The sequence below is a fragment of the Buteo buteo genome, chromosome Z, assembly GCF_964188355.1.
Source record: "Buteo buteo chromosome Z, bButBut1.hap1.1, whole genome shotgun sequence".
Lineage (NCBI taxonomy): Eukaryota > Metazoa > Chordata > Aves > Accipitriformes > Accipitridae > Buteo > Buteo buteo.
This window is the reverse complement of record NC_134204.1, coordinates 48,039,500-48,616,215: the sequence shown is the minus strand read 5'-3', so window position 1 is coordinate 48,616,215 and position 576,716 is coordinate 48,039,500. Positions and strand designations below refer to the sequence as shown.

Below are 576,716 nucleotides of genomic sequence, written 5' to 3'. Positions count from 1 at the left end.
TCGAGACCAAAATTTTATGCCTACGACTTTGAGAACACCAAATTCAAGCATAGTTCAATGCACTCTTCAGTGCTGTTTTAGAAATGAACAGACTTCAACTGTAGCAATGCACATGCAGAATGACAATGGGGGAAAAGAGCTCTCCTCTTCACTTTGGTTATTGAATTAAAAAACATCAGAGTTAATTAGTTAAAAGTCTTAAACTGAACTGCAGAAGATCTGCTGCTGTAAGAATGACAGGCAAAATAGACAAGGAAGACAGCAAAGAGGAGAGGATTTTACCTTTTCTGTCTTAAAAAGAAGAACCAAAAATAATACATTAATATAATATTTAAACATCAGTACAGAGAAAATTATTAATTTACAAGTGTTATCCTATTCTTTTTTAAGGTGCCTATTATAATTGTGATATTCTGATAATCCTAAATATTGCAGTGTTCAGAATTTTTTGGCCAGCATAAAATAATTTTTATGTTTGCAATTTTAATTTGTAAGCTAAAATTGCTCTGCTTTATTTTTACAGGCTCCCCCCAGATCTTTTCACTTTTTTGGTTCATAATTCTTTTAATAATACTATTAGTTTTATTTTATACTTTTATCACTTTGATATCTTAAAATGCCATTTCTAAACAAAGGTGCACTACAGTGGGGAAAAAATATAGGGTAGAAGACATAATGAGGCAATATTTCTGAGAAGTCAAGAAATCAAGAATAACTATGGAATTGAGTTATGTATTAAAGTAAATTTTAAGTGCTAATTGTATTTAAAATATATAATACATATGAGGTATACCCAAAGTTTTCAGAATTCACCATCATGGATTTGAATATTTCCATAATGCAGATGTGGACACCTAAGTTTTAAGTTTCACTATATTTCCATTGCTTTCAAAAATAATTTTGCATTTAATTTCTGTTGCTCAAACAGTTACTTCACCTCTGACATTTCAAGAAATGACATGAAAGCAACATGCACAATGGCTTCTATTATTCTTGAAGGTCAATATTTTCTGTAAACAGTGGAAGTGGGATGGAAAGTGATCATTATAGCCTTGGCTGTGTGTAAAGGATTCTTTGGTTTTGTTCATCATTTGCTATTTTCCAGCGATCCACATCATACTCTACAGGAGCAAAAGCACCTAAGCATCTGCAGTCCCAGACAGTTTCTCTGCATTAGCAACAGGTAATCTTATAGCTGCCACAAATGAGATTGCCCATTTAGTCTATGTAACGAAGGTAGTAATTGCTTTCTACTTATGCATTTAATTATTTGCATGCTTAGTTTCACAGAACCCGTTCTTTAATCAGACAAAAATATATATTTATTCTGGAAGTATTTCTACAAGGCTCTATATCTGAGCTCTTCTCTGAGCTCTGATTCACAGCACTGTATTCTGGTCCCTTGTTCATAAAAAGTTTCTCTGGTAGGTTGTCCTCTTTAGCTCTCCAATTTTGCTAAGTCTGAAGATCTGGGAGGCTGTTGTGATCATGAGATGCAAAACCTAAGCTGCTTTCTTTCCCTTCCTGTGTGTACATAATTCTCTACCCATTCAATTGCCTTCAGAATTACTATGTTGCAGACTTGGCCTTGATTATGCTAAAAATTGTTTAATCACTTTACAGAAGCTGAGTCTCAGTAATCAAGTTTGGCATTATAAAATCATACAATACCACATAATTATGGTTAAATAGTGATGAACACATTATTATGTATTTGATGTATATAAAAATCATTCAGATAAATAGAAATCTGGATAATAAGGTGACAGTAAAATAATTTATACTAAGATGTCATAATGTCATTTGCATAGGTGAAACTGAGTTAAAGAAACAAAATAAGACATCTCTTATAGCTTACAGTAGTATAGCTTTTCCACTAAAACCTGAGACCTATGGATAGTGTTTGTCCCTTTTAAAAGATTTATTCCCAAATCATTTTTCTATTTAATTTCTATTTTACAAGTTTGTGTTAGCAATATGGAATTAATGACTATAGAAACCAGTGTATAGTTTTAAGTCAGTCAACGCTGTATTGAAACACATTATTTCTATGATAACAGTAAGAGGGAAATCTGAAGGACTTCAAGGTGCAGAATATTACAGTTAAGCTGGAAAAAAAATGGAACAATATGAAACATTTTCATTTATACTGAAAACAGATTAGTAGTCCTGACTGTCAAAGACACTCATGGAATACAGATATGAGGACTTAAAATAGTGAGTGTATATTTTTTACAGTGTACACAGCTAACAATCAATACCTATTTATAGCCATCCATATAGTTTTCCAATTTAACCTGAACATGTAACTCAATCTAAAATTGTACTGTGTAGTATATTTATATATGTTAACCTATACATATTTTGTCACTATATATAGCTGTAAATTCATAAGCTGGGAGAGAGACTACAAAATTTCTTACAGACCAGAACAAAAGACAGCAAGAGTGTGGTTTGTTTTTTTTTCCTTTCATCACTTAAAGATTACAGTTTATATTTTTTCCTCTCTTTCTACCACAGATCTCAAAAAGTAATCATATTGGTTTTTACTTCATGGGTTTTTGCTAACATTGATTCCAAGTTCTTTTTTTCATTGAGTTGATTAAAGTAAATGTGAAATTACTAAATCTGAGAATAGCACAAAGATCATTGAAGTGTTGGGTGATGAGGAAGATAAGACTGATTTATGGATGATCTTTTCTTCTAGAAACAGTAACTGAAAACAATGAGGGTTCTTAATTTTTTTCCTAATAGATCTGATGATGTACACTGCAGATGACATGTCAATAAACAAAGAGACTACTGGTCTAACCCGTGCAGCAATTCTGACATTGCCAGGAAGTAATTTGGTTGTTTAAATTATAAATTGCATTGTCCAGAATGCTTATAAACTATGCACATTTATTAAATAAGTTGAGTTGATGTCAGCTTTCATTAGGGAAAGGGAACTCAATAAGGGAACTAAAGATTGAATATGTCCTCATTCAAGCAGAGTAATTAGCTAATTCCATCCATGATAGAGCAAAGAAAAAATCACATTGAATCTAAAATCTAATGAGTCAAAAGTTTCAAGAATCTGCTAAACTAATCTTACAGTTGGACTACCCATCAGTATACGGAAGGGTATACTATCTTAAAATTGATTACGGATGGTCATGTTGATCAGGGAAATAATAGACACTAAGCTAAAATTTTTTGCACACTACCTCATCTAAGGTTAGTATTTTATGAATGAATTGCAGTTGGCGACCACCCCAGATGCACTGAAAAATAAATTATCCTAGACAAGGCAAAATGCTGCAGAATACCTATGTTTAAAACCATAAATTACACTAAATATGGAGATGTAATACAAATAATTTATGTCTGGAAACTGCTTAAACATAACAGTGGGTATTGGAATTCTGTATAAATTCATACATAACTTTCAGACTAATTTGGGGATGAATTTAGAATAGTTGTTATACATAAAGTTCTCCAAAATAGTCTTCTGATTTTTCAGTGTGAATACCATTTGAGACACTTGACAGTGTTGTTAATAAAGTCTAAGTGAATAACAAAACCTATTGCAATTTGTAATAAAATTTAGCTACCTACAATGGCAATGAAAAGCTAATGCAGTTATGAATATAAATTAGATATGTTTTGCATCTTCAATTTATTAAATTGCAATAGTTTAATTACTTATACAATAAATTACATGATTATTTAATGAGAACTGGGAGTAATTATGTTAATTGTTGCTTGCCATTGTATATCAAAAGGAGATAGTGTTTTCTTGACAAAACCACTTTGCACAATTATTATTTTACATGGAGGTACCAGAGAAGATCCATAGTTAAAGTAGTTTCAAGATTTATATTTAAAAGGTTTTATTGAACTACCACTGAATTCAAAAACTCCTTCTATTGTTTTAGACGGTTGTTGGAGTGGATCCCAAGTAAGATTAGAACTTATTAAAACTCTTACAAAGTAATTAGACAGTTCCCTCCTCTTCTCCCCTTTGCATTCTTTCTCTTTAAAAATGCAGATCCATGAAATCATCAACAACAGGTTTAGTTAATGGGTAACCATCTTACAGGCTGGTAGCAGAAAAAAGGCCGCATTAGGAAGGGATCGGAAGTTCTAGTTAAAAGTTGCTTATTGTTATATAATACCTTAGCTTCCAAACAGAAAATGTCTTCTGTTTATTAAGTCATGTGTTTGTGGTTTTGTTTATTCACATGGTACCATGTTTCAAGGTTTTAGAGGAAATTCCAAGTGCCATCTATCCAATATTGAGGCTTTTTTAAACTTGTGGTTTTTTTATCATGGGCTTTACTTCTAGGAAACTGTGAGTTTCTATTTTGAAGTTTTTTTCATGCAAAGTGTTTTGTGGGCCTTTTAGAAGCCTCTCTGGTTGGAGAGGCAATAGAAGTTAGGACAATCTTTTGAGGGGAAGGCTTATAATTTAAACACTTCCTGGTCAAACCTTATGAACATGTCTCAGATGGAGAAATGCCTAATCATGGAACTGAAGAGAACCCAGGTGTGGAATAGAAGTCTGTCTGGGATGTGCTAGTTAGGTGAAGTTCATGCACCCAAACCTACCTGTCACATCAGACAACAAGTTCAGGATGTGAGTTGTATGCAGAAATCTTGTGTCTGATTAAAAGAAGTAGAATGAGAAAAGTCCAGGACACAGTAAGAGAAGTCTTGACTGATTTTCTTCTAACAAAAGATGATGTCTGATGTCCATTGTAACATTGAAGAAAGGACAGCCTAACATCCTGCAATAGATGTTTAGCTCTAGCAAAACAGAATACAATTGATAAAGATTGCCAGTTGTGAGCTAGAAGGGAAGATGCTGAGTCCATTGCTAACTATTATGGTAAATGAAGAGAAGACTCCATTAACTACAGTCTCTCAGGATAGGGGAAATAGTCTCTTCCCTTGAGACTCACCTTATGAATTAAACCAGGATTAAATCCTGGGTTTGGCCTATTGTGCACAATAACCCAGTAAGGCTGTATTTAGCAAGGCATGGGTTTTTGCTGATTCGCAGAAATCCGGCTTAGTTTGGAATGGTCGGGTAACAAGAAGTGGGTCAGAGGATCAAAACTATGTCTTATGTCTGACTTTCCTTAACTTTTATTATCTAGGGCATTAAAAATGTTTAAACTTCTTCTTATATTAAGTTTAAAACTCCCCCCCCCCCCCAATTATTTTAAGCCTACTCCTTTGGTTTTGTTCTAGTGCTTTTTACTGCCCTACAGTGTATCTGCGATTTCTCAAGTATCATGGGTCAGAATACCTGTACAGGGTCAGACCAAGGAAACATTAATGCCAAGAGTATCTATAAACAGCGGCTGAGAGGAGGCAATACATTACTTTTCTTCTGAATTTTTCCAGTGTCCAGCTACCTGCACTTCAGAGCTCCTCTTGTGGGAGTTGATGATTCTGTATTTAGTAACCTTCCACAGGGGTTTCTTCCAGATACTTTTCAGTCTTTCCTGAACTTGTCTATTAGGAATCAATACTGCAGGTGTACTACAGAAGAAGCATTCTGAGGAATTACACACTTTTCTTTGTTCTGAACCAGTTGATTGCCCTTAATTGCTCTGTTTAAGGAGATGGTGGAAAAGTATTCCTCATGGTTATGATTTCTCTATATATTCTCCAGAAAATCACAGCAGAAATTGTCTTTTCGAGACTGAAGAGTTTTAGCCTGCTTAGTTGTTCCTTGTATATAAGCCATTCCAAGCCTCTGAACATTCTTGTTTCCTTTGAAACTTTTTACAGACAGCTTTAAATATGTGCAGATACAGTTTCTACTTATTTGCTGAGTACGTGGGTCACCTGACTTCACATTCATTATGTATGTTTTTGTTCTCTTCCTTGCTGCTGTTTCTCCTAGTTCACCCCAAAGAGATGTTAGGCTTAGGGGCCTGATGATTAGATCTCTTTGCAAAACTTAAAAAAAAAAAAAAAAGGAAAACAGGGCACCATATAGGTATACTGTCTTCTTGTTCTTGAGTTCCAAGAAATAGTAAGTGAGCAGTCAAAGTTCGTATTTTATCCTTTAATTCTTTCAAAACTGTTTCATAAATGCTCTCTCATCCTTGTAACTTATTACTGCCATTTTTATCTGTTTGTTAGATGGTTTCTTCCCGCAATTTCCTTAAGTTCAAACAGATCCCCTGAGTTCCTATGGGGGAGGTTGCCAGCATGGGAAATTTCCACAGTAACCTTATCTTCTCTGAATGTTCCTTGTACAGCTTGATCAGGATTTGGCCCTAAAGACAGCCTGGTGGGCTTCTTGCTCCTGAAGCATTTGGAGGAAAAGTTCTTATTGGTTTTGGCTGTTTTTACTAGCTACATCACAAACTCTTGGACAGTTTTATTGTGCTTTTACATTTAATCTGTCACAGTTTGATTCTTGCTATTGTAGTCATCAGAACTTGTGTCCAGATTTTTGAAGCATGACCTCTATTTTCTAATAAACTTCCTTACCCTGCTGTTTAGTCATATTGAATTTGTGCTTTCTCAAGTTTTTTTCTGTCAGGTGCCACCTACTGACCTGTGCTTCTTGAAGGATGTCCTTAAGTGTTCTTCATGACATTGCTAAAGGTTTCATTCTCCTAGTTATCCTTTTTCTCCTTTTTCTCTTTTCTTTCTTTTTTTTTTTTTAAGTAAGTTTCCTAATTTTTATGCCTTGAAATTGAATTTTAAATTCACTTAAGTTACAGAAATTTTGTGAAGATTTATCTCTGTAGTGGTCCATTTCTAGCAATGATAGAAAGCTTGAAATCCTGTGATCTCATACTCAGAAAAAAAGGCTGTTTAGTATGTTTACTTAAGCAGTTGCCTACTTCTAATCAGCTGAAAAATGTCAGTAGGTGAAGTAATTCTACATACAATTAAATGTATGAACTCACAAAAACTGGTTTCCCAGTGGGCTTAGTAACATGTATTCCAAAGGTAGTGTATTCAAAATCCTCATAAAGCACATAAGAAAAGGGAATTCAAAGATCTTAAGGACTGGAGAAAGAGAGATAAGGGAGTTACTGGTAATTCATGTTCACAGGAAGCAAAAATACTTTCTGTGGGGTCTGAGGGAAGATCAGTGACTAAGTTCAGGAGGCAAAATTTTATTTCGAAATAATGGTGTTTCTAGGAGGACTTTCTTGTTTTCTAACAGGAGTTTGCAGAAGCAAATGTTAAGTATCCTTGAGTAATATATAGTCTTAATATACATGCACGCTACATGAAAACACATGCAATGTTCCTTAATTTGCTTGGTCTTTCTTAACAAAAATACATCATTTCCGTAGCCAGAATGAACTGTAGTCCTTAATGAAACGTAGCTCATTTAAGTGGGATGGTTTGGTGTTGGATTTTTTTAAAGGATGGATATAAAATATCAGTCTAATTTTAATTGGGAAGGAGAATTCTGCAGCTGACAAGATGGGGACTCTGTAAGACTACTAAAACCTGTAAAAGTACAAATTATTTTAACAATAATTGTAAACCCCATTGCCACAGGAAAACTATCATATTTTTGAGTTATCTGTTAAGAGATACAGTCAATAAGAATTTTAGGTGTCAGTCTGTATAGCTATTATAAAATTCATAGAAAAAATTCAGAACATAAAATGAAGGAAAAAAGGGTGAGACTATGTATTTCTGATAAGCTGTTCTTTGTTAAATATTTGTGGTAACAATTTTAGCTTGAAATGGATCCCCTAGAGTGACCTGTTTATCCAGTAAGATTTAAGGAATCTCTGTTGGCAAGAGACATCAAATGGGACAATTCCTTATAATAAAATTAAAAACAGTTATGAGAACTCTGTAATTTTTAATAATTTTCTCTTAAATAAATTGTGTAGTAAGGCTTTCTATCACTCTGATGTAGAATACTTCTGAATCTTTTAGACCTATTTTTTATTTTGATGTGTGTGTTTGTGAAATTTTGTTAATTTCTGCAGGATTGTCCTATAAGATATTGATTATGTTATTCAAGCTCACATTACTGTTATCTACTTTTTGACTATATCAGTTAAAAAGTAAGGAGATGTGTGGACTCCATGGCAGTTATAAAATACCTTCTGCTTATAATCTGAAGTTAAGCATTTTAACTGATAATGAAGTTCCTCTGGTAGCTATCTGCTGTGTTTCAAAATATCTCTCTATGCTACAGAACTGGATAGTATCAGACATCTCTCTCCTATTGTCTTCTCCAATTCTTCTTTAGCCTGTATCACTGTAAAGGTCCAGGATGGATCAGACAGTTAAGGTGTACCTTACATCTCCGAGCATATAGCTGGGTGGGATTCTGCAAACAGAATTAAAAAAAGGTGTGGGCTGACATTCAGTTAGTAGCGTATCTACTGGCTGGCTTCTGATAGAGGACAGTTTGCCTCAGGAGAGGTTGCTGTAGGCCAGATTACTGGCAGCATGGGTGCCCTAATACTCCTGTGGTACAAAGGAATTTTGCTTTTGGCCTTCTTGGGGAAAGGAATGAAAGACGGAATAGGTAATAAGTACAGTAGTAAGAACCTACTGAGGAAAAGCAACCTAATAAAAATGAGTGAAATCCTGGCACTATTGAGGTTAGTAGCAAAAATACCATGCTCTGAAAAATGCCTCATATTCATTCAGTGGTAAGAACAGTATTATTAATAATACTTAATATAAATGACAGTGTCTCTCATATGACAAATCTTTGACTCTTTGAACTTAGTTGAGGAGAAAATTATTTAGATGTATAGTAATTGTGCAGTTCATGGATCTTAGTTCACTTTGAAAGAAAGAGGTGACTTTATGATACAAAATACAAATGATAATAGCTGTAAGTGTGTTTAGTTAAGTTTGGCTAACCAAAAGACACCTAATCCCCAAATAGATTAAGTCAAAGATGTATTAGAAAACTGTCTCAAAACCAGAATACTTTGTTTGAATTGAGTAAACAAAGAGTAGCAGCAAATATACATACCTTGCTCTAGGGAATCAAAACTTTGTTAGGAACTTATAAAATGAAGAAACTGTGTTAATCTATTACTTTAATGCTAGAAAAATACTAAAATCTGAGTAATGGTGGATATGAATAAGTACTTGAATTTATTTCAATTTAAATTTAATCTTATACATGAGGCAATATGCTACTAATTAAACAACAGTGTAACTGCCAATTTTTTTTGTTCGTTATAATATTTGGGCAGTTTTGTCAATATGACCTTTCTTAAGGATCTGAAATATGCTAAACTAAACTATAATGTTTCTGTCAGAATAGCTAATACTGTAAATTGTAGCATAGTTTACTCTTGATGGCAGACAGTTTTCTTCCAGTTTGAAACATTTTTCTTTTCTGTTGGTGAACTGAAAATTAAGAGTCAGGTGTATTTAAGTACTGTGTATAGTTCTGTAGAAATATTGTCCTGCATTTTCATACAAGATTGGATTTTATGTGTCACAAGATAGCACACAAATGACAAATTGTGTTTATCACTGCTTGTGGATTTATTTATTTATTTATTTATTTATTGTTAGGGATTGCTAGCATCAATTTACAGATATAACTATATTGCACAGTTTGCATTTTTCATGGTGGCAATGTCCAGCTGGGTGAACCATTGCACACCCTAGTTAATCAGTGTGAAAAAAATATTTTGGGGGACAGCTTTTTTTGGTCGCTTCTCAAGTCAAATTTTAATTATAGTCTAGGTTTTAAAAAGCAAAACTTGATAACCACTTCCATCAAGTAACATAACTACATCATGATAGGCAAGTTTGGGGAATTCTAAAGCTTATATTAGTGATTTATCAATAGAAGCTGAGGGATGAAGAGATTGAGCGCAGCCCTGCAGAGAAGGACTTGGGAATACTGATGGATGAAAAATTGGACATGGGCTGTCAATGTGCACTCGCAGACCAGAAAGCCAACTGTATCCTGGGCTGCATCAAAAGAAGTGTGGGCAGCAGGTTGAGGGAGGTGATTCTGCCCCTCCACTCTCGTGAGACCCTACCTGGTGACCTGCATCCAGGTACAGGAAAGGCATGTACCTGTTTGAGTGGGTCCAGAGGAGGGCCACAAAAATGTTCAGAAGGATGGAACACCTCTCCCTTGAAGAAAGGCTGAGAGATTTGGGGTTATTCAGGCTGGAAAAAAGTAGGCTCCAAGGAGACCTTATTGCAGCTTTTCAATATATAAAGGGGCTTATAAGACAGAGAAAGACTTTTTACCAGGGCCTGTAGTGACAGGACAAGAGATTTAGATTTCCATTGGGCATAAGGAAAACTTTTTTTATGATGAAGGTAGTGAGACACTGGAACAGGTTTCCCAGGGAAGTTGTGGATGCCCCGTCCCTGGAAGTGTTCAAGGTCAGATTGGATGGAGATTTGAGCAATCTAATCTAGTGGAAGATGTCCCTCCCTATGGCAGGGTGACTGGACTAGGTGATCTTTGATGGTTCCTTCCAACCCAAACCATTCCATGATTCTGTGTGTTGAAATTTTTTTTTCAAATCCAGATATAATACTAAACCAAGAATGAAATAGCTTTTGTAAGTTCAGTGTCACACACACACACACAAAAGTGACTCTCATTGGGCATTTCAATTTATTTTTTTAATGAATTTACCAAAACTTTGCAAAAAGAACCATAGTATCAGGTCTATAGCGAAGAAATACAATGCTTTATGCTGACTTGCTCATTTGAAAAAGTGTCAGAAAATCAATTAATTTAAATCAAACATCTCACATCAAATATATTACAGGAAATTACTACCTTTGAAATAAAATAACACCAAAGCAAAGATAATCTATTTCTAATACTATTTTGGAATAACTGATGGCTTAATCTTATTCTTGAAAGCTACTAGGGAGGCAATTTCTGAAACCTTTTGCTTGGCTGCTACATGTTTTGAAGAGGTACAGCTGTGAAGAATCTTTGTTATTTAACATGCTGAATATGACTATTACAACATTTGTCTCACAGATACTTCTATAGCAGCAAAACCGTGAAACCTGAGAGAGACAGAAGGAAAAAAAAAAAGAGGAAATAATCCTACTTGATGAAAATATGTAGTCACAAAGCAATTAACATATCAAATTTTATCTGCAGAGTTCTCTGTAGCATACAGCTTTGCAAGATCCTTCTCATTTCTATAGCACAGCAGGAACAGACAACAGTTTACAAAGCAATGCCAGACTTTTCTGCAAAAGATTTAAAATCTAAATTAAGACATCTGAAAAATGTATGCAAAAACACTACAAAAACCATATGTCTCCATACCGGCTTGACAAAGTTATGGAATTATGCCTTTTATTGGTGTGAAGCAACCATCTATAATTTTGTCCCCATCTAGGGGGACAGAGGTCAGTATGAAGGATAAGAGAAAGTGATAGTGAGGCAGGGGAAGGTATTTGTACAGCTATGAATGAAGTGAGGTAGGAAACTAGGATGAGGACAAGGAGGCAATTAGATAAATCTTCAACTGGAAGATGAGAAGGAGATCTTTCTTGATGCAGAACAACCTTGGGAAGAAGGGAATGGATAACATGCTGAGTATAGAGAAAAAAGTTTTCTTTTTGCATTGTAAATAAAGCCTGGAAGATGCTGAATGTAAAACTCAAGGTCTCTTCAAAGTGCTAGTTGTGCATTATTTCCCCCTTAAATAATGTTATGTGCATCAGATCCCTGGTTCTTCTGTGCATCCTGTTTGCTGGAAGGTGAACACTGAAGAATGCACTGCAAACATGGTATTACATGAAGCAATAGTTCATATTTTTTCTTTCATCTTGCAGGAAATACCAGTGACGTGAGTAAGTTTGGCCAAAGAGCAACAACCAGGTTCACCCTTGAGTTCACAGATAAATTGGAAATACAAAGCCTTTTTGCAAACTGTATAGATCTGTAAGAAGCAGGATGCAGTATGTCTTCTAAAATACTTCCAAGTAACACTGTAAACTGCAAGTCTGGAGGGAAGGAAAGAAGGCCTGGCAGCCAGTAGGTTTGGCCTTTTCTTTCTGATCAAATATGTTTTACAGTTGCTTTTTTCAGCTGTAATATCCTCTGCCTTGTTAATTTATAATTTATGCATCTTAAGTCTTTGTTATTGTTCTTCCATGAGTATGCTTCTTGGTGGTCCTGCAGAGTCCTGCAGAGATTAAATGCATTTCTTTGCTTCTCAAAATAATTTTCTTATTTTATAATGTATGGATCCACACAGGACACTGTTTTATTAACATTTAGATGTAAACTCCTGTTTTCCTGAAAATTTGGTGTATTCAGAATATATATTAAATGTGTGTTTTCAATAGTTACTTATTCAGTGCAGTACCATGGCAAATTTTTATAACTTTACTATATTTTATCACTTTATTAGTACCTCATGATACCTTGCTGAATTATGCTTTGCTTTGATGGAGATGAGTTGAACAAGTCTAGAATTTTAGAGTTAGGGAGGGGTTTCTCTTAGTGTTTTGATCAATACCACTTTTACAGTATGCAGTGGGTTGACCCCGGCTGGATGCCAGGTGCCCACCAAAGCTGCTCTATCACTCCACTCCTCAGCTGGACAGGGGAGAGAAAATATAACAAAAGGCTTGTGGGTCGAGATAAGGACACGGAGAGATCACTCAACCAATTACCATTGCAGGCAAACCAGACTTGTCTTGGCGAAAATTAATTTATTGGCAATCAACCAGATTAAGGCAATGAGAAATAAACCCAAATCTTAAAACACCTTCCCCCCACCTCTCCCTTCTTCCGACGCACAGCTTCACTCCCAGATTCTCTACCTACCCCTGCCAGCAGCACAGGGGGATGGGGAATGGGTGTTACAGTCAGTTCATCACATGTTGTCTCTGCTGCTTCATCCTCCTCAGGGGCAGGACTCCTCACACTCTTGCCCTGCTTCAGCGTGGGGTCCCTCCCATGGGAGACAGTTCTCCATGAACTTCTCCAATGTGGGTCCTTCCCACAGGCTGGAGTTCTTCATTAACTGCCCCAGCACGGGTCCCTTCCACAGCAGGCAGTCCTTCAGGCACACACTGCTCCAGCATGTGTCCCCCGTGGGGTCACAAGTCCTGCCAGAAAACCTGCTCCAGTGTGGGCTCCTGTCTCCATGGGGCCACAGGTCCTGCCAGGAGCCTGCTCCAGCGTGGGCTTCCCACGGGGTCACAGCCTCCTTCGGGCATCCTCCTGCTCTGGCATGGCATCTTCCTGCTCTGGTATGGCATCCTCCACAGGCTGCAGGTGGATATCTACTCCACTGTGGACCTCCGTGGGCTGCAGGGGAACAGCCTGCATCACCACGGGCTGCAGAGGAATCTCTGCTCCGGCGCTTGGAGCCCCTCCTCCCCCTCCTTCTGCACTGACCTTGGTGTCTGCAGAGTGGTTTCTCTTACGTGTTCTCACTCCTCTCTCCTGCTGCCATTTCTGTGCCCACTGCAACTTTTTTTCCCTTCTTAAATCTGTTGTCCCAGAGGCACTACCACTATCACTGATGGGCTCGGCCTTGGCCAGTGGTGGGTCTGTCTTGGAGCCGGCTGGCATTGGCTCTGCCAGACATAGGGGAAGCTTCCAGCAGCTTCTCACAGAAGCCACCCTGTAACTCCCCCACTACCAAAACCTTGCCACACAAATCCAATACACAGTAGTATCAAATTAAGTGTTCCAGACTAACATTCCAGTATCACATTTTGTGATGACACTACTATCAAAATTCTAGCTCATGAACACTGTCCCCCAGATTCGTCTAACAAAATCCAAAATACTTTGCACCTCAGGCAACAAGAAACCAGGATGTGAGTTTTGGCCAGTTAGATGATATTCAATGAAATTAGAAGAATTCTCAGCATCAGGTTCATTTCAAGGGAAATGCTGTAACTGCATTCTTCTTTTCTCTTTTACACAGGATGTATCCCAAAATCCTCTCAATAATTTTTATGCCTAATTAGCATAGAGGTTTTTTGTTGTTGTTATTTGCCTCATTCATTTCTCTGTCATTCTGAGGAGTTTTAGAAACCAGGCTTTTCACAAAATACTGCTTTTTGCCATGGTGAGAAGAATAAAACATGGAGATACTTATCACATTCCAGAAAACTTTCCTTTTTCAGAAATTCCTTGTCCACATTGATTAGGCAGGAGATAATGGTACCGTTTCCTATTCTTTCAGTGTTTTTTTTCCACCTTTCATCTTTTACATTTATGGGCAGTTGTAGAATTACCCATATACTGAAAATTTACATCAGTCTAACAACTTTGTTTTCAAAAGTATGATTACCTTAAAGTATTTGTTTACCTGCTGCACTTTAGCTTGAACAACACAAGGCTCAGCCCAAAGTCCTTATATGTGTTCTTCTGCTGTATTGTGGAGCTGTTTGCTGTTGTGAATAGATCGTTTTGGCCTTCTTTACCAAATTTCAATCTAGGTCATGTCTGTCAGAGATGCTGTAATAATAGGTTTTACTATATTTCCAAAATATGTCAACAGTAGTGATGAGTTGATCTCTTCTGTAAATCCGTCCTGTACACATTGACTCATCTTTCAAGAATGTTTTTTATGGTCTGAGCAGAGAATGTAGAAGTGACTGGGGTCTTTCATAAGAAGAAAAGTTCTCCAAAATGCAAGAGGTTATTACAGACTCACACTCTTGTGCTTATGTACATGCTCCGCATTTTGCCAGTGTATAAAGTTAATTGGATAGTAGGAAAAATAAATGCTTAAGATTACAGTGTTGTCACTTCTCTGAGAATGAAGTGAACTTTCAGGAATATAAGCACTGGACAGGCTTCAAATTACATAACTAGTTATTAAGAACAAATGATGCAATGTTTCATTATTTTTGATTAAACTTTTCTGGAAAAATTCTGCCTTTATAGATGCATCTTTAGGCTAATAATTTGATTCTGCTTTGTAAAAAGTTTCTGGAGAAGATTCTCTGTAAGACATTAATGAAGATAAAGATTTGTTCTCTAAATTATATTCATATTAATTATTTTATATGCATAAATTATTCATTAGTAATTAAAGTTTCAAATATCAGTTCAGTTAGCTTATAACTAATTGGAAAAAATAGATTAGTGAAATGTAGTAATTAAACAGGAAAAACTTCTTATGAAAATTACTATAAAATACTTATTTGATACTGCATAATACTGTCGATAAACATTTGGCTTTAGAAGAGGATTTAGAAGAAATGTATTTTACACTGAGAACACAAAAGCATTGAAAGCCATGTTAACATGCTTCACCTGCTTTTTAAAACTAATAAATTTAAAAAGTAGGTGGAGCATCTTGCCATGGCTTTCTTTCAATGGCTTATATATACAGCATATATAAGAAAAAAGCAGCTGTGATGTGTGAGCGTTTGCTTTAATAGGACAACTGGGCAAAATTCTGCATGTCTTTGAAAGGAAAATGTCCCTGATTATCTATGACACTTTTCTAGATGGTGATAAATATTGTCTTTTAAGGTGAGTATTTTAATTTAGCTACAGCTACAGCAGCTTTCTAGGTCTGACAGGGAACAGAATATGTGGCTATCATTCTCTCAGTTCTGGACACTTCAATAGGCAAAAAGATGGCTGTACATCCTGACATATCCTATATATCCCATTTATTTTTCCTTTATTTTATTAAAGCAGCATAGAAGTGCAAGAAACTAAGAAAACAGACAGATCTCTGCTTCTTTTTGCACTATAATTCCTGAAGACATGATGTAAAATATGAGGTTAAACTAACGAAATTCTCTTCTTCCCATACTGATTTGTTTTAATGTTAAAACTTTCTCAGCTTCTCTGCAATGATGAATCCACTCTGAGAACAACCTACCCTGATTCATTCAAACTCAAGTGAATATTCATGTGCTGTTTTTGCCAGCTACCACTTAGCTCTACTCTTAGTCCTGCTGAGAAGCATTCAGTCTTCATTCTTGCCTGTTGTGAAACTCACTGTCTCAGAAGGAGGTCATGGTCTCCTCACCTTGTTTTCTGTATATTAAACTACATTTATCAGCTACAGTATTTGTCCCCTTTCCTTTACCTCCTTCCTCTCACTCACTTTTTGTACAACAATATGCAACACGTGAACATGGTAGGGAAAGATTGATATAAAATTTGTGTTCCGGTCATAAAGAATTGAGAAAAGTTATTTCTAACGGTTTATGTAAATTTTATTTAAAGTATCTGTATCTTAATTTTCTAGCTGGCACAAGTTACATTTAGTCTTTAATTAGTGAATATTCACTCCTCTTTCTTACAGCAGTAGACTTACAGTTGTACATATTATTGGATACTTAGAAATTAATGACTGACCCATAGAGTTGTCTTCCTTTGTACTGCCCATTCATAACTGGGTTTAGTTATGTGCATTACTCCTTGAATTTCCAGATAGTAAAAATAGGACAGATAAACACTATGGCTTAGAACATTTCTAATCTTTAACCAATTATTGAAAATGCTAGATCCAAAGATCATATAGCTGTTTGAGTGAATGTAGTTTCTTGTAACACCAAATACAAAAGTAACATTTTACAAATCAATTACTTTGCAGCTAAGAAAACTATGGCCTTCTGTTGTGGTTAGTCAATCCAAAAGCCTTCCTCTTTTATTGTTAAATCATATAATTTTTTTTTTTTTTCACAAAGATGTTTCTGCAATGGCACAAGGTGATTACTAACTGCGATCTATTAAATACATATCTGACTGTGTCATAAGATGAAATCGTTGACCTCTTCAAATATCTGCACGTCATCTGATAGAGCAGTTTGGGAGTACCAACACAAAATGTGAATTAAGAAATCCATTAGTTAATTGATTTTTAAATTATTTTGAAAACCTATGAAAAAAATTCCTTCAATTTTTGCCTACTTTGTGCTGGAAGAAAAAACAATCATTAGTATATATTTCAAGTCTGTTCCTCAAAACCAGTGATAAAAACATCAGTCTTTTCCTTTGCCTGGTAGAATGGTTAAATATGATCAGTGCATGGGTTGTTGTTTATTTCTTACACAAGGAACTGTCCTGGTTTTTTTTTATTTTTTACATTTATTCCTTACACAAAAAAACCCCAATGAAACAAACAAACAAAAACCACCCACAAACTATAAAACAACAGCAGCAGTTACACTCTGTTAAGAGTTTGTTTTACTGAGCTATTTAATGAATGCATGGGAAGATGGGGCAACCTTTGCTTTGAGAGACTCTAGATCACTGTGGTGAGTTCAATGAAAAGTAGTGTGCAACATGATTCTTGTTTAAAACAAAACCAGGACAGGCTAGGGAATAAAATAAAGTTGCTGTTATTTAGATCTCTATTATACAAAGGCTTGCATGTTGTGCTGACACATACTTCAGGTGAATATAAACTGGAATAGAAGATGTGGCAAGAACGTACAAATTCCAAGGAAATGTGTGTTCTTTTACAATAAAACAAGTTAACAATGAATATTTCATCATTTAAAAAATGCTTTAAGGGAACAAGATCTAGCAAAGTGTTATCTCATTCATTGTCAACTAAAAACTGGTCATGCCATTCTCTTAATTTCATTCTGGGGTAAAAAAAATGTTTTAGAATCAGCAATAAAATACTAGAACTGTGTGTATGTGTTCATTTTAGTAGTGGAATTTGCTTCAGTAATAGGTTACTTAGCTAAATAATGTAACTTCATTTTTGAATGTGTTGCATAATTTTGTAACCATTAATCACTGACATAAAGTTCACAAATGAAAAACACTATGATGAAATATCTTACATCACTTATTATGAAGAATTTAAATTATATTGTTAAATAATGATTTTAAAGGTCTGCTATGATTATAGCAATAATTTGTATTACATTAGACATTGGAAAATTGCACTATTTTCGACCTCAACAAGAATAGACTGTGTCTTTCTTCCCCCCCCCCCCCCTTTTTTCTCTCTTTTCTGATGTATACACCTTGTGTTTCGAGGATTAGATAGTGCTTGTCTCAAAGTAATTGGTAGAATTCTTCCTTTTCTCTGCCACATCAAAGTACTTGTTGTTGGCAGAAGTGTAAAAGTAGGCATTCTTCCTTGGATGGAAATGCAGTTGGGTAATAGATTTCTTTTCTGTTTGTGGCTCAGACTCTCTCTGTAGCAACACCAGTCCCCAGGGTTGTTTTATACATATATATATGTATGTGTGTGTGTGTGTGTATGCATATATTTAGTCCTTGTCATGCTGTATTCTTCTCCTTCTGTAGTGCTTCTTAAGTCTTTCTTTCTCACCCCCTTCAGTGAAAAGGATCATTCTATATCTATGACATTTTGTCCAGCAGACAACATCATTTTCTCTGAGAGAATCTCAGTGTTTGAAGGCAGAATATTAATATATATCAAAAGCAGCTAATGGCCCATGTTACATGTTAAGCCCCAGTTATAGTATTTGGATAGAGTAGGTAAAAATCTGCAAAGGTGGCAACACTTACTAAACACCTAATGCATACTGGAGAGTTAGGCACTAGTCTTTAGTCATCTGTTAGCATCTTTAGCATTTTTGTATGAAAATCAGTGCTAGTGCACTGCTTCAATTCATATTATTACTAGCACATAGCCATTCATGTGTTCTTAATATTTTCTCTTCTTAGATTAAGAAAGAAAATTTTAAAATCATGTTGTGTCTAGGATCATTCATGGATTTTACACTAGTATTTTTATAGTCTCTAAACAAGGATACTTTAGGTAATCAAATTGCTTAATGCAGCATTTTACATTTTGGTACTGTAGATCTGAAGTTTTTTTCAAAGATTCTAAAATAATTTCCTGTATAATTCCACCAGATGTTTAGCAAATGCATTTTTAGATCTGGGAGTCCTTGGCTTCACATACGTTGTGCTCATTCCATATTTTCTATTCCTTCAAATTTCTAGTATAGCAAAAATATGTAAGAAATTAATTCTGGTTTATTGTCTGAGAATTTTCCATTACAAAATAAAAAATTTTTTATAATAAACAGTGATGTTACTATATGAATCAGTATATATTTTCCTCTTACCTTCTCTCAGTTGTTGCTATTTTGAACCTGATATTTTGCATTTCACTGAAAAAAAGTTTAATGTTTTCCTAAATCATTGCCTTAAAGTGAAGGTGGCAAGAGATGAAGAATGCACCATAAAATTCAAGTTTTTCCTTAGAAATTTGTCCCTGTATCTCACCTTTTTTAAAAAAAAAAAGCAAAAAAAAAAAAAAAGCTTTAATATCCTACTGTATCGCTTCCACACTTGGATTCTTCTGTCAGTTCCCCAAAGTCTTTAGTAGGGCTTCCCAGTTAGCTCATGTTTACACCTTGTTATTGAAACACCTTTTTCTCCCTTTTATAAGGTGTGCTCCCAAGCACTGGACCATCTCCATTTTTTAAATCTTAAATGCAGCAACTAAAACTAGCTATTCTGGTTTTGGTCTCAGTGAAGCTGAATATTGCTATAAAATTAACCTTTTCACTTCATTTCTTGTCCATACATCTTTAGATCACCTTAACGCTTATTGCTACAGTGTGTGATCAGGAAGTCATGATGTAATCTATCCCTTTTTAATGAAAAATAGGCCTCATGTACAATCTGATCTTCATTTCACTCTTTAACAGGAGCATAAAATAAAGAAAATTTGGAAACTTAGTGTTCAGGCTATACGGAACCAGCATGCTGAAATTTCCTTTTCTTCTTTTGCATTTTGTTTTATATATCATTCTGGAATTTTGATATATATGACATAAACATATATATGTTTATGTATTTGCTGCTTGCAGGATGCTTAGCTAGCTGATGCATACAATAAAGAGAATGAAGATCAATTTTCAGCTATAATTTCTTTGAGTCTATCAGATTAAGAAACATGACAGAGTCCTTTTTATAGAAAAGATAAATTCAGTGTATGCAGTGATATAAAATGTGCATTTCTACCCCAAAACACCTGGTCCAAGATCTCTCTTCTTCTTCTGCTGACAGAATTTTTTTTTTTTTAATATTGCCTTTTCCCCTACATTTTTCTGATTTGAAGTTACTAAAAAAAGTGTAAATCTGCAAAGCATAGAAGAATTTTTGAAATTGTCTGCTGGCCTTGTGGTAAGGTCTAAAAATTTTTTTTTAATCATAAATTGTGGTGAGCAAGGGGGGCTGGCCAGGAAAAAAGCAGACGGTGGAAAATTCAGTTCTAAACCATAAAGTAAGTGGTAAGTAGTATCTACTTTGGACAATTAGATCAGATCCATTTCCATGGCTTTATGAAGATTTCTCAACAGAAAAGCTTTTTTACACAGCAAGAGGAGTGCCTTTTACAAAACAGTAACAAAATTAAAATTGGATGACACAACATCATTTTTCGTTGTAATCCAGTTGTTGTTGATCAGGGGGACATTTCTGGAGGTTTTTATTTCCACCCACATTTTTCAATGTATTTTCTATTTGAAGGAAAAATAGTTTTAAAAATTTATATGATGACATCTGTGAACTGTAGTGGAACAGTTATTTTCACAAAGGTTCACAGAGGACATATATTTAAAGTACACCACAACTACAAGGAAACCTGATGGTGACTTGGAGTTCTTGCACTGGTATGGTTGAGATACATTTTGTGCTGGGGTTAAAGGTTGGTCTGTAGGGAAGGTGACAAAATTCTATATCTGAATTGAATCTGAGATATGAATTGCTTGATTTTTTATATGATAAGCTGCACAGTTCTTGTTACTTACCAATTTACAAAGTACAAATGATGCATATATTTTTTTGGTAACTGACTGTCAGTACTCTAGGGCAACAAAAGCTTGGTTTGGACTTGATTTTTAAATACTCTAGGAAAAAATCTGGTAGACAAATAAATAAAGGTTCTCATACTTCAGCAGATTTAGCTCCAAACCAAGGACTAAAGTCAGTTATTCTAACTGCTAAGGACTGTAATATTTTTATGAGATATTTAAGGAACAGCACAATTACATAATTCTAAATGAACTTGTGCAGATATAAAAGACCTGGAAAGACCAAACAGTTGTTGAAGCATTGCTTGAAACAGTTAGAGATGAATAGATATTCCTACAAGATGTTTGGGGTTTTTCAGCAGATTTTTTTCAGAAACATTACAAGGAATCAAGTGCACAAATATTTCCAGAGGAATTTTTTAGCATGGTTCTCCCTCATGGAATTATTGTGACTATATTTGCAAAAGACCTTAGAACCTGTTTAGAAGCTTTTTCTTAAAATGGAGAGTTGTCTACTAGAAAAATGTTGGCATATATGCTAGCTTGTATTTCAATGTGACTTCTCAACACTGGACAGACCCCTACAAAAAACATAAACAATGTAACTTTCAGTAGAATGACTGTTAGAATATGCATCCTTCAGAAGACAATGCCAGGTCATCTGTTATAATCACTGATGGAGAGAGTCTGGTCCGAAGACCAAATGGTCAGACATTGCACTGACATTAACATAACATTGTAGAACTTGAGGAATATTAGCACTGCATAGAGGGGCAGAATGTCCTCAAGTTGATGTTGAATACTTATCAGGAGCTGAGGGATGTGACAGATGATCCAACACACATGTTCATTTAATGAACATAGCTAGGGGTCATAAAATCTACCAATGGTGAAAATGTTTATGTTGCATAACCAACAAGCCAAGCTCCACCAAAATTACTGCTGCTGAACAGAAAATAAAAAAAAAAAAAAAAGTGAAAATAAGTTACATGACACTATTCTTGATACCATTTGTAAACCCTGCTTCTTCAAGCTAACCCTAAGATCCCTGTGAAGAAATAGAATTCTCAAATTATTTACTGAAGAACCACATAATTTCCAGTAGTGTCTAAGCTTTCCTGGCAATGTGTAGAAAAGTGTCATCATGACTGAAGACATTGCTTTGCCTTCAGTGAAATAATTTTTTCCCTGCAGTTTAGAAAATTGGAACCAGTGAAGATTTTAAAACCTTAATGTAGTACCTTCTTGGGTTGGTGCATGCAGAAAATTGATAGTAGGCTATTCAAATCTAGGACCAGACAAAAGAAACTGAGGAGCATAAAATGAAGTAAAACAATCACACTTTAAATGATAGGAGGCCTTTTGCCAAATCTTTCAGAATACACCTGTATGTTCCTAAATGTTCAATAACCAAGGTCTACAAATGCCATTTTTTTATCATTTGTGCCAGAAAGTATATAATGGACCTCACCTAGCTTTCATGAAATAGTGCTCTTTCTTTTATTGTTGCATTGCTGCAAAATATAAGGAGCAAAATTCCTGATAAATAAATCCTTTAGGCAGAATCTAACAAACTGTGGCCAGACAGCTGACACTAGAAGGGAATTGAACAGTCAGTGGGGAACCAGTTCATTGGCATCATCTCAGAAGTTATGAAATGTCTATTTCTGATAAACCTATACATGTGTATGCATTATTAACAGACAAACTGCACAGATGTGTTTGCAAGTTACAAACCTCAGCAGGGAAAAGACTTACGATTGAGACAAGGGCAAGTGGGATAAAAAAAATGAATAGTAAAACAGTGGGAGAAAAATAAGAATTCTGATATTTGAAATATGCATCTGATGTTCTATCATAGCTAGAATGCTTTCTTGAATATATGACATACTTTTATTACTAGAAAGTGTTATGTTTGTCTTTCTATTTATTGCCCATTTAGTTTTTTCACTTTTCTCTCTTGGATAGATCTATTGAACAACTAATATGCAAACTTTGCTGGTATAGTGTAAAAATTACCACTGCTAAGGACACCACTATCACTACCAAACTAGTTCATTACAATTTGCCTTTTTGGTATCAATAGCTGACAGTTCTGAGCATGGCTATTATTGAAAACTTACGTATTGAAGCTTAGTAGTCAATACTTTATTCAATGAAAAACTCTTTAATCTTTTTATAGGATCATAATAGTACAGGATTAAAGAATTCCACTGAAAATACTAGAGGTAGCTGAAATAAATATTCTGGTTGGGTCACTATTTTCAGTAGTTTAAGAGAGAAAAGAAGTGTAAACCAGTAATCTTTACAGCCTCCTGTATTTTGAAATTTGAATTTTGTGATAGGATTTTCAGTCATCATATTCATTGAATTCATAATTTAAAAAAATTATTACAAGACATGTTCATACAGATAATTCAGTTTTGAAAGATTATTTCAACTTCTTAGTATGCCTTCTAATGCAAAAATATTAAATTTTGTAGGTAGGTCTCAATACGTTTTTTTCTAAAATCTGATAATTTGTAGTCCTTCCTAATATATTGTATGCAGCAATATACAGTTTACAAAAGATGGAATGATATCCTATATTAAGAATTTTCATTCAAATAGGAAGTATTACTTTCAACTTGGCAAACTATGTAGGTTTTGCTAATCATGCCATTGGTACATATTGCAACACTAACAGTAAGTTGGCTGTTAAGTAGGTATGCATACTGAAATGTGGATGGGGGTAGAGGCACTGTATCAGAAACATTGTCTGGTAGTAGCTGCTTTTAGCCTTTAGAAAGAGTGCTGACACTGAAGTGAAATGAGAAATACAAAAAAGAAGAGATTAGAGATTCAAAAAGTTGCAAGTTTGCAATATGACTGAAGACTTCAAGAAATTACTGGGGTTTTTAATATTAGTAAGTGGTGAAGCACAGAAAACTTAATATTATTTTGTATAAATATAAGTGTATTCATATTGGATGAAGAAGCATTAACTCTGGCTTTGTGCAAGCATAGCACAAGTACAAAGGCAGGTTAAATATTTGTTATGCTGAATCTGAATAGATCTAAATAGAAATAGCACCTTTTAATCATGCTCCTGGGAAGAAGAACAATGCTTCGAAGCTGAAATGTATTTTATAAATTTTGAACACCAAAAAATCCCTAGGTCACCTCATAAAAAAGTGACAAATATAAAGATTATAGAGGCAGTTTATTGTTTACATGATGAATGTTGTGGCTGTCTTGAGATACCTTTTTCTTAATGCTAAAGGTCTTTTTCTAGGTGGAATCTGACATAAATCTATCTGGTTTACCACACAGTAGTAACCAATTAAATACTAACTCTCCTCTTGTTTGTAGCTCTGATGTTCACTTTCTGAAAAGTTCCAGATTGCTTCACCAGGTCTTCTGCAGGTCTGCCAATACTTAAGTCCCTAAACAGCAAACATATTAAGTCAAAGAATTTCTAATTCATATGTGTTTTAAAATGTACACCACCGTGGATTCAGAAATGTTTTTAACTATCCTACCACATGATATATTTTATTGATCTTTCTTTTATACCTGAAGAGGAATGGATGTGAGAATAGTCAGATTTTAGGCCCTTTGGTCCATGTTATCTTATAGTGTTGAAACAATGGAACTATAAAGCCGGTCTTTCTGCCAGACAATATTTTTCATGGACCAAACTGCCTGATTAGAAATAATAAACCGAACTTTTTCTCCAAATGCAGCTTCTATTTTGGGAAAGTGGCTGCTTCTGGTTTCTGTGTCTTTATTGCTATATTAATATTAATTTTCTACGTTAAGCATGAAGATATAGACTCTTGATAGCTACAGCAGAGTATGAAATTAATCTTTCTTTACACAGAGAAAGTGAGGAGAAAAAAGCTTTTGAATAAAGCAATAAACCCTTTTGGCAAAGATCATAGGATTGACAGTAGTTCTTTTTTTAGTGTGTGTGCCAGGTCAGAAGGAATATTCCTCAACCTTTATAAGTTGTCTCCAAATCTAGATATCTCCATATCTAGATATCTGACAAGTAAGCAGCCGTATTAAGCTGTAATGCTTAGGTGTGAAGCGTTACAGTTGTTAGTACCACTGCTAAAAAAGACTGCATTGGAAGTCTCCCCTCCATAGGGCTGTGTGTGAAATGTCTGTTTGTATTGAATTTCTTTGTGGTTTCCTTTGCATTAAGACACTGCAATAAACTGAAAAAAAAAAGAGATTCTTTTCCTTTCTGAATAAATTCTGATTTTTATACATTCCTTTAAAAATAACTGGCTTTGTATGATCTCATTTAATGGTGTGGATTTCTGCCAGCTGCCTTTCACTGTTATTTTATTGTCCATGGGCCTGCTCTGTCCCTCCATACCCCATTCTTTATAGGGGAGTTTCAGGAATAAAATTTAACACTTTTAATATTCTAAGTAAATTGTCAAAATAGGTTTTGATTAATATGCTAGCTGGTAAACAAGGCGTAGAACTTCATGCTTACAGTTTATGATAGCTTCGGCAGATATTTTGCCTATATCTTTCCACTGAACTTTGGCTGTTAACCTTTTCTGGGAATGATGATCCTGTAGGATGAGTCCTCACTTAAGCACAAGGGATTTGGCAGAAGATTCCTAAGGGATTAAGTAGAAGATTCTTCTGACTGAAAGTGTATCTTGCAATTTATTTTTGACTTTGCTAATTGCTTTCAAGTCAGTTGCCTGATGGACAGTGGTGTTTTTCTCATGGTCCCATCTTGTTAGTCCTGCCACATTACAATCCTCATGTTTTCTGAGATGTAGAATTTTGGAGTCAGTTTCTGTGCACTGGTTGCTAAACATGCTTCTGCACATACCTTTACCTCAGCAGCTGTCACAAACACTGTAGAATTATGCAGGCATAATGGGAGGATCTGTATATCATCCCTCAGTACTTTTGTGCCCTTAATCCCTTTTTGTAGCAGGGTTATGAAACTTATGATATCTGAATTAAAAACCTTGAATGAAATCAATCTTCACTGTATCCAAATGCTCTTGCATTTTACCACTGCTTCTGTTACAACAGGCTTCTTGAAATTCCTTAACTTTGTACACCCTTGGTCTAGAACTTGGAAACAGTTCATGGAGGACACAGTAAAGGAATCATGGAGGGATTCCCCCTTCAGCTTGTGTATTAAAACCATCTTTTTTTTTTTTTTTTTTAGTTTATTAGTATTTTGTAGTCTTTTAGATTATGTAACATTCCTGGGGCAGTACCTATCTTACTAATAGCCTGGAGAAGGAGAGTGGGTAGAATGTGTCCAGACATTACTGACCCATAGCTTATTTAAGAGAGAACTTTATTATCATCTTGATAGTTTTTTGTAACTGGAAATGGGTATGTGAATTACCAGGTCAGCTGCCATCTTCTGTTTCTGACTCAATTCTCAGCAACTGTTTGTAGAAGAGAAAAATTCCTTTTCAGTGAGGCAATGTGTAATGATGAAAAAGAAGCCTTTCTTTGCACTAAACTGTGTATGTTGTACCAGCATATAAACTGACAACAATTTAAACAAATTCATGGCTTATGACTGAGAGCAGACACCCTGGAAAATAACAACTCTGTAAAAAAAATTGATTTGGGGTGTCTGATACTCAGCTTTACTTTGAGAAATGTTGTGATGAGTGCCTGCCTTCCATCTGTCTTGACGTTGTGATGGCACTTGACAGTCTGTTTGCAGAGAAGTGAAATGAAATTTGCAGTGTTGTTTTTGAGAATACATCACAGACATATCTGAGAGTCACTTATTCTCTGCAAATTCTTCTGAAGGACTAAGGCCCTGTTAAAACTGTGGAAGTTCTGAAGTCACCTTTAGGAGGGTATGATCTTTAGTTTACACTTGTACATGTTGGGCCAAATATGGACGAGATCCAGCCTCCCCAGAAATGAATGATCTAATTTTAATTTATAATTTTATTTATTATCATTAAACATGAAAATAACGAACAGATTTAATTTTTGAATTTCAAACATCCTACCATTAATAAATATTAATATTAATATTATTTTAAAAATTGTTGTTGTTGTTGTTGTTATTATATAATCTTGTTTTTTTCTGTACCTAATGATGTGTTGCTGTTACAGTGCTTAACTTGTAGATTTTGCCAGACTATTGATGTAGTGGCACCAAGAAAGTTAGTAGTCTAGAACGACTAATACTAGGAACCAAAAAAATCACTAACACAAATGCCCCAAAGTACAGATGTTTCATTGCAACAATAAAAAGTGCAGGAAGGTAAAACCGTATGTTTCATAAAAATCAAACTTGCTAAAATGAAAGAGAGGTTGATTTTAAAAAAAAAAAATACAGAAAATCACAAATGTATAGATTTGACAATATTTATTTTGAGATAACATGCTTGCTATTTTAATGATTGAATTACTGCCTTACTATTAACTATCCTATATGAAAACAATTATTTTCTCTAATTCATTAAAAATACTGTCAGAAGATTAATTCTTGGCAGAGAAATCTAAGCATGGATATGCATGATTCTTTCCAGAAATTGTTCAACCTGTATCAGGTTTATCCATGCTAGACATATTGTGTGCTCTAATATCTTAGCCACCAGTATTTGAGCAGCTCCACACAGCACAAAGAATGTCTCCCATATAGGATGAAAGCATTTCAGCTCCAGTAGGTTTGTTGGTACATTTTAAGTGACATAGAAGAGTTAGAAGTTCTTTAATTGAATTTTTATTCCAGTGTTATATTTAGAACAAAAAAATATCAGGCTAGAGATAAAAACCATTAATAAGTATGTGTATTACCATTTTTGTCTGTGAGGTGAAATACAAGCATTTTGTTCTGTTTTTTGTCAAAAAGCCAAATTATGTAGAAGTCAAGAACAAGATTAAAGATTTATTCAACTAGTAACAGCACAACTTCTTAACTCCACTATATGTTTCGTTTACAGGCTAGTTAGAAGCTCATCAAAGTATATGTGGCTCCACCGTGCTGCCAGAGTGTCTGCTTTTCTCATGAACTTTGTGTGACAAAGGCCTTTATAAGAATCTGCTTTTGTGTAATATCATGCTTATATAAAGCATGCTTTAAGTGATGCTTTAAGTTGTAGCTGGTTTTCATCAAACACGCAATTTAGTATGTTGTGATTTGTAATAACGTTGTACTGCCTCAATATAGGACAGTATTTCTATTAGTGAGATAGATGTAGTTAGGAATATAGCAATCTAGCATAGCAGCAGTCCAAGGATTTTCATGGTTATTTGTTTATTTTGCATACATACTGATGACTGTGTGTATGTGTGTATGTATATGCAAACATATACTATGTGATGTAGTGAAAGAGAGCTTACAGAACAAGGAAACCTGCAGATATTTACTGTGTTTTCCTTTCAGCTGGAGTAATGTGAATGAAACTAAGTGGGGTTAAATTTCATGTATCAAAACCAGAGAAGAGGAACTGAGGCATAAGCTGATGGTAGCTTCAACATATGTGATATATGTAGTATTAACATATGTGGTGCATGATCTGACAATTGTAGATGGTAAGGAGTCTGTATCTTTTTATTCAATAAGAAGCAGCACAACATAAACACAGAAATTATATAACACCAGTGATAAAGAAGGCAAAGGTGTTTTCCACAAGCTGATGACTGCCTACTAGCTACTGACAGAAAGGTGGCTTGCAAACTGGTCAGAAGTTTGTAACTGTTACAGTAGATATTTTATGAAAGCAGTGTCGATGTTCACTTTTTACAGAATGATTTTTTTCCTAGTTATAGAAGGAAACGCATCTTAAAGCCATAAAGGAAATCTGTCTTAGGATTCAGCCTGCTGCCTTTCAGTTCAGAACTCTCTTCCATTAACTTAAATGGAACTAGAGTCAAGCTTTTAATAATGTGTACTGTGGAAAACCTAGGAAGAAAGATCAATAATGTCATCAAGAATTTTCGGTTCCAAATGCTAGTGATCTCTCAGGAGCAACTGAGGCAGCAGATTCCTTTTATATGAGAATCTGTGATTGACACAACAGAGTACAACAGAATGAGGCACATAAATATTTCCTAGTGATGTTTGATTACAGCAGTAGAATGATACTACACATTCAAGGCATGTGATAGGTAGGCTTTTAGCAGGTTGAAATGTCTCTTATTGTATTGCACCTAATAACTGTCATAACATGTATTTCATGCAAAAATACAGTCAACAGTAAAAAAGAACTTACACAAAATTAGTGTCTGTGTACTTCTCTCTATCAGAGAGTTGCTGTATAAGTTCTGCTTTCCTTTGGACTGCTATTAAAAAAAATAATCAGTCTCAATTATTAGCCTAGAAAGCTAGGCCACACACATCATAATTAGTCATGTCATTGTTATTCAAATACATTTAGTCCATTCTTTTACTCCTTTTTTTTTTTTTTTTAATTTGCAAAACATAGTTATGACTAATACAGCCAGCTACATCAAGTGGAAAGTTTCCATCAAGATAGAACATTCATCAGAATTGCAATGAGGCCTACAAGGGAGAAGGGCAAAGAATTGGGAGGTGATTAAGAGAAGACATACAAGACAATGTCTCCTCTGAAGCCCACATGGTGCCTCTTTGCACTATCATTTATGCATCAGAATATATTTATTATTATGTATCATTTTTCACATATTCATATATGAATAACTTGCTAATTTCTGTGGAAAATAAGAAATATTTTTTCTGAGAACTTCTTGGCTATATTCTTTACTACATTGATCATTGTGGAGATCAGTTATTTTGGAAAATCTGTTGTGATTTCACATACAGTTCTGCACATAGATGTCATACAAAGTTTGTGTGTGTATGTCTTCTCCATTGCAGTGAAAATGTATATAATGTACTAGCAACAGAAAGTTCTTAGGTATATGACACGTGTTTGTAAAAATTTAAGACAAATTAAGAGGAAAACATAACTCACCTCTCATTCAAAAAACCCCAGTGCAACCCAACCCAAAACAAAATAGAATGCTAAGCTGAGGAAGAAAGTTTTAGGGGAACATCAAGGAAAGAAATGTGAAAAATTGCTAAAAAAAATGATTGCCATTCTGGAATTTGGCAGCCATGTTGCCACATAGTTATTTGACTGCAAGTTCAAAGGTCACTCAAGCAGAAGAGTTCAGAGCTTAAAATTATTCTATATTTTGAGTCCTCAAAACCTAAAGCTGAGTTTTCAGTTTGGCATGTGTGATTTAAGGCATAAATATAAAGGTTTACACCTTAAACTGGAATATCTGTCTAGTTTTGTCAGAAAATAGGAGTTAACAGAGCAAGTGAAAGCTGCAGACTCCCCTTGCAGTTTGTGTTCTTAGGACTGGATCAGAAAGGATGGTATAAGATACTGTTTTACTCACAGAAACCTCAGAAAAAGCTTCACTTTGAAGTCTGACAGTAAGCTAATTTTCTTTGCATGATTAAATTTTCACAAGGTTTAGTTGGCTTCCTTTAAAGAAAATCCCTTACTAGGAGTTTAGAACTAAGTGGGATACTGTGTCTCGAGATTCCAGGATGTTGCTAACATCAACTGTATCAACCTTAACAGGCTTTGTTTTCTTGGCAACTGAACTACTTAGTTTAATTCAGTGTACTTGTTACTTGACTGATTTAGTAACTGGAGTTATATTTTGGCTTTAATCTGAAAATTGTATCATTCAGTTTGTAGTTTTCACATAGTTTACAATAGTGAGAATTTTCCTTTCAACTGAGAGCATAGGTCAGGATGCTGTATGTGTTTACAGAAAAGCAACTACCTGTTTACATCTAAGTTAAATTTCACATGTCTCTAAAAGCTCAAAAGAGGAATTCTGATATGTATTCCCTTTTTGTTCTAACCAGTGGTGTCAAAAAATGATGCACAGATAATTTTCCACTTAATCTACCAATGGATTATCAAAGAAAAGAGGTCTTTTGTCTATTCTAGGACATTGCTTGTATTTACTTAGGTGCAAACACTTGCTAACTTCAGAAAATGTAGTTGGATGTTGGCTGATGATAGGTAGCACACTATGTCTTCTGTACCTCCTAAAATCCCCTCCAGCTGTGATTACGCCACATATTTTCTCGTGCTCTTTTGAAGTTTCCAATGTACCTACAGTGATTAAATATTATTTCTTGAGATTGTAAGATGTTCTTATTGTTTTTTTTCATTGGGAGATGTGAGAAACACAAATTGTTTCTTTGAAAAAACAGCTCTTTGAAAAACATGAATGAGTTAGTCTCCTTCTGTGCATTGCTTTGTTGTCCTACTTGTAAAGACTATGAAAAGGATGTCTCTGAGCACTAGGTGGCTTTCTCTCAACATTGCCCTTAAGGCTTATGCACACTGGTGGGGTGCTGGTTCCAAAAATAACAGAACTGAATTTACATAAGCTTTTGTTCTGCCACTTAGGTCAGTCATGAATAAGTCCTTTCTTGCTGCATTAGTTCATATCTTGGGTTTCAAGCCTTTCCTTCAATTAAATTCTGCTGCTTTGAAAACTTAACGACTTACTTTATTTGTGTAGCTTTGAGACCTCTCAAGAACCCCTTCAAGGCAGTCAGTTTGCAAAGTAAACAGAGAGCAAATGGGCTTTACAAAAGCAGTCTTCTCTCCTTATCCTTCTTCTGGATTGTAACTGAATCTGCTGAAATCTAAGCTGATTTAATCATATACTCAGTCATATTTTATACCCCATACCTAGGAAATTTTGCTTAACTGCTCTGCAAGACCACAGGTCTTGAGCCCAAACTTTTACATATCAAGTTGTTTTTTAACTACCATTTTTCAAGTAATTTCTAAGCATTCATAAATGTAGGCTGCTTTCTAAAAAAAGGCTCTTTTCAAAGCATAAAACATAAATATAACACTTTGAAATATCTGCTGATATAAAGTTTTACAGAACATAGATGAGTGCTAAAACTCAAGTGATAGACAAAGAATAACAGCAGAGTTCTTTGTTGACTGTTTTATCACAGTGCAGTCCAATGCTAAAATATTACATACAGAGTTGCCAGACTGTTTCAGATATATTCCTTTTTCCTTTATCAGTTTTCTTCTAATAAGGCTGGCTAGAAAACAAGGGTTCTGTTTTTTTATGTACACTTGGAAGCTTTGAAAATTTCTGTTCTGCAATGAGATGACTGAGATATTTATTTTCCTTGAAATAGTCTCCTCCAGAGAGAAGACTGATAATAACAAAAAGTTAAGTTCTTACAAGCGTTTTCTGGGATATGGAGTATTCACAACTTGTCTCTCTCTTGAACATGACTTATAACTTGAGTATTCCTCAACGTCAGGTTTTAACCCCAGCTAGTAACTAAGCACCATGCAGCTGCTCACTCACTTCCCCCCAACCCAGTGGGGTGGGGGAGAGAATTGGGAAAAAAAAAGTAAAACTCATGGGTTGACATAAGAACAGTTTACTAGAAAAGAAAGGAATAACATAATAAAGATAACAACAGTAATAAAATGACAATAATAATAATAAAAAAAATTGGAATATACAAACCAATTGATGCACAATGCAATTGCCCAACACCCACTGACCGACACCCAGTTAGTTCCCAAGCAGTGATCTCCCTGCCCTGGCCCAACTCCACCTAGTCTATATAGTGGGCATGACATCACATAGTACGGAATACCGCTTTGACCAGTTTGGGTCAGCTGTCCTGGCTGTGTCCCCTCCCAACTTCTTATGCCCCTCCAGCCTTCTTGCTGGCTGGGCATGAGAAGCTGAAAAACCCCTTGACTTTAGACTAAACGCTACTGAGCCACAACTGAAAACATCAGTGTTATCAATATTCTTTTCATACTAAATCCAAAACATAACACTATACCAGCTACTAGGAAAAAAAAAAAAAACAAACCTCTATCCCAGCTGAAAGCAGGACACTCAACATCAATTTGTAATTTTTCAGCCAAGTCTATTCCTTGTCTTTGACCAACCAGTCCATCTCGACCATGAGAATTTCCTATAGAAGTTTTTTCAGCAGAAAAAAAAAATAAATTAAACTTTATTTAAAAAAATAGAAAGATATCATCACTTGCTCTTAATCACTAGTGTTTTTTGCATAGGTGATATATTTTGTAGAACAATTTTCCTTTAACAGTGCTTTTATTATTAAGGATTTCAAGACCGTGTGTATTTAGAAATAAATAAATAAGGCCCACTTCCTAATACTGCCATTTAAAAAAAAAAAAAAAAAAAAAGAAAAAGATTACAACTTGTATTTCATTCATAATTCCAGAATAGTTTGAGATTAAAGAAATATGCATACATTTTTTTAGTTTGTTTTCAGCTAGTGTAAATAAGAGTGAGATTGTACTGTAATAATTTTATCTTATGTCTTAAGTCTTAGAGAAATTCATAAATATTTCAAAGTGTCAAACTAGACACTTTAGGTTAGGTTGCAATTTATTAGTCTTTATTGCAACTTAAGCAAAAAATGCTTTGCATTTCTTCAAAGCTTCCTTTTTACCTGAACAGCTTTAGTCTGTGGCTTTTTTTTTTTTTTTTTTTAATTTCCCATTTTATGAAGTCCTTTCTTAAAGGCTGAAATTTTTTTAACTTAAAAGAATTTATCCTAAAAATATTTGTTTAGAATTCTGTATTTGCTCTTTTACCAAATTGTCCTTTGACTTGAATAGTAATAACAAAAATTGGATACTTCCATATCTGCTTACTAGGGGCTCCCAAATACTCCTTTCAAAATGAATATATAATGTTCTTCAGTTTTATTTTGTAGTCTTGCTACACTCAAGGTCACTTCAACTTTTTCTTTTGTCCATTTTTATTGTACAGGTACATCATCAGAGTTTTTACTAGAATGGTGTAATGGTTTAACCTGGCAGGCAGCTAAACACCACACAGCCACTTGCTCACTCCCCCCCAATAGTGGGATGGGGAGGAGAACTGGAAAAAAAGTGACACTCATGGGTTGAGAAAAAGACGGTTTAACAGGTAAAGCAAAAGCCATGAAAGCAAGCAAAGCGAAACAAGAAATTAATTCACCACTTCCCATCAGCAGGCAGGTGTTCAGCCATCTCCAGGAAAGCAGGGCTCCATCATGTGTAACCGTTACTTGGGAAGACAAATGCCATACCTCCAAACATCCCCTCCTTCCTTCTTCTTCCTCCAGCTTTATATTGCTAAGCATGACATCATATGGTGTGGAATATCCCTTTGATCAGCTGTCCCAGCTGTGTCCCCTCCAAACTTCTTGTGCCCCCAAGCCTACTCACTGGTGGGCTGGGGTGAGAGGCTGAAAAAGCCCTGACTCTGTGTGAGCACTGCCTAGCAGTAAGAAAACCATTCCTCTATTATTAACACTGTTTTCAGCAAAAATCCAAAACATAGCCCAGTACTAGCTACCATGAAGAAAATTAACTCTATCGCAGCCAAAAGCAGCACATGGAAATAATAGAAGCAGTTACATATTTTTTTTATAAATACAGGATAATCTAACTTTAATATTTGTGCCTAACTTTCATTCCACCCTGAGAGTTTTGAATCAAGGGTAAATTAAAAGCTTACAGTCATGGCTGTCTTTGAGATGTTTATATAGTACTGGACTAATATTACATTAGTATTATGAGATTTATGCCTTCAAAATGGCAAAATGGATAAATCTTGTCTTTAACCTTTTAGCACTGAATAACAACAGAACTCATAAATTTCCTCATACAAAATGGGCTATACACCAAAGTGGAGAAAAAAGAGTTTAGAGAGTCCACTACTATGTAGGACATCTCATTTTCCTATCTCTCTCTTTCTTTTCTTCTTTCTTTCTTCTCAGGTGGAGAGAAAAATTGCTGCTACTATGTAGATTGAGATTAAAGACCTTATTCCAGCAGTACTCAATTCTAGATGTGTTCTCTGATGTTAGGTTGCAGGATTACCTCTTTCTTCGTAACTGTGTACACCTATAGAGTGGGCATAGGTGTGTCTGCACACAATTAGACGAGTCCTTCACCTCCTTTTACATTAATTCTACTTTAGAGATGGGCAAGAGGATCTCATAAAAACTGCAATGAGCACAGTACTCCATCCCTGGAGATGTTTATCTGGACTTGAGCTCTCCACACAGAGAAGTAGACATTACTATTGCAGACTTACAGTTATTTTCCAGAAATTCATCTGATTAATCTGATTCACAGCAAGACAGTAGGACACAGGTGTTTGGCTACCCATTTTCCAGAGTAAGCTTGGAAATTCACTCTTCTGATCTACAATTCTCCATGCAACAGGATTAGTGTGTTAAAAGCATTTTTAAAGCATATTGGCAGACCAGGTTTTGAAAAAGCCTCATAATTTAAGAAATGCTGGAGATTAATTCTTAAAAAAAAAATGAATGCACTAGCCAGTGCCTCACCACTTTAAACCAAATGCTTTGTCTAGTAGTTCTGGAGGCACTGTTTCTGTGCCTTTTCTGTTACTGTTGTCAGTTTGTGCGCCTCCTAGTACGCACCTCAAAGACAGCTTGGGGATCAATGGAGAAGTAAGATCTTGGAAGCCAAGTCATCAGCAGGGAATCTAGCCCTTGTGGCCATGGTTTTCATTTCCCAACTCTGCAGAATCAGACTCCTCTTCTGCGGTTGCATTTTTTTCTTTTTTATTTTCCCTTGGCATACTGTACCATTTTATGTAGCATCTGTGTCTACTTTGGAAACATGCTGTATGAAACCTTCTTTATAAAGGAATGCTCATCGTTCCATGAAATATGTTGTCTCTTAAGTCTTCCTTGATAATGATATGGTGTTTTGAAAGTGATATAATAAGGTATTTTGCTTAGCAACATTCCTGTTGCTAATAAGCACTGAAAATTTTATCTTCTTATAAAGGAGATAGTTCTACTTAAATTCTTCCTCTTTCTTTTTATTTCAAACTTCAGAAACTTCCTCCTGTGAAAATTTGTGCGAGGATCCCAGAGTAAAATGGTTTCCTTCTTGCTCCCCTATCACACTTTCTAGACTGCTTTGGTATTTTTAGGTACTGTATTTGATAAAATATATAAGCTCCAACTCTAGACATTCCTGGAGGGAGCTAGGACTCAGAAACTGAAGAATGTTTCTTCAATAACTATAATTATGAATATAGATGTGATTAAATTTTTTCTCAACAATTCTCAGACACTATTAACACCTTACTGGCCTTGCTTCTTTTGTTACTATTAACATTTGAAAAGCTTTATTTGATTAAACTTTGGTATTAGGAAATCAAGAGGTCTTACCCTCCAAAGCATATTCATACACAGCTTGAGACGTTATTCTCTAAGCCAGTGTTTTCAAATCACAAAGGTTAGGCTATTGTTCACATTGGTTTTGAAAGGTTTTGTTAATGTTTAACCATAAAGCTTTCCAAATGGGAAATGTAACTAATGTGAAAAATATTCTGAATAAGTATTTTGAATTTATATTTGCATAGACATATTTGCACAATTAATATAAGGGTCTTATTTTTGAGAGAACAATATAAGGATTATCCAGTTAATGTTTTTGGAAAATGTCAATTCTATGCATACTTCATTCATCTGCCCATGACATTTTCTCTGAAATTTACAAGAGTAAAAAATGAACCAGTGTAGTAGGAGCTATAATTTTCCAAGATTTTAATGTAGACCATTGTCCAGTCACATTGATACTTTTATGGACTATTTCCTCATTATGGAAACTTGTATCCTAACTGTCTTAAACATGAGACTAAATAATTATACTTATTAGTTCCTTAAATCTTCTTCCTTTTTTTATGTGAATTTATGCTCTTCTGTGTCCTGAAAGCCATTTCTCTATTACTTAAACTGAGTTCTCCTCTTCCAACTAAGGAAGAAGGTTCAGCCATCCAGGCTTTTGTGGCTACCTGAATTTTGTGGTTGGCCATAATTTTTGATCATTCTGGGTTTCTGGCTGAGTTTTTGGGTACAGTTGTTGGCTCCCACTTTCTTCGGTGCACAGGAAACTTTCTAGGTTTATGGTTAGAAGAAAAGAAAGTGTAGGTAAGCTGCTTTGCATGGACAACTGCTACAGAGCATAAGCTCCCTAGCAGTGCTTCTATTTTAAAGCTGGCGTACTGCTTTCTCTGTTTTTTTGTTTGTTTTTTTTTGTTTGTTTGGTTTTGGTTTTGGTTTTTCCCACTTTCCTTGTTTGTCAGGTACATTGTTACCAAGGAAAAGGATGCTTCCTTCCCTTGAAAAAGATTTTTTCAAAAATGTCCTATTAAGAACACAGTATTTCCAAGGGAGAGGAGGTTACTCCTACTGCACTATAAATCAAACTTTACTATTTATTGTAGTGTCATAGGTGTTCAGTCATAATGTATGATGTACCAGGTAAAATACTAGTAGGAATTCTGCATATGTGAATAATTCCATGATTCTATTTAGTCTGAGAGAACAGATCATGAAGCCTCCCGGGCTTCCAATGAGCTTAACAAATATAAACAATGGATTAATTTTAGGTCAGGGATATAACTTTGAAGTACCAAAGTAATTAGAGTTTAATTAAAAAAGACGTGCATGAAAGGTAGTTCATATAAATTTTGTTTGGACATAAAAAGGAGCTTTCAATACTTAGACTGAAATTCTTGATATGAACACGGCCGCTCTTAGCTATTTTTCAGCCTTGTAACTGTTTTCAAAATTAGCTGTCTGAGGGTTCCTTGCAGAGTAGAAGTGACGTATAAGCTTTTGTCCAGCTGAAAAAAAAGGAAATGCAGTGTTTTAGTTGGAGCTGGTCTTGGTCTACACAGGACTTCTATTTTTTAATTTTGACAGTATAATTTACAAATACTAAACCATTAAAGCAATCTTGGTGTAATACAAAATTACAGAGTCTGTTACTGTGAAGTAAGAGTCATTCTTGACTTTTGTTGTTTAAATCATTTCCATAAATTAAATGGGAATTGGAGGGTACACATATGTTATGTGGCTATATATTTAGAGACTTTAATTCACATTCTGTGTTATAGCACTATAACTTGTGTAGACAAGCATGCAAGCAATCTAGTGCAACCTTGAGTAGCTATAAACCATGCTATTGTCCAGAGAATCTTTGACATAGAAGTTCCAAAGCTGTTTTAAAGCCATCTTGACTGTTTGCTTACAAGGTCTGTCCCAGTCATGTCTTGGCTGGACTGGAGAGTATGGATCCACCATTTATCTCTCAGCAGGAAATCATCTTCAAAATACCTTAAATTTAGGCTTGGAGATTGCTGTCTCCTCAGGATCTGATTAATAGCTTTTCATTTGCATGTCATGGTTTAACCCCAGCAAGCGACTAAGCACCACACAGCTGCTCTATCACTCCTGCTCCTCAAGTGGACAGGGGAGAGAAAATATAACAAAAGACCTGTGGAATGAGATAAGAACAGAGCGATCATTCACCAATTACTGTCGCAGGCAAAACACACTCGACTTCGGGAAAATTAATTTAATTTTATTACCAGTCAAATCAAAGTAGGGTAATGAGAAATAAACCCACATCTTAAAAAACCTTCCCCCCACCCCTCCCTTCTTCCTGGGCACAGCTTCACTCCTAAATTCCCTACCTACCTGCCTCCAGCAGCACAGGGGGATGGGAAATGGGGGTTATGGTCAGTTCATCAGATGTTGTCTTTGTCGCTCCTTCCTCCTCAGTGGCAGGACTCCTCACACTCTTTGACTGCACCAGCGCGGGGTCCCTCCCACTGGAGACAGTCTACCATGAATTTCTCCAATGTTGGTCCTTCCCACATGCTGCAGTTCTTCACAAACTGCTCCGGTGTAGGTGCCTTCTGTGGGGTGCAGTCCTTCAGGCACAGATTCCTCCAGCATGGGTCCCCCGTGAGGTCACAAGTCCTGCCAGAAAACCTGCTCCAGTGTGGGCTTCCCATGGGGTCACAGCCTCCCTCAGGCATCCACCTGCTCTGGTGTGGGGTCCTCCCCGGGCTGCAGGTGGAGATCTGCTCCACCGTGGACCTCCATGGGCTGCAGGGGGACAGCCTGCCTCACCATGGTCTTCACCACGGGCTGCAGGGGAATCTCTGCTCTGGTGCCTGGAGCATCTCCTCCCTCTCCTTCTTCACTGACCTTGGTGTCTGCAGGGCTGTTTCTCTCACATGTTTTCAATCCTCTCTTTCAGCTGCTCTTCCCCCCAAGCAGGTTTCCCCCCCCTCCTTCTTAAATACATTATCCCAGAGGTGCTGCCACTATCGCTGATGGCCGAGGCCTTGGCCAGCAGCGTGTCTGACTTGGAGCCGGTTGGCATTGATTGTGTTGGACATGGGGGCAGCTTCTGGCATCTCCTCACAGAAGCCACCCCTGTAGTGCCCCCCAGTCCCAAAACTTTGCCACGGAAACCCAATAAAATGTGCTATTACTAAACTGCTGCAAATTACAGAGCTATCCAAGGGATATCTTAAATGCAGTACCAGAGTAAACAGTTACTCTTTTTTCCTTATCATAAGTTACATCTAGTTAAATTGTGCATGCTTGTTTCAACCAGATCATAACACTTTACTATGTGACAGCTAATCTGCAGTAATTATAAACAGTATACTGCAGTTAGCGTGCTCCAGTCCATTTGGCATATTTGCTGTGTATCTGCAAAAAACAATAAAGGTTTTAATAGTGCCCACAACCAAGAATTTTGTAAGCTTGAAACACTTGACTGCTCTCTGCAGTTTAATTGCTAAATAAGATTCTTTTGGAAGTTGAATGTTTAAAAGCAAGCATTTGGCTAATTGTGTTTAAGTGTGAGTGTACATGTGGACTACAGAGAAGATACTGCTAGATGATTACACTGATAGCCACTTTTGAACAGCAGTTTGGGTCTGTCCTTATATTAATGTATCAGTGTTGTCTTTAGTTGCATTAGTGAGCTCTTGAAACTCTTTCTGTATCATTTTTTTCTCTATCATTCCTTCTGACAGACATTCTTTTACATTGAAAAAAATGTGAAGGAAACTTTTAAGACATCAGATAGTCTTAGCATCTGGCTAATTGCTCGTCTTCATTCTGCATTTTTCACTTTGTTTGCTCTGTATCCTGTTTTCACCCCATCTTGTATTATTCCATTTCTATTTCCTATTCACATTCTTACATTTAGTACACATTCTATTTTCTTTATCGTTTGTCGCCATATTGTATGTATTATAGTGTCTTTGCTTCCATTTTTTAACTTAATCATTAACCGTCTATTGATAAATTTGCACAAAACCAAAGAGATTGTGAGGAACATGCGAAAAAGGACACATCTATCTATAAAGATAAATTGGCTATTTGAAAAAGGAAGAGTTACATTTTCTTTTCAGTTGTTTTTAATGTAAAAGTATGTGGTTATTAGTGAAAGAATGATCTTTGTGTTATATGACAATTTATATTTGATAATAAATATATTCCCTACTTTTTAATATTTTTTAATATATTTGCACACATATTTGTTTAAATGTTCCAGCCAGTTACTTTGTTTGGTGCATATTTGAGCATTAACTAATGTGGATTAACTAATTTGTATATGTATTTTTTATTTCATTTGTCCTGGAACTTACCCAAACAGAGTTTGGAATTCTTGCTATTTTTCTATAGAATCATAGAAAAGAGTCTAGCTTGGAAGGTACTTTTGGAGGTCATCTTGTGTCACTACTATAACTGTACATTTGAATAGTTAGCAGCATAGCAGATAACAAGACTAGCACTGTATTCCTTCAACCTCCTATTGAAACTGCCTTAGATTAGGTTATCTGAGAACAGATTATGTTTGGGAAAATGCATCAAAGTCCAAAACCAATCATGAAATACAGCTTTGATCCAAATAAATACTAGTGTCAACTTTTTAGCAGGGGGAAAAGACGCACAACCTCTCTCTCTTTTAATTTCCCTCTATTTTCAGAGCATGGAATAACATCTTCTGAGGCATCCGCACAATAATAGTGATAGCAAGAAACAGATGAAAAGCCTAAAGCATTTTTCTGAAAGTGCTTTACAATTAGGAATAAGGAGGTGGTCTTGTGTAGAAGTTAGCCCTTTAGCAAAAGTAAATAACAGGCTGTTCATCACTGTTTGTAGTCCAGTGGCATTTCAGTACTATCAGCATAAGATAGTTAACTGCTAGAAAAACCTGGGCCTATAAGAAGAACAATATAGGTAAAGTAAGAAGCGGTTGCAGTAATTGTCTGAAGAGGTGATTATTGAAGGAAAGGAGTAATTTTAGAAAAAAAACCATTATGGTGATTCTGAATCAGAAGAATTTCTTCAGAAACCATGTACCTGTGTTTCAGATATCTGAAATCTTCAGATTACCTTTCAGTGTCAGTACATTTTATGTAGAAGTTTTTGATTATTTTTTTTTACAGAAGCACTAATACACTTCCAAAGTAGTATTAACTATGGACAATTATTGTATGTGTTATTTTGTGATTTCTTTTTTGTTGCATTCTATGTACTCACATGCATTTCTTTCGGTGCAAACCTACAGGTGAATGAATACATGTTAATCACAATGATCTAGCAACCCAATTTGCAAATATATTCCCTTTCAGGATATCAGAAGTCATTACCCATGTTTTATTTTTAGCTATTTTCTATTTAAATATACCACTCCTTCATAATTTCTCCTTATTCATAAATTTTTATGACAGATGTAAACAGTGTTCTTAATGTAAAATACATCTAAAATTTGCCTTTTTCATATTATAAAAAACATCATTCCTACCCATTTCTAGAGACAGAACTGTTTACACATGCATAGTGGGTAACAGATTTTTTTTTTTCCATACAGCAAAGACTGTTCTGTAAATTGGTATATTGGTTGAATATATTGGCTTATTATAAATTGGTTATATAAATTGGTTTATTCAACAGCACTGGGATTGTACTGGAATCTCTGATTCTTTGTGCTCTGGAAGTGTAGGAACTAGGGAATTTAAATGCTTTAAAGAAAGAAGACTGTGAGTGGGTTAGTGAATAATTCAAAATCACATCTTTCAAAGCACATCTTTGTTAGTCTTGAACTTCTGATTTTTAAACAGTAATGTAGGGACAAGGAAGACAACTTCCTCTATATTTTCCAATTACTTTTGAACATTTCCAAATGGAATGAAGATTGCTTTTTATTCTTTCCTTATTATTGTGAATATTTTACAAACAAACAATTTTCCTTCTCAGATTTCTTCTCTCTCTGAAGATCTGAAGAAAGAAAATGATTCTGCAGAACAAATCATGTGTTGAATATCGAGTTTGTTTGCTTGTGCTATGGTATATTCACACAGTGTAATATGAATTTAGAGACTGGTAATGGTATCACAGATTCTATACTGTTTCTAGGAGCTATAACAAAATAACCAGAATAGACATGATCTAAGTACTTTTTTAAGTAATGGGAGTTTGAAAAGTAATCCAGTAAACACTGGGAAAGCTGCACTTTTCTTTTTTCTACACAAAAGTTTTTTGAGATTATATAAAACTTCACCAGTCTCAATCTGCCAATAATTGATTTTCTTTTAAAGAACTCAGATAACTTTGTTTCAAAAAAGAATGATTTGATTCTTCATCATACTATAACTAAGACTGCAATTAGTTTAATTTCAAAATAAAAAAAATAAAGACAGAAATTATATTTTAATTTTAAAAAGTTGAAATTACACATATTGATATTAGAATTTTTCATACTTCTTATTTTAAATATCTGAAAACAAACTCTTTACCACAGGGATTGAGGCAGATCACCACAGTTTGAATAGCTATTATAGGGCTTATATAACAGAAGAAAGGGAAAATAATTAACAGTGTCTAAGTGGCTATATCGCAAACAGTTTTAAGGACTACTGAAGTAAGTCATAATGAACAGATGTTTATAAGCCTTTTTTCCCTACATCATTATTTCCATTTATATTTGGTTTGGCAGATCTTGCTTCTATGTAATTAGTCAAAACACAGAACATTACCTGCTCAAATTATTGTATCATTCATAAAATTATGAGTTGTTAGGAGAAAAGTCAATTAAGTGTGTTACCATGTGGAGAAACAAGTGCAAACTAAAATGCTTGGAAAAAAAAGTTTGATAATTATTTGGAATTTTTGTGTCAAATATTCTTTATTAAGAGTATTACAGTCAAACTGAAAGTCTAGGATATATGGAAAACAAGTAAAGTAACTCAAAGTTCTTGTCCACATTTGATAGCACTTTAAACGCAGTATTCCTTTTCTAATCCTAATAACATTCCTCTATGATTTACCAATTATACATGTGTGCATACTTCTTAATTTTGCTTATCAGTATTTAATAAATTTATATTCTAAAGCTTTTCTTAAGGATTTTGTTATCATATTTCATATCCTGATCAACTTCAAAGTTTAGCATTTTAAAACAGACTTTTATTTTTTCACTATGGCTTATTTAATTAGTGTGTTTTAACATCTACCAGATTCTTAATATGCTGTAATGTTCCTCTATATTTATGCATTGATAATTCAAGACTTGGGAAACACATTTTGTTTATCCAGCTGTATAAAATTTAGATATCTATAATTTTTATAACTTAAATGAATTTCACTATAATCTGCTGTGTTTTGGAATATTTTGGTTTTTTTAATTTGTATGTAAGTATGCAGTAAATAAATTGGGCGTAAAAGATGAGTAGTAATAGAACAGCAGTGTGGGAAAAATTAATCATTAGGGATGATGACCAAAGCATACCCAGGACTTACTACTAAAGCTTCAATCTCCTGTTAGAGTAATCTTGCTCTTTTTACTCTTTTTCACAGTATTTTCTGCATAATGATACATTTCAAGAATGGAAGGAAGTGTATTATTTTCAGCCAGAGCCACCTGTAGCCTGGTGCTTGAGCCATTCTCTGGGGAAAGAGAAGAGAAACTTCTTTCTTAGCTTTTGGGAAACCTGGTGGTGTGAAAAAATCCTTCTTTTTGCCCCTTGAAAAAGGAAGAGTTTAGATCTGTGCTAAAGCGCTATAGACACTGAGGTGATCCTCTGTTATGTATATCAACTCACAGGAGGCATCTCCATGCATTTTAATGGCAAGTCATCAGAGAAGCTTAGGTTCACCCTTGTAAACAAAGTTTCCTATTGATCAGGTTTAATTATATGTTGAACATTTACACCATGCCTAAGGCCTTCAGAAAACTGAAGGCCTCACATTCAAGTTTAAATTTGTGCTCCCCATCCCACATTTTAAAGATTCAAAATGTTAACTGTCAATTGAAAACACCTAAAAATATTTAAGCAAAATATTTGTTTGAGAATTTAACTTATAGAAGCCAATTTCAGAAAGCTTTATGTCCGCCATTCAATAAAATCCATCATACTGTGAAAATGGTTCTACAAACAATATGGATTTAAATAAATGTTGCTGGTTCCACTATCATTGTTAACTATTAATGTAATATAAATGAAATGCCTTGCATAATATAAATGCAATTAAATGATAATTTTTGCATTTTAGAAATAAGATTATTTTCTAACTCTTTGTTTTTCTGAACAAATATACATTGATATTATTGGCTAGTCAGTCAGTAATGAAATGCAGTGATCGACTCAAAAAAAGGCCTTTAATTATGTCCTGATATTTTCATGTGCAGTTATCATGGCTGCAAACAGGGTGGCTACAATCTCGGTAATGAGGGGAAAAAACCCCACACGACAAACAATACACCAGCAGCAGAACTCAGATTATAGATGCCCATGAACACTGAGGTACCCCATAATATTTTTGTGCTTCTTACTGAAATAGTGTATACCTGTGTCTCATAGTAACCTTGAAGCTAGAACATGATACAACACATGGTTTTCCAAAGGTTACTTTAACAATTAACCAACAAGTTGCAAACATTTCTAGTGAACAGGCTAAATCTAAAGTTAACTCTAAACGTATGCAATAGAATTGACAAATTAGGTTTGGCCATTACAAACTGAGGTGCTTTGTTATTATCATTGTTATACTTCCCTTTCAATTGGGAAGAATTTGTATATTCCAACAAGTCTTCCCCTCCCCCCCCCCCCTTAGAGACATTTCTTGTTGCCCATGTTGTCCACAATGTTGGGTTTTTTTGCTGTTTTTTGCGGGGGGGGGGCAGGAGTTGTTTGGGGGGGCAGCTGTGGAATGTGTGCTTCCTTTATGCAGACACTGTTGCTTTAAATCATGTTAGGTTGCTTTTTTAATGTTCTGAAGTACGAGTTATATATTCCAGTTTTGCAATGCACTTTCAATATCAAGAAGCAAATAGTGATTGCAGGAGCAGTTTTGAAAATGAAAACTTAAAAAGAAGGGTGCCAAAGAAGATTTAGTGATTAGGCTGACATTCACCATCACTCCCATTGTAAAGGAAGAAGGAAACTTGTCTATGTATGTTACAAGTTCTTTGTCTCCCTTCCAAGAAAGAAACAGTTCAACCACAAAATGAGTGAATGCACCACTGGGGAAATCCCAAAGCCTTCTAGATATGTTGTGAATGGTGATGAGTGAATTTGGGGAAGGACCAGTCAGCCGAGCAACTAAAGGACAGCAAGCCCATGACAAAGCATTGACTGAAAATTCAGAAGCAGGCAACAAAATTATTTGTCTTCAATATGAACAATAAAAGCTCAGCAGAGCTGATTATAGACTGGAGAGGAGGGGGAGCTAGTATAAATAAAATGCTGTGATGTCTTTGCCAAAACAGAGTAAATCCTGGGAAGACACCAATTAATTAACGTCACTCTGAATAATGATTTGTGGTGGTGTCTGTAACAGAAGACCCCTCAGACACTGCAAGCTGTTGCCTTAGAAATTGAGCCTCCCTAATTAGCTAGATGACATACAGGGTGGATCCTTCAAGATGGTACACCGTCTGCTCTGACTAACATGCAAAACAAGCACCAACAGTGATGATGCTGGCAAAGATAAATGGAAATGAGAGCCCTAAGAACAACAGTGCAGGGAGTTGATGTAACAGGTCAGTGAAGAAAAACTCCCGGAGATAAATAAGAGTCAGATGATCTATTAAAAACATATGGAAAACAACAGTTGAAACTGAAACATGTTGCAAGTGTGGTCAGTACATGTTTTTGAAGACTAAAGAAACACCTGAGCAAACCAACTGATGAATGGAAGATTAAGTGTCATAAACTCAGACACAGGGAAGAGGGTCATCACTTTTTAAGTAATGGTGTAATACATAATTTTCAAAAACAAGGACCAGTACTTCACTTTCAGCAAACAGTGCTGCTGGGATAAATTCATTACTGAGATGTAGTGCAGATGAACATTTCCTATAACATAACAAAAGTCACGGGTGCAGGAAATGTATAGGTGGAGAGAAATTACACACTATTAACCTCAATTATTAAAAATAAAGGAGTGACAAATGAGTAACTGCTTTGTGAAGATGTGTCATGGTTTAACCCCAGCCAGCAACTAAGCACCACAAAGCCACTCATTCACACCCCCACCCACCCAGTGGGATGGGGGAGAAAATCGGGAAAAGAAGCAAAACCCATGGGTTGAGATAAGAACGCTTTAATAGAACAGAAAATAAGAAACTAATAATGATAATGATAACACTAATAAAATGACAACAGCAGTAATGAAAGGATTGGAATGTACAAATGATGCTCAGGGCAATTGCTCACCACCCGCTGACCGACACCCAGCCAGTCCCAGAGCTGCAATTCCCCGCCCCCACTCCCCCCGTTCCTATACTAGATGGGATGTCACATGATACGGAATACCCTGTTGTCCAGTTTGGGTCAGCTGCCCTGGCTGTGTCCTGTGCCAACTTCTTGTGCCCCTCCAGCTTTCACACTGGCTGGGCATGAGAAGTTGAAAAATCCTTGACTTCAGCCTAAACACTACTTAGCAACAACTGAAAACATTAGTGTTATCAACATTCTTCACATACTGAACTCAAAACACAGCACCATACCAGCTACTAGGAAGACAGTTAACTCTATCCCAGCTGAAACTAGGACAAGACGTCAGGAAAAGAAGGTACCAAGGGTATCATATGAGGATAAAAAAAAAAAAAAAAAAGCCTCTCATAAATTTATTTTAAATCTGAATTCCGCCTTACTCAGAAATGCTGACATAAGTAATATTACAGAGGATATTAACAACTAATCTGATGAAAAAAATGGGAATCTTGGCTATAATAATATTTGGTTACACTCATGTATCAGTCCAGTACCTTCCTGGGCAGAATGAATTGTTGTCAAACTCCCTTCCATTCATAGAACACGGGGAGATGTGGAAGTTCGTACTGGAAACAAAACAAAACACAAACCCTAAAATACTGTTTAGTGTATGTGTCTGCTCTCAGAAACAAAGCTCAATATAATTCACTTAATTACTAAGCCAAACTATCCAGAAGTTGTGGCAAACTATGTGTTGGGACATTATAATGTCCCCTTCTTCACTCATCAATGCCAGCTGTTAGAGCTCCTTCTTCATTAGAGAAAGAGGCTACATCTGTGTATAATTATGTCTCTGGATTTTGTTTTTCACTGAATATGTCATGTATTGCTTTGTAGTCCAGAAATCTTTGAGTTCGTTGTTGTTGAAGTCAGAATCCCCATTCACTGAGATGGTTCTTCCCTCAGTTGCCTATACCCAACTCATACCGAGCACTTATACTCACAACAGTTGTTCTGCTTCCCAGCTCAAAGACATTCTTGAAATCTAGCTCTTTGAAAATTTTTTCTCACTGTCTTACCATCATCCTTCTGCTTCTGCTTGAAAGTTTCATCCTGGTTTTGTTTCTTTTTGCTTTAGCACTTACCCTTTAGCACAGATATGAACATATCCTTGCCATGCACTAGCTAAGGGTTCACTATAGTGCTGAGGTGGTGAAAGTGGCCTTAAAGCTGGGGGGACTCAAAACCACAGTGACTAGATAGATTAAAAGGTCAGCTTTCCTGAAGTTCAGTGTAGCATCCTAAGTTTCCCTCCATGCAGCCTGTATTCTGTGTTCATGACTAGCCTTAACATTCTAAACTACCTTTGTCCTAAATGCCTCTTTTAAGATCTGAGCTATACAAACAAGATGGCATTCATGCCATTTGTAATTGCTTGTAATTAATGGTGCATGTAGATGTATCTTGTTTGTCTTTCAGCATCTGTGATGCCTTCAGTGATGTCTGCAAACATCTGAGAGTTGTGACCGTTAATCAGCTTGATGACTACTGACTGCAGCTGGAGGGAAATACTTCCCCTGTGGTATGTCATACCTTAGTTTTCCTAAAACATTTTCCATTTTTTTTTTCTAGGAGTAGAAAATTTCAGAAGTACTCTACAAAAATTCTGGGATGAAAGCACCAATCTACTTCCAAGCAAAGAAGGGATTAGATGCCTAAATCACATGACCAAATTTCAGGCTGAAAAGCCTTAGAAATTTTTTTTTTTTTCCTTAGAGAAAGTATCACATTAGTCACTAAAATTCCAAGGTAAGTTTGGATGTTACTTTCAAAATTTCATTTGTGAAATACGTGATATATTATTTAACAAATCTTGGGCTTTGGGAATTTGTTTTATTGAAACGTAAGCAGTGTTAGAAAACTAGTTCTTTGATGCACCTGACAACTGAAACATCAGTTTTCATGTGTAAGTAAAGCTAAATTTTCTTTTTGATTGACCTTTGAAATAATAGAAAAATATATCAATAATTCTGTTAAAAAGCAACAAAACACTTCCAAATTTGAAGTTTATTTGTAGGATAAGTTTATTAAAGGGTCAACTGTACTCGTGCATTACTGCGGAAACATGACCCATACACATTTGGATCAGTGCATATAAAGCATGTATTAGATAGGTATTGCTGGTATGCTATTCATATTCTCTGCAAAATTATTGCTGAAGGATTGCCCATTATTATCATACAACTGGGAATACTGATCCACAACACTTCTGCTGCTTCTTGAATCTCTTGCATGCAAAGTACGTGAATTTGGGGTTCCTGTGTATTTGAAAAGTTGTATTTCATCTTCAAACTGGGACAAAATATGTCTCACCTTGACTTTGTCAGTGACAATGCATTTTTGTACTTTCATGAGCCTATTGCCTATACAACAAGTTATTTGCTTTCCTTTTGTCTGCTTTTATTAGACTTTCAGATTCTCTTTGCCAACAATTTTCTCTTTCTTATTGTAAGAATATTCAGTTTGCCCTCTCTAGTTGATGTTTAAGTAATTTCTAGTGATTAAAGCTCACATTCCTTCTTATTGGCTTTTTTTTCCAAATTTGCAGTCTTAGTCTTCTATTTGGGGTTTGGTTCTTTTTTCAGTAACAAAATTTTGAATATTTTCATCCATTGATCACAGAGAAGTATTTTCTTTTAATACCTTTTAATTAAAATAAAAATCATAACATCTTAAAATAAAAAGGTTTTTGTTAATTGGAAAAAAAAAAAAAATTTAATTTAAAAAGCCAGAACGAGAAATTTATGTAACAAGAAAATTATCTTGACAAAACTATTCTGAATTTGTGGTATCTCTATACTAAAACTGCTATAAAGAGTTTCAACTTTAGAAGATTCAACTTCACAATTTACTGATACAGTTTTATCGCTGCTTCTCTATCAGCTGTCCTCTCAATGTTGAGATTTTTTTTTCTCCTGTGTTCTGCATAGCTCCTTACATGAGCTATGTTAATGAACTCATCTCCCACTTCAGGCACACAGTGCAAGTGTAACCCATGTTAGTATTTCTATAGGCAATTCACGGCAGAAACATTCAGGATATGTTCAGAAATTCTTTTCTGTTCGGTTTCTAGTTAATAGTTAATAAAACTTTTTTCTTTTTTTTTTTCTTTTTTTTTTTCACTGTACCCCCTCCATAGCTGTGCTCTAATTAGTTTTGAACTTAGTATTGGTAACTTACAGAATTAACTCTAATGTCCCTCCCTATTAATTACTTTTTTGCAAATTTTCCATGTTAGCTTAGATGTCTTCTTTGATATTGCACGCTTCCAACTTAACATTAAATGTGAAATCTGGAAAAGATAGTGATTGAACTGTGTTCTAACACAGGGTAAAAGTTCCTCCAGGAATGAGTGATACACTTTGCTTTTGCAGTATAGGATTATGTTGTAGTCAGTTACTCTTTATTATACTATCCACCTATCCAGAAAAGTTACCGTGTCTGTAAGTGGGGCACTAAGAAGCTGAGGTTATTTTTATAGTGCAGTTGGCAGGTCTGATAGCAGCACATGTGGGATATACCTGGGGTGGGCTAGAGCTGTCTTGCTTGAGCATTGACAGTCTGGTGGCTTCAGCAGCAGAGGACAAACACTTGACTTATTGCCTTCATGGTTATGCGGTGGCAGGACTGGTTCAGAAGCCCCAGATGTTCCATGCCTGATGGCTGCATAGATATATGTAAAGTTGCTTCCAATTATCTGACAGAGAAGTAGGGTCAGGATAAAAGTATTCGGAGAAGGTATGCTCTGCTTTCTTTTGTACAGCATAGCAATTCAGGTTATCTCAACTGACTCTGAGCCTCATTTCCTCAGGAGCGGCTGAGCATTTTAAGTTTACCAATTCCTCCTAAATCTGATTTTTTTTTCTCAGTCATTTACAAAGGAATTTTGATACAGTCTAAAACCACAATTCCATTTTTCAAAGACAGACTAGATTTTGGCTGAGTGCATATTTAACTTTTTAGTACTTTTTTTTTTTTTTTAAGAAAAATGGCTATAAAAAAGCAGACGGTCTCTGTCAGACTAGCATATTAGTTTGGTGTCAGGGCATCTTCAAGCCTGAAAGTAACATTTGTTTCCTTTCTCTTATAAGTGTTGAAAAAATGCATAGGTAAGGATAGTACAGCAATAAAAATTTTAGCAAATGTTTAGCCTGAAATTCACTGAATTGGCTCTGGTGTTATAGTTAGAATAATTTTAGCTATTATAAACTATTGCTATTAATTACAGTAAGCATAAATAACACTAGTTTTTTACCACATAAATCTCAAGGGAGGTATGAAACATGCCCTTCCATGTTGCTTTGTATTTTGAGAAGATATGTATTTTTACATGGTCTCTAAGACATACGTGGATTTGCTCATTATAAATCTATAAAGATGGAATTAATTTGCATTAAAAAAAAATTTGGTAACTTATTTTAAAAATCCATATTCAGACTTGGATGGAAATGAACACATTCTATTAAGAAAATGTTGAGAAAAGTGTAAAGAGTAGCAGCTGGAACTGCCTATACAGATTTCTAATGCTTTTTAAGAGTTTACTTTTTAATCATTACAAACAGGAAATTTAATCTCCAGCTGAATATAAATAACAACAAAGACTCCATGACTCAGCATATAACTGTAAACCTAAAAGGGTCATAAAATATGAAACTCCCTATTAAAAAAGACTTATATATGAAAGGATAAACAAAACATTTGCATCCTGGCTCTAGTAAGTGCATTCTGTTTAACAGTCCAAAGGAGCATAAAAATGTATCCTTTTCTATGCGAGCTCTTAAAAAATGTTGAATAATACTAAACATTGTGGTTTTTTCTGAATAGATAGGTTGTGTCATTTTATGAGACTTTATTTTTACCTAGTTTGATATGTGTTTAGATGAGTTTCATATTTTGATACAGAGCCATGTTTATTTGTGCAAGTAAGCAAGTATGTCTTGTATTGGTATCAGCAGTATAGAAAAGAAATGAGTATCATTGCTTCATGTTTGCAGGCAGTTTTGACAACAGGAAATGGGCAGAAACAAGTTCTCAATGTGAGTCTCAAAATAAAATCCACACTAAATTAATAATGGGTTTACCTTGAAACTCAGTGTGGCATTTTTATTAGTATTTCTAACTCAGAAATACTCAGAGTGGTTATATAAAAATATATAGAAATGCAGATACTTCTATTATATACATAATAAACATACTTCTAATTTTTAAATATACAAATTTTTACATCTGTGTAAAGGGATATTTACATATATATATGGATACAGTCCAATAGGACACAGTCAAAACAGATTGGTTTCACAATCCAATTCAATTACTGATTCAATCTGCTTCTATAAAACCGCAGTAGAAAAAAAATGTACCTCTCATAGGCAGAGTAATATTTTTGATACTACGTAGCAAATTCCCATACTAAAAATAAACTGTGTTGGTGTGAAAGCTAAGGAGACCAGTTTGAATCTGTCAAACAAGCAAATAAACCAACACACAAAAAAGGAACTAATTTAATGGCTTCATCCAAACCTCCAACAAGCTATTTGAAAATAAAAAATTTTGCTCCGTTAAAGAACAGCAGCGTAAGTACTAATATAGTCAATCTTACATCACCATCTACCTTTTAAGTTTAAAGCAGTACCAGGATTTATGTCTGAAATCAGTACCTGAGACTTCCCTATTGATGGGTTAAGGGAAGCAAGGCTTAGGGTCAGTATCATGCAGTCTTTTTCACTCCCTGCAAAGCCAAAGTAGTTTCTGTACTATGTATTCAGAAAGAAAGGCAAATTAACAGAGGCTCAAGGAGAGAGAACAATATACTTTTAGATATACCTCTCAGATGAGGGTAAACTCAGCCTTCCCAGTTACTTACCTACTCTGCAGAACTGAATGTTGCCATGGAAATCCATTAAGGTGGACAGTTTTTTCATGAAAGCCTAAAGAAGGATCTTATTCATGATATATCTGTTCTTAGACCATACATGGAATTTGGAGTACAGCAGCTAGTTAGATTAAAAAATTGAGAAGTTTCCTTGATTTCAGTCTAATAACTCATATTTAAGTTTGGTCCCATGATGTATCTGTCATATTAATGATACTCCTGGAAATTAATTTCCCATAATATTTAAATTTTGGATTTCCACTTTATTTTTGAACCAACCCTGTTGGGCTCAGGTGGAAGTGATAAATCTCTTACAGACCAAAAATCACATATTTGTGTAGTTACCAGAAATGAAGAATTCAAGTGTGAACCATGGTTGGCAAACAGATCGGTTTGGTTTGGCACTAGCATGTAATAGAAGTCTCTAATACAAAGAAAACTCACAATAGTCATCCATGCTGATACTTATATTTGCCTGGACTTTTAGTTCATAAAGCTGAAGCATAATAAAACAGGTGGTGTCTGTCCCCACTCAATCCACCTGACATTTCTTGCTGGTTTATATTAAAACATCAGTAAAGCAAATTTATGAAGTAACTTCTCTCACCTGCAGTACAATCAAATAGTATTCTTAACACAAAGAGACACATGCTCAGAGAATTGTAAATATGATGCCAAGCAATGGACCACTCAAAAATTTATGCTTACCTGGAAGAAGATTTTATTAACATGAACAAACCCAACAGTAACAAAATACTGAGGTTCTGACCTCCTGGGGGAGAACAAATAGAATATTTCGCAACAGACATAGTGTTAAGGGCAGTCCAGCTTATGGTTTGTGAACAAATGACACGTACAGATGACCCTCACACACGCAGTTTGAGCATGGTACAGACACTCAGTCCCTTCCAGCAGCCAATACCAAGTGTGTGGGCTATGACCTGTGGTCCTGCTCCAACAGCTGACTCTGAGCCCCTCACTCGCCTCACTGACATCAGTCTCTCAAGCAGCTGTCACTTAGTCTTTGCAGCACTCACAGACACAGGACAGGGTGAGGTTATGCAAAGGTATAGTTGAAAAAGGATTTAATAAGAAGATAGGATGGACTTCAGTGATCAGGTGCAGGTCTCAGTTGGATGAGCATTCTGACAAACCCATTTTACACTTGCTCAGCCCCTTTTATACCCATTTCTGCCTACCTCCCCTTTGCTCCTCCCCAGTCCCCTTCTGCACAGTCCCACTGGATGCCCAACATTCTGGACCCACAGGTTTGCATCCTTGTCAGTTACAAAGTCCCTCTTTATTGCAGTTCCTTGGTAGCCCATCAGTTAGTGTGACTGACAAGGTTTTTTTTCTTGTCTTTGCTTCCATTATGTTTGCCTGTCAGCTTTGTGTCTCTGTATATTTTGTTCATGGTTTCTCTCTTTTCATTGCCATCCCCTTTGACAAGGTCCTCGATCAGGTAATCCTCCTGAAATGAACATTCCCGTGTTCCAGTACCCTTATCAATGAGTACAACTGACCAGGTTCATTACTGACTCCATTTTTGTTTGTTGGTCACTTTAGTGTTTCTGTGTCTTCTTGTTTATGGCTTCCTCCTTTAATTATTGTCCATTTTTGCTTTAAAAAGTCCTTAGACAGAGTCTTAAGGGAGCTGACTCTCTCTCCTTCCACATACCCTTCCATAGAATATGTTTAAAGCTTCTGGGTGATGACAGGTTCCTTGATCAAAGCAAGCTACTGATAGAAATATATCTTGCTTAAAATATTGTTGGGTAGTGTTTTATGGGATTCTTCAGTGTACACATAGAGATAGGGAACTTAAGTTTTAGTCTAATGATCACTTCAGTTTTAACAACTTTAATCACTGTAGTGAGGAGGTGGGGAAGAACACAAACCTCCTTTTCTCTTCTTTAACAGGACACCAAACCTAAAATTTTTGGGTAACATTAACCCTCCTTTTCTCTGTCCTTTTCCTCCAAAACCAGAACGTTGTTAAAGTAATTGCAAAACTTTTATGCAAATATGAGTAGGAGCAAAGAAGTGATAGGGGAAAAAAGGGAAATCTCTTCAGCTAAGCTAAAGCAAGAGTCCAGAAAAGTACACAAGACATTTATTACTTTGACAAATCTCTAAAAATTTGCGGATATTAGGTCTGATGCTGTGTGTTTGAGGCTGACCAACAGCAAACATATTGCTACCAAAAATAACACCCTCAGTAAATAATCTAAGCAAAGTGCAAAGGGATACTAAAGGAGTTAAGGTACCTATAAAAAGCAGAAGGAGAGCGTAGGTTACCTACTGTACATTGCTTGTTTTAAAGATACATTTTCTCCAGTTACTTCTACTTTATTTTTTTTATTTCAAGTGCTGGCACACTTACCTTCTGCAATTGAATTTGTCATTTGTCACTTGCAGAGACTGTAGCATCTTCTAGCCTATAGAAGTGGGAGATGTAGTTCTGCTCCCCAGCAAACATCTTTCATGACAGCAGTTCTTTCCTCTTTCATTATGTGCAAGACAGCAAATGCAATCCCTGAGGAGTTGAGAAGAGCAGAAGCGGGTCTTAAGATAATTGGTATATTTTTCAAAATGTACTTATAGACCTAGAGAAGAGTACTTTTGGTGAAGAAAAAGGTGAGGTTATTGAATGATTTTAGTTCATTAGGCAAGCTGATTCACTTTAAAAGGGGAAAGGTAGGGGAACAAGGCAGAGAAAGAGAGAACTTTTCCTTTCATTCTTGTATTGTTCTTTAATGAAGCATTAGAGCATCATTTGAGGATTTCATTCAGTAACAGAATGGAATCTGTTATTCTTTCCATTTACTATAAAAATGGAGTGAACAATACTGGACTATTTTCTTGTCTTTGTTTAAACTAGTAATGTTAATTCTAGTATCTGTTTTTGCTTCTAGAAGTTAAAAGTATGAACAAACACATCTGGTTTATTGAAAAGCATATACAATAGATTACTCACATCATTGCTGTGTGTCATGATTCACTTTCTGGCTTCTGACTGGCTGGTGTACTGTAGCAGTCAAAGAAAATAGAAGGATGATTACAGAAAATACAAACTGCTGAACCATTTATAGTATAGGGGATGCTATACATAGCATACACTTCATCAACAACAACACAGGGCCAAGTCAGTGCCAGTTAGTTGTCTCTGTCTCTCTTAATGTTCAAAGCCACTGATGGGCTAAAACCAAAACAGCATAGTAGCCTTATTCTGAAAACAAATCATCAGTCTCCCATGTTTATAGACAACTTGCTGAACAAAGGGCTGGATAAGTAGACAGTGAGGTGGACTGAAAACCGGCTTAATGGCTGGGCCCAGAGGGAGGTGACCAGTGACAATAAATCTAGCTGGAGTCCAGTAACCAGTGAAGTATCACAGGGGTCAGTACTTGTTCCAATCCTATTCAACATCTTAATTAATGATCTGGATGGTAGGTCAGAGTTTACTCTCAGCAAGTTTTCTGATGATACAGAACCGGGAGGAGTGGCTGATACACCAGAGTTGTCCTACCACCCAGAGGGACCTTGAGAAGCTGGAAAAATGAGGTGACAGGAACCTCATGGAATTCAATATAGGGAAGTGCAAAGTCTTGCACTTGGGGAAGAATAACCCCATGCACCAGTCTACATGGTGTCTGCCTAGCTGGAAAGCAGCTTTGCAGAAAATTATCTGGAGGCCTTGGTAGATATGTAGTTGTCCAACTTGGTGTCCCTTGTGGCAAAGAAGGCTAATGTTATCCTGGGCTGCATTAGGAGGCATATTGCCAGCAGGTCAAAGAGAAGATCCCTGGAGTATTGTGTCCAGTTCTGGGCTCCCCAGTACAAAGGAGAGAAGAAGCTACTAAAGAGAATTCAGCCAAAGGCCACTAAGATTTATTAAGGGACTTGGGTATCTCCCATGGAAGGAAAGGCTGAGAAAGCTGGGACCGGCCAACCTGGAGGAGAGGTGTGAGAAGGGATGTCATCAATGTGTATGTACAAATGCCTGAAGGGAAGCTGTAAAGAAGGCAGAGCCAGACTGTTTTCAGTGGTGCCTACTAACAGGACCTGAGGCAGTCTGCACAAACTGGAACACAGAACATTCCTCCTGAACATCAGGAAAATTTTTTTATGGTGAGAGTGACTGCACTGAACAAGTTGCCCAGAGAGGTTGTGGAGTCTCCATACTTTGAGATCTTCATAAGCCATCTGGACATGGTTCTGGGCAATGTGCTGTAGATGAGCCTGCTTTAGCAGGCACATTGGACCAGGTGACCTCCAGAGGTCCCTTCCAACCTCAACTGTTCTGTGATTCTGACTTGAAAAGAAATGTTTGTTCTATTGCAATGGAAGGATACCTGTGATTGGTTCTGGTTTTGTTACACGTATCTTCCAAACCTGGTTACTTCTTTATGCTTATGTGTGCACACCAGTAAGAAAATTAATTATGCAAATATTTGGAGTTTCTTCATTAAAATATCTAAGAAATGCAATGAGATTTATAGAAATTTGAATAAAGAGATAAACAGGGAGAAAATTCAAAATCTGAGATGAATTTGAATTGTATTTATCAGGCATCTTCTGTGTGGTTTCCCCTTCTGAGTGATTGGCATGTCACTATGTAATGTTAAAAGATGTAGGATGAAACTTGCACTAGTAGTTAATGAGAACTATGGTGAGAAATACCAGTCTTAAAGTAAGGTCTGAAAATGAATGAAATATTTTCATCACAGAAAAGAAAATAAATAAGGGTTTGCTGCTAACGTTGATGAATCTGTCATTTAGGCCACAGACCTTTTTGGTAAGTTTAAAAGCAAGTAATTGTCATTAAAAAATTAAAGTAAAATAAAAAAAAAGTCTTCTATCAATAAAATTATATTAGGCTTACATAGCAAAGTTTTGGTAGAGGGGGGGTAGGGATAGCTGCTGGCATGGCCTTTATGACAAGAGACCAGGGATTGTCTCATGCTGGACAGAGCCAATTCCAGCTGGCTCAGGAAAGGACCCACCACAAGACACAGCTGAGCCCAACTACAAAGCTGATAATGCCTCTGGGAAAATATATTTAAGAAAGGGTAAAAAACATTGTGAGGGAGTTGTGAGACAGAAGAGTCAGAAAAAGTGTGAGATAAACAACCCTGCAGACACCAACATCAGAGAAGGAGGGGTAGGAGATACTCCAGGCACCAAAGCAGAGATTCTCCTGCAGTCCATGGAGAAGACCAAGGTGAAGCAGGTGCCCTTCTGCAGCCCGTGGAGAGGACCCCAGTGAAACACGTAACCCCTGCAGTCCGTGAAAAGGACCATGCCAGAGCAGATATCCACACTTCAGCCCATGGAGGGCCCCATACCGCAGCAGGTGGACATGCCCTGAGGGAAGCTGCAGTCCATCAAAAGCCCCCACAGGAGCAGGCTCCTGGCAGAAACATTGGCCTCTGGGGGACACAAGCAGGAGCAGTCTGTTCCTGAAAGCCTGTAACCTGTGGAAACGACCGATGCTGGAGCAGTTGTCTTTCTTCCTCACGATCCAACTCCATTTTTAAAATGACAATAAATTCAATTAATTTTGCCCAAGCTGAGTCTGTTTTGCCTGTGACAGCAACTGGTAAGTGATCTCCCTGTCTTTTTCTTGACCCATGAGCTCTTCCATCTTATTTTGTCTAACTGTCCTGGTGAGGAAGGCAAATGATAAAGCAGCTGGGTGGGGATCAGACAGCAAGCCAAGGTCAACTCACTACAAATATTTTTTTAGTGATTCTGTACAACAGTTCATAAAGCTTGGTCCTTTCAGGAATGATACAATTATCTGTTACATTCTGTTATCTTTTACAATATATGCTACTCATTTCCTTTCATTACCAGGCAACAGTCCTGGGACTTTTTTTTTATATTGAATGTCGAATATTCCCCAAACTGAGTGTGATGAAGTCTGTCAGGAATAGCTAATGGAGCCTGCTATTCCTAATAATTCTGTGCATTGAATTCAACTGATATTTGATGGTTTTGACAAACTAGGGTGTTTTCTGTACGGCACTCAGTAGAACTCATATTTTCGTTTAGTAGTCTGTATTAGACAATTCACTTTGCGTTGATCATTACACACAACTTAGCTAGCCATCTTTCAATAGAAGGGACTTTGTATGGACAGGGAATTGAACTATTTCTTTATAGATATTGATCATAAGGGAATATTTAGAGGGTGATTTTAACAGGATAGCATGTAAGAAAATTTCCTCACCAGCTAAGTAACATGACTCTTCCTTAACTGCTACGATATGATTCTTTAAGAAGAAAACATTGATACACCATTAAATAGGAGGAGACATTACTAACACCTGCAGACTGACATGCCATTGGTAATGACATGCCATTGGTAAAGACTCATGTATTGAAAGCAGTCTGTTGCCATCTCATGAGAGTGCTTACAGAAAACTAAGAAATTCGTAACAGGATAATTGGCAAAGCTGTTAATTTCCTAACACAGATCTTGAACAAGATCCTAATCACCACTTATTTCTATGCAAATGATAAAAGGAGTTATGAATCATCTTCGTAAAAAACAGACTTAGTCATTCTCTGCTAGCTTTTCATCAGTCACAATGGAGATGAACTCATCCCATAAGTCAATGAATTCTCCTCTCTTTTTTTATAATCTATTCTGAGATTCATTAATTCTTCAGAAGTAAACCCTTCTATCAAGTCATCCCATGATAATTTTTTGTCTGTCAAATATCTAGTGTTCTTGTTGCATTTATAGAATTGCAAAGGTAAGACGAGTGACAGCTAGAAACAAACGAAATAATGTCTTTCCCTTTCACTGTACCTGAGATTATCTAGAGTAACTCACAGTGTAAAGGAACAGTTAGAACTTTAAATGTCTGGACAGGGTAGAGTATCACATTTCTTGAATTCAGGATTTTTATTTCTAACAATCCTGTATCTATGCAAGAGAAATAGTCTAGTGAGCCTGCAACTCCTGAGCACTAACCCCATCACTCATTTTCTTATTCTGCACTTTCAGACTACTCACGTTAACTTGTCTCTCTAATGTTCCCTTCAGTAACATCAGGGATAACATTTTGTAAGTTACTATATGAGTATTAAATGCAATTACTGTTAAACTACATGGTTTACCTGTGTTTCCATAGTTTCTTGTGTTGACTGTAATAAGTTGTGAAGCTCGGTGCCTTTTTATGAAGAGAAAAAACATCAATAATTTATATAATCTCATAAGTTAATACAATACCCTTTCTCCCAACAGCAGCATCCTATCTCTTCTTCCAGATATTCAGAACATTAAACTACAAATTGTGTAATATGTCTCTGTTTGAAGAGATGGCATAACAGTCTTTGCATTGTAAATTAGAATTGTCTAAATAGAAAGAAAAGTGGAAGATGTTAATACTTCAAAGCAATTACATTTGGTATCACCTAATTTTGGAGACTTTGCAGTCTCATTGAATTAATCTGCTTCAGTTGATAACTTAGAAAAAAATTTCCTTGTCTTGTTCTTGATGACACTGAGTAATGGGTTAGATAGTTATGTGTGATATAGTAAGATTAGTATGGAGTACAGTTTTGTTAGTCTACTTGGATAAAAGAAAATGAACTCAGGAGTTCACCTGGAGTTTGACTATGGACTTCATTGCAATACTAGAGAGATGACAAAATCTGAAAAGGTTTTCACTTCTACAGTCCCTGAGTCTATAATTGTGGCCCAGATTAGCAAAAACACTGAAGTATACTATATGCTATATTTCTCTTTTTTTGTGGATTATATTATGCAGCAGAGTTATCAGTGTGAATGTAGAAAATAAGTCTAGCCACAGGAGTTGATAAGGAAATATTTTGGTAAAGTTTTGTAAAAATCTGGCCAGAATTTTAACTCTTCCCTCTTGATTTACAGTCACTGGTTTCTCTTAGATCTCATGATGCCTCTGTTTCCACTGCTATTTTGATCCACAATTCCATCCTGAACCTAAAATATCCATGAGAATTTTTATTTTCAATAAGTTGTAATTTTCTAAGAAAAAAGACCCATCTTCAATTCTTAATGACCAAACCGAACCTGCCTTTTTTTAATAAGATATGAGATCACAACAACTGACAAAGCTGCAAGGTGCCATGGTGATCCTGAGCAGAAGACCACTGTACATGGAGGAGCTAGTCACCCACAAAACAGTTAACCTGCACAGGTGCAGGTCTGTGCTGTGCTGTCCTGCATGCCCAGCGTGGCCTTCAGGATGTGTTATGCTGCACAGATCTCGTGGCTGCGAGGAAAGCTCAGCCAGCTGGTGGTAACAGACGAGCCTGCAGGCAGCTCCCCCATGGTACCAGCAATTATGTCACCTGTGAAGTCTTGTCTTTATCTAAAAGTTCAGCCAGAAGTTCTGTGTGAAAATCCTCGGTGTTTGGCAGTGGAAATGATGAATAAAGATTTTTTTCTGTTTTGTGCATGATCAAAACAGGGTACTCTACTGTTGTAGTTTAACCCCAGCCAGCAACTAAGCACCATGCAGCTGCTCACTCGCTTCCCCCACCACCCAGTGGGATGGCAGAGGGAATCGGGGGAAAAAAAAAAAGTAAAACTCATGGGCAGAGATGAGAATAGTTTAATAGAACAGAAAGGAAGAAAATAATAAAGATAATAATAACAATAACAAAATGACAATAATAATAATAATAAAGGAATTGAAATATACAAAACAGACGATGCACAATGCAATTGCTTACCACTCACCAACCGATGCCCAGTTAGTTCCCAAGCAGCAATCCACCCCCAGGCCAACCTGTCCCCAGTTTACATATGCCTCTATCCCAGCTGAAACCAGGATATCTACCATTGACAGGAGCTGCACTGTGTGCTGTGTCCTGATCAGAGGCATGTTTGGTGTTCCACAACTCGAGATTCCCAACATCTGAGATGTGTAAGATTACCTGCACTAGCCTATCTTTCTGTGTAGTGTTATCTTTAATAACCAGTATTTGAATTGATACTTTACAGAGTCTGAGTGCCTTTCTTACTGGGATCATAACAAACCAGCATGTCCTGGTGCAAAACAGATGCTCAGATGCTGCTCAGAGGTGATAAACTGCAAACTGCAGTGTCTTTGGAGGAATGATAGGAAGCAATTGCAGCTGAGATAAGTTGCATAAGCAAGTCTCCAGTAATGAAAAACAGATCAGTAGCCTAGAGGGAAAATTAAACATGTAAGACAAATTCCTACTCTTCCAAATATGGGTATAAAATATACAATGATTATGAATAGCAAATGAAAACTAGAAGAGTAAAGATGTAAATACTCTGGATATCCATGTAAACAGAAAGTCAGACTAAAGTTTCTGTGTTGCATAGTGATGACTGCAAGCTCTAGTGCAGTGCACTGATTGCTGCTTCCCCTGAATCAGAATGGCTCCTTTGAAGAGGATGAGTGGTAACAGAATACTAGCAGGTAAAGAAAACTGTGATCCAGTTAGTACAGCTAAGAACTTGTGAGCATGTTGGAATTAAGTGCAAAGGCTGTCATGTATTTGTGAGAAATATACTAATGCCACCCGAAACTGGAAGCAAGAAAACTGCAGTAGTTCTATTACTATGCATTTCAGTAACAAAAGCATACACCTTCTTTTCCAAGATAAGAAGACTTAAAATCAGTATTCAAATTCTATATTGTTTTGATTTATTTCAGACTAAGTAGTTGCCTTTGCTGTCTACTGCACCCTAGTTATCCCTACAGGAGAGCTATCAGTTTACAGACATATACAGTGTGGGGATGCCAACAAAATTATTCCCTTTCTACTCTTTCACCCCAGGACATTTCCCCTTCCATGAAGTACAAGAAACAAAGTGAAGGTGAAAACTTTCTTATTAGAGGTTTTTCTCACTGATTGGCCTGAAAAGACCTTTTTACATATTTATATTCTGCACTTGTCAAAGAGTGGAAGTGTCCTGTACGCAATGCTTTCCATACAGCTTCGAAACTTCTAATGCTAGTGTGGATCTGGCCATAGTTATTTGTTCAAGTGACACATTACTGCAGAGGAACATCTGCTGGACCAGATATTAATTAATATGCATTGTCCAAAACATCTGAATCTCAAATAATAACTGAATCTTGACTATGAAGTTTTCACATTGCTTCTGTTGCTAAGGGAACGACTTTTCTGTTGCCCATGATGTTCATGTGAATCCTAATTTTTAATGGATTTTGAGAATGAGAGGAGAAGCAGCAGAAAATGCATAACAATCAGCAGTGAAAGATGGGGAAAACATCTGAACTAAGTTCTATCTTTCAAAAATACTATTTGTTCCTTCTAGAGAGGGGGAGGTGAGCATTTTCATTTTCTCAGGCGAAGAGCCATAGCTTCCATTTTATGTAGTTAAGCTTCAGTACTTCAAAACTGAGTGAGGTTAATGGAAGGTTTTTCTGTTACTTTCTTGGACATTTTTATCTTTTTCTTAACCTCATAAATACTAAAATATTAAGACATGCAAAACCTGCTCTTGTTTGTTTTATATGCACAAATTAGTCAGGTGTTTGGGCTTATATTTTTTTCTCCCTTAGGTGAGTGGTTATGGGGTAAGCAAAGGCTTCAGGAAGCAAACAAAATTAAACAGTTGCGGCACTTAAAAGTAATTAATTTATTATATAGTAAATATGTTTACAGATTACATATTATCTATTTTCTCCTCTGAAACTAAAAGACACTAATCAAGACTGTGTTTTCTTTCCATTCAGCTAACAGCTATACGAATACGCATATAAATAGTGAAAAACAGATTATTTTCAGGAAGGCGAAGATAGAGCTATTAAAACTCTCTTGAAAAGACACTAGATTTTCAACAGAAGTGATTTTACATAAACTAATTGGCTTTTCATTGCTGTTTTTTTTCCCTCCAGATTTTTTTCTTTTTTTTTCAAACTAAGAGTTGTAGCAATTAAAATACCTTTTAATTTGTAATTTTAGATGTGCTCAATGATAAATTTGCAGGTTTTTCTTTTGTATATGGTTATGTACAGCTTTATGATGTCTGTCCAAATCATTCTCCACACATTAAGAACAGTTAAATTTTGAATTTAAGAGGCAGAAGGGAAGCTGCCTGCTTCTTAAATGGTGTTTAACACAGTAGCACATTACAGTGCTGCTCCAGAAACTCATTTTCAGTGACTTACTGGTAAAGAGTACGGCTTACAGTTTGCCCTTTAAATAATACTACTGCCTGATACATTGACTCTTTACCTAACTACCTAAACTGAACTTAGTAAACAAATTAACTGAAACCAATAAACTTAATTTTAGAGATATGATTAATGATGAGGGTGTTCTTGTTGGTTGTCTCCATTTATAGGAACTCTCAGCCTAAGAGAGACTAAACCAGAGTTCGTATTTCTGGTTCATCCATTTAGACTTCTTCTAGTGTTTGGACTGAGTTTAACACTGCCTGAAAAAATAAAAATCAAGCAGAGATGAGACTGTTGACTGTGGATATATCAGGGTGTAGACAGCAGCAATGGAAAAAATCTCTGTAAGATCTGTGTTAGATGATGGTCAGTTTTGGCACAACTACACATGGGTACAGCTGCCATGAATAATTTAACTGAAAATTTTAAAAAGGTTCCACAACAGACTCCAAAGAAACGTGAAGAAATGAGTAAATGTGAAAATACTTTTTCCCTCCTAGGTTTTCTGCCACTCTCAGTAACAATATCAAAACCAAGAAAAGAAGGTATATTTTACTTTAGAGTGATCTTACTTTTTGTACCACAAGTAACGAATTCTAGCTGCCTATTCTGTCATGCCTATTGATATAAATATGCAATAAAATGTAGAAATATAAGATTTGGTTGAAATTATTCTTGAATGAGATTGATTAATAAAATACATAAGTATAGCACAGAAAATTGCCATGGAGTTATGGACAATGAATTTCTAATGTGCTACAATGCACAGTGTGTGTTTTAGAAATGCATTATTACTGTAAATTGTGGACTATATTATAGGACAAAGCTTAGATGGTACCAAATGTTTTTCTCACCCTATTGTTAAAGAAGTAAAGTGCCTGACTAATACCTGCACTTTTACTCCCTATTATTAAAGAAGAATTGTTTTGTATTGTGATGTCCTGGTTTCGGCTGGGATAGAGTTAATTGTCTTCCTAGTAGCTGGTACGGTGCTATGTTTTGAGTTTAGTATGCGAAGAATGTTGATAACACTGATGTTTTCAGTTGTTGCTAAGTAGTGTTCAGACTAAAGTCAAGCATTTTTCAGCTTCTCATCCCCAGCCAGCGTGACAGTTGGAGGGGCACAAGAAATTGGCACAGGACACAGCCAGGGCAGCTGACCCAAATTGTCCAACAGGGTATTCCATATCATGTGACGTCACATCTAGTATATAAACTGGGGGGGAGTGGGGGAGGGGGAATCGCCGCTCGGGGACTGACTGGGTGTCAATCGACAGGTGGCAAGCAAATGCACTGCACATGACTTGTACATTCCAATCCTTTTATCATTACTGTTGTCATTTTATTAGTGTAATCATTATTATTATTAGTTTCTTCTTTTCTGTTCTATTAAAGCGTTCTTATCTCAATGCATGGGTTTTGCTTCTTTTCCAGATTTTCTCCCCCATCCCACTGGGTGGGGGAGGTGTGAGTGAGTGGCTACGTGGTGCTTAGTTGCTGGCTGGGGTTGAACCACAACATGTGGGAACAAATGACAGACAATTTAGTATGCATGTTTGGTAGACAGAAAAGAAGGAATACTTTAGTTTCTACATAATGGAGTACTTTAATATTACATGGAACCATTGCATAACCTGCCATTTTCATCATGTTTACAAAATATGATGAACACTGGATAAGCTACTCGACCTAAAGCCCTAATCAGGAAAAAGAAATTTTTCTTATTTCTATTCTAAGTAGTGGCTTACACTTTGGAAAATTTGATATTTATCTCTATCATAAGTTTAAAATTCTGTGAATTGTAAATTGGAGGGAATAAAAATCCAACTGTAGCCTTTAGTAGGCCTCATATGCCATGGGGATAGTTAGGCTAAGTTCAACGGAGTTCACAGGATGTGAAATTGCAATGATTCAAGAATGAGGCACTACATGCAGCCTGACAGTGGTCAAATTGGAGAATAGTGACACTGAAAAGGGAAAATTTGTTAGTAGAAAAACATATTAAAAAAATCTGAATGCCATTTCTGAACCAGGACTAAAAGGAATTAATTATTTGCATGCAAGATCAGCTTCCTCTACAATGCAGAATCCCTAAGACAAAGACTTGACTTTGGTGGCAAGGTGGACAGCAAGATGTTTTTTCATGTATTTCAGGAGCAGCATAGACTCTTCTTGAAAAAAAATAAATTATAATTATATGCAAATATTGTTAATTTTTACAGAAATTGTAGAAAACATTTGCAAAATCATACATTTTTTTTCTCAGGCTGACCTTTTCTTCCAACCGAGTTTTTGCTAATATTTGAGGGTTTTTCCTAGCTGAGAAATGTTGCATTTTTTTTCATTTGTTTCAGCTCACAGTGCAAATGCACAGAAATAAGTGACCCTTCTTTTCTAAATTATGCAATTTAAAAATACTTTTTCACACAATATTTCATAAATCACTTTAAACATAAAAAAATACATGCACCACAGTTCTCAGTTAGCTGAAAAATATATATATATATTTCTCTGTAAGTCTACGTTCTGCCAAGTGGTTTTGACTGGGAAAGTTGAAACCATTGTTATATTATGCAGTATACATAAAAAAATACAAACTCTTAATTGATGGCTGGGTAAATGGTGCATTAACAGAAGAATGATTCAGTTCAGATTCATGAATTGTATTTTTGTTGTTAATTTGCTTTGATTGTTTTATTGTTTTCCTTTTTAAAATTACCCACCTTCTTTTTTTTTTTTCAGTCCTGCTTGATAACTTCATAGTTGCATTTATGCTGCATCTTCCTGCACAGTATCCTTTGTGTAGACTGTGTAAAGTAACAGAAGGCAAAGAAAGAACATTAGTTAATGCCTTTAAGAATGCAATATTTTTGTAAATGTCATTTTGGTGGCAGTAAATCAGCATTTTTCTAGCATTGAAGTACCATTTCTGAAACTACCACATATGTATGGATTACTTCAAACAGTGGGGATTCAGTAGTGTGAAAGATAAGATAATGCGTCCCTAAGAATGCAATGAAGAGAATGAATTTCTGCTAGCACTTTGAAGAAAATAATTACTCCACAAAGGTTGAAAATCATGGGATTTAGGTGTCACAGGTGAAATATGTTAGAAGAAACTGGATTATAAATAAGTGCTTAGAACTGAATTTAGTGGGAGGTGAATACATAAGAGGTGGGAACCTGTCTATGAGTATGGTACAGTAGACCCTCCAATTAAAATTATGCAGACTGTTTCTGCAGAGTCATTTTGCGTTGAAGCTTGTTAAATAGATAGAATGTTTTTTTTGTAATATTGAAAATAGGCAATAGATTAGGTTTAATCAGGATGAAAAAGGCTTTTGTCCTGGCAAAATGGTGTAAATCTAACATCCTATGTGCCTGAACGGAAATCTCATTGGTAGCTGTGCCTAGTAAGAAGCTAAAGAATAAAACATTTTATTACCATCTCTTACACTGCCAACTCCTTCTCCTTCCTCCTCCTAAAAGCAAGTTTAAGTCTTCTTTGTTTAGAGGATAACATCTGTTGAAATAGAAAATGTCACCTCTTACACAAGTGAGTCTTGAGGACAAGGCAAGGTTGACCATTGGATAACTGTAAAGCAGTAGCTTGTAAAAGGCAATCTAAATAAGCATTTTACCATGTAGTCTTCTGTTTACACCTAAAAGGGGCAGTTTAAGACAGAGTTAATATGTGTAGTAGAGATAAAATCCAAAAGAGGATTACTGCCAGCTTAAATTTTGCAGTTCCTTAACTATTACAAAACCATAATGGGTGGAAGCAGCACCAGCTAGACTAAGCTACATCACTTCTGTGCAACCTGTAGGACTTCACAATTTTTTCAACAAAAAATGCTATATCTTTAGAGTTAATGTTAAGTAAGAAATAAACAAACAAGCAAACAACAACAAAACAAAAAACAAGAGAGAGCAATTTTTTTCCCTAGGAGTTCTTTTATGCAAAATAAGCCAAATACCTATCCTGCTTCAGTGAGGGCAGAGTTGTACTGTTCCACTTCTCAAGTTCAAAAGAGCTGCTCCTTATCTTGGTCCACAGACATTCCTAAATTTCTTGCACAACAGAATTTGAGGTTGAGGATACAGTGAGGAGCAACCTTCTCTACAAAGATAAGAGGTCTGTAAAATGGCACAAAAGGTTCTCAGGTCTGTAGAGTGGAAGTCAGGGAACTTTGAAAGAAATATGTTATACCAAATAACGGTGACATACATTGAATGCTTATGGTATACACTGGAATGGGTCTATGTTTCTTAATGTCTGCTATAACAACTACATTGCTTTAGTTTCTCCTAAATTCTTTGTGAATTTTGCCAGTATATTCAACAATTTATTTTCATAGTGTACAGCAGTGTCCCTAAATATTAGTCTCAGGTATTGTACATATTTGTTATTTGGAGTACAGCTATTTTGTCAGGAGAAGGTCTCATAAAAATTTTGCAGGTCATTTGATATGCTTCTTAATTAAAATATCCAAGAATTTATTCCACCCAGTTCTTTAAGCTTTGAAGTTAAAACATTCACTGCTTCCTTCACTGAATTTGATGCAAGGGTGAGAAACAATAAAGCCATCCAGCAGTTATGAAGATAAATATTTTTCTAGTTTGACTGTTTTATATACTTTTATTGATTCTATTTATTCTTAAAGATGTTGACTCAATTTTACAGTCTGATTACACTCAGATTTTTTCTTGTCCAAAACCAAGCCTGGTTGACTATTCATGAACATATGCACTTTATTTATAACATGTAAAATACTTTGTTAGTGTTTGACCGACATGTAAATATTACTAAAAGTAAAGCAAGGTTTTACTATCTTGTAATATCTATGTCACATCCACTAATAAAGCCCACTGGTAAACTTAATGCAAAATACAGAAATTAAGTCCCCGCAATATATTGTGTTTTAAACTGTGTGTGTTCAGCCACTGTAAGTAATAGAGTAGATAGATAGTTGGCATCATTACTGAAAATCCTCCTGACGTCATTACTAATTGCCATCATAGCAGAGTGTTCAGCCCTCTTGTGTCAGTATTTTCAGTATAACTTTATTTTCAGTGTTGAACTATTTGATAGTGAACTATTGCAATTGTTTTGTGTGAGGCAAATGCATAAAAAAAAAAAATCTATATATTGTATAAGGGAAAAATGTGCAGTGTTATGAAGTTCATGTAATTACACAAAACAACCCCTTCATAATTTCTGTGATCACAGGTTTTGATACAGACAACTAGTAGGGTATCTGACAGAAATGTTGTATCTCTTTTAATCAAACTGCAATTTAAGACTGCAACATATTTGCAGTGCTTAACTGTTCTTAACATTACAAAAGTTCCCTAACGTCAAACCTGAATCTCACCTGTTATAATTCAGGCCCGTTACTTTGAATAATTCCCAAGATGAAAAATGGGAAAGAAATTGCCTCCTCCTACTTTGTAAGAGCCTAGATGATAAATAAAGGTTTTATTAATTTGGCAACCCTAATTTCTTCAGTCTTTTGTGATAGGTTGCTGATTATTATTTGTGTTTTCTTCTGCTGACTCCAGCTATTGTATATTTCTTTGAAGTATCAAGATGCAAAACTTCACAAAGGCTCTTGAGAGGATGCTGAGCAAAGTTTATTCTAATGCATTTTCTAATCTCTCTCTGTGTATTGCCTTGTCCATTTGCTATTTGTATCAGCAAGACACTGTTAATTCATGCTCTCCTTGTGATCCATTCTAGTTTGTTCTGCTTTCTGGACCCTTTTTCTGCACACATACTGTCTATGCAATCATTCTGACCCACTAATTCTGCAGCTTATTTTTTTCCTGCCTTAGTCTCACACTTGAACCTATTGAATGGTGGTTTTTTCCACAGGAAAATTGGATTGTGTTCAGTGCTCCTTTGTTATGGTTCTTGTGAACTCAAACCATGCTATCCATTGAACTGACAGTTTCCTTCAGTATAGTGCCTACAAAAATGTCATGCACCTATTTTATTTTGCATCCTAAGAGACCCAGAGAAACCATATGGAATCCTTCTCATCATAGGTTTTCACTTCTACAATAAAACATTCATAAGTGTTTTCTGATTACTATTTCCAAAGAGCTTTGCAACCTACCTTGTAGGGCTTTCATATAGGATAGATTTCCTTAATTCGTGTTATATGAGACAATTTAACAAACCTCAGAAATCTTAGAATTGCTGCTTTTTTCCCTGTTCAAGAGTCCTGTTTTTCTGTCATCACACATTCCCTTATAATACAGAGTTTAATGGAAAATTCAATGGGAAATCCCAAAGTCACTGTGTCGGAGGCAGTGGTTACCATTGTGTTTGGGTTCAGATGAGAATCGGTTATAAGCTGTATGAATAAATCCTAGTTATGTGATTCCTTGAGCAGCAAGCTATGTGTTTATACACAAGATGAGGTTTGTATAAGCGATCTGAACATTTAGGCGATGGCAAGTAACATGTATACTTCAGAGGGAGGTAATGGTTTTAGTTAAGGCAATATGGAAATTTCTCATCTACCTTTAGATATCTATAATGTAGCATACAGATCTGAGCTACTACTCTGAGTTCTTTAAACAGTTACTATTGAGAAATAAGCACTTCTGCACAGTGATTCATGTAACCTATTTTAGATGTCTATTTTAGGATGAGATGAATTGCAGCCTTTCAGCAGCTCTTTCCCTTTATTGACCATAAAAGAAGTTTAGAATATTAGCCCAGATGATATTTGGAACAGATGACTCCCACCCTGCCTTTAGATGAAGTATGTGACAGTTATTTGGACTCTCTCTGTGTCTTTAAGACCTTCAAGCTTAGGTCCAGGCATGGATTTGGCAAGAAGAAGGTCTAAACTTGGGTTAATGAACACTAAGTGTTCGGGGCTGGGGGAGGGTGGGGGTGGGGTGGGGCGTGGATGGCGGGAAGAAGGGAAAAATGAATTCAAACATCTTCCACAATATCAGTCTTAAAGTCTGTGTGCTGTTAAGGAGGATGAGAGGAAATGAAGTAGAATTATTCTTTTTTTTATTTATTTTCTTCTCTGCTTGATGTCGTCTATGTGAATAATTTGCATTTTGTTTATAAATGTTCACTGTTCTAAATTTTAGCCTAAACTAATCTTTTGTAAATGTGGTTTCAGGAATCTGGCTGACTTTCTCTCTTTCCCTAAGACAGCAGTCCTCAGAAATGTAGCCTTAGGACACCTGTAAGGTGACCTGTTCCACCTCCATTGGGCATTTCGCAGCACATCCTCAGCACAATAAGCTCTCTTTCCACTTAACTTGACAGATTAGCTTGAGAGCTGATAAACTGTGGTCTGTAAGGAAGAAATGTCTTTTGGTAACCAACACTAGCCAGGAAAACTGGGACAAGATATGTATCAGCTGTCATAGCTGGCAAGTGGAGAGAAATAAATTGTATGAAATTAGATTTATACTTAGGAAAATTAATGTAGTTTGCAGTTGTATAAGCCATTATTGTGTAACTCCAGCTTATGCTTGGTTTGAATAATTGTTGATAATATCTGGCTCTTTTGAACCAAATTATTGGCCTGTAGTTTTTATGTAAATGGTATATTTCAGTATCTTTTTTTTGAAATATCTTATTATTCCTCCTATAAATGTGGAAAATGTAGTTTAACAGCAGGAAATTAAATGTAGTAGCATGATCATGAAATGAAATGTACTAAATTTTTGTTATTGTTTTTAAAGTCCCATTGAGATATGAACTTATTTAAGATTAATGTTACCTTTCCTGCACAAATTTTGCAGTTTCTCATTAAACTGCATGTATCAATTAACTTTCTAGTTAACCTTCCTCTCCTATGTTACTCTGTGTTCACAGAATGTGCCTGTAATTTCAAATTTTAGTTGAAGATGTCACTACTGATATCACTATCTTGTGTTTTGTAGCCCACATAAGTTTGTTTAAATATAGGGATTTAAATCACCCAGTTTACTAATTATTTAAATTAGCAAGAAAGAACCCTGCACTTAAATAATTTATTTTAGTCTTGTTTTGCATTCATACGTTTTAGTCAGTTTCTAAAGAAAAGTTGGAATTTATTAGTTAGTAAGAATTTAGAGTAGGATGACAGGTGACAAAAATAGTATCTGTACTGCATTTGGTGCTTCCTTTTGGTGCAGCAGAATACTATATTAAATAAATATTAAGAAATATTAAAGGTCATTTAATGATTCTAGCCATTTTTAAAGATATCACATAAATTGGAAATTAAAATTTTAAAAAAGGTGGGAAACCATCACTTTAGCTCTTTGCATCACTTATTCTTTGTGGGTTTGTTGTATTACAAAATCAATGGGACATCAGTACTTAACAAGTTGATGGACTATCGCATCCCAAAGTTGGAGTGACTCAGGTTTGTGGATTTCCTTTGTCAGAATTAAGGTGAAACGACACCAGGGGAGTTCAAACAACAACCAACATTTATTCAACCTAGCTAACTTTGTCCAAGTACACATGAACTTATTAATATGAACCTTGCAACACATCATTAAGCTGCTGTTTGAGAAGAGGAGGGAAGTATAGAAAAATGAAATGGAAAAAGTAACATGAAACTGTGTCAGAAGGAGAGCCCTCCCGTTGAGTCATGAGGTTCAGAGCAGACCCCCTTGCTTTCTGGACTCCTTCTCAAAAAGGAGCTCAGGGGCGGCTGGATCCACTCCTAGTCTCAGGCTTGGTCAATGGTTTATGTTTAAAAGGATGAGGTGTAGGGACTGTGGAAAAGAGAGAAGGAAAAGAGGGAGAGAGAGAAAAAGAGAAAGAGAGAGAGAGAAAGAGAGAAAGAGAGAAAGAAGATAAGGGTTTCACCAGTCCTGGGTCCAGCGTTGGTCCAGCCAGCGTAGAGATCCAGTTCCAGAGGGCGCGCACTGAGGACTCATTCTCTATTCTTTTACAGTGTGTTAGTTGATGATCTCAACATGCGCAGTTCCCACACCTGGGGTTCACTGGAATCTGTCAGTGAGCTCTGGGGGGGGGGTGTTCATTGTGGAGTTGCCTCTCTTTTCCTGCTGGCATGACCGCCTAAGATAGGAGCACAGTCCCAACTTCTGTGGGGCCTTCTTCCTCCAGGAAGGCATGAATTGTGTTCCTTCTCCTGGTCACTTAAGATAAAGAATTGGGGCTTTGGAGAAGTGTGTTCCCACCCTCCATGGGGCCCTCTCCTCCGGCCACATTGTCCTGTTCACAAAACTCCAGCATTTTTACAGAGGCCGTTTTCTCCAGCAAAGCTCTTTAATGGATGTTTGAGACAGTGAATTTGCCAGACTGTCACATGGACGATTATAATACATAAAATTTTATGTAATGAAGTAGATTTTCAAGAAAAAGGAGAAAAAAGTTCAGAAGCTGTCAGCTACCTTGTCCACTAAACAATGGATGTACTATCTGCAGATACCGAATTTTGGACCTGTTCTTCATGATTTTAGAAAAAGTAATTTTATTTACAGTTTTCATCAAGTTTTGCCCTGCAATGCGAATAAAATTTTAGGACAATTCAGGCTGAGAAGGACCTCAGGAAATCTGTAGTACAACTTCCTTCTCACAGAAGTATCAGGCATGATCTCACACCAGGTTGCTCAGGTCTTCATCCAGTTGGGCTTGAAAACCTCCAAGTACTGAGCCTGCATGGCCTCTGTGGACAACCTTCTTTTCTGTTTGACTGCCCTCAAGGATTAAAAAATTATCCTTATATCAAGTCTGAACCTATTCTTTTGTTATAGATACTATAAATGCTACTACAACCTTCAAAATCCGGTTTTACACTTGTACATGCACAATGTAACTGATGACAGAATATGTAATCTGAATTTCCGAGAAACTTCAGGAACAACCTTTGAATGCCTGAATATTGGTTTTGTACCTTAATTTTAGCTGTTGTAGTTCTAGTAAGGATGGGTCTATACATCATATATATCCTAATTCAAATGTAATGCATTCATTTATTAGAGAAAATGTATTTATTTCTTAATAGGTTTGCATTCATTTCAGCTGGCATTACGTAAATTTCATTCAGCTGATTTACGCAAATGCTGTTTCATATACCCTGTGCTGTCATGATGTACAGTTGTCTCCATTGAGACTTTCTTGTATAAATGGATGGTAGCTTTTAAGATTAAGTTGAGAAAGAACTAACTGAAAATAACGATGAAATATAGAAACCCAACATATGAATACATTAATTAGACTGGCTTTGTATTCCAAAAGAAGCGGGGAAGACTGATGAGTATCAGGATGGGAATGGGAATGGAATTTCTAAGCAACCAAGATCTGAGTGATAGGTTAGACTTCTTTGTGAAGTTGCCCCTTGAAAGTTCCATTTTCTAGTTATTGAGAGATACATAAAATTAAAAATCACTACTTGGTCTAATAATTATAGTTGCTGTACAATCAACTTCAAAAGTAGATAAATAATTAAAAGCAAAGGCCATTTGCTCAACTTAAAATAATAAGATTATAAAAAGATTTTGCTATCTTTTTATTGAATCTGCTCAATAATGAAGTATTTTATGTCTTTAGCAGAATGAAGTCAGATCCAGGTTCTATAAATCTGGACTAAAATAAATGTCAGTACCTCTCTACAAAAAATGAACAAAAGAAAACAAAGAATAAATATAAAAAATGCCATACCTCTACTGAATGAAACAACTATGACATACCTGAATAGCAATGCTCACATTCATTTCTATATTAAAAGTCTGGAAACTGAATTACTTGATTTTTCTCAAGCCCACAGGTAATTTAAAGAAAGTAATTTTTAAGGTCTGCTTTAGCTTATACTATACTGCCAATTTCTTTGACTGTTGGTTCAATGTTCTACTTTCCTCAATGTCATAAAAGCTAAGGGAAAGTTAAGAGGTCTCTTTGGGTGGAGGTTCCTTTGGGAAACAAGGAATGCTTATTTACCTCTGCATCTAACATTCATTTTTTACATATATCCAAATGCTGATAATGCTGTGGCCGACATCGCCATCTTTGGTGTGGAATTAGACTTGCAGCTTTTAAATAAATGGGATAATGTGCCCATTGTTAAGCTGATCTTACAGTTTCAGTTCAAAACAGCCTCATATTCCATTTGAGACACCTAAAAGCATTGGTGTGAACAAGTGTGGGGATATTCTGATATTTGCAAACCAGTGCAGCATCTGGGTCTTTTAATTTAGTCTTAAATTCATAAAAACTAATTCTCCTGGATCAGTAATACTTGTAGGCTATTTCAATTTCACAGGCATTCATACTCATAAGTATCCCTGAACAATCTAACATACTACAGAATGGTGTTTCAAACTGTGTATTACCTTCAAGAACTAAAGTTTTTCTCTGAATCCATGGATCTTGAGACAGACTTCTGTACATTCATAAGAAATCTGCATTAAACTCCCTTTTGTTCCTTTATAACTGATGGCTTGCTCTTAGTTTTATAATTTTCTCTACCTAAAAACATGGAAATGGCTGAAAAAAAATCCGAATGATGGTCTGATACATTATTTTGTAGCAGTGGTTGAAAAAACAATGCTCTGAGAGATTATATTTGATAATAAAGGTTGACTGAGTAAAATTACTTCATGCATGAACACCTCTGCTACTCTTGGCATTGAAAAATCTCAAATTTAAATGTGGTGAAGACATGCATTTTGTGGTCAGGTAAATTTGGTGTCAGAGATTTTACTTTGACTTTCACCTTTCTCAGCTGATTACACCTAGAAAACAACTGTTAGCAGCAATAAATAAGAAAAGGTGTTTATATCAATGTCTAAGCTCTTTGTATGTGGGAGCTTCTGAGACATCTGAATCCTATGAAGGGAATCTTTATATGCACTGTCTATGTCTTACTGCGGTATAATTAATGCATATGGTACTGACATAATTCAGAAGCTACTTACTAGTTTATGTAAGCCTGCTCACCAACCTTCAGGATAGAAGTATCTGTGAAAGAAGGACATATATTGTGTCTCTTTTGTCAGAGCAGGTCTTGGTGAAGGTTACGGGTCCAACACCGATTCTCCCAAGCATCTGAAGAAGAAGCAGAAGCCTTTTCAGATATGCCTTCTTACGAGTTTTGAACTGTGACTAGTTTAAAAGTAGCTTTGTGGAAATAAGGTCTCTTCTTTCAATGAATTACATCTTGACTAGGAAAGTGATCTGAGCAAAAGATGGACATTTGTGGTATGTTTATCAGGTTGTATTTTTAAACAAAAGTAGAAATCTTTGTGGAAAAAATGTATTTATATAGAACTATAAGTAACCCTATCAATGACATTTTAATTTTCTCAATGACTACCATCAAAGCATGTTGAAAAAGGGAAGGAAAGTACTTATTATTTTAAGTCCATATCCGTGATAGAAAAATGTCATTTTTATTAATAACAGCTTATATTTCATTAGCAAGATCCTCTTTTAGCAGTGTTATGAATATTCTAAACTAAGTATTCATCCAACACGCTCCATTAAAATTAAGAATTTGATAATGGTACAAGTATATGATTCTAAATTTATGAAGGCTGATATAATTAGGATAGGCACACTGAAGAAAAATGCATCTATCAAACATGTTCAAGGTGATCAGTGTCAACATTTTGATATTTAAAAGCAGGATTTGAAAATTGTGCAATTAATCAAAAAGCAGAGGAGGTTTCTTTGCCTCCTATTCTTTAAGAATGAACAATACTGGTATTTTATTTCTGCTGTGGGATAATCTCGAAACTGAAGAAATAAGTACATGTCAAATTGCTTGAACCTGTAGACTTTGAAGCTACTGGATTGTAGTTTTTGAAATGTAAGGCCATACTAAGATGTTACATCTATAAGCCATACCTTAGTTTCAAAGACTCCAACAGGTAACAGAAAGAAGAGACAAAACATTTTGCTCATTTGTCTGGATTTCTTGCTAGTGCATCGAGAATTACATGCTGGATCAGCAAAACTCATCTGTTCAGTGATTTCCATGCTGTAGAAGACCACGTTCTAGTTACTGGAACCTGTAAGCATTGAAAATGGGTTAATTTTATATTGGATGGGAATTAATCATTTTACAATTTCTAAGGCTTATTACAATTTTTAGTAGATAATTTTTCCCCTTTTGTTCTTCTGATTTAATCGTCAGGAGAGTAAGTTATCATGGAATATTAATAATACTGATATAGTTTATGAATTAAGGTGGTAGAACTTTGATCTCACTGTTCTGTGCCCTGTTTGGCCATTCCACAATGAGATATATTTCTGACTGTCATTTAGGATCCATAAAACTTGGTAAAAATATTCCATTTCCAGAGACCCATTCAGTCTTTTAGCCATAGAAAAGAATGGCTTAAAAATGAGTAGAGCAGAAACAATAGCAGCATTGAGTGACAAATTGACTAGTTTGTGTTTTGTCTCTTAAAAGTAAATTGTGTCTGTTAGGCATGGGCTATTCTAAAGAAAAGCATGTAGCCTAAAAGTAGGTCGACATGAATAACAGATTTTCAGGGAGGTTGTCAAACTGAAAATTATGATCACAAGAAATAATGGTAATCCCTTGCATGATATTCCTCCTATCAGGTAGAGGAACATTATAATTCTCTGGATTTATTATTTTCTAAGTAGTCTATATTCATTTTCTTTATAAGAACAACTGAGTAAAAGTTACCTGAGAATACTAGGGACCCTGACAGTTAGAGAAGTCTTTTGGCAGGAGGAAATGAGAGGAACAAAACCTATAGGGAGGGAAAGAAACAAGATACCTACTTACTGGAAAAGTGCATTAGTCACAGGATTATTGCATAAAACAGACCAGGAACTAAAATTTTGCTAATCTAGTGACAGAAACTGCAGATACAAATGTTAATAAATTTATCTTTAATTCATATATGGTTCGGGAACAACTGAAATTATGTTTTCCCAGTGCCCAGTGAAGAAAAATTATTACTTAAATTTCAATTAAATAGATTTTCAGAAGTAAACTATTTATGGGTACAAGTACTTAATCGTACATCTGCATTAAATTGTTAAGCTTTTCTGGAACATCATTCAATAACACCATTGAATAACCGCTTAATGCTTTGTACAGGCTCTTTCTCCGCTATAGTCTCACTGTTGAGTAATAAAAGTTCTACCATAAAGGAAGAGTTACAAGGAAACATCTTCATTCAGTTTTGTTAACCTCAGTTTTCTGATGAAACAGCAGGTGACATAAGTCATAGTACTTGTGTAAAAATCACAATGTTTCAAATAAAATCAATTGTGTTCATCCATCGTCCCCGTCCCCGTCCCCCCCCCCCAGTTCTATTGGAACAATAAAAGTCTTAGATTTAAGTTTCTGCCTGAAGGGAAAGTGAATTTGATATATACTTGGGTAGTAAAATGTTTTCAACAGCTGGAATTCTAACAGGAACCTTCACAGTGTTACACAATTTGCAGAAAATCCTGAGATTTGTCAGATCACACAGTGTATATATCAGGGAGTATGCAGGGAGGCAAACATTTACATGAGGCTTTGCAGTGTCCAAGGTTCTGTTTTGTGATCTTGAGCTCTGCATATAGTTGTAGTTTAGGACTACATCAGTTGTCTGTTCTCCTTTGCTGTTAAGGTAGTGATAAAATGAGTTCACATCAACATGGACTCCCTGTAATTTGGAACACTTTAGGGTTTATATATAGTACACAGGGCATAGAAGACAATCCAGGTTTATCCTCCCACTAGGTGTCAAATCCTTATAATCTAGCCTGCTGATTGTTCATTAGCAAATGCGAAACTGCACCCCTTTTACATCTCATTCCTATATCTCTAGATTCACCCTCAGTCAAGACCTAAATCATCATGAGATACGTATAAAATAACAATATACAAAAACTAATTTTGAGAATGAGTGAAAATCATTACTGATACAAAGAATACAGAGCCTTAGTTTAACAGGAATACAGTTTTTCAGAGCTGCAGCAAACAACATAATTTTCATCTCCTTAATTCATCAGAGGAAGATAGAGAGTTAATTAAACAATGGTAAAAATTAGAATAAAAATTGGAATACTAAGGCTTCATAATTCCATCACTACTGTTATGATATTGAAGTTTCAAGGTATTGGTAACTTCTCTGCTCATCTGAAATGTAAATTTTCTTATGCTTAACTCATGATAAAATCATTAAAAGGCACAGTACAAATCTGTTCATCCTTCACCCTGTACTAGCTGCACCCAAATTGTTTTTCCAGCATTGCTTCCTGTGGACCTTCTAAAACAAGTTTGTCTGACAGATTTATTTCCCATATAAGCTACTGCATTTAGGTGATTCCCCTGACTGTTATGACAAAAATAAAATGCTTTTTTTTTCTTCAGTTTTTCATATAAATTTTCAAATCTCATTATGAGTTTAGGCAAATAGCCTACAACCATTCCTTTCTTCTACTCTCTTTAAATGTTTTAGAAAGACATACATGTTTATTAGCATTTAATACAAGTTTATTAGGGTTTCTGAATCACTTAGAGATATGGAAACTTTTGCTTTCCAGACACAAGACACTTCCTTCTTGGCTTTTGCTTTTACACAGAAACTGCAATGGTGTTTCTCTCTGCTCCAAGGACTCAAAGTTCAATGTAAGGAGACTTTTGTGATAACCCTGTAAGGAACTGGAAGCAAGCATGCTTTTCCTTTACATGAGAAATCTCAAAAAGAACCATTGCTTTCCATCAAATGGGTCTTGATACCTTTCTGTGCTCTACACTGTGCCTAGGGTTTACCAGAAATTTTTCAGCTGGAACATATGCTTAAATCCCTTCTGTGGCAACCGTGTACAATGGAGTAGGGATTTTAGCTTGGTTCTCCCACATTCCAAACTCTGTGTGTTAATTCATGCTTTCTTTTTTCTTGAATTCCCTTAAATGTTTTCTACACTGAAATTTCAACCTGTTGTGGGATAGAAGAATGATGTCCTGCCCCATTCCCATCTGGCCTATTTTTTCTAATCTTTGACAGATTGCTATTCAGTTATTTTATACACCTTCTCTCCCTTTATTTTGTAGGATAAGTATGAGAAGGCAATACATTTGTATAATATATCTGTGTCTGCCTTCTCAGTTGGCTTAGAGTATTCTGAAGACCCAAAGAATAGGGTCAAGTAGGGAGAAAAAATTATTTTGACAACAGATGGCAATAAAATCTTACTGGACTTGCAACCTTCCCTTTGCATTTGCTTCCCTCTTTAGTTGGCAACACTGACCTAAAAAGTGGTGTAGCCTTTTGATTCCTTACATGAATACATCTAGTGGATTTACGCTGGGGATCGACTTTGCCTGGTAAGTTTATTTCCCTATTTCTTAAAACTTTATTGACAGAGATGAGCTATATCTATTTCTGACAAGGGTTGGATAGGTCTGGAACAGTAATGACTAAGGATGCTAGTTGTCACATTTTTCCACATAAATTAGATTTTGTGATTTTTGTCTTTGAAATAAACCCATAGTTTCTGACATGTGGAGATTTTCTGCATGTGGTTTGCCTCTGTGTGTGTGATAGTGAGCAACTAATGTGGTTTAATTTGAACTGACAGTTTTGGTTCTGGGCTTCTTGTGAGACTGAGGTAGAGCAGTAACATTTAATAATTGGAGCAGGCATTATGGCACAGGGCAGAAGGGATTCTAGATTCAGTGTCTAAGGGTTTTGGGGATGGGAACATCAGAGTCTAAGTACACACTTCAAATTACAGTTTACTGTAGGCTGTCCTGCTGCTGTTAGAAAGCATGAGAGAGGAATGGGTGAGTGCCCTCTTTGCCTTTGCCCCTTGTTGCCATGGGACTGTCCCTGCAGCCTGGGTATGCTGGCAGCCACTGAAGCAGTGAGATAGGTTGACCAAAGCAGCTGACTCCAAGTTGGCTTTCAACACTGGGGGGCCCTGGGACAAAATCACTGCATAATGTTGCTTGTAGCAGGTGCACCTCATAGTCCTGTATACAAGCCCTTTGGAAGATGGAAAGTTTAGGTATTGCAGTAGAACATAAGGAAACCCATAAGAGTTGCTGCAGTTTTGCCTTCGCACAGCTGTCTGAACTCTATAGCTCTTTTCTCTAGCCCTCTAAAATAGGGTAAGTTGTGTTGTATTTATGGCTGAGGGAGAGCATCCTGAAAACTTGTAACCTGATTTCCCTATACAGTAAACTGTTGGTGTCATTTTACCCTGAATAACCTCAGATGCACACCCCACACCCCCACCATCTATGAAATTAAATCTATATGAAAAATCCAAGAAATACTGTAGTTTAACAGGAAAATTATTCTGTGTTTTAAAGGTAAATATCCCACTCCAATTAAACCCTTTAGATGGTGTGGATGAAGATTTGACCTTTAGATAACATCATGCCCAGTTAAATGTTTTGTTATTTAAGATGTGGCAAAATCGGCTGTTTCCATGTGGAAAAGGATTTGCATCTCTAGACAACGTGCAGCATTATTTCAGCATAGTGGTAAATGGCTAACTTCTGTACACCTTGTGGGTGATAGCACATGTGCCTCCACATTCAGCGAAAAGTACTCATATTACCGTCTGGTAGTTTGGCACTTCTTTTAGAACACCATTTGTCTAATTGTTCCTTTTTAATTAAATACTACTTATTCCGGCAGACTGTGAGGAGAATTTAAATTAATCAAGAGCCTTGTAGTGAAATTAAATCTGCTTATTAAACAATTGTCGAATGTTTAATTATTTAAAAAAAAACCAACTTATTAATTCCAATACAGTGCTCCTCAGAAATTAATGAATTTTCTTTTTTTTACTGTTGTAAATTCAGTGAAAGGAAGGATTTGTCTGAGCTAATTATAGATTAAGAGATTTTCTTAGTTATAAAGTTTTGGGGTATTTTTTAATAAAAGAAACATGAAATGCTGAAGAGCTCTGAGAATGCTAATACCTCTCTTGTAGGAAAATTTGCAAAGTTCTATTTCATCTTGTGCAAAGCAAGAGCCAGCATTTTCTTATACTTGGAGACATATACCATTCAAAAGCTGAAAAAAAATAAAAACCTGCATTGGAATGGTATTAAATTTAGTAAAGGGATCTTATTCTGTCCACAGTGTGAGAGTGTGCGCATAACATACTGTGCACTTACACATTCACATGTCACCTACACAGCTGATAACTAGAGAAATCAGGACTACAGCTGGAAAAGGGTGAGAGTTTGGAGAAAAAAAAAATTAAAACATGCTTTTATTTGAAGTGTTTGATTAATAAGCAGGCAAGTGTGTAAAAAAGGAAAAAGTCAGGTTCTTTGCCCTGTCTATGGAGAGCTCAGATCCATAATTAACTGTAAGAAGTTTGTATGTAGTTTAACAGAAGACAAAATGCTATATCTAGCAAAATTCTGAAACTCTATCTGAAGCCTCAAGGCTTTCTTAGCTTTCATGGGGACTGCCAATTGTCAAATGGATCCATACATTTGAAGATCCACTCTATGTTTTTCAATTTCCAAGTGGGATTTAAGGGATTGTATATTGGGACCTGGTTGTATGAGAGAATTTACAGCTTAACAACAGCAGTTAAATTAAAATTATACCACTTTTAATATAACATCTGGCAGGATGTTATCTGTGAAGATCAATCAACTTCAGAACCAGTTACCCATTAGCCCATTTGTCATTTAAAAAACTTGTGTGCTGTCCTGAGTGTTGTGGGGAAGAAAGCATTAAGAGGGCCTATGTCTTGCATCTCCCAGACTAACAAGTGCCATATTCTTTATGAAGTTATCAGCCAGGGTGTTTGCTATGTTGAAGCTACAGTATTTGGGTGTTCATATTTCCTGTGCTTGTGTTGCAAATGTGGTCTGAGCAAGGGACAACACTGTATTTATAAAGTAAAACAAAAATGTATGACATAGTAACACACAATTATGTAGACAGTTATTGATGTTACACAGTTAGAAAATGTTGGTGCTTAATAAATATCATTTTCTACACCTATGCAAAAATAAACCCCAATAAATTTGTTGGAAACCAATGAATATGCTTTAAAAAACTAAAAATAATCTATTCTGGTTGGCTCAATAATCAGCAGGCTGGCAATAAATTCTGTAATTTTGTAGCTTTAGGTTGCTGGGATAAATAGTACAGTGACTAAAAATCCTTGTTGCTCTTAGCCTATGTGAATTGAGTTGTTGGATTAATCTATGTTTGAAGTGGTGTGCTTTCAGACACTACTTACTTTTGCCAAAAAATACACTTTACACTATTAATATTTTTAGCAAAGAGAGCAGTGTTTAATGGAAATGGGAACTGCACCACCTTTTTAATGAAGGAATGTGACATCAAGTAGTGGGGTAGAAGGGACAACTCCATGAGGAAGGAGGCATGATTAAATGAACAGGGCTAGAAAATGGCCTTTAAGATGAATTTTGGATTGAATGACAAGGCAGATTTACCAAGGCCAATAAAAAAAGTGTCGCAGAAATGCAGCTGTGAGAAATGAATCAGCACAACACTTTTATTTATGCAGATAGATAAGAGGAGCTATATTTCACATGATATTCTTCTGCAGAAAGGTATTAGACCATAATGAGGTGAGGACCTAGAGAAAGATCTGTGTTCAAATGTTAGGAATAGGTGACAGACAAATGATGGGGTAGTTCACAGAAAAAAAAAAAGATTAAAAAAAGAAGTAAAAAAGACATTTTCAAAGAGCTTGAAGAAAAAAGATTAAGAACTCCTTTTTAATTATGTTAAGTTTGAGGTAATAGTTGGATATGTACATGGACATGCCAAATTGATAGACAGATATTTCATTTTGGAAAAGAAAATCTATGGCAAGATATGACACACTGCTTTTTAGCTTTTTCTTTTGAAGAGCTTACCACAAGTAGCCAGTCTTGATCTTTTAAACAAAAGTTGGGTTTGAAGAAAAGATATGAATAAATCAAAAGACGGAGCACTCAGTACTGTAGATTGACATGAAGATTTTATTGGCCAAAGTTTGCCAAAGTTCTCCAAAGTTCAAGATGATCACATAAGTCATGACTGGAATGTGAATACTGGCACGGTAGCCTAAATAAGCTCTGATTAAACCTTTATAGCACAGCACTGTATTTTAACATAATCAGTACATGCCATCCCTTTTTCACTACCAATTTTAATTTTCTGTTGTTTTTTTTTTATAGTTTTCCATCATTAAAGATTCAGACCATTTACTTTTTTTGCTTTATGAATTAGATATTTTAGTAGCACTTTTTCTTGTATTAACAATAATGATCAAAATCCAAATATTTCATATTTAGCACTCTATCAGAAGTGAAATAATTTTAAACTAAATTTTTACTTCATGCAAACACATTAACCATATTTTCATATCTCTACAAAATGATCATTTATAGTAAACTCAAGAATTTAATGTCCATGTTTAAAATAATATTTGAATTATTCTTTTATCTACATCTGTATTCCATTCATTCAAGATGCATATGTGTGTTTAGCATTGTTGTAAGGACAGTAAAGCATGGCATGATTTGTCCTATGCTTTAAAAGTCTGAGAATCTCTAAAAACATCAACAGTGCTGCAGTGCTGCAGGTTTGGGAGTGGGCTTGGGATAACCATAGCCGGTCTGAAAGCTCCATGCCAAGCAGTCTGCAATATGTGCTGGGTTCCTGGTTGTAGGTAACTTGCTAAATTTCAAAATGCTTCTGATACTTTCAGGATAAAAAATACCAAAAGGTGTAAGGTATTTTGAATAATAAAAATAATTATTATTAATTTACGTTTTTACAGATTATGCCCAAAGTTGGCAAACACAGGCCTGTAAATACCTGTACGTTTTCATATTTTATATGTCCTTTCTCAGGAACTTCATAACTGCAGGCAAGAGCAGAGGTCCGAAATAAGCATGAAGATGATGAGGAACCCTTTTACATTTTCCACAATAACCAGAGTAAGGATTTACATTCACAAAACATAGTAACAAAAATATGAGTTGTTTTGCACAGCTCTGGCAATTTACCTTGCTATGATCTTCTGCGAACAAATGTTAACTAACTCAATAAATGACATGCAGGCATCTTAGTTTTCCATCCTGATGCATCTTTAGATGAAATTACCAGTTGATAGTTTAGCACATCTGTAGCTTGAAGCTCCATTTGTCTAATTGTTCCCATTTAAATAAACACTACTGATTTCAGCAGACTATGAATTGATTTTAAATTAAAGTATGGTCTGGTGAAACAGGGATCAGTATAAAAGGATTACATTTTTCCTGTTTTCTTCATAGAATCACAGAACGGTTTGGGTTGGAAGGGACCTTAAAGATTATTTAGTTCCAACCCCCCTGCCATGGGCAGGGACACCTTCCACTAGACCAGGTTGCTCAAAGCCCCATCCAACCTGGCCTTGAACACTTCCAGGCATGGGGCATTCACAACCTCTCTGGGCAACCTGTTCCAGTGCCTCACCACCCTTACAGTCAAGCACTTCTTCCTTATATGTCATCTAAATCTTTCAGTTTAAAGCCATTAGCCCTTGAGCTAACACTACATGCCCTTGTAAAAAGCCTCTCTCCAGCTTTCTTGTAGGCCCCCTTTAGATACTGAAAGGCTGCTATAAGGTCTCCCTACAGCCTTCTCTTCTCAAGGCTAAACAACACCTCAACAACCAGCTCTCTCAGCCTGTCTTCATACGAGAGGTGCTCCAGCCCTCTGGTTATCTTTGTGGCCCTCTTCTGGACTCACTCCAACAGGTCCATGTCCTTCTTACGTTGGGGGCCCCAGAACTGAATGCAGTACTCCAGGTGGGGACTAATGAGAGTGGAGTAGGGGGAAAGAATCACCTCCCTCAACCTGCTGGTCACTCTTCGCACAGGATACGGTTGACTTTCTGGGCTGCAAATGCACATTGCTGGGTCATGTTCAGCTTCTCATCAGTCAATACACCCAAGTCCTCTGCAGGACTCTCAATCTCTTCATCCTCCAGTCTGTACTGATATTAGGGATTGCCCTGACCCATGTACAGGACCTTGCACTTGGCCTTGTTGAACTTCATGATGTTCACATGGGCCCACCTCTCAAGCCTGTCAGGGTCCCTCTGGATGGCCTTCCTTCTCTCCAGTGTATTGACCGCACCACACATGTTGATGTCATCAGCAAACTTGCTGAGGGTACACTCAATCCCACTGTCCATGTTGCTGATGAAGATGTTAAACAGCATTGGTCCCAATGTCCCTGAGGAACACCACTTATCACTGGTCTCCACTTGGACATTGAGCCATTGATTGCAACTCTGAGTGCGACCATCCAGCCAGTTCCTTATCCACCAAGCAGTCTATCCATCAAATCCATGTCTCTCCAATTTAGAGAAAAGGATGTCATGAGGGACAGTGTCAAATGTTTTGCACAAGTCCAGGTAGATGATGTCAGTTGCTCTTCCCTTATCCACCAATGCTGTAACCCTGTTGCAGAGGGTCACAAAATTTGTCAGGCACGATTTGCCCTTAGTGAAACCATGCTGGCTGTCACCAGTCACCTCCTTATTTTCCATGTGCTCTAGCATAGTTTCCAGGAGGATCTGCTCTGTGATCTTGCTGGGTGCAGAGGTGAGACTGATTGGGCTGTATTTCCCCGGGTGTTCCTTTTTTCCCTTTTTAAAAATGGGGGTTATATTTCCCCTTTTCCAGTCAGTGAAAACTTCCCTAGACTGCCATGACTTCTCAAATATGATGGATAGTGGCTTAGCAACTTCATCCACCAGTTTCCTCAGGACTCATGGAGGCATCTCATCAGGTCCCATGGACCTTCAGGCTCCTTATATGTTCTTGAAATAGATAATTTCCTACAGTGGACAATTCTTCATTTTCCCAGTCCTTGCCTTTGCCTTCTGCATGGGTGGTGTGGCTGGAATACTTGCTGGTGAAGACTGATGCAAAATAGTCATTGAGTACCTCAGCCTTCTCCATGTCCCAGGTAACCAGGTGTCCCATCTCATTCCAGAGAGGGCCCACATTTTCCATAGTCTTCCTTTTATCACCAATGTACCTATAGAAGCTTTTCTTGTTGCTCTTAATGTCCCTGGACAGACTTAATTCTATCAGGGCTTTGGGTTTCCTAACCTGATCCCTGGCTGCTCAGACGATTTCTCTGTATTCCTCCCAGGCTACCTGTCCTTGCTTCCACCCTCTGTAGGCTTCCTTTTTGTGTTTGAGTTTGTCTAGGAGCTCTTCGTTTATCCATGCAGGCCTCCTGGCATTTTTGCCTGACTTCCTCTTTGTTGGGATGCATTGCTCCTAAGCTTGGAGGAGGCGATCCTTGAATATTAACCAGCTTTCTTGGGCCCCTCTTCCCTCCAGGGCTTTATCCCATGGTACTCTACCAACCAGATCCCTGAACAGGCCAAAGTCTGCTCTCCTGAAGTCCAGGGCAGCAAGCTTGCTGTGTGTCATTCTCACTGCCCTAAGGACCTTGAACTCCACTATTTGATTGTCACTGCAGCCAAGCCGCCCTTAAGCTTTACATTCCCCAACAGCCCCTCCTTCTTGGTGAGAACAAGGTCTACGATAGCACCTCTCCTTCTTGGCTTCTCTATCACTTGGAGAAGGAAATTATCATCACCACGTTCCAGGAACCTCCTGGATTGCTTATGCCCTCCTGTGTTGTCCCTCCAACACATATTGGGGTGGTTGAAGTCCCCCATGAGGACCAGGGCTTGTGAACATGAGGCTGCTCCACTCTGTCTATAGAAAGCCTCATCCGCTCAGTCTTCCTGGTCGGGTGGCCTGAAGCAGACCCCCACTATAATGTCACCTGTTCCTGTCCTCCCTTTAATCCTGACCCATAAAATCTTGGTTAGCTCCTCATCTATCCCCAGGCGGAGCTCCATGCACTCTAGCTGGTCACTGACATAGAGGATGACACCCCCTACTCGTCTCCCCTGCCTGTCCTTCCTAAAGAGCCTGTATCCTTACTTTATTTTTCTCTAAGCAAGCTAAATATATTATTTTTGTATTTTACCTTCAAATGACTAGAGAAGTTCATGGAAACTTTGCAACTTGACTCCAGGGCCTTGTTCTTCTTGACAAATCCATTAGGCAATTAAAGTTAATAGGAGCTACACACAGTCATTAAGGTGAAATACACATCAGCTATCTTCACCTTGACAGGGAGGTAGGAGAGTAAACACCCTTGCTGAATTTTTGTATGTGACAACTACTTCTCCTCAAAAAATCTCTGGGTTGTAATGCAATGTTCAAATATTTCATTCTAGACATCTACTCTCAGAATCCTGAGTACATTTAGTACCTTTTACTTGCTGTTTTTTAAAGCATTTGCACTTAATTTTTGTGGTAGGAATCTTTGTAGTACAGATAAACCAAAATTTAGCATGGTATGGAACAAACAGAAGCCTGAAAACCATTTTTTTTAAAGAAAGTGCTTAATCCTTACCGGAGGTGAACATGGCTCCATTTTGATGGGCTATGTAGGACATAACTAGAAGATGTAATGAACTGCTTTTAGAGAACTGAATAGTCTCTAAAAAACTGCACAGAGTTTTTCAGTTAATGCTAATCCATATTGTAATCATCAATACCTTTAAAAAATAAAATAATTCTTCTTTTACTCAGTCAAGATCAGATCTGGAAAACCAATTTTGCAAAAATAATCAAAAGCTCTACCTAAAATCCTCATAACATAAGTATATGTTTTCAAGACCATTTGTTACTGGCCTTTTACTTAGGTTAGTTTCATTTCTGCTGTGTGCTTTTTAACAGTGACTAGCGCAAGGCAACTGTGTCTATGCTGCTGTTCATCTCATGCCCAGCTAAAACTTACATTGCACATGCATCAGCAGTTTCTACACACTTACTTACACACCACTATCCCTACCAGGAGACATTTTTGCTTGTATTCCTGTACACCTTCCAGAAATGCTGTGAATCTGTCAGATATTGATTTGTGTTTGTGACTATAAAGCATTTTTGTGCATGTATACCTTCAAAATAAATACAGCAGTTGGTGTTTCAGAATTGTTTTGCACTTCACTTTTAGGATGGATCTGGAGTGTATTGAGCACAGTGGAAGAAATCCCTAGCTGTAGCTGTGGAGAGACGAATATAAAGACATCTTTGTACTTCTGTTATTGTGAGGCTGTACTGCATCTAGGCTTCTGGCACAAGTGTGCTGCGCATCACCTGTGGCTCTCTAGGCTACTAATGCAGCCAAGATGGGTTAGGTCTCTGCACCCTCCAGGGGTTATTTCTGCTTTGGTCTTTATTATGATACTTACAGAAGCTCTACCTCTGTTATGAGGATAGTTGAAAGAAACTTTTATACATAAGGAAACCTGTCTAGTTATTGTGCACAGTGTACGCAAAGTTATTACTAAATGGAGAAAATATTTAATTGGCTTTACTTATTCATTTAGCTATATATTGTATAAAATGCTTTGGGCTTAGCTGTAAATCTGTGTCCATAAAAGCTATTATCTATATATTCAGATATTTTTTTCCTAATCTCGAAAACAAGTTCTGCCATGCTACTTGAATTTTTGGAATGTTATTTACCTTGTTCAATGAAACAAGCAATAGAAATGAAACAAAGCTTGCATTCAAAAACTGGTAAAACACATTTTTATGTTATTATGGTTTAAAATTTAAGTTTTAGAACATTCTGATGAGAAAAAATAGATCAATATGTGGATTTTTAAATTAACATAATGAGGAATACTTTTTTTAGAAATTATATTTTGTTTTACTAACTGACAAGCTACTTAACTTGACAATTTTCTATGTTACATTCATGCTAGAAGTAATTGCTGCTGAGCAAATCAAGACAAAAATGAAGTCCTTGTAGATATTTTGATTAGTGAGAAACAAAAGATACCACTACAGGCTGTTTATATATAATATCAATATCTCCTCCAACACCAATCATCAAAAACTAATTATTACTGACTTCAGAGAGCATAGCTTCATAATACAGTAGAGTCATTCTGTAGAATCTCATAGGATCACAAATATGAATGAGATCAGAGATTGGATTGATCTGTCTGAATTTATCTTTTCCCTTTTGCAAAGCTGAGATTCTACCAAATAAAGAATTTGGCCAGATATTTGGAGTGTGAAATTAAACACTGAAATTAAAATCTGTGACACATCTCTGTTTCTTTTTTGGCGTTTTGAGCAGGAAAACAATAAATAAGTAGATTCACAGATACTGCACAGATAATATTTTACATCACAAATTTCAAGTGATTATGCCTGAGTACATGTTTTGGACTGACTATGGCTGGTTTTATACAGGTTTGTAGACAGTACATAAGCAGCCATAATAAGATCCTTTTCTTGTGTATTTTGTAAAGGAAATACATGTTCACTTGTTCTGTGCAGCTATTCTGAGCAGAGGAATTGAAGAATCCTAGTGCTCTGGGACCTCTCTCAGGCACACACAACAGGACAGAATAAAGACCAAAAGCATCCTCATTCACTCTACCAAATATGTAGAACTGTTTTACACAGGGCTATGATGAACAGGTAATCATTTTCTGAAACAAATATGCACTAGACCTGATTTTTCATCCTAGTTCTACGGAATGTATCTTTGTGGTAATCAGCCTAGGTGACATTTCCTTCATGGCCAAACTTTGTCAATAAACTTTAAAATCTGTAAATAATTTTGATACATATCATGTGAAAAAGTGTTATGTTATTAGACTGTGGCTTTAATGCTCCATCACCTTTATGGTGTTTTCTTTTCTATCCATGTACTTTATCTTGTTATGATTCTACTAAGTCCTTTCAATACCTCTCAGATTCTTAACAGGGCTTTAAGTATTCAAAAGGGTCTGTAATTATCCTTTAAAGGACCTTCATTACTTTCATGGTGATGAATGTTTAGGCCTGAAACACCTCTTTAAGATTTACCTCAGCAGGGTTTTCCTTTTCTTAAAATCACCTTAGATGTCTCATTTAGTTTGACTTTAACACTATATGTATCTTACCACCACCCTGGCTGCTTACTCCCATATTTCATTGTTGGTTAGTTTTATATTCTGTTTCCTATGTTGCATATAATTCTCAACCAGAGCAGAGTCTTTATCTTAGAAGGGTAAATTCATGAACAAATCCATCAGGGGCAAGATAGAGGGTATGGATGTAGAAGAGACAGAGAACAAGCTGGCGGTGAAGCAAAGAGTTAAAACAAGAAAGGCAAAAGGTGGAGAATATGAATAAGGGTCAAAGGAGGAGGGATACTCTAGACTGAAATATCTGCTTTTTGACCAGTGAACAGGGTTAGGAGATTTTTGTCCCAGTAAGTCAACTTATTCTTTGTGATTAGAGCAAGGCTAACATTGCTGCCTTGCACACGGTTTTTTGTTTGTTTTGTTGGGGGCTTTTTTGTTTCCCTTGTGCAGTCTCTTACTGAACTTCTGTTTGCCAGACTCAGAGCCACAGGCTCATAGCCTATAATAGACTGCAGAAATCAGAAAAGAAAACTGAGCAAGGTACGGCTTTGCCCCCCCGCAGGTTTTCATTGCTTTAGAACGTCAATCAAAATCCCTGGTTAATGTACTTCATACTCCCTCCTCTTCTGCTGCTCTTCCTATTATCACTAAGGCGCAGTTTATCAAAAGAACACCTCCTGTAAAGAACCCAAGTGTCAGTTTTGACTGCCAATCTCAGAAAACTGAGAATGCAAGTGAAGGGGCTTTAAGCAGTACCCCTTACTACTTCAATCATAAAAGAATGCTTGTGGGAGACATGGGGACTGCAGGGATATTACCTGTAGCTCTGAATCTCTTCCCAACAGGCACCCATTCAGCTGGTTATCATTCTATGGCACAAAGTTATATGGGAAATGAAGGCAAAGGCTGTGACTCAAGGGCTGGCCTCTGGATATTACAAAGTATCTAAAGCTGCCTGAAGATACAAGGAAAGAAAATCAATGTATGTGGTACATGCTGTTATAACAGGAAGTTAAGTTATTTACAGTCAGAGAACCAAGTGCTTCTTTCCTTCCTCCAATTAAAAAGTCTCATTTTTGTAATGGTCAAATGGATATATTTATGTACCATTTGGCTGTCCTATATGATGCCACTTCCACTAATACATGTTTGCAATTAGAAGCAGAGCAGGCTGCTTTCACAGTCGTCTTTGACATTTTTTATTATAAATACTGTATCAGTACAGCCTTCTTTCATTCTGTTTTATGCTGCAGTGACACCTACTTCAACAGCCACAAAAATAGGTAGGGGAGGCAGTTTTTCCATAATCTGAATTTTGATGTCAAACAGCATGAGGTCATTTCCATCATGATTAAATATGTGCATACCAGCCACAGTATCACTGGTACAAGAAATGCAGAAAACATTATAAGCCTAGCTAGAAGTCATTTCTTTGTGTCGAATCTTGCTGTATAGCAGAATTTAATATCTACTAATATGAAATCAGAACTTTACTCTTGCTGTTAAATGCAATGATTTCAAGTCAGTGCTGGGTTTTTTTCTGAAAATTCCAATTTCAGTGCCAAACCTCAGAATGATTTTCACAAGACTTGGAAACTAGGTAAATTAATGATGTAGGTGTCAATAAAGTAGTGGATTCTGCACCTAATTTTAAGCATTTGTTTTCCAAAGGGCCACCCAGCATGTCAAGTCTGATTTTTAATTTCTTCATACGTGACATAGAACAACCTAAAAAGTGCAAACTGTTATCTAAGAAATGCTAAACATAAAGGTGTTCTTTGTTTGTCTGTTTGTTTGTTTGTTTGTTTTAGTGTGAAAACCTGTATTTCTGTGCTGTAGGGGCATGAACTGGAATGTTAAAGGAAGACAACCTATGTATTGAACATAGCTAGATCCTAACATGCCTTTTTAATTTCTTTTTTGGTTCTCTTCCAGAGAAGAAATTAGGATCTTTTTTAAAAAAAAAAAAATCCCACCTCTGTTATTTCTTTCTAATGTGGTATGATGCCATAGCCACCAATCTTTCATAGTCTGTTGCCCTAGGGTATGGGAAACTGTGGTCCTCTGTCATTCTTCACTTGACAGGGTTCCAGTTTTTATTTTCTAACTGCACAGGATTATGTTTTAACTGTAATGCTATCTCAAATGCAAAGAGCAGGCACTATGCAGTCCTTCATTGGAAGCCAGATGACTCCAGCAAAAATAAAAGATTCACAGTGTAAAAAAGACAATAAGCAGGAACAAACCAAACTACTGCTTAGGAGTTTCAAAAGTAAGGGATCTGATGCCTGTTCTAGAGCCTGAATTTCACATTAAATACTCTTTTTGTAAAGTCAGAAGCAACACTTTTGGAAAATGGAGAACATGTGGGAATATATGTGTCCACAGACTAAGCAAAGATTTAAACACATCTCTGGCTAGCTATTTATCCCATTGGGCAATCATAGAAAAACAGATACATCACCTTTACAGCATCTGTTTTCTGAATCCCCACAAGTCATATTTAGAAGCCAGAGGAGTCCATGCCCAAGCTGGAGCAGAGGGCATAAAAACTGTACAGAATGACCTGAACACTGTTAAGGGTAGGTGGCTTTTGCACAAGGACCTTCATCTTGCAGCATTTGATGTGACTGACAATTGCCTTATAAGTTATATTCATGATTTCTCTATAACGTCAGGAAAATGCTTGTATTTGTTGAGTATGTTATTTGCTGGGAGTAATTTGCTGAGCTCTACCTTCAGCCTATGAATGCATTCCTACAGAGGGCTGTGCACATCTGAATTAGTGATGAGAGGATGATTCAGAAAACATGAGAAGCCATGCAAACATTTGCTTATTTATGGAACCAATATTTAAGAAAATTCTGAATGCTTGGTTACACTTTTGCTCAATAGATTTTCATCTCCTCAAACCTCTGCTTTACTTATTTTCTCTGCCCCTTAATTAGTACTGAGAGATAAAGTCACTGAGATAAAGCTACTGTAGTAAAACCAACTCAGACAGGAAATAATAAAAATGTCATAAAGAAAGCATGTTCTTAGGAAAACAAATACTTTTTTTTAAGAATAAGGAAGTGTAGATAGAGGTCTTTAGTGAAGCTGTTCCTTTGTTTAATTTATTAGAAGCTTAGTCATTCTCAAAGTGCTAAAATGGGAAAACTGTACTTTGCCATTTAAACATTTCTGGCACAATAACGTCACTCTTCTGTGGAAGGAGTAATCACACTTTATGCACTGTACTGCCCTTGTAAGTGGGTTTTTGCTTGAATAGCAAAATAACTGCTCTGGAATTAGAAACTAAACCAAAGACTTTTTGTGAAATGCTTCATTGGTTAATTTGGATGTTCTCATACCTTCACACAGTTATATTCACACAGGCATCTTAGTAATAGCTGTTAGGATAACACTGTTCATACTGAAACATAATCACTGAATAAACTTCTGAAATCTTAAAGCTAGGGCTGTCTTTACATCTGCTCTACATTGTGCTGCACAAATGAGTGCAGCACCTATTGGCACCAGTATGTTGATATCTCCTGTGTAGAGTACTGCTGAAACAAAGAGAAATTCTTGGCTATGAGCTTCACAGACTTCTCACAGAGGAGCACTGACACATTGTAGCATTTCCTACAGGCTACAAAGTTTTAAAGTTTCCTTTGGATGCCTCCTACACAATCGACTTAGGCTTCTGCTTGTTCCAGATCTCTTTCCCCTATACCTCTTTGTATCTTGGTCTTTAACCCTCTGCAATCTATTGTAGTGCCCTTTCCCTTCCCTACTTCTCATTATATCCAGACTGTGTTGGGGAACAGGCTTTGCATCTATTCGTCTCAGGGTTTGCTAGCTTTCTGAGTGCATTGCACAACACTTGTTGACCCTATGACTGTGATGATCTCATAGATCAGCTCTCTTACAGCTTCTAGAAAATTAAAATTTCTTGCAGCTTCTAGAGAGTCAGCTAAAACAAGTGAAGCATCTTTGTCCATGGTTGTCTGTGGATGATTGAAACTGAAGATTAAAGGAATTGTTTCTTAAACACAGATAATACAAAACCTGGGTTTCCAGACTGTACAATTCTCAAATGAGAGGAGCTATCTTGTCACATTTAAATTTAAGAAAAAGAGGGAAAAGGTGCTATATTTTTTCCAGACATTTCTCTTTCATGCACATTTATAACATGATTCTGCTGAGATTCTGGTAATGATTGTTTCCAGAAAAAAGTTGATCACATTAAGCATCATGCTACAAGTATCAATTTGGTTTATATGTTGTTTCTGACATTTTATACTATTTTTTTCCTCTTTTTCATTCATATCCCACATAATAGTTTCCTGTGTGTTTTATTTCAAGATAAGAAGAGCCAATATGTGTGCCATACAGATTGCACATGTAAAAATACCAGTAAAATAAGTTGAATAGACCATGTAGTATAGGAAAAGTTCTTAAAACAAGGCCAGTCCTATCTCTCAGTAATCTCTCAAAAAAGGTAAATAGCTCCTGTTCAAATTGGCAGCCTGTCACAAGTGGGGTCCCCCAGGGATCAGCATTGGGCCCAACGTTGTTTAATAACTTCATAAGTGATCTGGATAATGGGATCAAGTGTACCTGATGAAGTTTGCTGATGATACCAAACTGAGTGAGGAAGCGGACATTTTGGAAGGGAGAGCCACCCTGCAGGAAGACCTGGATAGGCTGGAAGAGTGGGCTAATAAGAACCTTATGAAGTTCAACAAGGGCAAGTGTAAGGTCCTGCACCTTGGAAAAAATAATCCAGGAATGCAGTACAGGCTGGGATCTACCAGGCTGGGGAGCAGCTCTGTGGAAAGGGACCTGGGGGTCCTGGTGGACAACAAGTTCAGTATGAGTGAACAGTGTGCTGATGTGGCAAAGCAAGCCAGCGGGATGCTGGGTTCCATCAACAAGGGCATCACCAGCAGAGATAAAAAAGTCATTATCCCACTCTACTCAGTGCTTGTCAGGTGACACCTGGAATACTGTGTTCAGTTTTGGTCCCCACCATACAAACAAGACATGGACAGGCTGGAGAAGGTGAAGAGAAAGGCCACAAAGATGATCAAAGGACTGGGAAGCATGCCATATGAGGAAAGGCTGAGAAAAATGGGTTTTTCAGCCTTGAGAAAAGAAGGCTTAAGGGAAGCCCTATCACCATGTTCCAGAATTTAAGGGATGTCTACAAAGAAGATGGAGGCTCCCTTTTTACAAGGAGTCACATGGAGCAGATAAGGTGTAATGGGTACAAGTTACTCTTCAGAAGGGGTAGGCAAGGTAGAAGAGGTGGTGGGGTGGCTCTCTATGTTAGGGAATGTTTTGACTGTACAGAGCTACACGATTGTGATAACAAGGTGGAGTGATTATGAGTGAAGATGAGAGGGAAGGCCAATAAGGCAGATATTGTGCTGGGAGTCTGTCACAGACCACCCGACCAGGTTGAAGAGACAGATGAATCATTCTACAAGCAGCTGGCCATAGTCTCAGAATCCTGTGCCCTTGTTCTCATGGGGGACTTTAACTTTCCAGATGTCTCCTGGAAACACAACACAGCAGAGAGTAAGCAGTCTAGGAGGTTCCTGGAGTGTGTGGAAGATAACTTCCTGACACAGCTGGTGGGTGAGCCGACCAGGGGAGGAGACTTGCTAGATCTGTTGTTTATGAACAGCGAAGGACTGGTGGGAGGTGTGATGGTCGGAGGCCGTCTTGGGCTTAGCGACCATGAAATGATAGAATTTTCAATTCTTGGTGAGGCAAGGAAGGTGGTCAGCAAAACCACCACTATGGACTTCCAGAGGGCAAACTTTGGCCTCTTCAAGGCACTGGTTGAGAGAGTCCCTTGGGAGATGGTCCTGAAGGGCAAAGGGGTCCAGGAGGGATGGACATTCTTTAAGAAGGAAATCTTAATGGCTCAGGACCAGGCTATTCCCATGTGCCACAAGTCGAACCGCCAAGGAAAATGACTGGCCTGGCTGAACAGGGAGCTTTTGCTGGCAGTTAAGAAAAAAAGGAGAGTATAATCTCTGGAAGAATGGGCAGGCAACTTGGGAAGAGTACAGGGATCTTGTTAGGTCATACAGAGAGGAAATTAGAAAGACAAAAGCTCAGCTAGAACTAAATCTGGCCACTACTGTATGGGACAAAAAAAATGTTTTTACAAATATGTTAACAGTAAAAAGAATCCCAAGGAGAATATTTATCCTTTAATGGATACAGAAATGAACATTGCCACCAGAGATGAGGAAAAGGCTGAGGTACTTAATGCCTTCTTTGCCTCAGTCTTTAATAGTGAGTCCAGTTATCCTCAGGGTACTCCGCCCCCTGAGCTGGAAGGCAAAGATGAAGAGCAGACTATACCCCCCTTAATCTAGGAGGAAATAGTGACCTGCTACGCCCTCTGGACACTCACAGATCTATGGGACCAGATGGGATCCATCCAAGAGTACTGAGGGAACTGGCGGAGGTGCTTGCCAAGCCACTCTCCATCGTCTATCAGCGATCCAGGTCAACAGGGGAGGTTCCAGAGGACTGGAGGCTTGCCAATGTAACACCCGTTTAGAATAAGGGTTGGAGAGAGGATCCAGGGAACTACAGGCCTGTCAGCTTGACCTTGGTACTGGGGAAGATTATGGAACAGTTTGTCTTGAGAGCACTCCATGGCAAGTCCGGGACAAGCAGGGGATCAGGCCCAGTCAGCATGGGTTTACGAAAGCCAGGTCCTGCTTGACCAACTTGATCTCCTTCTACAACCAGGTGACCCGCCTATTGGATGAGGGAAAGGCTGTGGATGTTATCTTCCTTGACTTCAGCAAGGCCTTTGACACTGTCTCTCATGGCATACTCCTTGAGAAGCTGGCGGCTCATGGCTTGGACAAGTGTACTCTTTGCTGGGTGAAAAACTGGCTGGCTGGATGAGCCCAGAGGGTTGTGGTGAATGGAGTGAAATCCAGTTGGCAGCAGGTCACAAGTGGTGTTCCACAGGGCTTGGTGTTGGGTCCTGTTCTGTTTAATATCTTTATCAATGATTTGGATGAGGGGATTGAGTGCACCCTCAGCAAGTTTGCAGATGACACCAAGTTGAGAGGCAGAGTCGATCTGCTTGAGGGTAGGAAGGCTCTACAGAGACATCTGGACAGGCTGGATTGATGGGCCAAGGCCAACTGTTCAACAAGGCCAAGTGCCGGGTCCTGTACTTTGGTCACAGCAACCCCATGCAGTGCTACAGGCTTGGGGAAGAGTGGCTGGAAAGCTGCCTGGCAGAAAAAGACCTGGGTGTGCTGGTTGACAGCCAGCTGAATATGAGCCAGCAGTATGCCCAGGTGGCCAAGAAAGCCAATGGCATCCTGGCCTGTATCAGAAATAGAGTGGCCAGCAGGAGCAGGGAGGTGATTGTCCCCCTGTACTCGGCACTGGTGAGGCCGCACCTCGAGTACTGTGTTCAGTTTTGGGCCCCTCACTACAGGAAAGACATTGAGGTGCTGGAGTGTGTCCAGAGAAGGGCAACCAAGTTGGTGAGGGGCCTGGAGCACAAGTCTTATGAGGAGCGGCTGAGGGAATGGGGTCTGTTTAGTGTGGAGAAAAGGAGGCTGAGGGGAGCCTTTATAACTCTCTACAACTACCTAAAGGGGGGTTGTAGTGAGGTGGGTGCTGGTCTATTCTGTCAGGTGGCTGGAGATAGGACAAGAGGAAATAGCCTCAAGTTGAGGCAAGGGAGATTTAGGTTCCTAGATTTAGGATTCCTAGATATTAGGAAACATTTCTTTACTGAGAGGGTTGTCAGACATTGGACTGGGCTGCCCAGGGAAGTGGTTGAGTCACCATCCCTGGAGGTATTCAAAAAGCGAGTGGACAGGATACTTCAGGACATGGTTTAGTGGGCATGGTTGATGGTTGGACTCGATGATCTTGAAGGTCTTTTCCAACCTAAATGATTCTATGATTCTACTCCTGGAGAGATTCTAACTGGACACAAAAGGAAAATTTTTCATGATGAGAAAAATCAGCCATTGGAATAACCTCCCCAGGGAAGTGGTTGATCCCCCAGCATTGGACACTTTTAAGATTCAGCTGGACAGGCTGCTGGGCCATCTTTTCTATACTATGTTCTTGCCAAGAAAGTCTGAACCAGATGATCCTTGAGGTCCCCTTCCAACCTGGGATTCTATGATTCAACTGTATTCTATCCAGACTGTTTTTCATTCTCTCTTACTCAATAGCCTTCCTTCCCCCAGAAGCCTGTACTCTGCTTCTACAGCAGAATGTGAAAGTGACATTTTATAATTACATGTTTAACCTGTGCGGTTAGCCAGCCTGTATTTAAAGAATGGGAGGCACCTGTGAATCTGAACTACCAGACCTGAAAGGTCACCTACACTAGGTAGTTCAAAGTTGTTGTGTTTAAATTACTTGAAAATATTCTAGAATGGGACTTAAATTAGAATAAAAGGCCAAGAGTACCACTTGCTGAAAAATTCATGCTTTGATTACCTTACTTCCTTTACTTCTCAAAAACAATTTTTTTGGTAATTATTTTACCTAAAATCTTGCATAAACTTTTCTGTACTTAAATTTTTATTTGAATGGTGTTTGAACAGATTCAATTGTTTGATTCATTAAATATGAACATAATTTGTCAGCTCTAACTGCACACTTGTTTGGTTAAATGACCCACTTGAGGTCTAGGCAAAAAAACCCTTGAAAGTGATGTGAGGCTTTCCAGTGATGTCATCTAAAGTCTGGATCTGCAGGACTGCAGCAGGACTGCTTCTGGAAATGGATTTATTGTGTGTGTATTTACATGTGAAACCAGGTAGGGTTTTCTATGTTATCTTCAAAACTTGTGCTTTTATAAAAAGCTGTATTAGAAAAAGAAAAACAGAAGTAGATCATACATACAGTGATTGTATTAATTTATTTTTTAAATAAATGAGAGAATGTTAAATTTTGCAGACATGCATAGAGTCTCCTTTGCAAAGTTTTGTTGTGTTTTTTTCTGGATCTTGTGTTGCTTTTCCCTGTAATAGTTCTATTCTATATATTACTATAGTATTTCCTGAGCTTAATTTCCTTGAAGATAATCCTGGCACACAGGAGAAAACTACAAAAGTAATAAAGAATCAGTAGCAACCTCTCTTACTGGTTATCATAACAAACCAATATAAAGATCCTGTAAATGAGGGAAGAGAAAAGTGAACAGCTTTAAAAAAACCATAGAATATAGCTTGGGGCTTTTTAAAGTGTAAGCTTTCAAAGATGTTGCTTCAAGAGAGATGAATTTTTATCACAGGTACTATGTCCCATAAATATGAGGCAACTTCTTATCTCTTTATATATATCTTATTAGTCAATCCTATTAACAGTTTCTCTAAGTTTTTATAAGATAATTGTGCTTAAAATGTATAAACAAACAAAATATATTTTATAACAAAGACATAAGAAGTACTTTGACTAAAAGTTGTATTACTAAATTTATTTATCTTTGGCATTTAAATGGTATCATTATTGCATTGTCCATGCACTTCATAATTAACGATGTTTTATTTTTACTCAGGTTTAAGACATGAGAAGATACCAGTTACCTGTATTTTTATAAAGGGGAGGGAACTAGGACAGGCATAAGGCCCAATTCCACAGTTTTCCTGGTGCCTAAAATGGAGGTGAAATAATGTTGGAGCTGAGTAACAAACTTGGAGCCTTGCCCTGGGAATTGTTTCTGCACTCTGCATAGAGCAGTAACTACCCAAAAGACAGACCCAGTCCAGGGAGCTGTAAGGGAAGTTCAGATGCATTTCCCTGACTCCTAGGCTGCAACATCATGCTTGCTTGTGCACTTATTCTCATTTCTTACTGGCCAGGGAATCTTAACTTACTTTTTTTTTAGAATGGAATAGCTTCAGAAAATGGGAGAGACTGCCCTCTACCATTCAAAATTGACCCTTTAAAAAGTAGAGACATGTGGCTTCAATTTCCATTGAGACTGCTTGGTATTTTCCACTCATATGGCAAGTGTTTCAACCTTCAGGTTATTGTAAAAAGGTAAAGATAGAATGCCATAGATGCTGCAGTTTGCAAAAGATATTTTTGCCACTAATATATTTAGTGGATCATTAAGTTCCTTATATGTGCATTAGACACTGGCTATGACTGCCCTGTGAAAGGTGCAGCAGGGTGGATGCTTTGATTCTGGAGCTCAGCCAGGTATGAGAATGCCACTTTGCTGTTCAACACTTGAAGACAGAGACAGTTCGGGGAGTAAAGATGATTTCAGGACTAGTGGGTGGCTGAATTTTGTAGCTCTGCAATTTGAGGTGCAACACCTAACTCATAAGTTTTTGATAGCTTCCTTTTGATCTTGCCCTAAATGGCTCAGACTTACTCAGGAAAGCTGTGCCAGCAGAGTATACTCAATAGCCTGTATTAGACTAGTGCCAAAATTATTGGCTTATGCTTCCTGTCTTATTAAAGATGACTGAAATTTTCAAGTCAACTAATTTCCAAAGGCTGGGAAATCACATTTTAAGCCAATATCCAAGTGAAGTTAGTTATTTTGAATTAGTCAAAATACCAAGAACCTATCAATTCTTTGATATCCAACATCAATAATTATTTAAATGTTATATGTGGTAACAGAAATTTAATCATAGACACCTGTTCTGAAGATGTTATTCTAGATTTTAAAGGTTAAGCGTTTTAGTATTACTCTTCTTTCAAAGGCTGTTTTCTGGCTTAATAAAACTCCCATTGATAGCTGTGTGACTGAGACTAGAACACTGGAACTATAGTCCTGTTCACAGATACAAGAGAGACCATTTTGGGTTTTTTTGTGGTTGTAGGTTTGTTTTTTGTTTTTTTGTTTTGTTTTGTTTTGTTTTGTTTTTTGTTATGTGCAAATATTCTGAAGTTCTGGCACTTAAATCCTGTGAGGTAAAAATTAATACATTCTTGAAATATCACTTAACAGGGATTTTTGAAACTAAATCCATATAAAGGTTTCATTAGTTGTCAACTAGTTCTTTTCTATGTAAAAAAGCAAAGCAAAGAGTAGGCATTATTCATATGGAGTTACAAATTAGTGAGAGCTTGTTACTTTGTCTCAATATAAGGTCCCAGGTTTTAGTTATCCCTGTTTCCCATATAGGTTATATAAGAAATAAAAAGTTTATTATCATTTGCATTCAGAAAATGTATGTGAAGTTGCACTTCAAAACACAGCAAAGCCAGCTGTGTACTTAATTTGATTCTTCCCTATTATTAAAGCATGAAAAGGCAAAAGAAGAGAACAACTATAAAACATATTGAATGTGACATATATGAGATTAATGTCTGATCATGTACAACATACAAATGAATAAGCAGATCCATCAGTATACAACACTGGCTATGATTTTATTCAGTCTTCTGTAAGCATTTTTTTACTAAGGACTTTATAAAAGTAAAAATTACGATCATTTAATAATCTCTGTTTATCAGATACTGGACAAATAGTGACTTGTATTACACTGGCTGTGGGTTTAAAGTTTGTAAAAGGGTTACAGGAGAAGGGAGAGAATTTTCCAGGTGAAGAAAGTGCTTGTCACCAGTATAGATGGCTTTCACTGTGTTGCCACCTCTGTGTGGGCTCCCACAACAAAAACAGGACTGGGGATTAAAGAGAGTATAGACCTTTTTTCAGTTCACTTTAATCAAAGTTGGAGAGTTTCTGCAGAAGGCAACAACAGACATACTCTGTGGGACCTCTCTAGCGATGTAAAGCTAGGAGTAAACTAAAATTGCTCTGCTGTTCCTTTAGGGTTTATTTTGTTTGGGTTTTTTTGTTTGTTTGTTTTGTTGGTTGGTTGGTTTTTAAATCTCAGGAATTTATGTCCAGTCTTCTCCATTGTGTGCTTCTGAAATGATAAGTAAGACCAAAACTTTGCCTGATTGTTTTGGCTGAGTGTAGGATTCCCTTACAGTCCTTTCCAGCATCACAAAATTAATGTCTGCACTTGTCAGTCAGTCTGTCATTTGCTTACCTTCTTCCACATCTCCATAAAATCTGCATGTTTCCTAACCCTGTTTAGTTTTTAACTGCACTAGCAGTATTGCTGATATCAGCAGGGGCATGCACAGCTCAATCAAGGTTATATTACAGACAAATCATTCTCTTCTACGGGAAAAGCACTGAGAAAGATCAATATTAAACCTTGATTTGTGGAAAACCCAGAGCATTATTTACTGTTTCAGGAGGGCTAAGTGACAGAATGGAAGCCCTAAAGAGTATAATCTTCCCTGTAATTGCATCAAGTGTGAGGATCTGAAGGGAATCTTGATTCCTAGTGTGAAGATACAGATGCCTAGCCTCTGCAGTACTCCTTCGAGACAACCCTCCCCTTAGCAATGTGGAAGGCTTAGTGGATGCTCTGCTGCTGTCTTCCAGGTTGCATATTAGTGCTTGCCTCAAAGAACACCAATGTTTGGACCCAGAAGTTAATGCTGCTTTAAGTAAACTGCAATGGCAGCATAGCATGAGCTATTTGTATATAAAGACAGGTACTTCCTTTAGGATGAGAGCAAAGATGAGTGTGCAGAGGCTAAGTATTGAGCACTAGGGCAAACGGCAATACCACATGATACTGTGTATGAAGCCGACTGGTTACTGCCTTTTTTGCTGTTTTGCTTCTCTTGTGGGAAAAGCCTTGCTGGCAGTAAGTGGAAAAAGGATAGAATAATAGCTGGGTAAAGCTGCTAGGCACCTCTGATTCATTAGCATCTTGTTTGTCATCCCAGGACTTTGAGATGCTGTATCTCATGAGATTTCCCTAGAGATCAAACATAGAAATACATAATTCCTATGGATCTCTCACTCTCAGACGAGAGCTGGTCTGGGTTCTTGATGCAGTATTCAGCAAAAAGGGCAGCCTAAATAAGTGAGTGAATTTGTCCAGACATGTCTGTAATAATAAAAAAGCACAAGAAGAATTTATTCTTTTTGGTTTTATATAAAAGAGAATCATACAAGACAATTGCTCATTTTACATTCAGAATGAAACAGCCTTTGCAAGAGCTTGATTGTTTCTTGATATGGATGGGGACAAGTGCCTGCAAAATAATACCTAAAGGAAAAAAAAAAAACAACAAAAAAACCAAAAAAAAACCAAAAAAAAACCCCAAAAACCAGAACAAAATCATTTCCCTTCAGAGAATTGTGTGTATGTCTTAACACATTGAACAACGTCAGCAACAGTTAACCTACAATATGTAGAGTCTGACCCTGGTCTGTAAAATGTTGTCCAGATCAATGAAACATTGGTTATTTGCAGCTTACTCTAAGTGCTGACAATGCAGGTGAGACCTGCCCGTTCACTTTAGAGACATTCACATTTTTGAAAAAGCTGAGTCCCATATATTTGACCTTGTTCAACTTGCACAAGTGTGTTTACTGCCTTTTTTCTTTCATATTATCTCTGTGTTACACATTGCTTCAACAAAGCACCAGATTTGTATCCTAATGTGGTCACAAATTCTGTTGGCAAATAAACAATTTCACAGAAATTAAGAGAAAGAATCCATATTACATGGCTTTTTCTCCTGACATTGAGGAAATCGGGCTTGTGTAAGTTACATCTTCTATTATATAGCAACTGAACCCTTGTCTGCTTTCCACTGAATTAACAGATTTTGAACATGAAACCATTACGTATGACTGAATTCTAATAGTGTTTCCATTTTTTTCATATGGCTTAAACAAATTTTACATAAAAAACTTATTTGTGTTTACCTTACTAATATTTCTACCTCAAGGAGGGTTGTCTTTTGCATAAAGGAATAAAACCCAGGTTCATTATGGAATCAGTTTCGTGACTCTGCTTTCTTGGCAATGAAATCTAAGCTTAATATACAAAGAAAACCAAGCACTATCTTCTTCAACAGGTACAGACAGACCTGAGATGCATTTCTCATACATTGAGTAGATGGACACAAGATAGCTCCAGGCTGGATGCTTTGTAGTCTTATTTGCATCAGTCTGTGTAGCCATTCCTTGGGCATGATGACAGCAAGCAACTCCACACCTGCCTTTCAGGTGCCTGAAATCTCCATATCTCAGCCAGGCAGTTAAGCTCCTTGTCTGATGCCCAGGGAAAGCTAGCTGTGAATGAGAATTTTTCTTGTCAGGCCTTTTGGCTCTCACTCCATTCCCAGCTCAGAAACCTTCCTTCCTGTACTACTATACTGCATTCCCACTACAAATATCTCCATGGTATGTGTTACAGTTGGTGGGGGGTTTTGTGGCTCAATCACACTGGAAGCTTATATTCAGCTCATAATTGGCTGATTCAGCTAGGACCTTTCTATTGCTATGTGCTTCCAACTAAAGAACTACCTTACAGCTGATGTTATCATTATCAGCCTTACATAATGCACATTCTGCATATTTTACTATTGTATATTGTTTAACTTTTATTCTTCAGGAAGGTCATCCTGTGCTTGTGTACAGTACTGTAGACCTTACCTACACTGACTATATTCTCCTATACATCTCACAAACCACCAGCCCGACAAGCCTGTTCCTTCTATTTGCGCTGTAGCCTGAACTGAATGTATTAACCCTTGTACTTTAATGATACCTCGATACGTTTTTGCCCCTTCCATTACCATCTTTCCCTCATATTCCTTGCACCTACTCTTTGCTATAATCCATCTTTTTACAATATCAAAGAAACATCATAACTATATCTTAGTCATATGCATTCTATGCGAAGAATCTACATTTTCCTTTGGGAATGACTCAGATATCAAAGAGACCTATCAACTTAGTGTACAATGATCTGCCTTTGGTAAATCCATGTTATGTTTTATGACTTCACTGTCCCCTTTCAATCTCCATGTATTTAATTATTCTGTCCTTCAAGACACGCTCCACTTGGGAGCAAAGCCACCGAAGTAGCTGAATATCAAGTCCTGCAAGACTGTTTTGTTACTTACTTTTATTATGCCTCCATTTCTTCTATTTCTACAAATTACTTTTTATGTTATCCTTTTACAAATTACCCCCTTCATATATGAGACTTGTTAAAAAAAAATGTATTAAAAGATGCATAAATTCATTCTCCAGTGCCCTGTATTGAAATTGTGACTTCCTGTGTTCAGAGCCACGATACACAGTGTCCACTGTGGAAGGAATAAAATGCTGACTGTGAAATGAGAAGATTCACAAGGGCTGAAAGGAAGTATTTTCACAAAACCTCAAAAAAGGTACCTCCAGGATTTTCACTGCATCCTTTCAGTTGAGAAATCTGAATGATCAGACAGCAGCAGCAGATAAACTGTCTGTGCAGCCACACATCTTGTTCCATCCTTCAAACCCACATTTACAACAGTGTTAAGGGAGTGAATTCTTCTCCTGCAGGTGCATGGAGCCATATCTGCTCTGTTCTAGGTTCTGTCTCTCACCTGAGAAAGAAATAGGTTTTAAATCCCTAATGAAGTCACATTATCTGCAATAATTTGTAGAATGTGCTGTACACAGATAACTTTTTTTTTCATTTTTAACAAATACAACCTGAATGAAAACTTGCAGCTTTGCAATCAGAAGACAAACTGTACTATTCTGCCCCTACTGGAAAAAAAAAAAAAAAAATGTTAAGACTAGTAGTTACGCTGCCTTTATTTCTGACAAGCATTTTTTTGCTCTATGCCATCCCTATTATAGAGAACTCTGATTAAAAACAATATGCATAATATTAGTAGGTGAATATGAATTTTATTTTGTCTTATGAGTGGCTAAAAAACATTCCAAATCTCATCATTAGTGTACCCGGCATAATGTGGCTCTGTTCATTTATTTTTGGTTTATATTTGTCTTTGTGCATTTCTGCTCTCTGCAGTCTCTGCAGACAATTACAGCAGTGTTTTTCTGCAGGGTTGCTAATAGTGTTGGGAAGCAGATTTTACATGATCTTGAAAGAGTTCAGCTCGCATTAAAAACATACATTCTCCAGCTGCATTGCATGACTAGACGCTGTAAAGAGAAACCTGTAATACCAATAAAACTGCAGCAGGTGGCACTAGAAGGAGGGTTAACCAGGGCCCTGAGGCCGATGAGGGGATCAAGAAAACAGAAATAAATAGGATAAAAAGAACTGAAACGTTTAAAATTTGTATCTCTTTCTTTCTAGTCTCCTGAAATAAGGATAAAGTGGCACAGCTAGTCAGACATACAAAATGTTGGCTTGATGGAGCTGGATTAGTGAAAAGTCAGATGCAGAAGGTAATAAGTAAATAGCTAATTTTCCATTTGGTCGATGGTTTCTGAGGACTTCATGGGGAATGAGGAATTTACCGGGGATGATTAAATATTTTCAGCCAGCCAGTAGGGATGCTGTTGACTTTGCTTACTTCTATTCCTGTGCTTTGCAAGCAAATATTCATTTATTACATCTATTGTCATTCAATAAAGTGTAGTGAAGAACTATGATACACTGAAAATGAAAATAATAGTTCTTTGTGAAGTTGTCTTCCTGCCAGAGGCAGAGGAAAGTGCATTCCCTGGCCTATAGCTTATAACTGTCCTATGTCTTTATCATCTTTTACAATTGTTTTACAATTAATAAGCAGATTTCAGTAGTACAAGGAGTATGGTTAGCATTAATTTAGAAGTTCTTCCTCCTTATAGACAAAAAGCCACAGTAAGAATAGTTTTAAAGAGGAATTATTTTTCTATTGGTTTGAGACTGCTGAGAAAAAGGACTTCATTACAAAGTCCTTCATTTGTAAATGAAGGCTGGCTATACCCAGATCAAATTATTCAAGTTTTGCACAACCAAATTTCGCAGATGTTTCAACTGTGAGGATGAAACTGTAACAAGACATAGTCATTGTTCTGGGGAATTTGCAGTCTTTCTAAGTAATACATATATACAGATCCACTGGGAAAGACCCTTCATCAAACCAAATGGACAAAATGTTACATTTCAAAGAGAAATAAAATGAATAAGATTTTTGGTATGCAGCAGAAATATCAAAAACAAGATATGAGAAAGAAAACAATACACTGAAAGACTGAGGGAAATGAAAGAGGACAATAGGAAAAGACACTTGTAAAAAGCTATGCAGCCAAACAGAAATGAGAAAGACTTGTCCAAGTTCCACAAAGAGGAGCTCAGAAGTTAATGACAAACCTGGACATTGTATGGAAGAGAAAAGGGAAATGAGATGCTGCAACAGAGAGATAAGATTATGTGAGCAGAAGTGTTTCATGGATGCAGGAGGGACATATGTAATGACGCAAAAGCAGAGAGGAGGTTGCAATATTCTGAGTGAGTCAAGCTATGCTATTTTATGCACTTTCTAGATACCATAGATTCACCCCCGGATAATGAAGATTATTATAATGACATTCCAGATACACACTGTTGTATAGATTTCGGTAATTCTGTCTGTCCACACACAAACATATATACACATTTCAGCATGTTATTTTGTTATAAGACTGGCTTTTCCATAATTATAAAAGTACATTATATCCATCTGGATATTTACTTGTAATTCAGCCAAAAAAGGAAAACAAAACAAAAAAAATCCTATGACCTTTCTCTGTCAGATGCTCCTTTTTGGTGACTGTAAGCTATTTTATAAGACAAATATTTACTCACAATGGCACTGGCCTTTTTATTGAATTTGCATTACATTACCAGAATAATAATTCTTCCTAATTCAAAGCCCTGGGGTTCTTAGAGGTAATCCTAAAGAACATCACTCCATAGAAAGTCCTTGCCAAGTTTTTATGTGATATTTGTCCTATTTTTAAACATAAAATTTTGTCTAGCTGCAGAGTCCAGGGACATCTCATGGGATATTCTTTAGAGATGAGATGCAGCACAAGGAACATTTTTATGCTCAAATTAATTTAGTTGGAAGGTCAATATTAACTCAAGGAACTATATGACAAAGAAATCCAGCTTATGGACAAGTTACTCTATAGTTGTACTAAATTCTGGAAATAGAGTTTAGAATTTAATGGAAGATTTAGAAGAGCTAGAAACCAGGTTATGATCCACATAATCTTTAATACAGTTTCTCCATGCCTTTTTCATACAATTAGAAGCTCATATGGAGGAGAGGTAGACCAGATGCACAATAGATTATTTTAACTTCCCCTGCATCCTTCTGCCCAGTATGATCATTTAAAAAAAGGTCTTTTTATTCTTAATCATGCATATTTGATATTTTAAAAGGAATGTAACCAAAGGCTGCATTAAGCACCTTTCAGAATTTTTTTTATTGTATAGCATTTCTATTTTTGATGTTTTGGCCAAGCCTTGAATATGTTTTTGTAAAACCTAAATAAGTCTGGCTGAGGTGGCATGAAACCAAAACACAGCTTAGTCTTCCTTCTCCGGTTGAACCAGAGCATCCTTCAAGGGCCAAAGGAGTTGATTTAAATAAGTGACTGAAGTTCAGAAGCTTCTGGGACTTAATTCACATTTCACCTCTGTCCCACAGTTGTTCCTGACACCAAACAGTTCTACATGGAAATTTACATTATTACATTCCATAGTGTCTGTGACATGCAAGAAGGAAACTTAGCAGTATGCTGCCTAGTGTCTGACCCACAGACACCAGAATCTTTTTGAATGGAAAAATCTGTTGGTATATCTGAGCCCCTAAACAGTCCACATGAATTAGGAAGACAAAGTTTGGGCCACTGGGCTGAATTTGTAATTGCTAAGTCTGCTGTTTATGCACCTCACAGTAACTAGGAATGTCCTTTTGTAGGGCATTGCCATAATAATTTCTGCCAAAATATAAAGACAGTCTGTACAGTCTGTACAGTGGAAGCCCTCCCAAAGTAAGAGTGATGGAGCCACTGATGTGGTCCTTTAATCCAGCCTTTGCCCTCATTAATGTCAGGAGTTTGCTAATAAGTGGGTTATTCCTTATACTTGAGGACTCTAACTTTTCTCTAGTTAACACAGACAGCAATTTAGCCTGTTTTGCAAAAACTCTTTTAGGATATAGTTTAAATATAATGACCTAAAATTCCTCTGAAGCTCTTGCCCAAATGAAGCTCTTCCCCACTGTAACGTGAGTACAAACATGAGGGCAGTTTAAAGACAGTTTCCTCTTTGCAAAAGTATAGAAAGCAAAACATGTTCTGTGTGGGTGTTTCGGGGCTGAAGTTTTTTTGGGAAAGCTTGGCACAGTCCTATGTTTATATTGTAAGTGTTTACTTCTGGGAGTTGAGAATGTAATCCTTTAATGTCAGTATTAATATCAATAGACCGGGTCAGGGACACTCATGGTGCATTTTTTCTGAGGGGCAGAGGGGCATTTTTTCATTCGGTCCTACGCTCGCTTCATAAGTAAAGGTAGACCACTCTTTTCACTTGTAAGCTGAGGTTCTCTACTACAAGGCAAAACCTGTTCATTCAAAAATGCAGAACTTGGAACACATTTGCAGCTGAAAGTGTAAAAAATTACCATGCCGAAAAAACCCAGAAGGAATGGCAGCATGCACAGCTAATGCTCTTCCCCCCCCCCCCCCCCCCAAAAAAAAGAAAAACCCCAAACCCCCAAAACCCCAAATCCAAACCAAACCAACCAACTAACCACCCCCCCCCCCCCCAACAAAACGAAGGAACACCAACAAAAGAAAGAGAACAAGATAACGACAAAGAGCTGCCCGCGGCGAGCACCCGCCGGTCGGCTGCCCCCCGCGCTGGTGTGCTGGCGGCCCTGCCTCATGGTCCGCCTTCCGCCAGAGCCCGCAGTTCCCACCTGCCACCGCCAGGGGTGCCCGGGGCGCGCGGCGAGCGAGCGCCGGGCTTCAGTCCCCGCGCGGTGCCGGGGAGTCAGGCAGTGTCGCCCTGAGTGATGCTGCGAGACTGAGGGAGGGGTTCTCGCTGCCGCTCTTCTGGGATTGCTGCTGTTAGAGGGAAGAGCGGATCTGGAGGTGCGTGCGTATGTGAGAGGGGGTGCGGAGTGCCTTTGGCTGAGGTGCCTGTTCCCTGGGAAGCACTGCCAGAAGAGGCATAGAGAGGCAGTGAGAAGCAGCAGGAACAGGACTCAAGTACAGAGCAGCTGTTTCCTAATACTCTGGTTCTTTTGGGTGCCTCAGTGAATGTGAACATGGATTCTGTCACTGAAATCTTCTTGAAGCTGCTGTTTCTCCTGTCTCTTCATAACTGGCACACGGCAGTGGCAGGGAATAAAGGTAAGTGCTGCATATGATTTAAAACTCAATCTGGAGTGTTTTGAAAACTTCTGGGATATTTTATTTGCATTTAGAATAAATATTATTTTTGAGACAAATGCTTACTGCTTTGAAATCATGACAGCAACTTGCTAGGCTGAAAGTGTTCTAAAATCCTTCTATAGATTTTTGACGCGAGTCTATGTACAGAATATTGTTTATAAAGCCTACAGTCTAAGAGTATCTGAAAGCAGCATTTTACTAAGGGATGCATGTTCAGCCCCATTTTCATTTTTGTTTTCTGTTTGTAAGTGCATCATTTTCCAAGGAATTGTGTCTTATGTGGAAATTACTGGCAGATTTTCTATTGTGTATTGTGTTTCAGCTTGGTTTTTAGCAATTTATAATTTTGAAAGCTGGTATCTGCATCTCCTAAATTAAGCTGGCAATCAAATAACTCTAATGGACATTACCGTGCAGTTCAAGAGCAGTACAAATATAACAAGGAAAAATGTGGATAGCAAGACTTTACAGTCTCTGCATTGATGGCTTAGGGAGCATTGTTCATGCATGACTAAAGAAGAGAATGCTATCAGTTCCAGCAGAAAGTTTTTAAAAAAATTAGTAATTCATAGTTAGCCAGTAGGGTGGTATTGCAAAATAAAGATAGTGATTACAGTATTAAAGACAATTTGCTCTCTAGGAAGAAAATCTGGTTTATACTTGAAAATCTCTGTTTCCAGTGTTGAATAGGATTAATTATCTTCAAATTAAAAAAAAAAAAAAAAGAAAAACTTATCAAGAAACTAAATTTCAGGGGTTTTATAATTCCATAATAGTTCTGAGCTATTCTTGTTCCATTTGATTCGGCTTCAGCAAGCTGAAGGATTTCATTCTGCATACATGTGGTAGAACAGTAGCCTAAATGCCAGATGCTCATAACCTGAACTGAGCATATTTTCTCCCCCTCCTGTTAAGGCACTGGTTGTGCATCACAGGAATAGGGAGGGCAGGAGCAGTGCCTTTATGGGAAGAAAGTGCATGCCAAAGCAAGGAGGAATGTTCAGGAATAACCATACAGCCCAGTGGCAGGGGATAGCTCCCTGGAAACATTTGAGCAATGGCAGAGAAGTTTGAAGTGCTTCTATGGGTCTATAGCCTAGGGTTTTGCATTTGGATGGTTTGTAAACTAAACATGCTCCCATGAGCCAGACATTCACATTGCAGCACCAAAATGATCTTGTGCTGTCATTCAGTAATGATATCTCATTTGATCCTCAAGTGCATAGTGTAGCCCTAAACATGAATACTAAGTTCCTCTTGTTAAACACCCTGCTGCAATCCAGCCACAGCTTTAATTCTCTTCATCATTCTGCATTGTACAGTTTATGAATACATCCATTTTCACAAGACCATGATAATTGAATTGCACATTAATAGCATTTGGCACTATGCACAAAACTAAATCAGTTGCTTACAGGAAAGCATATTAAAACCATTGCAAAAAAGACTTGCAAAGCAGCAAAGCACTAGAGGTCACTCTTACAATTTAGGAATCAAGGTTTGAGGAAAAGGCTCAGGCTTCTTGCTCAATACAGAATTTTGAAGGATAAAACAAATCAGGTATGAAGTACATTTACTACTGGCTTTCTCACATACTTCTCAAAACCAAGCCAACTCAGTTACAGTATCAAATGAGTGACTGGAATGAACAGATTTTTCAAATATATGCTAATATTTATAAATGTGTAGTATTTTTATTTATGAATAAGTCCTAACTGCTATGTCAAGACACTCATCTGAACTGAAAAAGTAAGAAGTCTCCCCATGCTAGAGGCAAGGAACCTGATTATTGGAAGTGTAAATCAAATTATTTAAATTAAGAAGGAGTGAGTGCTAGTGTGAAGAGAACTTGGTCAATTTAATGCATATTATTCCTTTTAAATATCTAACCTGGAAAAAAAAAATCTCATTTTTTAAATATATATACTATTTCAGAAGTGAACATTTCTGTGGGAGTGTTTGTTCTAAAAGTGACAGCTTCCATCTCAAGTATCAGGTATAGATTTGGTTAGTGTGTTAGGTTTCATAAAATGACCTCAGGAGAAAAGGTTTTTCATAATTACAGATTACAACAGATACATGCAGCAGCCATTATCTACTCACTTGAACTTACTTTACTCCTTTCTTCTTGAAAAGTTGACCAGGCATTGAAATCCATTTCAGTAGGTGGTTCTACTATTGATATAAATGTATTCAAATATATTTACAAAACCAGTTAAAGCTCGCTTTTCTTGCATGAGTTTTGATGGCTAGATTGTCCAGTAGGCTGCCAATCATCAAAGAAAATAAGATGGCTTTTAATTCTTCCTTTAAATTAAACTATTTTTCCTCTTTTAATTTTATGGTTCTTTCTTTAATATCAGACCATGAATGCCTAAGTTTTGCTTTGTCCTTGTTCCGGCTGGCTGCCAAAGTTAAGACCTTTACGCTTCACCTTGAAGTGTCAGTGCTAATGTTACTAAGTCAGTTGTATAAAGAAAATTTCTTGGATCAAAAATTGATGTGTTCAGAATTATTTCTGTCTTAAAGGAATCACACTATTCCTTTTTCTGAGTAAAATGATATTGAAGTTCTTAGGTTATCTGAAGGGGACAGACTCTGTCATCCAGAATATGAAAGTTTATTTCTGAGTTGTTATTTATTTGTTTGTTTGTTTGTTTGTTCATCCCCTCCCCCCAAAAATAATGTTGACACTTCCAACCAAGAAAGGTAATAATTGATGCTGGAAACTCAGGTTTTTTTCAAAGTTCTGTAGTAGTGCTTCTTCGTGCTTTCCTATGCTTTCTTTCTCCAGAATAATTGCACTTCCAAAGTGATTGAAAGAAGTTTGAAGTGCACAGCCCTGAGTAAGTAATTGTATAAGGTCAAGTGTGAGTTTTAAATGAAGGATTAAAGCAAGTACTCCTGTAAGTTTTTTCACTGGAGCTAGGAAACATTTTTATTTTATTGGGAACTGTCTCTACAGCTGTAAATCAGCAAGTTACTAAATCAGCCCTTGAGAACTTGCCAGAAATTGGTACTCTAATAGGTGCAGTACTTTTTTTTTTTTTTTAAATGCTCTAAAACTGAAGTGTTGCACAAAACATAATTAAACCCTCTACACACATCAACTTAACTGTGACTAAAAATTATTAAGGTTAATTTTGACAGTGAATGGAAATAAAGGGAACAAATTAGGGACTTTCCATGTAAATTCTCACCTCTTTATACCTAATTCTCTTTGTTAAAACTCTCCAGTTTTACAGAAGCTTTTATCAGTTCAGATTTTCATATTTGTATTGCAGTTATCATAATTACTATAAATGCAGAAATGTTTATTATTATTATTATTATTATTACTGTTTTTTTTATTTTTAAATATCATGGATTTCTTGCTAATGCTACAATAGAAGACCTACTCTAAAGCTGACAGAGAATGACTCTTAATGATGCTGAAGTTTTCAAATAGATGACTGAGTTATCACATACCTTGATTATATTATCAGGTGCAAGTCATTGTACAAGTAATATCCCCAGGGAAGAGCTTACTTGCTACAAGGAAAATATTTTATCTTACTTTAGAAAATAATTTCATTCTGACGTTAATCATCGGTACCAAACAGTTCTGCAGACTATCTGACAACTTTATAGAATTGCATTAAAATATTCTGAAATGCTGTTTATCACAAACAATTTAAATTAAAATGTAATTCTTTTGCCATTAGTTTGTGGTTGATGTGAACTGTAGGGGAGGAGAAAGAAGAAACTCTGTTAATTTTCTTTTAGCCTCATTAATATTTATCTTCTGTTTATTATTATCTATCTCTGCTCTGAGGTAGCAGTGAAGACCCCATCAGAGATCAGACCCTCTCTGGGCAATTATTTACATGAATAAAACATCTCTAGTATGTTTTGCATGTTTTTAGTACAGTAACATCAAAGCTAGTATCAACATCAAATCCAAAAAATACCAATGAAAAAAATCTATCAAAATGTATTTCAGATTTTCAAGGTTGAGAATTCACAAAAAGGCCTTGGGTTAATTACATTCAGTATAATCAACAATTTGCATCCCATTGCTCTAGGCTTTCCAATTCCCATGCACGTATTTGTCCCTGGGCTCAGTCAGCAGGATGGATGGAGTAAATTTGGTCATGATTGATAGATAGTGACAGACAAGTAATGACATTCTTGAAGTGGGATAGAATCAACCATAAAAAGAAAATGCAGTAGGTTATATGTAAAGTATGTTGTCATTGCTAGTAGTAACATTAGCATTATGTGTTAGGATCTACTGCATTATTGTTTAGTACCAGTCAGGAGTTCCAGAGTAATCACTAACTTCTTCACATCTTGATAATTCTTCAGTCATGGCCATTCGGCTTTCTTTCTTACATAATAAGTAGAGGTAAGTGTACGTCTATGTTTATCCACAAGAAAGGCAACCTTTAACTAAGATGTTGTATCTAATTACTCATGTCTTACAAAATAACATACACTTCTATCATTGTATATAAGGTACAATTCTCAAGTTTAGTATTTTTTCCGAACACTTCTGTGCTGCGGTAGAAAACAACAAACAGTTTGCCATATATTAACATATCTCTTATGATATATTTGCCAGTATTCTGCCTACTGGTTCATCTTCTGTAAGAATTTCAACAGTCACAATTTCATAGCTTCTAACAAGTTGAGCTGGGAAAAAATAGGTCAAATCTCTCCCCCGTCCCTTCTCACTCCCACTGCCTCCCCGTCCCAAACAAGCAAATCAAAGAACATATGAATGCTCAAGAAACATTAAATCTTTCAATTATTTATTTTCTTTTTCCCTCAAAATGACCCTGTGCTTTGGTGCTACTTGCTAGTTTGAGAGTTTAGTGTGCAGTATTGCACAGGATTAGAGCTCTGTTTTGTGGGAGAGTTAGAACTGCTTCTCAGTACTGTGGTATGCTTTTTCCTTGTTAGGTGCTCTCAACTAACAAGGTAATAATAGAGGTGGGGGCAGTGAGATCCACCACTAATTCAAAGGGCTCTCCTTCCTAGAACACACCAGGCAATTTGTGAAGAATGATAAAGAAATACCAAATATTAAGATTAGTCAGGTCTGTCAGTGACTCCAGAAGTATGCATTAACTTTGAGAGGTTTCTGAAGTGAAAATTTAAAATTTGCTCTTCCCTCTCAGTTTTCAGTTGTTTTATGAGGAGGGGAGGAAAACCAAAACAATAGTGATAATATTGATTTTACAAGTTTCTGTACAATTGCTTAGTTTTTTCACTGTTAAATATGACTAAGGTTAAATGTTTTGGTAGATTGATCTGGTAATTCTTGAATATAAAATACTTTTTATAACCTACAATTTGTAGCTTTGGCAGTCAGTCCTGTGCATGACTTCTGGATTAAAACTGAAAAAAGAGATATGTCTGTCTCAGTATACTAGCATATGTTACATAAATGTCATTATCACAAAAGCTGTCTATCTAAACTTGAAAATAACATAAAATGTATAGGAGGTACAGTACGTTGTCATGATGAAAATGGTTTTGCTGTATTTGTTTGTAAAAATTAATGCAGCTTTAATGTTAGGATTTAACCAGTTGTGGTTAACTGAAATTTTAACTCTGCAGTGTATTATACTTATGCTTACCTATCTGTTGTGTGTTTGTGTTTTACGTCTGTGCAAGTATAGCATTACAGGCTAATGTTTGTCAAAGGAATACTCTGTAGGTCTCCTTCTAACAGTTGAAGCCTATGCCAGTAACCTTGAGTTAAATCTGTCTAATGCATAGGAGGGTTGGTGTCCAATTATTTTGCTTTTCAGAAGACAGTTTTCGGTGTTTATTACAGATTTTGATGCTATTTTTTAGTAAACAAAATGTGTGGACTGGTAGGTAAAAATGATACTATTTATATTCTACTTAATGAGTAATTTCAGTGCAATAATTTGAAAAGTGATTCAAATCCTGGAAACTTCTAATATTTTAAGTAGATTAAAATTGGTAACTACAGAATTATTATTTAAATACCATATTCACTTAATTGACCAGTGAAGAAAACTACCTCTAGGGCTTTACATCTCAAAGGATAGAGAAAAAATATGGTTAGGAAATGTCTCCAGCTGGGTAGTGGGTCTAATTACTTTTTTATTAAGTACATCTCGTTATTTAGTTATGCTCAATAATAACCTATTGCTTGTTCCTTGCTGTTAGAGTGCCTGTTTGTTTCTATAACAATTTTTTAGCAATTAACATATTTACATATGTGGTCTTGAGGGAAAATAGATTAGAAACAGCATATTGGAATATTTGAATTTATTCTTATTACTTAGTAACATTCTTTATTCAGTTGATAGCTGAAGAAGATCTTGCTCTTTTTCAGGTGTTTATCTGTCCACTTTTAAATCTAAACAGAAAGTGTTGTTCAAAACCTAAGTTGTTCCTAAAAATATGATTTTATAAAGATTGTTTCCCAATTATGTTTAAAATTTGCCACGAAAAATCCCCAGCTGTATCTGGTTAACCTGTTCAGAGTTATTGTGAAAATAGACCTTTAAAGGAAATTCTAAACAACAACAAAAATGAAGTCTCATAAAGTATGTGGTTAAACAGGGTACAAAAAGTATTATTACTCAGATGCCATATAACCTAATAAATAACCTCACTAGGAGAACAGACAGAGTAGGTTATTATTAGAGAAGGGTTTTGAACAAAACAGCAAGGATAAGACCTTCAGAAGGTAACATGCACTATAGAAGTGGTGCTGTAAACAGATTGAGTTGCATACAGGAAGCCGGAATCACTTTGGTTAATTCACTTGCAGCATTGTGCTATATCCCCTATTACATGAGTCTGGATATGCTCAACATGGAAATTATGTAATAATCTGAAAGTTTTGAGGAGAGGAGAACGGAAAGTTTTTTTCTTCAGAATTACCAATTGTGGTAGAGGTCATATGATTACTGCTATGCAGTATTAATAAGAAAGTAATAATTAGAAACTAAAAGATATTTTGAATTAGAAATAACTATGTAGGAGCTGCAGAAGGGAAATCTTTCCTGAATTTTCACTGCTTCATTTATTAGCAATTTATTATATGCCTTACTTTTGAGATATACTATGAACCCTGCTGGTTTCTGCAGAGACAGAAACATTGGGATTAATCTGTCTAAAATTAAAAATCTGAAACTTGGATGTTTGCTTCTGAGCTAGTGATGTCCCTATTTAGTTGTAACAGAGAAAAAGTAGTTCTTATAAGAAGGAGTCATGCAGAAGATGGAAGGAAGAAATTGCATACAAAGTTAGTTATCTAGTATAAGGCGAATGGCAGTGTAGAAATGTTATTTGTCTCACTGATTATTACCGAGTCTAGATAATTAAGTCAGCTGTAGGCTTTGTAGACGTAAATACTTACTTGAGACAGGTTCCAGTTCCATCAAAATATCCCACTGTAAATCAATGTTAGAAAAAAGTACAGCAAGCCATACTGGCTGCCTTGTAGAGTAATCACTGGCTATACCTAAGGCATTTGTGTTTCGTGTTGAAGCTCCGAGTCTCCCTTGTTTGTGTTTGGGTAAGTGGGTTCTCCTTGATTTCCCGAGGGATAAGGCTGCTGTTATTGATAGCCCTAGACTAAATATAGGGACTAAGTGAGGAGCTGGAAATATCTTACCAATGAGATCATCTTTCACTCCTGAAAGGATGGAATTTACAGGTATTTTGACCATATGCAATATCCTGGTAAAGTGAAAATCTCATTAACTTAAATAAGCTGGAATTGCTCATTCTACCCACTGAGACAGTATCTTTCCACCCCTTCGACAAACCATGATTAAAGCTCATTTTTAACCCCAGTCTTGTCAAAACATGTGTTTTTTTTGCTTTGAAAGAAAGCATAGAGTGAAAAGAGACTATTATGAACAAAATCAACAGAATACTACAGCATTTCTTTTCATAAGAGAGTAATAAAACAGATAAATGTATCTTGGTACATTTATGGTTACTTTAAAGCCTTTCTACTCTCCAGCATCTAATGATGGTTATAGACTGACTGTTATACAGCATAGGAGCCCTTTTATGCTCCAAGCCAGCAAATTGTGGTTCTCGCTGTAATGTCTTTTCCCAATCAATGACAGGATGCCTATCAACTATGCAGCAGTCTAGTTTACAATAGTTTTGTAATCATGGTGAGACTTACTTGCCATACTTTTTTTAGGAAAAACCCCAATCTTTAGTAACTAAGATTTTTTTGGTTTTTTAAATCAATGAAAAACGACAGTGCGTCTCGATGTCCTTATTCAACTAAAGCTCCTAGGGAAATCAATGGGAGCTTTGCCTAAATAAATATTGAATAAAAGCTTTAGAAAGAATGAGCTGAATATTCATTCAACAGTGATATGCTCATAGTTTGAATATAACTGGTCTCTTTATTTCCTTTCTATGTACCAGTCTTTTCATTTTGCCTTGTTTGGAGGACTCAGATACAGAACTGTGTAACAAACAAGAATTACTCACTTGTCCCACTTGACAAAAAATAAATATGAGGAGAAAAAGACATTTAGAATTTTAGCTAGTTCCTGCGCTTAGGGAATTTATATGCCTGCAGTGAAAAACGACTGCTCTGTTTTTCTGAGCCAGCGGTAACATTTTTTTAAAAAAACATCAAGATGATTGATTTTAATTTTCAAGGGTGAAATAGCCCCTCAAAACTTAGTGCTTTCAGGAGTATCTGAATGCAGTGGAGCACACTGGAGGTTGCTGAGCTCTGCTCTCCAACTGACAAGGTGCATTGCAGTAACTCTTAGTTTTATCAGCTTGAACGTGGAATTTGTAGGGCTGTTTTTCAGTTGCACCGTGTTGGTGTGCTCTGGAGCTCTACTGTACCCTGCAGTGATTGCACTTCTGTCCTCCAGCAAAATCTGTTTCAGAGTATGCTTTTCCACAGAGTAGTCATGTCCTCCAGTAATTAAGATCTCTTGTAGAAAGGAGGGATCATCATAAAACTTGTTTGCAAATACTAACCCACAATTTTACTTTGTTTACAGTTACATAAAACATATCTGTAAATGTAAATATATGTCACTGAATATGTTTCTTTCCCTGTAAAACAGGAGAAACAGAGCCACAGTGGTTTGTGGTCTCATTTGCTAATGTACTTTTGCAAGGTCTGGATGACAGTGATGAGCCTTGGACAAGAAGAGGACTGTGACAGGGTTTTGCTCATGGCACAGTGCTGTAAAATGTTATTCTGACTTCAGTAAGTAATTAAGTAAAATGAAGTACAGAAGGAATTCAATGACAGATGAATCAGCTACCAAACCTTTGTTTGGATTTGATATCCCCACTGTTACTGTTACAGGTTATCAATGTATTTTTTTCATCTGGGTGAAACTTATATTGTATATAGCAATAAATAAGTCCTATGTACAGATGTCCTAGGCACAGGTGATAGGTTAAAGGTAACTATAGCACTCTCCTGAAGAAGCCTTTAAGATACGTTAGGAAATGTATGTTTCTTTTACAGAATATCACTTATTACCATCTAATCCTCGTCTATTGTTAATGTGGTTTGGGGCATGATGACTTCCTTCCCTTTTTCTCTTTCCTCCCCAAAGCCTCAAAAAACCTCATCTGTACTCAAGTGTAAACTTGTTTTGACTTTTGTGAACCATGTTTATCTCATAGATTATTCTTATGTTGTATATCTGTGCTTTGCACTGTCCTGATTCATGTTACTTGGACAGGAAAACAAAGAATTTAAGAGATAGAGAAAGGGCAAAGAGATGATTGATGTGCAAGTACCAATATGCACATTTCTATCCTGTCTGCAATGAATGGTTGTTACTTTTGAACCCTTTGCAAATTGTCTACATCTATTTGCTAGCTTGCTGTAGCCCAGAAGTGGTAGAAATCCAGTCAGGCTGTCCCAAATTTTGAGCAATGGGTAAGGGATGGTTTCACAGTTATGCTGAACTTGATCTCTGTTATCCTTATGATACTGTGGTAGAAAGTAAGCTTTTTTCCCACCATCTTGTGTCATGTTTTCAGGAGAAAAAAAATCTACCATGGCAAAGATTGCTTTCCTTCTTCCTCTATCTCTGCAGTGACTACTTACTTAGAAATTTGACATTTTTTTCTTGGGAAGGACAATAATGTATTCCCTGTAGATATTCTAGGTATTCAATTCTCAATCTGTCCAGATTGAGAAATTCTAACAGAGAATTCTCTGACCTAACTTTCACCTCTAGGAAAGAGCGTATGTGTGATGGAGGTACTGAAGGGGGTAGTTTCTGTTTTGATGTTTCTAATATAATTTTGTAATGTCCCGGTGGTTGTGTTTCTAAGATACTGCTGCAGGTGCTGACAATGTATGTTGAGTGGAATCAAATTATGTCAAGTTTCAGTGCATGGTTGTGCATACTTGAACATTATAGGTTGAAAGGCATGAGTCAAAAATTTACCAGTGAACTAGTATTGGTAAACTGCTAGTATGATGGATCATAATGTCTTACTTAGGAAATGCTGAATATGACATTCATATTTACATGTTTGCTTTTATAGTTTTTTAATAGTTATATGTATCCATATCTTGTTGAATGCTTTAACCACTTATCAGTAGATTTTTTTAAAAATGAGATTCGTCTTTCACACCTGTATTGTTGTTTGACAGTAGTAGAGGTGTTATGATTTCCTGATTCCATGTATATATAATTATTTATATTATTTTTGTGGCTTTAATGAATGTAGAACTACATTTGGAAAACAACATCTCAAGTTGGATATGTCTCCTTTTCTCAGTCATTCAAGTTGGATAAATATAACACAAAATAATCTGAAACCTGGAAGACCCAGACTCATGAGGATTTTGAAGGGTTCCTGTGATCCTTATCTCCCTACCCTGTTACTTGCCAGTAGACAGTTATGTGGAGGAGAAAGTGGTGGTGAAGATAGAGTTCTGCTGACTTCGGAATGCCACTGCTAAAACCATGTTAGAACTACACTTGCAGTAATGTACAGTTTCAGTCAGAAAATCAGGTAATATTCAGAGCAAAATCCTTTTTCAGAATAGAAAACTGTAAAATACTGAATGTTTCTTAAACTGTAATCTCTCATAAAACATGACCAGGTAAATGGGTGGTAGATGGCATTGAGTGGTAAGCATTTGGTGTGTTATCCACTTGGAATATAAATAGTGGTCTATTTTATAGTCTTCAAAGTCTGCCTGAAAGTGTTTGAAAAATAATATCATGATCCACTTAAATTGCTTCTAATCAAATAATTAATTTTCATTTGTCCTACAAGTAATATTTGTCATCAGTGAGAGAAGAAATCATGTGCTGGATCATAGAGTGCTATCTATACTAGAATGTGGACTTTGTCATAAAGGAGGAATAGTGTTATTCCTTCAGACTGAACAGATATTTTATTTTCAAAGCCTAACTGCAAGGCTCAGAAGAAAATCAAACATTCTTTAAAATAGTAAGCGGTGGTCTTCTACTGATCAAACTGCTGTTGGGGAATTTTTATTGTACCCCTCGAGGCGAATTAAACATGTTTGTGCTTAAATATAAAAAAAAAAAAAGAACAATGTGTTGAGCAGAATCCTACTGCAATAAGTGGTTCTAAAAGGAGTTTGCAAAGATGCCTCAAAAGCAGATGCCTTATATACACCTCCCCCAGCATCGATCATTTGACTGTTTGCATGGCACACCTCAGCCTGCCCTTGGGTCCATTGCTCAGCCCAGCTCTGCTGCCCAAAGGTGGACCCTGAGGGCTTGCTGATGTTCCAGGATGGCTACAGGACAACAGGGAGCCACTCTGTCTCTGGCATTCTTTCTCCTAGCCTGTTCAACTCCTTCTGCATTTAAGCCTTCTTGCCCTCCCTGCCGGATTATTTCTCAGTCACGAATTTACCACTGCTGAGCAGTTACAATTTGAATTTCCTTTTCACTACTTTTGTACTTGTGTAGCTTTTCACATTTTTTTTTAAAATTATATTTTAGAAGTCTTATTTTGTGGCTCATCTATTAAAATAGAATTTCCAGCAGACTGACATATAATACTGCTGTTGAAGGCCTAGAATGTGGACATCGGCAAAACACAGATGTCCATAGCTTAGTCTACTATGTTTTCTAATGAAGATTTAAAGTAAAGAGTGATGCCAGGCCCAAATTTTTGAAGGACTTAAAAATTCATTTATTTACTTAGAAATATTTACACTTTCTTTGTGTGCAGAAAATGTTCATAGAAACATTATTTTCAACATTTTTTTTTGTTTGTTTGCTTTGGTTTGTTTTTTAATTAACTCAGCTTTTTTCCAAGGGTGAGTCTCCTGTAGTATGAAATAATGTTACATTATTAGTCAAAACAAGGGTTTGCAGATCCAGTGCTCTGTCAGTGACACAGTATTTTGTAAACTCCCTCCATTCCCTTTTTGCAGGCATCAGAAATTCAGATGCCAGATTGTTTCTTTTTATTGTGGCCTCAATTTTTCCCTGGCAAGCTCTCCAAGAATTGGAATTATGTCTGTTTCTGACACGTGGTTTGGCTGCCAAGACCAGCCTTGGCTACTCTGCTCTTTACCTTTTCTTACTGTTATTGAGAAATGTGGAGTTTTTGTAGTGATATGAGTAGATGGAGATAGATCCTTCCAGCTTAGAAGTCTTGCACATACTTGAATATTTGAAGCAACAACTCATGAAAAAGGGAAGATCCTAACAGTCACTTAAAATGTGTACTGCTGCTAACCCATCTGTAACACATTATCTGTGCTACAAAATGGGTTTACTCACAAAGGTTTGTGCATGTCAACAGTCTTTGCACATACAGTGTTGGTAGCTCATATAGTTTTTGTGCTGTCTTTTGGTATCGTACGCCTTCTGTGAAACTCCACTATTCAAACAATTGCACAAAATTAAAGCTTTCCAAGGATTTTTTGAAGATCTAATCTTTGTAATTGTGGAACAGAGAATAAAAACATTTAATGTTACATGTCACATCTTAGTGGAGGCATGAACAATCTGCATGAAACTCTCAAGGATTTCAAGCGTAGGTCCTGCTCAGGGCTTCTAGTCCTGGTTGTCGAAGGCACGACTTCAGCAGGGACTTAGTGGACGTCAGCACCTGTAAAACAGCAAGACCTTATAAATATATTGCCTCATTTTTCCATGATTTTGAGTCTCATGGTACTTATGAATCTTAGCTATTTTTGATTTGAGAACTGACTGTCGTGTCAGGTAACTCCTGTCCTCATTGCTCAAAATGTGGCAACCCCCCCCCCCCCCGAACAAACAAACCAAAGAAGAAAGAACTCTTCATCATTTAATTCTCATGAGTTAAACTTCATAATATTTTTATGCATAATATCAATGAATTCTTTAGGCTGGCAAGATTACACTTGTAATTGTGTACTTGCACATCTAGATGTAAAAAATGACTTTGTATACAGGTGGGGGAGTTTGTGATTTTTTTTATAATAAATCATGATTTTAAAATTTATTTTAATGAAAATATTTAGCACATGTTTGCATCTTTTTAATGTGCTTCACACTGCAGAGCTCTCTTTGACCTCTATTTCATGCCCATTTTTTACATGGTTTTCTTATTGATGTTCATAGGTAATTGCATACATGAATTTAATAAAGGACACAAGTAGTTTAATTGCAGATATCAATGCAGAACCTGCCTAAGTATGATAAGAAGATCTATTGTTGTTCTTCAGAGTAAGTTTCAGAGTTAATTTTGATACACATTCAGAGAAAGAATATAAATGCATAACATCCTGCACAAACATTTTCTGCATTTTTTTTAGTTGCCTCATTCACAGCAACTGTGTGTTGAGCTCACATCCATAAGAAGTGATACATTTCCAAATGACAGAAAGCTTCTTTTTAGTGCCTCTTTTTCTCTCATTGGTAGCAGTTTTGACCATTTCTTGGTCCTTTTATGTCACACTACTGAACAGACCCTTTTTTTTTCCTTTTTTTTTCTTTTTTTCTCTTTTTTTATGAAGACCCTGGTTTGTGTCAAAAAAGGAGATAAACAGTCATGACAGTTAGGAAAGGACTGATTTTTATTAGGACTTATAGTGGCAACTGGTATTCTCTTTATTAGGTTGGTGGATTCCATTTACAGGGTCCAGCAGGAGTCCAGATGGAAAGCGTTCCTGATTGGTCTCTGTGGGATTTTCTGAGCAAGGCAGGTTATAGAGTATGCAGCCACTGAATGCCTTTTGTAGGTGGCAAGCTACAGAAGCTAGCAAAGCTGTGCCAACAGTCAAATGTTGAAGGATTTTTTTTACGTGTATTGGTGGGTTTATACTTCACAACACATATAAATCTCTGCTTTTAAGAAGAATATCAACATTCTGTCTATTCCTTCTTGTTTAATTATATTTTGGCATAATTATAGCAGAAAAAAATACCATAGGGTTACAAACTTTGGATTGTGTCTTGTCTTAAAGTTTTTCATATTGACTATGAGATTTCAAAAAAACCCATGGTAAGCCCTTTTTATAAATCTTGTCTCAGGTCTGCCTTTATATTTTAGAGAAATTGATTGGACATACATGATTATGCAAGTGCATGTGGTACATGTAGCATAACTGGTTCCCTTCCTCTATTCATTTGCAATGTCTTTGCCTCAGCAGAGAGTTTCTTCTGAAGCTGGGTTATGTAGATTACAGTTCTGCTGTCCACAACAGCAAATGAAACTGTACAATTGTTACTTGACCATGTAATACAACTTCAAAAGTCCATTTCAAAATGTCATCTTGATATTTATGTCTTTGATAGTGCCTTATTTAGTCAAAACCCCCAAAACATAGCTGCTTCCCTCACCACCCCACCTGCCCCCTGCCATCAGTTTAAGTTACTGATCTAATAGCAAGAAATACATAGTCTGATATTAAAGTTAGGCACTGTCTTGAAGAGAAAATGGATAGACAATACATTACTAATTAGGGCAGGAGCATTCATCAGAATGACAAGATGAGCTCTATTTTAATGCTGGATAAATTCATTAAGCAGTAATGAAATGCAGTGTTTTTCTAGGCACCATGTTATTTTAGGAGATCATTCCATTTGTTTTCTTTAAAGGTGAATCACATTTCTTTAAGCAGACCAACAAGTTAAGGCATACAGCAAAGCACAAACCTTTTGCCTTTGCAGTGATATGTACAACTATGTGAGGAGGCTGTGCTAAATAGAAGTATCCAGCAAGGGATTTCCTCTCCATCAGCATGCAAAGACTGCTCTCATTGAAAAGGATGAGGAAAAACCTGAGAAGCTAGGGCCAAGAGAAAAGTGAATGAATTCTGTCAGACAATGCATACTTTTCAGAAAAAGGATCCCATACTTGTACTATCTACCTTACCTTTGAGGTTTCAGTGTTTGCCAAGAGATTAAGATTTTATCACCTTCAGCTTAAAATGATCCTTTTATTTATAGCTTGAGTAAACAAAACAGTAGAAGCTCATACAAAATTTTCATTACTAAAAAACTGACATACTGATAAGAGGTGTGATGATTTAGCTAACAAATCAGAGCTTTGTGGGTTGGTCTTATATCTATGAAGGCAAATTTCTCTCAAACTTCAATCTTTTTTATTGAAAAAAGAGTTATTGGACTGCATCATTTATTCTGCAAGTAAATTGAAAATTAAAGTATGCCTCAAAGGCCTTATTAATTCTTCTAAAACAATTTAAAAATGTGATATTTATAAAGATTCATTTGGAATATTGCTTTTATACAGTATTTCAGCTCTATTATAACATGAGGAGAGTGCAATATAGACATTTTTTCTTTTCTTATTTTTCTGTCTCTCTTTGAGAAATCTCATCATAACTTTGCAATATTGTACTCCCGGAATAAGTGGAGAGGAGTGCATTACCTGTGTTCTTCATTGTTTCAGATAGGCAGCCTGATCAGCTTTATTTATATTATACTCACATAAATATGATAGTGTTAAGACTTGAAATAAAGCAGGAACTCTTCAGGCTGATTATCCATATGTCCATCCAGTGACTCTCAATGGACCACAGTTATTGAGCACTTGAAAAATTTAAATAAACTTTAGGTGTAAGCTGTTGATTTTCATGAAAAGCTCCATTTTTAAAATTCTAGATTTTCTATTTTATATGAGGCTTGACTTCATTAGTATATTTTACTGCTTTGTAGTGTGTTACTAATTCAATAGAATTCTATCATTCATCTGAAAACAAGTCATCAGTGATGCTGAATTTTGTTTTCTATCCCACTACTTTATTCTTCCTTTTGAATGTGTAGTGCAAAATGTGAAAATGACCCCTGAAAAAGGAATTTTTTCCTTTCTATAAGTCTCCCAATCCAGAGTGTACAAAATCATGATTTATTTTCTGCTCTCTCTTTCTTTTTTGTCTGTCCAAATGATTGAGGGTGGTGGATGAGATGCTACTTACTACGACTGGCCTATAGTAAATTGTTTATATCCATATCTTTGAGGCTGGGGTGTGGATTTGTAATCCTTCATGTTGAGACAGCAAATGAATGAGATAAATTTTAAGCATCCACTTGCTTTTTCGCAGTTGTTCATACTAGTAGGTAATTTTATGACTTCTTACGACTGACTAATACACTTCAGTCATGTCTATCTAATCAGCTTCTGACTTGAGCTGAAATTCTTGTTCTTTCCTGTCAAGTACATGACCTTGCACTTTCTGGTGCCAGATTTCATTCTATTTCTGTTAGTCTGTCATCATCTGGTTCTTTCTTATGATATCTTGATTCTGCTCTGTATTGATGACACCTCCTAATTTTATAGGGAGATATATTCATAAACACATGGCTATTTTTTATTTCATGGTCTTAATGAAATTAAGGAATGCCTTGATTCCAAGAGTGTTAATTCCTATGTAGTTTGATTCTCTCTTTCTCAGTATCTCCCATTACCGTTTTTCTGTCCTTATGCAGTATGTAGCTTCTTTTCTCATCTACTCATGAATGACTACCAATTTCCTATGCAACAATAGATAAAATCAGCCACTGCTTTTCAATCTAAAAATTGCCTGTCATAGAAAACCATAGATTACTTTGACATGATCTACATTAGGTAACCTTTTTTCCCTTTGATCTAGTTTTCCATTTACCTCAATTTCCTTAAATATTCTTTCCTTTTCAAATTGTTCTAAAATCTCACATATTATTGAAGCCAGATTTACAGATTTTTACTGCCTGCTTTGCACCCCTTCTAGCTTCATTGTCTCCTCCATTCTGTATTTATACTACAGAAGGTATTGTCCAGTTGTTCGCTACCAATTCTTCGTCATAGATTAGTTTACAGTGCTTGTTTCTGGATCTGTGGTATCTTGTATCAGGTTGTGAGAACTCAGGGATACAGACTCTATTCTGAACAGAGCTGGGGTATTACAATCCACTGCTTTTAATTTTTTTTCATTTGTTCACATTATCTATCTTGCCTCTGTTCCTTTGGTCATCAATCACACTTCTAAAATATTTTGAGATTCTTATATAACTTAGTAGCTAACATCTTATTTGAGGGGGAGCAAAGAAGTTTCACATTTAATATTAAATGTTTTCATACTTCAAGAAGAAATGAGATGTGTGTTACAGAAAGTAGAATGTCTCATCAATAAACATAGGCACACTGTACTTGTTAAATATACTGCTTTACAGAATCATGGATATTAAAAGATAAACATGTACTCAGAATTCATTCTTAAATTACATCATAAAATATGAGTCGTAACAACCAATAAATGTTTAAGTAATATGAACTTTGGAAATGTTTCTGGGATTATTGCTTCTAAAAATTCTTTGCGTATACTTAATTTTATTTTTGCTTTTTATTATAGTAAGAGGGCACAATTCACTTTAATTTTGTATTATTGTTTTTTCTTTTACTTGTTTTCTTAAGCTGGTTAAGTCAAGTAATGTACCTGAGTTGCTGCAAGTCAATAAATGGTTTGAATTTAATAAAAATACCTAGTGAAAATGAAGACCTTCACCACATGAAAACAAATGTAACACAGCAGTGAGTTCTGTCTAATCTCCTAAATGTGTTGTGCCCAATAGAAATATTTTTGTTGTGTAGTATATGGTTTGAACACCTTTTTTTTTTAAAAAAAATAAGTAAAAATATCTCTCCCTTCCAAGTTCCTGAGTAGAGTTTTTTTGGGATAGTATTGATTTTGTTGTAAAAGTTATTGATCCATGCCACTCAGCCAGTTAAGTCTTTTTAAAATGTTACATGGAATCTCACCAAGTGTAAAATTTAATTGTCTGACAGTTTCTGTGTTTGTATATCTCAACATACACATAGGTTAATAGCTGTAAATAATTACAATAGTAGCATATAGAAATTTCTGTATATGAAACAGGGGAAAATACTATGTTTGTCTGGAGAGATCCAGTTTTGCATATCTCTCTCTCTCTATAAACGTAAAATAAAATTATTAAATTATGCTACATTATAACAGTAATGGCTCATCATTTAGAATAAATTCAAGCAGTTAAACGTAATGATTGTTTTATGTAAATTACTTAGGCTCATTCCCAATTTTAGGGTACTTTTATTATGTAAATTTTAATAACTTTTAGCTAACTATTACATTAAACAACAATATGATTAGTACAATAGTACCTCATTGAATTAAACTAAAAAAGAATTGCCAGTAGATTATACTAAAATGTATATATGACATTCAGTCCCATAAGGTAATTAACCTGAGATACTATTTCTTTGTTATTTATCTTATATTCCTTTGATAATATAGGCAGGGTGGCAGTTTCTCTGCTTGACTTAGGGTTTTGTTTGTTTGGCTGTTCATTTACATAAAGGAAAAGATTAATGTTCCATAGTAATCCAGCGCCTTCCCAACCCTGAAAAAAATAAAGGAAGAAAGAAAGTAAGCTTAATGATACTGTGTAATTGACTTGGGCTTTTACCAAGACTGTAAATCTTTGAGACTTTTGTGAGAAGAAAACTTAGTATTTTTATTTCTGCTTTAAAATGCTAAAACCCTAAAATTAATTTTAACCAGCTGTAGATTAAGTTTCAGCAGAGTACACTAAGTATTTATTATTATTAAGAAATACTTGGGAAAGAAAGGGTTAATTTTCCACCTCCAATGTGTATCTTTGCTCCTCATGTTTCGGGTTTTTGGGGAGTTGTTTTGGTTTTATTTTATTTCCTAGCAGGCTCACCATGAACTCTCCTGCTGAAGGCCAAGGAACTTAGGACTCTGTGAAATGAAGAGTATAAAACTTATTTATAGGCAGTCCAAACTTGAGCTTTTTTGAAAGCTCTCAATCTTGATATAGTCTTCTCCAACCTTGTTTTTTTCCCATTAATAAAGACAACATCAGTACATTCCTTCAGTCACCACACACACTGATTGTGTGTGTGTGTGTGTGTGCAGGTGCATATGCTATTCTGTAGTGGAGAAAAAAATCTATTTTCTTTCTACTCTTTTAAACTTTATTTCTCTCTCACATAAAAAAAACAAAACTGATGAGGAGAACTAATAACAAAAAGAAAAATTGACAGTAAGATCTGCCATAATCATAATAAAATTATTACACTCCTAAGAATAAGGTTTTCTGTGAGGGGAAGAGCTTGGGAGTGGCTGACTGAATTCTTTAACCCTTTAAAGACTGATAATGTGTGCATGCAGATATAAGTCATACTGGGCTTTGTTCCTGCCTGTAAATAAATATATGTATTTGAGACTAATGAATAGAGCTGGAACAAAAAAAAAGTTGGTGGAACTGAACTTCCAGTTCACTGCATGTGAAATATGCTGTGTGAATGAATTGATTTTGTTTCTGTCTGAGAAGGAAAAAGAAATAGAGAGTGCCATCACTAAAGAAGCCACCTTTATATGGATTTGCATCTTATAGTGTAAGATTGAATATATATAGACTCATACAAGACATTTTGAGCTCCATTGTAAACATTTATCAGGGTTTGTCATTACTTTCCGTTTATTGTAGGGATTCTCTGGTGCCTTATAAGATGAAAGTCCATCTGGCAGCCTTGCCTGCAGGCAGGACACTAATAAAATCCCTCTCCCTCATGATCACAAAGTTTTTAGGAACTTCGTTATCTTTAGAACCTCTCCTGTTCTTGAAATTTGGTTGAAATTAGGAAACAGAATGGAAAGCTGGACAACAGAATGAAGGGGAGACAAAAATAGTCACATACACTGTAAGTAAACATATAGTTCCATATTTGTTATGCCTTATTTCTTTCGGGAACCAAGTTAAACTGTATGATTCTTTCTTCGTGTACATCTTTTAAATTCATGGATGAATTAGTAGAATATAACTTTCCGGTTGCATAATGCTTGGGAGACAGCCACTAAGCCTTTTCTTTGCTTCATTTACACCATCTGGTATGTCTCAGAGTTTTTCTGAAGGTAAATATCTTGACAATTTGACACACTCAGATGACATAGTAAAGGGTATTGTGAACTAAGCAGGATAGATACAGATTTCTTTCAGTTTTGGTATATGTGTTGCACCAGAACAACATGGAAGGAATAAGCTTCTGGTGCAAGTCTAAGTGCAGAAAAGAAGCATCCTGCCTCTGGCATTTTGAAATGTGTCTATCTGGAGCAGATGTAATGAAAAGTAAACTGAACAAGATGACAGCCAGAAATCTTGCTGGCCAGTTCTGCTTCAAAATAAGTAAATAAATACAAGTCTGTGATTTTTCTCCTATTTGCTGTTATTTTTTTTTCCTGTAAATATTATGGAATTTCTTTGAAGGAGAATCTTACAAATATTGTAAAGTGAGCAAAGGCAGTTTCTAGTTTCATGAATGCAGTCGTGCACCATCTCCATCTGAGAGCATCCGGTTTACTACTGAAACAGTATTAAGCAGTGGGCTTTTTTTTTTTTCCCTCATCACATAGTACTTTATTCCACACTTTTCTTCCCCCTCTGAAGACAACGGGGTAAACATGTTGTCACTGATATATTTAATTCTAATTGTGCTGAATAGAAGGTCAAAGCAACATAATTAAAATCACCATGAAAAAGAACAGATTTTAGCAAGCTGACTTCAGAGGTTGATGGGTTGGTATTGAAAAACAGCCCTCCCAGCCCAGATGACAGGTATGGATGAAATTTACAATTGTCCTGACAACTCAGATGGAATTTACCAGCTCTGCTTCAATTCCATTTCCCATGAAAATAGATGCTGAATCTGACCAAAAAAAAAAAAAAAAAAGATTTAGAATGATCACCTGAAATAAATTACAAATACAGTGTAGGCTGTCATGCTATTTCAGGTAGTTTTCTTCATTCATAATACATTTACTTCATAGACAGAGAAGCCAATCGTTTTTTCTTCAGGAATCAAATTTTTAAACTGATTTATAGGGTTGGTTTTTTCTTCTTCTTTTTACTTCCCCATTCCTTTTCTACAATCATGGCAATTTATTTATAATCTTTAAGGATAAACAATGACAGTAGCTAATTATGACTGCTCTTTAATAGATCATTCTTGGATCTGATTTGAAATTTTATTTTTTTACTTTTCTAAAACTTGAATTTTATTTCATTAAAAAAACCCCCATTGGTATTGTTTAAATTAAATATTAGGTTTAGATCAGTTCAATTTGAATCAGTTCCTATTTATTGCTGAACAGAAATATTTTCATCATATGGCTTAAAGTTAATTTTTATCATTCTAAGGTGTTGTAATATCTCTTGGTACTCTTAGTTACACTAGAGCCTTGTTTTTTGGCTAAAGTGTATGCCCTGTAATGCACTGTATTCTTCATTCTAACTAAGCATCAAAGATCAGTAGTCTAATAAGAAAATCTGACAGAAGAAATGTGAATATGTGAACTACTCCTTCAAGAAGGTTTGGTTTTGGTTTTTGTTTTGTTTTTTTTTTTAAATTTTGAACTGACTAGAAATTAAATATTCTAGGTTCTTGTTTCACAAAGATTGGGAATTATGGATCTTTCCATTTCATATATACCTTTGTTCTGGTTTCAGCTGGGATAGAGTTAATTGTCTTCCTAGTAGCTGGTACGGTGCTGTGTTTTGAGTTCAGTATGAGCAGAATGCTGATAACACTGATGTTTTCAGTTGTTGCTCAGTAGTCTTTAGACTAAAGTCAAGGATTTTTCAGCTTCTGATGCCCAGCCAGCGAGAAAGCTGGAGGGACACAAGAAGTTGGGAGGGGACACAACCAGGGCACCTGACCCAAACTGGCCAACGGGGTATTCCATACCATGTGATGTCACATCTAGTATATAAAATGGGGGGAGTGGGTGCCGGGGGAATTGCTGCTTGGGGACTAACTGGGTGTCGATCGGCGGGTGGTGAGCAATTGCACTGCACATCATTTGTACATTCCAATCCTTTCATTATTGCTGTTGTCATTTTATTAGTGTTATCATTATCATTATTAGTTTCTTCTTTTCTGTTCTATTAAACAGTTCTTATCTCAACCCATGGGTTTTGCTTCTCTTCCTGATTTTCTCCCCCATCCCACGGCGTCGGGGGGTAGTGAGTGAGCAGCTGCGTGGTGCTTAGTTGCTGGCTGGGGTTAAACCACGACAACCTTTCATCCACAGTCAGGGTGAAAAGAAAGTCACTTGTCCAGAGACAGAAATATTCCCATTTCTTTTTTCATTCATTTTGTTAATCTAATAAATCCTTCTTGACATGTAGAACAATACAATTCAAACAGGATTTAGATGTATACTTGTCACACAAGAATTATCAGACATGATCATGTTCTGCCATTTTCATTTAACACAATATTTATTAAACGTCACTAAAAATACTAATGTGCCAAGAAGATTTCATTATTTCCATGGAAAAAATTTTTTCCTGAGAAACTCAATTGCTTTATGAAAACATGACTTTTTTTTTTTGATACGTTAATATTAAATTTGTTTGCTTTCCATAATGATCTTGCATATGAATGACAATAACTATTTGTACAATCACAATTTTTCTAAGGTACTCTAATTCCCTACATTTGTAGTTATTCCTGCATTAAGTAGATAAGGTTTGGAGTCATGTGCAAGAGAGAGTTCATATGTACCTTATCCCCACATTTCCATGAAAATTTTTGCAGTCAGCTGGTGTACTGATGAAGTAGAAAAGAAAGATGGGTTAAATAAATATACATATATTTGAATCGATAAAATTATTTAAATTGTGTAATTAATAAATATGTGTATATTTATGTAAAATTTCTAAATTTCATGTATATTAAACAAATAAGTACAAAACAAGTATGATGTCAAGTAGACTTCCTTTCCACTCCTGAAGATAACCTTCCAAAAATCAGAAATATGAGGATGCTAACCTGATACAGGACAAAAACATATAGAAATATTTGAACTAACTGTATGTGAGCTAATTGGGGCTCAAGAAGAAGTCCAGATACTAGAAGAATAATTATATGCTATGGCTATACTTACATGCCAACTGGAGAGTCTTTCAGCAGTGAGATTTGATTATCTACACTGTTAGAGATTGTCAGGATGGTCATAAGCAAGTTTTTGGTCTCTTCTTCCTCCACCACTTATTCCAAGGTACACCACATGAGTTAGCATGTGCCAGAAGTTTGGCTATGGCCATGCTTTTTGGGTTGCTGGGACAGTTAACAATATGAATAGAAGACTTTGGTTTCTGAATGGCCTCTGCACCAAGCATATCACAAGCACATTTCATCTATTGTTCTGAGTGTTGCATTTGTAAACTGTTCTACCTTCCATTTTATAGTGCAAATTCTTTGCACTATAGCATTTCTCTTAAGGCAAACTGTCCAAAACAGAATGCTTCCAAGAATACTACTAATTTTAGGAGTGGCAGTATGGCATAATTTCACTTCATTCAAGTCTTCAAGTAAAAAAAAAACAACCCCAAACTTCTGTGAGTCTTTTCCTCAGAGTTCTTAGCTAACAAAACAATCCTATGTAAGTTCCTTAGGAAAAGGAAGAACAATTTTATACTCTATTCACTTCCTTAAATGCTGAGACCCCTTCATGGATTATGACAAAACTAGATTTACCAAGAAGCAATAGAAATGATAAATGAATGATTAACTACTATTTTTAGTCTTTACAAAACTAGAAATAGTTAACAGTATTATTGCCTTTGGGAATACTTGCTAACTTATCACAAACTCCTGTAAAGTATGTTTATAGCAGCTCTTGTTTCGAAATCGAACTTTAAATGGCCTTTCTGCAGAATTAAACACTTGAAAAGTATCTCATAATATCAGTTAAAAACAAATCTCCAGTGAATAACTGATGCCATTAAATTGTGTATGGTTGAATAGAGTAATCTTTCAGTAAATCTTAGGCGAAAATTAGTAATAATAAAAATACCCATTAAATTTTTAACAATGAATTGCTACCTATTTATGAAGTTTACAAATCCTATTTAATTAGAATACAAATACTAGAATTGTTTTCTGTGAAAAAATAAACAGGCTTTTATAACAGGGCAATTACATCCCCAACTGAATACAAACACATTTTGATTCCAAAAGCAACTTCAATATTTGGCTGTTAATCTTCCATTGATTTAATATATTCAAAGTTATAATCCATGGAATCAAAAGTAGATTTAACCTGCATATAGCTAAAGGAAGATAAAACATAATGTAAATGATAAAAACTATTTAAACCTTTCTGATGGTTTTGGATCAAGGTCTGTGACAAGACTAATGGTCTAGAGGAAAATATGTCTTAAACAATCAAAGTTTTTTTCCTCCTTTTCAGTGCTGGATGATGGTTTGGAATTTCCACTGTCATTCATGCATCTCTTGGTAGATTTTATCATTTTGATGTGATAGCTTGCCAAATTCCAGGTTGTTTTGAAAACTCCTCAGTGCATTTGCTTGCCTGAAGAGGGTTGTAGCATCATTGTCCTCTTTGTGAGAGTGGAAAACTTGGCTATTCTCTTTCAATTACTGCTACCTTTTGAAATAAAGGGAAAAGAAGGGAAGCCTAGGGTGTAACCTGTGTCTGATGCCAGTACACTCTAACTTTTTTTCTGCTTTTTCTCAGCCTGGTGTAGAAATAAAATTACTTTCAAATATTCTGAGCTAAACACAGTTTTTCTAGAATTAAGTAGAACCTATGGGTCGTCACACTCATCTGAAACAAATAAAAAATTGATTCCCATGTTGAATACATATACAGAAATCATACATCTTGGATTTATTGTAAAATTGAAGTAATTACAAAGAATAAAAATGAACTCTGTCTTTTTCCAGACAGCTAGTACAGAGATTAAAACTAACTGTAGAACACATTTTAAAGTGACGTCTTAATTTTCATGTTGTTGAAAAACAAGAGGTATGAGTGAAGGACTGAGGCAGGGACTGAGAGGGAAGTAACACAGTGAATAGATTTTTCAGCATCAGTTAACTGTATTCATTGCGTTTCCTGAAGAGACTAAGTTGGTGACAGGTGACTAGTTTGGTGACAGATACTACTTTATTTGACAAGCACATCCTCTTCTAGTATTTCTCTACCACCTACTGGACATAATTTTTACATTGTGACTTCATTTTTATCTCAGCTTTACCTACATTTTAATGCAAAAATAACCTGAAATGAAGGTTCTCCTACTATTAACAGATTTTTTTTGTAGGCATTAATTATAGAATTATCTCTTTTCCAGAGTACATCATTGTGGATCTAATTAATTGATACATGAAATAATTTCTTTCAGTTCATTTAGAAAACTATAAAAGTTTGCTTTTACTTTCTTCCTACTACTGCCACTGTTAGATTTTTTCTGGGTTTTTTTTCAGTAAATTTTATTATTTATTCTTATAGTAGTGTTTTAGCTTTGGGTAGTCTCCTGTGATTTATAATCCCTCTTTATTGAAAAGTTTGATATCTTACAGTCTATGCAACCTCTTAGAACTGCTGGGACCTTATTTTCTTTTTAAATGCAACCTTTTTCCATACTAACAAAATAAAAAGAGGCCTCAAATCGAAAGTGTAATGCAACATAGGAAGTCTAGATAAAATAAGCCGTGTGCCAGCATCAAATTTTTTCATGTCTGGAAACTCTGAAATTCCTCAAAATGAAGCATGGATTTCTTCCTTCTGAGTAACCATAGAAGAAGTTTGTAATAAAAGAATTCACATTTTGAACTTTCTGAGAAGGGGAAATTATTTGTAGTGTTCACATAGAAATATATTTAAAAAAAAAAAAGTAAGAATTTTCAGAAGAGTTTTGACCAAAATCAATAGCTAGAATTGATTTTTTTTATTATTATTATTTTTTTAAACTAGCTGAGTATCTCCACTATCGCTAGATATTTTTATATAGTTACTATGGGACTTTTTGTATATCCTGTGGTAAACTGCATCACGTATAAGTAGTAAGCGACTGTGGTATGTCCCATATTTCCTTAAACATACTAAGATGAGCCAAGCTTACTATTCAGCTACAAAACAGCTATAATTATTTAGAGAAATAATGTTGCCTCCTTCAAAGGGATTTTATCAGCACATGTTGTGTTTAGATATTTAAATGAAAGTGCTCATATGTTTTGGAAGTACTATATTGATCAAACAGTTGGCTTTGAAGTGTAATCTTAAGGAAGAAAAATTATTAACCAACCAATAAAGTCAATCTTCCCCCATATAGTTGTACTTAATGTATCCAAAATTCTTTAGTCTTGTATGTTAATGTAATTACCTGTGGATTCTTGTTAACTTTAAGCATTACAAGATCTCACCTTAATTTTCTGAAATGAAGAACTTTCCTAGTGTTTTATTCTAGTTGTGATCTTGAGTGCTTTAAAAAAAAATAAAAATTAAATATAGTCATGTTGGGAATAAACTAGCAGTACATTAAGTGACTGCAGGACCATTTATATGGAAAATACATTCAGAGATACGGCTGCAGAAGGCCAAGTAATGATTGAAACAAAGATCTGATTTACTCATAACAGAAGTCAATGCAGACTTTTATTTTTTTGTCCTGCTTATACTCTCTACTGAGGGAAAACAGGAAACACTATAATGTTTTGGACCAGATAACTGGTCTTGCTTTCATAATTTAAAGCAGATTTGATGACCTGAAGATTCGTCCTGCTTAGGGGGATCTGCATGACTTTGAGCTGTTATACATGGTCCTAAATTGTGTCAGTTCTAGCCTTGTGTTATTGGTGTGAATGTTAAAGGGAAGCTTACATGACTTTTGACAGCCAAAGTCTTTGCAGGCATAATAAAATAACAAAAATTAGCAATGCTATAGGATTGTTCCTTTTATCTTTAATCAAAATGGATATAACTATGTAACTTTATTACCTGAGGCAAGTGTTTCTGGTTATTTCATTGTCGTAATGAGATTGGGTGAGAATTAACTTAGTTGAAAATTATAGGTTCCAGGGAATATAAATCTGCTAATGCCATATTGTGACCAAGAAAAAGCAGTAAATAACATACTTGCAGAAAATTAGTGGCTGAGATGTAACTTTTCAGTTTAAATCAGGTAAAATGCTCAGAATATGATCACATAGAATTTTACTGGTTTCATTTAAATTTTCCTAAATTTAGTGGTGACTAGCCTGACCTGGAATAGCATGATGCCACTGTGCTTCCTAGGCTGCAGTTTGAATGCACTGCCAGGCACACAGCCCACTTCCACTGAACTTGTGCAAAAAAAATGGTAGTCCTTATTGCAAGGCAATTCTTACACAAATCACTGTTGAAGTCATAATGCAAAGACACCATAATTTAAAATGGGCTATGGTCCACTGTTTTTCTTCCCTGTGGGGCATTATGTGGCTTTTATTTGAATTTGAACAACATAGCTTTATTGTAGTCAGAATCCTGTGCTCATCGCTTCCTGAGACAAAGAATTTTGGTATCTAGGGTACTCTTTCTTCAAGTCCTGTCAAAAAACGATGAATAAAATGTTTTCAAAACAAAATCTTGAAATCTGATTCCATTCAACATGACATGTCTGTGCTATCCATTCACTGTGTAACTTAACAATGTAGTTAAAAAAAAAAAAAAGGAAAAAAAGGTATGTTTTGTGCATTATAAGTTTGTTCTTTCAAAGAAAGCATTCCATCAGTGGAAATGCTTTAAGGTGCTTTAATAAGGTCTGTTGCGAATAAGCTTTCAAAAAAATCTTTGAAAGGTTTGCTTTATAATTTAATATTAAAAGCGGTTATTAGGAAAAAGAGAAAAGAAAAGGAAGAAGAAACTATCTCCCTACTTTCTACAAGTAACTTACTTAAAAAAAAGTAATATTACAGTGTACAACACTGATCTTAACGCTTTTTTCCTTTCGCTCTGTGTCTTATTGTATACTATCATCATAAACTAACTCTTAAATTCAATTTATGCCTACACACCATGGAACAAATTTGTAGAATATTATTTTGAGATGCCTCATCATTTAAATCTATGTGCATTGGTGCAAGGAATAATTCAATGTTTTGGACATACATTGGGGAGCTTCTTTATTCCATGCCACTTACTCTGATAGAGCAATGGAAAGATAGATTTAATGTAAGTTTGGAGTTTAATGTAGATTTTGGAGTTATGACTGATATATAAAGATTTATCCAGATGTCTTACAAATAATTTTGTCCCCATGTTTCATTCAGATGATTATTATTATTGTTGTTGTTGTTGTTGTTGTTATTGTTATTCTTATTATTTGTAGTTGTAGTTGTAGTAGTAGTAGAATCTGGTTATTCAGTTAGACCTGTGCCAAATTTCAGTTTAACAGAGAAAATTATTTGGGGGGATTTTCAGAGAAACATCCCAAAGAAATATAGCATGCAGTGAAACTTTCACTGCTTAGCACTGAGCTGATTTGAGTGAATTTATAAACCTAGTGGGTTATGGGAAGGAACATACCTTCCTTTGGCCTTCTTCCTGGGACACCGTTGTGCTCTGAAACAGGGGTGGGAACTTGCCGGCTGGTAATTTTCCTATGCCTTCTACTCCTTACTGTTCATGGATTTTATCAATACCTACTGGGCTTCACACCAAGTATTGATTTGTTTTATTTTAGGGAGTAACTAATTGCTGAGGTATGTGTGAAAACTGTATTTTAATTTAAGAGAAACTTCTCCTGAATAACTCCTAGAGAAATTTTTTCCTATGTAGAGTGCTATACAGCACTTAAATTATTTATAGGGAATTAAATGATACATGGATAAACCTGTGTATAAAAGCAGATTTAACCATGGTGGATCTCTGTGCACAGCTGAAACTGCTACGTTTTGTCCCAGTGAAGCCTGCATTGTGAGGCTTTCTATTTGTGGAATCCACCATGGTATTTCATCACTAGTCATATTGTTGTAGAATATTTTCTCTTGCAAAACGTGGAAAAGACATCACTGACTGACAGGGGATGTACATATTTAAACTCATCAGAGGACACTCAATGATCTGTCTTTACTGGATAGCCAAAACCTGCAGGATATTTTACAGTGTACTTAGGATGTAGCATAGTGTAGGCCACCTCATATTCACTCATACCCTGAACAGATTAAGTTTTTAATCAGTTAGGTGTTTTTATATTCCCTAGTGAACTGATAAACACTAAAGAACCCATCCAGTGCAAAAGGCATTTGTGGTAGTACACTCCAGTGTGTTACAAAGAGATTGGAGGGGGTTTTATTCCTTTGGAGCAAGGAGCTGTTTAATAGCTAGTAAAGTAGAGGTGGCAGCCAGCCTAGCAAAGAGACATCTGGGTATTCAAGGAAGTGGAATAAGGATTATTTTAGTTATGAAGAGTGGTCAGGTAAAGGAGGGAATAGAAGGTGATGTGGGAGGAAAACTTAAGCCTTTCTGAATCCACTGGAGACTTTGAAGATGTGTTTGCCTGTAAGAGCTAATGAAACACTCAAAGAAGGGTACCACAGCCCATTCATTGACAGAGGATCTCTCTCCAACTGGTGATTTCTGTGGCAAACAGTCCCAAAGAGGCAAGCCTTGAAATTATGTAGAAAGTCTGAAAAAGTAACTTTATTAGGCTTGAACAGCAAGGTAGTTCAGTAAAAAAGTAAGAGACAAAGAGAAGTCTTTCCGATTAGTGTTTGCCGTCTGACTGTGTGGGCTTTCACTTTTTCATAGAAAGACATTTTACAAACTTTGTTTTCCCTTCTGCCTTAACTGAAAGTGAATTTAATGTGATTTAAAGTAACTGGATGAAAGCAACACTTTCTTCATCTATGTGTGTAGTTTGGAACACTCTAACAGGTGTGTTAGCTCCCAAAATACTTCTTCCAAAGCATGCAAAAGGTAATAGTGTGTGACTCCAGTCCAGCTGAAGGGGCAGGTGGAAAAATGGCACCAAAAAGAAAAGAGGTGTTCCAGCAAAACTTGATAATTCAGAAGGCATTGTAGCATGCAGTGACATGCAATGAGGTATGCAAGCCTAAGCTTCAAGATTTGTAAGGAGTGTGTAATATTTCTGCTGTAAGTTCTTGTACATAATTTTTTTTTTATTTTAGTTGTACCCAAATGTAATTTATTATAGATAAATATGAAACTTATATGGAGGTATTGTCTCTTTTTAAAATTTCCCATGCTCAGACCACTTTTAATTTTCAGAAAATTAGTGAATCTGCACAGGCATTCCTTTAAAATACAAAGATCTATATATTTCTATATTTAACAGGCTTTTCTAATTGATCTTCCTAAATTTTTTTTTTAGGTTTTAATTGCATCTGTTTAGTGAGGTCAGATTTCATCATGTATGCCAGTGAAATTGACAGTCCATTTCATTTTTTATTATGCATGACGATATCAGATCTTAGTAATCTCAATCATTCAAAAAAAAAAGTATCACTGCTTGCGGTCCATGCATGTCCATGCATTCTAAAAAGCTCATAGTATCAGTTTATTCATTGTTGGCATTCGCAAATTATAAAGTGATTAACAAATTTGTCAGTGAAAAGAGTGGTATTTGGACTTTAGTGAAGTGATAGTGATAGTTTTTAATGGCAGAAACATACCTTCATAAAGATTTGGATATGATGTATAAAGACAAACGAGTAATAGTAAATGAGTTTGAGTCTAGTACAGGACTTCAGGGTGGGCTTTAGTATTTAGATCAATTGAACTTAAAACTTTCACTAATAATCTGAAGGATTAAATGACATTGATTAGAAATTTATGACTAAAGCTCTTCTAATATTATATACTTGCATAACTTAATCATGTGACTTATCGCTGTATAAGGCTTGATTGAAAGAATTGCAATCTATGTCATTACTGTAGGACATCTTCAGTTGCATTAATCTCAAAACATGTAGCTATAAATAAGGCGATAACAACAGATTGAGTTTTCGTTAGAAAAATGCCTTGGAGATGGGTACTTCATCAAGTCCTATTTTGTCAATGACATGCACTAGGATAAAAATGACATAATAATTACAGATTATGTAAATAAAAAAAATTTTAAAAAAGAGAGGTAGGTAGTCATTAAAGGATGATCTGAATTTCTGTTTACATATTTACAACACAAAACACCATGATTCTTATTGAGATAAATGTAGATTGGGTAGTATGTGTGTACATTTGGGATCTACCAAATCAGGTTATGTCCATTATATGGGAAAGTACCCCAAGAAGTACTGACCTAAGAAATGCTTAAGAGATGATTATGGAAAACTTCTTCAAAATAAGACCTGTGTAATGCAATGGGCAAAGGTTTCACAAATACAGTGTATGAAAGTACTTGAACAAAGGAAATAGTGAGTAGAAGTTGGGAATCAGTTTGCTTTCAGCGCACAGCACTGACCTCTGCTACCGATTTCTGTGCTGGTAGCTTCCCTTAAAGAAAGATATGCAAATACTGACTGCTCAAAGTAAGCCTGCAAAGTGATGCAGAGGCTGGAAAATAAGGCTCACAGAATAAGATTAAAGGAATTTGTCTTACTAAAGAATTGGAGAGTTGACTTGATCATCATCTGTATAAACATACACTTGAAATAATATAACTGATAGTGAAGACAGGAGATTTTTCCTTCATATGGAGACAAAATAACAACATCCAAAGGCTTACAGCTGAAGCTAGATTTAAGATTTTATCTTTGAAATCTTATCTCTGAAAAAAGGTATTATTTCCTATCAGTAATGATATTTAAATATATAAAATTATGAAGAAAAAGGTGAACTTACAACATTGTAAAATATAATTAGATTCTGTGTGTGTATGTACAAATTATTGGCTTTCTCTTCTGTTTCTGGGACAATTTTTATAGTCTGTAAGTGGAGTTAGTTTGGTATTGATAATTTTCATCCTGATACTAATAAGTGTATGCACTTTCTTTTTTCCTCTTCCTGCAGTGCCATAACAAGTATTTTATCTGTAATGCCCTCAGCATTCTCAGACCTCTTGAGTTTAATTGCTTGTGCCAGATGCTTTCAAGCAGAGCAGACCTAGCACTGTGCCTTTGGAGGTGATTGTCAGGGGCCAGAATACTAACTAACTAGTTCCCTTCCTGTCTTTGACCAAAGCATCAAGGGAAGTCACTAGTGCTGTGCCTGTTATTGCTTCACCTTGGAGCTTCCCTCTTGGTTTTTATTTTTCATCCAAATGAACCGCTTCCAAATTATCTCTCTCTAGTACCTGCCAGAAGAGTTTTCATGTTATTGTTCCTTCCTCTGAAGCCTTAGCTTTAGGAGAGGAAGGCAAGTGCTTTGTAGTTGAAAAGATAACCAGAGTTGTTAAAGTCTCATTAAAGAACTGCATGTGATGTTGTCAGAGATGCTTTAAAAATGATCTTACTTTAGCTGAGATGCAGTGACTGACAATGATTCTCTCAAATCCAGTGTGATGAAGCATGAACCAGCTGCACAGGTCTCTTAATCAGTAATTATGTTTCTGGGGTTTGTGTACAGGAAGTTACTTGTGAAATCTTAACACTTCTCTTGCAAGGAAGTATTTCACTATGCCAATATAGTGACAGTAATACAAAAGTAGATATTGATGAAAGTAGTAAAATCATGAGGCTTTTACAGCTCAGACATTCTTACCTATAATTATTTTCCCCTAAACGCCATTCCCTCTCCTTCCCCCCCACCCTAGCAGCAAGTAGAATTTTGTCCTGCAAGGGCGTTAATCTTTTAACACATAAGCAGATCTATAGATAAAAAAAGAGCGTTAATAACCTGTTTCCAGTGAGTGGTTTGTTGATTTAGTTTTATATAAACATAGAATTATATATAATATCATGTTTGTTGCAGTAAAAAAGTTGGCTGGGAATCAGTGGCGGACCGTAGCTGTAGGACTAGAGCCGAAGTGAAGTCAAGGGGATTCAGCGTTGCAGTGTTTTGTGGGCAGAATCTTGCAGACTCAGACGAATGCTACCCATTTGTAAAGGTCTCCGTAAAGACACTCCGTAAAGTGATTAACATCCAGGAAAAGACAGTTCATAAAGTTTTGGTTCTAAGATGAATCTTACATATGTAATTTCCTTTGATCTGGAAAAGCCTTAGTTAAAAATATATCATTTCAAATATCTTAAAAAAAAATTGTGAGTCTATCTTTTTATTTATATTATTGTTAGAGTGAGTAGTATCTTTGTAAACATGAAGAACTTTTATTAGTTGTTTGTTTAAGTTTGCTTTGTTTAATGTGATTATAAAGATGGCTGTCTCAGTGACAGTTGATGGAATTTCCTTGAATATGACTTTTCCTTCCCTTAATTTCATTGCCAGAGTCCTGGATTGAATTTGTATATTTTTTTTTAATTTATTTATTTTTTTAGGCACTAAAATTATATGCCTTATTTCTCTCTGAAACACTTTGGTATAAGTTTTGCCTTTAAAAAAATGGAAGTGTTCTTTTCTTTTCTAGCTTTAAGTATGGCAAGTTTGTTTCTTGGGTGAAAAGTAATCCAATGGAAAACCTCTGCTTTTGAGCAAAGTTTGATTTAAAATCAAAGTTAGAAGTATCATTGAACAAACAAACAATCTCTTCCCCCTTCTGTGTGAATTCTGTCTGATTCTGCTAGTTTAGGAGAAAGAAAAATTATTTCTACATTCTTCTGGTAATAAGGCATTTGAAATACTCTGACTTTTGGTAAAGATGTGTCCTGGTTTTGTCTGGGATGGAGTTAATCTTCTTTCTAGTAGCGGGTATAGTGTTATGTCTTGGATTTAGTATGAGAATAATATTGCTATTACACTGATGGTTTTAGTTGTTGCTAAGTTGTGTTTATACTAAGTCAAGGATTTTTCAGCTTCTCATGCCAGGCCAGCAAGAAAGCTGGAGAGGCACAAGAAGTTGGAAGGGGACACAGCCAGGACAGCTGACCCAAACTGGCCAAAGGGGTATTCCATATCGTGGGATGACATGCCTAGTATATAAACTGGGGAGAGTGGGGGTGGGGGGATTGCCACTTGGGGACTAACTTCAGCATCGGTTGGCAGGTAGTAAGCAATTGCATTGTGCATCACTTGCATATTCCAATAATTTTATTATTGTAATTTTATTATTGTTATTATTATCATTATTAGTTTCTTCTTTTCTGTCCTAATAAAATGTTCTTATCAAAACCCACGATTTCTACTTTTTTTTCCAATTCTCTCCCCCATCCCACTGGGCGGGGGGGAAGTGAGTGAGAGGCAGCGTGGTACTTGGTTGCTAGCTGGGGTTAAACCATGACAAGATGCTTTTATTGATCTCAAGAAAAATTTTACTAAGCTCTGTTTATGTTATCCCAGCTGAAAAAAAAAAAAAAGAAATATTCCATTTTTTTAAAATAAATTGTTAGATAGCCCAAAGACAGTGGAAATTTAATAATCTAATGAGAAAGTGCAAGACATATTTCATGAGAAAGGATGTTTCAAGCATGTACAAAATTAGTTTTCAGACACTGTGCACCTACATGGAAAAAAGATGAATGCTGATAATAAAAGTTATCTGTTCTTAATAGCTATGAAATACTTTCATTCTAAATTGTAAGTAATTTTTTTTTAGTTCCCTTAAAATATATAATTTTTTGTCTCAGAAATTAGAAATATATTTATAAATGTATATTAAAATATATAAAAATATATTCATTTATGTCTAATATATAAAAACTTATATATAATTCCTGTTTCTCCCTCTATAAATCTTGCCATGTTACTACTATACATTGCTTAAGAAACTCTCAGCTTACATTACAGATTGCATTAGTCTTTCACTGCTTTTCACAGAATGAACCCGTTATGCCTACTGAATTAATTTTTTGTACTTATAAGATCATTCTTATTAACATTTAATATATTAGTAACTTTTAACATTAAAAACTTTTTCAACCTGTGTTGCCAAGATCCCCACCAAAACTCAATAGCAATAAAAAACGGAATGAAAGACCTTTTAATAGTAGAAATATTAGAAAATATTATTTTGAGTTTATACAACTAAGCAAAGGCGCATAAGATCCCACAAATTTCAGATTCTGCTGATGTTTCAGAATGTGTTCTACTTAATCTTGCCAGTTTTGACTCTTGTTTGATAAGAAATATGCCTTTAAGTCAAAATAGACAAGATATTTGCCTATCTAGTAGAAAGTATGCCCTTCTACTTTCTTGATTTGCTGTAGGGTACACCTTGAACAAGCTGATCTTAAAGTGTTACTGCAGCATATTTGGTTAATTAATAAATTTTGCTATATGTCTTCAAAGGGAATAAGAAGAGTCTAACAGAAAATGATCCATTTCTCCCATCACCCCACAGTTCTAATTTGTCTTACGCTAATGTTTTATTGAATCATACAGTCTCACCACTGAAATCACACTCATAAAATGTAATTGAAAGCTATAAAAAAAATACAGTCTTAATCCAATAATCATGGAATTTAATATAAGGACTTTTGGGGTTTCAAAGGGCACTAGGAATTAGGAGTTAAGTTTTAGTGACAGCACTTCACTTGCATTGGATCATAGACTGAAGGTTTCTAGAAAAGACCAAGAGAATAAGGGATGAGTTAACTCAGTTATTATCAATACATCTTTAACGTCAATTAAGACAAGAGCTGTTGACTCTTGGGTGATTTCTGGGTACTAAGAACAAGAAAGTCCTTTATTTCACTTTGGAAAAACTAATTAGATTACCCTGTGATTTTCATGCTCCTTTTTCTTAAAGTATGGAACTAAAGTAGTTCATGAAGTCAGATAAAAATAAAAAGTAAAAATAAATAAATAAAACCATAAGGAAAGCATAATTCCCAGCTATAAGAACCATACGAGCTATTACAGGTTTATTGCAAGCTGTGAATCTTTGTAAATGCTTGTGTTTGGAAAACAGAAGGTTATATCTCTTCCTGTCCTCGATCATTAAATTCTGATCTATCTAACTACAGCCTTTATCTTCTGGTCTGGCTTTTAAGTTCTCTATGTTCAGTCATAAAAAGACTTCCGTGACCCTGGACAACAACAAGGTGGTCAGTGAGCACAAAGGACATTTGGCTTTTTGTACTCACTTCCTGTTCTTGATCCCTCATTGGCATGAAAAAACTGCAATTGTGAAATGGGGATGTCTTCTTGAAAGGAAAGAAATGTAGCATTGCATGTTTTTTGTTAAGGTAAACATCACGTGCCTGACGTGAATAGTATATTAGGAGCAACTGACTGCTAAGTGTCAGAATTCTGTGCTGAATTTGTGTGAACCACTGTCTGCAAAGGCTAATAATTTTATCAGAAAACTGGAAGACTTTGTTTCAAATTCAAGAAGAGAATCAGCCCTGCCATGAAGATTATTTTCTTGATAAATCATTCTTTACATTCACAGAGAAACTGTAACAAAAGCCTAAAGACTTTTCTTTTCTTATCTTGGGCAATCATCTCCCCTTGGGCAATCCCTTGGGCAATTCTGTTTCCATGCCGCCACCCCACCCCTAAAGAAATAGGTGAAATCTATTGATGAAAACTCATGTTTAAGCAAACAAACAAATCAGCCTGGGCCAATCACCAATAAAATTTCAACCTGAAGGGTTAACATTTTTCAAATATGTAAGCAGCTGAAAATGTCTAGAAAACCTCAGCAAAGCAAAGCACTGTGAGCTTTTGTGGCTCTGATGTGCTGTTCAAATGGAATATGTGGAAATGCCTAGAAACATTCCACAAAATGTACTGAAAACACTAGTGGCTAATAACTGCTTCAAGGAGCTCATAGAGGCATGCATGAAACAGTGCAACTTTTCTAGTTAGCTGTTTCTAAACTCTTAGCTACAAACAGGCAGCAGTAGACAGAAGATGAAGTGCTTAAAGCTCTCTGAACAAAACCAGCTTATCCCTGGTCAGGAATGAAGCGCAAGAGGAAGCGTATAACAGCAGCTGCAACCACAGAGCAGTTTCATATTAAGTGACATTGCATATTGTGTAGCTAGAAGGCCTGAAACTAACCTGATCTAATTGTCTGTAAATCTATCAATTTGACTTCTCCTCATTATTCTTATCCTCACTGATGAAGAGTTCACCATGATTGGCATCAGCGCAATGGTCAATACCTCTCAGCAACAGGAGAGGGGCACATCTCTTTTTATCTATGTCACATGAATCTCATTAAATTCAATGAATCTTTTGAAAGTAATTACAAGCTTGCACATGGACCGAAGACTAAATTACCACAATTAACATACTTAAAGGTTCTATTAAGTAAAGTGAGATATGTGCTCACTCCTAGGGAAAATTAAACATCTTCTGTTGAAAACAGTAGATGAGCTCGAGGATATTTGATCTTCAAAGTAATAGGAAAAAGAGTGCTTTGAAGCCCACATGACTGAATCATAGATTTAATAAATAACTGTTGGAGGGTAGTTTTTGTGGCACCTTTTTCTGAGGTTTTAGCAAGTAGTAGTCCTGTTGATACAACATGAGATCTCTTATTTTTAAGAGCTTTATGCCTTTCCATGAAGTTTTTGATCACAGATACTCATTTATTCAAATCTGAATGTATTAATGGGGGCAAAGTTGATTCTTCCTAAGCATTGCAGCTTCACCTGCATGGGTAAAATGAACATTAATAAATGTAGAGACTCCCAGAATTATTACCTCTCCTATGAAGAAAGGCTGAGAGGGTTGGGGTTGTTCAGCCTAGAGAAGAGAAAGCTCTGGGGGACCTTACTGCGGCCTTTCACTACTTAAGGGGGGCTTATAAGAAAGATGGGGACAGACATTTTAGTAGGGCCTGTTGCGATAGGACAAGGGGTAATGGTTTTAAACTAAAAGAGAGTAGATTAGAACTAGATACAAGGAAGAAATTTTTTACAGTGAGGGTGGTGAAACACTGGAACAGGTAGCCCAGAGAGGTGGTAGATATCCCATCCCTAGAAACATTCAAGGTCAGGTTGGATGGGGCTCTGAGCAACCTGATCTAGTTGAAGATGTCCCTGCTCATTGCAGGGGGGGTGGACTAGATGATCTTCAAATGCCCCTTCCAACCCAAACTGTTCTGTGAGTCTATGATTCTAGATCATGTACATAGATTTGGGGGAAAAAGCCTTTGACAGTAGAAAAAGAATTAATGACACTTGAAGTGCTCCCTTACATCAGCAGTGTAAGTAGCTCTCTGTGCAAAACACAGCAGCATCAAATTCTTCTCTTGCTAGTGTAGTTTATGACTAATAAGCTCTTTTTCTTTTCTGTGTTGTAAAGAAAGCTTTCATGAATGAGATCCTTTTCTAAGACTTACCAGTGCAATGCATTTGCTCATAAGATGAAATCTTGTTTCCCTTCTTTTTTTTTTCTTCTGTGCTTACCAGTTGGACAATTTGTCCCAAGTAACACAGTCTCTTTCACCATTATGAAACTAATCTGTGGATCATGAAGTGAAAAATGAGCTTGCGGTTGGACAGTAAAGAGTAGTGATAAAATTCGGCAGTTTGTATCGCAGAAGGCTAGAGCAGGAAAAAAAAATTATGAAAGTAAATATTAATTTTATTTGTTACTTTCACATAAGCGAGGTGTTCTGAATTTGGTAGAAGTATGATATATGTGAACTTATCAAAAGCAATTAATACATCCTCTTGTTTGTAGTGACTGGATATTATTTACAGGATTTGAGAGAACTTCTAACTGTAGCAGTCATGGTCATTTTGAAGCCTTCTGCTTAGGAAGAGCTTTGCTTAAAAAGAAAATGAACCGACTTTAAAAAAAAATAAAATCTTTGAAGGTGATTAAAAAATTCCCTTGAGACATTCATATAAAAATCTTGCTGCTAATTAGAAATATCCATAATTATTCAGGAGAAACACCTAATTAGCACTGGGTCAGGAAAAGATTTTGTATTAATTAATATTCATGATTTTGACAGTGGAAATCTGGTAGACAAACAGAGGAGTTATAAGAAGAAGGACTCACCTGTGACTTGTCACTTATCAGTTGCATCCACAGAGTGTGTCTGTCCTAAAAAGAACCATTTCATAAAGACTAATAGTTTACATAATTTCCTCACATTTTCTAAACAACAGATGCCAGCATAGTATAGCTAGGGAAAGACTTGCTTACACTTCTTCTAGTGTTTTAAAGTCAGTCTTCTTTCAGCCAAAACTAGAACAGATATTGATTCTCAATTTATATTTTTCAAATTTAAATGGAGAATGAACACATGCCCTGTATAGTAATTGAGCTGGAGAGGCATTTAACATCCAAGGTATTGATTAGCATTTGCTTTCTTATGCACCATTGATTGTGAACTGCAGTTAAGTCTTTTTCTGAAACATTCAGGTTTCATTCTGTATGATGTTAAGACTTGCATACTAATAACTGTGTGATAATGATTTTGTGCTGTGTCTTAATCAAACATGCACACCATTGGCAAAGCAAAAGATTTTTCATTTTGTCATTCTTAAAGTGCTTAAAAGGGATGAGATTATTTTTTATTTCATTTGGTTCAGGGTTTTTTTTTAAGATCTAGTTGTATTTAATGTGATTGCACGTTAAATGTAATTGCACAGACCTGTGCTGGATCAGGTCTAAAGAAAATAAAGAGCATGCGCTGAGTTTGTAGCTTCATGTTACAACCAGGACTAGAAGGTATCAGTTGCTATTCATGTAAATGATAGTGAGTGAGCTGTGATCCATTTATCATTATGATCTCAGAAGTTAAGTTAGAAGTAGGCAAGTACAGCCAGCTGAAGAACCTAATAAATTATACCCCGGTAGTCTTGTTAAATATTGGGTAAAAAAAAGGTGCTGCCTCAGTACTGATACTTTTACATATAATACAGCAAGAGAAAATATTTAGACATATGCTGCTTTCAGATACAGGGTTGATTCAGATATTCTTCTAGTGTTCTGTTTCGTTACAGTTCCAGTAAGTGGTGTTCATTGTATTAACCTGAATGTGATATTTTTCACTGGCAGATAATTGTGATGATCAGTTGGTGTCTGCTTTGCCTCAGTCATCATTCAGCAGTTCATCAGAGCTGTCTAGCAGTCACAGCCCTGGATTTGCAAGACTTAATCGAAGAGAGGGTAAGTGCATTTTACTGGTTGATTGATGTGTTTGGGTTTTTTTACAAGTTTTTTTTAAGCATTTTTGTACCTGTACACAACATCAAAATGATACATAGTGAGCATATTCTGGCTTATTGGGACTGGAGAGAGTTACATTTGTTGTTTTAAGGAGAATGGGAAAGTAAAACAGTGTCAAAGAATTAACTTTGCCATGTACAGTAAGTTTTTCCATGGTAAATTATACTTTCAGACATTTGTGAACATTTTACTAATTTTAGTGTAAAGGATTCATCCTGACTGAAACCAAAATCTTCATGTGATTTTCCAGCATAAAATGTAGACAGCTTTGGACATACGTTTACGCCTACTCTTAAAACAAAATTTAAATTAATTTTTTTTATTAACAAGACAATAATAACATAAATAATCTCTTTTCTCTTAGAGGACAAATAGAAGAAGTGCAAACTTATGAATGTTATTGCACGTCATTCTCTAAGGAAATAAGGGTAAATGCAGATTACATTTGGAAAGGCAGGACCAGATATTCAGGAAATAGTTTTGAGAAACCGTTTTCTCTTTTTTCTGGCAATTTAAAGTCTTAATTATTGTATTTTTTTTTCTTCACTGAACCTAGTGTTTTCTTATGCTTATTCACTGGCACTGAGGCAAACTATACAACTGGCACATGGTCCAAATTTTTACTAAAATGAAGGAAACTTGCCTGTTAGGTTATCATTTATGTTACACCTCCTCATAAATCTCCTGAAAGCTCTGTATCATTTCTAATTTTATTTGATATAGTAATTAAACATACATGTTCAGCCTTTTTTTTTTGATTATGAGACACCTTCTTTTGTTAAATGCAGTTAAACTTGGACAGCATTGTTATTTTTGTCTTTTCTAACATGCAGCTAGAAGGTTTAAACACTTGGTATATGTCAGAAGATCTGGAGATCATCCAATTTAGGTGAAGTTTAGTGGTAACTCAAATCTTATATTTCATGTGAAGGATACAGTAGGAATGAGAAATGATGAATTTATTTTAATTACTGTAAACATGTTTTCTGTTCCCAATTGTCATTGGGAACAGTCTTACTATACTTTCTGTGTGAAGGACTTCTATTCTGATGCTTTTTAACAGTATCTGCTAGATTATGTAAAATCTGTCCAAAAAAAAAAAATAATTTAAACTGTCAAGACATATCACATTTGACTTCTTTGTGTTTGTGGCCTACTTGTAATAAGTAATTGTGTTCAAAGGTCATGTTAAAAAATACATGTAAGTACATTGAACATTAAAAAGATAAAAATTAACTTTGAAATACCAAAAAAACTCAGTCATCAGCCTCATCAGGCAAGTATCCAGGAAATCAGTCATGCCTGTCAATAACATAATAAAGACAGTATTTTTTTTTTTTCCCCCAGCATACCAGCAAAGTTCTTGGTCTTAACATCACAGTTCTAATGCTAAGGAGGAATAAATAAATTTAGGAAAGATTCTATTAATATGTGGCAATATGGTGTTATTAGTTAAACAAAATCCATCTTGTTGACATACCTAAAATAATACTCTGTTTTAAAATTATGGTTTTAAAACCAGCTAAAGTCTGGATTTAAATGAAATCAGTTTGGATGTCCAAGAGCATACATTACTGTTTCAAATCATCTTTGTCTAGTGTTTGTAAACCAGTCATGATCCACAGTGTAGTCTAAGTTCAAAGAAGTTATGAAGCTCAACTTCACACCCATTGGCAAGCTGTCTGAAAACATGAGCATGCAGAGGCTAGAGGTGCTATATCAGCCAACGGAAGAAGGAACTTCTATGGCCACTGACTTCTGTTTAATTATAACCCAATAGGAAACAACAAAGAAACTGATTCAAAGGTGCAGTCCTGGGAGACCTCACTGAAATATTGTGTCTTAGGTCACAATCTAATCTTAAAAATTCAACATTAATACAGACAATAAGAACTGTACTTGTTGTTTAGAGCCATTCAAATACATCAAGTTCCCCTCATATATTTAATTATTATATTTTATATCAATGCATATAATTGATAAATATGTATATTAAATCTTAAGAATATTTAGTACTGCCAAAAGCATTTCCAGTCTTGGATATCCATGATTTACTGGAACATTTGGAATGTACTTATAGATAGAAACTCTACAGTGAAGAAGGAATACTCCAACCTATTATCCTAGTGTACAAATTTGATAAGCATGAACTTCTGTTTTGAATGAAATTGTGATAGTAAAGAAAATTTTATAGTGTGTAAGGACTTGCCTTAATTTGAAGTAATATGCGCTCTTAGAATCTTAACTAACACATGAGTTCTCGTCAAAGAGTATATTGGTCTTCCCAAAAATGTTAAAAACTTTTTCCGTTTGGCTCTTTTCATGTGCTATAAAGTTGTATTTACCATGTTAGCACACATTTTTTAGGGTTATTATTTCCTTCACATTTCCTTGTAGTGTGTGCACACATTAGAAATGCTCATAGCTTTACATCTGGTATCTTTCCATTGCATGTAGACACAAAGAAGCAAGTTGCCAAATCAGGAGATTGCTAGCTTTCTGCCTTCTCATTCTGTGTACCTAAGGTGCACAGTACTCAACAGGGTACAGATTTTAATGTCTTATTCATTTGTCATGTTCAAATATTTTGTTGGTTTAATAAATTATGACCAGACTGTTTGGTTAGGTACCTTTTGGTTCATTCAGACATAATTCTATAGAATTGTGTAGATGAGGTGAGAAGAAAAATTTCTTCAGTCTTCAACAAATTAACCTGAAATAAATTAGCCTTAACTTATATTTCTTTTTTTCATTGAGACTAGAGACTCAGTACTCGCTATGGAACAAGGAATATCTTTTTTGTACTGAATCTGTATTTAACTCTTTTCTGTGAATTTTCAAGGGAAAACCTGACTATATTTGTAGGTCTCTATACATGAAAGTTTTACTTGGGTGGAACAAAGCAAGTCATTATACATACATGGTTATAAACAAATGGATTTAGTCACACAATAAATGATTGTTAAACTATATAGACTGCAAAAAAAAATCTGTTATTAGGAGAATATGACTTGGGTTGCTGTGTTGTCAGTGATCTCATGGAAGCAATGACCACATCATTAAAGTTTTGAAATAAATTGTCTGATAATTGTAAATGAGTTTGCCTTTAATATAGCTAATTCTGTACTTTGAATAAAACCAAATAATTTATTCAGCCAAAGTTAGTGTTTAGGAGTGATTGTGGCCTTCTAACATTCAATTTAGACAAGCAGATTATGGTCCCAGTCTGATAATATACTTGGTTCTTAAAATGCCAAAATTAGGGAAAATTGAACACAATTTAGACAAGAAAAAGTACAATGTTTTTACACAGATTACTTAGGAGTCAAATTGTTGTAATTCATCGGTAAAGAAATAAAACAAATGTACATATAAACCTACACTGTTTCAATTGACAAAGAAAAGGTAGAAATTAGTAGGAAATTTATCAGGAATGTGGGAAGTTGCACTGAAGGGGGGAATAGTTCTTTAACCATATAGCTTTTTGTTTACTAAATGTAGCAAATTGATAAGAAAACTTAAAGGGATTGAGGAGAGAATGCTGTAGGAGACAGATTAGTAAAACAGCTAACTGCAATAGTATTTCAGTGCTGTTTGTAAAGGAAAAGGGTAATGTTCAATTACAGGATGACCAAAAAAGTTTTTTCAGTCCAGTAGCAGCTAAGGAAAGTGATAACATCTAGGAATAACTTGTTAAATGTTCTTCATAATTATTATTAGTGCATCTGTTTCCTGAAGCTTTGCAAATACTTAATACTCAAGCACAGCCAATGAATACTCCTGCTAACTGCTGAAGTAGTTACTCTGACATCAGGTCTGCTTGTAACAATAGAAAAGTAGATAGAAGAGTCAAGTAACAAGAATTAAGTAAAAAACCCAAATGCTAATAGCAGTCAAATATTTTTAATGGAAAAATAGATAAAACCATGATTTAATTATTTGAGGTTAGTAGACATAAATGCAGGGATTTAATATATATGGAATTTGACTTTTGGGCTAACGTTGTATGACTTTCTAATTTTAAATAATAACACAATATCAATACAGTCCAAATTAAATGGATTAAGATCTAGCTGGTTGATCTCAAAAAGCATTTATCATTACGGTATAAAGGTGTTTCCACAGAAGTTCAGAGAAAACTCTAAGGCCAACTGTTCAATACTTTTCTTGATTATATACAAGTAAACACAAATCATTTAAGATGAAATGTGTAAATGACATGAAGATTGGTGATATAGTAAGTAATCATGGCAAAGCAATTATGCAGAGCTAAGGTAATCAATTTACCTATTGAAATAAGCACTTTAACATTGTTACTTACAAAGTGTTTAGAAGGAATAATGGAGGTCATACTTATAGAATAGGAACTGTATTCTACAAAGTTGTGACTCTGAAATTAACCTGGGCATTGAGCTGAATTAGTGATTCTCCTTTAGCATATTCTCTAGCAAAAAGAAATAATGAAGCTTTTGTACAGAGAAACAGAAGAAAGGAGTTCTTACTGTCCATATAGCTGTATAATTTACCACTGAACTGTGTTGTAAAATTCCAGATCATGAAAAGCTTGTTGAAAAACTAGGCTGTTTTTCTATGCTGGTTCCACCACAGTGAATAGGTGACACGGAAAAATGTTTGGGGACGTATTTTTTTTTAATGTATATTTCCATATGAGGCTAAAAGAAACAAAAGGGAGAAAGAAACCACCCCCCCCCCCAAAAAAAAAAAAAAAAAGAGGAAAAACAAAGAACACCCTGGTTAAGCTCTCAGATCTGCAAAGACTTGAAAAAGCCAGGTGGGGACGGAAGCATTTAAGGATTTGTATGTTTTAAAAGTATGCATGTCATCCAAAGGAGAGTCCTTTTTTTTGTTTTCTCCCCATAAAGTTGATAGGTAACACATGCTTCTTTACAGGGAGGAATGAGGTATCCCAAAAGAAGGGAAAAAATGGCCAGCATGCAGAGCATGCCTACTAGGACTAGTGAGAGGAAGCATAAGTACCAATATCTAATCTGGGCCATCAAGGATGTGCCTCTACCCACTGCTAATATTTTTCATGATGAGCAGTCAGCTGAAGTTTGGCACTATAGGCAGTTTGCTCCCTCTGCAAATGTAGGTTTCTTGACATATTATCTCCCAACCAGGATCTGTGGAAAAGCCCTCTGCCAAGCAGAGGGAAGATTGCGTTATTGTTGAGGTCAGGGTCGTCTTGTTTTGTCTACATGGAATCAGTATTTCATGCTGGTTGTACATACACAAAGTCCTCTCATTCACCATTCCAATCCCACTGGAAAAGGTTTATTAATGGGACTGTGAACCATTATAGCCACGAATGCAGGCCTTCTTTTGAATTAATGAACTTTTGCAACTTTACGGGCGAAAACTTCAGAAAATAGTTGCTCTAGAAGAGTACACGTACCCATGTAAGAGCCTTGATATTTGGGCAGCTAAATGAGCTGGATAGGGATTTGGCTGTGATTGTCTTGCCCCATATTCACGCACAATTTCTTGATTAGAATATGACAGAAGAAAATTGAATATAGAAGTTGTTAAGTAGCCAAAAAATCTGCCTTACAGCTTTCTCTTTCCCTGAAGTAGGAAGAAACCCATGTATTTTAATTATGCTGTCAGCTTACATTGCCAGATTTTGAGAAGTGGCCTGGAAACTTGAATGCATTAACAGCTACCAAATAAAGGATAGCTTATTCAATATGGTACTGTAAAGTTGTTTGTGGTTTGTTTTTTTTTAATAAAACACTGTTGTTCAATCACCTTTGGAGAGCTCGCACTAAGTAGGTCAAAATGGATAAAAGAATTCTATCAGTAGCTAAAGAAAACATCAAGGAAACAGTTAAAGAAAAATAACATTTCTCACACAGTAAGAAGGTTTATTTTCAGAAATTTTCTTTTCTTTTTTTTTTTTTTTAAGAAACAGTTTAACTTGCATAATCTAATGCTAACAATTAAAATAAAAAAGCAGACAAATTAAAAAACTTAATAGCAGTTAGGTTTGTTAGTCACCAAAAGATAATTAGAAAGATCTTACTCCCTCCATTTAATTAGTATGCAAATAAAATTCATTAAGGCTGATATTTTACTTTAGTACAAGCAATAAGAAAATGAAGCTAGAATGAAAAAGATCCAACCTGATGGTAATCATTGAGCTTTTATAAATTAACAGCAAATCTGATTTGATCCAGCTAACATCATGGCTTAGAGTTTTGTGACTTACCTGACTTCAATAGGTGTGTCGGGAAAAAGGCAAAAGTGACAATGTAAATCTGTTATATTTAAACTAAATAAAATAAGTAGTGGCTACAGTGACTTATGCATAAAAGATCAGATGATGCATACTGCTGTGTAGTCAGTGAAATTCCTGTACCATTCAGTTTCTGAGGAAGAAATCATAGATTTTTTTTTTCCTTAACTACTGCAATAATTACGGCTTTTAGTGTGAACATTGCCATCAATCTCTCAGTCCTTTAATTACAAATTTTTTTAATACCATTTCATTTTTTCTTTAGAAAATGGTTTTAAACACCTGTTTTAAACACCTTAAAGAAAATATATATGGACACATATGAAAGTGGTGTATGGTATTGTAGGTGCACTACAAGTTTTAAGAAATTATCAAGTTTATACCAGCTTCAGTGAAAGCAAAATTTGAAACAGTAGTATTTTATTAATGTCTAAAGTGGAATTTATGCTGGTTTTGTTTTGCTTTGTTTTGGGTTTGTGTATGTGTGGTGCGATTCTGATATTGCAAAAGTGTGTATGGGAGAAAAGAAAGAAAGAAAAGGAAGGAAGGAAGGAAGGAAGGAAGGAAGGAAGGAAGGAAGGAAGGAAAAAGTAAATTACTCCTAAGTAGAGTAAGTAAATAGGATAAAAACTTTAGAAATATTTTAAATATTTATAGAGCAATGTGCTTTCATGAACATTTATGAGGAGTTAGGAATATTCATACAGTTATTTCCAGAAACCGAATGCCAGCTTTGTTGTCAAAATTTATTCAAGAGTAACAAAGCATAACAAAAGGTTTCATCCAGATCTATTTCCTGTGTGAGAACACCTGTGGAATAACAAATTCAAAGTATGGTGAAATGCACAGAAGAAGCAAGGAAATGGTAATAAGGGTATTTTAATGTCATTGTTTGGGACTGTTTTTCTACCTGAAATACAGCTATGGGAATAGAAAAAAAGTGAGAACATTTTTTGCAAAAAGTTGTGTAGAACTACAATATTCAAATAAAAATTTACTTCAGAAGTCAAATTTGCTACAACTCATGTATGTTATCATTTTTGTTAAACTCAATATAATAAAAAATAAAAATCTTAATCTACCAATATTGATATTTTGCATTTAGATAGTTTTAAATAATATTTTTTTTAAATCTTAGATAAAGGCTGAATTTTATCCAAACTTTGAATCAATGTGATGCCTTTTAGAAAGTCATAGCAAAATTTGAGTCCCAAGCCGCTTTGCAGTAATAAAAAATTTAAGTTCATACCTCCTTTAATATTATGAAGGATGGAAAAATAGATCGTAAGTGCTAATGCATCTGATTTTCCTCAAAGTCTTCCTTGCATGTTTGAGGCAGGAGGGATGTTAGATTTTTTTTACTGACATATCAATAACACTCAAAACCATTCACCTGTTGCTAGATGTGCTAAGATCAGAGATTTTTGACAATTTCCTAAATTAAAAAAAGGGTAAGAATTTTTTGATATGATGTAATCTTGACTAATTTCATTTGTAATGAAAAAAATTTAGTGTCTTAAATTGCAATTTTTAAAGAATTCTTAAATTTTTCAATTCTAAGGGAAAGTAACAAAAAAATATAAAACATTCTTCCTTCCACACCCCTACAAAAGTCTAGAGACTTTAATTTGACAAAGGATCTGTCTCTTGCTATCTCCTTTAAAATATTTTTCCTTACCCTGCTAGTGTTCAATTTGCTGGCATACAAGATGTGCTTTTCTTTGTTATGATCCTGCTCATATTGCCATTGCACTGGGACAGTACTGCCATACCAGCCTGGAGATGGAGAGCTCAGAATTCCTAAGCAAAATTAATCTCAAAGCCCTACAAAATGGTGGCATTTTGATGAATATCTTAGTCACTATTTCCCTCAGTGTCAGATAGATAATTCAACTAAATACAGTCATAACTTTTTTAATGTTATTTTACATTTATTATATTTCATTCTAATCTACATCTTTAGACATCAAAAAGATGAAGAATGTCCCATACTAAGCTACTTTAGAAAATAGTACGTAAGAGATAAAAGTAAATTAGACACTCATGAAACATATGTCTCTAGGAAGTAACAGACTACTTATGTTAAATTGACTAGTATCTAAAGTAGAACTAACTGGTGGAAAGTAACTTTGACTTGACTGTCTCATCTTTTTGCTATACAAGCGAACACAAACAAAGTATCCATTAATGGGATTTTATTTTTAAAATTTTAAATAAAATTCAATATTAAAGATAGACATATTATTAAATAATAGCTTAAATACAGAGTTATATTAGAAAATGGCATTATGTAGGCAAAATGCATATTTATATTTTCATTCATTTTTTAAACTTTGTCTCATAATCTGGTCCTGCTTGGGAGACAAATAACTTAGGAGAGTTTTTGAAGTGAGATTGACAGTGAAATCCTAATATTTAGCAGTTTTCAATAAATTTCAGGGATGTCCAGGCAAGTTGAAGAAGAGCAGTCTCTGTCTAACAGTCATATATCCTTTAGTTTTTCTTCCAAACCAGAAATAATTTATATTCTAGATGAATAATTTTCAGTTGCAAGTTGTTGTATGTAAAGTGTTAGTGTGGTAGGTTGACCCTGGCTGGGTGCCAGGTGCCCACCAAAGCTGCCTATCACTCCCCCTCCTCAGCTGGACAGGGGAGGGAAAATTTAACAAAAGGCTCGTGGGTCAAGACAAGGACAGTTTAATAAAATGAAAGCAAAGGTCGTGCACAAAAGCAAAGAAAAAAAAAAAAGATGTTATTCTCTACTTCCCATCAGCAGGCTATGTCTGGCCACTTCCTGGGAAGCAGGGCTTCCATACATGTAGTGGTTGCTCCGGGAGATGCAAATGCCCCCCCTTCCATCTCCCTTTACTTAGCTTTTATAGCTGAGCTGACATCATATAGTATGGAATATCTGTTTGGTTAGTTTAGGTCAGCTGTCCTGGTTATGTCCCCTCCCAAGATCTTGCGCAGCCCCAGCCTGCCACTGAGGGGGCAAAAAATGTTGGAGAGACGGCCTTGATGCTGGGCCAGCACTGCTCAGCTGTAGCCAAAACACTGGTGTGTTATCAACACCTTTCTAGCCACCAGTGTAGAGCACAGCACTACGAGGGCTGCTATGGGGAAAATTAACTCCATCTCAGCCAGACCCAATACAGTTACGCAGAGAAATTAGTGTTAGATCATGAAAATTAGTGTAAAATAAAACCATTACATTACATTTGCTACTATACTTCTTTCAGATTTCCAGTGAACAATGAAATCTATCCATGGTTCCTCAATCAACTTTGCTGTTGTCCGGGAACTTGACTGATAAGCAGACAGGCTGTAATAAATTATTTGGATGTAGTGAATGGAAAGAGAGTATAACAAAGGTTTCAGCTGTACAGAGCAGCGTATAACAGCTCATTAACTTCCTTGTCCATGTTGAAATGAATTCCATTAATTGCTCCTGGTATAAACATCACACAAAACTGCAATGGTCCATCTTCAAGCAGCTACACTTCTAAGATAACTGTGTGGACTTGTCTTTATGACTTTATTCACCCGCAGTGGCGCTGTTCCCATACCTAGTCCTAATGACTGAAATCAGAAGAAAAAGGTCAAGTAGCTCCATCAGCAAGATTACTGATGTATAAACAGAAGTGACAATGTACTTTAAGGGTTTTTTTAAGACATTTAAATTAGCATAATTGTAAATAGTGAGGTAGAGTTAAGTAGAATTTATTTGGATGGAATCAGTAGAACTTTTTGTGAATTTTTTTTAAACTCCTTTATAGAAGTAGTCTTTTTAGAGACTTGTCTGCCTGCTGCTTCATTTTTCTTTGTTATTATTTAACGAAAATAAGAATTCTCTTATAAGTTTAGTAATACAAAGTTCAGTATTATGCATTTTTATATACTACTGTCATTTAGGAATCAACAGATTTTAATACATCTTAAAATTAATATTCATGTCATTTGCAGGATCAAAAGTATTTCCATTAGTTATTTTCTGTAGTTAAATTCTAAGCATGTGGATACTCCTCTTGCTTTCTGTTGTTGCAGTCTCTTTGTAGTGTCACATTGGTACTTGGTACCAGTTACTACCAAATATAAATTTGGCCTTTGCTTCCTATCTTGTAAATTATAGCTCATGAGCCATGTTAAATGAAAGTAAAAGGTCATCAATAAGTTAAGCTGATCGGACTTCAGTAGCTCAGGGTAAAAAGTTCTCTTCCTTTATATAGTACATATATTTATCTAGGCTACCAGCACTACTGCTTTTTTGTTCTTCAAGAATAATTCACGTTACAGTTTTTTGTTGTTTAAGTGTGGGGTTTTTTTGTTTGTTTGTTTGGGTTTTTTTTTGGGGGGTAGAAAGGCCTTCCTTTCCTACCAATAAAAAAAAAGTTGTTCTTCATTTTATACAGTCATTTATTCTTCATATTAACCTGTTTTGCATTTTAGTTTTGACAACTGAAATACAGTTGTGCATTAATCTCATGATGACTGTGTCTAGAAAGCAAATAAAGGGTGCACTATTTACATTTATGCACAGGTCTCAGTTCAGCCTTTTTGTAAGGGGTGGTTTGGACTTTCTCTTCGTGACTAATGTGAGCATTGCAGGAATGGAGTGACAGCCACTGCAAAAGTCAACTCTGCAAATACTCTGAGGTCAGAAGCTGAGCGTTTATAATAAATTTATCATACCTTTTGGCTGATGTAGTCTCTAGTCCTTCAGTAGGGAATTAACTTGAATAGCAGTGGTGCTGATTTCAGAGATAGCTATGCATCACTGCACACTAAGGTTGCTGTCTGCCAGAACATGAGTGGATTGCAGGATGTCTCACTCATAGATTATCCCCTGCACCATTTGCATGACAACATAAAGAGATCATTGCTAAATAGTCTGACCTGCAAAGGAACAGGAAAAAGAAAAAAGAAAAACATTTTGGGACTCATATCAGTTCTACATTGTAATGAACAAATGTCAGAAAAACTTTGCCTAAAAAGGATAATTTGAAATAAATTGTTTTGGACAGAAGATAAACAGGGAGAAATGTAACCCTAAATAATCCTCTTTGAGGAATTAAGTGTAAATGAAAACCCAAAATAAAAATCCAAAATAAAAATCCAAATATACATTAACAAAACCATTTCAGGAGATGTTATCCATTGCGTTCAAACCTAATTAATCATTCTCAGAATAACATAATGTACCTGAAAAATCAACAGGAATCTGCAAGACTTTTTAAAGTTTCAAATCCAAACCAGAATTTTGAGTCCATTACCCAAGAACTTTGTGAAAAATAATTTTTTAAAAAAGGTCATGAGAAACTAGTACTAACGAAATCTTCAGGAAAGATGAGAAGGACTTAGTTAATAGCATTTGCATCACTGCTAGACACGTGTTTTACTGCAAGTTTTAATCTTTGAACAAGGACTCTGAAGACTGAAAAAAATATATTTTACTCAATAGTTTCAAAGGTATTATAATAAAAGAAGTATTATAACAAAAAAGTATCTTCACCCATTTTATCAACATTTATTTTTTGTTGATAAATTGAAATGGTCTCTTATTGTAGAACTTCTCAAATGTGACAAAATATATACAGTACTGAACACCCTGCAAGTGTGAGCAGTATACTACAAGTATAGCTAATAAAATTTTGAAATACACATGGAATTTTATGTAGATCATTAGTGTCATTGATCAGGCATTGATTTAAAAATATCCACAGCTGAGATCTCCAGTGTTGCCAGCTGCAAGAGGAGAAGCACAAGGGTGGGAATTTTAACACAGGCATACTCCAGAACCCTTTGATGTGAATAGAGCTTTAAGCATAATTTCTGATGATAGTTGTTTCATTTCAGTAATACTGTGAAATTCCATTGAAAATTCTGAATTTTTAAAAGGGAATAATTGTAATAATTTAATAAAAATATGTAAACAAGTGTATAAAATAGACTTCATCCAAATCTTTTCAGTATTGTAATTTATTTGTGTTGTTCTGTGAGTGATGAGTAAAAGTTGTGCTCATTGTTTTTAAAAATAAAGCAGCCAAAGTCTGCTTTTGATACTAAATCCTTAAGCTATAGAAAGATGGATGTTTTTCTGATGGGAAATCAAAAGGATCTATTGATTTGAAAGTGTAAATTGTCAAAAACAGACTGGCAGGAACTCACTGATAAATCAGTTTTCAGACAGCTCTTGATATTTCAACTTCTAACATTTTAAATGGGATTAAGCTGCCTCATGTCAGTGTACCCGATTTCTAAATATAGAATGAAGGGATGAAGTGGGATCTCCACTTTTGCTGTTGTTGAGACAGATAAATAGATTTATGTTTGGCAAGCACAACCCTTTGAGGTTATTGTATGTCTGTACTTCTGAAATAGGATGTTTGAAATTTAAGAGAATTTATAAAATCATTGAGCTTTTACTTAAGCACAAAACCAAAAAAAGGGCCCAAAGTGAACTGTAGTCAAGTGTGGATTCATCCTAAATTCAGGTGCTTAAAAATTTTAAAAGTATCTTCAATGAAACCAAAATCAGGTCTGATTAGGGATGAGAAAGAACTGGAAAATATATCACTATTTATTAGTAATAATTGAATTTTTTTCTCATTTTTTCCCGGCTCTTTTTCCACAAAAGATTTTTCATAAGATATTCAGTGGACCATTTGTCTGTCTTTCAATGTATCTTTACAATATTTTATATCCAAAAGCTTTAAGACATCTTATAAACTTGTTTTGATTAATAAGCCATGAGAGTTTAAATAGACATTTTAGCTTTATTAATCATAATAATTCTGGGCAATGTGTATAGTGTTGTTTTGTTTAGTCCTTTGCTAAGATATTGGTCTATGTCTCTAGGTCTTCAGTGACTTCTCCCAAAGAGCCACCTTGTTAACTGCAGAATATTCTTTTGATTTTTTGCTAATAATTGTGGGACACATTACATTGCTAAAAAGAGTATTGCATTCTGAAGTGACCACTAGTTGGCAAGAGACACATCTTTCTCTGTAGAAACTAATTGCTCCTGAATGAAACTGATACTGGAAAAATCTTCTACTGCCTTAAAAATTGATGGCTTTACAGTTTTTCAAAGTTCAGCTGTTATAGATAAATTATTTTGAATTACTAAAATGTAAGTATTCTGACTTAGGTTTACAAAGTTTAACACATCCATAACCATATACATTTCCATTTTGCTAAGATGCAAATATTCAGTAGAAAGATGAGTAAAAGTATTTTGAACATTAGCTATCTGTGCCTCATAAATAATCTAAAAACCAATAATCCAGAACAGATTTTGGTTTTGCTGTTGATTTTTAAAGAAGAATCAAGCTTCTTGTATTTTAAAGTACTAATTCAATAGCTTTGTTTTCTGTGACATTCTGCTTTCTGCACTTACCCTCTAGCACTGTAGGCATGTTTAGGTATAATGTCTTTATCATAAATTGAAATTATTTGTTTAATTAGCCTCGACTACTTTTCTAAGTTACCGTTTTACCCCCTCTAATATCCATAGCAGTAATAGTTTTAAAATATATTTTGTAGGGAAATCACAGTCTCTAATAAGTAGTTTCTGTATATACTCACAGGACTAACTACTAATTCACTGCAGAAGGCCAGCTGTCTACATTTAGTAAAAAGTCAACCTTGAAATTGGTAAGCTTAGAAGAGTAGTCGTGAAAGAGTAGCTCAGGCAAAAATGAAACGACCCATTAAAATCATAGATTTCACAACTCATTACATTGTTGACTGTGTTTCCTCAAGGGATTGTTTTGCCTTGTGGAGAACTAAGAAGGGTTGATTATTCTTCTAGCCTGTAGAAATGTGGAAAAGCTTTCATCATTTAATTTTTTATGAGATGGAAGTGCTAGAGATATAAGTATAAAAAAAAAGCAATTTCAGCTTATTTTTTCCTGGTAAAAAACAAAACGAAACAAAACAAACAAAAAACTCCACCTCACCTTCTCTTTAGAACTGCAACAAAGAATCTCTTATTTTTGCTGCTAAATGAGTATTTGTCACATAAAATTAATTATGTGATAATAATTGGTGCCTTTAAGTTTCCTAGTGTGTGTACATGGAAACATTGAGTAGTGTAAACAAACTATTATGAGTAGAAATGTTTAAGGGACCATATATATGCATAGGATTCTTCATGCTCAAATGACAGAGCACAAAAACCACCATGGCTCTGTTCTCATTTCTTAAGAGCATGCAAGATATTTTTCCTCTCACAAATCCAGAGAAGTTTTCGGTGTCCATCTTTCCCAGGACTCCTAGAAACTTATTTCCATATTCACCTACTTGACTAATCCATGGGTTTCACTTCATTCTCAAAGAGAGTATTTTTAGCTAGAGTGAGACTTTGTAAGCCACTGTTAAGCAGTTGTCCCTCAGGTATTCATCATTTTCTGGGACTGCAAATTGAAAAGAAACCAGGAAGAATTTGGCAAAGTTAGGACTGAACTGGGATTTCTGGCACATAAAATTATGACACCAGGAATGTCAGTATGAATATTGCTGGACTGTTTGACCTAGTGCCAGGACCTGAAGCATCTGGAGCCTCCTCCTGGGAGGGAGTACACAGTTGCAGACAAGAAAAAATTTCTAAATGCCAAGATTTTGCTTTACGGAAGACAAGATTCCCAGTGCAGTTGCTGGCTATATTGCATCTACAATAGCTCTCAAGTTCTTTTATGTGTCTTTTCCACTCATTTTTCTAACCTTTACACAATTTCTAAGATCAGAAGAGACAAAGGCACAATTATTTTTGTAGCTTCCTACTTGCTGAGGCACTTTTGGATTACATGGTTACAAATGCCCTTCTGGCCTTTAATCCAGGTTCCGGACTGACTTGACTCAATTTCACAGTTAAACCACCAGATATTCAAACTAGAACTGAAGTCACTGTACCCGACTGACTGTCACATATAAGAACTGACCCTGCAGCTACAGAATATCCTGCCATGAAAATAGTTACCAGAAAAAAATCCTCACCCCCAAATCTCTAAAGAAATTGTTACCTGCAACTGATTCAGGTTTTGATGCTGATGAGCCTTTGACTTCTCATTGGATCAAAAGAAGATAGGACCTTATTATCTTCATCCATGTCATAAAAGTTGCCTACTGGCAATATCTGTTTGCCTTCCATTTGTGCATCATGCTTGATATTTTTTGCCTCACAGTATCAATATTTATGAAAAAAATTATGACTTTATAAGATCATAATTTATTCTCTCTGAGAGTCATTCATTACCATCCCTTATTTTCAGCTCACTTAAAGACTTTCTTCAAATATTCTTCACACATTAAGTATTTACGTAGTATTTATGATGAATCTGATGCAGTTGTATTAAACCTCTTTAACTGAACTCTAGTTCAAGTCAAAGTGCAGTTCTTTGTCTAAATATATGCTTCTCATCTTTGATCAAAGTATTGTTTTTCTATACTGAATCTTCTGTATTCCCATCATCTAAATAAAGCAGATGGAAATGAGCTGCAAAATAAATTTCCTCATTTCAGTTCTGGTACCTGGCGTTAGCCCATAAATCTCGACAGTGCCTGTACTTCAATGGAGCAGTGCAGGCAGACCTTTCAGAGTTACCTTTTAACAAATCTTGTTCATTTGTTTGCAAAGGTTTGTATGTCAGCCAAATGTGGTGGTTGGTGAGGAAAGAAAAAAAAAAACAAAAAACAAACATATTCTTTACACATATTCATCATCTATAACTAGCAAAATCCTGAACTAAATCTTAGAATTGCTAAGAGCATTTGTCAGATAAAAAGAGAAAATAGAAAAAGAGAGAAAAATAAGCCTGAAATGACTAAAGATTTCAGTCTAGTTGTAAGTCTGTCAGGTTTTGAAAAACTTGGAAACAGGGACTTGCAGTTGGAAGTAATGGAAAACCTTAATAATAAACCATGCTACCAACATTTCCTATAATGTAATTCTTCCTGAATTTTTTACACATCAGTTGATTTGAAATCCAGATCTATATCTTTTCCATTTCATGTAACTTCATAAGGGAGGAAGAACATGTCAGCTCTTGGCAGGCTATGGTTGGGCAATCAACATTCAGAGCTGATATCTGGCTGTAAAAGGCTCCATTAATACAATCAGCTGAGGACAGCGTTGTGATTGATTAGTGGCCCATTCCAAGCCTGTTTGTATATCATCCTATTTGGTGAAACAAAATGTACTTATTAGTGCAAAATTACTTAAGGAATATGAATTGAAAGTGGAATTTTAGCTATCAGATCTCTAATTTCTGTGATGGCTCATAGAGCAGACTGTCAGATACCAAATGAATAAAAAGACAAACATAATAATTGTGGTTTTTTTCTAGAGACTATACTTGGACCTCTGAAGATATCAATGTTCTACCACCTAAATGAAGATATTAATGTTTTAGTAACAGAATTGTATATTTATATATTTGGGTTAGCCATTTTAGAATGACACAAAGTCATTCTATATTGGTGTAGTTTACAAAAGTATTCGGTTTAACTTCCTCCCCTTCACACCCCGATAAGGCTATGATACCACAGGTATTCTTTGTACTAGTGTAGGAGAACAGAACATTCTTGGTTATTTTATTTGTAAAGTAGTTACATGTTAATAGCTTTCCAAAAGTTTTAATTTCCCTCCAGAAGGGAAGCTCCTCCATGACACTTAAATATGCAAAACTCGTACAAGATTTGCAGCTGGAAGAATTCAGGCAACCTGGTGTTTTGTGTTATTTTGTGAGTGCCTGCTTTAAGTGGGAGATGAGAGGTGTGGGACAGAATGTCTCTGATGACAAAACTGGAAGAGCTTAATACACTGCTTTCCAACAAACACCTTTGTGGAAAATTTGACTTTTTTAACACCTTTTTTTAACTTACTATCTCCTGCATTACTATAGTATTGTGGTCTGACTAGGAGAGCAGATTTATTTCTATTGAAGATGATCTTTTTGCTGAGAACCTGAGTTAAATTTGATTATCAGCAGTTAAGAACATGTTGACTTTCCAATCCATATTTTATCTGTTATATTTGCATTCCTCTTCACTTGTTGGACCAGTTGTTGAAGTCTGTCGTGTTCTGGTGGAGCTTCAGCTTCTATTTTGGTCTTTCCTTAGAATATGAAACTATGGGTTAGCCTTGGTATGCAGAATGAAACGTCTCAAACAAACTCCATTATTTGACAGTTTCCACACTCAGGCAACATCATTATTAATGTACAGCTATAAAACTAATGTTCTGGCAAAAGTTTAAATCACAGCAATTGGAAACGATCTTCCTGTTGTTTAGCTTGTGATTTTGTTATTACCCAGTAAAAGAAAAGACTGGTCACACAATAAAGGATGTTTCTTTTTACAATTGGCAATTAAAAAAAGATGCTAATATTAATGAATAATTAATAAAGTATTCTCTTTTAATTATTAGTAAGTAGTTTCACCATCATCTACTTATTTAATAACAAAGATCAATATTGTCTAAATATTAGTTTTCACTGGGAAGAAACCTTTACCATACTTTATCTTCATTCACTTGCTTAAGGAGACAAAATTTCCTCATAAGGACATAAATCTGCAAAACCAAAAAATATAAGGTTATCATGTGGGCAGATGCATTATCTATATCATGTCTCAGAATTTTCAAGCTCTAAATCCACCTCTCTTAGAGGCAGAGATTGAGTTTTTGTTCTTTGGACTGTTTTTAACCAATTTGGCCTCAATCCTTGACTAAAGCTCTTCACATTACGTATGAGTAAATAGAAACAAGTTCTTGAGTTCATAAATCCATTTGCAATCCAGTTAGTAATGTATATTTCTTAGCCACCTGACATTCATAAATCAAATAAGTAATATGTTGTTAAAATTTAAGGGACTTCAAGGGATATGTGTGTGTGTATATATATATACACATATGCTTTTGTGATGGGTACTGTCAGCTTCTCTTTTTTTAATGTATATGTGATGTGTATATATATATGATGTATGTATTTCTATATTATGTGTATACATATATATATGAAGTTTATCATAATAATCTACTTCAAGAAATCTTTAAAATATTTAAAGTCAAAATTTCACCTCAAAGCAAGACAGCCATGAAACCTCTTAGAAATAAGAGCAGAGAGAGCAGTCCTATTTCTCATTCAATATCCATCTAGCAAATTCTGGATACCCTGTCATCTAGGATAATGTTTCAGGATATAGAGTTAGTTAAGCTGCCATATGAATGTTTGCTCATAGACAGCAACAGTACTGTCAGACATGAGTTTGCAGTTGAAAATTAGTAATTGCATAAATATAGATGTAAATGAAACATGTATTATCTGGTCACATTCTCTTTATGGTTATATCTGGTTTTTGCCTTTTATTTTGTCCTGAAAAGGGGGGGGTGGGGTGGGGTGTAGTAATTAGCATTTTATTTACCTGTGTGTTACAAGAAATTGAAAATAATTTCCAAATAAAGTAGGTTTATTCCTAAAAATACAATTTTTAATGGATAATTGCTGATATCAGATTAACTTCTAATTAATCAGACTTATGCCAAAGAAGTGTCAGTTTACAGACTTCATTTTTACAAGCAAGAAGAGACTGTATAAGCATTATGAAGTTGTAGTGGATTGGTGTAATTTTGACTGTGTTCCTTTAAATAATTCTCTGCAATATTTTAAATGATATAACATTTCTGAAGAAAAAATAAAATCGGAATCATACTAGCCCACAGAAGCTGCACTGTTCAATTCATCAAGGCTATTAAAAAAGAATATGACTTTTCTGAAATCTTTGGAAACTTTTCTACACAATGACTACAATGATTTATTTATTTTTACATATATTATATATCCTGATTCCAGTACTTCTGCTCTCCATAATGGCTGTCATTAAAAGTAAGAAGCTGTGATGCTCTGAAAAGATGGGATCTGAATATGCATAAATACAAAATTTTCAGTGTGAGAAAAGCTTTTAAGTTAAATATCGCTTTATAAATAATAGAGCTTAGATGTGCATTTGTTATACACCAGTTGTCGTGAAACTGATGCAAATACAAAGTCCCTGAATTTCTCATTTGGCTGTTGAGGTTGGCTGATTTAGTTTCATAAACATTATAATGATATTTTTGAAAATCACAAATGAGGACTAATATCATTATAATACTCTGGGAAAAAAAAAATATCCAGATTGCTGAAAAATGAAGCTTTGTTCCAAGGACTAAATTTAAATGAATTGAACTGCATTTTTTCTTCATTGTTAGGTACTTCAAGTAATAAATTTTGCCCTCCAAAGTTGCATGAAACAATAATAAAACTCTTAATCTGGTAACATTTATAGCTGTACTACCTATAATTTAAACTTTTAACCAACAAAGATGTTATCTTCTATTTCTGATAATCAAGCCAGCTGTGATGATATTTGCTGATCATGAAATTCCATTAGTCTAGCTCAACTGCATTTTCCCTATGCTATTTTTCTAGCCAGAATAGTTATACTCTCAGTCTCTATGCCAACAAAACTGAGTCAGGAGTGAATGCTGTTTGTCCTTCTCTAATTTAAAGTGTTCAAACCTCTTCTTACTCATGAGGGCTTATTTCCAAATTCTGTGGTGAAGTATTGACATCAGAATCCATGAATTCTGAAAAACACAGATATTACACAAATACACAAAACTGGAAGTTCCCTTCGGTTTGAAAAGAAACAGTGTAGCTTATTTTTAATTCTTTCTATAATAAGAATATTAAAACATGGAAGGCAAATGAACTAATAGATTTGCTAACTCATGGCTTTCTGAAAGCTCCATACTAAATTGCTATAACAACATGTTAACATTCAGGTCAATATGGAAAAGATGACTGAAAACTAAATACAGTGACTTAAGGAGAGTTATACTAACTTTCCATCTGAGGATCTGGCATCGTGTGTCTATAGATACAACTGAATGAATTACTATATAATCTTGGAATTACTGAAAATGTCAGTAGACTGACAAACACTTTAATTATTGATGTGCATATTTTCTAAATAAGTAACATATGCCATATAATTGCATAAGTGAACAGCGTGCGGGGAGTCATTAACTGGAACACCAAATTAGGGAAATACTGTTTATCTAGGGGACATTGCACTTAATGGTTTGATCTCATCCTTTTACATGTTTCTCAGGTCAAGTACTTCACAAATGTACATGGACACACATGCACATGCATATTGTGACACTTGAAAGAGAGTACCTTACGCAGAGCAAAAATGGAATCAGACTAGACATTTGAGTTGACTTATAGAGTAACTGTCAGTCCATTGTAGAATATTCATATTCTTGTGCACATAAGCACAAATAGACTGTAAGCACCAGAAGGGTAATGCTGCACTTGTTCTCTTATAAAATCACATTCTCTTTGTGTATGTCAGATCTGTGTGCAGGCCAATAGCCAGATGGAGTTGGCCACTGTTCCCCTGATGCTAGCTGTAGTAATTTCTACCCACAATAATAGAAATAAAATAAAGCTTTTCTGTTTTAAATATATACACTGAGAGTACTGTTGCTTGGAAACTGCAGGTGCCAATATTTTATCTGTTTGCTTTGCTGTATTAAATGCACCATGTTGGATGTGCTAAAACAGGTGCCAAAGTCAGTGAATTGGCATTTACAGGGTTGAAATAGAATTTCCAGAATTACTACCATCAGAAAGTGAATCACTGAGGATTGAGATTAAAGTAATGATAAAAACAGCAGACACAAACATGTTCATCTGCTCAGAGATACTGCCCTGCTCATTTTTTAGCAGGTTATACAAACATATTGCTCCTGCTAAGTACAACTGAAGGTGCAACTGGAGATGATCTATCTAGCTTTACAGTAGAACTGGCTGATAAATATGAGGAAGACTTAAGATTTAGTTTGATATTCTTTTTAAATTTGTTGCCATTCTTTTTACAGTTCACTGATGTTGCTGCTTAACACTATACAAATCAGTGTGCAATTCCTCAAGGAAAATATAAGAGTATCTGAAGTATTCTACTTTTTCTGCAGTACAGTTAAAAATATTTTTTAGTTCATACCTGTGTCAATCTGCTCTCAATAAATGTCAGTATTTCCTATTAAAATGGCAGTGGTGGATTTATGTTTGAGGAGACAGGAACACAAATTATAAATGAATGTCTGGATCACAGAAATACAATCTGGGTATATATATTTGTATTTTTCAATGTAATTCACAGCACTGAAGACTGTAGCTCGAGTTAGGAAATTCAGTTTAATTACCCTGGAAAACATCATCAGAACACTGTCACAGTGACATATATTTAAAATATTCAGTCATCTTGTGTCACATACACTGAGGCCAGCTGGTCAATACAAAATGTTTTAATCTTGCTTTCCTTTTCTTTTAATTCTGTGACCATAGTCAGTAAAATATTGGGATGGCTTCATCATTCACTAGCTTGAAGTGAGCAGTGGTCAATGAAAAAGAACCAGGTTTGATGTGGTTTGATAGTTTGGTTTTATCTGCTTGTTTCACATCAGAGGCAATGAAAGGAAAACATCCAGAAAGAAAGAAGAAGATTAAAATTTTTAAAAGTGAATGAATTGCAGAAGTTCAAATGTAAAAGCATCTTTGTCAATGTAAAACATTTTTGGCCATGAAAGCTATGGCTAATTATGAGTGCTAGCTTTAAATTGCAAGACAGCAGAGTAACATGTTGGGTCAGACCACTGAACAAGGACAACAAATATAGGTGGTTCACTGAAAGCAGCTGCAATGTAAAGAGCATGTGAAAATTTATTAGCTTAAAAGAAGTTGTATAACTTCATCAAATTGTGCTGAACAGTGTATTGGAGTTAGTTATGCTTTTTTTTTATTGTAACAAATTTTGATACAAAAAATACATATTTTCCATTTCCATTCCATTTGGTTTATATCTACTAACAGAATGTTGTCTATACAATTAGAAATTACATCAGTACAGGATTCTAAATAAGAATTTTCCTTAAACTCAGCAGTATAATCAAAGACGGTGGCAATGAGATCCTTTTATTCTTGTTTTCACCATGAAGTTTTCTGTGCAACATCTACCTATGAACAAAATGATCTCCTAAAAAATTTACAGTGCTGAGGTGTAAAAAATCCCCACTTTGCTGATGAAGAAAAAAGAGAGAGAAGATTAAGGATGAAAAGTAGTAATTCAAGCTTCACACAGAGCAGGATTTACTAATACAGCATCCTTAACCTGGATATACCCAGAGACTAGAGAAAGAAAAAACAACAGCACTGCTGCAAGAATGCATTTTCCTAATAATGAAACAATCTCCCAAATTAAGTTCTGGCTAAATTTCAGCCTTGGATTATTGTCAGAATACATGCCAAAAAGGGGTACACCTGCAAACTACATGAAATTCCTAGTTCCTAGTAAGGGAGATAATTTGCTGATGATCATCAAATAAAAGTGGTTGGTGATCGTCAAGAATGATGCAAATCTTGTAATGAACTGGCACCCTTCCAAAATACTTTTTCCTGACAACCATTGTCTATGAAGAACAAGAACTGCTTTCCCAGCAGAAATCTGTTGGAAGGATATTTTTCTAGTACCTGCCTTTTTCTGGGGGAAAAAAAATCCCTTTTAAATACATAGCAGGAATGGCTCAGCCTCAGAGTATATCCTACACAATTACAGCTTCATTATTGTATTTCTAAAAAACTCCTTATCTATTTAAATGAAAATATGGTCTACTTTCAAAGAGTAAAAGATAATATTAATTACATAAAAGTGTTTGACTCAAACTTGGGCTTTCCAACACATACAAAACATGTTGCCTAGTGTAGACAGCTGGTTCGTAGCACTTTGTGGTATCATGGTGATGAAAAATCTGAAGAAAAAAACCTGCCTTTAAAGGCAGATAAGTCTTTAAATCACTGCTAATAAGTTCTTCTTTTGATAAACTATGACAATCACCTTTATAAAATATCTCCCTGGATATATTTACATAATGATTGATTGAGGAGAAATGTCTTCAAAGCCTTCTGAAGATAGAATGTAAAATGGGATTCACTCACTCACTCACTTGCTCTCTCTCTCGCTCACTCATTTACCTAAATTACTGTTAACACAGAAGGGGGATGAAATAAAGTTAGCTACATTCTTCTAACTGGCTTCATGAAGCTAGAGCAAACTTTGTCATTATTAATACTATTTTCCAGCACCTTTCTGTCATGTTGAATCAGATCAAAAATGCCTCTGAAACTTTTCTTGACATAGTAACTGCTACTTGTCACAAATTATTATTAAAACCTAACATTAATTTTATAATACCTGCCACAATTTTGAAATTTAAGATCTTTACATATTAAATATTCTGACAGCTGAGAAAATAAATGCAATTGCTCCCTCTCTTCTAAGATCGTACCTGTTTTCTTCATTGATACTCAGGTTCAGAGTATCTTAAAATAAGGTAGATTTTCCTACAAAATTAAGCTTGTTCTGCATTTGAGGCCACTGGAGTAGCTGCTCCACCCACCTCCCTTAGAAGAGAGTCTGTCTGACTGAAGCATTCATATGGCTCTTTTAATGTTCTACCTAGCTCAAAAGTCCCTGAAATCTTTTAGTAGTTCTGATTTCCATTGAGAAAGCACTGCATGCCACCTATGAAATACTACTGGGAAAATACAGCTTCCTTACATGGATAAGCTAACAAATAGCTGTTATTTCTATACTTATTCCTGGAAATTACTCAGATAAATTCCTCTCATTCTTAAACTTTCAAGAAGCAAGCCTTCTTGGCTCATTTCTTGACAGCAAAGGTAACATTATAGCTTTCAGAATCAGATGCCATTCATGTGGGACTTCTTAGTGTTTCTTCAGACAGTGCATCTCATGAAATATTCTTGTGAGTGAGAAGTTCTGGTTTGGGTTTTTTTTTTGGTTGGGTGTCTTTTTTTGTTATTTTTTTGTTTGTTTGTTCTGTTGTTTTTTTTAGTGTGTAGGGTTTTCCCAAGTACAACACCTTTATAAATGCATCTTTTAGTTATTCTTTCACAACATTTTCTGAAGACTAGCCAAGAGCATCCAGACAATGTTGGCTCATCTGTTAGGAAAGAAAGGGTGGTACTCAGGACCTTCAGAGTTTATATAGCCCAACAAAGTCTGATTTTGTTACAATGTAGGGAGGTAAGTATTGTTTTCCTAAAAGAGAACACTATTCAGAAGACCTCTTTGAAGGGGAAATCTTGTTCTGATTCTTGAAATCTATCCAAGATTTCATTCTGTGTTTCTGTTATTGAGACCTTAGTACTTATATTGAGCTTAACCTAAGTCCGTCCATTTTTAAAATATGAAGGCAAGACCAGAAAACAGCTAAAGAGCTATGCATAAAATTGGAAGTATTTGTTTTACCATTTCTTCTTAATAGTTAGGACAGCTTCAGCTATTACTTGGTTTCCCAGATTCAACTTACATTATTTAAGCACTACTAAAATCGATGGGAAGAGCTTAAAATATTGAGTGGTTTCCTACAGAATCCAGTTATGTCAAACATACTGAACCATGACACTGTCCTGGAATCCACAGACATGGAATCTGTTTATACACTTTTAAATCAGCAGGTCACAACTGCTTTTAGTCTCCCCCAGATGACTAATATGTCTCTTTCATGCAGAAAGTAATTGCTTACCAGAAGTCTTAAATTCCCCAAACTATTCAAAGCCTACCTTTTGAGTAATATCTAAATAAAGAGATATTTCTTTTTTCTTACAATTTAACTCAACACAATATAGCTGCTAAACTCACCTGCTTAAAATAAGAAGGCAAGGAGCCTGCAGAGATGAAAACACCAAGGCTGTTCTCTTTGGGATCAGATAGACATGAGCCTTTCTTCAGGGAATAATAACCCTTTTTGAAGAGCTGAGCTTCACTGCATTGAATGTTCTTTTGTCTTTTTGGGTGTTAGGATTGGTTATTTTATATGATAGCTTTAAATATAGGTAATACATGAGTATGAGAAAGACCTTTTAGTGCTGAAAATAATCTAATGGAAGCAATAGGATTTTGCTTATATCAAAAGCAAAAGATAATGCAGCTATCAAACATGTGGTTGAAAAATACTATGCAGAAACTTTATATATGGAGCACTGACTGCAGAGCTGGCTTCTGATCTAGCAGTCCCTCTCTGCCTCCTTCTGTCTGTGTTCAAAGATGATTCTGTGTCCAGTATTTCTTACTCATAGCTCAAGGTCCATCATCCTCTTCTCAGTTTTACTTGCCACAGTTTATCCATGGTTTCAAATTTTGATGTTTACGCCTGCGTCTTTTATCACTGAGATATGACTCAGAACAGCATTGTTGCTATGGATTATGCATAGCCTTTCTGACAAACTGGCCAAGTTGTGATTTACACTGTTTGGCATCTTTGGCTATTTAGGTTGTTCCTCATAATTACTTTTCCTGCACTCTGTTAGTGTATAAATGGGGGTTTCTAATTGCATGAGCTCTATTTCTTGGATTGCCTTATTCAAGCACAGGAGAACTAAAATCTAGAAGAAAAAGGTTCAATCCCAGCATTCATCCTCTTCACCAGTTCTGTTATTCAAGAGACTTTTCTAAGAGACCAAGACGGTTCTTGCCTGGTAGCAATCCTTCAACATTGTTTTTAGGATATTTCCCCCACCCCCCTTCGTGATTATTTATCAGTCAATAAAATTTTAGAGAACTAAACCCTTGCATTGTTTACTTAAGTGTTAGCCTATAGTTTTGTAATCCTTCACTTGTGAAAGAGGATGCCTTGCTTTTCAGCTTAAGAAAGGAAATAATATCATATTTCAATATTTTAGGTTTTTTGAATGCTCTAAAACACTTCATTTGGCTTTTCTAAGGCTAGAAAGGCTCAGTTGTCAATTACTTGCATGTAGAAAATCTGCTTTGTAGTATGTGCAGCCAAATTTATCCCTGGTGCAACTTTATTGACTTCAAATTAAAATCAGCTTCTGTAAAATGATCCGTACGGGAAATACACAGCTTGGTTAATCAAAGGAAAGCATCCTTTATGATGTGTGTTAGTTTAAATCCGGATTTTTACTTATATGCATTGCTTGCAGTTTATATGATTAAATAAGCAAAAAAATAGGCTGAATTCAAAAGTAGTATAAATGGTGATGCTGGCTAAATGGTATAGTGAACTGCATGTGAAGAAGCTGGTCTGAATATACATATGAGTGTGAAATGTGGTTTACATAACAACATAGACAACAGTAGTCATAGAGCAGGATAAACAAGTAGGGGGGTGCTGTTCATAAAAAGGGGAAATCTTTATATCCATTTCTATTCTCTGTAGTTCAGAATTTTTCAAATGAAGCAGAAGGAGCCTGGCAGCCTGATAGCTATAGAGAACCAGTTTGGAAAGCTTAAGCATCACCTAACAAATTGTCTGCCAGAAAGTTTAAGTTTTAAACCGGATATAACTCTCCAAGTCCACTGTAAGAGTTCCCGGGTATTTTCTGTCATGCATTTGAGGTTTTGGGCCTTTTCCTCATTGTCTTGGTTTCAGCTGGGATAGAGTTAACTGTCTTCCTAGTAGCTGGTACGGTGCTGTGTTTTGAGTTCAGTATGAGCAGAATGTTGATAACACTGATGTTTTCAGTTGTTGCTAAATAGTGTTTAGACTAAAGTCAAGGATTTTTCAGCTTCTCATGCTCAGCCAGCAAGCAGGCTGGAGGGGCACAAGAAGTTGGCACAGGACACAGCCAGGGCAGCTGACCCAAACTGGCCAACGGGGTATTCCATACCATGGGACGTCCCATCTAGTATAGGAACTGGGGAGGGGGGGCCGGGAATCGCCGCTCAGGGACTGGCTGGGTGTTGATGGCGGGTGATGAGCAATTGCACTGCACATCATTTGTACATTCCAATCCTTTTATCATTACTGTTGTCATTTTATTAGTGTTATCATTATCATTATTAGTTTCTTCTTTTCTGTTCTATTAAACCGTTCTTATCTCAACCCACGAGTTTACTTCTTTTCCTGATTTTCTCCCTCATCCCACTGGATGGGGGGGAGTGAGTGAATGGCTGCGTGGTGCTTAGTTGTTGGCTGGGCTTAAACCACGACACTCATTCATATCTAGTTTTGTTCTTTTGTAGCTATTTGCTAATTTTGCTAATTTTTCTGTTTTCAATGTCTTAATGATAATGGTAACGCCACCCTTGTGAAGCGAAGGAATTATGAAAATGCACGCCCTTAAGACACATATCCTAGCAGACAGGAGCCAGGATGAGGAAATAACACCTATTCAGCATTGTGATGTATTTATATTGGTGGCCATGGGAGAAGGCAGGGGATATTTAACCTCCAGAAACAAGGAAAACAATCTCATAGAATTTAAACTATATGTGAAGTGCATAAGAATGAAAATCTTCTAAAAATGTAGGCAATCTGAAGGAAAGCAAGTCTTCTGTAAATTTAGTGTCTAAATCTGGGACATATTACAGGACTACAATCTTGTTTATAGCTTAGCAACTGAAGTGACTAAGAAATTGTTGACTAAACTGTAAGCTGATTACTTTAATGAAGAACACTTCCTTGTACAACTTCTGCAGAAAAGCTTTGTGCATTACTTGGGGGGAGGGTGGAAGGAAACCCCAATATATTGTCACTTAACTGACTTGAAAATGAATGTTACAACATTGTAGAAAGAGAAATCAAGAATAATGAATGTTCACAAGGCAAAATTTGGTTCAATAATATATGAAAGTTGAATGATTGCTTAGGTTTTAAATCTAGAACAAATCAAACAATTTTAATGCATTAAAAATATCAAGAGCTTAGGACATTTTCCCATCATTTAATACTCAGTTTATTTATGAATATTACATAAAATGAAGGAGTTTATTTAACAATCAGTATGTACAAGTGACTGATGGAAACTTTAATCTTTGATTGAACCTCTGCTAGGCTGGATGAAACCAGCCTGCCAGTAACAGCAGACACTCTATTAACCTGTCAGCCATCAAGGCAAGCTGGCAAGTTGCTACTAAAATGGGCTTGAAAAACAGAGATTCATGAGTTAAGAAAAAGAGTTAGTACTTCAGAAAAAATATATAGTTTCTAGATGTGTTCAGTAAATTAATGTACTTTAAAGAGAATTACATTGTATGTGTACAAATATTTTAAAAAATATTTATATTAAAAAGCAATTAAAATAGGAAGAACTAATGTCAAACAGAATCAGAAGATTTTATATATTTTCTGTGAGTGCAACTTAAAGTCAGCATGGTCTTCATGAAAAGGAACTGTGTAATGCTTGGTTTTTTTAAGAGAAATCAAGCATGAAACTTACATGTTTTTGCAGCCTGAATGTAGATTTTTGATATAGTGCACGCAACTAATCTCAATGTTGGTAAGAGTCAGCTGCAAATAAAAAGGGTTAAACCCCCCCTGAAACTCAAACAAAAAGTATCTCTCGTTATAGGTTGTCTCCCTTGTGAAAATGATTTTTCTGATTTGCTGTTAGGTCACAAGGAAAGATGTTTCATCAGTGGCTGTTAGAAAATACAGTGAGAGGTAATTGAAGAAAATGTATGCTTTACATAAATGACACTGGCAAAAAGAAAGGTTAGAGAATCAAGGTGAAAACTAAAAAATCAATCACTTGAAAAGTTTAGGGATGACAAAGTTATGTTCTTCCTGTCAGTCTTAGTTTAGCCCTTGTGTGTTTATACATTTTGGCACGTCTTGATTAACGTACACAGTATCTGCATCCCCATAGAGACTCTTGAGGACCTCCCCTGATCTCCCCAGAAACATCCACACCACAGAGCATGAGCATCTGACAAGCTTTTCTGGTTTTCAACAAGATCCTTTGGACCACCCATTATGCCCCTGACTTCTATGCATCACTATGCCCAGACGTATGCTACAACAAAAAAGATTCTGCTAACCACTACAAATTGTTATGCACATTAATCTTGCTGCAAGGATAGGACACACTTTAAAAAAGACTGTAAGGTCCTGGGTGAGGAGCTAACATTCTCTAATAGTGTTTCTTGCAGGACTGGGCAAATGTTTCATCTCTGTGATGCTGCAGGTAGCAGTCAGATGCTGGGAGGACAGCTGGCTGCTGGACAGTCAGACAGAAGAGCTCCTGAGGAGCCTTTGACAGATGAAAGCTTCGTGTGAACCACAGTGGTGCAGTGCTGCAGGAAACATGTTGCAGCTGTTGAATGGTGATCCAGGCCAGGCTGTGGCTTCACACAGGCTGTTGGAGACATCTTTCTGCTTCTGCTCCATTTCTATTCTGTATGTGCCTTATGTAGCATTGGTCAGTGAAGGGCTGACAGAGGGCTTCTGGGACTGCATCTTTATTGTAAACCCCCAAATCAACTATCCCTGGCATTAGAAGCCTGTGTATCTGTGCCTCTTTCTCTTCTTTCCATGGGAAGTAGTGCAGTATGATGAGGGGGAACAGGCTACCTGGTGGCTTGCCTTGCAAAAACTTCTGGAAAATGTGGTACGCAAGGCAGAAGTACCTCCGTCAGCTGGCAGCAGGTAGTGCTGCCATAACAGAGACTTGGCTTTGCAGGTATTTTTTGTTTGGGTCTTTCTAAGTTGCTCTATCACTTCATTCTGATCAAAGCTCTGCAGTCACCAAGTGAAAATGGTTTTTGCAGATGGGCTTTAAAAATTATGTTCTCAGCACTGTCTGCCTGGCTACTCCTGTTGACAACAAACGATACAACCCTCCCTTTCAATTAAAAAGTTCAAAGTTGTCACCAAATTTACCACTGTGACACAGTATTCTGAGAAGTCTTTGGATACCATGGCACTGCAGGATGATGCTGTGCATGCCTGGAAGCATTAGTGGATGATCTGAGGATCCTTTCATCCACTTTCATACTAAAAGTTAAGTTGTCTGCTCTTGTGTGGTGTGTGCCACAGATAGAGTATATGCTATGGAGGTGGACTGCCCAGATTGTGGGTGTGAAGGCCCTTGTTTTACCTCCCAGGCTGGGTGTTCACAAAGTTTTCTTACTTGCCTGATGCTGCCACACTGCTCTGCACAGCCACTAAAAGATGAAACAGTATGGACATAAAGATAAGGCTGTGGAGACTGCAACAGAGCAGTTGAGGTGCAGCCACTGAAACCACAGAGGAGATGATAATATCACTTACTCTTCCTGAAGAAGTAATTTTAAGGAAAATCTTGTTTGACCTCCTCTGTTTTAAGGTAGAGCATGTGAAATATTAGTGAGGCCTTCCTAGAAAGTAATTGTGAGCATGTGAGATTTATCAGTGATTTGATTTTAACTCAATTAAATTGGGAAGGTGTCAAAGGATGAATCCCCTGGTAAATATTCAGGACCCTGCTTGAATTGAGGGAGCAGGAGATTTCTTTATAAGGTGACTGATTTGATTAGTATTTGTAGATCTTGCGGCAGACCTGAAAAATAAACAAAACAGCACAAAAAGATACTTACTTTATTTGATGGAAAATTAAAGTTTTTGGAAGCCAAAATGTCATGCAGTTGTTTTAATGGAAAACTGAAGGTTTTGATGAAAGTCTTGCAAACAATTCTAGTTTTCAGTTATCAATACTAGGAAGTTGTATGACTTGCTTAGGAAATGATGAGCCATATGCTGGCATTTAACAATGATTATGGGCCAAATAAATTTACTGGAGTTTTTTCTGTATTCACACTGATTTTCCATTTTGTGTAGTTTTCATAATGCCATGAATTTTCTGTCTGGTTTACTGACTCTGAATGAATACGCTTTTTGGCACATTATTTCAGCCCAACCTCACTATAGCCCGAATTCAGCCCCTAGAGACTGCTTGGCCTCTCATTTTAGTGGAGCATCTACATCATTCACAAAGAGCTGCTGGAATGGTGAATTGGTTTTTTATGCGTTGATTTCCGCAATACAAGATGACATGGACATGGTTGTCAAGGTTGGTGGGTTGGAAGGAGTCTCATGATGCCCTGTCCAACCAAGGCACCCAGCAACTCTGCCCCAAATACCCGTGTATGGTTGCACGACTAACCAAATCCAACAGGTGTTAAAACTCAGATGTATTCTTCAGCAAAAGTTAGTTAGAAGTCCAGTAACATCTTGTAAAACCACAGGCTCAATGATGTAAAGAGAATTAATGCTACACGGCCAACTTCAGAGTCCCCAAGATTTAAAGTGATGACTCAAATTGTGCATATCACTCCCCTAAAAGCTGAGGGCTCTCTCCCTCAAGAAGTTACCTCGGGCCGTGCCCCGACCCGAAGGGGAGTCCCCAACTGCAGACCCGCTGCTCCCAGGAGGACTGGTTCCCACGTGTCCTCCGGCGGGACCCCATTTATACCCCTGTCGAATCTGACCAGTGGTCATTTAATTCTGTTGGCTAGGAAGGTCACGTTGGTGTACCTGGGGCATCTCGATTGGCCAGTTCAAATTTCAACCTGCAGCCTCCAGGGTTTCCTTCCCCTTCTCCCTTCCTGGAAGTTTTGTTTCCTGCTGGCAGGATGGGGGGCAGAATGTACTGCCACACTGCCCTGTTACTTTCTTGAAGGAAGAAATCCTTGCTGTTGAGTTGTATGCCGTATTCTCCTTAACATCTGTTGGCACTGAGTGACTGCTATCAGCATAGGTGGGAGGAGATGGGACATGGCAGGGGCTGCTGTGTAAAGATGAGTGTAGTGCAAATGGAGGCTGCTACATGGGAATTTCTAGGGGGAAACTTCTCAATAGGAAAGAGGAGACTTTCATGAAGAACTGAATTTACCTGAAAGGAGGGTGAGGGATTTTTCCGAGTAGTTTGGAGATTGTCTTAAATTCAGTGTCATCTTTATCTTGCATTAATTATCTTTAGAACTTGTATTTGACCTGGAAATGTGCTTGTTGTGCATGTGCCTGCTTTCAGGGGAGAGGCTGAATGGGCCACATTTCTCTGAGAGTGCTGCTTGAGAAAAGTTGGAGGCCTCAGTGGCATCTTCCCAGAGAACAAACTTGTGGTAGGCTCTGTTTTCAGTCTTGGTTTTACAGTAACTAATACATTGTTAGAAATACGTTAGTGATGTAAGATGTAATATCATATAAAGTATTTGGTGAGGAATTGTGTAATGAGGCCCTTTCACTTCATAAACTAAATGAAAACACAGAAAGTGTATGTCAGGGAGCAGGACGGGCTGGCTGAGCTCAAATGGGCAGGTCATATGGGGGAAGACCCATGGGAGACTGGGCAGAGCTATTAAATTCTTTTCGTACCCTTGGGGCACTAATATTGTTTTAGAAAGATTAGTGAAAACAAGATCATGGAAAAGACATAGAGAAACCAAGAGCTTCTGGGTGGGAGACGAATGGCTAGTCTAGAAAGGAGACTCACATGGTGTCACTGAGGACTACAGAAATATTTTTAGTATTTTATCCAGAGCTGTGTATTATTGTTAGTTATATCTCTGCTCTTTTGGGGGGAGGGGAAGACTACAAAAAAAATTCATTTGTCCTCAGTGCAAAATGAGGTACATCTGAAATCTTGATTATTTCTTTCTTTCTTTTTTTTTTTTTTCATGAAAGTAGTAAACTGTTTTATAACTATCTTTAAATATCTTTATGGGTTTACTTTGTTGCTGATTATTACAGATGCATGACTAACCAGATCCAACAGGTGTTGAAACTCAGACCCTCCAGGGTAGGCCTGGCATCCCTACCTGATCCCGCGTGGTAGTACCGGTACCTCCACTGGTACTCCGGGGTAGTACCGGTACCCCTAGTGGTGCTCTGGGGTACACCTGCTGTCCCTACTAGCGCTCAGGGTTAGACCCGCCCTCCCTACCTGACCCTCCGGAGTAGACCCAGTATCCCTACCTGATGCTCCAGTGTAGGCCTGGCGTCCCTACCCGACGCTCCGGGGTAGTACCAGTACCCCCACTGGTACTCCGGGGTACACCTGCTTCATTAATATGAGTATGGTATGATGAGTTATTTCCTGTTTTAATGTAATAAATAATCACTTAGTTAATTCAGGCCTTAATAGTTAACAACAGACTTTTCTAATTCTGGTTTTATATCATTTAACTTAATCTGTGGATTTGGGAAGTAAGATACACCAAGTAGGAGATTCAATTTAAATTACTAACCACCACTGTCATCATTTAACTCCAGCCAGCAACTAAGCACCATGCAGCCTCTCACTCACTTCCCCCCAACCCAGTGGGATGGGGGAGAGAATCATGAAAAAAAACCCCAACCCTTCATGGGTTGAGATAAGAACAGTTTAATAGGACAGGAAGAAAGAAAATAATAATGATAAAAACAATAAAAATAAAATTACAATAATAATAATAATAATAATAATTAATAATAATTAATAATAAAAAAAGAATTGGAATATACAAAACAAGTGATGCACAATGCAATTGCTCACCACTTGCCGACCAATGCCCAGTCAGTTCCCGAGCAGCAATGCACCCTCCCTTTTCCAACTGCCCCCAGTTTATGTACTAGGTATGACATCACATGGTATGGAATACCCCTTTGGCCAGTTTGGGTCAGCTGCCCTGGCTATGTCTCCTCCCAACTTCTTGTGCCCCTCCAGCCTGCTTGCTGGCTGAGCATGAGAAGCTGAAAAATCCTTGACTTAGTATAGCAACAACTGAAAAACATCACTGTGTTATCAACATTCTTCTCATACTAAATTGAAAACATAACACTATACCAACTACTAGAAAGAAAATTAACTCTATCCCAGCCAAGCCAGGACAACCACTGCCCCACACTCATTCTCAGTGAAGACTGATGTGACAAAGTCTTCGTAATTACATTTGCCTCCTTGTAAATGCAGAATACCACTTTTACATTACACTTATTTTTACTGAATACCTATCTTAGGCAAATGCTTTTCTCCACCCTCATTTCCAGAGATGTGTCTATATTTCTTCTGTTAGATGTAGTCAGTTAAGTGTTCACTTAAGGAAAACATATTCTGTGTCAGATCTCACATTTATTAGAGACAGGTCAAATTTTGAAGGAATCCATTTTCAGAAACTGTTAATTCTTGACCATTTCGCCAACTTGCATGTGCAAACATGGGGGGGGTTTGAGTTATATGATATGAATTTTCCTTCAGAATTGTTTTCTTATAATCTTTTTTAAAAAAATATTCTAAACTTATTGAGAAACAGCATGGATGGGATACAATGGTTGCCTTTAAGTCACTGCTGAGACTAATTGTAGCTGTTTTTAAATTAATTTGCTAAATAATTATATCACTAATTATGATTAAGTGAAAATTCAAATCCTCACTCAGCTACAGTTTCCATGACAAACAGGTTCATAAAGAAACCACAGAAAATTCATGTGTAGAAAAGTCTATAATTATATCCTGGAACTGATATCTCTTCTTATGAAGAAATGAATAAAAGGAGAAACTCAGTGGGAGTTAAGGCAAAATATCTCAAAGTATTTACATGAAGTTCTAAATCCTGATTTAGATAAAGAGCTAAAAAAAAAATTTTAAATTCTACACAGTTTTTAACTCTACCTATAGACTTAAATCTGTTATATTTTAATTAGTTCATAAATGTGTGGACAAAGGACTTGTTATATACATGGAGCTTTACGTATTTGTCTCAGGTCTTTCCACTTACTTTGCTCTGTAGAATGAACCTCACTTTTTGTGGCTTATGAACACCCATATGATTTCCCACCATTTTTTTTTTAAATGACAGGTTTAAATCCCTAAGTAACAATTTGTTTTTCTTTTCGTTTTTTCTAGAGGAGGTAATGTTAAGGACTTGACTCATGACCCTGAACAGAATTAAACCATACTTGATGTTTTATTCATGAAATATTATGCATCTTGAAGCCCATACAAGCATAAGATTGGATTGCAGTTGTCGATTTCCACATAATACAGTGTTTATTGGTTGTTGTGGGAACTAGATATATCTGTTCTTGTTCTGTGTCTGTATGCTTTAAGAACTTTTCAAGGTGCCTCTTATGTTTGTAAGTTTGTCTGAATTAGATCTAAATCTGTGCTTACAAAATGGATCTTTTGTCATTTGTTGTCACTCCATTCTCTAATAAAACCCACCAGATGCTAACCGTGTCTGAATACTTGCATATTTTGCAAAATATTTTCGTAAACCAACATTTTCTCTTACGAGATAGTTTATGACCTACCCTTGGGCTTTTCCATCCAACTTCACAGACAAGCCAGTAGCCTGATCTGAGTATATAAAGGCAAACTAAGGAAGACAAGAGAGAACAGAATTGATATGATGTCTTTCTTAATTTCAACATGTCTTTCCTAGAATTTATATGGTGTCTTTCTTAATTTCAATATGTCTTTCTGATTAGTTAAAATACTATAGGAGTTTTATATATAGCTATGTGTTTTGGGTTAAACTTCATCTTGAAAACCAGTCTGCCTCCTGATTGAAACTGCATGTATATATACCTCATACTTTTACTGCTTTGCCTACAAATTGTTTGATCATTTTAAGAGGCATATGTAAATTTATCATCTAACTGTGCGTTATGCCTTCATATATAAATCTGTGTATCAAGGCCTCACAGAACAGAGTGATACAGAAGCATTCAGGTTAGACAAGACCTCAGGAGATTTTCTAGTCCATATAAAATGAATTGAGATGTATAAAACAAATAAACAAAATTCTGAGGTTTTGACTTGAAGAGTCTAATTGGATAAGAATTATTCTTTAAGATTCATTACAAAACAGAGAAAGAAGAGAGTGAATAAATTCACAACTTTTAATAGTTATAATTGATTACATATATCAAGTAAACTGTATAAATTTTTATAATAGTTATTAAATAATATCAAGACAGTTTTGGTGAAATGATATCTTGAATTAGAATCATAGAATCATAGAATGGTTTGGGTTTGAAAGGACCTTTAAAGACCATCTAGTTTCAAACCCTTGTCTTAGACAAGGACATCTTTCACTAGATCAGGTTACTCGAATTAATTTTTGCATATACAAGCTTTGTGTTATCTTGCTTCTTTTACAAATACATTTCAATCTTTTTCATTCTCTTTAAGGTGCTGGTGGCTGGTCACCACTTGTGTCCAATAAATATCAATGGCTTCAGATTGATCTTGGTGAAAGAACTGAGATTACTGCTGTTGCTACTCAAGGGGGTTACGGGAGCTCCGACTGGGTAACAAGCTACCTTCTGATGTTTAGTGATGGTGGACGAAACTGGAAGCAGTATCGTCAAGAAGAAAGCATTTGGGTATGTTCTTTCAGTAATGAGAATTAAGTTTCTACAGAAGACTTAAAATACGTGTGCTATATATTGTTGCAGATATGAACAAAGCAGTGGAATATAAAGAACTACACTGGAAGTGTTTAGATAGTAATTTAATTTAGCTTTTGACAAGATAAAAGGCTGTAAAAAGGAAACAAACATAAAAAACCTAGCCTTAGCATTACTCCATTAAGTCTCAAGAAGGTATTCTGAGTACTAAAAATGTACTGTAAAATCTCTTTTGCCTTGCTATGTATGGTAAAGTTGTTTTCTCAAAGTATTGATCTCAGTGTGTTAAATGTGGCTTTTTAATTAGGAAAAAAAACCCCAGCAACCCAACTTGCTTTATTTTTTCTGGAACTTGTAATCTGATTGTAAAAATAAAATGAAGCAACTCAAAGATATCAAAATCATAACAAAACAAATACTACTTTTTTAAAAACAAATAAATATCAAGCAATATTTAATTTTTGGTCATCTAATTCAGAGTCTAGTTTCTGATATTCCAACCCATTTATCTCCTATTAGCTTTGTAGCTAATAATAATAATTAATAAGCCTTGTTATGCTCATCACTTTCTATTCACATGAATTTTATTTGGAGTAAAAGATACACAACAGCAGACAGATGATGTCCAAAATCCACATGGAAAATTGAATGGTACAGTTCTAGAGCAGAGTTGCATCTTTCCTTGGTTCCCAATGGCTAGCAGCTTGGACTAAAGGAAGAATATTGGTACTTGTGGTCTACGATTTTATCCTGTCAAGTTATTTCTATCCTTCTGTCCCTACAAAGAGCTGGTTCATTTTTAAATTTTACTAAGCTTTAAGCTTCAGTTGTTTCTTGCTGCAGTTAAACATTATGTTAGAACGTGTTTCATTTTATACATTTTAATTTTGTTTACTTTTAATTCAAAATGGTCTTGTCAGTCTTATTGTCAAACCCCATCTATGGTATAATGAGATTATGCAGTGGCTTACTTGTTGCACAATTATCCTTCTTTTTGAATTTGCTACCTACTTCCACTTCAGATTGTGTTTTCATAACAAAGAGAAATAAATGAGTTTCTAATCCATATGGCTGTGGGGAGTAAGAAAAGAAAAACAACCTTCCAAATGTTAAATGAGCATAAGCTGCTACAATATTGTCTTTGCTCATCTTCAGACAGACTGTTAAAACAAATCTGAGAGCTAAAGCTGCTTGATTTCTTTTGAAATCCCACATTGGTATTGCAAATAGTGATGCAGATAGTTATTTCTTGAATATTGCCACGAGTAAAATATCAAACAAAAGTGCCAAATATTGTTAAATGCTCATGCAGACACTGGGGTAAGGATTTTTTTAGATCTGTAGGAGGGGAAAAGTAAGGTTTCAATTCCATTATCTCAAACTTAATAAAAAAATGATTATTTTAATGATTGCAGTGCAGATTGGAGGTATGGCTTGCAGGCAGTGATGTATAATTCAAGGATGTAAACCATCAGATTCAGGGAGAGTCTACTGATCTTTTTTATGTATCTTTATTTAGGAGTTCTGCTTCTAGGGGAATATATTTTCTCTTTTCTAAACTAATGCATAGACGTAGTCTTGGAATGAAACTCTTAAATCTCTATTTATTTTATAGATTTTCTCTGACTGTTATCTGTTTATGTTAAGTCTTCTTAAATGAAGTGCCCAAGTTCATTTCAGGCAAGAACATCCCACATTTTATGATACCTACTGCATTATTTCTATCCTCTTTCTGAGTCATTGCCCTATTACAAGATTGCTTACCAGAGGTAACCTTTTTCTTTTTTTTTTTTTTTTTTTTTTTTTTTTAACTACTACTGTGCATTAGAATGATGGAAGATGTCCAGATTTGTGGGCCATGTGTTGCTATAAGTACTTCAGAATTCTTCACCGTATGTACGGATTTGCACTTTGTTACCACTCTTTCTAAACTTTCTTCTGTACAGTTTCACAGCTCCCTACTTTTTATTTTCCTTTTCAGAAGTTAGTTTTGAATTGTCTTTGTCAGCTTATGGTTTATCTTAAGGTACTGAAGCTTCTGACATCAGTGGAGCTGACCACAGTTTTTTCATTCACTGTAAAATTTTTGTAACAACTGAGATGCAAAGAGGACTATCTAGGCATCTGCAAATGATCTAGTTATAAAAACTTTCTTTAAAGTCTGTGGAAAGGGTAGTCTTTTCTAAGGCTGGTTCTCTGACCTTAGATGTCTTTGTTAGGTTGAAATGAATCATGTACAAGTATCTTACCCCTATCTCATCTGTGAAATGCTTCATTGCCTATTAGTGCTGAATTTGAATGTAGATATTCTAAAGTTAGGTGAGATGAACCTCTCTTCCCTCTTGTGGCTACTAAATATGATTTGTTTTCACATCTCTGCATATTAGGCATTGGTTTAGAAGGAATCATGGTGACTGTAGTCTTTACCCATGCAGTGTACCTTGATCTCAGTCTTCTCCTTGACAGTTTACTGATGACCTAAATGTATGTCTTACTTGCTATCTTATACCTGTAAGGAGTTTATCTTTCATGTAGATTTAATTTATTGTTTAAAATCCTTTAATTCCTAAATGTATTTTTGAAAGACTAACTCCATTACTGTTACTAGGACTGCTCTCATTGTAGGTTAAGTATAGTTAGGTATAGATTTTGAATAGGTACTTTTCTTAGTTCAACAAAAAAAAATCTGTTTGCACGCTCATTTTGATTTCTTTCCTCACTGACATGACTATCATTGTCTTTTTTAAAGTTATCTCTAAGTATTTTCTGCGCTGTTCTTGATACTTAAGTTAAGATTTTTCGGGCAGCAACTCCTAGAATGAATATGAACATCTTTTTAAAAGTCAGGACAGTCTGGTCAAGATATAATTCTCAAGTCAAATAATTGTTATTAATGGTAAAATATATATTTTTGGACAGAACTATTTTCCTCTGAGGATGATTAGTTTAATCTTGGAAAGACATTAACTCAAATCAATTTTAGATTTTCTTTAATGTTACTATAAATGTAAAAGTGTTTGAACAAGGAATGTTGTGTGTCTTTATGTGTATGTTCTTCAATCTATTTCTATTTTGTCTATTCCTTAGGGTGTAATTTGAGATGCAGTAAAGCCCAACCTCCCAAGCCCAACCTTTTGCATGGTTCTTTTGTTACCTCTGAAATGAGCAGTGGTTGCAAATCTGTTTGTATATTAAGCTATCAGATTTTTACTCTGGAAAGGACAATCTTTTCATTTGTTTTGTTTCAAACTTCAGGAGGTATACAGTAAAACATCATAAAAAATGTATGGCAAACAAGCTTTGGTTCAAGAAGTGCTAAGAAATTTTTTACGTCTTTAAATATTACCTTCAGTAGTGGTACTGCTATTACTTCTTCCTAACAATTTGTATTCTTGATATCATCACCTATGTTTTTTCTGTGAAGAATCTCATAATGTAATCGTGTCCCGATCCAATGTCGGGGAAGGTTTCGTTATGATCCCAAGAGCGAGATTAAGACACAAACGAGGTCACATGCCGTATAGTCAAAATAGGTTTTATTATCAAAAGTGGAAAATGGTAGCGATAGGATAGAATGGAAGAAAAGGTAGAAATTAAGCAAGCAGTCGGGATAGGATTGCCAGGATAGTCACCACCACGGTTCCAGCGGCATCCTGTTGGTCTTCAGGCAGGCAGTCGGTGGTGGGGGTTGCAAGGACGGTCATCACCACGGATCCAGCGGCGTCCGGTTGGTCCTCAGTCTTCAATTCTTTGGTGGTGAAGAAGGCCCACCAAAAATAGTTTTTTATAGGGTATATTTCAATGTTGTCATGCGCTGCAGGTTTTGTCCATCACAGGACCTTTGAGTGATCAACACCAGAAACCAGTATCTTATTTCAATGATGTCATGTGCTGCAGGTTTCATCTATCACAGGACCTTCGCCTGATCAACACCCGCAACCAGTATCTTATCAGCTCCAGCCCCCTTTCCTCCTCTGGATGCCTCAATGGCCTGGTAATCATCCTTATGGACAGAGGAGTGTCCTGCTTAAACAGGCCATCCTAGAGACAAAGGGCTCAAGATAAGCAGGTCACAGCTCCTTGAGATGATGGTCCAGTCCCCCACACCTGACAAACTTTGAGGCAAATGGTTCAGGATAAGAATTCAGTCTCTTACAAATTGATAGTTTATTTTATCTATTTGGGGCTATGTATATTAATCCTTTTAACAAGTGTAGCTTCTAGTTTTAACTAATCTCATAGTTTTGTATCACAAATGTGGTATGCTGTGTACTTTTTCCTTAACACTACTAATTAAACATTTCTTTTAAAAGGAGAGTAATAAGGTAACAGAGATTATATTCTCCATCATCTTCAAAAGGAGGAGCTAAGAGGGGGAAGAAGGAGAGCAATTTACAGTTTGAAAGATAAGTTTCCCATGGCTGATTGATAGTTTCAATGAAACCATGAGTGACACAGCTCACAGTGAAATGCATCACAATGCCATTCATTAGCAGGAATTTTGAAGAAGGAAAGAAATGTAATTTCTCTTCAATTAAAAGCTGACCATTTCTTCTCTGATACAGCTTGGGAATTATAGACATTCAGCCTTCAGTTTTGTTGTTTTGGTGTGGGTTTTTTGGTGTTTTTTTTCCTGAGAGAATAATGATTTAACCGTTCCACAAATATGACCCAGTTTTCAGTTTTATTTATTTTGAATCTTGCTTCTAAAATTTATTTCCAAGGCAGAGGAATTAAAACTAGTATTTACACAAAGTTAGCTAAAATTTAGGGAAATTTTGACCATTTTTGTAACAGCTGTTATTAAAAGGCAAATCTTGCAAAGTAGAAGTATGTTTATGTCTGTGTAAGTTTGTCTACATATTTAAGTTTTGAGGTTTATTTTCCATTTTATATACCTTAGTTGAAGTTAAAGCTGGAGGTTTGTTTTATCATAATTTTTTCAATCATGTGAATTTGCAAAGAAGTAGTTTCACTCTAACAGTTACTATTCTGATGGTATGTAATAAAATTGCATGAACGTTGAATGATTTGTTGCCTGTGCATTGGTACACATATTCCCAACTTCTTTAAAGGATTTGGGGTGTTAAGAGTTTATTGGAAACTTCCCATGCTGTAAAATGACTCACCATTATGGAAAGTTCCAGATTGAGGAATACTGAATTACAAGTATTCTGTGATAGTCACATTATACTATTCAAGAGTATGGAGTTGCTTCACTGTTTTCTTGAAGCTGGTGGCTCTTCCTCAGTCTCAGGGATTCAAATGTTTGCTAGAAGCTATGATCCTCCTCCTTAATCATAATCTGCTTCACTGTGAAAGCAAAAGGCTGTACCTATGTATTACTTTGCTGGGCTTCTGCTAATTACTTCACTGAACCAAAAGAATTTTCTGTTGATTTCTTCTGCACCCAAGGCACAGATAATTTAAATGGGTACTCCATCACTACATTTTCCTTGTGTACAGATTCCAAATATTGTGATTTCAGTATGCAGACTGGCGTGTCACTTCTTCTGTTGCTGCTCACAGAAAATAAAGAACCTCTTTATCTATGATTTAAGGTAGGGCGAATGGTGGTGACTTCAACACAATTGGTTCTAATGTGCCTATATTTGGCATATCTTCATCATCCACTTGTCTTGCATTTTCAGCCAAAAAACTCCCAACAGAACAGTTTTAACTACTTGATTCAACTATGTGACTCAAGGACATACAACAGCTTAGCTGCAACTGTCCTCTGCCTTCCTGTAAAATCCTCAAAGACAAAATCATCACAGCGTTTGTCACATTGCATAATTTATGTGTAAAAACTCCAAAGTACACCAGTATGTTTAAAGTGGTTAAAAAAAAAATAATTACATCTTTAAATTTTTAAATACTTCCTTGTAAATGATAACATAAAAAACAAGCCAAGCAAACTGTTTTTTATTTTATCATGTAAATTAAAAACCCTCTGCATCCTATGCAGAGTGTGTGTTTTAAATAATAATTAAAAAAAATAAAAAAGAAAATTAATGTGTATCCCAAAATTGTTAAAGATATCATTGGCATCAAAATGTCTTGTCCTTGAAATTTTCTGTTTCAAAAAAGTTTCTTAAAACAACAATAGGAGCAGTCACGGCACCAATATCATGCAAAACACTACATATACAATCTAAGAAAAAAAACCAGGAACCACTGACTAAAAAGATGGGAATCAGGAAAGGACTAGTGAAAAAAGGTGATTATCAAAATCCATGCAGGCCAGAAGTAAATTTTCTGGTGATACTGAATTACATTAAGGATTCTCAGAATCTGAAAGTGAGAGATGGTAACTTCAAAGTTTAAATGGCACATAAACAAATAAGCTGTGTCATGTTAGTTTAAGATGATAAATTTTCACCTTCAAAAAGTTTGTATGTAATTACTGTAAATAACAAATGTTCATCTTTTTATAGAGTATGCAGAATGTTATTACATAAGCTTTTGCTGGTTTTTTTTGTATTTTTATTTTCTTCCTTATTTCACCATTGTAATAATTATAGTGAACCAGACAAAAATAGTTCCACATATATGTGTTAAAAAGATACAAAACATTTTTTCTAGAGACCTTAGGATGGTATACATAATGCTGCATATCCATGTGGTGTGTGATGGCTTGTCCCTGGCTGGACGCCAGGTGCCCATAAAAGCCACTTTATCACTCACCCTCCTCAACAGGACAGGGAAGAAAAAACATAACGAAAAGCTCGTGGGTCAAGGTCAGGACAGGGAGAGATCACTTAGCAATTACTGTCATGGGCAAACCAGACTCAATTTGGGGACATTAGTTGAATTTATTGTCAATCAAATCAGAGTATGGTAATGAGAAATTAAACCCAAATCTTAAAATGCCTTCCCCCTACCCCCGCCCCCTTCTTCCCGGGCTCAACTTTACACCCAAATTCCCTACCTCCTCCCCCTGGGCAGCGCAGGGGGACAGGAAATGGGGATTGTGGTCAGTTCACCACACATTGTTTCTGCTGCTCCTTCCTCCTCAGGAGGAGGACTCATCACACGCTTCCCTTGCTCCAGCGTGGGGTCCCTCCCGTGGGAGACAGTCCTCCATCAACTTCTCCAATGTGGGTCCTTCCCACGGGCTGCCGTTCTTCATGAACTGTTCCAGCATGGGTCACTCCCATAGGATGCAGTCCTTCAGGAAGGCACTGCTCCAGTGTGCGTCCCCTGTGGGGTCACAAGTCCTGCCAGAAAACCTGCTCCAGTGTGGACTCCTTTCTCTCCATGGGTCCACTGGTCCTGCCAGGAGCCTGCTCCAGTGTGGGCTTCCAGCATGGGTCACAGTCTCCTTCGGGCACCCACCTGCTCCAGCGTGGGGTCCTCCACAGGCTGCAGGTGGATATCTGCTCCACCTTGGACCTCCATGGGCTGCAGGGGGACAGCCTGCCTCACCACGGTCTTCACCACGGGCTGCAGGAGAATCCTTGCTCCATCGCCTGGAGCACCTTCTCCCCCTCCTTCGTCACTGACCTAGGTGTCTGCAGGGTTGTTTCTCTCACATATTCTCACTCTTCTCTCCAGCTGCAGTTGCTGTGCCCACTGCAACTTTTTTCCCCTTCTTAAATATGTTATCACAGAGGTGCTACCACTATTGCTGATGAGCTTGGCCCTGGCCAGCAACGGGTCTGACTTGGAACTGGGTGGCATTGGCTGTGTTGGACATTGGGGAAGTTTCTAGCAGCTTCTCACAGAAGCCACGCCTGTAACATCCCCACCCCTCACTACCAAAACCTTGCTAAGCAAGCTCAATACATGGTGTTATCTATTGTAATAATGGGGTTTTGTTACTCAGTATAGTTATGGCAAGGGAATAATTTTATATTCCCTGTATCAGAATTGGCTTATTTCACAGCTTACTGTAACATAAGGTGTTTTTTTGTTGGTATGTTTTGGGGGTGGAATGTTTCTGAGTAAGAGATGAGCACTGGAAGTGGTCATTATAATCTTCCCTAGACCCCATCCACGATGGGTCCAAACAAGAATTTAAAATCCCATCTGATGTAAGAAATATGAGTTTCAGTGAAAAAGGGTCAGCTACTGAAGCTTTTATTGAATTCACATATCTGAAATGTTTGCTTAGTCTGTTATTTCACTTGATGTGAGGAGGAGAATACAGACAGGAGAATAATTCATAACTAATATTTTATTCAATGAATGTTTGCATTTTCTGCCTGAGAATTGTCTGTTAGAGTGTGATTTACATAAATGAATTTGCTATTTTTAAATTATTTGTAGAACAGTGTTTTTAAAAGTAATTTGTGATTTTTATTCAGCTTGCTACACAGTATTGAGCAACATATCCTGGGCTGTTTTCAACATGTACACAGATCACAATGATATATTTAAATTCCCCAACTAAGTAACCATAAGTGTTAAAGTCAGGGCTTCCTGAGTAAATGTTCAGAATAATGAATTTGAAATTAATTTTCCAGAAGAATTCTGTACTAATTTCATGACACCATGGTGAATATATTTACAGTACCCCATGAACTAGAAAATTGTGGGTAGGGAAAACAAATGAGATATGAAAACGGTTAAAATAATTTAATTTTAAAAAGATTATGAGTGATTAGTTTTAACTTCTGCACAGTTGTAGGGGAAATTAAATCCAAGCATCTTGGTACTGTTAATCTCCTGGATATTTCTAGTAATCAGCTGCTTACGTTGTAATTGTGATAAATAGTACATTGAATAACATTTCCAAGCTTTTTGTTTACCTGTTAAAATGCTATAAAATGACATAAAACCTCACCTTTTTGTGTTCCTTGCAACCTAAACAACGTTTTGCTGCATGTACATGTGTACACTTACACCCACAAATCAGAGATATATTCCACTGTAGAAAACTGATAGATACAGATTCTAATCAAGAAAATTTGCATAAAAATAAACCTTATATGTCTCTATAATTGAGGGAAATATGGATAGATTGGTGTCAGGTAATATTACTCAATGTTTTGCCCACTGTTTACATGGGGAAGAAGCTTAGAAGTGTGAAATTGGATCTCAAAAAGCAAAATAGTTTATAGAATCATATAATCATTGAGGTTGGAAAAGACCCTTAAGATAATGAAGTCCAGCTGTCAATCTAACATTAGCAAGTCCACTGCTAAACCATGTCCCTAAGTGCCACATCTACACTTCTTTTAAATACCTCCAGGGATGGTGGCTCAACCACTTCCTTGGGCAGCCTGTTCCAGTGCTTGATAATCCTTTCAGTGCCTAATTTTTTCCTAATGTCCAATCTAAACCTCCTCTGGGGCAACTTGAGGCCTTTTCCTCTCATCCTATTGCTTGTTACTTGGGAGAAGAGACTGACACCCACCTCACTACAACCTCCTTTCAGGTAGTTGTAGAAAGCAATAAGATCTCCCCTCAGCCTCCTTTTCTCCAGACTAAACAACCCCAGTTCCCTCAGCTGCTCCTCATAAGACTTGTTCTCTAGACCCTTCACCAGCTTCGTTCCTCTTCTTTGAATGTAATCCAGCACCTCAATGTCTTTCTTGTAGTGAGGGGTCCAAAACTGAACACAGTACTTGAGGTGCAACCTCACCAGTGCCGAGTACAGGGGGATGATCGCTTCCCTCGTCCTGCTGGCCACGTTATTTCTGATACAGGCCAGGATGCCGTTGGCCTTCTTGGCCACCTGGGCACACTGCTGGCTCATATTCAGCTGGCTGTCGACCAACACCCCCAGGTCTTTTTTCCGCCAGGCAGCTTTCCAGCCACCCTTCCCCAGTGCTGTAATGTTGCTTGGGGTTGTTGTGACCCAAGTGCAGGACGCGGCACTTGGCCTTGTTGAATCTCTGACAGTTGGCCTCAACCCATTGATCCAGCCTGTCCACATCCCTCTGTAGAGCCTTCCTGCCCTCACGCAGATCAACACTCCCACCCAACTTGATGTTGTCTGCAAACTTACTGAAGGTGTACTCCATTCCCCTCAGTTGAGTGGAGAAAAATGCTGGGGGGTGGAGGAAGAGTCAAAAGAAACCAGAGGAGGAGAGTACTCTCACTTGGGGTAAAAGGTGCTTGAAGGGTAAAATGAATGCTAAAACCGAAAAATGAATACTGAAGAACGCATTATGAAGAAAATCAGAGATACAGTGAAGCTTGGAAGGAATAGTAAATGCATGGGTCTATTGTACAGAAGCTTGTGAAACTGCTTGCATGCATAAGCTTCCATTTATGATGAGGACATTATGATACTTATCAAAAACATTAAAATTTCTGAACTTAACTTTTAAGCTTTTGGATTTGTGTATCCACTTCTGTTTAAAATGCACTCTGACCACACTGCTATTTTTAGAAACTTAAATAGTAATCTAATAAGGCTAATTTAGCAGTCACAATGATTAATGCTTTGTATAAAGTAACTTATAGCAGGTGAAGGGATGAATGCGTCAAGTTTAACCTGTCCCAGTATATTTAATATAAGCTAAAAGGAAAAAAAAAAAAAAAAAAAAGATTGAAAGAGCAGCAAATAATGTAGTGTTCTAAATAAAATCTAGGTAAATTTTGTGAGTAAACATTAAAGAAATTACTAATGCCATAACAGGTAAAATACATGTTGTCACTACATATCTTATGGCAGACCATATGTAGGAAAAAAAGAGAAAAGTTACGTGCAGTTAAACCATATTTAACTAAGGAGAGCAAGACGGCTTGAAAATACACAAGTCAAGCAACATGTAGAAGTAAATGTTCCACTAGAATTACACATTCACATGTTAGTTTTAATGTATGTGTTAGTACTGAGGTCATTAAATTGCCTAGATGAACAGGAGCTTTGGGAACCAAATTTTAATGTGTTAGGATGATACTTTGTTATTTTAAAGGCTGCTGCACATGTAAACTATTAACTTAGTACTAGAGTTGGATTCTGGGTCTGGTCCTGATCAGAACTGTTTTTCTGACAGTTACCTGCTTCATCATGGTCATCTCAAGAGAAAGCGGTAGAAAAGCAACTACCGCTTGCTATATTTGGGTAGTATAGGAGGAAAAACAACTATCCAGTTCATTGCTTCTGCCTTTCTCTGCACATTTAGTTAGTGAGTTTGTGCTATAAAAGCCTGAGCATGAGTTTGCCTTTCTAATGTGCACAAATCCTCAAAAAGGCAGTGCTGTTATTTTGAGTTGGTTTTATAAATATCAGTAACAGTTTTTTTGTGAAGGTAATTATTTTCTTTAGACCTCTGATTATCTCTAATCTAAACATGGTGATGGTGGCACACCATTTTTCCATGAAAATAATTCACAGTGATGGATGCTGAATTAATAGACATTGTTTTTACTTACTGGTTGTCTTAAAGTCAATAACATTATAATATCCACTTTGCAGAAAATACTGTAAGAAGTATTACAACTAGAAAAAGAAGTTTTAGTTCTCTGCCTCTCAGGTGTTGGTTGTTCTGGAGTCACTGAATACTGATCATATAATTCTCATATTAATATTAGAAGTTTGTGCTTGAACACATATTTGTTTCTTAAAATGGCTTATGATGGATGGGGAAAATTGTGCTATGGATAGGAAAATACTGTCGCTATTTTCTGCAACAGACAGATTGCGAACTTTGCAGATGACCTGAGGAAATCAAGCTGTCTTTGAAGAAAACAGTTCATCTTCATAAACAGAATGGGATGTGTTTAGTTTGCTCAAGGCCTGTTGAGCTAATAAGAAGTAGCAGACTCCACATTCAGCTTCTCTCTTGTTTAGCCCAGCCACTCTCTCAGATGTAGCAAAAATACTTTCAGAAATGGATTTCAGACCTCATTTGGAAGCATCTCTCTATTATACATGGGTTTGTTTTATGCCTAGTATAATCCCTGAGGTTTAAAGTTAACCAGAGAGAAAGCCCTGAATTTTTATAAAAACTGTGGTCATTGAACATTAGAGAAAACCTCAAGTTTATGTTGAGTATATCCAGTCTTAAACTTAGTATTGTGATGGTCATGCCATTGTAATAGTATATTATCTTTACAGCATAGTTATATATGTATCATCTTCACATTTCCCTTTTAGACATCTAAAATTCCCTTAGAAAACTTTTTAAACATTGAAATTATAGATTCCTAAAAGTAGAAGTAGGAATTTGGAGATCTAAGTGTTGCTGACTTGCATGAATCTGGGAGCTCCAAAGTACACTTAGATGCCCAAATTCCTATTTTGACTCAGGAATCGGATTTTTTTACTGTAGTATTTCAGCAGTTTCAGTCCAATCTTCGTCTGTTTCTGCTCTTTCTCTGGATCTGTATTTCTATAAAACAGATACCATTATTAATAGTCTTCTCTTACATGGTTGGATGACAGCTTTCAGTTTGACTAGGAATTGCTGTGCATCACTAGTGGTTTATAATTCTGGTTTTGGGGGGTTTTGTTTCCTTTGCTGTTGTAATTGTATATTTGCTTTTTGTCCCAGTTCATGTACCATGCTACTGAAAAAGTAAAATCTGCCATTATGCTTCTGTAGCCACTCTGTTTCATAAACACAACAGAAGTCCCTGTTATTTCTTGTGCTGTATGGTCTACCATGGAATAGGCAATTACCACCCTGCATAATCCTGCATGAGGTGTTCAGTTTGCAATAGCACACTGCAGAACCCATGCCTAAGCATTCACTGAAAGCCTGGATAACCTCTATCTACCTTGTCATTTGCTTATGTAGTTAAGGTTTTAGATAATGCTTAGGCATTGACTTCTAAACACCATTAGAATACAGAGACTTTTTGGGGAGAAAAAAAGAAATCTGTTCTTAAAGTACATTTCTTAGTGAGCAAATGTAGCTTAAACATAGGGTGGATCTCTACGTCTAAGACAGAGTTTGTAATGGTTAACTATACAAGGAGTACCACATTTTTGAGAGTATGTATGAAATTTCTGATGATTTTTGAAGTAAAATGGTCATATACCTCTTAGAATGAAAGTCTTATTTTATCAATATCACCTTCAATCATATTGACCTGATCAGCAGCTTGATACAATCTCCACTGTGCATATTTCTTAGTTGACTAAGTTTCCATGTGATCATCATATCTTCATAGTCTGGGGACATTGTGCCTTGGTAATGCCATAGAATTTGCTAAAACTTTGAAAGCTTGTGCTTAATATATGTTTGATTCATTTTTGGCAAAATAAATCATGTAAGAACAAACAAGATTAATAATCTATGTATCAAAATTGTGTAGTTGCCTGTTGCCATATTTTAGGATCTTTTTGTAAATGGAAATGAATGGTATTTCTCCACTGGACATATATTTAATTCTTAGCAGCATGCATTTCCATGCTGAATAAAGAAGTAGTTTTTCTCTGGTAGGCTCATGTTTAACCCATTTAAATCTACATTTTCTATTCCCAGACAATGACATTTGCTACCACTTGTTTTAAAGGTCATAGGTAAGTAGGTTTAAAATGAGTTTTATTGCATATTTCATTGCTTGTATAAAACTTGCTAGATTTAAACTGTGAAAAGAATATTCATGTGTTTTAAATAAGTGATTCAGCAATTGTAGCAGCACTACTGATATCTAGTAAAGATTTCTATGAGATCAGTTCTATACTTTGAAAATTCAGTGAATACCTTTTTCTTTCCCACTTCTTAAATTGCCTAATTTTTTGAAGGTCACTAACCCTAACTAAAACATCACTGACAAGAACTTCATTAATATGCCTTGAGATGCCCTTTCCCCTATTTCTCAATATAGTTAGCTATATGGAAATCAGATGGAATTGCATAATTTTTTGATCTCCAGAACTAAGTCAAAGTATCAGAAAAGTTCCATGAAACTTTCTAACTTGCAGCATTTATCTTATTTTAACAATACGTATATCCTTTATCAAATTATTTCTTTCCTATATCTGTTTTTCAGCAGATTTCCTTGTGTGAAGGTCACAATTATTTTATTTAAATTCCATGGATATATTGAAACTCTGACATTTTTCACTTGTTTCAGCTATGGGAAAAAAAAGGAATTTAGCGTATAGGTTTTTTTGTGTAGATTTCAGTAACTCCCAGAATTTTCCATATAAACCAGCTAAGCTTTAATTTCACCTGTTAGGTAAAGTTTTATTTTGTTAAGTGGACAGGCCATGGATGCTACATAATTGTCTGTCTTACTATTGCATTCACCGCTCTGTCAGCTTAGGCTGTGGAAGACATCAGAGAATTCCTTATAAGACTCCATGGCATTTGCAGCAATTACCTTTTTTAACCAGCTGTCTGTGCAGATTTTTGCTCCTACCCCAGCATTTATTATTATTTGTCAGAGTTACTGACAGGAAATTTTAGGAAAAATGGTGGTAATTTAACTACATAATATCCTGCATCTGAATCAGATAGTTGTAGATTTTTGTCCAGGTTCTTAGTTAAGGGAATGTATCTTCTTTGTGGAATAGTAAAAACTAGGTTTTAGTGTCTAGTCATGGATATGAAGTGGAGTCAGCATGGGATTTTTCTTCACATTTGTGAGCTATTATGTTACATTTGTTACAGAAAGATATACTTCTGGAAACACATCTCTTTAAGCCTTATATGCCAGAAGAATCTTGCATGAACTACATGTTTCATTGTCACGAATTTCTGATGTATTACATTAAAAATAACCATTTTGATAAATTCATTGCTACCTTCCCTTTCCTCAGTTTTGTGCCTTTTACTAAGGAATCACAATAGTTATGTGATATAGAGAAAACTGAAATAAAAAAAAATTGGTGAGTTGAACTGTGTTCTACTCTGAGAGGTATGTAACTATTAATGAAAAAAGTCTGTTTTCTAGTACTGCTTTATGTGCTAAGGTTGAATACATCACTTCTTTTCTAGGTGCCAATATAGTCAAATATTTTGCAAACGTGTAATGTTAAGCAATATGTTCTTTAAGTACTTGCAACTGTAAGATGGGAGTAGCACTGCAAAAAGGAATATGTGAATATAGACAATACCAAAGGGGGAAAGGTTTAAATCTATTTTACGGAAGATATTTTACTAGATCATGTCTGGGATAGAGAATTAAGAAATAAAACTGAAAGGGAAAGGGAAAAGCATTACTGCTACTGGAGAGGATAGGCTCCACTTATAGTGGATAATACAGAATAATTCATTCTTTGTCCTCTTCTTCACTGTCTGATTTTTCAGATAAGACCATAACTGAAGCCCTGAAAACTCCCTCTGTGGATAGAAAAGAAAATGATAATGCTGTTTCAGTTGTCAGTATACACTCTGTTCCCTCACTGTCTTCCAGTGTAGTACACGACATATTGATTGTCTGATGTCTTCAATTTGGACATCGATATCTTTCAGTGATGTTGGCTATATACAATATTTTCAGTGCAAGATGCTATTTTAAACTAAAATATGATGAGGGGAAAAAATCTATTTAATTCCTTTTTAAAAATACTGGTGTAAACAAATGTGAATTTACCTGGACTCATATCACTGAGGTAAAAGTTAAAGAAAGATTATGATGCTGTTATGGATCCTTGCTTGTTAAATTGCAGAGAGCTAGTATGTATGTTTGCAGTAGTGTACATGATTTCTACACTTCAGATTTTATTTTTTTAAAAGTATATTAACCGTAAAGGCTTTTCCATAGTTTTATATTATTTACATAAACACAGGAAATGTTAATAATACTTTGGCTGCTTCAGGGGGAAGGGTGTTGAAGGTCTTTTCAGAGGCATGCCAATGTCATCAGAAAACTGCTTATATATACACATATGAACTATCTTTTATAATTCATTATTAATTGATTTCCAAAGTATACTCATGTAACTGAATCACAAGGCAAATGTAACATCTAGCAAAATGAAACAAGTAAAATGATGTAAATGTAAAAAGAGTAACACAGTTTCTAATTCTATGGACTTTCAGGGGTTTTTTTAAATAGCTGAAGTATGCAAAGCATGAGAAAAGATTAATGATGTTGAATAGAATTGTCAAAGTTAAGCACTCTACTGATATGCTGTTGTTTTGGTTTTGGTTTGGTTTTTTTTTTTCATTATCACCCCACTTCTGACCTCTTAAGAAAATCAGATTGATTTATTCATATTGTTCTATTTGAGGTGATAAACTTTGGCCATATCAGATTATTCATTGAAATGTAGATCTATACTCACTATGTTAAAAACTTGGTGTTCTTATTCTTGCTGACTGTTCCATTCAGTTATGGAAACATATCAATATCAACATTTTATTAAATGCATGCCATCAGTATTATGCTTACTGTGTTAAGCTTGTTATGTATTTTGGGCATTTGTTTCCCAAAACATATCGATTTTTTAAGATTACTAAGCTGAATAACTAATAGAAAATAGAATAGTACAAGTTGGGCTTGTCCTTGGAAAGAGCATGGACGTTGATGAGAAAGCAACAAGGTCTTTTTTCTTGGAGAAGAGAGGTAAAATTGTTGTTTACCTGTTTGGTAACTTGTTTATATTTAGGGATTTCATAGTTTGGTTTTAAATTTACTTTTGCAAAGTCTATGAGGGACAGTGAGGTATGAGTGGACAAAAAAATTTTCAAAGGCTTTTGGTCCCTTCCGATTAACAGTTAAAAGAGGGCAAGGACAAAAAAGTCTTAAATCATAAGTAAACAAAGACTAGAGAAATCAGAAAACAAAAAGAAGAAAACAAGGGAGTTTATCTGTGAAATTGGGAGGTTTTTTTTTCTTTTTTTTTTTTTCCTGAATGTTGACAACAGAGGTGTGTGAACAATAAAGATGTTGGCATGGTGAAGATGTACAATGTCTTTGCATGGTTATATTGAAATGTATTTTTTGGTATGAATTCATACGGAAGATCTTAGGACTGGAAATGCAGTAGAATACAGTGGTGGAGTTCACATAAGATTTGAGTGGAGGACAAAACATACAAGGGGGAAAAGGCTGCAAGGACAAAATGCACAATTTAGAGACACTTGATGAACAAGAGAATGTGAGAAAAGAGTGTGCAAGGGAACCTGAAAGTAAAAAAGAGATAAGAGAAAAACCTCTGAAGAAAACAGGATCTCCTGTACTGAAGAAGACAGATGAAGGAACAAATAAAAGAAGAAGGAGTGGCAAGGAAAAGAAAAGAGGAGTTAGACTAAAATGGAGAAGAGAAAACATTAGACAAGGAGGAATGCCTAGGGAGAAACATGTATGATGACATGAACAGTAGTGAGAAAGAAAAGACATAGCTCTGTGAACAGAACAAAGCACCAAAGAGAGAAGATATGGGGTGACAACATAACTAAAAATAAATGGAACCTTAGAGTGGCATGTGATGACTGTGGGCAGGAAAGTCAAAGACTAAAGAGTAACTTGAGGGAAGCCGAGGGAAAAATCCATGACAAAGAACTAGACTGCTGTTATTTCCCTTTTCCTAAACACAACAATGATATGCATGGGAAAATTTCCATTACATTTATTTCAGTCCTCCTGTGTTCTTAAAACTTTGTTTGCAAACCCGCTGAAAATTTTGCATGAAAAAGGCTCTACAGTTCAGTTGAAAACAACATCAGAAATGCAAACAAACAAAAAATCAAGAAAGAAAAAACAGAAAAAAGTTGCAGTTGGTGTTGGTTTGGTTTTGTTTTGTTCTGGTTTTTTTTATGAGATGCACCATGGAATTGATACATAATTACAGATTTAAGGAAAAAAGATCTAAGCAGCAATACTTTTTCATTTTTGCATTAACTCATTAATGACTATGGGTAAATCACTTCTTACTGCCTCAGAGGGGAACATTAAAAATATATTCTACAGTTGATAGTTTATTTCCAAAAAGGAAGTTAAGCTTTATGAATGTCACAGTAAATTCAATAATTTAAACATACTGTCATGTGCTGGAAGAAGAAAACCAAAGATATTTGTCATTGGTTTGGTCTCTCCATTATTTTTGTCCAAAGAGATTGTATTGGGTTTCTGTGGCAAGGTTTTGGTAGTGAGGGGTGGGGATGTTACAGGCGTGGCTTCTGTGAGAAGCTGCTAGAAACTTCCCCAATGTCCAACACAGCCAATGCCACCCAGTTCCAAGTCAGACCCGTTGCTGGCCAGGGCCAAGCTCATCAGCAATAGTGGTAGCACCTCTGTGATAACATATTTAAGAAGGGGAAAAAAGTTGCAGTGGGCACAGCAACTGCAGCTGGAGAGAAGAGTGAGAATATGTGAGAGAAACAACCCTGCAGACACCTAGGTCAGTGACGAAGGAGGGGGAGAAGGTGCTCCAGGCGATGGAGCAAGGATTCTCCTGCAGCCCGTGGTGAAGACCGTGGTGAGGCAGGCTGTCCCCCTGCAGCCCATGGAGGTCCAAGGTGGAGCAGATATCCACCTGCAGCCTGTGGAGGACCCCACGCTGGAGCAGGTGGGTGCCCGAAGGAGACTGTGACCCATGCTGGAAGCCCACACTGGAGCAGGCTCCTGGCAGGACCAGTGGACCCATGGAGAGAAAGGAGTCCACACTGGAGCAGGTTTTCTGGCAGGACTTGTGACCCCACAGGGGACGCACACTGGAGCAGTGCCTTCCTGAAGGACTGCATCCTATGGGAGTGACCCATGCTGGAACAGTTCATGAAGAACGGCAGCCCGTGGGAAGGACCCACATTGGAGAAGTTGATGGAGGACTGTCTCCCACGGGAGGGACCCCACGCTGGAGCAAGGGAAGCGTGTGATGAGTCCTCCTCCTGAGGAGGAAGGAGCAGCAGAAACAATGTGTGGTGAACTGACCACAATCCCCATTTCCTGTCCCCCTGCGCTGCCCAGGGGGAGGAGGTAGGGAATTTGGGTGTAAAGTTGAGCCCGGGAAGAAGGGGGGGGGTAGGGGGAAGGCATTTTAAGATTTGGGTTTAATTTCTCATTGCCATACTCTGATTTGATTGACAATAAATTCAACTAATGTCCCCAAATTGAGTCTGGTTTGCCCATGACAGTAATTGCTAAGTGATCTCTCCCTGTCCTGACCTTGACCCACGAGCTTTTTGTTATGTTTTTTCTTCCCTGTCCTGTTGAGGAGGGTGAGTGATAAAGTGGCTTTTATGGGCACCTGGCGTCCAGACAAGTCTACCCGCCACAGAACTCTAGTCCATTAGTACATGTGTGGAATAGTGCAGATTAGTTTTCAGTTGTTATTGATGTAATACAAATAAAAGACCAAGATAAAATACTAGCTGTTTTTACCTCTTCCATTAGAAAAACGTGGAATGTAAACCCCACATGGCATCCTGGACAACCTTAGCATTAAGTTTTTTCTAGTAAAAAGATAAGGAAATTGGAAAAATATTAAGTAGACTAATACTTTGTTTACTCCTGTAACATAAAACTGAAAGAAAGAGGTGGACAACACCAAAGAATAGAAAAAATGTATATCTAGGATGGTCTGTTATTTACTTTAGGAAATCTGAATACATTAAATACAGTACATAGAGACAAACAGGGGGTGAAATAGTAAATAAATTGATTTCCAAAGAAGGAATAAAAGAGGAAGAACAGTATGTGTTGCATGAGTGATCCTTCTAGCCAGTAAAAAGTCACTTAGTGTCAATGATGAGACAGTAAAACTTGATAGCTGATGATCTGAATCTTCAGAGTTACATGATTAACTATTTTTCATAAGGCTGTTGCAGTTGCGGCTTTTTTGTCACTAAACAGATTATCCATTTTAGCCCTGAACTGGTCATAGATGACTTAAAATAGATTTTCATAGGTGTGTTGCACCTTGCACTTAACTGGAAACCAAAGATCTTCAGTACATCTGAAGTCATCCATGACTTTTCTATTCCACTGCTGAATATTTCTAACTCTCCTCTCATTTGCAATGTATGAAGACTGGAATGTAATGTTATACAGACACTGTGATCAGTCAGTCAAGTTTCCTAACAAAGCAAAAAAAGCACGATATAAAATCTATCTTCCCTAACTGGGAAAAATCTTCCCTAACTGGAAAGCCTGAAAAAAATTAATTATATCTAGACAAAAGTCCTGTGACTTTCAGTAACTGAGCCAAAGAGCTAAACTGTTGGCTTTCAAATGACTTTATATCACAAAAATAATGTCTGTCTGTTATATGTCCATTTCCTGAAATATGGAAGAATTTATATGTTTACTTATCAGTCTCTGCAATGTGCATGCACCTTCACACACCTGTGTTGGAAAACTTTCTGGAATAATGATGACAATCAACTTTTCTTCAACTTAGAGCAGGTCTTTAAATTATTTGAGTTCAAAGGAGCTTTCTGGATGAAATGCACAGACGCTATATCTTCCTAAAGAGGGAAATATCAAAGTGATTCTGGAGTACTTTCTATTCAGCAATGCAAAGATAATACTTGTTCAGTGACCATCTAAAAATGCTCAGCTATTTTAGATGCACATATTTTCCTCTTCAGTATTTTTTTTTCTATTTTTGTACAATTATTTTTAAGAATGCTGGAGTTGTACCATGAAATGTCATACAGTCTGCCTGAAAAAAATTAAAATCCTCAAAAGCTGGATGAAGGCTAATTGCATGCAGCCTAACTCTGAACTCTATATATTTTTTTGTGCTTTTCATTGAAATGCACACACGTGTAATGGTGTTGAGAAATCAAAAAGGTCTCAGATAGACATTTTCTAACCAAAGCTATGGACAGGAAAATAGCATTCCACTGCTAAAGATGTCAAGCAAAGATATGGTTTATCAGTGACTTGGGTAAAAATGTTGCCTTTTTGGTCTGGTTCTCCAGACCAAATTGTAGTGTTTCATATTTATGAAAGAAGTTCTGTAATATGGAGTGAGAAATACACATTAATTCACCACTAAACAGAGATTTCAAACAATAATTGTATGTTGTGGAAGATGCTTTACACTTGAGCATAAGGTTAGGAGGCAAACACGGGAAAAGCTTAGAAGTTTATCTTTTTTCTTTGTAGTACATATACTGATTCAGTTATTCCCCTGCTAGCCTATTCTGAGAAATCTTTGGCCCTCTGCATCAGTAGCAGATACACTGTTATCCCTGTACAAAACCATATGACTGTAAAGCAGTTCCTAATGCAGTCTTCTGAAATACTTCAGCTAGGATTCACAGCAAATGTCCAAGAAACTGTTAAAGCATTGTCAGTAAAAAATTAGTGTTCCTGATTAAATTAGGAATTTAATCTAAACAAAAGTTAAATCAAGGTAGTTGTACTGCTTTACACATGCTGAAGGTGTTGTGATACCCAGTTAAAGAACTGAAAAGCAAAAAGCTATTTGGCTACAGAGGGTGAGAACTTCTGAAGTCCTTCCAAAATAGGCTTATCACATTGTGAAACAGAGCCCTGGTGATACTAGCTACCTTTTATTAATGATGTATTAACAGACTATATTTTAGATTTTGTGTCTTGTTAGGAGTATTACTTATGGCTATATTCACTGGTGTCAAATAAATTTCTTTTAAAGAAAATCATGATTCTGAGAAAAGGAGATGACTGCATTAATATCTATTCTATATCTTGTTTACTGTTGTACCCAAGGGAAGGCTGAGGCTGTGTTTTATGATTTAATCACAAAGAAAGTACTATGCAATCTGCTTAGTCTTGAGTCTAGGCTGGTTTGCATGTGGCTTAATATCTCAAACACTTTCAAAGAAAACTGTGGTCTGAGATTCTCTATTCTGAAGAGGTCACATTAGTTCCCTAGCAAGATGCTCTCTGCAAAACCAAGAAAAAGTCTAATATAAACAAAACAGTCTCTTCCTGATTCATCCTTCCCTTTTGTAAGTGAATCCTGGTGCTTTGACGAAAAAAAAGTCTATCCAGTTTAACTAGCCATGTCACATCAAAAAAAACGTAGGCTCTGCACTGTCAGATGCTTCCAGTTACTGAGTAATCAGAAAGAACTGCCAATGTTCAAAACAACATTCAGACAAGCTTATTCAAAACAAAAGGTCTGCCTTAAAGTTTATTAGATGGAGAGTGAGAGAGAGTTGTTTCACTGAGGGAAGAATCTTTTGCTCCATGTTAGGAAATATTCAAAGCAGTTACTGGGTTACTCTTTCACAGATATTTGAAGCACTATGCAATTCTATCCAATTGACTGAATCCCAAAGGAAAATGAAGCAACTCTGTATGAGAAACTTTTGTTAAAATAAATAAAACAAAACCTAGCAAATTTACAAACATATTAATTTTTTAAAAAAAATATGCTTTGGAGATCAACTAGAAATCTAAGTTCACTGACATAATTACAACTGAAAGTGGTGTAAATTAATACAACTTCACTGAATGCAAGTTGCATGAATTATTTTCCAATTTTTAGTCATTGGATAATAGAAAAAAAGTGGAAAAGTATTTGTTAGCTTTTGTGCATGAATTCACTGATTTAATTGTTTTGCCACAAACAGGTATATATGTATTAGCCTTGGAACTGCAAGTTGCAACAGCTGTATCAGTTATTTTTATGAATCACTTCAACATATTCATACTTACATTGTTCTTTCAAGGAACTGTATCTTTCAAAACTTAGAATGTATTTTTCAACTCCAGTCAGAAATACTTGGACGTATCTTCCAGGCTGCAATAACAAAGAACTCTGAAACCTTGAAGTGAGTGGAAGGCAAAATTAATCAGATATGTCCAAGAGTATTATCATTGAACATATCCTCAGATATTGCCAGTTATGTTTTAATAACTCTTTGGTCTTACTGCTCGTTGCTAGTGTATTTGGTGAAGATAAAAAAAAAAAAATAGGAAGAAGGAATGTGTAAGAACATATGACAGCATAGTCAGCTTCTACACCCATGAAATACAATAGGGGTTATGCTCAGGCTTCACTTCCAGTTCCTAGGAAAAAGTACAGAAGCCTATTTTGAGAAGTGAGAGAAGGTGAAAACTTTCTGTTCTTTAAACTGTTTGCTTGTTTGCAGAAACAAAAGAGTTATCTTTTTTTTCCCTTGGGTGAGTGGATCCCCAAAACCATGCAGAAGCCATTTAGTTATATTTTCTTTATTCTCCCACTGTATAAAGTTACAGCAGAAAAGTATTACTAAGAGACCATGGTCTTAGCCACTACCAGTCCACACGTCAGTGTCTTCTCAAGGAAATTTGTCCAGAGCGATTTTTTGTCAAGATTTTGTGAGCTGTAGGATATTGAAGTGGTGACTTTATAAAGGAATATGCTTTCCCTGTGTGCAACATTATGACCAGGTAAGACTCTGAAATCAATTGGATTTTAAAGTGAGAGACCCAAAGACAGACTTCACTTGATGCAGGGAAAAGACTGAGACTTAAAGGAAGGGGTTTTCATGCTTTTTCACCTAGCAAAGTCAAAATGAATTGTGGGCAGACTCTTCAGGTTGTGGAAGTTACACCTTGATTCCAGTTTATTTGGCCTACAGTGTATTTAATTAGCACTGGACACAGAAGACTTGTTCTGGTTTTGCTTTTTTAAGGTTGAGGGTAGGTTTGAGAAGGCTATCACCCTCATGAAAGTTGACTACAAGAAAATTTGTGATCTTCTATTTGAAAAGTCCTCCTTTTTTTAAAATTTATCTTTGTAACTTAATTCGGTGTTGCTTTTTGTGAAAGCAGACTAAAATAAATCCCAGATAAGAGACAAAGAGTTAAATATGTGGAAAAAACAAAGTTTAAATTAATCTGTAATCTGTGTAACTTGATTCAACACATGAACTTGTGATTAGATTAGTCATGATTTCTGCACTTCTTACACTCTTTTATTGAAAGTTGTTATCCTAGTGTACTGGAGAATGAGCAAAGGAAGTAGCCAATGTTTTTAATTAATTTATTTTTGCTGTTAAATGCCAGACATTAATTTTATTTATTTATTTATTTATTTATTTATTCATTCCCCTCTGAATAATTTCCTCCTTCTTTCTACCTTGTGGAGTTACAAAAGTTTTGTTCTGATTGTGAACAGATGCAATGTTCTATTCTGGGCAGAAAGAGTTGTAGAAAGAGGGATTTGTGGTGATCTCAACACCAAAAATTTTCCATTTCTTCTTTATATTGTTGAGATTTACAAGTATTCTGGTTTCTCTTCCTGTCTGTCCATCAATCCCCATCATGTTCTGGGCCAAGGAGTGGGTGGTGGGAGTTGAAAGCAAGCATATCAGGTGCAGGAGAACAAGTTTATTCTTCATGTTTACCAGACCTCCAAAATTGCCATAATAAATTCAGTCTCCCCATGATGTTATTGTACATGGGTAGTAGAGTAGTAAATAACCCAAATTACCAGCTCTGTTAACTGAGATTTGCTCTTAATGAAGAGAAGATACTTATCTAAACAGGATCTGAACCACTGTCTTCATCTACCCATGTGTCTCTCCATTTGTTTCTCCTGTGACAAAACCCTTAAATTAGACTTCTTAGTGAAGTGCGTAAAGGTAGGAGTGTTGAAACTGGAACAGAGTAATAACATTACCCAGAAAACACCACAATTCCTGAAGATATGTCTGAACTGATACAAATACTTTTATATATGTTTATAACAAATTATCTCTGTTGCTAACATGACAAAACTTGAGAATGTTAGCTGGACAAAAGCTGATTCTGCGTAAAACTAGAGATTTGTGCATATCTCTTATCTCTGTTCCAGCACCAACCATAATATTATCAGGCTTTAATAGTAAATCGTTGTTTGAGAACTCTTTTGGGCCATCTGTGCCTGTTCAAATAATGTTTTTATGGTAGGGAAAGAGTAAGCCTGGAAATGAGTACAACTACATGGGAGGTCTGGGTGCCAGGCAAAAACAACACCTCAATCTCATGTACATAGGAAATAAGTGTTCCTGTGTAACCAGTTCAAAACTTTACCCCAAATTCTTTGCAACATTTATAGAATCATAGAATCATAGTCATTAAGGTCAGAAAAGACTTTAAGATAATCAAGTCCAACTGTCATTCTAACATTAGCAAGTCCACTGCTAAACCATGTCCCTAAGTGCCACATCTACACTTCTTTTAAATACCTCCAGGGATGGTGGCTCAACCACTTCCTTGGGCAGCCTGTTCCAGTGCTTGATAATCCTTTCAGTGCCTAATTTTTTCCTAATGTCCAATCTAAACCTCCTCTGGGGCAACTTGAGGCCTTTTCCTCTCATCCTATTGCTTGTTACTTGGGAGAAGAGACTGACACCCACCTCACTACAACCTCCTTTCAGGTAGTTGTAGAAAGCAATAAGATCTCCCCTCAGCCTCCTTTTCTCCAGACTAAACAACCCCAGTTCCCTCAGCTGCTCCTCATAAGACTTGTTCTCTAGACCCTTCACCAGCTTCGTTCCTCTTCTTTGAATGTAATCCAGCACCTCAATGTCTTTCTTGTAGTGAGGGGTCCAAAACTGAACACAGTACTTGAGGTGCAACCTCACCAGTGCCGAGTACAGGGGGATGATCGCTTCCCTCGTCCTGCTGGCCACGTTATTTCTGATACAGGCCAGGATGCCGTTGGCCTTCTTGGCCACCTGGGCACACTGCTGGCTCATATTCAGCTGGCTGTCGACCAACACCCCCAGGTCTTTTTTCCGCCAGGCAGCTTTCCAGCCACCCTTCCCCAGTGCTGTAATGTTGCTTGGGGTTGTTGTGACCCAAGTGCAGGACGCGGCACTTGGCCTTGTTGAATCTCTGACAGTTGGCCTCAACCCATTGATCCAGCCTGTCCACATCCCTCTGTAGAGCCTTCCTGCCCTCACGCAGATCAACACTCCCACCCAACTTGATGTTGTCTGCAAATTTACTGAGGGTCTACTCAATCCCCTCATCCAGACCATTGGTGATATTAAACAAAACTGGCCCTGATACAGTTCCCTGAGCAACACCACTTGTGACTGTCCACCAACTGAATGTAACTCCATTCACCACAAATCTTTTGGCGTGACCATCCGGCCAGGTTTTTACCCGTGGAAGAGTATGACCCTCCAAGCCATGAGCAGCCAGTTTCTCCAGAAAATCCACTGTGGCAAACAGTGCCAAAGGCTTTACTGGAATCCAGGTAAACAATATCCACATCCTTTCCCTGGACCACTAAGCAGGTCACCTTGTCATAGGAGAACTGGTTAGACAGGCAGGACCTGACTTTCATAAACCCATGTTGACTGGGCCTGATCATCCTCTTGTCCTGTACATGCCACATGATAGCACTCAGGATGATCTGCTCCATAAACTTCCCCAGCACCAAGGTCAGATTTACAGGTCTGTAGCTCTCCAGATCCTCTTACCAGCCCTTCTTGTAGATGGGCATCGCATTTGCTAACCTCCAGTCAACTGGGACCTCCCTGATTAGCCAGGACTGCTGACAAGTGATCAAAAGTGGCTTGGTGAGTGCTTCTGCCAGCTCCCTCAGTACCCTTGGGTGGATCCCATCCAGCCCCATAGATTTGTTTGTGTCTAAGTGGTATGGCAGGTTGCTAACCATTTCCCCTTGGATTATGGGGGCCTCATTCTGCCCCTCATCCCTGTCTTCCAGCTCAGGGGGCTGAGTACTCCAAGAACAACTGGTCTTACTGTTAAAAACTGTACCTTCTGTCATACTCTTTATGGTGAACAGCACCATTATATACTTTTTGCAGAATTAATTCTAAAAATTCGTACTAGGTTAGATCAATATCAACAGTTCTTTTCTGTCACTTCAAAAGATTTTGCCTTTTGAAACAAAAATAAGATATCTTGAAAACTTAAAGTTACCATTATGAAAATGTTACTATAGAGAAGCTATTGGCAACAGCATTTTCTTGTTAAAAACTGATTTTGTGCTAAGTTACCACATTTGGCTTTGGCTTTGTAAGGTTAGCAACTTTATGATGCCAGAAAAGCTAATGTGGAAGAAATTTTATGTTGTAATTTGGTAACTGAAACTACAGTTCTTCAAAACAGATTACTGGAAAACAGTAGTTTCTGGCCAGCTGATAACAGTATGGAAATCTGTCCAGTATTCATTAGTTTGGTCCTTGGTTTGGTGGAAGGGTCTCATGCACAATAATATCTTTTAATGGTGAGAAAGAACAAGGGACAGATGTATTAAAATATGGGTTTTGGCATAAGAAAAACTTCACAATTGTCTGTCTAGTGTCCAGCCACATAAAGTTTGTTTGCTACTCATTTAGTCTGTAAGTTGAGTTAGCATATTATTTTCAACAGTGTTGAACAGTGTCTTTTATGAACCCTCTACATTGCTCTGAAATACTTAGCTATCAAAAAGAAATAATGAAAAAACCTTCCTATGTTATGTAGGAAAAATGTGCAATCACATGAAGAATTCCGTGTTGATCTTTTGTGACCAAAAGGCTGTCTTCTATAAAAATTTAAGTGGTTTTACTCCTTTTCCTTGGGTTTGAATATGGGTCAGTACTATTTGTTTGTGGGTCAGTGCTATTTGTTTATGTGGATGATGATTAAAATTGGCAGAACATCAAATACATTTGGAGAAATCCATGGGCAATTTTTTTCCAAGACTGATCATCACCACATAAAACTGGTGGTATATAGCTGTGAGATAAGCATATTAACAGTAAGATGGATGTTTAAGGCATCTTAAAAATTACTAGAAGACCTGTCATAGCTTGACATTTGTTCAGCAATTTGCTTTCAGTTCACTCACAGTAAAAAAAACTTTTCTATCTTACTAATAGGAACATCTCCATATTATTTTTAAAAACATGTTGAATTGAAAAGTTTGCTCAAAACAATGTCAAAGAAAAAGAACAAGCTTGCTTATCAACTTCTATGCAGAAACAAGATTACGATTTTGGTAAATAAATGTATGCTTAAAAAGGTTTACATTTTACTTTCCATCTTTTTGAGAAATATCAGACTTGAACTGAAACATGCAATTCTGAAGTAGAGAACAAAAAAAAACCCCAAATTATGTGCTTTTTTGCATTTTGAAAATGTTCTATATTCAAGCCATTTGAGTCAGATTTATTAACACTTTATGAAAGCCAGAACAGTGAGCTGTTGTGAATAACAGGAGATAAAAAGGACCCAAGTTTATTGTTCTGTCATCTTTGCTGAAGATGAGGGGCTCCATATTGTCTTATTTATGCAAGGTTAGGATATATCCATTTTATTATGATAAATCTTCAAATCCAGTAGGAAATCAAAATTATTCATACTGTAAGATTCTTGACATTTAGCTGTGAGACTTTGCAAAAATTTCCTTTTTAATTAGTGTTTTAGTACTATTTTTTTAAACTAAAATAAAGAAATAACTTCAGTTAATTTCTGTTTCTTTTGAGGAACTTAACCTAAATTTCAAAATAAATGTAAAAAGAAAATAATTCTTCAAACCCTTGAATATAAGAATATCTCAGTGAAATCATACTACAAATGGAATGAAGAAGAGCTAAGTGATGTGGGAGTATAAGACCCCTTGAAATCTGTTGGAATTACACTCCTATGAAAACTAATTTTTTTTTTCTTTTTTTAACCCCCCATTGTGGTGAGTAAGAAGTTTTCCACAGGCTAGAAATAAACTGAAACTATGATTCTCTTTCTGGAACTCCAAAAACGTTAGACCAAGTGATCTCAAATCACTAATCCACACTTTTTATTTGTTTCTTACGGGTGTTTCACCACCATCATTAGTTTTCTGTTTATGTGTGTCATTTAGTAACTACTTTCCATATGTGGATTTGAACCTTTTCTTCCCTTAACTTCAACAAAATTTTATCTCTTTGTTTTGAGACCATGAATAATTTCCAGTATTTCCATGAATAACAGTGTTGTCTTGAGCCTATTTACAGATTTTTATTACATCCCACTGAGTCTTGTCTTTTTCTATCTATGTAAATATTTTAATTTGTTCCTCATACATCTTTTAGTTCTTGAATCTTCATAGCATGAGAGTCATGCAGATTGTATTTTTCCTTTCCTTTTTTAATACATTTTGGATTAAAAGAATACTATTTCTCTGGTTATGTTAATCTGTATTTCTTGCTTCATCGTATTCCACCTAGCTTTAATTTAACACTTTTATGATGTGAAAAAATTAATGAGTAAACTAATAGAGTTGTAGAAGTCCATATATAAAGCTACATCCTTCTGTGCTACAAATCTCTAGAAAACAAAATATGTAGACAGTTTACAGATCTGATGGCCTAAACTGTCAGAGCACATTCCACTCCTGGGACACAGAGAAGAAACATAGCTATTTCTTCACTCTCTTTCTTGTTCAACAAACCATAGCATTTAGTAAAATAGGCAAAGCTGTTAGAAGTACCCTTTGGTGCCAGTTTTTTAGAGCTGCCCAGACGTGGCAAGTGGTGAACAAGTGTTTCAATGGAGAACACCATCAAGGTAGTGAAATGGATAGGTCAGAGGTATCATTTAAGTCAGGAAATAAAAATTCACTTTCTGTGGCAAGAAAAATGTCTTTGACAGCTGCATTTCTTGCTTTACCAATTGCCTGTTCAAAATCCAATGTTATCCTTGTATGTTTCCTGTCCATGTCCATATCTCTTCCTACCCTACTGGACTGAGTCACATTATACTCAGTAAGTGTTTCTCTGTTGCTTTTTTAATTTCAGCACTGCAGGTCATGTACCATTTTCTTGACCTTATTAGCTCATTACACTGTAGACAGCTTATGCACTAGTAACTTTGGCTTACTTTGGCAAATGCAACCTTTACATGAGGATGTGCTAATAAATGCTCAAAAAGGACTCCATGTGATACAGTTCTGTATTCCTTGCTCATGGCCAGGATTCAATTAAATCCTTGAAATCCTTAGTCATTGGAGGTCATTTGTTTCTCATATCTATTTGGGGTAGTTGGTAGTAGTACACTTCTTTCAGAGTACGTTTTTTTCTTGGAAACATTATTATCAAGACTAGCATTTCTTCATTCCAACAAATGCTAACAAAGGGTTTATTTTTTTATGGATTTCCTATTCATGGGAATACAAGTATGGTATTTTCCTCCATCATAAGAAAATGAAAGTCAGATAAAGTGAATAGGAGATTGATTGCAGATCTATATTCTTGTTTGCAAGTTCTTCATCACATATAGGTAAGCACACTCTATTTATCTATGCTGTCACCAAAATTGATTTGTTTCATTATATATATTTCTGTTCTATATTGCAGAATAAATTGTAGCTCTATCTAACAAAGAAATGATAAATAAAAAATACTTTCTTTTTACCTTTCTTATGTTTTCAGAACTCATTAGTCAGCAGGAGAAGGTCTGAATTAATTCAAATTAATTCAAGAACCTGACTAAAGGAATTTCTTTCTCTGACTTGTGGCAGAAGAAAATAAGGAGGAAGTTACAGGTTAGATCAACCCTTTTTTGAGGGTTAGTCTTGATACAATAGTTACTTAATAGTTTGTAATTGACATCGGCAGAAAAAAATCTAGAAGTGTATTAATTAAATTTGATGTTACTTAATTTGTCTTGTCCACACAGAAAAACCAGAGTAGCTTATAAACAAAACTGGATTACACTGAGTATTGGGGCCGTAAGAGTGAAGCACCAATCAGTAGCAGCAGAGAGCTTGTCATTTAGAAGAACCTCAAGGCTTGCATTTCTTACCTGGAAGATGCTGTGAGCTACTAACATGGTTCTGAAAAAGGCAATAGAGCTTATATGTGTATGTGGTAAAATTTTGGAATGGAAAGAGAAGTGCTTGGTAGGAGTCATGAGTAAAACTCTACTTAGTATGTTTAATGCTATCCTAGTTACGTTACAGAAGAGTGCAAACTGGAATGGGTAGAGAAGGGCTATGTATATCATCAAATAAATGGAGAGCCTATAATTTGAGAGAAGGCAAAAATATTTTGGTTTATTTAGGTTAGCAAGAAAAGCTGAGGAGACCTTCTGTTCACTATCTGTAAAAGTGTCAAAGTGTACAAAATAAAAGGAGATAATATCTGTTTAAGATAAAATGTCTGGGGGAGGGAACAAAAAACCCTCAAAGCTGGATAAGAAAAAGTTAATAAAAAGTCATATATATATTTTTTTTTTGGATAAAAAACAGAAAAAAAGGATCTGGATGAGTTTGATCTGGCTCCAGCAATAGGTTTTCAGCTAATATCTCTATGTATATCTTTCATTTCTATTAGTCTTACATGGACTTTACAGTGGTCCTAAAAAAAAAGATAGCAATGCCTTTTATGATATATTTTTCTTCTCTCTATTTCCTTTTTTTCTTTTTTTTTCTTTTTTTTTTTTTTTATTTTGTCCTATTTTCCTAGTAGGTAAGGCCTAATGTATAGGCCATCCAATTCAGTACTATCTTTCTCATTCTGTCAGATGACTTTGGGATTTAAATGCTGATACAGCTTCTTTTACTTATTTTTATAGCAGCATAAAATATGGTTTGGCCTATGATACATACTTCACATTAGGAGTTTGGTTAGGTTTATTGGGATGTGAGGCTATTTACACCCTACAGTCCCATAAGCCATTCAAGACAATTAGTAATTATGGGGAGAACTTCATATTTACATATACAAGGATACAATTAGGTACACAGTTAGAACTTCATCATAGTAATAAAACTTTCAGCTGCACTTGTTTGTATTTTGTCTGCACACTTAAGCATTTTATTTGGACATCAGCTAATCTATTATTTCTCAATGCAGGAAATAAATTATTAAATATTCTTCTGTCTAGTTGTTTGGGTTTTTTTCATTACTGTATTTACAGGAATTTATGAACTCCTATTCTTTCTATTTAAATTGGTTTTTTATGATCTTATTCAGATCTATGGTTGCACTTTTTACAAAGTTTCTGCAGGTTCCTCTATGGGGTGTGACTCAATTTCTTGAGATAATTTTGCATGAAATGATCCCCTACATACCTTCCTCTGGGAGTAGTTTCCTTTCTTTCTTTATAGCAATGTAAGCTGAGATGAAGACCTTTCTCTTTCAAAGAAAGATTTAAACATATCAGGGATTTTTTGATGAGGATTACTGTGGTGGAAATGATATGGCATGGCTGCTTGTGACTTGCCTTTCTGACTCAGGAGGTCCTGATGTTAATAATATTGTTCACATTAAATTAATATATAAACTCAAGTGAGCAGAGTGTTTATGATTGCCTAAGTCTTTGCAAACTGGGACTATAAACTGAGTAAACACTAGCACAGTTAAACAGCTGTATCAGCCACAGCAGTCTAGTACTTAGGTAATTTTTGTTAGATCATGTGCTAATCCAAGAATGTTCTATAGCAACAGAGGTTTTTATTTCTATATTTCTCCTTGAAATCATTATGAACAAGAGAGAAAGTTTGAAGAAAAGTAAGTAATGAAGGCCTTTGCAGATAATAGATCCTACCAAACTGTAATTATTTCTCCTGCTCATCCCTTTCTGGGTTTAGAACAAAAACATTGTGTGGCATTATTTTATTCTGATATCTACAAAACAAATCAGATTTCTTCGGAAGAGGAAGTATTTAAAGTGTTATTCTGTGTAGTTTGTATTATAGAAATTTTAACTTATTTATTGTACAGAGGATTTAAGGAAGAAAAAAATCTCATCTGCTTGCGCAGACTAAATAGTAGTAAATATTGAACTCTCCATGAATATAATTTGGTAAGAAGAAAGAGCTAAAGACAGCAAATATGGAACTTTTAATTCCGGTTGTCACAAGCTGCTGAATTTTATTGTTTGCAAAGGTAGTGAAATAATGAATTTGCTTAGGTCAGGAGCCTAATGGCTTTCAGAAACAGTTTATAATGAAAAGTTCCCTGAAACAGCGCATAGGTCACTTGTTCAGTTAAGCTTTATAGTGTTGCTAAATTTTCTGCTAGGTGAAAGTATTTAGCTGTGAATAAATACATGTTACACATATTTTGAAAAGGCTAAATTGTTTTTAATCTATATGTAAATGCACTTTAAATGTATTGTGGTGGTTGTTTTCGTTTATTATGCTACTGATGCAACAGATAACATAATACTATAATAACTGAAACACAAAAATTATTAATAGAGAAAATAGGCATTCATTACATTTCAAATGTAACATGGATATGAAAATCATAGCACTGTTATTAAAAGAAAAAAATGGCAGAAGGTATGTTTTTCTCTTACTGACAACAAACATGTTAAATACTTTGATTAGATACAATAAATTACTTACACTGTATAAAACCAGCACACTCAAATATTGAGCAAAAGTCTCAAAAAAATCTCAAAAAAGGGTTTTTACACTGTGTAAGCCAAGATTTTTACTGTTGTACAAGTAAATTGGCTATGGTAGATATCATAATCAAACTATGTTTCCTCGATATTCTTTATAAAACCAGGATTTAATTAGGTATAAAAATACAGAACATAAAAATGAGAAGTAACAGCACATGAACATAGCTCAGAATAATTTTTTCTTTTTTCATAGTGCTCAACAGAAATATTTTCACCTTTTCTTTCAGAGACAGTTCAAAATATTTGTTCTTGATTTGTTTTTTACAAAAAAGTTTTCTTCTAGTTGTGTTTTTTGGGACATACTTAATATTACCTGACAAATCCTTCTGACAGTCTGAATCTCAAAGAGCAAATGTGCTGCTTAGAACACCTCACTTCTGTGTTTAGTCTCTTCAAATCATTAAGACACTTATAGATTGTGTACAGGTCCTGAGGTGAAAATAGAAGGTCATACTTATGTAACATGCTTAAGTGATGGGGTTTGTTCACAGGATACGAGCGGGCAGGAAGATACGTGGCTGTTATGACCATTAATACAACTTTGAGAACTTCCTTTTTTTTTCTCTCTTTCATTATGTGTTATGTCAGTACTTTTTCTCATTGCAGGTGCAATTTCTTCCCTCGGGAGGATGAAAAATACAATACTTATTACATCTTTTTTTCCCCTCAAAATTCAGTCAGTAATTGGAAGATATCATTGTCTGGCATTTACATGCACAGACGGTGGGTAGCTAATAACTTTTAAGACACTTGTGCAGGTTAACTGGATGCTCAAGACTGAATCCTGTTACAAAACTTATTGAAAATGTGAAGACATAAACTGATAAGTTAAGAAGGATACAGCAATGTTCATGTTTCTAAAGTTAAAGTTCATTTTATGAACTATTGACAAGGTTGGCTTTTTCAAGGAATAAATTCTCTCTTCCCCCCCTCTTTCCCCTTCCCTCCTTCCTTCCGTCCCTCCATCCCTCCTTTTCTCCCTCTCTCTCTCTCTCTCTTTCATTCTCCCAGTGGTTTAGGAAAATCTGACAATGCAGACTAAAATATCTACATTCTCAGGAAGCTGATGAAAATTTGTTACCCTTCTTTAGTTTATATATTTGTGAATTTTATACCTTTTGACAGTCTTAGTAGGGTAATATTGAAATATGAGGTTACATGGATTTCCTCCCCTGAACATTAACATATTCAGATACCCCTGATGTTACATACAATTTTGAATCTGGGTACATTTTGCTAGATTTTTCTTTTTCTATTTTGCTTTCTTCTATATAGACAACAGTGATACTTTGGATTTGGTAAAATACACTACAAAAAAGAAGCTGTGACACACCACTTGCAAGAATTATCATCCAACATTGTGCTTGTCATCAATTGCATAAATATCCCATTTAACTCCAATACTCGCCTTTGTAGTTGATTGTCCACTTACCTTTAGGAAGATTGTCTGAATAATGGCAGAGTTACAGTCCTAGCCTTAGACAAAGGCCAACGTATTTTTGAACTGAACAGGTAATTACTCAGAGAAGGAACTCACTGGAAAACAGAAACCAGAAACTGGCTGTGGTTGGTGCTGCAAACATGCCACAGGAAGGATAATATGGCACATCTGTTAAGAAGGTACTTATTACAAATACACTTCATTATGAAACAGTTTTCTTTTTCAAATTTTTTTTTTCTGTTCCTTACCACAAACAGGCAGAAAAGTTATGTATTCTAAGCGCTATTCAGAGGCAAACTGTGTGGCCTCTTACAGTTTTTTGGGCGTCAGGGGGGCTAGTTGCCACTGAATTAAAAATAATTGAATCCAGTGCTGCATAAACCTGTGTCATATTAGTTAGTCCTGTGTAGTCAATTAGATGGAAAGGATTTCTTCTTTCATGTCACTGACTGATTAAGAACTGCTTCTGATCGCAATATGGGGAAGAACACATGTGAGAAAAGAAGTACAGATTTCAAAGTGATTTGTGTCATTATAAATAAATAAGTGGTTTCAACTGGAAATGAAAGTATTTAAAAACTAGACATGTTTCAAACTCTTAACAAAATAAATAGAACTGTGATTTTTCTTCGAGTTAATATGTTATTGAGGGGGTGTAGCTATCAATAAACAATAAACAACAAAACAAGAGTTGTTCTGAAACTGATTGACATGATATTATGTAAATCTAAATACTTTGGTAGATGTTGAGTTTCTTTGTAGGACATCTTTCTGCTCATAATGTTGTAAGTAATTCCATAATATTTCCAATTTGTTCCTACCATGTACTGGATGTATAACATGGACATCAGACTTTGCGCCATGAGCAGTAAGGGATCATTAATATTGCTAATAAAAAAAAGAAATTTACACATACTACAAAATTTTTGGTTTGTTACTTTAAATCAAGCCACTGAGTACACTGGAGCTAAATGTAAAAATATAAATTATGCCTGACTTGCATGAAGGCACATTCATTGATAACTATTTCCTGCTTTACAGAAGAAATTATATTGTCTCACCTAGACCAGTGTCCCATTGTGCTGGAGAAGGTGTAGTACTTGCCTTGGAAAGACTGCTTATTTCCAGGTCCTGTCATTGCATGTATGCATTCATTAGCAGAGTTTAAAAAACACTGTTTGACATGATAAAAAAATTTTTATCGTTCTAATATCAGCAAGTTATAGCAGTGGATATGTCCAGAACATTATACTTTTCTCCAAGAATAAAATTTTGTCATGGTATGTAATTGTTCTATCTTGTTTCTTCTGAAAAAATTACATTCTGTAACATCCTCTCTTTCTAATAATGTATAACCCCTCTAAAGACACTTCCATGTTTAATGAAAAGTGAAATTATCACTGCTAGGCTTCCATCTGTTATTTTTTGGAGCTTTTCTTTCTCTCTGCTCACTATAAGTAATTGATAACATCATAGACAAAAACTGTATTTGTGGAGTTAGGGTATAGGATTATAGAGCTGCCTTATCAAGTTTGGTGAAAAGTCTAGTCAACATTTTATTAGTTATTACATTTGCTAGTTTAAACATGAAAAAGGAATTTTATTCATAGATAAACATATAGAACATATACTCCATTTTTTTTTCTGCCAAAAAAATAGTTTCAGTACTGGCAGGAGTGAAACAAAGCATGCTAACTTAGAGTTAGAATTTTAGCTACTTAAAATTCTATATTAAATACTTAAATGGAAAATTGCTTGATATGTGTCAATGCAGCAAAAAGAAAATAGAGAAATAGTGTAATATAATTAAATGGAGATAAAATGAATACAATTTTACAATGTTAGATTTCTGCACTGAATGTCCATTGTAATAAAGCTGTGGTAGATGTTCAGAACAAAATTAATATTTGTAAATTACATGTTTATAAATGAATAAAAATTACACTGAATCCTTCTAGGGTAAATTGGTGATCCATGGTATCATAGTTAAAACAAAGATACAGACAAGATTAAACTTATGTAAACTTACCTGTAAAAACATTCATTGATGATGTAAGGAAAAGGAAAAGTCAGCAGTGGTACTGGGTATGTGTTGCACATGTACCTATGGTGGTTCTTAACATTCCAGACTTGAGCTGGCTTTGGTAGAACCAGCCTGGGTGACCCAGTATCAACAGCACTCTTCAGTTGCAGTTAAATTGGATAATCCAAAACCAGACAATCAAGAGGTGTTGTATCAAATAGATAACACAAGTATGAAATAATGTACAATTCAGCTAGTGGGAAATTCCAATGAGTCAGGGAATGTATGTAGCTGTCATGGTTTAACCCCAGCCAGCAACTAAACACCACTCAGCCGCTCGGTCACTCCCCCAAGCCCAGTGGGATGAGGGAGTGAATCGAAAAGTAAAAATCATGGATTGAAGTAAAGACAGTTTAATAAGACAGAAAGAAAGAAAATAATGATGATGATGATAATGATAATAATAATAAATTGGAATATACAAAACAAGTGATGCACAATGCAATTGCTCGCCACTCGCCAACCAATGCCCAGTTAGTCCCCAAGCAGCGATCTGCCCCCTCAGCCACCTCCCCCCAGTTTATATACTGGACCTGACATCACATGGTATGAATATTCCTTTGGCCAGTTTGGGTCAACTGTCCTGGCTGTGTGCCCTCCCAGTTTCTTGTGCCCCTCCAGCCTTCTTGCTGCCTGGGCATAAGAAGCTGAAAATCCTTGATTTAGTATATACTTAGCAACAGCTATAAATGTCAGTGTGTTATCAACATTATTCTCATGCTAAATCCAAAACATAACACTATACCAGCTACTATAAAGAAAATTAACTCTATCCGCACTGAAACCAGGACAGTAGGAAAATTGTATTTATTTACATTATCTAATCTTAATCCAAGTGGAATCAACACTAAAAAAATCCTTCACAACTGCAGAATTTAGTCTATTTTTTATTACTTAATTAAGTCAAGGTCAGGCTTAAATTTATTTTCCAAACATGTTTTTGACTTCACAAGCTGCTAGAGATTACAATGAGCTCAGATAAACTGGAGATGTTATCTTTGGTTTAGGCAATTCCTGAGCACCAATCAGTTCTATCAATAATTTGGGATTTACTGTTGAGCAAAGCAGAGAAGTCAGTCATGCCCAAGCTAATCTTTAGCCTCTTCAGAGAAGATCATTTAGGCAATCAACTTCAAAACTGAAAAAACCCCAAACATTCTTTCACCCTCTCTCAATATCTCACCCAATATCAGTTACATCACATTTGTTTTCAGAGCTGTTTTGAAACATAAATGTAGCTTAATGGTCCATTCATCCCTGGACATCAATGTCAGTTTGATAGAAAAAAAATTATTGCTGTCAAACTTAGAACCATACACTTCTTCCACAGTCTTTTCTCCTGGTTTCAGTGGAACTACATTTGTTAGTTTCATAGTGAGCATTCTCACACCCTGATTTCTCATTTGGATTTCTAGTGGAACTACATGTGGGACACAGTAATGGATTTATGTATCAGGAAGAGTAAAAATGAATGGATACATTAGACGTTGATTTGGACTATTTCTTATTACATCCTTCCGTAACCTGTCCTTCTATTCTTTAAATTGACTGATCTTGTTAGATTCCATTGGATTTCATAGACCAGTTAATTAAAGTAACTTAATTTCAGAATCTACCTGTTCCTGACTATGCAATCTGAATTAAATCACCTGGAACTTCTTTTATTCATGGTATTTCTTCATCAGATTTCCACTAGAGGAACTGCCTGAAAGAATACAGCTTTTTAAAGTTGCTGCGTGTAAGCATAGTATTCTATCACCATTGAAACTAATAAATACACTTTCATCAGCATTTACAAGGTCAAGATGTCATGCCAAACCTTCCTTTTTGCAGTCCTGACTCAAAGTATGGCAAGTATTGCCCAGCATTGTGTAAATTGCCATCACGATGAATAACTTAGTGATATGGTATTTCTTCACATGCAAAGTCACAAAACACAAACAAAACAACCATCTTTTCTTCCTCCCCTTCACCTGCCATTGCACATGTTTAAAACTCGAGACTGGCAATGGAGGTATGGCATGAAATGATTGATACTGCATTTGCTCAAATGGCCAAATGGCCAATGGTCATACCCTGAGCAGAACTCAAAGGCTTTCAGAAATTATTCAGATGGAATTTTAATGAAAATAGAAATCACGAGTGCATTGACAAAATGCTATTTATGCTACGAAATAATGCGCTTTTGGTGTCATTTACTAGCGTACAATTAGAAGGTTCACAGGGCCTTTATGGCTCAGGGTATGAATTGATTTCTCAGCTGGGAAAGTAATACTTTAATCTAGAATACCAGAGAGCCTTATGTCACCCCTGAGACACTTGTAAGCTTACCTTTAGAATGCATTCAATAGATGGCTAGTCTTTTCTGTTAATGATAATTCCTTTGTCCTGATCTCAACTGTAGAAGAAGTCACAGTTTGAGGTATACAGAAAATAGAGTAAGAGGGGAGAAAGCTCTACTTAGTAATATGAAATAGTCTTCTTAAAAAAACCCACGTCATTGTTTTTGTAGCTATATGTTTTTTTCAGACTGCAGACTTGTTTATCAGTGCTGTGGGATAGAATTTAGCTCTGGCTAATCTGTTTTGTTTCCTAAAGGTAGCTTGAATAGCCTACAGTTGTAAGTCCTTTGTACAGGGTGGACTTATTTACAGGGCCTGTTTTGTAATGGATTTATCAGGATATTTTTTTTCCCCAGAAGTCTTTTGAAATTTTTGGTTTTGTTACTGCAAAACTTTCTTTGGACATTATTTTGACATGAAATATCTCTGATGAATTGTGATTTATGTTTAAAAACTGTGGAGTTTTTTTAGTTCTTGCACTAATGGTCTGTTGCCATTATTATATATCAACATATATAGCATCACACCAACACATATTCTATTACTGTATTTCAGAGTATTTAGCACTTATAAACATCACAAGAGTCAATGCAATTACAAATTGTGATTTTGTGATTTTTCATGGTGTGGAAACATTTATTGTGCATCATTTTATTGCCTTTAAAATACTCTCACCCTAAAATTAGAATGTGGTAGTCATTCTTTTGGTGTCAAAATCCTTTTAAGGAGATTAAAATGAGTATAGTGTATCAGCTGAGATATAATGTAAATAATCAAAGTAGTGGGATTTCATCAGGACATTGGAAGGGGAAAAAAAGGAAAAACAATTTTTGCTATGTATATCTTTGACAAAAAATAAAAATTGAAACTTAAAAGACATTTTCACTCATCTGTTATCTTCCTATGATTTCCAGGGAGAACAGAGATGAAAGAGAAGAAAAATGCACAAAACAACCCTATCTGTTTGAGTCGGGATTCTCTGTTTGCATGTTTCTTGGGAACTGTGAGTCAAGCACATTTATTCAAGTTATAGAAAACTGCTTGGATTTCTGTAGAAGTGAGATCCAATCTAGCTTGGCTTTCTTCAGTATATTTAGCTTACTGTTCCTATAAAGTCTAAGATATAAAATCTTGAATGGAAGAACATAATAGGTATGAGTGATTTCAGAAATTACATTTTGGAACAATTAAACAAAGGCTAAAATTCAATTAACACCCAGATAGTATTTGTATATGTGTGTACAATGTCTTTTATATGTTAAATACATTAACAAGTTCCAGAAAAAAAGTATTTAGTCTAATAAAGTTTATGCCATGCTTGGGGCAGGCTGAGAATTTGATTTACTCCCAGGCTATTAATTTGTTCTTTTACTTGCACTAAAGATCACCAAGAAAGAAATTGATCAATTTCTGTGAAGACCTCAAAACCTCTTTGGTATGAAACTTTCTCTGTAAGAGTAGTTCTGACACTAGAATACATTTCAGGCTAGATAAATACATTGAATCTACTGATCTCAAATACATTAAAACTCAGTAATTTGTAATGAAAAAAAATTAGATTAACTTCAATAAGTGAAATATTTGAAAAAAAAGTTTACAAAAATAATTTTATTCATATCTTATATATGATGTAAGGTCAAATCAACAAAGATCTAATAACCTTATATGGAGAGGAATTTTTTCCTGAAGAAACATTTCACTAAAAAGAAATATAAACTTTTCAGGCTCACCGGTAGAAAGACATTTTGTAACTGTTAAATTATCTGGTCCTTAAAACAGCTATAAGATATTTCCAGCTGTTAAATTTCATTGAAATAAACAGTTTGCATGCCTAGAAACATTTTCAGCATTTAAACATTTAAATTCAGTTCATATGAAATATTTGCATTTAATGTCATTGTCTCTTTTTTAGCATTCTTACAAAGAATGTATGTTGTACCATCAGCAATTATTCCATTAGCAGATATATACAGTTCTAAACATTTTGGAATCTTAAAAGAAATTTGAGTATTTTCATTGAGCTGCTTTAAAAAAAAAAATTTAAAAAATTCCTGAGGTAACTATCAGCTTCAATATTTTGTCAGTGATGACTTTGGATCAGTAGGTATTAATTTCTATTATGTCTTTGCTATTCATAAGTGAAAAAAAAAGTCAGAGCAGTGTTGTTGGAGCAGGACAGGACTGCAGCAATCAGCACCTAGTTCTGTTTTGCCTAGCACTCCAATGGGCTCAGCTGCTTGACTGTCAGATATCATGGATTTCTGGGAAATCATTCATGCACAAAAATTGCTGTCATGTTGGGAACAAACTAGTAGCCTTCTGAATTACCTGCATTACCTGTCATTTCTGTGCACAATGTCACAAAGTAAAAAACAGTGGACAGTAGGCTGGTCTGTTGAAATTAAACTTTTATTTATTTTAAAATTATTTATTATTTTTATTTATTATTATTTATTCATTATAATATTATTTTATTTATTTTAAAATTAGGGTTTACTGTGGGAATTACCATAGTTTCAACATCATTTAAATTTACTATACTTTGACATAATCATGGTCAGCCCTGATCAGCACCAGTATGACCTCTGATTCTCAGATGAATGTATACAACTTTTAGGGTCAGTTCTTGAATTCTCTTATCTCCTTTAAACAGATTCAATTAATGAACATCCAGAAATTATGTTTATAATATTATGTGATTTCATTAAAAGCAACTGTTTCTATTTCATGTAGCAGTATTTTAGATTTGACAGTGAAATTAAATGGCTTTGTGTTGTCCCATTAAGAAAGAGAGAAAAATAGAAGTCTCCCATTAGAAAAGATTTCGATCCCAGTTGCATTCACATTCTTGAAGACATAATCCTCTTCTTCTGAACACCTTCTACAAATCAGCCCACTGCCTCCTTAGCAGATTTAATGCCTCATAATGTAGAATTCAGGAGGGGGAGGGAAGAAATTACCATTATATTACTGTTATGCTCTTGGAAGGTGATGTAAATTATTTGACTTAATTCCTGATAATAAATTGTCAGGAGTACCGAATTACTGCATAAATACACCATCCTACAGAGTGCTATTTAAAAAGGAACTGCAGTAAAACTCTTTTTAGTAAAACCATTTTAATTCTCAAAAGACATCCATGGAAAGAAAAAGGTATTATATATGAGAAGGGCATATGGAAAGTTTTGCTATAAACAACATTCCACTGTTCAAGAGCTTTATGAGCCACTTAAATTTCTTTTGATCATGTTAACATTTAAGCTGTATTTATTACTTTTTATAACAGTACTGGATAACTGATACTGTGGGGTGTCATATATTTCTACTTCTGCTGTCTTATAAACCAAGATCAATTTTACCAAATCCTGAAACTCACTCAAGAGAAAAAAGATTAAAAAGCAGAATGAAAAAATTTAGTATCTGTGGGATGATAAAGGTATTTAGTTCAGGCACTCTGATATGAGGGAAATTGAAACTAAACTTGAGCTGATCACAATATAGCCAAAGTCCCTTCAACAGGATCATAATATCAAAGATGTTCTTGATATTAGCTAGAGAGATCTTTCTCTTTATATTAACTAAAATAAGTTTCTCTCGATAATACACTTAATAATATGCATCTGCTGTATACTGACATGACGAATGAAATATAAAAATATTCTAAAACAAAGTGAGCAAAACCTGAGTCCAAAGCTGTAATGGAAGTGGTTCTTAGGATGCAACTTCTGTAAACAATAGTAAGGTGTCGGTGAGGAGGCTGTGATAGTCTTCCCAATATAGTAAATATGCTGAATAGAGAAGGGAGTGTTTTTCAATTAAATAGTGAAGCAGAACATACATTTAACCTGAAAAATATGCTTGTGTTGGATGGAACAATAGCAAAGTTCTTGTCTGAGTTGACTAACTTATCTTAGTGAAGTTTAAATTAAAAAAAAAAAAGACGACACATATTATTTCCAGGTTTCTACAGTTTATTTTAATTTTATTTAAAAATGGCAGAGAATTACCCTAAGTGAGATACTTTTTGTGTAAAATTTGTAGGTTCTATTTAACTGAACTTCACTAACCTAAAAGGAAAAAAAAAATACTATTAATGTTTTTTTAAAAAGAAGTATTAATATATTTAAGAAAGGGTTTCTTATCTGCATATTTCATATTTACATAAAGCAAAGAAAATTAATCTGGAAAAAATAAGTATTACATTACTCCCATTGTACATAAGTTGGATGAAAACTGAAATAGAAATCTACAGCATATCTTCTGTGTCCCACTCTAGATTTTTAGGTTAAATTTTTTCTTTGAGGATTGGTAACTTTAGCAGTATCGTCACCAAGATCTTATAAGTAGTGTAAGAGCATAAATTTGCAAAATACTGTGTATTCAGTAAAAGGAAGGATTCATTTTTTACTAACTTTGTTGCAAGAGAGGCACAGACTAGAGAATATACTTTCATTCTAGCAGAACTCACCATTCCTAATGTAGAAGAATCATTTCCATCAGAGGACATTGTATTGCAGTTTCCAATCTGAGATGAAAACTGGTGACACGCAAAACACAAGGAATATTGCCAAACTCTTTTGCAGTGTAAAGAAATGCTGGATCTTTCCACTAGGACCTGGAATAAAATCAACAAAATCTTTCACATAGGTCATCAGGCAGTCTTTAGATAGGGATATTCAGTCACTGCTGAGCTGGAATGAATTTAAACTGGTCACCTAGAAATGAAAAGCTGCTTTTCCCATTTCTTGCTCTCTTGAGTATCTCAATTCATACACAGGTTTAACATCTCTGTCCTGGGTCAGGTGTACCAAAGAGTGATGATTTCAATATATGGATTAATTGGGCTCCTGACAGATACAATTGCAATGAGGGCAATGACTTAAATGTTATGGAAATAATTGTAAATCTGTAAAAGGCACTTTTATTGAGTTATAGTTCATTTTTGTTGATTTACTTGAGTACTTGTTCAAGATATTCCTCAGAGATGTGCTAGAAAGTGAGAGAGTTCTACAATAAAAGTGATATACTGTGAAACAACAGCTATTCTTCAGCTGCAGTCAAGATGGAAACTGTTCTGCACTGTATTTTATATCATGTTTTCTCTTTGTGGCCTGCCTTTGATTTTGTTTGCACCTTATATCATAGGATCAGTTTGTCCCTAGAACTCTACTGGGAAACCTCTGATACTTCTTGTTTATTTTCTCAGATCATATGCTGCAGTATAATATGTAACCCAGGCAAAATTATTTAGGCTTTTGTGGGTTTTTGTAAAACACAGATCATGTTTGAAGTGTGAGCTGTAAATGAGGTTCCATTAGAAAACTCGTGTCTATGCTAAGGCTACATCTACCAAACTTGAGTTATTTTGTCTATAATTTTCTATGCCAGTCAACTGTCTTACTCTGAGGCTGGGAGTGGAGGAAAACATTAAGATAAATCTGTCTGTTCATTTCTGATGAAAAAAACCTAGATAGAACATGTAGCTTTCCTACCTAAAATTGTGCTTTTCACTTTCTTGAGAAATTAAGGTATCTCCATTCTCTGGGACACAAATTCTAGAAGCAGATACGGCTTTCTTCTGTCCCTAGGTAGGGTTCATCCCACCTAATTAGAGACTGTAAGTTAGGCTCCTTATTTTTGTATGGTTTTTTTCAGTGATGGTGGAAAGAGCAGTCCATCCCTCCTATAAGATAGCTTATGTACATAGTTATGTCTGTGTTTAAGCCATTGTATCTAGTACCCAAAATATAATTAACTGTTCCAGCATTCTGGACTCATATGCAGTCACAGAATTATTTCCAAGAAGTTTTGCTAGAATTAAGAAGTGTTTTCAGTATTGTGTTTCAGCATTATGATCATTGGACACAAAACTTCACAGGACAAAACAACACACATTTGAACTGCAGTTTCAGGATTTTCAGGGTTCAGCATCAGAACAGATGTCACACGCTCGTAAAGCCTTTTCTCATAATCCTGAATAGAAACTTTCTTTTCCACTGACAAATTGGCAAGATTTCTCTGGAATTACTATATATGAAGTGCTAAGGCATTTGTAAGCACTTCTGTTTAGTTCCTTTTGCAGTGACACAACCATTCTGAGAGAACCGATTCATCAGGGACAGTGTACATTCAGCAGAAAAGGATTGTCCTTGATTCAACAGGCATTGAATTCAAGTTTCTAGTCTATATACAAACTTATGTCTTTAATGCAAAATGTCACCCAGCGTTTCCTCACTAGCCTAATTTTTCCTTTCCAATAGACATTTCTATGAAATACATGGAGTTGCAAATACAGAATAGTAATTAATAAGATGCAATTACTATCTACATGCTTGAATTTATCTTAATTTTGTACCTGTGATTACTGAGAGGAGTTAACACTGCAGTCCTCAAGAACCAATGTGAGTTGTAAATAGCCACAAAACTTTTCTGGAATATTACAAATATATCTTAGGTGAATTACAGAGAATTAACCCTTTTAGTTAAACAGTCAGTAGCAATAATTTCCTTAATTTAAAATTTATTTATTTATTTATTTAAAGGTAGAATAATGTTAATGTTTATTTAAGATTTTTTGTCTTTGACATTGCTGTAGATTAACTTCACATATTAAGAGGCTTTAACATTTCAAGAGTATCTCCTCATTATTAACAGTACAGTGGAGTTTATATATATTACATTTGCTCTTCATTATTTACTATTGACCAGTTATTCCTCATTCTTCACTGTAGGTCTGTACTGAGATCCTAACTTAACTCACTGCTCTTAAGAGAGATGATTTATTTATCTCTCTGATCTTGATAACAGCAAGTTTTACTTCATAGCAGGAAATAAATCAGACTTCCACCATGTTTGGTAAGAATGCTGAGAATCTTCCTTTCTACCCAGACCCCGACTATACGCTCAACAGTGTTTTGAAATAATGGTATGATGTACGCCCCTCCCACGGGGCATTTAATACAATATAATTAAAACAATTACATATAAGGCCCTAATGCTGCATAGTGTGCAGACTAAAGGTTTTGTATGTTCAATTGTGTTCGTACTTATAGTTTAGGTTGCCTTAATCCACTTTGTGGAATGAAGTTCTCATGAAAAGTTTGGATATCAAAGTAAGAAGATCTAGCTACAGTAGGCGCACTAGCATTTTCACTGTTGTGATTTATTGATCACTTTGGACCATAGCATTGTAAACACATGGACTCTCAAAACTTTTGCTCCTACAGAAAAAGATAAACAGTTTTGTCATAAGAAAAAATAAAAATCCACATGTATATAGTCATTTAAAAGCTACCTTAAAGTGAAAAATTTATAGTCTCTTCCTTATCAGCATTAGATCTATTTTTTCACTAGATTCTTGACATTTTTTTGGAAAAGATAAATTATTACTTCTTTTCAAATAAATTACATTTTTCATTAGAGTTGCCTTTCCTGATTTTTTTTCATAGATCTATTACTTCTGCCTGAATTTCATTACATTACAAATTCATTTCTGCCTGAAATTCATTACAATAGCTGACACTATTGCTTCTGCCCATACATTCCAGTCCTTCAGAGACTTTTTTTTTAAACTTCAGTCATTTTCCCATGATGAAGGTTTTTGACCACTAGAACAATTCTGAGATTGATATGCTAGAACTGTAGCTCCCATTGTGTGAAAACCCTTAGATCCATTAATGAAATAAATAAATATTGCAAATGGAATGATAACACTAGCTCAGTGCTTAAAAGTATATTTTAGAGCTGTGTCTTTAATAAAAGAAATAGTCACGTCTATTTTTATGTTTTTGTAAAAGATAAATTTGAATATTAGAACTTGTTATTAAAGGTTTTGATTACTAGTGGCTGTAATTTTTCTTTACTTCTTAGATTTAAAACAGCTAAAAAAATACTCTTATACTTTTCTACTTCCACCATTCCTGTTGTATCATCATGTTTGCAGTTCAGATGTCTGTCTTTTCTTACCTGTCTCTTCTCCACAAATATCTTCCTCCCTCCTCTCTCCCCCAAATGCCACAAATATTGGAAAATCCAGCAATACAATTGAGGGAAAAATACTCTTCAGATTACCTGTACAATCTGTTTGTCTATCATTATGTCAAAATATTTTGACATAATGCCTCCTCAAATATTTCCCAAAGGGACCCAGTAGGCTCATAATTTCATTTTGCTCAGATAGTATTGTATCTGAACTTACCCCCAGAGGCTTCCTCATATTTGCAGCAGCACCAGTTGAAAAAGCAGTATTTATTCCCTTGATTCTCCCCTGATGGATTTCTCCTTGAGCTAGAGAAATGAAAATTTTGCACCAAGTTATGCAATAAGTAAATTAACCACATGTCAAGTCTATGAAATTTGCCTCTAAGATATTTTTGAGTATGGTGAGCTTTGGTATTCCTTAAAAAAAACCCCACCTAGTGTTTCATTTGATGGCGGTGAAGCTGCTCTTACTATTATTTAATAGGAGGCTAGATGTGGTTTAACTACCCTTTTCTAAGTCTAGAAGTTGGCAAAAGGGATGGAAGATGATCTTTACTCTTACTCAGAAATTGGATATTCAGAAAATAATCATCATTGAACAATTTTGATTTTCATATCAGTACAATTTCTTAATTTATTATCATAACCAAAGGGATTTTCAGTGATTCTGAAAAAATAAAATCATACTTCAAACATTTACTTTGGTGAAAAAAATACTGCCAGAGTTACCTGCAGTTCTTAAAGAGGTTGTTATAAAAATAAATTTAAAAAATGCTTGAAACAATTTTGTTGCAGTTACTTTTCATTGTCTTAATAAATGAATCTCAGCATTTAAAACAGAATGGCTAGATTGGTAAGAAAGCTGAGTGATTTCAATATTTTTTTTAATAAAGTCTTTTGAAAAGTTATGACATGAAATTACTAGATCGTAAAGCTCTTGAATGAGGTGGTGATGACTGTCAAAAGCAATCATTGAAAGTGCTATAAGTAACATAACATTATAGATATATACACATTCATATACATTATACAACATATAATACAATATTTTATATATATTGTATATTATAATTTTAATTTGTTATACACATATATAGGAGACACTAGTCTTCTATAGACTTATATTAGGTAAACAATACAAAAAATGGTCAAGATAAGATCTTGAAAACCATTATCAGGATCTAGATGTAGAGTTTCCATTAATTTTTTCAGCTTGATTAAGTTCCCAGTTCATTTATGTAATTTAAAAATGCCACCTGACATTGTGTCATGGTTTAACCCCCAGCCAGCAACTATGCACCATGCAGCTGCTCATTCACTCTCCTGCACTCAGTGGGGTGGGGGAGAGAATCGGAAGGAAAAAGGTAAAACTTATGCATTGACATAAGATTAATTTAATAGAACAGAAAAGAAGAAACTAATAATGATAATAATAACAATAATAAAATTACAACAACAACAACAATAATAATAATAGTAATAATAATAATAATAGGATTGGAATATACAAAACAAATTATACTCACCACTTGCCGACCGATGCCCAGTTAGTTCCCAAGCAGGGATCCTCCAAAGCCAACTCCCTCCATTTTATATACTGCATATGATGTCCCATGATATGGAATACCCCTTTGGCCAGTTTGGGTCAACTGCCCTGGCTGTGTCCCTTCCTGACTTCTTGTGCCCCTCCAGCCTTCTTGCTGGCTGGGCATCAGAAGCTGAAAAATCATTGACTTAGTGTAAACACTACTTGGCAATGACTGAAAACATCAGTGCGTTATCAACATTCTTCTCACACTGAACTCAAAACATAACACTATACCAGCTATTAGAAAGCAAATTAACTCTATCCCAGTTGAAACCAGGACATATTGTTAGCATGATATTATGCTGATTTGTGAGGTCTCAGTTCGAAAGGTAAGACCAAACTATTAAGCAAAATGGATAATAATGTTGGGTGTTACTTATTGTGTTCTGTGTGTCTTTAGCTCAGCCACAACAAATTTACAAAAACTGCAAAAGGAGGGTAATGATTCTTGTTTTGGTGTTGATGCTTAAAATCTTGACTCCATAGTAATGAAATTACTATGCATTATCCTCAATCATTTTTCTTACCTCAAGAAGGTGATCATTTTCAGTTCCTGCTTGTTGATTTGGTATTAAACAGTGCACCAGTTCACCAGTCTGATCAATCCAGTCAAAAAAGATGTAGTTAAAGAATTTAGTTCAGTTGCATTTCACTGTGATGCACTGTGATTTGACTAATGACAAAATTCTTCTGTGATTTGATGAAGTCTTAGGCACTTCAGCTAGCAGCAGACTGTAACTGAAGGTCTGTATGTTTATAAATAAGATTTATTAACTTTTGGATATGTTGAAGTAGTGAAAATAAACAGCTTTTCTTTCATTAACAATGGTTATACTGGCATCTTTTTCACACTGTTTTGTGGACATCTGAAGTAATGCCAAATCTGTCTCCATTCTCCAAAGATATGAAACACTTTGCATGCAGTGGAGCTGGTGGAGGTTTACAAGATACTTACTCTGTTGTAAATTATGTGAGCTAGTTCTGTCATTTGTATTTTCTGAGCATAGAGTGACACAATGTGACTTCAAAATCTGAGCACCTGAACTGTGTATGTTGAGGTTGTAAAAAAACCCTAAAAATCAGGCAAAAATTGGTGAGTAGTTAATTTATTTTATGTATTTTAATTGTCATTATATAAATATATATTTTAAATCTTAAAATTAGAAATATAATGCAATTTATTAATGCTATATATTATTAATATGTTACTACATATTAATTAAATATAAATAAATACACTCACTTTTTCTTCCCTGTTTGTGGACGACATTTGGAAATTGAAGGTCATAAATTCCAAATAAAATTGGATTAATAACTCATTTTTATTTCCAGGAGGCTGACAAACAAAATGGGATCCTCAGAGTACTGCCCAGGCTGTTTAGTTTGTAACAGAAAAATAGTCAGCATTATAACATCTTTAAAAAAAAAACAACAAAACCTGCATATAATTATTCAGATCATCTGATATCTACACTTCATCTATCTTCAAACAGATTTTCTGTAATATGAAATAAAATTACTCTGTTAACCTCTGATCTACTTCATGTGGTATCTGGAGCATTATCACCAAAGGTAGTGCCTCACTTAAGCGACTTCATCAAGAGATGATATACTTTATATCCTGAAAGAATCAAACCCTTAATAAGCTGACATAAACTGAAAGAGTGTCTAATTATGCACTCTGCTTGTTTCATTTCTATTCTAACCTGCTCTACAAGGGAGAAAAGGGAAGAAAAGAGATCTTTCCTAGAAATCTGTGATAGTTAATATGACAGATGTTAAGCAGGCACAGCAAAACATATATCTGAAAGTAATTCTGAATCTCTGCAGTAGCTGTTTAGTAAAAAATTATAAGCATATTTCAAGATACTCCCTCAAGATACCCAAAGAATCCAGGTAAGAATGGCTTAGCCCATTCAGATAGCTTTAAAAGTCCTCTTTATATATTTAAAATCCTAACCAAATATAAAGCCAAGGTACTGGGAAAGCCCTGAGTAACCTTGTCTGACCTAATAGCTGATCTTTAAGCAACAAATTGGACTGGAAGACCTTTCCAACCTGATTTATCCTATGATCTGATCAAATGGTATTCTTCTGAATGATTCCTGAAGTTTACTTTACCAATTCACCTTCTCTTCTTTTTCTTTTCCATCTCTCTCCACTCTTACTATTTTGCAAAAAGGAAAAATATTGACATGTGGAAACAAACAAAAGCATGCTAACATGTCATTTAGTTTCACTGGAAGCAGGATGATTGAAACATTGAGCAAACTGTTGTGCTCTCATAAAATTCCTATTCCTTGTCTACATTCCCAATGTTGAACTGTCACAGGTTCATCTATATATGTCATATAAATTAATGAAGATAGTATTTTTCTTTAGATCACAGCCATATTTGGGAAGATTCCAACAATGAAAATTATGAAACTGTACAAGTATTCTTATATGTTCACCATTTTCTGTCTCTCTCTTACACAGACATAAACTTCAGCTTAAAATACTCACTTTGAAAAGTGTATGTGTAATTTTGAAAACGTGTCTGAAAAACATGATTTTTTACATTGTTTTTAATTAGACCAAACAACAGTATAACTTCTTGTCTGAGAAAAAGTTCACATCTTTGAGCAAAACAGGCATACCAAACTACAACTTGACTGAAGGCATTTCTTCATGACAGATAGAAAAAATGTGTTGCAGTACTAAATGCATAACTAGAAACACATGCAATAGTTAACAAATTGATCCATTCAGTTTCCAGACCTTCTAAATTTGTCCATGGTGTCTTGTATGTGATTTTGCCATTTTAAATTTCCTCTGATATGGTCAGAAAAAGTATATTCATTTCTTCTTTTGGTTTGTTTACTTTTTTTTTTTTGTGTGTGTGTGTGTGTGCCATAAACATTAAATAAATTAGAAAAAATCTCACTCCTAGATTGAGTTATGGCCTAGATTTTGGTCTGGAGCATTTATAAGCTCATATGTATATATACACTTATTACTATAATGAAACGGGGGAAAAAAATACCTGGCTTCATTACTAACATAAAGTAAATGGCGAAAGAAACCAGACTACCCTGCCAAAAAAAAACAACAAAAAAAAAAAACAAACAAACCAAAAAAACAACAAAAAACCAACCAAATCTCCATCCTTCCATGTTAAATGACTTTCTGTGGGCTACTACAGGACAAGACCTTGAGGTTATAAACCATTTATAAATATTAGCTCAAGCCTCAGGAACAAAGATGCAAATTGAGTGTTAGAATTATTAAGAAATAAGCAGAGAATGAGGCAGAAAACTTCATTACCCCACTGTGTAAATATGTGTTTTGTTCATGTCTTCATTGCAGACCTGATCACTCATTTCAAAAATGATATAATAGAACTGGAAAAGATTCAGAGAATGATGATTTAAAAGTTTAAAAAGGGGACAGCTGATATGAAAGAAATGGGTGAGTAGACTGTGATTCTTTGGCCTGGAAACGAGAATATTGAGGATGGATGCAATAGAAATATGTAAGCACAGTGGCATGAAGAGAAAGGTCAGTTGTTCATTGCCTCTACCAGTACAGCAAAGTGGGAATCATGTACCGTCCTCACGACTCAACAAAACTCATCCCTTTGAGGATGTTTGTTCTGAGTAGGCTGCTTAAACCTGTCCTTTCAAGACTAAATGAGGGATGCATTTTACACTGTAGTGTGCCTGACTGTTCCTTGTATATAATGCTTTCAAAAAAGAACTCTGATCATTGTAGAAGTATCTTTATAGTGATGAGGTAATGGTCAGTATTGTCACTAATATATATAAATATAAACCCCTCACTAGTTCAAATAATTAGGGATGCTGGCAATAACAAAATAAACATTCTATGTTTGATAGTATTCCCAAATACAGAAAATTTAACTTGTTCTCTCTTTCAATTAATTGTACCAAGGGTTTATATCATATGGTAAACACATTCTTGATACTGAGTTCTGGATGTTTGAATAATGGATAATCACACTGTGGTATTTTCCATGGCTCTTATCTGTTTAGACAATATTTATCATAATGCTATTATAATTTGTTTGAAGACAGATTTAGTTGTTCGTATGGAGTCTGCGTTACAGTTTGGTTAAATAGTTTTGTGTGGAGTTGAAATTACGTTTGCATTCCACTATGTCATACTCAGAAGGCAAATATTATTCAAGCTGAAAAATCTTGCATAGAAAATATCTAACAAAGAAAAGAAATTATTCTGAAACAGTAAAGAACCTGTAGCAACTTGTGTTTAGTAAGGCCAGAAGATCATAGTCTTTAGAAAAAAGAGATGTACTTTTGTTAGACCCAGATTTCCAGCACAGTTATTATCTTCCTTATAACAAAGAGCTAAGATTTCAAAAACCAACCAACCAAACAAACAAAAAACTGCTGTCAGAATTATTTTAGTGCAGGATCTAATCTTTTGAACAACTGTGACCCCTCCAAATCTATTTGTGATTGTAAGCCTTAGGAACATGAAATACATTGCCTCTGGTGATGTAGACAGGAGAAGCTGAAAGCTTTAAAGACACTTTCATGAGTGCCAGCAGGAAAAATCAGAGCATGTAGTGATAGCTTCTGCAAGACTGGAAAATCTGTATGGTCTCAGGTGTTCAATAAATCCAAGGCAATAATGAAAAAAAAAAAATATTAAAAAGTATATGTAAATATTGTGTACATAATATAAATAAATTGCAAGGCAATAATAATATTATTGTTGTTGAAGGTAGGAGAATCTCAATAATGCACAGCACAGCTGTACTTTGGGTTAACTCATAACTTTCTTAATGATAAGAAGTTGAGTCCACTAATATGTTTAAATTTTTTGCTGAGGATGGTTCATTCAAGTCAGTTAACCTCAAATTCATATACAAACAACTCTGATGTAGAGAAAGAGATGTCGTTTGGCTACTGTAAAAGAAAAATGTTCATATTCTTTTTCACTGAAGATTGAGCTAACTAACATATTTAAAATTACCAGGAAAAATATGAAACATGAACTTTTACATGCATGACAAAAAGTTCTCCAAAGGCAGCCTATTTGAAAGAATGTCTTAAAAAATAAATAAAAAGACAAAATACAAATGCATTTGCTGTATATTTCTTGCTTGGCAATCATAAATTAAGATTTTTTAGTTTGTTTGTAGTCTATACCTTTTTTCTCCCTTTCAAAGAATCATGGAAAAGTATGCAGTTAGGAAACAGCCTTTAAAAAAAAGAAATATAAATAAATACTTTTTTTTTTTTCAGTAGAATAGAGGAGATCAAAAGGAAAAAGAGAAAACAAAATAAAACCTCCTAACGCACAAACTATCTTTCTGAAAATACGAAGACAAGAAATAATTAAGACTGCCAAATTCTAGTTTGCTGAGTGAAACAATAAGAAACAGCTATGTTCTTAACTGGATTAAGTATCCATAGTTGATTTCCTCACAAACAGGTTTTATTTAAGGAGGGCTTGAATGGTTGATTAATCTTGCATGTTTTCCTCAGTCTGCATAAAGCACACTGCAATTGTTCTAACTTGCATTATTGTTTTGTTATGACACATTTTCCACATATTTTTTCTTTCACCTACCATGTTTTTCCTTTTTTTTTTTTCTGATTTCTGTAATGAAAACTTATACTTTAATTTTTTAATTGAAAATACTGTCCTCAAGAGAATTATTTCAAAATGTTGTCTTAGCCTTTTCTTCATGTGAGGTCAGATCCTCGCTATGTAAAAAAGCAGTCAGTTCAGGTGAAATCACTGGAATTACGAAGCGATGTTATAGCTGAGCAAAAATGATCACTTAGATGTGTTAGAATATTAAATATTCTGGATTTAACAAGTTGGTTTTTACTGATGTTTTCCCTTTTTTTTACATTCCGGAACCAATGTACCTTCAAAGAAAGCTTCTGTTTGTCCTGCTTTCTGCCCCTGACAGTGTCAATCATTAATTTTCAGACTTGGTTTTGATCACCTATAAGAGGTCATTTTTACCATGGCAGGGGTGTCTCTAACACAGTCCTATTTCAGGACTTTCTGAGGGAATACATCAATTCAAATAGATTTTTGGTGATACAGATTGCAATTCCATTCATAACAACCTGTATTTTTCCCCAAACTCCTCTGTATTTTCCATAGTAAGATTTGGGGGTCATAATTGAAGTACAGTTTACTTGTGCAGGATGTGGTGGGTTGACCCTGGTTGGATGCCAGGTGCCCACCAAAGCCGCTCTATCACTCCCCCTCCTCAGCTGGGGGGAAGAAAATATAACAGAAGGCTCGTGGGTCAAGATAAGGACAGTTTAATACAGTGATAGCAAAGGTCGCACGTGCGAAAGCAAAGAAAAAAAAACAAATGATGTTATTCTCTACTTCCCATCAGCAGGCGATGTCTAGCCGCTTCTCGGGAAGCAGGGCTTCAGTACGCATAGTGGTTGCTCCGGAAGACAAAATGCCCCCCCCCGTCTCCCTTTACTTAGCTTTTATATCTGAGCTGACGTCATATGGTATGGAATATCTGTTTGGTTAGTTTAGGTCAGCTGTCCTGATTGTGTCCCCTCCCAAGATCTTGCCCTGCCCCAGCCTGCCATTGAGGGGAGGGCAGAAATGTTGGGGAGACAGCCTTGATGCTGTGCCAGCAGTGCTCAGCAGTAGCCAAAACACTGGTGTGCTATCAACACCTTTCTAGCTACTGATGCAGGGCACAGTGCTATGAGGGCTGCTGTGGGGAGTATTAACTCCATCTCAGCCAGACCCAATACAAGGACAAATTTTTGTCTAGATACGTGTGCAGCTTGCAGGCCATCTACTCCAACCTACTTACCTGGCAGAAGATCAACATCATGGGAACAAAGCTCACACTATAGTGTACAGCAAATCTGTCAGCACAAGAGTGGAGCTATTGTAAGGTCAGAAAAGAGAAGCATGTGAAAAAGCACCCTGAAGTGCTCTACAGAAGCACAGCTGGTTATTATAACTGCAGTGTTCTCCCATGCTGAGAACACTAACTGCCATCCAATCTGAAGATGTATTCATATGAGTTGGGGCAATCAGCAAGGATCTTTCTGTGAGAAGCTCAAAGCTTTGAGCTTTGTTTTCCTGCTTGCACAGCTCTGTGGAGTTTGCTGTTAATTTAACTTTGCTGAGGTGGAATTGGATTCCAGTTTCTTGGGCCATCATTGGAAAAAAACACATAAATCTCTAGGATCAAGTTAATTTTTAGATTTATAAGACTACCTGTAGGTTTGGCTAAGAGATTAGAAAACTTATGGCTGGGACAAAATAGAAATGGATGGTTCAATCTTTATTGTGGTCAACAACTTCTGTCAGAGACCTCAGAACAAGGTGGATGAGGTAATTTACTCCTTTGTGAGACAATAAAAGCTATGCTCTATGATCCTCAATCCAGTAAGGTCCAGAAAGTGACTTACTAAGAATATAAGCTGCCCGGAATCTTTATAGGATGTCCTGGTCAGAGAAAGAGCCTGGATGGAAAAAAAGCATGTCATAAAATTTAGGTAGCAGCCTAATCCTCTGTGGCAGCAAACTCAGGTGGGAGCAGCTCTTTGTTTGGGGATAGAGGGGTCTGTCCCTAGAAGAAACCTTGCTAAAACAGCACAAACCTTGCTAAAACCTTGATTTTTATGTCTCTAAAGCAACATGTAGTAGACCTGTAATGCAACAGCATCTTAGCTCTGTTGCGCAAGGAAAGTAGCTACAATCTTCAAGGAAGGTTATTACAACATCTAGTAAGATTCTATGGAATTTTTCTTTAATGACAGCTTAAAGATATTCTCAACATTCTGCACAGGAGGTCTAAGTGGGGATATCATGGGGTATCCCCAAACATAGGGCCAAGCATTCAGCAATTTGGACTGAGTGGTAAAGAGGGGTTACACCAGAGTCAGTTACAAGATCCTTTACTGGGCAAAAGATATTTTTCTCTTATTTCCAATGATTAATAACTATATACTTTCGTTAAAACTATTTTGATAATAAACTGTACTGGAGCTATTTTTTATGATACTCTTAAGTTCCTGTTGTGTTACACACATGTACATGCACAGGTATGCGCAGATGGGGACAGACTTCTGCAGGATTTTCTCTCTAGATCTTTAGCAGCTAAAAGTTGCTAGAGCCACCTCAGACCTTAGAAGAAAATATCAGATAGAAAGACTTGTTTTATCCATCTAATATGGTGGTGAAGAGTAATTATTTTGGGGCACTGGCTATCAAGGTTACAGGGGGAAATCAAGACATGTAAGTAGGGATCATGTTGAATTACTATTAGATTTTTTTCTTTCTATCTTATTACATGCACAAATTTGTACATTCAGTCTGAAATAAAAGTTCTTTTTTATTATTTATCACTGTCAAAATATCCAATCACGCCAACAACACAAAATCTCACAAATAGTTCAAAAAGGAACTTTCATAACCTTATCAGTAAATAACAAATAAACTGCAGACTAATGAAGTCTGTATGATTTTGCTTCTTGTTCATTTATCAGGTTCAGTCATCCCAGCTCCTAATTATGGTCCTAGAATTTTTTTTATTACCTGTGGCAGAACCATTTTATCCTCAGTTTCCTTTCTGTGTCTTCTACCTCTTTGGCACGATGAGTAAGACTCCTGGTTAACAGTCCTGTGTATGCTAAAAGCTGATCAGTACGTAGGCTTCCAACTTCTAGAATGGTCTTCCTTCTGTAAGAGATGCTAATTTAAATCTCATTCTTTACCAGCTAATGAGAAAGGATTGGGCAGACTGGCAGGCAGCATGATCACACAAGCCTTTTTAGATATGACAGAGGTCTAAAGAAGTCTTGTGCATTCCTAGTAATTATTTCTCTGGTAAGATTCCCCTTAGGATAAGACTTCACACAGACCTAATGACAGATAAAACTTCACACAGACTTTATAACAAACCCAGTGAGTATATGTACTGAAAGCAGAGTCTGAAAAATTTAAAGTCCATTTTTTTTTTATTTTTCATTTCTGAGTTTCAGTTAATAATATTTTAGAAAAAAATAAATTAATATAGAAATACTCACATACATGTATCTTAAGAAAAAACACATCTTAAGCTATTATATGTAGCTTAAAATAATGGATCCATTATATAAAGGTTAACTTATTTTAAGAGTTATATGAAGAAATTACTTAATACCTACTAAATCCATGTTTTTGACGAAGTCTTATCCATCCAATATTGTATTGTGTGCTTCTTGCTTGGTTGGGTATTTTTGTTTGTTTGTTTGTTTGTTTCCAATGTGTATTTATTCCAAATGTTTATGTGAAATACATTTTAAAGATATTTACCAAACTATTTGATACTGTTTTTTCAGTGGCTTCTTACCTTATGGTATTAAAAAAATGAATTTACAAAGTATGACATTTATTAGTATTTTAAATACAACATGAATGACATTTTCGGTTCAAAAAATATTAGAAATCTTTTAGTCACTCTGTGTTATATGAAGATAATTTGAAATGTAGTTTGATAGCTGAAGAATGATTTCCATATTCTGACAGATCTAAAGTTATATACAATTGATACCCTACTAAACTGTCATGTACTTTTCCTTTACTTATTTTGATATCAGTTCTGATTGCCAAGATGTTAATTTGCCAAGCAGAAGCAGTGTCCTTTTGCAATTAGCTTGATCCTTGATTTATTCAATGATGACAAAGGTTTCTGGGAACAAACAATTCCTTGTTTCAAAGAGGAGGTGCCTATTATAAAGACCAGATTAAATTACAGAATTAAATCAGTATTGGTTTAATCCAAAACTTGGCAACCATAAGTAAAAAAAAAAAAAAAACCAAAAAAAAACCCCAAAACATAATGTAGCTGTCATGGAGTAGGAACTCATCAATTTTTAAAATAAATTACATATCAAGAGTTGGAAACTTAGGTCTTGAGAATGACTGAGTTGACTTCTTTGGGCACTTCCAACTGCTTTGAGTGCATCACTCACTATCAGATAGACTGCTTGCATCAAGTGATGAAGTGTTTTCACCTCTTTCCTTTGCCAGACTGTTCTTCCACTCCTAGTATTTATAAAACACACTGATGAATTAGTCTTTAATTGTTCACTTAATTATATTGTACTACTATCCAGAAATTTGTTTTTAATTTTTGCACTCTTGGTATTCAAAGGAGAACATTCCTATTTGCATTGCTGAATTGTGGACAGGCAACTTCTTGCTTGATCTTTGTCTTGATTTATTTGTTTCCAGATTTTGGTCTTTCTTAGGAAATTGGAGTTTCTACTGTAGCACAAACATACTGAAACTCACTGATCAAAGGCAAGCAATAAGGTGACCTCCACTGTAGCCATAAAATGTTTTTTAAAACAGGGTTCACTGGAGTACCTCTGTGGTCACATGGCAGTAATGCTCTCCTTATTTCTTTTTGCTCAGATGAAATAAAAATACTAAATAAGCTTAAGTACTTGCTGTCCTTAACAGTGAATTGTGAATTAAACTGTATGTGCTTAGTGACAATTGTAAATGAAAGAGAAAACAGTCCTCAGTGGAATTACTTTTGTCTGATGCAACATGTATTTGTAAAGTGGATTAAGAATACTAATACGCATCTCTGCAACTTTATGTTTCCTTAATTCAGCTGAGGAATAGTTTTTAGATGGATATTGGTGTTTATTACACGAATCACATGATGATTTGGTTTGGCTTTTTTTCAAGAACCCCTACAGGAGATAAAAAAAAAAAATTAAAGAGGATCCTGCTACTAGAATTGAAATTTACATTTGTATCTGAATTGCTTCAAGTTCTCAGATAGTTAGATCTCAGTTTGAATGCATTTCAAAAGCATTTCAGAAGCAGTCTGTCTGTTTAGATGCATTGTTTTCTCTATGAATATGAAGCTAATTCTCCGTTTCCTTCTGCCTTGCACTTAGTTATTTCCAGACAGAGGGATGACTAGCAAACTAGAATTATCCACTTGAGACAGCTTTATTTACACCCACTCTACAGCACCAGTGTGCACCAAAGCCAGTTTAAAGGTGTTACAATGTAAGCAAGATACATTAGGTTGAAATACTACAAAAAGAGTAAGCCAGTAAAAATTAATCTATGTCACACACTTCCCTACAGACTACTTCAGCTTTACATACACCTAGAAATCATCTAAAATTGCTATTAAAATTAGTTTGAAAGTAAATCTCTTGCATCACAAATATATAGTCAAAGAACTAACATTCTTATTGTCAAGATTCTTGAGAAGAAGAAAAGAAGATTTTATGGAACTCCAAGTTCCACAAGCAATGTCTACATAAAAAAAAAAAAAAAAAAAAAAAAATCTAATTTTTCTCCATATTTAGTTATTACTTTCTTTTTCTACCCCACAGAAAGCCATAAGATGCCGTCAATCCCCATTTTTGGTTTAAAGGATGAGTTTAGGAGCAGTTTCAGTGCACTGTAGAATGGTACTGTTTCTCTTAGAAAAGCTATTCCCACATGGTCTGTTTAGAATATCTAAATTAATGAAATAAAAATCAATATCAAGACTACACTTGAGCAAAGAAAAATTTAGCTGGAGAGATGTGACCACCCATGTGGCTGTAGTCATTTGATCACCGTTCCAGTTTTGCAATGCACAAATGGCTCCCACTTCCTCTCATCCTTCAAGCTTTGTCATAAATGTTAGACATAAAAGATATTAAATATTCTGGAAATTATAATTATAGAAGCTGGCAACACTTGTACTTCAGCAAAACTGTGTGGCTTTGATTTTGTCTCTTAAACATGTTGCTGGCATGAGAGCCTTCCTCTAGGGGCACCATGATGAGAAAGTGAAAAGAGAATTCGTTGGTTCTTTCATTTAAGGAGAATTATTTTTAACATAAAGAACTGTACTTCATATTGATTGTGCCTCTTCAATGACACTTTATCCAGTAGGCAGTTAATTATTGAATGAAAATGGTTGAATGTCTAGGATTAAATGTCTTGTAATGTGGATTTTGCAATCCATACAAACCGCCACCCATTACAAACATTCTTCTCACTGGTCTGTATTTTAGCTTTAACCCTTGTAGGGTTTAGGGTTTATTTCTGCGGGGTCCGGACGATAGAACACCAATATGATGATTAAAGTCGCCCCCCTTATTGAGCCTAGCTGATCATTCTTATACAATTCTCTAAGTTGTTTAGAAACTCTGATTGGTTGCTGCATGCAAGCATTTGGTGTCCACGCGCACAAGCATAAACGGTGATTGGTTACATCGGTACTGTCCACGCGCACAAACGTAAGATAAAGTTAGTTATACCCGCTCTGTACACACGCATAAACATAGGACATAATTGGCTGTATTAATTAGAGCATGCAAGACTTGTCTTAGTCCAATTGGTCAAGATAAGCCCCTGAACTGAGGTTGTTTGTGCCAAGTTCCCTTTATCGTGGAATGTGCACCTGTGTTTTTCTAACTGGGATCTTTCTTTTTCTATCTTCTTGTTCAGTCTGTTCAAAGCCTTCTAAAGGCGTCTGGAACACTCTTGTGACCATGAGCTACTTTCAGGCCCGATAACTAAGTTCCATATAATTGAACCCTACAAACCCTTATTGACACATGTACACATAGAGATGCAATTAAATGCTTGTTATGATTACATAAACTGAAGAGATTAGCATGACAGGTTGCCAGCACTATTCCCATATATTGAGTCACGTCCACTGAAGAAGCAGAGTTATGGTGACTCATGCCATGTGCACTAAAAGGAATTTATTCCCATTTATGTCATGTAAGGTCTGATTCATGATATTTAGAGTTGAAAACCCTTGAAAGACTCTTGAAAGTTCAAACTGAGTGCTATGTCCATCCTGTTGTAACATTAAGATGTTCATATACTTGTGTGTTCTTACTCTCGGCTTCTTGTGATGCATTTCTTACTTGATATGACACCATTAGCAGGGAGCTAGATTGAATTAATATTTGCAGTAACATTAGGCACTATAAATAAATACTTAAATGCCTACCTTTGAGATAGATCAATGCCAGTACAAGTTGGACTAACAAGCAGTATGCCTTTAGACATGACTGCATTCTGTATTTTTAAACTTAGGATACAGCATTTGGGACAACTGAAGTCAAGACATTTTAACTTCCTGATGCAATTTGCTTCCCCCCCCCCCCCCCCCCCCCTTATCAAACAGAGAAGACGAAGTAAAATGTTCTGTAGAGAAGATGGGATTGGCATTCAACGAGGCTGATCCATTTTAGCTTTTCTACAGAAAGTAATGTATCAGAATTATTGTTAATACTGGACTGGTACCTTGCATTCCTTCTACTTTCTACCAGATAGCCTGTTATGAAGAAAGCTGGTGACCATCACTGATGTGTCTTCAGACCACGAACCATATTTCCCCAGTGATAAATTGAGTTATTCAAATTTATACTTTCAAAGAAACTGTCATAGTCAAAGAAACGAAGGCATGCCTGATACAACAGGTTTGATCTGCACATATGCCACAGGGTGGCACAGTACACTTCGCACAGTAGCCACAAAGATTAAAATAGTCTTCTCCCCTCTCTATTTGGAGATCTAATTTCATGACGTTTCTGTAGAGACCTTCTTTATTCTCTCTCCCCCCACTGTGTGGGCAGCCAACTCACTTGCTGCCTGCCCTTCCCATAGCTGATGAACACAACTATTGCAGTCATTTCTCCTTTCCCTTCCACAAATGTACCATTTGCTGAGGTTTGCAAGCATGTTCTTTCTGTTCCCTGTCCATCATGTGTTCTTGATTGCTTTCATTGCATGCCATATTTGCTAATTACTTGTATTTGCTAGTCATTTATTTGTATTTAAATGCACAGGAGTATAGGAGAGGCTAAAGTACCATTATTTTACTGCTTAGGGTACACAAATCTGCTGGTTAGATTAATTATGGATTCTGTGTCAGACACAAAATTTCTGTGTGACAAATACCTAGAAACTTGGTTTTATTCCATTCACTAGTCAAAAAATCCTACTGTGGCTTTTAGGACACATCCCCTGGGCACAAGAGAGCACTCTTGCAAATGTTCCTAAGTGATCTAGCATGTTTACAGTGCAGGCTTTGGAGATATCCTAGTTATGGGATCTCTGCATTACATTTCTGAGGCATCAGATGCCTGCTAGTGCAGTAGTATACCTGTATGTATGTTAGCTATTAAACAATGTTAAGTCTCTCATGCTGTGGATTTTCTCTGCTTCTTTTTAAAAAAGAACAGAAGATACAAATGGCTCTTACTTTCTGTTTAATATGAGCAAATATTTGTGTTTGTTCTTTGTTCTTTGTTTTATCCTGTGTGCATCATGTTGGATAGATATTAAGACACCAGTGATAAGTCTAGGAAGAAATATAATTGCAACTGATGGTATGAAACCTTTCAGTCTTCATTGAAGCCTGGATTGAGAATGTCTCTTTGTCATGGTTTGACCCCAGCCAGCAGCTAAGGACCACACGACCAATCACTCACTCCCCCCACAGTGGGATGGAGGGGAGAATCAGAAGGGTAGAAGTGAAGAAACTCACGGATTGAGATAAAGATGGTTTTATAGGTAAAGCAAAAACTGCACACACAAGTGAAGAAAATAAGGAATTCATTCACTACTTCTCATCGACAGGTACGTGTTTAGAGCCATTTCCAGGAAAGCAGGGCTCCATCACATGTAATGGTTACTTGGGAAGACAAATGCCATCACTCTGAACACCTTCCTTCCTCTTCCTCCAGCTTTTATTGCTGAGCATGACATCGTATGGCCTGGAAAATCCCTTTGGTCATTTGGGGTCAACTGTCCCAGCTGTGTCCCCTCCAAACTTCTTGTGCAGTCCCAGAGTACTCACTGGTGGGGTAGTGTGAGAAGCAAAGGAGGCCTTGACTCTGTATCAAGTGTCTGCTCAGCAGTAACTAAAACATCCCTGTATTATCAACACTGTTTTACGTAGCCTCATACTAGCTACTATAAAGAAAAATAAGTCTATCCCAGACAAAACAAGTGAACTCTTCCAGGTACTTTCAGATCTTTTCCCAAACTTAGAAAACTCTTTCTTTCTTCTCCCCACCCCCCCTCCCCAAATAAATGAGTAATATTCTTTGAATGTATTCTGCTAAAATAAGCTACAGCAAAAGGATTTCTGGGAGGCCAAGTGATATTTTGCCACAGTTTATATCATTTTATTCCAGAGATGCAGACTGCTTTCTTTTGAAAACTTTTCCTTGCTTTGTTTCTACATCTCTCTTCTGCTGCTTTGCATTTACATCTGGGCTCCAAACGGTATCACTACAAAACCATCTGCTGCTGCTACCACCTTCAGTGCTGATAAAGGATTTCTTATTATTACTAACAGCTCATGACTTCGGGTTCCTTCAAGTGCCTGTCTCTGATTTTGAAGACAGAACTTTATTTTCATTTTGTATCCTCAAAAATAGCTGAATTCTGCACTTGTGAGTGGAACACGACTTTGCTCCATGTCTCTGTCTCTTGTGCTTACATTGCAGGTGTGTTTAAGCACCATGTTCACCATGGATACTGCCAAGAATGTGTGTTGCTCAGTTAGGTTTTTTTACCTTGTATTCAAGAGTCTTAAGAGACTACAACATGTCAAAGTTATCAATTGAATCAATGATGAAAAGAAACATTACTGAAATGCTTGTGTCTGTTTTTTGTGAATGCAAAAATAAAAAAAAATAAAATTTAATTAGATCAAATAAAAAGACAAAACATGGCAGAAAGTAAATTACAGAATCATAGAATATGAAAAGTTTTCTTCCAAGCAGTAATCTTTCTTTATTCATAATCAGAATGAAGTTGTCAGTCTCCTGATACCTAACTTAAATTGTTTTTTGGAGTTTTGTTTGTTTGGGTTTTTTTTAATCCTCCAAGAAGGAAATAATAGTGTTTTCAACCTGACAATTTCACAACTTCCAATTCAAGCTATGAAGATAATGAAGGTAGCTCAAAACTCATGTTTTAACTTTTTCTCTGAAAGCATGAAAACTACAAGTTTATTTTATTCTGACTAATGAATACATAAGGACAACTGAAATTCTTACATAACCAATTGACTCTAGGACCCAGGTTTTTCTTCTGAACACCAAATGCTTCATATACCAATCTAGCCATGTTTTTCATCCCAAATTGATATAATCTTGCTGCCTACAATGAAGAAGAAAGAGGACTTGATGAAAAACAAAGCCTTTCATAGACATAGCAAACTTGTTGAAAACAGAAAAACTATTTAAAAAAATTACATATTGTGGGTGCACAGGGGAGAATATGATGATGTTCACCTGCTTAATCCTTTGTACATGGTTACATTAATCAAGTTGAGAAGTTTTAACCTTTATTTTTACCTGAATGATCACTTCAATACCTGTATCAATTCCATATAGCTCTAATTTCACTTTGCCAGTCTGTTTCAATGCAGATGTGTAACTGCAGAGTAAAAGTGGCCAGGCAGAAGTTTGATTAACTAGATGAAGGATAGTTAGAGAGTGTCATCAGGAAACTTGAATTTGAGGGATTATCTTGTTGTCCCATCTATTTTTGGTGTGGCTACCATGAATGCTGACATTTCTGGAAAACTGAATCTCTGCTTTTGTACTCCAAATGTTCTTAACAAGAAATATTTTATACATTGGATTTAATTTTTCCTATTCACTGATAGCTACTTCTGAATGCAACCTTAATATACATTCGCTGAATATTTCTGCTAAAATTTAATACAGAATTAGTATTAGTATACAGGAAGATTTTTGAGCCTTATTGTTTACAGTCTATCTAAAAAGCTTAATCTCTTCAGTGAGTTTCCCTTGGGTTTCATTTCACAGTGTCTTTCAACAGCATAAAGCAAACAACATGGAAGCTGCTTGCTTTTGAAAGGTTTTCTTACAAACACAATGGCAAGCACTATGTAAAAAGAAAAGTTATAATTTGTCACTGAAGTTTTTGGTGAGATGGGTGAAATATTTGACTAATTCAGAAGTTGTAGGAACATAAGAAACTGATTGTCATTATGTTAACTTGGTGTGTTATACACTATTGTGAGTCCATAATAATGAGTTACAGAAGAATTAATATACAGGCATTTCTCTAAAGTTAGAAATGGCAAGACTTCATATAAGAAATCCACAGAAATAAATTTAATTGAACTCTTTTATTGTCTCTGACCCTCAGGACATAAGAGCTACAAAGCATTTTCTCTGCCATTTCTATGTTGCATAGTTAATGAAGTTTCCTTCCTTTCTTTCTGGTCATTTAATTTCATTTCAGAGCAAATGTGAAATTGTATGCAAAGGAAAGTTACACTGTAATACTAAGACAGGTTTTTTTATATTGCTTTGAGCAAACAGGATTCCCACATACTGTTTTGACATTTCAGTAGAGGCACTGCTGTTGCATCATAGCTATTTTAGTTACAAATTACCTGAATTATCTTTATTTATCATTTCTTTCTGGTAGTGTTTGTGCTATACTATGTGCTGTGGAGGTATAATAATGAATCCTTATTCCTACCTAAATTTCAAATAATAAGAAATGTACTATCACCCCAAATGTTACAACTTTTAACAAGTAAATATGTGAAATAGACAGGTTAAATAGTCTACTGGTCTTTGAAAACATTTCATAACATTTATGGAGCTTATTATTTCTAAATGTATAAACTTATTTGATTTGACACTCAACATTAAATATGATTAGTAAAAACATTTATTTACCCAGCAGAGTAGTGGTTAAACTTCAAGTTGATTTGAAAGTAGAAAGGTCAGTTACACTGTAGCCCAGGCTCAAAATTCAATGTGTTCATATTTTACAGATTGTTTCAAATGGATTTTAAAAAAAAAAAAAAAAAAGTGGAAATAAATTGTCATAACACTTCCATTGAAAACTGCTGTGATTGTTACCCTTAGAGATTATCACAGTTACCTTTAGAATATCAGAATCCAAATTCATGGACTACAGTTCCATATTTTAAAAAGTATATGCAAATTCATCACAGATGAATTCCAAGTCATTGAGGATAAAGATTGTTTAGAATTCCAGTAATACTATTATGAAATACATTCACATTTTCAATTTTCACGGAATATCTGTAAGGCACATGTGCTTAGTTATTAATAAATAAAGCATGGTAGTTTCATAATTATATATTGGAAATTAATAAAGAATTGTTGTTATGATAATTTTTTTAAGGGAGGATTAACAAACCTCAGTGTTGTGCCCAGTTGTGTTAATACAAGGGCTCCCTCCAATGGCGACAAGTTACTTCACATACAATTTATTGCTACATATAGATGAATGAAACGGAAATAATGTACATGGAAGAATTCAAAAAAGTACTTGTCTCTGGTAGTTTACATTAAGATATTTTGAATGCATGCATTAGTCCCTACACCATGACATCTAGGCAATGAAGTAACTTTTCATTGCAGATATGCTGAACATGAAAAAAAAGAAAGAAAAAAGACAATTTTATTAACCACATTTCCAAAGGAGCATGGCGAATGGGCGATAGACCTCTGCTGGCTAGCAATAGCCATTCAAGGGCCCTAGATTCACACTCTACCTACACACCCCTGCAATGCTGTTGAGTAAATGGGATGTCCAACTGCTACTGCTGCAAAAAAGAAACAAAACCACAAACTTTTGTTGTTATCTTATTTTTTAGATATTATTTTTCTTCTATATTAATATGAAAGCAAACTGTTTCAAATTTTGTTTCTTGAAAAGAAAAAAGAAAACCAAAACAAAAAACTAAACAACGCATAAAGACAGGAAGAATTCGTAGCACTGGGTCCCTTCACAAATGTCAGCTGTCACCTTTGATAAATTACCTGGTAAGTGCGGTCTCATCCTCTCTTCATCTCCTACTTCTGGAACTGTTCTCTTATGGAAAGGTATGCTGATATTCCCCTCACAGAGTGAAAGGCAAAAAAAGAGAAAGAAACATGACATAATATCCCAGTGGATAAAACACTCACCCAATGTGAAGAAATACCAGAAAGACACTGAAAGAATATTGGTACAGTTTACCCCAGTATCCTGTTTCTGTCTGACACTGATGGAAAGCTGTAAGAACAGCGTGAGGATTTAGTGAATTCTCACAAAGTATGGTCTCCAAGCCAGCTGTGATTCATGGCTTACTACTTCCCAGGAAGAGGAATCAGTAAAGATGACAGAAGTGGTGCAATACTGCACCACTATCACCAACAGCACACACCAGAATATCCAAATAATTTAGCTTTAAGATCAGGATTGAAATAAGAAAACTGAAGATGAAAGATAGGCCCAACATTTTTACAGAAGAAAAACAAAAGTTTGGGCAAAGGAAAGAGAAAGGACAAGAGAGGACTGAAAAGAGAATATTTCACATGGTTAAACATCAACTTAATATCAAAAGAGTATTGAAAGGAACATATATCTCTAAGGGGTGGTTTGTGTGTCAAGTCTTTGGTGCACTCCCTTACATTGCATTGGAGATGTTAACAATGTTAGCCCCCACAGCACAAAGGAGGTGGACCTGGAGGTCTGAGCCTCACAGAGGTTCCACTGGGATTTCAGTCTGGCGTCACGTTATGAACCCTGTTCTTTTGCCTCCCACCACCTGGCTCAAAAAAAGTCCCCACAAAAACTCCATTTTATAATGTGAAACCAAATACCTCAGAATCACAAAATGGTTGAGCTTGGAAAGGACCTCCGGAGGTCAACTGGTCTAACAACCCTGATTAAGAAGGGTCACCTAGAGCTGGTTGTCCAAGAACATGTTCGGAGGGCTTTTGAAAATCTCCAGGGATGGAGACACCACAACCTCCTAAGGAAACCTGTTCCAGGTCTCTGGAAAAAAAATATTTCTTTACAGTTAAAAGTTTTCCTTATGTTCAGACAGAACTTTCTGTGTTTTAGTTTATGCCCACTGCCTCTTGTCCTATTGTGGGACACCACTAGAAAGAGCTTAGGTCCATCTTCTTTATGTCCTCCTTTCAAATATTTCTATACATTGACAATATCCCCCCTGAGCCTCCTCCTGTCTATGCTGAACGGCTCCCTCAGCCTTTCATCATATGGGTGATGCTCCAGTCCCTTTATCATCTTTGTGGCCCTTTCGTGGACTCTCTCCAGTATGTCTATTTCTCACTTGTGCTGGGAAGGCCACAACTAGACACAGTAATCCAGGTGTGGCCTTAACATTGCTGAATAAATGAGAAGGATCACCTCCCACCACCTGCTGGCAAAACTTTGCCTAATACAGCTGAGGAGATTTCTTTGCAATAAGGATTCATTGCTAGCTCATGTTTAATTTAGTGACTTTGCACTTCCCTGTGCTGAATGTCATGAGGTTTCTGTTGGTCCATTTCTCCAGCCTGTTGAGGATGGCAGCACAACACTCTGATGTACCAAGTGCTCCTCCAAGTTCTGATGACACCAGGAAACTTGCAGAGGGTACACTCTGTCTCATTACCCAGATCATTAATGAAGATGTTAAACTGGATTGGATCCAGTATTGACCCCTGGTGTACACCACTCATTATTGGGCTCCACATAGATCACTGATCATCACCCTCTGGGCCCAACTGTTCATATTTTCAAATATTGCAGAATTAAAGTCACCAGTAGAGTCTACACTTTTACTGCACTTGTGTACAATAGCCAAGTGTTTCTTTTGTATCTGCTCAGAGTAACTAGTAACTTTTACAGCCACAAGTATTAGAAAACTCCGCCTAACAACCCTCATAGTTCTTCTTTCATATATTCTATTTAGGCATTCAGTTCTGTTTTGAGGTTTGATGCATCGCTATCAGGAAAAGTGATGAAATGAAAAAAGTCTGTCAAAAAGTCACAGATGAGAAACTTTATATAAGAAGGATGACATTAACAGCAGTATGCAGCATGTCCATCTGATTGCTGGGTCATTTTACTACAATGGAATAACTTGTTCAAAATTATTTGGATATTATATCGATATTAATAATTTCCTTAGCATTAGCATTACTAGGCTTGGTTTACAGAGTGGAGAAATGAGATTGTTCACAGGACACCTAGCACAGAGAGTCTACAGAGATGTTTTCAACTAAGAAAAAGTAGTTTCTGAATTTCACCTTTTACTTCCATTTAAGCTTGTGATATTCACCATTTAATAAAAATTACGGGGACAACAGTTATCCTGCTTCCACATTACCACTGCCAAAGAGGAAATTGCAGTGATTTAAGTCTAGGAGGTGGGAGATAGTTTTATGTAGATGATATTTCACAGTGTGCTGAACATTTAACCTGCTTTTTTCTAAATTTTCCTGTCTGAGAATTGGTGGTAATGACAACATTTTTCAAGTGTTTTGACATTTACAGAGGTCTCATTAATTTTAATAGTTGTTGTTTTCTTGTTTCTTCCTGTTCTCTAATATATGTTTGCAAATGCTCTTAGTTCAGGCTGTTTCAAGATCATGTATCTCCTTTTATTTAATATTATAAGTGAAACATACATTCACTGCTTACATAAATCTAAGTACCCATGTGACTTTTTTAGGAGGATATTGTCAGCAAAGAAAGTACAAAAGTAGAATGAAAAATAATATGGCATAAAATATAATCCAGTTATTGGTTGATGGTTTGTCGTGCCTTGCTGATTTCATTATTTTGTTTGAAGTTTAAACAATTTGGCTTAATTTGGTTTTGATGTTTATTTCTCCTTTAGCACTTTTAGATGGAAGATAGATCTAATTTGCAGGTCTTTGGGAAGAAGTTCATTTTAAACAATGCTCAAAAGAGAGAATTGCAAAAGGAATAATTTATCTTTACGAGTTTGTAGAGAAATTGAGTATAGTTGATGTATATTATAGAGGAATTCCACTGGTCATAGCAATCTTCTTGCTGACCATTTTAATCTCATGATGTATTTCTTGCATCCTTAGCTGCCTGGTGTGTTTTATGCTGTGAATTTCAGGAAATTTTTGCTGTTTAAAAGATAGAAAATATCCAGAACACTTCTATGGTGCTGGAATTTGTCATTTTTACAAAAAAATAAAAGACCTTAAAGAAGTTAAGAAGCATGAATAGGCAAATGACAGGACCATGTAACAGGACATGGCTATGAGCTAGGTAATATAAACAAGAATATAAGGAGCTTGAGTTTTAAATCTAAGAAGAAACATCAGTAGATGGCAAAGTGGATTAGGTCATGGTCATACTGGTCAACCAACAAGTTTAATGCAGTAAAGCATTCCCCTTAATGTGCTGCCATAAACAGTTGAAGATACTACAGGTGGGAACTGATACCTTGACCTGGAGTGTTTCAGAGAATCCTTCTGGAGACTGAATAATTTGAAATATCTATCTTTATATATAGTAGCTACAGTTGCATTCTTCAAAAAATATCCACTCTCTTCCTGCTTTTCATAATAGTACATGAGAATAATTCACCTTGAGGTGTTCTACAATGAGCAGAGACACAGTTTAGTAACTTCTTATAAAAGGAAGCTGTATAAGATACCTATGTATAATGTAATATTTAATTAAATAAATTCCCTTTCTACATTTCTAGGTCATCATATATAAAACTATTAGTAATGCCATTGCAAATAAACAGTGTTTTGAAACATTCTGAAGAGCACTCAATAGTCTGTTTTTGTCATTTTTAATTTTAGTAACACTTACAGATGACTAGTAATTAAATGGCAGATTTGTCTTCCTCTTGGTAAGTGAAATAATTTTCTATAAGAAAAAAATAGTAATTTCAGTGCTAAAAGCTACAAGATTCCCATTCTGAACTTTTGATTTAAAAGTACAATAAATTATACTTTAATAACAAAATCTACAGCACAATGAATGAAGAGATATTTAAAATATAATGTTGAATGGTATTCCTTAAAACATTCTTAATGGACTGCAAAAACACTAAGTGAAAAATATAATTATAGATGAAGTAGTCTTTGAAATACCTTCTTTCAGAGTTTTTTTTTAAAATTATTTTTGTTTATTTTTCAAATAACATGTTCCAATGGAATTGTATTTTGTGAATCACATTGCTTAAGTTTATAACATTAAATGATGAAATCATTGTGCTGCAAACATTTGAAATCTTTTAAGCAAGGACATTAGAAATAGCTATATAATAAAAACCCTAAAAACAAATAAAAAAGCAAACAAGCCCAAACTCCATTCAAACTAGGGAAGAAGATAGATTCAGGGAACCATTGAATGAAAGGGCAAACATAATACTTTGTGCATAACATCAATATATCTGAAACTAATTAGTCATGGGTGCAGCATGGCAATGATTTTAAGATCCCTCCACTGTTTTGCTTGGAAATCATGTCATAGCTATAGCTGATCAGACATTTTTCTTTTGACCATAGCATTGGTCAAATGACGTGCATAGTGTGCAGATGATGTACACAATGTGCAGATCATGCAAATGCATCAGAGCTTGCCAGATGGAGTATGCTTCTATGGAAATAGCAGAAGATGTTATGAGCAGTGAACATTGACTGGAACAAGATGTTTTTCTAGCCAGGTGTTTTTTCTACCTATCTAGTCTATTTTAATCATGTTGTCGTTAATACACACCATCGTTCTTTACAAAAGAGGTTACAATCAATCAAATTTATGAATATGTGCAACTGCCATGTGTTTTTGTCAATTTAAGATTACTTTAGTATAGTTCAAGTATATCTTCAAACAATTCAGAGACAAGACCTGGTGAAAAATGCAGCGAGCAACTTACAGCCCAGGGCTCCTCACTAGGATGTCACTGATAATCTTTTATAGCCAACAGATCTGTCAGTTTCTGCATTATTCACTGATTATAACCCATAAAGCCCTGGCAATCTTTGATCATTTTATCTATGAAATAATTTTCTCCTAGCCATAATTCCAATCTGGAAATCAAGTAAGGGAGGCAGTTGTGTGTTGCAGTGTTTTCTGTTCAGAGAAAAGGAAGTCCACGCTCATTTTTTTCACTTTAACCGAACAGGTCACACCTGTTGACTTTCAGGACTGACTCAAAAGACTAACAGTAGCTTCCCAAAGTGGTAATACCATGAGAAGGAAAAGTCTGAATGTTTGGGTCCTTGTGCAGTGAATATTTCCTTGACATTGAGGCTGATTGTACTGTGTGCTAGGTTAACTTGAATAGACACTCCTTTTGTTACTGAGATGTAAATAGTTAAACTACTATATGAACTTGGATATAGTTTAGAAGTTATGGGACAAAACAATTTATTCTGAACTCCCTTAGTTCTCAGAAGAGCTCAAGTTGGGTTAATTCTGCAGCATTATTAGAGCAGTTTGAATGATGCTCTAAGGTGAATAAATTGCCAGTAGCCTACTGGGATTTCTATTCTGTTCTTGATGACCCCTGACACTAATACCAACTACAGTTTTGGTGTGTTTCATAAACAGAAAGACTTGTACAGGCCATTTGGCATGACAGTGTTTCCAAAGCATAACCAACATCATGCAACAACAGCAAGTATTTTATATGAACAGCTCTTAGTTACTTCACACTGAATTTGTCCGCTGCTTGTGTTTGTTTTGGTAGTAGAATTCATAAAACACATGATGAGGCTCTTGAGGTACACTAGTACCTCACTGCTAAACTTTCTCTTCTGACAAAATTATCCATGTTGGGGTCCTGTTCCAGTTCTTGTCAATAAACATGAAATAAGAATTTGCGTCTAAGTGTACTTACTTAATATAGTAATATTTGTATTTAATATGAAGTAATATTTTTAATAAATATAATAATATTTCTTACAATGGGTACACAATATCTATAAAAACATTGCGCATATTATTTACTCTGATAGTATGTTTTTACAGTGTATATATAGTATACTATATAGTAAACGTTGCATTTGTAAACAAGCATCATCTGTTCTACGTGATCTGAAGTATGGCTCAGCATACTCAGTGCACGTCTCATACATAGCTTTGCCTATGGGGGACTTTTTGACTGGCTGAAGAAGGTTTAGACATGATGCTGGTATTATCCCTGGTCTAAAACCACATTTGCTTTCTAGATAGGGGATGGAGAGGGAAACAAGAACTTTGTTTTTACCTTATCTTGATTGATGTAAGCTTACCTTCACAATTGTTCTTAGCTTGGTGATGCCCTTCTACGCACAGGATTTAAATTTACTAATACAATCCAGAGCACATGTGTGATTTCTGATACCTTAATGAACTGAATAATTCTATCTTCAAAGCAGGGTTAAAATAGCTTCAGGTAAAGAAACTACAGGGTTAGAAATTGAGTAGGATGGTTAAAACAAATTTGAGAGTAGGCCCTCATTTTCAGGCTTCAGTACAGCCCAGGGTACTTTTCTTCTGTGGAATAAACCAGGCCGTGAAGAGCTATCTACTTAGACATCTATGCTGCTGATTGCCCCTGCTACTGGTTAAGGCTAAACTGTAACATAGTGTTTCCATGTTTCAAAAATGGCATCATTTGAGAAAGATGGTGAGTGTTCATGCTATTAAAAAGCAGCATAATATAGCATCTGTAAGAGCATCAGCTAAGATTCATTAAACAGTTATATTGGAGGGGTTAGCTTATTTATGAAAACAAAGCTTATTATGTGTAACATTCATATTAACTAAGGGTCAAATTGAGTCTTTTTAACCATCAGATGCCTGTGTATGTTGTGAGGACTCTGCATAATCTAGAATAATGGCATGTTCCCTTCAAGTGATTTGGCACAAAAATGAAGTGATGTAAACAATCTGAAAAAGGCAGGGGTGGGAGGAAGGGAACTTACTATATAGTTATAATTGTTGTGTGTTTAAAACGATTGCTGGATTGGACTGTAAAACAGTAATTTCGTAAAACAGAAATTGCCAGTAAAGACAGGCATGTATCTGTCACGTTGAATATGCTTGTCTTCTAAAAAGCCTACAAGCTACTTCCATAGACTTCAGGTATGCCCTTTGTATTTGTAGTCTGGAGGAAAAGCTGTCTGCTTGCCTCCTCTTTCTCTTTCTTGTGAAAAGGATTAAAACTGAAAAAACCCTCAAACTATGTATTTTAACCTTTAGAGAGTTTAAAATCAAGCAATAAAGACCCATTTAATACTCAACTCGATACACTTTAAAGTGTGTTCTTCCCAGATAAAAGCTTTGTAAAATGACAGCTAAAAATATTGATTTCTAAACTGACCATTCTGAATGGTTTAGGGAGTAGTTTGAATTACTTTTAGGCTGTTACTGAAGTAAAAAAACTGATTTTAAATTAAGAACACATGGCTTAAGTATACCCTGCAGTAAAAAATCAAGCAATATGCATTCTGTACTCAACAACTAAATTTCATGAGGTGGCTGCCCTCTGAAAATGATTTTGGAAAAAATGTAAATCTTAATCAAACTCTTCATTTGCTCACAGTACTTAAACTTCTGAGGCCTGGGTTCTGGTTCAGTCAACAAACTAATTGGCACTTTCATTGGTAGCTATATTTGTTGCAGACTGCAAATAAGGTTTTTATGGGACAAGAGATCTGGAAGCGTCTTACCCTCCAAACAGCAGCTCTTCCCCAGTGTTTGTTTTAGCATGTTTCTACCTTCACTGGCTGTGATAGTGAAACCATGAAGCATGAAGTTGAAAGCAGTGTGGACATTCAGAGTCGCTAACTCTCATTGCTTATTACTAGCTTAACAGGTTAGCTATAATGACCCCTTTCACTAGCTGTTTTCTTATTTCTTTTCTTTTCTTTTCTTTCTTTTTTTTTTTTTTTTTAAATTGAATGTGAAGACCTTAGACTTTATTAATTTTTTTTACTAGTACAGGGGACAGAAGGGGCAAACATTCATGTAGAGGAGGATAAATAATGAATGTAATGAAACTCAATGATCCAAAAACTTATGGAAAGAGAAGCTGCATACCTAAAGATCTTGGTTTCTATATACTTCTGCATTTGCAACATCTATGGCTTATACCTATAGCAACAGTACTGTCCATATATCCAGAAATGTGTAACCTTTTTAATTCTTCTCATAAAAATATTTCCAAGAGCTATTTCTGTCTAATTTATCAGATATTTAGATCAAAATGTTTGAACAAATTCTTTTTCTTCACATATCACAAACATGCAATGAGGAAAAAAACCACACAACACCTGAACATGTAACTAACAAAATCAGAATATATTCTCCAGTCTTTAGGATGTCAAAGTTCATGATTACAACTCTTCAGGTTTTTTACATTCTTCTTTACATTTCTTTATGTTTCTTTATGTTCTCTTTATATAACAAAAAGGGACAGTAGTCTTATCAGTTAAATACTGCCAAAAAAAGTTGCTATTATAATACTTTTTTTCTTTTTTTAATCTCTCACATGGGAAGAAAATTTGAAATTTAGATTTTTTTTTCAACAGAACACTGAATTAAATTCTTTTATAATACTCTGGATTCATTAATTGGAAACCAGAGTCTTCCAACACCATGGTCTGGCAGTATAAGAACTTTTTAGATTAAACATATTACACATCTAAAACACATGTTTCCAATGAAATTAATCTAACCTTTTGGTAAAAGCTCACTCTGCTGTCTTATGAAAAAGTATTAGATGGTACAACACACCAAAATGCTAGGATGTTCTACACATTTTGTGAAAGGAATATTTGGGTTTGAAATGTTTCATTCACTTAAATTTTAGAAGGTGTGAGATTTTTCTATAAGTGTGGTGTTGGTATTTAACACACAGCTCACTTAACATTTAATCCAGAAAAATAATCAGGATCGATTCAGCAGTTGCTCCTATGGAATTCACTAACAATTACATTTTATTCCTGTGCTTACCTGTTTGCCAGATGAGGGTATAAAATGAAAAGATCACCAATATTTCCATATATTTCTGTATTCAATACAGTTGTGGCTGATCTCTTTTTCATTTTCTTCTAGGCCTTTTCTGGAAACACAAATGCTGACAGTGTTGTATACTATAAGCTTCAGCATTCCATTAAAGCAAGATTTCTCCGTTTTGTGCCTTTGGACTGGAATCCAAATGGCAGAATTGGAATGCGCATTGAAGTGTATGGATGCACATACAGTAAGTGTTTTGCTGAATCAGCTAAATGAAATGACTACTCATCATTGCCTTTTGCTGCCTAAATTACACTTGAAAGTAGATTTCTAAGGTTAAATTTAATCTTGAATAAAACTGATTCAATAAGTCTACGTGCAGACTTCACTATTTCTGCATCATCTAACAATATGTGATGCTTATTTTCCAGTGCTTTCTATATTGGAGTGAATGGTGTGGATGTAATCCAATAACTGATTTACTGAAAACTCTATTTTTGATAGTCTGAAAAACTCATCTTAACATGGTGTACTTTCTACATGAAGGGCGAAATGTGGAAAATGTTTACAGTTTTGAATATACATGGTCTTGGTCCTGAGCCAATAAGAGTAAAAGTAGATAGACCCACAAATACACAATTGAAGGATACTTCAAAGTTGTTATATATTTAGGGGATATTTTTAGAATAATTTTTGTGTCATTAATAAAACATTAATAACTGATATAAGCATTTGGAACACAAATGCGTAAGTGTTATGACTCTATTGATCTGCTGGACAATGTAAATCTTCCTGTTATCTTCCTGTTACAATTCTTCATCTGCAGACTTTTTAAAAAATATTCCTCTCAGCAAGTTGTTTACTGTTTTTTATTCTCCACATCTTTCCTCCATGAGGGAAAGAGAGTTTATTTTAAGAAACCCCTTTAATTGCCTGTTTTAAGTACTTCATCTGTTGTTTTTTGTAGGATTTTTTTTTTTCCAACTTTTATCCTTAAGTCATGCTTTACACTGCTGATCTCTTCTGAATGGTCTCCATATCTCTCTCTTCTATTTCCATTCATTAGTATCTGACTTTAAACTGAGTATCAGTAAGACATGTCTGGGTTTTCTGCCTTAAACTTGGCTTTGTAAAATGAGTAAAAGACCATGAACTAAGGATACTGAAAATTTCAACCTGGCTGCAGGAGATTAGGTCACCTCAGAAATTAGATAAAATGCCCCATTGCAGAGAACAGACAGGTCATGCCAGGAGAAAGGTATGAGAAGCTAAAAACATGCAGAATTCCTCAGTGACATCTGCCTGGAGACTAGGAACATGACTTATGTTTCCTAGAACAATCTAATGATACTGCTGTAACTGAGGAATGTGGCCAAGATTCAACTTACCCTCCACTGTTTTAAGTACCAGGACTACTATAAGTACCAGGACTACTAAAAGTAAAAAATGGAGGCTGAACAGATAGCTTCATAATTCCCAGCTGAAATCTTATTTGAGTCTCACATTTGAAATCTCATCTCTGTGTTACTTGATGAGACTACATTCTTTTTTGTCTCTAAGCTTCAGTGAAAGTCAATTGGCTTTCCTTCTTCCAAGTCCTTTACCTTGTGCATTCAACAATTTTTAAATAGTTATTCAATGTCTTGTTGCCAAACACTTCCAAACTGAAGAGGTCTCTTTTGCACATGCCTAAAATCTAGATTTTAATCTTCTATATTCACTACTATAATTTTCTCTATCACACCCTGCAAGGTATCTTATGGCTCTCTTCTGTGATATCCTTATTGCCATGCCAATGGAAAATCTAAGAGTTTAAAGGACAAAAAGAGAACAGTGTCCATGTTACTAAAAATAATAAAATATATAGAATAAGCAGTTACACAATTAAATTTTTTTTTGTGTGGTCAGTAACTACTTTTGAAGAAGATTATGTATTTTTCTGTATTTTAATTATTTCATACAGGATCAATCCTATAGGTAGCTTATGGAAACAAATAAATGATAGCTATTTTCTAAGATTAGGCTGAATTTAAAAGGAATATTTACTTCATCCATTATCCAATGTAATGCAGTACATAAAAAACATGAAAGTGTTAAAAATACAGAAAGGATTTTTTAAGGATTTAAGGATTTTTTTAAGGTGGTTAAGATTTTCTCTGTATTAATGATATTGTGAGTTCTTAAAATGCTTATTTTTTCTATGTATAAATGCTTTCATTTCAAATGAATTGCAGACTGTCACCTCTTTTTTTATTTTGAACATCTAGAATTACCATGTGCTTTTAGTAGTTCAGTTCAATGGTTGCTGTTGAAGACAAACCAGGTGATTATGGTCTTATAGTTCTAAAATATATTTAATAATTTGTCTTGTCCTCCATTTATCAGACAAACACAGGACATGTAGTTATTGTTACAGTAATTATGCCTGGCTGTTTCTGAATTGTTATGTACTTTTCCAGGCGGGACCAGAAAATAAAGAAAAGCAGAAATGCCCATGATACCTACTTTAACTTTGATTCACACTTTCCAGATTTCCCATTTCTCATTCTTCCCTTCAGAGAGATCTCACTGGGTCTTATACTGTAAGAGTAAGCCACTTTCTTTCCATTTACCATCAAATATGTGGACTGTGTTCTGTATTCAAGTGCAAATGCAGTAATTTCTTCGTTCAGTCTTATCTGTTGCAAATTACCCAACTAAAACTAAAATTGCAAGAATATATAAAGTTGATCTCACTGTTCCATAAAGTGATACCAAAAAATGCATATCTGTTACATCTAAAAGAAGCCATTACTATCTTAGTGAAGTAAAGCTTACAGGACAACTGTTGGCACTCCTTTCAAGTTGCTGCTCTGTTGTCTTCCAGCCAAATACGTACTCTGAATAATTTAGCCTAGTATCCTCAGAACTAATGTTTCCCTTTAATTACAGTCTCAAGGAGGTTTGGTAATGTCCATGATAAATGTCCATAGGATAAACCAGGATATTATGAGTTTTGTTTCCTTTTTTTTTTTTTTTTTTTTTTTACACAGAACTCCCTTTTTGGTAGAAACATTTTAGGCCAAGGACTGTCACACTATTTATGTTTTTAAAGCATGCATCCAGAACAAGTGCTTTCATTTTTGCCTCTTAGCACTTATGGAATAGAAAGGCTAAATAAGGGTAGTCAGTTATGGAGTTACATGAAACATTACAAGAATTCCCCTGTAATCTTTGTGTTTCGTTCTTCTCCTTCCTCACTCTACTACCTCTGCCACATTCCTCAGCTATCTTACTCCTGTTCTACAGCCTTTTTCATGTAAGAAAGAAAGAAAGATGTTTTCTACCCCCAGTTGATCTACTTGGTTTCACGTGGAGTGATGCAATCTGCTTGTGCCATGACTACACAACAAACAGTCTGTGCTGTCAAAAAACCCCCACCCCAAAATCTCTCTCAACCTTTGCCTGATAGTTCTTCCTATTTAGTGTGTGCAAAAGAGACTGATGAATCTCTACAGACATTTCCTGTGTCATGTTCCTGAAATGTCAGATTGTGACAATTAGGCCCTGTAAAACAGAGTTCAGGTTAAGCTATCCCCTGGCACTAAAAAAGGGAAATTGAAGGTCTCTTTGGCTTACTCCTTTCTCCCCTCATTACAATGCTCTCTTTCTCATTCCATCCTCTGAAAACCATTAGGCTAAACATAGGAAAAAAAGGAAAAAAAAAAAAAGGCTTTTTCATATGACAGACAGAAAGATGAGTTTAAATGTGAAAATGATGACTGCATAAAATTGTAGGAGAAAGATAACTGCAAACTAAATGCACATTGTACATTAAAACATCGTTAGATGCAGTGCCTAACAACAGGCACTGCAGATACTGTGATATCAAAACCCTCTTCCAGAGTTCTCTAACACTGTTAAATGTGTTGAGGCTTTCTGAGCATTCCCTTCATGTCTGGAATGTGAAAAATCAATGGCAGTTACATCAGTCAAAGAAAGGACTAAACATCTTCATAACTGGAATAATGTGCTTTCAAGGGCTTGATGTGAATGTGATTGTATAAAAGTTCATTTTAAATGTGGTTGATTATGAACAATTTTAATGTGACCCCCCTCTGCCTTTTTTTTTGCCCCCCAAAGGCTTTGTGTAAAGCAATACCTAAGTCCTGATTTACCTAACTTTTCTGAACACCATGAACATTCTCAGGTCTGCTTTCCCCAAAACTGGAAAGGGCCAGAAAGCAGATTTCTCATTTTAGTACAATTGGCCAGGACTAAGCATGTCTAAAAACAATAAAAAATGCTAAATAGTTTGCATTGTTTATTTTTGTTTTTCTTATAGAGCATTAGTATTATTTCAATTAATTTAAAGATCAACAAAAGTGAAATAATTTTTCAAACAAAGATATTGCAAGTAAAACTTTTGCTTAGCATCACTAGAACTCAGTCTTATGGTGTGTGAGGAGGTTTCCAGAATTTCCAGTTTCTGAGGCATTTCATCACTTCCAAAGGTATTTTCACAGTATACTAAGGATTTAGATTACATTAATTTGAGAAAAACACATTGTAAATTGTGGTAAGAAAAGATAAGTGTTCACAAAGCAAATCAACCTGTTTTATTTTCCTGATTTATAACAATAGAGTAGAGAAAACCCATGGAGACTGATGTTCAAGTCCAGGGACTATTAGAAGCTGAGAGTAGTTGGCAAATATGAAAGAAGAAAATGTTATGGCACCCTGGATATTTGGGCTCATTCTTTCTATCCTGATAACCCTATAGGAGACCCAAACTTTATCTCTCACAACTGTTTCAATTTATTTCTAGTGGTAGTGCATAGATGGTGAAGACAAAACGTGTTTGAGACATGTTGTAAAAATTTTGATTAACATCTGCAGCCCTTTCACGATCTTCATTCATGCATGGTGGTAGTGGGAATTTGGTTTTTTATTTTCCACATTTGGACAGAGTAGATTTTACTTCTTAGGAGCTAGTGCTGCAGAATAGTGAAAGAGATTTTGGAGAGCAGTGCTAAATGTTGGCTATGATCTTGTCTAGATAACTAATAACAAGAGTATGTTCCCAATTAAAAACCCCAGCTGTTATCAGTACCTAATAAGAATATATTTAGTTAGCTGGTTTGATAGATACATAACAATGTACAAGTTCTATTACTGAAGTTTTTATTGAAGCTATTAAACTTCACATTCATAATTTAAATTTAACGTTGATTAATGTTTTTACTGTCCACATTCATTCAATGACATAATGAAGTAAAATAGTTAACCTAAGATTCATTTTTAGGTAGAATGTCATATTTATTCATTGTACATTTGGTAAATGAATTCTTCATAAGTAAGAAGTACATTATCAAGATGTGAAAAAAAATCAAGAAACTATATTTAAAAACAGCTGCATTCACTGGCCAGAGTTTTTGAAAACAGAATATAAATGACTGACTTTAAGTACCTTAGTTAATTTGAATTGAGTTCATTTCCATGCTGACAATGTGGAGAAATATTTTTAGTGAAATTAAATAAAGTTAGTAAATAGATAATGGGCTTCTGTTGACTTACAAGAAGTCAACCAGTCAGTTGAAAAATAACTTCATATTTTAGTAAGTGTCCTTTATATCTTCATTTATTTCACAGATGTATCTTTCAAGGGTAATTACCTTCTTCTTCTTTACTTATGAACTGTGAATAGTCTATGTGCTTTTTATAGTGTTATCAGTTCCTTTGTGTGTGTTTTGTTCAATCTGTTCTGATTTTGACAGATACTCTTTTATATTATTGGGATAAAATCGGTTGCTTCTTTTCTTTTCTTTTCTTTTCTTTTCTTTTCTTTTCTTTTCTTTTCTTTTCTTTTCTTTTCTTTTCTTTTCTTTTCTTTTCTTTTCTTTTCTTTTCTTTTCTTTTCTTTTCTTTTCTTTTCTTTGCCCTTGCCCTTGCCCTTGCCCTTGCCCTTTTCTTTTTCCCAAGTAAAGTGAAAGTATGTGACCTTGAACGAAATTAGGTAAAACACTGTCACAAATAGAAAGTAGATTTCACTGTAGCACTGTCATGGAGCTGTAACACTGTACCTACCTTTTAGCACAGTCATGAGAAGTATGAATGTAAGTAAGGCAGAAAGCATACATTCATAATATAATAATGAAAATTCCTCAGTATTACTGTTTTCTTCATCTGTAAAACTTAGGAGTTTATTATTTTGTGCATTATAGTACAGAATCAAGCAGGTCAAGGGAGGTGATTCTGCCCTTCTACTCCAATCTCGTGAGACCCCACCTGGAGTACTGCATCCAGCTCTGGGATCCCCAGCATCAGTACAAAACATGGACCTGCCAGAGTGTGTCCAGAGGAAGGCCATGAAAATGGTCAGAGGGCTGGAACACCTCTCCTATGAAGAAAGGCTGAGAGAGTTGGAATTGTTCAGCCTGGAGAAGAGGAGGCTCTGGGGATACCTTATTGTGGCCTTTCAATATTTAAATGGGCCTTATAATAAAGATGTAGAGAGACTTTTCCAGGGCCTGTAGTGATAGGACAGTAACAGTTTTAAACAGAAAGAGGGTAGATTTAGATTGCACATGATTTAGAATTTTCTTTTTTTTTTTTTTAATGATGAGGATCGTGAGATACTGGAACAAGTTGCCCTGAGATGTTGTGGATGCCCCATCACTGGAAGTGCTCAAGGTCAGGTTGGATGGGGCTTTGAGCAACCTGATCTAGTGAAAGATGTTCCTGCCTATGGCAGGGGCACTGGAACTAGATGATCTTTAAAAAGTCCTTTCTAACCTGAACTACTGTATAATTATATGCTATGAAGATGTCCCTTGAAGTGTGTCCCCAGCTCTCCCCATTGCAGTTGTTGGAGGCCTGCCTATCTGGCTGTCTGACCTGCTTTCTAGAGTGGTTTGCTGCTTGCTAGGGACATGGATCCAGGATATTGTGAAGAGACTGTTGAGGCTTGTCCAGCCTTCAGACTTTTCCCCTTTGCTGCTTTTCCATGTGGGCACCAACAGTAATGCCAGGGGAGACTTGGTGTGTACCAAGCATGACTACATGTCTCTAGAGGCAAGGGACAAGGGCACAGGGTGTAAGGTGGTGTCTTCCTTGTTCATGCTGACAAAAGAGAAGAGCTTGAGGAGGACTGGGTGGATCCTTTGGATCAATAACTAGTTGCACAGCTGGTGTCAGCAGCAATTATTCAGATTTAACAACCTTAGGACACTCTTTGAGGATCAAGAGTTGCTAGGAAGAGATATAATCCATCTGACCATGTAGCACTAAAGCATCTTTTCCAACAGGCTGGCCAATGTGGTGAGGAGAGCTCTAAATTAGTAATGATGGTGGAGGGAGATGATGGCCCAAAATCAAGTGAGGAAGTGGTGGACTGGTTTGAGAAACAAAGGCTTCAGGGCAGTGTGGACAAGAGAGCATGGAAACAACAAACCGGGGCTGAAGTGCAAACAAGTGCAAACACACAAATAGGGAAGTGCTGCTGTGAGGGCAACATTATGGAAGAAGTTCTCACACTTTTTCTGAGAAATCAATACAAGTGAATGCCTTTCTGAAGTGCCTGTGTGCTAATGCACACAATATGGGGAACATACAGAGAAACTGAGGTCTTCGTGCATTTGAAAGACTATGGTCTCATCATGACCACAGAGACATGGTGGAATAGCTCACACAACTGGAGTGGTGCCATAGCTGGATACAGGCTGTTTAAAAAGGACTAGCCAAGACAATGAGGAAAGGCAGTTAACATTTATGTGAGAAAGCAGCAGGGGTGCATGGAGCTCTGCCTAGGGACAGATGATGAGACAGCTCAGAGTTTATATATTAGGATTAGAAGACAGACCAAACTAATAACCTTCCACAGTGATATAACTGGCTTGGTGAGTGAAAGGGAGTGTTTGGTGTTGGTTATCTTGAGTTTAGCAAGAGTTTTGAAGCTGTCTTCCATAATGCTGTCATAGACGACTGATGAGCACAGGTTATTTAGGTAGAAAATGAAGTGGAATGAAAACAGACTGAACTGCCTGGCTGAAGCAGTTGTGATCAATGGCACAAAGTCAAGCTGAGTCTATTCACTTGTGGTGTATCCCATGGATTGGTGCTGGTTTCTGTGATGTTTAACATCTTCATTAATGACCTGGATGATGAGCCAGAGTGTATGCTCCACAACTTTGCAGCCAATAAAAATTTGGAGGACTGATTGACACACCAGAGGGTTTTGATGCCATTTAGAGGGATCCAGACAGGATGGATAAATGGGCTGATGGGAATATCATGCTGTTCAACAAAGGGATGTGCAAGGTCTTGCACCTGTGGAGGAATAATCCCAGCAAGGGTTTACCAGTACACACAGGGGGCTGACTGTGGCCTTGAAGAAAAAGGCATGAGGGTTCTGGTAGACACTGTGTTGACTATGAGCTGAAAACACGCCCTTGCAACAGAGAAGGCCAATAGTATCCTGGGCTGTTTTAGGAAGAGTGTTGCCAACAGGTCAAGGAAGGTTATCCTTCCCCTTCACTCAGCTGTGGTAATGAGACATGTCTGAATTGCTAGGTCCAGTTCTGGGATTCCCACTACAAGAAAAACTTGGACATACAGGAGTGAAACCAGTAAAAGGCCACACATATGATTAAGGGACTGGAGCATCTACCATATGAGTAGAGATTGAGAGAGATGGAACTGGAGAGTAGAAGGCTTGGGGGAAATCTTACACATGTGTATTAATAGCTGATGGGAGGGTGTAAAGAAGACAGAGCCAGGATCTTTTTAGTGGTGTCCAGTGACAGGATAAGAGGCAATGGGCACAAACTGAAATACAGTTGTTTTTACTGTGAGGATGGTTGAACACTGCCATGGGTTGCCCATAGAGGTGTAGTCTCTGTCCCTGGAAATACTCAAAACCTGACTGGACACAGTCCTAAGAAACCTGCTGGATCTGATACTACTTTGCTTGGGGAAGTTGGACAGGATGGTTTCCAGACATGCATGGCAACCTCAAACATTCTGTGATTCTATGATGCCCATACTAGAAAACTGATGATACAAAGTCCTGTATTCCAGTACTAAAACTGTAATTCACCTTAATTAAAATTGTAATTTGTTTATGGTGCCAGTAAAAAAACATTTAATGAAGAGAACCAGGCCCTACTCACAGCTGATAGGTTTTCATTTTAGAATATTTTTGCTTCCTAGGATAGTATGCCATGATATTATTTCAAACTACTGTACAGATATCCAGATTGATTTCAATGGTGGCTTAAATCTACAACCTGCATGAAGGCCCTGAAAATCAGTTAACTGTAATGGACATGATTTTTCTCTTCTTTATTTTGTTAATTGGAATTAATTACAGATAAATTAATAGAGATTTTCACACTAAGAATACAGTAAGAACAGAAATGGTCAAAGTACTTCATGGCTCCAAAACAAGGAAGACCTTTCAGCATGTGAAATTAGTGCTAGATTGGAATAGACACCAGATCTCTTCTGCTTACCTTGCTTTATTATCTAGTGATAGAATCATCATTAAAACAAGAATTTGGGGAAGAACAGGAATAACAGAAATAAGCTATACTTTACTGGGTACAAGTGAATCTAGGGATGTTAGTGGTGGGACTTCATATCACATTGAAGTAACATGCAACTGTTTCTTTTAGACATAGCATTATACATTATCTTTCATTTCTTTACTTCTAGGGTCCGAGGTGGTTGGCTTTGATGGGAAAAGTTGTCTAATTTACACATTTAATCAAAAACTCATGAGTGCACTGAAAGATGTGATTTCTCTGAAGTTTAAGACAATGCAAAGTGATGGAATTCTCCTCCACAGAGAAGGACAAAATGGAGACCACATCACCCTGGAATTAATTAAAGGGAAGCTGTCCCTACTCATTAATTTAGGTAACAGCTAAAGTCTCATAAAGTCTAATATAGTTATTAGGTACTATTTGACTAAAACTTCTTTTAATTTAAGTGGATTTTAATGTTTAGAAAATGATAAACTAGCAGTATATATTTGAATAATTATATTTTTATATGGAATTAATAGTTTTTATTTTTCTTCTTTCAAGGTGATACTAAAACTCATCCTTCTAATGCCCAAATTAATATTACACTGGGCAGTCTTTTGGATGATCAACACTGGCATTCTGTTCTCATTGAGCACTTTAACAATCAAGTAAACTTTACAGTGGATAAACACACTCATCATTTTCATGCAAAAGGAGAATTCAATTATTTGGACCTTGATTATGAGGTGTGAAAATTACCTTTCCTTTATTACATTTATTAACTTTGTTATGTAAATTCAGTGAAACAAGCAAAGGAGACAGAACTGAAGGAAGTTTGTAGTGCTTTAGGGATATTCTGCCTCCTGAAGGAATTAAATAGAGAAAAAGAAATGTTCTTACATTACTAATGCTCCACTAGACTTCAACTCAAGATTTTCAGAAGACCATCTTTTTCATTTCAGAATTCATTATTTTAATATCTGTGTTTCAGTAGTGCTGCAAATGTGGTAAACAGTATGTAAATATAAGAAATGAGCCCCAAATCAAAGTTACTATTTTATGGCTTGATGAAAATTGTAATAAATCAGCATAAAACCATTTTAGAAATGTTTAGATTAAGACTTAAATTCCTGTTTAATCTGGCAAATGTACTGTGAAAAAATCTTGCTTACACAAGTGGTAGATTCATGAAAAGCAATAGATGTAATTTGCTGTGATAGTTTCCTACCTATGGTTAAAAAAACCCCATTATTTCACAGTTGTAATGTGATGACTGGTTGTTTTATGTTTGCCCCTGTCCTGTTTGTTGGATAAGATAATGAGTGATAGAGCAGAGTGTCTGCAACCCATAGATTTATATTACTTTATTCTACTCATTCAAGTTCTTAAGCAGTTTAGAGTAAGATTTCATGCTGTTCCATGTCTGCAATACTCCATTTCAAAAATATCATTCACAAGACTAAAGTCACGATTCTGCTTAAAATTTCTGAATCTAAGCCACAATTCCAAGGCTTACGGGTTCATACCAATTAAAAAAAAAAAAAAAAGAAAAAGAAAAAGGAACAACAAATGTTAGTTTTAACTGATTGGCAAATAGATTTATTTTAGTAAAGCAACCAGTATTGCATATTTTTTTTTTCCTCTCTTCTACATACTTTACTTTGAAGTATGTGTTACCAATACAAGGTAGAAAGGAAAGCAAAAGCTGGAAAAATGCCTAAAAACTTGCAAAAAAGTATGAACCACTGTATTTAGAATTGCATTTGTGACTATAGAAATGTCTCAATTTAATAACTTAATGAGACAATATATTTAATTTTTTTTATTATATGATTTTAAATATTAAGTGAAATTTCAAAATTAAAAGATAAATAGTTTAAACTGACCTTTTCTATAATATTGGCTAGAATATCTTTGAAATGGGTGAGTTCAAAAGTTCACTTAAGCTGGCATCCTGTTTCTGATGGCGCCCAAGAGTGGAAACATAGACCAGAGTATAACTCAGGTCACCCTTGTGGAAATGCTTTTTTAAAATAATCTACTACTTTCTAAGTATTTCTGCTTCAGGGACTTATTAAGGCAGAGTGATATTCTTGAATTTAATAGCTCTCCATGGATTTTTATTTTTATTAAATCTTCCGATCCCTTTCTGAACCCCTGTAAACCTACAGCATCACATCAAGGGAGTGCACAACCTAAGCATTTTGAGAGGGAAAAAGTATCTCCTTTCATTTGTTTTGAATTTGCCCTAGAGTAATTTAATTTGATGTACTCTTGTTCTCTGTTATGGTAGTTATTATTTGCACACAGTGGAGAAGTCAGGTTCAAAATTCCTAAAGAAGTTGTTTGCGAATTCTCTTCTCCCTTTTTGCACTGTCCAGTGTGGTCTGCATGTACTCGGCCTTGTCCTTCTTCTCCTTGGTTTTGCAGCTGTACTGGACCCTGAAAACTGACAAGACTCTATACTAAGCAACTATTAAGAGGCATCCTCAGAAGAAAAAAAAAGCCAATATTTCAAAATATTTTAATGCATACATATGACTTGATACAGCCTAATTTTTGTAGCTGTTCTTTTAATATGTAGATGTGATACAAGGAAATAGCAAAGTAGCAGATTCATTATTGGCCAGTCTTTGACTTCTGCTCTTATGCTATTGGCAACTTCTTTCCTTAGAAAATTACTTAATAGTATCATTGATTTCTTTTCTCTTTCTAAGCTCAGCTTTGGAGGGATCCCAGTGCCTGGAAAATCAGGGACATTGTCACACAGGAACTTTCATGGGTGTTTTGAAAATATTTATTATAATGGAGTGAACATTATTGACCTGGCCAGGAGGCATAAATCTCAGATCTACTTTGTGGTAAGAGATTTATAGTTAAGAAAGAATAAATAAGTAGAATAGAGAAAAGAAAAAAACACAATCATTTTCATAGGCAACACAGTTCTAGTAAAATCTATGTTTAATGAAAGAAAAATCAAGGAATCACTTAATTGGGCTATTTTATATTTGCTGCAGTACAGACTCATGCAGTAGACAATTCAGGATGCATTTTATTCCTCAGCTCTTCAGCTGATATTTAGATGTGTGTGATATCTCACTGTTGTGGTATCTCACTGTTGCGCAGTATCTCAGTGTTGTGCAGTATCTCAGTGTTGTGCATGTACAAAAGCGAGTGAGTACTGTAAGATGTAGCTGAAATCATCGCAGCTCTGGCTTTGACTTCTGTACCTGACTAATAAGAACACCAGCAGCATGTTTTAAAAGCCTTCTATTGCTGAGGACACTGATTCACTCTCTTTTCTCCAGAGCATTATAATTTTGATAGGTAAGTGCTGTTTGTCAATTTATACTGCACTTTGTCTGAAAAGCTGTAGTTTAGGTTGGTGAGTTTAATGCATTTATTGTGACATAGCCAACAGTTGTATTAGCCAAACCCCTACCATTAAAAGAAACGGTTCCAACAATGAATCAACTTTCTTCTGTGTTACAGAAGGTTTTCTATAAATTTTACTAAGTCTTTTGTTTTGTTGGTTTTTTTTCAATACTACTAGAGCCATCTCTATTTGCAGTATTTATTTATTTAGCAGCAGGATATGCAGGGATATGATGGAAACAGTCAGTTCAAAATAATTAACAAAATATTAAATGCTTTGAAACTCCAAATCTTTTGATTTGGATTTCAGTTCAGAATATGAACAATCAAATTTGGTTGTCTGTCCCAGAAAAAATGGATGACAGGCATCTGTCCTCAAATGAATCTCATTGGAAATATTCCAGAATTAACTAAACTGATACCTCTGTATAATATCCTGTCCATGACACTGATGTATGTTGGGGAGAGGGCAGTTATAGGAGGTTCTCTGTGGACTAACGAAAGGGTAGTTATGAAATTATTGTCATAGGAAATTTCATCGTATTCATCTCAAATGACTTAAGATCTTGTAGTGCTTTCAAAACTATTTAGGAGATGTTTTGTAATGTAATTGTGCCAGAAAATATCTATGTTCCCATAGAATCCTTGTTAAATAGCCACTTTGCTGGTCTGATACAGTATCAGGCGGCTGTCCAGATAATGTGGAAGGGGAATCTGCAGATGGTAAGCTTTTAACATTTAGCAAGGTTTATTAATCTGATGACTTCTTTTTCACTATGGGTCAGTTCAGTTGACTATTCTTTTCTCTACAGCTGAATTCATAAGACAGAGCTTTAATTTATATATATTTTTTCCTTTAAGAAAATAAAAAGAGATAAACTTTAATGTCTTTCCGTGCCAGGGGCTAGTGAGTTTTTCTTAAACTGTTTTGTTAGCTTTTTACTATAAGGTCAAAGTTTTCTGTATGTTTAAAAGTTTAAAAGCTTTTTGTGTTGAAGAGAAGTTCAATGTACTTTAAATTCTAAAGACATTAATCCTTTAGTAAACATCCATACAGAACAGATTAGTTATAGTTCAAACAGTGCCAGCAAGTCATTAGATCAAAGTGCATATTGTATTACTATCAAGGTTCATAAAGTACTCACTAATTCTGATGTCAGATGCAAAAATTGCATTATTCCCATGCCAGTCTTCTTATCTATATCACTCAGTACAACCGTGGATGCAGGTTAAGCTCAGAGTTTGTCAATGAGCTCATCCACAAGTTTATTTCGGTACCTAAGAACCAGTGGTTTCCAAAGCAATCAAGCAGAAAATAAAGGCTAGGTGCCTAAATACACCTCATGGTGTGGTTCGTATGGGCCTGTTTGGAAACATGTTTCCTTCTGATTTATGATGTGTTTCACATTTATAAGTAGCAAGAGTTTATATGTGGAATTTTCTCTGAATATTTGTGAAAGCAAATACTGGTGTCAGTGCACATCTCCAGTTGCATTGATTTGGAAAGATTGCTCCTTGGTCTGGCAAAATGTTTTTTTTTTTTCTCAAATTTAACACTGCCTTAAACAATCAGTAGCCAAGCTCAACATTTTTCTCTGCATACAAGCATTTAGACCACAGCAAATATTTGTACCAAACTTTGCATTCGGTGGCATTTTATCTGACATTCAGAAATTTGTCAAGTCCCTAATGCTTCCTGAGGCTCAGCCAAAATAGAAACAAAGCAGGTCTGTCTAACTCCCAAAGTATGATTAAATCACCCATGTAATTTTGGATGTTACCTCATTCACTCAAAGGTCCTTGCCACTCTGCTCAGGCAGGTATGTCTGTTCTGGTCAAACAGCTAGGTAAATATTTCTCAAGCTGATGATGTTCTTGCATGCTCATAATTAATTTTTAGACTGAAACACTCAAGTATTACAATTACTAGGTTCTATGCATGTTTTGAAACTCTGTAGTTTCCATACAAAAGTTCTCATGACCCTTTTTCCCCGAATGTTCCTAATGCCATATTTGTTTCATCTCTTTCTAGGGCAACATGTCCTTCTCATGTTTAGAGCCACAGGTGGTTCCTGTTACATTTCTGAGCTCCAGTAGTTACCTGGCACTGCCAGGCACATCAGGGCAAGATGAAGTATTCATCAGTTTCCAGTTTCGCACATGGAACAAGGAAGGACTTCTATTATCTAGTAAACTACACCAGGCTTCAGGTGGTTTCCTCTTACATTTGAGTGATGGCAAAGTTAAAATCAGTCTTCATAAACCAGGAAAAGCACTGAGTGACATCACTGCAGGTAACAGAGTTGAAGAAAAAAAAAACAAAACCAAGATTCCTACATATAAAAAAATAAGCTAATGTAAAGTCATTGAAATTAGTACCCACATTCTTGACTTCATTTTATGACTAGTATGTATGTAACAATGCTTTACTTTTGTATGAATTTTAATCCCAAAAGTTTCTAAATACTTTATTTTCTCACAAACATGTATCTATGCTTTTTTCCCCATGATTGAGTAGAAATTACTTGTAATAATATAGGCTGCACAGTTGAGTCCTTAGGTTTACATACTATATGTATGTAAAGATGAGATATCTGAGCAACTTTTTCAGTTGTGAAGTGTAAACAAGTTAATTTCTTACTCTGTCAAGCTATGCCATTAATGTGTTTTTCATAATTTGTCAATGCCTTCACAACGCATCAAGTAACTCATTTTTCTATAAAGTTATACATTATTATAAAAATTATGTTTGTTATTTTCTAGAGATCTCAGTTACAGAGGTGTCCATTAAATTTGGACAGTGGATACCCAATAACAGTTTGTGTTCCAAAAGCTGGGGCAAGTTTGAGTCTACATAAAAACAAACCAAAAATACAGTAAGGACAAAATAAATGCAGAAATTGAGGAGACTGAATAATTGAGGGCTAAAGGGTCACTTCTGTAGTTAATCACTGAATTGAGACTAGATCATCTACTTTTGGTAGTGTGCACTGCTAGGCAGCCCTCAGGGTGGAGCTGAGATTTCCGAAGGCATACCCTTCAGTCTTCTTCTGACCCATTTCCCTGTTGGTAAACAAATATATAAGGACAAGAGGATGAGGCAAATATAGTAAGATACAGTCATGTTAGAGAGTATCCAACTGGGATTCTGAGAAGCAGCTCACAGCTTTCACTTTCACTCAGTTTGGGAGCAAGGCGACTCCCCCTTTCACAGAAAGGCTCCTCAGTTTTTCTGAGTGCTGTTTAGCACTTGATATGAGAACAGCAAGATGGCTGGCCCAGCCAGCAATCTCCTTCATTCATGAAATGTGAGACCAGGGCGGAGCTGACAAAAACTCTGTCTTGCACGACTTCTTAAAAAATGGTGAGAAGCAATAACATCACCATGTGATAATATCAATACCTTCACCTAGCAGCACTTTGTCAGTAGTATACTATGCTCTGACACTCCATGCATGACAGCTGCCTCAGTTTCTCATCCTTTATGTAAACAAAATTGAATTTTGCCCCTTTCTTATAGAAGGATAAAATGGTTGTTCCAGAATGAATTCTCAGACAGGAAAAACAGGACTAGAGAGATTAGGCAGATAAATGGGATTCCAAAGGATATATGAAAATGAGGAAATGTGACTGGGATTGGAGTGGTTTCTGTATGGGCAAAGAAGATGACCAGAGACCACTAGTTGGAGGAATGTGTCATAGAAGCAATGAGTAATTTAGCTGCAGAAAACACAATGATGATATCCAAAACTTCAGTTGATCCTAGATTTATTTTGAACTGTACACAGCCATATATTTCATATTTCATCTTCATAGAACAGGAATATCATCAGTGAAAAAGACGCCAAGATAGTTCCAGCAACGTAATGTGTAAACTGCATTAACAGATAAATAACAAGTAGGAAAACTGCATTTTGCATTGTTATTTAGAAAACAAGTTAAGGATTTGAATGTGTGAAGAATTTAATCTTGTATAGAGCATATTCATTGGATTGATAGGAACCAAGCCAAAGGCATCTTTCAGGAGAGTTTTCAAGCAAAAATATATAGACAGCTTAATGATGCTGTTTAATGCTAGTTTGTCTTGAGCAATAACAAATACAATAAGTAAACTAACCAGTTACTGAAATAAAAATAAATAATAAATAATAAAATTATCATATAAATTAAAGCCTCCAAATCTCTTTCGTACCCACAGAATTAAAAAAATTACATAAAAGGGAGAAAATCTCATAAAAATGTTTTAATTGGTACAAACACAAAATAAGCATCAGCTACCTAAAAGGTTCACAAATCATGTGCTTGGCAGTATAACAGAGAGAAAGAGAGCAAAGCAGAGCCAAGCAGAACAAAGAAACAGCCACAAGATTTGAAGGTGAGGCCTCCTTAATCTTAGTTCTATGCCCCTGTTTCTTTTAGATTGATTCCTTGCTTCAATTCCTTGTACAAAATGAAAATTCCTTTGAAGGGGAAAAAAAAAAGAAAAAGAAAAAAGAAAAAGTTAAACATAACTGGAGCTCATTATGTTTCTACAGGTGTATAATGATTAAAAGTAAAATTTTAAACAGTTGATTATTTTAATTCAGGAAAAAACTGTAAGCCAGTAATGACCACAGATAATGCTGAAATTTACATAAATACTTTGATCCTGTTTCTGTGGGTGATAATAGGATCAGCCCTGGTATTTGTTATAATCTGAAATAACTGATGCACAAAGAGTACCATTTTAAAGACAAGAGGTTTCCCTAGGCTCACCATTTGAAAATGTCAATGCCTTAGTAAGAATGTCAGTGGTATGTAGTTAACAGTGATGAATTTGGCTTTCTAGGAGCTATTTCAATTGCAGTTCAATTAGGTGATGTACGTTAAAGAAACTATTGCCACGCAGCATCATTTTAACAGACCAGCTGAAGGTGGTGGCACTTTTAACAGCTGTAGACTTGCACATAGAGCAATTTATTCAATTTCAAAGTTGCAACACAATACACAACATATTAGCTGAAACACCCCTAAATAAATCTTGGCAGTCTATGCTGAAACAGAATTTAATGTACTCGTGCTATGTTAAGCTTACTCTTCATGAAGTCTAACAGGAGGCATTGTGTTTTTCTTTGTGAAGACAGAAACTACTGCAAAAACATCTTATTCTCTTCCGAGAAAGAAGTTCTCTAACGAAACCATATGGGGAATTTTTTTTTGAGTTTTTGAAGTGTTTATTGTTACACTCACTGAAGCAATTCAAGTCTGCTTTTTCAGATTGAGTAATTAAATTATGGATGGCTGGACAGGTTTGTTCCCTACAGGCAAGGACTTACGACCTGACTTTCACACACACACACATGATAACTGAAAATTAAATCAGAGCATATTTCTTTGTGCAGAGTTCTTAAATTATAATGTGTTTTTTAAAAATTTCTTCTACTATATAAAAAGAAGAGAATGGCATGCTAATTCATGAATGATTAAGTTATAATAAACTGCATCCTTCTTTTACAGAATGGTTGCTTAATGTCTTTCCTTTGTAGCCTCTTCTGCAAGCTATAAATGTTTGAGATCTTATTACTCAGTTTCTTCATATGACCCTGTCTTTCTATGCAGCTTTTAATTAAATGATGTTAACAATCATTGCATTTGGTGGTTATACTTCAGACTAATTATAAATTACTTTCTCTAAACCAGTTTTTTTTGTTTCTTGCTGATCTCCTAATAAGCTATATACATTGTTTTTTTATATGTGTTCCTAAGTTTCGATGTCAGTGTTCTGCAAGACCTCCCACAGACCTTTTTTTTGTACTTAGATATTAAAATGATGGAGGTACTACTAATGAGAGTAAATAGATATCTTGTTTAATAGCTACCTTATTATGCACTAAAAGTTCAATTGCTATTTTTTCCTTACTTGTTTCTGATAAAGCATTTTTAAAATTCCTAGTAGAGCACCAGACAATGTAATTTTCAGATGGAATGGAAATGTTAGCAGTCCATTGGTCTCCAATATTTGTATGTTATACCACTCCATGGCTTCGCACCAGCAAATGTGAATTTAATTAAGGTTTTTAATTTGAGGGCTACAATGAGCTCTTTTCTCAGGAGTGTTTTGTACTCCCACAAAGGCATTCCTCAGTCCCCAGACTTAAATGAAAAGGACTTTTGGGAAGTCTTAACTTGACCTAGATGAACAACATTTATCATCTCTAATCATGACAGCCTGTATGAAAAGGAGATAAAATATCCATCCCAAAATCATTTAGTAGGTCAGTATGATGAACTAAGGTAAACAAACCAAAATGTGCAAAATTCATGTAATTGATTTTCCAGTAACCAAAAAAATTTTCTACTTCAGTCATTCATTCAATCTCCTTCTTTATGTTAGGGCATTATCTGACCTACCTTGACAGTCAAATTTTGCAATATTTGGAGTATGGTTTTCTCTCCAGAACAAGATGTTACTGAAGCAGGATGTAAAACTAAGAATTAAAAGCAATTTTCCTTCCAACAATTGAAATGAAATTAAAGAATTTGTTAGATTTTATACCTTCAGTAGTGACATAGATAGTGGGATTGAGTACATCCTCAGCAGGTTTGCTGATGACACCAAGATGAGAGGTGGAGTTGATTCACTAGAGGGAAGGGATGCCATCCAGAGGGACCCTGGCAGACTTGAGGAGTATGCACATGTGAATCTCATGAAGTTCAGCAAGGTCAAGTGCAAAGTCCTGCACCTGGGTCAGGGCAACCTCCAGTATCAATACAGACTGGGGATGAAGGGATTGAGAGCAGCCCTGAGGAGAAGGACTTGGGGATATTGGTGGATGAAAAATTGGATATGAACTGGCAATGTGTGCTTGCAGTCCAGAAAACCAATTGTATGCTGGGCTGCATAACAAGAAGCATGTCCAGCAGGTCGAGGGAGGTGATTCTGCCCCTCTATTCCACTTTCATGAAACACCACTTGGTGTGCTGTATCCAGATCTGGGGTTACCAACACAAGAAAAACATGGACCTGTTAGAGTGGGTCCAGTAGTGGGTCACAAAAATGGTCAGAGAGCTAGAACACCTCTCCTATGAATAAAGACTGAGAGAGTTGGGGTTGTTCAACCTGGAGAAGAGAAGGCTCTGGGAGCATCTTATTGTAGCCTTTCAATACTTGAAAGGGGGCTTATAATAGGGATGGAGAGATAATTTTTTTGTCAGGGCCTGTAGTGATAGGACAAGGGGTAGTGGTTTTAATCTGAAAGAGGTTAGATTTAAATGTCCACCCCTGGAAGTGTTCAAGGTCAGGTTGTATGTGGCTTTGAGCAACCTGATCTAGTAAAAGAAGTCCCTGCACATGGCAGGGAGATTGGACTAGATGATCTTTAAAGGTGCCTTCCAGTCCAAACTATTCTATGATTCTCTGATTACTAAAGGAAAAGATAGCATATTGCAGAGATGTGATTTAGGAAAATATCATTCACTTCAAGTACTTCTACAAATAAAGAAATTTCTTGCTTAATCTTAGAGATGAAGTCAAAGAAGCTGGAGCTTTTGTTAGCTGGGGATGGAGGCTAGAAAGAGGGAAATAAGTGAGTAGGGAAATAATCCTCTTTTAAGAATTATTTTCTGAAATAGCTAATCTTAAAAACACAGTGTAACAAGTGGCGTTGTAAACTATATATATTTTACAATTTAGTTTCAGATTACGGGATAATCCTACAATAATTTATAGAAGAAAACTAATTGTACTATTGGGAATTGGGAAAAAAAAACTTTCTTAGACTTAATTTTCTGTGCTTTAAAAAATACATTATTCATATTCTTTGTTTTAGTATACCTATTATCTCTTTGATGAAAGACTGTAGTTCACTGAGGTTCACAGTGGTAAAAAAGACCTAAGGATGCTTTATCTCTTTGTTATTATTTGCTGATTTTATTTGAAATTAGTAAAAACTTTTGATATGTTTGATGAGTTCTTGCTGTAAAATAGTACTAAAAAATCAGGAGAGATAAATAATAATACTCTTTAAGTCTAGAAACTTCATTATACAGTGTGACTCATCTATACCCATGATATTGCAAGATAGCAATAATATTTTTCTGATGCTTTAGCTACTCTGTCTTTTAAATGTCTGTTACACATTGTATTATCTAGCCAAAATACAACTAGAGCCAAAATAGCTAGGCTTTAAGGCTTTTTCTTGATCCTCAGCTCAATAATATGCCAGCCTTAACATAAAGTACATCAGCCTGAAGGCTGCTTTAAGTTATATTAGCTGCCACCAGTACAAGGGGACTTCTTCAGCAGCTGGACATCTTGAAAATATAAGGAAATTTTAGTCACTTCCTCCACATTGCCTGTAGGACTATGCAAATCCTTGTTACCAAAAGATTACCCCTCTACATGTGACCTTTTTGTAGCCAGATGTAATAGCTTTAATACTATTTTATATTGTGTGATATAAGGTTTCCAATTTTTATTTTAGTAAAAAGTATCTCTATAAATATCATGAATATGGAGTTTTACAGAAGTAGAAAATATACCTATTTACTCATAGATGTAATTATTTACTCTAATTGTAAGTGTACTGCTTCGATTAGCAAACTCAAATGCCACCTCTCAAGAAGATTGCAACCAAATAAGTAATGCCAGAATGGTATCAGAAAACATGTGATTGCGACCCTGTGCTTTCTGCTGTTATAACAGAAAAGTGAATTGTTCCTGAAAGTGCAACACAAAGATAAGAAGATCTGTTAGCCATAGCTTTCATATAATTACACTGAAGCTGGGGATAAAGCAAAATAATTAAGTTTTCTTATTTTTCAGTCCCTAATAAATAGAGTGGTTCAAGTAAGGAAACAAATAATAGAAAAAGTGTATAAGACTAATATTATATTAAATACATTAGAGATATTTTCTAGATGTTAATTTATCTAAATTTATAGTGCAGTTCTAAGATTTTTCTCTTGATTGTATGCTGATCCTGTGTTTAGACTGTGGTAGTTAACACTATATGTATCCTAGTTACAATGTAATTTAGCTATTTGGACCTTCTGATCTTTCTATTTTTATTTCTTTTCCTTCTGTTTGAACTACTCAGTTAACTGGTGAACTGTTTCTCTAGAACTGTTTCTCGTGGTTTAACGCCAGCTAGCTACTAAGCACCATGCAGCCACGCACTCACTTCCTCCCCCACCCACCACCCAGTGGGATGGGGTAGAAAATCAAGAAAAGAAGTGAAACTTATGGGTTGAGATAAGAACGGTTTAATAGAACAGAAAAGAAGAAACTAATAATGATAATGATAACACTAATAAAATGACAATATTAATAACAAAAGGATTGGAATATACAGATGATTCACAATGCAATTGCTCACCACCCACCAATTGACACCCAGTTAGTCCCTGAGCTGTGATCCCCCCACCTCCACTTCCCCCAGTTTATGTATTAGATGTGATGTCCCATGGTATGGAATACCCCTTTGGGCAGTTTGGGTCAGCTGCCCTGGCTGTGTCCCCTCCCAACTTCTTGTGCCCCTCCAGCCTTCTTGCTGGCTGGGCATCAGAAGCTGAAAAATCCTTGACTTAGTATAAACACGACTTAGCAACAACTAAAAACACCAGTGTTGTCAACATTCTTCTCATACCTAACTCAAAAACATAGCACTATACCACCCACTAGGAAGACAATTAACTCTATCCCAGCTGAAACCAGGAAAAATATACAACACATTCTAGAGATTAGTATAGAAATACAAGAAATTTCAAGAGGGAAATCACAGATCCCAAATCATAGGCACTCCATAGTCAAGAAAAGACTTTACATAATTCAAAGGTTGTATTCTTTGTTCTTCACCAAAAGAAGTATCTCTGTTTTGAAGAACATTCAAGAATGTGATTGACTTAAAGTACTTCTTAAAGATAATAATGTGCTTACCTACTGCCCTGTAAAAAATTTATTTTCATATATATATATATATATATATATATATATAAGTGCTTTCCAGAATCAGGGCGTTAGGCTTATTGCTTTGTGGCACCTTACACCGACACAGCCAGAGGTAACGTAAATTGGTGTTAGAGGCTAAACGCTCAGAAAATTTTCCTATACATTTCCAATAAAGGAGACAACTGAAAGAATAATAATCTTGGAACATTGACATAACAGTTGCTGAAGCTTTTAGCATCTACAGGATTTTGCTGTTTTACTGGGTTGCAATAAAATGGATACCTTTAATTTTAAAAGATGAAGAAATCCTTTGTAATAGTGCAGCAAAAATGTGTATTATGTGTAAAATACTGTATCAGCCATCACAATGATATCTTAATGGTAACCTCCTTAGATTGGGAGGATACTTTTCATAGTCACTACTTCAAATGGATGTATTACTAATAATTAGGAGTATTACAACAGTAAGACTTATTCACTGAAGTACTTTTATTTTTTCTTTATCAGATGTGAAGTAAGGGAAGGGACAGAGACATTTGTGTCTTCTTTTCATTATAGTTTGGAATTTTTATGTGGGCTATGATTGCACTACCCGTCTCTCCTCCTTTCAAGTCTATAATATTCAGGTAGTATAACAAATAATGGATGTCCATACTCCATTTTACTTTTTCTTTTCCTTTCAGGTGCTGGATTAAATAATGGCCAGTGGCATTCTGTATCATTCTCTGTCAAAAGGAATCGTATCAGTGTAATAGTGGACAATGATGTGACCTCATCTGCTCATGCCTCCATACCTCTGCAAATTTATTCAGGAGATGCTTTCTACTTTGGAGGTGAAATATGTTGTTTATTTATGCTGGCAATATCCCACAGTTAAACATAATTTTTTCCTGACATATCTAATCAAATGGTGAGAACTATTTGGCTTGCCTCAAGTCTTCTTTGCCTAGCTTGGATATCTCTCAAAGTATCTAGTTTTCAGGTGCTGCTATGACCTCTTTGAGTTTTTGTTTCCTTAAAATTTTATAATGTTGGGTAGAATAAGCTTCCACTCTAAATCCTTGGACACTTTTTAGAACATCTTTTTCTGGTAACATGCTCTGATAATTGAATATAGCCTGTCTGACAATCAGACAGACACAGAAAGGTCTCTTTTGTGCACATTTGTTGTGTTGCTAAATCAATTTTTTTGTGAGAATCTTCCACTCGGAGGACTTCAAGTTTTCACCTTAAGTGAATGCTTACTTAATTGTGCAAATATCCTCTTTACATGATACACACTCTTATTTTTTTTTATTTTTTTTACCAGAGTGACACAAATTTCCTACATTTGGAGAATATAACTTATGCCTTAAATTTATGTTTAGATATCGTCATTTCTCTAGGAATATTGACAATTATCTGTCACCAAGTGGTTTTGTCATTTATCACATACATGGTTACTGATAGAGTTGAGCAGGAAATTGGCTGGACATGGACTACACAGTAGCAATGTTAAGCTATCTGAAAGCATTGTTCAACACTAACCTAATGCTTCATCTCTTAGTAGCTTAGGAATTCATGACTGAACTATTTATTAATAGTTCTCAGATTTCTGAGAAAATTGAAAAATGCATAAAAACCCCTAAATGAGTATGGACCAAGTCATTGTCCACAGATCAGTTCCCTTGAAACAACAGGTTGTAAACAGATGTTACGCTTACAAGCAGACTGTAAGTATAGGAACTGCTATATGAGCATCCATATGACTTTTCATATCTGGCATTTAGCCTTCTCTACTAAAAATACCCCTTGACCTAACTGATAATCAAAAGGGCAGAATATTGGCCTTGAGTAACCAGAAGACTTTTTTTTCCCCCTTCTATGCTTCAGGTTCCCACATCTCTGATTAGGTGATTCACACCATTGCAGGGTTGAAGGCACAGGTGAACAGATCAGGAGGGATATGAGCAGTTGCAAATAACTGTATATTCAATTAAGTTGTACAAGGACGTTTCTATTTATCTTTTAAGGGGTGGAAGGAGCAAATTAATTCCAAGAACATTGAAATTACTAACTGCATATCCACCCCTTAGCTTCTCTGATTTCAGCTCTATAGCTGAAATCAGCAGCTCATGCATGTCATACAAACTTGGGGAAAAGTAGTAGAAGGTTTCTGAGTTTAGAAAATAATTTATTAAAATTTTATGTCATATACCACTGTCAAAATGCAGACAATGCATTTTGACTTACTTTCTAAGTTCATATGAATATTTACTGTGTTTCTATATGCTGGTTGTTAAAACATGAATATCAGCCTTCCAGGAGAGGTGTCCTGGGGACATGGTGGTTAGTTTGCTTGTTTTAATGAATACAAAGTATGCAAGAAATGTGTATGCCTAGCTGGGAAAAATGTGTAATAAACATGAAAATAATTTAGAGTTATGTCAGCACAATTTCTAGTCATGTTATCATCAAGGTTATACGACCTCTCTCATTTCTTGAAATAATATCTCATTGCAACTATATGGGCAAAAAAGAGTTTATTTAATATTGCGATAAGCATAAAGGGTGAATCTCATTATTAAAGGATTTCTTCCTATCTTTAATATCCAGCCCACAATTATAAGGAATCCTAATTTCATTAATATTAATGATGTTGCCTTTTCTCTGACAGAACTAGAAGACAACACCAAGAAAAAAATCCGAGAAACAGTTTTGTAGAATAGAATAGCTAAGTGTAAAAGAAATAACCTTTTTCTGCCTTCTTCGGCTTTTTTTTTTTTTTTTTTCATATGAACTCCACTGGAAGTATCTCATTCTCAAATGAGTGTCAGTTTTTTTTACCAGAAATGACAGAATTTATTTTACCATTTTATTGTAGAATGCTGTAAAGAATATGGTTAGACCTGTAGTTGATTTGTGTAACTGTGTGGTGCTGAAAATTTACTGTGCTCCTATTTGGACTTTTGGAAGTCCACGGATTTGTAGTTCTTAAAGAAATATACAAAGTAGATAATAAACATTTTCCTTTACAAAGGTAGTAACAGTTTTGAACAGTTTGGTTCCTCACCAGAGTAAAAGACACTAAGAATTTATTTACCTGTTTCATTTCAGTTTTAGTTCATTTTCTATTGTATCCTTATTAAAAACATATCTATATTATTTATGTTGTTGTACACTCATTTGAATAGATTTACTAGTTTCCACTGTCACTTTGCTTCCTGTATGGTAAACCTCTGCACTGTCTTTACAGGACTTCAGAAAGTACCCATTAGTTCTGTGGAATAGAGAAGTGTCTTAAAAGTCACTGCTTCCTAACATCATGAAACAAGAAGGTCTTTGAATGTTGTGAACCAGAATGCAGTATTGTTTGACTAAGATCAAAGAATGGCCCTTGTGCATCATTCCAGAAGCAATATTACCCTTTGGAATAAAGCCAAATAAAAAAACATTTAGGCATATTTTGTCATGCAGTGTTCAGCTGCCACTGGAAAAAACTGCTCAATGGACATGGTTTAAATCAAATCAGGTTCAAAGCAATTTATTGATTTATTAACAATGTTTAATTAATTGGCAATCAGTGAACAAGGCATTTTAGGATCAGTAACACAATAGACAAACCACAATATTAGATACTTCCAGAATGTTATTCATAGGTTGGGTAGGACATCCAGACATTGTCTAGCCCAACTCTCTGTTCTAAACAAGTCTGATTAGATCAGGATGTACAGGGTTGTAACCGCTCAAACATTGAACAGCTCCAAGGATGGAAATCTCATAAATCCTCTGGGCAAACTGCTCTCATATTGACCACCCTCATGCTAAAAATACTTGTTGCTAAAGTCTGATCAGAATTTGCCATTTTTTACTTTTGTCCTTTGCCTCTTGTCCCATCGCTGTGCGCTGCTGGAAAAAGTCTGGCTCCATCTTCTCTGTATCATCTTACCAGATAACTTTATCTTCTCATTTTAAGACTGAACAGGCCCAGCTCTCTCAGCCTCTCTTCATACAGCCTGAGCATTCAGGTCCCTGGCCATCTTGGAGACCTCCGCTGGACTCACTCCGGGATGTCAATGTCTTTCCTGTACTGGGGAGTCCAGAACTACAGGACTCCAGATGTGGTCTCACAAGTGCCACAGAGACGGAAGAACCACTTCCCCAGATCTGCTGGCTGTGCTTTTGGTAATATAGCCCAGAATGCCATTGGTCTTCTGTGCTACAAGGGTACATTCCTGCCTCATGGTCCACCTGTTGGCCATCAGGAACCCAGGCCTTTCTCTATGGATCTAGACAGTTATCCTCCAGCTTGGATGGTTGCACGGACTTGTTCCATCTCAGATTAAAGACTTAAACTTGTTCTTACTGAACTTCATGGTATCTGTCAGCTTATTTCTCCTGCCTGCCCAGGTACCTCTGTGTTGCAGCCCTGCCCTCCAACATTTGATCCCTGCCCCCAATTTGGTATCAGTCACAGGCTTGCTGAAAGTGCGCTGTGTCCTGTTATCCAGGTCATTTATGAAGTCATTAAACAGCATAGCTCTGAGTACTGATCTCTGATGGACCCTCTATTCACTGACCATCAGCTGAACTTTGCATCATCAATTGTCCACTTATCCCACCCATATCTCATCAATCTGGTGATAGGGAGACTATAGAAAACTGTTAGGGCTTTTGCTAAAGTCAAGGTATGCAGTGCATACTGCTCTCCCTTTGTCCACAGTGCTCATGACCTCAGCAAAGAAAACAAAGAGATTTGTCAGGCACGATTTAGCCTTGAAGCTAAAGTTACCCAGTTACGTTCTTGTCCTTCACATGTTTAGAAATGGCTGCTAAGAGGATTTGCTCTGTGAACTTGCCAGGGACTGCGGTAAGACTGACTGGTCTTGTTTCCTGTGCCTTCCTTCTTGCTTTTCTTGAAGATGAGCGTAAGTAACATCTGCCTTCTCCAGTCATCAAGAAGCTCACCAAATTGCTAAGCCCTTTTGAGGATTAAAATGATATGGCTTCACAATGACAATGCAATTGTTGCAATGACATTGACCAGCTCCTGCAGCACCCTCAGATGCCCCTTGGACTCTCTTCCTTTACTGTCGGTACTGCTTCCCTTCTAGGACATGGGAAGCCTAAGGATTAGTTTTACCAGTGAAAACTGAAGAAAAAAGGTCTAGCACAAATCAGTTCTTCCCAAGACCTTAGTCACTAGGTCCCGTGCCCCATGGAGTAGTGCACCTATAATGTCCTTAGACTTCCTTTTGCTACTGTTGTACCTATAGAAACCTTTTTGTAGCACTTCACCTTCCTTGATAGTTTTAACTCCACCTGAAGTCTGGATTTCCTAACTGCATTCCAAGACACGCAGGTAATGTCTTTGTATTCCCCTCCAAATTGGACGTCCCTACTTCCACCTTTTGTGTACTTTCTTTTTGTGTTTGCATTCACTTAGGAGCTCCATGTTTATGTTTGCAGGCTTTGTGCCAGACTTGCTTAACTATTTTGATATCGCTATGGACTTTTGTTATGCTCCAAAGAGGTTTTTGTTAAAAAATATCCAACCTTTTTGCTCTCCAAGGTGATTTCCAATGGGATCCTCAAAACAGGTCCTGAGCAGACCAACATTGACTCTTCTGAAGTCCAGGGTTGTAATTCTGCTTTTTTTCTTGATCTCTTCTGTGGATCATAAACTCCACAGTCTCGTGTTTTCTGTAACCAAGACTACCCTTCATATTTTCAACCATTTCTTCCTTGTCTACAAGTAACAGGTCCAACAGAGCATCTCTCCTAGTTGAGTCATTGATGACCTGCATCAAGAAATCATCTTCAGTACTTTCCAGAATTTCTGGACAGCTTGATAAATTAAAATCACTGTACTTACTAACTAAGTTTTGTCTTATTTTACTTCAGTTGTGACTCAAAACTTGTCCAAATCATGTGCACCTTGTATTGTAACTTAACATTTTGTGACTAAGGTCAGTTAGTCAATCTGTTCACATCTTGATTCCATTCATTGCTTTGGAACTGCTGCTTGGGTTATCCTTTACCCAAATTTTTGATGATGCTTTTGCATATGCTTTAAAAACAGTAAGAATGCACAGAAGTATTTCTTTACAGTTGCACCACCATGCCTAATCAGAAGAACTTCTGGCTAAAGTCTTCTACCCACAAAGTTTACAACACCTGGAGTTTATCAACTTTCAGTCTACTTTTGGAATATATAAATTTTTCAATAAAATATTTTTTTCAGCTCCAGGTTTTATGCTTCTTTCAGGCTGCCCTAGCAGTGGAAACATTTCTGAATGTAATACTTCATTTGGTGGCTTTCAAGGATGCATGCGACTCATTTCCATTGGTAACAAAGCAGTGGATATGATCTCAGTTCAGCAAAATGTTTTTGGCAATTTCAGTGACCTTCAGATAGATTTATGTGGCATTATAGACAGGTAAGAAAATAATATTTACTCATTTATTTATTTATTTGAATGTTTTGTTTCCAATACTGACTTGATGACAAAGAACAGAATGCTTACAAAATGGCATGTTGCTTCTTTTGTAAGAATTCAGAAATCTAGAATAAATGCAGTATACATAGCACAGCAATTAGATTTCCATGAACTGCGAATAAAATTAGAGTAACGGGTTAAAATTATTTGATGTTTCCAACAAATTTTAAATATCTTACTTTCTTTGCAAGTAAACCTATAGATACCCACATCCTCCTGTGTTACATAGTCCCATTCACCCTTTGAAATGCTATGTTCTTTAGAAGTTATTGCTGCTTCCTATATTCTACCCATCCAGAAACACAGTAGATAGTATTCATCACAGTGAGTGAGCAATCTTTTTTAGGTTATGGGCAGAACTAATCTCATAACTTGCAATAGATGGTATTAGCATCTATCTAAATGGGAGTGACTGGTTGAAGTGGCTCCCTCTGCAGGGAGGAGGGACTGAATACCTTGCTTGAAACAGAAATGTTCAACAGAAGGACATTGCTGAAGTTCAGTATGGAGAAGGCAGGCAGAGGACGAGCCAAAAGGGTTGTTGCAGAATGACAGAGGCTGTTGGGAACAGAGGGAGCAGACACACAGATGGACAATGGAAGGAGAGGTTTTCTGCTGTATACTCAGGAGAATGCAGTCATGGCATCTATGCAAAGTCTGTTTTAATCCAGAAATTGTGGCCTTGGTCCAAGCTGAAAGGCTGTGCTGAAATGACAGAACAGGCAGGAGAAAGCTGTGCTTCTAAAGACTCCTCCCCCACCCCCTAAATTTCTAGTCCTCAAAATTTGCCTTTTGGTCTAAAAAACTCTGGCCTTTGAATTATAAGACTTTTAAAAATTGCTGTCTTTGGGGAAAACAGTGTAGGCAGATATCTGCTTCAAGATCATAGCCAATTTCAGGTTCAGCTACACAGATATATTTCTGGAACTTGCTTTCCATTCATAGAGACAACACAGTGTACATCTATCCAGGTTATTATTTTTAAGAAAGTCACAACATCTTGTAGATCAAAGACAAGAATAATACTAGTTCTTTACCTAATTGGTCATAACAACTTACAGAGAGAAACCTCCAAAAGGAGGCTAAAAAATCTGCCTACAATGTGATCCTTTCAATTAGAATGCAATGTGTATTCTTACTAATCTTTCTACACCTATCGTTTTTTAAGAACATATACAGTTGCACGTATTTCATTCTTTGTGCTAATTTATCCCTTACTGAGTTAATCCTGATTTTGTAGTAGGCAGTAAGTGTGACAGACATATGACAAAACAGAGTTTGGCCTCCATCAAAACTTTACCATATACCTTGTTAGGGATTTGTATTTGGGATGCAGCATACATTTACGTTTCTTTTTATCTTTCTCACACCCTACTCCTTTCAACTAATTTTCTCACTTTTCAAACTTCTTTCACTATCTTCTTCTTCTCCTCTCTGATAGACCTCATGACACTTCCTTCCAGCTTTTAAAGCACTGTATCACTGTTGGTTTTTCAGGTCTGGATTTGAACTTCACTTCCACTACACTGCTTCCTTTTTTTTTTTTGCTTGTAGTACAGAGACAGAATCAGGAACAGAATCAGGTCAAAAGAATGTAATGTGGTGACCTGCATATTCTTTAGTCAAACATATTAAAGGAGACCTAAGCAAGATTATCAGTGGAAAACATCACCAAATTGCCTCATAATATAATTGATGCCAATTTCTGTCTCTGATTTACCATGATTTTTCAATGTACAGTGTAACTGAGGATCTCTCAAAATGCTCATCTCAGAGTGGTTTAAGAACCATCTCTTCCTCCATGAACACAGAGGTGTGTTACCCAAATTTTTAAAGGAAGATGGTACATTTTTACATGTAGTGATTCCAGCTCCTTTCAGCTTTTGAATGGCCATAGTATGTAAGTGTGTTTTTTTAAAAAGAAGTTTATGTTTATAAATATGTATAAAGTCACTCTGTGAATCTCAGTATATAGAAATTCAGCATTATTTACAGTATTCCAAATATCATAATGTTTGTCTCTTATTCAGTCCAAGTTCAGTTTATTCAGAATTGCACCCTACCCTTTGATTGCTTTTTTGTTGGTTTTAAGCACTGTATTAAAGAGGTTAGGTTTATATATAGCCCTTCCTCATATTTTTTATCTTGCTGAATTTTTATAGCATATGAAGATAGTTACCATCTTTATTTTATGTCAATACCACTGCCATCTGGGTTTTTTTCAGTATGAACTTGTACAAGCCACTTAAGCTTCCCAGCCACAGTCTTTTTTGAAGTGTTTTTATTACTTTCTGACACTGTATTAACTCTTTTTAAGTTTATGTTACTCTCATAGTTCATCAAAATTATCTGTGGTTTCCTATGACCAACAATACCAATGGAAAAAAAAAGTCTTTATGGAAGGTTTTTGTTTGGTTGGTTTGGTTTTCTCTAAAATTTGCTAATGCTAATTTGTGTCTTATATCTTGACAATTGCGCCTTTCTTGCACTTCAAAACCAGGTTTGGTTTTCAGCTCTCAGCATGCTTACCATATGTCCTCCTAACTTATCAAATAGAATTTTAATCCACCCATTTTCATCAATTTCATTACACTCATTATCTTTTATTTCAAAACAAACTGTTTTTAAAAAACCATTCTCGTCTTGTGCTAGCTTGCTCCAGGGACTGTTTCTTTCCAGTTTCCTCACACAGTCTCATTCCATTTGATATCTGCAGCTCATCATCTGGAACAAAATTCAGGTTTCTCTTTATCAAACTCATTCTACATCTCACCATAAATCCCAGTTGATAAGATACATTCTTCTTTGCCAACATTAAAATTGCTTACATGTATTAACCAATTTCCAATAGGTAGGTTGTATCATGTTCTGCACCATTTTGTTTGAGAGAAAATATTTTCTTTCTACAATGATTTCCACATGTCTTTGGTTGCCCTAAGCTAAAGTAATCAGCATTTTTGCCACTGTGCTTCCGATGGTAGATATCCCCTCTACAGCTGAGGGCAAACAAACCTCTTTGTCTTGGAGTCTTTATGGGAGTCTTTGCATCTCCAATTCCAAATAGTGAAGCGTGACCCAAATTCTGGAGTTATTGATGGCTTTTGAAGTAGAAACAATGGACCACTAAATGTAATAGTTTTATACATTTAAAGTGCATGAACACAAATAAAAATTACCTATTTGCATAGTGATCTGAATTTATATGCAATAGTAAATAAACTGAAAATAATTGAGTCCATTCTTTATCTCATGTATATATATATGTATACACATCTAACATACATAGTGTATTCTTTATCAGATTTACAGTCCTCATTGACAGATGGTTGGTTAATCATGCATTTATTCATTGGAATATAATTTATTAACCTGTTCTTTTTAAACAAAAAAATCCCTACCATTTTCCTATTTTCTATTTTCTCAGTTCCATAAACTTAACAATTCCTCCTCTTATGCTTAAATTATTATGACTCTTTCCAATCATTGCTCTTCCCATGCTCCTTCATTTAGCCTTTTCTTTGTGTAATATCTTTATATTTTCCATTGCTCACTTACCTCTTGGTCATGCAAATAATTCTCTTCATAGATTTCTCCTTACTATCTTTTCTCTCATCTCCTTTATCAATATATATTGGTTTAATAACTACTAATTATACATAAACCATTGACAAAATAACTTTAAAGGACACAGTGTCATTCTAAATGCCTTACAAAGTTAGCACATCTAGTCTCTGAGGAGAGAGTACCAGATGAATCTGTCATAATTACATCAAGCTCTACACAGAAACATATGATTGCCTACCAGGAGTTATTGCCTCTCTTGTCCTGGCAGCAGTGTGTTGTACAAAAAAACAGAATAAATGGGTTTATATGTTAAAAAAAAAAAAAGCACTCGCACAGGGATAGTTTTCAAATATTTTTCTCTTTTTTTTTTTTAATTGAAGACTGAAGAAAGAAAAGTAATGAAAATTGCAGCAATTAGTTATTCTTTTCAAGATATCTTTTAGCCATATTTTGGAACCATGATAAGCAGATAGTGTACAAAAAAAGTATTTAGTAGATAATTGGCATATGAAATTCTTATTTTTTCCTTCTTCATCAAAAGTATATTCATGTTCTGGATCAGTGTTCTCCTTTGAATATTAGCTTATGATTATTATTAGCCTGCTGCCTTGGTTTTAAATTGTGTATCATTTTCCAATGTCATACACTTAAAAGTGTGTTATCAAGTAATATGTGGTAAATGCTTAATCAGCTGGTTTTTTTCTGCTTTAGGCAGACATGGTGATGAATCCAAATATTACCTTTTACCAATGAAGCATTAGAAATACTTTTTCTAATATTAGAACTATTTTTGTTAGAAGATTAGTTTCCTCAGAGAAAGCACTGTTCTAAGTCTTGCTTTGGGTAGGGTCGCAGCATATAATGTAATTATAACTTCACTTTGATGTAGCTAGTGACTACTTTTTATTATACATTCTGAAACAGAGGGAAGATGTAAAATTGAATGTCAAAAGATTTAAATTATACTCTAAATTATTTTCAATTCTAAAGTTCGTTCAAGCGTCATCAATTGCATCTAAGCTTTTCATCTTCTGAAAAATATTAGGAAGGTTAATTCATATGGACAGGGAGTCAATACAAGTAAAGACCATGTAAATCACTTACAATTTTGGGATAATGATGTCTTTATCAAAAAGGAACAAGAAAAACTATAACTGAAATACATGCAAGCAAAGCAGCTGTCAGAGGATGCACTGAAAGCCCTGAATGACAGTTATGTTAGAGGAGATGTATATTTATTATATCTGATAACTTGTCATACCTGTAGAAAGCAAAAATAAGCATTTAACCCAAGAATTATTACTATGCACATTTATACAATTCCTTTGAACAAAGTATTTAATATCAAAGTAATTGTAAGCCCAGTGCCTAAAGTTCACTTTTATGTTCCAAGCCTGAGCTCATTGAGACATATAGCATCCACAGAATTGTCTTAGAAATACATTCTGTGAGATAATAAATACAAGATCAGCCCTTTCACTGGCAAAAACATCACCTATTTCCTTGAAAATAGGTGACCTATATCACTTCACTTATTTTACCTATGCTTTACCTGCTACTTTTTTTTTTCTTTCCTTCTCTGAAAACTTCTGCTTATCCTTGCTTAGAAACATGAAAGGAGGATAGAATTCTCTGAGAGTCAGGAGGAGTGAATGTACAAAGGCCCTGAATTATTCATAAGGCAGATGTGTGAATTGTTGGACTTTCTACAATCCTAATTTAATACCCTCCTAAGATTTCTTGAATGAATTAAAAGGTATTTTAAGATCCTGTGAATATTAGTGGGCCTGCTTTCTTTTTTCTGTGGTCAATGTCAACAATAAAGCCTTTTTTGTATTTTCTGAGCTGTATCACATATGCACGCATACACACATACACTCACTGCAATTAGAATGTTAACTAATTTCTAAGGTGAAAAGTTAGTAAATAATTGGTTAAAGCATGCCACTATTTCAATATATTTTCAGTTGTGTTTATGAAAAAGATAAATTTTCTTTTTTTCATCTCATGGAAAATTTTACACTTAGGTATAGTGATGCAGTCTAAACCATTAAGCAGTTACAGGCAAATTTTCTTTGCAGTCAACCATTTTAAATCCAGAAAAAAGACACCAAAATTCTTCAGCTTATATCACCAGAATGAAAACTGGTATCACTGGTAGTTACCTTTTGTGATGGAACTGACTTACTGAATATTTTATTCTTTCTAGAATAGGAAGTAACCATGAGCTCAGAATAAGAAATAGCTCTCAGGTACTATTTTTGCTCAGTTTTATTTGTTATGTGATTTTTTAAAAAAATATTCTTCTATTATCTTTACATTAATAGAAGGAAAACTCTTGTGATGCTGCTTTGCTGTGACACATCTTGTTGAAGAAATCCTATCAGTTGCAAAACTTACCAGTGAATTATCAGCATGTAAATCTTTCACTGGTTTATCAATCTGTATTGAACTGCAGATAGTTGAATGGTAATAAGTAACAATTATGCGTCTTACACTTTCTTTCTGTTCTCACAGGTTTATTGCATAATTAATATATTTATTATAGACAATAGGAAGAGTGGGGAAGATGAAGGGAAATCCTCTTAATTTTCTGCTTCTTTTCCACGATTTTGCATCCCTTGATAAATACAAGTGACAAGTAAATGAACATAAAAGGGAGTGAAAATGCTCTTTGTTTTTTCATTTTAGGTGTTTGCCTAATTACTGTGAACATGGTGGTGAGTGCTCACAGTCCTGGAACAGCTTTTACTGCAACTGTGCCAATACTGGTTACAAGGGAGCTACTTGCCACTTTCGTAAGTCTAAGATGTTTTCTGACTATGTTTTTATTTCTGATTTAATTTTTTTTCACAAAAATATATATTTGTACTGATCATTCATATTTGAAGGATTTTAAGTAATGTAAATATTTGTAAGTTGGTTCAAGGAAAGTCTTTTAGAATTCCACATATTTAGCATCAAAAACTCATTGAAAGTTCTAATGTTTGTCTGCTTCTGGTTTCCATTTTTCATGATTTACATGAGATGGTCAGTAATATCCTCTTCTATCCATATAATTCCACTTTCTGAACCAGCAAATCATTTAGAAATGTATTTAATTCATCTTTATTCATAACAACAATTAATACTGATTTTTTTCTGAGAGAGTGGGACTACATTCATGTCCAAAGGTAATCATACACCAAGTCCTAAACATGTGCTTATGTAGTTTGTTGAATCAGGGAATAGGTTAGGAGAAATTAAAAAAAAATAATAAACGAAAGCAACTTAAGTCATTTCACAGGAGATGCTCTACATATGTACTGCTTTAAGCATGTTCTGGGAAGCAGAATAAATCATTACTCTGGCCTTCATTATATGCTTCTAATAACTAGAAATCTTTATGAAAATTTACAGATAATTTTAAAAATTCCAAAGACTACCCTAATGATCAGATAAATAATTCTGTCCTTACAAATTGTCCTTATAAAATCTATACAATCCTTGTTGGCAGATTTTATGAAAAGAATGTCTGTTTACACACATGGGATTTTTTGAGAAATCACTGATTTTAGGAGACTGCCTATTAAATCTCACTCGTACAGAGTTAATAACAGTCATGACTTTTCGTGTAATGCTTTAATTGTAAAGAACACAGTGGCATAAAATATAATTTAAGAAAATTTGTGTAGCAAAGAAAGGATGCCAATAGTACAGATGCTTTAGAATATCACAATGTATAATATGAAACTATGACAAGCCCAAAGTGAAAATGAAGGTGATTTGATTCATTATAATTTGGAAAATCATATGTTGATGTCTGTAAGGACAGATGGAGGCCAAGCTTTCCGAATGATTTGGACTCCGTGAGATTTGTAATAATATGTAGGAGTTATTGAATTCTTATTCATAGTCAAAAATACAAATAAAAGTCTTCCAGGATGTTTGTTTATGATTAATACAATGCTGTAACTATGGATATAAAATGGAACACTGTTAGTACTTGATTTTAGTGATTTTAATAATGATTTCAAATCAAGAACCTAGGATAAATTTTGGCCATGTTATCACACTTATGTGTAACTTTAAAAGAAAAAAAAAAATGCCCCTTGAATTCTCAAAGAAACATTCTTTTTGTTATAAACCTAGAAATAAGTTACTAATCTTGAAACATTATTATACAAACTACCATGTTCCTTAAAACAATTAATGAATAATTGAATCTCTTTTTTCATGTTTGAATTTAACTAAGACTATTTAGTGTAAGGACCCACAAAATTCCATTTGAAAATTACATAAAATTTGCATTCTGAATACTTCATAGAGTAAGCTATCTGAATTAATTGTTTATCATTTTGATAAGTGTTGCCATAAATGTCAGCAACCATCAGGCAAAAAATACAGAGATCACACACTTTCAAAAACTAGCTTCTTTTTAAAAAACAGCACCTCTTTTGGATTACTGTACTAGTACTTGATAGCTTTTTAAAAAATTTTAAATAAACTGAATTTATATAGATCAAAATCTTCCAGATTGTTAATAATTATTATGGAGTTATGTTTTTACTTATATAGCACTCATAACTTTTTTTTTTTTTCCTGAATCTAATGGCTCTTTCTTTTTGGCAGTGTTTTCAAATTTTGATAATAGTTGATAGAGCACACAGTCCAATTTTGAAAAGAAAGACCAGAACAGTATGACTTCTTGATAGCAATATAATGGTTAAAGGAGAGGTTAGGTTCATGTGGTCTAGCTGTGGCATTACCATCAGTGGTTCCTGTCTGTTCAAGTACAGAGGTGGACTCATACATCCCTTTTCTCAGGTTTTTGATCATAAAGAAGTCATTACAGACTTTTCTTTAGGCCTTGACTGATATAAAGTATACATGACATTGGACCAAGAAGCTGTCATTTTGTCTTTGCATATTTAGTTCTTCTACTGCAGTTTTTGACAAGTCATTTGCCCTTCTATTTAAAAATGGAGGAAAATAAGTGTGAAAGCCAAAAAATGTCAGGAAACAACCAAAACACCTAGAAACACTGCCTACCTTCTGTTGTATATAATAACAACAACAACCACAAAAATCTGATTTGGTTGAGTTATAGTGTTTGTTTCCTCAAAATCTGATTACCAGGGTTTAAGTAATACCCTTTGCATCCACATTATTTGGCAGTTTTTACAACTATTTGCACACCCACACTTACTGCTTTCCTCCGGAAGTTTCCAGATTTAAATATGGAAAAAAATGCTTGAAAATGACCATTGTGATGTCCCAGATAAATAAAACCAAATATACTTTACAAATTCGAATGAAAGTGTAGTTTTGATTATGTGATTTCTTCTGTATTCTTTAGCAGTGAACATACACAACTTCTTTTCCCCATTGACAGGTTCCATGCACTTTTTTTTTTAATTCCCTGAATAAAATGTAGAATTATGCCATTACATTTGTGATGGAATGTGCTCTTTTACAGCCATCTATGAGCAATCATGTGAAGCCTATAAGCACAGAGGGAACACTTCAGGCTTTTACAATATTGATTCAGATGGAAGTGGGCCCTTGAGACCGTTTATTGTATACTGTAATATGACAGGTGAGGTGATAAACAACTTTAACTCACAGCTGGGTCTGTATGCATGCTCATTACATTGAAACATGAGTTATTATTGTTTCATGTGACAAGTAAGAAACCTCTGTAGCTTGCAAGTTTAATGTATACATGCTCAACAAAATGAAGGTGACTCCTTAGCTCAGAATACCAGGCAAAGAATTAGGCAGAGAAATTAGAATAATAACAGGATTCAGGCTGTGAAGCTAACACTGCATTCCTCTAGTGCTTTGCATCAATGGGTCATGTGTTCCATATTGAGACAACGTTATACTAATTAATTTTGGGGAGCAACTTTGTTTTCACTGAAGTTACAGCCTCTTGAAGACATTTAAGGAAATGAGAAATAAGTTATGTTTTATCAGAAAATTACTGATTTTTCTTGGTAGCCTTCTGAAAAATTGTAATTCAGAACTGGCCTTTATTATAAGGAATATAGACATTAAGCTTCATCTTCCAAACCGCAAGTAGATCTTTTGGAGAATGCAAATGCAACCAGTGGGACTATTGCAGCCCCACTTCCAGGCACCCTGCCTCCTCTTGTGCACCCAGTTCTTTGAATCTGACCATTTATGTCACTAGAAGTTTTAGATATCAGAATTTGTTTTCAGTCTGCTTTTTAACAAACCAGTTGATGTTGTCGATGTAAGCCTATTGGAATATGCCCTTTCAATGAAGCCTACATTTAAATGGCTTTTTGAAATTTATTATTGGGTTTTTTTTGTGGTTGTTTCCTTTTCTTTTTGTTTAGCCTCTACTTATTTGAATCTCATTCCAGCCAAAATGATGGAAACATTTTATTGTTTCATGTGACAAAAATATATTTTTCCACAGTTATAACTGTTTAAAAGACTCCATGAATAAGCTATAGTTGAATTTGTTTTAGGTGTGTCCTAAGTGTTGAGAGGTTGACTTAGAAACCTTAGCGTAAGCTTTTGATGTTGATTTGTAAACAATTTGTGGGCACATCTATTTCTTGAGAAACTGACAGTTCTCTGCCTGCTAGTGGCATTGGCTGATTTTCACAGAGATCTAAAGAATGCTTCTTATATGTGTTGAAATAATAGAATTCTCATCATTTCAATCAGTCTGTGCAATTTAACTAGTCTCGCCATGTTAGCTCCTGATTTTTAATTCTATAATGAACTGTGCTAGCTCACGGTGGGCAAACTTCAGATTGGCACAGGCCCTTAAAAAGAAATATCCTAGTGTCCTATGAGACTAAAAGAGACCAAAGAATCATCGCAGAAAGATGACAATTTTTTTAAGTGGGTATAACCCTCCAAGGTACAGTGTAGTGTCTGATTTATCCTTGTGTGTCCATGAACAGCTGTTACTGTTTTCCTCAGTCACTCCTTATTCACCACATTAAGCAAACCTTATTGATCAGTTCTTCATCTCAAGATGCAGCCTGACAGGATGAATCTTCTATATTTGTTTTGTTCCCAGTTTCCTCATGAATGGTATTCCCTTTTCCCACCAGAGGCAGGGAAAGCAGATGCCCGCATTTCTTACAGCACTGCCTCGTCTTTGACATTGATGGGGTTCTATTTTCAGGCAGCTGGGAGGGAGGTGCCTTTCCCTGGTTTTATTCTTGGAGGTCAGATTCAGAATGAAAAGAGTGCGCACTGCCAGTTAAGATGACCAAATTTTGCAGTAACCTGTTTTTCTTTTTCTTTGTAAATTTGGGAGTGTGACAATGGGTCTGATAGCTGACCTGTTTGTCTTAATTTATATGTTCAACTTATCTTTTAGATGTCTCTGTGTGTATGTGCATGTACAAAAAGAAAGCCAAGTTTGCTGTATTTCCAGTCATCTGTTTTTTGACTCCACAAGCACGTACTTAATAAAATTTTATAACTTGACCAAAAACTTGTAAGCAATGATAAAAGGGTTGCATAAATAGATTCCTTTTAATATAATATTTTTTTAATAGGCATCTCACCTTGATATTTGCTTTAGGTTTTCTGATGAATACTTGTCCTTAAGTGACCATGAGTTCTTTCCTCTCTATAAATATCTTATAATGTCAGCCATGTGCGGCCTGTAGGAAGACAATGAAATAAAATATAGCTCTGTTAAATAGTTAGAAATACTACTATTAGAACATCAGAAATATTATCAACACTACAAGTTAGAAAAAATAATATTTCACATATCTGCTCAAATTACATTGGCCATTAAGATCCAAGAATACAGTGAACATGAATCTAAGCTTGACTTGACTGACCCAGACTGGCTTTAACTACAGGCCTGCTCACCCTTACCTTGAAGTGGATTTTAGTCATGGGGGTCAGATTGTTACAGGTTTTGCAAGTGGAAGTTGAAACAGAATAATCTCAGTGCTTCCCTATTCATCGGTCAGGGGGCTTGGCAAAAGTACAAAACAGCAGAATCACGTGAGCTTTTATCAACCACCGATACTTAGAACAATTTATATTGTGAAGAACATGGCAGGAATAATCTCTGTACTCCCAAGCAGAGTGTCTGATGTTACATTTCCTTGTGTGCAAACTATAGGATGGAGTGATCAATGCATTCCTGTGGTATGGTGCCAGCCAGTTTCACCCTTCCAGTGTCTCAGTGTACAGGAAAATTATTTTTCCAATCTCAAAGTAAATACATAGTACTTATCCTATGGCCTCTAGTAGCTTTTAAAGTAATGCCTTTATCTGAGTATTGTAACATCAGTTTTCGTTCTTGATCTGTGTGGTTTTGCATACTAGTAAGTTTTTTACAACTAAAAATGCTTTCCATAATTCCAGTAGGAAGTTAAGAGAAGACCTGTAATGAAAGAATATTTGTGAAGTATCAATATAACTGGAAAGCTATTGAACTGCTTTGTTGCTTAGTGTAAACAACATGGGTCCAAGTTTGAGAAAGTCAGTTTCATAGCAGACTGCACATCTTAGTACATACCTTTTATAAACATGCAATATATTGTTTATTATTCAACCATTTGATTTACATATATATTTATATGCAAGTGTTTTCCGTTCTTTTATTACAAGAACATTACTTCAGAACATATTTTTCTAGGAATAATGTTTGGAATACTGAATATGATTCATCAAAAAAACCCAAAACTTGTAGACAAAGTTCAATTGCTTCTGAAGTAAATATTTTGGCACATGACCCCAGTTTACATGAATCATAAGGCCTGCCTACACAATGTAATAAAGTACTTAGCTGTTTTACCCAGCAGTATGCAAGCTAAAAGTCAACTTAAGAGCAGTATATGTTTTTTAGGGAAATGCAGCTCTCAGTTCTGAACTAGTACTTCATCATGTTACAGTACCAAGTCAAGTGGGCATACCATAAATTTGCCATAAATTAATATTACAACAGGTGTTTGGAAGCAACTTTATATTGAAGCAACTATATATTTGGAAGCTGTGATTCTTAGCCCTTGACTAAATATAGGTTTTGAATAGTAGTTCAAACAATGACTAGGATTTGATTTTAGATGGCTAGAATAACTCACCTTCATGTAATCTGAGTTTTATATTAAATACAATATTTGCAAGCTACTTTTGGTTCTTTGTATAATAGAAAAAGGCTATAGGCCATTTTCTCACACAGAATAAATTGATTCAAATTATAGTGATATATATATAAATGTAGCTAGAATCTAGGATAGAATTTAGAGTTATTTTATAAACAATTTAAGCCTGGGAAAAGTAACAATAGTAAATAATATTTCTTCCTATTCTTTAATTGCAATTTACAAAGTAAACTATATTTATTTCAGAAACCATTATTTGGGTGTCATCATTTAGTGTTTCCTTATTCAATAATCATAACAAGCTGAATACCTGTTACAGTCACAGTATGATAATCTACTTATAAACAGAAACAATTATTGTTTTCATTTTTGCTCAGTGATTTATGTCTCTGTTTCATATGTCCGAAAACACTTCTTGTGATCAAAGAAGTCACCTTAAAGTTTGATTCCACCTTACGTTCTCTTTCCATTACCAACTTATACAACTACTTCTCATTCTTTATTACTTTTCACCTCTGTTTTGAAAGATACAACGTGGACAATTGTACAGCATAACAACACCAACCTAACCAGAGTCAAAAGTGCTAATCGAGAGAACCCACACACTGTGTTTTTCAAGTATTCTGCCAGCCTGGACCAGCTTCAGGCAACAATTAACCATGCAGAGCACTGTGAACAGGAGTTTGCTTACCACTGCAAAAAGTCAAGGCTTTTAGATAAGCCAGGTAAGTAAAGAAGACAAATCCTATTATGTTGCATAGTTCATTTTATTTTACTGGTTACTAAAGATATTTATTTCTATCAAAGTTATGGCATTTTGCTACTACAGAATTTGAACTAATTCAGATATCTAGTACTCAGATTCTTCTAAGTTGCCAAGAGATATTTGAACCAGACCAACACAAATGTCAGTTTATAATGATCTTTGTTCAGAGTATTAAGTGTTCTCTAAGTTAATTTTTCTCATAAATCTTTTAAATTAACGGAGATTATTATTAAAAGACCTCCTGTTGGTCTGCCTTCCAGGGATTTTTAAATTTTAATGAAGGAATTACTGAGGAAATATATCCTTAAAAGAACACAAATTAATTTGTATAGATATCAGTAGAAGTTTATCCATGAATGTTTTTGAACTTTTGATGTGCATATTGTGAGTGCGTGACAAAAAGCATTGATAACTGTCCAATTCATAAAATAAAAGTAATAGTTAAAATGTGGATTATTGACAAAAGTATAATTGTTTTAAAAGAAAAATGAATGGAGAGCCTCTGACATACCTTAACTCCCATTGATGCAGAGCTGCTGTTAACAGACTTTCTCATGAAAATCCATTCTAAGTACTCCAAATAATGTGGGAGTAAAAAAACCTCATTGTTTACTGTCTATTGAAAAACTAAGTGAAATTGTTTGACTTGTCCACCAGAAACTCTGAAACTGCTCAAATTGATTTCTTGACATTTTTCCTACTAAGTAGAGAGCAGACCTCAGAGTGCAACAGTCTCTGGTTCTGTCTCTAAACTCTTTCCCTACATATTCTTTCTCCTTAATTATGTCATGGTCATCACTGGTCTTCTTAGACTAGAATTCACTTTTGGCAGAATTTCTGCTCAAAAATGTCTCTGCAGCATAAAAGATGAACCTACTGCTTAAGATGTCCCACTGAGACTTCCTTTTACCTATGGATTCCAAATTAAACTTATGGCTAGATGTTCAAAAGCCTGGTTTACACCAAGCAGAGGGTTTCAAGATTGTGATCTCTAGGTATTTCATATCTTTTGGCTATTAACTGTCACATAGGATATGTAAAAACCAAAAAAAACAACAATAAACCCCACCTTCTCAACTCACCAGTTTCAGCAGAGTGATCAAGCTGGAAACCATGAAAAACATTTAGATCAGAGAAAAGAGGGAAAGACCCAGACAAGCAGGACTTTCTACTTCTTTTTTTTTTAATTTAGTTTTGGTGATACAATTGGATCAGAAATGTAGTTTTTTTCTAGAAAGCTAAAAGAGTGTGATCAGTCAATTACACTAAGCCACCTAAAATTGAGAGTTTTGAATGGTAGGTGTAAATAAGCATGGGAGTTATTTGTGAGTTCTACAGATTTTCTACAATCATTCTTTGTTTAAACACTATCACAGATGTAACAAATTCAATTTGCCACTCCTCTGAAGATGGGCTTTAGTCTGTTCTGAAAGAGAGAGCTCTGAGGTAAGAGAAAGCTAGGATCTAGTGATGGACATTCTTGACTTCGGTGAGGCCTCTTAAAAAAAGCAACACTGAGTTTTGTGATATAGGGATGAAATAACAACACTTACTAAAGAGAGTTAGGGTTCATGTTTCCCTCTCAGTTTGAAAGCAGCCAGAATCACATTTTTATAACTGTTTAGATGATGTATTAACTTTGCCTTATCTTTTCTAGCATTCTTAATTAAATCACTTCCTTGAAATAAAATTCAGATTTTTACATTCCAGCATTTAGATCTGTCCTTTTTTAGTTTAAAGGTTGTGATCATGGTGGATGACTTAATAATAATAGATCCTCTTTGACCCATTCAGTCAGAGTAACAGTAAGAATAGATAAAGTTCCTGGGAGAAGCAGCAGATGCCCCTTTGTAGACATAGATTCCTCTGTGCATTTGAAGGGCTAGGTCTTACCTACAAGACAAAGGAAAAAAGTGGGTTTTTTTTAAATATATGTGCTGGAACTTTTTTTCAATAGTGGAATTCAGTGATCAGCGAGCCTAGAAGATCCACTGAAATAGATATTGTTTTCAGCATCTGAATCACATCAGCAGCGAACAGTATCAGTTTGCACAGTCTTAGAATCGCAGAATCACAAATCACTGAGTGGCCAAGCTTGGAAGGAAAGTCTGAAGGTCATCTGGTCTGATGTTTCTGCTCAAGCAGGGCCACCTAAAGCCGGTTGCCCAGGACCATGTCCACATGGCTTTAAAATGTCTCCAAGGATGGAGACTCCACAACCTCTTTGGGCAACCTGTGCCAGTGCTCAGTCACCCTCACAGTGAAAAAGTGTTTCCTGATGTTCAGGAAGAATGTCCCATGTATCAGTTTGTGTCCACTGCCTCTTATCCTGTAACTGGGCAGCACTGGAAAGAGCCTTCTTTACATCCTCCTTTCAGGAATTTATATACATGGTTGAGATCCCCCCCCGAGTCTTCTCTTCTCCAGGCTGAACAGTCCCAGCTCTCTCAGTCTTCCCTCATGAAAGAGATCTCCAGTCCCTTAATCATCTTCATGGACCTGTCCTGGACTCTCTAGTGCTGAGGAGAGGGGCAAGGATTACCTCCCTCAGCCTGCTGACAATGCTTTGCCTAATGCAGCCAGGACACCACTGGCCTTCCCTGCAGCAAGGGCACATTGCTGGCTCATTGGTTGTCCAATTGGTTGGTGTCCACCGGGACGCCCAGGACATTTTCTGCAAAGTTGTTTCCCAGCTGGATGGCCCCCAGCATATACTGGTGCATGGTGTTATTCCTCCCCATGAATGGCATTTGTATCTCTAAACTGATCATGTAAATTGTTTAGATGTTTTGAAAATCACACCATTAACATTATAGACGTCATTAATCAGCCAAATTCCTTCAGAAATCTGAAAATGTACCTGCTGGTACTTCCCCTTATTCCTGCTCGAGGCACTATCTAGCACTGATTTTTTTTTTTTTCCTTCTTTTTTTTCTTTTACTCAAAATGGCAAAATTCAGTTTGCTGTAGAGTAATCAGAGCCCATATAAATACCTGACTAGGCTATATAAAAAGATAGTGTTTCGGCAAAAGCAATCAAAAGAGATACAGTAATCATTAGATTTCAGAGATATTTTATGCTATTGTTTTCCTACTAGGTTTGCCATACATCTGTGTGAGACTGAATGGTAGAGTGAAGAGTAATGTTCTGCTTTTTATTTTGACTGTGATCAGACCTCTAGCTTTTTATTTCCCTTAAAGTGGGAGCTTCTCAGTATTAGAAGTGGTGTGGCTGCATGAGATGCAGGGAATAGTGTTAATGAAATGGCCACTACCTTTTTTCTCTATGGAGATTCTAGATAACAGGCTCTCCCTCACCCTTAGCTATTAAAATAGAGCTACAGCAATGACAGACCAAAGCATATAAGATCCCCCTGAACCTTCTGTTTTCGAGGCTAAGCAGTTCCTGCTCTCCCAGCCTTTCCTCATAGGAAAGACGCTTCTGTCCCTTAATCATCTCTGTGACCATTCACTGGACTCTCTCCAGAATTTCTATCTTTCTTTTGTAATGGGGAGCCCAGAACTGGACACAATTCGCCAGGAGTGGCCTCATCTGTGCTTTATGGAGGGGAAGGATCACCTCCCTCAACCTGCTGGCAACACCTCAACCTCCTAATGCAGGCCAGGATAACAGTAGTTTTCTTTGCAGCTGTGGTGGGCTGACGCTGTCTGGATGCCAGGTGCCCAATAAAGCCACTCTATCACTCCTCCTCCTCAGCTGGACAGGGCAGATAAAATATAACAAAAGGTTTGTGGGTCAAGAACTGACCCAACTTGGGGAACCAAATTAATTTAATTTATTACCAATCAAATTTGAGTAGAGTAATGAGAAATAAAACCAAGTCTTAAAAACACCTTCCCCCACCCGTCCCTTCTTCCCGGGCTTACATTTACTCCCAAATTCTCTGCCTCTTCCCCCTTAGCAGTGCAAGGGGACAGGGAATGGGGGTTGCCATCAGTTCCTCACATGTTGTCTCTGCTGCTTCTTCCTCCTCAGGGGGAGGACTCCTCACACTCTTCCCTTGCTCCAGCATGGGCTTCTCTCTCCACAGGTCATAGAATCATAGAATCACAGAATCATTTAGGTTGGAAAAGACCTTCAAGATCATCGATTCCAAGCATCAACCATGCCCACCAAACCATGTCCTAAAGTACCCCGTCTACTCACTTTTTAAGTACCTCCAGGGATGGTGACTCAACCACTTCCCTGGCCAGTCTATTCCAATGTCTGACAACCCTCTCAGTAAAAATTTTTTCCTAATATCTAACCTAAATCTCCCTTGCCTCCACTTGAGGCCATTTCCTCTTGTCCTATCTCCAGCCACCTGACAGAAGAGACCAGCACCCACCTCACTGCAACCCCCCTTCAGGTAGCTGTAGAGAGCTATAAGGTCTCCCCTCAGCCTCCTCTTCTCTAAACTAAACAGCCCCAGCTCCCTCAGCCACTCCTCATAAGACTTGTGCTACATGCCCCTCACCAACTTGGTTGCTCTTCTCTGAACACGCTCCAGCAACTCAATGTCTTTCTTGTAGTGAGGGGCCCAAAACTGAACACAGTAATCGAGGTACTGCCTCACCAGTGCTGAGTACAGGGGAACAACCTCCTCCCTGTTCCTGCTGGCCACACTATTTCTGATACAGGCTAGAATGCGATTGGCTTTCTTGGCCACCTGGGCACACTGCTGGCTCATATTCAGCTGGCTGTCAACCAGCACGCCCAGGTCTTTTTCCGCTGGGCAGCTTTCCAGCCACTCTTCCCCAAGCCTGTAGCACTACATGGGGTTGCTGTGACCAAAGTGCAGGACCTGGCACTTGGCCTTGTTGAACTTCATACGACTGGCCTCAGCCCATCGATCCAGCCTGTCCAGATCTCTTTGTAGAGCCTCCCTACCCTCAAGCAGATCGACCCTGCTTCCCAACTTGGTGTCATCTGCAGACTTGCTGAGGGTACACTCAATGCCCTCATCCAAATCATCAATAAAGATATTAAACAGAACAGGGCCCAATACCGAGCCCTGGGGAACACCACTTGTGACCAGCTGCCAACTGGATTTCACTCCATTCACCACAACCCTCTGGGCTCCTCCATCCAGCCAGTTTTTCACCCAGTGAAGAGTGCACTTATCCAGGCCACGAGAAGCCAGTTTCTCAAGGAGCATGCCATGAGAGACAGTGTCAAAGGCCTTGCTGAAGTCAAGGAAGATAACATACATAGCCTTTCCCTCATCCAATAGGCGGGTCACCTGGTTGTAGAAGGAGATCGGGTTGGTCAAGCAGGACCTGCCTTTTGTAAACCCATGCTGACTGGGCCCAATCCCCTTCTTATCCTGGACTTGCCATGTGAGTGCTCTCAAGACAAACTGTTCCATAATCTTCCCTGGTACCAAGGTCAGGCTGACAGGCCTGTAGTTCCCTGGATCCTCCCTCCGACCCTTCTTATAAATGGGAGTAACACTGGCAAGCCTCCAGTCCTCTGGGACCTCCCTTGTTGACTAGGATCACTGATAGATGATGGAGAGTGGCTTGGCAAGCACCTCTGCCAGTTCCCTCAGTACTCTTTGATGGATCCCATCTGGTCCCATAGATCTGTGAGTGTCCAGAGGGCGTAGTAGGTCACTAACTATTTCCTCCTGGATTAAGGGGGGTATATTCTGCTCTTCATCCTTACCTTCCAGCTCAAGGGGTGGAGTACCCTGAGGATAACTGGACTCACTATTAAAGACTGAGGCAAAGAAGGCATTAAGTACCTCAGCCTTTTCCTCATCTCTGCTGGCAATGTTCCTTTCTGTATCCATTAAGGGATAGATATTCTCCTTGGGATTCTTTTTACTGTTAACAAATCTGTAAAAACATTTTTTGTTGTCCCTTACAATAGTGGCCAGATTTAGTTCTAGCTGAGCTTTTGTCTTTCTAATTTCCTCTCTGTATGACCTAACAAGATCCCTGTACTCTTCCCAAGTTGCCCGCCCTTTTCTTCCAGAGATGATAAACTCTCCTTTTTTTCTTGAATCCTAGCAAAAGCTCCCTGTTCAGCCAGGCCGGTCATTTTGCTCAGTGGTTCGACTTGAGGCACATTGGAATAGCCTGGACCTGAGCCATTAAAATTTCTTTCTTAAAGAATGTCCATCCCTCCTGGACCCCTTTGCCCTTCAGGACCATCTCCCAAGGGACTCTCTCAACCAGTGCCTTGAAGAGGCCAAAGTTTGCCCTCTGGAAGTCCATAGTGGTGGTGGTTTTGCTGACCACCTTCCTTGCCTCACCAAGAATTGAAAATTCTATCATTTCATGGTCGCTAAGCCCAAGACAGCCTCTGACCATCACACCTCCTGCCAGTCCTTCCCTGTTCATAAACAACAGATCTAGCAAGGCTCCTCCCCTGGTTGGCTCACCCACCAGCTGTGTCAGGAAGTTATCTTCCACACACTCCAGGAATCTCCTAGATTGTTTACTCACTGCTGTGTCATATTTCCAGCAGATGTTTGGAAAGTTAAAGTCCCCGACGAGGACAAGGGCACATGATTCTGAGACTACTGCCAGCCGCTTGTAAAATGACTCATCCATCTCTTCAACCTGGTTGGGTGGTCTATAACAGACTCCCAGCACAATATCTGTCTTATTGGCTTTCCCTCTCATCCTCACCCATAAGCACTCCACCTTGTTATCACAATTGTGTAGCTCTGTACAGTCAAAACACTCCCTAACATAGAGAGCCACCCCACCACCTCTTCTACCTTGCCGATCCCTTCTGAAGAGCTTGTAGCCATCCATTGCAGCACTCCAGTCATGGGAGTTGTCCCACCATGTTTCCGTGATTGTGACTAAGTCATATCTATCCTGCTGCACGACGGCTTCCAGCTCCTCCTGTTTATTGCCCATGCTGCGTGCATTGGCATAGATGCATTTGAGCTGGGTTATCGAATCCACCCCTAATATCAGCATGCTGCCCCCAGGCTCATCTCTGGTGCACTTAGTTTTATCCCTTACCCCCTTTGAACCTAGTTTAAAGCCCTCTCTATGAGCCCTGCCATCTCATGAGTGAGGAATGTTTTACCCCTTTGAGATAGCTGGATGCCATCTGTCGCTAGCAAGCCTGGTGTCGTGTAAACCTCCCCATGATCAAAAAACCCAAAATTCCACCAATGGCACCAGCCTCTGAGCCACATATTAACGAGGTGTGTTTTCCTGTTCCTTTCAGTGTATTTCCCTGCCACTGAAAGGATTGAGGAAAACACTACCTGTGCTCCTGATCCTTCCACTAATCGTCCCAGTGTCCTGAAGTCCCTTTTGATTGCCTTTGGATTTCTCTCTACAATCTCATCACTGCCAACCTTCACAACCAGCAGTGGGTAATAATCAGACATCTGAACCAGACCAGGGTGTTTCCTGGTAATGTCTTTTACTCGGGCCCCAGAGAGGCAGCAGACTTCCTTGTGGGATGGGTCAGGTCTGTATATTGGGCCCTCTGTCCCCCTCAGAAGGAAGTCACCTACGACAATTACTGTCCTTTTTCTTTTTTCAGAGGATGTGAGAATGCATGGGGCTGCCCGACGGGGCCTAGGCACCTCCCTAGATAGGGCTTCATCTGTACCCTGATCTTCATTGGCCTGGTCCTCAAGTCCCAGAGCCCCATACCTGTTGTGTAGGGGCAACTGGGAAGGTGAGGGAGACCGGGAGGGGACTCGCCTGCCTCCCCGAGCAGGGACCTGTATCCATTCCCCTCCATCTCTGAGGTCCCCTCCTGCCTGGTGGCAAGAGGGCAGGGGAACCTCCGCTTCTTGCGGAGCCTCCGTCTGCTGCCTCTGCCTCGGGGATGGTAGGTGTGGGCCCACCAATCTATCTCCCTCTCACACTCCCTGACACTCCTCAACCTTTCCACTGCCTCCTTTAGCTCTGCCACCCGGTCGAGTGGATCATCCACCTGGTCACACCTCACACAAGAGGTGTCCCCACTGCCCTCCGGCATCAGTGACAGACTCAGGCACTCCCTGCAGCCAGAGACCCGGACAGCCACACGTTTACGTGGCACCTCTGTCCGCGTTGCCACATTTTTCCGGACAATGGCTTTCATCCGAGCGGCAACCATACCTGGGTCTCCCTCTGGGCTGACACCCACCGCTTGAGTAGGCTTCTCCAGCTGGGAAGAGGAAGACAGGGGCTGCGCCCTGCCTGTGCGAACTGCCTCGCCAAGCCCTTTCTGACACACCACGCCCTGTTTGCCCGCCCTGGTCACCATGATCCTGGTCGCCCGCACTCCTCAGGGCCCTTCAAGTCTCCCGCGGTTGCCCCTGGCAATGCCCACAATGCCCAAGGTCAGCCTCTCTCCCAAGAGCCACCGGCTTTGGACGGGTCCCTCCACTCTTCCCCGGCGCTCCTGGGCCTCAGGAACCTCCCAGTCCACCTCAATCTAGTGCTTAGCTGCTGACTGCACAACTTTTCTTATTGTCTGCTTGTCCCAGGATGTTTCCAGACAGAAGAATACCATACAGAAAACTTCTAAAATGTATCTAAAATATACCAGATTTCCTTCAGATGACCACCTCTGGCTTTGGAACCTTTTATTTCCCTTTATGAACGTTCTGCCTACTGGAGGATGACCTGTTTGCTCCATTTATATTTGTAGTTTTTCTCCATGATTCAGGGATCAATCTCTTACAGTTGAAATACCACCACTCCTTGACTTATGGATTTTTAAGATGTCAGATACTTGACAGTTCTTAGTCATAACCAAGTCTTGCTGCCTGGCTGCTCCATACACTTCTGCCAGTCTCTCCTGAGGTTATTTATTACCATATTCATCCCTCATTTAGGACTCCCTTCTTGATATAGCCTAATTTCTTCTACAGATCTGCTGTCATATGATTCTTGATCACCTGACAGCCTCTAGCCAGTGCTCTGAAACAGGGCGTTGGCACGTGTGTATGTGCCCCAAGAAAAATAATCATAGCTGTAGTGCCTTGGCCTTGCAAGTGGGAAATTATTGCCAGCATGTATGATTCAAAAATAATGCAGTAAGTCTATGTTTAAAGGTCATAAGACTTTAAGAAGTAATGTTATAGGAGAAATACTATTGTGCTGCCAGCCTCTGCTGGCCTCGCTGCTGATTGAATGTCCACAGGTCCTGCCAGGAGCCTGTTCCAGCGCGGGCTTCCCAGGGGGTCACAGCCTCCTTCAGGCATCCACCTGCTCTGCCATGGGGTCCTCCACAGGCTGCAGGTGGAGATCTTCTCCACCGTGGACCTCCATGGACTGCAGGGGGACGGCCTGCCTCACCATGGTCTTCATCATGGACTGCAGGGGAATCTCTGCTCCGGTGCCTGGAGCATCTCCTCCCCCTCCTTCTTCACTGACCTTGGTGTCTGCAGAGTGGTTTCTCCCACATGTTCTCACTCCTCTCTTTGGCTGCAGTTTGCTGTGAAGGTTTTTCTGCTTCTTAAATGGGTTACCACAGAGGTATTACCCCTTGGCCTTGGCCAGCAGCGGGTCTAACTTGGAGCTGGCTGGCATTGGCTGTGTTGGACATGGGGGAAGCTTCTAGCAGCTTCTCACAGAAGCCACTCCTATACCCCACCCCCCACTACCAAAACCTTGCCACACAAACCCAATACACCAGCAAGGGCACTTTGCTGGCCTATGTTCAACCTTGTGTCCGCCAGGCCCTCTTCTACCAATCCGCTTTCCAGCTGGGTGGCCCCAGCATATATTGCTCCCTGTGTCTGTTCCTCCCCAGGTGCAGGTTTTTGCAGTTCCCCTTGTTGAACTTCATGAGGTTCATGTCAGCCCACTACGTTCAGTCTTTCAAAGTCCCTCTGGATAGCAGCATGACCCTCTGCAGTATCAGCCACTCCTTCCAAAGTCTTGGTCATGTAGGCATCCAACATGTTTGATAAGTGGTGGAAGTTTACAGTTATATTTACACAGTGATCACTGTTGTGGCTGTACCGAAAGAAGACCTGACTGAATCACCTTTAAATTGTGTAGACCAGATAACTAGCTCAGCACAACACTGTAATGCAGAGCTATTTACAGAATTAGCCACGTCAGTACTGCTTTCTCAAAGACATCTGTACAGTCTTAGAAGCAGTCAAGCCATCTACTGTTAAGCAAACTGGCAATGCCTAGATAAGCCCTAGTTAAAACTGGGATGTATCTAAACTGACAACAGTCAGTATATTGTGAATATATGCTAAAATATTTTTAGTCTGGTAAATATTTTCATTCTTTGAACACAACAAAATGTAAGCCCTGGGCTTTTGTCTCTGAGGCTGTGAGAGTAAGTTTTTCAAATATCCTCCAATTAACATCTTTTTCTTTCTACAAATATAAATTTAGAACTTGCTGATATCATAGAAAGGGAGAAGTCTAGTATCTTTTGAAAATGTTAAGGTTATGCCACCCTATGAAATACTTTTTTCTTTTCTCTCCTGGATATCAGAGAGCTAGGGAAAAAGAAGAGGAATTAGGCATCCTCTCTTGTTTCATGTCTTTTTTCTTCAAGATACACCTTTCCATTGAAAAGTATGGAGAGAAGACAGAACATATTACTTTTTCTCTCTGAAGAGCAGTTATTTCAGACTTAAAACTGCTACCAGTTATATATTATATCTGAAAGCTTTGGAAATATATTTCTTACCTATTTTTATGTGAAACATATGATTTCCAGCCTGCTCCAGCAGGTATGCATTCTAACTTCTAGTGTCTCAGTGTGACATAATACCATAAATTTTAGAAGTTTCATTAGAAATTTTTGTATGGATGTTGCAATTATAAGTGTGAATTATAGTTAAATTGTATAGGATGCTCAGCCTATTTAGAAGAGCTCAGAGAGCTAAGTAAGAATTCTGTCTGGAATACAAATGCTTTAAAATTTTGAGAGAATTTTAGGAGGGTAAAGTGATCTAACTTGAAATTTTGGACTTGATGAATTACTTATTTCATCTATTCAGCATCTGAAGATAGTTTTCACCAAGTTTTTCCTGTTTAAGATCACCTTTATATATTTATATATTTGCTTTCTGATTTTTATACATTTCTTTGAATGATCTTGTAATCAGAATTACAAGACAAACAAAAAGCAATCAATCACACATAGCTAATAACTGAAGCATACCTGACATTGAAACAAAATTCAAATAACATTTTACTGAAATAAATTTATTCTGTTTCATTTATTACAAGCACAATGAAATAGCAGAATTTGAAATGCAAATAGATACATTATCAAATTGCCTGTACAATTTAATCCCTCCCCCTTCTGCTATCTGTAATCTCTACTAGCTATGCCTGACAAGTACGAAATTTGATGATGGTCACATGAAAAATTCTTTGGAACATGCAGTCCATGTAATAATTCTTAACTGAATGTATTTTAAGAATACTTTATATTCAATCAGCCTGGATAGCACTTGCAAACAATGTCATTAAAGAAGTCACCTGTTAATACATTTATGTGAACATTATGAAAAAATCTCTAGCCAGTTTAATTAATAGATTTATTTTGATTAGGCAATATTTTCTGCCAAAGCAGGGATAACAATCTGGGCTAATCAGTATGAACTTGCAGCATAATCTTTCCTCAACTTTCTGTATGAACAAGTAACTGAGACCAGCTTTTAAACATACCCCAGTGTCCTTAGTGAAAGACTGCAAATATTAATTCATGACTACAATATAAAGCTAAGGCACGCTGTTGAAACAACAGAAATATTCTGCTTTTTACAGTCTTAGTTGTTGGAAGCTTTTTAAAGTATTGTCTGATAAATTATTTATAAACTGTCTCTAGGTTTTCTTCCTCCTGTGATGGCTTGCAAACACAAACACTGATATTGGACATTGATGCCATTATGCAAGTCTGACTTTTCCAGAAACTGCTCACACTGTTTTTTGGCCTGCTGGGCTGACAGTTGTGTGGTAATGAATGCAGTCAATATGTTTACGATCTGAGAGATTGTCAGCGTAACAGAGGTCTTATCTAACAGTGAGGTTTAATAAGCAGTAAAGTAGAGTTGCGACTAGGATAAATTCCAGCTTCTTCGTGAGGGCCTGCTGCTGAAAACTTGGAGCTCCAACAACAGCAAAAAGAAGTGCGTCTATAAGAATCTCTATAATTTAACAGTACTTGATTTCTTCTCATGCCTTGACTTTCATGCATTGCATCTATCACCCTTCTTCCTTCTTATTTGAGATGGTTTATCTTTATGCTTCATATCTTTTAGCTATTATCTGTTTCACATATATTTTCTGTTGCTGTGCTTGCTTGGCAGAATCTTTAAGCTTAATCTGCAGTACTGTAACATTAAGGAAACATCCAGTTTTATCATTTTGCTACAAACAATGCTGACTGGATGCACCACACAGAGATGTAATAGTCCTGGGAAACTTCACTTCTGCTCACCAGATACATCAACTTGCTTATGAGAGTGCCATTAACATGATTTCTGCTGTGTCTGAATATATAAATTCTGAATCTGCTGCCTGTGACCTAACAGCTGTCTTTGGGCATTTCTGATTAACACCACTATTCAGCTGCTTAACGTTTGTCACAGATATGGGTAGTAGTACTCTGTAGTACTCTTGGTAGTGAGATGAGACAATTTCTGCATAGCTTTTCTGTAACTCTTCTCATTCTATTGCTGGTAGTTCCATGATCTGAAATTGATCTTTACTTGGGAATATAAACTACCTTGATTTTTAGGGTGATGGTATCTCCTTTTTCATGGACCATTTTAAAATGAATTATATAAATGGACTGCTTAAGATAAATGATTCTAATATCATGGCTGGCTGAGCTAGGGACTGTGAGATCCCTTTTCCACTAATGCAAGGAAAAACCTGTGACAATCATTTAATACCTGATAATGAAGCATTAAAATGAATAATTACTTATCAAGTAAAGGTAGTAGTATTTTTTTTCCAATTGTTTTTTAAAGTTTTTAGATTCGAGGGGTGATTTTTCTCTACTTAACCTTTTGGAAAATTTTTTGGATGAGAAAAACTGGAAGAGGTAGGACACAAGACCGAGCACTGATTTTCTTTAACCTACCTTTTAGATGGGTTGCCACTGAGCTGGTGGATTGGAAGAACCAATGAAACACAGACTTACTGGGGAGGTTCCTTGCCTGCTGTACAAAAATGTGCTTGTGGATTAGAGGGGAGCTGCATTGATTCCCAGCATTACTGCAACTGTGATGCGGACAGAGATGAATGGTGACTTTTTACTGTTGCTTTTACACAATACTTTTTCCTGGAAAGTAAATAAATAAAATATAAAGGCCTTAGTACATTTAGAACACCAAGGTTGTTGTAAATTTAAATTACCATAGTGTCACCTGTTTCTTTGATATAGAATATATTTTGTCACAAAATTTATAACTATATACATTAAGTATTATTACTAATTCTTTCAGTCTGAATCCTGGGGAATGTTTAATTTTATACAGATACTTTCTAGTTTTGTAGTATATTGCTTGTTATATATTAAGACATTAGCTGTGGTTTTATTACAACTTCAGGTGTTAGTTTTAGAATACTGAAAGTAATTAAAGCTAAAATTAAAGGTTCTGGAAAAAAGTCAGTTATTTTTAGCATAATTTTTATCCACACTTTTAAGTTTAGGCTTTCTAGCCTCTTTTTTTGTCATCTACAACTTAGATAATTAAAATTGGACACCCTTGCTATCAGTGAAGCGAAGCAGTCATATGGAATCCTATTCTAAGGGGATGGGAGGATTTCTAACAAGTAGCTCTTCCACTTGTACTTGAAATTCTCTGACGTTATTTATGAACCCGTTCAAATAAGTAATGTAAGAGATGAGTTCCTCTTGCAATGTCAAATTCAAACCTGACTTTTTCACTTAAGTGGATCAGATACAACTTTTTCAACAGTAGCTCTAGTGCAGTATAGGACTTTATAGAGCAGACAGGGACTTTTCAAATGGAAGCTTTTCTGCTGAAGGAAATTTTAAGCTTTTAAACTTGTAAAGCATATTTAACTTACATAAATCTGATTCAGTGAGTAGGTTAATGTATGCGTAGTAATAAGAGTAGCAGCATCTGTTTTTTGAAAATAGAAAAATGTAAGGAAGGTACTTAACATCATGATGTGTACAAAATGGAGCAATACATTATTTTCTCCTCAAGCTAGATATCCACCCTTCCTTTAAAGGAACAACTAGTGAATTTGTTTGGAAAATGCTTACTCTCTCATCATGAGTAGGGAACTGACAGATAGATACAGAAGTAAAAATACAACAGAAGGTTAGTCAAAGAACAATTCTTCACAAGCTTCAAAAGTTTCTGTAGGAAAGAATTTGCATCTGCAATAAACCTCACAGAATGATATCTGCTGTGGTCATTCCAATAAAGAGATTAAACAAATACACAAAACACTAGGAACTTCCCTATTATTGTGCTGTACAAAAATACAAACAATTTTTGATTCCCAACAGCAAAATAAGCGTTAAAAGATGAACACATTTTGATACAGGATTTTGAGTGGTTCCTAGTATACATAATACATTCTTGCTCAGTTTTGTCATTCATTTAATCCATACTCACATGCAGGGGGTAGTTTATAATGGTAACATACTTGTAAATAAAGTAGATAGAGGATGATGTGCATGTCTTCACTATAACCACTCTGAGTAAATTGCATATATTTATGAGTGCATTACACTGAAAATATAATTACTCCTGTTTTATATTTCTGTATGTATCCACTTTTGACATTTTAATTTTAATTTTAACTGGAGATTTAATCACAGTAACTCCAATGTTATGGAGGCTATGCTTGCACTTATTTTGGTAGTTGTACTTAATGTTAAATTTGGTTCCCTAGGGACTACTCATTTGAATCAGCTGACACAATACTGTTCAGTGGGTGGAAAAAGTAGGTAGAAGCTGTACTTGTTTGACATGCTTTCTGAGCACAGAAAACCAGAGTTACACACAATGCAGTTCTGAAAATGTGGTTTTGATATTCTATTTTCATAGTGAAATCTATCTTATTTCATAGATTGGACACAGATTTAGCTCTAAAACTCCTTTTAGACTAGTCAAAATCTTTAAGTCTTTAAAAGTCTAAAATAAAAAATATTTTTTTAAAAAAATCTCCTAAAGATCTACAAAAATGCAAATCCTCTCTGCAGAACAAGTAAGCTAGTTTCTATTCAGTTTCCCTTTATTTGCAAGATACTTTTACTGAAACAAACACTTCCAATGTTTTGAGGGGGAGCATCAGTTCTAAATTAGAATCTGCAATATGTCACCTCATCAAACATTAACTTTTTTTTTTTCCAAAATTTCTGCATTCCTTACCTAAAAAAAGTTTCCTCAAAAAAACATGTACATTTGTGTGCATGGTGCTCCAAGACAGATAAACAGAAATTGTAGACAGGGGAAAGATGGTGATGTTAGTAAAGGGGGGAGGTGGGGAGAGAGAAGAAAAAAAATCACTAATTTCATTCAGCACAAGGGTGGAATCTCTTCCTGTTGTCTTAGTCCCAGAGCATGGTGTACTGAGAGGGGGTTGCTAAGTCCCACCACATTCCCAGAGAACTGTGGCTTGCTTGCTGAGGTGTGTGTCTCGCGTTTAGTCTCTGAACAGTGTGAGTTCCAGATTGCCTCTCCTCTCTGAGTTTGTACTGCTGTCTCTGAGCTATTTGCTTTGCCCATTAAAGGGAATATTCAACTATAAATTGATTGAATGGAGAGATTGAATTTTCCAGAATTGTCCTGAGTCATTAAATATTTCCATGGGTTCAGGGGAAGAAATTTTAGGGCCAAATGTGGTGTTTATGAAATTTAGAAATTCGGTTCTTACACTAAGTTAACAAAGATTTTAAACAAGCAATTTCGTCTAAGATTGTAAGTACTGGGTATGTGCTCTGAATGCTAGGTTGCGTATTTCCTTTTCTGCAAGTTACATATGTGTAGCATATGCTGCTTTTCCTGAACACTCAGCATGACTTCACATTTTTCTATTTAATTTTTTAAAACTTTTGTCAAGCTGAAAAAGGAAAAAAAAAAGTTAGAATTATTTGAAAATTATACTAAGCTATTTAATATTCCATAATGAGAGACAGGCCATTATAGATACAATATGTCCTCAGCAACATAAAATTGCTGACATGGGCAAAAGCATTAACTTAGACAGCCAGTTAGGTACCCATTTATGTGAAAAAGAGTTTTCTCATGCTTATGTAGACAAGCACAACCATAAAACTGCCCACTTCCCATGAAATTGTTTCAGTCCTGTCAAATAATCACAATATCAATATCAAAGCATACATTTTTGTTCACAGTTGCTTGTATTACCCATAGAGTTATGCAACACTTTTTTTCAGAATTTAATTCTTTACCTTTTCCCCAGCAATGTGTCGATGATAATGAAATGTTTATCAGAAACATTTAGGAGAGCTGTGGCTTTCATTTTACCTTTTCAGGACTAATGATACTGGATTCCTCTCCTACAAGGAGCATCTACCAGTAACTGAGATTGTGATCACAGATACTGACAGACCAAATTCTGAAGCTGCTTACAAACTGGGGCCTTTGCTTTGCCGTGGTGACAGTAAGTAACAACTGCAGAGTTTTGTGAAGCAACAGTGGGTTTTGACAGCAATAAATTTTAAAAGTTGCTTGCTAAACAACCGAAGATACATTTTTTTTGAAAATTTCATCTAGTTGTTTTAGTAATTAGAAAGGAAAAAGACAAAATGCCATGGTCCAATGCAAACCAGGTAGAATTACAAAGATATATCTTTTAATATGGTACACACCAATAGTGAAGACAGAAATAGTTAGTAGTTTTCAAACAGATATTTTGAGTACAAAATCCAGTGGTTTTATGCAATTTGAATTAAGTTTTGAATAAAGCATTAATGAAGGGGACTTCATAACTGGTTACCAAATCTTGGGAGAAACATACCCTTCACTAGATATGCATGATTCCATCACCAAACCTTATGCATATTAACTCCTCTGAGTATTTGTGCAACTAGGAAAACTACACTATGGGAAATTAATCCAGTATATGCGATATCTATAAGTAAAATTTCAATTACACATAAGAATTTAAAATTTAGAAAGTTAAACAGGACTTCAAAACGTAAAGTTTGTACATCCTGAATATCTATGTAGTAACCAGAAATATATAATGTGTGAAGAAATCATTTAATAGTAGTGAGAGAACTGGAGCAAAATTGATACCTTACTGAAGATTTGTTATGACATTTCTGATTTCATTAATTTCAGTCTTCATTGGCAAAAAAACCAGATTTGATCTATGTTCAACAGTAAACTATTGGACAAAATTCTATGGTTGCTGCTGTTTGTAATCAAATGTCAGGAGAAGCAATGGATCATCTTAAATACCTTAACTGAAGAGTTGAATGGGCAGAATTTTGTCTACAGTTGAGCAAGGCATTAAAATATTTAATAAGCTTAATTTCTTTACATCAAATGATACCCTATGAATTTTCATGAACTTCACTATTGTTTCAAATAATTAAAAATTACTATTTTCATTTGTTATGTGATTTTTCTTTCTTCATCCTATGATGTTGTGTTTGTTTTTCAAATTTCTTCAGCCTTTATGAATAAGAAGAAATGAATACCAGTAAATAAGTACTGATCTGTACTTTTAGGCTCACTCAGAAGACTGCATAGATAAATCAATATAAATTAGCATATTTTTATGTCATCTCTGCTTTCATTCCTGTGACTTGTCAGGGTAATTATGCCTGGAAGATTTGTTAACAGATGTGTGTTACAGCAGTGCATTCTAATTTTCTTATGAAAATTTATAAGACATGAAAAAAACCTGTTGGGTGCTTCTTTTTTATTTGTCTGACATCCTACTGTGAGCTGATCATATATGCTATTTAGCAAAGAAATGTTAAGTCATGGGGTTAAGATATAGGATTATGGTGTAATTCAGAGTGGAAAGGACCTAAGGAGGTCTCCTGTTTAGAGCAGGATCAGCTGTGAGTTCAGACCAGGTCTCTCAGGGCTTTGTCAAATTGAAGCTTAAAGCCACCAAGGATGGAGCCCGCACTGCTTCTCTGGGCAGCCTACTCTGCTGCTTGGCTGTCCTCATTGAGAAGTTTTTACTTAGATCCAGCCTGAAGGTCTGTCGTTTCAACTTACACCTTTTGTCTTTGATACTCACACCTTACACCAATACAGAGAGACTGGCTCCATTTTCTTGATGATTTCCCCTTAAGTTTCTGGGGGCTGCTGTTATGTCCTCCACAAAGCTGTCCCTCCTCCAGGCTAAACCAGCCCTGGACCCTCAGCCTGCAGGGCAGGAAAAGTGCTCCAAACCTGAACATCTTGGTGGCCTCCCCCATACTCACTCCTGTTTATCAATGTTTTTCTTGTACTGAAAAGCCTAAAATCGGAGGCAGTATGCTGATGTTGTCTTACAGGTGTTGAATAGAGGGGATAACACCTCACTCAGTTGACTGGCCATGCTAGTACAGCCTATGATGCAGCAGGTCTCCATTGGGGCCAGGGACAATGACACCAGGGACAATGACAGCGATGAAACAAAAGTATTTACAGCTTGTGTAGTAATAATAAGTGGGGAGAATTTCAATTTAACTACTCACCAAGTTCCCAACTACTATTAATTACATAACCTGACCCCAATTATCACAAATCTTAAAACATGGAAGCCAACTAGCTTCCCCGGGTGAATCATTAAAATATACAGACAGTTCTGAAACCCATTGACCTCCACACCTTTATTTGATGTTCAGTTAGTCTGAGTGATTGAATTGCTGCAAAATTTCACACTGATGCTAAATGATCACAGTATTTCTAGAAAAACTGCAATAGTCAACTCTAAAATATGAGGACAGCACAAGAAGTCAGAGTTTGAATGTCACAGAAATATTTTCATAATGTCAGACAACATTATAGAATTTGACTTCAGAAAGAAGCAATTTGGGACAGAAATAATCTCAGTGAAAAGAACTTTCAGAATATAACAGTTAATGGTAATAATACAGCAAAAACCTTGAAAAGGAACATTCACTTCTATTGTTTAATAAAAGCAGAAAATGCAATTTTTCTCAGCCATTTACCTCATAAAGACAATGATAGTAAGAGATGGCATGCTTTTAGGGAGGTAGGGACTAAGATTTGAGAAATCATACAGAGTTGCTGAAGGAAAAATTAATGTAAACTCATAGAGTTTTGACATAAAAATAAAGTGCAAGGTGTTGAGTAAAATATTAATTGTATGATATGCAATAAAAATATGAAGTATCGTATACATTATATATTCTGTATCACATATTTTATATATTATATCTTATATAATGTCTTATCTATATTATACCATTATCATACTACATTATTCTATATATTTTATAGTATAATAATATATAATATAGGACATATATATTATAATATATAATATAGGACATATAATATATATTTTATATATTGTATTGAATTATATTAATATATTTTCTCATGTAACATAATTATATTATATATTACAATAAACTGTTCTATTTTATTCTTTTCTGTTAATCACTACACTGGAAATGACTGAGTGTATAACTAGAATTTTTTGCAATGGTCTTTATGTATCAGCAGTGGTTTTTATAATGAAAGTTTTCTTTAAAGTTCAGTTTTCCAGAAAACACAAAAAGCTATGAGTTGTAGTAGTTTCTGAGTTCTATATGTTAAATTTCACACTAGAAAACTCTAAACTCTGTTGTAAGATCAGCAGTAACATATTAGTAGCACTCTGAAGCTGCAGAAAGGAAGCAGACCATTATTAAGTTTTTTTTTAATCTGAGGTTGCAGACACTCATGAGGGCCTAATTAAATGCACTTTAATGACATTTATTTTCTTCTGCACCTTTGGACAGGTGGAAAACATAAAAAAGGTCTAGTAGCAAATACCCATTTCTCAGAGGTGCTGTCAAACAAGGAAAAATAGATATTCTTGCATTCATAAGTGTGATTTGAGTAGTCCAGAGAGATTATTGCCTATTTCTGCTTCTGTCACTCTCTAAAACTAAATTATACAATTCTATTTCATAGAGGATATCCTTTCATTAAACAAGTTTTTTGTTCTTTCTGACAGACCAAGTTCTTCAGAATAACTTGCTTACATACCATATAAAAACATGGGGGAGAAAGTTTACTTGTATTTGTGATACACTTAGTACTTCATTAAATGATTCAAAACCAAAAAAATCATAAATTCTAATTGCATCAATAATCTATTCCTTGCAGGACATCTACTTAGAGATAAAAATAATTATTAATGTCCACAGCAAAATAAAGTAGACCCATAAATAGTTTGTTGAATTGAATTGTCATAAACCATGCACTCCCTTGACTAAGTTTCCACATCAGCGTTACTTCATTAGGTACTTTTAAGAAGTCATGTATCATAACCCAAATGCAGTATGGCAGAAGTTGCCTATTCTTCATTACATAATTTTTAATTTCACTCTTTTATTTAGCATTGCATTACTGTACCTGGTTTCTTTATGTTAGGTTTAATGGATTGACTCTCTTCAATGAAGTGTGTTACTTATAGAAAACCAAACCATATTTACTAGAACGAAGCAGGAAAGAGTAACCTAATATAAGAAAAATAATAGCAAAAGCAATACCAGTATACTTCTTTTTATGCATAAAGTTCCATTCAGATATTAGTGATTTTTCTCAGCATTTGTGACGGAGTTAGCTGTATTTCTAAGATGTCAAAGTGCAATTAAAGTAGTAATGATATTCTAGAAGAATATGACCATTTAGAGAAATTAGGCCATAGGATTTGGTGACACTCAGCTCTATACATATGAGTAGCACTCACCCGTTTCTGTCACCTTTAAAATATATTACTGATTCATTTCTCTATTACCTTTTCTGCTGTACACTATGTCTAATAAATTGTATGCCAGCACTGCCTGTATCAAATTGAAAAACATATCTAAATATAATGAAAGTTAAGATTCAAATTAACCTATATCAGCTCAGTAGGGTAACAGGAAAGATTTTGAAGTATATGAGGACAAAAGAAACCTTTGGGCCATTAATAGATAGAAATACTATGGTTTTCAAAAAAAAAGAAAAAGGCATCTCCATTATTTTTGTCATTATTCAAGAAAAAGCCAGATGTTGATTAAATTCTAATAGAGTCAGTTAGTATGGGTAGTTCTTAGTATTAGAACATATAGAACATCCAGAGCACTGAAAGAACATTAATGTCCCAAAATTATGTGTACTAAGTGGGTAATTATAATCTGTCAGCATCAGACTGACTCTTGGCCCCAAAATAAAATTAATTATATTGATCTTAATTGAATAAAACATAATATAAGGATAGTGCAATGCAATGTAAAGATGATATATCATTCAGCATGAGTTCATATAAAGTAAATTTGGCCAAAATTTTGAGGGACTTCAGTACTGGCAAAGCAATACTGGTGAGGTGAGATAATTGGAATCTAGCAAGGTATTTGAAGGAGTGTCACACAGTTGGTTGAATGAAAAAAAAAAAGGGGGGGAAACATACAGATTCAACTGCAAAATGATAGTACAAGCAGATAAATGCTAGCAGATAGTCCATTCAACATTATTTCCTAGTTTGACATTTAAACCAAAAAAAACCTAGTGTGAGGTTTGGATGTAATAATCTTAGAGACCAACTGTATTAACTGATCACAAGTGATACTTTCATTAAATCAGCACAACAAATTTCTAATTTTAGCCAAAAAAAATCTGTTTCACAAATCTGGGGTAGCCTTACAATTCAGGGCATGTCTTTGACTGTTAATAATAGAATTATCTGTATACTGAGTGTTCACTTCTTCCTTTTATTTATGTTTACAATATTAATTTATTTTGTCCTAACCTTAGTCTAATTAACATTATTTTGATCCTCTTTTCTGCTTCCTGCATAATCAAGAAGTTTAATACAACTCTGGTTATAGTTTCACACTGTATAAAAAGGAATTAAGGTTAAAGGATTGCATTAAAGAAGTTAAGAAATACATTTTTTAGTGAAAGGCTCTTAAGCTTAATCTCCTTACTTAACTCAGGCAAAATCTGAGGTGATATGCTCAACTTAAACAGAGTTTCATAGAGTAAGACTTTCAGATAATGTTCTTGTAAGCAGGATTGAAAATCAGGAAAAGATCCAGTGGTTGGCATTTGAAGCTAGGTCAATGGACTGAGTGTGTGTGCCTACATACATATATATATATAAATTAACAGTAAGCAGTAAGAGCATTTATGAATTTTCCATAAACGGACAATTTTTAGTTGAATTGATTGAATATTTTTCCTAGAATAAATGTTCTTTTTCAAACAATAATTGATTCAGGGAATTAATATAGTCTGGCATATCAGAGATCAAACTATGTGATCGCAGTTTTCTGTCTGGTCTTTTAATCTACGAATCTTATAAAAAGCTGCAACGTAGCAGAGCTGGAATTAGTAGTGCAGCTGAACTCTACAAATTCTCAGAGGCAAACAGATGCCAGCTGGTCAGACTTCATAACATTAGGAGGATAGCTTTATAAGAAGCAATTTGCACACTTCCCAGTAATTTTGGCCTCCTCTCTGCTGTGCTGGATGAAGATAAAATTCTACATGTAGCAAAACCGACAGAAATATTGGGCAAACAGGGAAAGAAATAGATGTGACTAAAACATGTAATAGGTAGTGATGATTTTCCTGCTTGGTTTTGCACAGGAATAAAGCAAAGCAATGCCCCTCACACACACACATGCACACCAAATCAAAACAAACAAAACAAAACAGAAATACTAAAGAAAACAATACCAAGCCCAAAGAAAACAAACAAACCAACAAAACTATTAGGATACAAATAATAGATGGTCACATAATTTAAAGATCAGTTTAAGAGGCCAGATAGGGAGGAGCAGTCCAAAGACAACAAGCAAAATCCTGATCATCTACCGGTAGTTTAACTAAGATCAGATAACCCAGTAGTGTAGATCAGACAGGCTAATAGGATCTACATTTTACAATAAACAAGCTTTCTACAATATTGATGTTCTACATTACTACTACTGTGCATTTATAATCCGATTACAGTGACATTCCAGTGGAATTCAAAGATCGTCTCGGTGTGCGAGAGACCAGAAGATGGCTCTTACAGAGAAGAGCACTCTCTGCTGGAAGCTCTCTTGGTACCTTTTAAGTGTTTCACAAAATCCCTCTAAAAGGGATAATATGGGAAAGATGGAAAGTACATTAAATTTGTCTTCGTAAAGACTACAGCTGCTTTAGGGACACAGCTAGCACCTCCAGATTAATAGCAGTGTGCCTTAGCTATGTCAATCCATAAGAGATGGGTAGTATTTTGTGTGCCATGTCAATCAGAGATTTGTTCTGTTTGGGGGAGAGGAAAGAGTAGTCAAAAAAATATGTATAGAAAATATTGTTCAGCAACATAAGATCTTTATTTTCTCTGCCTCAGCACTCACTATCCCTGCTGGAATTTCACACTGAAAGAATGAATAATGCAACACTTAGAGATATCAAGAAGAACTGATACAAATAACAAACAGATTTCAGTTTTGATTAAAAACTTGGAGTGCTACTATTTGCAATTGCACAATTGTTTTGAGAATCACTTTTGTTATCCTTGCAACATTAAAATGGTAAATTTATCTGTTTTGTTCTTACTTGCCCCTTTTACACTTTACAATTTCCAGTTGGTAAGACTAGTTGATATATGCCAAAAACTAAAGTAATTTTTGCAATCTAAATATGGTGCTGTTTTATTTATAACAAACAGGACCTTCTTTTTTTTACTCATTGAAGACTGCAGTCTTACTACTCAGATAAAATCTTGAATATTATTGATTGCCTAACTACATGGTGTTTGGCAGTTCCAGAAAACTAAATAGGAGACTGTGAGCCAGATGATAGTGTAAAATGAAGAAAGTCTTTTCCCACCCTGATTTACAATAGTATAAGCTATTTTGTTACATACTTTTGCTAGATCTATATTTAACCAGCTTTATTGATACAGTAGCTTAACATCCATAAATCACACCATTTTCAGAGCTGAGAAAGGGAACACCTAGATAAGAGAAGACAGGAAATTAAGAGAGGAAGAATAAAACTTCCTATCCTTGCCCTCCCCCAAGGACTCCATTCTGATTTACAAAGATCATTCAAATGCTTCATTGAAGCTAACTGTATCATTACTCTACTGGACTGTTACTGCTGCTATTGTCTCTCTTCTAATTACTAGCAATGTTTTACCAATTTTGTATAAATTACTAGCATTAAACTTCCTATTGTGTTTGAATTACTAGTAACAGCCAGCCCATTGTTTTTTAAATAGCTGTTATATACTTGAGTCATAACTGTGGTGAAGTTTGCTCTGTGGGAGCCATGACCTGAAACAGTTGAGGAACACAGGCTTAAAATTGATCCCAATATGTAAGGCCACTGCCTTCGGCTGATGACACTTTGCACAGGATAACTCCGAGAAGCCCATCAAACAGTACAGGAGACCGAAGTGCAAAGCTATGCTTTCCTCTCTGAGCCTAAGCCATCTGTTCACAGCTCTGCCCTACCAAGTAAAAGTTGTCCTGGTGGCTGCTCTAACTTGAGATGGCTGGCAGTAGTCCCAAATGGCAAGTGTCACAGCAAGCAATTGCCAGAATATGTATGAATGTCCTGCTATGCTGTTTTTCTAGGTGTAGGATCCAAACCCTGATTAAAACTCTGCTAAAAAGTCAGGAGGAATGAGTGAACAGACTTTGATTTTACTTCACTGGGCTGTGGACCAGGCCTCTGTACACTCTGTGCATCATGGAGTTTGATTTTGCAGTAAAGAAATTTGCAATTTTTATTTTTTTTTTAAATCCCTCTTCCCCTAAAACCAGAGAGTGCCTGGAGCAAAAATCATGGTTTTGCATAGTATTTAGACCCAGATCACAGCATTATCAGGAGAATGTGCAATGGCCTTGTTCACTTACATAGGAAGGTATTGAATGCTTCATTTGATTTAGAAAACAATACAGCTTAATAAAGTAATACAGCTACATCTCTAATAATTCAGCAATAATAACAAGGTACTTCTAGTTGAAGTAGGGTACCTACTTTAAGTACCATAAATGCAGATTATGTTCTTATTAGAAGAGGGTGTTATTAGAGATTTTACATAAGCTTTTTAACAATCAAGAACAAAAATCTAACAAATTATGATTACATGCCAGCTGAGAGAAAAATCAAACCAGCAAAATATCTGTTTGATCTTATAACCTTTTTTTGAGTAAAACTGACTTACATTGGATTTATCATGCAAGTAAGAATGCACGTGAATTTCTAAACTGCAGTCAACTAAAGAAGATATCTTAATAATTAATTTTTTTTTTAATTCCTTCCACAGTAATTACTAGGAGCGGTATCCTACCTTCTTTGTGATATCTGGTAAAACTTCACTGGACTACAACAATAACAAGACTCTTTTCCTTATTATGTGAGAAATAGATATAACTGTCATAGTTATAGTTTATACTAGCTAATGGAGGTATATTACTTCATTCAAAGCTGCTATGTTTGTTTACTTCATAAAAGGATATATCAGGCTCTAACTTGACTCTCTAGCTGAGATGCCAGGCATTTTATTTCCCATTAACTGTCTTTTTGCTGTCTGAACTGAGCACCTTAATTACTCTTACTGAATCATTTTTCTGTGTCCCCAGGAACCCCCACTTTTCGTTTTATAGACTTAAAGTGGGAGGCTTCTATGGAAGTTAGACTCTCTGAATATTGCAACCCATTCCTAGACCTGGACATTTTCCTTTGTTTAATTGATTATAAAACTTATACTAGCAATATTAGATAACACTGTATCTATCATTTAATCTTTCACTTTGACAACCAGGAACATTTTGGAATTCAGCATCCTTCAACACAGAGACATCCTACCTGCATTTCCCTACCTTCCATGGAGAGCTCAGTGCAGATGTCTCGTTTTTCTTTAAAACTACTGCTTCCTCAGGAGTTTTTTTAGAAAACCTGGGAATTCAAGACTTCATAAGGATAGAGTTATACTGTAAGTAACATGAGTGATGGTTTATTATTATTATTATTATTATTATTATTGCTTTCAGTTGGACTGAATTAGAATTAACTTTAAGGAGAATATTTTAAAACTGTTGTGTAGTTTTATTACTGTTACTACTGAGCTTTATTACTGTTACTATGGCTATTGGAGCTTTACCATTCCCCCTAAAATCCCAGCACTAAGACTGTACAAATATCCATTCAAAGATAATTTCTGCCTGTCCTGGTTTCAGCTGGGATAGAGTTAACTGTCTTCCTAGTAGCTGGTACAGTGCTATGTTTTGAGTTCAGTTTGCGAAGAATGTTGATAACACTGATGTTTTCAGTTGTTGCTCAGTAGTGATTAGACTATAGTCAAGGATTTTTCAGATTCTCATGCCCAGCCAGGGCACAAGAAGTTGGCACAGGACACAGCCAGGGCACCTGACCCAAACTGGCCAACAGTGTATTCCATACCATGGGACGTCCCATCTAGTTTAGGAACTGGGAAAGGGGGGCAGGGAATCGCCGCTCGGGGACTGGCTGGGTGTCGGTCGGCGGGTGGTGAGCAATTGCCCTGCGCATCATTTGTACATTCCAATCCTTTTATTACTACTGTTGTCATTTTATTAGTGTTATCATTATCATTATTAGTTTCTTCTTTTCTGTTCTATTAAACCATTCTTATCTCAACCCATGAGTTTTACTTCTTTTCCTGATTTTCTCCCCCATCCCACTGGATGGGGGGGAGTGAGTGAGTGGCTACGTGGTGCTTAGTTGCTGGCTGGGGTTAAACCACAACACTGCCTCAGGGAGTTCTTAATCTAAGAGCACAGCACTCAGCCCCTGACTGCTCAGACTGTTCCTACTTCCCTTGTTCACTGCATCCCTGTCACCAAATTCTCTCCCTCCAGATTTTAAGGCCAGGCAGTACATGTGGCTGCTGGGAGATTCATTCAGTCACATGTGACTCAGTCCTTCTGTGGCACAGTATCCTAGCTTAGTCACACTTTCTCATCATTATTTTATTTATTTATTTATTTTAATTTTAGGTACACAAATCTTTGAACTTTTACACATGAATAAGTTTTTGTTGCACAAGAGAAGATGAAATCTCATTAAATTCAGTAAGATGACCCACGTAGGATGAAAGTCTTATCTTAATGTATTAGTCTTATATGGTTCATTATTAAAAGGGAGAATATTTAAAAGGATGAAGTATTGTTTCAAAAGACTTTTGGATACATTTGAAATGAGTGGCAGGTTGACCCTGGCTGGAGGTCAGGTGCCCCCCAAAGCTGACCTGTCACTTCCCCCCCACCTCAGCTGGACAGGTGAGAGAAAATATAACAAGAGGCTTGTGTGTTGAGGTAAGGACAGGGAGAGATCACTCACCAATTACTGTCATGGGCAAAACAGACTCAAGTTAGGAGAAATTAATTTATTGCCAATCAACCAGAGTAGAGTAATGAGAAATAAAACCAAATCTTAAAACAACTTCCCCCCACCACCCCCTCCTTTCCAGGCACAGCTTCACTCCCAGACTCTCTACCTCCTCTCCCACAGTGGCGCAAGGGGACAAGGAATGGGGTTTGGGGTCAGTTCATCATACATTGTCTCTGCTGCTCCTTCCTCCTCAGGGGAAGGACTCCTCACACTCTTCCCTTGCTCCAGCATGGGGTCCCTCCTACTGGACACAGTCCTTCATGAACTTCTCCAATGTAAGTCTTTCCCAGGGACTGCAGTTCTTCACAAACTGCTCCAGCATGGGTCCCTTCCATGGCATGAGTCCTTCAGGAGCACACTGCTCCAGTGTGGATCCCCCGCAGGGTCACAAGTCCTGCCAGAAAACCTGCTCCGTGGGCTCCTCTCTCCACAGGTCCAAAGGTCCTGCTAGGAACCTATTCCAGTGTGGGCTTCCCAAGGGGTCACAGCCTCCTTCAGGCACCCACCTGCTCCGGCGTGGGGTCCTCCACGGGCTGCAGGTGGAGATCTGCTCCACCGTGGACCTCCCTGGGCTACAGGGGGACAGCCTGCCTCATCGTGGTCTTCACCATGGGCTGCAGGTGGAATCTCTGCTCCATTGCCTGAAACACCTCCTCCCCCTCCTTCTTCACTGACCTTGGTGTCTGCAGAGTGGTTTCTCTCACATCTTCTCACTCCTCTCTCCGGCTGCAGTTCCCTCCAGCAGTTTTTCTTTCCCCTTCTTAAATCTGTTATCCCAGAGGCACTACCGGTCGCTGATGGGCTCGGCCTTGGCCAGCAGGGGGTCCATCTTGGAGCCGGCTGGCATTGGTTGTATTGGACATGGGGGAAGCTTCTAGCAGCTTCTCACAGAAGCCACCCCTGTACCCTTCCCCCACTACCAAACCCTTGCCACACAAACCCAATACAAAGTGGCACATCAGTTAAAAAGTCTTACACTTGACAGGTGCCTTTGAGAGCTTTTTTAAACTCTTTTTACCTTGGGATTAAATAGTTCCTCATTTTTTTCCAAATCCATTGTGTTGTCACACTCAAGTATTTTCCAGTGAAGTGTACAAATAAATATATAAATAAAATATATATCATATAATGCAAAATATTACTATAGAAACTTTAATGCATCTTTAGGAAAACACCTACTGTGTTCTTCTGTAGGCAGTTTAATTGTAGAATATTATGTAATGCTTAACCAGTTTGGTTTGCGTTATCTCAAATTGTAGTGCTGTATTTGAAAGACACCCTGTTTTCAACACCGTATTTGCTATGGTTATCAAGAGTATGAACTGCCTGCTATTAAAGTTCTGTGAACAGGTGAAAACACAGTAGCATTATAACCTCAGTGTCGTGCAATACAGAAAATACACTGGGTCATCACTTCAGTGGAGAATCTCTGAAGCAATGATGATATTCTTGTGTGATAAATGATTTTCCATTTTCAAAATGAACAGTTAATTCATAGAAACGTTAAAGAAATGCTTCTGAGAACTAAATTTATTCAGACAGTTAGCAGAAGACCCTAACTCTTTCTTCAGAATAATAATTTACAGTCAAACTCATGTCACTTGTCCCATTCATTCATAAGCATCCAAACAACTGTATACTTATGGTTTTTATATGACTTCTGACTAGTGAAGCGTGAGAGAAAGTAAAGGGTTGAATTGGTCTGTATTTCCAGCATTTAAAAAAACAAAGTTTATCTCATTATTTTGTAGTATGTAGAGAAATTTCTTCACTTCCAGAAATTTCCTAATTTGTTGAATAGACAGTCGTATTCTTTCTGTATGTCATAGGTAGATTTCTTTATAGTGGAGTCAGAATTGTGTGTTTACACCGAGGGTAATACCAGTCAGAAATGAACAATATACATTTCCATCACAAGTACTTTTCTCTCTCTCTCTCTCTCATTAATCACCTTGAACATTTACTATTGTGTAGGAACATTTAGATTTCATCATCGTATACTCTTTTATAATAGAAGTGAATGTAAATCACCAACCTACACTTGATATTTTATTAATAGTTCCACATAAATCAATGTCTTTATTCTATTTGTGTAATAATAAATAATAATGAAAATGTGAGGTGTCAGTGTTTAAGATGAGGATGTGTTAGAAATGATTTAAAACTCATTATATTACTAACATTTGGCATTCCATACTTGCGAACACAATGATTTTTCTTGCATTTTATTGATTGTTCTCAAACTTTATATCTAATTATTTTATTTATGATATAATGATCTTTAGACCTTTAAGTCTAACTTTGCCAAAACAAAAGCATCAAATCAAGACCCTTAACAGGAAATGTGAAGTTTAGTGCTGTTTGTTTGGTTTTATGAAGTTATAAACACTGTGGTGCATCTGTGTATAATATGCTAGAAAACTATTCAAAAAAAGAGGTGTGCATCCTAATTGTATTTTAAAACACAGAGGAAGTGAGACATCTTGAAGAAGATATTTGATCCAAATTTTTTTTTTTACAGAACTATAAAAAACTCAAGTCTTTAAATTTTTGTCTGAGTTCCTGTAATCTTTCTGCAGAAGCAGTGGTTGAAAGCAACAAGGCTGATTCAACTCTGAATAGTACACTCTATTAAATACTAATATGACCACAGGTTATATCTTCTAGCTGAAAGTCTGAATAACTATTTTATACCATCCGAGTGCCCACTGAAGGATTATTTCTTATTTAAAAACAATAGGTTAAACAGAAATTTAAAGTAGGGTTGGGAACTCTATGGTGTATTAATTTGGAGGGTCTTCTGCAGTTGCTTTGGAAATAGTTCTGAAGAATACAATATGTAGCTGCCATTGGCCTTTGCCCAAATTCACAACTTCTTATCTAGGCTGAGTGGAATTCAGTTGTTTCATCTATGGAAAGCACTTGGGTTTTGTGTTCTGTAGTATATTAATTGGTAATCACTTTCTGCTTCTTCATGTGGTGCTTAGCCTTGGTACTCTGAATGGTTCTCAATGACTGTGCCTTCTGTTAGTCATTTTAGCTATGGCTAGCCACTGCACACTCGTCAGGATTACCATCAACTTCATCTTCCACTCCACTTTGCCAATCTATAGCTGTGCTCTGCCTATGAGTGCACTAGGGCCGCAAGAGTCCCTGCAATGTTTGGAAAATTTTTTGAGTAACACCAAGGTAGGTAGGGCCCACAAAGTATTTTTGCACCACAAGATAAATCCTGGAAGTACCCTGCCCTGCTACCTAAGAAATCACCAAAGTGCTCTTTGCCTTGGTCCTTTGTCACAAAAGGACACATTTTAGAACTCAGTCAGCATCTCTCCACATTCTGTGGCATACCTTCCACAGGTGGTTTGACCACCGTGTTTATAAATGCCAAATTTCTTCCGAATTTGTAGTGTAGTTTGGTTTAGCATAATTATTTAATTTATTATAGAATGTTAATGAATTATATTTTTCACTTTTTCTGACATATTCTGGTCAGTCTTCAGACACTCCAACAGATGACAATATGGTTATCCTTGCTATCTGACCATTGATGTCTGGAACTTCTCCTGTTCCCTTTTTTCAAGATTATATTACTTTTTTAGGGGTACTAACATAATTAATTATTTCACTGGTTATTTCAAAATCTTTATTATGTGTTTTCTTGCCTTTAAAATCTAAACAGCAACATTAATTATCAGATCTGTCATTCTGCTATGCTGTTTAGTAGGCACATTAAGTGAGTTCAAAGCAGAATTTATGTCTTCAGACTTCACTCCAACAGTATCCAGAGGATTACAGAGACCTCCCTACAGAAGGTAACATTCAGCAGAAATTCTCTTTACTCAGTCACATGGAGTTTCTGTTGCTTTTGTTCTCTTACTGTGTGGTTGTTTGGGTTTTTTTCTTTTACCCCTCAGTAAGAGGAGACTGAGCTCTCAACCTTGTCCAAATGAAACAGATTTATCCTAAAATTTATTTTACTGAGGAACTGGTTTTAGACATCAATTATTTCTTATTATTGTATAAAACACTTGATTTTTAAGCTGAAGAGATCATTTATTACAAAATGCATTCTGCATAACTGCATGTTACGCCTTGTTTTATTTGGAAAGTCAAATGCTTTGTGTATTTGTCATTTTTTTTCTCTCTCAGGTTCAACTGTTATAGAAAAGTACTTTATAACAACCAGATTCAGGGCTTAAGGGATTGTAAGCATGTAGCATTACTCAGTCTAAAGGTTGGCCAAAGTGGATCTAAATTACATAAAAAGTCTAATGTATCCTTAAAAAGTTCAATAAATCCATCTTTGAAAATGTTTGAAGCTGATTTATTTCCCTTGACCACTTATGATTGTTTTGCTTTTCTGTCAGAGTCCAATGACATAAATGGGAACCTTTCTCTTGGGTTCATGGAATCTTCTCAGACCTCTAGTCCTTTAATCAAATCCTTAATAATTCATAATGCTGGTAATCCCTTGTTTTGGGATTAATTATTTTCATATGTTATTGTCCTTGAATATGTGAAAGAAACAGTTTCAGAGAGAATATTCATAATTTTCAGATCTTGAATTTCTGGTGTATTCCTCGTCTTATTATTTTGACTTGCAAAGATTCAGTTATGATTTTCTAACCAAACTATAAAACCATATAATGTGAAAGTTTAGGGGATGACTCAATTAAATTCACCATAAACATAGTCTTATAAACTACATCAAAATTTGCCCTCTGATATTTGTAGAGATTATGTGAATAAATAACAAAAGTAAATAGACAGTAGAAGATGTTGATAGGATTATAGTGGTGATAATTTAAATATAATTAACAATGGTAATCAATTAGCGTGTAAACAAGAGATGCTTTTTATCCAAACTGAAAAATAATGAAGCTAGCACATTTCACTGTTTCTTGACTACTGTGCTCTCTAGGGGTCCACAAACAGTTTGATTTCCATGCTGTCGACAAATCATTGTTCTCACTGTCACTAAGTGTGAAGAATGAACTTTGGGGATAGGCCTTCTGAAATAAACTTTTCCACTAAAACAATCGGTCTTATCCCATTAAATGGTAGGCTAGACATTAAAGTAACTTGTTCTGCCACTTAATGAGTTTGTGGTCCATTTAACTATGAAATAATTTAAATGTCCTTTATTACTGTCTTCTTTGTAGCTCCATCTGAAGTAATTTTTTCATTTGATGTTGGAAATGGACCTAGAGAAGTTACAGTGCAATCACTTACTTCCTTAAATGACAACCAGTGGCATTACGTGAAGGCTGAACGAAACATCAAAGAGGCATCCTTACAAGTAGATCAGCTTCCTCAAAGGTCTCACAGTGCTCCACCTGATGGGCATATTCGCCTACAGCTCAACAGCCAGCTTTTTGTAGGTAGGCACTCATTTAACAGAATCTTTCCTAGTTATCATCATGAAATTATGAAAAGGAAGGAAAAAAAAAAGGGGGGGGTGTGAAGATAGCAACTGGGTCTTTTGAAAACAGTTTGTATGATGGTATGAGAGCCTTTGTGAAAAATCCATGGAGATGTAGCTCTATTTTGAGATCACAAATTCAGTGCTTTGCCCTATAGTTACTGCTGGACAGGATTTCAAGCAAAGTTTTCTTCTTTTGAAGTTTGTTTGAAGAACAACCAAAGGATCTTCATTTGCACCATTTTTTTGAGAGGTTGTCATCTGCTGAAAGAAGATATATTATTTTTGTAATTTCAAGGAAATTTTGTTGTCTACCTTCATCCACAACTTCTCAGGTTGCCCAGAAAAGTTGTGAATGCCCCATCATTGGAGTGTATAAGGTCAGGTTGGACAAGGCTTTGAACAACCTGATCTAATGAAAGATGCCCCTGCCCATGGCAGCAGGGTTGAACTAGATGATCTTTAAAGGTCCCTTCCAACCCAAACCATTCTGCCATTCTATGAATCTGTGATCTACTCCTCTGCCCTTTGCACACTTTTTTCATTTAATGAAATAGTCAGACTGTGTTTACTTAGAATGGGAAACAAGAGAAAGGTACTATTCTTTGATTTCACACAACCAGGAAAAATCCAGATCTATGGTTGTTTCTGTCTAAACCATGAAAGCTTCAAAGGAAGATATTTACCTGAAAATTTTCACCTTTGTACTTTAGCAAATATGACATTAATGTGTTTACATAAAACTCTGGGAAAGCAGAAAAAGAATAACAAAAAATTAAGTTTATTTAGCTGTTTCATAGATCTACGTAGAGCTATGTGTTATGTACATGGTAGTGTCCTTACTGTAATATTGCCATATTACAAATTTATAAGTTTCTGCTGTATATGTATGGAATACAGTATAAGAGCACATAAGGTCTGCCCTACTTTTAAACAGATCTTTATCTAGAACTGCTATGAGACACATTGTACTAAATGAATATGTGTTTTATTGGTTGTGTGTTGGGGAGGATTGCAGTTAAATGAAATACTGTTCTGAAACTGTAGCTACAGAAACTGAATCCTTAGGAAAATACTAAATGGAGAGGGAACCCTTGTATGCTGGGATCAGAATTCCGACCTGTGCCTCAAAAAGCATCAAGGGTAGAAGTTGGACACTACAGCAAACATTGAAGAATTTTATATTTTGATTAAAACCATGGAGGAGGATTCTATAACAAAGAAGATATCCAAGATATTAGCTATAGTGGAGTTAGGAGAAGTGTTAAAATTAGTTTATATTCACAGTAATGGACTAGAACTATTAATGGAAGGACTAGGAGACTTCTGTTTACTATACTATAATAAAGTATATTGCTGTCTTCTGACGACTTACCATGTAACTGCTATTATATGAACAGTTGAAATTAGATCAGTTTGAATTTGCAAGGTCTGATCTGTGAAGTAAGACTAAGAAATAGTCTAATTCTACTGGGGTTTATGGTAATATCAAGTCTAAATTGTTTTCTAATGATTTTGACAATTAATTGATCTTTAGTTCTTCAAACGCTTCTCCCCAAAAAATATAATACTGTACTAACCCGTATTGACAGCTGCACTTGCAGGCATTTTTTTAATGAATGAATTGGCCATTGAATAGAGTGTGGGGGGTTGTCAAACAATTTGACAAATTCTAGCAAATTTATATACATCCATCTCCTGTATAGAGCTGACAATTTAAAAACTGTTTTGACTTACTTACAAGCAAGCTGTCTAGCTTGTTTTCTCTGGATAATGTTCAGGTGAATACTTGTATTAGAAGAGTGATTCTGTTGTTTTGCTTCTGGTGTTGTGGAGTTTTTTTCTCTCTGAAAATTCTTCAAGATCTTGGGAGTAAAATGAAATAACATTCACTATAATAGTGTGTACTTTGAAGTCCCTTATGAGTTTCTTCAATTAATTTGAAATAATTTGGAGCAGAACTGATAAAAATGGCATTTTTTAAATTTTATTCAGTCAAAACAGTGTTTCTGAGGTGTGACATGACAAATGACAGTGATTAATTTGAATAATTTGTGTCATGTATTTCCTAAATATAATTTGTGAGGGTTTTCTATAACTACAGAAAGATTTTTTTGGGTTCTCAGTTTCTGCAACTGCAATACTGTCATGTGGATATGTATGGTGTCTAGTTTATTTAGCATTTGAATTAAACCAGTCTTTTCAATAATGAAACTTGTTATAAATTCCAACTATCTATAAGATATTTTTGTCTCTTCAATTAAATATGTTTTTCTTCAGTGGAGGGAGTAATGAGACTTACTGTTTGACTGCTTCCAGTGACTCCACTGGTACAGGCTCAGGCTTGTCTGCTCAAGCCAGTGAAAGGATCTAGAGAAAAATTAAACATACAGTGTCCTAAAAATGACATTAACAGAGGCATTCTTTACTTAAATGTCATCTTGTATACCTAGTACCTTCCATAGTCACCCATCAGTCAGTTACTAACATCCTAGGCCTATGATTTCTTCAGGCTAAAACACTCTTTCTTTACTTCTTAGATGTGTATACTCCGGTTTTCCAAAGAAGCCAGAACAACTAAAGCCTAAAGCTGCCATCAAAATGCTCATTTTAACAGAGATAACATAAAATCATCGTGTTGTTACGTATGTTAAAAATAAACAGTGAAAACAAAGGAAGCAATACTTGTTGTTAGCCTTAGGATTGTCCTGTATTTCTATCACATATGCTTGGTAGTCAGGTATCTCTTGACTAATATTCCTCTGTAGTGAGGGGGATAAATCTTCCTATTACTCAAGAATGAACACAGCTTCCAATATGGGACAAAGTATGTCATGCTGGACACCAAGTCTGTGTTATCATGATTTATCACGAGACTGACAGATGGACAGACACACAGATCAGTTGATCAGTCAGAAGGATATTAAAATAGTAAAACTGTACAGTTCATCACTCTCCCATAGCCTTTTATCTTTTTTCCTTTTTTTTCTATTTCCCATCTTTTTTCTTTTTTCTTTCTTTTTTCTTTCTTTTTTTCTTTCTTTTTCTTTCTTTTTTTTCTTTTTTCTTTCTTTTTTGTTTTTCTCTCTTCTCTTCTCTTCTCTTCTCTTCTCTTCTCTTCTCTTCTCTTCTCTTCTCTTCTCTTCTCTTCTCTTCTCTTCTCTTCCCTTCTCTTCCCTCCTCTCCTCTCCTCTCCTCTCCTCTCCTCTCCTCTCCTCTCCTCTCCTCTCCTCGCCTCGCCTCGCCTCGCCTCGCCTCTCCTCTCCTCTCCTCTCCTCTCCTCTCCTCTCCTCTCCTCTCTCATTTTGAAAAATAAAAAAAAAAAAAAAGAAAACTACTTAATTTCTGGATGTTACTCCTTTGTGAATTAACAGAATTATGCGTCATTGCTTGGTATCTTACTGTACAAAGTCCTTGTTTCCCATTAAAAGCTTCAAGGGTTCACTGTAATTATTTGACAAAAAAGAAATCAGATATGCTTTTAAAGCTATTTATAAATAATTTCACATGCATAGGCTTGTATCTTGGAATCTCCTAATAGTCTGTTCAGGGTCTGTAAAACATAAAGAGGTTTTTACACATCAATTCTTTTAATTTTTTAAAAGCTCCTATGAATTTTTTTCAGGTGGGACAGCATCCAGGCAAAAAGGATTTTTGGGATGCATTCGTTCGTTACGGTTGAATGGAATGGCCCTTGACCTGGAAGAGAGAGCAAAGATAACACCAGGAGTTGAACCAGGCTGTCCTGGACATTGTAGCAGCTATGGTAACCTGTGTCACAATGGTGGAAAATGTAGAGAGAAATACAATGGATTCTCCTGTGACTGTACTTTCTCTGCCTATGCTGGGCCATTCTGTAAGAAAGGCAAGGATGTCTTTTAGCTTTATCAATTGCTGAAAACGGGACCATAGAGTCCAGAACAAGATCTTTACAGCCTTTTAAAGAGATGTTTAAATGCTTGCAAGATATTTAATTTTTACTTAACGTAGAGAATCATTCAACTGAATTTGTTCAGTAAGTGTACATTTTGCTAAACACTGTCTTCCAGAGATACTTTCAACACTGTTTAAAGCAAGAACCACACTACCTGAGAGGATCAGCATCTTTTCTTTAATGTTATGCAACTCCTTTGATTCTTTTATGCTATATTAAAGTTAGGAATGATATCTTTATGAGTAATCTTTTGGATTTCTGTCTTTCAAGTCTTAATCTCAAAACTAAGACTAAGACTAAATTTGGAAAACAAACCAAGATCAGAAGAACCTTAAACTTCTTTTTACTGTAAGAAGAAAGTGAGATCATCAGAAACAGGACTGATCCCAAGTCTTCAGCCATTTTAAAGGAGTTCTTTGGTGATGGTGTCATACTGGTAGATGATCACAAGTCATCAAGTTTGAATTTTAAGAATGGAAGTTTATCTAGAATTTTTGGTATTTGCATATTATTCTGATTTGCTAAAAATGGCTTACTTCCTCCACGTATTAAATTCATTCTGCAACATACTCAGTGGCTTAAATGCCATAACTCCCTGTTCCTCTAGATTAGTGAACACAAAATCTGTCCAGCCACCACTGCCATCACAAGAATATATGACTCATGTGAAGTCCTTCCATATCTATAGCCGTGGAGCTAAAGCCACTGAGTGAGGAATGATACTTTCCCACTTCCCTGCAAATAGCAGAAGAGACTAATGGTCACACTCCATGTTTATTATTCTGCAGGAGCAGAGCAGCTTCTATTGCTAAAAGTGTGGGATGACCTATATTAATAATTTTCAGTCATCTTCTGTCACAGATACTGAGCCAGATTACAGAAATTTCCAGAAAAAGTGTGGAGCTTGTGTGTGACAGGGTAGTCTAAGACAGTTACATTTAGCAGAAAATGGCTGTGAGATATCACAGAGATACAGAAGCCCTCTATGAGTGATTCATCCATAAGAAGAGCACAACTCAGTTTGTATTCTCCTTTTCTTTCTGTAACCTGACCAGTGTCCCACATATGTGTTTCAGGTGTGGCCAAGTTTAATCAATAAGTTAGGATTCAAACTGCTGCATGCATTTCTCTGTAGGAGCAGTATACATACAATACAGGACATATTAGGCTTGAGGACATGGATAAACAGGAAAAAAGCAGAAAGCATGTTTAAAACTAGACAAAAAGAAACACTTATTCCTGCAACTGATATTTAAGACATATGGCTAACTGGACATTTGCTCTAGACCAGGTTGGGTCTTATTTTTCTCTATAGTTCTAAACACTAGTTCCATTTATATGACTTCTTCAGCTTTATGACAATAGTTAAGAATACATTTTATTTTTTTCTGGGGCAGAAAAGGGAAAAAAAGGAGCTTTAGTCTTGTTTTGCATGATATTTAAAAACTGAATTATTTTTTGTTTCAGAGATCTCTGCCTATTTTGGGACTGGCACTTCTGTGACATACAATTTTCAAGAATACTACACCTTAGCAAAAAATTCTAGTTCTCATGCTTCTTCTTTCTATGCTGACATGACACTGAACAGCGAAGCAATTACATTTGCCTTCCGAACAACACGGACACCAAGTTTACTGCTTTATGTCAACTCCTTCTACAAGGAATACCTCTCGGTCATTCTTACCAGAAATGGTGAGTGTTCAGATAGGTCGTCTGGAAACACTAATGAACATCATAGCTGCCAACTCATATTCACTCTGATTCCCAGACCTGAGTCACAAACTAAGCATTGTCCTGTTGTTTCATTAAATGGTATATTTTTTTTTCAGCTGCACCAAGCAATGCTTTTCACATGAAAAACATTTCTCCTACTGTAATTTCAACTTTTACTACTGGCTTTTTTTTGTCAAGTTGGCAAAAATACTTATTTCTGGAAAGCCTTTAGCAATGCAGTAAATTATTTCACTTCTTTTTTTTAATTTTGAAATGAAACTCAAAATATATCTGATCTGCCTGCAACTCACGTGATATATTAATTGCCATCCATATGATAAATAATGAAATAAACTACTTTTTGAAAGTGCATTATCCATTTTCCAAATTAATCAGAGGTCATTTCTTTCAACTAAATTCATAAGCTACTTGTATACCTATGAAAATACACATATATGACTGAAAATACACGTAACATAATTGATGTTTACATTTAAGATGAACATTAAATGTTGGTTGGATCTTACTTTTTCATTCTTTCTTCTATGTCTAGATTTTTTTTTTAAATTATTTTTATTTTTTAATTAAAAAAACCCACAGACTGAGTTGACTCTTTGGGTTTATCAAAGACTCTTTGCAGTCACAGTGGTTCTGTGCTCAAAGAAGTTCCTGTGCTTTCCTGGATACAGATTTGGGTGTAGGATAACTGTAGTATCCACCCTATCATGTGAGGTGGAACACATTTTACTCATGACTGGCCTGGGTCTGGCCTGGGCCTGGCCTGGGCCTTGCTTTCCAAAGGATGAGTAGAAAGCTGTCATCCATCTACAGCTGGGACAGAATCCCTGACAAGGAAAGCACACTGCCTCTGTGTTCCACTGTGAAAGAGTCTCTGTGTGATTATATGGGTGCAGAGATTACACCGGGAGTTAACAGCAAGAAATGGAAACTGAACTAGAAGCAATTAACTACATCCTACTGAATTGTCATCTGGTCAGAGGTTTACAGGTCCAGACAGTGTAAACATTATTCAAGAACAGTACTTGTAAGGTACTGAGTTTTATTTGATAAGTCACATTGACATGAGCTACCAGACCAAGTCTTTCTCAGCTGAACTATATAAGTACTCACTAAAATTTCTGCACAAATTTTAACTCATTATTCATCTTTGTGACAGTTTATGGCTTTGTCACTACATCCTACTTCCAACATTGCTATTACTTTTCATGTTGCCTTCTTTCATTTCTCACTTATGTCAATTCCTCATAGTCAATTCCTTAAATAAATCAAACATTTGTTTTGCTTTTCAAATGCACGTGTGAAGCAGGAGACATTGTATATGATCTACACTGCCTTTTGTGTATGTAGTGTACTATACCTTTTGCTCTATTTATCCCTGCAGGAAGTTTACAGATCAGGTACAAGCTAGATAGCCATCAAAATCCTGATGTCTTCGGCATCAATATCAAAAACATGGCTGATGGACAACTGCAACATGTGAAGATTAACAGAGAGGAGGAAATGCTCTTTGTAGAGGTAATTCAGTTAGGAAAAAAAAAAGTGGATTATCATAAAAAAAATAGAGGATCCAAAGCAAAATGAAATAAATAGTTAAAACAAGGCAACTACCCCCAAATAAACTTATTTTAATATCTCAAGTAAATAATGCAAAGGTTAGCAGACTCATGATGCACAGTGAAAGTCTACATTACACAATCTCTTTGTTGTTCATCTCATCTATTTCAAAAGGTCAATAACTCCTCATCATTTTATATGAAAATACAATAAATTGTTTGGTGGTTAAATTTTCACAATTTATGAAATGTGTATGACTTCTGTGTTCTGTATGAAATATGTACTGCCACATGCTGTCATTTATTTTGGGTCTCACATTTTGGTTTTTGTTTCAAATTACCTATCAAACTACAGTACAAATATATTACCATCTAGATGATAATTTAAGCCTATTTGTCTAATTTTCATTGTTCCTTTTACATCAAAGCAATGTGACTATTAAGGAAAAGATTTTTGTTATTTTTAGGGGAAGTCTGATGATAAAATAGAAATATTTGATTTGCTAATAGTAGATCCTAGCATGTAAAGAAGTCTTCATTTTTTAAATTTAAAAACCTGGATGTTACAAGTTAGTATTTTGAGGCTAGAGCTGAGTTTGCTTAATGATGCATTGGTAGAAGGCTTGAAGGCAAGTAGTTCTAGAGGTACCCTAGGGGCCAGACGATTTACAGTACAATATTTGATCTTTATGAACTAAATGTTGAGTGCCTCTTTTAATGAAAAGAGCCTTTTTCATGTTTTTGAAGGTTTACCATTTTTATTCATCTTATAGATGAAAAAGAAGCAATCAACCAAATCAGTAAGATAAATCAAGGCTTATTAAGTGGGATGCTTAAGAACTATCACAGTTGTAATCAGTGATGTGAGGAAGCCGATCATCTATTTCTTGATTAGTTTTTATGCTAACAAATGTTTCCCTCAGCTTCTTCTACTTTTAACCTTGATCTTATCTGCTTTTTTGAAAACTTTGACTAATATTTCTTCCATTAATTTACTTTGTTTTTCACCACACCGTTCTGCAGGTTAACCAGAATGAAAGAATGAAGTTTATTCTGTCTTCAGGCACAGAATTCAATGCAATCAGGTCTCTCACACTTGGCAAGATTTTAGGTAAGTGGAACACCACAGGGTTTTCTAGATCAAAATATCATCACAGCACATGAAAAATAATAAACCTAATCTCATTGAAAGATATTAGTTGTCTCGGATTTAGTTAGACACTGAGTCACAATCAAGGTAGAAACTTCAGTCTTGTTGAAAGACAAATATAATCATGGGTAAGTACTTCCTGAAAAATGATCAAGTAGGTTCCATTAAAAATAATTTCACACTTCTCTCTCTCATTTTGCAATCAAGCATTATGAAACATCACTTTTTTTTTTTTTTTTTTTTTACCCTCAGGAAAAAATAAATCACTGTGAAATCATACAAAAATGCCATAGAATACTACTAATCATGTACTGTATTGAAAAACATTCTGTGATTAGATTTTTATGTAAACAGTTAGGGATAAGGTAATGTAAGCAAAAACTTTCTTGGAGTTGCTCTTTAAAAACAAGTTAAGCTATGTCAAAATAATTTTTTCTAGTGATGACTTATCAAAAGCTGTCTGTTTGTATGTAGTAATGTTCAAAATGGAATTTACCTATCTACAATTACCATTTTGTCAATTTTGTTAAAATAAAATATCCTGACCTAAAATTCTCAATATCATTTTATTTTCCTATTCATCACATTGAGAAAACTCCACAATAGAGGAAGATGTGGTGCTGGTGAAAAGTTAAAGGATATTTCTTTTTCCTCTAAAATAATTTCCTAGAATCACAAAATGGTTTGGGTTGGAAGCGACCTTAAAGATAATCTAGTTCCAAACCCCTGCCATGGGCAGGGACACCTTCCACTAGACTAGGTTGCTCAAAGCCCCATCCAACCTGGCCTTGAACACTTCCAGGAATGGGGCATCCACAGCCTCTCCAGGTAACCTGTTCCAGTGCCTCACCACCCTCACAGTCAAGAATTTCCTCCTTACATCTAATATAAATATACCCTTTTTCAGTTTAAAGCCATTACCCCTTGTCCTATCACAACATGCCCTTGTAAAAAGTCCCTCTCCAGCTTTCTTGTAGGCCCTCTTTAGGTACTGGAAGGCTGCTATAAGGTCTCCCTACAGCCTTCTCTTCTCCAGGCTAAGCAATCCCATCTCTCTCAGCCTGTCTTCGTAGAAGAGGTGCTCCAGCCCTCTGGTTATCTTTGTGGTACTCCTCTGGGCTCACTCCAACAGGTCCATGTTTTTCTTGTGTTGGTAACCCCAGATCTGGATGTACTACTCCACGCGGGGTCTCACAAGAGTGGAGTAGAGGGGCAGGATCACATTCCTTGACCTGCTAGCCATGCTTCTTTTGATGCAGCCCAGGATACAACTAGTTTTCTGGGCTACAAGCACACATTGCCAGTTCATATCCAATTTTTCATCCACCAGTATCCTCAAGTCCTTCCCCTCAGGGCTGCTCTCAATCCCTTCATCCCCCAGCCTGTATTGATACCAGGTGTTGCCCTGACCCAGGTGCAGGACCTTGCACTTGATCTTGTTGAACTTCATGAGCTTCACATTGGCCCACTTCTCAAGTCTGCCAGGGTCCCTCTGGATGGCATGTCTTCCCTCTAGTGAATCAACTGCACCACTCAGCTTAGTGCCACCCACAAATTTGCTGAGGATGCACTCAATCCTACTGTCTATGTCATTAATAAGGATATTGAATAGTACTGGTCCCAGCATGGACCCCTGAGGGACACCACTTGTTACTGATCTCCTTTTAAACATTGAGCTGTTGCATGCAACTATTTGGATAAGGCCATCCAGCTAATTCCTTATCCATATCAGATATATGGTTGTGTTTTTCAGTTCTGAGATTATTATCTGGAAGAGGTGGAAAAAAAAATTTAATATATAAAATGCATACAGTGGTAACTGTTTTCAAAATGATGGTAATAAAATGCTAAGTAGCTTAAAATTCATTAAGTAATGAAATTTAAAGATCATATTTATAGACTTAAAAAAAAATCCTAATTATTGTTTAGTTGTGATTATTTGGAAGAATCACAGTGTAGCTAATATGTTTTCTTACTGGAAAAATAACTATGGACCTCTATCATACACAGAAATGTATATTACTTTTGAAACATTGATTTTCTTTACAGAACTCACAGTCCAGAAAAGGACTACTATGTAGGTATGCACAGAGAATGGAAAAGAGAATGATCATTTAAGCATAACTTTAAAGCATTATTAGCTGAAATATAAACTACTAGAAGAGAATAATTTAAAATATTTCAAAACCCCACAAAGAGATGGTAAAACTGAATCAGGAATTTATAGTGTTTTGAAGTGTAGTAGTCAATTGCAGTCACACTCATATAAGGGTAATACCAGACCAGTACAGAATTAAAGTTTTTTTATCTTTGTCAAGAAATTCCATATCAAAGCTTGCACAAATTTACTTTAAAATGTATTTGATGCAATGTATTGAAATGCACATTTTTAGGCAAATAAAAGTCTCTTTTTATCAGGACTAATGTCTCTTCCAAAGAAACGACACTGTTATAAAAGTTCAGAGGTGGGAATTTGTTCAGTTATATGATGGCTTTGCATCACTACGGTAGTGTGAAGCATGGAGTTACAATGACCTGCAGGGGCACTCAGCCCAATTTGGCTCAGTTTACAGAATCTGTCTTGAAGAAAACATATACTTCTCTCCCTTTCAAAGGAGAGATGCTATTGAAGACCTGCTGTTTCTTTTATAAATCTGACTGCATTGGGTCCTGAATCCTGTGAAGTCATGTCTAGAGGTGGAAGGAGACTTTACGAAGGCAGTGGAAAAAAAGTAATGAGTGTTTGCTTCAGCAAAGAGGTCAAAACAGAAGGAGCAACAAAATATGAAATCATGTATTTCTTTACTTTGCAATGATGTTCAGGAAAAAAACACAGGTTTTAAAATAAGCCAGAAATCTATGGGTTTTCTACAAATGTTCTTCAGTTGGAGAAGTATTTGTCTGAGCTCTTCTGCAGTTGTACATAGCTCAGTTTTTTTGTTGAAAGCAAATGTGAGAGTTAGCTGCTGAACTAGTTTTGAATTCCCAGGGAAAAAAAAAAATAAGAAAAAAAAAAAAAATCAGTGTTCTTCCTCACTTCCCAGAACCTTAGCCTTCCAATTTAAAGACTTCTGAATTTATGTTATGCAAGATTGTGACAAATAGTCAGGAAGCTAAACTGTGTTGGGACTCAGCAAAATATTGGAAGGTTAAGTGGTAAGGGAAAAGAGAAGCGGCACACTCAGCCACATAGTTCACAGGATACAGTCCAGAGAGCTCCTTACATTTTTTTTTTCCTTCTAAGAAGATAATTTCTCTCAAAGCACCCCACACTGTAAGAAGGCTGTAGAAACCTCTCTTTTTACAGCAACCCACTAATGAAGTAATTTACTTCCACTGAGTAAAGCCACATTTGCCCAGGACAAAGCTTCCTAGGCTTCCCCAGGGTGAAGGTGGAGAGCTATGGCAATGTTTTTTTCCTCAGTGAGAGCTGTTTACCTTTCCATGCCAACTGAGACAAAGATAGGCTTTCAGCAAGATTTACTTAGGTCTGATTTTATACACAAATTTTCACCAGCTTAAGAAAATGTGTGATTTGAAGTCCATTCACTTAAACAAAGGTATCATACTGAATATGGACATCTCCAACAATGTAATAATTGGTTATTTCACTAATAAATAAAACCAAATTTTCAATAGACTTTTAATAAGAAAGACTAGGTTAAACCAGTAAACTATTTTGTATCCACATTTGAAATGGAATTTCTGTGTATTCAAACTGTTCCATTCTATTTGTAGTGAAATTGTCCTTTCTTACATTGGTTTATTCATCTCTGAAATTATAAGATTGTATAATTTAGTTCTGTCTTTATGGGAATATCTTTGAGGATAATTAATAATTACAGAGCTTGCTTAAGAGCTCTAATTATTATAGTTTTACTGATAAAAGAAAGGTAGAATTGCAAAACTCTCACTGTGCTCCACTGATATGTAAAAATATAGTGATAATTCAAATTGTTAATTTTACAATCAGCTTTTTAAAACAATAATGTCTGGGTACTCTGAAAAAGTGCAGCAGTGAAGCACATGCTAAATAATAGTTGCTTTAAAAATGTCCATTTCTCTCTATGCAGCTTTTTCTACTATATGAATTTAGGATTCATATAGTAATAAAACAATAAAATTCAGTCCTTTAAAGCTGGTTTAGAAAAGCCTTTAATATAAGTCTGTTAGTACAAAATATGCATTTTTATGCACAATCTAAAGTACATATAATTGTACTCCAACAAATTTATATGAATTTTTTTTTCATCAGATTTTTAATTTAGTCAGCCAAGTTTGTCAAGTTTTACTTCCAATACCGAAGTTTTTCAGGATAATTATTTGGGGAAAGAGGAAGTTTCTAGAGCCTTGCAATTTGGGGCAAAATACCAGTATTTAAAATATAAATATTCAGGGATTTAATGGAGATATTTTAGTTTGATGAAATAATTCTGTTTGAAAAATATTTGGCTTCTAATGTGTTATTTTTAAGTTTTTTTTCTACTCAATCTCAGCAGTGCGATAAATGACAGTTCCACAAAATATATCCACTTGTGACTCCTGGTTGCTGGATTTCTTTTGTTGAAAAAGCAGCAAAAAGTATCAAAGACAGAACTATTACTTCCTGTTAATTAAACTGCTTTATTTACTGGCATTTTTTTCAGCAGTAAACTGCTGAAACAAATACAAAAATAATGAAAAGGGGCCTAAACCATTTTGGAGTGTTTTTAAAGGGTATTTTTTTATACACAAAAATTAGAAAAATAATTGTTTAATTGCATATTTTTCAGTAATTTATCTTCTTGTGGTCACTTCAATATGAACCATAAGTAAATGTCAGTAAAATAATGTATTTCTTCATATTAAAAAAAAAAGTAACAACATAGTGGCATTTATGTGGTCACATATTAGCCATAGGAAAAAAAAAAAAGAAGCAATGACCATATCTGATTCAACTGAAATCAGTGGGTGTATAGGCATAATTAGTTTCAGCTGTAATAAATTAAATTTATTTAATGTAAATAGCCTGGCCATAATAAAATTTTCATACAGGCTTGTTGCACAAATGTGAGATTTTATGGCAGTCCATTCCAAGCACATTGTTAGTACCCACAGCTGGTAATTTAAATGTGAAAGTCAAATATGCATTATTTTTTTCTACTGAGCAGATTCATTGAATCATAGAATCATATAATATCTTGAGTTGGAAGGGACCCATAAGGATCATCAAGTCCAATCCCTGCTCCTCACAGGACTACCTAAAAATAACCATATGAGTAAGAGCAACATCCAGACTCTGCTTGAACTCTGACAGGCTTGGTGCCATGACCACTTCCCTGAGGAGTCTGTTCCAGTGACCAACCACCCTCTCAGTGAAGAACCTTTTCCTAATGTCCAGTCTGAACTTCCCCTGACATAGCATCATTCCATCTCCTCATGTCCTATTGCTGGTCACCAGAGAGAGGAGATCAGCGCCTCCCTCTCCACTGTGCCCCTCTTGAGGCAGTTGCAGACTGCCATGAGGTCACCCCTCAGCCTTCTCTTCTCCAAGCTGAACAAACCCAGTGACCTCAGCTGCTCCTTGAGACCTTTCACCAACTTGGTTGCCCTCCTCTGGACACACTCTAATAGTTTGATGTCCTTCTTATATTTAGGTGCCCAAAACTGCACACAGGACTTGAGGTAGTGTCACACCAGCACAGTGTGGAGTGTGACAATCATCTCCCTTGACCAGCTAGCTATGCTGTGCTTGATGCACCCCAGTACATGGTTGGCCCTTTTGGCTGCCAGGACACACTGTTGACTCATATTCAACTTGGTATCAACCCAAACCCCCAGATCTCTTTCTGCAGGGCTGCTCTCCAGTCTCTCATCCCCTAATTTGTATGTATAAATAGGATTACCCCATCCCAGGTGGAGAATCTTGCAGTTGCTCTTGTTAAATTTTATACTGTTGGTCATTGCCCAGCTCTCTAGTCTATCCAGATCTCTCTGTATGGTCCCTACCTTTGAGGGAGTCCACAGCTCCTCCTCATTTAGTATCACTGGCAAACTTATTTAATGTACGTTTGACTTCTGCATCCAGATAATTTATAAGAACATTAAAGAGCTCTGGCCCTAAAATTGTGTGCTGGGGAACTCCACTGCTGTCTGGCCACCAGCCTGTTGCAACCCCATTTTCTATAACTCTCTGAGCCTGACCTGCCAGTCAATAGTTCACCCAATGTATTATGGACTTGTCTAATTTTGAGACAAGATAAGATTATTCAGGAACATGAAAAATTTTGAAATCTTCACCATCATAAAAGTAGAAACGTCAAAGCCAGTCTTTCAATTGCACAGTCCTTATCTTAAAATGTTCTGCTAGAATCTGTACGTCTGCTGACTTTCAGTATTACTTCACAGAGGAAAGATGGTTGAAACAGAATTCAGGAAAGAAGGTTATTGAGTTTGTGTTTTGCTTTTGCTTTTTTTTTTGAAGGCAATGTAAGTGGAGTAATTTTGTCTTTCTTTGCTGAAAAAAATTGAGTACCCTTAGCAAATGACTTGCTATAAAGATGCTTAAGGATGCATAGCTGCAGTTTACTATAAAATACAGTCACTGATAAACAACTTGTGTGTGTGTCATTTTTAGTCAGTTAAATTTGACTTAAGCAGTAAAGTGGAGAAGGGTCTGTGTTCCCTAAGCTTTATCACTTTTACCAGGAAGATTGCTTGATCTAATAAAAAGTTTTACTTTACACTAGCAGTACTTTCCAATTAATGAGTCAAGTAAACTCTAAGGATTTTAAATATCTAATTTCCTTTCATATTGTACTTTGTTTATGAAATGTTTTGTATAAGAAACTAGAAAATAATAGAAAACCTTCACTCTTAAGGTTTTTGATCCTACTTATAGTTAGAGATACATACTTTTATCACAGGGAGTTTGGGACATTTTTTCTTGCCACCTCAGGTTAGTCTTTTTCTTAAGACATCCAGATCTAGTAGATCCTTCAGTGCAGTGAGGCAATCATCAGAAACAGTGTATGATACATAGAGAACAGAGGCAGTTAAACATCCAACATTTTATGTAATCCGTCAGTGTAGGTGAGCAGACTCTTGGTTGGCATCCATCTATCTAACAATACATCATCATTGCAAGAAGTAGAGAGTAGCTGAGGAGAAAGATACAGTGTTATTTTGCAACATTCTACTAAAAGCCGTTAGCCCTATTTTCACTGTTAACCTAATTGTATTGAGGAGTGCATCATACATTAGTATTTAACATTGTTATGGTAGCCATTGTAAAGATCACAAGTTCACTCATGGGTTTTAGGATAAGTTGGAGGTAGAAATGAATGAGATGAAATTCCCATTTTATTTGCACAAAACTTGAAAACTTACTTCCCTTAAGAGTCATCTTTGAATGATTAGAACTTCCTGAGTTTTTGCTTAAATTAGAACTGTCAGTGTAAATAAACTGTTTTCCATTTCCAAAGTACTGCATTAGAAAGCATTAGCGAGCATTAGCTGGTGAATAATTAGAGAGTTCTAACAGGGTACATGCATTCAGAAAGGCAGCTGAGGAGACTAAGAGGGGAGGGTTTTTTCTTCTTTTTTTTTCTTTTTTTTTTTTTTTTTCCTTGGTGGGAAAGATAATGGTATCATGTTTAAAATGTAAAGTGGAACAACATTCATTTTTTTAGAATTTCATAGAAAAGATCTTGATGGATTTACAGGATCTGAGGTCTTCAGAGGTTTTTTGTTTTGACAGACTTGATGGTGATGGGATGGAGTAGACATATGAATCTGTGGAAATAATATGATCCAATAATGTACATATTTATGAGAAGAAATCTAATAAAATATGTATTTTTCATGAAAGCATGCTTCATCTTTATCTTTTGCAGAATGAAAAAGTGTTGCATTTTAATTTAAACATTTTAGTTACATTTGAATCTTTTTGCTTTGGAACTTGCTCTAGTAAGTTAAAAGCATTTCCCTCAGCAGACTAGCAACTGTCACCTGTCAAAAAAAAAGAAAGGGTTGAATGTATCTGACTGTCTTTTCATTAAAGACAGACAAGAAAGGGATTCAGTGAATCTACATATGTTGCTGTAACTCAAATATACTCAGGGAAACACAGGTTAATTATTCATTTGTTCTTCTGTCGCTTTATTTTGTACATTTGCACTATGATTAATTATGTTCTGTTCCTTTTGATTAACAGAAAACAGCGATGTAGATGAGGAGACTATGAAGGCAAACTCTCAGGGGTTTACTGGATGTCTCTCTTCAGTGCAGTTTAACCACATTGCTCCTTTGAAGGCTGCATTGCACCACAGCAGCTCAGCCCCTGTCATTGTAAAGGGACGCTTCACTGAATCCAACTGTGGTACTTTAACTGGAGCTGACTCAACATCAAGTGAAACAACCCATTCATTTGCAGGTAGCATATGGTTATCACTTGTTCTGATCTCTGAAACAAAATCTAAATAGAGTACTCATGATGTGATTCAGAACTTCTTTTTTTTTTCCATGTGGATTAACATCTCAGGAGTATTTTGAAAAATAATTCTCTTTTATATGTACTTACTTCCTTTTCTCTAACCTTTCTCTTCTCTGAATGTTTACTTCTTTATCTCTGCAAAGTATCATCTACATCAATGTTCTTATTTGCGTGCTTATGGACCCGCACCACTGCCACTTTACCATACCGTACATGAGCTGTAACCATGTGAGAATTTCTTGAAAACCCTTCTTCTATTTGTCTGTCATTTTCCTTTTTTTCTGCTGCAGATCACTCTGGACCAATAGATGAGGGAGAGCCATTAGCTAATGCAATCAGAAGTGACTCTGCAATTATTGGAGGTAATAGGGACTATAACAACTCCACGGGAACCTTTTTTTTCTAGTAACTGTGAGTCTTTCAATGCTGAAGTGAAGTCAGTTTAGTTTTGTTTGCATAAGGAAACTAGTCAAAAGGCTTCATTTTATTACAAGTGGTACACAGTAAAAAATCAAGCGTAGTTTTAAAATTTAAACAATAGCTCTCATATTTTCTTCTTACATATATTTATGCCATGACTGATTCTATACATTGGAACATTCTGCTGAAACACAAGATACTAAGAACAGGTTTCCAACTTGCCTAATGCTAGTGTCTATGACTTTAAAAAGTAAGTGGATATGTTGTGACAAATGGCATATATTTAAGAATGAACAATCTTTGCTCCTTGACTATGCCAAAAAAATCACATTTTGCTACACAAGTTAAAAATCTTCTTTAATAGATCTGAGCAACACAGTTTTTTCTTGAGAAAATGGGGTCTAACACTGCTTGAATCAATCCTTTGACAGACTGAAGCAAGTTTCATTTTGGTTCTACATTTGGAAAGCAATGTACTCTTGGACAGATTATCACCTGCATTACTTAACAGCTTAAAAATGAAATGCATGTTAAAATAATAATAATAAAAAATAATTACTGTTGGTTTGAAATACCATTTCTCCTCCATTTTCTTACTATTTCTTTTGGCTACTTTTATCAGCTTAAATAGACTACAAATGATCATCCACAAACTTTTTTCAAAACATTTTTAACAAAGGAATAGAAAATGAGCCATCTACAGTTCAATTGCTCCTAAAGTGAACATGTTGACAGTCCCTTTACTTCTTATGCCTATCAGAACAAATATGGTATAAAGCTTGGGACAGAAGTCTTGTGCTTAAAGTACAGGACTGATAATCAGGATAGGCAAGTTCAATTACTGTGTCTTTCTGATTGACCATCCTTAAGCCAAGACCCATCTCTGTTGTAGTGGGGAAGTTCTATCTCTTTAGCAGGAGTAAAGAGTACGCAAGTCAGCCTTGACAGGGAGAGCTTGGGATTGGGGACCCTCAGGACAATTTCAATTCCTGTCACAGGTATCAGAGCAAGTGTATGACTATGTCAGTTCAGTTTTTTTCTTTCACAGAATAGTATTGTCTCTTGTGAGAATCTTCTCCTGGGAGAATTTCTGGTGGTATTTCTTCTCTTGGGTGGATGTGAGGGAAGGAAACTTCACTCATGAAGATGGTATTTTCACAGTATAATTCAGTGTTTCAATTTCTGTTAGATACTTCAACAGAAAGAGGGCAGGGGGAAGGAAAGGTCAACCCCTCCATCTTTTAAATTCTGAGTAGGTTTCCTTTCTAAGGGTTTTAAAAACCTCAGCAGACAAATGACATAGTGAGATTTAGCTGAATAAAGCTGTCAAGGCTTCTCACTGAGGAAAAAAGCATTTAGGTCTATGGAAGGTGGAGTTAAGATAAGAACCTGCAGTCAGCTCTGTGTCTGCCATTTAAATAATGGTAACTGCCATGGTCAGTGCCTGGCAACACCACACTGCATGGTCAGTGACCTTTAGCATAGTAGTGCTAAAGGTACTAAAATAAGAGGTAATAAAACCTAGAAGCTTCCTTGCTTGTAAAGTCATACTTATCTCTGTATATTTTTATACATACAAACTGAGAATTTTACCACTGAATTCAGTGAGGTCAGAATTTAAATATATGGTTTCTAAGTTCTTCTACATATCTAACTTTGTAAAAAATTACTTTGCTGTTTCAAAAGATAAGTATTATTTTACATAAGTATCTGTACATAAAGATCACTTTAGGTACTAGGTAATTTAGTGTGGGTGGGGATTTTTAAGTGTACTAACAACAAAGAAATTTTTGAACTTCAAGGTACAATAGTTGCAGTCTTTTTAAGATACTAATAACCTCACAATTTTATTGTTATTAAACACATTTGGGAATATGCACTCACAATTTTTCTACTGCTTAACTATCGTTGTTTAAATGTCAAAATAAAGCAAGCTGTACAACACTCAGTAAAAGTTTAATGTAAGTACCCTTAAATGAGTATAACTGAGAACTGTACCAATTCAGCTACCTCAGACAGGCAAGTTTATAGACAAGCCTTTGCAGGGGGCATGGAGTTGACTGTGAAACAAAGGTATAACTGTTCTATTTAACCTAAATAAGAACAAGATTTACTCAGATTATAGACTCTATCATGGAGAAGAAGGTACCACACAAAAAAGTTTCTATTCCTACCATTAAGGATGGCTGCTCATATCAGAAAATGAAAAAAATGACAAATGCTGAATTTTGGTTGGTCTGGTTTTATTTATAGCACTAAGAGACTATGTATTTTTATTTTTCTTGCAGTAATGGCCAAGTTATGCAGCAGATTTTTCCTTCATCTAGTACAGCTAAGCCATTGCATTACAACTGTTTCCCAGACTCTTAGTACTTTTTTCCTCCCTACAGCCTGGTCTTGCTTTCTGCCTCTTTGACAAGCACTTTCTGCTTCCCTTCTATTTCATTTCTGCTCAAATTCATCTCCTGCCCAACCCCTGACTCATGAACTTGAGGGCCTGAGACCATTGTAGAGGATGAATGAGGAAGAGAGGAGATGGGTAGGAATTCAGTAAGGTCATGCTTATCTCTGTGGAAAGTATCTCTTTCCTCACTGTTCCTAATCTGCTGCACTAGGAACAGCATGCCCTGGTAACAGTTCAATAAATCTTAAATAGTCACCTTTAAAACTAAGTGCCCATTCTATTTAATCTCTTATATGTTAGATATGTAGCACATACTGTACTTGATGAGTCCCCTATATAAGGCTTATGCTCCTGTCCCTTTTCTTTCTAACTGATCAGCTAGAATACCATAATGGAGGTGTCTGTACTGGTGATGATTTTACCCTACCATATGAGGCTATTAAAGTTGTCGGGAAAGGAAGCCTGCTCACTATGACCTGTGTAGGCAGGGACCTTGTTTACTTATGAACCAAAGGTCATGCAGCCATGCAAAGTAAAAACACACCCAAGATGTCAGAACAAGTGCCACAAACCTGAAAGGAAGGAGTCAAACCTATATTTCACCCTGAACATGAAGTGAGCCTTGATTTTATTATTTTAGTATTTTAACCAGTGTCTATTCATTACAATGATGCAGTTACAAAAATATAAGCCCTAGCTAATGTAGATCGTAAAAATCTCTTCATCCCATATGATGTACCAAAGGCGGTCAGAGTTGGGATTTTCTTCCATGAGGCAGAATAAACATTAGAATTTCTGTCCCATTTGACCTGACAATAGGTGGCTATAAACACTGGCCAATTTCCACTGGAGTCCCTATAATGAAATGTTTTATATTTTCCTTTATAAATTCTTCTTATCAACTGCACTTTTTAGTCAGAACCAGTTATCTCATCTGTGGTCTGAACTAATTTGTGTGGAGTACTGGATATGAATGGGACTAATTCTATGCAACTATTTTTACTACAAAAGGTCTGAGGCTTGGTGGTTTTGGTGTGCACAGGCAGAGTTGATAGAGGACCTGGTTCAGAATTCCAGATTCATACCTTTGTTCTTACCTTGTTCTGCTCTGCCTTTGCTCTCCAGGTTCCCTCCCCAGACCTGCAGCCATGTTAGGAGAGCTGACTGGCAGGTGAAAGCTGATGATCAGACATGTTCCCTTCCCTCCTGATGACATGTGGTGTGAGAAAGGGTCATGAGCAACATGAGTGACTGAGGAAAGGGACAGTATTGTCTAATACTCATAGGAGTTGGGGAAAAGGAGAAAGTCATAGTAGTCCCCTTTGTGCTGTCCCATTGTCTGGAAGGAAAGCCCCTGAAGAACAGCTCCTCAAATCCACCGTGGCTTGACTTCCCAGCCTGGCAGAATGGTAGAGGCTGATGGTGAAGGATGGAAAGACACCCTCTTACCTACAGTACCCTAAGGCCCTTACTGGTCTTCCATTCAAAAGTTTCAAAAATTATAGTATTCTGTGGATTTTTTTTTTTTATTAGTACTCTGCAAAATTTCAAAACAATCACCATGAATCTTATACTAAAATGCTGTTTCTGGTTTGAAATGAGCCATGGCTTCTTATTTCTCAGGCTTCCCTGCAACTCCCTCCATTATGTGATGGAGTCATTCCTTCTTTGTCCTGCTCTCTGGCCCATGCATTATTATGTGTCCATCCTTTCACTTGAATTTTTTCTCTTTTCTTCTCCTAGGTGTGATAGCAGTCGTGATATTCATCCTACTTTGCATCACTGCCATAGCCATACGCATTTATAAAAAAAAAGGCATATACTCAAAAAATGAGTCAAAAGGATCTGAAAATGAAGACAGTGCTGAATCTGCACTGAAAAGTGAGCTCAGCATGCAAAACACAGCCAATGAAAATCAAAAGGAATACTTCTTCTGATTGGCATTCATGATTTAATTTAATATAATAATGTGACAGTCTGACTTTCTTGCTAAGCCAGGGGCTCTCAATGGATAGAAAAAGCTCTTGCACTCTACAGTAAATGCAATGGATTTGAGACTTATTATACTACATATGTTCAGTCTCAGTGATTGCTGTAGGGGGCCTCTTTAAATTACATGCATTCCTTAGCTGTTATACCGTAAATGCATTTTATGTAACAGTGAATTAGATATTGTAACCAATTTCATTGTTGGTAGTTTCCAACTGTTCTGATGTGACCTTCTACAACTGAAGTTTAATGTACATACTGAATTTGATTTTTGAATGGGGAAAATTGTTATGAAGTTATTCCTATCTTTTTCTTTAAAGTTTGATTCTGGGATTTTGTTCAAGGTGAAAGGTGGATTCTAATACTTTGTGTTGCTAAAGAATGTGTTTCATTGTAGTGGTCCCTCTTACTTCCTCAAACTGAAAATGCCTTTTGAACTGCTCTTGGCTGGTGTCAGCATCTGCTTGTGAGCCATGGATTTTGGTGTCCCAAACAAACTGTATTTCTCTCCCCTGGGATGTGACCAGTGTCATCACTATCCCTTCTTTTTGGCAAGCCTAGCAGGCCTTAAAACTGCAGGGTGCACAATGTGTTGAAATGCTGTACAGTCTCTTTTGCAATAGGTTTTTACTTATGGTCACGTGATGGCACCAAGAGACTCATGCACATTCTAAGCATTTTAAATAAAATTGGGATCACAAAAGGCAAGACATTTGCTTGGAAAGATCAAGTAATATATTAACAATAGTTAAGTTGCCATGAGTGAACACACCAGAAGATGATCAAGTTTATTTTCCCTGGACATTACTGATGCTTATTCTGTCAAGAAGTAATGCTCTGTGCACTATCTGGGACATATTCTCTGAAAACATTGTATCTATGATATGCTCCAGACCTCAAGATTAAGTTGTTCTAAATTATAGAAATTATTTATGATTATTATGACAATGGAAGTAGGGCATTTAGAGTCTAGTACAGTGGCTGCTACTTGAATATTTTTGCTCTTTACCCTTAATAGTACCTACTATATCTTTGTGAAATAAGGTCTGATTATACCACTCAAAATTAAAGAGGTGCTTACTATCCTGACAGAGTAAATAAGAGCTTTCTGTGATGTTGTATAAACAAATTATCAGATATGAAGGGTAGGTTTAAGTTGTCTAAACAGCAGATTGTAAGGTCCCTTCAGACACCATAGGGTATCTAAATTACCCATGTGATCTGGTGGAAAATGCCTCATGTTCTATGGAAGGTATGTGTCTTTTGGAAGAGACATCTGGTAATCAGGTAGAATACCTCAAGGCATAAAAAATGGCACTAGATACCAATATTTAGGTAGTTGACCCATACACAAAGAATTTTTTGTTTTTCCCCAGACAGCAGACTGTGTGCCTAGAGCTTGAATCTGAGAATAGAATCAGGAATTCTGTACCCTTGTAGACTTGAGTTTAAAATTTATACATCTTTCAGAATTGATTTATAACTGCTCCCATTGAAAGCAATGATAACAGTCACTGCTTTTCTCCTCTTTCAGTGAGGAAAATAAAAGCTAGACCCTAGACTCTGAAGTTTAGAAAATGTTTATCATAGATGCCCAAGAACATTATAAAGACATGGAAACCTGACATGGTGTGCCAAAACTTTTAATGTGTAAATTTCTTTACATAAATGGAAGTTGTAAATATAAATGTCCAGCAGATACTGTCTTTTAAAGCTTATTTTCTTCCGTCAATCTTTACTGTCTATTTTCAGAATTCTGTACTTCCTTTTCTGCTTCCTCCTGTATGGCTTTACTTCATTTTTAGAAACAAATTATTTCCTTTTTTTTGGTACCTGGAGGCTCTGCAATCAGAAATTTTTCAGACTAAGGTGCACTGCTTTCTTGTTCTCATTTTTTCAATTCTGTGTGCATCTCTGGTAGATTAATCAGGCTGAGGACCCAGGATCAAGAACTGGGTGTCCATGTTCGTAAGTGTATTCACTGATACAGTTTGGGCCATGACAATAGGTCACCTTTAGAAAGGACAGAACATGGTGAGGGAATGATACTGGTCTGTTCCCAATAAGTGATATGGATAAGAATACCCTGTTTTGTGGATAGGGAGTGGAGGAGATGAAAGCCTCACATGGGTCATGAGAAGACCTTGAACTGTTAAGTTTGCTATGTTGGGCCCTCCCAGCCTGGCTAGTTACTTTAAAGTTAAAATCATGACTCCTTCTTTTCAAGGATCTGACCTAAATTGCATTGAATTCAAGAGGAGGCCACAATGGACTTCTCTGTAACTCAAACCCTCTGTGTTTCAAGAGGCTTTCCCTTCCCATGATAGATATGCCAGTGTCCACCTTTTTGTGTCACTTACATCAACCCATCTATCAGTAGTGATGAGTCCCAGTCAACTACATTTTTATCAATGTGGGATGTAGTAACCATGGAGGACAAAACTTGTATGATGATATTATTTATAATACATTAGATCAGCAAAATGGAAATCTTGATTAAATGATAAAGGACAGCCTATTCATATGAGAGTTACCCATATGTTAACCTAATAAAACCTAAAGGGTACCCACACCAGGACAAGTTGGAACTATGCAAACCTAACTTTTCAGTCACTTGCTTTTACTTCTATTTCCTTGTAAATTTTTCTTGTGTGTCTTGATAGAGAGAAAGGTGTCTTCCCTTGCTTCATTTTCTTCCAGATGAATAATTATTTTCTTTCCCTATTCCATAGAATTTTTAAAAGCAACAGGAAGGGAAAAGATGATTAAAACCCCTATTTCACAGACTAAATGGAAAAGAGGAGGGAGGATATAAATGCCTGTGTGAATGGCACATTATTTCATTCAAAGACCTTTTTAAGGCATTTTGTTATGTTAAGGATTATAAGGGGAAAAACAGAAATGTATTTTGTGGAATGCACATCTATCTGCAGATTTGTAGCATACAATAATTATGTCTCTCTGAAGATGCAAATGCCCATTTTCATCTGTAGGAAGAGTGATCGTGTGTTTGTCACCTAAATGCAAAATATACTGGTTCATAGTCAATGAAGCATCATTTTCCGTTACTTGCTGCATTTCTATGGGTACAAAAAAATGATGGCATCAAAGTGCGCTGAGACATCATAGAACATTGTGCTGTCCCTTTTTTGAATCTTTATTCCAATGTGTGACCTTTCTCCTCTCTGTTAATAAACACTTTTTAAAATAAAGTGAGGAAAATATTTTTTAAAAAGTTTGTATTAAAAAGTTTAAAACTGACAACAATATACTGATTTTTTTAAAACAGTAAAAACATGTAGAAGCGCACATAATATATTGGTGAGTGTGGTTATTTATAGATATTACTGAGTGCTAATCTAACAAATTTACTATTCATTGACATATTTTCCATGGCAACTATATTTTATCTTAAGTACATTAGAAAATAAATAGCAGCATGTATGCTGGTACATTTTTAAAACTTTTTGTGGGCGCTAGCTACAAAGGGCTCATAATTATTTATGTACTCAACATTTAGTGCATAAATATGATTTAGTTAGGTTTTGGGAAAATATTTTGCAATACATCCACTGCTGTGTAGATGAAGAATATGTAATAAAAAAGTGCATAACTTAGTATGAAATGTACTAACAGTCAAAATAAATTTACAGCACCATTATTCATGGCAGTGATGTACAAGTAAAAAAGTGTGTAAATGACAAAACAGACAGAATTTCTGGGAGGAATCAGCTGCATAGAATAGAGTACACAGATTTAGATTTAGATGCCAGGAAGCCTGCAGCACCAGTGCGAGATAAAATCAGAAGGTGCAACTATTGCAGGTCAGTAGAGGATTGATAGGAAAATATCCTTTTGAAATAAAATTAATTACCTTGAGAAGTAATTGTAATAGTTTACACTCAAGGCAGAGTTGTAGCTGTATAAGCCATGTGATGTCACAGGGGAAGAATGTTCTTTGTAACAGAAAAATATTTGCTAAGTCAGAAAACTTAATGCTGAAAAAGCATGTGACCTAATCTCTGGAGTGCAATGCACGTTCTCTGGAGTGAGCATGCAGAAATGCCACATAATATTTGTCAGATCAAGCTCCTAATTCTGCAGCCAAAATTATAATGACTCCATAGTGTTTCTGATCATTTAATGAGATTGTGCATTATGAAGAAGGAATAAAAATGAAAAATCCTACAGAAATTAGAGCTGAATAAAAAGGTACACGTATTAAGGTGCTGAAGTAATTTCAGTGCTTTCTTAAAGTATACACAAGAACATGCTTCAAAGAATAAGGATAAGAAAGGAACTTGCCCATAAATTTATTCTTTTCAGAACCTTCTCTCGGGGCTTTTTGGTGGTAGTGGGAAAGAAGCGTTTAATGGGTTTGTGTACAGAAACTGTTAAAGCTGCTAATATGAGAAACAGATGGAAAAAAACCAAAGGTGCTTATAGACTGTGCTTAGCTAAGAAGCCATGCTTATCCTTATTCTTGAAGGGCTGTTTGAAAAGTAATTTCTGACAAAACCTGGCACAGTTCTTTGGATACATTGTCCAAACCTCTTAATCATTGATCTTACCGTTGTTAAGAAAGGAATCATACAGCACAACTGCATTTCAGCAAGATGGATGCCTTTTCTTAAACACTGACATAAAATCTCATTTAATTTAATATGAATTGCTAATGTCCATCTATTATGAAATTATGATGTTGCTAACATTTTATATAAATAACACTAAATAAATCATGCTTAAAGTAAAGCCACAGTAAAATTTTCCATAAGAATTTGAGCAAATGTCTGTCCACACACACACACCCCTATGCATGTAAATAAGCTATGTGATCAGAGCTAAGATTCTCTAGACTTTATCATTCTCTTTGTATTGTGTCAAATACTGAAAAACAGTCCAGAGCTCAGAAACACTGCCCTCCATAATGTTGGGAAAATGTCCAACCCATTTCACAAAATAATTAAGATTTCACAGAGTTTTTTCAAGGAAAAGAAAATTAGAGCTTGTAGTTTCTTCCAGAACAGTAGGAGGTAGACAACCAGGCTGCTGATGGGAAGAGAAAGGGTAATAGTATCTCTTGCATAGAGGCAGAGCTGTACTAAATTCCTTTTTCTTTTTTTTCTTGTGGTTTGTTTTTGTTTGTTTGTTTGTTTGTTTTTTTTCCCCCTTAGTTACATCCGGGATTTAAGAAATCATTTGACTGGTACCAAAATAAAGTGTTAATTCACACATACACACACACAAAATCACTACATTGAACAGCATATTTCAGCTGCTGTCTAATATGTGTCTTGGAAAAACACTAATCAATTAATAATCTTTTAACCAGCTGATATGTCCTTTACCAATTCACTTGAAATGTACTTCTCCCAGTCAGTTAGCTGGCTTTTAGGAAGCATCAGGACTCATGTCTTCAGATTAGATGAGGCAGTGGGCATCAGTGAAAGACTCCTAAATCTGCAGAAGAGAAACAGCTATTCAAAAACCTTCTGAAGTCCAAGAAAATTAAAGAGGAATTGTCAATGGGTTACATCAGATTTCACAAGTATGCATTTGTCATCAAGAACCTAGTGATAACAGCATAAAAAGATCTATTAAAATAATACATATATTATTTAGCATACCGACAGATACCAGACAGGACTTGGTAATGTTTGTATGTTACACTTTTTAACACAACATAGTCTTTGGGTCTTCTAACTTATTCTGATATATGCAAGAACTTATGATTTCAAATACAATGCAATCTTTTGGGAGTCTATGAACTGATGATTTTTTTCTTTTGAAAAGCAGAAGTGCCTTGCATGCAATTTATAAGGCCAATGTTAATTTAACTGAAAGCAGCCATCATAAAATCTTCTGGACTGAAAAAGTAAAGGTTGTAAAAACATCCCTTGCTACACGATATAAATTCAGTGATGGATGCCTGTTTAAAATTATTTAAGTAATTAACTTACTTTCAGTACACTTCTCCAATAATAGAACTGTGTAGATTTAGCTCTGAGGAGCCCAAGAATATCTATCCCATCCTTAAGTGTATGGCCTTGAAAAAAGCTGTTAACCTTTACGCTCCATTTGTACAATAGGGAGAAAATATTGAAGTTTTGACTAGCTTGCTTCATTAATATTTGTGAAGCCCTTAGAAGATGGAAGCCTTTATATCAATAGACAGCATCATAATAGGGATGAGAGTCTATCTTTTATTAAGCAAATAATGTTATGATAAGAAACATTCATCATCTGTACTTATTTTAATACATTTATTTCAGGAGATGGTCTTTTTTCTTTCAGTCAAAAATAACAGCATTTTCCTTTTCTTTTATGCATAGAGAGATACATGAATAAAGAGGAGAAAAACAGGCATTGGACTGTTTGATGTAGTATAGATTTGATTGCATGTCTTCTTTTCTCAGCAAACTAGATGAGTAATAGTTGAAGTAAACAAGATACATGTCATAAAGATAAACACAAAACATGGATTATAACAACATATCTACATTCTTAACAAAATGTCTACTACTAATTGATTAGTTCAAAGGGAACATCAGGTGTATATATTTTAAGTGTAATTCCTGGTTCCTTCTTAGTAGCTTCAACTGCTTCATTAATCCTATTTGCTGTTATTTTCAGTTGCCACAGAGTTACTCTTCTAACCACCGGTAACTGCTAGGCTTACCATATTTTGTTTTTCAGATGACAAGATAAAAAAAAATTACTGTTCTAATACCTTTAAATCTATTACACATATAAATACTCATTATCTAGATAAAATAATATTGTGTATTTATTAACATGCATGTTCTATATGAACAACTCTAAAAGTAAACATCTATTGGTTTGGGGTTTGGATTATTTTTCTGTTTGGGTTTGGGGGTTTTTTGTGTGTGTCCCCCTCCAGGTAAAAAAGAGGGGTTGTTACTTGTAGCTTAATCACATACTGGTTGTGAAAAAATTATTTTAAAAGGGTGCTACAGGATGTTAATATTTAATTTCAAAAACTATCAACACTCTTAGTAAGAAAACATTCAAGATTTTTTCAGTAGTTGCAGTCCCAAGATATAGCCTCTCTCTATTCTAATTCAAAATATTAGTAAACACTCTTTATATGATATAACTTTTTTTTCCCGACTACATTCAGTGGCACCATAAATAGAGGTTTACACCATCTCAAAAGGAGTAACCACTCAGTCATGGTCCCCTCACTATGGAAATTCAAAAATTTTGCTTGCAAAATAATTTGATATTTACAGGTAGGGTCAGGAAGTCCTTTAGCAGTTAGTGTGTTTTTACTATAAAACATACAGGGCCTTATTCTTGCACAACAAAAACTCCGCATGAAATTAATATTTAAATGGATGGGTTAGTGTTGTGATCTGTAAATCAGCAACTCATATTTGAATTATTGGTGTTGTATTGCTATGATTTTGTCTCTTTGATGTTCAAGTTCAAGTTCATAATATGTGCATGTCTGATTCAAAGTCATTTTTCATTAATTCATGTCATAAGCATAAAAGTGCTTGTTTCCAGTGTCTTACAGATAAATCCTACTAGAAAGTAGCAGTCAAGTATATAATGGGACTTTAAAAATGGTCACATATTCCTTTACATTACACATTGATAAAGTTCATTTATTTTTACAGAATATATTGTGATGGATTTGTGATTTATTCCCAGAATACATCTTGAGAATAAAAGGGCAAAAATCATACAAAAGGAGAAGGACATAAACCAGGAATTTTCTTTGTCAATAAAACTGTTTTTATAAAAGTGCTGGAAATTTGTTTTCATGATACTCTTATACAGCTATTTTTCAATTCATATGAAGAGTTTATTTGGTATCATGTTATCAAGCACATCTCCTTTCAGTTATTTCTTTTGTAAAAACTAGCTAAAAGTAATTTTAGTTTCAAGCTGATATCTAGCTGTCTGTCTGCCTCAATGAAGTATTTCAATCTATAAATTAAGCACGGCATGAAATATCTAGTATGTACCTTCTTTCTGCAAAATAATAGCAATAATTAACAGCCCCCTGAAACAGTAAGATGTTTACATGTCTAGAGTTGCCTTGACAGTCTTAGTTTATGATTACAAGTAAACTTATTTAGTTACAATCTAATTAGGAAAACATTGGTAAATGTTTGTTATTTAGTACTCTAGAATGGTTAAGTGTTACATTTGAGAAATGAAATGTTTTTTTCAATGAGTCAAATAATGCATATTATGGTAGTAATGCTGCCCTTGTGCAGTACCTGCTTCCCCACTGTGGCACTTACTAGTGATTAACAGCCATTTCTCCATTACCAGATTCACCATAGGGTTCTGTGGTATATTATAATAGCCTTAAAAACTAAGTATGTTTGCAGTAAACATGTCTTATTGCTTAACACTAGCCTTTTATACTTCATCTAGGAATTTCCTTATTTTTTGCACCAGTGTTATGCTCATAATCATGTAACTTGTGGAGACTCTATAATTGTAATTACATATAAGGTTGCTGCAATAGAAGTTGCTTTTCCATCAGATGGCTGTTGTACCATCTGTTAGCTCGCACAATAGGTCAAGTCTGTGAGTATTCCCCTGCACTGTTAGGCAGCACTACTGTCCTATTTCCATCTTACTGAACTGCATGCCACCAAACTGTGTGTGTTTCAGTGCCCCTGGGCTGAATTCCTGGGAAAAAAAGTCCTACCATCTATCTTTGGTGCACAGGTCTCCCAAGCACAGCACGATCCATTCTGGCTGACCAAACATCACCGGTCACATAACATTTCTCTGCCGTTCTAATCCCAGCTAGAAGCTGGGAGGAAGTATACATACTGCTGTTTCTACAGGACATAATGCTGCAAGGGTACCTAGAGCAGCCACATATGGATATGCCTAGCCTGGAGACTTTTTCTTATTACATGCTCAATAAAAAGAATAAGAAAGTCAAGGCTGGCAACTTCTGCTCAAGCTCTAGAAAGGAGGCACCCAACCTGACAGGCTGTCAGCAGGGAGGCTGCAGTGCAGGCTGTGGCTGACAGTGACCTAATCTGCCCAGGGAGCTGAGTGGGAAGGTGCAAAGGAAGAGCAGGAGCTGATGATTTCTCCTTCTGTTAGTGGAGAAAAAAACAGTAATGTGATTTTTGGTACACTCTTTGAAGGCATTTCTATAGAAAATATAAAAAAAAAACCCTAGGAACTACATACCTCAGCTGAGCACAGCTCTGTCCCTGTAATTGACAACCAATGGAGGCAGGGCAATTATGCAATACAGCCTCTCATGAGCGTGTGACACAGTAAGTATAGTACATTTGGTGGGAAGTTATAGTTCTCTTACCACCCTGGAATTTCCAGACTGGGGTGGTATTTTTTACGAAATCTGTTTGTAATGCTCTCTATTCATTGGGTTAGGTCAACAGCCTTACAGCATGCCAGCTACTTACCTCCTGCTGAGAACTGACACAGCTCACTCAAAACTGTTGGCTCTTGCTCCCGGAGACAAATGTCAGACAGTACCTGGCTGTCCTCCAGAGACAGCAATGTGAGACAAGAATATAATACCTCATAATGCCTTAAGAATGTGCTCCCAGAAGTCAGTCATCCTCCCTCAGACAGGGTAAACAAGATTTTCAAAAGCACTTATGTTGATTCAGGGAGCACGTGCCTGTTTGGCATTCTGAACAAAATTCCTAAACATTCAGTTCACAGATCACAGAATGGTTGAGATTGGAAGGGACCTTTAGAGGTCATCTGGTCCTACATCCCTGCTCAAGGAGGGCCACCTAAAGCCGGTTGCCCAGGACCATGTCCACATGGCTTTAAAATGTCTCCAAGGATGGAGACTCCACAACCTCTTTGGGCAACCTGTGCCAGTGCTCAGTCACCCTCACAGTGAAAAAGTGTTTCCTGATGTTCAGGAAGAATGTCCCATGTATCAGTTTGTGTCCACTGCCTCTTATCCTGTAACTGGGCAGCACTGGAAAGAGCCTTCTTTACATCCTCCTTTCAGGAATTTATATACATGGTTGAGATCCCCCCCCGAGTCTTCTCTTCTCCAGGCTGAACAGTCCCAGCTCTCTCAGTCTTCCCTCATGAAAGAGATCTCCAGTCCCTTAATCATCTTCATGGACCTGTCCTGGACTCTCTAGTGCTGAGGAGAGGGGCAAGGATTACCTCCCTCAGCCTGCTGACAATGCTTTGCCTAATGCAGCCAGGACACCACTGGCCTTCCCTGCAGCAAGGGCACATTGCTGGCTCATTGGTTGTCCAATTGGTTGGTGTCCACCGGGACGCCCAGGACATTTTCTGCAAAGTTGTTTCCCAGCTGGATGGCCCCCAGCATATACTGGTGCATGGTGTTATTCCTCCCCATGAATGGCATTTGTATCTCTAAACTGATCATGTAAATTGTTTAGATGTTTTGAAAATCACACCATTAACGTTATAGACGTCATTAATCAGCCAAATTCCTTCAGAAATCTGAAAATGTACCTGCTGGTACTTCCCCTTATTCCTGCTCGAGGCACTATCTAGCACTGATTTTTTTTTTTTCCTTCTTTTTTTTCTTTTACTCAAAATGGCAAAATTCAGTTTGCTGTAGAGTAATCAGAGCCCATATAAATACCTGACTAGGCTATATAAAAAGATAGTGTTTCGGCAAAAGCAATCAAAAGAGATACAGTAATCATTAGATTTCAGAGATATTTTATGCTATTGTTTTCCTACTAGGTTTGCCATACATCTGTGTGAGACTGAATGGTAGAGTGAAGAGTAATGTTCTGCTTTTTATTTTGACTGTGATCAGACCTCTAGCTTTTTATTTCCCTTAAAGTGGGAGCTTCTCAGTATTAGAAGTGGTGTGGCTGCATGAGATGCAGGGAATAGTGTTAATGAAATGGCCACTACCTTTTTTCTCTATGGTGATTCTAGATAACAGGCTCTCCCTCACCCATAGCTATTAAAATAGAGCTACAGCAATGACAGACCAAAGCATATCACATAGTATTGCTTTTTTTCAGTATAATTTGTAAAAGTGGTTGTCTTGCTGTAAATTCTTGATTGAGTTAGTTTATGAATACATTGCATATATTAATTTTTGTGGCATTGTTTCAACATAATATAAAATTATATAAGCTACAATAAAAGGAAAGGTGGCTTAAAAGCTAAGAGAGAACACTGTTGAAAATAATCAGAGCAATATGTAATAATAGACTGTCAAGTATCTACATAACTTTAGGATATAGTCAGTAATATAAGGTCAAAGAACAAAAGATTTTTAAATAGATAGTCAGTACTCCAACAAGTCTCAAGTTTATATTTTTTTTTTAAAGAATATTTACTCTAAATAGACAGCCATATAATTTCTCCAAAAACTGCCACAACAGAAGCACAAACTATCTGGTACAATGTAAATAGCTTGCAGTACAGTTGATACCCATAGAGAGCTAAGGAGATTAGTATATCTGATGGCTTAAAAATTTTAACAGTGCATTTTCCTAGATCTTGTATTCCTTATTTAACACATCATTCCTTCCAGATTTTTATTGTTTGTTTTATTGCCTATAGTCTGATAGAAAATTCAAACTGTCTACATTATTATTTTTATCTTAGTGGTGCCAAGAGAGTCCAACTTATACAACAAACCTGTTGCAGTAGTGAAAAAATACACACACATGCAGACATACAGTATGAGATAGATACTGTCTAGAACAGCCTATCTGCTAAATGGCAGAGTAAATGAATTGACCAAACAGGAAAAAACTGACAGGACTGGCACTGATCCCATTACTCCATGTCTTCTCTTTAACCACCAGCTCAATTTGCCTCCACACAGAATGTTTTTTATTTAATGTCTTATACAGGCATCATCTCCTCTAATCCTATCAGTAAGAGATACAATCCAATTGCATCTCCACTAATGCAATATTTTCAAATACAAAGTGAGAATAAAACCCTCTAATTTTTATTTTGTACCTGGTTCTTATGGAAATATTGCAAAAGTTTTTCAAATTATAAAACTAAAAGACTGTCCTTAGCCACAGTTCTTTAAACAGTAGAAAATAATACTAGAAAAATATTATGTGCTGTCCTTGTGTTTTTGTCTCTATTTCTCACTTTGTCAGAGTGTTGGGAGTTACTTTTCAATGAATTGGATTCTTTGATGACAATGTAGACCCAAGAAGCATTGAAGAGATTTATGAAAACTGAGGGTAATAATGAGAAAACTTTATATGGAATAATTACAAGCTGGTGCCCACCGTCATCAGGCTATGCCATTTAATATTTGGAGGTCGAGGGCTAACTCACATATGTACCTTGGGAACTTACCCCAGTGTTTCCCTTATAATTCAGGATTTGTTCCCCTGAAATACACTGGAATAATGATTCTGGGATATAAAATTTTTATGCTTGGCCTTCTATGTGAATGAGATATTAAAGCCATCAAGAAGGTGTCAATGACAAAACTGTAGTTGTTAGCACAATAATATCAGTTGTTCCCAATTTTTTAATGCAGGCCACAGATCTTGTTTTGCTCTGTGGATGTATTTTTAAATACATATTTCTAAAAGTGATTGTTTAAAAGAAAAATGTTAAAATAATTATCTCTGAAGTGCATGTGAGTTTGTATGTTACATAAAAGAGGATCTGTTAAACAAAGCATTCTGGATAATTTATTTTATGAGTAAAAAGTTTACATTTCCAAATACAACACTGCTGGGTTAGCTCTCCTACATTCTATAATAGTAGTTTTCTTTTCCTAACATAGTTCACAAGCAGTTGTTGCGCTGGGGAGCTGATCTTGCCTATGGGCATGGTCTGAGACCTGCTGGTAATGATCTTCGGAAGTGCTCCCTGATGAAAAGCACTGGTGAAAGCTAACGAACGTCTTAATCAGCGTCACCCTAAGCAAAGCAAGACAGGCTCTGGATGCCAGTGCTCAAGCAGTCAGCACCTGGCCTTTTTATTTGAAAAGTTATTCTGGCCATCTGCACATTCAGGGAAAGAGAAGGAAGGCTAGAACAGATTCACAGGGCTACTTTCCTTACAGAGTGGTGAATATATCAATAAGAACACTGAAAACACAAAAGGTATTTACAGTAGTGCAAGGCTGATGGAAGTAACATATATTTAATAAATTGACAAGTATTTCTATTTGAGATCTAACACACTTTTATTGTCTCACGTATTTGTCTTACGTTTTTAGTGGTTACTCCTTTAAATTATTTAAATTTATTAATTTTGATCTGCATAATTATTCTTAGACTGATCTCAGAATTATTTGCTTACGTGAAATTGCTAAGCCTTAGTATAAACCTGGCACTTACAGAATTACATAAAGCATCTCTAGACATTCAGTCCTTGAGTTTACACAAATATCTTTTTAACTTTGGAAAAGACTTCCACATGTCTATCAGATTAATAATTATTTCACCAAAGAAAAATGCAAGATAGCTGCTACAAAATAAAATACATTCTTCCATGTTATATTCCAATAAGTATGGAAGCTTAGAAAAGATCATAATTTTTTCCCGTTTGTAGGTAAAAGAGGTAAAGTTTCCATTAACCATGATTTCAATCAATATTAGATGGCATCCTTTTAATATGCTGGTAAAAAAAAATGAAAGTTCAACTTACAGATCATGTATAGATGACTACAATAAGTTGACTCAGTCTGTGAGACTGTCATTTATTACTGTCTCTTTACAGCTTCCTGTCTATACACTGTGCTTCAAATGGACTGTAAGGTTTCTGTTTCCTATAAACTAAGCATGTTTTAAAGGAAATACACAGCCTGAAATGAGGAAAATTTAAAATAAAATTAAAAATGCTTTTTAGGTACTTGTCCTTTTTTCTCTTGACAAAGCTAGTAATTTTTTCCTCGCATCTCTCTATCAGTTTATTATGTTCTCTAAAATGTTATTCAGTTCTAAACCAACAAAAATAAAAGAAGTGAAACTGATGGCATTCAGAGGGTTATCATATGCACAAAGCTAGCAATGAAAAAAAGCTAAATAACCTCTGCCTTTTTTTTCATAATTTTATGTGAAATATGTAAAAATTTTATTATCTTAAGTGAAATCACTTGTCAGGAAGCAAGCCCAAGTATGATTTAGTTAACAAAGTACCTTCAACTTCAGAATAAGGGAAAGCACATTTTCATGGGGTATAAAGTTTCATTTAAAGAACCTACAAATATTATCTGGGTGTATTTAAACTTGTAAATTTCATAAGTAGACATCATTATTTTAAAAAGTGAAGTTCTTTTCTAAATAAACCACTTAAGAAATGATAATGACACACAGAAAAGGAAATGCATCAGAAAAAGAACAAAATATATATCCTAATGCCTAGACTTGTTACAAAGTCACTTTATATACTTTAATGCCTAAACTTGTTATACTTTAATGGTCTGACCAATAAGCAAGGAGACTCTTAAAAAATTGCTGCTTCCCTCCTTCTAAAACATGTATATGTGTATCTATTCCTGCCTATTTGTGTTAAGGTTAAACATTTCTTTTAATTTAATTTTCTACATCTGTATATAATGTTTCATTCATAAGTATAAATGAAAAGGTAACTGCAGGCATAAAGTAGTCTAGAATATGAACACAAAAAATTCCTATACTTTGACAAAAAAGTAAGTCACAATATTGGTTTGACTAAAAATTACAGTTTATCAGCCTCTAAGAAGTACATACATAAAGGGGTTTAGACTAAGATTTTTGTAATGTGAAAATCTTCTTTATGCATGAAAATGAAGTTGTCAGGAGTCTATGCATCCACCAGCTAAAAGAATTCCTTGGAATCAAATTACCGAAGCAGTTTTAGTGACACTTACCACAGCTGTAGCACTGAGAAGGAGGATGCAGTCTGGAAGAACCTCTTTTCTAGGATCTGAGGCCTTGCTCAGTGCCTGTACGTACCTAATTGAAGAAAATGGACTCCTGTGGAAGCATGCCACTGAGATGATGGGTAGAAAAGAGGAAGAGGTGGTCAGGTGGCTGCTGCCATTCTTCATTGGGCCATTGGAGCTGGGTATCACCCTTTCCCACATTAGAGCTGTGGCTTTAAAAAGTGAAACAGTTTTTAGTGGGCATGCAGGTGCACATACAGGATAATCTGTGCTCCACCAGAAATTATGAAAGCATATTTCTTTGTTGCTGTATTAGAACTGAATCAGTGCAGAGCAGAGACAGGCAAAGATTTGATTTTGAGGATTTTTAAGGAATAGTTAGTACAAGAGATTGTAAGAACCAGCAGTACTAACATCAGAGATAGAGATTAGAATAAAAATGTAAAAGTGTCCTAGGGCTTTCTAAGGCAGGTTAAAAGTTCACAACTTTAAGAAAAACTTGCAAATGACACAAAACATAAAACTGTCTCTCTTTAGGATTTAATTGTCAAAGTTTCTTCAAGACCTCAGCAATACATAGTCGTTTCAATTTTATATATATATATTATAAATATATATATTAAGTAAAACAGTTTGAGTCCTATAGTGTCTTGTTTTCTTGCCCCTTCTGTGCTTTTCTTTTGCCTCACTTGCACTACATCAAAGGCAAAATGTTTTATGTTTCCTCACTTAAAATTATTTTGTGGTTAGAGCAGGAATGACAATTTTGTAACTTTCCATCACTAAAAAAAATCCATCCCTGCCTCACACCCCACAAAAAAAGAGAGCTTTATTTTGAAAAATGCATTCTTTCCCTGCAGCGCTTAGTGTGAGTTCTAATGGAATTTCAAGTTTCTTAATACCATTAGGATTCACTGTATCTTAAACAGAATGAAACTGTGAAAAACACCTTGTGAGGTTAGGTTAGAAAAAAACCACATGTAAAACCAGAAAGTGATTGTTTTGTGAAGTAGCACCAACAAACGCCATTGTAGTGCATAAACATTTAGACGTATAAACAAAAATATTGTAGTGGCATGACTATAATATTCCCTTTCCATTTAATATTGGCTTATTGTAGGAAGAGCTAGAAAACACACATGGTAAAACTATGGCAGTATAGCCTGTAGAGATTCTGTTGGTAGCAGTGCAGCATGTGCTGCCAGTATTCTCAACCCAAAAATGTGTTTTTCTCAGTACTGTTTCCCAGTTTTCAAATATACAAGAGCAAAAGCCAAAGTAGCATGTCATGGTACAAGGCAAGAGGGAGATGATCAAGGTAGCCATTCAGCTGACTGCTTCACTTGCTTGCAGTCAGAACCTTTTTCCTGTTATCAGAAGTGTTGTTCACTGCCCCAGAGCAGACCTTGGAAGTAAGAATAGAGGTCACAGGGCTGCCTGCAGGAAGGAAAAAACAATCTAAAAATAAAACTAGGCTTTTGAACGCAGCTGCTTCCTGGTGGAGGTTTGTCTTTTAATCTTACATGCAGCATAGCTATCTTTAAAAATTATCTCTTCTAGTAATTTTCTCCTGTTTTACTTGCAAAATCTGGGGGACTTTGAAAGCTCATCCTTCATTATGTTGAAAGACAATGTTTAAAAAATAAAGCAGGACTTGCAAACTTCATCACTGATGTGAATTTTGGAGAGAAGGTCTGAGATTTTGGTCTAGCCAAGTAAGAATGGATTTGTCATGTGATGCTACAAATAAATAATCCTACACACAGACTAAGGTTAATGGACTTCAGAATAAAACCTGTGACAGAGAACAAGTAGAGAATGCAACCAGCTGTGAAGATGTGTCTGCAAGTCAGTAATGCGTCCCTGCCTCTGGACTTTCTACAGCTACTAGGGAAAAAAACCAAACCACCATTAATAAAGGATGCCAGGGGTGGGGATAATATATGTTAATGCTGAGTCAAAGTTCACATTACACACACAGTGGTAGTTGCAAATATGTAATAATAAGTATTTTGGTCAAAATTAAGCAGATACTAGCTTATTTCCAGTTGTGCAGTGTGTAGTTTACAAACTCTTAGGCAGTAGGAAAAACAAATAAAAAATATCCTGCTGTGCTGTCATGGGTCAGAAGAAAAAACGTTATGATACTTTATACCTTAAGGAGAGATACTAATATTGAAAATCTCTTTCTTGGATAACCTTAATAGTAAACAAATGGCACTTGCCAGCAGCAATGTCCCTATTCCTTGTCTCTACACTCCAGAAACATTACAAGGCTCATCTCAGTCTTTGGTGAAAAAAAAAAAAAAAAAGAAATCCAGAATTCATTTTAAACAAGGACTCAAAGTCACCTCGAAAATACATTTAAAAGTCCTTCTATTTATTTTGCAGCTGAGAATCTGAGAATACATAAAGCACATTTGTCTATAGAAGAATGTTACTTGGAAGAGGAGATATTGTGAAATATTAAGTGAGAACTAGTAGCCAAAGGTCAATCAATTTTTCTTCTTGTCAGTGAGGATTTAGTGACTTAAATGTGAACTGGAAAGAATATGGTTTTGTTTATTATTTGCTGCCCCTTTACAAAACCATCTCTATGGTGCACTCAGGAAGAAGGGAGAAAGAAAGATAAAATGGAGAAGAAAATATGAGTCTGAGGCGGTAAATAAAACTTCATAGGAATAAGAATGAAATGCACCTTGGTACCCAATCCCTCCCACCAGCAAATCCTTCCTGTTCCATTCCCAGAGGTGAGGTGTTTTCTGGGGTAAACTAAGAAGAACCTATCAGTGGCCAAGGTTAGTTCATTCAATTATCTTGTAAATACATTGAGATACATAGGACAAAATAGCTCTGAGCAGCAGAAAGTAATCCAAGGTAGACAGGGCAATCAGCATTACTGGATTATGTCATTCCTTCTTTCCTAACCTTCCTCAGATACTTGACAGTAGTTTTCAGCATGCAACATAATACTATGTATTTAGAGTAAAATACTATATTATCTACTATATATTATATAGTAGTTATATTATATAGTAAATGGTGTGATGTTATAATACTATATACATTATATATTACAGTGTAATATATTATGGTATTGTAGTATATAGTATTATGTTATTTTGCTTAAAGCACCGAGCAATTATTTCTATTGCCATTATCAGAAGAAAATGTAACATTTCATACTGCAGGAAAACATGCACAGTCAAATGCATACCTGAAGCCCTGTATGTAAATGACATCCAAAATTTAAGGCCCTGTCTCCTGGGATTGAGTAGACTATTTGCTTAAATCATAGACATATTATTCCACAGCTGTTACAAATTGTTACAAAAAATGGAAATGTGTTTGAATCTTTTCATTTCCTTTCTGCAAAGACCTGGTGTATGATTTCCCTTGAAAAATATACACTATGGTCTTAGACATTCACAAAAATATTCAAGTTGTTTAAAAGAATACTAGTCTAACATTTGATAAACCTTTCATTACCTTTATAAAAGATGAAAAAAGATTGGGCCCAGCTAAGATATCTGGTTACAAAAGAGGTTATGTTTCTGGCTAACCTAATCAATTTTTAAAAAAGCATTCACTGTTCATGTCTGTCTAGATTCAAATTTCACTCTCAATAAGTTGCAAATGCAATGCTAAATATGAATGTACTTTGAATTTACAATGTAAAACTTTGTCCCTACAGGTATACAAAAAAAGAACATTCTCGACAAGGATATACAGTTTCTCCTAATCTATTTTTCTACTAAGTTAATTCCATATTTTGTCATTCCTGCAGATTTACTGATTATCAGTTTGCTCCTGCTTTTATACATGACATCTAGTTCTAATAATCTACACCCATATCTGTAACACTGACAGCTCTTTAAACAAGCAACTTGTGCAATGTGGTGCAGTCTAGTATATTCAAATGCTGAACTGTTTCTTGTTAAGAACTTCCCCTACAATGATATGAAACTGTTTCACTGACTGAAATGTCATGTCTGTACTTAAACCTTTGTCCTGATTTCAGCTGGGATAGAGTTAACTGTCTTCCTAGTAGCTGGTACAGTGCTATGTTTTGAGTTCAGTATGTGAAGAATGTTGATAACACACTGATGTTTTCAGTTGTTGCTCAGTAGTGTTTAGACTAAAGTCAAGGATTTTTCAGCTTCTCATGCCCAGCTGGAGGGGCGCAAGAAGTTGGAACAGGACACAGCCAGGGCACCTGACCCAAACTGGCCAACGGGGTATTCCATACCATGTGCCATCCCATCTAGTATAGGAACTGGGTGTAGTGGGGGCAGGGGATCACCGCTCGGGGACTGGCTGGGTGTTGATCGGCGGGCGGTAAGCAATTGCACTGCGCATCATTTGAACATTCCAATCCTTTCATTATTGCTGTTGTGATTTTATTAGTGTTATCATTATCATTTTTACTTTCTTCTTTTCTGTTCTATGAAACCTTTCTTATCTCAATTCATGAGTTTTACTTCTTTTCCTGATTTTCTCCCCCATCTCACTGGGGGGGTGGGGGGGGAGTGAGTGAGCGGCTGCATGGTGCTTAGCTGCTGGCTGGGGTTAAACCACGACAAAGTTAAAAAAAAAAAAAATCCTGTGATTTACTTGGTAGTTATCTAAAATTACAAATAAACGTATGGCAAGCCCTTATTACTGTCTACCACCTAGAAGATAAGGGAGAGGCAAAGCTTTTGAGGAGCTCCCTAGCCTTAAGCACAGACCTAAATACATTTATAGTGAGAGCACATTACCTATATTTTTTTCCAGAGCTGTCTTAATTCTGGCGATCTGTTTCGCAAATGGCCCTTTTCTTATGGTTCAAGCCTAATTTAATGCAAATGCAGAGGTCTTACCTATTCACACCTGCTTTTGGATCTGAATTACATAGTGTGTCCCTAGAAAATTCAAAATACATCTCTGGAATCTTAAAAAAACACAGATAAAGGGGATTTCTCTCCTTAGTAAAATCTCCTTTCAGTGGCATTTCAGTCATTCATTTAATTATTGATTTGCTAGTCTGGTCATAATTAAAAGATTTGAGCCTGAGGTAGTAGTGAACTGAAAAGGAGGATCCAGAAGAGAAGAGGGTCCAGTGGTGCTGGGCTCTGACCATCAGCACTGCCACCAGAGCCAGGACAGCAGTCTGGTCAGAGAATACAGAAATGTGGTTGTTGCCTCCTTGCCTGAGGTACTATCACTGCTGACAGTTCTTGTAATTTAGAGATGAAGGCCAAGATTGGGAAAGAAAGGTGCACCAGGATCATGCTCCCTGCCGTCAGCTGCATTGCAACCTAGGTCTAAATCTAATGACTTTATGCCTGATTTGGTTTTGGTAGTGTCAGAAGTAAAGGCTTTCACAAGTCACTAACTAGAATTCCTAAATTACCCCTCCTCTAACTACCTTGATTTCTCCAAGCGTATTTTTTTTTCCAATTTAACATGATGTCCCAAAGCTCCCCCCACAAATATAATAGCAGAAAAAGAAAGTCTATAAATGGAGAAAACACCCTGAAGGCTCTGTAATGAAAAACTGTAAGTCAGCTTCATTGGAAAATACACTATGTGTCTGAAAATATGTTTGTATAAACTGTGCATAAGCAGATGTGCCAATGAGTTCTGCAGGCAGTAGGAAATAAATGTAGCTTGGAAGTTTTGAACTCTCGTGTGTATGCTTCAAAATTGAGATCTGAACTTTGGTAACAATATTACTGCAGGAAATGAGTGTAACATAAAAAGATTTTAATAGTTCCCTTAAAAGACAGATCATTGCAGACATCTTTTAAACAATAGACTATTATAAACTTATCACAGTTACTTGTCCCACACCGTTACTGCTCAGTAATGGATTATATCAATTTTCACCAATATTATTGTTGTGTGCCTTTTTATCCTTGATGTGAAATAGAAAAATAACCTGATGTTACTTGCCCCCCAGATAGTATGCAGTTTTAGGGATCACACTGAGGACACATATATAGGATAAAAGGGCAAACAGAAAGACCCTGCTGTGTTCAATCTCTTTTTTTTTTTTCTTCTTTTCCTCAGACATGTGAATGTACCCAGCTGAAGCCAGTGGAGACCAAGGATACAAGACTACTGTCTATACCATTTACTCAGATTGCCTGGCACTAAGCAGATTGTGTGCTGCAGTCTCCTTTATGGGAACAGATAACACATAGCAGGTTAACACAGTGACAACTCCTCTGATTCTCAAATGTCCTTAGAGTTTGTTAGCTGAAATGGCAAACCTGAAAACATCAGCTTCCCTTCTTACTTGGCCATTTGAAAATTTATTCCATAAACTTATGTAATTCTATAGTTTAAAGTCTATTTAACAAAACACTGCAGTGCCTAGGTCCTAGAAAGCCTTATGTCTGTACCAGAATTTAACTCTGTGTAATTGACTAAAGCCTCCTCAACAGAAAAACTGACATATATTTAATTCACAGTTTACTGAATTTTCAGAGAAACTTCTGACCATAAAAGAGAAATTACAGTGCTGTCAGTGGGTGATTTCTCCACAGCCTAGCAGCTACAGTAATTTCTCTGGGCTTAAAAACCCAGTCTGAATGTGTTCTTCTGGCCCCTGGACAGTTAGTTCAGTTAACAGTTTCCACATCCAATAATATTGCAGTTTCCTTTATTTTTATTACCTCCACAAATCTTTCCAGGAGATATCTAAGGAACAGATTCATCACCTCTTGATTTAAATGTATCACAGGTTCTTCTTTGAAATCCTTAAAGGCAGAAGAGTCCCAGTGGAAAAAGAGCTGAAGAGCTTAGTCCCAGGGATGTTAAAGTACTTCATACCATTTACCATCTCTTTGTACAAGGGAACTCTGGCCATGATATAAAATACAGACAAACTACATCAGCCATGTTCAACTTCGTTGATCACAGTGGACAGAGTTTATTTGTTTAACTGTATATTGGTTTTATTTATTTACTAGTCCTTGTATGCTGACATGTAAAGTATGTAAGTATATGAAGGTGGGTGGAATTCAGCTGCCGACCCAGCAAGGTCTGAGACACACAGGACTGCATGATAAAAGATGGCCCAAGAGAGACCCTTGCCTTTCTGGAATGTCATTTAAAGACCAGTCCAATCGCACTAAAGCATCTCAAATAACCTTAATGCATTAGCATTTAGGTAACCAAATGCCACCTCTTACTTGCATACTAATATGGCTCTCAAATATTAAAGACAACCTCTTTCAATTCACATGAAAACTCCTCCTTGCTGAGGTTTTTGGAAGTCTTTAATGCCTAGATATAACAAGAACTTTTACTCTGTAAGTACCTAAGCACCATAGCTGTATGAAACTTTAATGCTGTTTACTGACAATGAGTTTTTTCTATATTATAGTTTAGACAAATATTTTATTATTTCCTTACATTGTTTCAATTGTTTAACTCAGCTAAGGTTTGCTTTTCTCCCTTTCCACTTAACACTATTCTAAAAATAGATTGATACTGCTGTTTCATTCTTTGCAGGACAGATAAAAATAGCAGATAAGTACGTAGTCAGTAAAGGTTAATACAACTGTTTTGTTAAGAGTTTCATTTGCTGTTTGTTAGCCTAAACGTCTAATATGAGAATATTAGTGTCATCTCTTATGAGGGTATTTGTAAATTAGTTTAATGCTCTAGTTGCTTGAAATAGCTGATTGAAATATCATGCTCCCAGATTGCTATTCTTGGGGTGGAAATATTTAAATATTTACCCAATAAATATTTAACCTATATGATTATAAAGCAGAGCACTTTCACCTTCATCTACTCCTTTTTAAAAGAAAAAAAAAGTTTAAATATTTGCTCATGGACATTAAGACTACTGACAAGTACTGAAAATGTGACAGACACTAGAAGCAAATATAGGAATAAATGATTTCCTTGATGAGCTCCTCCAGTGACAATAGCATTCTGCATGAAATAGTTTTCAAGGTCTACTTTTCCTAGCTAAGTAGAAAATAGGGCTATATAATTCACATCAAGGTGTAAGATTTGGCAGTGATATACTTGTATGCACCTGGCTGTCTGGATGTGTTTTTCCAGAAATGGCTGAGGGAACTTTTCTGCAAGTGTATCACAAATGAGTGTTCAGTTTATCAAATGCTTTTTTGGTCCCAATTTGAAAAATGAATTAGTTAAGAATTTTTGCTATATGTGTATGCACATATTGCTTGTGTGTCTCTGTGCGTGCACGTGTGTGCGTATATGCACAGTGCACAGCATTAAAGAACTGTAATCTCTAACTGAAGATTTGATGTTTTATTGCAATACAAAGAGAAAATTAAAAAAAAGTTTATAGACTTTAGTAGCTGGATAGTAAGAATTGAACATCCTCCAAGAACAATCACAGTAGTCCAGTTTATGCACAATGTAAACTTAGAAGGGCTAGGCAGGAGTGAAAGCCAATCCTCCACTGCTTTAAGCTGTGTAGTTAGACGGATAACAATTTCCAGCAGCTGAGAATCTGGTTCATTATAATTTCTGAAGCCTTATTACTTCTGTAATAACCTGATGCCATGCTTGCAGGTTTACCAAGCCCCATGCTCTTCTTGGACCTGGGGCAAGGCAACTGTGAGATGCCTGTGCGGCTGTTCCCGGAGGCAGAGTTGTACAATGCCAGGGATTCTGGAGCTGGTGCAGTCCCCTCTCTGAGCTGGAAGTGCTGTCATGCAATTTCTGCAAGTAAATGAAGGATTGAAGTGCTAGAGCTTTTGGCTTGTCAGCAATGCTAAAACACTGTCGTGCAGAAAAAAGGGGACAAAGGTTGTGTCTCAACAGAATGTGTAATCAGCCAAGCATCTCTAGGGGCCTAAATATAAATTTGGGTACAAGCAGATTTAGGCAACATTAGAGTAATACTGTAATGCAGTTTAATGAACACTTACTTAAATTTAACAAGAGAGTGATTTTACCAAACAGGATCAGAGACCTTATTATGCCTAAATAGAGGGAACATCAAAAAGAAGAAATTGCCTCTCTGGATCAGATCAGTGCTGCGTCTGGCACGGTGGCATGAGCCTGACAGTGACAGATCCTCTGGAGGAAGGCACAGCAAACCGCCGACCTGGCTGTTGGCGGATTTTCTTGCATAGGCAGTTTCCTTTGACAGAAGTGGCAATGACTGGCTTATGCTCTGAGGTATGAGGATTTACATTTTTATCCTATCTAAAGTATTTATTTATGTTCTCAATGTACATGTGAATGCCAAATCCTTTTTCAATGCCCTTAGTCACAATCCGTATCATCTCTTATGGCAGCAATTCCCACGGGCTGGTGGTACATGTTCCAGGAGCCCTCCCTCCTCCTCCCCTGGCTTCTGTTTTGCATCCAACACATTTGCAGTTTCACAAGGTAAACAAAGACAAAATTATTTAGTCAAATAAAAAGAGAAAGGCCAAGGTCGTGGAGAGGCTAGGTTCAAAGTGATGCTAGCGTTTTGGCAACCCTGTCACGCAGCAGTGTTGCTGTGGCTGGGGAAAAGACTGGGGCTCGTTGGAGGGGCTGGGGAGGTCTTTCATGTCCTGGAGGGAGCTTTTCCAGCTCACTGCTCAAAGTGAAACTTTTTGGGTTGCCCACAAAATTAGTGTTGAGTAAGAGTGTAGGCTTAAATCTTTGTTTGACAGTCACAGCCATGAACCTTACTTCTGGGACTGCTGTTCCCTTGGATGTAGGAATAGTCAGGCTGTAAGGCCCATGTGAAGGCAGGCAGTGAATCTCACTGCCATGTTGACCTGAGGAAGGCTCCTGTTCTTCGTGCAGGAGATGTGCTTGTCGTGCCCATTAGCACATATTCACACACTTAGAGGATTTCATTACCTAAAACTTAGGATCACTAAGATCTTGCAGGGTTAAACAACTTTTGAGATTTTAGGTACTTGGCATGCTCTTCATAACTGACCCACAGATTTGTGTGCGAAAAAATGTTATGCATAAATACATAGGACTGTAATATTTTGTCCAATGTACCGAGTTCTAGCTAAGAAATACTCTGGTACTAATAAGGAAGTGAGTGCTAGAAAATGAGTCAGGATAACTGTGTGGTTTTCAATATGATGTCTTTCTTACAGAGGATGAAGATTTGGGTCAGATGATGAACCTTTAACTTTCAAATATAGTTTCTATCAATGGGTGGGCATGGTTGGAAGGAAATGTGTATTGAATTTCAATTTTCTCATAAAGCTTAATCAAGATTTTCATTGAAGCAAAATGAGTATAATATAGGCATTAAGATCCACTGTGCCACTGGAGCAAAATGAATATAATATAGGAATCAAGATCCTCTGTGCAGGTTTGAAAAAAGAAATTCTCTTTTCTGCATGGAACATAATGAAATAACTTGGAAAGAAAATTAGCATATCATTTTCTATTTCAATCCTATGAAGGAACATTATCATGAAGTTTAACATGTGCTATTTCCTTAATAATTTCACCATACCTGCTTTGTATAATGTAATATATTCGCATACCAACCCACTGAGCCTCTGCATTTGTAGAAGAAAAAATTCTATTTTTCCATACTTGAAAAAAAAAAGAAAAAATCCAGCTCCCAGTAAACATTTTCAGTAAATATGTACATATATTTTTGTGGTGGAAAGAAACAACTTATTGGAAAGCTGATAAAACAAAGTGTGGTAAAAGAAATAAGGGCTGGATGGGCTGATGGATAGACAGACAGCTCCCTTCATCTAGTATCTTTTATTATGCCAAATGATGCTTTGAAAAAAGTGAAAATGAATGGAGAATGCCTACTGTCCAAAGTAACTAATTATTTCTCTAATGATAGATGTTTTATGAAATACAAATTTGAATTAAAGTGAGATTATTTACTTTAATTGTAATTATGCAAATTGCTATCTTGTTTCCCACCTGAGAAGCAGCCACTGATAGCCATAGCTTCCAAAGCAATTATGTCCTTTGTTACTGTTCTGGATTCTTTGTACTAGTTTGTCAGTGTTTATTACTGCAAGATCTCCTGACAACTTTTAAGGCTTCTGATCAAGTGACTATGCTGAATGCATGAGACATCTGCTCTTTCCCTCCAGACTGTTAACAATAATGGAAATACACATTTCTTCAGTAAACTTCTTCACTTTTAAAGTTTTAAGGTGAGCCAGCTCCAGAACCCTGAAATACTGTTGGCTCCAGCATGCCAGCAGGTGGGTGACAATGTGCTATGTCTCCTCTAAAAAGACCAAAGCTGCTGTAGAGCCACCTCAGAGCTTGTCAGCCACACAGCAAAAAACCCATCATCTCATGGCAGAAACACTGGGCATTGTTACCCAAGACTAAGAAACAAAAAATTAAGCAGAAATGCTTTGTCAGAGAATCCCCTTGAAAATCTGAGAGCTGCATTTGCTGTTCATGTTGCTGGAGTGGCAGGTTTGGAGGTATCAGTCATCTCTAGATGGTCATCCCTATCATATGCATAAGCATGGCCTCTTAGGGACACTGTAATCCTGTGGTGAATGGCAATGGCCTGCCCAGCTGTCCATTGGTTTTTGACAAATCAAAAGAGTCAGAAAGCCTATTATATAGGAGAGGAACAGTGCTTTAATGGTCTCAGGACCCCTATTGATTTAAGATATATAAACTAGGTAGTGAGTTATCTAGTGGAAAAAATAGAAAATAATTTATTTGGTAGTATGTAGGTTGCCATACAGTCTCCATCTACCTAGGAGAATTTTAATTTCTTTCAATGAACCATGCCACTATCTGTTTCAGGGTTATATGTCTCTTCATGTCTTTATTTCCAGGTAAGAGTTCTTCAACTCCTCAGGCACATACAGTTCTAGATATGGAGCCTGCACAAGGTGGTATAATATTCAATGGCTCTCTTTTAACTCCAAAAAGCCATGTGAAAAATAACTTCAGTCCTGTCCTTGTAATTAAAATGGAAGGCTAGAAATCTCAGTTTGTGGTTGGCATAAGGAAGAACCATCTTATCAGCAGTAATTATCTAAGGTGGTTTTGTTAGTTTATTTTAGTTGGGCATTTGAATTTATTCATGATAACCAAATTTTGGAATTATTTTTTAACTAATGTTTTTATAGACTTGAAATACTACTTTAATCTTAAGGACAGGTTATCAATGAAGGGCATCTGAATAAAACTAGAATTTTGTTTTTATTGGATGTTTGGGGTTTTTTTAAGTTGTCATTTTTACCACTTAGGTATTCCATAATATTTATTAAAGAGCTTATTTATTGTAAAGATATTTATTACATTTACTAAAGATACCATAAATAGAAACTTCCAGAGGAGGTTTATATCTTCCCCTGGTAATGGGGTAATTTTCCATGGCAGGTTTTGGGTACCTGCTAAAAGAACTTGACACTCCCTGTCCTGGCAGAAACTTTCTTCCTAGAGTTCATTTGACCTTGTGTGTCTTCATATGAATCCAGGCTGATTTACTCCTTTGCTGTTTTATATTTCCATTCCAGTCCTCCTTTTCCCAAGAACATCATGGTTTAACTTTTATTTTTTAATAAGGATTTTTCTTTTCTTAATTATGCAAATACTTATTAGATAGGGAGGGTCTACTTTACTTGGCTGATTATTAAGCAGCTCCTTACATCGTCTAGTCATTGCTTTAGTGTGAAATTACTTTTAAGTAGAGCCTCATATTCCCCAAACAATATATGGACTAAAAATATACAATACAAATATGTGAAGAGGTGTAAGTGGCTGTAGTGCATATCTGGGCTCTTGGTTGAGACTACTCAACTTTGTAATCAATCAGTTTGGGGCAAATTGTTTGGGTTTTAGTTTATTATATTGAGTTTGGAGGACCAATAAGGGTTTTTTTGTGATTTTATAACAGATGGCAGTTCTGAACCTATGATAGAATACATATGTAAATGACTGCTCTAGCTTTCAAATAAGACATATTTTCATTACTAGTTCATTAACCTTTACTATTTTGAAAACAAGTTTTGAAACTGAAAACTTCCTATTACAACTGACAAAGAAAGGTCTGACTTTATCATGTTGATTTGGGAAATCAGATTTTGCCCACTGTAATCCATTATTCATCCTTGCCAAGTTATTCTGAAATAAATTTCAGTGCTCTGGAAGATTTTATATAAAGGAATATGACAGAAGTTTTTCAGCTTGTCAGATAATTTGACTCGCTATACTGTATAAATACTAAGGATTTTAATAATTGCTGTTCTGCATGCAATGATTCTTGCAAACATAATTCATCTTTCTGGAACTGTCTGTCAGATACCTGAAGAGAGTCTGCTTCTATTTGATATTGTAATTTGGTGTTAATTTGAAGCCACCAGCTTTCAGGTTTTGGTTTTGGTTAGTGTTATTAAGTGTACAAAAAATAATGGACAATCAATCTACTGAACAGTTCCATTTCTTTTATATAATTGTGGTATATGTATGTGTGCATGTATATACGTGCATGTTTTAAAAAAGAAAGAGAAAAAAACTTCTATCTCTTGTGTGGGCAAAAAGCAAACAGGAGCAGCTGGATGATATTTCACCACAATTTGCAGTTCCTTGTTTATCAAAAGGAAAAACAATTGTATATTTTGCTCCAGCTATGTACAAATGACAGTTGGCTCCTTAGGGACTGGCATAGGTTAGAGCAATCCCCAGGCCACTCTAATCTCTACAAAACTTGGATCAAAGCATCAGGGAATGCAATTTATTTCCTCATGCACGATGGGCTCCTCTTAGTGGAGAAGGCCTTAAAGTGTGATAAGGCAAAGGACAGACAAACTCAAGGTAATATTTTCTAGTCTTTTAAATAAACTAATTAGTAATTCTGTGATGTTTTACAGTATTAATATCTGTTCAGAAACTTTTTTGCAACCTTGCATTCTGTTTCTGTAGTTGCCTGTGTTACCTTTAAACCAAAAGCTTTCCTAAGAAAACATAGGCAGTGGGTATACAGGAAAAAGATGTGGTTATTTCTCCATAAGATCCCACCCCAGGGACAAAGCAGGTCTTAAGAGAGCTGGATGAATAAGTAATATAAAAAGTAAAATACAGTGATAACAAGTGCACCAAGTATGGGCTGGCTTTGCCACTGGCGGTCATGTCCTTCTCACTGCCACAGCAACCTCAGGCTACAATTTCAGTTCAGAATAGAGTTGCCAGCACAGACCCAGTTGGCTACATCAAAGTGTTTCTAACACACCTTTTCCAGACAGAGGAATAACTCATTGCTCATAAGCCAAAAAAGCCTAAACACAGATTTCTTTCGTCAGGCAGTGTGTCACATGAGAGGTGTCCATGTAATAAAACATGCTTCCAGTGTGTACCAACCTAAGCCCAAAAAATAAAAGTCCACTTTACAAATTATTAGTTTTCTATTTGTTTTTATCTTTTACCATGCCTGTCTTAATTGGTCAAATATTTACTAAGAATGCACCTACAGTCCACTGTTCACAGCAACATATAATCCATTCATACATGCATTTTTTTAGCATACATATTGCTATTGTATAATAATGTAGGTGCATGTAAACCTTTCCAGTTTATTCCTGAGTACAGATGTCCTCCTCATTAGTCTATTAAGCAGCTGCTGATCAGTCTTACTTTCAGGCACTGTCCCAATTTGATTGCACAACTGCAGTATTGAAGATACCCTATTTTCCAGGCAGTGTAGCTTTACTTTCTAATCAGCATGACGCGTAATTAGAATCTCATCTTGTCCTTGTACTTTCAACCAATTTTTGATTCAAGACTCTTACCAAAAGGTCTTTAGATTAATCCCAAGTAGATAGCACATCAAAATATAATCCTTAATTTTGGATGTATTTTTAATGTTGTTACAAATTAATGACTTAATTGTAACATTTTTTACCATAGTTTGAATACACAGAAAAATTCTCTTTGAGTTGCTATTTGTTTTAATTTGAGAGTAAATTGTTCAATTATCCCCACCCACTTCCAGATGAAAAATATATCTGTCTTTACAAACACTTCAGAAAACTACAAGTGTATTTTTAGGACTGTTATCTTATTTTGCAAAACCCACTTGTCTGAAGTAACTGAAGAACAAAACAGTAAAGAAGGTGAGGCCAGAAACTTCTGTAATTGTTGTGAATGGGAACATTTAGAGGTTATTTGAAGAAACCACAGACAAACAATACACATGAGAGAAAAAAAAAATTAAAATAATGGAGGGACAGCTCAGTTGAAAAGGATCAAAATAATCTCAGATTGTACTTTTCTCACTGACCCAACTCAAGTAAAGGTAAATAAATATATTTTCATGGGTTGCGGTTTTTGTGGGGTTTTTTTTGTGTTTTTCTTTTTTTTTTTTTAACCAATGATAATACTCTTAGTTATAAGTGTATCCTAGTTCCTCAAAGACTAATCTTTTGACAACAAGAAAAATTGTGGAGATACCAATTAAAAAACAAAACAAAACAAAACAAAACAAAAAGACATGCTTTGTTTCAATCTGTCCTGGGTATGGGAATAATAGCCCACCTACCTGTGAAAAATATGTGTGTATATATAACTATGTATCTGGGTGTAGGTGGACTGAAGGTTTCAGAACCTGGTTAAAGTTTTAAAAAGAACTTCATTTAACATTTTGTGTATCATTAAAATTTAATTATTGCAAGAATAAGGAGCAACCCAATACAACCTTAAAAAAAAATCCAGCTGAAGAAATGCAAAAAATTTTGCCTACCCTGCTGTTGATTTTCTTTTAAAATTTGCTTTAGTGCTTTTGATTTACAAAAAAATTCTTAACATAACTTATCACAAGTCATAAAGTAGTACATCTCAAAGGAAGAAAGGTTGTGAATCTGCAGAACACTAACATCTTAAGTCATTTTTTGCAGTAGTGTATCAACAGGACACTTCTACCTCCACCTTCTGTTCAGATAGTGACTTGGAGAACTATAAAATAATTGCTAGTAGGCTGCTTTATGCAGAGGACAGAACAAATAACAACCCTATGATCTTATATACCTTAAGGGGAAAAAATATTTTGTCTATATAAGTTTTAGGTGTGTGAGCTTCAGCATCTACTTAAAATACTAACTGGATTTACTTCAGCTTCAGGGAGGAAGTTTAACATCAAATCCAGATTAAACAAAGCCAAATAAAGATTTATAACTTACCTATTTTCAAGACCATATACTGATCCCATACTTCTGTAACTACTCTTGATCAATGTAGATGTTAACTCAGGGTCTGCAAGTGTGAAAGACTAAAAGAGTTAATGTCTCAAACATTGCGGTGGGGCAAGTTTTGCATAATGGCAAACTCTGCCTAACAACCAACCCTGCATAACAACAAACCACAGGACTTGCTGGAGAGTGAGCAGTTCCCTGTTCTGACACTCTGAGCAGGGCAGCTCACCATGTATGGCCAAAGATCAAACAACAGTCATGCCTGCAGAGAGGGAGAAGTCATTCCCCAAACGACCCCCAAGCCCACCGACCCATTTCCCAAAGGTTCTGGAAGTACAAACTGTGCATGACACCTAATTAGCCTAAGGAGTTTGAGTGCCTGCCTAAAGGAGGGGCAAGGAGATGATGAAAGGACACAAACTGAAGCCTTACATGTTCACGCACCCTCCAGAACTAGACCCCTTGGCTGGTGGGACCAATGCTGGACCCAGGGCTGGTGACATCCTTCTCTTTTTTCTCTCTCTGTCTCTCTCTGTCTCTCTCTTTTTTCCTGCAATCCCAACACCTCATATCTTTAGACATAAACCATTGACTAAGTCTGGGACTGGGAGTGGATCCAGCCACCCCTAGGCCCTTCTCTGAGAGGCAGTCTAGAAAGTAAGGGGGTCCGCTCTGAACCCTGTGACTCCTTTTCTTCCCTGAACTGATTCCCAAATAGGCAAGACTTGTAGTATATGTTTGGCGTCGTATGGGTCACACATGTTACACAGTTTACTGATGTAGTTTCATGCAAATTCTTGTTGTGAGCAAATAAAAGTTGAGTTTTGTGAGTTACAGTATCCCTGGTGTCATTTCATCTTAATCCTGACCTGGGAATTGGCAAACCCGAGTCGTTGTCCTAAGAAATTGGGATGTGACAGCAAGGTTGCTCACATGATCTTAGAACTTGAACAACAAGATTACAAAAGACTTTCATATTCAAATAGATTATACAAATTAAGAAAAAAATTGTGCTATTTTCTCTTTTCAGTTAATTATCTTCCTTGTACTTTGATCCTTGTAATAGAAACTTTCTCTAGATACTTCTCTCTGTTTACGTGCAGGATTTATCTAACATGACAGGGTGGTGTACTCTCAGGGAGTCCTGGGTTTTTGCCTTCTTACATTAGCGCTAGAGAACATCTAGATTTCCTTCCTGCAGAAACCAGGACTTGTGGTACCCCAGCCATTCACCATCCCAGTGATGGCTGAGACACGCTAGGACACTGGAACCTGCAAAGTGCTCTTGGTCCATCAACATAATCAAAAATCAGATCCTGAATGAACTCTTGTCTTGTGGCTGACTGAGGTTACTGTGACTTTTCACACCATGAAGGTCAGATTTTTGAATAGAGCAGATTCCAGCTAGGATTTTTCCAAACTACTAAGTACTTTGTTCTAAGTATTTCTGAAAAGCCAAACAGGTGCTTATCTTCATTTTTTGGTGCCATTTTACCTTTGAAAATCTGACCTATATTTATGAAAAATTTCTCTATTTTAACCAGATTATTCAAAAGATCTATAAGTCTGATCAAGGGTTCCTCTAGCTGGATAGTATGTTTGCAGTGTTTTCATTACAGTCAGCTTATGTTATAGCCATGTTGCTTTTCTTTATTTTGAGTGAAAAAACCTTCCTAATTTTTTCTCCAACTTTTTTAGGCAAATAAGGACTAAAACTCTGTATTTCCTTTCATTTTCAAAAATAAGCTTTAGATTGTCTTGATTTTGTACCATCATACACCTGCTTTGAACTTTGTTAGTAACTTCATGCATCCAGGTCAATGGAGAATAATCTCAGTAGTGCTTCATTTTTTATATTCCCAAGGTCAAACACTCTTCCTCAAAGTACAAAACCAACCAACCACCACCAACAACAAGATTCTTCAGGGAGCTGTATAAGAATGTAGAGAAGATATTTTTAATGTGAGTATGGTTGAACATCACCACAGGTTGCCCAGGGAGAGTGTGGTGTCTCCATCCCTGGAGAAACTCAAAACTGGACTGGATGCAATCTGGAGCAATCTGATCTGGCCAAGCCTGCTCTGAGAAGGGGTTGGACTAGGTAGTCTCCAGAGGTGCCTGTCAGAGCTCAGCCACTCTGCCACCCTGTACAGTAGAAAAACCACCAGGAGAACTGACAAGCAAAAAGTTGCCTCAAATGTAGTGAGAGATCAGTACCTAGGAAGGTATATTAATCTGACTTCTGCAAGTATTGCTGTGGTCCAGGTACTCCTTTGTGTCCATGTGCTTAGGTCTGTCTATATGTTCTGTTTCTGAATATATGCAGCATTTCTAAATTAGATATTCCAGGATATGAAGAACTTTGTGTGCTAATACACAGATTGTCCTTGTACCCTGAGGTGGGGTAGAGTTCAAGTTCCTCCTCTCCTACTTCAGGGAACAGTTACTCACATACCTTCCCCCTTGGCACTGTGAGGCACACCCATTTCTTGAGACATAGGATCCTGCTTCTAACCTTGATGGGGGTGACCTCCCCATGGATGAAGCTGGGGTCCCTGTCCTCTTGGTGTCCACCCACCGTGCCCACAGCAGGATCAGGGCCACCCTGCATGAGGAAGGGGTTTGTGAGGCCAAACTTTTGGAATGGGTGAGAATATTATGACCTACATGGCCCTTTCATGTCCTTTGAGAGCATTTTGTCATTTCTTACCATGTATACAAGTTGGAAAGTTAGGAATTCTGTTTCCTGTCCGTGCCTGTAAAAGAATAAATCAGATTTGTCTATTTATTTTAACATGGGAAGAGAGGGTTTAGGAGGGGCAGGGTGGGAATGTGTATCAGTGTGAGAATGACCGCAAGGCATAGGGGACATGTGTGTGGTATAGTGTCTGTGACAAGTGGCAGAGGGTTTGTGAAAGCATTGAGCTGAGGCATTGCCTAAGGCAACAGCAAGGGGTCCCCTTTCCTCTTCATTTTTCCTTTTCTTATTTAATCCCTTCTCTTTAAGGTGTTTTTGAAAAGCCAGTTATCTAGAATTCTCAATTTCAGGTCTGGAATACCTGTAAATAACTTTTAACTCTTTTAACTTGACAATTGGTGTCCAAGATTTAAAAAAACCCTCAAACCCCAAAATTACAGCACATGAATCAAATTAATAACGTATAGCTAATGCTAAAAAAGCATTACAAAAAGGTAAACCCCAAATTATTATAACAGCAAAAAAACCTGTTTAGCTTTGCTGTTTAGGACAAACATTTGAATATTTGTACAAAACAAAGTCACTATCTTTGAGATGTCTTAAACTTACCTCCTTCCTCTACATGGTTGTCAATACATAGTAAATAAATTAATCAGTGCAAATGAAATGACACACTGAACCACCAAAATTAAGACAAATACTTCTAGCTCTCTGACTGAAAATTTAGTAATAATAAATGTGGTTTTGTGATATAAGATATAGTATATGCTACTTGTCTAATTAAGCTATCAAATATGTAAATTTTATAGGGTAAACAAGAAGGAAGTCTGATGATGAAACAAGGACAGTGTTTGTTTTCAGAATAGCAATTTAAGAGTTTGTAAGATTAAAAATGAAAAAAATGATTTTTTCAAAGAATGTAACGCTGACATGCTCTATTACGGATGCACGCACACTCAAATCTAACAGGTGTTAAAGCTCAGATTTATTCTTCAGTAAAAAGTTAGTTAGAACTACAGTAACAGTAGTGAAGTACAGGCTCCATGATGTAAAGGGAATTAGTACTACACAGGTGACCTAAGAATCCTTGAGATTTAAAAGTGATGACTCAATATGCGCATATCACTCACCTAAAAGATGAGGGCTCTTTCCCTTGAGGAGTTACCTCAGGCAGTGCCCCAACCCAAGGGGGAGTCCTCGACTGCAGACCCACTGCTCCCAGAAGGCCTGATTCCAACGTGTCCTCTGGTGGGACCCCATTTATACCCCTGTCGAATCTGATCTGTGGTCATTTAATCCCTATTGGCCAAGAAGGTCACCTCAGTGTACCTGGCATGTCTCGATTGGCCAGTTCAAATTTCAATCTGTGGCCTCTAGGGTTTAGTTTGTTAGTTTTTTTTTCCCTTCCCCTTCTCCCTGCCTGGAGAAGTTTTGTTTCCTGCTGGTGGGATGCGGTGGGGGGGAAGTGTACTGCCACATTTTCTAACACAGCATTATCCTTTTTCTCCCAGTGTTTGTCAGATTATCGTGGGTTTTTTTCCCTAAAAACAAGACTATTCTAAAGCTATCATAGCTGTAAAAGCCTCAGTTCTTAATATATATTTAAAAACATGAAAGATTTTGAAAACTGTTGTTCACCCAGCAGCACCTCTTGACCCCAATCAGAAATATCTTCATAGCTACATTCACAAATTACTTGAAATAATTAGTGGTTTTGAATATTGTAATGACTGTAAACATCTTGCAAAAAGGCTGAGGTGAAATTCATTAATAAGCTACATGCAGTTTGTTTAGCTATTTCCATGTATTTTTGATATCCATATCCATTATAAAGATCAGTGCTTCATACAAGCTAAATATTCTTAATATTTTTAGACACATTGACCACTTACAAGTATTTAATTTTTCATCCCTTTGTATGGGTTCTACTTCAAATGTACTACCTTTGTTAATCTTTATTTGTGCATTACTGTGATCCACACTATTTTGTGTAGGCCATAACTTTTATATAAGTCAGCACCAGCCAAGGTATAACTTTCAGCTTGGTTTTGTAAGGAAACAGGGCTTGTGTGGTCACCCTATTTATGTTTCTGTCTTCAATACTTACATTCATGTTTTTGATCTTTTTTGACTGATTAGAAATAAATTTGAGAGAAAAGAAGAAATCTAGGCAGCTAGTTGGATGTAACATTTGCATAACTGCAGTCTTTGTTTTGGAATCTGTCTTCATGGTACAAAGATAAAAGGAAAACATACTTCTTTCTTATGTGTCTGTATCACCAACGATTTATAAGCCATATATAGCTGTTCTTAGAAGACAGTCCTACAAGAATATAGTTGTTACTTAATGTAATGTCAAATTGACTGGTGTAGCACTAAATCACTTAGTTTTATTTTAATTGTTGTTAATTTAAGTACGCATACAATTTATTTTAACTCCACAGACTATATGTTTATTAGTCTGAGAATAAAAAACAATGTAAAGTAATTATGATATTTAGGTTGTCCATTCCCATTTTGCCAATCCATTTTAATTACAGCTTTCACTATTCTACCAGTAATTGACCTGTGAAATCTGAGGCAATACTCTTTCAGAAATATGCCAAACAGGGCATTTATCTTATGAACAATTATAAAACTGGTTAAGAAAAAAAAAAAAAAATCACTTTGTTTTTGTCACCGAATAACCATTTTCTTTAAATAACGATTCTTTTTTTTTTTAATAGTTAATTTAACAATATTACCTGTCTTGTCAGGGACATGCATGATCTTTTCTTTATCTATGGGGATACCTTCAGAGATATAATGGAAGTTAGACACACAACTTGCTTTTAAAAACAAAGTCCCATTTCTGCTTTTCACATTGCTCCCCAGTATAAGTTGAAAATGGATGCTGAATTCTGAGACCCACTCCCACCTCACTCCACCCACCAAAGCAAAAGCCCAAGCAGACACAATATTTTCATTCTATGAGACACAAATTACTAAGTCATTTGCCTAATCAAGGCTTTTAAGAAGCCAAACACAGTTACACAATGTGCAAATTTTTCTTTTCTCTGGTAACTGTAAATCTAAGATGACATGTAAACTGTTTAACTTCATACATTATATTTTGGCAGCCAGAGACTGTGCGGGTTTTGAGTTTTTTTTGGTGTGGGGGGGGTGGTGTTATGTGCTAATGAAACTATACTTTTTGTTGATTAAGAAAAAAAACAACTAAATATTAGGAGCTTGTTTTTTTGTGAACAAATAATGACTTAAGGAAATCTGTTTACTGAAATAGTTTCAAGCTGGGAATTAAATATCCAGAAGTTGAATGTATAAAAAGAATGCTTAGATTTATGTCTAAGTATCTCCTAGCCAATCAAATTTAAATGTGAGAAAACAAACTAATTATTAAAGACAGTATATTTTTAGATATGAAAAAGTGGGCATACAGTATGCATTGATTCTATAATTGTCAAACATTATCTTCATCTAGACAGGTTATACGACTAAGAAGGAATTATGGAAGAAAGGAAACTGAAAAATTAAACTTTTCTAATTATTTTTTTTTTTTAATGATAACCAGTGATATGGTTTAGGAAGTGATGGTTAAAGATATTGTACATATTGGTACATAAGTGAATTTGAAGACATATAATATGTCTATGACAGAGTTCAGTAGCTGACAACTTTTTTGAAGATCTGGACATTTTTGGACAGTTTTTGTGATGGTTCCTTGGCATTGCAAACTTTGTTGTGGGAGGCATAATTAGAATGTAGAAGGTGTGAAGAAAAGAATATAATACGACAGGACTGAAAGACCCATAAGTTTCCAGATGAATCTGAAGTTTGTGAGGTAGCTTGGAGCAACCCAAAGAGACCATGCAGCACTAAAGGCTGCTTCTTACCCCCTGTCATCTAAATATTTCATTAGAGGGACAGGGAGAAGAGCACAGGTCCTCCCTGTCTCCTCCATCTCTGTATCTTCTGCTCCGCACTGTATTGACTTAATCATGCACACAAATCCTTACATGGACTTAACTCCTCTGTCAGCAGAGAATACAAGGGTAGCAATGTCCAAAATCCTACTGAAGGTATGTTGTAATGTGCAGTCCTAAAATACATGTATGGCCTTGCAGTCGCTTTGCCTCCGACTTTGTTTTTTTCATCTCAGTCCATCTTCAGTTTATTCTCTCATCTCTTAGCCTGGGAGGATTAACCTTCCAGAGGTTATCCTTTCTAGATTTTGCAGGATAATCAAAGGAAAGAAAAGGCTCTTATCTTCTGTTCAGACCACTGTCTGGCACAGACCTTTATCTTGAGACTGACTTTTACCTGGAATTTGTCACCAAATCTTGCAACATTTCTTTCAAATTTTTATCCTTCCCTCCTAACATTATTGCTCTGCAGTTTGTTTTAGTCACCTCACTCATTCCTTTTTCTTCTCAGGACCAAGTCCTATAAATTATTTTTTCTGGGGAGTTTGTATACCACTGACATTCTCACCTGCAATTCCCCTTTCTTCTTTTCACTGTATTCCTCTTCCCCATTGAAAAAAATAATCCTGACAGTCTTTCACAAACTGTGTCAGTATTTCAGTGTCTTCAGCTGAGAATAGACACAATTATATACATACACATATGCAAGGAAGTTGTTGCTTACTATGGTGTGAAGCCAAGATTCTGTATTTTGCATATCATGCTTATTAACATAGCTCCTGGTTATCAACAAAGTGAGTTCCATAGGACACAACAGGTAATATATAAATGCCATTTCAAGACTTTTTCTAAAACCAAGATATATTTTAAAATAAAGAACATTGGTTTTTACATTGATGCCAGGGGGAGGGTGCAGCAGGGAAAGTTGCTTAGTTTAATGTCCTGTGACTTAAAATATTTTATTTTCTGTTTCCTCACAAATCCTGATGTTGAAATAAAGTTCTTGTGTTGTTTATTGAAGGATGAAAAGCTGCAACAGCATTACAAAGCAGTTTGAGAGAAAAAAAACCTTTTAGAAGGATTACGTGCAAAAATAGACTTCAGAAGTAAAGATAGCTATAGTCAACCTAGTGACAGAATTTATCAACTCAATGTTTGAAGATCCCTTTGCTGGAGAAAGGCATTATTTTTCTTAAAAGCTGTGACAGTAGGGTGTATACTATTAATAAAAGTATCATACAACAGTGTCATCCAGTAACTATCACAATCATAGTCCCATGCTGGTTTTCACTTGAACAATTACAGACTAATTGAGCTGATCAAATCATCTTTGTCATTAAACTTCAAACTATTTTCCTCAATCTCCATAGCATGCTCCATTGATCTGCTGGCAGTATGTGAAGACCCAGAAAGAAATGTGAGGAATCGTCTGTCCCCAAATACATTCAGCTTAAGCCAGTGAGTTTAAAGAGTGGTTATGTGGGAGAGCTGCCATGGTGATTCTTTACCTCATTAAAAGTAGCAGACATTTTCTCACTCTGCTGTTGCAAATGATTGTTTGTTATAGAAGGGATGATGACATCAAATATTAAGGGTTAACCCCATCATGCAAGCAAAAAACTTACATGCATAAAGGAAAACAGCAGAGAGCTGCAAAGAGTTGTGAATCGAGGTGATTCAAAGGCAGCCAAGTAACAGGAAAAAATCTAAAACTTGTTAGGGATGGAGAACTCTCATGCATGAAGGTGTTAAATAGCATTAGCACAATAATGATAATGTGCAGGGGGGAAGGGAACATGAGTAATTGGACCTGAAAGCTGTTTGTGCAGTAAAGGGCACACCAAAGACCTAGACTTGGCTTAAGATTAAAGGGTAAATGTATAATTTTACATATGTGAGCTTGAAGCTTACTCTCCAAGAAAAGGGGAGTTAGTACTTAAGTGAAAGGACTGGCAGCAACATTTTAGTACAGTTTATATGAGTGGTCTTTCTCCTATCTAAGCAGTGTCACATTTAGGATTCTGAAGGTGCAAGAAGTCAGCTGTTACTGTAAGCCACCCAGCTGGCTCTCTTGGCTGCAAAACAAAAGCCCCCAAAGCCAAACAAAAACTCACCAAGATCTTTCCTCCAAGAAACAAACTACCTTCTCCCCTAATAGTAAAAACCCCACCATTATACTGCAATTCATATCTTTTCAAACTGCTTAATGTGATTGGCTGAAATTATTGCTAACCACACATTAAGTGTTCAGGGGAAAGGACTCCAGGTTCAGTATGATGAAAATTATTTTGATTGTGGAGAATGAATGTACTATGATTTGTCTTGGGAGAAAATTAAGTTGATTTTTTAAAAAAAAAATCATATAGAAATTATCACAGAGCAGAGAACTGGTTGTGAACACAAGGGCAAAAGCAGAATTTAGTTTTAGGAGCTAGGAAGTGGTTATGAGAGTGTAAGGTGTCTATCTTCATGTGATTATTCATATGAATTGATAATGGTTTGAGTGGATGTAATTAATTGTTATTTTTTTCTCAGGAATAAACTTGATTAGCATGGGTTTAAAAGTGAACAACTGGCTTTGGAGTTTAATTTTCAGTGACTGAGAAAGCAGAACAGTTAGCTGCTACACTGGAAGCTGAGAGAAGTGTCATCCTGCAATAAAGCACAGAATAGTGCAGTGGACTGTGTTATGTTTAAAAAGGACAACAGGAAGTCATGGTACTCTGCCATTTAAGATTAACTTACATTTGGGTGTATTTGAGATAATATCCAGCATGCTAGCTGACTCAGAAGCAATATGATTACAACAATGACTCTTCCAGAAGGCCCTGACAGAGGTAGTTTGAGGATGATTCTCAGCACTGAAAGGAGATTTACACTGTGGAAAAGGTTCTTGCTACAAAATGTGCTTTTGAGTTTGGAACTGAGGATTTTCAGAAACAAGACCAAAAATATGAACTAAGTTCTTTCTAGTACACATGATTATTTAATGTTCCACATGTGAATTTGTGCCCATCTCCTAGTTTGAGTGCCCAATGAGATATTTTTGACAAATACTACTTTAATCCATTGCATGCTTGTAAACTGCTGCTCATAGCACAGAAGCTGTTTCAAAGACTTCAGGCAGTGGTACTTGTTCAAGAGTTTTCATAAGCTTAGTGTATTTTAGCCCCTGTCCATTTCCATTCCATGAACACCAAAGGGGAAGAAGGGTCTACTACAATAACAGCCCTGCTGCAACTCCCTAATAAAATACTTTCAGTGGATTTTCTATCAAAGGTTATTTCTTAACTAGAGAAGCCCAGACAGAATATACAGTCTACAGCATCATAACTTCTACAGTAACATATCTATACACTAACAAAGACATATATGACATGTTATGACTGAACTTAACCCATTTTTGCATATGGGTGTTTTTCCCCACAAAAGCTGAGATCTCTGCAAGCGATAGGAATGAAGTTCTCCTTTTATTCAATGCTCACCAGGTTCACTAGTGCTAGATGAACTTGTCTCTAGGAATCTCACCTTTGTCCCAGAGACTATCTTGTGTCATCATTATAGCTCAACTATAGGACTTTTCTATGAAACTAGAGAAAATCGTGACAAAGTATGCATATGCCTTTAAAAAAAAGTACCCGTCTCGGGGGATTTCTGACACTACAGCTTTCTATTTTTTGGTACATACTTGCATTTGAACTGCAGTCATGTTGAAGTATAGCAATTGTGAGTAAATGTTGAAGCACTTGTGCAGTTGTTTACATGTTAAAGGAATTCACTGCTAAATGAAATCTCCACTTATGATCTAAAATGAAAATAGAAGTAAATTTTTTGTAATCACAAGTACACAAATTGATGAGATTCTAGATAGCTAATTATTGTTTACTGCTTTTTTGGGAAGAATATAATTTTGGGGAGTTGGCTGAGTAGAAAGACATGCTAATTAGTTTCTATTTTCACTGTCACCTCAGATTTAACTGACTTCTGTAGAGTAACACTTACTTTGTGGAAATATCACTGGTATGGACCCTGCATAAAATCAAAGGAAATGCTACCAGTACCGACTCCTGTGAAAGCAGGTCTAAACCTTGACTTTATTAAATCCAGTAGTATAAGGGAATAGGGATAGATTTGTATGATGCTCACCTGAAAATGAGTAGTCAGATTTCAGAAAATGATGCATATATATAATTCCTAGAATCATACAGTAATTTAGGTAGGAAGACACCTCTGGTCATGCCATCAACCTACCCATGCAGAGCAGGGCCAATTTGTATCATGTTACTTGGGGATTCATCTGGCTGATGTTTCAGTATCTCCAAGGAGTGGGAATTGCAGCCTTCCTAGGCAATCCCCTTTGGTGGTTTGAGTACCACCACTGTGAAATATTTCTAACATCAAACTGGAATTTCCCATGCTCCAGTCTCTCTTTCTTCCTCCATGTACCTCAGGATGGGTCTGGCCCTTAGTTTTCTGAACCTTCCCACAGCAGTAAGCTCTCTCCCTGTCCCTCTTTCTGAATGAGGAAGGCCTTCTTCAACATCTCCCTCTTCTGGTACAGCATGAAGCCTCCTTCTGTTCCTGTCACTAAAATAAGTGAAAAAATGTGAATTAGTATCATCCAAAACTGAGAACAAAAGTAAAAAGATGACTAGATTACTTTAAATGCTCCTAAGCATAGCATTTCTATGCTCCTGCAAGGCATTGTAAATCATCTGCTAGTTTTAAGAAAATACAAAACTTTTTTCAGGTTTAGATGAATTCTTCTGACACAAGTTATAGTTGTTGCTTTTTGAGACTCAGCCTTCCCCCTGCCCCTGAAAACAGAGAGGCATTTACTCTAGTATTAGTATTTAGCATTTACAGACTAGTAAATTTCTCCACTATCCTCATTTGGCATGATATAAATGAACAATTCAGAGGAAAATAAAGTGCAATAAAAAGACTTATCTTTGCATTAGGCTTTTAGATTTTAATTTTTATTTAAATAAACTAGCACATCAAGTTGATCCAGTGCTGACAGACTTCAAGAGAAAGACTTTAAGGATTAAGTCCTTAAAGGTTTTGAAAGGAAGAAAAATAATACAGCCATAAGCATTAATCATCATAAAAATCATCTGCTGCTTAAAAGGAAAAAAACATTGAGACTTAAATAAGAAAGTCAGGATATAAGGAGTCACATTTACAACAAGTAGCTTACAATCCAACTTTCCAGTGTATGAACGTATGTGGAGCAAGCTCTTGTCAGCACTGCAAATAACATTAAATCTGCTTTAACTTGTTTTTGAGGATAATACCTTGCCTGAGAATGTTTAAAATGTGCTATGATTTCAGGGATGCCCAACTTTTGGGACAGGTCAACCTCAGACTTGAAGCATCTTAGATGATGCTACCCTTTCTGGACCATCGTTTGAGCTAAGGCAGATGATACTTGCTATTTTTGCTTTTTGCATCTGCATATTGAGCATATTCAAGGGAGGGAAAAAAAAAAGTAACTGCAGTTTGAAAATCATTTTGGTACTGTAGTCACAAGTAAAATAGCTGATTGATTTAATTCTCTACAACATAAATCAATTACAACTTTTCAAGTTAAACCTACTAAACTGATTTTTCTCAATGCTGTAAGAGCAGAATATGGAGTTTTAAAATCTTTTGTAAACACATGCTATATGGGTATTTCTTTCCAAGGAAGAGACTAATTGCAACCAATTATAATAAAAACAGAAGGTTTTAAAATAACTGCAACAACTCCTACTTCAAGAAAATGTACTTCTATATGGTCACCAAACCTCAGTGTGTGAGTAGAAAATTTTATGCATGTGTTGTAATCTTCATTTACTCATGAAAAACAATGATGGATGCTTTGCAAGTACAGAATTGCACAAAGTGTGATTCTGCCACCTATCCTAAATTTTCGATTGTCAATTAGTAATTCAGTGCATTTCTTCTATGCCACTGGGCTGGTGAATTAAAAGTTAGTGAAATAAATGACTGCTGACTGAGTGCAGATTTTTTTAATTACAAACCTTCAGACATACATATTATATTCCTACATTGCAAGCTAGAAGGAGAAAATAAAGCTCTGGAAGCCAAGAGACTAATGGGAAATGAGTTAAGATCAAGGGAAATGCTATTACAGGGCAGTGCAGGGAAAATAAATGAAATTTATTGAAAGTTAAAAATGAATTTTATAAATCTCATTTGGAAATAACCACATGAGGCCATACTGCACTAATTTGCATATTTTTTTATTTAATATCACTTTTATTTTTATCCAGTTTTTCTTTCTGTGTTATCTTTAGGCATTGTATGTTGATAGTCATTTTAACAATCTCTCTAGAAAATGTTTTCATGAGTTTGACAGGTAGGTTTTATTTGAGTAAATATGGTCTTAACCTCTCAAACTTTACAGGGAACAATGCACCATATTATGTACAAAAATCCTTTTCAGAAGTGAGTGAAAAACATTGCACTTTTGGTTTAAGAAACTAAAACCGAAGTTAATTTTCCTGTCCTTATTCAGAAATGTAAAGCAAAAACCTTAGTATATGTGCACTTACGCCTGTGCAAGCACTTTATCAGAAGTACCCATGTCTACATGATAGTCTAACTGTATCATTGTGCGTAGGTTTCTAAATACTAAACAACTGCAGCTGATAAAGGCGCCTTGAATACTCAGAGATATGCTTTCACTGAAATTTTTTGACCATAAAAATACTAATTTATTTGTGTATGCATACGTATTTATTTTTTAATATATTATTTATTGTATACATTTTGGCTAGCATTTCAATGCAGTATATGGCTACAGATCAAAATCTTTAGAGACAGATTTTCCGTGTTTCCTGGAACACTGAAACATCAGCTAACATAATAGGACTTTCTCAGTTCCTAAAATCTAATAGCGCCTTCTTCCTCATTGTATTTTTAATTTCCTACATTAAAAAAGTAATTTGACTATCGAGCTTTCAAAATGTTTAATGTTTCAAAACTTCTTTCCACCACAGTCTTCTTTTTTATTACAACATTGCAACTGCATTTTTTGCTGTAACTTTTGAAAAAATTTTTATCTGCCATTAATAAGATAGGCAATTGGAAAAGATTCAGGCATATACAACCATACTAAAGAAAATGATGAGACATTTTCAAAAAAGCATCACAAATTTATCAGCTTAATGTTTCCAGGCTTTCTTTGGTTTAGATTTATTTCAAAGGAAGCTAGTGAACAATTTTTGGCAGCGTCTCACTGCAAAGTGAAAATATTCCTGAAATTAGAAAAACATCAGAAGTGAGTTCTGAGATATGCAACTCTTTAATAATGTACTACTAACAATGTTGTCTGTGATTACTAGCATTTCATTGTCTTTCTAGAACTGACTACAAAATATCAGTAAGTCCAATGCCAGCATATTTCAAATTTTCAAATGTTAGGTTTCTACATTAGAAAGAAACAGTCAAAGTTTTTATTAATAAAGGGAAACGAACTACTATAAAGATTCTTTTCCATTGTTCGATTTCAGTATATCATTAAAACAAAGACAACTGAACAAGAACACTTTTGTAACTGAATTATTTTATTTTGTCATTAGTTACTAATTCTGTCCCACTGAGAATCATTCAGTTATTGTGATTTCACTGTGCCAAGAACAAAATAATTAGCTTAGACCTGAAGTAACATGAAATACAGCTTACTTCTATAATAGCCAAAGACATGGAAACATCTAAACTGCTGCAATATGCACACAGTACCTCTGGGGATTGCATCCATTCCTTGGAAAAATAGTTGCAAGTCTATTGTGTCCTTTTCAGTTGTAGTCCAGAGCCTCTAATGTCTGAATTTACAGGAGAACATACAGGACCAGTTGATTTGCTCAACATTAACTGAGATAAATCAGTGCTTTATTCTTTTGTTGTTCTGTACTGTGTATCATCTACTTGGAAGGCATTTAAGTATTTTGGAAGACACTTAAGTACCACAGTATCTTTGCATTAACTTTAGCTTCATCTTTGCTTATAAGTCTCCTTTGTCCCTCCAATTTTGTGTTTCCTTCATGCTGGACAAAATGGAATGAAGACAAGACAGAGTGCCTTAAACACATGGATTTTAACTTTAGTTGTCAAAAATATCTCTCTTTTTTTTAATACTGTACAACAATAACTATAAAAGTCTTCAGTCAACACCCATTTTTTCTCTAATGTCAATCGTCAATCCATTGTTGATACACCACTATTGTTCCCTCAAATGAAGTAAAAGACAGGAGAAAGAAGATCTGCCTTCTTATTCTGTCAGGCATTAAGATTTATGGACTTTTCCCTAGCTTTTGTTGCTTCTGAAGTCCGTTTCCAAGTCTGTTTACCAGAAAACTCTATCCCCTTTAACAGAAAAAAAATCCCTGGCTTCTGCACCTTCTCTCTTTTCCTTAACAGTTGTGTTCTCTCCCTGTTCTTAGTCAAATATATTTATAAATTCCACAGATGACTGAAGTTCACCATATAATATTTCCAGTGGGTGATTATTGATCTTTCTGTTCCGGATGATTCACTTGTCTTCTAGTCTTATCAACTCTTGAAGTCATACCGGCTCTGTGCCATACCCTGTAGCATTTAGGATGCTTCTATTATGTTTCACTTCAACTGCTATTGCAAACCTCTCTTTATGTCTGCAGCAAACAAAGTGTAAAGCTTTTCTTTTAAACATAAATATTGATGGGAGGGGAATTTTTGTTTGTTGGCTTGATATTGGTGCTCAAAACAGGATCAGTGAATTTGAGCACAAATGTGGTAAAAATAAGACACAAAAATAATATGTATGATAGTGTGAGTTTAGCTTCTAAGGTACCATGCTACACTAAGCTTAAACTGAATAATGATTGCTCCTCTAACATGTAGTTTTAAAATCACTTTCCTTTGTTTTCTAATTTCTGTCTAATTCCTGAAAGGTTGGAGTAGTTGAACCTCAGACTTCTAACATTTAATTATTATTAAAAGTCTGATAAATGAGCAAGAAGAGGACAGAGAGAAGAAGATAAAAATAAAGAATGGGGAACAGCTGACAAAAGAGGTCTGGCAACAATAGTAGGAATAAATCTCTATTAGAGTCAAGTCATACATTTCCAGTACTGACTCTGGATTAAAAGAAAGGAAAATAATGAGGATTTAACAAAAGGAATAAATTTCAGCAAGAATCCCCCTTTTAGAGAGAAAATGGAAGCCATTAAATTTGAAAGAGGACTTGTACAGGGTGATAAGAGGAGATATGAGGCATATGATTACCTCATTGGAGTAAACAGGAAATTTCATTATCAGCAGAAAGTTAAGCTGGAAGAAGTAAAAATAAGCATTGTATTTAGAAACCACTGAGTTTGATTCGAAGTAGAATAACAAAGGATAGTGTCATTTTTACACTGATCCTCATTCTGGTTACATTACATCTTGGCAAATATATTTATATTATTCATGACCTGTAGACAAGGACATAATATACATGCTGAAGTTTGTTTTTTATAAAAATTCACATAATAATAATACTTGCATTCCATTTTTAACAGACTCTTATCCCATTCAGATGCTTCATTTTTATATTATATTATACTATAGTACATTGTATTATATTACAGTATGTTATACCAATAATTTCATTTCATTTAAGCATATGAGGAGGCTACGGGCTTCCAAAGTACTTTCTCCTTCCTCTCCTACCAGAATTCATGTATGTTAGACTAAAGTTGTGCTCTGGAAAAATTGTTTAAATGAGAAGTAATTTTTCTGTTGCTTTCTAAGGTTTTGAATCAGACCTTCTGCTTCAGATAATAGTTATTCAGTAAAGCCATTTTGACATACAACCTCAACATTTCATTTCCACATGCATGTCAGGTCTACAAAAATGCTAGGAAATTTAATAAAGAAAGTTCTCCATTAGCAAAAAGAAGTTTGCAGAATGGTGTCCAGAACCTACTAGTTTTGTGATGGCACCTAAAATAGCCAATAGGCCTCATTAGTTTTATTTTTAGATGTACAACACTCAGTATTTCTAAATGTGCCAATCAATGATTTCCAAAGATACTACAATTTAAACTAAGTTTCCAATTCATTTCTCATGTTCACTGCTTTCTCCGTTTGTGAGTGTATGCATACTCTATCTTGTGAAAATTGCTTTTTGGGAGAAATATTTTGCAATGGAGTGACTGTAAAATATATTAAGTTTCCGAAATTATAAGTGGTCAACACAGTTGAACATCTGTTTTTTCTTAAATATTCTCACAGATTAGAGATCTATATTTGTAACATGAGAATTTGTGTCTATGGTTTCAGAGTTAATAAAACTTCTTTTTGCCCAGTCTGACATTTTGGAGAGTATGAGCAGAGAAGTAAACCAAAACAAAACAAAATAAATTTCCATCAGATTTGGGCATATACTTTCATATTTATATGTACTTAACACCATAATATGCATATACATAAATGTACAGTGTTTTCTTGTTATCAAATTTAGGTCTATCCTATACATCAATGAAAAAAAAAAATCAAACAACTTCTTTGCATAAATAACTTTACAGAGAAGGAAAAACATGTTACAAATTGAATTTTGTAATACAGAACTTTCAGGAAGTGAGACTTTAAGAGCTCTTCCACTACTGTGGAGTCTGAATGTTAACTTAATTTAGGTTGAATATTCAAACAAGACTTGAAGACTTAATATTCCATAACTACTTCCAAGAAGATTTGATTTTGGCTGACTCAAACCTATACATCAGAATTTACCCAGAAATGCAGAAAATATACAAAGAACAAATGTTAATGTGTCTGGGGGCTTATCTGACAAAACGTAATAATGGTATTTTATAGCTACCTTTCCATTTTTAGAAATGATAAAGTAATACATTTCACAGGGAATAGAGCTAGGTTACTGGTAAAATCTCTATTACAAATATATCCAAGATAAATCTCAAGGTTCAAATATTCAAGTATTTGAAGGGATAGCACAGCAAGTATCTGAGAAGAGATTTATTATAAAGTGTTTTAATTTTTATACCAAAGAGGCTTTTCATATTTTTTAATAAGCTTAAAGGTGATCTTAGTCCATGTATCAACAATGCTGAAGATACTCAGTATCCTAATGTTTTAATTTTAACTATATTTGTTGTACTCCAGAGGGTCAGACCTTCTTGTCATTCTGTGTCACATTTCACTTAGACTAATGAGGGGTTCAAGATGCATTTTTATCAGATCTTTATGAATATTAGATGTATTAATCCCAGGATATTCAATGACATTAGTCTCCCATTTAACATTCAGCTTTACAAAGTGAGCTATAAAGCTCCCTACATGAACTTACAACTGTACAAATTTCTTTTATGGTTGACAGTTTGATTCATTAATAAGATTACAAAACTCAGAGACAGTACAAAACTCAGGGTCAGACTCTTTAGAATCATTTGAACTGTATTGAAGTCTATACCTTTCATCATATTATTTGGCCTAATAACTAAAATTGAGAATGATGAGAAATGGAAAAGAAAAAAAAGAAAATGAGAAGAAAAAAAAATATAAAGGAACACTTTATGTTAAGATCTCATACATATATACCTAAGACAAAGTTTTACAAGGATTTAAGTCATATTCTTTCATGTAGTCTGTCACAGACTGATTTCAAATATACAGCTTTGCATACAAGTGTAGTGTGTATGTTTCTGTTTATTTGTATCAGTCAATAAGTAATTTGTTGGTGTTTTGAGTTTATGTTCATAACATAATTTTTATTTTGACAAATCAAAATACTGGCTTTTTTCCCCGCCTATCTTAGGTTGTCATTTCAATATTAACTTCCACCAATAATAGTTGGTGCATTATTTTTTAAATGGGCAAGAAAATAACTGAAAAAATAATAAATAAACTTTAGGTTCTATACCACTATAAAAAGTTCTATACACTTTTTTCTAGCCACATTTTCTTTTAGATTAATATACACACAGCTCACTGGGTTTTAGCTGTGTGTGGGATCTTTAAACAAAGGTTCCATTTGTGTCATAAAAAAGTAAAGGTAAAGTCCTAATACACTAATGCATCAGGATGCAAACCTGAATGCAACAGGAAACCACAGTATTCCTGTAACTGTAGGACGCACAAGTTGGAGGGAATTTACGCAAACTGCAGGTGAAGAAAAGTTTGGTGGGGAAGGATTGTTGCTGACCAGCAGGGACATGGCTACATGCAGGCCTACTGTAGCATCTATTTTCATTCTGACCAATTTTCTTGCAAGTGAAACATGATACTGTCCCAATTGCAGAAGACCATAGTGACTGGGAGTGGAGGATGAGCTGTTAGTTTTCTGTGTGCCATCACATATTTGAGGAAATTTGATTATCAAAGTATTCAGGGTATAAATTCCTATGAACAGCTATATAAAATAAAACAAGGGAAAAAAATATTCTTGGTACAACTCCACCATCTGCAACACTAGAAATCCTTTTGCTCTGAAACTTTATCAGGTCTAATGGCCTTACAGTCTGAATTAGTTTGACCCATACTAATGGATACCAAAGGGAATATTTCCTAGGTAAAAAAAAAATTGTGCAGAGTTGCTCCTGGCTTTTGCAAAATGTCAGCCTTTGTGAGGAACTGGAATAAATCCCATGACCTTAAAATGTTTATGGGTAGAAGTACTATTTCTATGCAAAGGTCACTAAGCAGCCAGTGTTTGCAGTAGTTCTAGCAGCTAAGTGCTTCCCTCCAGATGACAACATAATTTAATATCTTGCTGATGCATTGGTCATCCAGCAGGTATTTCAAAGTAGACATCTGTCAACAGGCTTGAAGAATCAGCTGTTGAGTGACACCTTTCCAATGAACAGGCAGATAATGAGCATGATTTTGAAATAATCAAAAGACAAACACTTAGCTGAAATAAATCTTTCAGTGTTTCTGTGTGCAGATTGCTTCGTTAGACCAAACTGCAGTCCTTGGAGATTTGTGTAGACGATAGGGTTATGTTTCAGATTACAAGTGAAAGGAAAAAGTCCAAGACATTAAATCTATTTCTATACGCCAGAAATCAGTTTAATAATATTTCAGAGCATTTAACGTATTTTTAAAATTCAGGGCCAAATTCATTCATGATGAATTGGTTAGCATCTTAAATAAAAACTTATTTGGTAAGCAGAAGTATTAGGGCAACATATTTTTTTAATAAGAGTCTATGTTTTAAATACTTTATGTGTTTATTAGGTTGCATTATTCCAATAATTTCTGCTGATTAATCAATTAAAAATTAACATTATTTTTATATTTTTTCACTTTTTGTTCTGAAAAATAATAGAATGTTTAAATATATCTGACTATCTTGTAATTCAAGATATTTTGTCTGATGTGCTGGATTCCACTAAAATCACTTTGGATCCTTTTATACAACTAGAGAATTTAAAAAAAAAAAAAAAAATCTGGTATCATCACAGATGTAATGGTGATTATACAAGTATATTGTGAATACAAGGTATGTGGGAAACGGTGTTATTGATGTCTCAGGCTATCCAACAACAATGTAATCCAATGGCGCATAGTAGTCTAAGTGTCAAAAAGCTTAAGTTGGTTTATGGCGATGGATTTTTTTCTCCATTTTGTTAGTTTTATTCTAGATTGTTTATTCACAGAGTAGATTGGTTGGATTTTTATGGGTTTTTTAATGGTTTTCATTATGTTCTTGAATACCACATGTATACGTACTTCCAAATCTATTATAATACCCTAAAAATTCAGTGGCCACAGCAATTTACTCTAATACAATTGAATCCTTTTTATAAGACACTGAAATAAACATAACCTGGATTTGCATTACTTAAATGCTAAAGTTTATCAAAAACTGGTGTGAGAAACTGAGGCATATTTATTTTTAAAGTAACTGAAAAATATTTTTATAAGCTAGCACATAATATTTTATTGTGGAAAATAGACCTTAAACATGAAAGAGGAGAGCTGGACAGCGGTGAAAATAGGGACATAGTAAAAAAAATTGATTGAAACTCAATAAAAAAAATGCTGTGCTTATAAAACAGTTATTCACTGAATAAATGTTTGCCATAAGGAGCTGTTTTATTCCACTTTTCTGTAAAACAAAGTACCTGACATTTGACTGTGAATCCGTGTTTTAATAATAGCTCTAATCCCTCATTGTGTATCTCTGCGGACTTTGAGCACATGTTAAGATACTGCTTGCTTTGTTTTATACAGATATCTGTTAAAAAGTCCACTGTAGGAGACTGGACATTGGTGTGGGGTTTATTGACTGGACAGTAAGGTTTATTTAGTTGAGTCCTTTTTATCTTTTTATATCAGGAAAAAACTGATCAAGGTCTGATGGAAGGAAAGAGTATGAATTATTGTAGCAAGATCACAGAACCAACAGAAGAAGAAGTGTTAGTAAAAAAGAGCCTAAAAGGAAGAAAGAACTAGGTGATTCTAAGAGTGGGAAAAGTAAACATTAGCTATTTTAAGTAACAGTCTTCAGAGAAAAATTAATGTTATGGATTTATCATTTTTCCATTTTTCTAAACCAGAGAACATGGACAGGAATTTTCTAGAATGCACGTTTCAAGATATCTAATGTATAAGGATTTTGTGAATTGTAAACATCTATATACTATTATTTATCTGACCTGGGTGCATCAATAAAAAGTATGGTAAATTTTGTTTTCTATTTTGCACTCACTGATTCTAATGGTCATCTCAAATTCAGTATAGGTAAGGATGTTAACATCTCATCGTGGACAGTTGAAATAACAGATGAGATATATATAACATGCTTCAAAGATCAGCTAAAAAAAACCCTAGCAGAGCTGATTTATAGTTAGAATAGAATGAATAGATAGGTATAATATTTAGACAGAACAGAACTGTTAAGAAATTCCATCAAGGCATGTACTTTCCAGTTCAAGGTAAATTCAGAAAAACACAGCTTCTTAAAAATAGCTGATCATATTGTCATGGTTTAACCCCAGCCAGCAACTAAGCACCACACAGCTGCTCACTCAGTTGCCCCCCACCCACTGGGATGAGGAGAAAATTGGGAAAAGAAGTAAAACTCGTGGGTTGAGGTAAGAACGGTTTAATAGAACAGAAAAGAAGAAACTAATAATGATAATGATAACACTAATAAAATGGCAACAGCAATAATAAAAGGATTGGAATACACAAATCATGCACAGTGCAATTGCTCACTGCCCGCCGACTGACGCCCAGTTAGTCCTCTGGTGGTGATCCTCCCACCCCCACTCCACCCAGTTTATATACTAGATGTGATGTCACATGGTATGGAATACCTGATTAGTCAGTTTGGGTCAGCTGCCCTGGCTGTGTCCCGTCTCAACTTCTTGTGTCCCTCAAGCCTTCTTGCTGGCTGGGCATCAGAAGCTGAAAAATCCTTGACTTCAGACTAATCATGGCTCAGCAACAACTGAAAACATCAATGTATTATCAACATTCTTCTCATACCAAACTCAAAAACATAGCACTATACCAGCTACTAGGAAGACAATTAAAGCTATCTCAGCTGAAACCAGGGCAATATTAATATTAATATCTATTAGTGATCCCTCTGGGTTCCAGATTTGGTGGCAAGTCTAATTAGCATATTTATTTTGGTTACTATTAAATGTTGCAACAAAGAAGAACATTACTGAGTGAAATTTACTGAAGCTCTGCCTCCTTATACTAGAATTGATTTGGTACTTCCAGGTGACCCTTTCTTTGTCCGTCTAGCTTGTACGTAATTAAAGGGCAATGTATAAAAGATAAAGCATACAATTAGAGTTAGACACATATTTGCCTGACTACAGAATACTGATAGAACTGTATTCATGACCCACTGCAATGCATTTGAAAGCCACAGTGAACTATTTTCTCTCTTCTATTTTGCCATTATACAAATTGTTTCAAATCAAGAGCCTAGTGAAACACTCTGCTGAGTGGATATACAACTCTTCAGAAAAATTCTTAGTTGTGAGGCTGCTTTATGCTGAGATGAATCCTAACCACAAATTCCTTTAAGTGCTAATGAACATTATTTCTACAGGCCTAACACAGGGAGAGCCAATTCATTTGGCTTTAATAAGCAGAACAATGTTTTTCCTCAGACCTCTTGTTTTGACATATGAACATGTTACATCTAGGTAGCAAATTATTGTGAACCAGCTACTCCTTGGTAATTGCGTATGTGTACAATTTTACCCAGCAATAACCTACAGTAAACTAAATACTTCGTTCCCACTGTGGAGTAAGATTGTGCAGTTATTACAGTTCAGCTAATATGAAATAATGTGTTAAGCAAGTCTTAGTAATATTTTTGTTGTAAGTTTGAATTTTTTTTAGTTCTGTAAACATAAGTGTAACAAATTCTTTTCCTGGTTTACATATTCTATGCAGTTATTGTTCTTGCTGTATCTAAAGAAGAAGTGTTGATGTATTTAATGAAGAATCTTAGGTGCCCTGCATTAAGTAGACTCTTCTCTCACTTTTCTTTTTAGTCGTCAGTGCAAAGATTATTGAGGCAAAATGCACTATTGTTGTATATAGGTTTTACTATTGCTGTTCAAATCAATATCTCCTAAGCTATGTGCTTTACAAAGATGTCCAGTCAAAAATTTGTTTCAGTTTTTGCTGAGGTTATGATTTGAGTGTACAAAGATATTCTTTTATATCTTTTACTATATTCTTCAGAATAGAAAAGAAGAGTACATGAACGCATGATAGAAAAAAGTATATAGAATATTGCCTTCTTCAAACTGTTTTGACTCATTCAGGTCTTACATTTACTTAGTGTATAAATACCTTATTCCCAGAGCATACACTTACCTGAAAACAAAAATAGTAAAGGAGAACAAGAAAAGTAAGATATGTATAAAGAGCAGAAGTTGAATCTAGAGTTAGTTAGAGCTGAATGTTTAGGTTAGACCTAATCGGGTCATGCAAATAACTTCCTGATGAAGCCCGAATTCAGATTAAAACTAGAAATCGAATGCTTCTTATTTTCAGTGATTTCATCACTTTGTTGATCCTTTTTTTTGGTTGTTTTGTTTGTTTGTTTGTTTGTTTGTTTCCTTTTTCCTTTTTAAGACCAGTCATCTCACTCTAGGTTATTAAATATAAATTAAGTAGATATCTAAAATACAAGCATCTGTCTATCACACTTTTTAAACAGTATTCAGATTACAGACCCAACTCAAAAGTTAAAAAGTACTAGAATTAAAAGTGTGCAGGAACATTTGCTTTTAAACAAATTTTCCAAGTCCTTTGATTTGGACAGATTGCCCTTACACCAAACTCTACTTGTGTAATATCTGCTAGTTCACATAATCTGTGCCATGAGATATAATAGACTCCATAAATATAGAGCATTTCCATATGCCGTTTATCCTCAGTTTTTCAGCTTTATTCTCAAAAGGTTTATGCATTTGTTAATCAACACCTTGCATTAAAACTATTTAAAATACTTCATGGATAAATAAGCTTATTATTATACAGAGGGGAGTTGACACAGTTTCAGTACTGATGCACACGGTTTAGTTATCTCACCTTACATAAATCAGGGGACAGTCTATGTACTATTTGCAGACAACTGAATGAAATACATAGTAAAGAAAAACACGAAATAAATCACTCAATTAGATTTTTAAAACAAAATAATTTCCAAAGCCTCATAAAAAATCCCTGCTTTGGGCCTTAAAATGAACTACTAAGAAATATGGGGAAAAAAAAGATAAAGCCCTAGGTAAATGAAGCTACACTTAAGAAAAAGACACAGAAAACAAATGCACACACAAAAATATCCAAAAATAGAAATGTTTGCAGTGTACAAAAACTAAGAAAGAATTCCTAAGACTATGTGTATTACTTCTTTATTCAAGAAATGTATTTTAATTGCAGAGATATTTTAGTGTACACTGAAAAAAAAAATGCATAATGTGAGAACTTCTGTGAAACAGTCAGGATGGATGTTCAAAAATTTATATTTTCTACCATTCACAAGGATAAGCAGTTCTTACTGCAGTGGGACCATACTCAGTCACTTAAAGGAGAAGAAATGATACAGTTCCAGAGAAAGGGATATATTCTGATAGTTTAAAAGGTTCAGTAGAAAACACTTAAAATTGTCCTGGAAAATTTTAGTCTAATCCCGCATCTTCTTGAGATTATACTTTTCAAGTCTACAATGTAGGTTTAACTGATTATTATGGTCCAAGGGGAAAAAGTTTGGTATTGTTTACCTAAAACCCATTGTTGCCCCAGAGCGAGTATTTACTACTTATTTCTAGTGGTGTACAACTGTCCAGTTGTCTTTGGGCAGTTGTATACCAAGCAGCAGAGGAACATAACAGCTGCAGGGATAAACTTCTTAACACAAAAGTCTGATAAGGGAATGAACTGAAAAAAAAATACTAACACACCAGGAAAAACCCTAAAAGAGCAATAACTTATGTCAAGAGTTAAAGGAGCTACTCTTCTGAGAACTCTTTACACAAGAGGTTCAAAGGATTTGCTCAAAACAAGAGAAGACAAAAAAGGCAGGATTTGTTCAACAAAGAAAGAATATATTTCATATCTTTTACAATTTTTCAATTTATGGAGTTATGCTTGTTATTTTTCAGGATGTTCCTACCCCAAGAAGCCTAGCTGCTGTCTTTTTGCATAAGATTCAAGAATTTTAAACTTCCTTTCATTCCAATTTGTCTCTTCATATGCTGCACCTCTTTCCTAGTGGTAAGTTGTGCTGTTTTTCTTTTGTTTGAATATTTTACTCTTCAGCTTATCAAAACTTTATCTCAGCCTTAATTGTGTTTATCTTATTTCTTTTTCTATCCTCCTGTCTTGTCCATTATTATTATTAATTATAAGCAAAATGATGTACAGACACACATTAGAGAGCTCTCCCTGCTCTCAAAAAGTTTCAGATAAACAACACACTTCCTTTAGCTGCACCAAAGTTTTCTCTAACAAAATCCTTTGGTAATTGCCTTAGTCAGGAGAAAAACAAAATTGGACCCCACTCAGACTGGATGAGTGGACCTTCTGTACCATGTGAACTACTGGGCACAAAATAAACCCACTCTACAATTAGTAAACATAAATAATTCTCTGTCTTGTAAAGGAGTGTAAATCATCATCACCTATGTTCTAGGTGGTGATATTTCGTTGGTGATATTTAATCATGCACCACTATATCAAGTGACATATCTGTGCAGCATGTCACCTCCAGCAGCCTGCAAAACAGCAAGTGAGGAAAGCACAGGAGCATCAAAACATGTAGACTTTTTCTCATACTGGAGCATTACCCACAGTCACCATCAATAAAATGATGTATTGTCATGCTGAGATTTATGTAGCAAACTAGCTTGTAGCATGCTTTTGAGGTAAGATCAAAGCCTGCATCTGCACTTCATTCTGCAATTTCCAGAATATTCCAATACTGCCCAATAAAACCAGCATTCCAACACTGATTTTGCAGAATCTTCCTTGTGATTATTTTTCCCCTATATGAAACAACTAAAACACATATAGTTAAAAAACAAAACAGAACAAAACAATGAAAACCTAGACCTACTAAAATTGTCTCTGTGTTTTATCTATAATTACAAATGTGAGTTCCAGAATTCATAAGTTTAAAAGAAAAAGAAATCCCTTCTTTCCCCTGAAGAGGAAGCACTTAAATATCTGTAAAGCGTCATAAATTTTGTTGGCAAACTTAAGATACAATCTGAGTAAAACATTTCTAGACAGTTTTTTATCTGATACATTTTTACTGTTTGTTAAGCATTTTTTGAATGGTACAAATATTCCCCCTCCCCCCCCCCGCCCCCCCCCCCAAAAAAGGTGAGCTAAGACTACAATAAGCATAGGCTAGCAAAGCAGCTCACTGTTAACAAACAAGTAAAAGATACAGATCAGACAGAAAATCTGTAATTGCTGAGGAAATATGACATGTCTTTTCTGAAAGAATAAATTATCTGTTCTGGTACTGTTCTGTCTTGGAGTTCTTCCAATTCACGAATTCTAAATCTTACTGGGAATAAGTTGTAAGTGTACCGGTCACTATTATCTTGGAAGAGGGCTGAACTGGAACGAACCACCATGGCTATATTTATGAAGAATGAATCAGATGTTGAGCTGATCTGCTAGAGAAAGGCCAGGTAGCCCTATCTGGGACCATGGATTTGTGGTGTGGACTTTGCAGGATAGGGCAGACACAAAGGGGAGATTTCAAAACATTGTTGCCAATGAAGGAGGCTTTAGTTACACTGAGCTTAACTGTTGGTCTAAGCTCCAAGTGTCAGAATGCTAGGCAGTCAATAATTATAAATATGGGATTGACAGTAACCCTGGTTTATGTCATCTTCATTTCTTACAGACTTTTTGATTAACATGTCTGCATTTATTCTCTACTGAAAAAGAATTTATGCTTTCACATTTCCAAATGCTTACAAATGTCTTTATATTAAGACAGCTTTCTTGGAAACCACATTCTGAATGCAAGCTGTACTTTGCTGAGATGAACCGTGATTATCTCTGCAAATTGCCAATGAACTTTTTGTAGACCTGATGTCAGGAGAGAGAAGAAAGGAGAGTTGTTATACTTATGAAGAATAGAGAAAGAGAGCTCAAAGGGAGAAATACTAGGCTTTTCTAGTACTAATGAAGTTGTGCCACAAAATTAAATTAAGAGGCTAGACAAGATGAAGTAGTTTCCTACTGTTTATTTTACAAACTGCAGAAGCCATGGATCTGTGTCTACTGAGATCACTCGTGCTCAGAATGAAAATCCAATAGCAATCTTTGGGATCACAAACAACAGGGAAGTATCCGGATGCCTAAGTACAGGGCAGTTTATAAGTCATTTTTAGGAAAGAGTCCTTTATGCTGCTGGTCACAAAATGACCATTGCCCATTTTCCTATCTATGAGGGTCTCCAGCTGATAATACTTCTCAGTGAACCATACAAGCGGGAAGAACTAAAAATGGCTGTATTATGAGTAACTGTACATTGATTAAAAGTAGTCTTCGTTTAACTCTCATTTAAAAGCCAAAAAAATTAGAATGTAACTGTGGGCATAGTAATGTCAGATATAAAATTCAATGCCATTGAAGGCCTTGACCAGCTACCAGTGAGATGAAAAGAAAAATGTGTGTTCAATTAAGAAATACTAACTTTCTTTTAGTAAGAAAATGAAGAAAACAAGGCAAAAAAACTCTACAACATGAAAGAAGGAAATATTAAGGAAAGAAACAGTAGTGAGACAGTTGTGTAGAGCTTTTCCTATGAAATCACTTTAAAAAATTTAGTAAGTCACCTATTCACGCTAACAGAATAAATTTATCAAATAGACTTTTACAAAGGTCATTCTAGCTGGGATTTTATTTTGCAATGTATAAAATGAAGCAACTACTCCAGCTCAGCTTCACTCAAAAAGCAATTTGGCTCAATACAGCTTAGTTCTGCACAAAACCTGAGCTTTAGTAAATAAATGGATCATCCCAAGATATGAATTTTCTGAACTGTCATGAACAAAGATTCAGCTCCTAGTAGGCATACTGAGAAAGAAACTGTCCTGAATCTTTGCAAATACTTGCTTATGAAACATTGAAAAACAGGACAGTTAACATGTGAAACTAATAATTCCTTAGTGCCCTCAATACTTTTTCTAAAATCCTATTTTTAGCTGTGTACAGTTCTGTACTCTGAAGGAAAGTTGTTCCAATGAAAAAAGAACAAACAAACCAAAGAGATTGCAGGAAGTAAGGATGACTAATTCCCCCTCACCCCCCCAGTAATCTCTATTAAACAAACAAACAAACGACCAAAGAAAACTCCGTCTTCCAAAAAAAATCCCAAACCTTCATTGACTAGGAAGTATGTGTAGATAAAAAAACAAGCAAAAGACGGTACTGTCTCAGATTTGTGTGCATGTATGTGATGCATACCTCAATGTATTTACTTCAGCCTAACCAAGCAGTCATGCAGCCTCTGTAGTTTAGTTGTAGTCCCGTGGTGCATTGACCTTGGCTGGATGCTATGTGCCCACCAAGCCTATCACTTCCCCTCCTCAACTGGAGAGGGGAAAAAAAATATAGACTCATGAGTTGATAAAACGACAGGGAGAGATCACTCACCAGTAACTGTCATGGGCAAAAAGGGCTTGACTCAAGGAGATTATTGCCAATCAAATCAGAGTAGGGTAATGAGAAATAAAACCAAAACTTAAAACACCTTCCCTAACCCCTCCCTTCTTCCCAGGCTCAACTTCACTCCCAGTATCTCTAACTCCTCCTCCCAAGTGGGGCAGGGGGACAGTGAATGGGGGTTGCAGCTAATCCGTAACGCTTTGTCTTTGCTGCTTCACTTGCCTCACACTGTTCCCTTGCTCCAGCGTGGGGTACCCACAGGAGACAGTCCTCCACAAATTCTCCAAGGTGGGTCCTTCCCACAGGCTACAGTTCTTCACAAACAGCTCCAGTGTGGGTCCTTTCTATGGGGTGTCATCCTTCAGGCACAGATTGCTCCAGCATGGGCTCCTCTCTCCACAGGTCCACATGTCCTGCCAGAAGCCTGCTCCAGCATGGGCTTCCCACAGGGTCACAGCTCTGGTGTGGGGTCCTCCCTGGGCTGCAGGTGGATATCTGCTCCACTGTGGACCTCCATGGACTGCAGGGGGACAGCCTGCATCACCATGGTCTTCACCACGGGCTGCAGGGGAATCTCTGCTCCGGCGCCTGGAGCATCTCCTCCCCCTCCTTCTGCACTGACCTGGGGATCTGCAGGGTTGTTTCTCTTACATGTTCTCACTCCTCTCTCCAGCTGAAATTGCCCAGGGGTTTTCTTGCCCCTTCTGAAATCTGTTATCTCAGAGGCACTACCACTGTTGCTGATGAGCTTGGCTTTGGCCAGCGACGGGTCCGACTTGGAGCCGGCTGGCATTGGCTCTGTCGGACAGGGGGAAGCTTCCAGCAGCTTCTCACAGAAGCCACCCCTGTAGCCCTGCTGCTACCCAAATCTTGCCATGCAAACACAATACATCTACACATCTTTTGTATTTTCTATTCCTTGACATGCAGCTTTGAACATACAATCCCATGATATCACAATTCATTACTGTTCTATGTGTCTCCTTCTCTGCCAACTGGCTAGAACTGAACTCAGGTATGTATTTAAATGGTCTCATGGGGACCGGCTCTCACTTACGGCCCTTCCTGGTTTTGTCACTGGGCATATGGTAATTTTCACTGTATAACTTCCTTTGTGACAGACCATACAAAGTCTTCCTACCACTGGTTTTGTCCTCAGGAGGTGATATTCCTACTCTATTATTTTAACTGATTGCTGTGTTAAAAGGCTAAACATATGATCCCCAGGATGGGTTTGGAGTGCATTTTGCCATGTTGAATTTAAGAAAAATTCAATAGATTGTTCTAGCACAGGTGAGATGGTTTGGACATGAGGTTTTACACATTTAGTAAAAAAACTAGTAACAGATTATTATTTTTTTTACATTAATTTTCCTTTATTACTAATATTATTATTATTACTATTATTACTGTTGTTATTTTAAAGATTACATTCCATTATATATTTTTACTTAAGAACTAGTTCTTCATTTACTAAAATCAATTTCTCTTGTGAAACTATAAAGAGTACATGAAATAAGATAAATCAGCAAACCTTTGCATTACAACTGTCCGGTGCCACTATTTGACCACTCCAAAACAAGTCATCCAAGTGCGCACATATAGTCTTTATGGAGGCTTTTCAGAAGGCCTCGATCCCACTCCCAATGAAATCAGTGTTAAAATTCCTTTGCAACTAAACACAAAAATTACCTGAAACAATGTTTGAAAAATGAATGAATAGTGAATGGTATTGTCTTAATCAGTGGTCTTATTTGGACTTGGAAGTAGCTTGGAAGAGATTCCAGGAGGCATATGTGCTGTTAAACATTCCCTTTTTAAACTTTTGCAACTCACACATAACAGCCACTGTTACCTGATATTTTTAGAGGCTATCATTAAATGCCCATTAAGCTCTTTAAGCTATAAATTTAAAGTAAAAGCAATCAGAAATTTTATCTTTTTTAAATTGAAATGGTATTATCTAAGCAGATAAGAATCAAATTATGATTCACTAATTTGCCTAAAGGATATATATCTTGGAGCAGAAGTTTTCTGCATATTCTAAAGCTGTAACCATGTAATTTTTAATAGAAAATAAAATGCTTTCTTTTATAATATTAGCCTCAAGTTGTGCTTTACAGCTACCACTTTTGGTATGTCCAAATAAATAAGTAAACCAATATTTTAGCAAAATAATTCATAAGAATTATTGTGATGTTTACCAGTTCAAACAATAAGCAGCAATGTTCTAAAATAGCCTTTTAATTTTCACAAATATCTTCCCTGAGGCTCTAGTTTTTATAATGTATGCAACAACTTATGAAGTATTTTACTGAAAAATCAAAACTCCATTAGAGTTTTCAAGCAAACTCTTAATAACTCCTTAATAATATCTGATAATCATGATCATAAGATAGTCACTCATTTTTTTGTGAGGAAGAGCTCAAGTAGTTCTGTACTTTTTAATTTTGAAGCTTCACTCTCCAAATTCTGCATCGTTCTCCTTGAAACGTTTTGGTTTATTTTCTCTATGGCAAACATCCCTCTTTTTCCTATTAATTAGAGTGAATAAACCTTCATTGTGCTGTTTTAATTCTGTTTCTTGCTTGTTTCTGAGAAAATCAGTTGCATTGTCGACTAGAACTGCATCTTCTTACTTGGATACTGTAATAACTTGCAGTTGTGGCAAAGTTATGATATGGTCCAGCTACCAGATAGTTAACACTTCTTATGGACGACTTTGTGTGAGTTAGTTTTCTAGACTCCACAGATAAAAGAAAATTATAGTACCTCAAAATGAGGTCTTTCCTATCACCAAAGTGCCTATTTCTTTCCACTGATTATAAAGTCGAGTGGCATAGGCATAGCCATCTGTAGAACAAATATCTATAAACTTACCTGTAAAGTCTACACCTAGTCTAACCAGTGCTGGTCAGGACTACCATTAAAATCCTTTCACATATCTATCTTGGAAAAATACCCACTTGCAGATGAACATTCCTTGACCATCCTGAAAGCAAAGTTGGGTTTTTTTCGAGAAAAAAAAAATATTTAAAAATCATTGGCTCATGATCTTTCCCTTCTGCAGCCTATTCTTGAAGAGTGTAATCCTAGAATCAGTGAAACTATGGGCACAACTCTGAAATAATGATATAAATGCTTTTAAATTTTGATTTAAAAATGGAAATAAAATATGTACTGTTTCGTATATCTATTTCTTCTGTATTTAACATGCCACTTTTCACATACACTAACCAACATATAAAATTAGTATTTCCTTTCTGGTAGCACCAATATAATTAAATAGTCTGGCCTGGTTCTATTTACAAGTCATTTGTGATGGCTTACTTAGGTTCCTAGCACTCTGATGTGATTGGTATACTCTTCTCACTTAAAATGTGTAACATGACTCATACCAATCAAGTGCAAACTCCTCATTATCTTAAACTTTAGCTGCCCCATAAGTAAACTGCTTGAAATTTGTTTGCTTTTCTGTATGAATGAGCATTTCAGTGATGTGAAACCTTAAACACTTATTCATTATTTTGATAAATAATATTACTATCAAAAGTAATAGCTACTATCAAAATGCAAGCTTCTCCAAGTTTTACCCTTGTGCTATGTAATTTCACTGTTCTCAAGTTGAAGGACTGTTCAGAGTACGAACAAAAGTACTGTACCTTAAAACTCACATTCAAAAAAAAGCTACTTGAGTAAACCAGCTATGGAACTATGGGTTAATAGATTGTCAATAAACTATATTTTTGGGAATGGCCTTCCTCTTACTTCTTTCTGGAGACAGATTTTAAGACTACAAATCTTTCAAGCATGAACTGTGTCTCATTTCTGTATCACTCAGCTAACCAATTTAACTTTAAGGTACCAGACTACGTACATAGAACAGACAGTACAGGAGAGAAACACATGTCTACAAACTCAGAAAATAAAGTTTTGATCTGCGATAGTGGAAGCATTATTATAAAAATTCACAATGTCTTCTGCACAAGTTTCTTAGTTCTATTGCAGATGTGATTTGCCAATCAGAATTAATTAATCAGAAAGAAATCATTAATGTTCATTTGGTAAAGTAGAGGGACTTTAACACCCATATACTTGGTTAATATTCTTTGCATGCCTTTCTTTTGGTAGTTTTTCCTACAGTTCTCTTATGGGATAATTAGAAGAGGTGGTAACTTCTTAACAGCACAGAGATTTTGTAATGGTAGTCTTAAGTGAATAAGCTGCCTCTTGCAGCCCATGCAGGACCCCATGCTGGAGCGCATGGATGTGCCCAAAAAAGGACATGACTCCATGAGAAGACCACACTGGAGCAGTGTGCTCCTGAAGGACTGCAGCCTGTGGAAAGGACCCACGCTGGAGCAGTTTGTGAAGAACTGCAGCCCAAGGGAAAGACTCACTTTGGAGAAGTTCGTGGAAAACAGTGACCCATGGGAAGGACCCCACACTAGAGCAGGGGAAGAGTGAGGAGTCCTCCCTCTGAGGAGAAAGGAGCAGCAGAGACAATGTGTGATAGACTGACCCCAACCCCCATCCCCCGTCCCCCTGCGCTGTTGGGGGGGGTAGGTAGAGAATTTGGAAGTGAAGCTGTGCCTGGGAAGAAGGGAGGGGTGGGGGGAAGGTGTTTTAAGATTTGGTTGTACTTCTCATTATCAGTGTTTTATTTTGATTTGTAGTGAATTAAACTGATATTTTTTTCCCCCAAGTTAAGTCTGTCTTTTGCCCATGACCACAATTGGTGAATGATCCTTCCCTGTCCTTGTCTCAGCCCATGAGCTTTTCAATTATATTTTCTCCTCCTCATCCCACCGGTGGGGGAGGAGTGAGCAAGCGGCTTCGTGGTGCTTTGTTGCCAGCTGGGCTTAAACCATGACAGACATATACAGATAATCATGCCCACATTAGATAGGCAGCCTGATAGGAATGGTCAGTTTCCGTCCTTAGATTCAGATCTTACATTTTCCTGCTGCATCCAAAGGCTGTGGTGAGACTACAAATCATATTATGAGAAAAATGCTTCCTCCCAAAAACTCAAAGGCATACTGTTCTTTCAACCCTTAAAAAACAAAACTAACCAATAAACAAAAAAGAATCTGCCTTCCATGTGACATTCCCAAATAACAAGTGCAATATCTGTTTGAATGCTTGTACCCTTCAAAGATCTGTAACTAAATATTAAAAGCATACAGCCAAAATTACAGACAAATGTATTACATTGTATGCTCAATAAAATAAATGAAAGTGATAGCACCAAGTTCCATGTGACAGAATTTCAGACTTAGCCATAGATTTTCTCATGATAAATTCTTAAAAAATATATTTTGGCACAGCTTTTTTGTATCTATTTATATACACATGTTAAATTGATAAATACTGTAAAATTCTACCATTTTAAGATTTTGCTTTTATTAACAGTGATAAGTAAAATCAGTCTATTTAGAAGCTGTAAATGGTATCCTAAATTATTCCAGAAGGCATCATCAGTGATCCTCTCCTTTTGTCCCTCTCTTTGGAAAGTGGCCCAAAGCAGGTATAATTTTTTTCCCTTTCAGCTATCTTTAACACTTTGCCTGTAAATTTCTTAAAAGTCTTAACTTGTTCCTCATTTTAATTGGTAAGCCAAACACAAAAAGTTTGGCTTTTGGCCAAAGTTTGGTGAATGTACACATTTGCTTCTAAATAGTAAAAGGCCCCTTGCTATCTAGTGCTTTCCAGTCCCTTAAGTTTTCTCATGCTGAATGCTCATCAAAGGAATGATTCTTTTTCTTCATTTCTTGCCAGCTGATTTACTAGTCCTGTGAGTAGTCTACTGGTAATTAGTGCTTAGAAAACAATCTAGGGACTGGATCTGGATTCAATTTATATGGCAAGAAGTTACAGCTGTGCTATATGAGTAATAGATAGAGGTAAATTAGAACGAGTTTACTATGAGCTTTTTCCCCTTGTTAAGTGATCACTATATAAAGCACCTTTGGTTTTCTCAGAAAATGGTCCTGTCCCAGGCTGTCTTGCCTTCCAATCTGCTGAACAACTTCTAATCTTCAGCAATTGCAGTGAAAGTAAAAGAACACATCTGAATTAATAGATAGGCACAAACAGTATTAATGTTGGCCAAAATGAAATTAAATTGAGATTTTGCTGACAAAGTAGTTAATGGTTCAAACAATGTGCAAGCAGAAAATGCTTGCATAGTGCTGATGGATTTCTAATCAACTGTGAAAAAAATAGATATAGAACTACCTTCTGGGAATTCCAAATGTGAACATTTTATTAGAAGGCAAAAGGTTATATAGAATTAATCTATTTACAAAATTTTGCCAGCAATATGCAAGCCAGTGGGAATATCTAAAAGGAAATAATAGATATGTAGGAGTCACTTCCTCCAGCATGAAGTCAGTTAAATAACATTAAAATATAAAGGCCAAGACCAGTCTTCTTCTGGAGGTGCTATTATCATCTTAACATATGGGTATAAATCTGGAAACCTGCCAAAGCTATAAAAAGTTTTCTAAATGTCTTGATAATGAATACCACAGAAAAACATTAAGTAGGAAATGAAACAGATTTATAACAAGCGCCAATAATAACCAGTAATTTCCTATCTACAAAGTTACACTAAAAGAAATTTCTCCAATTGTGTTGAAAATGAATGCAGAGCACCTGCTTTGACAGATGTGTTATAGGGCAGCAGCTGCAGGGACAAGAGAAAGGACAAAAAAAAAAAAAAAAAAAATCTAATTAAGAGGTATTAAGGTAAAATAACTTGTAATTAGTAGACCAGTGAAAAATGACGGGGAGGGGAGGCAAATTGACAATCTTACTCATAACCTGAAGAACACTAATTTCTATGATGAAAATTTAGATTCAAAAGGCAAAGTGAACCACATTAATGTACATTAATAAGATTTTTAAACAAGGAAGATGAAATCCAGTTTACTGTTAGATTTTCAAAATTGTTCAGCATCTACCAGGTATCATTGAGCTATAGATATTCAGTACTTATGAAATCAGTGCATGTAGGTGATTAAGGTTGATTTTAAAATTCAGAAAAAATAAAAAGAAAATGAAACCCTCAGTTTTCACAGTAAAATAGGATTATTTTTTTTAATGGGAGATGGGGTGTTTTTTTGTTTGCTTGCTTGCTTGTTTGTTTCTTTGTTTTCCAGTTAATGGATTGTCTTTTTTAAGGAAAGATAGTAGAAAAGGACAATCTGAATTTGTCATGAAAGTTCTTTAATAAGATGGTTCTGCTGAAACAGAAACTCTTCATTAGAGGTACAGATTTGTTGATACAAAATCTCCTTTAAAGAATAAATTGTTTGTAAGGCAGAAAGTTTCACATAATCCAAAGGTAATCTCAACAAGCATCCAATTATACTGAACATATGGCTATAAAATTTATAGATAATTTCTTGAAACTTCCACCTACTGAGGTATTTGACAAATCAGCCCTCTCTTACAAGGAAGCATACTGTTAATCTATGTGGTAAAAAATGTAAGTTTACTTTTTTGTCTCCAATATTTTCAATTGATACGTACTGTAAATCTCTAAGAAAAATAAGTAGCAATGCATACCTCTGACTGACATAATACTCAGTGACAGCACAGCACCTACTTTATAAATTTTTAAGTTATATATAAAATAGCAGATTTAAACCTTAAGAAATAACTGTTTAAATTTTCTTATTGAATAAGTAAAGATTATTTATCATAGCATTATGTGTTTAAATTACAGTCTGTAATTATCCCTGATATGCAGGCAATTGCAGAATATTTTTCATGGAAAAAAAGATTCTATGCTAAGTAATTTTTTTTTAAACTGTGCATTATTATATTATGTGCACCTATTACATTTCACACATAAAATAAAATACTGTAAAAAATTAATTCCTGTGAAAAATACTGTGCTTCTTCCCTGCCACTGAATAAAAGCTCTATTAAATTTTTACTTTTATCTTTCACGTTTGGCTTTTAAAACAGATTTTTATCTCTTTTCTGGTGCAAGCTCTGAGCAATTCAATGACATTACATCCTCCTTTTACATCTAATCTAAGACTTTACCTTCCGGCTCTGTGGTGCGGTGTGTTGTTTCAGCAACCTAAAACAGTAGTACTTTACTCCTGTGTATATAAACAAATACTTACTGAACCACCAAGGCTTACGGTATCACAGGCTTCAAACTTAATTTTTAATTATTTGTGATAATTTCCTGTGATTGTGAGTGTTCTCTTCCCTCTCATGCCAGATGCTAAAATATCCAGTCTTACCACATTATGAAATGTCAACAGTATACTCTCAGCTGATCCAGGCAAGCTAAGAAGATGTCAAGAGAGACAGGGAACTGATGGAGCAGGGAATGGTGGTGAAAAGAAATTAGACATCTTATTTTCTGACCAATTCTGAAGGGGAATGTAGGTTAGGTACAATTTTCCTGCAAGTTGCAGTAAAGGAAAGGCTTGAATTTTGTTCTTCTTAAAAGATTTGGGGGTTAATTTGAATGATTATTTACAAATGGAAAGACAGATTAGTTTAAACTGGAAAAAAAAAAATCTTCAGTTTCTTACTTAGGACAATATTAGAACTTTATCTGTAATTTTCAGACTCATGAAGTCAGTAATCTAACTGTTTCACTGTTCCCAACTTCCTCCCCATCTCTTCTGGTATCAACTTTTTTCCAGGTTTTTCACCACAAGGCCCTGTATTTCCTTGGTGTTTTGTTGTTCTGATATATTACTTTACAGTTTCTAAGCTGAATCTTCCTTTCTTGTCAGCCCATAATTTTACAGTTCTCCTGAAATATATTTTTGTCCTCAGTACTTTCTCCAAATTTAGTAACATTCACAGATTGAATAGTCTTGCTGTCTCCTCCCTCTTCCAGACCATTAACAGACGTGTTGAACTCATCTCCCTCATCTTGGCGTGCAATGTTTCACTCAGATCGGTTTATGGCCATGTTTCCAGCCCATCTTCTTACCTTGCACATGAGAATGGTTCGGCATGGTCCACGTGATCCTGGATCTCACATCTCTCTACACTGTGCGCAAACCTCAGCTGCTTGCCTGGACATACTGCAAAGTGCCTGCTGGTGGGCCAGCAGAGAACAGGGGAGACGGTCAGCATGTCTGAGGTTGTCTGTAACACAACAGGCTACTTCTGCACTAGCTGTGTGATTAGATCACTGCAACTACTGACAGGGCCACCCCAACCCTCCTTGTACTCCAGCAGATTGATTCTAACCTGAGCTGTATGCCAACAATGGAGACGTTTCATTTTCAGACCCAATTAGTCACTTTACTAGAGAGGAGAGAGTGGACCTTATATAAGAGTTCTACAGCTTACATCCAGCCCACAGAGCATTACCTAGACTATGTCTAAGCAAGAGTCATAACTGTAAAAGAAAATACAATCCTAAAAAAATAATGAGCTAGATTCTTATCCAGTAGGCATTGTTGCACCAGCTAGAGTGAAACTGGACTGACTTCCACCAGCTGAGGCCATTCTTACCTCATTTACCTTTTAAGCTGTAAAACTAAAAATGAATCACAAAATTATACCAAAATGTCATCATATTTCTCTGGTGTAATTACAAAAGTAAGAAAGGGGCATTATCAGCTAAAATTTAAGGAGTTTTAAATGTTTTTCACTAAAGCTTCACTAAGCTTTTTTTGCTAATAAGTGATATGCTAACATGTCTCTGGCTTTCACTCACCTGCTTTTTTCTTTGTACTCAAGCACATACTGAAGACATTTAAAGGACTTCCACAAAGGTTTGAGGATGAGCAAAATGCAAGTTATATTTACTGTGGGGAGTTAGGAAATCTGATTATTTGCATATTCTCATGTAATTATATTGTTAGCCACAAGGTGAGGGAAAAGGGCAATGGTACAGGCGAAAATGTCTCTACATTATTAAAATGATGGTCAAATGCTTCACCTTCCCAGGGAGACCTAAATAATGCAGACATTTCCCAATATCTTGCAAATCTTGTGAATTTGAAGAATATATAGTTTACTAATGACATAAGACTCTAAGCTAGAATTTTGGCATTCAAATCCTTATTTTCAGAACCACTGAATTTAATACATGATAGCATCTGAAAATAGACTCTAGTTTTCTTTTTTCTTTTTTTTTTTTCCCTAATGCTACTCATGGTTCTAAGCAGGGGCACAATGGAGGAGAGAGCTGAGGCATTCTCCATCATTATTTCTCCCACCTCTGTGGCTGTGCAATGTGGAACCATATGTCTGATCATTCGTACAAGCATTGAGTAAATATTGCTAATCATCAGTAATCCTTAAAGCTGCACTTCAGTAAGTTTCCTTTACTGGCTGTCAGAACTCAGCTACCTTAAGAAAAGAAATCTCCTGTCTTCTAACAGGCAGTTTCCACATTGAAGTGAGAAATGATTCGTAAGTAACAGTATGTGATGAAAGTGTTTCAATCCTTTTACTAGTACTGAAGATAAAACACCCTCTGATGTCACAGTTTATATTATCATTGAAGGAAGAACCATTTCTTAATGGTTCAGGAAATATAGAGCTGCATTTTAGCATCTACCAAACCTAGATATAAAACTTGTAAAACATTTCTTTTTCCTATGAATAATAGACAGGTGAATTCATAACAGAGATGGAAATGTACTGCTTCATTGCTTGACACTACGCACTTCATTCCCTTAGGGAGGAGCAGAACATGTAAAAATAACCTCTACTTTTTTCCAGTGGCAGTGACCTGTTACCAAAAGATAAAAATTGACCCAAAACACAGCTAGAATTCAAACCAAACACAAAATTTTTATTAGCAGTAAGAAAATTTAGTAATATTCTGACATGAATTTTGAAGTCTTTCTATTAAGGAAACAGTTTGAAAAATTAGCAAAAAAAATCTAAAAAATACTGAAAATGTTGTGAAGCATAACCTGGTTTTGATATATTCTGCACAATTTTGTAAAAAAAAAGATTCAAATAAGACCAGACATGCTTATGCAAGCTGGATTAAACTTCTTAACTTCACTTTTAGTCATTCAGACAAATTGCAAAACTTGAGGAAGTTATATTTTTCATTGTCTAACAATTGTATCTACCTTTTGCATTCAGTTCCCTATCCCATTACTGTCTTGTTTCCTTTTCTCACACTTTAAACCTCTCTCTTCCACTTTTTACACTTTCATCATTTTCCTTGATTATTTTACCTGGGATCTGAAATCCAGCAGTTAATTTTGTTGATATTTTCAGCAGCTTTATTGTTCTTCAAAAAAGAATATGGGCCTTAGTTATGCATTTTTGGTATAAATGCTTCTTCCAGATTCACAGTAACCATGTTAATCACAAGTCACTATCATTGCAAAGTACTTTTCAACATAGTCAGTGGATCTGTGCAGTTACTTTAATGAAGTTTTCTACATTCTGATTACATTTTTATTATTGCATAGTCTGGTGACTAAGAAATCAAGAAAGCTTGGGTGCAGTTTGATATGAAATGTCTGAACATTCAGATAACTCTTATGCCCCAAATTTTTAGAGTAGTATGTACAAGCAGCAAATGAGATTTAGACTTAACCGAATACTAAGTGAAAGACATTCTCGATCTTAATATTTCAGAAGTTCTATAAGGCTGGTATGCTTTAACAAAATGTTTAATCTGCCAAAATTATCTTACATGCTTACAGAGGTATTTTTTCTTCTTTTTATAAAGCATTATTCTATTTGGTTTCAATATTGAAATTAATCATTGTAATTTAAAATACCTGGAAAGAACAACTTTGCAGAGTTTAAAATGAAAGGTAAATGGTAGAACTAGCACTGCTATGCCACCATAAGCCTGCCACAGCTGGAACATCTGCTGCAGCTGGAACATCCGCCACAGCTTCAGCCAACTAGTGTAACACCAGATAGAGGTTAAACCCATTTCAAGGCCACAGATGAGTCTATATGTAGCAGTGGACTGCAAAACAATTCAAGCAAAATTGGCCTGCCCTAAATTCTGTAATGTTGCTGCAAGACTGCTACCAGTCCTGAGTCAGCTGTTTTCATAGTCATTGCATTCAGAGGAGGGCAACCAAGTCAGTGAGGGGCCTGGAGCGCAAGTCTTATGAGGAGCAGCTGAGGCAACTGGGGCTGTTTAGTCTAGAAAAGAGGGGGCTGAGGGGAGACCTTATCACTCTCTACAACTACCTGAAAGGGGGTTGTAGTGAGGTGGGTGTTGGTCTCTTCTGTCAGGTGGCTGGAGATAGGACAAGAGTTGAGGCAAGGGAGATTTAGGTTAGATATTAGGAAAATTTTTTTTACTGAGAGGGTTGTCAAACATTGGAATGGGCTGCCCAGGGAAGTAGTTGAGTCACCATCCCTGGAGATATTCAAAAAGTGGACAGGGTACTTCAGGACCTGGTTTAGTGGGCATGGTTAATGGTTGGACTCGATGATCTTGAAGGTCTTTTCCAACCTAAATGATTCTGTGAGTCTATGGTTCTATACTCTACCCAGATGCATGTGATAAGTCTGATTTAGACTCAGTATTCTTAAGAAGTTGCAGAGCTTGCCACCGAGTGAATCAATGCGCGTACAAACCTCACACACTCTTAGCTGGCCTGTTCTCAGCATGGTAGGCAGCTATTGACCTCCTATATTGACTTTAAAAATGGGTACAGTGATCTTTATGTGCTTAACATTTTAGATGCCAAAACCTACACACAAGAAGGGGTTTCAGTTTGCATACAATGCTAGGAGTTTTTTCATACCTCTGCCCTCTTATTTCCTTCCCAAGACCCCCTCCACTTTGATCTCTTCCCATCAGTTCTTGTGCAGGCATATATGCCCATCTATTACCTAAATTCAGTGTTAGATGAAGCAGTATCAGGTTCCTTCCTAAATGTGAGGAAAATACAAATTTGTTTCAGATAACATGAATTTTCAGGTAAGTGACATTTGAATAATTGGAATTAAGCTCTAATTATATGCCAATTGCCTCTTTAATGTGTTATCTTCTCTCAGTCAAGAATCTTTGCTTTTTTCTCCTTTTATCTTATCAGCAGTTGTTTACAGGGCATAAAGTTAGACCAGACACAAATTTTCCTAATGTAGAAATACTTCTGTCCTGGTTTCAGCTGGCATAGAGTTAACTGTCTTCCTAGTAGCTGGTACAGTGCTATGTTTTGAGTTCAGTATGTGAAGAATGTTGATAACACTGATGTTTTCAGTTGTTGCTCAGTAGTGATTAGACTATAGTCAAGGATTTTTCAGCTTTTCATGCCCAGCCAGGGCACCTGACCCAAACTGGCCAACAGTGTATTCCATACCATGTGACGTCCCATCTAGTTTAGGAACTGGGAAGGGGGGGGCAGGGATTCGCCGCTCGGGGACTGGCTGGGTGTCGGTCGGCGGGTGGTGAGCAATTGCCCTGCGCATCATTTGTACATTTCAATCCTTTTATTACTACTGTTGTCATTTTATTAGTGTTATCATTATCATTATTAGTTTCTTCTTTTCTGTTCTATTAAACCGTTCTTATCTCAACCCAGGAGTTTTACTTCTTTTCCTGATTTTCTCCCCCATCCCACTGGGTGGGGGGGGAGTGAGTGAGCGGCTGCGTGGTGCTTAGTTGCTGGCTGGGGTTAAACCACGACAATTTCCCTCACCATTTTTTCATTATATTAAAGTTTAAATAATGACATCTACCCTACTGAATATGGGGGTAGATATAGACTCAACATTTTTATCTTAAAAAATACTGGACTAATGAAATCCTACTTGAAGTAATAATCATTATCTCTCCCTTAGAATAAAAGTTTGAAAATGGATTTTATAAGATAATATCAACTGCACATTGAAAACACAGTGACAATCATCATTCTTAAAAGGCATATGCAATAAGGAACCATGGTGTTATCTGAGTAGACGCTTAGGAATGCTTCATGCAACCATGGGATTGATTCAATTATCTCAGTACTTACTGCAAGAAAGAGCAAGAGTGCTACCCTTAGATGAATGACACCTGCAAACTTTTTGCTCCTTTTAAATCATACCTTCCATGTGGCTGACATTTCCACATCTGCAGACATTTACAAAGCCAATGAAACATCAAAATGAGTCTATTATTTAAGTGATAACCTGGCTATAAACCTCTATGGTACACTGTTCTCTAGTCTCTATAAGGGCTGCTCCAAGACTAAATCTGTATAACTCTCCTGGGTGTTAACATTAATATGCTGGACATGTTGCAGGAATTGCACAAGGCATCAAGTCACTGTAGCATTACAGTTCTCATCTTTAGGGAAACTTCTTACACTCAGAGCTCTCATTTTTTACAGATTGCTTCACTCTTTGGTGATTACTCTGGTTATCTGAAAATCCTAAAAATTAACATGGAAACTTCCCCTACAGCAGCATAACACCAACACTACTTTCTATTACAGTTGTTGAATAAAGCTCTTTTTACCTTTCTTCCTGTGCAAGAGAAAAAGTAAAAGCACTGACTGAGAAATGATAGATACATGTGATGCTGTCAACATATGATGTGAAAATCTAACATTAAACAGATGAGCTCAATTTAGTGTGGAGAAGTTGTCAACTCTGCCTGTAAGTCAAGTACTTCCTGAATACTCTTATAAATATTACACATTCAAGTATCGGTTCTCGTGCTTGTGCGGGAAATGTCAGTTAAAACTTAGAATGACTGAAATACAATGGCAAAAAAGATTTTTCATGGACTCTGTTCAGTTCCCTTCCTACAGTTGCAACCCTCCTGCAACTTTTGGAACTGCCAACATTTGTAACAGGCATTTTGACATGGTCACTAAGGCAACGCTCTTCTACTATTTTTGCACATGACATGACACTTTTGCAGAGAGAAATATGTTGTATGTCAACTAACAAACTCTAGCCCAGACTAATGGCTTGCCAAAAGAAACAGATGCTAAAATACAACTTTTAGTATAATTGTTAATATAACATCCCCTCTAATTTAATCTAATACAACAGATAAAATGGTTGTATTTAAGAGGAAGTCCAGTGAACATTATTTGGGTTGGAATGCAAATTAATTAAAATTGATGCACTAGATGCTTGAAAAAATAAGAATAGAATTGGCCAAGCTGACTACCACCTCCCAGTGGATTACTTGATTTGACATTGATAATAGGAAGAAAGCTATCTGAGCTTTAACATTCCTTTATACAGAACATCTCCAGATCCATTAGGTCTTAATTTCTGAGCTTAAAAGATTTTTCAGACCAAACTGAACCTGATAACCTTGAGACAGATAAAACCAGAGGCAAGTTCTCCAGTATTTTTTCCTTTCTTTGTTTTTTTCTCTTTATCGTCTAAAAGAGAGAATTATGAAAGATTTATGAGTATCTTTTTACACTCTCTGTGGTCAGTCATTTTCTCCTATTTAAGCAGGATACAAAGTTAAAATACTTAATTGTTTTTGTTTTATTTTTTTTTTCTGTCAAGGATGAAGAACCTTAAACTTAGATACTAAAGGAAAAATGTTTGTACGGAAAAAACAAAGGAATTTCTTTAGGTCAATTTTTTGAAGGCATCATTGTGACATTGCAAAGTCAAATTTGTGAAACAATATATATTTGCCATGCATTTACTTAAGAGTTTTGACACAACTAACAAATGTTCATAGTGATTTTTTTTTTTTTAATTGGTCATGATTTAAGGTATGTTAGCTCCATCCTATTCAGTTGCATACTTATAAAAAGACACAAAGAAAAGAAAAGACACAAAGACACTCCCTTTTAATCTTTGACTAGGTTTAAGTAATAATATTATGGTTTTCTATCTGTCTTGCAGGAGAATCTCTGAGAACCTGCTTCTGTTTTAATGAATAAGAAAAGGAAAAAAGTGGAAAATAAATTACATAAATAAAGGTCAACAAGAAGTTTTGAGAGGATTTGCTGAGCTGTGAAGCTCAGACTAAGGAGAACTTTCTACAAACTGTGTATAAGTATAAAAATGATAGCTGGACATCATTAGAAGTCTAGATAACAGGAATTCAGTGTATCATTTTGAAGTTCAGTGATTTTTCAAAAGTTCTGTTTCAAAACCTTTATGAAGTATTTTGGTGTGATCTCCTGAGATTTATAGCTTTTAAAAAAAAAATAAAAATTTAAAAGAATTCTGCAGCCGACAGCTGGAGACACTACAAGGCTAGTTGCATTCTCTCACCTAATGTAATGGGCCTTGAAATTAAAACATATATACATTTTATGGCGTAATAAACAATCCCATTTCCAGATATTAAAATTCACAGTTCACAACTTTTTCATGCAGAAAGCAAAACTTCCTTGAGAAATGCTCCCTCTATTTAAAGTCTTATTCAGATATTGAATGTATATAAAATATAATATGCTGTAAAGAGACTGCATTTGTCTCGACTTTGCTGCTGCACCACTACTGTTTCCTGGCCTCAACATCCGGTTGCCATGGAGGAATACACTTTGAAGGACATGAAATGTCCCCGAAGAAACCACTATATCCACCCGAAGCTAGAATGACAACATCCTTGGCAAAGCCTACCAAGCTGCGCTTGTGCACAAGCCAGGTGGAAAGGACCACCGTGAACACCTGGACATGCGCGCATGGAGGAATACGGAGCGGCACATACGACAATGAGCTCCGTGGAAATGGGCGGGCTCTTCAGAGAAATCGTGGGGACTGGGACAATAAAAGGACTGCGTGCTCCTCTCTCAAAAAAATCAGCACTTGGAGCTGGGATTTTGACATCATCTCTCTGCTGGAGCTTGGAGCTCGGAGCTTACCCCATCACCCGCACCGAGACCAAGCCAACGGGACGTCACTGGATTAGTGGTGGTGGTAACTAATCTTGCTGCATGTCTCCCATTTTCTTGCTTAGGTCTGACTTTTTTCTTCCTTCTTCCCTCTGTCTTGTCGCTGTTATCAGTTGTTACGGGAAATAAAACTTAGAAGGTTGTATGGCATCTGACCTCGTTTGTGTCTTAATCTCGCTCTTGGGATCATTTAAGAACCCTCCCCGATATTGCATCAGGACATAAGCCCATTAAATTTTCTGTGTAGTGCTTTAAGGGGCACCAGTTACAGGTTTTTAACTAATGGCTATGCATTTTTGTATAACAGGTACATATCTACTGTAATACCTATACATAACTACACATTTAGCAGCAGTTGAAAGCACAATGATATTAGATCTAACCTAGAGCTTTTTAGCATTTCTCTTGGCAATTTTCTGTTATGGGATTACTCATTCTGAAGTGCTATACCTACAAAGTTAATAGTGAGACTGCTCCTAGTCCTGATAGTCATGTAACATAAATGGCTTTAGATGCTAGCTGTAGCTAAATGAATTGCAGAAACTTCTGAATTTGTTTAGTAAATGACAGCTGTTAATGTATATGAAAGTTTGGTGTATTATGGACAGTCATCAATGGAACAGGGTTAATTCACTGGTTTTGGCAGAACCATGGCCATAATTTTATCTACATATGAATAATGATACAAAGAGTGTTTAGGAAAATAAGACTTCAAGTGCCCTGGAAACATAGAATAACACGAAGTATAGTTACCAAGTGCGCTGTTTTATATCATAAGTAAAATAATTCTCTCCCAGTTAGAAAAAATTAACCTGAATAATGTATAAGCCTTGGCATATCACAAACAATGTTTGCAGGCTTTCACTTTTAAAAACAAATAAGCACATTTAAATTTAGAGGTAGACCAGCTTCTCTCAGGATCTAGTGATCTAGGTTTCTTTGAGATAACATAGTTGCTTTTTACAATTTGTATGTGTTTAAGCCCTTGTGGGTCTCAGCTGGCAGTATTCCAGCTTCCTAGGGAAAAAATTATTTAAGATAATGTCAAATTATCATGATTTCTTTTTCTGTTATTTTTAGACCAGTTCATCACTCCATTTTTCTTGTAGTTCTGGCCCCTTCCCTCTAGTTTTCCAGTAATGCCCCTCTCCTGAGGCAAAAGTGCAATTCACAGTGAGGTGTTTAGGCAACACAGTTCACCCTAAAATTGTGTGAGTAAATTAGATGGAGTGAATCTGCTAACCTTTGGTAAATTATCCAGTTACAGTCTTTGAACTGTAGATGGGCTGTTGGGTTTTTTATGGAATGACTGATGTATGGTCAAACAATCCTGTCAAATAACACCAAATACAGCTTGTATTTGGTCCATAAAAGGGATTTATTTTATATCAGATATGCATAGAATGTTGCAGGTTGTAAGGGCCTCCTAGCCACAAAAGTAGTACTTTGTTCCCAAATCTTGTGTGATGATTAGTTCTGTTGAAAAATTATCAGTCTAGCTAGATTCTGCAGGGGATGAGAATGCATCATGTGTTGACATAAAGTAATGTTTCTGATGCTGGAAAAGATGTTTTCTTATAATAAATTACTCTGTTTTGAACCTCTTAGAACAGGAATTTGAACTAGATAATAACCATATTTGGTTAATGTTTATTTAAGGATACAGTCTGGAAAGATTAGTATTTATCATGCCTCAGGAAAATTGGTGGAAGGGAGCCTTCACATCCTTTTTTAACTGCTGGTCATTTTTTTACCACCTGGTCTCTTAGCAGCTTGGACTGGCCCCAGGGCCAGCATTCAGTGTATGGAGAGCTATTCCTCCTGTGCATGGACCAAGTCTTGGGCAAACCTGACAACATCAGAAGGAGCCCAGAGGTGTCAGAAGTAACTCAGCCAAGACTTGCTGAGAAATTGGACTCACAGGGAGCTTGAGGTGCAGTGTTTCATGACCTGTCACAGCACCTGCCCACTCCTCCCATGCTTCCTCCCAGGTTGCACAACCCCACATTTCTACCACTATCCCATTTGTGACCTTGCTCCAGTTTTTTCCCTTTCAGCTTCTGTGGTCGCCATGGTTTGGTAGATTGATCATCACATATTCATAGCTTTAAAAGTGTTTGTACCACCAGACTGCATGCTGTTGTAGCTCTGTCTTCATTCCCAACTCACATGAAAAATAAGCTCCATAATGGCCATAAATAGAGACGTGTTTCTGGGGCAAATGTGCCCTGGCTATTAACATCTATAGGCTATTGTGTACATGGTCTTTCCTTTCCCGAACCCAGGCACAAATTAGGCTTTCATTTTCTCAGAGTTAGCAGTCAACATCCAGATCTTGAAAAGTACCAGATTTTCAACTGGTCTCCTTCTTTCAGCATTTCCTACTTTGCACCCTAGAAGATGTGAATCATATTTTAAAGTACACCTCTCTCCCCATGCACCACATGGCAAATCTAAGCATTATCTCAGGCTACTTTAAACCTCAACATGAAGTAGCAGCAGCAAAGTCTCTTTTTAAGTCTACCTACTGAGTATTAGAATCAAGAACTATCTCCCATTTGTTCCAAGGGAAAACAAATACTTCTACAAGTTTATTCTGTACGCTATTGTCCATATTTGTGAAACTTTCTGGGTTGAGTGGGTTATGGTCAGTCCATTAGAGCTGTAAAAGGAAATAAAGCTACAGAAGAATATGACTATATTACTATTTTGTGGTCTTATTAGGGTCAAGCCTAAAAATGGAAATATTGCATATAACTTCTCTTCCTGCATCACACATTGTCACTTTGAAATGCTAATAACCAATCTTCTGCTGCATTCTGCTGGTGTGATTGGAATTTTTTCCTCTAGATGTACATTTTGCTTTTGTCTGCACATCACTATTGCTAGATAGTATTGCAAAGCGTTCAGCACAGGTTTTCCCAGGTGATGAATTACATCCCTTTTAATTGTGTCCCTGAGTGCTTCCTGGTGTCTGTTGCATCCCAGAACCCTCCTTCAGTACAACAAGCAGCCCACTATTGTTTCCAATATGAAATATATGTATGCCACTGACAAGAGTCCTCTGAAATTAGATACTCTTCACAGATTTTTTTTACTACAAACTCTTAGAAAAGAAATACTGTGTATATGTTCTAAAAAGTGGATTAGAATGCATTAAATTGATGTAAGTAAAAACAAAAAATACTTAAATTGAAACAATAAGGTTTGGGCAGTATAACCTCAGAAGTCTAAAGGTCTACTCATGTAACTGTCATTGCAGTCATTAGCCACAAGGGAATCACATTGCCACTATGGCATCTTGCCAGCTTTTTCTTCCTAAGATGAACAATAATTACTTACTTTTAGCTGCACGTGGCTTTCATCACAAGCTTGAAACAAAGTTTGACCTTGATTAATATCTGCTATACTGCCACATCCTTACAAACAAGTAGAAGTAGTTACTTCATTACAAAAACGTTTGCTAGACAGGTTTGCTTGATGTCCAATATGTTTACCCAGAAACCTTAGTATCCTTCTGATGTGTTCCCTGGGATCTGGAAGAAATTTTCTTCTTCTTTTTTTCCCCCAATACACAAATTATGTGTAGGAAAAAGCAAACACATTAGCTATGTATTGACACATCATAAGAGTTCAGCTGTTTCTTCTTTTTTTTTTCTTCCCCCCGTCTACCTCTATCAGCTGACTCATCTTGGTTTCTGCTTCTTAATCTTTTTCCATAATTCTGATAATTTATCTAATATCAATGAATAAAACATAAAAGGAAATAAATACAAAATTATGAAAAATAATAGGGCAAAATGTTTTTACACCTGGTAACTCAAAGCAAACACAATCTCACTACTGCCACCAATACAGTGGTTCAGAATTACACTTCCTTCCTTTTCAGATCTCCTCAGAAATCCTTTCAGTCATTATGTTCTCTGCCTTTTTTTTTCTGCTGGAACTGGGATTATTCCTATTTGGTATAAAAGAGTCTTCTCCCACTCTCAGGCTAAATACCTGGGCAATGGACCAATCACTTCTACTGTGGATGTAGCATTCTAGATGTGGATGCATATGATTGACCTCCCACCCTGCAAGCTCATAATCTTTAGGTTTCTGTGGCATCACTGTGTTTTGAAGAGTATTTCAATACGGATTTCAAGGAGAATAAATTAACATGAAAAGGCCTCATTTTTACCTATCAGGTGGTCTGTTGACTATAGTAACCAGGGCAGACCCACTTCATCCATCCCAGTTGTTTCTGGGTTCTCACCCTCATCTTAATTTCACTTGAGAAAAATTACCTGTTTGCTGCAAATCTGATTCTTCTTTGGGAATCATCCTTTTTAAAAGGCTCTGTCTTTTGCTGTCACACCTTCTTTACATCTTAGGTTTCCTTCCTTGACAAGAATATCTGTCAAGTGGAGGTAGTGGACGAGCCCACCATTGTCTTTTAAATATGGGAGATGTACAACTCTTTGTCTCCACCCTCTGTAGTCCAAAGATGCATTTCCAATAAAGCACTAACTCACCTCCCAGCCTGTAAACTTTTAAATTACATTTCAATTTCAGAATTCAGACTGAAAGGTAGATCACACACCACTTCTAAAGACTTATAGTGAACTTTAAATCTGTCACAATCATCTTAGAGAAACTGTTGACTAAGACAGAGGCTGTAGAGACAGACTAATCAGGTAAAGTAGAACAGCAAACCTATTTCCATTTTGAAAACTCTGACAGGCTAACAAAGTCACATGATACCTCCGAAGAAACTAAAATCAATTTAGTTTTCATTACATCAGACAAATTCTACACTTTTTGTGACATTTTTAATGGTAACAAACTATCACTCTCTTCAGCCTTCACAGAACTGAATGGAATGTGAAAAAAAGACTTCCTTGGAAAGCAGGCTGGCATTTTTACTATTTGCATATGAACAGGTTTTTTGATCCCAAAAGTATTGTGTCAGGGCACACATTAAAAATAGCAACAATAAATTTATTCTACTATACAAAAGAATAAGTATTTTTAATCACCTCCAATTTTATATTCACAAAAATAGATTTGATTGACTTTTATAGCCTTTTAAAAAATAACACTTTCAGGTGTCCATCTTGATTTTCCACAATGCATTTTAGTAGCCTGTGATATATTACCAAACTTACAAAAAGCTCTGGTAGGACATGGAAAGTCAAAATTCCTGTAACAATTTGATGATGTACTAATATAATATAATATAATATAATATAATATAATATAATGGAATTGCTAGTGAACACTACATCTTTACTACAATTTAGGCAAAAACAATCTGAGGTAGTATCAGGCTTTAACTTCTAAGCATAGCTTCTAACCTAGCAGTGATATTCAGAGATGGAAGAACATGAAAGTGTCAATATGTGGCAATGTATGGGCACACTGAGAATAAAAATGACAATCCTTCATTATGGCTGAAAGTTTGAACCAGGACAATTCATTTTGTGAAAGGTACAGTTTCCATTAGATGATCACTTTTACAAAGAATTCAACAACCAGTGGCAGTCCAAGACAAGAGCCTACGGTGATTTGGATGTCAAGCAGGGATGACCAGAAAGATGAAGTGTCAATAGTTAAGGAGAGAAAAGGAAGAAAGACTGTTTTGCAGTAAGGGTAATTTAGCATTATTAAAGTTTACAGAATAAATTCTTAGTATATGTGTATGCAATCAATTAAGTTTTGGTCATAGCTACCTGTCACCACTTAGTAAGTTCATCAATACTTGCCAAACATCAAGTCTGGCCATGGGATGATGATTAAATCACCTTGCCTAAGCAGGATAAATAAAAATAAATAAAACTCAATGACAGGAAGGAACTGCCTGCTCTTCAGCTCAAAGCCATCTTTAACCAGCTTCATGAGAACTCTTCATCTAAACTGTTTTTGGTACCTCCCATAGTTAGTTAACCAACCTACAACAGGATTCAGCCAACATCTAAGGACTGATGATGTAAAGGTACATACTGCACATAAGCCATTTCTTTTCAGAAAAAATAGTTTGTTTTAAGCTACAAAACAGTGTTTTAAACTCACTTGTTTGGCTTTGCCTGAAATAGTCATACAGCTATAGTGAAGACATGTTGAGGGAGCTTTAGACTGTGAACACTTCTGTGTGATACTCCTGACCTTCAGATGAGAACCCAAGTCTTTTCTCTTTGTGTGCAGATAGCTTGAAATTCTGGTTAAATGTTTCAGCTAGAATTCTCTCTGTTTCCTGTACTGAACTGCTTTATTCACATTTTACTTTATCTTAAATGCATATTAGGCTAAACATGAATGCAAGATTAGAACTCTCTGTGAGACAACTTATTATATTTGAAAGATACTCTGCAACTGAATTATGCAAATGTTAGAACTTTGATATCTTTTTATGTGTTACTCTAGTCAAAAACTCTGAGGTTGGGGTTGCAGTTCATACAACGCAGAATGAACTTGTACAGTTAACATTTCTTAAGAATACCATAAACTACACTGTACATTCATTCTCTTGTTTGGACAAGTAAGAGAAAGCAAGCAACAAAAATACGAAGGTCTTGTCAAGAGAATGAAAATAGAGTGGAAGAAAGAGGTAAGAAACTAAGTAGCAAATGATCATTCCAGAGAGGTGGGAGATGTTATATTGACAGGGTTATAAAGTCCTGAGAAAGAAAAGAGGCAGAGAAGGGCAAAATCCTTTACCACTCTTAAAGACATAAAGTGGAGGAACAATCAAAGGCACTGGAGAAAAGCAGACAAGAAGACAAAGTGAATAGTTTAAAGACCAAAAAGTAGGGTGGGATGTCAAGGAAAAAATGGAGTGAAATCTCAGTCAAGTACAAGGAAACTCATCATCACATTGTTGGAACAGAAGACAGTAAAATTGTATTAAGTCTGGGACAGGCTGGGTGAGGAAGGCAAAACAGTGTCTTTAATTAGCTGAGACAAGGAGAAAGGACAACATGGTCTTGAAGGATGGATAGAATCCAAAGAAAGAGCAACTATGGAAGTTTGGAAGATAAAGAAACAATGAAGGAAGGATCTGAGAGGAAAAGGTGGGGAAGATAATGATATTGACTGGTATTATTTTAACAGTGGATCCTTGGCTGAATAATTTATTTTTATCTTCCATTATCAATTACTTTAACTTATCTCAGCTACACCTTTTCATTTTCTTCAATACCTCTCATCTTCAGAAGTTAATGGAGTTACGAAAGTGAAGGTTAGATAGTGATAACATGATCAAAATTTCTAGATATTGGCATAGTTTGCCTTTCAGACGTTTCAAAACTGAAATGTTTGAGCCTCTATTTTCTCTTTACATACCTGGGCAATATGTCAGTGAATATAAAAGAGAAATGAGTAAATGCCTGGAAAAAACAAAAGCAGATATAAAACTGTGGAAGAACAAATATGTAAAATACAAACAGACTCCATTTTGATGGGTCAACATAACTGTATTTTTTTTCTGTGGTAGGATTTTGGAAGCAGGGAGAGGCTGCAGGGGTGGGTCCTGTGAGAAGCTGCTAGAGGCTCCCCCAGCTCCAAGTCAGACCTGCCTCTGGCAAAGGCCGAGCCCATCAGCAACAGTGGTAGTGCCTCTGGGAGAACATATTTAAGAAAGGGAACCTGCAGTGAGTAGGGGGATCGGGATGTGAGAGGAACCCCTCTGCAGACACCGAGGTCAGTGAAGAAGGAGGGGAGGAGGTGCGCCAGAGGAGGGGATGCCCCTGCAGCCCATGGTGAGACGGCAGGCTGTGTCCCCCAGCCCATGGAGGCGAACAGGGGAGCAGCTGCCCACTTGCAGCCTGGGGAGGATCCCACGCTGGGGCGGGGGGATGCCCCCAAAGATGGCCATGACTCCATGGGAAAGCCCTCGCTGGAGTAGTCTGTGACTGACAGACTGCAGCCCATGGAAGGGACCCATGCTGGAGCAATTCATAAAGAACTGCAGTCTGCGGGAAGGACCCACATTGGAGAAGTTTGTGGGTAACAGTCTCCCATGGGAGGGACCCCACGGTGGAGGAGGGGAAGAGTGAGCAATCCTCCCCTTGAGGAGGAAGGAGCGGCAGAGGCAACATGTGATGAACTGACCACAACCCCCATTCCCTGTCCCCCCTGCACTGCTGGTGGGGGGAGAAGGTAGAGAAAATCAGGAGTCATGTTGAGCCTGACAAGGAGGGAGGTGGGGGGGGAAGTTGTTTTTAAGACTTGGTTTTATTTCTCATTATCCTACTCTAACTGGATTAGTAACAAAAGAAATTGATTATTATTTTTTTCCCCAAGTTGAATCTGTTTTGACCATGATGGTAATTGGTCAGTGATCGTCCTTGTCCTTATCTCGACCCATGAGACTTCCGTTATATTTTCTTCTCCCCATACCACCATGGGGGGACAAGTGAGTGACGGTGTCATGGTTTAATCCCAGCCAGCAACTAAGCACCATGCAGCTGCTCACTCACTCCCCCTCTCCCCCCCCAGTGAGATGGGGGAGAAAATCAGGAAAAGAAGTAAAACTCCTGGGTCGAGATAAGAATGGTTTAATAGAACAGAAAAGAAGAAACTAATAATGATAATGATAACACTAATAAAATGACAACAGCAATAATAAAAGGATTGGAATGTACAAATGATGCGCACTGCAATTGCTCACCACCCGCCAATCGAGACCCAGCTAGTTGCCGAGAGGTGATCCCCTGCCCCCACTACCCCCAGTTTATATACTAGACATGACATCACATGGTATGGAATACCCCTTTGGCCACTTCAGGTCAGCTGCCCTGGCTGTATCCCCTCCCAACTTCTTGTGCCCCTCCAGCTTTCTCGCTGGCTGGGCATGAGAAGCTGAAAAATCCTTGACTTTAGTCTAAACACTACTTAGCAACAACTGAAAACATCAGTATTATCAACATTCTTTGCATACTGAACTCAAAACATAGCACTGTACCAGCTACTAGGAAGACAATTAACTCTATGCCAGCTGAAACCAGAACAGACAGGCCTCATGGTGCTTTGTTGCCAACTGGGCTTAAACTACAACAATAATGTATGTATTGATAAGGTTATTATGTTTCTCATACATCCAAACTAATAAACTTCTAAACAAGACAATGTTCTGTTTATTTATGCATGATAATTTCCACTTAAAGGAACAAAATATGATGATTCAGCTCCCATGGCCCTGAGAAGGATTTGAAAAAATGGTCACACTTAAGGTCAATAACAGTATGCTCCATGAATCAGTCAGTGGCTATCTAGAAGAAAAAATACCTTATCCATCCATAAGATAGCCTGTCAATAAATCCAACACACACTTATCAGTCCAAGCTACAAGAATTTTCTCTGAAACTGAGGTCAGGCTTTTTTTCTCTTTATTTTCAGTTTCTGAAAATATGAAATAATTACTATTTTTTTACTCTCTGTGTTTATAATTTCTCTCCCCCATGATTCTTGCTTCTTCATGTATTTATCTTTTCCTGCTGTAGTTTACAGTTCTATGCTCCTAATGTTTACTTGAATTGTTTAAACTTTTGGTTTTTAGTTATTGGTTTTTTCCCACTCTAAGAGTTGTAGTTCTTCAAAACAAAGCTCAGTGTTTCACCATTACTCTTGGAACCACCAAAGAAGACAACAAATTGCTAGGAGTGGAGGGATTGCACTTTTCCCCACTGGAGAAAAATATACTAGAACAAAGAATCCTTTAGTAAAGGTCTTAGCCTGGATGCTTTGTCCTCTGTTGCAATTATGTGAATAGGGAAAGAGGGGTACAGTATTTAACCTGATCATAAATAACAGTTCCATAAAGTTCAATCAGTGTATAAAGAAGTCAGACTAGCTTTCTGATGGGAAGAAATGTAGGTTAAGTGTGAATAATGAAGTTCTGGCAGGGCACTAGAAAGCCAAGATATCTATGTCTATTTATCTATCTATCTGTCTGTCTATCTATTTATTTTCATGAATCTGAGAATCATAGAGCATGTACCACACAGGAATTTAGATCAGAACAACCAGGATCAAATCATACAACTAAAAAGAAATGTTAGAGCTGTCTTTACAGCTTTCCTTGCTTAAACAAGAACAAAATTACTTGTCTAAAAATATGCCTGAAAAATGTCAATAATTCTAAAGAAGTTAATTAATGTGGCAAAAGTCCATAAGGGAAGTAAATGTTGACAACATCAGCCACTTTACAGCAGCATCGTGATTCAGTACAATGCAGTACAGTCTTTTAAAACACTCTGACATGTCCTAGAATGAAAATGGTTCCTGAGTAGTTTGCCAAAAAAAGTCATAGTAAAGCATAAAGTAACATCAAGAATAAATATAGTATCTCCTTGTTACTTCCTACTGTATTTTTGAACTGAGAAAGCAGAAGGAAATATAGGTGCATTTCATTGTCCTTTACTGCTAGACATAGCCAACAAGGCTTCAGTCAAGCTCTGGCTCTGTGATGAAAGTGAAACTTCCATTTATGAACTTATATTATTTTTTAAATTTCTAGTTCCTATCATATAGAAAGGAAGTGTTTGCACTTCCTGACTTGATTCTCCTTGTGCTCTGCATTAGCATTTTACGGGATTAATTCACCTTTCTAAGATTCATTGTGGGCACCAGCTTATTCAGCCCATTGGACCACTCCTGGTCTTCCTGCACAAAATGGTTCCGAAGCTACAAGCAGGACAGGCATTTCACTGTACTACTGTTGAGTCTCTCCACAACCACTGCTTTTCCCAGGGGCTCTCTACCATCACAGGTATGGACAACTTTTGCTCTCTTATGAAGAAAAAAATTAGATTTGTAAATAAAACAGTAATTAAAATATTCTTTTTAAGTTGTAACATAAGGAAACCCAGGGAGAAAAACAGCACACACTTGGAACAACACATAAGGATGGTCCAATAGTACTAAAATGTTGTTTGTTGACAAAGAAATAAAAATCAAACTGCACCTACAGTTTTAAGGAAGTTAAAATATTCTGAGTTATTGTACCATGTTGCAGCTGTTTATAGGACAATGAAAAATAATAGAATCTGTAACAAATTTCTAACACTGTGGGCTCACTGATACTGAATACCTTTGCCAAAGATACTCCATCTGAAGCAAATTTTAGTACAAATTTTTATTTGTTCGTGGATAGTGAAGGTTAGAGGATAAATCTCTACATGAATCCTGAAATAACAATGATTTCACAGGAATAAAAACATGTGTCAAATGTATTTTTAAGGTACCAGTATCTGATTTAGTACTATAACTAGACTCATAATAAAATAATGGGTTACTTCTTTCATTTTCTTCTTGTAGATAATAAGAAGCAATATTTTTAGGGCTTTCTTTTACTCTATAACTTCAAAAAAGTATATTTTGAGCAGAAGGATATCATAAGCTCCTTAACACTTGTATGATAAGTTAAATCACATAATTTTAATTTTAATTTCATGTTTTGTCTGATCTGTGAAGGTAGTGAATAGCAAAGGCAGACCAAAGACAACAAAATATATCCTCTCATGTACTCCTGCAGCAACTGACAGCAAAAGTGCTCAATTAATTTTAAGTGCCATTACAGTGAAAAGCAAGAGGACACACTGGGAAAAATACATAGCAGAAGATAATTATAAATATAATCTTGAAAATGTGTATGTATGTACTCTCAGAGAGAAAAAAGAGCTAGCAGTGAGCGCTGTATTTAGACTAACAGCTGTTAAAAAATGATAAAGCTAGTATTTTCTATAGAAACTAGTATTCTAATTATCCTCTTTGGGGGAATATTAAGTTTTATTTACCTGGTCTTCAATCTGTATATTTGGGAGACATTTTCATGTTAAAACAGTGTGTTTTCAGCAATTTAAAAAGAAAAATAAATTTGCCACATGACTGAAATTGCTTGCATTTGTCAACTTGCTATGCTAAGAATCAAACACATCTCTCTTCATTCCAGCACCACAGTAACTGTCAGTTACTGTACTGGGTATGCCAGGAGTCTGCCACAGAAGTGTGGTCAGGGGCCACAGCTGATTACCAAAGTGATTATTACTGGTGGGAGACATAAACATAAGATACATAAAACAGGTCAAGTTTCAAGTCTGCAACTACATTTGGTGTTGGGAGAGAGAGGGGGTATAGCCCTTTACCCCATAATTGAAGCAGTTTACATGCATCTTAATGACCAATGTTAGAGTCATAAATGAGCAGAAAAGAAGGGGCTATAAAGCTCTCATCCTTCTGAAAATTCGAACTGATCGAACTGAACACCACCTGTTGAGGATGTATACTGTAGCGTAAGCTTCTTCCCTGGTGTTTTTATGGTTAGGTCCAGATTTTAACTATATTTAAACTGTATTCTCAAAACCCTACAAATTCATAAAAGAGACATTTGATGGTTGCTAGGCTGAAGTACACATTCTAACACATGCTCTCAAAATTGGAAAACCTCTAAAATGTACAACTCAGGATCCAGAACAAATGATAAAAGCTTGTGTGATCATAAAATGTGAAAGACAAAAGTCCAGATAGGTTGTTGCAAGAGACATATACGAAGCAGAATGGATAGATTTTCAATAATTGGGCCCAGAAGAAATTAATTTGGGACATAATGTACATCTTCATCTAATGCCTACTCTTATTTTGTCGACATATGTTACAAGTGTATTGCTTCTAATAAAATACATGTATGTATTGTAGTACCTGTATAATTATTTCTGTTTTCTTATCTTTCCATTCTTGATAGTACAATTAAAATACTATTTAATTTTTTAAGGTTAGTTATATTGGTAATGAACCACAAGTTTTGCTAACATAAAGTAAAAACCCTTACACTCATAGTCTCTTGTCAAAAAACAGTGGAGAAGAGTCTGTGAAGGCATTCTGAAAACAGAAGTTAAAAGGTCAAGTAATTTTACAAGGTCACTGAATAAATTAGTGGATTGGGAAAGCTTTACCAGTATATTTTGCTCCATTACATTTTTTTGAAAGCAAAGTCTTACATTCTTAGCAGTAAATCATAGAACTATATTCATTGAAAGAGCGGGTTGACTCTTTCACCTCATGGCTGACATGTTTTTAGTGAGTTGTCATTAAATGCAAACAAAGAACATAACGTTGCTAGTAAGTGTTTATAGACTTTATTAAGACATGGATTCCAATGCTGTGTAGCATGTCTGACCAAACCTGTCACTGCTTACTGGCTCTTCAGGGATGATGTTTCCTGACCTTTGTGCAACTAGTGAATGAGCTGAGTGTATTTGCAGTGCTGGTAAGCCATATAAGGGAAATTTCTAGTGTAATGAAACTGACACTAATTGGCACCCAGATGATGCCTCAGCAAAAGGAACAAGGACTGACTGTACAGGGAAAATTGACTCATCATACAACACCAAAAGGCTTTTTTTAATTCATTTTTTAAAAATATGATAAAAATACACTACTTTGGTGACAGAACTTCTGTTGTCTCTGCATATGTTTTCTCTGTAGTGTGGAACAGTAGATGAAATCCATCTCCATGAAGGTCAAAGAGGCCAGCACATTTTACTGTCTCTTTAAAGACTGATTCTGATCTGGTGAAATATGTTTTATTGCCCTAATTTACATCTTATATGAAAGAAGGAGATGAATTATTATCATGCTTTGCTTCAGTTATACACCCAACAAGTAATCAATTAGTATGATAATAAGAAGGCAATGGAGTGGAATAAGGTGATGAGGGATATGCATCTATTTAATTTTTTAAGTTTTGAAGAGATCCTATAGAAATTAAAATGTGTAAATGGGCAATGGAGCAGAAAAAGGGACATATAAAGTCTGTTGGTTCAAAGTCAAATAGCAAGAAAAACAGCTATTCCTCACCAAGATGACAACATGAGTTTCCTTTCAGACCTTATGACAACATCTGAATGAACTAAGCTTGCTGGTATCCCATAAATTCAGAAAGCCGAAGTTGTAAGGTAAATTAAGAAATGATATCACTGTGGTTACCTCCAGTTCTTGGATTAAACTTAATACCTGCATTCTTATCCATACTGGCTCATTCAAGCTATGGGGAACTCCTTATGTTTCAGGAGATTGCAGGCACACCCCAAAAAAAGGGCTGCATTAGTAAAGAAGCAGGTAAAGAAAAGTCTTTGTCAGTGTCATAACAACTAATACTGTTCAAAATAGCCTATTACAAATGGAGGGCCATAGCAGTACAAAAAGTTGTCATTCAAGTCACAGGGCAGCAGGTATAATCTAGTGGCTGTTTGTGGAGAGAAACAACCATCTGAAGATTTGGCTTACATGAATGTGATTTCCTTGAGTACTTTTTTCATGTGTCATAGAGACATGCTTGTTAGCTTTTTTTTTTACTTTGAAGTTTAATTCTTCAAACCCATCTGGCATTAATTTCATACTTATGAATAAAAGAGCTGGGGAATAACAAAGGCAATGCTGATTAGGTCAGCAAAATAAATGAAGTTGATGAAAATTTGTCATTATTGTTGTGGTGTTTTTTTCTGTTATCTGTAACTGTGGCAGGATCTTACTCCTCCTGCAAATGTTTTCATGCTAGGTGATCAGCTCTGAATGAACTATTTCTGGGGATAAAATTCAACTATTTAAGAAGCTTAAGCTAGAATATAGTAGTAAGGAATGTTAAACAAACAAACCAACAAACAAACCAACCCAAACAGAAACCACCAAAACCTCCTCCAACTCATTCTCTGAAGAATACTAATGTTTTTGTGCTTTAAAGCAAGGACTGTCCTTTAGTTATCTCAATGAAATTACTCAGTGTTGGCAGAATTACATACATCCAATTAGGAAATTATCATTATCTCTTGAGAAAGGTTGAAAAAAATGCAGGGTTTTCATTTTAGTTATTGAAAATATTTTTACTTTGTGTTTTAGCAGAAAAGAAAACAAAATAAAAGAAAAAAAAATAAGTCCTAAGTTAAAAGTCTCAGAAGCTTCTCTTCTCAAAGACCTATGAATTTTAGCAAATTCTTACTTCAAAAGATGACGCACCTTCCCAGGACTTATTTTGTGTATTCTCAGTGCCCTGGTACAAGTCTCCTTCAGGTTCACATAATGCTAGGCTGCCAGACTTTTGGGCCTTAGGAAACTGAATGTTATCAGTTCTCTTTGACATGCTGAAAGCTGCATCAGGCTGTGCTGAATAACACTCATATTTCCAGTTTCACAGACTGTACAAAACTGAGTTCATAGCCTGTACTTATGAGCAAGATCTCATAAAAGTAGAGACAGTGTTCTTTGATGAAACATGCAATGGAAATGTTGAAAAGCTCACTGCTGGTATATCTAAGAAGACAAACAAACACGTCTGCATAATAACAATCTTAACTACGTGCCCTTTCAGATAAATTTGTCATAGCTAGGTGCTTTGTCAGCTTTCTGAAACTATAGGCTTTAATGCAAGCATAAGGAAAACAAGTATTTATCTAAATATTAGTGTCTTTTATTGTGATATATAAATAATAGGCTGTGTCTGTCACTGTTTAATAGTTTTTCAAGTATTACTAGTACTGCTACCAAACAGGTATAATAGGCAAGTAAACAAATCCCACAAATTTGTGTTCACATTTACTAAACATTGCATGGTTTTGAAGAAATTCCCTAACCCAATTACAAGCAAAACCAAGGTCAATAACTTGTATATAGAAAAGAATCACAATGAGAAAAGAATTAGTGTGAATGGAATCTAAAAGAGACTACCAGAATTTCACTGTGAATAAAATATTGATCTATTTTGCTCTGAACACATTTGAAACATGGAGTGTGAGTAATAAAAATCTAGATTTTCATATCTTCTCCTAATGAATGATTTCTCTTTATCATTGTTTCATATCAAGTTTCTAATCTGTATAATATGTGTCCTGTGTAATTCTGTGTCTTCTGAGTACTTTAATAAAAATGTTTTGTGGCATTACATCAAATGCATTGGGAAAATCCAAATACATGAGACCAACACAGTTACCATTTTCAGTCAGGACTGAAACACCGTTTTAAAAAGTTTAAAAAGACAGTATTTCTGACATGTCTCTTGGTCTTGTGTAAAAGCAGCTTAAGTGAAACACATTGCAAATGGCAACTTAAATCAATGTACTGTCTGGATGGGGAGGAATTAAATTTCTTTGTATTAGCCCATACAGCGCTGTGTTTTGGATTTGTGACTAAAGCAGTATTGATAACACACCAGTATTTCAGCTATTGTTGAACAGTGTTTGCATGGCACTGAGACCTTCTTGATTTCTCATGCTGTCCCCCAGCGAGTAGTCTGGGGCTGGGCAAAAGATTGTGAGAGGCAGAGCTGGGACAGCTGAACCAAAGGGATATTCCATGCTATAATAAAAACTGAGGGGAAGTTTTTCCAAAGTAGCCTTTGTACACAGGCTGGGTGGGCATCAGTCTGCTGGTGCAATGTGGTGAGTGATTGCCTTTGCATCAGAGACTTGTTTTGGGGGTATTCTCCCCCTTTTTTGAGATAAAGACTTACTAAACTCTCTTTATCTCAATCCATGAGTTTTTCTCATGTTTGTCTTTCCAACTCTCTCCCCATCCTGCTGGGAGAAGGGGGAGCAACTGGGTGGGTGTTTATCTGCTGGTTGGAGTCAAGCTACCATAATCATAATTACTGTAACTGCCATAAGTAGTCAAGGATGACTCTGCTGTGGTGGCAGTGTCTTAAGTTCAGCATATGTTAGTGTAATATCATTGGCCTATAAACATGAAAGAAGGTCTCACCACCACCTGAAATATTGATGAAGATCAATACTGCACCATTTTCCTAATATGCTTCAAACAGGCCTATGTTATCACTTATTTTGATGCTCAGTTGCTGCATATTTGTGGTTAACAGCTCAAAGCCTGTTAAAGATGCCTCTGGGGAAGTTTTGGGTGCTTCCTAAGGCAACCCTGCTTCCTTTAGCTCACCACACAGTAGCTGCTTGGGAACTGGCAGTGTCTGTTCAATCTGCATACACAGCCTGCAGCAGCTGGACCTTCACTGTCAATGCCTCAGTGCAGTGGTTCTCCATTCTCAACGTGCAGAACGCCAAAAGGCTGCAAAACCTTATTCCTAATCATCTTATCACATCTACCTCACCTGGAGCAGAACAAGCAAGTTCTTCCAATCAGTGGTTTACTTCTGTACCACATCCTATTCTAACCTTCAAAAAATAGCACATGTTAACATGTCTTTTGTGTAGTGGAGAGCTCGATTCCAGCATACCTGACTACGTCCTTTCACAAACCCTAATTACCTTCTGGATACAAGGGACTATGTCTCTGTAAATATAATCATGATCATTCCAAGCACTTACAAAAGAAATAACCTCAGGAATGATCTGAAGTTTCAGTTTCACTAGTATAAATATAACAAAGAACATATCTCCTTAGAATGGTTCATATGCAATATTACTTTTTGTGAAATTATTCTTTAAAGCAAAGTTGATTTCAAAACCTGATAATCAATGTGTCATCAGCTAAAGTTCTGATTTGGATGCAATCATAGTACATAGGAGCTTCTGAATAATCTATTCAGGAATTTCAGAAAGTGAATGCAGATCAGAAAGTTTAAAAGCATCCCTAATATTTGAATATGAATTATGATGGCCAGTTTAAGATCATAAATTTCTTTTATTAAATTTGTTGAGTAAACCAGTTCAAACAGCACATGCCAGTGACATATCCCTTTTTATACTAATACAACAGTCATTATGTTAATACATTGCTGACTTAAAATATATATAGGAACTCATCTGAAACGAAAATTAGTTTGTCTAGCAAGACTCAGTACAACACATAACACAAGTGAAATCAAGCAATATTAGAAATGTTGGGTACATTGCTGCTTAATGTCTTAGTAATTTATGATTAGTCCCTTTTCTCCTTTACTCTTGATGTGTCTTGATTTCTTGTGCTAAGCAATAAACTACCTGACCCCTAATCTGCCAGCATTGAACAGTTATGTACACTGAGTCAATAAAATAATTGATTACTATTCTGGAAAAAAGAAGTGCATAGACTTGATGGCTGGTTGTCATTAGGAAAAAGAAAGATCAGCAGAAGACTAAAAATGTGTATGTTAGAAAAAGTAGTGACACAAGACTGACATTTTCTCATGTTTTCCAGAATTTAGACAGTACAGGTGAGATGAATAGGAGATACATGAAAGATCAAATGTCACTGTTGCCAGTGGAAAAAAAAAAAAGTCTTTAGCTGATGTAGAGCACATACTCTGGTTGATAGGTTCTGCTGAAGACATTCATAGACTGACTTTAACAATAAGAGGTTCATGAACCAGATAGAAGTTGGAACAAAAAGGTCATGCAATTTCAGTTGCTAAGCAAAAATAAATTTTATAGGCTTTTTATTCCTCATGCCCTTATGGAGTAACCCTACATAGTAGGTTTCTTGTAATTTTCCACCCTGAACAATCACAAAAGAAAGGGGAAGGAATGGCATGCCTTAACTGACACCTCAGTAGAAAGACAACAATAAATATAGGGTAAATATGATCACCAGAAGATGAAAATGATAACTGTAGAGGCAGCTGAAACTGGAAGTGGATTTTTAGATATGAATTGATAAGACTTTTAAATATAGAAGGACATGGGATTAAAAAAATGAACTGCAATACCAAGTAGTATATTGTTTGATCTAGTGGCTTGTTTTGCACTGGGAGGGACTGGTTCATTATGGTTCCAGTAAGAGAGGCACGTAGACTTAGTAAATTATTATTTAAAATGCTTTTTATTACTGCTAACACTGTAAGATAATAGAATAGATAATCTTACATACCTACAGATGCTGGGAGCACTGAGCAGCATAACATCTAACAGACCCCGACCCATGTGCAGCATGCCGTGCAGACCCTGTCCATAGCAGAGTTTTTCCCCTTTCAGTCATAAGAGCTATTATAAGATAATCTTTACAAGGGAACAGCTCTATTCATCATTTCTAGAGTTAAAGAGTTCTTATAAGAAATTCTTACTGTGCTTTTAGATAAAGGCAAGGCTACACTGGTGGCATTATCACCAGTAGTGAGTGCAAGCTGCTTGCAGGATCCTCTGTTGCAGTAAGGTGGCTGAGGTTATGCTGCAGCCAAGGGATTTATGCAGCACAACATAGCCTGAAGGCCACACTGGATGCACAGCCCCATACAGGACAGCACTGGCCTGGACGTACTCAGGTTAACTGTATTGTGCGTCCCTAACTTCTCTGTGTACAGTGCTTTTCTGCTCAGGACCACTACACGAATCATTTGTATCTCTTGCTGATATGACTTCTGGATAAAATTTGAGTAGTTAAAAAGGTTTTAGAAAACCATAACTGACACTGAAATTACCAACTCAACAGGAGAGGAGAAACAATTTTTTAAAATTCCTAAATGTGGCTTTCAGCCTGACAGTATTTCCTTTTAAAAGTAATTTTAGTTATTCAAGTAAATTGTCTCTTTTTCTGTTTTGCATATTTTGCTGTTTTTACCTTTGGGTTTTTTTCAATTCTGAGTTTCTATTTCACTGGCATGCACTTTCCTCAAAAGTAAGTTCTTACCAGGAACAGAGAAGGTTTATTGTATCTCCAGCTACACTACAATGTCATTAAGGACAATGCTGTACTATAGCTGTTTTAGGAAAATGATATTTTCCCTTCATTTTAGTGCTTGAGAATAAAAGAAGTGAGATTGACAGCTGTAGAGCTTGAAGTACTGTATCCAGAGCATTGCTACAGCACAGCCAGAGGCTATGCAAGCTTCCTAACATTGCATCCAACACTGGGTCTGAGCAATCACTATCTTTAGAGGCAAGACAGAATTTGCATTCTGGTTTTAGTTTCTCGGTGCAAAGAATGCAAGATGTCCCTTGATACATTTCCTGTTACATAAGTAGTTGTGGATGGACTGGATTACCAAGGCCATTGATTCAATTTTCACATTGAAAGTACCCATTTTAATGTCTACAAATAATTTGGACTTGAAGCCCTATCTGCAGCTATTTCATATTTCATGTAATTGGACTGTAACCTGACTTTCTATACAAGTGAAGTGCTTAACAGCAAAGAATTTGCTTGTTATCAGCTACATTAGTAAAATACCCCACAAATTGTATTTTCATTTGAATGTTCATTACTTGTTTATCTCTGTCTCAATGTAAGTTATAGGCCTACCAATTCTACTTGACTCTATGAAACATGTTATGACACATATGAAGACAATCATCTAAAAACTATATTCTGGTTTAGCTTTTAACTCTGTAATTTTATTAGCTATTCACTGGGCAGCAAGTACTAAAAATATTAAAGTATGGGACAGGTATAATTCAAAATCCATAAAGAATATCTTCAGAAATAACAAAAACTTTTCTGTAAATCTAAATTTTGTCTCTATGTAGATACTTTAGCTTTATTTTAACCTTCCAGTTAAACTAATTAAGACAATACAATAATGAAACAAAGTGAAAAAAAGGCAAGCATTGCTGTGTTAAATATTTAATGAGAAAGACCATTCAAACATTAAACTCCTCAGAGACTTAATTAAATTCCTAGAGACATCAGAAGCCAATGAGTCATGCAATCATAAGAAAAAAGGGCTGAAAAGGATTTCAGTAAGTCATCTTATAAATAATTTGTGAGCTTTATAGTGTTTTTACAATTATGGGTACAATTTGAGTGTTTTGTCAGTTTCTTTTGATGTAAGAAAAATATAAAGTTAAATGCATAAACTGGGGCAAACTGTACAGCCATTCAAAGTTAGCCATACGCATATATTTTTGATGCAGTGTCTGCCACTGTTATCTGGGAAAAGAAATGTGAGTCTCTGGTTGTGTGCTCAACAACAGATATAATATTGTCCCATAAAGTTAGTTGAGCTTGACAAAGGCAACGATCATTCCCTGCATAAAAGAGCATCTGCCCATTCCAGCTGCTCCACACACCTGTATATTTTGTCCATCAGAGACTGTCCCCAGTACTCTTACTTCTTTGCCTTGTGTCTCTGTATTGAGATTGTGTGGCAAGGTTTTGGTAGCGGAGGGGCTACAGGAGTGGCAGAGTGGCTTCTGTGAGAAGCTGATAGAAGTTTCCTCCATATCCAAAAGAGCCAAGGACAGCCATCTCCATGATGGACCTGTTGCAGGCCAAAGCTGAGCCAATCTGCAACGGTGGTAGTGCCTCTAATCACATGTTAAAGAAAGGGTAAAATAAATGCTGTGCAACAGCAGCTGGAAAGGAGGATTGAGAATATGTGAGAGAAACAACCCTGAAGACAGCAAGGCCAGTGATGAAGGAGAGGGAGGATGTGCTCCAGGCACCGGAGCAGAGATTCCCCTGCAGCCCACTGTGGGGAAGACCATAGTGAGGCAGGCTGTTCCCCTGCAGCCCAGGGAGGTCCACAGTGGAGCAGGTATCCACCTGAAGCCTGTGGAGGACCCCACACCAGAGCAGGCAGATGCCTGAAGGAGGCCGTGACCCTGTGGGAAGCCCGCACTGGAGCAAGGTCCTGGCAGGACCTGCAGACCCATGGAGAGAGGAGCCCACACTGGAGCAAGTTTTCTGGCAGGACTTGTGACCCCATAGGGGACCCTGCACTGGAGCAGTCTGCTCCTGAAAGACTGCATCCCATGGAAATGACCCGCATTGGAGCACTTCATGAAGAACTGCAGTCTGTGGGAAGGGCCCATGTTGGAGAAGTTCATGGAGGACTATGTGGCATGGGTGAACCCCACACTCAAACAAGGGAAGAACATGGGAGGAAGGACCAGCAGAGAAAACATGTTATGAACTGACCTCAACCCTCATTCACTGTCCCCTGCACCACTTGAGGAGGTCAAGAGTCAAGCTGAACCTGGGAAGAAGGGAGGGTGGGAGGAAGGCATTTTTAGATCTGTTCTTATTTCTCATTATCCTAATCTCTTATTAATTTGCAATAAATTAAATTAATTTATCTGAGATGAGTCTATTTTGTCCAAGACAGTGATTGGTGAGTAATCTCACTGTCCTTGTGTCAACCCAGGAGCCTTTCATAATATTTTCACTCCCCCCTCCAGTTGAGGAGGGGGAGTAATAGAGCAGCTTGATGGGCACCTGGTAGTCAGCCAATGTCAACCCACCACCGTCTCCTAATCTCTGTTCTTAGGACTCTTTGAGGGTTTTTTGCTACCATATTTACAGTACTTCACTGGCCACCATCTACCTTTGGCTCTTTGGGGTCATGAAACTTTCATGGCCCTAATACAAAAGGAATGCCATACATGTAGAGAAAGCAGTTGGTTATGTTTACTACCTGTCCTAAAGGGTCCCTGGACCAAGTTTCTCTGATGCCTGTTCTTTCCTCTCAGAAAAGAGCAACTGTATTGAATAGAGACTGAGAAATTTTCCTTTATGGTTTTCTGGGACTTTTTATTTGATTTGTGTATCATTGGCATGAGATCATGTGACCCTGACATCACTGACAGATTTTGTGAACCCCAAAACAGAGTTTATTGCTAGATTACACAGATGACTCCTTCAAGTAGCTAGTTTACTATCTATCTGGACTGGGATCACACATAAGGGAATTTCTGCTGAAGTATAAGGCATGCAGCCCTTCACTTGATATGGAAGGTTTGTTTGCTAGGTGAGGAACTGGAGTCCTTAAATACCAGCAAGTGAGAGATGCCTATGTTCAAGACTCAACAATTTTTAAGTGGATAATCACAAAACCACAATTCTGTGATAAGTAGCCACAGGTCTGCTTCATAGTCTGCTGTGAAGCAGGCTACAACTAGAAAGTGCAGTTTAGTAGGGAGGAGAAATCTTCATGTTCAGCCCAAAGCTGGTCTTCCATAAATGAATAAATTGCATGTTTGCTCATCAGAGATTAGCAGAGTCCTGCCTTTGCTCAGACCTTGTTTTCCCCCCAAATCTCTGGGTACATGGAAGTGAGCAGAGGCAGAGTTAACTGCTACACATTCAGAGACTGTAACAACTACAAAAAAAAATGATGCATTGTGCATGGAACAGAAAAGGACAAGATATAGTGCTTTTATGAATACTCTGTTTTGTAACTGTGCCATTTTGTGGAGCTTAGACTATAGGGTCTAAGAAATACCAATGTCTAAAAATATTATAAAAGCTAATTAAGAGAATTATTCCTTTCATGAGCAATAGAAGGTCTTGTCAGTCCTAGAAAAACCCATCCCCTAAAAACACAGGTGTCTTGTCCCACTCGGTGGGCTTGGGACGTGATCTTTTATATAGTCTGTTGATGCACCTAGGAGTCACAACAATGACTCAGGAGAGACAGGGAAAATTTCAACACCCTGTTTTGCTAGGTGAATCCCAGGGTAGGAGTCACAACAATGGCTCCTAAATGCTCAAAATATGTTTTATTTAATGTTGGGTCATAACACAAGTGTGGCTAAATTTGACATAGCAGATATTTCAAATAAAAAACTTGACACCTAACAGCCATAGTAAAATATTCCTAACAAGAAGGTAGAAGGAAGAGAAGAGATGAGAGAGAGAGAGAGAGAATAAAGACAAAAAAGAAGAGGTAATTATCACCACCCTTGGATCCAGTGAAGAAAGTCTTGGTAGTAGCTGTTTGGATTCCTCGGGCAATGGGCATGCACCTGGAGTTGTTCTCCCCCCCTTTTATACCCTCATCCAAGAGCCCTTCATGCATGTGTTGTGGGGTTTTCTCAAAAGTTCTTAGGGAGGGGGTTGCAGTTGCTGATGCCCTGTTATTCCATTTAACTTGTTTACACAACTGCCATGGTAAGGGCCTGTGGCAAAACTCCAAACCTGTGACAAAATGTCCGAAGCGCAACTGCTAGAAAACTTCCCAGAAAGACAAGTGGTGGAAAGCCTCTTCAAGGCACAAAGACTAGAAAGCCTCCCAGGAACAGTTCACTACCCCACCTCTGCAGGGCACATCCTGTTTCAGCTGCTTGCGGCTACCTGATTAGTTGTTTGAGACAAAATGGTTGCCAGTCTCTCACAGTGTCTATGTCTCTTTCAACAGGTAAATTTGACATGGAATGATTCAAGAAGAAACAACAACATTAAAGATTTGTTCAATAATAAAATTTGTAGAATAAATTAGTTTAACATTTAGTATGAAGTTTAGTTACCAAGAATTAAAATATCTTTCAGCAAATATGGCAAATACCAGATGCTAAAACTTCTTCATTAAGAACTGTTTAAATCATTGCTTTTGAATGACTCCTGATCTGTTATTTCAAAAGGATGGTTTCAAAGCATGAGATGAAATACTATACTTCACATAATAAAAGAAGATTGCTTCATCCAGATAAAAAGCCATTAAAAACAGCAGAATAAAACAGTAAATATAGATGATGTTGATGATGATAAATGATAGTTTAAAAAATACAGCCCAGATACAATGCAACTGTTTGGAAATGCTAACCCAGATAGTATAAAATTTTTCAGTCTTCTGAATACTTCACGGCATTCAGGTTCATGTTGCCATTTTCAAGGTGCACTAATGCCACTTTCAGACACTTATGAAAATAAGTGTTATGCAAGTAACAAAACCCAGAAAGTGTAATATTAAGAAAGAAAGGGACAGGTTCAGAGAAAAAAATTCTGGTCTCAGCCACATTCTTGATTGTGTATATATCTTTAAATTTCAGGTTCAATTTTACAGGGAAAAAAGAAAAGGCGGGGGGGTGGGATGGGAAAAAGAAAAAGGGCATACCTTAAAGAAATAGTAGAAATTACTGCATAATTTCTTATTGCCTATAGTTAAAGAACTATTATTTCTATGGGCTTGATCATGAAATTTCTTCATGCTTGGTGATACCACTGAAGACAAAGCTATTTTCAGGACAGACCAAGGATCTGTATTCCACACTAGAAGAAATAAAGCATGGGCAACTGGATTATGATGCAGCAGCACTTTTTGTTATGTCAGAGTAGGAGACACATACATTTTTGACAAAATAAAGATTGCTCTATCTGTTCTAAGTTAGAACTCACTTCATATTATATTTTAATGCTTACAAAAATTACAACTGCATAGCTGATATATATACTAATGTATTCATTTAACACACCAAGCCTTTCCTCTCTGTCAGGGGTTATGCTGTATGATATTACATTATATGCTTTCAGACTTGGCAGTTGAGGAGCTACTGAGCTTATCTTCCTAATCAATTAAGTATTTAAAAAATTGTTCCTCAATCATAAAATACTATGTACATAAATGTCATACTTTTTTTTCACCTTCACAACAGAAATGGAAAAGGCAACCCTCACAGCCCATATAAGTCTTCCTTGAAGCATTCTGAAGAACATACTGGGTGAAGCTTCTTGTGGTTTGATTTTACATGAAAATCGTCATTTGCTCTCATACAATCTAAAAAGGAGCCAGTGACTTGAAATCTCTGATGGGATGGCTTCTTCCATGTAAAAAAACAAGAGTAGCCTTTTACTTCCATGGTAGAAGTAACATTGACTAGTTCAAGGGTTCTGATTGCAGCATGATATCCTTTTGTAAAAACAGGTTCATCAGGGTTTTGCGACTGCTCCATGACCTCCCATACACTGAGCTCACAAGGAGGGAGGTATGCTGTTCTCTTGAACACCAGCAGTTGCGTGAAAAGCCACAACACCCCTTTTATTCCAGTAGCTTCAGGGAGATGGAGAGCTCACCCCTGCCTGCAGGATAAACTAATCTCGTGCAAGTCAGCAACCCTGAAAGTGTTTTATCACAAGAGGTTGTTCTGTGAGTGGAAAAGTAGTAGCTCTGCAACACCTGGCTAATTAAAAGACCAGCTAGGAGGTGTATATGTGCTCAGCCCAATGTCTTGATATTCAAAGATTAAAAGTCACCTCAAAGAGCTGAAGGATGTGGCAGATCTGAGATGGCCTTCATCCATGTGTTCCTTCCCATTGCCCAGGGATGCCTGGCATCTTAGTAGTGAGTGTGCAGAGACCAATAATATATCAAAGAATATTCTTAAGTGCTACTTGTATTGGTATACAAGTATAAAGAATTGCAATACAGCTGCAGTGAGAAGGTTTTGCGCTTACACTGTGTTGTTCAAACATTTCTCAGAACTGGATTAGCTCAGTGGAAGTTGACAGGTTTGGACTTAATTTCTCATCCAAAAGAGTAACAACAATCCTACAATTTCTTCTGGTTGACTTAGAAAGATTTCTAAATATTAAAGCCACAGGCTTATGCCACATTAAGTATAATCTTTGCTATAGGGAAAAAAAGGCATAACTCTAGACTCATACACTTACAATTCCCATTGACTTTATTACCATTAGTTTTCAATTTCCTTGTCTTCTGGGTCAGTGTAATGACAAGTAATGGTATTTTATGATTAATAAAAACATAATTTATTTGCCATTTCACATTTGTTTGATTTAGTGTGAAGAAAGTTTATTTGCTCTGTTGAATCTCGTACAGAAAATAAAAAGTAGGAAGACTAATTCCTCCGTGACAGAAGAGAGGCATCTAAGGTTAAAATTTTATTCCTTATTCAGTCAGGCCCTAACGTGACTTGTAGCTCTATTCCTGTGGTGGTTTTCGGAGGAAAGATTTTAGTTAATAGGTAATTTGAGATTTCCAGAAATAAATTTATAATCTATATGTAATAAAGTGAGGCCTCTATTTCTAAAAGTTAGTTCATTGTACACAGCACCATTTTGAAATTTTTAATGGTCTATGGGACTGTTTCTTTCCAGAATCACACATCTCAGTTACTGAAGCTGAGATAGTCTCTCTGATAGCTGTAAAGGATTTTGATGTACATTTTGGTCTTCAAACCTTCATCTCAAAATGAGATGAAATATGACTGCACAACAATCTAAAGATTTTACATTACTTAGCCCTTGAGCATTTGAATTTCAAGCCTAAATGACTTTCTCTTTTGCAGTGAGTTGACCTTGGCTGACCACCAGGTGCCCACCAAGCCGCTCTGTCAGTCCCCCTCCTCAACAGGACAGGAGAGAAAAAATACAACAAAAATCTCGTGGTTCAAGGTAAGGACAGGGAGATGACTCACCAATTACTGTCACAAACAAAACAGACTTGACTTGGAGAAATTAATTTAATCTACTGCAAATCAATAAGAGTGTAGGATAATGAGAACTAAGAACAAATCTAAAAACCCCTTCCTCCCACCCTCCCTTCTTCCCAGGTGTATTGGGTCTGGCTGAGATGAAGTTAACTTTCCCCATAGCAAGCCTCATAGTGCTGTGCTTTGTACTGGTAGCTAGAAAGGTGTTGATAACACACCCATGTTTTAGCTACTGCTGAGCAGTGCTCGCACAGCATGAAGACTGTCTCTCCAACATTCCCCCCTCCTCACCAGCAGGCTGAGGGTAGGCAAGATCTTGGGAGGGGACATAGCCAGGACAGCTGCCCCAAACTGACTAAAGGGATATTCCATACAATATGACATCTGCTTAGCAATAAAAGCTAAGAGAAAGGAGGAGGAAGGGGGGGCATTCATTATTTACATTTGTCTTCCAGAGCAACTGCTACATGTACTGAAGCCCTGTTTCCAGGAAGTGGCCAGACATTGGCTGCTGATGGCAAGTAGAGAATAAAATCTTTTGTTTTCCTTTGCTTTTGCACACAGCCTTTGCTTTTGCTCCATTAAATTGTCCTTATCTTGACCCATGAACCTTTCATTATATTTTCTCTCCCCTGTCCGGTTGAGGAGAGGGAGTGATAGAGTGGCTTTGGTGAGCACCTGGCATCCACCCAGGGTCCACTCACCACACCAGTTTTAACTTCACTCTAGATTTTTCTACCTCCTCCCCTCGAGTGGAGCAAGGGAATGGTAAATGGGGGTTGCAGTCAGTTCATAACATGTTGTCTCTGCCTCTTCTTCCTCCTTGCTCTCTTCCCCTGCTCCAGCATGGAGTCCCTCCCACAGGAGACAGACCTTCACAAACTTCTCCAACTTAAGTCCTTCCCACAGGCTGCAGTTCTTCACAAATTGCACTAGCATGGGTTCCTTCCACAGGGTGCAGTCCTTCAGGACCAGCATTTGTCCCCATGGGGTCACAAGTCCTTCCAGAAAACCTGCTTCAGCATGGGTTCTCTTCCATGGGCCACAGGTCCTGCCAGGAGCCTGCTCCATTGGGGGTTCTCCACAGGTTTACAGCTTCCTTCAACACTTATCCACCTGCACCGGCTTGGGGTCCTCAACGGTGTGGATATCTGCTCCACCATGGACCTTCACGGGCTGCATGGGGACAACTTGCCTCACCATGGTCTTCCCCATGGGCTGCAGGGGAATCTCTGCTCCAGCAACTGGAGCTTCTCTTCTCCCTCCTTCTTCACTGACCTTGGGGTCTGCAGAGTTGTTTCACTCACATATTTTCACCTCTCTCTCTCACCTGCTGTTATTGCATTTTTTTTACCCTTTCTTATATATGTTATCACAGAAACGCTCAGCTTTGGCCAGTGGCAGGTCTGTCTTGTGCTAGCTGGCACTAGCTCTATCAAGTATGGGGGAAGCTTCTTGTATTTTCTCACTGAAGCCAAACCTTTAGCCTCCCCACTACCAAAACCTTGCCTTGTAAACCCAATACACCTTTATTATATGTTTGTAATGTAGTTAAATCAGCTGAGAGAAAGGAGGGTATACTTGCAAGGTTACTAGCCTTCATGATTAAGGTTCTGCTTATCACTTTAGAGACTTCTGAAATATTACACAAATCAATAACTTGTGTTTTGCAGACTGTACCTAAAGCAGAGGGACTTGTATTTCCTTACTTGTTGGTATTAGGAGGATTATTTGATAAAGGTTTTTGAGATACTTGCCCAGTATGATGAACCTATGTTAGAGAAAAGTCTACTAAAATAAAATAAAATAAAATAAAATAAAATAAAATAAAATAAAATAAAATAAAATAAAATAAATAAAATACTTGAACTGGTACCTTGATTTCTCTCTCTTTGCCGTGATAAGATGTTATATAGTACATAAGCAAAGTGTATGTCTAGATTAGTATTTGTGAAAGCTGGGAATTCCCAAAGATGGGAGTCTCTTAGAGGGCAGAATATTGCTGCTTTAATGTTTTTTTAGGCTAAGGACAAAGTTTGGCTTTACATACCTTTTCTCTACAGATGTTTTCCATTTAGTTAACTGTGAATAATCACTTCTAACAACAAGAAAAACAACAGCATGGCATTTGCAGCATGCCAGGAATTAATTTGGTCAGGCATTTACCTGATCACAAAAAACAAAACTAGATTGACAATACAAAACTCAAGATTTGTGACAGGGAAGAATTCTTCTGAAGAATTAGAATTAATTCTCATTACAATTAATGAGAATTAAATTATTGTCCAAATCTAACTTAACTTATATTATTACTTAATATTCCAATGACAGTTTGAAGTGACCTTATTCTTTTTCCTTATGGGTCAGTCAACTTTATTATGGGATACAATGGAGAGTTAATGTTAGACCAGACTGCTTTAGAGCAGTTCAAGGATGTGACAGAAAACACCTAAGATGTAATACTTTTAGTGAATATGTTTTGATACGTTATTTTAATTTATGGTCTTATTACATAAGGTACCTGGAGCACCTAATCAGAGAGAGACTGCATACAATTTTTACTTTTGCTGCACTGTTCTTCAGTCTTGTAAAAGAATTGAACCACTCAAAATGAATTACAGGTTATGGAACTCTTAACCCTTTTGAACTTGGGGAAAAATTGTTACCCAGTGTGACTCCTCCAAACCCAACCTGACTAACAGGAACTTCCAAAAGTAAGGTGTATTAAAACATAAAACCAAAATGCATAAATAATATTTAATATCAAATGTTAGTACCATGGAGCACAATTGTAATTACATTGCAAAGACTGGAAGTTAAAACTGAAAAGTTAAAAAATGCAAGGATCCATTTTAATTTGAAGACCTTGTGTACATCCCTTAGTATATAAACTATAAATTTCATGATCATCTATAATTTTTTGTTTGGTCCTCTGCTTCATTCATGATTGGGTTAGTATGCACTCACTTAATGAACACATATTTAGTACATGATTTTATCTCATTGATTATTTTCTGCCCTCATGCTTTAGGAGATAGTACATACTCTTCAAACTGTAATATAAGTATTGCATTATCAATTTTCCAGCAGTTTTTCAATGGTAATAATTGGTACAACATTTTCAACATTCGTAATATTAGTATATTTTATTTGTTTACTATCTTCTTAGGGAGCTTATGGAGGGCCGGAGAAGGAAATATATGAACAATTTACAGGTGAGGAACATAAAAACTCATATCAAAGAATCCCATCATTCAAATTTCCCATTCAAATGGAGTAAGTTCTGATTTTCCTTTCCTTCCTTTATAAAGCTGCAACTTTACTGTTCAGATCTGACTAGGAAGAAATTCCTGTTTCTATTGAAATAATTATTTTGTATATCAGTTCAGCAAGAACTATCCATTCCTAGCTGTTTAGGCTGAAGCATTTCAGAATAGTTACCATTTTTGTGGCTTACACTGACAATTAACTACTATCATTAAATTTCAGGATTAACATTTTAAATAAATTTATGGAGAGAAAGGAAGTTTGTCTCTGTTTCAGTCATTAACTCAGGGTACCTAAAGACTGATAAAGGTGATATTCCATCAGTTTTTAATTGGTTCAAACTTGGAGAAGACAAAGAGATTAGGAATGTTCACTTTTAAATGAAAGCTTAAGTCCAGCCATATGAATGCAAGAATATCAAACTGGGCCAAGAGTTTGATGTTTCAGGACTGGGTAAACACTTCTTGAACCATCTTTTTGCTTCTTGTTTGTCAGCCAGTTTACAGTTTAGGGAAGCTAAAAAACCCAACAACAACAACAAAAAAACCCAAGCAAACAAACAGAAAATGCCCTCATTAAAACTTCTCATAGGCACAGGCACAATCATATCTTCCCCATGGTTCACCCTGAATCTATTTAACTTTTAGCCTTAAGGCTTGCTCTTGCATCTGTGCTTTGAGTTATGCCTTGCGGAGCTGTTCACCTCAGATATTACACACGATGATTACCAAACTATTTCACTGGTTTTACTTAAGACTCAATTTGCTTATTTTTTACTTCTTTCCATTTTCAATACTTGGCTCATTTTACACAGCTCCCTTTACCTAGCCCTATTTTTCCCCCAAAGGGAGATAAGCACTGTCTTCTTATTTTTGTTCCATGGTTTTGTTTTTTTTTTTAATTTTTATTTGTAGTCAGAACAATAAAGCAGTTGAACTATTTGTACTATTTAAAAGAGTAATATCAATGTATTACTATTGATAAGGGTAGACACACATTAAATATGTTGATACTTATTGCCATTTTAAAACAGAAACAGATTTTAGCAATGTCCTCAAGGAAGCAGTAAGGTATTCATATCTAGATTATCTGAATGAAGAATAAGTTAATCAAAAAGAAATGCCTCTGAGACGAGATCATGTTTGAAGAAAATCACCTCTTTTGTTTACTGAGATACAATAAAATCCAATTGTAGATTCAGCTGTCCACAAATCATTATTTTGCACTAATAACTAAATATTAGATAAAATGAAAAACCATTTTGTAGTGGAAAGGTAGAAGGAAAGGAGACATAAAACTATTTACAAGGGAAAATGATTCTGACATTCTTTTTTAAAAACTGAGCTGTGAAATGCAGTACCAATGATCACTACTGAAAGCAAAACCAAGATAAAATAGAGGGCTTCTATCAAGGCAGCCTTACCGCATTTACACAAAATGTGTGTTCAAACTATTCAGGCCCTTAAAAATAAACCAAGTTCTTTGAACTTTTCTTGGGAACAACTTTCCTAAGATGCCATGATGTCCTCTGTGCTCCTGTTGCAGAATTCTCAAATGATCAATATATGGGAGTAGTCACCCTTAGGGCTGGCCAAAACAAGGGTTTCCTTTTGTGCAAGATTGTCTTAGCTGGTTTCAGTTCCAAAGTAAATTACAACATAAATTTTTGATTATTGACCCAAACTGGAAATCCTGTAAAAAATAAATAACTTTGGAATTTTAACAACATATTAAGAAATACAACAGTCTTTTGCACCCTGTAACCTGCTTCCTGAAATTAACATACAGGGTCCCTACATTTGTGATTTTATGAGGCAGTCAGGACTGCTATTCATTAAATCAGGGTAGCTCAGCTTTTGATCACAACTAACTAGAGAGCTAAGTGTCAAGAATATTTGTGGTTTCCATAAAATGGCTGAAAACATTGACACAGTGCCAGTCCTCGCTGTCACAGGGCCACAGAGTCTGAAATTTGAGGATTTCTGAGGATTTTCTGCCAACAAGAAAGACAGGAGAGAATCAGGAAAAATAAATAAATTAAAAGTGTCATTGTGCATTTGAAGACAGAATAAAACTTTCAAATCCTAGTGAACAGGCAGAGTAACTCACAGCCTGAAATTTGTTCACTGTAAAATGCCAGTTTTATAATGAATAGGACCTTATTAAAAATAGTTTCTTTGAGTAAAACAGAAACAAAGAAAAAGGACAAATTAAGCCAATGGTTTTTTCTGCAGAGATAATTTTCACACTTCTGCTTTCTGCCAATGATTTGTAGACATCAAGAGAGCACAAAACCCACATGGATGTCACATTTTGTTCTTCTATAAGCTTGGACACTTTTTGATTACTGAAGAAGCAGTAGCAGAGAAAACCACAATAATAGAAGGGTAACATAACCTTGCAGACAGTCACTTCTTTGCCTGCCAGGGCACGATGTTAAATTTATGACAGAAAATATACCATATCACACAAATTGACTGTAATTAACACATGCGGTAAATAAAGATATTTCAAATGCCTTTACACATTATACTCATTCCCCATATTGAAGGAGCAATACAAATTATACAGCCTGAAAGACACACTAAAGCACTGTAAGAAATTAATTTGATGAATATCTTGTACTTCAGTTGCATACCACCCCTGCTGAGCAGGGAGCAAAATAAATGATTTTCCCTGTAGCTTTCTAGCAAAATGGCGTACTGTGGGGTAATTTTTCAGGTCTGCTTTTTTGCTATGCTGAAGTGGTGGAAATCAAACACTGCCCTCTGCTAAATCATTACAAAGGCCTACGCATTTTTATAATTTGTGTGTACTTTTTCAAGATGATCTTGGAAAAGCATTTTGTTAACATGATTTTATTATGTATTACATAACACCACAGAGACAAGGCAAATGACATTGCTCATTTGCTGTAAAAGAACTGAGGCATTGGCACCACCTCTTCAGGAAACCTTCTATGTAGATTGAAATAATAAAACTAAATAAATTTGACAAGCTCAAAACTCAGCAGTAGTTTTTTCCCCCACTCATCTAACCTTTCAAATATTTACTTATTATTTTAACAAAATAACATCTTTCCATTTTGTTTTCTGCAGTTTTTAAGGTCTCAGAGTAACCATCAGGTGATACAGTTCATGTGAGAGCCTGAAGGCAACAGTTTAAGCCTTGGTACACTTCCCTTTCCTTCACCATTCCTTCCAGTCACTGTTGCCTGTGCACTGACTCTATTACCATGAACTTGCAGCTTTTATTCCTCATTGGAAGCACTGCTGTTTTCTCCCTAACACAATCCCTTAAAGGTTACTTTGGGCAAACATCCATCCCATTTCACATTTGCTAAGTTACTACATAATACGAGTATCCTTTTTTTTTTTTTTTAAACCTTGTGCTTCTGGGAGTTCCCTCAGCTGCACATTTCTTCCTCTGCCTCAACAAAATACAGTAATTTACTGTTGATCTTATCAATGATATATTATTATCTAATTCCTCAGTGACTCAGAAACAGTTGTTAAATCAAGTCTCTACAAATTTCTCCAACCTCTTTCATCTACATCCTCCAAGGTAGCAGCCATTATATAGGCTGCTATATTCCTGCATTTCCAAACTCAGTGCCCACTGTGGCTTCACTGCACAGCTAATGCAAGTTATCTGCAATCAGCACGGATGGGAGCACTAGAAGAATGTGTAGGAAAGAAACAGAGATCTGGACGAAAGGAAAAAGTCAAGAGACAGAATACATGGAAAAAGAGTTCAGAAGGAGTAACCTTATCACCTTAACCAAAACCTTAAATGCCAGGAGAGCAATTATACTGTTCAACAGTCTAGCTAGCTAGGATAATATGATCCACAGTGAAGAGTACTTAGTTTTTTTAAAAGTGGTCATGTTAGTATAGGCATAGTACATTATTCTGTAACTTCAACCAGTCCAAATGGCGTGATGTAAATTCCAAAGAATGAATGGGACACAAGCCAGAAGCAGCATTTGAGTCCATAACGTGTGTTAAGTCTACATCAATAGACAGGTTCTCTCCAGTTATATCACCAGAGAGGCACATAATGTGAACCTGTATCTAATTTTCTATTTAAGGACAAAACTTCCTAAACTCACATCTAGCCATTTGCCAGTACCTCAAAAAAATAAAGTCTTAAGGATATACCTGGGTTCATTTAATTGACGTCTTTTAACACTTATTCAGGAAAGCTTCTCCTGTTCTCCTCAGCATCTGCTGTCCTTCTTCAGTTACCCTATTGCTCAAGGTTTATTATGTGTAATCTCCCCTCCCAGTGATTTTCTAGCCCCACACCCTCTCCTTTCCTTGACATTCTAGATTCCTCATACAGAGTTTTTTTGCATTTTCCTTAGGTCTTCTTTCAGCTTTATGAACTCTTTTATACTACATTGTCAGACAATAACGATACTGTATACATCACAAGTTCATGGCATATTTGAAAGACTATTTCAGCTACTTCCAAAGCAAAGGTATTTGCTTTCATCTGCAAAGTCTGCACAAAATTGCCAGTCATTATGGGACAGAGTAACCATTTTGAGTAGGGATGGAGAGAAAGCTGTCACAAGCTTAAGGCTGTAGTAAAATCACAGCACATCAAAGCTAACCTGAAATGAGCACTACACAAAAGAAAGCCTTTCCTGTAGTGATGGGATGCTTCCAGGCAGATACCACTGAAATGTTAGAAGATCTTTTCCTAATTCTATCCTAATAGTGAGTTTATAAAATGGAATGAATATCCTGATTTTATGATCACTTTGCATCTGTTTTGCCATACACTATACAGAAGTTGCATAATAGAATCATGTGGGTATGATACAAATAATATTTAAAAGCCAGAAGATCAATTACAGCTCAAGCAATTAAATACATAGTGTGTCATTAGTGTGAAGTATTTCTGATAGAAAAGTAGAATCATAGGAATGCATAAAACTATGAGGCAAGCAATTTTATAGGCGAGGTCATTCTAATATCCTGCCTTGTTAGAAAAAATGCTACTTTTCAACCTGTGTAAATAATGATGGTTTTAAAACTGTCAGATGTGCAGCATCTTATCTAACTCTTAGCACTATCTAGAGAATTATCTACAATTTAGAAATCAGTTAAGGAGATCTTAAATAGCAGATAAATTTGGGTTGTTTTTTCTCCCTTTTTTTCCTTTTCTTTTGAGGATCAAATTTACAGAAGTCCTGAGAGAAATAGATATATTTAAGCCAGAATGAGTGCCCAAGTTCCAGCTCATGTTGTGTTGACAGCCTGAACTTTTTGATATATTCTTAAAAATTTCAGCAGGTTTAAACCATAAAATGTTTTCTGTAAAATATGTAATTTCTCATCTTACTGCTAAATACATCATACACTTCCCTGGGATCCCAGTCTTTGTATAAATATAACAAATTTTCTAAGCCTTCTGAACCTACAAGGAAGTACCTACTTTTTAAACTTTCTGTTTATTTACAGCTACAACTTTTATTAATATTTTATGACAAAAGGAGACAAATGCGAAAACAGTAAAGATTTCTAGGCATGAAGATATGACTTTTTTTTAATTTAAATATATTTGTGTGTGTACGTGCTGTGTGTGCAATTTCTACACAGACGGAGAACACTTCAACAGCTGTTTTGAAATAAGAGACTTTTCCTATAAAATGGTTAGTCAAACACTTGGGGAGCAACTTTTCTTGATAATTATGAAGAGTTTTGTCATATGTTTCAGCTGAGAGGCTAGAATAGTCAGAACATTAGAGACGCTAAAGATTCGGATCTTGTCTTGGAGCAAAACTGTTCAGAAGACCTGGAAAAAAGTACCAGTGTTAAACTGGACTTCCGTTAGGCACAGAATAAATGTGATCAAAAGACAAAGAGATGCAGATTCCATGGTATGTCTTTTGGGGCTTCAATTTAGAAAACTAAATGCTGATCATTTTCTGAAAATTCATACCAACATAAGTATTTATTTTTCCCTCAATAATTTATAGTTTATTTCATTTTCACTTTCCTCTGAAGAAAGGCTGGCAGCAGGAAAAGAATGAACATGTATTTAATATGCAAAATTATGATCAAATTTGCTCTGATTCAGTGGCTGAAGCAGAGCAGAAATAGAATAAATCTGTGTTAGGGACAGACGCTCTATTGTAGTTATCCATACTGAAATATTCCAATCAAAACAAAGAGTTATTTGCCAATGAGAGTTATGAAACCGAGATAGCTAAACAGCACTTGAGTGAGAACCAAGACAAGAGCTGGTGGTTTTGTTTTCCCTGAGCCACCTGTGAAAAGAAGTTAGATGTAAAGTTACTGATTTTCTGCAGAATTTTGCAGTTTGTTTTCATTCCTTCTCCATAGAACAAAACAGAGCAAAAAAGGTTTGGTAAATTTCTCACCTACCTATTTTTACTTTCTCTTTTCTTCCCAATACTCTTTACAAGTAAGCTTCTTAATATTGCCCCCTATATCTTTTTTAACTTTTATTTCCCAGTAGCCTGGCAGCCACAGGAATCTTGAGACTCAAGACAGAACAGCAGCTCTATGTACATTGTAGACCTTGCAATTAAACTTCACTTTGCTGAATGTCTGCTTGTACCTACCAAATGCTATTTAGGAATCTCATTATCACAGCTTAGACCATTAAATAATAATGTCTCTCCTTCCATGTCCCTAGCACAATTTTATTCCTTTTTTTTTTAAGGTTTCTTTAGACTTCCTTCTTTGATTTTATGAACAGCAATATTACTTAATTAGTAGTACTATCATTAGATTTAATTTCACTTTTGAAATAAAGTACGTAATTTTCTAACGGTCATAAAGAAAGAAAGAAAAAAAACAACAACAACCAGCAATTAGAGGACAGCAGACTGTGACCTGTAAGCCAAATAATATTTCTTCTTCTTCACAGAGGAGGACAGAAATTGAGAAATCTTCTGCATCAATTTTTATGAAATTATTGACTTACGATTGCACTGTGCCCAACAGAACTGCTGGAACATTTCATAAAAAAACCTGCACAGGTTAAAATGTCTCTGTCTTGGCAGAAAGAAGGTTCAAGAACTCAATGTTAACAGTGTGAGGCTTCTATTCAGTGGCAGGTGGTAAATTGAAAATGGTCCCAGAGGTGTGGCAGTAAAAACTTCCATAAAACTTTGACTGTAAGTTTTTCTTCTGGTATCCATCCTTTCAACAAGATCTTGAAAAAGCAACTGTATAGGTATCTGAAGAGCAGTTCTCGACTAGTGAAAAGATTTTGAGTACTTCATCTCTGTAGAAACTATTTTTCTGGAATTTCCCAACTTTTTTCATATTGAGTTATTTATACAGAACTAAATAGTAAACATTTTCATTGCATGATTTGATCATTCTCTCAACAAACACATGATAACAGTGTGATCATTCATAAGGAAAGATTTGTGTTACATCTGTGCACTACTCTGTGCAATTAAGTTCCCTGCTAGTATTGAAACCAAAAAAAGGTATCCCAGACAATACATGGAGCATGCACTAAGTAGAAAATGAAACTAGATAAGAACATACATTCTAACAGAATAGGCAAAAAATGGAAAACAACCCAGGTGCATCTCAGATGTTTGCATTTTGTCAAGGTTGAGGAGCTAAACAGCAGCCCCAGTGCACTACCATTATTTCCTGCACATGAGTGCAGGACTCACACTAATAAAGGAAGTAAAATGACTGCAGGTCAAGAAAACAAAAACTTAGAAATTTTAGTTTAAAATAAAGAGACACTGAGACATAGCATTCTTTATTAAACAACAACAACAGCAATAAACAAACACCACCCCCAACCAACTCCCCCCCAAACAAACAAACAAACAAACGAAAACCCAGCACAGAGGAAATAACTCTTGCTGTTTTCTTTCCATACTAGCAAAAGATAATATGTTTGAGTTTAGTTAGGAGGAAACAGCTTTGATGTTAGGTAGAACTTTGTAGTAGAATTATTACAACCTGGGACATGCTCTCTTAAAAAGATACAACAGTACTCAATATGAAAGGGAACAGGAAAGATTCAGACAAATACCTACCATGTTTGGCAGACCATTTCATGAATGGGGTGATTTTGCAGAAGAACTTTCAAGCACTCTTCCATTCCTACTTTTTTATGGAAGATTTAATAGTGATATTAAATTAATTCTAATACCTGAGGTGAGGACCAAGATGTGAAGAAAGCGGATTTTTTCTCTTATGAGAACTTAAAAATGTTTATTAATAGAAACAAGCAATGGTTATTGTGTTCTAATATACAGTATTCTATTATCCCTTAATGTTAGGCCTCAAAAGCTTTTTATTCATGGCTCATTTTTTCCAATGCTAATAACAGCTTATAAATTGCACTATATTTTCATTAAAAATCTCATTGTTTGGACTGCATTTTATTGGCATTTTATAAGCGTTATACATCACAATGAACTGTATATTTGTGGATATAAACAGTATTGATAGCAGTTCAATTGCAATGAGCGGTTTAATAATTGCCTGCTAATTTGACTTTGAGCAGAAGTTCTTTGTTTTTCAAACTCGATCTGCTTCTAGATCATTAAAGCAATGATAGGCTGCTGCAGAGGGGTTTTTTAGCATCTAATTAAAGATGCTGCTTGAATTATTTATGCATTATGGTCTTCTATGAATAATTTATGCAGAAATTTCATTGGCAAAACTTAATTTTGAACTTCAGTGAAACCTTAAACCTTATTACACTTTTCAAGGTCTTTCAAAATAATCTCTCCACAACATTTACAACCAACAGTTACCAAAAAGGATTGTAAATTTGAAACGGGAAAATAAATTTAAGGACTAGATATGGTTCATTTAAAAAAATATGAAGTTTGATTAGATTAGTTTTTCCTTAAAGCAGAACAGGAAATTTCAAAGTCAAATCAGAACAACATAGACTCATAATCCAGACAAGAACTGTGGACATGACAGAGAGCAAGGGGGTATTCAGTAGAATTCATATGGAAAAGAACACAAAACATGATAAGAAGTTAGCTTTGTTATAAATTTCCAACTCCTGACTCAAATTTCATCCTCAAAATCATTCTTGAATGATTTACTATAAGAACAGATTTTAGAGATCTGAAAAACATATAATTCTCTGTGTTTTCAGATAAATTCCAGATCGCCTGGGACACTGTGCTTAGAGTGCTCTGCACAAGGTGAAAAAGAAAGAGAAAATGTCCACATCTTATTCTGGAGGGAAACATATGCTCACAAGCAGTAAGGAAAAGTGCTGAACTCCATGAAGTATATCCCTTATGCTGTGGACAAAGGAGCAGAATACAATTGCTTGTCTGTTGTATATAAAACAGAAAATACCCAATAACAGTTAATATAGGTGTTCCATAGTGAATCTCAATTTACTTTTATATTATTCAGTTGAACATCCAAGCAAAATGTAATGTAGATTTTTCTTCTCCTGGCATCACAGCAACAACCTCTTAAGTGTGAGCAAGCTGAGCTATTGGCAGACCAAACAGCTGTGTGCCACCTAGCACTTAAAAGTTGCAGTGTCTTGGCTTTTGAAGTAATATTGCATAAGCAGTAGTATCTTGGCTGTTGAAGGTAATATTGCATAATATTAGAATTTATTTGAGGCTTACGCAATAAAGCCTGCTTTTCCAATTAAGATGTGTTAAATCAGATGATGACACTATGACACATATACATTATGCATGCTGTAAGCTTTGCAAGAAATAAATAAGAGAAGTAGACACCAATTTTCTGAGAAGGACTGTCTAAACTCACCAAAACAGAGTCTGAAGAAAGGAATTCTTCTTAAATTCACTCTTACCCCAGTTTTATATAGACATATCAAACCAACAACATAGGAGAAATAAAAAGAGCTCTTTATCATTTTTCTCTCCAGGAAGAGAGTTTAAGTGTTTTTTGCTAAGAAGACATCTTTAAGGCTGATTTTTAAACAGAAAAAGTTACTCTTTTGCTCTACAAATTGATTGATAAAAGTTTTACAAAAGTAAAACATCATATTTCAGCATGAAAAGGCTCTCATGTTTATTTCAAGAAACATGCCACATTTTTTAATTTAGAGTTTGTTGTAATCATAATGCTTGTGCAACATGATCACAACATCATTAGAATTTTACATTTCATATTAATTTTCCTGGAATTTAAAGTGCCAAGTTCTTAGAGAAATCAACCTTCCAGGTTTTGTAAATGTGTAATTTTCATTCTGGGTTTCCTGCTGACTTTAAATCTCTGGGAAACATATTTAGATGGGAACACGAGCACAATTTTTGAACAGCTTTGAGGCATCTGTGTACCCAGAGATGCAGAATCAAACACACAGCAAGCAGCGTGAGGAGCCATGTGTTACAGGACTAATATTCCCCTTGTGCACAGGTACTGTACATTTGCATAAATATGCTAGACTCCTGAAGAAACATGCACTGTGACAAACACTCACACACACACAGAATCTTTTAAACATCTTACCTAAATTCTAGCTGCCTACCTAATTGACTTCATAAAAATTAAGTGACTATGGAGCTTTATCATGGAAAAAAGGGGAAACAATGATAAAGCAAAAAAAGCACCTTGATATGTATTCCATTATAATGAAGCACCATGATTTTGAAATGCAAGAAAATTATATGGTCAGATTATTTAAAATATATTACAAAAGAATGACTGCAGCGGAGAAGCAGAGGACAGAACTTAGATTTTCAATGAGACACTTGGATGAGATCATTAAAGGAATTTGAGAGTAACCACAGTGCCAACACTGGTATGAATTAAAAAGTGCTTAAGAACTAGGAAGCCAGAAGTAATAATTAACTACTGTTCATTCAGTAATACTCTTGAGTGAACATAAGTTAATGTTAAGGTGCTCCAACATCAGTTTGGGGACCTTTTGAGCTCACTAAATAAAATATTCTGATGACTTTAAGCTTGTATAAGTCACTAGGTACGTCCCTATGTTGAATGTTGTTTTTCAGTTTAACCATATAATTTCAGGAAAGGTATAGAAGAAATCAAGAATGCTTTGAGAAAGGGATGGGTCTGGGAAGGGACAACACAGATCCAATATAAAAAAAGATTATTCACTGGAGTATTATTCAATACAGAAAGAGTAAGATGAGATAGTCTGTAACAGCAAAGATAGTCAGTACAAAATATTGCAAGTTCCATGCAGAGTTAAAAAATGCCTTAAAAGTATCTAGAAGTGATATTCAATGAAATTTAAGGACTATTTTAATTAAAAACCTTGCGAAAACAGTACTTAATCAGTTCACATAATGTAAGACCAAAGGATGTTGTGCAAAATAGTTATAAATTAATATAGTAAGAAATAAATTCACAGATAAAAATGTAAACAACATCTATAAATACTAATACTTTTTTTTATTGTGCACTGAGGATATCAGTCACTATCAGAGACAGAAACCAGAACACAACTATATTTATTCTAGAATAAAGGATTTGCTTACCCATGCCTTCCTCCTGAGCAATTTTAAAATATTTTATGGTGAAGACCCATGGCATACTAAGTATCTTTACATTAAATTTTAAAAACACTTCTATGCTACCATCAGCTTTGTCAACCTCTTCTCTTACTCTTTGTAAATAAAGGTTGATGAAAGCCACACATTTTGGAACAAAATAGAAAAAAGTGTTTTAAGGAAATAAATTTCCAAAGAAATTTTGTATGTATTTTAGGAAAAATGAAGGTGAACTGTTGCTGTGGTTTAAGCCCAGCTGACACCATGCACCATGCAGCCATTCGTTCACTACCCCCACCCAGTGGGATGGGGGAGAGAACTGAAAAAAGTAAAACCTATGGGTTGAAGTAAAGACAGGTTAATAGGATGGAAAGGAATAAAATAATAATAATAATGATGATGATGATGATAAAGTGACAATAATAATATAACAATAGTAATAATAAAAGAATTGGAATATACAAAACAAGTGATGCACAATGCAATTGCTCACCACTCACTAACCAATGCCCAGTTAGTTCCCATGCAGCAATCCCCCTTCCCTGGCCAACTCCCCCCAGTTTATACACTGGGCATGATGTCATATGGTATGGAATACGCCTTTGGCCAGTTTGGGTCAGCTGCCCTGGCTATGCCCCCTCCCAAATTCTTGTGCCCCTCCAGCCTTCTTGCTGGCTGGGCATCAGAAGCTGAAAAATCCTTGACTTAGTCTGAACACTACTTAGCAACAACTGAAAACATCAGTGTGTTATCAATATTATACTCATACTCAACCCAAAACATAACACTATATCAATTAACTATCTCAGCTGAAACCAGGACATCTGCATTCTGACATTGTGTGATGGTCTGACAAATTATAGTCAATGTCTCAAACATTCGTTAGAGAACTTTGGTGGAGAAAATGGCCTCTGTAAACATGCTGGAGTTTTGTGAACAGGACGATGTGGCCAGAGGAGAGGGCCCCACGGAGGGTGGGACCGCGCTTCTCCAAAGCCACAATTCCTTAAATTAAGTGACCAGGAGGAGCACAGCGTATATGCCTGGAGGAGGGGGCCCCACGGAAGATGGGACTGTGCTTCTATCTTAAGCGGTCATACCAACAGTGAAAGAGAGGCAACTCCACAATGAACCCCCCCAAAGCTCACCAACCAATTCCAGAGAACCCCAGGAATGTGAACTGCACATGTCAAGACCTCCAACTAACACACTATAAAAGAAGGAAGAATGAGTTCTTAGTGCGCGCCCTCTGGAACTGGATATTTGCGCTGGCTGGACCAATGCTGGGCCCAGGACTGGTGAAACCCTTTTCTTCTCTTTCTTTCTTTCTTTCTTTCTTTCTTTCTTTCTTTCTTTCTTTCTTTCTTTCCTTCTTTCCTTCTTTCCTTCTTTCCTTCTTTCCTTCTTTATCTCCCCCCTCCCCCCCTTTTTCTTCTCTCTTTTCCACAGTCCCTACACCTCATCTTTTTAAACATAAACCATTGAGCAAGTCTGAGACTAGGAGTGGATCTAGCTGCCTCTGGGCTCCTCTTTGAGAAGGAGTCCAGAAAGCAAGGGGGTCTGCTCTGAACCTTGTGACTCAACGGGAGGGCTCTTCTTCTGATATATTTCATGTTCCTTTTTCCATTTCTTTTTCTACACCTCCCTTCTCTTTTCAAACAGCGGCTTAATGACATGTTGCAAGGTTCATATTGGTAAGTTCACTTGCACTTGGGCAAGGGTAGTTAAGTTGAATAAATGTTGATTGTTGTTTGAACTCCCCTGGTTGTTTCACCTTAATTCTGACAAAGGAAATCCATGAACCTGAGTTGCTCCAACTTTGGGATGCAACACATTGTCAAAAGAATTTGACTAGATTTGGAAGTTACTTAGATGAGTTGTGGTGCAGTTTCCTGTTCGGTAATATTTTCAAAATTGGTTATTAGTCCATTTTGCTCATAGAAGATGGTGATGGAGGACATAGCCAAAGGGCTATTAATCCTGTCACACAGCTGAGATTCCATGAATATTGAAACAAGAGCCATTAAACAATAGGAATAAAAATGAGAAAGTGTTATTCAGTATTTGAATCAAAGCTGACTCAGCAAATTCAATTACTTTTCTGTCTAGAAATATTAGTCCAGTGAATATACTTACATTCAGAAGGAAGCCTACAATGACAAGAACTATGTCTCTGTTCTGATTTCAGTAGATCACAAATGTAATTTGGAAGTCCCTAGAATTTGTATGAAATTTAATTTCCTGAAAAACTAAAAAACCTCTTTTTGAATAAACACATCTCATAGAATCATAGAATCATTTAGGTTGGAAAAGACCTTTAAGAGAATCGAGTCCAACTGTCAACCTAATGCTGCCAAGTCCACCACTAAACTATGTCCCTAAGCACCACATATACAGGTCTTTTAAATACCTCCAGGGATGGTGACTCAACCACTTCTCTGGGCAACCTGTTCCAAAGCTTGACAATCCTTTCAGTGAAGAAATTTTTCCTGATATCCAACCTAAACTTCCCCTGGCACAAATTGAGGCCATTTCCTCTTGTCCTATCACCAGCCACCTGACAGAAGAGACCAGCACCCACCTCACTACAACCTCCTTTCAGGTAGTTGTAGAGAGCAATAAGGTTTCCCCTCAGCCTCCTTTTCTCCAGACTAAGCAACCCCAGTTCCCTCAGCCACTCCTCATAAGACACCAACCTGGTTGCCCTTCTCTGGACACGATCCAGCAGCTCAGTGTCTTTCCTGTAGTGAGGGGCCCAAAACTGAACACAGTACTCGAGGTGCGACCTCACCAGTGCCGAGTACAGGGGGACAATCACTTCCCTTGTCCTGCTCGCCACGCTATTTCTGATATAGGCCAGGATGCTATTGGCTTTCTTGGCCACTGGGGCACATTGCTGGCTCATATTCATCCAGCTGTTGACCCTCAGGTCCTTTTCTGCCAGGCAACTTTCCAGCCACTCTTCCCCAAGCCTGTAGCATTGCATGGGGGTTTTGTGATCCAAGTGCAGGACCCACCATTTTTCTGTGCATCAACAAGACATGTTAATAAAATTCAGAAGTTTGTAAGTCCACTTTCATGACACTTGATGGAATGTTTTGTAAAGAACAGCAGCTGTTTTATAAAAGTTCTACAGGTTTTTTTTTTCAGTGTTTCATGATTACAGCATTGCCATAAAAGCTCAATAAGACAGAAACACTGGAGAAATATTTGGCAGTCTTTCAGATATGTTTTGATTTCTGGAGGGAGTGAGATTTGTTGTAAAATATGAAAACAGTTAAGGTGGCAAATTGAGGCCATGTATTGCATTAAAACTTAGAAGAGAACTTAGAAAGAATATTACTAATTAAACCTGTCACTGATAAAAAAAGAAAACTCCAGCAATATGCAATCTTAATTTCTACTCTGTGCTAACTTATCCTTAAACTAGCTCAGGGGTAAAACTTTGAGTTTCAGTCTATGATCACACAAGACATGGATTGTCACATAGAGAGCTATGTATATAGACATAATATAAACCATATGGGTTACCATATGATTACATATATGACACTGAATCCCCAAATTGTTGGCTGACTGCTACTGTTACATGATATACTTAATCTTCTAGTCCTCTTCCCCCCCCAGCGGACAACTTGTTTCATACCATTTCTGTTATTATTTATTTATCATCCCGAGATACTTCTAATACATATTCCAGGGGACCTGGACTGACGGGTTGCCAGAGAAGTCCTGAAAGGGAACAAATACTTTCTGTGAATGCTTAGTGTGCCTAGAAAAAGGAAGACAGGAAGGAAAAACTGTAAGTAGAATGCAGAAGGGATAGAAAGCTGGACTACTACATACTATGCAGGGTTTTTTCCCATAAATTTGGCAAAGTATCCCCTCAGTGGGAACACTTTTCATGTAGTGGATGTCTAACCATTCCACAGCCTGAGTAGGAAAATTTATTTCCACACGTCCTTTGGCTCAGTATTGAAGAGAGGTCATGACCCATATTCTACTCACTATCAACAAAAAAGCTGTCAAGTTACCATGCATAGAAAGTGCATGAATCCCTAAATACGGATTCTTTTTTTTCCCCATCAAGAAGCAAGGTTTTTTTCCTTTTATCTAGAAAGTAACATCTGCATAGTTGTATTGTTAATAGTAGATAACAAAATAATTTTCCTTACTGTATAATCACTTAGGTTTTGACTGTTTAACATAATTTGATAAATTAGATAAGAATATTTGAATAAGATTTGAAATTACAGACTTAAATAACCTATATAGAGCCCTTTTCTTTACCATACACTTCCAAACTCAGCATTACTGAGCTCTTCCTTTGTTGTCCTCACTTAACACACCAAACCCTTCAGGACAGAAGAGACAGGTCTGTCTTTTCCTAGCCTATACAGTATCATCATTTCCTTCTTTCATACTGTTCTGTGGGAAGACCATGAACAAAACCTCTTTTACAATCCAGTGAAACACTGACTATGATTTTTAGTATTAACACAATATATATTTAATATGCTATTCTAGAGAGAAAAGCTTCCCTAAAGGAAGACTTCTTGTTAATAAGAACTAGTACTTCAGTGCATGTCAAGTTCTGTCCCCTTTAACTGGACGAGTGACACAGTAAATGATAATTCAGGGAAACTTGGGGTAATAGAAGGTCTCAGTCTTCCACGTTATTATTGGAAAATGTGTGCTGAGTGCAGTTATAGAAACAATGTCATTAGTATTAGTTTATTGAGTAAGTCAGAGCTATTTAATGAAGATGATTGGTCTTCCTGCTACGGAAAATTCAGACAACATTGAACCAGTGTCAGTGGAAAAATCAGCAAATTAAATGTTTCAAGTATAGCTTCTCAGTAACTTTTAACCCTTCTTTGTTCAGTGTGGATATATTTGTTGGTGACACTACAAACCTGGGTTCCTTTTGCTGCAGATGTATTAATAACTAATGACATAAATTGCTTTTTAATGTGCAGAAGGCATACATTTTCTTTGTTTTGAAATGTAAAGGTTACTATTTGGGCAAGTTTAATATTGTTCTTCAAGTTAAGTTGCTTACATAACTAGACTAACAATTTTCTGACTTCATGATATTGATGAAGTTTGATGTTTGTTATTACTTAAAGTTGTATTATGGGAAAGCTAGGAGCTTGTTGTAAGAGTGGCAAATCATGCTTTTTTTTTTCACAGCCATTTAGAAGACTGTGGACTTTCTTTACTTAAAGAAGGAATCTGCTGTCATTTTACAATGTGGTGAAACAATAAAACTAGCGTTTGGGACTTTTATCTTTCAGGTAAAAGAAGTCCACTTTGAACATCAGAAAAGTATTCTATTTCTTCAAGGGAGTGAAGTTAAAAAGGAAGTAGAAGTGAAACAGCAGAACTCTGAAACCACAACATAAAAGTATAAGAGAATGTTTTGACATCTGCATGAATTTTATATAATTGATTGTTGCATGCAAGTATAAAACTCAAGAGCAGAGGTGTACTTCAGATTTCCACCTCCTCTTACAGTAAGGCAAGTGAAATTTCATATGTTTCCATTTCCATCCTCCACAGCTAACCACATAGTTAAAAGATTAAAGAACTACATATTTTATGTTTTTTCTGAGAATATTAACATATCTTACACACTTCTGCAATCAGGTTTAAAATAATGTAACAAACCAGCTTAATGAATTAGTTGCAGCAGCAATAGTAGCATTGACATCAGGTCCTGCTGTAGTGCTGTTAGGGGTTATAAAAATTAATTACAATTGTGATACTTTGTAACTGCCACCACTACCACCCCATGTGCCCCCACCACACACTGCCCCAACACACACACTGAGTAGAACCATGTTCAACATATCCCACTACAAAGTTACACTGAAAATGATCTAAACTTTTATTTTAGTACCATTACTTTTAATATTAGTTGATCTTAAGGTAAGGTGTCTTCCATCAAATTTTTACTATAAAATTAATCAGTAGTTTTTCTGTCTATAAATAAAAAAAACAACAGTGGGGTTCTTTAATGCAGACCAGAGTTCTACCATCTTTTCACTTCAAATGATTTTAGATTCAACTTGAACAAGAGAGACAACAAAATTAAAAACCCACTGAGAACACTCAACAGGGATATGTGCATCTTCTCATCAGTTTTGGACTGGTCAAAAAAACCCCCACAAACTTCTGCAGATATGAGCATCTTTAGGCATAAAGCTGTTACCCATAGAGAGCTAAAAAAACTATCTCCTGTCATCACTAAATTTTCTTATTAAATTCTTAATTAAAATTAAATCTTAAAGGGAATGAAAATTTTACCTCCATAAATGAAGCAAGCAGATATTTTCAAACATTTTTTTATTTATTCTGAGCTGTAATGCAAAGTCCAAAAAAATCAAAATTTAAATGAAAACATTTTAACATTATATTTTGACCAACAAAACTTATTTTTTTTTTAATCTGTGCCCATCTCCTAGGCAGGTGGTAGACAGCCTATATGACAGTTGATAAGTGAATGCAAAGAAAGTCAGACAGGCTTCCCAGGAGGCTTTATAGAATGCTGCAGTAAGTTTGAATCAGTTTTTTTCCCCATCACAAAAAAAAAATTGACCAGATCTAATTAAAGTATAAAATAACTTTTTCTTTCTCTTTCACTTCCTGCGTATATCTATTCTACCATCTTCTAAAAGCCTGTTTACATGCATATCCCCTAACTCAGTCTTTTCTGAAATAGAATTCCATTTGTAAGAGAAATCTTATTTTGCAGTTACAAGTAAATCTAATAATTTAGGCCATAAAAAACAACAACCCACACTGCTCACCTCAAAGACTAACAACCACACTTATATTAAGAAAGACTTAAAAAGTTTAATACCTAAACTCAGTAACCAAGTAACAATTCACTATAGGTTGAAAACTTACATTTTTAAAGTTTATATGGCAGAAGACTGGTGCTAGGTACGATATATTTCATGTGACCCCAATCACACTGTTTTGTCAGACTCATTAAGCTGTACATTATTAAGGCTGCAGCTGTTTGTGCTTACCTGGTAACCTTCTCAGAGTGCCTGCAGTTATGAAGGGGGGGTGGGGGGGGGTGGGGGAAGCATAGTATGCAATTTAAACAGGATGCTATAAAAATTGTATGAACATAATACTAATCAGCTGAGACATTTTAAAAAAAAGATTAGGCATCCTCTTCCTAATGGAAAAAGTCTCCTAGGAAGTCATAACTTGTTTTGATACCTCTCCAAGAGGACCACTGCAGTGAAGGAAAGAGATGACTTTTATTAAGTTCAGGAATCACACTGTGCTTTATGCTGAACACCAGCTATTTTTAATGTATTTGAAAAAGGTTTTGATATTTCTAACACACAGGATAACATCTATGAGCATGACCAAAATACACCAAAATTTTTCCCAACCTTACCTGAATATGTGGTAAAGGAAATAAATGGCAACTTGTATGTTTGCCCTGTCCTTCAAAGAGTAGATTTATCAATACTGTTGTCTGATAATTTTCTTAAAATATCAGGTTCGCGGTTTTATTTTTCACTTCGTGGCTATGCACCAAAATCTTAAATACTAAATTGTTGTATTTGTTCAAACTGATCACAAAGATCATAATGCACATCTGTTTTTCCCACCTAGAGAAACACAAACTTCAGAAACTGGTTTATGAATCCACTTTGTTTATACTTATGAAGGTCCAAATATATCAATCTGCCATGATAATTGAATGGTATAGTATTCTATCTCAGCAAAACATTTTACCAGTACATATTTGCATGAACCTCCCAGAATTCCAGCCAACCTTTGGGAAGTTAGATGAAGTGAACAACACCAAGAATGAAAAAATATCCTATCCCTCACAAATTAGGTATAGATAATGCACAATACTAAATAAAGATTTACAACTGAAACAAATCTCTTCAGAAAGTTGTAGAAAAGCTGTGGGAATACTAACCCATCTGTACTGAAGAATTTTTATGTATAAGGTAATTCATGCATTACACTCTAGCATTCCCCTTTACAAAGTTAGTAAGTGCTCAGATCCTTTTTTGTGGTTCAGGCATTTTAAAGGGTAGAACTGCAGCTGCCAAGGTTTTAAGTTAGATGCAAGATTCCCCATAATATTGAGCTCCATTGGATATGGTTGCATTTCTAACCCTAAATAAAGTTAAGTATATGAGTTTAAGATATTTCTAGACTTTCTGCGTAACTTTCTATATTATTATGAAACCCAGCTATACATTCTAATACTTATTCCTTGTCTCTTTTTAACTGCTAATTACTGTAAGATAAAAATAGAGCAGCAGCTAATTCAGCATTAATGTTTTCTTGCCATCAATAATATGTAGAGTTTTGTACTTCATAAATGTCAAAATTTCACCAGATTAAAAATTATTTATCCTTTTCAAATTCAGCTACTTAAATACTGCTCTACACAGTAATCTATAAACCATTATTTATTCTACTGTATAGCTTATTTTTTGTTTTTGCTTTCACAAAGAATTATTTAAAACAGTTATTACCTGATGCTCTGTAATAATACATATTACAATATGATATAATTCAAAATACATCTAAAGAAAGATAATCCTTAAGAAAAGACCATTCTTAAGAAATGATAGTTAAAAAATAGTCATGTATCTCAAGCAGTTAGCCTATGTTTGGGATTTTTTATATTTTTGTGAGGAGGAAAACCTGCTGTTTCAGGCAGTCCTCTTTCTTTATTTTTTTCCTCAGAGCAGAATAAAACAAAGAGCAGCAAGAATTTTTCTGTTCACAGTTGCATGTTTTTAACCAGGCACGGTTGGGTTGGTTTTTTTGTTTGTTTTTTTTTTTTTGTCAAGAAACTTCTCTCTCCATCTCCTCAGCTGCTAATGCCTCTTTTGTTCTCAACTTGTCTGTCTTTGTTCAATTCTACATACTTAGGCCCTCAAATGCTACCGATTCCATGAGGTTAATACACAGTTTTCTACATTTGTATTCAGCCTAAAATACTTTCAGGCCCCTGATGCAGACAGCTTAACTTCTGACCTGTCTTGTATTTGCTAGTGTTTCACACACCGGCTGTTATTGTTTTGACCATTTCACTCCAGTAAAGGAGTTCATCTGTCTCTACTGTTTATCATGAAAGAAGATTGGAATAATTGTTTCCTTACCTACAAATCCACCATTTTAGTAGGTTAATTCTTTTCATCTGGATCACAACCAATGACTTTTGACATTGCACCACCCTTACAGTCACATTATTTTAATTGAACTAATTGATTACAAAGCCTATTTGAAGTGGTCCCGTGTTTAACATTCAGCACAAAAAAGGCCAGAGACTTTTATAAATTAATTACTCTTTCTGTGATACTATCCCTCTCACAATATCTTCTAGTTTCTATGGGATGAACTTCTTTTTCTTCTTTAAATAAAAAAAAAAAAATAGACTCCCCCAAAAACCCCACACAACTAGATGACGTTTCCAAATTTGCCTAGCTACAACTACCAGCAAATAAATTCTTTGTAATATACATTATTCTGTATACATATTGTGACTGTTCCATATTGGTTCTTTAGGTTGGTGACAAAGTCACCACTTAACATTCTGTTCAAGAAATGAAACAGATTGAGCTCACGGAGTTTCTCACTGCAAGCATATTTTCCTGCCCATTCTTCCATTCTGTTTTTTTCAAGCATTCCCCTGCTTACATGCTCATTGCTACTGTTAGCTTTCTAGCCAGAGCTCTGCACTCCATCCTCAGCAAATTATCTGTCATGGTTTAAGCCCAGCCAGTAACAAAGCACCACACAGCCTCTCACTTACTCCCCGCCACACCCTGGGCACGGTGGGTTGAGGAGAAAACATAAAGGCAGGCTCGTGGGTTGAGACAAGGACTGCGAGGAATCACTCCCCACTTATGGTCATGGGCAAAAGACAGGCTCAACTTGGGGAAGAAACAAAATCAATTTAATTTACTACAAGTCAAATCAAACCAAAATGGGATATTAGGAAGTGAAACCAAACCTTAGAACACCTTCCACCCACCTCTCCATCGTTCCCAGATGAAGCCCACTCCTGGTTTTCTCTCCCTCCTCCCCTCAGCGGCACCAGGGAACAGGGGATGGGGTTGGGGTCAGCTCAACACACCTTGTCTCTGCCACTCCTTCCTCCTCAGAGGGAGGAGGACTCCTCACTAGTCCCCTGCTCCACCTTGTGGTCCCTCCCACAGGAGACAGTCCTTCATGAACTTCTCCATGGGCTCCGTTCTTTCCGTGGGCTGCAGTTCCTCACAAACTTTCCTGGCGTGGGTCCCTTCTGTGGGCTTCAGTTCTTCTGGAACTTCCCTAGTGTGTGTCCTTTCCGCGGGCTGATCTTCTGTCACAAACTGCTCCAGCACGGGCTTTCCCATGGAGTCACGGCCATCTTCGGGAGCATCCGCTCCCCCGCTCCCCTCCATGGGCTGGGGGGGGACAGCCTGCCATCTCCCTATGGGCTGCAGGGCCATCACCTCCTCTGGCGCTCCTCCTACCCCTCCTTCTTCACTGACCTCAGTATCTGCAGAGGTGTTCCTCTCACATTCCACTCCTCTCCTCTGCTGCAGGTTCCTCTTCTTAAATCTGTTCTCCCAGAGGCTCTACCACCGTTGCTGATGGGCTCGACCTTGGCCAGAGGTGGGTCCGACTTGGAGCTGGGGAAGCTTCCAGCAGCTTCTCACAGGAGCCACCCCTGCAGCCCCTCCGCTACCAAAAAAAAAAAAAAAAAAAAAAAAAGGTGCCACACAAGCCCATAACATTATCCACCCTACCTAAGACTTCCTTTTAGTCTTCCTTTTCAAGTTTTTTCCTTGCATAGCATTACCTCCAATCTGGAAGCATGAGCTTGATTCTTTGCATCATGACACCATATTTTCATTTCTTGAAATTCATATGGTTTTCTTGTATCCACCATAGCTAGTGGAGTCTTAGGATCTTATAGGAACACATTTGCTTCAGAATGTGTCTCTATTTAGCCCACCATGATCTTCTATGTCTATGAAAGATCTAGTTTCAGTTTACCAGCACCTGTACCCAGACTTCCCAAAATAATTTAATTTCTACCCTGCCACACTACTCCAGAGACAGTAGTATCTGTTCTTGTGGGATGTTTATTAGTAGTTAACAATCCTCTAAAAAAACTGAAATCTGAATTCTTCTTCTTGTAAAATACTATTTGATCCATTAGATGTTCTTTTCAGCTGTTTCCATCCTATTCTAACTGCAGGCCTCCTTTCAACCAAAAATATTTAAATTTACTGAATGCAGATTAAGAACTAAGAAGAACAACCAAATGTAATCACACACATGTGTGCAGATGCACATACACACAACTGTTCAGATGTTCATCCTTATTCATTGCTTCCACAATCCTCATGTGATGATGTCCTAAGAGTACTGAGTTTTGCTGTGATGGAGTTTATTTTCTTCATATCTGCCCATATGGTGCTCTGTTTTGGATTTGTGACCAAAGCAGTGGTGATAATATACCAATGTTTTAGCTGTTGCTGAACAATCTTTGCATAACATCAAGACCTTCTCTGCATCTCAAGCTGCACCTCAGCATGTAGGCTGGGAATAGACAAGAGATTGGAACAGCTGACCCAAATTGACCAGAGAGATGTCCCATACCATATAATATCATGCTCAGCAATAAAGCTGGAGGCAGTTTTTCCAGACTAACCATTTCTTGCAGACTGGGCATCAGTCTGCTGGTGGGAGGTGGTAGGTGATTGCCTTTTCATCATTTTTTTCCCCCCTTCTTCTCTTTCCTTCATTTATTAAACTGTCTTCACCTCAACCCATGGGTTTTTCTCACTTTCACCCTTCTAATTCTCTCCTCTGTCACAGAGGAGTGTTTTAGAACACTTAATCACGGCCAAAGGTATTAGCAAAAGTGATTTTAACAGGAATTTGTAGAAGTGTGATTTAACAGAGTTCGATGGCAAGGTTCACTCTGTTACTTACTGCATGGAAGAGACATACAAAGGAAAATTGAGTTAGAAATGATTCTAGAATGATTTACACAGAGACCAGAGATACAAAAAGGTAAGGGAGACCCTCCCCTTGAGTCACAAGGTTCAGAAGGGACCCTCTTGCTTTCTAAACTCATGATGGAGTTTGGGGGCAGCTAGATCCAATCCTAGTCTCAGACTTGGGCAATGGTTTACAGCTAATGGAATTGGCTACATGGATTTCATTAGACATTCATTCAACATGCTTTCAGTCACTTACTGAGTATCTGTTGTAAATAAGGAGTCTCTTAGTGTCAGATAAGGATTCTCAAACATTGATGTTAAAGAAGCACCTTCCATCTGGGCATCATGTGTTAGTTTGCTCTGTAATTCAAACCCTAGGTTTCCCAAAATAGACAGGCATTGAATCTTATAAAAATAAATAATTTAATACAGTGATAGAGCAGCAGGATCAGCTTGAGCTGGGTGCCTCTGGAGAGAAAAGAACCTGAACAAAGAAATCTGTGGGCAATTATAGCCTTACAGACTATTTATCCACCCCTCATGCATTCTTCACACTCCAGTAGTGATTCTGGTCTGAGATCTTCTGACCCCTTACTGGAGTCCTTCACTGTCTCCAGACAGGCTGTTATCTCATCTAGTTGCAGCTGCTGTTGATGGTTGTAGCCTCCTTATCTCCTGGATTGCACTGGCTCTTTCTCTTGAGTAGGTACAAGTTCAGCACAAGTTCAGCAAATCTAGGTGAAAGCTTACAGCCTGCGGCCTAAGGCTTCAGCAAATTAGCTACTCATGCTAAGTAAGTAAATCTAAGCAAACAGCATACTAAATCACGTAACATTATAACTCAGTGATTCATTCTGTGTAAAACATACTTATCTAAGTTAAACAACTAATATCTCTTAACGTTGAGAGGCATCCCTGCTTGTTCTGGTTTCAGCTGGGATAGAGTTAACTGTCTTCCTAGTAGCTGGTACACTGCTACGTTTTGAGTTCAGTATGAGAAGTATGTTGATAACACTAATGTTTTCAGTTGTTGCTCAGTAGTGTTTAGACTATAATCAAGGATTTTTCAGCTTCTCATGCCCAGCCAGCAAGAAAGCTGGAGGGGCACAAGAAGTTGGCACAGGACACAGCCAGGGCACCTGACCCAAACTGGCCAACGGTGTATTCCATATCATGGGACGTCCCATCTAGTATAGGAACTGGGAAGGGGGGGCAGGGAATCGCCGCTCCGGGACTGGCTGGGTGTCGGTCGGTGGGTGGTGAGCGATTGCCCTGCGCATCATTTGGACATTCCAATCCTTTTATTACTGCTGTTGTCATTTTATTAGTGTTATCATTATCATTATTAATTTCTTCTTTTCTGTTCTATTAAACCGTTCTTATCTCAACCCACGAGTTTTACTTCTTTTTTCCCAATTTTCTCCCCCATCCCACTGGATGGGGGGGAGTAAGTGAGCTGCTGCATAGTGCTTAGTTGCTGGCTGGGGTTAAACCATGACACTGCTCAAGGGAAGAGTTGTGTAGCATGCAGTCCAGTTGCAGTTGATGGAGAACTGAAATTGGACTCATCCAATGATACTTCGAGGATTAACCTTGAGAGGCACCCCAGTTCAAGGGGAGATCACTGCCATGCAGCCACACTACCTATCCAGGAGAGCTCAAAGAAGGCTCACTTAGGCTGTCATATTTATGGGATAAAGTACTTGGCTCACAGTCAAATTGCATACAATGGGAGACGTATACATTAGACGCATACCCACAACTTTCTTTGTTCCTTGATAAATGAATCTTGGGAAAACCACCTGCTATTCATAATCAGTGTTCCAAGCTCATATGCATTGGTGCCCACTGGCTCACTCTTCTCCTTTCCAGGTTTTCTAGAGGAGTCCTTGGCCTGGCTATGGCTCAGGCCTTTACCTCCTTTGGAGCCAGTACAAAACTACTGTGAGTTTTGCTGAGGGCAGGGTGACTGCATCCTTAACGTATCCCCATCCCACTGCGGGGGAGTGAGTGAGTGACTGGGTGGAGGTTTAACTGCCAGGTAGGGTCAACTCACCACATATGGTTAATGTAATAAGTAGAAGTCACTGAGGTGAAATCCTTTCTTAGTATTTTACATTTTTTATAAAGATCAATATGGAAGAAAAATACTGTCAACAGAAAATCTCCAACCATTTCTGTCCTGTCTCTCTTCATAATACAGGCTATTGACCTCTGGCTACTTTATATATCCAATATTCACCAAGGCTTTCTGTAACATAAAAGCTCCAGGCTTTCCCCCTCCACCCCAAAAGTAGACAACTGATTCAACAAATTAGTAATGAATGAATGCAGAATAAAAAAACAGATAAGTCAGCAAAATTTAAGTGACACTTTTTTATATATATTATTTTATTTTTATGCTCTCCCATAGCAGCACCAAAAACTGGAAAGAGGTGTTACAGAGGGCCTTATTACTGGCATCATTCACTATAAAACTAATTACTAAAACTAGAATTACTAGAACTTTTCTAAAAAAAGCATTTGAGCCAAGAACCAGCAAAGTTTATTTGTGATAGTGACATTGGTTTTCAGCAGACATGTATAAAACTAAAGTGTTCCTAGCATTTATTTTCACTGTTGGGTTTTTTTTGATTATGAAGTAAGGATGAATTATTTGTCTTTTCATGTTTGAACTCTTTTCATTACATAATTTTGGCTAAAATAATTTTTAAGTATCTATAGAAGACATCCTTAAGAGTAATGTGGGCAGAGCACAGAATAATCCTCACAAGGTACCTTTAATTAATGAGTACTGTCTGTTGCGTGAAAATGAATAGACTAAGCAAAAATCTCGGTGTATGACGAAGTGTGAAATGAAGTTTTGACAGCTGCATACCCCATACTTTATCAGCAATCTATAGCTGCAGGTCTATATAATCTTCACAATGCTGTTCTACAGGCTGAAATTAGCTGGTCAAACATAATTTAGTACAATATTAACAATAATCTGGGCATCAGAAAGATTTTTGAAAATTGTATATCTAGAGCAAGGAAATACTCTGCTGCAGGTGAAAGAAAATACATGTAAAACTACACTTCTGGGCTACTTCATGTTTGAACTCAGAGATTAAAGTCTTTCTATGGCTTTTTGGAGATGACAAATCACTTGTATGGAATACTAAATTGTGCAGTAGGTGTTTGAGATTATATGAACAGCATTTTGGAAATGTCACCCAGGTCACTGGCAAAAATCTACTTGAGAAGTGGATTTGGTGTGTGTGTGTCAAAGGTGCACTTACCTGTCTATTTACTAACTGGCCAGAAATAAAAAAAACCTGCAGGTAAAGCAATTCTTGTGGATTATCAAATCTGAATAAAGTAAGAAATACTATAAGCCTCTGCCTGCCCTCCCCAAAGCCCTTTCTTTTTCTGCTTTAACAGAAAATGCAGACATATAATTAATAAAGATTTAGGATTTCAAAATCAATTTTCAAACATGACCTAAATCACATTGTTCACCCCAAAAGGTTGTATCACCACCTAACCTTCTGAGAAATTTTCAGAAAACTACCTCAATAACATCAGCTACAATAGATATTCCATGTAACATGTATCTTTGTAAATTCAGTAAAATCATGACAAATTTATTTTATTGTATCTGTATATTTTCACATTACATAAAGGTTAATTGCACTTTGTGTTATTGTGTGGGAAGTGAATTGTGCTTCCAAGGCAGCGGACTGCACACATCACTGAGATACCACAACTTAATAGATAAGGGAGGGTTTTATATTTATGTTACAACTTTGTGCAATTGTTTTGGGACATCATTGCAACATATGACACTGCACTTTTACTAGCTGAGAAGTTCAGCTGTACAACTGAAACACTGCTGCTAAAGTGTATTCAGTATTGAGTAGTAGAATCAGCACAGTGAAAAGTCACTAAGAAGCCAATATCTTCCACAAAAAAAAAAAAAAAAAAAAGAGAATGCAGAATACAATCTTTAGTAGGTAAAGGTCACATGCAAGAAACGGAATAAGAATCACCATGCACTTGAAGTTCTCCAGCAGACCAACAAAAATTGCATGACCCTAATAAAGTGTAGGATTACTATATAAGGTTTAAGTGCCCAAAAATACATAAATAATTACAATACAAAAGTACATACATATAGAAGATATACTCTAATGAGATATTGGAGAGAAAATTACACAGTATTAAATTTTCCTCGAGAACATATTCACATGCAAGCTTAAGTGCCTTCAGCGTAAGGCAAAAAAATCTGTCATAGTGCTTTGTCTAAATATAGATTGCATTACCAGAATAATTTTCACCTATGGTCTAGTATGAAGATTCAAACAGCTTGCTTTATTCAACTATTTATCATATACGTTGCTTCATTCACATTTAACTTGACATCAATTTTCGTAATATCTTCATAATCATATGTTATGGAGTGGTTTTGACTACATAATGGATGTTTTCATTTCTTGATTTTGATAATTTTCTTATGTGTAAAAGTTATATAGGCTTTCATAACAGGAATCATTTTTTACAATGTCTTTGCTTAGAGCTGTCTGAATTCTTTTAATTAGTGCCCCAAGGCTAAAGGGATGTATGAATCCCAGAAAATATAAAAATTGCTTTTTGATTTGATTTTTATGATAATCATTAGTTTTTCTTCCTATATTGCCCAAGATTTGGAGCTTCAAAAGTCTAATGATCATTAGGTTTAACATTGGTTTGTTCTACAACTAAAAGTCAAAATGCTAATGGGGACAGTGGGAATACAATTTAAATTTTTATGGCTATCTAGTGCACAAAAACAAAAATAAGACTACAAAGGCATCCTGTTCTAGTTTCTTTAACACTGAAAATTATTTTGAAAACATGTTCTTGACTGCTACAAAATTCTATCCACTGACCTACATTATGAAGATTTGTATTCCCGTGAAATACTTTTGGATAGTCAACACAAGTTATTGAAAACAAGTCCACCATACTGGTGGCTGGTTTACTGAAGGACAGCTAAAATTGTGACTTTGATAATGCTCATAGCAAATGCCCCTCAGGAATAGTACTGCTTCTCAAAAGGGGAGTGTACTGAGAGCAAGGAATATGGTGTTTTGCACCTGGAAGCTCTGAGAAGAGACAGGGTTTGCTTTGTGAGGCACCTGCCTGCATTTTTATTTTTTTTTCAGTTTCAGAGAAATAATAATCAAAAATTTGGCTCTGAAGCTGGATTATCTGGCATGAGGAGGAAATATTTTGTATGAGGAAACACAGAGATAGTGTAATTTTGTCTCAAAAATAGAAATATATTGTATGTAATAGAAGATGTGTATCTTAAAGGCTTATAGGAGTTAAATATCTTTTTAATTAATTCTCTTATTTCTGATAATAATGATGAAGAAGAAAATAATAAGAGTTAATAATGTAATAGAACAGATTAGTTTTGAGACATAGGAAGTCATTCTGATGACAGAAAACTTCCTTGTTCTAATAGGTGGATATGTTGCCCACATTTGAACAGAAAACTAGAGCGTTATGTGACAAACCAAGGAACATGTCACTTTCAAGTCACTTATTTTGTATGGAAACGGCTGAGCAAAGAACAATAATGATATCATGCTTATTTGCAATGAGTAATTATATTTTCCAAACTTTTAAGGTTGCCATTCAACTGAAAGTGGAACTGCAATTCAGTAGGCCACAGAATAATTACATCAGTGAAGAGGAAAAAAGGAGAATAGAAATAGGATGACTTCATGAGAGGTATTAGAACATGAACATTTGTCAAGGCAGTTTTACAAACATGCTGATTAGAAGATTTGAAACTATACATAAAATTGAAATAAAAGCATCCAGAGACAACAGTGCACATCAAAATTGTAGATAACAGAAGGACATTTAAATAGGAATTTTAGTTTAAGGTGCATGCTGCATAATACAATCATTCAGTTCAGATAAACTGTCCCAGGCATCAAAGCCTGGAAGCCAGCTATTCCCTTCTATAGTGAACACATCCTAATTTTCCTTGCCCTGCTCTCTATTGCCTAGGATCCCAGGAAATAGATAGATAGATAGGTAGGTAGGTAGATATAGATATATATTTGTGTACATAGATATATTTATACATACACATGTATATTTTTTATATATGCGTATGTATATTCATTTGCTTATATTTGTATGCATGCATGTGTATATTGTGTGTATACATGCATATATAAAAACATATAAGTATAAATATGTGTACATAGACATACGTATATTTATATACACATATACATCTTTTTTTTTTTTTTTTTCAATAGAACAACATTAATAGGAAGGTTAAGAGATTTTACCATTCCAAAATAGGGACTAGGAAGCAGGAATTTGAACACACTATGCAGATGGAAAAACAGGCATCTTACTTCTTTGTACGTAAGCTTTTGCATATAGATGGTTCACCTGAGGGAAAATAATGACTACTAGAACCCATCTACAAAAAGAAAGTGATGTTAAATCAATCTTACCTATTGTTAAATTTTACTAGTGTGTAATAAGACCTTAACAGGATACTTTAGGAGAGTTAACCAAGTGTTGATTTAATTTCGGTATAAGACAGGTACTGTGTTACCTTGCTCTCTGAAAACTCTGGGATGTGTATAGAACTCCTTAAACAAGTGTGAAATTTATATACATATAAATATATGTATAATGAAGTAATATACGTCAGTCCAGCTGAACATAGCCTTTCTGATTTAAATTTCTGCCTAACTCAGTTTTAGTTGTGTCTTTTTCTACTTAATCTTTTTCATGTTTTGAATCATTACTAGAATAGAAGTCATAGTTACTTTCCTCTTGTTTAGTGTTTTCAATATTTGTGATAAAACCATGCAGTAAGAAATAATTATAGCTCCATTGATGTCTGCACCATTTGTTTCTGAAGAAAATATTAATTTCAGCTTTTTGTTATTATTGATTATTACTAAGTACTAAGACTAGCTAAAAGTACTTTTTTAAAAAAATTTATTTCTTTTCTCATTTTTTGACTTGAGATTGGAAATGGTTTAATTCTCAACGCCTACTCTATGCTTTCTCAGGTCAGTCACTAACTGCATTTATGAAGCTCTGAATATACTTCATATTTTATCTATCTTTTCCTATTGATTGCATTTAATAAGAAATTAACTAGTTCCTTCCGGAAACATACTTACTACAGCAATCAGGTTTTGATTCATTCTGTTTTATACTCTCATCACTGACAATAAACATATCTGTTATTTAATGGAACATATAAATACAAATGCAGAATGACACAAACTATGATTCTAAGAGTGTTTCAACAATAAAGTAAGTGTTTTATCTTCCTATGATTTGATTGTGTGATCACAGGAAAATAATCTTAAATCTATTTCCTTAACCATCTTTAACAGATGGTGTAACTGGGAATGGCAAGCTTGCTAAATTTCGAGGAGTACCACAGCAAAAAAAAGATGCTTGAAGGAAATTTTCCCAGAGAACAAAAGCTATAAATGTAGGTATCAATTTAGAAACTGCGTATTAAAACAAGTCATCTTAGCAAACAGGTGGTCATATAGCATCTTTTTGGATTATTACATTTAGGTAGAAGCATAAATTACTGGATTTAAACAAGTCAATGTGATCAACTACCTTAAATTGCCAACTCTGAAAACTACAGTAACTCATATGTGGCACAAAGGATTCACAGTGTCATGGCAATCTGCAAAGCACAAGACATCACTGTGCTGAACCTTAACAGCAGCTACCATTTATGGTCAGATAGCCAGAAACAAGGCAATTCCAGGTCAAAAGAATCTGCATATGCGAAGACTTCATATGCTTACACAAAACTTCAAGGTGAGCAGTTATTTATCCTCAAGGTTACCTGGTTGGTATTTCAAAAGAAGCTTTGTTCCAGCTGTTATGAAAAATTGCAAGAGCATTTTAGGAATGCAGTAGAGGGAAAACCAGCTTTGCTAGAACAAAGACAAAAAAGTAAACCAAAGCACCTAGTATAAAGAATTCAAGATATCAGAAACTTAAGGTTTGGAAGAATTTTTTGTAAAACACATTGACTGATTGGTCAATGACTGTTAGTACCTACTGTATCTCTTGTTTTGGAAGGATCTAATGAATGTGTATAAATATCTGAAGGGAGGGTGTAAAGAGGATGGAGACAGGTTCTTTCCAATCGTGTCCCATAACAGGACAAGAGGGCACAAACTGAAGCACAGGAGGTTTCTCCTGGACATAAGGAAACATTTTTTTTACTGTGGGGATGACTGAATACGGGAACAGGTTGCCCAGAGAGCTTGTGGAGTCTCTGTCCTTTCAAATCTTCAAATACCATCTGGACATGGTCCAGGGCAGTATGCTGTGGACGAGCCTGTTTGAACAGGCTCATTATACCAGATGGTCTCCAGAGGTCCCTCCCAACCTCAAGCATTCTGTGATTCTGTCACTTGTCTTGCAGGCAATTAGCCCTTACCACTTAGTAAGACTGTATGCAACTTTATATGGAGTTCCTCCCTCCAGACCCCAGCTATTCCCAAAAGACTTCTTACACTCCTGTTCACAAGTATATTAGGTTCTTTTTGTTGTTTTCAAGAACCATACTGACAGTTGTTATCTATCTTTTAATTTCAATCTTAAATTTACTCATAACTTGTTTATGTACACTCTAGTGGGTAGAATGTCCATTACCATTGCCCACTACCTCAGATTCATCCTATCCTCCCTTCACTGACACATTGATAAAGATCTCTTCTCTAGCTCCGTTTTACTAGATTATGAAATCAGGCTCTGGAAGTTTTAATACAGACTGCCAATTTCCTTGAGTACTCCAGAAGCCTTTTTCTTGACCTGTTTCAAACTGAATTCAACTTTCTTGAACAAACACAATCAGAATTGTACATAATATTTTGGATGCTTCTTAGTAGTTGTCTTGACCTTTTGAGAATTTGAGATAATATAATCCTATCTGTTTAAAGTAATTGCAACAAAATTGGTTACCCTGTAAAATGTCTTTCTTTTTCTTCGTTCTAAAATACCCTAAAACAGTCAGAAAGAATTTGTATTGATCAACCTGTGCAATTGGTGCTTGCAAGATGGCAAGTCTCTGGGGAATGTTTTGTCAGCCAAATGAGAAATACCTAGCAGTTGTTTCCTACCACTCAAAGGTTCACATTCTCGCCCTTGTAATTGTGATAGCAGTAGAATTGTTCTATTAGTTAATGAGCACCTGACAGTCAGTTCAGTTGGGCACTCAACATAAAAGAAACCTGTCCTGGTTTCAGCTGGGATAGAGTTAACTGTCTTCCTCGTAGCTGGTGCAGTGCTATGTTTTGTGTTCAGTATGTGAAGAATGTTGATAACACACTGATGTTTTCAGTTGTTGCTCAGTAGTGTTTAGACTATAGTCCAGGATTTTTCAGCTTCTCATGCCCAGCCAGGGCACCTGACCCAAACTGGCCAACGGTGTATTCCATACCATGTGACGTCCCATCTAGTTTAGGAACTGGGAAGGGGGGGGGGGGCAGGGATTCGCTGCTCGGGGACTGGCTGGGTGTCGGTGGGTGGGTGGTGAGCAATTGCCCTGAGCATCATTTGTACATTTCAATCCTTTTATTACTACTGCTGTCATTTTATTAGTGTTATCATTATTAGTTTCTTCTTTTCTGTTCTATTAAACCGTTCTTATCTCAACCCAGGAGTTTTACTTCTTTTCCTGATTTTCTCCCCCATCCCACTGGGTGGTGGGGGAGTGAGTGAGCGGCTGCGTGGTGCTTAGTTGCTGGCTGGAGTTAAACCATGACAAAACCATATAATGTGTTTTCAGACCTTTAGAACATTATACAACACCAAAACCCAGATGGGAACCTAGTGTCAGGGCAATTTAAATATTCCAGAGTTTTCAGAAATAGCTTCCTTTCTAATTCACTACATGGCATCAAATGAATGATGATTCTGGTGATATTTTATCTGTGAGGGAATGGCCTACATTTTTAATTTTGTAAACTAGAAATCAAATTTATTATTTAATCTATTGGAAGTTAGAGCTCCTATCACAATAAGAATAAATCTGGTAAATCAGAATACCATCATATATTAAGCTCCTGAGTCAAGCCTAGTAACAACAATTAATAGAAGTGCAGGTATCTATATGTAAGAACTGCTTTTCAGGAAGCAGAGTTTTCTCTTTTGTGAATGATGGTTTGTGCACATGTATTGATGAGAGAAAGTGTAATTTTTTGGCAATAGAATCATAGAATCATAGAATCATTTAGGTTGGAGAAGACCTTCAAGATCATCGAGTGCAACCATTAACCATGCCCACTAAACCATGTCCTGAAGTATCCCGTCCACTCGCTTTTTGAACATCTCCAGGGATGGTCACTCAACTACTTCCCTGGGCAGCCTATTCCAATGTCTGACAAACCTCTCAGTAAAAGAATTTTTCCTTATATCTAACCTAAATCTCCCTTGCCTCAACTTGAGGCCATTTCCTCTTGTCCTATCTCCAGCCACCTGACAGAAGAGACCAACACCCATCTCACTACAACCCCGCTTCAGGTAGCTGTAGAGAGCTATAAGGTCTCCCCTCAGCCCCCTCTTTTCTAGACTAAACAGCCCCAGTTCCCTCAGCCACTCCTCATAAGACTTGTGCTCCAGGCCCCTCACCAGGTTGGTTGCCCTTCTCTGGACATGTTCCAACAACAAAATGTCTTTCCTGTAGTGAGGGACCCAAAACTGAACACAGTACTCGAGGTGCAGCCTCACCAGTGCCCAGTACAGGGGAACAACCACCTCCCTGCTCCTACTGGCCACACCGTTTCTGATACAGGCCAGGATGCCGTTGGCCGCCTTGGCCACCTGGGCACACTGCTGGCTCATATTCAGCCGGCTGTCGACCAGCACCCCCAGGTCTTTCTCTGCCAGGCAGCTTTCCAGCCACTCTTCCCCAAGCCTGTAGCGCTACATGGGGTTGCTGTGATCGAAGTGCAGGACCCGGCACTTGGCCTTGTTGAACTTGATACAATTGACCTCAGCCCATCGATCCAGCCTGTCCAGATCTCTCTGTAGAGCCTTCCTACCCTCAAGAAGATCGACCCTGCCTCCCAACTTGGTGTCGTCTGCAAACTTGCTGAGGGTGCACTCAATCCCCTCATCCAAATCATTGGTAAAGATATTAAACAGAACAGGACCCAACACCGAGCCCTGTGGAACACCACTTGTGACCTGCCGCCAACTGGATTTCACCCCATTCACTACAACCCTCCGGGCTCATCCAGCCAGCCAGTTTTTCACCCAGCAAAGAGTACACTTATCCAGGCCACGAGACGCCAGTTGCTCAAGGAGTATGCCATGAGAGACAGTGTCAAAGGCCTTGCTGAAGTCAAGGAAGATAACATCCACAGCCTTTCCCTCATCCACTAGGTGGGTCACCTGGTCGTAGAAGGAGATCAGCTTGGTCAAGCAGGACCTGCCTTTCGTAAACCCATGCTGACTGGGCCTGATCCCCTGCTTGTCCTGGACTTGCCATGTGAGTGCTTTAGAATAGGGGAAGGAGAAAGTGCAACTGCCTAACTTAATGGAATACAGAAACTTGTGTCTGACTGCAAAGGGCAGCATATGGAAAGGGAAAAGCAAAGCCATGAAGGAGGAGTGGTATGAGGCAAGAGAACAACCGAACAGAGGGAACACTTAGGCTGACTGAAAAGAAATATTTTTTAAAAACCAACCAACCAACCAAATCAAAACAAAACAAAACAAAAACTAAAAACAAACCCCCAAACTTTAAGAAAGAAGAATCAGCTCAACTTTTGATTGAATGCCTAAGGAAAAAAATTAGGACAGATGTCACTTGAGACATAACAAGGCTGGACAACACCCTGTAAACATATAATAAAAACTAAACATGCATTGACAGAGAGACAGATGACAAGACATATTGATTCTTTTCCAACTATAGTGCCTAAGATCCATGAAGCAAAGAGTGATCGGAATGAGCAATAGAAACTGAATCTAATTTACATGTCAGTAGACTTTTTCTTCCTTAACTATTCCAGTGTGAACAGCTAATTGGCAGCCACCTATTTATTAATTTCCTAGTCAAAGCCAAAAGGCCAGCTGGCACAATTTTACATCCCTCTCTCCCAGGGTTCATAGATGAATTCTGGGTAAGGTGCAAACAGTGTTTTACAGCAGCAGTTAGTTTATTCCTGGAGCAAAGTACAAATAGAAGTGGGTATGTATGTACAGCAATGAGCTTGTTTCCCATTCCACTGTGACTGAGGAAATGACAGCCAACTGGCAGTGAGCCATACAAATAAAAAATACCAGCTGGCAAATGTTGGATTATTTTTTTCCCACAGGACTAGAGGTGTGTTGGATGACAAGAAGATATGTTATTGAGTACTAAGCCATCTATTCCTTGATGGTTATTTAACTTACCAGTCACAAACTAGTTCATAACTAAAAATGAGGCAGTTAGCAACCTTGTCATTGCACAGGAGTTATTTGGTAGGTCTGAACATACCATATTATCCAGAATGATCATAGTGGTGATACAAAACTGATTTGAACTAACTACTTTCTGAAAGAGTATATGAAATCTCAGCTTTGTATTAAAATTCTCTGTGAATAATTCTCAAATACTATGTCTTTCATGTTGACCGGAAATTTTGTAACTAACTTCTGCCTTCTAAGGACCTTTTCAGTAATTACTAATTTTAGATTCATTTTTTTCCTGTCAATACAGTTCTGCCCTACAGACAGTTGGAGCAACAAATAACATAAACAAAAGTGAATTTATTACATTAGTGTAGAGGAAATAGATCATTAAATTTAAGAAAATTATTCATGTCTAAATTGGAAATAGCCAATCTAGATATGCCTCTGATATGTAATTCCATACCAGAAGTGAAAATATATTTTTAAAATTTTATTGTAATTTAATTTATTTATTTTAAATTAATTTAATTTTTATAATTTTATCTTATAATATTTTATACAGAAAATGAAAAATTTATCTTTTTCTTTTGTCCTTCATTAGATCTTCTGAAAAGACATCTCATGGTTGTTGAGCTCAGCCCTTATGTAAATTCAGCTGTGAATAAGTGAATTATGATTCTTATTTATAAGGATATTACTACATTTTAATATCCATCTGCAGGACCATTAATTTAAGCTGGCCTGATGGCATTAAAAGAATGTCAAATAGACATGTCTGTTTTGTAGGCGTCAAGTATTTCATGCCATTATTTATCTGAGATTGTTAGTGACAGTCCTAAAAGATCAGTGTACTTTTTGTATTATATATTGCACTTGCAATAGAAGTATTATATATTAGGATAGAAAATTAACTGAAGATATGCTTTAGGAAGAATGTTAGAAACCTAATGAATGGCAGTTTGAGGAAAATTCGTCCTGGTTGGTATTAAAGATGACATATTGTCATAGAAGGCATTGTGCACAGAATGAAGAGGAGCAGAAACTCTATGGGAAAATATTGTTAATAAAAAGCCCTCACAGTTCTCATCTAGTTCTATCAAACTTCCCATAAGAGATATGTCACTCTATGATGCTTTCTACACATTTTACACCAACTTTTTCATGTATGGCATTAATTTATCTAAAACATGCAATAGTCTATATTTTATATCCAATATTTATATGTATTGTTCATATTAGATCCTGAGTATAATTTGTCAACTCAGCTTTTGAAGCAATAAGATTTCATTCAAACAAATTGTAAGCTGCAACCATGACATAATGATTGTCCTAGGTCATTCCTAGTTAACTTTTTGTAATTTTCAGTTGCCTTCTATATCTGTCTACCAGAAGCTACTCTTGAGAATTCTTGTATCACAATTTACTGTTATTAGCACACTAAATCTTGCCATTGGCTAGAAATAATTTTGTGATTTGGCATGGTACATGCTTAGTGACATATTCAGGGAAATATTTTTTGTTATTAACTTATTAAATAGAAAAAGACATTTGCTGGGTTGTTAATCACTTCTGTTTATAAAATACAAATTGAATGAAAAAAAGGTGCAATCTATTAAACATAATTTACTAACTTGAAGATCTACTTATTTAATGGTTGTTCCACAATCACAGGGTTTACTCCACATTATTGCAGTTATTACACACTGAATCAATTGCCATGCCATGAGGTGTGTCACAGAAATCCCTTCTAAGAGTCCAACTGATGACATACAAGATTCATAAATAGCTATTGTGTCTCCTAAGATATCAATACCAAAAGAATTAGCTGTTGTCCTGTATGTATATGAAGGAAGCAAGACAGCATAGCACCTCTGCTACAGAGAATATTACTTCATCAATTTTGTACAATCTATAGGTCAGTTGTTCAATATTATAGGAAATCTACAGAAATCGGCACATCACAGAGAGATTCAATGAAGGGAATAATATTGTGAAAAGCTAAACTTGGGTAAAAACATTTTTTTCCCTTGAACCATGATAATGAACTTATGTAAAAACTAAATAAATAACTGTGTAAAGAACCTGCACCTTATCACGACTTGAAAATGAAACCCAACTATATGAGTCAAAGCATTTTTATAAGATGTCGCTGGACCAACAGAATGTAATAGACAAAAGAAGATGTATGTAAAGCACAGAGTGTACTCCTTTATCTTTATTATCTAGATTCATAACTTTAGAAACACAAGCTTTATTGTTATTCTGCTTAATTTCCATGTATTCCAACAATTCAAATTGTTTGGCACCATGTTGGTATTCAGCATTTTAGCTGTTAATATAAAAATAAGAGACAACACAGGCTGCACAGAAATTGCTAATAGAAGGCATATCTCTGTCTTTACAGGTAAAATGTTTAATGTTAAGACATAGATAAATGTAGTTCATTCAGGTTCAAAATTGCACCGAGCATATCTGCTGAAAGGAATAATTTAAGTAGCAGCTAAAAACCAGATGTAAAACAATGAGGGAGAACAAATGTCTCTTTTTTATTATTACTGTTTTGTTGGTATATTATACTAACACATTTTCATTAGGAATCTCCAATTGAATAATAGTCTACATACAGTTTAATCAACAATTTCCACTGCCAAAGGAAAGTGCAGGCAAAGCTCTGGCAGTGTTATTATAATGGATGAAAAGGGGGAAAAAATATCCAGAAGACACGGTATCATCCCAAAATATCTCAGAATAGCTTAAGACACATTTTCAGATATGTTTGTACTCTTTTAACTTCCAAGATAGAATTATTATCACCTTCCTGTGTATATATTTTTATGAGACAACAGAAAAATGGCCAACAATGGTTGACAACAACAAAATGGTAGTTCTTTGAGTTTACAAATTTGTTTATGATTTCTTGAAAATTATCAGCAGAATGCATGAACTACTGATTGGCTAATGTTCAAAAGTAGAAAAGCACTGCAAGTATTTGTTGTAAAATGGGTTTTGTGAACAAAAGAGTACCTTATCTTTTCTAAGTTATTTCAGGGGGAAAAAAATTCTGGCTGCTAACTGGTGATGAGAAGGCACTTTTTGAAGTTGTTTCACAGTTAAACTTTAACTTTGCAGTTTATAACTGAGAGTGACCCCTTTTCACTCACAGAACCATTTTTTAAATAAGTGGATATGCTAAAACCTTGGTCTCCAAAGCCACTCTGTTTACGTCTCCTGTTATTTTCTTTGTTTTAAGAATATCATAATCCATAGAAATGTCTTACCATAATAAAACTAGTCATCATAATCAAGAAGTCAAATTCCTATTTCTCAGCTTCATTTCTAGTAACTGCATAAAATTAATTTAGTTTTCCAATACACTGTGTTCCAGTAAGGCTGCATCAGGTTTTAATACTAGTAACTCCATTCAGGAAATGTGTTGTTTTAAACTAAAATCTAATAATATGGGATTAATCTAGACTATCTACAGCTATATCTGAATAAAGGTGCTTTATCACCAATTTTTCCATCAGCAAATGATTTAGCTGTTCCCAACAGAAACCTTCCACCTCCATGGCCTTTCTGAAAGCATTGTTTCTGACAGAGTACCACATTTCATCTCGTGCTTCAGGCAGGTTCTCTTTAAACCTCAACATAAATTGAGCTGATTAGCCTGCCTGCTTACCCTACTGAGACAGATAAGCATAGCCAGAGAATTAAAAAAAAAAAAAAAAAATTAAACAAAAAAAAAATCAGAGAAGTATCTTTTGTGCTTTCAGGATGTTACCAGGATAACCTGGACCAGTCTCTGTGCATGCACAGAATGTGCACATGAACCTCAGCCCACCTCTGCTTACAGGACTCCCTCATTTTCCAGCTACAATTTCCATCTACAGCTCCACCATTTTCTGAGGTGTCCCAGGTACCAGTACCTATCAAATTAGTTAAAACCTTCACAAGCTCTAGAACACCTCACTGTTGAAGAAACATATGCGCCAAGGGCCTTGGTTAATTGTAGAGCTTTACATGGGGTCTGAGGATTAATACAGTGGTCCAAAGAAGCAACACATAAATACATAGTTGATTTCAGTTCCTTAAAAAGACTATTGCTGTTGATAACCATTCAGAAGATGCAGTATTTCATTTGTCACAACTGGAACCAAGTGCAAATGATCCACTTACAGGGATTACTGCCACCATGGGTAACCATCCGAGAGGAGGATGAATATGTTGTTGTTTTACCTTGCAATTTGGGGTATCCTGGTTTGTTTGTTTTCCATTTTTCTGACCAATGGCTCCATAGCAGTATTAGCTTTCTTAATTTCAGACTTTGACACTTATTTCAAACCTGGTTTAGACTGGCTTCAAGGCTAGGCTAAATTAGTTGTGTCCTTGATAAGAAACTCTGATTTGGGATACCTATATATTGTACCTACAAAATTCTGAAAATCTCACGTTAAGTACCTATAAAATGAAAATACTTACTAGCCAAACAAAGAGTCATATCTTGCTTCTGTGATAGTAGGTGTCTTCTAACTCCTGAATGTCACCTGCTGACACCTTAGGCATTAAAACAAACAAACAAAAACATTACACACTAGCATATTGCTGTAGAAAAGCTTAAAGCTGACGTAACCAGTTTGTACAGTGAACTTATGCAGTTACCCTTAAGTTGAAATAACTGGATAAATATTGTAATTTACTATATTAGTTAACAGAGTTAAAGGCTACAAACTGCCCATCTCACTCTCACCTCCAAAAGCAGAGGGAATTTGGGCCCTAAATTTGTATTCATTAAGTTAATGCAAAGGCTGTAGAAGGAAAGCATGTTAGACACTCTTACTAGATGATGTATGACCCACAGACCCGCAGACACTGACAAACTAACAGGAATGGGAAAGGGAAAGGGGAAGGGGAAGGAAAGGGAAAGGGAAAGAAGAGAAAGGGAAAGGGAAAGAAGAGAAAGGGAAAGGAAAAGGGAAAGGGAAAAGGAAAAGGAAAAGGAAAAGGAAAAGGAAAAGGAAAAGAAGGAAAGAAAGAAGAAACTCACCTCATAAGAAACAGTTAAGAGAGAAAAAGAAAATGAAATAAAAAAGATTGAGTTGCATTAGTGAGATTTTGAAATTGCTTCTTGATATGTGTGGTGGGTATGACCCTGGCTGGACACTAGGTCCCACCAAAGCCATTCTATCACTCCCCCTCCTCAGCTGGACAGGGGAGAGAAAATATAACGAAGAGCTTGTGGGTCAAGATAAGGACAGGAGAGATCACTCACCAATTATTGTCACAGGCAAAACAGACTCAGCTTGGGGAAAATTAACTCAATTTATTACAAATCAACCAGAGTAGGGTAATGAGAAATAAAACCAAATCTCAGAACACCTTCCTTCCACCCCTCCCTTCTTCCTGGGCACAACTTCACTCACGGATTCTCTACCAACCCCCCCTCAGCGGCACAGGGGGACGGGGAATGGGGTTTACGGTCGGTTCATCACACGTTATTTTCTGCTGCTTCATCCTCCTCAGGGGGAGGACTCACCATACTCTTCCCCTGCTCCAGCGTGCAGTCCCTCCCATGGGAGACAGTCCTCCACAAACTTCTCCAATGTGGGTCCTTCCCATGGGCTGCAGTTCTTCACAAACTGCTCCAGCAGGGGTCCCTTCCACAGTGTGCAGTCCTTCAGGAGCACATTGCTCCAGCGGGGGTCCCACACGGGGTCACAAGTCCTGCCAGAAAACCTGCTTCATGGGCTTCTCTCTCCATGAGTCCACTGGTCCTGCCAGGAGCCTGCTCCAGCACGGGGTTCCCACAGGGTCACAGCCTCCTTCAGGAACCCACCTGCTCCGGTGTGAGGTCTTCCACCTGCTGCAGGTGGAGATCTGCTCCACCGTGGACCTCTGTGGACTGCGGGGGGACAGCCTGCCTCACCATGGTCTTCCCCACGGGCTGCAGGGGAATCTCTGCTCCAGTGCCTGGAGCACCTCCTCCCACTCCTTCTTCACTGACCTTGGTGTCCGCAGGGTTGTTTCTCTTACATGTTCTCACTCCTCTCTCTGGCTGCCGTTTCCGTCTGTCCCAGCAACTTTTTTTCCATCTAAATATGTTATCACAGAGGCGTTACCACTATCGCTGATTGGCTCGGCCTTGGCTGGTGGCGGGTCCGTCTTAGAGCCAGCTGCTATGGGCTCTGTCGGACACAGGGAAGCTTCCAGCAGCTTCTTACAGAAGCCCCCCCACTACCAAAACCTTGCCACACAAAACCAATACAAAATGAGAGTTTTATATTCCTTCCACAACAATTTGTAGATATGAGCTGTTAGGTGTTAACTAGGCCTCAGCAATTAATGAGGTCAAATCTTCAATAAAGAGATTAATTCTTCAGTCCTTTTGAAGGAAAATGCACTAGTAACAGTAGATGACCTTAAGTAAAACGCACAAGCTTTTAATAGACATTCTAAATCACATGTGTTTCAGTTTGCATTCTAAAAAAAAGATAGTAGTTTGGTGGCTGATTAGAAAATACCATTATATCTTGAAGCCTGTCATCATGACAAACAATTAGCATTGAACTAATATTTGATTTTCATAATTTATGTTGAAAACCTAGCTTTCTCATGGAGTAATGAACAGTACTCTTTACATTTTGTGGTCCTTAGAAATCTTCACTGCCAGAATGTTGAGAAAATTTAATATCCAAAATGAAATGTTCATTTATCAGTGTTTATTAGTCCCCATTATTTAGGAAAAAAAAAATCTTTATTTACTAAACATTAGAAAGGTTTTCAAAGTCTGAAAAATTACTTTTCACTTCTGAAAGTAAAACAAAGGAAGGCAATAATGGAAATGGATAAATCAATAAGGTTTTACCTCAGATTTGGTAGGAATTAGCAAAAAAGACCTCAGAAGCCTTTTCAAACAAACAGCTTAATTCTGTGACATGTGAATGTCCATATTATGAAAATAAAACCGTATACTAAAAGAACTATACTAAAAAAGTGTTTTAGTACTTGCTATACTTATATACAGCTATTACCTTAGATCAGTATGCAATATACAGGTGAGTAATATCATGGGTAATAATAATAACTGTTACTATTTAGCAGTGCAATAGTAGATGACCTCATAATTCAAGATCTGGTAGTAAACTAACCAATCATGAGTGAACTGCGAACAGAAACAATTTGATTAACCTCAGCCATCTGGAACTTTTATTGGCATTAACCTGTCCCCCATATTCTCAAAGGAAAAAAAAAAAAAAAAGAGACATAATTCATGGAGCATTTGTAATATTTTGCAACACACCACAAAAAAATAGCTGAAAACATGTAAAGTTCAAATCTTGCTGTTTGGTGTCATATATAGCCTTATGTATGTGGACTTACAGATAGATTTTTATTTTGCTAAATTTCTGAGGAAACAGAATCAGAATCAGATTGTACCATTAAACCAGCTGTGTTTGTAACATATATTTTGTATGCAATTTTTGTATCTTCTTATAAACCTTGCTTTCTGTGTCCTCAAGAAAAACATTAACCGTTCTGTGATCTACCCCACTTATATACAGAGGACCTTAATAATGATTTACAATTTCCTTTTACTTTGAGATGTAACACATTTTGTAATGGACTTAGTTTGTACTATCTTGATTTTTGTATCATTCTAATTGCTACATCAGTCTTTGCCTAGAGTGAGATGTCTTATGTGAAATAAAATATAGTTATTATCAACCAAACTTAAAAAAAAAATTTAAAAAATCCTTTACAGTGTCTGTTTTTCATAAACAAACCCTAGCATCATTACTGTGCTACTAACCTTCAGTTCTTTATTCAGCGATTTCTGACTCAGAATTTCCATTATTTTTCTCTGGTATCAATGAAGAGTTGGCAGGCCTACAAGTACCTAAGGCACCTGCTTGCCATTTTAAAATATTGGCAAAAGACTATCTTTCTTCTAGCCTCGTGGAACTTCTCCCACATTCTAAGACTTACTGAACATCAGTATTAATAGTCTAAGAAGGTTCTTTGTCAGACTTCTTAAAACTTTTAGATAAAAATCCCCTGAACATGCTGGTCTCAAATGTCTACTACCTTAATTAAAAGTGTTGTATAACTTTGTTATATGGTTATTTTCCCCAAATAAGAATCATAAATCTAACACTTTTGAATTATTCTGGATTATAATCAATATTTTTACTGTTCACATATACCAAAGAATTGATACCATTGCTGGGGTTTTTTTTTTGTTCCTAAGATACTTTGAATTTCTCTTTCTTGCACTTCTTTTTTCTAGCCACAGATTCATCTTGCCGTCTTTTGCTTCCCTTACTAATTTTCTGAAGAAAATATTTTTAAATTTCATATTTCCATACATTTCTCTGTGTGTATGACTGTAAATGTATACATACATCTCAGGGTGTGTACATAAACACATTACAAATGCAATGGTGAAAATAGCTTTACTCTTGATTCTTCTCACAGGACAATTTATTTTTTGGCTTTTTTTTTCCTGCGGGCTGAGTCTTTTATTTCAACAGGACTATTCAGGACAGGCACTAATGTATATTTTCATTCAAAAACAGTCAAATACATAGAAATTGGTTGTGTGTCTCTGATTTTAACTGAACTTTATTACAGACTGTACTGATGATGCTATGAACATAAACATGTTCATTCAACTTATTCTATCAAACCAAACCAGAATTTCTAAGCCAAATTAGCAATCTCTCCTCAAGAAACACTTCCTTTTTTTTCTCTTCTCTGGAGCATTTTTATCAGCACAGAGACAAAAGTCTGCAGGGCCGTGTAGGAGAAGATGTGTTACATGGAAGATACAGAAGACCACTGTAGTTCAGGAAGCTAGTTTTCACAATGTTAACCTGCATTGTTGCTTATTCCTTCACATTTAATCAGCCTTTTGTGCGGATAAGTATTGAACTTTCACAATAATACCTGTTCCTTCAACCCATGTAAGACATTAAAGACATAGCAGCTCTGTCAGTTGATATACTAATATCAGACTAAGAGACTAACAAGACTGAAGCAATGAAAGAGACTCAAGTGATGAAGTTTTATGTTCTGCATCATAGTTTCTTTTACCTGAAAATGCAGTTCAGTGGCAGGATTTCACTGCTACAGAATTGAAGGGCTGGAGTGCTGTATGTTGTCCTGGTCATATGGGAGTAAGCACCAGGCTTTTGATTTCAGCACATCCTAATGTCATATGAGAGATTTGGCTCATGCAGTTAGGTCTTGGGATAGGGGGGGAGAATCTTGAATATATGAAGAGGACATGAGCCAGTAATTTATGGCTGAGGAAGCTTGTGTGTAGAGTTTCTTAAGTGTCAAAAGCATTGTCAGTGTAGACTGTACTAAATAAAATCATGCTTCAACGCTAGGGTTTCTTGTGCCTGTAAAAACTCATTATGTGTTTTCATAAACCTGCACAGTACTGTTTTGTCTCAGTACATTGCAAATTGTTATTTAGAAAAGAAACATTTTGTGGGAAAAAAAAAAAAGGGCAAAAAGTAAGTATTTTAAATGGATTAAAAAATGAAATTAAATTAACTTTTGAAATAACATGAACTAAGTGTAAGGAATGCTGAAAGAATCAGCATGAATTTCCATGTATTCCTGCTCAGGAATTCACCAGTGAATACACTTGAGTATGCAGTAAGTTCATGCACAGAAGATAAGTAATATTTATGTTTAAGCAAATCGGTTATGTGATTGGGTGACTGTGTTGAAGCTGTCAATTAACTTTGTGAATAGCATTTAGGGGCAGGCAGGGACACATCAGCAACATGATTTGGTCCTTTACTATAGCTGAGGGTACTGTGGTTTTAAGGATCATTGGTTTTACTACATCTGAAGTTACTGGTGTTTATAGTTGCCTGTAATGTCCACCAGCTTGATGGAACATTAATAATGTCACAAAGATAACCACAGCCAAAATCTCAGATACAAAAGGATAGGAGTTTTGGTTTTGTATTTTATTTTTCATTGATTTAAATTTTCAGACTTACAGTTTTAACTTTGTATTTCTTGACATCACTTAGTAGGCTGTCATTCTGACACATGTTCATCTCAGGAGGAAGAAACTCATTGAGGAAATCCTTCAAGATCATGTATTTAATAAGTTTAAAACTGCCAACTGATGAAATACATGACAGCACACTAGCAGTATGACTCCTTTTGCCATAACCAGTTACAATTTCCACAGCCAGCTACACCCTAACTAAGAAGATACTTTATAGAAAACAGCATCTGATTACAGTATGTTTATATTAACATATTTTGATACATCATCATTTCATTTTGTCTCTTTTCCAGCTTTACACTCTGGGCATGAGAGCTTTTAATGCCATAGTTCATAAAGCTTGGTACATAATGCTCAGCAGGTATCGGAAAGTACATAGCATAAATGTCCTGGGCCATCAAGCTACAATGCCTGTGCACTGAGATAAGAAACTTTGAAAAAAAAAAAAAATGCTATTGTCATAAAAGGTAAGAAATGCTGAGGCTGGAGAAAAAAAAAGTTAGTTTTCTTGAGGATTCTTTGCAGAATGAGTGAGGAATATACACAGTATAGTGTAAGTGCTTAAACAATCTCTGGATTAACACCAATTGCAGATGGCAAACCTATGAATATAATTGTTTATAAAAATTGGAAGTATTATGTTTCTTTGTATTTTTAAATTCCTCAACCTTTCGGTGATCATCTGTTGAATATCACTTATGCTAGGCAGGCAGAAAGCTATCTGTCAATGACATGACCCAATCTCCTCTGCAAGGAACTTCTGTTTGCTTCTTTTTTGCCTTTGATGGTCAGAAGTAAAAATTTCATTTGATTTAATCTTAATAATTTCAAGAGTGCACCAACAGCTGAGTTGTATTATAAAGCCATTTCAGAGAGTCTTGGTAGATAAATGACTTTTAGTAGCCCATAGACTGTTTAATTGATATATGTTAAAGGTCATAAAGAAAGAAAGGAAAAAAAGTGGTGGAGAGGAAATAGGACTGGAAAAATAATATTAGGAGAAAACTATTTAATTCTTTCAGGGCATTATTCTGTTTGTATCAACTACATAAGTAAGAGAAACACAAGTTGTCTTACTCTATGCAGGAATACATAGGAATGCAGATGAATGAGGGATACTCATCCAACATAAAGTTCAATTTGCCAAAGAGTTTTTTCACACTTGTGTGTGAAATGAATTTGTTACCTATAACCACCTATTTCCACAAGACCCCAAACAGTAAAACCATAAATATATATATTTGGTTTATATATCAATATATATGCATACTTATTCCTGTTTCAGATGTAGCAGGGACATAAACTGAGGAGTCAGAACTGTACCTCTCTGTACATACTCAGTCAGCAGCCAGATTTTAGTCTATAGCTTAGAAAATGCATTGAACAGCACCAAATGGAACAGCAACCCTTGCGCTGCATCTTTGTTTTCAAAACCACACAATACATTGAGTCTCAGCATTCAAGATTGCCAAGACTTTTCATCAAAGAGGAGCTAGATTCAGTGGAAAATACCAATTCACGAATGGAAACTTTTCAGAAGCATACGTTGGTTTTATAACTAGCTTGCTTAAAAGTTTTCTCAGCTCCCCGGATGTAAGATTATGTCAGTGAATAAAAGCATGTAATAACTGATAGCTTGTGGATTAGCTCACTTCCCTGGAGTATTTAGTATTCCAGTGGTACACTACTACTGAAAGATTCCTCATTTTTTTAAAATTTGCATTCCTTAATTCACAGTGGAAACTTTCCCAAAGTTTTCAATAGCTTTCTGGTCCTGGAACATAATTTCATTATTAAAAATTTTCTGTATAACATGTGCTTGGAGACATTTTACTCTGGGCAATGTTACTAAGGCACAGCCATTTCTTGGTCCATATCCAGGATAGAATGATTTTTCCACTGAGATAGATTAAGTGGATAAAGTTAAAACTTACTACTTTTAAAAAGTTTGCATGTATTTAAAATTCAGCATTAAAAGTTCTGTATTTGTTGGGGAGGGGGGGAGGGAGGGGAGGGAAGAGGAAGAGAATCAAACGGAAAGCCTTCTCTCTCCTTTCTAGAGCTACTTTCTACTCTTTCTCCCAAGTAGCAATTTTAGTTGTTTTAAACTTGAGTATATAAATATAGCTTTACTTCACTGGAGGACAATTTGCAATAAGGGAAGTCACTATAGGAAATGCTATAATGAAAAACATTACCTTCCACTTGTGATTCATGCTAGTTTGTCCAGTCTTTGTAGACAAAAATTGTCTCCTCCTCAGCCTGGCCTCAGTAAGGACAGTAACATTGCATTGGCTTCAGACTACATCAGTGAAACCAAGATCTGAAACAAAAAGAGAAAAAAACTTGGTGAAACAAAACAAGCCAAAACAAAGTGCATGTTCTATCCAACTTTATGCTTGGACATCTCTCATATAAAAATCCCAGTGCTTCTAAAAGGTAATATATAAGCATGCATGACACATCCATTGTTTTTATTTAAACAAAATGACTTAGGATTTATAGAGATGACATTGGGTATAACAGCTGATTCAATTTGTTTAGAAATACAGGGACCATCAAAAGCCAGTGAGCTTTCAGCATTTATTATCTGCAAACTGATTTGCCATCAAAAGCCAACATTATCTGACATTATAAATCATATAGAACCAAATTACAGTACCCCATTTCTTTATGAAAGTAGTTAGGCTAATAGTGTTTCAGTAAAATAATTCACAAATATTTTTTCTAGTAACTATTTTAAAGGTATGGGTATGTCTCAGTCCTGAAATTGAAAAAGGGACTGGGACAAATTCATACCTTTAAAATAGCCAAGAGAAAAAAACATTTGTGAATGATTTTAGTGAAACCCTAAGCTGATATTTATAAACCAAAATATCAGTTACAGTCACCAAGTAAGGAGTAGCTTTTACTTTTATTGAGGGGCCTAATCAAAGCAGCCTAAGAAAAAATCAGTCAAATCCTATAATGAAATTTACTTTGTAATGAAACTATGAATATATTATTTTTCCTATCATTAATAATCTTCTTTTTAATGAAATACAAAACAAATTCATGCAACAAAAAGCCTCTTCTCCACAAATCATTTCCTTCTGCTTGATTTGCAGAAACAGAAAACACGTAACTTTTGTCTTCATATGCATTTTTCTTTATCTTAAGTTTTTAATTTTTAATTACTGCAGTCAGAAGTAATGTTCCCCATATGTATATGTATTTACACTTCAAAATCTGCATTTCACTTACCTCTGCACAGTTTCTGAACTATGTCATGTTTACATCATTTATGTCCTTGTGGAACTTCGGTGTTTCAGTTATGTATAACCAACCCATACAGACAAGGACAAAAAGATGCTGTTGAAACTCATTGAAATATATATGTAGAGCTGTTATCCTTCATTTTAGTGAACTATAGGATTTAAGCACATTATATTCCCATCTCTATAGAAAAACAGATTCAAGTTTGCATGCCTTCTCATTGCTGTGATAGAAGAGTTGACATGTTTATTTTAGACTTTATGTGGAAAGAAAGACAGCCCAGGTGAAGAAGAAAGATATGAAGCAGGAAGGAGGGAGTACAGCTTGAGCAATGCCTAAGAAAAACAGCAATATGGCCTTGGAAAAATCCACAAGAGTCACTTTTGGGATCGTAGCACTCTCTGATGAATCAGTGTGGCTGAGAATAGGCAAATAGTCTCCAGCTGTTTGATTCTTTCGCTGCTCATTAGTGTATGTCTCCTTGGCAAGATAAAAATTGTATCACTATACTCAGTCTGTCACCACTTTCCGACCCCAGGTAGAATAATTTACAGTCCCCTCATTTTGGTTTGTGACTTGGATAAATCCATTCCAAAGTACTTTCACGAGGGAGGTGGAAGTTACTGTGAAAATTAACTCTATCCCAACCGAACTCAGGACAGTTAACCTAGAGACTACTCTTCCCAGTTACCTAGAGACTACTTTTCTGTAATTGTTTTTGGATCACAAAATATAAAATGAGTCTGTCAACCATTTCTATTCCAGTTATCGTCTCAGCTTCCTGTGGCAACATAATCATGTATACATGAAAATGTTCTCTTTTTTTTACTCCATTTTAAACTCATGTCATGAGCATTAAATTGGTAGTTATTTAACTCTAATTTACCCTCTCCCTTTCCTTTTGTTCTGCTTCAAATGGATACCTGAACATTTCACTAGGGCTGGCTTTTTTATGGCAATTCCCTATTTGCCTTTTCTGTACCGTTCATTATTGTAGAAGTTTTATCAGATTACAGTTATGTTACCATTGTAAAGAACTCTATTGTATTTAGTCTGCTTTGTATAGAAACTGCTCCACCTCTCTCATTATTACTGTCACCCTACTTCTAGTCTTTTTTACTTCTATTGGATACTTTTTAGCCAAAAATTCATGCAGTAGTCAAGATGCAGATACAACACAGTTATAAACAGTGTTGTAATAAAGTTAATCAACTACAGTACAAAGTGATGGCAGAGAATTAGTCTTTTTCTACTTAAATATGTATGATATATTTGAAAAGATGAGTGCAGCGTGATGAGGTTATAAATCATTTTTAACATTAGGAGATGTGCCTCCAAGAGAAACAGACAAAACAAGTGAGCAGCAGTCATGTAGTCTTTGCTTGTTTATTTATGACTGCTTCCAGGCAAACTGATTTGACAAAAACTTGAAATTATACAGTTTCACCTAGAAATCAAGTGCATGTAGTAGAGTGCTCATGATTAGAGTTTGTCACTGTTTCCTGATTTTTATTTTTTATCATTTCTTTTTGTCAGAAAATACTGATTTCAAAACCAGGTCTTAAAGAAGAAATATATCATCCCTTGGACGGAATTTCTTAACAAGACTGCAGGGAGACACAGGAAAGAAGACATGTTCTTAGGTCAGTTGCTAGGACTCTCATCAGAGATTCAGAGTCAGATCCAACTTCCTATCTAATTAGATACATGCTTTGTACAGGTGACCTTGGGCAGAGGTCTGGCCACACTATTTGCTGGAATATCATCAAGCCTGGAACTAGCACAAAAAGCTGGTTCTTCTGACTATATTTTACAGCACACACCAAGATCATGTTTACCTTTCAGGCTGATTGATAGGTGTTGTGGGTTAACCCTAGCCAGCAACTAAGCATCACGCAGCCGCTCGCTCACTTCCCCCCCACCCAGTGGGATCGGGGAGAGAATCGGGAAAAAAGTAAAACTCATGGGTTGAGATAAGAACAGTTTAGTAGAACAGACAGGAAGAAACTAACAATGATAATAATAACAATACTAAAATGACAATAATAATAATAATAATAATAATAAAAGGATTGGAATACACAAAACAAGGGATGCACAATGCAATTGCTCACCGCTCACCAACCAATGCCCAGTTAGTTCCTGAGCAGTGATCCCTCCTAGCCCCACTCCCTGAGTTTATATACTGGAAATGACGTCACATGGTATGGAATACCCCTTTGGGCGGTTGGGGTCAGCTGCCCTGGCTGTGTCCCTTCCTGACTTCTTGTGCCCCTCCAGCCTTCTTGCTGGCTGGGCTTCAGAAGCTGAAAAATCCTTGACTTAGTATAAACACTACTTAGCAACCACTGAAAACATCAGTGTGTTACCAACTTTCTTCTCATACTGAACCCAAAATATAACACTATATCAGCTACTAGGAAGACAATTAACTTTTAAATTAAAATAGGACAATAGGTCTCAAGAAATTTTGGGATTTTTTTCAGATTTTACCTATTCTAGCTGCCTTTGCATCTGTGCCGTATGACCAACACTGGACAAGGAATCCGTAGTGTGCCAGTGCCAGCTACAATGAACAAAGACAGTGAGCTGAATTCAGGCTGTCAGTAAAAGAAATATGCATGTTGGTGTCAAGTTTCACAATCATCTTGGTCTTGTCTCTAGTTAGATAAATATAGATGTAACAACGCAGATCAGAGGCAGCCATTTCCCACTCTGGAGGTTTGTACTCTAATGATCAGTAGCTATACTGAACTCTTGACGTTTCAGCAACTCACATTTTCCTTTTGTTTGGCAACCTTCACACTCCACTGAGGACAGTGAAGTTCACTGGAATAGCTTCTAGACATATAGAGTTTAATTTCATATTTGTCTAAGTCTGATCCATCTACTGGTAAATTCCACAAATTATGAGAAACATATAATTAGGTAGATTTTCCTTTAAAAAAGCAAACAAGCAAAAAGCACAAGAATAATCGCATCCTTTTTTAAAAAGCTAGACTCTGGATTTTGAATAGCTCTAGTCATTCTGTGAAATGTATCATTTTCTTGTATGGAATGAAATGTCAATTTTCTGAAGATACGGCTGTCATGAATCCACCTGACTGACAGTTTTTAACCTGATTTATGTCAGTTACAGTAGCAAGACTGAAAGCTTGTATTATTTGCAATCAAGCAGAATACTATTTGGTTTTGAAAGACATCTTGAGCTGCACACTAGTAATGAAGATAGCAAGGAACACAAGTCATTTGCTGACACACTGGCATTGCTGCTATTCCTTTGCTTAGTTGTACGTTTCAACCATCAAAAGGTTATGTCCCAAGGGGCCACTTAGATGAAGGTAGTCAGTATTTCCAGAAATGGAGACAGTTATTGTATAATCACAAACAAAACCAACAAAAACCCCCAAGAGGGCCGGAACATTTTTCAACAGATTTTGTTTCCCAGCATTGTTGGGTAAAGCAATTTAAACTTGCTTTTGCTTAGTACCCTACTTTAAAGAAAGGTGCCTAACATTAGAGTTTATTCAAAGAAAAAAAAAAGGAAAAAAAAAGGTAAAGGAAGAAAAGTATCTAAGTTTATGGTATTTTGAGGCATTTCATCTCTCATTTGATCTAGCACCTGTAGCTCTGACCTTTACTTGTTTTGATTACTCAGACCCTGTGTTCTGGCAGTCATACTCTGTCTGTTGACAAGCATTATCAGCTCCTCACCTAATGCTGGTTGGAAAGCCTTAGAAGTCAGAGAGTTTTTATAACTTCAGTAGGCTTTTGGATGAGAAGCGTAACAGAGTAAAACCACTAAACTCTCTGAAAGGTTCAAGTGCCTAATTCGCATTCAGCAGCAGACCACTCTACGTTAAACACTCTTATTTCCAAAAGATAATACCATGCTTTAGGGTCAGTAAGGAAAAAAATGTTTTGCAAGGTAAGGATAGATCATTGTGAATATAAAGATAAAGCAAAGTAGCTAAAAAAGCCATCCTGATTTCATTTGGAACCTACTCTAAGAAATTCTTATCCACCAACTTAGCATCACTTGGAAAATCTACAGTGGAGAGTAAATCTGGAGGAATAGGGATCCTACTATTATTATTAATCCCGTTAGTGATGTGTCCTGTTATTGTAATGGCATGTGGTTTACAAAATATACAACTACATCAACATATATAAATCTGAAATTTTCTGAAGTATCTCTTAAAGACAGGAAAGTGGACAGGATTATAACAATACCCAATTCTCTTTAAATTTCAATAAATGTTATTACATTCCAAGTGTTATTTTGGTACTTCAATACACTAAGATTTTCAGTGATAAAAGTTTTGGCTAAGGTAAACTTTAGACAAGACAAATGGAATTACATTATCTGTGAATTGCATCTCCTATTCATTGCATCTTTAGTTTTTAATTTAAACAATTAAATTGTACTCAAGAGGTTTCAAGGGGAAGCAACTATATTTCTATTTATAATAAACATATAAAAAAATTCTAAGAACAGATGTGATCTATTTAATTTATAATGTGTACATATACACACACTATATATATACATACATCTGTGTTTCAGATACAATATTTTTACATATGATTCATAAAAAATGAGGAAATTATGATTGCATTGTGGAAATATATTTTAACTGTCTGCATTTAAGCCTGAAACATATCTCTGTATAAGAAAGATATACCTTTAGGCACAGTGGTAAACACACTGTAGATTTTCTGATAATAGACCTACTATATTTTTGTCTCCTGAAATGTTTCATTCAAAAGACCCATCCATAATTGTTTCTTTACATAATAATGCTTAACAGCCTGTAAAAGTGAATGTCAAGTAAAGATTGCATAAATAATGTTTTTTTCAGAAGACTGGTATCATGTTCTAATCACATTCTAATACCTCAGGCCATTACTGAGTTACTTTGAAGACAGGTTTATCTCTTAAACTAATCGTCTTTCGTTTTCTGCTAAATCTTCTTTTTAAACTCCTCAAAACTTTTGTGAAGAAGGTGAACTGACCAAACTGTTTTAGTTCCAGGAATTTTACTGAAATTAAAGAGCTGTTTTGTAAACCTTACTTGTTACATCTAATCTCACAAATATTTTCTGAATATTCAGATAAGATTTTCTGAAATAAATTCCATTTCTATACACATCAAGAATTAAAACCTTCATCTGAGAAACCTACTGCTGAATTAGACAATTGACAGAAAACACAGTCTGCAATATTGCATAGTGAAAAATGTTAAAAACCCCATCAACTCTACTATTTACTATCAAACTTCAAATCTTTTAAATTAGCTTAACTCTAAATGCTGTAAGAATAAAGATATTCAAAATTATGTCAGATACTCCATTCTTATCTAATGTTATCATAAGTAGTCAGTTAGTTCAAGTATTGAATCGTCCTTTACCTGCAGTTGCTGGCCTTTTCAACTGATTGCAACCATTAAGGTAATTTTAGATATAGATGTATTTTAGCTAAGATGTAGTCAATATATCCATTTGTCTGTCTAACTGTATTAATATTAGATGTATTAAATATTTGCCTACCTGTTGAAGTCAATAATTTTCCATATATTAGAATAAACATACAATGTCCATTGCTGTTATGTATTCTCACATTAGAGACTTGATGAGAAGCAACACATTCTACTACATTACATGGTCTTAGATGGAAGTAACCTTGGAAACCTAAATTGAACTGTGTCTATCCACATTAGTGCTGTTCACCGCACCAATACCATATCCTTTGTAAAAAGTTTGTATTATAGAAACAGCACCAATCAGCTCTTTGTTGTTCAAGTATCATTATGGCTCAAAACCCAATCTTTGTTCTATAATTCTTCTTAGCTTAAAGTGAGCCAAAATCCCATTTGTACTCTTCAAGGACTTAATTTCAAATTTTCTGGTTGTTTTCTGTCAACCTTGAATAGACTTCAGTTATCTCTGTTCTGTGACACTAAGAAAGAAGATTACAAAAAAGTAGGTCTTCTTTGCAACATTTAAACTGGAAAGAAAGAAAGAAAATATCAATATAAAAGCCAAGAGTTTAACTAAGGTGCTGACTCTGTTCACCTAGTTTTAAATTACTCCTGACTCTAATTTTGAATTTAACTTCTTTTACAACTCCAACTTTGGAAAAGTTGGCATAGTTCTATGAATAAAGTAAGTTAAAGTAATTCAGACAAAGAACAGTATCTCATCACAAAAACAGAGACACGGCGGAGGCTTCTTTTGTGGAGAATTCAGCACACTGTTAAACTTCTGGCTTGATTACTGGTAATTGCATTTTTTTAAAAAACAGAAATATATTTACTAGTTTCCCATAATTACTAGTTTATCATTGGTTTTTGTCTTATTTATGTGGCTGAAATGTTTTTATAACTGTGACCAACTTTTGGGTTACATGGAAATTTCAGGTTATGACATTGAAAGTCCTTGTTTTCAGATATTTTTAGAGGAAAATTATTCTGTAGCGTGGGAAGGTGATTGATATACAACATTCTTGTCATGCTAAAAAATTTTGTCTGCAGTGTTCTCTTTAGAGAATCATAAAGAAAGCACACAGTTTTCAGAAACACAGAGAATAAAGACAGTTCCTAACACAGCCTTCTGGTTCTAGCAACATCTGATGAACTGTACTTTATCCAAGTCTGCATCAGAACTACCACTTACTACTTGGGAGGTAAGTGAAAAAATGTAGTTGGTTTGAGGTTTTTTTGGTGGGAAGAAGGCAATCTGCAAAAATTGCTCCTTTTTTTTTTTTTCAGATTTTCTTTGGTCTTCTACGTTTCAAAAAGTATTTTAGCTAAAGTGTTACTGTTGAAAATAAATCAATGATATTTTGTGAACACCACAGATAGATTTCTTTCAGATGTCATTCAGCTGCTGAAGCTAGCTGTTGTTACAAAGACCTCTTTCTGTCATGCGCTACATTCTCCATTCCTGGAGGCATGTAGAAAGGCAGAGGTTGCAAGAGGATGCTGAAGGCTACATGTTCTGATGCATGCCTAAACTACAAAAAAAGAAATGCAGTTCTTATGAGACAAGGTTCATAATTTCAGCCATTTTTTTTAACTAAAAAGAAGTGCAGCTTGTACAAATTTTTTTACAGCTTACATTTTTTAGCCCATTTTTCCGTGGAATTTTTCTTGTCAGACTATTGAATAATGAAACAACACCAACTTCCTGTTTCTGTGGCAAAGAATTTGAATGGATCTATGTGAAAAAAAGCCCCAAACATGTATAAAAAGTTATGAATATTTTGATTCAATTCTCTGACACTCCTTGAAAGAGAAAAAAATTAACATATCTATTCATAGGATAAGAGAAAATTGCTGGGAAAAATCCTCAGAAAACATTACCTGGGAAAAAGAATGGAAACTTCCACAATAGAGTTTTAGCTTATAGTCCCATTACTATGGGTTTTAAGTTAATGTTTATTTCCATTTTAGCCTATTCACAGTCATCATTTGCTAAGATGATTCACAAGCTATGTTTGCTCCAGCCTTTCTACTGAGAGAGAGAGTTTTAAATCCATCTCTATGTATCATTGTTTGGAAAAATAACATTGTATAGCACCACGTCCACGGGGCTTAAGTATGTTTGCATTTTTATTCCTCTTGATTTAAACTTAAACATTAAGAGTGTTTGCAGGACTGGTATTCCAGAGTTAGGAAAAAAAAAAACAAAACAAACCACCAAATAAAGCCAACAAACACACTTAAATTTGAGACTTTTTTTTTTTTTTTAAGAGTACTTTCAGGCCATTTAAGTTAATCATTTGAATTATGTTACGTATACTAAATTAGTACTTAAAAAAATAAATTCCTGCAAACTATGTGCTGGTAGTTATTAAGCTACCTGCTATTCAGCAATGGAAAGCAGTTGTGTACTGCATGCAGAATATCCCTAATATGTTCTTTGTTCTGGGCATCAAGGTATCAACTGGCTCATAGACTTTAGCTTTCTCATGGAGTTAGGAGCCCGCCTTTTGATGTATAAAAAGGTGGAACTATAAGAACTGCAGCCTTTGTGATTTAATAGTTCACTTTTAAAGTAGTCATGTATGATGTATTAATTTGAGATTCAATTTTCCCTTCTCACTTCGCTTCTGTTAGCGTCTCTTAATTACACATCCTACCTCATAGGCTAAAGGGAATGCTGGATAAATAAATGTATCTTCTTCTATCTGCAGGAGCTTCACTTTGGAAGAAATAATTAAATGTTAATTGGAAGAAGAAAAAGAACATGCATGAGCATGACTTTTCCAACAGTTATGGCTTTTATCTGGGAAAAGTAGCACCCATCTCTGTGCTGACATATTTAAGATAAAATGCCTCAATGTTCTTTAGAGCAAGGATTTGAATGTAAATCTCTTCTCTATCAGCTTACATTCTTAGTCATAAAACTAATTGGTTTTGCTTATTTTCTTTCTCTGAATACTCAACATTTATATGATAATAAGCATGGTAAAGCATCATAAATTTAACTATGTTTGACTTAAATATTCTTATGGATAAAATATTAAAAACTAATGAAACTAAACCATAACATTTGTTGAGTGGCATACCATGATTTATTTTTCAGAAAAAGAGACAAAAGGCAAGACCTGAGCTTAACTGTGATTTTTTTTTTTTGCAGTTATGTTTACACAGCTAGACCTTTAACTAATGAAGCTCTAACTCTGAAATCAGGTTTTTAAATCTTGTTATATATACTAATATTCCACTGCACTTAACTTTCTCCATCTATCTTCGCAATAAATTGCTGACAAGTTTTTTTTAAATGCAGAACACAAATTATTTCTAAATAGGCCCTTGAGGAAAATAAATAAACTATCATATTACTGCAGAATATGTAGTCAAACGATATGGCATAGTCCTATTGTAAGCACCTTATTTGCTCCTAGTGCTAGGTCTGGGTTGGGGAAAGAAGGGAAGATGTTATTACATTTTTGACTGTCTGATGCTTGCTTCTCACTATTCAGTATGTTGTCTTTTACTCTTCCAACACCAGCACAGGTCTTGTGGTGACTGTGATTTCTTACACAATAATTATTCTTAAAGACTTGGTTCTGACACCAGGAAGGACTCATGATGTATGCCTGTGGAATTCTTTGTCATGTCTCCAAGGGGAGACTCAGAGAGCAACTTTGTCACTCTGTTGAGAAAAGCCACGATCCATCTATGTTAACCTTTCCATAAGGAAGCACCCTTTCTTCCTCTCTTCCCTTATTGGAAGTGAACTCTAAGCACAGCTTTAAGTACATTGCTATATATATTTAGTCCAAAACTCTTAATGTGTAATTAGGCTTAGCTCCTGCATGGCATAGTTATCTTTGGGGAACAGATGCCTTAAGAATTACAGTCGTGCACTACTGGCAGTAAGAATAAGACTTGGTTCTCAGTTGATTAAGTCCTGGAAGCTAAAAAAGCCACAAGGGCTGAAGGATCAGTCAAAATATATTTAAACTTAGAGAAAGTAAGAGAGATAAATGCAGTAATAATTAGGAAAAAGGACCTCCAAATGTACTGACGATCAGTTAGAAAGTTAGTTTTCCAATCATATATAAGGGTTCTTCATTCTAGTCCGTGGCAATGTTTGAATGCCTGTTTCCTTTCACACACTGTGCTCATCATTCACAGATTGGCATTCTTTTGCCATATGAATGTTTCCAAGGACATTATGGGTGTTCAGCTAAGCCCTTGATTTAATTAGAGTTTCCTTTGACTTATCTGGGTAATGGATCAAGCCATTAGCTATCTGAGTGGCGTATCAGTCTATGGACTAAAATTTGGAGAAAATTTACTATTCGTGTATATTTGACAACAGTTATACAAAGAAAAATATCTTTGACTCAAGCAGTATTTATATGACAAGATAGTAAACTGACAAGCTAATTCATACCTTTAAGTCATAAGATAATAAAAATCATCTGTCTAAATCTTAATAATTTTTATTAAAAAAAAAAAAGCTGAAAATCAAAGGGTAACTAGCCCATTTTACCTACTACAAGCCAGGCCCATCTGTAGTGAGTAAAACCATAATGAGGAATATTTAAAATACCAGAGTATATACACTACCTATGCAGTTAGCTGGTGGGTGAAATATATGAATGTAATATATATAATATACATAGGTATTCAAGTATGTGATTAAGCAGATATTTATCTAACTTATCCATAAAGCCCTCTAATGATGATGGTAATAGAAACTTTCTAGTCTCCATTTTGTCCAAGAAAAGGAAAGGTGAGACAAGCTTTACAAGAAAAGAGAAGATGATGGTTCCTTTAAGAAACAACACACAAATACAAATTATTCCTTTGTAATGCAGACCATTGGATAATTTGCATGTAACTTTATAGCTGTTTCTTTAAGGAAAGATCAGCTTCTTTTAATTCCTTTTTCCTTTTGATTTGTCTCTTAAAGATCTCACGTTTATTGCTTTCCTGAATGTTACCGCTTATTTGTTTTTAGAGTTCCTGATTCTCCTCTTCCTAAGTATCCAAAATTTTGACATATCATAGTATCATGGACACCCTTGACTCTATTGCCTTTTTGTTGGTCATTTTAGCCATTTCCTCCTGGATGGATCTGATTCTGGTCACAATCAAACCAAGAAAATCATCCACTTTAGTTGCTATGTCCACTTTTGGGGCAATGAAAAAAAAGACACCAGGATATTAATAACTAACAGTACGTTTCACTATTTCTTTTCTAACACTCATCAAGGTAACCAAAATCCCTTGCTGTCAACAAATTTATTTTATGTTATTCTGCTGGTTAGTCCCAAAATTATTTCTTCACAGTGGCATTTCATAAATGATGATTTACACACACACACTTTTAGTCTTTTTCTCTTTATAAACATTAAAGGAAGTATTTGAATTACTGGCATTATTTTTGTCAAAAATTAAACCAGCATTTTTTACAGTACTGTCTCATCAGAAATTTTGATAAAAGAGTATTAAAAAGATGTAGCATGTTATTTTCTGTAAGTAAGTATTTAGAATTTGTATTAAAAGTATGTTTCATAATACTTATGAAGACATATTTTTAGTCATGGATATCATTCAACAGTTTTATTTCCCTCTAAGCAATGTATTCTTTGCCTTACGAACTTCAGTGGAGTAATCAAATCTCTCAGGTGATTTTATACACAAGCTAGGTTTGATTTTTAAAGTGTTTTATTTATAGAATTAGGTGATATTTTAAATTCTATCAGGTAGTTTGTACATTACACAGACTGGTTTTCAGATCTTGTTGAGAAATTATTTCATAAAATAAAAAAGAAGCTTTATTAGTCTCTTTTCAGATTTTTCTGTGTTCTTTCATTGTTCCAAACTAGTAGTTCTGTTTCCATACCTGTTTTCTTTCATATCCTCTGTATTTTATTGTAGTGGTGGCAGGTCTGGATTAATATAGAACTCTTTGCTTCAAGCTATGCCTGTGTGCAGTTTTTATAAGTTTAGAAAAAGTATTTTTTGAGAATTTTTATATGGTTTTAAATACTTGGAACACTTCATAGGGATGAGATGTGTTTTCCTTCTTTTGGCCTGAATCCAGTTATGGTGGTATCCTTTGTTTCTGTAGTAAGTACAGTGGGCCACAAACATTGTTGATAAGGCTGTGTTTAGGCATATTGGTGCACTGATAAAAAATTCTAACATACAGTAAGCATCAAGTTACTTCAGAAAGGATAATCTTACCCTCAACAGTAATCACCTATGTGTTTCAAAATTTTGTTTTAATGCTGAATTGAAAAGCAAAAATTAATTGAACAATTTCTGAGTTTGTCAATTTCCAGTCACCAGTTTATGGTTGCTTAATTTCCTAATGTTGCTTTTCCCCTGTGGAACTGCTTTGCCCCTTTGACACTTCCAGTTCACTAAAGATACCTAAGGATAAGACTTCTCATATTCTAGCATTCATACAGTCCACCAAATTCTGCGTGGCTACATAAAGTCATACAGCCTATTGTCTTCAATAGGCTGAATTGAGTGAACTTCATCAAGGAGGAAAATACAATATTTACTTAAAACTTATTTCACCATTGAAATTTCCTGTAACCTGATTAAAGTGAAGGGTGAGTAGAGAAATTAGAGCTTTTCATTTTTAATGTACCTTAAATACATGTAAAATACTAGAGTATTCAGAAATGACCTGGAAAGACAGCCAGCGAGGGAAATCATTGGTGAGTGTATCAGCAGGATGAATTATTTCTTACAAGTTATGTGTTTGAAGTAGACAAATGTTTTTCTCTGAACAGTATAAAATTGCTTGTTAACATGGTACTTGTGATCAACTTTAACCCTCATACTTTCATTTGCAAAAGTGCTTTGGCTGTTGAAGAGTAATTCCTGCCTAATACTGGTACTGTTGAATTTAATCCTTTATTTTTTCAGTGTTGCTTTTGAGGACCCTTAATCTTTAGAGAACCTAGAAATTTACCTAGAAAATGTCAATATTTTTCCAGCTAGTTTTAAGCCAGTGTTCCTCCAGTTCACTGAACAGCTACACAAACAGTTGCTTTCGGCAAAAAAAGGAAGGGGCAAGAAGGAGCAGTAAAGATACGGGAAGAACCAGCTTAATTAGTATTGTTGCTTACCCTCAGTCCGGAAAGATCTGAAAGCCAACAGATAGTGAGAAAAGCAAGAAAAAGCATGGCTTAAGTGTGGACAAAAGGAAGAGCTTTCAGAATTGGGTATTGCTGGACAAACAAGTTTCAGGATTTTTGAGCATGAAAACTGCCTTTTTACATTTGTTTCTATTCTATTCATAAAACTCTCTGTGCTTTTCTTTCCCAGCAAAGAAGGATTTCACTTAAGAATACATTGATTCATATAAACAATATTTCTTCTCTAAAGTGAACAAACTTATAAGCTCCAAGTATCAGGCTACTACAGCATCTACAGTACTATTTTCTCCTTTATTTTCTTAAGTACTGAAGTTCTTACTAGATGATGCAGAACCTTTTAGTTTGTCTGTTGTTTCCTTCTTTTTTCTGCTTTTGGTTTGAGAGGGGGTTTTGAGGGGCTTTTTGGGTTTTTTTTGCTTTTTCATAGGCTACAGAAAATTGACCAAGCAGAATCAGAGCCAGAGTCTGGAACTAAATGTGAGACCCAGACCTACTGCCTCACAGCCAGTTCTCTACTTGCAGAGGGATTTAATCTTTTGAGATTAATGCTTTCTGCTGAAGTATAGCAAAAGCACTGATAAGGCAAATGTTTTCTACTATAACTAAACATTTAGAAAGTTTCTTCTGAATTCACTATTATCCAGGTATACCATTCAAACCTTTGGGAATACTTTCTGTTAATAAACAAACAGCTTTTTTTTTTTTTTTTTTTTTAAGTTGCTTTCAGTCAGGCATTGTTGCTGGACCTCTGTTGTATTCTAATAAAATACTTTGGTTCCCAGTAAATAGAAAACCAATGTCACACCTAGGGAAGGAATATTTGCCTGCTCATAGAAAGCAGAAAGAAACAGCAGGCTCTTTGGTTTTGGCACATCCCTAATAATAAGATTCCTGCTCTCCATTGAGTTCCTAGTCAACAGGTGCCTCCATAACAAGAACAAACAAAACATCTCTCACAAATGATACCTTCAAAGTCAGCACATATCTAAAAGGACACGAACTGTCAATGGGCCAGAGTTGTCAGATGCTGAATTCCACCTTACCATAGCACAAGGAAACTTGCACTGACTTTTCTTATGCTGTGCTACTCCTGTAAATGGAATGGGGGGAAAAAAAGAGGGGGGGGGGGGGAAGGAACTTGGTTTTTTTGATGTTATCTATCTATTCTAATTCTTTATTCTCTAGGGGAATTAAAATCACCTTTAGCTCTCCCAGTTTGGGGATTTGAAACAAAACAGTGTTCAAATCTATTTTTTGTTAGCTAAGAGCAGTCACTGCAGCAAAAGGTAGAAAAGATTATAGCACTGCAAAACATACTGGAGCAATACCTTTTATATCAGTTATTTATGCCACCATACTGTTGGAACGGCGAGGTTTCAAAGATGTACAGGCTTCCCAATTTGGTTTCAGCAACTCAAGCATGTTATTAAATCCTTTTGTATTTTATACCTAGACATTTCATGACATTTTTGGGTTTTTTTCCATAGAGAATATGTAGTACAGGAAAATCAATTTATTCCTAACAAAACCATTTAAACAGGTGAAAAAAATATTATTCTTGCTTTTCACTAAAATGTTTCAGATTATAAGCCTTTACAACTAGGTGTAAAACTTCTAACAACCGAAGTCATTACAATTGCTTTAAACAAAAGAAAAACAAATTTTTTACAAACCCTATAAAACTATGCAAAATAGCAACTTATATGGATGTCCTCATGAAGAAATAGAACAGGTTTTTTGAAAATAGTGTTTTATTTAAAAAAAAAAAAAAAAAAAAAAAGGATCCAGTGCTATACAACTAACAAACATGGCTTGCAGCAGAGAGTTATACTGTTGGGTTTTTTTAACCAGTTTTGTCTTCTATCACTGTGTTTACCAAAGAATAGTGTATTTGTGATGTTTTTCCATTCTACTTCCCTAATTTGGAAAGTTATTTGGCTCAAAGAGCTTTTTCTCTTCCCATAGTACTTTTGTAACAGCTATGATTTGTGTCCTCTCAGACAGAAAGGTGATAGCGTGCTGGCACACAGAGGTAGTCTCCTTACCAACCAATTGAGTAGTCATGTGAGACACCATAGCTGTAAGGTTCTGGAGTTGCAAGAGGCAACTTGAAGGATAGTGCAAGCCTTGTGTTGAAAGTGCCAGTGATCTTACCCCACACTGTACCTTGCTACTCAAAGTTTTACACATAGCTTTATCTAGCATTGTCACAACTTAAAACTTTCTAAATTAACTATCTGAGAACTGGTGATGGATATATGTTGTCATTAAATTTCCCATGAACTATAGTGAAGTAATAAGGCACTGAACTTGTTAAAATGAATAGGTGTAGGTTCAGCATCTACTAAAACTTTTTTTTTTGGTATTTCAGCAACTGAAATATTCAGTGTCCTCCTAGTCAACTGTAATTCTTACAAAGTTTTGAGAAAAAGAAATAAAAATACCCCACTTAATTAAAGGTCACAGAAAACAAATATTCACCTAATGACTGAAATAAACACATTTATTTATTTCTAAATCATTATAAAAGTTTTAATTCCTTTATAGGTTTCCTATACACACATTGCTACAATAAATTCACCAAATAAGTTGTTGCATTTGCTTCCAAGAATATAATGGCTTGTGAAAATACAGAATTTTTATCAAATTTATGGAAAACAAACCTTTCTGAGCTGTCTGGGAGTACCACACAAGGAAACTGAGCACCCTCATGAAACTAGAACTAGTTCTAACTTACCTGTAACTTTCATTGGACCACAATCTGTCATGAATGATTGTTGTTATGTCATGATGATATGTTATGACTTGTGTATATTTCCCAACCTGAGAACCTTACAAAGACAAGGAATATTGTTAATCTGGAAAGAAAGCTCTATCAGTAGCAACTCAAGTGAAAACATTTCTTTTTTTTTTCTAGCTACAAATGATAGATTAAAGAGATTCTAGAAAAAAACAGCCAAAGGAAGCAACAGCATACGTTAAGATTTTTTTCACAGCTGAATGAAATACCATTTAAAATACCTGAATAAAATATTAAGTGGCAGTGATAGTTTGTCCTGCCAACAGTTTTTAACAGAACTCATGGGTGAGCATAGACAACAGTAAATTTGATTAATGGACCAACTGTGTGTGGCGAGGGGTGCTGGTGGAGTTTAACATGTGAGGGTCATGTCAAACTTTTTGGTACAGAAGGGATTATGGCTGATACTATTTTATGACCTTCTTATTTGTCAGATAAGAGTAATTTGAAAGGTTTATAGTGAATGCCAAAACATTAGCATGTACTCAATTTGCCAGTCTAAATATATAAATCTCAGAAAGTAATGAAACAGAGAGACCAGAAATCTGATTTTTTTTTTAAGTCAGTTCTCTCTGCCTTATTTCTCCAGGAAAGTGATGGGGTGTGAGAGATGACTGGTCATACGTTGCCCTTGACCAAGAATAAAATGCCAGAGATGTCAATGGGAGCTGGCTGCACAGGCTGAACGCTGTTTATAGCCCTAGGACATCAGTATTTATGAAGTCTCTCAAGTGAGACAAATGGAAAAATAAACCCCTCCACTCTGAAAATTGCTTTTCTTTTTTACATGAGCAGAAAGTCAGTTTCTAATCTCTAAAAAAAAGCCTCCTTCCCAAACAGAAAGAGGTTAACACTGAACTCTGAAGATTATCAACATGCAGATTCATCACAATTTCATTAGACGTAGCATAATGAAACTACACTCACGCAGAAATGAGGAAAAGGAAGGAAAATGTTTAATAATTTAATAAAGCATTAAACAAAAGAGCATACCAGTTCACACTTAACCAAAAAGGTCTTCAGTATTGAGAGAAACTTTATCATTCTAGAAAAAGAAAAGGAACTTACTCATTATCTGATGCTATTAGAAAGGCTTGTTTTATGAACTTGGTATCAAATTCAGTTTCACACTAAAGAAAATATAAAGCTTCAATTTATTGGATTTGATCAGAACTTATTGGAGTAGTTTCAAGGACACTATTAACCTTTCCTTCCCACTTATACTGTTGTATTCACTGTCACACAATAGAAGATCCTTTAAGGTCCTTTGCAAGATCTAAAACCATTTTTTATTGTGCTTCCCTTAATTTTGTTTTTGTAGAGGATTTTTAGATCTTTTCTTCTTCTAGGATTTTTTACTCCCTTCTAAACTAACAAACAAGACCAATACAGGTTTAGTCAAATTTGACCTACTAATGATTATTCTTAGAGATCTCCTTCTTAGTCTCTGGCTCTTTTATTATACACAGAGGGGAGTAATTTTTTCTGGATAATATTGCATTAGGGTGCATCAAAGTGATAATTTCACACAGTTAAAAGAATAGAGAATGACACCGTAACTCATGACTTCTCAGCCTGACAGAGTTTTGCAGCAAGAAGATCTCTATAAGCATGATGTCTAAACCTTCCCCCGCCCTTGATATTAATTTGAGGCATACAAAATCATGTAAAATTGAGAGGTTACATAGTGGCACCACTGTTCTTTTCAAGATCACACAAAGAAAAGCAGGTCCTGTCTTACGCACATTTCTCTACCACAGAGCAAAAGGACAATTCACATATCATTTTTGTTTATATGACTCCAGATTTTTCTGTGCCCTCACAGGCCCTTCCTCTGTAAGAAAAACTTCATGCACTGAGAAAACACAGCAATCCAGAAACTTCTAAATTTGTACCCTCCAGCTTCTGAAGCTTGATTTAATCCTTCTTAGTCAGTAGAAATACAGTCAACAAATTCAATTTGTTGCATATCTGATCAGCAACCTAACTTAGGATAGGTCACTTTATAAGTGGTTTAAGGAGCATGTTTTTAGGGCAAGGGTAATTGCCAAGTTATATAACCTCTAGCTTTGTCATTAGAACAATTTTGCAGCACATAGATTCTGTATTAATTTTTTTGGAGGATTTATCTTTAAATAAGAAAAGTTTTTTCAACAATTTGTGTTTTGAAAAACATCAAAGGAACTCTGGATATTCTTATATTTTAGAAGCAATTCAGTATTTCATTTGATTTTAGTAATTATCTTTTTTCACACTCTTCTGCACAATATCTCTTTCACAATCATGTCCTGAAAAGGAAAATGTTTTACCTCACACCTCAAGGTCTACCTCACAAAAGCCACTGGTACAGCTATTTATCTCTGGATTTTTCTGTAAGAAATTTGATAGTTTACCCAGTTCACGCTGTCCTTCCTGTACTCATATACCATTGTAGTAACTGGGATAAAAAGTTATTATGTCATCGTGGGTACTATGCATTCCCAAATAGTAGGTGTTATGAATTCCTTTTTCATCCTTTTTTATTATTATTATTTTTTCCATAAGTAATTCATAACCAGATGAAGGGCGGGGCCTCTTGGATTACATTAGCAGAATGTGTTATTCCTTTAATTCTGCAAGACTCTGCATCACAATAGAAGCTAGCTGCCCCTCACCAGGTGCATCCACTCAAGAAATGTTTATGTATTCATGATGTAAATCCTCTGGTACATATCTTGATAGTACCTTTTTCCTTAATGCTGATGTTTTTATCTGCATTCTGCAGGCTGACACAAATTCATCTGCTCAGAACCATAAGAGTTTATCATTATCATTGGCCATACAGCCATTTGGATTAGGTGCTGAACTCCAGTCAGGTAGTGGTGGAACATGTTGGCTGATAAAGAGGAGAAAGCACACCACTTAAATAATCTGTGAATACTTACATATATAGGGAGGTATAAGCATAACTGTAGGTAAATCTGCAACACTAACAGAAGTGTCATGGAAACTATAAACCCTCAGGACCTTCAGGTGTTTCTCTGCAACCAGTGTGATAGTCATACAAACTCTATTCATGCAGTCAAACACAGCAATATAGTTATGAAAAGACATTTATCATTGTGCAAATGCATACATATGCACACAGAAAAAATAAAGATTAATAAATTTAAGAGTCTCTTTCAAAGCAAGAGACTCAACCAAATGTTTTAGTGTTTCTTACTCACTATGGGAACCAAGAAAAAGTAGGAACAGAACTGTCAACTCCATGATGTGATACACAAACACAGGGAAGAAACAAAATAAGATCAAAATTCCACTAAACTGAGAGTGTATGCAGTCATGACTGCAAAAGCAACAGGATTTCAGTCTCCATTCTATGTCCCTAAGCATGACACTAGCCAATATTTCCAAACATTTCCAGCTACATGACCATTGTTAATATCCCAGCACTGTCAGGGGTGCTTGATGATTGTTAGCCACAGCAGCCCACAGTTCAGTCTCCACTGTTCTTTGAAAGATAACCCAAGGTATCTCAGCATGTTCAGCCTTGGTTCCTCACAAGATGGAATTACCTTCATGCATGTCAGAGACAGCTAAAGCTGCAGCTGTGAAGATATTCAGAGGGAGAGCTAAATATCTAGCTTCTTATTTCACAACCTGACTGCAAGGAACATTGTACTTCATCACTTGTCCTTAGTCTGAGCTTCTGTTTCCCACTGGAAGATCTGATTCTTTCAACTTTTAATAGGAACAAAGCACTGCTTGCTGTGGAAGTTGCCTCCAGACAGGTGCAGGAAGGGATCAGTATTACATGATAATACAAAGTCTGAAATTAGAATAGAGTATAATAGAACAGAACGGAATAGTTCAGTTGGACGGGATGTATAATGATCATCTAGTCCAACTGCCAAATTACTTTGGACTGCCTCCAGTGGAGTTCAGAATTATCAGCAGTTCCTACTGCATGAAAAGTTTGCCTACCACCTGCTCTGAGCAGGTCCATATTGGATACAAAGTGAATGAACTTCTTTAACAGGTGCCTGAATTCTTGGAAGATGTGAGAAATATTAGTGGTTCAGAAACTTTCTCTTTAATCCAGGTGTGCAGTACTGCCATGTCTTGTAAGGCTTGGGGTATTCTCTCCTTGATAAAGCTACATTACCTCTTTCATTCCCCCAACCTTGAAGGCACCAAGGAGTATTTCTCCCCTCCTCTTATGCTGAAGTTCAGGTATCCACAGGCTGTCTCAAGACTGAAGACTCTTCCTGTTGTGGGAAAAGGTGGTCTGTCATCTGCAGAGCTCACCAGACTGTGGCCAAAGGATAGGAAAACAATGCAGGGGGTAGGTGGTGGAATGCAGAGGGAAATACGTAGGGAATTTCTGGAAGTAGGTATTACATTTCTTATTCTGTGATGTAAAACCACAATCAACATCAGCTCTCTCATTGCTATTTATGAATATATTCAGAGTCACTATGTCACCATTTTGAAATGGTAACCATAGTATGACTATGGCATGGTGGGAGGACATATGAAAGAGGGGCAGTGCCTGGCTGTGCAACATTACTGTGTTTTTACTAGTTGTGCAATGAGGTACAGACAATTAGGTTTTACTTCGATAATTAAATGTTCAAATGTAGAGCTTGTTGTCTATAAATGTGTTCTAGTTAATAACCAAAGGAAATTATAGTCAGATTGACCACTTTTTCCACATTATAAGCATATTTTTTTTATTATTATTCTGATCTAAAACACAATTTCCCCAAAGTTCTTATGTGGTACATTCATATACAAATGGATTTTCTCAGTACTGGGCCTAACTCCATTTACCAATTTTGATCACCTTTCTGTGGCTCACTTGTGCTATATTTCATTTTAAATAGTTCACTGACTGACAAACATTACCTGCGGGCTGAGAATAACAGAGAGAGTCAAAATGTCTGGAACAAAGCCTCATCATGTGTCTCTAGCCTAGAGACCTGAGGTGACCTGAGGTGATGAATTATTACTGGAAAAAGGCTTAAGATTGCATTGCTTTTTAATACCCTATTATGCAGCTTGACTTTTGTGGCTAGCACAAGAGAGTGTTTTATATTTTGTTATCTCACTTCATACTAACTGTTGAGGGCAAGAGCTATCTGCAGTACAATGCATCCCATTGCTACCTTTGATTAAGTGAAGATTGATCAGATCTCTGCATAGTCTGGAAATCTTAATTAAAATTTGGAAATAAATAACCCCTAAGGAGAACTTTTCCATGGAACAAAGAACAAATGAACAAAAAACTTCCATGATCTTTAGGTTAAATGATCAGAAATCAGGTTAGGGAGAGAATGTAAGCTAAGGAGAAGGACCAGGTGCCAGTTCTCTCACTGCTTCAATTAATTCCTAACAAGAAGGGAAATGCAAAGTTGAACTATATTTGTTTGTATGTATGTATCTAATACTTTAGTAGTTATTCATTTCTCATTATCTGACTGATACTGTGACAAGACTTGAAATCTTTATCTAAATAAAGCAGAAGTGAAGAATATTGAAACAACTTTTCAGATTATCTTTATTATATTTCAGAACAAATTCACTAATAGTTGTGTACAAAATATATCAATTAATGTATATGAAATATGCACTTTTCTATTCTATACGTCAGAATGAACTTACCATGTCTATGAGTAACTCTGTTACTATTCAGAGTTAATATGCCTCTTTTCTAAAAAAAAAGAGTTTAATGCATGACAAAAGCTCTTTGTTTCTGCTAAACATGAAATAAAGTCAAAATATTATTTGGCATTATCATAGTTGTCAGTAAGTATAAGCTGGGGTGTGGGGGAGCACAACAGACTTGAATGTTCTTGTACACTGTAGTTACAAAATGAAAATAGTTACAAATCAATTAAAAGAGATAGGCAGAACTTGTAATAGACAGGTTAAGGAACACAAAGATACAGTTCTAATTACAGTTCTATCACACATATGAACCTCAAGCAAGTCGTGTAGAATTAGATCTACAGATGTTACTTTTAGGTACCTCAATTCATTATTAATCCAGCCAAAATCTCAAAGTTCGTGAGATTCCTCTTTTTATGTATGTTTATATGTAACCTGAAGGAAGCTTGATTATGTTGCAGGATTTATTCATAAATGTGCAAAAGTATCATGGAGACTGGTGAACGGAAACTTGTTAGGGTTGTGTTGTTAGCACAATTCCATGTTTAAAAAATCATTCGGCTCATTTCTTCTTTTGTAATTACCCTACGTGTCTTGTAGCTCAAGTAAAATTTGAAATGGTTGTTCTGTGGTAAATAACTGAAGTTATACTGCTAGACAGTAGAATACTGCTGCTTTGCTTTTATGTGTGACCTTTCTTCATACAAGGCATATATATTTCCCAAGTTCCTGATACTATTCAAAATACTATTAATTTTTAATGAATGCTAAAATTTCACTTCAATTTCTGTAGTGGAAAATGTAACCTAAAACAACATTAACAAATCTTTCCAAAGATCAACATGAGTATTTTTTCACCTCTGATTCATACATCATTTGAGAAATGCTTTTACATGCAGTTACCTTACTTTGTTTAAGCAGTTAGTTAATGGGTATGTTTAAATATTTTTCAGGCACAACATCATAGTGACATTTCAAAATCTATCACTTTAGGCTCATTCTCTTTTCAGAGAGTAACCTTAGTCTCCTGGGTAACTCAGTCAAGCAATATTTTTCTCAGCTTTGCTTAACCCTCGACTCCAAATGCATTAGCACCTTGGTTTGGAAGTCTTGACAGAGACTGCTAGAGGTTAAGGCCATAAATTCCTCTAAGACAGTTATTTCTAATGCAACAGTTTATGTAACAAAACCTTTAAAATATGCTTCATAAAATACAGTTTATATAAAAAATTACTGTTAAATTGTCAAGAAATTGTCTTTGCAAAGATTGATTTTATTAGATTTTGTATAGGTTTTATGTGCTGAGGCATACAATTTTCTTTCAATGTATTACATAACAGGAAAATTATTCATGAGAAGTGTGATACTGTGTTTTCCTTATTCTTACTATGAACTTTGTGAAATAGAAATAATTTTTATTTATTTATTTATTTTAGAAGATTGGTTTGAATAGAAACTAGTAGCAAATTTTTCTTGAAAATTTTCTTGCGGTTGATGCCCCATGACTGCCAGTTGCTTAAAAGGAGGTATTTGGACAATCCTCTTAATAACATGCTTTAACTTTTGGTCAGTGTGGAAGTGGTCAGGCAGTTGGACTAGATGATCATTGTAGGTCCCTTCCAGCTGAACTATTCTATTCAATTCTATTCTACACATACTCATTTTTATCAGATTGCTATCTTGAAAGCACCGAAACACTGAGAATGGCACCTGAGTATTACTGTGTTTATATAAAAAAAATACACAGCTGTCACTGAGAATTAAAATAAGAAATAAATATGCACAAACAGGAAACAGAGGTATTTAGCCCAAGTTTGAAGACACGAAAGACGTTTAAAAACCAACAAGCAAGCACATAATTTTTGCAACATATGAAGCATGCCAGTTAACACAGTATAGCTTAACTATACCTATTCTAGTTGGTTGTGAATTTTATTTTATATCTTACTTCCAAAGTTAACAACAATTTTTTTCTTTCTTCTCTATACAATCCATTTTTATTTCTGCTCACTTGATGTTCCCCTCCCAGCTAATATCTCACCAATTGCTTTCTGCTCTCAGTCTATGATCACTCTGATTTACAACTCTACCTCGCTTACCTTCTCTTCCAAAGTTCCTCTATCTCAGAAGTTTGATTTCTTAAGAAAAGGCTTAATCTTCTAGGGCTCCTTGCTTTTTCTCTCCTTTTTACTTCTCACCACCACCATTAATCCATTCTCTGTCTTGGATGCCTGCTCCACATCTCTAAAATGAGTAAACATGTTTCTTTCTAATCCTTGGTACTTTTTGTGGGTAGCATAGTTTTAAAACCAACTTTTCTTCTTCAAATGTCTCATGTAATAGCATTTTATCATCCCAAAAGACTCTCAGTCTATTGGGAAGCATGTGGGGCTACACTACTTGAAATAGACCAAGCCAGAGTTGGAAAGAAAGAATCAGATTCACCAGCCATAACCATAGGCCCATTTTTTATAGCTGTTCTGTGTCTAGCCAAGGACTTGCCTTGTAAGGTCCTGACCATAAAAAAACCCAAACCAAAACAAAATGAAAAAAAAACCAAAACCAACAAAAAAAACCCCAAACATAAACCCCCCAAACAGCACACAGACACACACACAAAAAAAAAAAAAAAAAAAAAAAAAATCCCTAACCAAAACCAGTCTTGTATTGAACAAACAGAAGCCTACAGCCAGCTGTGGACACCACTCAGAAACTTATTAAAAATAGTCTGGCCTTTCCTTCTAAATGAATCACATAGATAATAGAAGGAAAGTTTGGCAGACAGGAAAGAGTACTTCATTGTCCCTTCCCTGGGGACTGCTGGTTAGTATGGTGGGGTTCTTTTTCATTCACAGTTTCTGTAAATTTCCTAAACGTTGATCTTCAAAGACAACCTCCTTAAAATACATAGATAATCTATCCAGGTGATCCCAGGAATTAAGCAGGCACTGCTGGAGGCCAGGCTACTCCTGTCTGAATGCAAGAAGGGGAGCCTATGGGAAATGTACAGCAGGTAGCAGTGGGGATAGGCTGCCCAGGAGGAGTAGGGAACTGGGCAGTTGGGGATGGAATTCAGAAACCCAAAGTTCAGCTGAAGCAGAAACTACTGAAGGATGTCAATGGCAATAAGAAAGGTTTCCACAGATACACTGGCAGCAAATGTTGAACCAGATGAGTTCAAGGGTGCTGAGAGAGCTGGACATTATAATTATAAGACCACTCTGTATTGTCTTTGAACGGCTTCCTGGGAAGGTCTCTAATGACTAGAAAAAGACAGATACTATGCACATCTTCAAAAAAGACAAGAGTAAAGATCCAGGAAATCACATGCTGGTCAGCCTCACCTCAGTTTCTCAGAAGATTATGGAGCAAACCCTCCTGTAAGCTTCTAACCACATGAAAGACAAGAACATGAGTGAGAATAGACAGCAGAGATTTATAAAGAGAAAGCCAGGCATGGCCAACCTGATTGCCTCCTATGATGAAATAACTGGCTATGTGGACAAGAAGACATCAGTGAATACTATTTACCTTTAATAAGGCTTTTAACATGGTCTCCCTTAGCACCCCTGTAACCAAACTTAAGCAGTGAGATCTTTGTGTCTGGACTAGAAGATGGATGAAAAATGGGATAAACAATGGGCTGAAAAGGTGTGGTGCGTTGACCCTGGCTGGATGCCAGGTGCCCACCAAAGTTGCTCTGTCACTCCACTCCTCAGCTGGACAGGGGCAAGAAAATATAAAGAAAGGCTTGTGGGTGAAGATAAGGACAGGGAAAGATCACTCAGCAATTACCACCACCGGCAAAACAGACTCGACTTGGGGAAAAATTAAATTTAATTTATTACCAATCAAATCAGAGTAGGGTAATGAGAAATAAACCCAAATCTTAAAACACCTTCCCCCCACCTCTCTCTTCTTCCTGGGCACAAGTTCGCTCCCAATTTTCTCTCCCTCCTCCCCCTCAGCAGCACAGGGGGACAGGGAATGGGGGTTGTGGTCAGTTCATCACATGTTGTTTCTGCTGCTCCTTCCTCCTCAGGGGGAGGACTCCTCACACTCTTCCCCTGCTACACCGTGGGGTCCCTCCCACAGGAGACAGTCCCCCATGAACTTCTCCAGTGTGGGTCCTTCCCATGGGCCGCAGTTCTTCATCAACTGTTCCAGCATGGGTCCCTTCTATGGGATGCAGTCCTTCAGGAAGGGACTGCTCCAGTGTGGGTCCCCTGTGGGGTCACAAGTCCTGCCAGAAAACTTGCTCCAGCGTGGGCTCCTGTCTCCATGGGTCCACTGGTCCTGCCAGAAGCCTGCTCCAGCGCAGCTTCCCATGGGGTCACAGCTGCCTTTGGGCATCTATCTGCTCTGGCGTGGGGTCCTCCACCTGCTGCAGGTGGCTATCTGCTCCACCATGGATCTCCATGGGCTGCAGAGGAACAGCCTGCCTCAGCATGGTCTTCACTACAGGCTGCAGGGAAATCTCTGCTCCGGTGCCTGGAGCATCTCCTCCCCCTCCTTCTTCACTGACCTTGGTGTCTGCAGAGTGGTTTGTCTCACATATTCTCAGTCCTCTCCCCAGCTGCATTTTCTGTTGCCCTTCAACTCTTTCCCCTTCTTAAATATGTTATCACAGAGGTGTTACCACCATTGCTGATGAGCTTGGCCTTGGCCAGCAGCCTGTCTGTCTTGGAGCCAGCTGGCATTGGCTCTATCGGACATGAGGGAAACTTCTAGCAGCTTCCCACAGAAGCCACCCCTGTAGCCCCCTTGCTACGAAAACCTTGCCATGCAAACCCGATACAAAAGGTCATGATGAAGAGTTCAAAGTCTAACTGACAGATGGTTATGAATGGCATTCCTCTCAGACCACTGCAGGGACCAACAGTTCAAAACTTTGATCATCAGTACGGCAGATTATGCCCCATCCAGTTTACAGATGACACTGACTTGCAGTTACTGGTCAGTACAGTAGAGGGCAGGCCACCTTCCAGAGTGACAGCAGAAAGCTGGCAGGAACCTCATGTATTTCAACAAAATGAGAAATTGGAATGTCATAACAAGCCCATGCCACAGTACAGGCCTGCGACCAGCTGTCTAGGTGGAAGCTTTGCAGAAAAGGACTGGAGGATTTGAGGGCATGGCAAGCTGAACATGAATTGGCAGCATGCCTTTGTGGTAATGTGTATCCTAGGGAGCACAGTGATGTGAGCTGTATCTTTTTTAAGGCTGAGATTGAGGAAAGTGATAACAACAATGTATTAACAGTTGTGAGAGTGGTTTTTGAGAACTGAATCCCATTTTGATTGTTCAAAATATAAGACACATCAACAAACTGATTGAAGACCACTAAGGCACTGAAGAACACAATTTTCAAAGAGTGGCTTAGGAAACTGGAATTGTTCAGCCTGAGAAGAGAAGGATAAGGGGAATATCTAAATGCTGTCTTTAATTACCTGATGGTAAGGATTAGAGAGAAAACAGAGGTTGAATGACAGATGGAAACAATGTGAAAAAAAAATAATTCTCAAGCGTGATTAAGCACACTTAGCTTAAGGTATTGCTCAGAGATGTAAAACCTTCATCCTTGGAGACACTAAATAACCCACCAGACAAGCAACCTGAGACAACCTTAAAGGTAACTCTGGTTTAAACAGGAGATTGGATTAGATGGCCTGTGACAGATGCACTCAACCCTCTTAACCAACTCACAGTAGTTTAGTACAGGCTCCAAAGGAGCTCCAAAGATACAGCTCACATCACTGTGCTCCCTAGGATACACATTACCACACAGGCACGCTGCCAATTCATGTTCAGCTTGCCATCCCCTCAAATCCTCCAGTCCTATTCTGCAAAGTACAGGCCTTTAGTAAAGGCCTGAGCTATAGCCAGGCTAAGAACTCCTCTAGAAAACCCAGAAAGAAGAGTGACCCAGTGCCACCAATGCATATGAGCTTGGAACACTGATCATGAATAGCAGGTGGTTTTCCCAAGACTCATTTATCAAGGAACAAAGAAAGTTGTGGGTACAACAAGTCTCATGCAAGCCAAAGGCTTTATCCCATAAATATGACAGCCTAAGTGAGCCTTCTTTGAGGTCTCCCGGATAGGTAGTGTGGCTGCATGGCAGTGATCTCCCCTTGAGCTGGGATGCCTCTCAAGGTTGATCCTCAAGGCAGAGAGACCTTTTACCAACAACAGATCTTTGGATGAGCCCAGTTTGAGTTCTCTCTCAATTGCAGCTGGACTGCACGCGAGGCAACTCTTCCCTTGAGCAGGGATGCCTCTCAAGGTTTGAGATTCCTTACCAGAGACTAAGAAATCCTTCCTTACCCAAGGTGGAGAAACCCCTTATTCACAACAGATCCTCGGTAAGTGACTCATAGCATGTCAAATTGATACTAATGAAATCCATGTGTCTAGTTCCATTAGCCATAAATGCTTGACCAAGTCTGAGACTATGTCTGGGTCCAGACACAGCTAGACTCCTTTCTGAGAAGGAGGTTAGAAAGCAAGGGGGTCCCTTCTGGACCTCGTGACTCTATGGGAGGGTGTCCCTTACACTTTTGTGTCTCTGGTCTCTGTGTAAATCATTCTAAATTGCTTCTAACTCAATTTTCCTTTCTATGTTTCTTCCATGTAGTAGGTAACAGAGTGAACCTTGCCATCGAACTTTGTTAAGTTGCACTTTCACAAATTCACATTAAAATAACATTTGCTAATACCTTGACGGTGATTCTTTAAGTGATCTTAATCACTCATCTGTGACATGGCCTCAAAAGGTTCACCGGAGCCTAAACTATTCTTTTATTCTATTCTATGCTTCTATGTGGCAAGAAAACAAAATTGCCAAATCCCAATTGAAAAGATTCAAAATCATCAAACTGTAATTTTGACAGATAAACGTATGAATTGCTTAAGAGAAGAAGCTGAGAGAAATGAGCTTGTTTAATCTGGAGAAGAGAAGGCTTATGGGGAAGCTGACAGAAACCAAAGAGGAAGTTGTTGAGAAAACAGAGCCAGGCACTTTATAGAGACACAGAAAAGGAGACTGAGAGACCAACAGAAACAGAAGAGGTTCCAGTAGACATAACTCATTACTTTTTCACCATGAGGAATGTCAAGAAGTAGAACAGCTTGCACAGAGGCATGATGTAGTCTACATCTTTGGAGGTGTTCAAGCCTCAAACGAGTAAAGCCCTGAGCAACCAGGTCTGACCTCCTAATTGATTCTGTGATGACCAGGGTTTGGACCAGAGACTTCCTGAGGTCTCTTCCCATCTGAATTACCCTATGAGGTGGGTACTCTGCATGATGACTCCATGTGCACATGGTTGCTTCTGTTCTCATGTTTCAAAATAATTAATCAATACTACGAATACATCCACTATCGTTCAGTATTACCAATAATTTAGCTATATTGCTGTCAGCAGCAAATTTAACAATTATACTGCAGAATCCCATTATCATTACTTTCTGTCTTGAGTATGATATAGCTACAATATGTTCCTATAAATGGTCAGGATCACATATATTAACTTGAAATACTTAATGTGGATTATATATTATGAAAATGTCACCCAGTAAGAAATTTAATTCATTGTAAATTAGAGAGTACTCCTGATAAATCAAACTATTAAAATTGCAGGTGTGACAGACGGCGGGGGGCGGGGTGGAGAGAGACAAAGAGAAACAAGCTTTCAAGAATTTTAAATTGGATTTATGTTCTGTAGTTACAATGTTGTAAGAAAGGATTATGTTTTTTGAAGAAGTTTTGCAGAATTGTTATTGAAATACAAAGTTATACACCCATCAGAATCCCTAAGAAGAAGGGAGTAAAGATCCTGATTTTCATTTACTTTAGGGACATTTCATTTCAACACTATATCATGTAGCAGTTGTCACCTGTACTTTATTGCCATGGAGTTCATCAGAGTTAGGTGCAAGATAAATATAATAAAGAGAGGGATGGTAAGGAAATTAATGTAGTTTTATGTGCCACTGTATGAGGGGTCATTAAAAGATACTGAAGTGCTAGAACACCTTTTGGACTTTCTTACATTTGTCTTCTAATTCCTGGACTACTTTCTTTACTTTGAAATACTGCTGAAATGTAAATTTTCTTTGGTGCAGTAGTTTCCATATGGGCTGAACCATAGTTCAATAACAATGCTTCCTTATGTCTGCTTGAAATATCCAGCTCAAGTGAAAATTTGTTCAATTACATGTGTCATGAAATGTAGTTGATTGATGGTCATTCTGCCCATGCTATGTTAAGACTGTAGGGTTTGGTTTTTTTTATTATTTTTGCACATTATTTTCTTATTTTCCTAAGGCAGCAGTGGAGGTAAATAGGCAGAAAGGCTGATTATCTAATATCATGCTGCTATGAGTAACATGACAGTTAATTACCACAGCTTGGAGAAAGACATAAAGAACCTCGTGTAATCTTTCATCTTCAGTAAGAATCTTGCATTTTTGTTGCATGGGCCTCTTTCTGGGGCATCTTCATGACAGAGATGTTGCCAGTTTTGGAACACTAAAGAGACTGCAGAGAACCAAATATCAAGGCAAAGTAAGTAAATACACACAATTAGAACACAATGCAAATCATTAAACAGAAAGATATTCTCAGTCTGGCTGATCGTAGGCTGGATAATGCTATAATCTAATCAGGAGAGCAGACAAAATCAGTACTAAGTAAATCCTGACATATATGATTTCCAACATACATAAATGTGTTTAAAAGTGTCATCACGGGACTAAAGATACCTATATGTTTCAGTGTTTGTAGGATAATAACCAGAATTATGACACAACTGAAGTAATAGAGACAGAGGGTTTTAATAAAAATGTAGTAAACCATTATTTTACATATGAAGTGTTCACATGACCTAATAAAAAAAGAATATTCTATCAAGCATACGATGTAACATTCATTCTTTAACTGGAAGTTTGAATAGTGTAAAAGACTGATGGAGAGAAGACTGATGAATTTTAGAAGCAAGAGGGGAAAAAAATCTTTTCACCTTGGGAACATTGCATTGCTATGACTTCAGCTTTCTAGCTACTTTTTCAATTAGTCATAATAGCACAAATGAACTAACTAGGAATTATTAAAACAAATTAGCAAAACTTAAATCTCAGCCAACATTTGTATGAATTCCTTGTTGTGCATATAGGTGCAGCAGTCTCGTATTTCACAATCACCCAAGCCACTTTGACAGATACTGTAGACACAAAAGAAATATGTCTCTAATGTCTGACACTGAGCACTCAGGGATATCAAATGCAATACGAAAACATTTTTAATGCTAATCTCAGCCCTTTGCCATTAAAAACTGCTTCCCTCTCATAACTGAATTAATCTGTTTCAACTTATGCTTAACCTAAAGAGTGGAACTAGCAAAACAGTCTGTCTCCCATGTCAAAGACAACTGGTCTAAGCTATATGACAGCTCAGCTGGAACTAGCCACACATCCAGAAGCAGTATAGCCATAGCAGTACTGTCCTGTACTCAGCTGGTTAATGTGCTGAACTGCTACACTAAAATTAGAGTGCAAGGCCACAGTAACATTAGTAATCACTTCCAGGATATCCTGAATTATTTGTTCCAGGTGGATGCCTCCCCTGGATCAAACTAATTCTTGGTTCTCTGGTCCATTCATGTGAGTAGTTATGCCCTTCATAAGCACATGGTTAAGGCAGAAATAACAATAACACCTAACTGTCCCTCCTCCAAATTTAGAGTTTTCCTCTCTGGATGCACAGAAACTCTGAACAGTAAAGAATAGTCCTTAATACTTTTCAGATTCACTATGTAGTACTTTACCTGCTGATTCTGTAATGACTCTGATCTAGTGTCTTTCCCCTGATACCATATCAGAGGAGGGATTTCTATAATCTTCCTGAAACATGTCCCTTGCCAAGTGCAAGTATTAAGACTGAGTATATTATGAGATGAGCCAACATCAGTACTTTATGGTTTTTCCCTTCTTTCATTACTTTCTGTCTTAAGATCCATCTTTCTAAGGTGTCTCCTAGCCTGATTACCTTTCCCACATCTCTAGTTAAGACTTACGAGAGCTATAATCTCCTTAAAAGTCTCTATGTAGTAATTTTCATTCTCTACCATTATGAAGGCTTATTCCCATTTCCACTCCTTTTTCTACCATCAGATGGAGTCTAGGGTACAATTCACAGTCATCTGTAAAGAAACCTGGATTGTGGTATTAAGTCCATCCCACAGCAGGGTCAGTTTAAGATGGGCAGCCTTCAACAGCTTTATACTTTCTGTGTATGAGCTTCCAAAGCAAAATTGCCTGAATCACTGCAAATTGTTCTCACATCACCCTCCATCTGCATTTTCTTTCATACTCCTGATTTTGAGAACATTACTGGGAGCTCAACTGCACATGACTTGCTGGTTCCATATTTAATCCCTTGGAGAAAATAATGTGCATTATTCTGTGTTTGGATGTGGAAAACCCAAGTCTTCTACCAATATATTAGTTATTACAGCTAAACTCTTGTTAGATTTCATTAACACTTGGCTTTTTGTTTGTTAGTCAAATTTATTATTGTTTCTATGTATGTTAAATATTATTAGTTGATGTAAAATTAAAATGGCTTTATTTTCTTGCTTTAGTCCTTCCAACAATGTCATTAAAACAAACTTTCCTAACACCAAGGGGTTTTGTTTTTTTTTTCTTATTTTAAAATCCTATTTTCCAAAGGATCTCAGAGTCTTACTAGTTAGTATAACTCAAATACATAATAAATAAATAATAAAACATTTTCCCTTATGCAGTTTTCTATATCCTTTCTAGTTTAATTTATAAGTCATAGATGAGGAGCTTCAGGTAGTGATCAAGTAGCTAAAAGCAAGTTGGAAAGGAGACACATAATAGACAGGAAAAAAGAGTCTGTAACAGCTAGTACAAACCTATGGCAGAAATTTCCTGTACAAAAGGAGCAGTGACAACCAAATTATCAAATTTATGCTTATTTCTTTTTATTCATAGGTATCATTTGTATTGGGAAGCATAAAGCTCCAATTATGGACTCTACATAATTATTTAAAATATTTCTGTAAAGCTCTTCCAGTACTATTGCTTTTTTAAAAACTGGAAAATTTATTGTTCAGTTTTTCAAAAGGCAGCACATGTTGATATTGCACTTCTCACTTCCAATCCCTACATTACGCCCTCTGTGTAGATTTCTCTCAAAATTCTTGTAGTCAAATCCTACCTGATATCCTCGTATGTCTGCACTCTCTTTCAATATGTTGTTCTCCATTCCTCACAGACAGCATGTCTAAAAAGTTACTCAAGCAAGTGAAAAGAAGTCAAACTGGGATTTGCTCCATCATTTTTCATATCTTGCCAATAGTTACCTTCACTCAGAATATGTTAATTTCAACCCTACAAGCTGTTATTTCTGGGAATCTTCTTATATGTCATCGCTAGAAAAACTGAACATGGATTTCCTTTGAGTGGCCTCTGGTAGAAAGGCTTTCTTTCTGTTGGAATAAACCTAGGATGGTCTAGTTCAGTTTCTGATATTTCCTTTCTTTTTTTTGGGAAATCAAGTGCAAATAATTGTGAATAAATAATTCTTAATGAATAACTATTTATGAATAATTATTAATAACTATATTCACACTTAACCTGTCTGAAGCTATGTGACCTTATAGCTTTTGAAATGTTACTGGAATAAATTCTCCTGAAATACTGACATGTATACATTAGTGAAAATTTCACTGTCACAATAAAACTAGTTAGTTATGGTGTAAAAGTTGCCAAAGAACCTATACGACTACCAGACAGATGTGTTCTTTCTAGTCAAAATGTAATCATTCACCTATTTAGAATAGAATAAAATAGGTGTTCCAAGTCAGGTTGGACAGAGCTTTGAGCAACCTGATCCTAGTGAAAGACATCCCTTCCCATGGTGAGAGGTGTAGGACTAGACGGTCTATAAAGGTCCCTTCCAACCCAAACCAGTCTGTGGTTCTATAATTAAAGCACTTCCCTTTATATGAAAAAGCATGGAGGACAATTTTAAAAAATTTATAACGAAACTTCCTTTCAAGCTATATAGAAATACAAAACCATAAAAACTAAATACCAGTTAACTGAACACCAATAATACAATTATAAATATGCTTCAGAATTTAAAAGTTGCGAGATTAAAAACTGAAGTTCCCAAAGTCATCTTAATATTTTTTACAACTATATAACAAATTGGTGACTTTCATAAACACAATATTTAATACAAAATGCTGGTTAATACATAAAAAAAGGTGAAAATTAGGTAAGATAAGCCATTATGTCAGCTACCAATTCCTTCAGCAAAAATATTGTATGAACACTGGTTCTATCATAACAGCCTAAGGTCCTCAGAATCACTTGTATGTCATCATATTAATTTTTCTTCACTGTCTTCAATTTCTGGATTTTTAATCAGACTGAGAGGTGTTGGTCAGGTGTTTGTAAATGTCAGTGATAACAAGCTAGATTCACATAGGATGACATTTGGGGGAGAACTGACCTACTTGTGCTCTATGACAATGTGTTGACACTTGCCAGATGACTAAAATGTGTGCTGCCATATCTTTTATGAGTTATTTTATGACAATTACAGTCTTCAAAATATACCTAAGGAATGTAAGAAGCTCATCTGAAAGAAGAAGGAAATTCTGAGGTAAAGGGAATTCACATTCTCAGTCCTCTACAGTACAATACTATTACTGAAGGAGCTAAAGAAAGCAGTTTGCTTACTGAAGAGAGCCTAGCAAGAAGGGGAGATTGCAAACAATAGGGAAAGACTAATTGCATTACTTAAAAGGCAGATGATTTAAAGACAAACAAAATCAATGACACACAGAGGAACAGCTGCACAGAGAAAAGACGTGTGTTCTCTAAGACAGGACTAAAATGCACAGATCCTGTAAAGTCACTTGAGTCAAAGACACAAAGAAGCATCCAATGACCTGCCTGGTAAGTTCAAGCAAGTCAGACTTCTCACATAGGAAAAAGACAGAAATCACAGTGTGTCAAAAATAAATTGGCAAGTTGGCTCAAGGGACTAAAGAGAGAAATACTAATGGAGAAATGTAAGTGAACAGCATTGTGCAAGACTTTGAAAACATGCAATTGAATAACTGAATTTTAAGTATATGATTACAGGCAAAGAAAGGTTATTTAGCCAGAAATCACAGTTTGTGAGTAAGGGCAAAAAGACTAAATTATACACCTTATTTCCTCTTCTGCTGCTTTTTGTACTGGATTAATTTTATTAGTTGTCACTCTGTGGAAGTACAGGCTTCTTTTCAGTGGACCTACACCAGTATACAGAGTCTCTACCAGAGGGAAAGATTTACCTAGCTGCTAACATAGTTTGCAGGCCCATATTTATAAATGTAAATCTGTATACTTATGTCTAGATAACTGTATGTTAGTGTATCCAACTAAAGTGAAGGAGGACGAAATATAAAATACAACAGCAATTAAATACCATTTGTATAGCCATAAAAGAAAGGCTATCAAGATTGACCTCTATATGGAACAGGGAATACAGAAAAGGCTCTGGATTCCTTATTTCCCTTTCAGTACTCTGTAAAAAAAGATTTCTTTTAGAAAGCCTAATACAGACTCAACATTTCAATCACTATAACCTACAAAACACTTCAGTTAAAATATTTCAGTACCTGATTGGTAACCAGACTGGATATTAAAAAAACTGTTAGAGTTTCATGTCAGATCCAACAAGCCAGGGTGGTGCAGTTCCATGTGCCCAAGTCCAACCAGCAGGAAGGCTGAAGATGAGTTCCCAGAAGGCACACACACACAAAGCACACTTGTAGACCACATGTATACACATATACACAGCCATCCACATGGATCACAGATGGACACTTGGAGGACTCACATGAACACAGACAGCAATGACAGCCTCATCCTGCTCCTCTCTCTGACCAAGCAAAATGGGGGTCAATGAGTGACAATATACATATACATATGCACATGTACGAGCTGGGTCTCTCCAACAGCCTGGTTCACACCCACAGATTGCCCAGCAGCTGCACCTGGGTCCCAGTCTCCCCAGCTGCTGGCACTGGTACATACAAATCCCCAAGTCTATAGCCCTACTCCAGCTTTTAGTACAGACCATTGCACATGCACATACACACACAGAGTTGACAAGGAGTCCCCTGTCCTCCACACCTGGACATTGGGACTGAGGGTCTCCCTGGACCACCATGGGAGGGGCCAGGAAAATTCATCCTTTCCCCCTGCAGCTGTTCTGCCCTACTCATCTGGCCTTGCACAGGTGGGTCTTTGATGGGCTGATGGCACCTGTAATGAGCCTAGGGGTAGCTGGACCAGGGTTATTTTTTGGGCTCCCCCTCCTGCCATTGCCTCTATGCTCCTTGGTGGATGTATAGATGAGCTTTTGTCATGTAACCTAACAAAATCCATAGTGCTAAAGAAAATAAGGAACTTTAAAATTACTATCCATCACAATTAAAATAACTTTTCTGCAGTGGTATATAGGAACTTCACAATTTTCTTAATCAACATAGAATTGCATTTTGCTAATCTGAGCCCTTCATTTGCAATTTTGAAAGGATAAACAGTAGCATATAGAAATAAAAGGGAGAGTTGCAGCTATAGACAAAAGCATTATCCACCTTAGGTCAAACTCACACTATTTTCACAAAAGCAATAAACTTGTTTATTAGTGAACCTGGTTTTCTTCCACTGAAATCAATAGCAAACATTCCATTAATTTCTACTGCATCACACTGAGAATACACTAAATGGTCTCTTGTTTAGCAATTTTTTTTCCAGACAGGTGTTAATACTTGAGAGTTTGGTAAATCTGTGCAATACAGTGTGACATTTTGCTTTTTCCAACTTAAGAAATATGTAAAATAAGATATTTTCCTATGTAAATTGGTATTACTCTCCTCTGATAAAAATGTAAAATTAAAGGAATGTTATAAGAATTTAGATATTAGTAAGTTTTTTCTAAAATAAAAATGAATATGTAAAGTTTCTATAAATTTGCAATTTTTCAGAAGCATTGGCTTGTAATTTAAATAGCAAGCATTGTAAAATATGCATACACAGAGTGAAATGAGAGGATGCCCTGAGCAAATCTCCAGATGGCAACGTAACAGAGGAATGACAAGGAAAACATGAAAAGTCTCCAATCCATTACTCATTTAAAACAATTTTCTTTTCCACAGCCAGTCTATGTTTTCATCTATCACAAAAGACATGCAGAGCAGATCAGTGGCCAGTCCTTATCTGAGGTAATGCTTTTCAGGATATGTTCATGGACTAATTACAAGCTGGTGTAGTGATGAAAGCACCTCTTCTTCTTTATAAATATATGTGGGTTTGGTTGAAACTTAACAGAGATGAGAGGGCATTATTTTTCCCTGTACCTGACTTTCAGAAAAACATAACTCTTCAAGTTGTTCTCAGAAATACCTCAGTAAGTTGTAACTGAACTGAAATAATTTATCAGCTTAAGTAAACAACCCATAGAGTAATTATTCTGGAATACTGTTCACCAGCATTACTGAATAAGTCACCTAATATTTTACAGGTCAGAATAAATGCAATTTCAAGTTCATTTCCTGAAACATGAAGTTCAAGTTAGCCTTTCACATAGTTCAAGGATCATTCACTTCATGCTACAGGTGCACTTAAAAACAGAACCTTCCCACACAGTAGCAAAGATACGTGCTCTGTCATAAATTGAATTGAAGAGAACCATTGGGAACAATTGTTGGTTTGGGGTTTTTTTGCCTCCCATGAACAGAGGTGAAAAAGGTTGTGTGGGAATATTTATCCCTCTAGACAGCAAAACAGCACATACGAATATAATCTTTAACTTGGTAAATGCTGACTGTTCCTGCTGAATCTGTTGAAGAGTCTTAACAAACTGAATAATAAGCCATGATCTTATCCAATTTAACTTGCTGAAAATGGAAGAGCTTCAACGGGTACTGGGCACTATTTTCATCAACAAGGCTGAACTCTCAGATATTTACTCATATCAGTAATGCTATCTATATGACTAACTTGAAAGAAGGCAGTGGGAGTAATTATGTAGTCATTACCAGTAAATACCACTTTCACAATCTGGAAAACTGAAATGATGCAGTGTTTTAAAATATCTGTCCTCTTTTTTTCCTTTTCAACTAAGACTTTTCTCTTCTTTAACCATGATATTAACCAGAAAGAGTAATACTGTGCTAAACATTTTTTCTTTGAAAAAGATACTTTTTTTAATTGTAGGTATTAAACCCCCAAATCTTCAAGTAATGTTTGTTGGTTGGTCGAAGGTTTGATCTGCAAGCAACATAATGTGGGAAAGGAGTCTGCCATTTTTAGTATTCCTTTTAATATCCATCTTCCAGTAGAGATTATTATGATAATATTTTATCAATGTTGTTTGAAGTGTTGAGATCCTAACTGAAAAAGATCAGTACTTAGGTCACATTGGCCTCATGTTATGCTTAACTGCAGTTCTTGCATGCAAAAGGTTCAATAACTAGTAGAAATGAACAAGTATAAGATGGAAGTAGACTTAAATGGCAATTAGTTGTTCACACATACACACATGTGTGCACACATACACACACAAAAAGAAACAACCCTTTGTGTTCAAGAGAAAGACTAATACAAAATGTCACTTTGCTGGCAGCCAGATTTTTGAAGACTCATAATTAAAACCACCTTCCTTGATCACGTATATATAAAAAATAGTGAGAATGAAACAATGGAACATCCTGGTGTGGGTGTTGAGCTTTGTGTCAGAATGTAAAATAAGAGAGATATATCTTAATTTCTTTTCATATTTACTATACAGGAAGAGTAATCTTTCCCCTGCCTATAAGTCTCCAGTTTTTACCTCATTCCATTCCTGAAACAGTTGAGAACTCTGCCCTGAAAGACAGAAGATTATAGCTTTCTAATCTTTGGAGTAGATTTCAAGGAAGTTGCTATGTAAACTAAAAAAAAATCTTTCAAGGAAAAAAAAAAATTCTTCTGGTTCTTATAACATCAGCTATATAATATACTGAGAAGTAAAACAGTTTTAATGTATACCTGCATATACAGTGTGATGGAAAGAGAAAATGTGAATCGTAGTACCTCTAAAATATATAATACCCAGGACACACTTTAAAAACACAAGATGGCAGAAACTATTGGAAAGAAGCAAGGAATCTCACTGGACCATGTAAAAATGTACGCAATAGTAGCAGAAGGTCTCATTGAAATAGTTTTGTATAAATATTTTATGTTTAAAATGGTTCCAGTTCTGGATTATGCTCCTATCACTATTAGCTAAGCTCCATAAAGTAGTAAATAGCCATTTGTTCTAACTGAGAAAATAGTCTAGTATTTTCCCATTTGGTATGTATGGTCCTGAGTTAGTTTCTGTGTGGCAACTTGGCACTAAAGGTCTCTCTGCACAGAATTTTAGGACAAAATCCCTTCAAATCAAAGGGATCAGTTATTAATCCTGACTTTCCCAGTACTTTTTTTTTCTTCCTTTGTTCATCAATAACTTGATCATTAGTAAACCAACCCCAAAAGAAATCTTCAGGTCAGGAGAGATAAGGAAGAGTCAAATAGAGAATGAAACATTCTCAAACTATTATAGAGTTTAGAATTCAGTTTCAAAACCAAAATCAATATTTTGATTATAATTTCTGTTTGTAGCAGATTTTTTCTTTTACTTTGAATCATACATGCATGTGATTCTGGTGGGGCTGGGTAAATTTCGACCTATATAATTTCTCAACCTTATTTTAAGTGAATCATAAAGTCTGTGAAATAAGATTATTTTAAGAGAATCAAAGTACATGGTCCACCTGTTTTTTTCAGAACATAAATGTAGATTAACCATTTTTTCCAAATGTGTAAATTATGAAGTACAAGAAGGGGAATGGTGCCTCATCTTCTGAAAACTATGTAAGGGATTGTGGTGGTTAGCCTGAGGTGAAACCTTTACAAAAGCTTTTTGAGAATTCATTCCAAGCAGAGTTAGAGAAGTCTTAAGTTATAATATTTTATACTTATGCTTATTTAATTAAATGGCACATTCATCTAACATCAATTCATTTAACTGAACATGGTCTATTTAAAAGTCATATGGGGCTGATTCTCCAGGTTACATTGCTTTAAAACTGAGTAAGGTCATTCAAGTTAATGGACTTAATCACATTAGTGATGTTTTTTTATAAGTATAAGTCTTTCCAGAAGTGGTGTCTTTAACTACAAATTTTTTAAAGCAGATATCTATTATTTATCTTTTAATGATAAAGTAAGTAAGTTATTACTTTAATGACCTCAGTGCCAGGGAAAGTTATAGAGCAGATCATCTTGAGTGCCATCACACAGCATGTACAGGACAAGCAGGTGATCAGTCCCAGTCAGCACGGTTTTATGAAAGGCAGGTTCTGCTTGACTAACCTGATTTCCTTCTATGACAAGGTGACACACTTAGTGGACAAGGGAAAGGCTGTGGATGTTGTTTTCTTTAACAAACTTAGTTTACTTTAATGTGGACTTTAGTAAAGCCTCTGACACTGTTTCCCAGAGCATTCTCCTGGAGAAACTGGTTGTCCATGGCTTGGACAGGTGTACTCTTTGCTGGATAAAAAACTACCTGGATGTCTGGGCCTAAAGAGTTGTGGTGAACGGAGTTAAATCCAGTTGGCAGCTGGTCACAAGTGGTGTTCCACAGGGCTCAGTATTGGGGCCAGTTCTCTTTAATATCTTTATCAATGATTTGGACGAGGGGATTGAGTGCTCCCTCAGCAAGTTTGCAGATGACACCAAGTTGGGAAGCAGAGTCGGTCTGCTTGAGGGTAGGAAAGCTCTACAGAGAGACCTGTACAGGCTGGATCAATGGGCTGAGGCCAACTGTATGAGGTTCAACAAGGCCAAGTGCTGGGTCCTGCAGTTCGGTCACAACAACCCCATGCAGCGCTACAGGCTTGGGGAAGAGTGGCTGGAAAGCTGCCTGGCAGAAAAAGACCTGGGTGTGCTGGCTGACAGCCAGCTGAATATGAGTGAGTAATGTGCCCAGGTGGCCAAGAAGGCCAACAGCATCCTGGCCTGTATCAGAACTAGTGTGGCCAGCAGGAGCAGGGAGGTGATTGTCCCCCTCTACTTAGCACTGGTGGGGCCACACCTCAAGTACTGTGTTCAGTTTTGGGCCCCTCACTAAGGAAAGACATTGAGGTGCTGGAGCGTGTCCAGAGAAGGGCAATGAAGCTGCTGAAAGGTCTAGAGAGCAAGTCTTATGAGGAGTAGCTGAGGGAACTGGGGTTGTTTAGTCCGGAGAAAAGGAGGCTGAGGGGAGACCTTATTGCTCTACACAACTACCTGAAAGGAGGTTGTAGTGAGGTGGGTGCTGGTCTCTTCTGTCAGGTGGTTGGAGATAGGACAAGAGGAAATGGCCTCAAGTTGCACCAGGGGAGGTTTAGATTGGATATTAGAGGAAAATTCTTCACTGAAAGGGTTGTCAAGCACTGGAACCAGCTGCCCAGAGGAGTGGTTGAGTCACCATCCCTGGAGGTATTTAAAAGACATGTAGACTTGGCACTTATGGACATGGTTTAGTGGTGGACTTAACAGGGTTAGGTTTATGGTTGGACTCGATGATCTTAAGGGTCTTTTCCAACCAAAACAATTCTATGATTCTGAACAGCAGTAATAACAACAATTAACACACTTTTACAAAAGGAAAGCTTAAAATTAGAAAACTAGAAAACTTTAAACGTTCAGACTTAGTAGATGTTCAAGCAGTAGAAAACAAAGAGTCTCCCTACTTAAACTCAGATTAAGATTATACAGGCAGAAAAAATTAAAGCTTCATGTGGAATTCAAACGCACATAATAAACCAAACCAAAACAAAACAAACCAAAACAAAATCCCAACAACAACCAAAAAACCAAACCACAGTACAAAATAATAGAATAAATATGCATCTTTGCACACAAAGAACATACGTCCTTGAACTCTTCCTTGGGGGAATTTATGCTCATTCAAACTACTATGAAGAAATCTTCTCCTGTTCTCCTCTATCCCACACCTGTAAAGTGGAGTATACAGACAGCAGAAAAGAGAATGCTGTCACTTGTCAAAAGCCAACGAAAGATTATTTGATCTGACATTAAATTAGGACTAGGTGTTGGGTTTTGTTTGTTGTTTGTTTTTTTTTTCTTTTTAATTTAATAGCAACAGACTTAGAAATGGGCATGGTGTTGGTATCATGGCTACTGGTTTGTTCAGAGGACCTAATTTATAGGTCTACTTTCACATTTCAGTTACTCTTTAATGTCTGTCAGGTAAATCTCTGACAAGCCACTTCTTTATACCCTTGCTTTTGCTCGCACAGCTCTCCATAACATTGTGTCTGGACTGCCATTGAATGCATGTGAAACAGTAGAATCTAACTTCTAATCTTCCAACTAGAGTCTAACATATCATAAACAAATCATTACAAAGCAAACAGTCCTGCATTTTCAATCACAACATCTAATATATCATTTTACTCATCAATTATTATTTTACTACTGATTATCAGGAGAAAACATTTCTGTGATTATTAAATAGCAAGGAAGATAACAGGATAAAGGTGTGACCCCATGGATTTTGAAAAAAAATACATCAAAAAAGTCACATAAATAGATATGAAGATATTGAAGACTGAAACAATTGTTAGAAAGCACACAGACAAAGTAAGAATGATCTAATTTTACACTTCCTTAACTTCAGATAATAAAGAGTAAAAAGCCAGCATTAATATCCAAAACTTCTTATTGCTGATATGTGTTGATAACTACTTTCAGTCAGATATTGATGATAAAACATCCCATATCAATTCCACATCAGAAGTGTTCAACTTGTGGGCCTTTTTGTGTGTCTCCTAAGGAACTATAACATTAAGTTGTTCGAGAAATTTCTGGATACTACACTTGCTTTTCTAAACTATCAAATATGATGTGTGAGACAAAAGAACAATTTTTCCTCATTTTCAAGGGACAAATATTCAACTGCTATATTGAAGTCAGTAAGACATATACAGACAAACACATAGACACAAAGGAAGCTATAGAATATGGATGGTGTATACTAAACTTTTATTACTGTAAGTGTAGAATGAGTGCACTACTCCTGGGTAGCAAAACCCAGCACACTTCTTCCAGCTTAGTTCAAATGAAAACATTAAAATCTTTCACCAGAGTTTTCTGCTTCCACATGAAAAGTTACATGGCCTCATTTCTGGAGCTTGTCATCATATTGTCAATGAAAGAGGGTTTAAGAATTGAGAGAATTCTAAAATAAAATATCAAACACTTGCCCAGTTTTGTTATGAGGACAATAAGAAATCCCCCTTGAGAAATTTCAAGAAAATCTAGTTTTAATTCTAGTTCAAGTGTGACTCTTTTTGAAAATGTCAAAATTTCTCATAGCGCTTAAAATTAAATTACTACTCACTTTGTCTGTTTCCATTAATTCATTACTACACACCTCCAAGGAAGAGAGAAAATTCAATAGCATACCTAAATTTCATCTAAGTAACTTTGCAGCACCTGTGAATGTCATGATTCAAAGTACAGCATCTCAAAACCTTTCACGATGGGGAAAGTGGTCACAAAAGCAGATGATGTGAATCACATTTAACATGTGGAATTTTATTGTTTATAAGTTCCTTTTCTTACTCCATTATGCAATGAAATATATAACCCTTAACATGGCAGCAGATCAGAAACTGATATCACTCATTTTACAACTTGAATGACTATAACTTTATAAGGCAAATCCTGGATGTTGAGGGTGGAATATTCTATGATGGCAGTCTAGAGATACTACTTATTTTTCTTTTTTTTTAATGATGGTTGTTTTATCATATTTTTGACATACTCAAGCCCTCAGGAAATTGGTTGTGGAATATTTCTTTCGTCTATAAAAAAAGCATGATCTCAGAGTTTCCTGACCCTGGCCCTTACAAACCTACTTTGTCCAGCTGCTAATAGCTTGGCAAGTGTCAAACAAAAAAAAAAAAGAAAAAAAAAATCTTCATAATGCAATATTCTATGATGACTCCCTGCCTTCAACTGGATTTGGGGGCATTTTTTCCTAAAGTGTGTCAGCTATTTCTGAAAACCAATTAGTAAAAAAAAGTCACTTATTTAATACAAGAAAACATCCCAAAGTTTTTCTCTCAGAAGTTTTGTTGTCTCCAGACTTTGGTTAGAAGACTACAGAATTGATAGAGACATTAACCACAAGTTAAAGCTCTGACATTACTAGCCATGTAAAACCAAGCCAAATTTAGCAAAGTGATAAGTTTCAGGGATATATGATTTACTTTTACCCAGCTATTAGTTTCTGGCTGATGAAATAACCTGACTACTCATCTCTGGGGCAAGAGTTTCTTTTTTTTCCATGAAGCTGGATTTCCTAACGTCCAACATGCAGAGAAGACTGGGCTTTCTGTGTTCTTATCAACAGTGACATTGGAGCAAAGGGTGGAAGGAAAGGGATCAGATTCTGCTGTAAGTGGAAAAGGCTGATTGCAGGAGGCACAGGAGGCCCTGTTAGGCACAGTAGAGGAGTGTAAGGCAAACTAAGAAATAGGTTATGAAGTGTGAGGCTAGAGGCAGAAAAAGTGGCATCACCAACAGCTGAAACCTTATAACTGCTACCTGCTTCTCCATTAGCTCATGTATTAGAGATCTGGCCTGTTAGTCTAAAAATCTTAACACTGACAATATCTTACTGGATGTCAAAATGGTATGTTCAAAACCAAGGATTATCAGAATAAGGGGTTGCTTCATGTATCTAGACATCAGTTTTCAAATGCATGATCAGACTGCTCTACTTACTGTTAAGGTGAAGTTATGCACTGCAAGTTGTTAAACCAAAATTATACAATGCAGAATTATTGTATTTAAAATCCTCCATCTGATGCAAGAATGGGAAGATTTGCAAGCAACATCATAGAGAAGACAGGACACCATACTCTCCAGAGAATGTCTGTGCCACAGAGCTCATGTGAGAAGCTGGGGAAGTCACCAGAGCTATATTATAACATTTGCACTGTATTTTTTTCTCATTTACTGAATGGTTAACATAGAGACATCATGATCCACAGTGGGGAAAGTGCTAAGAGTTAACAGCTATAGCTGAAGCAGATTTAAAGCTGGGCTTTCAACATAGCAAATAACCTACAACACTCAGGGTATGGAGTTATTCAGATGCTGCTGAACATTTAATGAGAATTTTCACCATTAGTAGGACACTTTGTAAGTCTTGCAGTCTCTTAATGCTTAAAATGTACTAATTAACTCCAGAAAACTGTATTTTTAGACCAGCAATCTCCAAAACAGCTGGCTACACATACTATTAAATTTTAGCTAAAGTTAAAGAACGGTTTGCTGTGTCAGAATTTAACTGTAAGTATAAGCTACATAATAAGGCACACCCCGGTCCAAATGGTGTCTCTAATTCTCTTGCTCATACCCCTTGATACCCTCCAAAGAGCTCTCCAAAGGCAAAAAAGCATTCTGAAAAATCTACTTTGATCATATATTTTCCAACATGCTTTTGCTTATATCCATCTTACTATGTCTTTCTAGCTTATTGCAAAATGTTTCTGTAAGGTAAATTTGATCCAGGACATATTATTTTACAAGACAAGAAGCAAGTCTGGAAAATCTTTGTGTGTTCCTTTTGATTTTAATCATTATTATTGAGGAACAGTGTTGATGTCATTCCCTTTACGAGCCAGACAGTTCAGCCAAAACCAGAATAGTATTCCAAGTGTAAGTATGAATATGGAGTGATGGCTGGTTGGAGTTTTAATACAGGCTTTTATAGCTTCATTTGAAAGGACTTAGTCTAATCAATAGAAGAAATCTAAGAAGCCTCCTGTATCTCTCTGACATGTGGCCATGACAACAGCTGACACTGACACATCAGGTGGCAACATCAGATAGATTATGTGAATGCTACTTGACATTAGCAAATAAATGATTTCAGTATATAGGACTCAAAAAACCTCATGCTTCCCCTACTCTGTCTGTACTCTGTCACTTGCAGTATTGCAGCAGGGTGACCACAGGACACATGGCAATGATTTTACTGGGGCTGTGCAAGCTTGCCAGTTACAAGGCAACCATCACTGATCTCTCTCAAGACTGTTATGTTTTCAAGCTCATGAAGTAACAACCTTATCTTTCATCTTAATGACATTAATGCCTAATTTAGCATTAACAGCCATGAAGTTTAGAATGAGATACTCATTTCTGGTTTTATTTATTTACGCGGGCTGCCCAGATGGTTAAGGCTGAAAGCAGGGGCCAACATGACAAGTCTTCTATGTTTATGATCTATTTACAGGCTTATTTCTGGTACTTTTAATGAATTAAACTATAGAAACAGATGCTACTTCTTCAGAACGTGCAAGTACCATTCACAGTGAAGTAGAGTGACCCTCCCACAGTGACTTTTAAGCTGTTATAATCCAAGGATTTATGACAGGATGTGAATATGATTGTGTGTGTGTGTGTAGATAGGCAGGGAAGTGATCTTACATTTGCTTGGTTCAATGATTAACAAAGTCACAGAACATGAATTTAAATGAAGTAATGTAAAACACTGTTGACTTGTATAATATGAGACAAACTGAGATGCCATACCTGTAAATCTTTAAACAAATCTTTTTGTTGTTGTTGTTATTTACTTTAAACAAATATCTTCCTTTTTTTTTTTTAATTTATCTGTATGGGGCTTGCACATAAAATTGTTTAATTTTTATTCTTGTTTGATTGAGAAGATTGCTCTATTATATAAAATGTTTATATAAATAAAACACAAGGTTATTTTTCCTTCCACTATGAGAACTACAAAAGCAGTCAGTGCAGCCCTGATCTTACTGGCCCTTTCATGTCTGAGAAAATAAAAATGATGAATTTACATTAAGTATGTCAAAAGCAAAATGTTCCAGTGTATCTGTAAATTACAGGGCAACCATTTAGATAAATTATGTTCCTCTCAATTTGAAGCACATTAAAGAAAGAAGACCTTACCTAAATATACTGAAAACTCCTTTTCTTGTGGTTTTGCACTGTGATAAAAAAATTGGGATTTCTCAGTCTGGTTACAAACACCAATATTCTTTTTTTTTTTTTTTTTCCCCTCCATTATTTCCTCCTTCTTTGATAAGTAATTTGAAGGAAAATTAGGTAGCTCTATAAATTTGCATTACTGTTTGGTAATTTTTAAAAATACAGAGGTGAGTTCAGGAAAAAAAAATGTCTATCATCTGTGAAGGTATGAAAAATTCTATAAGATTATATTGTATATGATCAAGAAACATATTTCTTGATACCAGCCAATTAAGTTGCTGAAAGTTTCAGAACCCAGATTTGAAGCATGAATCACTCCAAGTCCCATACTTTTCCGCCCTCCTCCTAAAAGCCCAGAAAAAAACCCTAAACAAACCCCCAAAAAACCTATCCCAAAAATCAGAAAATAAAAAACCAGAATAGGTGATTTATAATAGTTCAAGGTGAGTAGCTGTAACCTGGGCTAAACAATCATTTCAGTAATATTGATGAAACTCCCTAAGAACTCTGTTGGCTTTCCCCAGCCAGGTTAGAGAAGGTTTAAAAGTCTTTATAAGGTATAAATACTATTCCACAATATGTATGTAATTCTAGAGCAATGCTCATAAACGCAATGGAAATAGTTTGGACTTTCACTAAAGGTACTACTGATACTGATAATGTTATCTCAGTTATTTCTAAGATTTAAATCAGAGATCTGCTAAAATATGCATATACTCTTTTACCCCTGCTTTAGCATAAATTTATCTATCCTAGATCAGCTGGTTTACTCTGCTCATATATCAATCCTTTCCATCTACTGTGCAGCCATTAAAGAGAAGAAAGGTATTCCATTTCAGTTAATTCTAGAGTGACAGCTGAAGAGAGAAGTGCAAGTTATGCATAGAATTTGTTCCTATAGTTGAAAGAGATAACTTTAAAAAAAAAGTATACCTAGGGTAGTAAATGGACTCTTCTCTTCCTCTGACCCAGTGCTAGCATGGTGAACAATTCTGAAAAATCTCAAAATTCTTGTTTTTTTCAAACAGTCTTTCCCTCAACAATATTAGAGAAGTGCAGTAAAATTAACTCAATGTTACTAGATGGACTAAATGGTTATCACTGGATTATTTTGGTGGTCATTTCTGTCGGCTGAATCAAGTGACAGGAAAGCCGTGATACCATACCATGAAAATATAATTCCTTGAAAATTCCTTCACATTTGATGCATATACAAAGTTAAATGGACAAGCTGGGCAATAAACATCATAGCCATTGCTCATGATGGTAAGGAGGAAAGACTGGTAAAGAGGACATGTCAGTACATAACCTTGTGCTAAATAATGAACTATATGTTGTTTCAGTTGTAAAATACAGTAGATTAGTTACCAAAAATTTGTGGGCAGTTGGAATTCCTCTATGTGTAGTAAGAGACACTTGACACTCTCTAAAGCTCCCTTTTTGAAAAGAAACTGATTATATTATTAATCTTCTGACAGAGAACAAAATAAAGAAAAGAGGGAAGGTAAAAATCCTTAACTTTAGCAGAGAGAAACAAGCCCATAAAGCATTCAGAGCAAGTACTCAGTTTCCAACTAATCCAGTTTCATGGTAACTCTCTTCGGAGATGCCTGTACAGAAATGATCTTTGTGCTCTCACAGATTGCTATTCACTATTTTCCACTCAAACTACAGCAAGCCTGTTCTATCCCTCTCACATGAATAACAGAAGACAGGTTCCAGTTTTCTTCTCTGAAACCAAAGAGTTACACAGAGTGCCAAGTACTTTATAAGAGCAAATGGTTCTTGTTACACTTACTGTCGTGGTTTAACCCCAGCCAGCAACTAAGCACCACGCAGCCACTCACTCACTCCCCCCCACACACAGTGGGATGGGGGAGAGAATCGTGAAAAGAAGTAAAACTCCTGGGTTGAGATAAGAATGGTTTAATAGAACAAAAAATAAGAAACTAATAATGATAATGATAACACTAATAAAATGACAACAGCAATAATAAAAGGATTGGAATACACAAATCATGCACAGTGCAATTGCTCACCACCCGCCGACTGACACCCAGCCAGTCCCCGAGCGGCGATTCCCTGCCCCCCCTTCCCAGTTCCTATACTAGATGGAACATCACATGGTATGGAATACACCGTTGGCCAGTTTGGGTCAGGTGCCCTGGCTGTGTCCTGTGCCAACTTCTTGTGCCCCTCCAGCTTTCTTGCTGGCTGGGCATGAGAAGCTAAAAAATCCTTGACTTTAGTCTAAATACTACTTTGCAACAACTGAAAACATCAGTGTTATCAACATTCTTCTCATACTGAACTCAAAACACAGCACCTTACCAGCTACTAGGAAGACAGTTAACTCTACCCCAGCTGAAACCAGGACACTTACACACATCACAGTCAGAAGTACTATGTGGTATACTATACTGTTGGGAGAAAGTTTTGAGGATTTCTGTTGAAAAGAAACATTACACTCTACATTTTAGGGCATCTGTATAACAGTGTACATGGCAAAAGCCTAGATAAATGACATTTTTGTTCCTTGGATTAGTAACCCATCAATCTTAAAAACCAAATAAAAAAGGTCTGTAGTTTTATACCAGTATCCACAAAAGCTTCATTACTAATGAGCTAGTAATTTGACAATGAAAATCTACACACTTACAAAACTAAAACAGTCATAAGAGAGGTTTGATATTGATTTGAACTAATTGAATTGTTCTTAGTTATGCTTTAAAGGCTTTTTGGTTTACATTTTTCCTTAATAATAATGCAATAGTAATGTAACTAACACTTACAGACAGCAGCAGCACTGAAGATGAGGATCTATGATGTTACCTGCTTGTACTACTCTAGCACAGCTGAGGAATGTTTCACTGTCTATGCACAGTGCTGGTAATGTGTGAATCACCTGTATTGTTAAAAAAATATTTGGTGTCTCAAATCTTCCAACTCTTTCAAAACAGTTGTGCTATTGGCATCAGTAGAAAGGATGATGTGCAGTGATGTCAGGAACATGACCACCTCCTCCAGCTGCTCTGGCCCAGGACCCTCCTGCCCAGATGGTGGAGCCAAGCCCAGTGCCCTGTGGACCTCAGATCTCTGCCCAGGCGGAAAGATGCAGATGCTGCTTTCCCCTTTGTGGGTTCAACCAGTAATGAAGTTGAACATGTATCCCAGAGAGACACAGACAGACACGCACATACAAGTACATACATACACAGAGGACACTGAGACACACAGACACACACAGGAGGCTGACATGGCCCATCGCACAGACTGTCTCAGACAAGGTGCTGCCTTCAACAGCAGCCACATACAGGACTAACCTAAAACACAAACACAAAAAGCCAAGTTCCCACCTCCCCTTGGGCTGGCAGAGGCAGGAGGTCACTAGTGCAGACACACACACTACATGTTCACACGCACATGAGCATTCACAGATCCCTCAAGTACCAGCTCTGATCCTCTGCCTGCCCCACACCCTTTCCCAGATACTGGGCCCTCTTACCCACTCCACAGGGCCCTGACTCACCAGCTAGTCTACCTTGGTGCTTGCTACCAAACACGCAGCACTCACACACTCGTCCCATAGAAACCCCACACTCTCAAGTCCCCCTGGATGTACCAGCATGGACCCTCCACACACCTGGTGACCTGGCCCAGATTCGAAGCTCTCCCCTACCTGTGGCTCACCCAGTTTGAGCTTTGCTGGAGAGTATGCACACACAACCCATGCACATCTAATTTGGGGAAGATGTAGATCTTTGGCCCCCACCCAGTAGGTGGCACCAGGCACATGGGCTATGATCTACAGTCCTGCTCCACCCCCAGCTGCTGAGACCCTCGCTCACCCTAATCACACCAGTCCCCCCAGTAGCTGTTTTTTGGGACGCACACTGTTCCCACCCTAGTGGCTGGAGGTTAGAGACTCCTCACTAACTCCAGTTACTGACACCACAGGACAGGGGTACCTACACCCCTGGTCAGACTCCAGTAGCAGCCACCATACACTTTTCATTCATACACATACAGGTATCACCAGCAGCTGGCACTTAGTCCTTGCAACACACATACCCACAGGACAATGACAATACATGGAGAGAGAGTTAAGGAAAGATTTAATAAGAAGAAAGGACATACTGCAGTGATCAGGTGCAGGGATCAGCCAGACCCATGCGCTGACCAGCCCCATTTTACATGTAACCTGTCCCTTTTATATATTTTCCTGTCTACCCCTGCTTTGTTACTCCCCTCTTCCCCTTCCTCCTTTAGTCCCCTCAGGTGTTTGTACAGCTTTATTGATTCCCACAGCCCTCCCGGTCTGGTCCTGCATCCCTCCTGGATTACAATTTTATGGGTTGCAAAATCTGGGTTGATCTTCCTGGAAGTGGCACCTGTAATTTCTTGATAGCCCATCAGTTAATGTGAGTGGTGACATTTGTTTTCTGTCATTGTCTCCATGTTTATTTTGTCAGGTCTGTGTCTTTTGTTTCTGGTTTCCCCTTTTTTCTCTTAGTTTCCCAGTTGTCAAGGTCCCCATCCAGACAACCTCCCTGGAATAAACATTCTCACACTCTCACACGTTCTGTCAATAAATGCAACTGATCAGGTCTGCTTGCCATCACCACCTCCCTTATAATTTCTAGGTCAGGTTTGTGTCATTGTAAGTTTGACTTATGGCTTCCTTCTTTTCTTATTACCCCTTTTTGCACTGAAAAAGATTATTGACAAGATACCCTTAAACGAGCAGTCACCCTTCTTTGCGCATACCCTTTTCGGTTACTGAACAGCAATTATTTTTTAATATTTTCTACCAATAGAAAGTAAAATTTAACGAAAAGAAATACAAAAAAATTTTGGAGATCCTGCAGAACGCAAGACAAAAGAAAGAAAGATTACGTATCACTGTGCCAAAAGATTTGTCCATATTCTACTAAGTTTTCCCCACTGACACCCTTCACTTTGCCATCGGTATTCTTGGCTACATTTTGTCAGACTGTTTACTGCTGAGATACTAGCAGTTTTGTTAAAATACCACAGATACCACTACTATAGTATTAGGACAGATAGGAAGATTAATATTGCAGTAAACTGTAAAATAACAGTACTAATACAGAATGGAAACAGAAGTTGGACATGAAACAAAACTGAGACAGAATCAAAAATCTCCAAGGGGCTGGAAAAGTCTCTGGAACTTTCAGAAACTTTCAAGCTTCTGAGTTGAAGTTTCAGGTTTTGCTTTGGGGGTTGGTTGGTTGCTTGCTTTTTTCCAGTTAAAAAGAAAGAAGAAAATAAAAATATCTAAATTCTGATAATTTGTAGAACTTATGGTAAAATCACTGAACTTTAGCCCACACAGAAATCAATGTTTTGCTTACAGTAAACACAATTAAACTATAAACATTGATTATTTTGACACTTTTTTGTACCATCAGCCCTCACATAGGCATCCCCTTGGTCACACTGATTTCCTTATTAACAACTTGATAGACTCTTCTACTCTTTCTTACATTTACAAACCCTCTGGTATTTGAATCTACCCATGAATATAGACATTCTGTCCTGCAATATGATTCAGCAGATCTCCTCTTACCTTTTTTGCATATACCATAAACCAGCAAGTGCATAATTGTATTTACATATAAGATTAAAAGGTTAGGTCCTTGAAATGAGTAATATAGGTTTAGAAAAAAATCATCTCATTCATACATTCACTATCCTTCATCTTGACCACTGCACTTTCTTATTCACAATCACATACATCCTACTGACCCAGCTCATGACTGTTTGCTAAAATAAAGTTCATAATCCCAACTACCTCTAAATTTTTTCCTTGAACTTTTCAGCCATTTTATTGTATGACCAGATTTTCAAATGTAGCCTAACACTTTTCCAGTAAAGTCAATAAAGTCAATATATGTTTGCAAACAATCCTGTCCTCAAACATGCTGTCTCTGTTTTCATCTAACTCCATGTCTCTACTTCTGACATATCTTTGTTTTCTGCTGCCTCACAATGCTATCATGTCAATCATTTGTTGCAGTAACTGATCCCCCTTTTATTCCCAGAAGCCTACTATTGTTTGATTTCTGATTTTCTTCTAAATTCCTCTTTTTATTAACCACATGAAAACATCTGAAATATATTTTTACATGTTTTATCCTGAAATTAAAACTAAGATGTGCAATTTAACTCTTAAAATCCAGAGGAAAAAAGGCAACAAAATCAAACCTTAGGAGGCAAGAAAGGAAAAAAGGCAGAGGTGAATTGACTATTTAGGAAAGAAATACTTTATATAGAAACTGTTAAAAATGAAAATAAAAACAATAAACTTTGAGTTAGACTAACAGCACTAAGCAGCAGACTTCCAGAAAGAGCTGAGAAGGGATTTACCAACACAAGGACAATGTGTACTATAAAAAAAGTGAAGGAAAGTAGGATTCAGGAAGGTTTTGAAACAAGAACTCCTGGAAGCCCTGGAGAGTTTATTACAGAGAGAGGTTGAAAATGTGCAGAAGTGGTAGAATAGGCATGGAATAGATTCTTGTCATCCAGCACATTTACAAGCCCTTACACCTTTATATCAATGAATTCTTCAATTAGAGTTACACCCAGGACTAATATGGCTGGAATTTAATTAGTAACATTCTTTCACTTTTTGGAAGGCGACCTAATAACAACTGCTTTTTATGTAAGATTATGATTTTCTAAACAGCTGTCAAATGTTCTTCCAACAATTAAACATAGTAACTTGATTAGAGGGAACGTCATTGTCCTGGTTTCAGCTGGGATAGAGTTAATTTTCTTCCTAGTGGCTGGTATAATGTTCTGGGTTCAGTATGAGAAGAATGCTGGTAACACACTGATGTTTTCAGTTGTTGCTAAGTAATATTCAGACTAACTTTTTTCAGCTTCTTATGCCCAGCCAGCAAGAAGGCTGGAGGGGCACAAGAAGTTGGGAGGGGACACAGACAGCACCGCTGACCCAAACTGCACAAAGGGGTATTCCATACCATGGGACGTCACACCTAGTATATAAACTGGGGGGAGCTGGCCTGGAGGGGCGGGTCGCTGCTCAGGAACTAACTGGGCACTGGTCAGCAAGTGGTGAGCAATTGCATTGTACGTCACTTGTTTTGTAGATTGCAATCCTTTTATTCTTATTGTCATTTTATTATCATTGTTTCTATCACTATTAGTTTGTTCCTTTCTGTTCTACTAAACTGGTCTTTTCTCAACCCATGAGTTTTACCTTTTTTTTTCCTGATTCTCTTCCCCCATCCCACTGGGTCAGGGGGAATTGAGTGAGCAGCTCCATGGTGTTTAGTTGCTGTCTGGGGTTAAACCACGACACTTATATAATAAATATAATATATATATTTATATATTATAAATATATAATAATATAAAAACTACAAAATCGATTGTAATGATTTAAATCCGAAACGTTAATGTGTCCTTTGCTATTGAGAACCAATTTGATGCTGAAAATTAAATTATTGTCTCCTAGATGAATTGACAAATTAGAAAAGGTCTCATTCTTGACCATTTGGAAGATGAAAAAAAAAGTATTTAAAAGTATTTAGCATACAAAAAAAAAAAAGAAAGCAAAATAACTTTTTTTACATTTCAATAGCTTGAAAATAAATAACTGCTTTCCAATAAAATGGCAAGTAATAAAAGTTGGTTCAATTCTAAAGGTGCATAGCAGCGATGGATTTCATTTACTTTATTGGAAATTTTAGGTGGTGAGTACAGATGAAAATTGGACTGAAAGTGGAAAAATGCATCAGTCAGAATTGCAATAGGGTTTTTTTATAAGGAAAAGCAGAAAAATATTTTTCTTGTGTAAAAGGATTTCATCCCTACAATTAATGTAAAATATCTCTGACAACTTTTACCAGCCCCCCACCTCAATCTATAATTAAATTTATACTGTATCTGACTAGCTCCATTTTGAAGATTCAAGTACGTTTAATACATTTTTGGCCAAATGTAATATGTTCTTTATAATCTTATCTATGGTGATGAGAGCTCTTCAGCTGTAAGAAAGTGCTGATCTGAATGAAGAACAGTACCTTGATAAACAATCACATTTCTGGATGTCAATCAGGAAATGTAAGTCTGTTTTTCTCATTTCATAGGATTTGATGTGTATTGAGATCTTGGCAGAAACTGAAACACTCCACGCCTTTTTTTTCTGCTTTTCTCTTTCTTTGTTTTTTTTTTTTTTTTTTTCCCCTTCACACAAATCATGCTAGGTTCTGTCTTTTCTCCTGACACAGGATAAACTTATTCATCATGTACGCTTTAGTGGAGATAAACCCTACTGCTGGTGAAACATCCACCTTTACATTTTAAGGAAGAGGAGTAAAGGAGCAATATTTGATTAGAGAGAAGAATTATTTTGGTTTATGTAGATTTTAAAACTTGTAAGTTACTCAAATAATTGAAATAAGCCACATAATTTGAATTTCAGCTTTTATTGTATCCGATGTTTCGATATTTGACAGTCTCAGGGTCCCACAGATAACCCATAAATTGAACTAAAGCAATTCTCCTTCAAATCCATTCTCTCACCATTTAGATGAGAGAGAATCTCCTACAGTCCACCTCAGCAGAGTAGAGCAAGAAGACTAGGAATCTGGTCCCAGATTTCTTATTTTTATTGTCTGTCATTCTACTTCCATTTCACATCAAGGAGTTCTCTCTAGAAATTTTTCATTTAATGATTTGGCTCAGTGACTCTTGAGAAGTAATAGAATTTCTGTTACTGAATAATAAAAATGTTCTTCTGAACTATTGCTTTTTTTTTTTTCTTTAAGTTAGTTTGTGGTTACAAACAACAAAGCAAAGGTTTTCAGTTTATCTTCCTGCTTTGCTACATTTCCTTTCTATATGCTGGCACACAGTAGGTTTACACATCAGTGATATTATACAAAATACTCCAGCAGATGCAAGAGAGGGACTTAGGAATGAGAACCAGTGGAGAAGCTACCTAACTCTGTTAAATCTATAAGGAACTAGATTGTTTTGCACCAACCCTATCCCAATGGTAATGTTTTTCTTTGCAGAGACACTTACACTTCTGACTACTTTTAACGTTAAAAAAGTAAGCAACTTTTTTTCCCTATTTTACAGCTTTATTTTAAGTAACATATGCAACTATAACTATTACGAGAAGCTGTAGGATGTTGTGGTGATTACTATGCATTATTCTTTAAAGATAATTTCTCCTCAGATTAGCGGCTTCCCTTGGCAGGAAACATTCTTGTTAAATGTTCTTTAGTGACTAGACAAAAAATAAAAAATATAATAAATGAAGTGTAAAAATAAATGAGTGAAATATATGTCTACTTATTTCTATAATTAATTCATATATATATTTTATATAAATATATGTCCAAATAAAAATAGGCAGTTATAAAAATATGTCTGCATAGCAGTGTTTCAACTGGCATTTCAGTGTATTGAAGATGCTTAATTTGAGCTTCATTTCATACGTTCTACATTTTCCTCAGCAGTCTTAATACAGACTGGATGAAAGACATATTTCACACACAGATAACCATTATTTGGAAATCTGCAGCTTCTTTAAAGTACTGGTCCAGAAAGTAAATTCTCAGGTAACTTTGTCCTTTATCAAATGTCTCAGTGCAACAAAGCATCAGAAGGCCGCTTGCTTACTCCCCCCCCTCTGACCACCCCCTCTGGTGGGATGAGGAGGAGAATCAGAAAAGATTAAAAAGGAAGTTACAACCTCGTGGGTTGAGATAAGGACAGTCTACTGGGACAACACAAGGAGAGAAGTTACAGAAATAATAGTACTAATAAAAGAATATAGAAAACGAGTGATGCACAGTGCAATTGCTCACCACTCAGAACCTGGCTCTCCACCACTTCCCCAGCTGTGATACAACCTCCATCCCCCAGTCCACCCCCCAGTTATGCATTGAACATGACATCACATGGTAGGGAATATCCCCTTGGCTAGTCCTGGCTGTGCCTCCTCCCAGCTTCCTGTGAAAATTAACTTTATCCCAAAGGAACCCAGGACACTCAGATACAGCCAGATTAAAAGTTGAAGCAGCATAGATGAGTGTCGTGGTTTAACCCCAGACAGCAACTAAACACCATGGAGCTGCTCACTCAATTCCCCCTGACCCAGTGGGATGGGGGAAGAGAATCAGGAAAAAAAAAGGTAAAACTCATGGGTTGAGAAAAGACCAGTTTAGTAGAACAGAAAGGAACAAACTAATAGTGATAGAAACAACGATAATAAAATGACAATAAGAATAAAAGGATTGCAATCTACAAAACAAGTGACGTACAATGCAATTGCTCACCACTTGCCGACCAGTGCCCAGTTAGCTCCTGAGCAGTGACCCGCCCCTCCAGGCCAGCTCCCCCCAGTTTATATACTAGGTGTGACGTCCCATGGTATGGAATACCCCTTTGTGCAGTTTGGGTCAGCGGTGCTGTCTGTGTCCCCTCCCAACTTCTTGTGCCCCTCCAGCCTTCTTGCTGGCTGGGCATCAGAAGCTGAAAAATCCTTGACTTTTAGTCTAAACATTACCTAGCAACAACTGAAAACATCAGTGTGTTACCAGCATTCTTCTCATACTGAACCCAGAACATTATACCAGCCACTAGGAAGAAAATTAACTCTATCGCAGCTGAAACTAGGACAATGAGGATGACAGGGAGGTGAGAAGTAGAAGGTGAAGACATGGAGAAAAGGGATGCTTTAAGATAGAGAGAGCAAGCTGTTGAGAATCACAGGTAGAGAGTGTTTTGCACAGAAGGGGCCTAAGTTGCATTTTTTGTTTCATTATTTACACATCTGCATGTCTTACACTAGCTAGCTGTAAATATCTTCAGAAACAATTCACGTGCCTTCAGATATGTGAATACAATATTACTTAGGATATGTCTGAATTGTTTTTTCTGTACCTACTATAATACTCAGGACCCCAAACCATGGAATTATTTACAGTCTGGTTAAATTTGGTCATTAATTTTTTCTCATATGACTATGTATAGATTTTTTCCAACTAACAACCTAAGTATCTGAGGGCAAGAACCATGATTTTTTGCATACAGTAATGTAAATGTACCATCAATGCTTTAATAACAATAACAACAGCAATAGTTATTGTAATTGAAAAACAGAAAAATAGCATCTTCCTTTTTGCTGTCATCCTACTTTTTCTAGCAACACTTTTTCTGAAACTTAAAATGCACTCTGAGCATAAATTCTGTCATTTGGAGTATAGCCAGCTTTAAAATTATATGGCAGTATGAGAGAAGAGAAAATTCTGCAGGAAAAACAAAACAACAAATAACTTTTCCATTATAAACACAACTTCACAGGGGAAAGGTTCTCAACAGAAAGAAGATATAAAAATATACCAATAGTCCACAAAGAAAATAAAATAATTCTTAAGGTGATCTACATATTTTATTTTTGCTCATTAGGGTGACCTATTCCCTGACCTGTGACTCTGTTTCATTCTGAAACTAATGAGGAATGCAAAGGTCTTTTTAACTCATGAAAATAAAATACGCTTTAAGCCCCAAGGTGCTATGTATTTGTTTTCTATTTGGAACCTTTCAGGATTGTTTCTTTCAAAACTGTTTGAAGGAAACAAAAATACTCTTTTCTGTTGAAAAATAGTAAGAGAAATACAGTAGTGCATAGTAAAGCTGTGAATGATATGAAAAGCCTGATATTCTTTTTTTATTCCTGCTCTCTGTTGTAATTGGCTTAAGGGGTTTTTTTTTAATAATAATAAAAATCAATCTCTGTTTAAAATTTTTTTAAATCTCAGTATTACTTCTTTTACTAGTAGTGTTCTCCAGTTGATGCATGCAGGTTCTGTTCATCACTAGCAGTCACGAATACAAACACAAAGCATGAAATACATTCCTGAGACTTCGGAAAATTTTTAGGATATGTGAGCAACCCGCATTTTGTATGTTTTCATATTTTGCAGCTGAATCAACATCCACATTACACAAAGCATACCTGTTTAGGCATGTGAGTTAGTTGTCATGTACAAGTCAGACTGCCTACATACTATCTTTATTTTATGACTGCCAGCCTAAACTTCCCATACATCTGATGTTAGTAATTTCAAATGACTTAAAGAGTAGCGAAGTCAGTCAAAGACCAAGTGGAGCCTACCCACACACCTTTTCTCTTGTTCATTCTTTATACTAGTGTTGTGAGAGAGTTGCTTCACAGTAAGAATAATTAAGACAGTAATGTCTTCTCTGTACACATGACAAAGTTTTGCCTTTGTAATACAGCCTCAATTGCTCGACATGTAAAACAGACATTTTCAGTAACAGACCATTTTATTAGGAATCAGTGTTCTGTATTTCACCCAGAATTTCTTATAGTCTGTTCCAAGACACTAAACCTGGCAATTGCATCAAGCAACTGACCTACTGTGTAACTGTTATGTATGCATAGCTATGTATGCAATATTACTGCATGAATGTACAGTCAATCCCTTTCATCTTTTACGGCTATTGCACAGTTGTTCATTAACAGCTATGCATCAACAGTGGTCATATCAGGATTCCCAAACATGCAACAGTTAGATAAGTTGTTTCATGCCTGGAAATACTGGCCAGCTATAGAAAAAAATATTTTTTATTAAATTCCTTGGAGACAATACATCCAAGGAAGTCAGCAAGAAACAGAAAATTTCTTAAAATAAGAAGAAAGAAGAAACAGGCCACATTCTGTCATCAAAACTTTATCTAGGCTTACCAAGTGTTTATGTAGTGCTAACACACGTATGCCTGCTTATTTCTCTATCTATAAGCATTGGCTTTCAAAACGGTAATGGTATGTCATACAATACATTGTAAAATAGAAGAAAATACATTATATCCCTCAGAGACTGAAATGGAACCAAAATAAATGTTTAGCTATCATACTACTTCTTAAAGGACTCCCGTTCTTGTCATCCCCCAGAAAATCCTCTTTATATCTATGGCAGATAAAGAATACCCTATCTACTCTACAAAAATGTACTCTGTACTCACACAAATGTCCATTAACCATTGCAGAAATGATCTGACATGTTCTCTGTAACCACTCCTGCCTCCCTAACATATCTAAAATACAGGAAAGAACACAGAATGTTCTATATTTTGAGTCAAACTTTTTAAAATTCAGTTTATTCAGTCAATATGACAGCTGGACAACCTGGAAAAA

The 576,716-nt window shown here is 36.2% G+C and overlaps 1 protein-coding gene across 1 annotated transcript; it reads left to right on the top strand.

Moving 5' to 3' along the window:
* Window positions 1-110,261: 110,261 nt before the first annotated feature.
* CNTNAP4 (contactin associated protein family member 4) lies at window positions 110,262-361,130 on the top strand. Its single transcript, XM_075019693.1, has 24 exons — window positions 110,262-110,516; window positions 150,859-150,969; window positions 187,309-187,502; window positions 263,978-264,125; window positions 273,572-273,775; window positions 273,946-274,130; window positions 276,102-276,245; window positions 278,792-279,053; window positions 287,371-287,520; window positions 292,935-293,106; window positions 299,422-299,528; window positions 302,189-302,308; window positions 306,356-306,553; window positions 319,641-319,797; window positions 323,033-323,160; window positions 332,494-332,664; window positions 339,266-339,484; window positions 343,151-343,390; window positions 344,927-345,151; window positions 346,575-346,708; window positions 347,770-347,857; window positions 356,091-356,309; window positions 356,660-356,731; window positions 360,937-361,130. Exons 1-24 carry the CDS (start codon window positions 110,432-110,434, stop codon window positions 361,128-361,130), a joined length of 3,927 nt encoding a protein of 1,308 aa, XP_074875794.1. The 5' UTR covers window positions 110,262-110,431.
* The last annotated feature ends 215,586 nt before the right edge of the window (window positions 361,131-576,716 follow it).

Coding starts and splice junctions, on each gene's coding strand:
- CNTNAP4 (XM_075019693.1), top strand. CDS start 110,432: ATGGATTCTGTCACTGAAATCTTCTTGAAGCTGCTGTTTCTCCTGTCT. Junction 306,554..319,640: donor AAGGCTTTTAGATAAGCCAG/GTAAGTAAAGAA, acceptor CCTACCTTTTAG/ATGGGTTGCCACTGAGCTGG. Junction 339,485..343,150: donor CAACAGCCAGCTTTTTGTAG/GTAGGCACTCAT, acceptor AATTTTTTTCAG/GTGGGACAGCATCCAGGCAA.